The sequence below is a fragment of the Homo sapiens genome, chromosome X (genome assembly GCF_000001405.40).
Source record: "Homo sapiens chromosome X, GRCh38.p14 Primary Assembly".
NCBI classification, from domain to species: Eukaryota; Metazoa; Chordata; class Mammalia; order Primates; family Hominidae; genus Homo; species Homo sapiens.
Window position 1 is genome coordinate 139,468,723 of NC_000023.11, and position 547,328 is coordinate 140,016,050.

General features: G+C 39.0%; 4 protein-coding genes, 2 non-coding genes and 2 pseudogenes across 42 annotated transcripts, besides 6 other annotated features; 3 read left to right on the plus strand and 5 right to left on the minus strand.

Moving 5' to 3' along the window:
* F9 (coagulation factor IX) lies at positions 62,017–94,737 on the plus strand. Of its 3 annotated transcripts, NM_000133.4 has the most exons (8): positions 62,017–62,130; positions 68,288–68,451; positions 68,640–68,664; positions 72,354–72,467; positions 79,641–79,769; positions 82,340–82,542; positions 92,019–92,133; positions 92,802–94,737. In NM_000133.4, the coding sequence occupies exons 1-8, from the start codon at positions 62,043–62,045 to the stop codon at positions 93,347–93,349; spliced, it is 1,386 nt and encodes a 461-aa protein (NP_000124.1). In that variant the 5' UTR covers positions 62,017–62,042; the 3' UTR covers positions 93,350–94,737. The 3 variants fall into 3 exon arrangements, with proteins under 3 accessions (NP_000124.1, XP_005262454.1, NP_001300842.1); XM_005262397.5 differs by lacking the exon at positions 79,641–79,769; NM_001313913.2 differs by lacking the exon at positions 72,354–72,467.
* MCF2 (MCF.2 cell line derived transforming sequence) lies at positions 113,048–239,445 on the minus strand. Of its 15 annotated transcripts, none has more exons than XM_005262413.5 (30): positions 239,384–239,445; positions 223,193–223,283; positions 182,998–183,066; positions 178,067–178,181; positions 176,846–176,936; positions 163,613–163,732; positions 162,673–162,789; positions 160,973–161,122; positions 157,901–158,034; positions 157,471–157,585; positions 150,865–150,984; positions 148,791–148,982; positions 147,560–147,751; positions 146,159–146,330; positions 144,494–144,541; positions 141,579–141,616; positions 138,969–139,057; positions 136,991–137,057; positions 136,147–136,262; positions 135,959–136,028; positions 133,684–133,776; positions 129,684–129,776; positions 128,738–128,863; positions 127,827–128,048; positions 121,113–121,205; positions 119,638–119,716; positions 118,994–119,066; positions 117,656–117,765; positions 116,344–116,456; positions 113,048–113,781 (listed from the first exon to the last, which is right to left on the minus strand). In XM_005262413.5, exons 2-30 carry the CDS (start codon positions 223,275–223,277, stop codon positions 113,749–113,751), a joined length of 3,135 nt encoding a protein of 1,044 aa, XP_005262470.1. In that variant the 5' UTR covers positions 223,278–223,283; positions 239,384–239,445; the 3' UTR covers positions 113,048–113,748. The 15 variants fall into 15 exon arrangements, with proteins under 15 accessions (XP_005262470.1, XP_016885018.1, XP_011529641.1 ...); XM_017029529.2 differs by having other exon boundaries at positions 113,048–114,049; XM_011531339.3 differs by lacking the exon at positions 223,193–223,283 and adding an exon at positions 227,000–227,149.
* LOC124905269 (small nucleolar RNA U13) lies at positions 233,565–233,668 on the minus strand. Its single transcript, XR_007068433.1, has one exon. It is a non-coding gene; the product is annotated as a small nucleolar RNA U13 (small nucleolar RNA).
* On the plus strand, positions 251,857–252,053 carry BCYRN1P1 (brain cytoplasmic RNA 1, pseudogene 1; annotated as a pseudogene).
* Positions 257,095–257,144: a silencer, noted in NCBI's record as "silent region_21035". NCBI's record gives its function as "represses an Ori minimal core promoter by ATAC-STARR-seq in GM12878 lymphoblastoid cells {active_cell/tissue: GM12878}" and the evidence as "EXISTENCE:reporter gene assay evidence [ECO:0000049][PMID:35858748]".
* ATP11C (ATPase phospholipid transporting 11C (ATP11C blood group)) lies at positions 257,626–468,181 on the minus strand. 21 transcript variants are annotated; one of them, XM_047442024.1, is made up of 30 exons: positions 464,279–464,331; positions 463,294–463,365; positions 357,982–358,101; positions 350,616–350,705; positions 348,141–348,221; positions 346,156–346,263; positions 335,749–335,877; positions 333,514–333,617; positions 331,338–331,388; positions 329,957–330,021; positions 329,551–329,632; positions 328,454–328,604; positions 327,551–327,748; positions 320,605–320,766; positions 319,470–319,621; positions 318,451–318,522; positions 316,504–316,577; positions 314,442–314,545; positions 313,825–314,006; positions 305,968–306,231; positions 299,538–299,712; positions 294,594–294,696; positions 293,239–293,384; positions 289,086–289,145; positions 281,303–281,430; positions 277,000–277,135; positions 274,837–274,902; positions 272,269–272,372; positions 269,194–269,347; positions 257,626–260,240 (listed from the first exon to the last, which is right to left on the minus strand). In XM_047442024.1, the coding sequence occupies exons 2-30, from the start codon at positions 463,318–463,320 to the stop codon at positions 260,178–260,180; spliced, it is 3,351 nt and encodes a 1,116-aa protein (XP_047297980.1). In that variant the 5' UTR covers positions 463,321–463,365; positions 464,279–464,331; the 3' UTR covers positions 257,626–260,177. The 21 variants fall into 21 exon arrangements, with proteins under 21 accessions (XP_047297980.1, NP_001340739.2, NP_001340741.2 ...); NM_001353810.2 differs by having other exon boundaries at positions 463,847–464,331; NM_001353812.2 differs by adding an exon at positions 262,929–263,033 and having other exon boundaries at positions 463,294–464,331.
* Positions 269,888–270,182: a silencer, noted in NCBI's record as "tiled region #14619; HepG2 Repressive non-DNase unmatched - State 24:Quies". NCBI's record gives its function as "represses a minimal TATA promoter and a strong SV40 promoter by Sharpr-MPRA in HepG2 cells {active_cell/tissue: HepG2}" and the evidence as "EXISTENCE:reporter gene assay evidence [ECO:0000049][PMID:27701403]".
* RNU6ATAC23P (RNA, U6atac small nuclear 23, pseudogene) lies at positions 416,759–416,881 on the plus strand (annotated as a pseudogene).
* MIR505 (microRNA 505) lies at positions 455,426–455,509 on the minus strand. Its single transcript, NR_030230.1, has one exon. It is a non-coding gene; the product is annotated as a microRNA 505 (primary transcript).
* Positions 463,358–463,517: a silencer, noted in NCBI's record as "silent region_21036". NCBI's record gives its function as "represses an Ori minimal core promoter by ATAC-STARR-seq in GM12878 lymphoblastoid cells {active_cell/tissue: GM12878}" and the evidence as "EXISTENCE:reporter gene assay evidence [ECO:0000049][PMID:35858748]".
* Positions 463,558–463,797: a silencer, noted in NCBI's record as "silent region_21037". NCBI's record gives its function as "represses an Ori minimal core promoter by ATAC-STARR-seq in GM12878 lymphoblastoid cells {active_cell/tissue: GM12878}" and the evidence as "EXISTENCE:reporter gene assay evidence [ECO:0000049][PMID:35858748]".
* Positions 464,578–464,927: an enhancer, noted in NCBI's record as "active region_30004". NCBI's record gives its function as "activates an Ori minimal core promoter by ATAC-STARR-seq in GM12878 lymphoblastoid cells {active_cell/tissue: GM12878}" and the evidence as "EXISTENCE:reporter gene assay evidence [ECO:0000049][PMID:35858748]".
* Positions 464,968–465,017: an enhancer, noted in NCBI's record as "active region_30005". NCBI's record gives its function as "activates an Ori minimal core promoter by ATAC-STARR-seq in GM12878 lymphoblastoid cells {active_cell/tissue: GM12878}" and the evidence as "EXISTENCE:reporter gene assay evidence [ECO:0000049][PMID:35858748]".
* On the minus strand, positions 487,006–496,799 carry CXorf66 (chromosome X open reading frame 66). The gene is made up of 3 exons (NM_001013403.3): positions 496,687–496,799; positions 489,342–489,495; positions 487,006–488,017 (listed from the first exon to the last, which is right to left on the minus strand). Exons 1-3 carry the CDS (start codon positions 496,772–496,774, stop codon positions 487,174–487,176), a joined length of 1,086 nt encoding a protein of 361 aa, NP_001013421.1. The 5' UTR covers positions 496,775–496,799; the 3' UTR covers positions 487,006–487,173.

Consider the following 547,328-nt stretch of genomic DNA (forward strand, 5'->3'; position numbering starts at 1 on the left):
CAGGAAATCAAAGGCTAATCAAAGGTTAAGTCCACCAAAAAATAAAGGTGGTGGAAGGAAGTCTAAAATCAAAAAGGGTTGTTATATGACTTGGGCTTTTGATTTTTTCCATGGCCTACATGACCAATTAAACAATAGTTACAAATGTATATTTCTGTCAACAAGTGGCTTTTTTACTTTGGTATCTGAATCATTTCCGTTCCCCTAAATAATCTCTTTTTTTTTTGGTTGATGACTCTTCACTGTTGATTTTAGGTCACACTGTAATTCATTGTGTTCTCCTGAAATTTTGGTTACTGGTACAAGCAACAATAAAGACATGAAAAATAATTTGAGATTTTGTTACATAGATTAAAGATGTTAATGAAAGCTTTTTTGATCCTAAGCAAGAGCACTCAGGATTTTTCAGTTAGCTATAGACTTTTTAGACATCTGCTATCGTTCACCATGACACAAAGCTGCACCATTCTGTTTACTGATATCTCGAGTGTTAAATGCTCCTTATATTACTCTCTGAGGATAAAAGAATGTTGAACTGAAATAAAGTGTTAGCCCTTGCCTTCTGCTGAATTACTGAGCCTCATTTCCGCCTATCTATCTGTCTATCTGTCTGTCTGATTGTCTGTCTCTCAGTTTTAAGCCCTAATAATGACCTGGGCAGGGAATATACTAGACACTAAAATAAATCCTGATTAGGACACAGTCTTATGGGAGCCCCAGTCATGCCAAAAGGTGGGATCTAGAGTGTATCTTGCTGCCCTCATATGGTCCTGGGTCTGCTTGATGTTTACTATATCCAGTGCTCTCTCAGTTCTTTACAGCCTGGGGGCATTTTTTCCTCAACATCTGGGTCAAAACCTGGTACACAGTAAATAGTCAACAAACGTACATTGAGTAGAACTAAGCTCTGGAATGCTCAGTCATGATTGTCATGGAACACTTTATGAATTATTAAAGTCTGTTTGTGTGGGCATCTGCCTCACTTTCTGCCTAGGGCTAAATATCAGCCCTGCAAACCAGCCATACCCAACCCCAGCACTGATCAGGCCCCTCTTATGGGAAGTTGGACCCTGTTTTCAGTACCTACTTTTTAATTTTTTAATTATTTTATTTATTTATTTATTTATTTATTTATTTATTTATTTATTTATTTATTTATTTTGAGACAGAGTCTCACTCAGTTGCCCAGGTTGGAGTACAATGGCGCAATCTCAGCTCACTGCAACCTCCGCCTCCTGGATTCTAGTGATTTTCCTGCCTTAGCCTCCTGAGTAGCTGGGATTACAGGCGCCCACAACTACGCCTGGCTAATTTTTGTATTTTCAGTAGAGACAGGGTTTCACCATGTTAGTCAGGCTGGTCTCGAACTCCTGACCTCAGGTGATCTACCTGCCTCGGCCTCCCAAAGTGCTGGGATTACAGGCATGAGCCACCACGCCCGGCCATCAGTAACTACATTTATCGCTTTAGCACCTTCTCCAAAGAACCAAAAGAAATTATCTACTTGATTTAAAAGCATCACTCACTTCTGCCACATGACCCTCTCTCGCCCACCCACACACATACAGACTGGAACCTTGAAGGTTTCCACGCAGGCTTTACTCAAGGAAAAGTTTACCCGACTCCATTAAGTCTTCCATTTTCCATTATTGGATAGCCATGCCTCTAGAACATGGTCTATAACTCTGCTTTTCCTGTTAACTTTTCCCACTATTTCCACAGCTTTTCCTTCAATACCTGCTCACTGCAAAGGCTCTAGTAAGTCCCTTATAGAGTCCCCTCTCCTCTGCTCCCCAACTCCAAGGAATGACCTAAGGCTAGCTGGAGAAACTTTTCAAATGATCTCGGCTACCTATCAGACCTGAGGTTTGCACTATGCAAATAACTACACACATAATTAGAAACCCATAGAATATGGTTGTTTTCTACCGAAAACTCATTTGATCCAGGATTTACTGAAGGTAGAACAACTGCAAGGAATTAAGGTAACACATACCTGTGAATATAAATAAAATGAACGAGAGAGGGAGGTGGACATGGTTATAAAACAACAACATGAGAGATCCTTATAAGGACATAACTGTTCTGTATGTTAACAGTATCAGTGTCAATTTCCTAATCATGATATTGTACTACAGTTCTTTCAAGATGTCAACACTGGGGAAAGTGGGTACAATCTCTATTATTTCTTACAACTGTATGTGAATCTATAATTTTGTCAAAATAAAAAGTTTTCTTAAAATTAATGAATGGGAGTAAAAGAAATTAGCCACTTTTAGAATTTGCTCTTAAAGGTTCTGTGTAGATATGCAAAAAAGCAAAAAACTTTAGCTGAAAATGACTGAATTGATTTGCTGGTAAGGAAAATTTCTATAAGATTCAGGTTAGGCAATTCTGAGTAAAGAAAATGAAGAATGAGTAGAAAAAAACATAGTGGCAGAACCTTCTGGAACTCACCAGGATTTGAACCATGCAACTTCTGATAATAATACAAATAAAACTCTCCAAAGCAAAACATTTAATCATGTCAGTTCCTACATTGTGCATGTCATAATGATAGCTACAAGTGTAAAAGAATAGCCTTTCCATTCTACCTTATTCCATTTAAAAGTCTAGCATATGAAATAGTAAAATGAACCTCACATTCTCTGTTATAAGTTAGGTGAGATAAACCACAATTAAAAATTGAGATGCCTGATAACCAGAGAAAGAAGTGTTAGGCTGCAACCCAAGAGTCAACTAAATAAATCCCTGGCATTAACTTGGAACTGTCTCTAACAGTTGCAATATAATTCAAATTATTAATGACATGATAGCTGATGTGTTGCAATCCTCTCAGTAGTGATGCTAAGTTATACTCGCCACATGTACATTCACTAGAAAATCATCATAATTAATTTTAGTACAGCCCCGAGCTATCATTAGTGATAAATCATGATAATGATTACATTCAAGTTTAATGTTATTGACTACATGAATTATAATGTTATTAACAAATTAGATTGAACGTCTTATCTAAAACTAATGTTCTAATGGGGAGAAGTAAACCCCTTTCCATCTGAAGCCCAGAGTAACTTACTGGTTGCCAGTCCTGTCTCCCTATTAACTCTGGTGGTGTAAGGTGGATAAAATAAGAAGTAATAAGTCTCCAATTCAACAGATAATCAGGCCCTTCTTCATAGTAAAAATGAAGGATAACCTTGCATTTCCCACTTGCAGAGTCATTAGCCAAGGCTTCCAGCTTCCTGGAGAGAGATCCAGAGAGCTGACATTATGGGCACCTAATAAACTGAAATATCCAGGTCTCCAAGTCGATATTACAAGAGTAGAGATATTGCCAGAAATTAAAAGTTTCAGGGTAAGTCAGAACAGGAAGAACATGTGCTCACCCAGCTGCAATCAGCCATCACTGCCAGGGAGGGCCTGGTAAAGAATCCATACCCCGGTTCACAGGATAGAACCAGGGACAGTCATGTGCACATTTCCCCTTCTTCATCTCTGGCCCCAAGGCTTTCACTTATTTTTTATCTTGGACTATCTGTTTCATTGCAAGTCACCTCAAGTCATTTTTTGAATGAAGTACAGATGAAAGGATAAAAATAAATGTCAACAGTACACTAGCCTTGCTTGCTGACCTTGTTTGCTGTTCTTGAAGGCCTATATCTGCCTTTTTTCATTGTGGCATGTTGGCAGCTTAAGTTGTGAGGTTGTGAATCGCCATTGATCAATTGCTGATTTGGACATGGGCATTTATGAAGAACTGTCCTGATCAGAAAATAACCCATCTAGTCCTTTCTGATCCCTTCAGTTCACCTTTTTTGATCCAGTTATTATGGTTCTTGATATACTCATAAACAATAATAGTTAACAAATATCCTCTGAGTAGATACTATATGCCACCAGGCATTATTCAAGTGCTTTACGTGAATTATCTCATTTAATCCTTACAATAAGCCTCCATAATAGGTACTGTTATTATTCCAATTTTACAGTTAAGAGAACCATGGTACATACACACAAAATTAATTGACTTACCTAGTGGAGCTGTATTCAAACCCAGTTCTGTCTATGTGACTCCATCCCTAAAGCTCATAGGTACTTCCTGGGTAGGGTTGCCCAGCTAAATTTGAATTTCAGATAAACTGTTTTTTTTAATCATTCTCAATACTTCATCATCTTTGCCTTGTTTTCTTTTTTAATTACAAAAGAAGCAGATCACCACTAAGGAGAGTAAGGACTGAAAATACAAAAGGGTTCATGAGCAATAGAGACACATCTATGGAGGGTGTGAAAATTGAAAGGTGGGCTTTCAGATGGAATGACACACACAAAGACACAGAGGAGATAAAAATGAGCTAAGTTTTCTCACTGCTCTTAGGAGTTCTTCTCCTTACTCTCCAGCTTCTATTTTCCCCACCAAAAAATGACTGAGCAGCCTATGTTTTGAATAATTTTTCCTTTTCATTAAATCAATTCAGTCATGGTAGTCTTTAGGCAAATGAGCCTTAAAAGCATTATCGCTAAAAACTCTTCTTCCACTGATTGCTGACAGACCAACTTCTACAACATATCAAATACAAAGTGTCCAAGGCAAATACAACATTTTCTCTAGAAGCTATAGCTCCTCAAGACAACTTTATGTCCAAATCTAACATTTTTTGCAACTATACCCTATACCAACACAGAATATCAATCCGTACACATACTCTTCATTGTGTACCTCCACACTTTTTTGATTTTTTTTCTTTTTCATTATTTTTTTTTGAGACAGGATCTCGCTCTGTCACCCAGGCTGGAGTGCAGTGGTGTGATCTCAGCTCACTGCAACCTCCGCCTCCTGGGTTCAAGCAATTCTCCTGCCTCAGCCTCCTGAGTAGCTGAGATTACAGTTGCATGCCACCACGCCTGGCTAATTTTTGTATTTTTGGTAGAGATGGGGTTTCACCATGTTGGCCAGGCTGGTCTTGAACTCCTGACCTCAGGTGATCCACCCATCTTGGCCTCCCAAAGTGCTGGGATTACAGGTGTGAGCCACCACAGCCAGCTGCTTCTTTGATTTTTGTTACTCCTTCACATTCACATTTTTGAGCCTGGCATCAGGTGTCATCCACATACCCTGTACCATTTCATCTAATCCTTATAACAAACCTGTCAAATGATCAGTATTATCATCCCTATTTTATACGTGATGGTAAGTCACTGGAGTGACTTACCAAAAAAACACACACTAGTGAGTGGCAAAGCTTGGTTGGATTTGAACTCAAATCTTCTGGCTCAAAGCCCCATATTCTTTCAACTATACACAGCTTCTCTTGGATGCCAAGTGCCTCCATTTGTACCCTACTCCAAATTTTCACCTAAGAAAAACACTTTGTAAGGTTCATTTCAAACAGTATCTGCTCCATAAACTCTTCACTGATCATCCAATAAAAAATGAACTCTCCTTACTTTGATTTCTTTACCATGTTCTTTGTCCACTCAGTCATTCAATAAACAACTGAGCACCTACTGTGTGCCAGCTTCTATGGCAGGTGCTAAAGGAACAGCAGTGAATGACACAATAAGGATGCTGATCTCATTGCATCATATATTTTATGGTATAAGTCAGAGAATCATAGTTTCCAATTTCATGTCATCTATAGCCCTTATTTTACAGATGAGTAAACTCACATACATGAAGTTCAGGTTCATGCCATTATAGGCAGGCCCCAGAATAGAGGCCTTCACCTATCCTTCCCATTAACGTTGTTTATCTCCATGGCTTCTTTTCCCTACTAGGCTGCCAATAACTTGAGGGCAGGAACTGTGTTTTAATCATCTCTGTACATTCCTCAGCATTAGCACAGACATTCAAAAAAATGGGTGCAATGTGTGATAATGGTGGCAAACAGGAAAGACAGATTATCTACACTCTTAGAGCTCCAATGGACAAAAGAGCTAGATATTTAACATTTAAAAGTATGTTACAATTTCAAGTATTCCCTCACATCACTTTTCAGCAAAAGAGCTTTCATAAATTACAGATATACACTGCTGAGTTAAACTTGTGGAAAGTATCACATATTTCCAAAATGGAAAATGTTGTTTTCTGCTATAATAGCCTTTAATCCCTCATTGTTTTCTCCCTTAATTCAAATCCCAATAATTATAAATAGCACATTAATACATAACTTATCTGGAGGCTACATAGCTATCAACTTCGACCATGAGGAAGTCATCTAAAACACAAAAAGACGCAGAGAATCCCTCTGAGCAGCCAAAATACATTTTAAAAAATACAGGCATTAAAGAAATGTATTGCTTCTTTAGTCAATATATTAGATCTTTACTGTTTTTATTCAATGCATACTTACCGAGTGTTCATGCTTTCTCTGTGTCTGAAAATCACCCTGGGACTCTTAACTCTTATTTGGGGCACAATTCTAATAGACATATACATCTAATTTTCATGACTCACAGCCAATGAAAAGCAGCAAGCAGAAGGTGGATAAGGTTGGCCAGAAGCAGGCTACTGTATCCCATTTTCCTACTTCATTGTAATTCCTACCACCACAGGCATATGTCAACAATACCAAAGAATGAACACAAGGCAGCGTCAGCCTATGGATTACTATATTTCACATTTAGGAAATAAGTTATATATAAATACACTGTGGAAGATAACTTGGGTTCCTTCTTCACTGCAGCCAGGTAATGATCAGGCAGTAATGGCTAATGAAAGAAATATTTATTTTTCTTTCTGTATTTAAAAGACAAAATCATCAACTATGCATAAGTGAAGGATTTTGTTTCCATGAGACTCAAATTCCCTCTCCTTAAATTGTTCTGCTTTTGAGCAGAATATACGTGGATTACTTTTTACCAGCAGAGGGAGGTGAAAAACAAGGAAGCTCTGAACATTTCTCTCTTCACCACAGAGGTTAAGTCTTTTTGTAATGTGACTGATTGGCTCCCTTTAGCAGCATGGTCTAATTTAGAAAGGTCAGGAAATTGTGTTTAACGTCTACTGAGTCAACAAACTTAGGAAAAACACAAGTGGCAAAAAGAAAACACTCTCAGCAGGATTGGCCCTTATGCAATGGCTCCAAGGAGAAGAGCCGAGGGAGAAGCTTAGCAATGTCTGCACCACTGCACACTGACAAGAAATCCTTTTTGCCATGAAATCACACTTCGCATATTTTTACAGTGTGAAGACATATACACTTCAGCTCAGAGAGAGTTTACTCTTTGTTGCAATGAAACTGATGAAATAAAGGCTTTTGTTGTTGTTTTTACATGAATATCATCAGGGCTAAACCCAACTTCTTGGCAGGACTAGGGGGAATGGGCAGAGGGAGGCCATCTCCTACCACTGCTACTACCCCTGAGGTCCAGCAAATATGGGCATGAGGGCCTGGGGAAAAAAGGCATATCATAGAGAAAAGAACTTTCATCTGAAGAATGCAAGGCTTTTTAAGTTATGAGGCCCAGAGAGACATTAAAATGAGACCACAATCCCATCCTATCCCCCACGTGAGCTATGAATTCATCTCAAAACTACGTGTTTTTGCCACAAGTAGCTATAAATTAATCTAATAATGCCACACTGGACACTATAACCCACACCCTATAGCCTACCAACATATACCAATCACTAATCAATGTTACTTCTATAAACCAGCGAGAATTCCTGACAAACAACTTTGTATCAATCCACTCCTTGTTCCCCCTTTTTGCCTTTAAAAATCCACTTGCGAATGCTGCCAATTGGACTGTATATTCAGGGCAATTTGCATCTATGCTCCTGGTTGCAATCCTCAAGCCTGGCCCAAATAAACTCTAATTATATTAATTTTGCTTCAGCTTCTTCCTTTTAGGTTAACACCACTTAGGATTCTCCCAGGGAGGCTTATTCAGCTTATTCAGGTGTATAAATCTAATTTTCCTGCCCCACAGCCAGTGAAAAGCTGCAAGTAGAAGGTGGAAAAGGTTGGCCAGAAGCAGGCTATTCCATCCTACTACTTCATTGTAATTCCAATAGCCACAGGCATATGTCATCAACGCTAAAAAACGAACAGAAAGTAACAAACTGGGAAGCACAGTATGATGGTTAATTTTAGGTGTCAGCTTGACTGCATTAAAGAACATCTAGAGAACTGTAAAACATCACTTCTGAATCTGTCTGTGAGGGTGTTTCCAGAGGAGATTGGCATGTGAGTTCGTGGACTGAGTGGGGAAGATCTGCCCTCAATGTGACAGGCACCATCCAATCAGCTGGGGACCCAGGTAGAACAAAAAAGGCAGGGAGAAGACTATTTCCCCCTCTTTCTCCTGAAGCTAGGACACTCTTCTTCTCTTCCCCTTGGACAGCAGAACTTCAGGCTCTTTGGCCTTTGGACTCCAGGATTTATACCAGCACCCTCAGTTCCTGCTATGGGTTCTCAGGCCTTGGGCTGAGAGTTACACCATCGGCTTCCCTGGTTCTGAAGCCTATAGACTTGGGCTGAACTATGCTACCAGCATTCCGGGATCTCCAGCTTGCAGATGGCCTGTTGTGGAACTTTACAGCCTCTATATTCATATGAGCCAATTCCCCTAATAAATATCCTCTCGTATGTCTGTATTTCTATTATATATCCTATTGGTTCTATCTCTCTGGAGAACCCTGACTAATGCACACAGTACAAAATAACTATCAGACAAAACCACAACCAAGGAAAAAGAGAATCATGCTTTAAAAAATGCAAATTTTGTCAAATTATTTGCATCCCCTGAGAAACAAGGACAGGGATAGCAAATCTAGAGGAATTCCAAGTTCTAACATAAATTTGCTGTGTGACCTTGAACAAGTCACAGTCCCTCTCTTTGCTTCAATTTCTCCATCTGCAAATTGAGAAAATAGTATGGACTAGAGAATCTTTCAAATAGCCTCTCAGCCTAACACTCTGAGCTCAGTGATTCAATTGCCAGATTGAAAATATGTAAGTAGCATTATCTTCCCAAACAAAGGTTATCACATGAATTTGTTTGTTCATCATAACAAAGACAGGTCAATGATTATAATTATAATTATAATAGGTCAACTGTCCCACATGAACCCTGCTCAATTTCCAGCTACATAATTATATTGAGGAACAGGAACACTTGCTACTTTGAGCTGATAGCAAAATTCCTCTCCTCTCTGGGAGAGAACTGTTTCTATTTAGGACAAAGACCATACTTAGTTATGAAGATGAGTCCCCTGGGCAGAACCTGCATGGTCTGGGCTGAGACCAACTTAACAGCTAAACTGCTCTAAACAAGAAATGAAAATAATTTGGGTGGTTGGAAGGAAATGTGCTGGAAAGGGAAAGAGAAGAGGTGGAAGGCCGGAACAAGAGGCCCTGCAGCACAATGGACAGCTAAATCACAAGTTTAAGGGAAATCTGGTACTAGTGTTGCTGGATCAAATTTTACTGGGCATCTTGTATTTTCACTTCAGGTGAACAAAGAATAATTTTTAGTATAACTTTTCCAAATATTGCTTGAGACATACTAAAAAATTCATTTATCAGAAGTTCAGATTTTACTGGGTGTCCTGTATATTTATTTGCTAAATCTGGCAAGTCTACCAGTGGCAGAAATGACAAACATTTTAGGAACTTCAATCTGAGATTGTTTAGCTATACTAGGGTATAACCTCCCTTAGGGCTACCACTAATCCATAAAGCATGATTACATTAATTAGAAAAAGGTGATTCTTCTTCCCAGTACCTACCTAAGGCACAGGCTTAATGAGTGTGGTTCACGGGTTAGATTTCAGCCTCGATTCTCCTCTAAATCCTGCCTCTCTTCCATGTCTTCAAACCTTTAGCAAAGTCTTCTGTACATGGCCCTAGGTTAAGGGTATGGAAGACAGTGAATGAAGGTCTCCTGGCCCCAGAGTACAAGATTTGCATAGAGAAATGCAGGAAAAGAGAAGCAAGCTTATTTCAGGATATATGCCTCAGAGGAAAGGTCAAGGATTCAGTGGCCACAGGCAATAGCATCCAGAGTGACTGAGTAAGAGTCCTCAGACCTTGCCAAAAATCCTGAGATATTAGAGAGGTTGTAGGCTGCCCATTGTATATTGGGTGAGAATTAGAGTCAATAATCAGGGAAAGGGTAAAACCTGAAGATGGAACAATTTGGAATATAAATGTGGTTATATAACTAAAGAGGGAAGTAGGCAGTTCATGAAGATTTAGAGATCATGGAGAAAGAGGAACTCCTACTTATACTCAAGACCCAGGTCAACTGTTACCTGCTCTGTAAAGCTGATGGTTCTAGGCAGAATTTATTCATTTTTCTTTGTGCTCCAATTCTCCTAGCACCTGTATCTGTTAGAAGCCACGTGGAAAAAAACAATCAGAATATAAGGTACAAGTCTCTCTGTCCCTCTCCTCTCTCCCTTTCTCCATTCTCGCTTTCTGTAGAAGCAGATTATGAGTTATTTGAAAACAAGGACTAGGCCGGGCGCGGTGGCTCACGCCTGTAATCCCAGCACTTTGGGAGGCCGAGGCGGGTGGATCACGAGGTCAGGAGATCGAGACCATCCTAGCGAACATTGTGAAACCCTGTCTCTACTAAAAATACAAAAAATTAGCTGGGCGTGGTGGTGGGCCCCTGTAGTCCCAGCTACTTGGGAGGCTGAGGCAGGCAGGAGAATGGCATGAACCCGGGAGGCAGAGCTTACAGTGAGCCGAGATCACGCCACTGCACTCCAGCCTGGGCAACAGAGCGAGACTCCATCTCAAAAAAAAAAAAAAGAAAAAAGAAAACAAGGACTGATATATCAATTTTATAATTGATATTATATAATTATTATATAAATTTATTAATTTTATATAATATTAATATTTATTAATTTTATAAATTAATAAATTATTATATAGAATTTATTAATTTTATAAATTAATAAATTATTATATAGAATTTATTAATTTTATAGCCCCAGTGATTGGCATATACTAGCCAACAGATACATTTGTGAAAAAATAAAATATATTTTGAGTTTAAAATTAAGACTGTAGAAAAACATAATAATAGTTTTAAGTATATGGCAGTGTTTATAGTTGTTTTCTATGTTTTTAGAGGGCAACATAAGAGGATAGACATCTCAAATGCAACATGAAGGAAGTAGAATAGGCATAAGAAAGAAAAGAATAATAATTTCAGCCACTGGGTGATCAGCCTCTAATGTAGGCTTTTTTAAAAATTCATTTTTAATTCACTTTAGTCAGTTCAATACGGTCCTACCTCAGGGACCCTTGCAGATCTAAAATCCTGTTTCTCATGGCTCTAAACTCCAAGTACAGCAAGAACAGTAGCTACCATTTCCCTAACCCAGTAGGGTAGTTCACTTTTGCAATGCTATGCAAATGACCAGGAGAGCTGACACTTTGGGAAGATTTGCCCGAAAAGGAAAACAAACTGCTAGTCCAGAGAAAACTCACAGTTACCTACTTTTATTCCACTCTGAACTTTTCCTTTAAGGAGGAAGAGTTGCAATTGACTCCTGAAAGCCCTGCTGATTCAGTCCTGTTGACTAATCGGTTTGGGTTAATTTTGGAAATGCTAGAACTGTCTGAACTCTTGTATAAAAGAATTGTAAATAGAAATCTGGAAAGGAGAAAGGAAGGACAGGTCAAGTCTTAGAATAATATTGCTAATAGTGATGAGAATTTTTCTGCCCTACAAAATCTCGTGGCTTCATTCTCCCTCTTTTGTTCACATTTGACTTAAAAGAAAAAAAAAATGCATCCCTCCTTTCCAATGTTAAGTCCACTTGACTTGGTGCTTTATGTGCCCATCCCTCTTATATTAATTCTCATTGTTTCCACCCTCCTCCTTTCTGTTTGTTTTTCCCCAATTCCTCTTACTCTGATACCTTTCTCTTGGCTTACACACATGCTTGGTTCTCGCCAAAGCCTCACTTTTCTGCATCTCTGCTGCCTTCCAAGCAAACATGACTCGTTCTCACCAATATCCAGTTGTCCTCTCCTCCCAGGCATAAAAAGTAAGCACTGTCCACTCTCCTGCAGTTACATAGGCTTATGTGACTCGTTTTCACCAATGAACTATGAGTGAGGTAACATGTCACTTAGGGCAGAAGCTTGGAAGAGCAGGTGTGAAATGTCCATGCACTCTTTTTCACTGAAGCGGCAACTGAGGAGACTTCGTGTTCCAGAAGGCACAGCAACAGATGATTCAAGTCTCTGTTAGCCTGGGTCAAACAGAGACCTCTCCTCTGGATTATGATGATTATACAGTATGAGTGAGAAATCAAGTATTTTTGTGTGTTAAAGCATTGAGATTTGAAGGTTATTTGTTAATGTTATATTGCTTAGACAGTCCTGATTAATACAGTCCTCTTTCTCTCCCACTTTACTAGCAGATATCTTGAAATAATAGTCTAAACAGTGGTTGTCAAATGTACCTGTGCATAAGTGACACCTGGAGTGCTTTCTTTTTCTTTTTCTTTCTTTTTTTTTTTTTCTATACTTTACGTTCTGGGATACATGTGCAGAATGTGTAGGTTTGCTGCATAGGTATACATGTGTCATGGTGGTTTGCTGCACCTATCAACACATCATCTAGGTTTTAAGCCCTGCACGCATTAGATATTTGTCCTAATGCTCTCCCTCCCCTTTCCCCCAACCCCGTGACAGGCCATGGTGTGTGATGTTCCCCTCCCTGTGTCCATGTGTTCTCATTGTTCAACTCCCATTTATGAGTGAGAACATGCAGTGCTTGGTTTTCTGTCTGGAGTGCTTTTTTAAAAGCCAGATTTTTAGGCCCCACCCCAGACTTGATGAATCTGAATACAGTTCTGAGGCTTGGCAATCTGTATTTTTACAGGCTCCGCAAGTGACTCTGAAGCAGCCAAACTGCACCAATCCTCAGACATGGACACCCAGAGTTTTACTTTCTCACCTCCCGTTTACACATAAACATTCTGTAACCTGGTTTCTCCATTCCTTACCCTTGCTACTAACCCTCAGAAGTCATGTAAGACTTCCAGGACCTCCTAATTGCAAAATCATTCAGTCCCTGTTGTATTCAAATTCCCTGTAGCAAGTGGCAAAGTTACCTGCCACTCCCTTTCGTGAAATTCTCTTTTCCTTTAGTTTTCATGATATGATGCTACTATTATTGGCTTTCAGTTCTGTGACCAATGTGTTTTTCTTTTTCTTCTTTCTTGTTTCATCCTTAGTAAAAGTGACCCTATACTTTTTAACAACATTTTTATTCATTTTGACAAATTTCAGTTCTGATTGTGCTCTTGTGCTTTTTTAATGGTTGATTTTTAAGCCATTTTAGTTTTTAATTTTAAAATTTTAAAAAAATGTTGTGGGTACATAGTAGCTGTATATATTTATGGGGCACATGAGATGCTTTGATACAGGCATGCAATGTGAAATAAGCATATCATGGAAAATGGGATATCCATCCCCTCAAGCATTTATTCTCTGTGTTACAAACAATCCAATTATACACTTTAAGTAATTTTAAAATGTACAATTAAGTTATTATTGACTATAGTCACCCTATTGTGCTATCAAATAGTAGGTCTTATTCATTATTTATATTTTTGTGCCCATTAACCATCCTCACCTCCTCCCCAGACCCCCAATAGCATTCCCAGCCCCTGGTAACCATCCTTCTACTCTCTTATCTCCATGAGTTCAGTTGTTTTGATTTTTAGATCCCACAAATAAGTGAGAACATGCAATGTTAGTCTTCCTGTGCCTGGCTTATTTCCCTTAACATAATGATCACCTCTTGCCAGCATTTGAGGTAGGGAGAGTGTAGGCACTTATGGGAACCTATTGCAGTAGGATCTACCCTAGTTTTATTTTACATTTCCAACTGCCTTTTGGCAGTATCTCCATTCAAATGTTTAACCACCATTGTAAACCCAACATGTTCAAAACCAAGCAAATCTTCTTATCTTTCAAATCAATGACTTTAACTGATTTCTCTAGTTCTGTGAGTGATCCTATGTATCTAGTCACCCAGGCTTACAAATTTGCTGTCACGTTTGTTTCCTCTCTACCTTATTTCCAACATTCAGTGAGTTACCTAGTATGATGGTTAATTTTAGGTGTCATCTGGATTAAGGAATACCCAGATAACTGGTAAAGTGTGTCTGTGAGGGTGTTTCCAAAGGAGACTGACTCATGAGTCAGTGGACTGAGTGGGGAAGATCCACCTTCAATGTGGGCAAGCACTATCCAGATAGGAACCCCAATAGAACAAAAAAAGGTGGAGGAATGGTATTTTTTTCTCTGTCTTTCCAGGAGCTGGGACATTCTTCTCGTGCACTTGGACATTAGAACTCCAGACTCTCTGGCATTTGGACTGCAGGACCTGAAGCTTTCAGACTTGAACTGAACCATGCCTGTTAGGGGACTTCTCAGTCTCCATAATCATGTGAGCCAATTCCCTTAAAAAATCCCCCGCTCATCTACATCTATATCTGATCTATATCATCTATATCTACATCCTATCTGTTCTATCTTCATGAAAAACCCTGACACCAAGTCAGAACCAATTTAGCTCTCCAATATGTCACTCAGTCCTGTCGCCTCTGTTCTCTTTCCACTGCCACCAGAGTAAGTCAGGCTCACATCATCTCTACCTAGACCAGTGCAGTGGCCTAACTACCTTTCGCACTTTCAAGATATTCCACAGAGTGCTATGCAATTCATGTTCAAAGTAAGAGCTGCTCTAGCTGACATTGGAGTTTACCCCAATATTTCTTTCCAGCCATTTTTCTTATCACTCCACTACTTTACCTGGTACTGTACCTTGACCACGACCTATGTTTTCCAATCCCTCTCCATGCCTTAATTAGCTGAGATAAAACACTCTATATTTACCGAGAGCATAGAATTTAATAATCACCTCTCTACCATCCTTAATGTAATTTGAGTGCCTTGCACTCAGGAAATACAGCTCAGTACATATTTGTGGAAGTATGTGGTGTTCTATGGTTCACAGAGGATATATTATACATCTTCAAATTTGCTTGTTAACATAGGTTCTGCATTTGGCAGGACTCTACTAATCCCACTCCCACCCCAAAATATACAATTCTTCGTGGTTGATGTTTGTCAGCTTTGGGCTAACCTAACTGGGCCACAAAATGAGGAAAGACAGCCATCTGGAGCTTTAAGAGCATGCCCTTTGCCCAGGGAAACATGCCAGGTCATGCAGAGGAAGGCTGTATTCGTGAAATTACTTTTGGCATCAAGTTCAACCCTTTGCATCTTGCTTTCCTCTCTGCTTGCTCCCTTATGCTTATCTGGCTTCCAGCAAACACTGCCCTTCAAGCATGATGACCTGTTTGATCAATCTCCTGGCTCTTGACCTTCCTGCTTTCCTTCCTAGGTATAAATTACATTCTTCCTCCAGACTCAGAATTTTCTCAGACTCAGTTCCAAGACAGCATTTGGCTTGGCCTCAGGACCTCATGACTAGGAAGAGCAGAGTTCTATCCCATTCCGGGAGAAACCATACAACTATGGGGCTGCTTTCAAATTTTGTGCTCAAGTCTGATGGCAGTAACTAAAAACCATCTGTTGTCGTGTTTTAGCATGAGTGGTATAGCTTGCAAATGCCTTGGTGCACTACCTTCCATCAGTTATTCTTGAAATTCTAGGTTCTGTTGTGGAGGGATGTCAGAATCAAAGTTGATTGGCCTCTTAGCAAAATCTCTGGTGCCAGAAAGGGACTGTGCATTGATTTTCCCCATTGTGTGTGGCATCCTTATCACCTCCCAGCATACTGCTCCTTGTTGGTACTTTTTCTAGACTAAAAAGAAAAAGCACTATCTGTTTTTTCCCATTCTTACCTACTGAAAATCCTGTCACACTTTTATGCTTCTGAGATGGGCGATAGGAAGGTCTTGACTAAAGGGCTTCAGGACACTAATCCACATAAATGGCAGATCTGATATCAGCATGATTGCTCTGCTTCTCTCTTCACAGTTCTGGAACAAAAAGTATAGGGCTGTAAGGAAAATATTTACTCATTCTGTAAACATCTGGGGAGCACCAACTCTATGCCAAATGGAAGGAATCCAAATTTTCCTTCTCTCAAGTAGTTCACAATAAAGTAGGAAAGACCCAAACACATCGTTTCCTTTTCTTATTATAATCACTTAAAAGAAGCATTTTCTCACATTCAAGAGGCCTCTGTTCCACTTTTGCTTGCCCACTTCTGTCTTTTTATTTCTTGCAAAAGAAAATGAGTTTTGCTTAGGGAATTGAGTATATAGATCCAGTGGACAGAAGATAAAAGATTTCCATGGTAGTGACTTACTTATAGCATTTTCCTTGCAGAGATTATTCCACCATAGAAAATATTCCATTAGCACGAGAGGTTGCTTCATTTCATCTTCCTTTTGTCTTATGGAACCCCTATTGTAAGAAACACGGAACTTAAAAATGTCCAACCTTAACAAAGAGATCACTTCCCAGTATTGTGAATACATGGAGGGTAGAGGTGAAGCCATGCTACTAGAGAAACACAAAAGGTTGGGCCTAGTGCCTGGCCCAGGCTGGGAAGTGGGAGTCAGCAAATGGTTCTTGAAGGTAATACTTGAGCCAAGACTGAAGGATAAGGGGAGAGGGAGGAGAACAAGTCAGGCTAAGAGGGTCTCATTCCTGGTAGAGCAGAATGGGAGCAATGGCCTCAGGATGAGGAGTGGCAATGACACACAGCACCTAAAGATCACTGGTCCATCAACAAAAGGAAGGAAATGAGGCTGGCATGGTAGGCAGTGTCAGGTTACCAACAAGCCTCTTCCACTAAGCAAATAGAAACAACAAAATATCTGCAAATTCTCTACCTGTGATGTTTGGGAAATATCTTCAGTGACCTGGGAATGAATTTTCCCCATGTTGCTTTAAAAAAGTTCCCTTTCTCCCTTAACTGGATAGTAATATATCCCAGGTATCCTGGGTGCCAATGTCATTTGGGAACTTCTTTAAGTCACAGCAGATATTTTAAAGGGTGGTGAAGGTCACTAGGTCTCCTTTGAAAATACAGAGGCCCTAGGCAGCCATTAAGGTCCTTTTGTGAATGTCACAAGTAACAAATGTTCAATTGCCAGAGAAAACTGGAAGACCAAATGATAGGTGCAACCTGTAGTGATCAAAAGGAACATCTCACAAATGAGAACAAAGAGAAGATGGGCAGGAAGAAGGAAAGAGGAAGCACACAATTTGAAATGGACATTGAACTGGCAACAGAGCTCAGCATGGTACTTTGAAGATGGCAAACATAGTGACTTGGGACTAAGAAGAGGGAGAGGCAAAAGCCCAGTCAGATGCTCACATAGAATAAATAACCAATTGGCAGCATGGGCCATTGCAGCACATATTAGTTTTCTGTGACCACTGAAACAAATTGCCACAAATTTTAAACAGCAATTTATTTTCTTGCAGTTCTGGTGGCCAAAAAGCAAGATATCAACAAAGCTACACTCCTTCTGGAAGCACTAGAAGTGAATCATTCTTTGTCTCTTCTGGCTTCTGGTGGCTGTCAATACTCCTTAGCCTGTGTCCATATCACTCCAATCTCTGCCTCCATCTTCACAGGGCTTTCTCGTGTGTGTCTGTGCCTTCTCCTCTTCTGTCTCTTATAAAGAAACTTATCATTGGATTTAGGACCACATGGATAATCCAGAATGACTCATGAGATCCTTAACTTAGGTATAGCTGCAAACACTCTTTTTCCAAATAAGGTCACATTCATAGGTTCTGGGGGTTAGGATGTAAACATATATTTTGGGGGCCACCATTCAACCCATTACATAGTGTTTATGTGGGGGAGAGATATCCTCCCTTTTTGTCTTCCTGATTGTAATGTTAATATACGTTCATCATAAAAATATAGTGAATATAGAAAATCACAAAGAAACTTAAAACTCATCTTTAATTTCACAACCCAGAGTCAGCCACTGGTAAAAATTTCAGAAATCATATTCCAGACTTCTATGACTATATGTACTGATTTGTTAGGCTCCTATGGTACTTACTATTGTGAAATCTGCTTCTTTCCCAATTATAGACATATTGTGAACATCATCCCATGCCTTTAAATCTCTTTCCACAACAAAATTTTTATCAGCTGCCTAATATGCCATCACATGTCTGTATCATAGTTTAATGAATTGGTTTTGAACTGTTTGACATTTAGGCTGTCCCCAGTTTTTCAGTGTTATCAGTAACACTGAGATGAGGACATGCATGCCAGGGTATTTAAAAGAAAACTTGGGTTGCATGATACAATGGGACATTGACTGTGGATACCCTAAATTCTCTGAGTTTTATAGTAAAGTGTGCATTGGACTATACTGAATCAGGCCCAAGTTAGGAAAAAGATTTGGCCTGGAACAGAGAATCACTTTATAACTTCTCTTTCTCAGAAAAAAAAATACATTTATTCAGCTTCCTCTCTTGCCACTCTCTGTGTTATGCTTTTTATTTTCTTAAAAGGGTGGGAGTGACACACCTATTTCCTCTTTTTAAAATGTTATTAATATTTTATTAATGCCTACCATCTTGTCTGGCCAAGCAAACCATCTTACTCAGTGAAGTATTAATATAGCTTTTCATTTTAAGTCCCATGATAAAGCCAGAAAAGACTAGCACTAGAAAAAAATCTACTTTTATTTTTTATTATTTCTATACCTGCACTGAGAAATATTTGTATCTAGACTAGAATAAATGGACAGGAGGATAAGGGTCATGGGTAAACTGAGTAAATACAGCATTTTAGAAAAAGCTATTTAGACCCCTAAATAACTAGAAAAGATATTCCTCAGATTGGGGTGAAAGGGAAGCTTATGTTTGAATTATAAAAAGTCAGTACAAACCCATCTGGAAGGATCATATAATGAGGAACACAAACAGCCTCCAGAATGTTCATCAAAGAAAATTAATATTCGCTGAGCGTATAAGGCCAACATTGCATTGCCATAAGGAAATACCCAAAAATGGGTAATTTGTAAAGAAAAGAGGTTTAATCAGTTCACAGTTCTGCAGGCTGTACAGGAAGCATAACACTAGCGTATGCCTCTAGGGAGGCCTCTGGAAGTTTACAATCATGGCAGAAGGTGAAGTAGGAACTTGAACCTCACATGGCAAAAGTAGGAACAAGAGAGAGAGCAGGAAGGGGCCACACACATTTAAATGACCAGATCTCACAAGAACTCACTGGTTATCACAAGGACAGCACCAACGGGATGGTGCTAAGCCATTCGTGAGAAATTCAAGCCCATGATCCGATCACCTCCCACCAGACCCCATCTCCAACATTGAGATTTACATTTCAATATTAGATTTGGGTGGGGACACACATCCAAACTATATCACTGAGGAAGCCCATTCTTGTGAACGTCCAGCTTACGTTTTGAAACTACAAGAGAAGTAGACCGTTCCAATGTACTTATATTTGTGATTTCCAGGTTTACTGCCACATAATTTTGGCCCATAAAGTGAATACTCTTTCTGATTTGGGATTGTGCATTCATAAAGTTAGCAACTACTAAAAAAAAAAAAGTCAATATTATAGTTATTTCTGTGCCTGAGTAGCACAAGTGGACAAATCTGATGAAATCACAGAAGTGGTGATAGCAACACACAACACTAGTATATAGAGTTTCAAGAAACATATTGGAAGTGCATATTCATTGCTCACTCAGCTTGACTGACTCCAGTAAATCCACCCCAGTAGTGATTTACCAAAAAAAAAAAAAAATTGATCCAATCCTGGCAGAGGAGGATTGTTGAGAACTTTGAAAGAACACATTTTAGTCCAAGCAATAAATTTGTTAATAGCAGATTCTTCTTCTTCTTCTTTTTTTTTTTGAGATGGAGTCTCACTTTGTCACCCAGGCTGGAGTACAGTGGTGTGAACTTGACTCACTGCAACATCCGCCTCCTGGGTTCAAGCGGTTCTCCTGCCTCAGCCTCCTGAGTAGCCTTGATACACAGCATGATCCCTTACCCCTCAGACTGGCCAAGAATGAGCTTCTAGATTTGTCCCATTTACCCATTTCGTCATTCATCGGTTATTCTCTATGTCCACTATCAATGATCTTGAAATCAAATAGGAGAGGAAACACACAAATAAAACTAAGTAAATAAATAACACTGCTAAGTATACTAAGAAAGGTAAGAGCATGGACGAGGAGCAAACACTTACCCTAAACCATCATCATATTTTTACTTCCAAGGCACTACTATTTGACTTAGCATCTCAGCTGACCACTCAATGTCTAGGTTCTTCCCAAGCTGACTACAGTGCTTAATTTTTTTTATTTTGTGCTTACTATATGCCACATATTTTACATACATTATCTCATGTAATGCTCACAATCACCATATAAGGTAGATACAAATTCTATTTCATGGGCTTAGAAAAGATGAGTAAAATTACCCAAGAATTTGAACATAGTTTGTCCTAATTCCAAAGCTCTGGTTTATTCTACCTCACTATGCTGACTCTCAAATTTTCAAAGAGATTTATAGAATTAAAGTGTACAGAGTGATTGACCAGAGTGAGTGTGCTAGTCCATTCTCACCTTGCTATAAAGAAATATTTGACACTGGGTAATTTATAAAGAAAGGAGGTTTATTTCTTATTTCTGAGGGCTCTGTTCTGTTCCATTGGTCTATATCTCTGTTTTGGTACCAGTACCATGCTGTTTTGGTTACTGTAGCCTTGTAGTATAGTCTGAAGTCAGGTAGCGTGATGCCTCCAGCTTTGTTCTATTGCACATCTACAACTATCTGATCTTTGACAAATCTGACAGAAACAAGAAATGGGGAAAGGATTCCCTATTTAACAATTGGTGCTGGGAAAACCGGCTAGCCATATGTAGAAAGCTGAAACTGGATCCCTTCCTTACACCTTATACAAAAATTAATTCAAGATGGATTGAAGACTTAAATGTTAGACCTAAAACCATAAAAACCCTAGAAGAAAACCTAGGCAATAGCATTCAGGACATAGGCATGGGCAAGGACTTCATGTCAAAAACACCAAAAGCAATGGCAACAAAAGCCAAAATTGACAAATGGGATCTAATTCAACTAAAGAGCTTCTGCACAGCAAAAGAAACTACCATCAGAGTGAACAGGCAATCTACAGAATGGGAGAAAATTTTTGCAATCTACTCATCTGACAAAGGGCTAATATCCAGAATCTACAAAGAACTCAAACAAATTTACAAGAAAAAAACAAACAACCCCATCAAAAAGTGGGCGAAGGATATGAACAGACACTTCGCAAAAGAAGACATTTATGCAGCCAAAAGACACATGAAAAAATGCTCACCATCACTGGCCATCAGAGAAATGCAGATCAAAACCACAATGAGATATCATCTCACACCAGTTAGAATGGCAATCATTAAAAACTCAGGAAACAACAGGTGCTGGAGAGGATGTGGAGAAATAGGAACACTTTGACACTGTTGGTGGGATTGTAAACTAGTTCAACCATTGTGGAAGACAGTGTGGCAATTCCTCAGGAATCTAGAACTAGAAATACCATTTGACCCAGCCATCCCATTACTGGGTATATACCCAAAGGAATATAAATCATTGCTGCTATAAAGACACGTGCACATATATGTTTATTGCAGCACTACTCACAATAGCAAAGACTTGGAACCAAGCCAAATGTCCAACAATGATAGACTGGATTAAGAAAATGTGGCACATATACACCATGGAATACTATGCAGTCATAAAAAATGATGAGTTCATGTCCTTTGTAGGGACATGGATGAAGCTGGAAACCATCATTCTCAGCAAACTACTGCAAGGACAAAAATCCATGTTCTCACTCATAGGTGGGAATTGAACAATGAGAACACATGGACACAGGAAGGGGAACATCACACACTGGGGCCTGTTGTGGGGTGTGGGGAGGGGGGAGGGATAGCATTAAGAGATATACCTAATGTAAATGATGAGTTAAGGGGTACAACACACCAACATGGCACATGTATACATATGTAACAAAACTACACATTGTGCACATGTACCCTAGAACTTAAAGTATTATATATATATATATATATATATATATATATATATATAGAGAGAGAGAGAGAGAGAGAGAGAGAGAGAGAGAGAGAGAGGTTTAATTGGCTCATGGTTCTTCACGCCATACAGGAAGCATGGTGCTGACATCTGCTTAGCTTCTGGGGAGTCCTCAGGAAGACTACAATCACGGTGGAAGGTGAAGGAGGAAGAAGAATGTCACATGGCCAGAGCAGAAGTAAGAGGGAGGGAGGGAGGTGCTATACACTTTTAAACAACCAGATCTTGTGAGAACTTACTGTCACAAGGACAGCACTAAGGCGATGGTGTTAAACCATTCATAAGACATCCACCCCATGATCCAGTCACCTCCCACCAGGCCCCACCTTCAACATTAGGGATTACATTTCAACATGAGATTTGGGTGGGGACACACAGGCAAACTATATCATTCTGCCTCAGTCCCTCCCAAATCTCATGTCCTTCTCACATTTTAAAATACAATCAGGCCTTCCCGATAATCCCCCAAAATCTTAACTAATTCCAGCATTAACTCAAATGTCCAAAGTCCAAAGTTCCATCTGAGACAAGGCAAGTCCCATGAGTCAATTAAACCTCTTTTCTTTATAAATTACCCAGTAACAGGTATTTCTTTATGGTAATGGGAAAATGGACTAACGCAGTGGGTAAGAAGGAGCCCTTGGATTCAATCATTAGGAAATCATATTTGTGTCCACTGTATTAGTTTGCTAGGCCTGCATAACAAAGTACCAAAAACTGGGTGGCTTAAACAGCAGAAATTTATTGTGTCACGGTTTTGAAGGCTAGTAACGAGTGATCAAAGTGTCAGCAGGGTTGGTTCCTCCTAAGGGCTGTGAGGAAGGCTCTGTTCCAGCCCTTTCTCCTAGTTTCCAATAGCCTCAGGCATTCTTTGGCTTGTAGATTATATTCTCCCTGTGTCTTCATATCATCTATTCTGTACACATCTGTCTCTATGTCCAAATTTCCCCTTTTTATAAAGAAACCAGTCATATTGTATTAGGGCCTACCTCAATGATATCATTTTAACTTGATTATCTCTGTAAAGACCCTATTTCTAAATGAGGTCACATTCTGTAGTACCAGAGGCTAGGACTTCAACACTTCTATTTTGAGAGGACACAATTCATCTCAAAATACCCACTGAATGAGCACTTTCAGCTCAGTAGTATACATAGAAGGAAGACCAAAAAGGGATAAAGGTTGAGATATGATAAGGTCATGGAAATTGGCTGGGAGTAGGGTGCTAGAAGAGGCTGGAGAATGTTTTACAGGTGAAAGGCACCAGGAAAAAAGGAGAACTTCAAGATCTACAGGGAGAGGATAATTGACAGAGCACAGTCCTGAGGGGAATGAGAGCAGTGAATTATCAGAAAGAAGGTAGGATGCCACTTCTTTGGAAACAAAAGAGAAGGGAAAAGAAGCTTTAACCAACTTCTATTTGTGGGAATTTCTGGAGCTATCTTCATCACCTCAGCCCAAGTCTCATTCCAGATTCTCGTGAGGCCTGCCTCATATTTCTTCAGTAACTTGCAGCGTTAGCTTTATAACTTTATTACAGCTTCATTTGCAGCTTTAAAATTCTCAGGTACTGTTTACCACTTGATACAAAGTATTACAGGATCTTTCTCATAGTTATTTCGAGAAAAATGTCAGTGGGCTCAAGAATATAGCACAACACAGAAGACAAGCAATTGAACAAATGAACACACACATATAAAGAGAAGGAGACAATGTCACACAGAACAATCAGGTCTTGTCACTACTTAAACCAGACCGTAGCTCATTGCTCTGTGCAGCTGAGGTTAAGCATGCCTGAGGCAAAGGCCTGCAGGCACAGACAGAGAGAAAGCACTGAACAAGGGTGTCAACAAAGCATATGCCTGAGCCAAGACATGTGACAGAGAGGAGCCCTCCATTTGCAGCTGTTCACACTCCAATAATGGGACACTCAGAAAACAACTACAAAATCCCTCATCCTCATTTCCTGCTAGGGTAAGCAACATTTAAGTGTGGACCTAAAAACCTTATCATAGAATGAACAGTTTGAATAAAAAGCATGCCATATTGCCTAGAGTTTCAATATTTCAACCCAGTTGTCAAAATCTGGAGCTTCTTGGCAAGAGGCAAGTCCTACAGACAGATGTGAAATAGACACTTTTGGAAATGGACATTTTGGATATGATGACCCTATTAGCCACCAGAGCTCCAGTGATTCTGGCAGGGCTTTTTGGAGTTGGCCCTGGTGCTGCTGATCTGGGGAGTTCATATAGCATACCTCCTGCTATCACATCATATTCATTTTGGCAAATTAAAAGAGCCCATTAGAGAAAGTTGAAATGCTTTCCTCAGGAGCTTTTATCAAATTAGTGCAAGGATACAGAATATGACCCTAAAACCCACTGAGTGCCCAGCTTGACTTCTAACCATGAACAACAGTAGGCTCAAGAATATAGCACAACACAAAATACAAGCATGATAGCATCATCAGTATTTCTCTCTCCCATCACAATTTCTCTTGGACTCATACACGTAGTATACATTTATGGAAATAGCTTATATATAGCTTACCTAAAAGCATGCTTCATTCTATATAAAATGTGATATCTTATAAGTGAGCATTCACTCCACACACTTTATTCTTTCACAAATTTGACAGTTCTCTTTTGAAATGAAAAGCTCTCATAAACCAGCACCCTTTGTGTATCTTGTCTGTGTGTGTGTGTGTGTGTGTGAATGTGTATAACATAACCAAGAGAATATTTTAGTATATAAAGCAATAAAGGCCTAGATTTCATAAACCACATCCCAAAAATAAAATGAAAACTTCAAAAACCCTGACAGGTTCAACCATTAAGCCCTTTCTGTTTAAGGCATTATTCATAGAAAATGGTTTTTGAAATTTTATATCAAATTATAAATATTATTATGTAGTCCAACTGTTATACTACCTGTTCATAACTCAAATATTTTGTTTTCAAAGCAGAGTTTACATGAAGAAACAAAGCCCAGAAACAAATCCCATGGACTACTAATTCAATCAGACCATTCATGGCTTTGCTTTCTTTCTTCCCTCCCTTCATCTCCATTTGGGAGCTATGAGGCAATTAATGTTGTCTCTATGCGCTCTGGTTAACCACAGAAGAACTCAATTCAGAAAGTCCAACTGTTGCTCACTCATGTCAATTAAAGGACTCTATGCTTAAATCTGCTCCAGGCCATCTTTTAGAAATGAACCTTTGTGGCCAAAATTATCAGATGGGGAAAGGCACTGAAAATTAATTAGTGCTGTTCCTAGGTATCAGCAAGGATGTTGCAGTGCCATTGTGCTTTAGGAAACTCATCTGGGACTTGAAGCTACACTCAGAATTTGCACTATCTCACCTATTTTCTAAATTGATTCTTACAAATGACAGATACTGGCAGGTCACTTCATAGAGGGTAAAAGTCAAAGAGCAGAGAACCAAAAATTGGGCTAAATCTTCAATTCACAATACACATGGCCTTAAACTTCTGCTTCAGAAGAGATTTGTACATCAAGGTTGGCTCTTCACACTAGCAGAGATACGGAATCAGCCTCCAAATTGTCACTGCTGACATGACATTTAATGGTGGGGAAAAACCCAAGTGTCCTCTTTTGTGTGACTTGTTGAATGTCAGAATAAACGACGTTAAATGTTCCAATGTTTATTCTTTCTTGCTTCACGCTAACCTTTCCATCTTTATCCTACCACACCCTGCTCCTCCCCCCTCAAAATCAGCAAAGAACTCAATTGGCCTGTCATGATGATGGAATGTACCAATGTCTTAATTATAACACATTGTCTTGGCTAGAACAAAAAGTGTTTCCATTACAATATTTGCTTTGACACACTGTCACTGCCCAATATCTCTTTTCCATGTTGTAGTCAACAAAATTGTGAGGGGATTATCTCTCACCAAATTTTAAAAATAAGTGAGGAATCTCCTGACATACAGTCTACTCTGAGATCCCGCCAACCCAGGGATGGGGCAAAGCCTCATAGAGTGAACAGACTCTTAAGAAACAAAAGTTGTTCTCATTTACTCTCACCGCCAGGCACACACTTAAGGGTTCTTCAATTACCTCACTGGTCTCTCTTTTAAGTGACCTCTGCTAGCTCTTCCTTATCTCCTTGAACTTTAAGTGTTAGAGGGCACCAGGGCCTTGTTTTTGGACATTTTCCCTTCTCTATGCTCACTCCCTTGGTGATCTCATCTGTGTCATTGCTTTAATTTCCATCTACATAGACACAACTTCTAAATGTTTGTGCGTGTGTGGAAAGGGGGATGTGATCTTTTGAGGCCCAGATATATGCATCAAACTGCCTCCTCAATATCTCCTTTTGGATATCAATAGGTGCCTCAAATTTAACATATCCAAAACCAAAACCCTGACTTTACCCCCAAAACCTGCTCCTCCTCAATCTTCCTCATCTAAGTTAATGATAATCTCATCCTTTTTGCTGTTCAGGTCAAATCCTTAAGATGATCCTAACTCCTGTCTTTCTCTCCCACTCCACACCCCATCTGTAAGAAAATTCTCTTGACAATACTTTCAGAATATATCTAGAACCCGGTCATTTTTCACTCCCTCTATTGTTGCCACCCTGGTTTAACCACCATCATCTCTCCCCTAGATTGCTGCAAACAGCCTCCTCACTGGTCAGCCTCGGCCCTTGCCCCCTTCAGTCTGTTTTCAAAACAGCAGCCCGAGTGATCCCCTTAACACATCTCAGATCATATGACGTCTCTGTACAAATCCTTCTACCGGCTCCCCATCTCTCCCAGAATATAAACTCTACTCCTTGTACTGGCCTACAAGGACCTCCATGATCTGGATTTCCATGTGCTCTCTGAGGTTGTCTCCTACCACACTCTGCCTCTCTCACTCAGCTCCAGGCACCCGGCATTTCACCAACCTGGCTACATGTAGGCCCATATCAGGGTCTTTGCAATTGCTATTCTGCCTCTCCCGAATGATCTCTCCCCAGATAGCTGCATGCATCATTCATTCAACTCCTTCAGGTCTTCGCTCAAATGGCACCTTCCCAGTGAGTCCTTCCATTGCCACCCAATTCAAAATGCTACACTCTCCTATATACCACATGTGTATTACTTGTCCTACTACCATCCTTTATTTTACTCAATAGCACTTATCACCAACACACTATGTGTTGCATTTCTTGTTTAATTCTGTCTCCCCTGATACTTGAATGTACAGTCTATGAGGTCAGGGATTTATGCCTGTATTGTTCTCTGCTCTATCCCTAGCCCCTACAATATACCTAGCACATGGTGAGTGCTCAATAAACATCATTACAATAAATGAATTAAAATCCCAAGGCAACTAGTCAATTCAGAATAAAACTAAGGAAAATCTATCAAAGTAGTTATGTATTCAATTAAATATTCATTCCAGCCAATTATTCAATTATTTGAGATATATATTCAATTATATACATTATATATATATATGTGACACAGAGTGAGAGAAAGAACTTAAACCAGTTAGCAATTAAGCAATAGAAGCAGAAATGAAGGTGGAGGGGCTGAGCAGAGGTAACTCCAGCCCCTGGGGCACCACCAAGGCAGCCAAGGTCAATTTTGTAGGCCTGAATGCTTTAAACAGTAACTTGCAAAGTTTATGACAAACTATTATTGACAACTCAACTAGCCATCCAAAAAAGGCAGATTCATCCAGCCTCTAACTAAAAGCTTTTTATTTTGTTGCATAAAATGGCTATAATCAATTATAGATGTAAACAAAATTACTAAGTATAATTATTTTTTATCTGATATTTCATCATCAATAGAAAAACAGACAAGTTTCTTCAGGAAAAAGATAGGTCCTGTAACAGGGAAATGTGGTTTACTAATGAATTAATGATCACATTTGTCCTTTCTACTTTAAAGCCTGGACTTTCTCATCACTCATTTCCTTCACTTGAGTGAAAAAGCTATCTTCGCAATAATCTTTTTTAAGTTGGGAACTTCAACTTAACTTGCATTTTTAATTTTTACCTTTTGATATTTTTTTCCAAGACATATTTTACCATGATAGGATTTCTCAGATGAAAGCAGAGTTCAAGGTAGGTTACTACACACAAGTCTAATTAAATATTTGAGAAAATGGGTCTTTTGAACCAGCAAGAGTTGAAAATTTTATTTATTCATTTTCTTTCTAATATACTAAAATTGAAATGTGGGGGTTTGAGATGACTGAATAAATGCTAGCCCAAACATCAACTCAGCTTCTAAGATGGCAAAGCTGGATAATAACAAAAGCACTGGCTAGAATTCAGAGTCTTGGTTTCTGTACCTGTAAGACTGATAGTAGCTCTCTTCCCTGCCTCTCTCAATGGATTGCTGTGAAACTCAAATACGAAAACAATGGGAATGGGCTCTGTCAATGATAAAATGCTGTCCATGTATAAGCCAAACTACGGGGAAGTAGGGGGAACTTGCTTCTACTTATTTCCCAAGCTGGGTGAACAAACAGAATTGTTAAAATGTCAAAACATTTGGCCCCCATAGAAAATAAAATGTTTTAAAAAGCAAAAGAACATTATTGTGTTGAATCAATAAAAAATTCCTTTTATGTTTCATCTGCTATGATGTGTTATCTTTGGAGACAATATATGATGTTTCTCTTTTAAAAATGTCACAGCATTGAGGATAATAATTTCTCTTAGAAGATCCTTTTTGAAAAATGGCCAAACATAAATCTTTTACCCTCAATTTATGTCATAGCAATCGATAACCAGGGTGGCTGGCTGACTTGTAATTGGCTGTATTCTACCCAAAATGTCTCTTGATTCTAGAATGCAGGGTTACAGCAACTACTTTTACAAGACCCTGAGATACATATTGAAAACCAGCTACCTATATAACACTAGTTTCTAATATGTCAAAAACTTTATCATCTAACTTGGGTGGAACAGTGTCCTCTCTCTTCCCTTTTATCCACATAGTCACATTATGCTGTACAATTGTACATCATTTTTTCCCAGTCTCCTTTGCTAATTTGAAGATTCTTACATGTGGAGGCTACTGAGTGATTATTATCATACTCTCCAGTTTTAATTCATAAATGGATTAAGAACAACTTAACACATTTCTACAGCTGAAATGAGTGTGGTTACTTCACAAGTCATCCACTGATGCCAACTTAAACCACAAAACCATAAAATGAGGAGCCTAAGCTTTGTGCTGTTAGTTACAAGACAGAGCTTCAGTAAACCTATGTAAATAGTTCAGTCAGTTGTGCCTCAGCCTCCCAACTCTGCAGCCTTCCCTGATACTTTCTCTTGATCCCTGTATTCAGAGGCAGGCAAAAATGATTGGTAATAGGTGCAAATTTTAGTCTCCACCCTAATGTGACATGTAATTAACAGAGATAAGATATTTAAAAGGTTAGGTAATATTTATTTTATTGAGTACCTACCAAATGAAAAGGACTTATAGATACTGTGTCACTTATTCATTCATTCATTTATTCATAAATAACTTATTAAATGTTAGACAACCCAAAATAAGCAAAGCAGAAAACGTTCCTACATTCGCGTAGCTTAAAATTGAGTGTGAGAGACAGCTATTTAAACATTATCATACTACTTCTGCTTCCAAGTAGAATGTAATAAGTCACAGTAAATAGACACTTCTGCTGTAATAATTACTTAAATATGAATAAATTATAAAAATGGTATTTAGATGCCTGAGAGAGCTTTGATAACAATTAGGACTAGATGAATTAAATTTCCATAGAGTAGACAACCATTCCAAGCCCTGCACCACAAAAAAATATAAAAGGAATCCTTGAGACAGAAAAAAAAAGATACCAGACAGGAAAATGGAAATGCAGGAAGGAATGAAGAATAGAGGAATGAACTAATATGTGGGTTAATATCAATAAATATTAACTTCACAAAGTAATAAAAATACTATCATATAGAATTCATATTCAATGACAACAATAACAAAAAAGCAAGATAAAGGTAAAAGGAGTTTTGAGGTTCTAAGGTTTTATATTGGTTATGGAGATATGGCTAAATAATAATTTTCAGTACAGTGAAATAATTCACAAATGCATGCTATAATCTCTAGAGTAGCCCCTAAATGTATAGCACAAATATGTATAACTAACAAATTATTAGAAGAAAACACAGAACAGAACAATGTATTTTGTAATTTATCCAAAAGACAGTAAGATGACAGAAGAAATATAAAACAGATGAGCCAAGAAGGAAATGAAAGACAACGTGGTACATATAAACTCAGCTATATCAGTAATTACAATGTATTTAAAAGAACTAATTACTCCAAATAAAAGACTAAGATTACAAAACCAGACAAAAAACAACCAAAACCAAAACACAACTATGTACAATGATACCAAAACAAGACACAGGTATCACAAAAAATAAGATGACAGACCAACATATTTTATGAATTTAGATGCCAAAATTCTCAATGAAATACCACTAAAACAAATTCAGCAACACATAAAAAGAACTATGTACCATAGCCATAGGGAATCTATCTTAGGAATTCTAGCTGATTTGGCATATGAAAATCAATCAATGTAATATACCATATAAATACAATAAAGGACAAAAATCACATGATCATCTCAATAGATGCAGAAAAGCATTTGACACAATCCAACACTCATTCATGATGAAAACACTCAACACAGTAGGAATACTAGGAAGTTTTCTCAACCTGAAAAATAGCAATCTATGAAAAACCTACAGCCAACATCTTACTCATTAGTGAAAAAAAAAATAATGTTTTCTCCCTAACATCAGAAGGTAGATAAGGATGTCCACTCTCATCACTTTTACTCAACATTGTCCTGGAGATTCTAGCAGGGCAATTACACAAGAAAATGAAATAAAATTCATCAAGTTGTAGAGGAAGAAATAAAACTGTCTCTCTTCAGAGATGACACAATCTTATACATATAGAGGAAATCACAAGAAATCTCCTCAAAAATCTATTAGAACTAATAAGAGAGTTCAGCAAAGTTCTAGAGTATAAGATCAATATACAACAATCCATAGTATTTCTATACATTACCAATGCACATTATGAAAATGAAATTAAGAAAATTCCATTTACAATAGCATGAAAAAGAATAAAGCACTTAGAAACTTTTTAAAGGAATGCAATATTTATATATTGAAAACTACAAAATATTGTTGAAAGAAATTATTAAAGAAGACCTAAATAAATGGAAAGACATCTTATATTTATGGGTTTGAAAAATTACTATTGTTGAGATGGCGATACTCCCCATATTGATCTACAAATTCAATGCAATACCTTTCAAATTCCCACCTGGATTTTGTGCAGAAATTGACAAACTAATCATAAAATTTATACAGAAATGCAAGAGACTCAGAAAAACCAAAACAATCTCAAAAAAAGAAGACTCATTCTTTCAAATTTCAAAATTTATTACAAAGCTATGGTAATTAAGACATTGTGAGTGACATAAGGATAGACATACACCTCAATGGAATAGAAATAAGAGCCAAATAGCTTGGCAGTTCCTCAAGGTATTAAATATAAATTTATCATATAACCCCAGCAATCCTACTCCTAGATATATACTCAAAGACATTGAAAACATATGTTGACATGAAACCTTTACATAAGTGTTCATGGCAGTATTATTCATAATGACCAAAAAGTGGAAACAACCCAAATGTCCATCAGTTAATGAATGGATAAGCCACATATGTTACAGCCATACATGGGATGGTTTTCAACATAAAAAAATGAAGGACTGATATATACTACAAGATGGATGAACCTTACAAACATTATGCTAATTAAAGAAGCTAAACACAAAAGACCACATTTGTATAATTCTATTTATGTGAAATATCCAGAATAGGCAAATCTCTAGTGACAGAAAGTAAATTAATATTTTCTGGGGTCTTGGGATGAGGGGGAAATTGGATGAGAATAATGGATATCTTTGGGTGATAATGAAAATGTTCTAAAATTAGATAGTGGTTACAACTTTGAGAATAGGCCAAAAACTATTGAACTGTCCACTTAAAAGTATGGAAATTATATCTTGGCTGAGCATGGTGGCTCACACCTCTAATCCTAGCACTTTGGGAGACTGAGGTGGGCAAATCACCTGAGGTTGGGAGTTTGAGACCACCTGGCCAACATGGTGAAACCTGTCTCTACTAAAAATACAAAAATTAGCCAGATGTGGTGGTGCACGCCTGTAATCCCAGCTACTCGGGAGGCCAAGGCATGAGAATCACTTGAACCCAGAAGGCGGAGGTTGCAGTTGGCTGAGATCGAGCCACTGAACTCCAGCCTTGGTGACAGAGCAAGACTCTTATCTCAAACAACAAAAAATAAAAATAAAATAAAATATAGTTAACTTTATTATTCTTACAAGAGTTAATTTTTTAAAAAATATATAAGGGCACAGAAAAGTCCAAAGTAAAAGGATAAAAAAATTAAGTAATTCAAACATTAACCAAAAGAAGCCTGTCATAACTATACTGATATCAGGCAAAGTAAATTTTAAGGCAATAAGCATTATTATAGATAATAGAACAACATTTTATAATAAGTGGTAAAAACTTTTCAGTATCCTCAAAATGATAAGGAAGTCATTATCTTCAACAAGAAGATATTATTATCCTAAAACTATATACACAGAATAATATGGCCTCAAAGTATATAAAGCAAAAAACCAACAAAACTAAAAGCAGAAATTGACAACTCTCCAATCATAAAGGAATATTAACACACTTATCTTCATAGCTGATAGAACAGGCAGAAAAAAATCAGTATACATATAAAATTTCTGAAGAACATAATTAACAAACTTGATGTAATATTCATTTATAGAGCACTGCATACAAACAAGCCACAATCCACATTTTTCATGTCACAGAGAGTATTTATCAAAATCAATTATATGAAGAAAACCTCAACAAATTTTAAAATATTGAAATCATTCAGAGTGTTTTTTTAACCAAAATAGAATTAAAACAGGAATTAACAACAGAAAGATAACTAGGAAAAACAACTCAACTGAATGAAAGTTATACAGTACACACAAAACAACTATCACCAATGGGTCATGTTAGTTTAAGTATAAGTTCAAGTCTTTAAGTCTTTGCTATTCTCCTTTGAGTCTGTTTTGTAACAATGTGGTTCAGGGGTCAGCCTGAGACTTTCACGATGTTTACACACAGGATTAGGAGATCTCCTTCTACAGCACTCTACCCTCTGGGAATTATCCTTCACTCTCCAGACATGCTTACCTGGGTTTCGTTCCCTAATTCTCCTAGCCAGGAAGGCAGCACCATTTCTACTTGAGTTTTAGCTGCCTTTACTGTCCTGCCTCACTGAACAACTGATGCCTGCTCTTGGATCAAAGCCACAAAAAACAAAAATACCACAAAATGCCCACGTCCATTATTTCAAGTTTCAGTTCTCCTTCACAGTTTGCCCATCTGTACTTTCTCCTCAGTATCCTCAGGTAGTTATCTTTGTATTTTGCCCAGAGTGAAGAGTTACCAGTGGGAGAGTTGATCTATTGGGGAGTTGATCTATTGATCTATAACAGGAGCTAGAGGGCCTGCTTTGTGATTTTAATTTACATTTATCTGATGACAATGAAGCAAGATGACTATGGCTTTCTCATTAGAAAATATAAAAATATAAGATAGTGGAATCGCATACCTAAAGTGATGAAAGAAAAAAAGTTCATCCAGAATTCTATATCTAATAAAAATATCCTTCAGGAATGACAGTGAAATGCATTTTCAGAAAAAGAAAAACTAAGAAAACACATTATGGTATTCTTCAGACTAAAGGGAAATAATAATAGAGAGAGGCTTTGAATTTTTAATGAAAATAATTTAAAATGATTTAGTTCTTAAATTCTTTAAAACAAACATTGTTTGAAGAAAAAGCATAGCATTTTTTTGTGAGGTTTTCAATGTAGGTAGATGTAATACATATGATAATTATAACATAAAAGATGACAGTGGGGGTTAAAGGGACCTATAGGATTTAAAAGTTCTTACATTTTCCATGAAATGATACAATATTCATTCTAAACAAACCGGTAAAGTTTAGGGAGATATATATATATATATATATATCCATATATATGTATATATCCATATATATATATCCATATATATGTATATATCCATATATATCCATATATATATCCATATATATATCATATATATCCATATATATATCCATATATATATCATATATATCCATATATATCCATATATATCCATAAATATATACATATATATCCATATATATCCATATATACATCCATATATATCCATATATATACATATATATCCATATATATCCATATACAACCATATATATCCATATATATCCATATATATCCATACATATAGCCGTGTATATATATCCATATATATAGCCGTGTATATATATCCATATATATAGCCGTGTATATATATCCATATATATATCCGTGTATGTATATCCGTATATATATATCCGTGTATGTATATCCGTATATATATATCCGTGTATGTATATCCGTATATATATATCCGTGTATGTATATCCGTATATATATATCCGTGTATGTATATCCGTATATATATATCCGTGTATGTATATCCGTATATATATATCCGTGTATGTATATCCGTATATATATATCCGTATATGTATATCCATATATATCCATATATATATCCATATATATCCATATATATATCGATATATATATATCCATATATATATCGATATATATATATCCATATATATATCATATATATATCCATATATATATCATATATATATCCATATATATATCATATATATATATCCATATATATATCATATATATATCCATATATATATCATATATATATATCCATATATATCCATATATATATATCCATATATATATCCAACTAGCAACTAGCAAATGCAACTATATATATATATATATATATATATATATATAATTTGCTAGTACAACCACTAAAAATAGTGTGAGGGTAGTGTTAATAGGATAAAACAAAGATTCAAAGAGACTGATCAATTTGCCCAAGGTCATGTCACAGCTAAGTGGCTGAGCTAAGATTTGAACCCAGATTATCTAATTCTAAAGCCCATGCTCTGTTCGTGACTACAGGCTGCCTCTTCAAACTTTGAGTGTAATCAAACCCATAATCTTTGAGTTTCTATGCACTAAGTCGCCGAACCATACCTTAATCCAAGAACTGAAACTCCACTATTTGTCTCATAAATATCAACCAGCTGCTGGGCAGACTATTGGTCAGCAGATGTCCTCTTGATGCCCTGATACATGACTTTACATGTGAGAAACAGCTCCTAACATTCTAGTCATAAAATATAAAATATCATATATATATACATGTATATATGTGTATATATGTGTACGTATATACGTATATATGTATACATATATACACATATATATGTATGTACACATATATATGTATATATGTGTACATATATACGTATATGTGTATATATGTGTACATATATACGTATATATGTACACATATATACATATATGTGTATGTATATGTATATATGTACACATATATACATATATGTGTATGTATATGTATATATACGTATATATGTATATATGTGTGTATATATATATATGCTTTCATTAGCATTTCAGAATTGAAAACTATGAGCAGCTGAGATTAGGAGAGCTGGCTCCAGGCTTTAAGGAAAGTGTGGGTAAAGGAGGCTGTAGACTGGTAGAAGAGGGTTTAGAGGAAAATTGATGGGCAGGTGGAAGAAAATAAGGCAAAATTCTAATCATATGGCCTAATTGGGGCAGTTCACCTCAGCCATAATGAATACAGGCCCTGGGAATAAAAGGAGATCCAAGCCTTCCCTGATGGTAGGGATGAGACGTCCTAATATCCTCTCTGCCTCAGAGCTGGTTGGGGTAAGTACACAGGTTGGATCCTGGAGAAGGCAGAGACTGACAGTCAGAGCTTTCCCTGAACAGAGAGAATGTTCAGTAGTTTATTGCACAGAGGAAAATAATATGGTCTCCCTGCAGAGTTTGATGTATAGGAATGGAACAATTCTACGACCTACTATTTTGCTCCTATAACATAAACTCATCTCTAAAAATCATCTCAATCATTTCTAAGACACCCCTCCATCACTTCTTGTGCCTGCTTCTCTTGGAGAAATGCAGAATGTTTTAGAGAATATCAACAGAGAGAACGCTGAAGTCTTTCTGTCCCCAGGCTAGCCAAGTCCCAGAGAAAAGTAGAAGGGATGAGATTAAATTCTGCCAGCAAATCCCCTAGACATCATTCTTGGCATGAGCTTCTCTTGCCCAGCCCTGCACAGGCTGGTTCTTTGGGCTTTCATCTTCTGAGTATACTGGCTTGTCTTGCTAACCAGGAGGCCATTTGACAGCCATAATTATTTCCCAGGTATATTGCAGCATGACGGTTTATTTATTTTGTGGATGGCTGAGCCAAATCTGGGAGGATAAGTCTAACACCATTTCTTCGTAATAGCTCAGTTGTTCCAATACCATTTTCTTCTCAACCTCCAAAATACAGGTTACTTTATTTATTTCAGTATTCTTTGTGCATTTAACCACCATTCTCATTCCACAGGCTTTGGTGAATTAAAGTAACTACAGTTACCAACTCTTTTTATTGAAAAACTCTTTATGAGTTGATTGTAACTGCTTCTCCAATTATAATTGCTTCCTCTCCACAGGCCTCGCTATTCAAGACTCTGAGTTACCTTGATCATGAAACTTCAATGTGGAAATTTCCCAAGACCATATTCTGAAGTAGCCTTTTTAACCCTGAGAGTGCTTTTGAGAGCTGTGTCCACATTAAATTCTGAACCGTCCTTTTATCCCATATTGCAGCCACAGAGATCAGACTGGTGGTTGACAGAGATTTAATCAGAGCATTTAATACTCTCAAATTCCTGCCAGTTGATTGTGTCACTTTATTTAAAAATGAACAAAGCAGTTAGAAAAAAAAGTTATTATAGTCCTTGGAAATTTTCAGTCACAAATCAAAACTCTCTGTAGTGGGAACTATGGATGGATTCACATAAATGATGGTTTAGTGTATGGGGGATATTATATCTATGGTGCAACATATGCGGGAGGCACAAAAGAACCTCAGTAATCTGGTCATACAATTACAGAAAGGAAGCAGGCTGGAGTTTTAAAAGCATAGGTTTCGGACTCAGACAAACCTGGATCACAGTTCTGCCATTTCCTAGTTGTTACTTTGAGCAAGTTACCTCATGTCTTTGAGGCTTAATCAGTTCATCTATAATGTGGGAAAAGCAAAAATACCAAATTTACAATGTTGTAAGGATGAAGACAGTAAGGACGCAAATAACTTGAGAATAGGCTCTGGCAGATGACCAAAGAAGCTCTGCTGATCAGAAATATTTTGATTATTCCCAGACTCTGCTGTCAGTTAATCACACATCCTCTATTCCAGTCAACCTCTGCTACTTGAAAGGCAGGATATTGGTGGTGGTGGTGGTGACAGTGACAGCAGTTACCCTTTGTTGATCTCTTTCTATATACTGCTCTGCTAAGTACCTTACATGCACTGTTTTACTTAATTTCACTTAATCCTGACAACCACTCTATGTGGTAAGTGCCAACATAGTAGCTAACCACAAGGGTTTTGCAATCAGAAAGATCTGGGTTTGAAGTGTGGCTCCCCTACTCAGTAGCTGGGTGACTTTGGACAAGCCATAGAACCTATTTCAGTAAACAGAGTATCAATTTCCCCATCTGTAGCAAAAATATACTTCTTATTTCATAGGCTGTTGTGAGAATTTAAGGGGATAGTATAAATAAAATTCCTGGCACGTAAGAGGTGTTCAATGTTAGACTACTTCCTTCTCTCCCTGTAAGTTAGTACAAAAAGGGCAAATGAATGAGTTTATATGTTACCTTATCATGCTTTAAATCTAAACATTTCACCAAAATTCATAGGAAGAAATATAGTAAAGAAATAAACTGAAAAATCAAGCCATCTTGGAAGAAAGCTGAAAGGATATTTTTATCTTAGCTTTTTCCAATATTACTCCTAAAAACAGTGCTATTTTTATTTGAATGTAGTGTTATTTCTCAGTTTTATTTACTTGACAGCTGCTTCGATAGTTCTTCACTGGGGTCATGTTTACTGAAAGAAAGCATATTGTGATATTTGAATAAGCCATTTTAGAGGCTCCATTTTGACCAAATATAAACAATATAGATGTCAGGCAAGCAGAGTCAGAAATCAATCTAGCAGCAAACTCCATCTTAATGGCAACACACATCAATTGTCAATTCCCAGAAACACTCTAACTGCCCTCTTACCAGCAAGAGACAGGGCTCCACTCTGTGCAGAACTTTCACAAGCTGCCCCTACTACAACACGCAACGTGCTCAGTGTTCATAACTTCCCACCCTCACTCACTCTGTACCTTTTTCCTCACTCTGATTTCTTTCATCCACTGACCATCAACCATTTCATCTCTAAATCACTCCCTTAGCTGGACAGATAATCTAGTCCATCCAGACATATTACTTTGGCTTCCTCCTGCTCAAATGGTTCTATCATCTCCCCACCTAGCCCATGCTGGTAACACAGATTAAACTCTTCTTAAATTGACCTGGCTCCATAGAAGACTTCGGCCCACACACTGTCACTGCCAGCAGCTTCCTAAACCTGTTCTACCACAGCCTTGTATACAGCCCTGCATTGACAGGTGTGAGTAAGAGGGATCAGCAACCCAACAGTCATCCCTGACAAAAGCCTGAACTTGAAGGCAAATGGGATTTTCATGGAACAAACCTTTCTTCTAGGGTCCCTCTGGTACGGGAGGGTGGCAGGGAAATGCTGGGAAAAGAAAGGTGGGGTCCTTGCTAGGGCTCCACCTCTGGGCCTGTGCCCATGGGCCTAGGTGAGGACAGGCATTTCTGTTTTTGTGCCCAAATGTTGCATTTCCCAAGACCACCCTGGCCTGCCACGCCCCCATCCTGTGCCTATAAAAATCCTGAGACCCTAGTGGGCAGAGACACAAGCAGATGGACATTGAGAGGAACACACCGGCAGAAGAACACACCAGCAGACAACAGCAGGCCACCAACCAGCTGGGGCGGTAGGAGGAGAGCTTCCACCATTCAATAAAACCTTGCACTCATTCTCCAAGCCCACGTGTGATCCGATTTTTCCAGTACACCAAGGCAAGAACCCGGTATACAGAAAGTCCTCTGTCATTGCGATAAGGCAGAGGGTCTAATTGAGCTGATAAACACAAGCTACCTATAAACGGCAAAACTGAAAGAGCATACTGTAACACACGCCCACTGGGGCTTCAGGAGCTGTGAACATTCACCCCTAGACACTGCCGTGAGGTCACAGTCTCACAACCTGCCGGTCTGCATGCTTCCCCTAAAGGCTTGAGTAGCAGGGCACTAAAGAAGCAAGCCACTCCCCCTGTCAACCACCCTGCGAGAGGGACAAGGGAGCTTTTTCCTTTTCACCTCTCTCTGTTTTTCATCCCACTTCTTGCATTATCCCAGTGGTAGTTTCTTTTAAGATCAATCTCCACTATTGCCCTAAATTAATGTTCCCTCCATAAGTCTTCTTTATCAGTACCTAGCTATTCGGATTGGCACTCCCATTAGCCAAGGCAAGTGACTGCAACAAAGGAAACATCTTTCTGAGTTGCTACCGAGCACACCAGTATTTTCATCAGATTCAGCTGAATGGCACAACATCCACCTTTCCACTTAGGAAACATGTGTTGGAGGCTATGGGCACAATTACAGTGTACACTTTGAGACTTTTGTAGCAATCAAACAAGTTATTTATACTCCTCCTTGTTACCAAAAAAAAATGTAAGGTAGCTTACTGTAAATAATGTGTACACATGAACATACAGTGTGGAATGAGAGACAATGGAGACTCCATCTAATGGGTTGGGAGCGGGAAGGGAAGTGATGATGAGAAATTACCTAATGGGTACAATGTGCATTATTTGGGTGATGGATACGATAAAAGCCCTGACTACACTACTATGCAATATATCTATGTAACAAAATTATTCTTGTACCCCATAAATTTATACAAATTTTTTAAAATTGTAAAAGAAAAAACAATATGTCAGGAAATCAGGGGAAGGTGAAAATAATGGTAGAAAGGTTCAAACAGGGACAGGAGAAAGGTTAGTACTTAAAATGTCTACTGGAAGTCCAAAACATTGGCTAATTGGTGAGCTACAAATCTGGCCAGTGTGAAGAAGGAAAAGCAGTTACATGATTTACAACGCCTATAGGAAATAAGCCAAACAAGAGAAGCATGGGTATTCGTGGGTACCAAGACAAGACATCACATTACATTATCTACAACAACATAGTTCATAGGGCTATTTCCTCTATGATCCCTCCTATAGGCCATTGGCTTCGAGGCAAAGCACAGTCCAGCTTCTACAGTGAGCCAGAGTTACGGGATTTAGATAAGCAGCTCTCCAAAGGTCTGGCTTAATTTAGAGAGAGGTTTTAGAATTTTTGTAGGAATGGATGGATAACAACATTTGGGTGATCCTCCCTAAATATGGTGCCCACAACTGAGTTTTGGATTTTAGCATCAGGAGGTCCTTGAAAATGTTGCTTGACAAGTCACTAAAATGGAGCTCCTTTAGACTACCAGTGAAGAACAGAATCATGTCATTTAGCAGTGAGTCTAGCTGTAGTGAATCAAATACTCATGTCAGTCATTTAAAAAATACAAAATAATCATAAAATGTCTAACATAAAACAACATAATTTCCTGGTACACATTTTTAAATAAATCACAAGTGTAATTTATAAAATAAATCCTAAGGTCGCCTCCATGATGCCCTCTTTCTGGTATCCACACTCTTATATAACGCCTTCCCTCTGAATGTGGGTAGGACCTGTGACTTGCTTCTGACTGACACATATGGCAAAAGTGATCTTACTCTGGTGATCAGGTTACATTGTATACCACTTCATTTTGTTAGCAGTCTGTTTTTACAGACGCCTTGCTGGTTCGATAAAGTTAAGTGACCATATTGGGGAAGTCCACATGGTAAGAAACTATGGATGATTTCTAAAAACTGTGGGCAGCCTCTTGGAACTGAAGACAGCCTCCAGCCAACAGTCAGCACAAACCTAGGGCCCACTGTACTCTTAACCCCAAGAGAATGAATTCTGACAACCACCTAATTGAGCTGGGAAGGAGATTCTTCTTCATTTGAGTATTCAAATTATTATACACCCTGACTGGTACCATGAGTGTAGCCTTATAAGACCCCAAGCAGAGGACCCAGTTAAGCCACGCCTATATTACTGATCACAAAAACTGTGAAGTAATAAATATGTGTTGTTTTAAGCCACTATGTTTGTAATAATTTGTTGTACAGAAATAAGTACCCAATATGGCCAGGCACTGTGGCTCATGCCTGTAATCCCAGCATTTTGGGAGGCCGAAGCAGGTGGATCACTTCAGGTCAAGAGTTTGAGACCAGCCTGGCCAACATAGCAAAACCCCGTCTCTACTAAAACTACAAAAATTAGCTGGACTTGGTGGCATGCACCTGTAATCCCAGCTACTCAGGAGGCTGAGGTGGGAGAATCGCTTTAACCTGGGAGGCAGATGTTGCAGTGAGCCGAGATTGTACCACTGCACTCCAGCCTAGGAGACAGAGTAAGACTCCATCTCAAAAAAAAAAAAAAAAAAAGAAAAAGAAAAGAAAGAAGTACCCAATACAAGATAGATTTGTTCTAAAATGTGTGCCAAAATAGAGATATAGACCAATGGAACAGAACAGAGCCCTCAGAAATAATGCCACACATCTACAACTATCTGATCTTTGACAAACCTGACAAAAACAAGAAATGGGGAAAGGATTCCCTATTTAATAAATGGTGCTGGGAAAACTGGCTAGCCATATGTAGAAAGCTGAAACTGGATCCCTTCCTTACACCTTATACAAAAATTAATTCAAGATGGATTAAAAACTTAAATGTTAGACCTAAAACCATAAAAACCCTAGAAGAAAACCTAGGCAATAGCATTCAGGACATAGGCATGGGCAAGGACTTCATGTCAAAAACACCAAAAGCAATGGCAACAAAAGCCAAAATTGACAAATGGGATCTAATTAAACTAAAGAGTTTCTGCACAGCAAAAGAAACTACCATCAGAGTGAACAGGCAACCTAAAGAATGAGAGAAAATTTTTGCAATCTACCCATCTGACAAAGGGCTAATATCTAGAATCTACAAAGAACTCAAAGAAATTTACAAGAAAAAAACAAACAACCCCATCAACAAGTTGGCGAAGGATATGAACAGACTCTTCTCAAAAGAAGACATTTATGCAGCCAAAAAACACATGAAAAAATGCTCATCATCACTGGCCATCAGAGAAATGCAAATCAAAACCACAATGAGATACCATCTCACACAAGTTAGAATGGCGATCATTAAAAAGTCAGGAAACAACAGGTGCTGGAGAGGATGTGGAGAAATAGGAACACTTTTACACTGTTGGTGGGACTGTAAACTGGTTCAACCATTGTGGAAGACAGTGTGGCAATTCCTGAGGGATCTAGAACTAGAAATACCATTTGATCCAGCCATCCCATTACTGGGTATATACCCAAAGGATTATAAATCATGCTGCTATAAAGACACATGCACACGTATGTTTATTGCGGCACTATTCACAATAGCGAAGACTTGGAACCAAGCCAAATGTCCACCAATGATAGGCTGAATTAAGAAAATGTGGCACATATACACCATGGAATACTATGCAGCCATAAAAAATGATGAGTCCATGTCCTTTGTAGGGACATGGATGAAGCTGGAAACCATCATTCTCAGCACACTATCGCAAGGACAAAAAACCAAACACCGCATGTTCTCACTCATAGGTGGGAATTGAGCAATGAGAACACTTGGACACAGGAAGGGGAACATCACACACTGGGGCCTGTTGTGGGGTGGGGGGAGAGGGGAGGGATAGCATCAGGAGATATACCTAATGTAAATGACGAGTTAATGGGTGCAGCACACCAACATGGCACATGTGTACATATGTAACAAACCTGCACGTTGTGCACATGTACCCTAAAACTTAAAGTATAATAAAAAATAAAATAAAATAAATTTACAACTGTAGACATATTTGTCTACAGTAAATATAAGACTAAACAATCAGATACTAAATCATTAAATGATTATCAGTTAGTATCTTTAATTTTCTTATACTTCTATATTTTCTATAGATCATCTTTGTAACAAAAAGAAAATAAACCAAATGAAAATGAAATGAATTCTCTCAAAAAGAATTAAGACAGGAAGAAGTCTCACAAAGTAATGTAAAATGTATCTTATGGTTTATGTAAAATTCTTAATAAAAGTACCTTCTTTTCTCCAAAAAAAATAGTCCATTGGTTAACTATAAGCCAATTAAATGGTATGGCCCACTTACCAAAAAATAAATCTTTGGTTTGAGAATAGAACACAGAAAATCTCTCCAGATACAAACAGATAGCAGGGCTAGTTGATTATTAAAATCTCTTCTGGTTTCTGCCAATACAACCATTTCATCTACTTTGGCTGTGTCCTTGGCTGTGTGCAAAGCACCATTACTGGGCTTCAAGAGAGCAAGAACTGGAATTAAAGCCTAGATCACATGACCTCAAAAAGCTTACAAGCTGCTCAGGGACACCAAACATATATATGTGAAACAACTTACAACAAACACCAAATAACCTATCAATTTTATTCACACAAACTAACGAAGATGCAGGGAATCCAATTAGACATATGATAGGCATTTTTAAATGCATTTACATTCAGCTTTAGGTGTATAGGTGTTTTGGGTGCTTATATTTGATCGTGGATATGCCTGCTGTTCTGAGATTTTACCTCAAAATAAACAGAAACGTTGTGCGCATTATCCCCCATTCTTCCATTGAAAAGGAGCAGGCTGGTTCTTTCATATCAATTGATGCAAGGTTTGTCTTTTCTCTCCCCTGCCCTGAACCAAAGGAGATACGTTGAGGGGGAAACAGAGGTTCAGTGAACTTTTCTACTTCCTCAGTGCCACTACTATATCTGAGTACATTAGCTCTAGCTGTTTTATTCTTAATTTTTAAAAGTTAAATACTCACTACAAAAAAAAAATTATAAACAGGAAAAAAAGAAATGCTAAAAACCTGTAACCCAGCCTCAGAGGAAAAAAAACACTGAAAATTTTGGGTTAACTTACTATAAGTGTACATGTATGTATTAAAATTAACCCATACACACACACACACACACACGGTGAATATAATTATATTAACATGCTGATTTTTTCCCTCACTTAGCAATTGTGAGCATCTTTTCGTATCAAATATTCTTTCCTATTACTGCAATTTAAATCCAATTTAAATTGCATATTTTAAGCTTCCTTGAAAATAAAGCAGATGTTCCAGTTTAGAATCATTGTAAACCATATTATTTTTCAGGTCTAGTTCATTTATTTGTATACATTGATTGAAACCATAATTCGCATGCCATGCTATTCACCAATTTAAAGTGTACAATTTAATGATTTTTAGCACATTCACAAAACTGTGGAAACATTACTACAATATTTTAAATATTTTGATCACCACCAAAAGAAACTCTATATCCATTAGCAGTAACCCCTCATTTCCCCCAACCTTCCCACAAAGCCCTCAATAACCACTAGTCCACTATTTTGTCTCTATAGATTTGCCTCTTCTGACACTTCACATGAATGGGATCATACACTATGAGCCTCTTGTGACTGGCTTCTGTGAGTTAGCATAATGTTGTCAAGGTTCATTCATGTTGTAGCACGTATAAATCCTTCATTCCTGTTTATGGCTGAATAATATTCCATTGTATGGATATACCAAATTCTGCTTATCTATGCATTTGTTGACAGACACTTGAATTGTTTACACTTTTTGGCTATTAGCAATAATGCTGTTATGAACATTCATGTACAGGTTTTTGTGTAGACCTGTTTTTTGTTTTTTTTTGTTTTTTTTTTTTTGAGACGGAGTCTTGCTCTGTCACCCAGGCTGGAGTGCAGTGGCGCAATCTTGGCTCACTGCAAGCTCTGCCTCCCGGGTTCACGCCATTCTCCTGCCTCAGCCTCCCAAGTAGCTGGGACTACAGGCGTCTGCCACAGCACCCGGCTAATTTTTTGTATTTTTAGTAGAGACGGGGTTTCACCATGGTCTCAATCTCCTGACCTCGTGATCCGCCTGCCTCGGCCTCCCAAAGTGCTGGGATTACAGGTGTGAGCCACCGCGTCCAGCCCTGTGTAGATATGTTTTCATTTCTTCTGAGTATATACCTAAGAGTGTAATTCCTGGGTCACAAGGTAACTCTGTGTTTAACATTTTAATGAATCATCAAAATGTTTTCCACAGTAACTATACCGTTTTACTTTGCCAAGAGCAGTGTAGAAGGGTTCCACTTTCTCCACATCCTTGCCTAATATTTTTCATCTTGTTGATTATAGTCATCCTAGTAATCCATTTTGCATATAGTATGAGTTAGGGATTCAACTTCATTCTTTTGCATGTAGAAATCTGATTGTCCCAGTACTGAAGGCTATTATTTTCCCCCTTTGAATTATCTTGATACCCTTGTCAAAATCAATGACCATAAATGTGAGAGTTTATTTATAGACTCCATTTTGTTACACTGATCCATATGATAGGCTGAATATTGGCCCCTCAATTATGTCTACTTCCAAGTTCCCAGAAATTATGAATATGTTACCTTATATGGCAAAAGAGACTTTGCAAATGTGGGTAAGAATCTTAAGATGGGGAGATATTCCATAATTATCCAATAGGCCCAATGAAATTATAAGAATTCCTATAACAGAGAGGCAATAAGATCATACTCAGTAGGAGATTTAACGATGGAAGTAAGAGTTTGGAGTAATGCAAGGAAGGGGCCATGAGTTGGAAATACTGGCAGTCGCTAGAAACCAAAAAATGTGAGGAAATGGAATGTCTACTCTGTTCTTTCAGAAGAAACTAGCCCTGGCAACACCTTGACTTTAGTCCACTGAAATTGATTTTGAACTTCTGACCTCCAGAAGAAGAAAATAATAAATGTGTTATTTTAAGCCACCAAATTTGTGGTGCTTTGTTACCACAGCAACAGGAAACTAATATAATCTACATGTCTAGCCTTATACCAATACTATACTCTCTTGATTATACTAGCATTGCTGTAAGTTTTGATGTCGGAAAACATAAGTCCTCCAACTTCATTCTTCTTAAGTATTGTTTTGGCTATTCTGGCAAACCATAGCATGTTAATGGATTTATATTCTATTGTTTGTTACCATAATTTATTTGAATAATTCTTATTGTTGGATATTTGGGTTGTTTTGAAATATTTTGCTATTATAATGACTGCAATAAATATCCTCCAAGATATTTTCTGTACTTTTATAATTATTGCCTTGATGTTTATGTCAAAAGGAGTATATTTTTGAAGCTTTTGGTATGGCCTCAATGATCTCCAGAACTGTATACTCCAACCAACAGTATATGAGAGTGCTCATTTTCCTACACTCTCATCAACCCTGTTATCAAATTATAGACAAATTTTACATTAAATTATACATTTAGATGTGAAAGATAAAGCTATAAAGTTAGTATAAAATTTTAAGAGAATATCTTTATGACCTAGAAGCAGTGAAGTACTTCTTAAATAAAACTTTAAAGACACAGACTATAAAAGCAAAAACTAATGAATTTAATAAATTCCAATTGAGAGTTTCTATTCAACAAAGTATAAGAAAAACACAGACAAAGTTAATTGACATGTGACAGATTAGGAAACATTATTTGTAATGTCTAAAACTGACAATGAATTAACATCTGGAAAACTCAAGAAAAGCCTTCAAATTAACAGCCCTGGTAGAAAATTAGGCAAAGCCTGTGAGCTGACAATTTACAAAAAGAGAAACCCAAAATTCTGAAAAGCCTATCAAGATGTATTCTAAAATGCAATAAGGGGATATCATTTAAAACAGATTGCACTTTACTTATGTTAAACTAGCAAAACTTATAAAGGAGGATAATGCAAATAATTGACAAGAATTACAGTACAGAAATCTATATGCACTACTGGTGGGAGTGTAGATTGGTGCAGCCAATCTGGAGACAAATTGGTGGTGTCTAGACAAATCAGAGATATGAATACCCCAACATCATGGTATTATGTTCCTGTACATAAATCCCAAGTAAGTTATCACACCACTCCATAAGGGTACTGATAAGAAGGCATTATTTGTGGAAACAAGGTGTTTTAGGCAACCTGGATGTCATTTACTGGCAAAGTAGTTAGGAAAAAAATGTGGTATCTGCACACCAGGCAGCAGTTAGGAGCACTAGACTGGATATGTCTAAGGCAATAAAAATATATCTTAAAATTATGGCACTGATTTTAAAACTTAAGAAAAACAATGAGATATATAATACCATCCCATTCTTATAAATTAAAATATATGCCAGCTAAACAGAGTGGAGAGTTCAGAAAGAAATCCACATGTACAGAGCCAATTGATTTTTGAGAAAAGTGGCAAGGTAATACTAGGATCAAAAGACAGACTTATCAATTAATAATTCTGGGAAAATTCCAAATCCATATAAAATTAAAAACCTCAACTATTACCTCATTTCATATACAAAAATTATCCAAGATATATGATAGTCTAAAACATAAATGCTAAAACTATAAAGCTTTTATAAACTTGATTAATGTTCTAAAAGTGGTATGTGTTGGCCCTCTCAGAGGCATGGACAATTCAAAAACATTTCAGAAAGAAAGCTATGCTTAGCACAACTTAAACACTAATGATGGAGTAATAGTTTTCTATTGCTGTGTTCTGTAAGTTAGAAGTATAAGCTGGCTCAAGTGAGAGCTCAGCTTAAGATCTCACAAGGTTGAAGTCAAGATGTAAGCCTACTGGGCTCCTGCCTGGAGGCCCTAGAAAATAATCCACTTTTAGGCTCATTAAGATTGTTGGCCGAATTAAATTTCCTGCTAGCTGTTAGCCAGGGGTAGCTCTGAGCTCCCAGAGACCAATCTTCAGTCCTTTCACGTGGCCCCCTCCATCTTCAAAGTCACAAATGCTTTACCAAATCCTTCAGGTACTTTGCGTGTCTCTGACTTCTCTTTCTGCTATCAGCTGTAGAAAGCTCTCTGCATCTAAAGAACACACCTGATTGTGTCGGCCCACATAGATATTCTCTATATCATAACATCAACTAACTTGGAACTTTAATTATCAAACTAACACCAAAAGGATCTGATAATTAAATTGGAATTATGGCCCAGAAAATTAGGCCAGGACCTGTGTGTTAACCCTAAAAAGGGTTACTGCCCGCTAAATAGGATCCAGAGTCTGCTAACACACTTTACAAAATGTCCAGAATACACATAACAACCACCTTTCATATCAAGACGCAGGAAAATCACAATTGTAATAAACAGAGATAGTCAAGGAGAGTCAACTTTGAAATATCAGATGTCCAAATGATCTGCAAGGATATTAAAGCAGCCATCATAAAAATGTTTCAATAATCAATTACAAATTATCTCAAAAATTAAAAAGCTGGAAACCTCAGCAAAATGTAGAAGTTGTTTTTTTAAAGGAAGAAAATGGAAATTATAAAACTGTAAAAACAATAGCCAAATTTGGAAAAAATCTCTGGATGGGCTCAATATTATAGTGTAGCTAAGCAAGGATACAATCAACGAACTTAAAGAGAGTTCTGTACAAATCTGCTTAAGTGTTGGGGGAAAGGCTTATGGGGTGCCTGTATAAACTGGCCATAAAAATATGGGACAATAAGTTGTGGAAAGCCACAAGAGGCCTCTGAGGAGGAAAGCCTCCTAATTGCCATCATGTTTCCATGGTCAGAGTGAGACCCACTCTCTTATCTGTAAACACTGTGTTCAAGGAGAAAGACACTCCTTTAAAGCATTGGAATGTGGACAAATATGCAGGCTCCTAGTTAAGCCCGCTCCCACCAGCTACTCTCTGATAAGTTAAAGATATACTGTTTGAACACAAAGAAGATTCACTTAAACCACCACTGCTATAAATTACGCATATGACACACTGCCTCCCTTTCACTGTTTTGCCCTGAACATCTGCTTCTTAAATCTAAGTAATTGTACTGAATAAATAATGTGGAGACCAGAGCTCTGAGCCTTTTGCAGACTCCATTTTACAATTGGCCCCCTGGCCCCCACTCTTAACCTGTCTCTTCTCATTCCTTCATCGCCACTGGACTTTGGGTACCCTATGGGTGGTGTTGAGGCTGGTCCCAACACTTAAGAACAGAGAAAAAGATAATAAAGACTAATAAAAGTGAAAGAGACTAAAGAACCCGTAAGACAATAAAATAGATGCAACATTTATATCATCAGTGTCCCAGAGGGAGAAGAAAAAGAAACTAGTGGCAAAGAAATTATGCTGAAATTTTTCAGTTTTGGCAAAAGACACAAACTTAAAGATTCAAAAAGTTTAATAAACCCCAAGTAGTATAAACACAAATAAATGCATACCAAAACACATAATAAGTATGCTTCTGAAAAGTCAAAAAAAAAATCTTGAAAGCACTCAGTGGAAAATGACACATTACCTATTTGAATTTGAATGAGTATCAATTTCTGATCTGAAATCATGGAGGTCTGAGGGAAGTGGCACATTTTTCAAGTACTGAAGAAGAAAGAAGGAACTATCGACCACAAATTATATGTTCGGTGAAACCAATCTTTAGGAGTGAAAGGGAAATGAAACATTTTCAGACAAAGAATAATGAAAATAATTTGTTGCCAACAGACTTATCTTTAATGAGTGGCTTTAAAAATTCTTCAAAAAGAGGGAAATAATAAAAGAAAAAATCTTGGAGCATTGGATAGGAAGATGGAACGAGCAGAGGTATAAATATAAATGGTCTAAATGTACCAATCAAAAGACAGAAATTGACAGAGACATTAAAAAAATATGACTCAGCCATATGGGTGGCACATGTCTACAGTTCCAGCTACTCAGGAGGCTGAGGCAGAGTGGTCACTTGAGCCCAGGAGTTTGAGACTAGCCTGGGCAACAAAGCAAGTCTCTACCTCCAAAATAAATAAATAAATAAATAATTTTAAATGAACATAAGTGGGATGAAAGCAAAAGGATAGAAAGAGAAAAATATATATCATGCAATCATTGATAGTAAAACAAGCAAAACACAGAAGTAGCTATATTAATATCAAATAAAGTCAACATAAGAGCAAAGAAAATTACTAAAAACAAAGAGGGACATAACAAACATAAAAGGATCAATCTACCAGGGAATTATAATGACCCTAAATGGGTACACACTAAATAACAGCGTTTCAAAATACATGAAGCTAAATCTGATAGCGCTGAAAGAATAAATAGGCAAATCCAAAATTATAGGTGGGAACTTCAACACTGCCCTGTCAGCAACTGATAGAAATACTAGATATAATATTAGCAATACAGAAGATATGAATAACACAATCAACCTACAGGATAGAATCGGTATATATACAATGCTCCCCCACCCGCCCCCCAACAGCAGAATACACTTTTTTTTCAAGAGCCACATAAGATTCACAAATACAGACCATATCCTGGGCCATAAAAGAAACTTCAACATAAGAAAAGAACTGAAATTATAGTGTGTTCTCTGACAATAATGGAATCAAACTAGAAATCAATATTGGAAGGATGAAATGAAAATATCTAAACACATGAAACTTAAACTAACTTTTAAATAAGCCATGGGTTTAAAAGGAAGCCTCAAAGGAAATTAAAGAAAACATTGAACTGAATAAAAATGAGAATAGAACATGTCAATTTTGTGAAATGAAGCTAAAGCAATACTGAGAAAGAAATTTAGAGCAGTTAATGCTCACATTAGAATGACAGAAGGGAGGGAGGGAGAAAAGGGTTGAAAAACTATTGAGTACTATGTTCACTAATTGGGTGATGAGCTCAATAGAAGCCCAAACCCCAGCATTACATAATATACCAATGTAACAAACCTGCACATGTACCCCCGAACCTAAAATTTTTTTAATGCTCATTGTATTTTTAAATACCTCATTAATTACTTGTGAAGGACATTGGCAAAACACACTATGAAAATGGAGAGTTATAGGACAATCAGGAAATCACAACCAAATGAACATTGATTGGATATTTGATGGTATTTTGGAATCATTTTCAATTTTTTTACAATTTCAACTTTTATTTCAGATTCAGGGGGTACATATGCAGATTTGTTACACAGGTATATTATGTGATACTGAGGTTTGGAATGCAAATGATCCCACCACCCAGGTAGTGAGCATAGTACCCAACAGGTGGTTTTTCAACCCTTACCCCCTTACTCACCCTCTAGTAGTTCTCATTACCCATTATTGCCATCTTTGTCCATGAGTACCCAATGTTTAGCTCCCACTTATAAGTGAGAACATGTGGTGTTTGGTTTTCTTTTTCTGCGTTTGTTCACTTAGAATAATGGCCTTCAGCTATATCCATGTTGTTGCAAAGAACATGATTTCATTCTTTTTATGGCTGCGTAGTATTCCATGGTGTATATGTACTACATTTTCTTTATTCGATCCACTGTTGATAGACACTTAGGTTGATTTCATATCTTTGCTACTGTAAATAATGCTGCAATGAACATGCAAGTGCATGTGTCTTTTTGGTAGAAAGATTTATTTCTTTTGGATATATATCCAGTATCAGGATTGCTGGGTCAAATGGTAGTTCTGAGTTCCTTGAGAAATCTCCACACTGCTTTCCACAGTGGCTGAACCAACTCACATTCCCACCAACAGTATATAAGTGTCTCCTTTTCTCTGTAGCCTCGCCAGTATGTGTTGGTTTTTGACTTTTTAATAATGGTCACTCTGACTGGTGTGAGATGGTATCTCATTGTGGGTTTGATTTGCATTTCTTTGATGATTAATGATGTTGAGCATTTTTTCATACGTTTGTCAGCTGCTAATATGTCTTCTTTTGAGAAGTGTCTGTCCATGCCTTTTGCCCACTTTTTAATAGGGTTATTTGGTTTTTGCTTGTTGAGTTGTTTAAGTTTCTTATAGATTCTGGATAAACCTTACTTGGATGCATAGTCTGTGAATATTTTCTCCCATTCTGTAGATTGTCTGTTTACTCTGTTGATAGTTTCCTTTTGCTGTGAAGAAGTGGATTGCTCCTGCAGGACCTTGGGAGACAGCATTAAACAACCAAAACTAAGGACCCTCATAGAGACCATTTCACTCTCCTGCCTCCTCCACGAGAGCAGGTGCTGGTATCCATGGCTGAGAGACCTGAAGACAATTCACATCAAAGGACTCTGTGCAGACAATCCCCAGACCCAGACCAAAGTCTGGTAGCCCTGCTGGGTAGCTAGATCCAGAAGAGAAATAACAATCGCTACAGTTCAGCTATCAGGAAGCCACATCCCAGGCAAAAGGGGGAGAGTACTACATCAAGGGAACAGTCCATGGGACAAAAGAATCTGAACAGCAGCCTTGAGCCCCAGATCTTCCCTCTGACATAGCCTACCCAAATGAGAAGAAACCAGAAAAACAATTCTGGAAATATGACAAAATGAAGTTCTTTAACAACCCCAAGTAATCACACTAGCTCACCAACAGATCCAATGGATCCAAACCAAGAAGAAATCCCTGATTTACCTGAAAAAGAATTCAGAATGTTGATTATTAAGCTAATAAAGAAGGCACCAGAGAAATGAGAAAAAGGCACAAACAATTTAAGGAAATTAATAAATGATACAAGGTATGAGGGGAGAAATCGTCAGTGAAATAGATAGCATAAATAAAAAACAATCACAACTTCAGGAAATAAAGAACACACTTAGACAAATGCAAAATGTACTACAAAATCTCAGCAATAGAATTGAACAAGCAGAAGAAAGAACTTCAGAGTTCAAAGACAAGGTTTTCAAATTAACTTAATCCAACAAAGACAAAGAAAAAAGACCAAAAAAACTGAACAAAGCCTCCAAGAAGTTTGGGATTATGTTAAACAACCAAACCTAAGAATAATTGGTATTCCTAAAGAAAATAAGAGAAGTCTAAAGTTTGGAAAACATATTTGGGAGAATAATCAAAGAGAAACTTCCCTGGCCTTGCTAGAGACCTAGACATCCAAATACAAGAAGCTCAAAAAACACCTGGGAAATTCATTGCTGAAAGGTCATTGCTTAGGCACACTGTCATCAGGTTATCTAACGTCAAGATGAAGGAAAGAATCTTAAGACCTGTGAGGCAAAAGCACCAGGTAACTTATAAAGGAAAATCTATCAGGTTAACAACAGATTTCTCAGCAGAAACCCTACAAGCTAGAAGGGATTATGGCCCTATCTTCAGCCTCCTTAAACAAAACAATAATCAGTGAAGAGTTTTGTATCCAGCAAAACTAAGCTTCATTAATGAAGGAAAGATTTAGTCTATTTCAGACAAACAAATGCTAAGAGAATTTGCCACTACAAAGTCAGCACTACAAGACCTGCTAAAAGGAGCTCTCAATCTTGAAACAAATCCTGGAAACATAAAGAAAACCAGAACCTCTTTAAAGCATAAATCTTACAGGACCTACAAAGCAAAAATACAGAAAAAAAACAAGGTACACAGGCAACAAATAGCACAATGAATAGAATAGTATCTCATATCTCAATACAAGCCTTGAATATAAATGGCCTAAATGCTCCACTTAAAAGATACAGAATTTCAGAATGGATGAGAATTCACCAACCATATATATCCTGCCTTCAAGAGACTCGCCTAACACATAAGGACTCACATAAACTTAAGGTAAAGGGGTGAAAAAAGACATTCCAGGCAAATGGACACCAGAAACGAGCAGGAGTAGCTATTCTTATATTAGACAAAACAAACTTTAAAGGAACAGCAATAAAAAAAGAAAAAGAGAGGCATTATATAATGATAAAACGCCTTGTCCAACATGAAAATATCGCAATTCTAGGCCAGGCACGGTGGCTCACGCCTGTAATCCCAACATTTTGGGAGGCTGAGGCAGGCAGATCATGAGGTCAGGAGATGGAGACCATCCTGGCTAACATGGTGAAACCCCATCTCTACTAAAAATACAAAAAATTAGCTGGGCTTGGTGGTGGGTGCCTGTAGTCCCAGCTAATTGGGAGGCTGAGGCAGGAGAATGGCGTGAACCTGGGAGGCGGAGCTTGCAGTGAGCTAAGATCGTGTCACTGCACTCCAGCCTGGGTGACAGTGTGAGACTCCATCTCAAAAAAAAAAAAAAAAAATATATATATATATATATATATATATATATATATATATATATATATATCACAATTCTAAATATATATGCACCTAACACTGGAGCTCCCAAATTTATAAAACAATTACTACTAGACCTAAGAAATGAGATAAATAGCAACACAATAATAGTGAGGTACTTCAATACTCCACTGAGAGCACTAGACAGGTCATCAAGACAGAAAGTCAACAAAGAAACAATGGATTTAAAGTACACCCTGGAGGGGGTGGAGCCAAGATGGCTGAATAGGAACAGCTCCAGTCTACAGCTCCCAGCGTGAGTGACGCAGAAGATGGGTGATGTCTGCATTTCCAACTGAGGTACCGGGATCATCTCAATGGGGAGTGTTGGACAGTGGGTGCAGAAGAGTGGGTGCAGCACACCGAGCATGAGTCGAAGCAGGGCGAGACATCACCTCACCCAGGAAGCGCAAGGGATAAGGGAATTCCCTTTCCTAGTGAAAGAAAGGGGTGACAGACGGCACCTGGAAAATCGGGTCACTCCCACCCTAATACTGCGCTTTTCCAATGGTCTTAGCAAATGGCACACCAGGAAATTATATCCCACGCCTGGCTCAGAGGGCCCTACACCCACGGAGCCTCGCTCATTGCTAGCACAGCAGTCTGAGATCAAACTGCAAGGTGGCAGTGAGGCTGGGGGAGGGGCTTCCACCATTGCTGAGGCTTGAGGAGGTAAACAAAGCAGCCAGGAAGCTCAATCTGGGTGGAACCCAGATCAAGGAGGCCTGCCTGCCTCTGTAGACTCCACCTCTGGGGGCAGGGCGTAGCCAAACAAAAGTCAGCAGAAACCTCTGAAGACTTAAATGTCCCTGTCTGACAGCTTTGAAGAGAGTAGTGGTTCTCCCAGCATGCAGCTTGAGATCTGAGAATGGACAGACTGCCTCCTCAAGTGGGTCACTGACCCCCGAGTAGCCTAACTGGGAGGCACCCCCCAGTAGGGGCAGACTGACACCTCACACGACCGGGTACTCCTCTGAGACAAAACTTCCAGAGGAATGATCAGGCAGCAACATTTGCTGTTCACAAATATCCGCTGTTCTGCAGCCTCTGCTGCTGACACCCAGGCAAACAGAGTCTGGAGTGGACCTCCAGCAAACTCCAACAAACCTGCAGCTGAGTGTCCTGACTGTTAGAAGGAAAACTAACAAACAGAAAGGACATCCACACCAAAACCCCATCTGTACGTCACCATCATCAAAGACCAAAGGTAGATAAAACCACAAAGATGGGGAAAAAACAGAGCAGAAAAACTGGAAACTCTAAAAATCAGAGCACCTCTCCTCCTCCAAAGGAATGCAGCTCCTCACCAGCAATGAAACAAAGCTGGACGGAGAATGACTTTGACGAGTTGAGAGAACAAGGCTTCAGATGATCAAACTACTCCGAGCTAAAGGAGGAAGTTCGAACCCATGGCAAAGAAGTTAAAAACATTGAAAAAAAATTAGATGAATGGCTACCTAGAATAACCAATGCAGAGAAGTCCTTAAAAGACCTGATGGAGCTGAAAACCATGGCACGAGAACTATGTGATGAATGCATAAGCCTCAATAACCGATTCGATCAACTGGAAGAAAGGGTATCAGTGATGGAAGATCAAATGAATGAAATGAAGTGAGAAGAGAAGTTTAGAGAAAAAAGAATAAAAAGAAAGGAACAAAGCCTCCAAGAAATATGGGACTACGTGAAAAGACCAAATCTACGTCTGATTGGTGTACCTGAAAGTGACGGGGAGAATGGAACCAAGATAGAAAACACTCTGCAGGATATTATCCAGGAGAACTTCCCCAATCTAGCAAGGCAGGCCAACATTCAAATTCAGGAAATACAGAGAACACCACAAAGATACTCCTCGAAAAGAGCAACTCCAAGACACATAATTGTCAGATTCACCAAAGTTGAAATGAAGGGAAAAAATGTTAAGGGCAGACAGAGAGAAAGGTTGGGTTACCCACAAAGGGAAGCACATCAGAATAACAGCTGATCTCTCGGCAGAAACTCTACAAGCCAGAAGAGAGTGGAGGCCAATATTCAACATTCTTAAAGAAAAGAATTTTCAACCCAGAATTTCATATCCAGCCAAACTAAGCTTCATAAGTGAAGGAGAAATAAAATACTTTATAGACAAGCAAATGCTGAGAGATTTTGTCAAAACCAGGCCTGTCCTAAAAGAGCTCCTGAAGGAAGCACTAAACATGGAAAGGAACAACTGGTACCAGCCACTGCAAAAACATGCCAAATTGTAAAGACCATCGAGGCTGGGAAGAAACTGCATCAACTAATGAGCAAAATAACCAGCTAACATCATAATGACAGGATCAAATTCACACATAACAATATTAACCTTAAATGTAAATGGGCTAAATGCTCCAATTAAAAGACACAGACTGGCAAATTGGATAAAGAGTCAAGACCCATCAGTGTGCTGTATTCAGGAAACTCATCTCACATGCAGAGACACACATAGGCTCAAAATAAAGGGATGGAGGAAGATCTACCAAGCAAATGGAAAACAAAAAGGCAGGGTTTGCAATCCTAGTCTCTGATAAAACAGACTTTAAACCAACAAAGATCAAAAGAGACAAAGAAGGCCATTACATAATGGTAAAGGGATCAATTCAACAAGAAGAGCTAACTATCCTAAATATATATGCACCCAATACAGGAGCACCCAGATTCATAAAGCAAGTCCTTAGAGACCTACAAAGAGACTTAGACTCCCACACAATAATAATGGGAGACTTTAACACCATACTGTCAACATTAGACAGATCAACGAGACAGAAAGTTAACAAGGATATCCAGGAATTGAACTCAGTTCTGCACCAAGCGGACCTAATAGACATCTACAGAACTCTCCACCCCAAATCAACAGAATATACATTCTTCTCAGCACTACACCACACCTATTCCAAAATTGATCACATAGTTGAAAGTAAAGCACTCCTCAGCAAATGTAAAAGAACAGAAATTATAACAAACTATCTCTCAGACCACAGTGCAATCAAACTAGAACTCAGGATTAAGAAACTCACTCAAAACCACTCGACTACATGGAAACTGAACAACCTGCTCCTGAATGACTACTGGGTACATAACGAAATGAAGGCAGAAATAAAGATGTTCTTTGAAACCAACAAGAACAAAGACGCAACATACCAGAATCTCTGGGACACATTCAAAGCAGTGTGTAGAGGGAAATTTATAGCACTAAATGCCCACAAGAGAAAGCAGGACGGATCTAAAATGGATACCCTAACATCACAATTAAAAGAACTAGAGAAGCAAGAGCAAACACATTCAAAAGCTAGCAGAAGGCAAGAAATAACTAAGATCAGAGCAGAACTGAAGGAAATAGAGACACAAAAAACCTTTCAAAAAATCAATGAACCCAGGAGCTGGTTTTTTGAAAAGATCAACAAAACCGATAGACCACTAGCAAGACTAATAAAGAAGAAAAGAGAGAAGAATCAAATAGATGCAATAAAAAATGATAAAGGGGATATCACCACCGATCCCGCAGAAATACAAACTACCATCAGAGAATACTATAAACACCTCTATACAAATAAACTAGAAAACCTAGAAGAAATGGATAAATTCCTCGACACATACACCCTCCCAAGACTAAACCAGGAAGAAGTTGAATCTCTGAATAGACCAATAACAGGAGCTGAAATTGAGGCAATAATTAATAGCTTACTGACCAAAAAAAGTCCAGGACCAGATGGATTCACAGCCAAATTCTACCAGAGGTACAAGGAGGAGCTGGTACCATTCCTTCTGAAACTATTCCAATCAATAGAAAAAGAGGGAATCCTCCCTAACTCATTTTATGAGGCCAGCATCATCCTGATACCAAAGCCTGGCAGAGACACAACAAAAAAAGAGAATTTTAGACCAATATCCCTGATGAACATCAATGCAAAAATCCTCAATAAAATACTGGCAAACCAAATCCAGCAGCACATCAAAAAGCTTGTCCACCATAATCAAGTGGGCTTCATCCCTGGGATGCAAGGCTGGTTCAACATATGCAAATCAATAAATGTAATCCAGCATATATACAGAACCAAAGACAAAAACCACATGATTACCTCAATAGATGCAGAAAAGGCCTTTGACAAAATTCAACAACCTTCATGCTAAAAACTCTCAATAAATTAGGTATTGATGGGATGTATCTCAAAATCATAAGAGCTATCTATGACAAACCCACAGCCAATATCATACTGAATGGGCAAGAACTGGAAGCATTCCCTTTGAAAACTGGCACAAGACAGGGATGCCCTCTCTCACCACTCCTATTCAACATAGTGTTGGAAGTTCTGGTCAGGGCAATCGGGAAGGAAAAGGAAATAAAGGGTATTCAATTAGGAAAAGAGGAAGTCAAATTGTCCCTGTTTGCAGATGACATGATTGTATATCTAGAAAACCCCATTGTCTCATTCCAAAATCTCCTTAAGCTGATAGGCAACTTCAGCAAAGTCTCAGGATACAAAATCAATGTGCAAAAATCACAGGCATTCTTATACACCAATAGCAGACAAACAGACAGCCAAATCATGAGTGAACTCCCATTCACAATTGCTTCAAAGAGAATAAAATACCTAGGAATCCTACTTACAAGGGATGTGAAGGACCTCTTCAAGGAGAACTACAAACCACTGCTCAATGAAATAAAAGAGGATACAAACAAATGGAAGAACATTACATGCTCATGGGTAGGAAGAATCAATATCATGAAAATGGCCATACTGCCCAAGGTAATTTATAGATTCAATGCCATCCCCATCAAGCTACCAATGACTTTCTTCACAGAATTGGAAAAAACTACTTTAAAGTTCATATGGAACCAAAAAAGAGCCCGCATCGCCAAGTCAATCCTAAGCCAAAAGAACAAAGCTGGAGGCATCATGCTACCTGACTTCAAACTATACTACAAGGCTACAGTAACCAAAACAGCATGGTACTGGTACCAAAACAGAGATACAGACCAATGGAACAGAACAGAGCCCTCAGAAATAATGCCACATATCTACAACTATCTGATCTTTGAAAAACCTGACAAAAACAAGAAATGGGGAAAGGATTCCCTATTTAATAAATGGTGCTGGGAAAACTGGCTAGCCATATGTAGAAAGCTGAAACTGGATCCCTTCCTTATACCTTATACAAAAATTAATTCAAGATGGATTAAAGACTTCAATGTTAGACCTAAAACCATAAAAACCCTAGAAGAAAACCTAGGCAATACCATTCAGGACATAGGCATGGGCAAGGACTTCATGTCTAAAACACCAAAAGCAATGGCAACAAAAGCCAAAATTGACAAATGGGATCAAATGAAACTAAAGAGCTTCTGCACAGCAAAAGAAACTACCATCAGAGTGAACAGGCAACCTAAAGAATGGGAGAAAAATTTTGCAATCTACTCATCTGTCCAAGGGCTAATACCTAGAATCTAAAATGAACTCAAACAAATTTACAGAAAAAAACAAACAACCCCATCAACAAGTGGGTGAAGGATATGAACAGACACTTCTCAAAAGAAGACATTTATGCAGCCAACAGACACATGAAAAAATGCTCAGCATCACCGGCCATCAGAGAAATGCAAATCAAAACCACAATGAGATACCATCTCACACAAGTTAGAATGGCGATCATCAAAAACTCAGGAAGCAACAGGTGCTGGAGAGGATGTGGAGAAATAGGAACACTTTGACACTGTTGGTGGGACTGTAAACTAGTTCAACCATTGTGGAAGTCAGTGTGGCGATTCCTCAGGGATCTAGACCTAGAAATACCATCTGACCCAGCCATCCCATTATTGGGTATATACCCAAAGTATTATAAATCATGCTGCTATAAAGACACATGCACACGTATGTTTATTGCGGCACTTTTCACAATAGCAATGACTTGGAACCAACCCAAATGTCCAACAATGATAGACTGGATTAAGAAAATGTGGCACATATACACCATGGAATACTAGGCAGCCATAAAAAGAAAATGAGTTCATGTCCTTTGTAGGGACATGGATGAAGCTAGAAACCATCATTCTCAGCAAACTATCGCAAGGACAAAAAACCAAACACCGCATGTTCTCACTCATAGGTGGGAACTGAACAATGAGAACACTTGGACACAGGAAGGGGAACATCACACACCGGGGCCTGTTGTGGGGTGGGGGGTGAGGGGAGGGATAGCATTAGGGGATATACCTAATGCTAAATGACGAGTTAATGGGTACAGCACACCAACATGGCACATGTATACATATGTAACAAACCTGCTCGTTGTGCACATGTACCCTAAAACTTAAAGTATAATAATAAAAAAAAGATCATTCTAAAATTTATACAAGCCCTTAGAACAGTTAAAAATATCTTACCAAAAGAAGAATAAAGTTGGAGGAATCACTCTACCTAATATAAAGTCTTACTACATAGCTACAGTAATTATGACAGTGTTATATTGGCAGAGGGATAAATACATCAATGGCACAAAGAATAGATAGAGAAACTGGAAGTAGACCCAAAACAATATGGTTAACTGACTTACGAAAAAATTTCAGAAGCCATTCAATCGAGGAAGGATAGGGTGGTATTGTTGTTTTTTGTTTTAACAAATTGTGCTGGATAAATTGGACATACCTATGGAAAAAAAAATGAAGTTTGACTTAAACATCATACTTTACACAAATATTAACTCAAAATGGAGCATGGGCATAAATCTAAAACTTCAAACTGTAAAACATTTAGAAAAAAATAGGAAAAAAATCATCAGGATCTAGTGTTAGTGGAAGAGTTCTAAATGTGATCCATAAAACAAAAACAAATAAACTGGACTACATCAAAACTAAAAAATTCTACTCTGTGAAAGACCTAATTAAGAGGACAAAAGACAAGCTACAGGCTGGAGACAATATATTTAATCCACGTATCTATGAAAGGACTCATATCTAGAATATATAAACAACCTTAAGAATCTGACAGTAAAAAAAAAAAATCAGACTAACTGGACCACTCATACATTGCTGATGGAAATGTAAAGTGGTACAGCCATTTTGGTAAACATCATTGCTCTCTGACAAAGATACGGTGGGTCCCACTGATGAACTGTGCTGCCACAGTAAATGTAGCCACTATGCCTATCTCCATTCTGAAGATGTGTCACTTCCTGTTTCAGACTCAAATCAGCCACAGTGGCAGAAGCCCACGAAATCAGAGGTGAAATTTAATAATGACCACTGCCCATTCTCTTCACTTGTCCCAAGAGGCCATTGGAAATAGTCCAAAGACCCATTGAGGGAGATGGACATTATTTCCCAGAAGTAAATACAGCTCAGCTTGTACTTTGGTACAACTAATCGACCTTACCACTTTCACAATCTGCTAGCAAAGGTTATGCAGCGCGTGAACATGATCATGGCAGAATCACCAGGCCTCATCACCATCTGCCTTTTAGGATATCTACTCAGTGCTGAATGTACAGGTTTGTTTCCTTTTTTAAAATACATTGAGTATGCTTGCCTTTTAGATATAGAAATATCTGATGCTGTCTTCTTCACTAAATTTTGATTACATGATTTGACAGCAATATTGAAGAGTCTAACAGCCAGCACGCAGGTTGGTAAGTACTGGTTCTTTGTTAGCTAGGTTTTCTTCTTCTTCATTTTTAAAACTAAATAGATCGACAATGCTTATGATGCATTTATGTTTAATAAACACTGTTCAGTTCATGATTTGGTCATGTAATTCCTGTTAGAAAACATTCATCTCCTTGGTTTAAAAAAATTAAAAGTGGGAAAACAAAGAAATAGCAGAATATAGTGAAAAAAAATAACCACATTATTTTTGTTTGGACTTACCACTTTGAAATCAAAATGGGAAACAAAAGCACAAACAATGGCCTTATTTACACAAAAAGTCTGATTTTAAGATATATGACATTTCAAGGTTTCAGAAGTATGTAATGAGGTGTGTCTCTAATTTTTTAAATTATATATCTTCAATTTAAAGTTTTAGTTAAAACATAAAGATTAACCTTTCATTAGCAAGCTGTTAGTTATCACCAAAGCTTTTCATGGATTAGGAAAAAATCATTTTGTCTCTATGTCAAACATCTTGGAGTTGATATTTGGGGAAACACAATACTCAGTTGAGTTCCCTAGGGGAGAAAAGCAAGCTTAAGAATTGACATAAAGAGTAGGAAGTTAGCTAATGCAACATATATCACTTTGTTTTTTCACAACTACAGTGACTTTATGTATTTCCCAGAGGAAGGCATACAGGGAAGAAATTATCCCATTTGGACAAACAGCATGTTCTCACAGGAAGCATTTATCACACTTACTTGTCAACTTTCTAGAATCAAATCTAGTAGCTGACAGTACCAGGATCAGGGGTGCCAACCCTAAGCACCCCCAGAAAGCTGACTGGCCCTGTGGTTCCCACTCCAGACATGATGTCAGCTGTGAAATCAGACTGAAATGCTGAAATAACGATAAAAAAAAATACAGAGGTTAAACTAGCAAAGTGAGTAAAGTCAAGGGATAAAGAAAATTTGTTGGAAAACTCACAAAGCAGGACATAAAGCAAGGCCATTAGATATATCTCATTAGTGTGACATCTGGGAGGACAAAGCATCCAAACCCTTTCTTCTATATAAGTGGTGAGATGATGAAGGTTGTAAGAGGGCTTCTGCCCCCTTGAAGACTTCAGATGCTGGGGAAAGGATAGATAAGAATAAGGATGAACCAGGCTTTTGGAGCCTGGGAAATAATGACTAGCGATAAACCTGAAGGGAAGTTAAGTATACGATCCCCAGATAATACTAAGGAGAAAGGCAATGTGATTCTGCAGCCATTGTAGCCAGAGATAATAAGCCCTTGAGGAAGGGGCCAGGGGAATTTTTCTAAGGATAGACAGTATTAATGCAGCACTCTCTTCTGCTATTAAACTCTCATTGGCTTCTAAAAGGAGTTTCGGTGAGTGATTTGCTGAGATGTTGCATTTTCATGGCTGCTGCCTTTAGGTATTATTGCAACAGTTTGGAATTTTGAAATTAAAACAGTTCTGTAAAACCAGTTTAGTTTTGTAAAGTGTATGCATCAAAGATGTCCTTCATTCAGACATTACTGAGTTACAACTATGGTGCCAGGTACTGTGTCAGGGTACTAGGGGTATGGGGATAAACCAGACTCCCTCTTTGATCTAAAGCAGCATGAGGCCAGGTGAGAGGTTTCAATATAATGTGATAAAATGTGCACTAGGTACTAAGGGATCATAGAGAAAGGAACACATTAAATGGGGAAACAATTGATAGAGAGAGAATATTTTCATCTGGGTCTTAAAAGATGAGTAGGCGTTCTCTCTCTTTAAATGTCTGATATAAGGGCATTTTATGCAAAGAGGATCACTCGTGCAAAGACTCAGATTTGCAAGAACGTGAGGTATTTCAGGAGTTTTGTATGGTTCCATATGGACTATGACAAGTGAGACAGGTAAACTAGGCAGAGCTGGTCATCAGATAATGAAGTCATTAACCTAAGGAGATTGGACAATAAAATGCAATATGGAGGTATCGAAGTATAAACATAAGGAGTACCACTGATGGCTGATTTAGGATGCCCAGTCTGGCAACACGCTAATGAAATGATAGTGGGGGAGGGGGCCGTACCAAGACTAGGAGAGAGCAGTCCTGAGACTATTGCAATTATCTGCGGGAGACATAAAGGCTAGAACCTGAACAGTAGCAGTACAAAAAAAGAGGGGAGTTCAAATGATATTAAGGAAGTAGAAGTGGTATGACTTAACCATCTGGGTATGGAAGGGGAAATGGCTAGAGTCTTGGGGACTTTGTGTTTGATGTGATTATGGACCACAGAATAATGTCTAAGAGAACTGGCTCTTTAGTCTGACTGCCAGAGTCTGAATCCTGAATGTTTTAGTATGTTACCTTGGGCAAAGCCCTTAGCCTCTATGAATCTATCTTCCTCATTCATAAAAATAAGATGACAGTGCCTATCTCGTGGGACTTTTGTGAGGATGAAGTGAGATAATGGATGCAAAGTTACTGAGCACAGTGTCCAACACAGCAGAAGCATTACATATACATTAGCTATTACTGGCTACATTATGATATACAGTTAGGGAGTTGGAAAGATAATCTGAAATTCAGGAGACGTATCTGACTATAGGTGAGTATTTGGAACTCATTGTTCTGTAAACAGTAGTTACAGCCACGTGTGTGGGCATCTGGAGAGTGAGCATGGATATTGTGATACCTAGTACAGTGCCTGGCAGTAGTGGTTGTATGCTCAGTAAATTTTGTTGACAGGGTCAGGGCCGGACTAGACTGTGGTAAGCAAGGCCTGTAGGGCATAAATATACTTGTATGCCCCGAGAAGTGAGGACCTCTTAAATATTGTGCCCTACATGCCTTGTTTGGTTCACTCTTGTCCCAGCCCTAGCAAGTATATATAAGGTGAAAAAGGAAAAAGCTGAGGCTGGAGCCTGGGAGAACCCTGGACATTTAAGGGCCATGGAGAGGAACAGGAGTTAATCAATTCAAGTGCTGGATGGATAACAGGAGTTAGAGCAAAGCGGGGAACCAGAATAGAGTGATTATTATAAAAAGAGTTTCCTAAAAAGGGAGAGATCAACAATTAGAAATTATTTAGAGCAGCCAGTAAATACATAAACTCAAAATTATTCTTTAGGTCATTCCTGATTGTGACAATAGTCATTTCATTATATAAATGTGATTAAGGAAGGAAAAGAGCTACACAGAAGTTATTAAAGAGCTAAAGAGAATTGAGAAATTTAAAACAGAAGAAAGTAGGGCCAACATGAAAGGAGTAGGGAGAAAAAGAGATAACCAGCATATTGTCTCACTGATCCTGCCAACACCTGTGAGATAGATATTCTTATTATACTACTGTTAAACCTAATTTACATTTGACAAAGTTAAGGTTCAGAGCTTGTGTGACTTGTCCAAGGTCACAGGTCTAGAGGAGGCAGATACTTGATTCAAACCTATTTCTGTCTGATCTGATTCTAAAGTCTGTTTTTTCACTCAACCACACTGTACAGTCAGCTCTCCTTGTGAGTTCCACAGCCACAGATTCAATTAACTGCAGATCAAAAATATTCAAGAAAAAAATGGATGGTTGCATCTCTACTGAACATGTACAGACTCTTTTATCTTTCATTATTCCCTAAACAATACAGCATAACAACTATTTACATAGCATTTACATTGTATTAGCTATTAAGAGAAACCTAGAGATGATTTAAAGTACAAAGGAGGATGTGTTTAGGTTATATGCAAATAGTAAGCCATTTTTATATCGGAGACTTGAGCATCCACAGATCTTGATATTTGCAGGGGGTCTTGCCACCAATTTTCCATGGATACTGAGGAACGACTGTAAATGGATGCAGGCATGGATGCTATTTAGGAGTGTCCAGGGCCAAGTAAATGAGTTGCTGAGCAGAGAGGTGGGTGGAGGCTGTGAGGCATCAATATGTGGTGGCATCCATCTGCATTTTGGTGATTTTTTTCCTTCACAGTCCTCGGCTGTCTGGGAAGAGAAGGATGAAGGCAGATGGCTGCTCCAATTTAGGGGCTAGGATTGCAGGGTGGGCACAGCATTGCAAACGAGTGAAGGAAATTGAGAAATATGGCCAATGAAGAGTTGAAGAGAGGCCTGGCATGGTGGCTCACACCTATAATCCCAGCACTTTCAGAGGCCCAGGCAGGCAGATCACTTGAGGTCAGGAGTTCGACACCAGCCTGGCCAACAAGGTGAAATGGTGAAACCCCGGCTTTACTAAAAATACAAAAATTAGCTGGGCATGGTGGCGGGTGCCTGTAATCCCAGCTACTTGGGAGGCTGAGGCAGGAGAATAGCTTGAACCTGGGAGATGGAGGTTGCAGTGAGCTGAGATCGCACCACTGCACTCCAGCCTGGGCGACAGAGCAAGACTCTGTCAAAAAAAAAAGAGTTGAAGAGAAAAAGTCTAGGCTAAATTCAAAGAAAAAAAGTGAGCCCAAAAGGAACTTGCAGAGCAAGGGAAAAGCAGGGATGTCAAGGGACTAGAACACTCCATAAAGTGAACAGCTGCAATGAAAATAAGGGAAGAAAGTTTAGTTCATCTCCGTTTCTTTCCTTTCCTTTTTACTTTCCTTTCTCTTCCTTTTTGGAGTTAATCAGGAAGTAGTCCCAAATACCCCAGAAAGTTCATCTTATAAGCCCTTGGTCCTCTTGAGATGGTATCAGATATATTGCTAGACCCTTGAAGAAAGGAACAACTCCAGGCAACTTCTTGAGTCCCTGTTATTAATTTTATACATACACACACATATATGTATATACATGAAAACACACAAACACATGTGTGTGTATACAGCCATGCATTCCTTAACAATGGGGATATATTCTGAGAAATGTGTCATTAAGCAATTTCATCATTGTGCGAACATAATAGAGTGTACTTACCTAAACCTAAATGGTATAGCTTACTACATACCTAGGTTGTATTGATGTGGCCTATTGCTCCTAGGCTCCTGGGCTGCAAACCTGTACAGCATGTGACTGTACTGAACACTGTAGGCAATGGTAACAGTGGTATTTGTGTATCTAAACATAGAAAAGGTACAGTGAAAATACAGTATTATAACCTTATGGGACCACTGTCGTATAATGTGGTCCATCATTGACCAAAATGTCATTGTGCAGCAAATGATTATCTCATATATATATATATATGATATGATATATATGATATATATGTGTGTGTATATATGTATACATATATATGTGTACATATATGTATACATATATACACACACATATATATGTACACACATATATGTATATATATGTACACACATATATGTATATATATATGTACACACACACACATAGAGAGAGAGAGAGAGGAGAGGAGAGGAAGGAGGGAGGGAAGGAGAAATATGATTCAGATAGAGACATCTATCCTCCAGAGTTCAGGAGTGTCTCTTCAGACTAGGTAGATGTAGCTTAAAAAAAACATATCCTGAATTCTAGAGAGATGCTTAAATCACTGCAATTCCTATAACACTTGCCAACCAAAGGTGCTGTTGATCTGAAATTGCTTTTTTAAATTAATGCAGTGATTTTTCTTTAACATCTAGTGACAGACACTGGGGTCACATTTGCAGCTGGACCATAATTAGGCTTCTGTTCTTCAGGAGACATTTGTTCAAAGTCATTTGGGCAACCATATTCTGAAAACAGCCCAGCCAGGGTGATGGATCACTTTGCAAAGATCCTCAATGAGCTATTTTCAAGTGATGACAAAGTGTGAAGTTAACCGCTCATTTGAGAACTTTCTTTTTCATCCAAAGTAAATTCAAATATGATTAGAAATCTGACCTTTTATTACTGGAATTCTCTTGACTAAAAGTAAAATTGAATTTTAATTCCTAAATCTCCATGTGTATACAGTACTGTGGGAACATCACAGATTTTGGCTCCATGCCCTAAAGAGAAATTGGCTTTCAGATTATTTGGATTAAAAACAAAGACTTTCTTAAGAGATGTAAAATTTTCATGATGTTTTCTTTTTTGCTAAAACTAAAGAATTATTCTTTTACATTTCAGTTTTTCTTGATCATGAAAACGCCAACAAAATTCTGAATCGGCCAAAGAGGTATAATTCAGGTAAATTGGAAGAGTTTGTTCAAGGGAACCTTGAGAGAGAATGTATGGAAGAAAAGTGTAGTTTTGAAGAAGCACGAGAAGTTTTTGAAAACACTGAAAGAACAGTGAGTATTTCCACATAATACCCTTCAGATGCAGAGCATAGAATAGAAAATCTTTAAAAAGACACTTCTCTTTAAAATTTTAAAGCATCCATATATATTTATGTATGTTAAATGTTATAAAAGATAGGAAATCAATACCAAAACACTTTAGATATTACCGTTAATTTGTCTTCTTTTATTCTTTATAGACTGAATTTTGGAAGCAGTATGTTGGTAAGCAATTCATTTTATCCTCTAGCTAATATATGAAACATATGAGAATTATGTGGGTTTTTTCTCTGCATAAATAGATAATATATTAAACTTTGTCAAAAGGACTCAGAAAGATCAGTCCAACCCTCTAACCCATATTGAATGGTGATATACTACAGGGTTATGCCAGTGTGGGAACTATCGCTGGTAAATAAGTTTAATCCTCCCTAGGGCTTCACAAAGAACATTGTTCCACCCCAGGAGGGTGGAAGGAAGAAACTGAAATGATTGTGTCTTAGAACCTAATGAAAGTTTGCATTCCTCAGTAAAATCAGAGACTGCTGATTGACTTAAATGTTTATAGCTTCAAAGTCCTCCTCATTATCATGGCCCACAAGCCCTTCCATGATTGTCCTTCCCCACCCTCCCCATTACCCTTCTTGCCTCCTCTGCTACTTCTCTCCTCGCACACTGGGCTCCAGCCACCCTGGCCTTCCTGTCACTTCTTGCACACTCTAGGAATGCTCCCACTTTGGAGGCTTTATCTGGCTGTTTCTCTTATTTGGCTGTTCCCAACTTCCTGTGGGCTGACTCCCTCACCTCCTTCGGGTCTTTGCCCAAATGTTACCATCTTAATGAGGCCTACCTTCACCATCTATTAATACTTCAACCTGCCCCAGTAGCCTTACCACTCTAGACACCTGTACAGAACTCCACTCTACTTTTTAACAGAGCTTTTCACCATCTAATGTATCATATAATTTCTTACTCATACTATTTATCATTTATTTTCTCCTACTCCACTAAAATGCAAGTTTCATGTTGGCAGGGATATTCAATTGTTTTGTTTATTGATATATTCCTAGCACCTAGAACAGTATCTGGAAAAGAGGTACTCAGTAAATATTTATCAAATGAATTGACCAAAAGAAGGAAAACTCAAAACTTTAATGACAACTAACTTTAAAGCTACAATAACTTAAAATTCAGCAGTAGGATTTTGAGGGAGGGTAAGTTTCAAAGATTGACTTACCTAAGACTATCTGCATAAATAAAAAGAAATTAATCCAGACAACAAATTCACCAACTTCCATCAATTGGAAATCCAATTCTATTTTCTACAGTTTATGTTCTGGAGACACTACTGGACACTCTTTTACTCTCATAACTCATAACTCCTCCACTTTTGTTTTTAAATCATGAGAGAAAAAGAGTTGACTCTGTTATATTGTTTTATCTACCTTTCCTTGATCTTAGAAACGAATACTACCATACCAGCTTCTACTGAGGTGCCCCCTAAAGTTAGTCCAAATAGGTCTTTGCAATCTCCATTCCCGCAGAATTTAGAACTTTGAATCACATGATTTATTTCTAAAAGTAAATCCATGCCGATTTTCCCCACCAAAAAATTCCTGACTATTAAACTCCTACAATCCCTTCATTGCTCACTCCCCACCCCCAGGATCATATTTTAAAGTTGGGCCCTTGCCTTTTGGGTCACATAGGTACACTGTTTGCTATACCACAGGTATAGCTATCTGGAAAACATGGAGGGTATTATTCTGTTACTACTGCTTCGTCAACCAAAAAATAAAACAAAACAAGAACAAAAAAGAAACAAACTCCCTGCCTCTTTTCACTTGCAGTCAAGGTTCCTAACCACTACAAAATTAGCCTATGTTTCTTCTTGCACATAGTAGAAACCCAAGCTTCTCACTGCTGTGCTATTCTGTACCATCAACTCATCACATAAAGAGCCTGGTTGAAGAATGATTGTCCAACCACATTACTAGCATCTGTCAAGACTTTCCAGTTTACAAAAGGCCTATCACATTTAACCCTCACACCATCCTTGTGACCAAAGCATTATTAACTCCATTTTACAGGAGAGTAAACTGAAGCTTAGGGAAGTTAAAAGAACTGCCAAAGGTCTCCCAGTTGGGGAGTCATGAAGCCCAGAAGAGAAGCCAAATTCTCTGCTGCTCAACCCCTTGCTTTCACTATTACACCTCAGGGCCTTCAAATCTAAATGCAGTTATTCATTAAACAGGAACCTGGTAGTCTTAAACAGGAATCTCTCACTTGGTAAGATCTTGTCTCTTGTTGTATTTGACCCCAACTGTCTATGGCTTTGCCTGAACCCAAAGTACACACAGCCTAGAAACCAAAGGAGAACCAAATGTGGGATAAAATGACACTCATTTTAACGACATGTCTCAGCAAATGAGTTCCTGTGTAGCTGGCTGAAAGCCCAGACCCTTTCAGTAAAACATCCTGAATAATTCACATTTGTTGGTCTATAATATAAAGGGCAAATGTAGCTCATTTTTAGACCAGTTCTGAACATCAATAGTAACAAACCAGAGATAACCGATTTTGTTTTCATAGAATTGGAACAAATTAGAGTATCTGTGCAAAAGCATATCAGATCTAGGAGCAGAGGGGACAAGGTCTAATTTTTAAATAAGCAAATTTTCCAGGGAGGGACTACTTATGATAAAGGGATATTAGTCTCTTAGTCAACGGAACCTGGATACACGCTTCTGACAGAGAAGAGGGAGAATAGGCAGGAATCTACACACCAGATGTCAAGGAGATTTGCTTTAAAATACGACTGATAATTAGAAATTTCTCAGTTTCCCCCTTTTCCCTCATTCTTTGATTCTTATTGTTATCTTTATCTCTTACTCCTTTGTTTCTCATATATTGAGTCTTACAGATCAAGCTCCTATTTTTTTCTTCAGGGGTATTTTTCTAGTTCAAAGTGCCTACCATCTCCCTTCTGGTTCTATTCATCCTTCTCTCCCAAAGCTCCTTTAGAAGTGTGGATTAAGGCAGAGCACTAAGAAACCAGACTTAAAGATTCCCTTCTCATTCTGACTTTTCTCCTTTCACCTATTCCTTCCTCCTGTTTTCTTACCATCAGTGTCTTCAAAGGCTTTCAAGTACACGGTAAATGCAGAAACTTCAAGAAAGGCAGAATGGAAACATAACCAATGCATACATAAATAAAGCACACTGTAGAATCTTTTTAAATTCTGTATGATATATCGAATGCTGTCTCTCACATTACCTAGACCATTTGAAACCGAATTTGTAAAACATAGACTATCTTTAAGTAGTAACAGATGCTTCTGACATGTTTTCTATTGTCTTGAACCATTACTGCATATGATACATCAAAGTTAAGTGACAATACAAGAAAGCAGATTCATTTGCTCCCTGCCTAGGCCGTCAGTTCCTAAAGTGGAAACGCCATATATTATCTAGCTCAGTTTGCTCTACAAGACCTGCAATAGAGCCTTGTGTGACATAGAGATAATATTTGTTGAAGCAATTAAATTTGACTTGGAATTAACTCTGCCATCATTCTATAAGGAAGGATTGAAAATCCTTCTCACCCTGTGCTGATATAGTACCTTTCTATACAAAAACGTCCTTCTCCCTCTTCCCTTGGATTGCATAAACTATGTACATGCCTTCCTCAGGGCACTTTTCTAGGACAGTGTCAGCCTAAGGATCTTTGTTTGGGTGGCTTTTAGAAACTCAGGAAGACAGGAGCATCATATGCCTATAGGCAGCTGGCTTCCAGGTCAGTAGTTTTGCTCTGACCCTAAAATCAGACTCCCATCCCAATGAGTATCTACAGGGGAGGACCGGGCATTCTAAGCAGTTTACGTGCCAATTCAATTTCTTAACCTATCTCAAAGATGGAGATCAGTGTGAGTCCAATCCATGTTTAAATGGCGGCAGTTGCAAGGATGACATTAATTCCTATGAATGTTGGTGTCCCTTTGGATTTGAAGGAAAGAACTGTGAATTAGGTAAGTAACTATTTTTTGAATACTCATGGTTCAAAGTTTCCCTCTGAAACAAGTTGAAACTGGAAAATGCAATATTGGTGTATCATAATTTTTCTTAAAAACATACCTTTGATGCTTATAAACATTTCATTTGTAGTGATAGTTTTCAGGATATGAGTTCAAGAAGCTACATTAAAATCAATAACAATATTTGGTAACTAATATTAAGTAATAATGATGTTCCACTCACTTATTAATCTTTAATACAACCGTATGTGGTTAGTACTATCATTATGCGCATTCTATGCAGATGAGAAAACCGCAACTCCAACGGCCAAAAATTACAGAGGCATAAATGGTTTAGACAGGACTTAAACTTCAGTGTGACCAAAACCCATGCTTCTAACTACTATATTCAAAACTCAGAGAAAACTGAACCCAGAAAATTGAAATCATGACTAAATTGCTATCAACATAGGTAGTGAAAGTCAATTAAGTACAGAACTGGAGTATGACTGGCCAATTATCCCATATAATGGGAATTCTCCACATGTACAAACCACTTCATATGCTAAACTTGTTGACAACATTCAAAGCTCATCCCTGAATTTGACTATATTGATTACATCAAAAATGTTACATAGCAACCTTAGAATCCTTGTGTACCTTTTCTTCTCAAAGCCTAGATTATTTCTTTTTCCGACGTTTCAGTAATTGGAGCAGTAAACCCCAGTGTCCCTTACCTACTTGTTTATTACCTCCAGATGCAATATTACTGGTACTGTGATTGAGAAACGCACACAGTGCTAATGAGGAATTCACTTTCTACTCTGACACTCTGGAAGAATAGAGATGCAATCCTAAGGAAGAATTTAACACCACAGGCTACATGACTAAGGATAAAGAGTAGAAAATTAGCAGGACTCTATTAAGGCATTACAGCAATCCACCTGACAGATGAAAAAGGCATGAAATGAAATGAAATGTAGCAGCTACACTCGTCCTATTGAGAAAGGAAAAAAGTCACCTGTAATGTTGTTCAGAAATCCTTTCAGTACTAAAAAATTCATTGACCATCTTCCTTTAGTCTCGAAAATTTCTTAGAAGGTAAAAAAAGGAAAAGGTGACAGGGCAAAGACATTTGAAAAGAAAGAAAAGAGTGAATGAACTTGCACACCTGGCTTGGACTCCCATTCCCTTAGGTTTCCATTGTGGGGGACAAACTAATGCCTGGGTTACCTTTCTTGAGAGTGTGTTAATTGATTCAATATCTCTGAAGTGCTACTTTCATCTGAAAGGTTATAATTTGAAATTCAGATTTACCTGGATAAATTTGATCTTGCTATTATGGAAACCTCTAGAAATCCTTGGAGTAGTTACTCATTATCAGCTTAAATAATATAGCCGGTGGAGCTGAGGGAATGAGTAACTCAATTAGTCTCAGTTACAACTGAAGGGCACATTGTTGTAAACTATAATTGAAAACATAAATATCTTTACCTAGTTTAAAAATAAAGATGCTTTAAAAGGAGGAAGGGAATAGCCCTGAGGAATGTAAATATAAGCACAAAACTTCTACAACAGAGTTTGCTACGTGTGTGGCTGTGTTCCACCCAGCAAAAATGCTAAGTCTACAACTGACACAACTTGGATACTCTCATGTTCCCACATTTTGGTTTGGTCAAGGCTGTGCAGTTGTACTGCAGCCACCACCACTCCTGGCCTCTACAGTATATTGATCTGACCCACCAATCTGATCAAGGTTTAGAAAAATATTTTCAGCCCAGTTAGCTCACAAACAAAATGAGAATTCCCACAAATTGCTCTTTATCTCAGACAACAGAGGAAAGCTACAGCAAAAGCATAAACAAATTACCATTTAAGTTTGTTGCTTCAAATTAAAGACTAATTGCAACAGCTACTAGATAGCACAGTTTATGGGGCATCTCGGCCCCAAGTCTTTTGTCTTATAAGGTCTTGAAAAAAAGAAAGGAGATTTTCATCAATAAGAGTTTTTTGTTATCTTTTTCCCTTGTTCATCAGGCCCTTCACTGCGAGAGAGAGGTGTAAACGTTCAGGGCATGCATTCTAGTTAAAGAATATTAATTGGCTATTGGGTCCCTTTGGTTAGAATAAAGACCTCTGTATGATGTCCCTAGCTGTACATCAAACCCAAATATCTCTCAGATAAATGAAGGTCTGTAAGAATTTGGTCATTCCTGTCTCTTCTAAAGAGTAACAGAGGCATTTTCCCGCAGTAAAGTAGAATGGAAAGAAAACAAAAATCACAAGCCTATAAACACCTTCTTCAATTTTCCCAGCATGTCACAGACACTACTGTCTTATTTACTACGTATTTCTGAGGAGTAAAAAAAGGAAATATGTTGAGTTTAGCTGAAGCACAGCATATTTTGTGGTAAACTTGTTAAATAAAACATCTTTTGTCCAAGCTTTGGTTGTCACACAAGTGGATATATCAGGAAATATAAAGGCAGAATAAACTAAAGCAGAACATACTAACATTTGTAGTAGGCATGAAGGGAATTAGAAAGTGTTTGTGTTAACATGGAGGGAGGGAGAACAGATGCTTTGAGATGTTCTTCAACAGATATTCTAGGCACTGAGACCCCCTTCGGGACCAGAGAGAGCCCATATCCACCACAGTACCTGACACATAAATGCTCAGTAATTGATAAATGAGTCCCATTCTAACTGTTCCTTAGCCCTGCTCTATGGAACTCTCCCCTGGAATTCCTTGTGCCATTATTTTATTTCTGGAATCTTCAGCCTTTTAGCTGAGGGCAAAAGATTGCTGATTAGGAAGCAATATTTCCCACCTCCTGCGCAAAACAAGCCAAAGATCAACAGCAGCAGCAACATACTGAGCCCTAAAGGGCAATGACAAATGTGGAGAATGATACAGAGGTCTGGTTACTTCTTAGCCAATGACACAGAATCACAATTGAGAAAACACAGAGTTTATTCATTCCCATTGTGCATGCCCTGGACAAACCAAGCTGCACCTTTCGTAACTTATCACAATCTCATATTGACGGAACACTTTCTACAGGTAATGTTTGATTTGGCTGAACACTTTAGCATTGCTTCGTAGCAACAAAATGATAGCTAGTAACAGAAAAAGATCCAGGGATATTACCACTGTTAGTGAGGAGAAAGGCCTTTTAATTAATTAATTAATTAATTAATAGGACCAAGTGCCATCTTTTTGGATCATGCCCTTAGTGGATTATTGGTAGCAAAGGTTAAAGCTCAAGCTGGTTCCTTTGTCCCCCTGGCAACAGTTGATTTGCCTCCCTTTATCTCCTGAAGTATCCGTAAGGACTAAGAGCCAATTATTACATTTGGCTATGCTAGCATATGTAAAATAGAGTTTAAAAGTTTAGATTCATCACTCAAAAATTCATATTCTCCAAAACCATACAGTCACTCTGTTAGCCTGTGTTCCCCCAGAAAAAAAGTCACAAGCTTATTTATTAACATGTGCAATCCCAGGGGGCAAGAGAAAGGAACTGAAGAGTGAGGCAGAAAGGAAAAGAAAGCCAATAAGAGGATGAGTTATCAAACTACTCGTTTCTAACAGCAACTGATTGCTTAACTTCCTGGGACTGTCTCCAATAAGTCAAATTGGCCTCAGGTTAGTCCACCTGAGTGGGAAGAAGCGGTGAAAGAATTTGTCTGTCAGTATCTGTCTCTCATTGGTTAGAAGTTCGACTTATGGGGAATTAACTCCCTCACATTTCCTAGTTGGATATGCTTGGGTACCCAGAGGGTCATATGGCATCCATGCCTCAGCATGAACAGGGAAGCTTCAAGGCAAAAGACACATAGTGCAGCTATGAGCCAAGGCAATTCAAGGATACACCCATAGGAGGCTGGTTGACATCCACCCAGAGCTAATCACCACCATGCTGGAAAAAGACACAGGTGAAGCTGAGAAGAATGAAGGTGGTGCATAGGAGGTATCTAATACAGTCACTCATTTTCAAACTTTCCATGTTATGATTGCACTGACCACTGAGGATTTCTATTGAAAGTTTTACTGTTGTCAAACACGTACACAAGGGGAAAGGTGTCTTACATTGTTTATGTTCCTGTGCTGCTCTAGAAACAGAAATAGGCTCAAGAGCAGAGCCTGTTTTTCTTAATTCAGCAGGTCTAAGCTAACAAGTCCTGAAACATGGTACTTCCTGTTATTGGTATTGCATAGGAGAAACAAAGGGAAAGCACAGTAATTAGAAAATACAAAACAAGATGGCAGGAATAAGCCAAAAATATCAGGAAACACAATTATTGTGAATTGGGATTAAACTAATCTATTAATAATGACAACTTTCAGCTTGGAGTTAAAAATTTAATTGTATACTGTTAACGAAAGTGATACCTAAAATAAAATTACACTGGGAGGCCAAAATGAAGGGATGTGAAAAGAACTATCAGGTAAAAACTAACAAAAAGAAACTAGCAAAGCAATCTTAATATCAGACAAAATAGAATCCAAGAGGAAAATCATTTCAAAAGACAAGAGATTTTTTTTATTAATAAGGGGAATTGCATAGGAGAGTAAAGAAAATGTGGGCCACTGGAATGCTTAGCACTAATGACATATTGGTCTTTGGTCTTCAGTTACCTTACAGGACCCTATTTCATTCTCTTATGTTTGATATGTAACCACCTCAGCCAGCTTCAAGTTGCTTTTTGGCCCTAATGGACTTCCTAGCACTATAATTTCTTTTTTTTAAATGTTTTATTTTAGGTTTAGGGGTACATGTGAAGGTTTGTTACATAGATAAACATGTGTCACAGGGGTTTGTTGTACATATTATTACATGACGCAGATATTCAGCTCAGTACCAAATAGTGATCTTTTCTGCTCCTCTGCCTCATCCCACCCTCCTCCCTCAAGTAGACTCCAGTATCTGTTGTTTCCTTCTTTGTGTTTATAAGTTCTTAACACTTAGCTCCCGCTTACAAGTGAGAACCTGCAGTATTTGATTTTTGTTCCTACGCTAGTTTCCTAAGGATGATAGCCTCCAGCTCCATTCATATTCCCACAAAAGACATAATCTCCTTCTTTTCTATGGCTGCATAATATTCCATGGTATATATGAACCACATTTTCTTTATCCGGTCTGTCATTGATGGGCATTTAGGTTGATTCCATGTCTGCTATTCTAACACTGTAATTTCTAAAGACTTCCAGATTCTACTTTTATAGGTAACCTGTTAAACAGTCTAGCTCTGGAAGCCAAGCAATTTCTAGAATAACTAAGCAATAGAAATTACACTTCAATGCAGAAAGGCAGTATCTACATGAGATTATGAAATTGCGGTTGCTTTTTGTGTTCACTGAAAAAAATAAGTAAAACTGTAACTTTCAGAAAAAATGATTGTACATATAGAAAACCCAAAGCATCTAAACAATTAAAATAAATAAGTATAGAAAGATTACTGGATACAGAGTCAACATACAAATATCAATTGTATGTCTATATACCAGCAACGATTCAAAAATGATTTTTATAATAGCATTAAAAATTAGACGCTTAGTAATAAATGTGAGAAAGATGTGCAAGAACTCTACATAAAAAATTATGAGACGTTATTGAGAAAAATTAAGGAAAACCTAAATAAATGAATGAATAGGCAATGTTTATCAATTAAAGGATACAATATAGTAAATATATCAAATGTTTACTAATGGATTCAATGCAATACCAAAGTGCCCAGCAGGCTTTTTTTGGTGGTGGGAGGTCGGGCAGGATTCATAAGCTAATTATAAAATGCATATGGAAATGCAAAGAGCCAAGGATAGCCAAGACAGTTTTGAGGAAGAATAAACTTGTACTACTTACACTACCAGATGTCAAGACTTATTATCGAGTTACATTTATTAAGACAGTGTGGTACTGACACAAGGATAGACAAATAGATCAGTGAAACACACTAGAGTGCTCAGAAGCACACCTGTACATATATAAAGGCTTGATTTATGATAGAGGTGCCAGTGCAGTAGAGAAGGAAATTATTGGTGTTTTCAATAAAAAGTGATAGGTCAATTAGATATTCATATGGCATGAAGTATGAAACAATAACAATTTATATTCATAACTTGCAGAAAGCAAAAATTTCTTAAAATACAAAAAGTGATCACCATAAAGGAAAAGATTGATAAACTGGACTATATTAAAACTAAGGACTCCTGTTCAGCAAAAGACACTACTTCGACTGAAAAGACAAGTCACAGAGTGAGACAAGATATCTGCAATACAGATACCTAATAACTGAACCCCATACAGTGATGGTGGGAATTTAAGTTCGTACAATCATTTTAGAAAATTGCTTGGCAGTATCTACTAGATCTGAACATGTGATCCAGTAATTACACTCATAATTATAAGCCAGTAAAAAGGCATGTTTATGTCACCAAAAGATATATACAAGAATGTTCATTACACTATTATACATAAGAGCCAAAAACTGGAAACAAACCAAATATCCATTAACAGTAGAATGAATAAATAAAAGCTGTAATAGTAATACAGTGGAATACTACACAGCAATGTAAATGAACTACTGCTGTACAAAACAACATGGTTTAATCTCACAGACAAAATGTTAAATGAAAGACACAGACGAGTACATATTGCGAACTTCTGTTTATAATTCAAGAACTGGCAAGAACTGTTTACTGTGTTAGAAGTCCAGGTAATGGTAACCTATAAAAAGGAAAAAGGGTGGAATGATTGGGAGGGGGCATCTTCTGGGGTATTGATAATGTGCTATGTATTGGTCAGTTTAGTGTTTAAACAGGCTCATTTACTTTGTGAAAACTTACACTAAAATTGTGTGTATTTTTTGAATATATGTTATACATTAATAAATAGGGTTTTTAAACCTGTAGTTCATAATTTAGTGAAAGTAGAATATCCAAACATTTAGTTTTAAACCAATCAATTATAGTGCTACCATCATTTTTATGCATTATTGAGAAGTTTATTTTACCTTTCTTTCCACTCTTATTTCAAGGCTCCAAAATTTCTCTCCCCAACGTATATTGGGGGCAACATGAATGCCCCCAATGTATATTTGACCCATACATGAGTCAGTAGTTCCATGTACTTTTTAGAAATGCATGTTAAATGATGCTGTTACTGTCTATTTTGCTTCTTTTAGATGTAACATGTAACATTAAGAATGGCAGATGCGAGCAGTTTTGTAAAAATAGTGCTGATAACAAGGTGGTTTGCTCCTGTACTGAGGGATATCGACTTGCAGAAAACCAGAAGTCCTGTGAACCAGCAGGTCATAATCTGAATAAGATTTTTTAAAGAAAATCTGTATCTGAAACTTCAGCATTTTAACAAACCTACATAATTTTAATTCCTACTTGAATCTGCTTCCTTTTGAAATCATAGAAAATATCAGTAGCTTGAATTAGACCAATTAATTTTCTAGATTGCATCATATTTTAAATATAAACTATGTAATCATCTACAACCTGAATTCTTTCTGTGTCCAATTTGTCCAATTTTTTTCTCTAACATTTATATCACAAAGCAATTAATTTGTGTGATTTCTGCATATGTATTTGTAATTCATCAAGTCAAATCAATGTAGTAATACTATATCATAAAATATACACAAATAATTGAGTGATAGGCTTCTAGTATAAGGACGGTAAGTTTGAAGCATGATTCTATCTGGGCTGGCTAGTTTACTCTGAGAAAGTTATTTTTTATTGTTGGGTCTTAAGCTGAGTTTACACACTTGGTGTCAGAATGATTCCGGCAATGAACTGTTTTATGTTCTGCTAGGCTGATCAGCACAATCTATATGGCTGTGAACAAAACAATGTTTCCCAGTCATGCCAACCATGCCACCATTTTAACAGCTGATTAGTGTATTCAGAACATCTCCACTCCATGTTCGTATGGCTGTTATCTAAAGATGAAAGCAGTAGACACTTTTATTTTTTGAAAAATTTAGGCTCTGCAGGGTCAATTATATTTGATAAATGAGGGGCTTTTTTGAAGCAAACTAGATATAATTTCTTTTGCATTTCTAAAGCCTGATATCTTATTAATTGGTACATTAAATTGTGCACCATTTCTCTGTAACTGTTTCAGTACCTGTCTCAGCACTATACCAGGCAGAAGAAATTAAAGAAAGAACCAGTGCCGAGATCAGCTTGGTCAGGGAGACCCTAATCCTGCGGCACTAGAGGAATTAAAGACACACACACAGAAATATAGAGTATGGAGTGGGAAATCAGGGGTCTCACAGCCTTCAGAGCTGAGAGCCCCGAACAGAGATTTACCCACATATTTATTGACAGCAAGCCAGTCATAAGATTTACTGAAAGTATTCCTTATGGGAAATAAAGGGATGAGTCTGGCTAGTTATCTGCAGCAGGAACATGTCCTTAAGGCACAAATCACTTATGCAATTGTCTGTGGTTTAAGAACACCTTTAAGCAGTTTTCCGCCCTGGGTGGGCCAGGTGTTCCTTGCCCTCATTCTGGTAAACCCACAACCTTCCAGTGTGGATATCAAGGCCATCACGAGCATATCACAGTGCTGCAGAGATTTTGTTTATGGCCAGTTTTGGGGCCAGTTTATGGCCAGATTTGGAGGCCTGTTCCCAACAAACCAGAAGCTAGGAATATATATCCTGCAAATAAAATGAAGAATCTCTAAGGCTTCAGGGCCTGCCCACTTGTTCTTCTGCCTGGTTCTTCACATACACTGTCTCAAAGCTAGTCTACCTTGAGAGGAGCATGAATATGTGTGTGGGTGTGTGTCTGTGTATTTTAACCTTAAAAACCTAACTTCCAGTATAGACAGATGGCATACTAGCTAAACCCTTACAAGTTCTTCTATGCTATAAAAGAGAAACAGAATTGAGAACCACCTCCAACTATTAAGTGTTATATTTGAATATAGCCTTAGCTTTAGCAGAATAAGTAGGCCAAACTTAAAATAAGCTTTTCTGCCTTTTCAATGATAAAGGTCCCTTTTCTGTAGCCATTGTTGATTGTGTACACTTATACATAAGTATTTTGAACTAATTTCCTGTTTTCTCAACCACTTGCTGTCTTCATGATACTTTGTCGCAGCTGGTTGCTATAGAAATGTCTGTTACAAGGAATGTGGCTTGAAGGAAAGTGATAAATGAAAATGAAATGTGAAGTGACTTTGTTTGACTACAAATTCCCATTCTGGTAGTCCCCAGTGTATCAATACATTATTTTTCTTTAGAAAATAAACCAACCCAAGGAAAAATGGTGGGCAGGTCCTGGTGAATATGGCTGTGATAATTATATTAGCAATCTCTTTGGCTAATATTTGAAGCCCAAATAATTGAATCACAATGATCTCTCCCCAGAAAATATATAAAATGCACCTTGGAATCTAGAAGGCCTTTTAGTCTGCAAAAGAAACCTTCTTAATCATAAGCAGCAGAAGTCCCATTTACCAAATTGGAAAGTTAAAGTTACAAAGCATCAATCATAAGACTTCCATTCAGGGATGGCAATTGGGAGTAAGACTTTTTAGTAAAGAAACTAAACACAAAGTCATTAGACTCTGTAAAAGTCTTACCAAATTTGATTCTGGAACACCTATTCTATTTCCGTAAAGATGATGAATTCCGGAGCCAAATGTTCTTTTCATGAAGGATTTGAAAACTGTCCATGAAAATAACGCAATCAACCTTTTAGCTTGAGACTCTATTCACTGATTAGATTTTTTTAAATACTGATGGGCCTGCTTCTCAGAAGTGACAAGGATGGGCCTCAATCTCAATTTTTGTAATACATGTTCCATTTGCCAATGAGAAATATCAGGTTACTAATTTTTCTTCTATTTTTCTAGTGCCATTTCCATGTGGAAGAGTTTCTGTTTCACAAACTTCTAAGCTCACCCGTGCTGAGACTGTTTTTCCTGATGTGGACTATGTAAATTCTACTGAAGCTGAAACCATTTTGGATAACATCACTCAAAGCACCCAATCATTTAATGACTTCACTCGGGTTGTTGGTGGAGAAGATGCCAAACCAGGTCAATTCCCTTGGCAGGTACTTTATACTGATGGTGTGTCAAAACTGGAGCTCAGCTGGCAAGACACAGGCCAGGTGGGAGACTGAGGCTATTTTACTAGACAGACCTATTGGGATGTGAGAAGTATTTAGGCAAGTTTCAGCACTAACCAATGTGAGAAGGCCTCCAGAGATGAGCAGTTGGTGAAAGAGAGGCTCAAAACCAGCTACCATACAGGTCAAGAAGAATTTGGCATTAAGGAAACAGCATAGCAGGATTCCAGACAGGCAACTGGTCAACAACATGAAGGTCTGGAAGAAAGGTCGCAGGTACTCAGGTTCAGGGCACTACTTCAGCTTCAGCCCTTGCAAAAACTGGTGAGAGTTGGAAAGTCTTTAGGCTAAGAAAAATTGGATTATTTAAAAGGGGGTAAAGAAAGGGACTCAAGGAGGAAGGATTAAGGCAAGAACTAGGTTCCAAGAAACAGGGCATGAGAGAGAGTCTTGATCTACCACTATAGTTCTCGTGGTAGCATCAGAATCACCTGGGAACGTAGAAATGCAAATTCTCCTGCTCTACACTAGACCTACCAAATCAGAATATCTAGGGGGTGGGGCCCAGCAGTCTGTGCGCAAACAAGCACTGCAGGTGATTTTGATGCACATTATAGTTTGAAAACTAGGCCAGGTGCAGTGGCTCATGCCAATAATCCCAGCACTTTGGGAGACTGAGACGGGAGGATTGCTTAAACCCAGGAGTTTGAGACCAGCCTGGGCAACACGGCGAAACCCCACCTCTAATTAAAAAAAATACAAAAATTAGCTAGGTGTGATGGCTCCCACCTGTGCTCCCAGCTATTCAGGAGGCTGAGGTGGGAGAATCACCTGAGCCTGGAAAGTCGAGGCTGCAGTGAATTGTGATCACACCACTGCACTTCAGCCTGAGTGACAGAGTAAGACCCTATCTCAAAAAACAGAAAAAGAAAAACACTGGCCCAAAGGAAATGAACTTGTTACAGAAGCCGGGGTTCAAAACACCAAATAATGCACTTGTACCTAGTCCTTCCCGGGTGCTCTGCAGACATTTCTCCAAGCGTAGTCTGCAAACAACCTACATATGTAGAATTACCTATGCACATTTTTCATTTAACAACCAAGAGCTACATTTGTAGCAAAATCTGGGTTGTAACTTAGCCTACAGCTGAAGCCTAAGAGATTCCGTCTGTGAGAAGAAATAACCCACCTCTTTGGCCCCCCTCCCCAGGCAGGAAGCCAGGATGGTCCTTATATAAAGTTGTGCTGTCCAATAGGTAACCACTAGCCACATATGGCTATTTAAATTTAAATTAACTACAATTAAGAGAAATTAAAAATTCAATTCCTCAATTGCACCTGCCAAATTTTAAGCACATAACAACCACATGTGGCTAGTAACTACTGTATTGGAGAGTGCAAGCGGAGATAGAACACTCTATTACTGCAGAAATTTCTATTGGATAGCACTTATAATAGTTTAGTGTAACTTAAAACTCCCTAGTTGCCACAGTCATGATTTAGTAGTAATTTCATGGATTTCTCTACTGAGGTTAGAATCTCTGCCATTAGAGACTGATAAATTTAAAGTTTGCAATTATCAAACTGGTGACAATTTAAGCCAGAATCAGGTAAATGTCCTCAGTTTTAACAGCATTGGAATTTTCTGGGACTAGCTGTGTATCTATCCAGGATTCTTGAGAATGCCTGCCATTTTTCAACATAATGGATGTAAGGTATTACACATATACCTGGGGATGGGGTGGTAGGTATAATTGCACAAGCATTGTGGAGAATGGTATCAAAGAGTGGCAGAACATCACAATCAAGGTTTTCCCTTTCTTTTACCTTTGCTTTTTAAAAAGACAATATTTGCTGGACCTGATCTTATAACTCATAAATGGGACACTGTATGTTCCTTTTTACCTCCTCTGTTTCTACTTAATTGCACCCTATGAGGACTGCTTCCCTTACCTACCATAACCCCTTCCTTCACTCATCCATATCTTTACTCTTCTTCACAACTCTGTAATATTGACCTTCTTTATGAACCTTTCCTGGAACAATCCCTCTTAAGTGCAAGCACTGTTATTATGCCTTCAATGTATTTAATATCCATGTATCTATTCTCTCTAATTTTGTCATTTTGTGTTCTCATGTATTTTCATTCATTATGTGTCCAACTTCCATGGATAACATGGTTACAACAAAAGATCCTACTTTATGACAATTATCTTCCTTGGGTTTGTGGGACATAGAACAGTGCTCAGAGTAGGGGATCCAAGAACCCAGGAGAATATATTAGCTAAGAAGATAACTTCCGTTTTTAAAAGTCCAAGATTCAGGAGATCAAAACCATCCTGGCTAACATAGTGAAACCCCGTCTCTTCCAAAAATACAAAAAATTAGCCCGGCGTGGTGGCAGGCGCCTATAGTCCCAGCTACACGGGAGGCTGAGGCAGGAGAATGGCGTGAACCGGGGAGGCGGAGCTGGCAGTGAGCCGAGATCCCGCCACTGCACTCCAGCCTGGGCGACAGAGCGAGACTCCGTCTCAAAAAAAAAAAAAAAAAAAAAGTCCAAGATTAAAAAAAAAAAAAAAAAAGGATGTCTGCTTTGTGAGTTTAGCATTGTCTCCTTGTCATTCCAGAAATGAAATGGCAAATACATTTAAATCAGAACTAAAAAGGGGAACAGGGTATAAAGGCTCAATTTAGTCACATCATTTCCGTTTCTCACCCACCCCCTTTAAACCAGATGTTTGCCAATGCATTAACAATGCAGATGTTTCCTGAAAGAAAGTTTAGTAACTCAAGCAGACACCTTATTTTCTTTTCAAGCAGAAAAGACTATGAGATGGTGGTTGTGGTTGTTCCGGGAGGGAGAAGATATAAATGATACACATTATTTCAAATCATTTCATGACCTCACTGCACACTTATAGTTATTGTACCTGTTGTCTTTTTGCTGTCAAGCCTAGCTAAGATCATTTGGAATGTTCAAGATCACTCATACATGCATGTGCACACATACACATGCACATATGTTCACTCCCTATTTCATCCACATGAACTAAGATTACTGATGTGTACAGATTCAAAGCACTTTTATTCTTTTCCAAAGGCAAGAAGCTGAGCTACTTTCCAGAATAGTTGTGAAAGACCCTGTCATACTTCTGCATTGTTTCCTCCACACCACCTCCATCCAGTTCCTTATGAATGGTTACTGGTTTTCAAAAATATGAGATAAATTGAGTGTATAAAAGTCATTTTTAGACAAAATGAAACAGGAAATGAAAGAAACCAGAATCTCTCCTCATTTGTGGATGGGCCAGCTCCACCATGTCATGGTTAATCTGCAGGGAGGAAATACTAGATTTGATTGCAGATCAGACTGCAGCAAACCTGCTGTGACTAAGGCATCAAGAGAAAGCAAGCAACAGCTGGGGCTTCAGTGGTGAAAACATTATATATCTAGCTTTGAAATATGAAATACTGTTTAGCAGTGTCACCTAGAAAAGAGTGTTTCAAAATGCTGATGCTTCATAAGAACCTTTCTCTTCAGAGTTGTTTCTTTTATCTTTCAAATTAGCCAGGGTGGGAAATAAAGTGATCACTTGGTGAAGAAATCTCACAAAGAAGAACATAGAGAGTTCACTTTCATCTGGAGTAATGAACAGATTGAACAAACTAGAAATGGTTAGTCTGTTAAAGAAAAGGTGTAGGTGAGCTGTTTGCAAGAGCCACAAGGGAAAGGGGAAGACAACTTCTTTGTGGACTTAAGGGTGAAAGTTGCAAGCAGGCAAGACGATTCTGACCTCCATTAAGAAAGCCCTTTCCAACCAACAACCACTGGGTTGGTTACGCAGGTTGGGCAGCATTGGGAGCAAATGTTGATTGAACAAATGTTTGTCGGAATTGTTGACTTAAAGAGCTGTTCTGTCACTGGGGACAGCAGCGGCTAGATAGCCCCATTCAGGGAGAGGGCATTTGTTCACCTGGCCAGAGATCAGAGCAGGCTAAGGGACTGCTGGGATCCTGTCCAGCTTTGAGACCCTACAGAGCCATGTTCACCTAGCACGTATCCCGTCTGCGGTCACGCTCATTTCTTACCTTATTCCAGGGCTTTCACCTCAGCTTGCCAGGCTGGAGCCAAGGGCCAACGCAGCCGCGCCTTGTTCGCGATGGTAGCTTCCCAGGAGCCCCCTATGGTTCCGGAACGGCGCTGCCGGCCCCATCCTGTTTGCTACCTCCTAAAGCCAAAGGCACTGGCGGGCCGGGCCAGCTTCTAAAGTCGCGCAAGGTTAGAAGGTTCCGGACAGGAACGGCGTGAGGCCAATGGAAGGAGGTACTTCAGTTTCCCTCCAGATGCCCAGCGATGGGCTCAGAGCTCCTTGAGAACTCGGGAAAGGAAGCAGGGTCTCTGAAGAAATACTTCAGGAGTAGAAAGAGGAAGCTAGAGGGTTAAATGCACTACACAGGAACAGAAATGAGTTTTTCTTAGAGTTAGTATATGTCTAGAGGTGTAGTAAACTAAAACAAGTCTTGAATTGCATACCGCCACGTAGGGAAGAAATGAAAACCTTTGAATATTAGTGAAAAAAGGGAAACTGCAACGCCTGTATTACTAGATAGCTTTCATCAACAGCTCAAAACCGACAGATTTAAAGAAGCAACACCGCATTTTGGCTTTCTAAAGCTTTAATTTGGTTTGGATCCCATGCCCATGACCCTGCCAGCTGACAATTCTAAGCATGCGCAAACTGGCCCCAAAAATTCCTCCCACATTTCCGAAGAACTATTTGGCCCTTTATGTGAAGTACCTGGTTTTTCCATTTTCTGTTTTACCATAGGCCTCAGTTCGGTGTGTGGCGTATTTATTCTACATTTAACAATTTGAAGATCATTCTATTAGATTAAAAAAAAAGAATACAATGGAAGCCAAGTGATTAAGCTTTCCTTATGCTTATATTAAGTTGTAGCATATGCATTTACCGATAGTTAACCGTATTAACCTACAGAAAATGTCCAGGGAAATGGTCTATTTCTTATTCTATTTTTGACCTAAAGAAAATCTTTAAAATGTCTTAGCATTTTCCCCAGTCTCCATCCACTTTCCTCAGCTTTGGCCTGAAGCTATCTTTAAAGGTACCCTGTACAGCTCTTGCCCTGTACAGCTAGCTACAGAGATTCAATCCTTTCTGTTCGATTAGGACACATCTCAGTGGCAGATAACATGCAAAGTTATTATATGTATGAACCAGAACTTGTTTTTCCTTAGGGGCCAGGATGTTACACTAAGGTCTTAAGACTATAGTAATATCTTCACTTGAAAAAGCCCTCTATTATTCCTATCTCAGATGATAAAAATTCAATTAAGAGAAATAAGAACGTGACATGTGTAATCGCACCTGGCTCTACAAAGCTAGTCTGGACAGACATTTAAACAATTATCCTCTAAGATTATTTGATGAAATGCATTTCAATGACTAGTTAACCATTAAAAACCAAAGTGAGCATCCCATCTGTTCCCAGTCAAATGACCTAGAGCAAAGGACTAGGCAAACCACATCTGTGGGCATAGCAAGCTGTACATCACAAACAAATGAATTTGCTTTGTATATGAGTGAGAGCAAACACTCTTTATTGTACAACTTGGGTGGGTAAGTAGGGAGAATAATGGTTTTACTGAAATCGCAGGTAACGGTTACGTTGGAGTTAAAGGTTAGGAAGAAAACCAAAGGGTAAGAGCTGTTGTTCTGGGCTGGCATTGTCAATGAAGAGCATAAATTCAGATGTGAATGTATATTTTGTAGAAGCATGTGTGTTGTTGGTTTTTGTGTATGTGTGAGTCTGAAAGAGGGAAAACAGGCTCCCATTAGACTATGACTAACAAAAATGTTTGACAGATTATAACTCAGATGTCTTACTCAGAGCATATGCCTTCCCATTTTCCCCATTATTCCCCAACATGATGTCTTTAAGAACTTGTCCTTGACCGAGCAGACATCTCATACCCCAAATAGCTAATATTTTGATAGCTATGATCCTGAACGGCCAAACATTCCAAAACCAAGTAGTTTGTAATATCTTTAAATGCAAATATATTTTAGGCCTTTTCCTTGGCAAGGATGTTTGGTCAGGGGTTGGCAAAAATAATGCTCTTCAGACTTAAAAGAACACAACCATATTTCTTAGCCATCCACCAGAAAGTAGTAGAAGCTCCAGGAAGCAAGTCTTTGTCAGGAGTCAGACTAGCTACATCATAATCTCTCTGCCCAGGGGCTGTGGATGTCATCCATCCTGGCCTAACTAGCCTACTGAGCTGAGAGATGTCCAATTTCCCCCCAATACACTAACCAGAGGAGAAGGACCGTGATATCATTGCATGTGAATTCTTAATTCCAATTGCTTAAACAAATATGTTCAGTTGTAACTATCAATACCAGTATATAACAGTGTTGGCCAAGTTTTATTGATGCTGACAATCAATTGGAGTTACAGCCAGACACATGGTCTTATGACCGGCGTACTTACGCAGGGCTTTGCACTGAGACAGGTCGTGCATCTGAGGTTTACTGCTTTGCATTTTTGTTTTGTAACTGAAGTCTGATGAGACAGCCAGAGCATGTGCTACCTAGGGACTTGAATCCCTGCAGCCCCATTTCACTTCTCACCACCTTCCGGGGTGGTTTCTCGACCTCCCACTCCCCTACCACCTGGTGCCTTAGCCAGCCCTGGCTCTCCCTCCAAACACCTGCCCAATGAGCACTGCCACCCCATGGTGCCCAGACATGCTCTCCCTCCTCATCCCTACCTAGCTACCATTGCCACTCCCCTCCCCCAGCGGGGACATGGGCATAGGAGCAGGGAGAGTTAAGGTTGGTCAGGTGCACGTGCCCTATGCTATCTTGGAAGGGGGCTTGGCCATGTGGCATCTCTGGACCAAGAATGCGCCACAGCACATTTGGAGGGTGAATGGTGGGGGCACACCCCTTGTCCACCTCTATTTCAGGCATGGAACACATCCTGGCATGAAAGTTGCAGTCCCTTGGGAATCACCTCTCCACCTTGATTGCCACAGTAGGCCAGTGACAAGGGAAGATTGACACATCATCCCCTGCTGGGGCCCAGTGTCCTGTGGCTGGCAGGCAGGGGATCCTAAGGACATGTGGGTGTTAAATTGTAGGGTGCACTTCCTGGGCACCTTTGAGGGTCTGCACTGCCCCAGCAAATATCCCCATGCTAGAAGGAGCAAAATATTAAATGGCAAATTTTAAAAATGTAACAAGATGGGTTGCAAAAGAGACTACAGAGGAAAGCAAAAGTTTTGTATTTTAGTATCTTCCATGGCACTTTTCTTCCTAGCTTTTGAACAAGGGGCCCCACATTTTTATTTCTCACTGAGCCCCACAAAGTATGTAGCCATTCCTGCCCGGAGTGAGGACTTTTAAAACATAAAGATTATCAAGTCTTGGAAATTCTGATTCAGTAGATATATAACAGGTCTCAAACTTAATTATGTAAAGAATATTCTGGAGAGCTTCCTTTTACCCAGTCCCACCCACCAAATATTCTGATAAATTAAGCTTCGATTAGCCCCCAGATCTGCATTTTATAAGGATCCCCAGATGATTCTACTGCAATTGGTCCACAGACCATGCCTGGACCGAATTTGGGTGCTTAGGAGCACAAATTCTGGAGCCGGGCAGACTTGAGTTTGCTTCCTAGCTTTACCAACTGATCTCAGGGGAGTTAATGTTTACCTCTAAACTTTAGCTCATGCATCTATAAATAAATATATTAATATCATGTCATAAGGATATTATGTTGTATTAAATGTCTTTAAAACACCACAATGATTAGCCCAAAGTAAACACTCAATAAATGTTCAAAAATTTAGGAAAATTGTTAAGACTGGGTTGTATGCACACTGGTGTTTATTATATTATGTAGTTTTTTCTGTATTTTTACAACATTTCAGAATTAAAAGCAACAGCTAGAAAAAGAGGGAAATGGCCGGGTGCAGTGGCTCACGCCTGTAATCCCAGCACTTTGGGAGGCCAAGGCGGGCGGATCACGAGGTTGAGAGATCGAGACCATCCTGGCCAACATGGTGAAACCCCATCTCTACTAAAAATACAAAAATTAACTGGGCATGGTGGCATGCGCCTGTAGTCCCAGGAGAATTGCTTGAACCTGGGAGGCGGAGGTTGCAGTGAGCCAAGATCTCACCACTGCTCTCCAGCCTGGTGACAGGGCAAGACTCCGTCAAAAAAAAAAAAGAGAGGGAGAGCCAGAGTATGAAAAAGGAAGTCAGAGCCCTTTAATGAGTCAGCTTTGTAGGTCTCCAGGTAGGAGGCTAGTGCTTCAGTGTCTAGGACATAGTAGGTGTTCAGTAAATTAAATTCAGGACAAAAAGAACATGCCCCAAGGACCATCTGATATCCACTTAAAGTGATGGACTACCTCGTTTCCCTTGTTTATGAATGGGTTCATGCCTAAGACTGTGTGCACTTTAATACAAGGGCAGTCGTTCAGAACTAGTCAGGTCCTGAAAAGGATTTACCAAATGTTGAGTGTGCCCTCTAGTGTTCACACTTCCCAGCTTTCTTCCTATAAAGGTGGATCAAGGCACTTGCTTACAACTGGAACTGAAATCCTCCAAGTCGATCTAGACATTGAGATGGAGAAAATATTCATTGTCGACTGTAATTATGCAACGAATATCCAGTTGAGATAATGGACTTGCCTCTTATCTAATAATACCCAGGCTCAATGCGTCACTGCTTTGTCCACTTTGCCCAAAATTCAAGCACAGCTAAGTTGATATTTTAGGACAAAGGCAGCTTACTATCCAGCCAGAGGGGAGTAGAATATGGTTAAGAGAGAGTGGAAAGAATGAATGAGCCCTGCTATTCCTCACTGCCTGGATGGCTATAAGCACAGCCCTTATGGAGGCCTTAGGTCTTGCTTCATAATATTCCAGTTTGAAAAGGGTTTGAAAAGACCTCCTAGAAAAATCAGTAGTTTTTCTCTTTTGAGTAACATGTAGCAAAAAAAATTTCATCATGTAGGTACAGGGAACACCCTAATAACTATTAATCTCAAGGAGTCAAGCCAGTGTGTTTCCTAATGTATCTGCTGTATCCCCATGAAGCAAATTTTGCCATCAGAGAAACTGACTCATGGGGAAAAAATCCAAGGACCTCAAATCACCAAAAGAAGCCATTCCTCAGATTTGCCTAAGCTTAAGCTTCCCTGTCTCTCATTGTGTGTTGCTTTCAATGCAGTTACATAAATGGCTTTTTTGTTTATGCACCAAAAACACTAATTCATCTGCAAAGCTCACATTTCCAGAAACATTCCATTTCTGCCAGCACCTAGAAGCCAATATTTTGCCTATTCCTGTAACCAGCACACATATTTATTTTTTTCTAGATCAAATGTATTATGCAGTAAGAGTCTTAATTTTGTTTTCACAGGTTGTTTTGAATGGTAAAGTTGATGCATTCTGTGGAGGCTCTATCGTTAATGAAAAATGGATTGTAACTGCTGCCCACTGTGTTGAAACTGGTGTTAAAATTACAGTTGTCGCAGGTAAATACACAGAAAGAATAATAATCTGCAGCACCACTAGCTCTTTAATATGATTGGTACACCATATTTTACTAAGGTCTAATAAAATTGTTGTTGAATAAATTGGGCTAAAGGCAGAAGGGTCATAATTTCAGAACCCACGTCGCACCGTCCTCCAAGCATCCATAGTTCTTTTGATATACCCCTATTATCACTCATTTCAGTGAGGTACAATTAGTTCTTGATGTAGCCATTTCCATACCAGAAGGCCTTCCCAAAAATCAGTGTCATGTCACCGATCCTTTTATCTCTGGTGCTTGGCACAACCTGTAGCAGGTCCTCAGAAAACAAACATTTGAATTAATGGCCAAATGAGTTTGTGCTCAAAAAAGGGGTGAGGATACTTGAAATTTGGAAAATCTAGGATAATTCATGACTAGTGGATTCATTATCACCAATGAAAGGCTTATAACAGCATGAGTGAACAGAACCATCTCTATGATAGTCCTGAATGGCTTTTTGGTCTGAAAAATATGCATTGGCTCTCATTACATTTAACCAAAATTATCACAATATAAGAATGAGATCTTTAACATTGCCAATTAGGTCAGTGGTCCCAAGTAGTCACTTAGAAAATCTGTGTATGTGAAATACTGTTTGTGACTTAAAATGAAATTTATTTTTAATAGGTGAACATAATATTGAGGAGACAGAACATACAGAGCAAAAGCGAAATGTGATTCGAATTATTCCTCACCACAACTACAATGCAGCTATTAATAAGTACAACCATGACATTGCCCTTCTGGAACTGGACGAACCCTTAGTGCTAAACAGCTACGTTACACCTATTTGCATTGCTGACAAGGAATACACGAACATCTTCCTCAAATTTGGATCTGGCTATGTAAGTGGCTGGGGAAGAGTCTTCCACAAAGGGAGATCAGCTTTAGTTCTTCAGTACCTTAGAGTTCCACTTGTTGACCGAGCCACATGTCTTCGATCTACAAAGTTCACCATCTATAACAACATGTTCTGTGCTGGCTTCCATGAAGGAGGTAGAGATTCATGTCAAGGAGATAGTGGGGGACCCCATGTTACTGAAGTGGAAGGGACCAGTTTCTTAACTGGAATTATTAGCTGGGGTGAAGAGTGTGCAATGAAAGGCAAATATGGAATATATACCAAGGTATCCCGGTATGTCAACTGGATTAAGGAAAAAACAAAGCTCACTTAATGAAAGATGGATTTCCAAGGTTAATTCATTGGAATTGAAAATTAACAGGGCCTCTCACTAACTAATCACTTTCCCATCTTTTGTTAGATTTGAATATATACATTCTATGATCATTGCTTTTTCTCTTTACAGGGGAGAATTTCATATTTTACCTGAGCAAATTGATTAGAAAATGGAACCACTAGAGGAATATAATGTGTTAGGAAATTACAGTCATTTCTAAGGGCCCAGCCCTTGACAAAATTGTGAAGTTAAATTCTCCACTCTGTCCATCAGATACTATGGTTCTCCACTATGGCAACTAACTCACTCAATTTTCCCTCCTTAGCAGCATTCCATCTTCCCGATCTTCTTTGCTTCTCCAACCAAAACATCAATGTTTATTAGTTCTGTATACAGTACAGGATCTTTGGTCTACTCTATCACAAGGCCAGTACCACACTCATGAAGAAAGAACACAGGAGTAGCTGAGAGGCTAAAACTCATCAAAAACACTACTCCTTTTCCTCTACCCTATTCCTCAATCTTTTACCTTTTCCAAATCCCAATCCCCAAATCAGTTTTTCTCTTTCTTACTCCCTCTCTCCCTTTTACCCTCCATGGTCGTTAAAGGAGAGATGGGGAGCATCATTCTGTTATACTTCTGTACACAGTTATACATGTCTATCAAACCCAGACTTGCTTCCGTAGTGGAGACTTGCTTTTCAGAACATAGGGATGAAGTAAGGTGCCTGAAAAGTTTGGGGGAAAAGTTTCTTTCAGAGAGTTAAGTTATTTTATATATATAATATATATATAAAATATATAATATACAATATAAATATATAGTGTGTGTGTATGCGTGTGTGTAGACACACACGCATACACACATATAATGGAAGCAATAAGCCATTCTAAGAGCTTGTATGGTTATGGAGGTCTGACTAGGCATGATTTCACGAAGGCAAGATTGGCATATCATTGTAACTAAAAAAGCTGACATTGACCCAGACATATTGTACTCTTTCTAAAAATAATAATAATAATGCTAACAGAAAGAAGAGAACCGTTCGTTTGCAATCTACAGCTAGTAGAGACTTTGAGGAAGAATTCAACAGTGTGTCTTCAGCAGTGTTCAGAGCCAAGCAAGAAGTTGAAGTTGCCTAGACCAGAGGACATAAGTATCATGTCTCCTTTAACTAGCATACCCCGAAGTGGAGAAGGGTGCAGCAGGCTCAAAGGCATAAGTCATTCCAATCAGCCAACTAAGTTGTCCTTTTCTGGTTTCGTGTTCACCATGGAACATTTTGATTATAGTTAATCCTTCTATCTTGAATCTTCTAGAGAGTTGCTGACCAACTGACGTATGTTTCCCTTTGTGAATTAATAAACTGGTGTTCTGGTTCATACCTTGGCTTTTTGTGGATTCCATTGATGTGAATCAGTCACCCTGTATTTGATGATGCATGGGACTACTGACAAAATCACTCTGACCCCGCCAAGCTGCTGCCTTCTCCTGCCCCAACCTCACCCCCAGCCAGGCCTCACTCTTGCTAGTTCCTTTAGTTCTTTTAGTCAATATATTTTTGTCTTCGCATATAAGTATAAATAAACATATTTTTAAATTTCTTGGCTGGGCCCAGTGGCTCACGCCTATAATCCCAGCACTTCTGGAGGCCAAGGTGGGCGGATCACCTGAGGTTAGGAGTTTCAGGCCAGCCTGGCCAACATGGTGAAACCCTGTCTCTACTAAAAATAGAACAATTAGCTGGGCTTGGTAATGTGCACCTATAATCCCAGCTACTGGGGAGGCTGAGGCAGGAGAATCACTTGAGCCTGGGGAGCAGGGGGTGCGGGAGGTTGCAGTGAGACAAGATCGCACCAGTGCACTCCCCATCCTGGGTGACAGAGTGAGACTCTGTCTCAAAGAAAATAAATAAATAAATACATTTCTTGAGGCGTTTCTTGTTAAATCATTCATGGAGAGGCATCCCAAACACTACATTCAACAAAACACTCTGAAAAATGTTTTCAAATGCAATATAACACAGCAGAGATTTGATGCTCTGTTATCCAGTTTTCATATAAGGCAGTGTGAGCTGTGTCCCAGAGAGGACAGTGGTCTGAATCCACCTGAGACAGAATTGGGTCTAACTAACTGTGAGTATGGCCTTCAATAAGTCACTCTCCATTTGGGAATTTGATTTCTCCACTTCTATAATGAGAGTATTTGACAGGATGCTCTCCCAAATCCCTTGCAATTTTGTTAGTCTGTGATTTCATGTTTTTATTTTTATTCCTTCATCCAACAAATAGTCAAGGAGTAATTGCTGTCTGCCAAATACCAACAGTATTCATTAAATTGTAATTCAGATTTTATATATATATAAATAATGTATAATGTGTATAAATTGCTTTGTGAGTGCCTACTACACTGCTAGACAGTAGTTGCTCAATAATTGTTAGCTGAATCAGAATCCATGTTTATCCCAGAGTAGCAATTAGTCTTGCATCGAGTATCGTGAAAGAAGGCCACGCTTAAATAAGAATAATGCCTGGGGTTTAGGTTTTATGAAAAAATGAAAGGAAATTAGTTCTGCTTTTGTTGACTAAAGGAAGGGAAGAGAGAAGAGACTATAATTGTCTGCCTCAGATTTAAGGAGGAGGCTAATTCATGCATTAAACACGTTACTTCAAATTTGAATGACCAAAGGTCTGTAGCCTCAGCACTTCAAAATTGGTAAAAGTAAGACACTCTGGCCTTGTTTCCATAGAGACCACCCCTTACAAAGGCACCAATGGGAAACTGGCCTCAGGACTCCTGTTATTGGTCTTCTCTGTGGCAGAGAAAGGAGCTCTTGGACCCATAAATCTCTGAGCCACAGTTCTTTTTGCCATGGGCTCAAAAATGATTGAATTCATCATGAGCCACCTGTGGCATATTGCCACCACTAAACATGTGGGGCCTTTAAGCTCACTAAGAGCCAATGTCTTCAGAGCCAGCCCTGGCTTGATTCTACCTAGGGCATTTGCAGTTGCCATATAAGAATCATTAGTGCTTTCAAAATTACTGTAGATACTTTGCCTAAATAGACTAAAACATGCTGCCGTCATATTGGAAGTGACAGATTAAAATAGAACTCTTGCCAAGTGAAGGAAAGTGTGCTAATATAATGCAGTCATTTTAACTTGCTGTTTAAGTGTGATTGTTTTTAGTTCTTTTGAATATTATTTGTTTTATACTGACAGGAACGAAGTACTGTCCAATTTTCTCTGCCAAGGAAAAAAGAAAAGGTGTTCTTCCTTACTTACCTGAACCAAAACAGACCAGTTTACAAAATTGCCTAATTATAATTGCTAAACAAGTTCCGAATGCTTACAGTCTAATCCAAGAATGTCAGAGCTGCAAGGGCCCTTAAACACCATCCAATCCACTCCACTCATTTAGCAGATGAAGAGATTGAGGGCAACATAAGGCCAGGCCCAAGATAACACAATGACAGCCAGGACTAGAGCTCAAGTCTCCCACCCTGCACTTTGAAAGAATAATGCTTTCAACTGGAGTACATTAACTCTACTGTCTATATTTTTAGGGCAGCTGGGGCATTCTGCATTGGTGGCAATCCTCTCAACAACCCTGGGACTGAAAACTGCCTGGAATTCTTACTAACAATTCTCTAATTGACCAAAAGGTGACGAAATCAAGGAGACCAATAAGGTAGCTTGGAAAGCAGAGTGGCAGTCAGATAACAAACTGGAGCTTCAACCCCTGGCTCATAGCAGGTTCTCAGTAAATACATGTAGGATAAACGTGTGGTGCTGGTGTCTGGCGTTTAGCCCAGCTGTGGGCACTGGGCCTTCCAGATGTGACATTTGACTACTATAGCACATTCAACAGTGTCATCTGGCACACAGTCATTCCAGCAACAATTCAACTTTATTCACTGCAACTGTGCTGGGGAAGACGTGCGGCACACGGAGACAGCAGGTTACTCCAGAAGCTGTTTGAGGGTTGAAGGCAGGCTTCAAAGGCCCACCGAAGCTGAGATTCTAACAATGCATTGCACCTGCGGATGATTGGGAAACAGACTACAGATGCTGAAAGGCCTCTCTGAGTAAAGCAATCAGGAATCAGAGCTCTTTTTGAATCTGAGGCTTATGCCATCTAAAAAATCTCAGGGTTAAAGCCATAAAAATCAGCATGTTGTGTAAACTGTGGAAACTATTGAAAGAATCACAGCAGGCAAAGGACTGTGGGACCCCTGCTCTTTTCAATCAATCCAGGCCCACAAATCACTCTAGTCATTTTTTCCTACGGTAGTTTCGAGGCAAATCTTTTTCATCCAGTCTTTGGGGCTATGGACTGCCTTGAGATTTCTGAGTCAATCTCAACTTCTAATATAGGTATCAAAAGTGAAGAAGAGCAGGCAGATCTTTTCTTGCATATGTAGACAAAGAGGCAAAGACTTCTGTCTGGAAGAAGGCAGAGACATTTTCTCCATGCCTTCACAGAACTATTTCAAACTCCTGGCCAGGTCATTCCACTCTAATAGGAGAGCTATCCTTCTATTCTCTTGGTTAAGAGAAAGCTGGAAATAGAAACAGGGATATTCCAGGCCAGACACAATGGCTCACGCCTGTAATCCCAACACTTTGGGAGGCCGAGGCAGGCAGATCACTTGAGGTCAGGAGTTCAAGATTAGTCTGGCCAACATGGTGAAACCCATCTTTACTAAAAATACAAAAATTAGCCGGGTGTGGTGGCGCACGCTTATAATCCCAGCTACTCGGGAGGCTGAGGCACGAGAATTGCTTGAACCCAGGAGGCAGAGGTTGCAGTGAGCCAAGATCATGCCATTGCACTCACATCTGGGTGACAGAGCAAGAAAGGAAGAAAGAAAGGAAGAGAGAGAGAGAGAGGAGGGAGGAAGGAAGGAAGGAAGGAAGGAAGGAAGGAAGGAAGGAAGAAAGGAAGGAAGGAAGGAAAGATACTAATGATTCCAAAGGCTTTCATTCAAACAGTTGCTGCATTGTAATGTTAAGTATGAGATACTAATTCATAAAAATTTACCACCATAGTAAATCTCCCTGATACCATCACTCTTAAACCTTTAGAAATGCTACAGCATCTAGCTTCTCTAGATCAATAATCACAGAGGCTTAAGTGCTGACCTCATAAAGATAAAGAGTTCCCATGATTTACACATTACGTGCTTTCATAAATATCTATATATAAAAGCCTATTTTCCTCTTGGACTATATTACAAAAGTAAGTATGCATTTTCATAAGATTCAAACCCAGCTCTAAATGTAAGAAGCCAAATTAAGAATGTAGCAATGTATGAATGAAAAGGAAGGAAAAAAGCCATTACTAACCACAACTCTGTGCAAAACTCCCTGTCATCTAAGGTAGGAATAAGATATTTATCTTGAACACATAAGGGAATATGTCATAGAAAGGGAGACAGGGAGGTTGAGGCAGGTGACTGGCTTGAGCTCAGAAGTTCAAGAGCAGCCTGGGCAACGTGGCAAAACCCTGTCTCTACAAAAAATACAAAAATTAGCCAGGCATGGTGGCTCATGCCTGTAGTCCCAGCTACTCAGGAGGCTGAGGTGGGAGGATCGCTTGAATCTGGGAGGTTGAGGCAGCAGAGAGCCATGGTTGCACCACTGCACTCTAGCCTGGGTGGCAAAGTGAGACCTTGTCTCAGAAAAAGAAAAAGAGGAAGGGAGGGAGGGAGGAAGGGAGGGAGGGAGGTAAGGGAGGGAGGAAGGGAGGAAGGGAAAGGAAGGGAGACAAAAATACAAAAAAAAAAAAAAAAGGCCTCCTGCATTCACTTTCTTCCTAGGCTATAAGGAGGTGTTTTCATTAATTTCTAGGAAATGTAAAAAAGATTAGCCTAGGAAACTATGGTTATAACCCTGGCCTTTTTATCTCCTGTTTTGTGTTTGTCTTCTCCATAAGCTGTATCTACCCCTCTTGTCTGTGCTTTCTGTCCTCATTTAGGTAGCTATTTTGTTTTTGTACCTTATTTTTATAGATTCAGCTCTTAGCTTTCATTTCAATCTCTTTCTCCCTATAGCTATTACCCAATCAAATAACCTTGTGATAAAGTTTAATATCTGAACAAAACTGTTGTTCTTGGCCACAGGGATTTCGTTTCTCTCAATATGCCTCCCATATTTTAGTTGTCTATGTTCTCTTCCATACACTCTGTTTCTAGTCCTAGATGAACATGCTTAAGATTAGAATCTCCACTTCCTTAGTTTAGAAAATCTAGATTTAAGTAACAGATATGCTAAAAGGACAGGTGCACATTACCTAATAGTGGGATTGTTATAATTCAGAAGTCTTAGTACACTCTAATAAAGAATTTTACTGTACACTTTCTATGTACCTAGCGTTGTATCTATTTCCTAAGGTGCAATGAATGGTATGCTGGAACTGGCATATACAAACTAACTCTCAAAAACCAATGTTAAAAGAAAAACTTTAGACAAAATAAATTCAACTGGAGGTCATTATATTAAGTGAAATAAATGAGGCACAGAAAGATAAACATCACATGTTCTAACTTATGTGTGAGATCTAAAGATCAAAATAACTTAACTCATGGACATAGAGCCTAGAAGGATAGTTACCAGAGGCTGGAAAGCGTAGTGGGGGGTTGGAGGGTAAGTGAGGATGGCTGATGAATACAAAAAAATAGAAAGAATAAGACCTAGTGTTTGATAGCACAACAGGGTGACTATAGTCAATAATAATTTAATTGTACATTTGTAATAACTAAAAGAGTATCATTGGATTGTTTGTAATGCAATGCATAAATGCTTAAGGTGATGGAGACCCCATCTTCCATGATGTGATTATTACACATTGCATGCTTGTACCAAAATATCTCATATATTCCATAAATATATACACCTACTATTTACCCACAAAAATTAAAAATAAAAAAGGAAAACAAAGAAAAAGATTCAACAGAGTTTATCTGAGCAAAGAATGATTCATGAATGGTGTAGCAGTCAGAATCAGGGGAGGTTCAGAGAGCTCTGCTGCAGCAGCCTGAGCAGTGAGTTTTTATGGGCTGACAGAGAAGGAAGACAAAATATATTTAACTGGTTAGAGTGGAAATACCCTAGTTAGAGGTGAGTTGCTGATTTCTGATTGATAAAGTCTCCAGTCTCCTTTTACTGTTTACACTGGGCTTCAGTTTGCTTATGTAGGAACTTAAAGGGCTTGAGCGGTCCAAGTCGGGTATCCAGTGGCTTCCCCTACCCTTTTTTTTTTTTTTGAAATGGAGTCTCACTCTGTTGCCCGGACTTGAGTCCAGTGGCCCGATCTCGGCTCACTGCAACCTCCACCGCCCAGGTTCAAGCGATTCTCCTGCCTCAGCCTCCTGAGTAGCTGGGATTACAGGCACCTGCCATCACTTCCAGCTAATTTTTGTATTTTTAGCAGACACAGGGTTTTACCATGTTGGCCAGGCTGGTCTCAAACTCCTGACCTCAGGTGATCTGCCTGCCTCGGCCTCCCAAAGTGCTGGGATTACAGGTATGAGCCACTGCACCAGCCACTTTTTTAACACCAATTTTGCACATCACTTCCTAACTTCCAGTTCTGTGTCCTCATGTTGGTAGCTTGAAATCTGCCATGGTAGGAATCTTTACACCATAGAAATCAACAAATGGTACAAATAGGGTTTTGGTGTGTCTTTTAAAGAGAATCAGTTGCTTACCATTTGCCAACATACAACTGGACACAATATAATTGTTTGACTAACAACTCGTCATTTTTGCAGTACAGCTACTCAATTATTGCTATGACTGAGCACTAAATTCACATTGTAAATTAAAATATAAAGGTTGTTTAAGGGAGCAAAATGTTCATGAAATAGAAATATTGAGAAAACCAGGCCTTTAAAGATGTTCACAGATGGTAACAGATACTTTGTGTTGTAAAATAAAATGTAACATTTCTTAAGTGCAAATATTTCTCCTACAACACATTCACACATTGTAATCCACCAAGGTTTATTTTATGGTATTTTTCTGCTGTGCCAGTATGTCAGTTCATAGTAATTTGTAATATGCTTATAAAAACTGTGGAAAAGAGTTCTTGACTGCTATTTTTGGTAAGCATGTAAGAACACTAAAACTAAAAAAAAAAAAAAAAAAAAAAAAAATTTCCACAGGGATGTATGGAAGGTAAGTGTGATGCGGTTTCACTACATTTCAGTCAGGGGGCACGACATTTTATTCCACTTTTCCAGTACTGAACTAAAGTGAGCAGAATGTTATACAGTGTAAAATGATTTTGACATTTAAAAATGTATTCAGAATAATATCTTGAACTCCCAAGTACCAGCATCCATCCATTTCTCATCTTTTATTTCTCTCTCTCTCTCTCTCTTCAGAGGTAGCTATCTTTCTTAGTTTGGTGTTCATCATTATCCAGCATGTTCATATACTTTAACCCTAAACTATCCACTAAAATATATATTTCGTTTTACATATTTTAAAACGTTATACAAATGCTATCATATTGTTTCTATCCTGCATTTTTTTTCCTGTGGGATTCATTTATGATGATATGGGTAGCTCTAGGTCATTTATTTTAGTTTCTATATCAATTTTATGGCATGATATTCAATAAACTAGTTATGTAACCTTCTGTTTGTGGTAATTCATGTTGTCTCTAAATTTTTTACTCTTCTAAACATTGCTGCTATAAACATTCTGGCACATGTGTGAGCCTTCGTGTGGGGTACATCCTTAGGAGTAAAAATGCTAAGCCATAGAGCATTCACTTCAACTGTACTTGGTATTAGCAGATAGCTCACCAAAGTGTTATCAATGTATGCTCCCAGTAGTAGCATGTACAAGTTCTTGCTTCATGTCCTTCCCAACGGTTGGTATTTTTAGAAATATGGGCAGATTTTTGAGCTAATAATATTCATACATAGAATGCCTACTTTTGCATTGAATCCAGGTAATTTGAAACTATTTGTAAATGTATGACTACAGCCCTAAGTGCTTCTTGGGGTCAGTAAAGAAATTATTTTAGCCTCTAATATGAGATTACAAAATGTCCATTATGATATTTCTCTTTTAAGTCATTTTTATTATGGTTGTAAAGTTATGGCTCACTTAATTACTTAACATGTTATCATTTGGTTTCTTATAACTTCCCATGTAAAAGAGTGCATTCACTATCAAACTGTGCTATAACCTATCAACTAAGACAACTCAGCCCAAGTCCTTCTCATGCTTTAAATTTTTCTGACTCTCTCTTCTCCACTTCTGCTTCATTATAATTTTTTAAATTTACTTTTTTTTTGAGATAGTGTCTCACTCTGTCACCCAGGCTGGAGTGCAGTGGCATGATCATAGTTCACAGCAGCCTCAGTCTCCTGGGTTCAAGCAATCCTCTGCTTCAGCCTCCCGAGTAGCTGAGACTACAGGCATGTGCTACCATGCCTGGCTAATTTTTTTTTTTTTTTTTTTTAAGAGCTGGGGTCTCACTATGTTGCCAGGGCTGGTCTCAAACTCCCGAGCTTAAGCAATCCTCCTGCCTTGACCTCTCAAAGTGCTGGGATTACAGGTGTAAGCCACCAAACCCGGCCATAATTTTTCATTTGTTCTCCAGAAAGGTTGTGTTTGTCGCTTATTTTGGAAATAATTAAGTTAGTGAGTCTGACAAATTTTTAGATGAAATTTATCTTTGAAATGGTTTACATTTTGTTTTGGGTGGGTTTAAGGAAAGTTTCATTTAGCTTAAGGAACTTAATCTTCACAAAGTTCAACTTCATTGGCTGTTCTCAGTACACATTATGAGTCCTATTTGATGGACACATGCTTAAAACACCTCCTCAGAATTTAATGTGCTTATTCATACACGCAAAAAAATGAGGTGATCAATATATAGGGGCAACTAAGCCCTCACCAAATGCAAAGGACAATTTAATACTTAACTACGTCATGAAATTTTTAAAAATGCATTTTGAAGTAAAAAGTAATTTTTTAAAAATCTGGTTGTCACTTTTACTAATTGCCTTTTGAACAGTATAAAGAGTTTAGTTTTTGTCCATAACACCGGTTTCTTCCCATGTTTTCCCATAAAACCCCTTGCAAACTGACCAGTCGAAATCAATGTGAGGAAGTGTACTGAAATGTAATAAAAATGACTTGTTTTGATATTTTATTGCCTGAGACTTGACTCATTAAACACCGTAGAGTCTGCTGCCCTGCAGGAAGAAGGCTCCTGTGTTCTAATACTTACTAAATAATAAGCATTTTCCTCAGTGAAAGTCTGTTGAGTGAAACCAGGTTGATTTCTGACTAGACCCAAAACAAAATCACTGACCTGATTTCTCTTCAAGTCAAGTATTTCTTCTGCTCTCCTACACTTTCCACAATGTATTATGAAATTTTTCTCTTAAGAGAATGTAAACGCTTAGATGTCAGGGTGGCTTTTATAACAACCACGTATTTTTTTAGATTTTTTTTATTATTATACTTTAAGTTCTGGGATACATGGGCAGAACTTGCAGGTTTGTTACATAGGTATACACGTGCCATGGTGGTTTGCTGCACCCATCAACCCGTCACCTACATTAGGTATTTCTCCTGATGCTATCCCGCCCCTAGCTCCCCACCCCCCGAGAGGCCCTGGTGTGTGATGTTCCCCTCCTTGTGTTCATGTGTTCTCATTGTTCAACTCCCACTTATGAGTGAGAACATGTGGTGTTTGGTTTTCTGTTCCTGTGTTAGTTTCATGAGAATGATGGTTTCCAGCTTCATTCATGTACCTGCAAAGGACATAAACTCATCCTTTTTTATGGCTGCATAGTAATACATGGTGTATATGTGCCACATTTTCTTTATCCAGTCTATCATTGACGGGCATTTGGGTTGGTTCCAAGTCTTTGCTATTGTGAATAGTGCTGCAATAAACATATGTGTGCATGTGTCTTTATGGTAGAATGATTAAATTCCTTTAGGTATATACCCAGTAACGGGATTGCTGGGTCAAATGTATTTCTGATTCTAGATCCTTGAGGAATCACCACACTGTCTTCCACAATGGAACAACTATGTATTTTATATTGTGAGACTCATGTGTAATTTTGGAAATATCACCAATAGCATTTTACCCCTCAAACAACACAGGAATAAAACTTGAATACACATTTTATTTTTCAGGGAGTTCTTTGGAGACGAATTTAATTTGATTAACTAATTCACTGATGGTGCTGATATAATTTGGATGTTGTTCCTGCCCAAATCTCATGTTGAAATGTAATTCCCAATGTTGGAGGTGGGGCCTGGTGGGAGGTGATTGGATCATCGGGACGAATTTCTTGTGAATGGTTCAGCACCATCCTTTTGGTAGTGTCCTCATGATAGTGGGTGAGTTCTCACAAGATCTGGTCATTTAAAAGTGTGAGGCCCATCCCCCATCACTCTCCTGCTCCTGCTTTTGCTGTGTGATGTGCAAGCTCCCACTTGGCCCTCTGCCATGATTGCAAGCTTCCAGAGACCTCCGCAGAAGCATATGCCACTATGCTTCCTCTACAGCCTGCAGAACCGTGAGCCAACTAAACCTCATTTCTTATAAATTACCCAGTCTCACATATTTCTTTATAGCAATGCAAGAACGGCCTAACACAAGTGTTTTCTCAAAAGACCTCAAAACAAATTTAAAGGTAAAAGAGGTAGTTATCCTGTGATGGGATGCTTATTAAGACATCTAAAACAATCTCAGTGTTGTTTTCTTTTAATGAAAGATTCAGTCAAACCAAGGTTATAGGCTTCTCTCCTCACTCTATATTAAGGCACATGTACTAGCTTCCAAATGGGCTGTGAAAGAGATCATTAGGTCTGGCAATTCCAACTAAAGAGTCCTTTGCAGAAGCAAGTTATAGATCAGAAAACAACTGCAGGTATCTAGGTGCTTTCCAGGATTCCTTGAGCTTCAGTATATGGAAGCAGACTTTTTTAGGGTATGGAAGCATGCACTCATAAACATGGCTATCTAACCTTTGAAACTGCTTTCATTGCTATCTTACAGATTTGAGTAAAGCAACTTCTTGAGCAAAACATTGTACTCTGGCTCTGGTCAGATCTCCCTCTTTCTCTCCTCTCTCTCTCAAAGAGAGAATCATGAAGTAAGGCTGAAGGTAAACATTAATCTAAAAATACTTATGGTGCCTTTAGGAGAGTATCACTGATAAATGAGAGGAAAGTTATTTTCAATGTATAATTGACGTTATACCAAACTGAAGAAAGTATATGAATGAATTTAAGGTTGAATATTTTTAATGTGGAATATACACAAGTGCATTTACATCGTAAGTACATTTACAATGTAATTAAATTTCTGAAGACCTTAAAGTGAAATTGCTGCTATATTTTAGAGTAATACACATTTATAGTCTAATAAAATTAAGACAGTACAGTTACATTTGTAAACATATACAAATATAGCATTCATGTACAGTTATTAAAATATTAAATGACTATAACAGAACTCAGCATTGTTTTAAATGATTAAAATCTCTAGTTTACTACCATGAAATTAAAACACTTTGTGCAGAGTGACATCATTATTCAAGAATTTCATTTCCCTAATTCTGTCTTCTAAATCACAGTATTAGCAAACAAAATAAATGTATTTTGATTTCATTCTGTTGTTGCAGAAGAATTAAGTGAAATATCAAGCATATGGACACTTTAATGAGTAACTTATAAATCTACCATCAGGAATTCCAGCAACTGGACATTAGAAGATTTATAATTTGCAAGTACCTTTAGATAAAATACAATTGGTTTGCCATACAGATTGTTCCATCAGATGATACCACTGGCATAATCTGTGATCTTCATACAATATATAAACCTAATTGAAAGACAAATTACATGTTATATAGCTATTGTGTTTATTGTTTTGTATTAACCAATCACAGAAAAACATGCACCTAATATGCAACTTGAAAGTCCAACTCACAATTCATGATTCAAAAAGCAGAAGTTTCAAACCATTGTTTTCAGAAGTCCATAATATAAAATACTCCAAACATAAATTCAACATTGCATGCAACAACTGGCCATTTGCTTCAAAAGAAGTGATCACAGTGTTTATATATTTAAAAAAGAGAAATCTATATATGTATTATTTTTAAAAAACTAAGAAGAAATACAACTTCAGAAAATCTTTTCTAGAATAAATTTTTCTAGAAAATTGAAAAGTAAAGACATTGAAAAGCAGAGCTTTATTAAGAAACATCTGTGGTGCCGATATGAATATTTAACTTAAAGCTGTGACATGTACCTAAACTTCAATGCATAAAATTTAAAGTTTAACATATCAAAACGACAGGATTTTTAGCTTTGGATCATCTTAAAACTATAAGATGGCTCTAACAACCCTAAAGGTCAGTCAGCATGCAAAAGAGATCCTTCAGAACATATCTCTTTGGGGCATTATAATCACATAGATAGCACATAATTAAATAATAGACTATCAATTAACACAGGAGTTTAAATCTCTGATTCTCTCTCTTCCCTCTTTGAAGTTTTGTTACTGAAAAGTTACCCAAAAAATACAAGTAAAACTTTTTATCTGTAAAAGTTCAAAAGAATTGATTTCAGATTTTCAGGTGAAATCCAAACAGAGGCTGTAAAAAACTTTAATTGGCAACAAAATAGCACCGCACTTTTGTGTTGGGGTAATGGAAGATGCAAAGATGCTTCTTGCAAGACTGAGAAGCTGCGAATAACGAAGTTCAACTCCATGCTGAGGAAATTTCTGTAGATGTCATGGGCAGTGTAGGATAACCTGACTATGGTGCTGTTTATCTGTAACCCTTTTAGGAAATATAATATAGTTCGCACCCTCAAAGAAAATATTATTTTTAGAAAGTCTATTCAATCTCCTTGAATTCAAGGGGAACTCGGTTTCCTTGTGTTACTCAGAACTGCATCTCCAAAATAATTAAGAATGATGTTAACACTCAAATGACTTTTAAAGCCAAAATGTTATCTGTGCTATAACTTCTCAGGCTTAGTGTGAGGATTCAAAAGGTCCATCATAAACTCAAGGTGATGTCTTCTGGTTATTAATTTTAATATGAAAGGTCTTCAGTTTCATAATTATTAAAGGAATTTATTTTATAGAAGAGATAGCTTCACTGAAAGCAAAACAAAATAAATAAGATTCTCTTCTTCTACAATCAATTTTTATAAATATTGTACTAATTATGTCATATGCATGAAGATAATAGGAAACATGTTAAATGCATAATATCAGAGAGATCTTTACATTCTATTTGCCAGATTGTAAATGAAACCCTCTAACTTATTTTTTAAACCTAATGCTGTTGACAGTTGCATAGTCAGTTATAATGTCCTAATCCACTGATGGACACACATCACAATGTATTTTTATAAGCCACAATATACTATTTCGCTCTGTGCAATGTAATGAGAGGATAGATCTCAATCAAGACTCACTTGATATTGTAGCATTCAACCAAAATCTACCGTGAAGTATTAATTTGTCATTTCAACCTAAGTCAAAAATGCATGTCATTTGAAAGTAATATATTTTAATAATAATCTTAAGTCAGGGGCTTCCAGAGAACACAGATCAATGGGACCTTGTCCTCTTATCTAGTATCATGCCACACAATAATAAATGCTTAAAATGCTGATGATATAGCAATACATTACATTTCAACTCTCCCAATAGCACTGCAAAAAAAGAAGAATATTGAAAAAGTGCACTCACAGTAGAAATAAAGTGGCTAGAAAGGAATAATGTGAGTTTCCCCCCAAATAAAATGTATTACATTGATAAATGTATAGGTAAGCCCTTCACTGCCTGAAAAATAAGCACAGACCCAAAGTAGACTGAAATTGTTGTTTTTCCATACACTTTTCAAAGGGTGCTAATAAGCCATAAATCTACTGGGATTAGTTAACAGTAATAGAATAATTTCAAATTGAAACTAATCAAATATATAATTTTATATGTCCTGCATTACAATTAGCTAAAAATTAATGTAATTAACTTTGTCCTGAATTAAATGTGAGGAGATCTGGCTCTACTTAAAATGATGATGATAAGTGATGGAAAATATACTCTGTGTCTTCTTAATGTTGAGTACAAATGTTTATATGGAAGTTAGATGAGTACACTTTGTGTTTTCACTTTTGAATCTTGGAGATCTGAGCACAAGAAGGAAATTTTTTTCTAGTATATACATTACAGTATTATTTTATGGCTTTATTGGGTTTTTTAAATTGCTTCATAAAAAACAATTTATTTAAAACACTGATTTATATGTCTTGATTCAAACAGTTATTTGAGCACATATTTTAAGTGACCCATGTTTCTTATTTCTGTTCTCTTTCTGTGTCTCTGCCTCTCTCTCTCTCTTCATTGACCATTTAAATAAGCATGAAATAGTTGGCAGAAAGCTGGCTATATTTATTTTCAAACTTAACAACTCTTCGATGCGATCAGTTAATTTTGATTAATTAGAACTATTTGGCTTTTGAAAGTGTTCAAAATGTTACTGTCTTAGATTTTATCCTTTTCTAACATGTATATATTTTTTTAAGTTGTAAACTGCTCAATTCAGCATGTGTAATGTTTCTTTGTATTTGTCTGATACTCTTCTTTTATGGCTACCGCTTTTTGTCTTTTTTCATAGGTTATTGGGGTACAGGTGGTATTTGGTTACGTGAGTAAATCCTTTAGTGGTGATTTGTGAGATTTTGGTGCATCTATCACCCGAGCAGTATACACTGCACCCTATTTGTAGTATTTTATCCCTCGCCCCCTCCCACACTTCCCCCCAAGTCCCCAAAGTCCATTGTATCATTCTTATGCCTTTGCGTCCTCATAGCTTTTTGTCTTGTATAAGAAATTGTTAACTATTCAAAGTCATGACAACATCGTCCTGTTTGGTTTTAGGAGATTTATTATTTTAGCTTTTAGGTTTAGATCTGTGATCCAACTCAAAATAATTTTTGTGTATGAAGTAAGATATAGAGATGGAGGTTCACTTATTTTTCCATATGGATACCCAGTTGCCAAGCATCATTTGTTAAAACAACCTTCCTTTCCCCATTCAAATGACTTGACCCCTTGATTAAAAATGATTATGTATATGTGGGACTATTTATGAAATCATTATTTTTCTATACTTACACTAATGCCATATTGTATTGATTACTGTAGTTTATAAGGGGTATTGAAATCAGGTGCTTAAGTCCTCCCAATTTTTACGATTCTTCTGTACTAGATCCTTTGCCTTTTTACATATTTTTCAGAATAAATTTGTCTTATAAATTTTCAAAAGGAGTTGCTGAGATTTTGATTTTGATTTCATTGAATCTATAGGACAATTTGGGGATAATGGGTTTCTTAACAAAATTGAGATTCCCAAATCATGCACATGGTATAGCTCTCCATTTATTAGGTCATCTTAATTATATCTCAGCAATGATCTGTAGTTTTCAGTATGGAAGCCTTGTGATCTGTTATTAGATTTATTTCTATTTATTCTATATCTTATGTTGCTAATATAAATGTTCTTTTGAAATTTTATTTTTAAATTCTTTGTTGCTAGGATATAGAATTATAATTTATTTTTGTAAAGACTGCACATTGTGGCCTTGTAAAATTCACTTATTAGTTCTAGTAGGGACTTGTATGTAAATTCCTTATGGTTTTGTACATATACATGATCTGCTAATCATGACGGTGCATCTTCTTTTTTAATCTTTTAGTTCTTTAATGTTTTCCTTGTGTTATGGAACTGACTAGGACTTACAGTATAATGTTAAATAAAAATGGTCAGTGACTATCCTTGGCTTGTTTCCAATCTTAGGGAGAAAACTTCCAATAGTTCACCATTAAGTATGATGCTAACTGTGGGTTTTCATAATGTGTTTTATCATATTGAAGAAACTCCCTTTATTCCTTGTTTGCTGATAGTTTTTGTCATAAATGAGTATGAAGTTCTATCGATGGCTTTCTTGTATCTATTGAAATGATTATATAATTTTCTTCCTCATTATGTTAATATGATGAATTACATTGATTTTCAAGTGTCTAATACAGGTATTTAAAGCCATACATTTGCCTCCCTCTTTAGCTGCATCCAGAAATTTTTTGATATTTTGAGTTTTCATTTTCATCCAATTTGAAATAGTTCTAATTTCCCTTGTACTTTCTTTGTCTCATGTATTGTATAGATGTGTATTCTTTAATATCAAAATACTTTGGATTTACTGATTTCTAAGATTACATCCTGAGACTATATGATTCCAATCTTTTGAAATTTATGAAGACTTGTTTTATGACACAGAAGGCAGCCTATCTTGGTGAATGTTCCATGTATACTTGAAAATAATGATGCATTCTGCAGTTGTTGGGTGTAGATTTTTAATAAATGTCAAATGGTTCAGGTTGTCAGTATACTAGATTTCGGATTACTAATTAAGTAATTCAATAATTATCTAAATAATTTAACAATTAGTGCAAAAAGCCTTTGAAAGATGACCCATATTAGAGTTATCAAACAAACAAATGAGAAGTGACTCCATTTGAGCAGTTCCCATGTGACCCAGCATTTCTATTAAGCCTCATTATCCCTAGATTTCATTTTATGTTACAAATAAAATTTGGAACCAAATAAGTTACACCTGGTGTGTTTAAACAGTCTACCATTACCTGGAATTCGAACAAACAAAAGACCAAAACTAGGATTTCAGAGGAAGTGTGTGCATGCAAGAATCATCTTATTTAACAATTCATTGATTTTCCTTTTCTGTGCTACCTTTTAACAGACAACTAAGTGTCACTTAGAGGAAAAAACTACAAGAAAACGGGTTTATATACAGAAATGTTACATACTATGGGTTAAGTTAATAGAAATGAACATCAGATTAGCTCCCAATGCTTCATACTACCTTCACACATAAGTCTTGGGTATAGACACAAGTGTGTTTGTGTATGTGTGTCTGTGTGTGTGTAGCAGAGACCTACCATAAAGAAATAACATGCTCCTAGGACAGTGTAGAACTACATACTAGTAAAGTATTCTTGGGCAGTAAGGCAGGTACCTTAAAAGCATATCCTCAGTATTTAATTCTGAAGGGTATCTTACAAAACACCATAGTATCTTCAATCTCTTTCAAGACTATCAACTTTATAGGGAAAAGTCTAATGTGCCTTTAAAATTTTCATTCATAAATTTAAAACTATTAAAGAAAAAAAATAAATTCTAGCTAACATAATGTGTTTGCTGCTTTATTTCTAACTGCAGAGAGGTCATTACTCTATGCCAATGTCCTCTTTGGTGAAGCTTTAACATTTTTAGTCTTCAAATTGTGTACAGTTTATTCATATTGTACCTGTAACTTTGGCATTCCGAAACCTATGGTCACCAATTAAAATATGTAAACTGTTTCCTAGAATCAGGCCTTCTTTTCTTCTGTTTAGATTTTTCACCAACCTAAATAATAAATGAATTAGTAGCCAACAATGGTAATACTAAGTGAATTAAAACAAATACATTACGTTGCAGCTCAAACTTTCACAAGGCTACTGCATGTGTTCAAAGACCTTCATGACACTGTGCATGAGTCCTTTAAGTAATCTACAAAGGACTTTGGTTATTAGAAAAAATTATTACTTTAATGATCCATCATTAACTTTTAATTCTCTGTGTACACTCTTCCACCTAAAGGGTTAGAGTACACAGTCAATGTAGCATTTCAGTTCAAGTTATTGACCCAATGAAGACAGAAATCTTACATTTAGAATATCCAAAAGAATTATGGAAGTTTCATTCAATCCGAACAATATTTTCTTCCTGCTTTGGGTTCTCTCCTACCTAAACAGTATATTTGGCAGAACCATCTTTACAACCAGTACTATATAAAGTCAAAGGCATAAGGGTAGAATGAGAAAGTCAATATTTGACCTGATAAACAGAAGTGTAGCTATGTTGTAAAGTAGTAAAGTGTGGTCTCTGGCACACAGTAGGCGTTCATTAAATATGTGGCTAATGAATGATTTAAATGACCAGATGGAATGTGATCTGTAGCCATTACAAAGCCCAGACGTATCAGCTAAAACATCTGAGCCAAAGGTAAACTACAAAAGAACATGCAGACTCATAGCATGTCATTCGTTCAAAGCATTTTTCACTCACCAAAGGTTAATGTTCCTTTCAGTGAGCTTTATAGGCAGTGCTGAAGCAATGAAAATGAAAGCCATCGCTGTGATATTTCTGCTTTTGGAGACTGTATAACAAAGATACAGATAAAGCAGAACATTTGATTAGCTATCTATGTGCCCCAGCTGGAGATCATCACAGGCTTTGCAAACACACCTACCATTGACCCTCAGCATTCCCATGGAGAAGCTGAATGACATCTCCATTTCTAATCAGGAGGTCTTCTGAGCCTCTCTTCCTGCAGTCTGCTAGGGATCTATATTTGCTTGGAGACTGTAAAGTTGTTTTAAAAAATTATATTACAAACTTGATTGCAAAACCACTTGCATAACTGCCTGCTCTGCAACATGAAGAATTAACTCTTTTCTTCACTGGTAAATGTGGTAGCTGCAGCAGCTTTGCAGGAACAGACAGACATGAAGCAGTATGTGATGGGGAACGAAAAAGGCAGAACAAGTTTATCTAACCTGAAGAATTAATTTTTATTTGAAAAAAAGAATTACAACATGAAATATACAGAAAATAGCAGAGCACAACTAATTTAAGTTACATTAATTATAAGCAGAAATCCAGAAAAAAAGTGTGAAAATATTAACTTTTAAATACGGCTTTTGTAAACTACTCTCATGAAAATTTTATCTGGGCACATACAGACAGTAGCCCTGAACAAAATTTACTCATGCCCCGAAAAGAATTTCTGGGCTTTGTATTGTTTCACACAAGTTAAAACAATGGGCACAAAAGCTGTGGTTTCAACAAAAGCATATTAAATCATAATGTTGTGCTTTACTTGACCTTAGCCATTTTGCAGCCGTAATTTTGACTTAATTCATTAATAAACTAAATAATCCAAGGCACACCGATTGCATTTGGTTACAAAGTAGAGAAGAAATAATTTTCAAGTCCAAAAGTATTCTGAGATGAGAATCTTTCAAGCACAATATCTGACACATTAAATACATGATTTTAAAAAGACAGCGTACCATAATTAAAAGCTTTATTAAATGAAAGAAAAGAAGTATGTGCTGTGGTTTCTTTGCGTGTCCATTAACCTGAAAACAACATCTGCATCATTTGAGCTCAATGTCTTTTGCGCAGTATTTTTCCAAATGAGCTGAGAAGCAGGCAGGAAAGAGCTACTTGCCATTTGACATAGTAGCTTCATCAATATAGGAGAGCCATCTCCGACACAGGTCTCTACAAGGGAAGCAGCACCCATTATTGCTCAGTTTACAACTTGACCAAGTGAAGCCAAAAGAGCAGGTCATTCCAGCTTCTTGTTTTGGCAGGGAAGAAGGGTGTATGGAATACATTGTGTTGCTCTTTTATATGTTTTCCTTAGTAGCACATCTCAGAGAATTATTGGACAAAGAGAGAGAAACTAATAGGTTTTTCTATATTCCCATCCTCTGTGATTAAAGCATTCTTCAATTTTGCATATTTACTTTATCTTCTGATACCATAGCTAGAAAAAAAAATGCCTACTTAAAACTGAGTTCTTTACAATGCCTTCATAGATCATCTACAGCAAACGGTTAAACACAAACTGGCTTCCTCTGACTTTTTGCTCGCATTTAACAACTACTACTATCCATTCCATCCCCAGCTAACATTAATTAAAGAAATTAAACTTCTTTTTATTATTAGTCTAAGCCTGAGATTCCCAAAGTGTGGGAGACAGACTGTTGTGGGTTCCTGAGACCCTTTCAAGGGGTCTGCAAGGTCAACCTACATTAAGACACTATTTGCCTTTTTCACTCTCATCCTCTCACAAGTACACAGTGGAGTTTTCTAGAGGATACTAGGTGTATGGTAGCACAACAAATTGAATGCAAAAGTGGATATGAGAATTCACCTTTTACTGAGCCAGAAGTTAAAGTGATTTACAAAAGTATTTCTTTTGTAAGTATTTAAGTATTTAAATCAGTCTTCTCACTGATTTTTATTTTGAAAAATGTAACTTTTTAAACAAAAATCTTATTGATATAAACTTACAATGGGTTTATTAATATTTTTAAACAATTATTACATTCAAAATTTTGTATTTCTTAGTTTTATCACATGGTAAATATCAATAGATGTAACCTATATACCATGGAATACTCTGCAGCCATAAAAAGAAATGCAATCATGTCCTTTGCAGCAAGGTGGATGCAGCTGGAAACCGTTATCCTAAGCAAATTAACGCAGGAACAGAAAACCAAATACCACGTGTTCTCACTTATAAGTGGGGGCTAAGCATTGGGTACACGTGGACACAAAGATGGGCACAATGAACACTGGGGACTACTAGAGGGAGGAAAGAGGGTTGGCAGAAGGGCTGAAAAACTACATGTTGGGTACTATGCTCACTACCTGGGTGACAGGACCATTCATACTCCAAATCTCAGCATCACGCAGTATTCCCATGTAACAAAACCTTACACATGTACCTCCTGAATCTAAAATAAAAGTTGAAAGTATTTTTTAAAAGATATAACCTACATAAACAAGAGTTCTTTGGGGTTTTCAATTTTCAAGGATGTAAAGGCTTCTTTCATTAAAAAGTTTGGGAACTGCAGGTATAGACAATTAACTCTGGACAAATATCTTACCAGATCTAAGTCTCAGTTTCCTCCTCTGTAAATTGAAGGTAATAAAGCCCGCTCTTTTTCATACTAATACTGTGAATATTAATTGAGAAATCATTTGGGAAACGGTAAACTATCACACAAATATGTATTATGGTCATCATAGTATTAGGAGAAACAATATCTACTTTTTTAAAGACTGCATTTCAGAGTCAATGCTGTACAGCTTTGTGATTATCCATGCCATTATCCTTTTTTTTTTTTTTTTTTTTTTTTGAGACAGAGTTTCGCTCTTGTTGCCCAGGCTGGAGTGCAAGGGCACTATCTCAGCTCACTGCAACCTGCACCTCCTGGGTTCAAGCGATTCTCCTGCCTCAGCCTCCTGAATAGCTGGGATTACAGGCATGCGCCACCACAACCGCCTAATTTTGTATTTTTAGTAGAGACGAGGTTTACCCTCTTATACTAACAGTAGAACTGCCAAATGTAATTGATTCCTCTGAAGGGCACCAAGGAGCACTCTACCTCCAAGCATCACTCCTACCTTCCAAGCTGGTGACTTTAGAAAAGTAGGGATTTACTCCCAAACAGTCCTACCTCCTCTTTAATAGCCCACTGGTATCCTACCAACTTGCAAACTATTCCTTCTATAAACACTTTAACCTTAAAGCAACCTCCTTTAATTTTACAGGGTGCTCCCTTGCTCTAATATGCTGAGATTTTATATCATTAGTGTATTTTTGAGAACACACTAAAATATATCCCCCAGATGTTATTAAATCGTTTTTAATGTATAATGCTTATTTCCTTTATTTTCTAATCTGGAATCCAAACTGGTTTTTAAAGTGTATTTGAAGCCCCTTTGTTCTCTGATTTTATTTCACATGCCTGGATGGAAAACACAGTGGTGAAGCTCTACTAAAGATAAAACTGGGATTTTAGAGATTTGGAAAGATTGACTATCTATTTCATCAACATCAGCAGAAGCTCTATGTATAGGTCAAACAGGTTCTACTTAAAGACAGAAGTGCTTCCTGATGTTCATAATAAGATTTATTTCAACTATTTTAGCAATGGCTTACTCCTAATGGCCTCAAGGATGCTGACAAAAGATTGCCCCTATGTGCTCCACCTATATTTCATCAGTAAAACTGCCTCAATAATTTTAATTTACTATATTATTACTAACCATGAGGGGCCTATTTTCTTCTTCATTTTCATCATAAGTAGGGTAGAAATAGTTGCTTGACCATTCCGCAGGTTCTTCAGAGATTTCTGCAGATTGTGATGCCTCAGTCCAAACTATAAGAAAAGTGTGGAATGTGGCAGTTACTTCATGGTGCTAATTTACCACAAGGTGAGAAGTAAAACTAGCTGTAATCCTTTAAAAAGTTGAATTTAAAAAAATGGATTAACCAATCTAATGTAAGCAGCAAATTAACAGATCTCATCCTGGCCACATTAAACTATTCATGCAACCTGGGAAAAGTCATTGTCATCTTTTTCTAACTTGGTTTCCTCACCTGTCAAATGAAGGCATTAGTACTATGCTCTCTCCTTACTTCTTTGGGGGCCACAGCATAGATGACCTGAGGGAAGTGACCTTTAATTGGATAAATGGAAACTCTACAAGGCTATCATTACCTTTTTCTCCTCAACCAGTAGAGAACTCTTCCATATTAAGGATCATCATATTAAAGTGTTGAGTATCAGGCACTCTGTTAGGCATTTCTCCAAAGAAGTCTATGCTGTTGATCCTAGAGTTGTTTAGGTGATCCTCATGTATGCTTCTACAGCACTTCGTACTTCCCTGCTGTAACACTCGCCAAATTTACTTTTAATTGCTTGTTTAACTATCTTTCTATTCTCCTAGCTTCATGAGGATGGCAGCTGAGTGTATCCTAGTTAGACTATATGCCTAGCACTTTGCATAACTCCTGGAATGCAGATCATGCTATGTCAATATTTGTTGAATTAAATAAAGTATTTAAAATCACTTCAAATAAAACCATTCACAGAGGAAGAATAAATATTTCGGCTGTTAATGACTCTTCTCTATTCATTAAACCAACGGTAAGTGAAATGCGCATTCCTTGAAGCCAGTATATATGTTTTATTCATCACTATATCCTTTATAGCAGGGGTTCCCAAACTTGACCATGCATCAAAATCACAGAGAGAGCCTGTTAAAACTCAAGTGGCTGGGCCTTGTTCCCAGAGTTTCTGATCCAGAAGGTCTGAATAGAGCAAGAGAATTTGTCTTCTGTAAAAGTTTCCAGGTGATGTTGATTCTAGTGGTCCAGGGACCACACTTTGACAACCAATACTCTCTAGTGCCCATCAGAGTGTCCTGCATATGCAAGACATGAGAGCCTTATAAAAATGGGTTAACTGTATTTTGTTTATACAAAAATACCAAGTGGGTAGATTTCCAAATTAATAATACGAGGTAAAAATTTGCACACCCATGAGTCTCGTCTTAAGATGACCATGACACATACCTGTATTTGCTTCTGCCTGAACTGACGCAATTGCCTCACAGACCTCCACCACAGTGCTGGTGTGTTCCAATTCAGTTTCCTCAGTACTTATAAAAGCTCCCTGTTGCTTTCTGAAATAGTGATGTATAAAACTAAGTGAGCTTTTGTACAGTTTACAAGTAAAAAGAAATTTAAAGTGGTATTTCTTCCATTGATACCAAGTGTTAAGAACATGCTGAGAATCCATCCAAACAGCCAATACTCCCTATTTAAATCTGTGTGGCAATAGGTTATAATATACAAAAGCTTAAATCTCAGATCCAAGCCAGCAGGTTCTCTATTATGTAAGGAGAAAAACTACTCCCTTCTAGACCCAAAGTAAGGGTATTGTATACAATCCCCGTTGCTCTGTGGACTTATAACATTAATGAATTAGGTAAGTTGTTGTATATAAATGAAGATGAAACCTTCAACTGATTCATATTGTTGAGTATGTACCAGCTACTATTAAGTCAATTACTGCATAAAACCTAAAGATGTTACTCCTATAATGTACGATAAAAGATGGAGCTTTTTGAACTCTGAAAGATAAAGACTTTATCTGCAACTTTTAAATGGTTCTCCTAAATCTCCACGTGAACCACCATATGTTTCATCTGATTTTAGCTACCTCAGAAAGATGACATGCAGCGAAGGAAAAAACAGTATTTCTAATAAGTCATTCAATGATCACCACAGCAAGCAGATGCTGTGTGGTGAATCTCTGTGCCAGGCCTTCAGAATCAATGAGAGAATTCTTTCTGTATATATGCAAATGTTCAGCGAGAACTCCACCTTTTGGAATTTCTAGAGGCTTCCTTAATGACTCCTGGTTGTGTCCAGGCTCAGTTCCCTCCCAGGATCCATACCTTCTCTCTATGTAGAGAGAGGCCAAATCACCAGCAAGAGGTCCCCATCAAGGGACTGTAAAACTGTGAGCCAGTCCTTCATTTGCTCTATTCCCATATTCTTACAACCCTCTTTTTCCAGTCAGATCAAAGGTGACCAAAAATACTTTGAAAAAAAAAGCTTATGAGCACAGCCTCCTTTCCTGTCAGCCTACATGTAATTCTTCCAATGATATATTAAAAATAAAGCATTTTCAATCATGTTTAGAAATCAACCCAAGGGATAACTATTAAGAACTATCAGCCTCCAGTATAAGGCTGGACCTCAGAAAATGATGTTTATGGAATTTGATGAGTTATTGCTAAATTGGTGGATGGTTCTTGTCAGAGATACTTTAATTACATTGCTTCATGTTACATACAGAAAACAAAAGATTGCAGGAGTGGTATTTCTTAAAGAATAATCACTTACTCATCATTCTGCTGAAGAGAAATCTGAAACTTATCCCGTTCTGTTAATTGATCCTGTTGCTTTCTTTTTTTAACTGAGAAATAAAACAAAGCATATTATCATTCAGAAGTCACACTTCTTACTTCCTTGAAGGCCAATGACTTTCTCTCTCTCACACACACACACACACACACACACGCATCCTTGCCATTAGACTTAAGCTTCACAGACTTGAAATAATCAGAGGGAAGGCCAGTCTCAAGTTTGAATTTGGAAAGGTCTGGACCATATAATATTTTATTCAAGAAGTTCAAGTTTAGAAGTAGAACTGGCTCCCATTCCATCATTATAGAGCAATGATTACTCGAGATATTAAGCAGAGTCACCTCATGGAAAGGACTGGGGATTACCACAATCAGTTCACTGTGTTGCTTCTCAACTGCTTCTTAAGCACAAGGGTTCATTTTCTAGTGTAAAGTTCATTCTTCAAAATAGTTTAAACAATCCTCTGAATCTCAATCTCCTACTAATTAAATTAACAAATCTTCTCATTGTAATAGTATAAAGTAAATATCAGCCCCATTCTCTGGAAAAATAATTTAAAAATCTGAGTCAATAAGCTGTTACTATACTTCTTGTTCTGAAGAATGCAGGCTTGAATTTACCTGTCAAAAGTTCCTGCTGCTTCAACAAAATATTTCTTATTTCTTTTAGCCACGTCATCTTCACATCTACATTAGAAGCCTAAAGATTAAAAAAAAAGCGGGAGGGAGGTGGTACACATTTCCTTTTAAAAAGGATGTACTATAATAAAACAAATGTAATTGTGTACATAAAATATGATCTACTCCCTATAACACCATACTCAAATCTTAACCGTTTGATTGTTAAAATTTTTATGAAGCAAATAATTTGCTATCAGATTAGATGAAATAATACAGTCAGAACCATTTTTGCTGTAATCCCAGGACTTTGGGAGGCCAAGGTGGGCAGATCTCTTGAGCCCAGGAGTTTGAGACCAGCCTGGGGAACATAGGGAAACCCCATCTCTACTACTACTACTACTACTAATAATAATAATAATAATTAGCCAGGTGTGGTGGCATGTGCCTGTAGTCCCAGCTACTTGAGAGGGTGAGGTGGGAGAATCGCTTGAGCCTGGGAGGCAGAGGTTGAAGTGAGCCGAGATCACACCACTGCACTCCAGCCTGAGCAACAGGGTGAGACGCTGTCTCAAAAAAAAAAAATCCATTTTGAAATTGCCCTTAAATAATGGTAAAATAATGCTTGGATGAAACTGTGAAATATAATTTCACTTATTTTGTCTTTACAGGAGGATTCTTTTTAAAATATAACATTTTGATGTTTAATTTTAGTAAAATAAAACAAGCTCTACTATTTCTGAAAAGGCCATCTATTGCAGAATAACCTTGGTGACTGATGGTAACATGAAATCCTCCTTAAATATCCTCCCATCACTTACAAGATGTTTGTTAAATGATACCAAATATTATATCTTAAGCAAGCCAAGAAAACATATTTTTATAGATTGCAGTCACCTAGTAAAGAATTACAACAAACAAAAAACACTGAGCATTTTTAACAGATAACAGCACATTGACAACTCCAGATACAAATATTTATTGCAATGACAACATCCTCTTGAAATGTTCTGATTCCTCTTCCCTTCCCTGAAACATGTTGGACCCTATACAACTGGCCAGGGCTTTAACCATGTTCTTTAGAAGCAGAAAGCAAGTCTGAACTGTCACATCCCCATGTCTCATAATCAGGTACCCCTAGAATGCTTAGCATAAGAGGAACTCAGAACTATTATAATTCCATAACTTGGAAATTTGATGGGGACAGAGAAGTACCTGCCAAGCTGTCAGCTCTAGTTGATAAGTCTCTTATGTAGTTGTGAAAACTTGAAGCCCTAGAGAACACCACAGGCATATCTCAATGTAACTACTAGAAAACATTTAAATACATCACAAAGAATATTCAAATAATATTTAACTGACCTACATGAAAGGGGTGGAAATTTTGAAATGCGACCAAAATTATTTTTGTTTATAAATTCGGGCTTTTGTATTTCAATGCAGGTTTGGGTTTCTAGAAGAATTTTCAAATGACCAACCTGGACAATATAAACTTCTTCCTTTTCACCATACCAGATTTCAAACTTGCGGTTATCACCTTTTACATATTCAGTGATTCCAACTTCATCCATCTATAATAAATAAGTCAAAATTTTCATGAGCATTTTATTTTGAATATGAAATTACATTAAATCTACCCTATCATATTCTAAGTGAAACAGAATTTCTCTTGGGCAGAAAAATACATGTTATATTAAATGAATATGAAATAGTAATTACAATCATAGACGAGAGTATTTAAATGTTTTCATTGAACTATGCACTTTATAGTTCAGATTGCACGCTTCATTTCAGTGGTTGACACAAATGTTATAAATCTGAACATCCAAGTAGCCCATCTAAGATCTAATTATGTTATAAATTAATAGTACACTATTAAAACAAATTATTGAGTCAAACACAGAAGTCATTAAACATCAATAAAGAAAAGCCACTGAAAATTAATTTAAATAGTTATTTAGAATAATCATTTGACAGACCACTTAATCCTACAAATTATAATTTATTTTGATAGAAGTCCTACAAGTTATAAACATCTAATTCATGGGACAGGAGAGAACCAGCCAGGTACACAAGGATCTCTCTATTTTCCACCAATCCCTTGGCCTTTCTAAAAAAAAAATAATAATAATAATATGTAATGGGACATTGTTGTCTTTTTGTACCCAGTGAAACTTCTGTACACAATATCTCTTCCTTATTCCTTACCACAATTTTTTCTTTTCCTCAGCGTGATTGTGCAAGTCATAAACTCTTCCATTTTCTTTCATCATTTTCTGCTAACAGCTTGGCTAATTGCATTTTGGGCAATCTCACTCCTTTGCACAAACATTCTTTTAGTTCCTTTCTGCCTTCCTCTTTTCTTTCAATTCTTAACCTAATTATCTAAAGGAGTATCTCACTCTCTGTTCTAGTTATGAGCCCCCCAAATGGCCCTTATTAGAGCTAATAAGCATTAAAGATAGTGCTAGGGAGATCGCCATACCAAGGAGAAGAAAAGCACTTATGCTTAGAAATGTAATTTAACATAACATATTAATGAAAGAACCTGTAACATCCACCCTGAACGTAGTAAGAAGTTATTTTCACAATGTCCCAAACTATCTTTATATTCTCACTCCATCATTCCAACTAACCTACTTCTGCTCAAATATCACAATTTAAGATGAATAGTAATCTCATATTCAATATTTTTAAAAATTAATTTTGTTTCATTACATGGTTTTGTCTTAATAACATGATAAGCTGGAAGGCCCACAGGCTTTGAAGTTAGAGAGGTCTGGATTGGAATACATCTCTACCATTCACTAGCTATGTGTCTTGGTGCAAGTTGCTTAACTTTTCTAAACTTCAGTTTCCTCAACTATAAAATAGAAAGAACACCTATTTCATAGGGTTGATATAAGGACTAAATAGCATGGAGTAAATGCTTAGATCCTATAATGAGCTTTCTAAAGTGTGAGTTTGCTTTCTACTCTTTCCCCTATTTAAGTTGCAATTGTTTTGTTATTTTTTTATTGCAAACATATAGTACATCATTATCAATTAAGTGAACTTTTCTAAGTTGCCCTGGAAATCTAACCATTATGTGTTGCACATAGTAAGGACTATGTGCAATTTGTAAAATTTTTAAAAATCGATGATAATAAACACATGAACTAAGGAATCTGAAGGACTCGAATCTCCCCATCTGGTCAACTTTGACTTTAGATAGGGCCTTTCCTTGCATATAAGCAGCCAACTTAAAATATAACATATAAATAATTAGAAAGTACATGGTCAGGCCATGGGATCCCAGCTTTGTATGGTGCAGTCAAAACAAGAGTTCATTTAAAGTGAGAGACATAGACAAAGGCAACAACAGACACTGGGGACTACCAGAGGAGGGACGGAGGGAGAGGGACAAGGGTTGGAAAACTAACTCTTGGGGACAATGCTCAGTACCTGGGTGATGGGATATTTGTGCCCCAAACCTAAACATCATGCAATACAGCCAGGTAACAAACCTGCAGATGTACCCCCTGAATCTAAAATAAAAGTTAAAAAAAAAAGTGAGAGAGAAGGTTCAGCAGTGGAATATCTGCAATGATCCTCTCTACCAAGGGTAAGACTGTGAAACTAATAACCCAGATTCTTAAATAACACATTGACTAGGAATGCTAGCAATTGCTTAATGCTGGAATCTCATGATAAGCAGGCAAGCAGAAGTGAGCGTAGTGAACCCTAAGAAATATCCTAATTTTTAGTGGTATCACCATTTTCCAAGTAATCCTGGTCTAAAGCCTTGTAGGCATCACTGGCTAATATTGTTTATTAAGGATACTTGGCATTACTGGGGAACCAAAGAAGAATCAGAAAGATTTTCTTCCTTCAATGTCAGGTATTATTTAATTTTTGTAGCTAGTAAGTCATCAAGCCCATCTGTCTACCTTCTATTGAAATGTTTCTTGAATCTATCCCACCTTCTCTGTTTCCATGGTACCTATTGCAGTTTCAGTTTTCATGACTTAATCACCTAATATCCCCCTTACTTTAATGTACTCAAGAAACATTTTGTTGGCATGTCCATCATTGTAACAAATTAAAGGTAAAATAGAAAATTAATATGAAATAGAAATACTATATTAGGTAGAAATTAGGTCACCTCATGATAAAATGTACATCAAATGCATTTGGGTCAAATATGCCTATGAAGGTAAAGTACCTTCCCAAGGAATAGGTATACAGACAGCAAGAGATTTGAACCCTCTCTGACATGGATTACAAATTTATGGTTCTCAATCTATGTTTATTAATTACTTAGAAGGCCCTTTGAGATTTGGGGGCTTAGAGGTGGACTGCTAAAATCAAAGGAGCAACTGGCCCTTTGTGACGAAACCAAGAGTTTTAAAGAAGCTGCTGTGGGTTCAGAGTGAAGCAGGGAAAATACACAATAGGAAGAACTACTTCTTTTTGACCCGACCCTGGGCAGGAACCTTGTTGGGAACAACTAGGGGCTGCTGATCCTATGGGAAGAATCAAAAGCAAGGCCTGCTTACAGGTAGTCTCCTAATACAAATACCTCATGCCTGTCTCAAAACATATTGCCTGTCCTCTTTATAACTGCTACTGAAAATTTCATCAATTGTCAAATATACTGGTGATGAGAACTATGAAAGAACATGCTCATGAAAAGTAACTAACATGATAGTGGTTGGGGAATTAAGGACAATCGTTTTCTCTATTTTTGAAATTTTTTGTGACAAATGTTATATTGGTTTTAGAATTTAAAATTCAAGGAATTTATCCATTTCTTCTAGATTTTCTAGTTTATTTGCATAGAGGTGTTTATAGTATTCTCTGATGGTAGTTTGTATTTCTGTGGGATTGGTAGTGATATCCCCTTTATCATTTTTTATTGCGTCTATTTGATTCTTCTCTCTTTTCTTCTTTATTAGTCTTGCTAGCAGTTTATCAATTTTGTTGATCCTTTCAAAAAACCAGCTCCTGAATCTCTGAATAGACCAATAACAGGCTCTGAAATTGGGGCAATAATCAATAGCTTACCAACCAAAAAGAGCCCAGGACCAGATGGATTCACAGCCGAATTCTACCAGAGGTACAAGGAGGAACTGGTACCATTCCTTCTGAAACTATTCCAATCAATAGAAAAAGAAGGAATCCTCCCTAACTCATTTTATGAGGCCAGCATCATCCTGATACCAAAGCCGGGCAGAGACACAACCAAAAAAGAGAATTTTAGACCAATATCCTTGATGAACATTGATGCAAAAATCTTCAATAAAATACTGGCAAACCGAATCCAGCAGCACATCAAAAAGCTTATCCACCATGATCAAGCGGGCTTCATCCCTGGGATGCAAGGCTGGTTCAATATACGCAAATCGATAAATGTAATCCAGCATATAAACAGAACCAAACACAAAAACCACATGATTATCTCAATAGAAATATTATATCTAGAAAACCCCATTGTCTCAGCCCAAAATCTCCTTAAGCTGATAAGCAACTTCAGCAAAGTCTCAGGATACAAAATCAATGTACAAAAATCACAAGCATTCTTATACACCAATAACAGACAAACAGAGAGCCAAATCATGAATGAACTCCCATTCACAATTGCTACAAAGAGAATAAAATACCTAGGAATCCAACTTACAAGGGACATGAAGGACCTCTTCAAGGAGAACTACAAACCACTGCTCAATGAAATAAAAGAGGATATAAAGAAATGGAAGAACATTCCATGCTCATGGGTAGGAAGAATCAATATCGTGAAAATGGCCATACTGCCCAAGGTAATTTATAGATTCAATGCCATCCCCATCAAGCTACCAATGACTTTCTTCACAGAATTGGAAAAAACTACTTTAAAGTTCATATGGAACCAAAAAAGAGCCCGCACCGCCAAGTCAATCCTAAGCCAAAAGAACAAAGCTGGAGGCATCACGCTACCTGACTTCAAACTATACTACAAGGCTACACTAACCAAAACAGCATGGTACTGGTGCCAAAACAGAGATATAGATCAATGGAACAGAACAGAGCACTCAGAAATAATGCCGCATATCTACAACTATCTGATCTTTGACAAACCTGACAAAAACAAGCAATGGGGAAAGGATTCCCTATTTAATAAATGGTGCTGGGAAAACTGGCTAGCCATATGTAGAAAGCTGAAACTGGATCCCTTCCTTACACCTTATACAAAAATTAATTCAAGATGGATTGAAGACTTAAATGTTAGACCTAAAACTATAAAAATCCTAGAAGAAAACCTAGGCATTACCATTCAGGACATAGGCATGGGCAAGGACTTCATGTCTAAAACACCAAAAGCAATGGCAACAAAAGCCAAAATTGACAAATGGGATCTAATTAAACTAAAGAGCTTCTGCACAGCAAAAGAAACTACCATCAGAGTGAACAGGCAACCTACAGAATGGGAGAAAATTTTCGCAACCTACTCACCTGACAAAGGGCTAATATCCAGAATCTACAATGAATTCAAACAAATTTACAAGAAAAAAACAAATAACCCCATCAAAAAGTGGGCGAAGGACATGAACAGACACTTCTCAAAAGAAGACATTTATGCAGCCAAAAAACACATGACAAAATGCTCACCATCACTGGCCATCAGAGAAATGCAAATCAAAACCACAATGAGATATCATCTCACACCAGTTAGAATGGCAATCATTAAAAAGTCAGGAAACAACAGGTGCTGGAGAGGATGTGGAGAAATAGGAACACTTTTACACTGTTAGTGGGACTGTAAACTAGTTCAACCATTGTGGAAGTCAGTGTGGCGATTCCTCAGGGATCTAGAACTAGAAATACCATTTGACCCAGCCATCCCATTACTGGGTATATACCCAAAGGACTATAAATCATGCTGCTATAAAGACACATGCACACATGTATTTATTGCAGCACTATTCACAATAGCAAAGACTTGGAATCAACCCAAATGTCCAACAATGATAGACTGGATTAAGAAAATGTGGCACATATACACCATGGAATACTATGCAGCCATAAAATATGATGAGTTCATGTCCTTTGTAGGGACATGGATGAAATTGGAAATCATCATTCTCAGTAAACTATCGCAAGAACAAAAAACCAAACACCACATCTTCTCACTCATAGGTGGGAATTGAACAATGAGAACACATGGACACAGGAAGGGGAACATCACACTCCGGGGACTGTTGTGGGGTGGGGGGAGGGGGGAGGGATAGCTTTAGGAGATATACCTAATGCTAAATGATGAGTTAATGGGTGCAGCACACCAGCGTGGCACATGTATACATATGTAACTAACCTGCACATTGTGCACATGTACCCTAAAACTTAAAGTATAATAATAATAAAATAAAAAAATAAAAAATAAAAAAAAATTTAAAATTCAAAAGATGAAATGCATTAGATGTAAAAAAATTCAAATTTGTCAATTATGGGTCTCATGTGAATTGGAAGTTCTTCTTCTCTATTGGAGAAACCAGCTGTAAGTATCATTGGGTTGTCAATAACTTCCCCAAACAATACTGTTCTCTTTTTAATAACAAACTAATATTAGGACAAAATGGGGATTTTGTTTATAGGAGAGAATAAAGTAATTTTGAAAGACGGAACAGGACAGATAAGGAAAGGATTCAGCTATAGGTGGCTTTGAACACCCAGGTAGGGTGGAGCTAGGGAGTGGAGGAGGAACACAGAAAGGAAGGTGGGGACATGCTAAACACAAAAGTTACCCATTTTTAAATTGCATTGAGGAAAAGGAGGAAACTCTTTCCTCCCTGTCTCTCCTGTAGCATAAGGCTCCTTTCTAACAAGACCAAGAACTCCACCCAGTGTCACTCGAAAGAGAGTGCTTATGAGGAGGCTGGGACACTCCTTATCATTTCAAACTGTGCTCTTCAGGACGCTAGGGAGCCCCCTTGGGGAATACCTAGGATCGTAGTGAGAAGAAAGGGAGGAATCAAAGCTCTGAATTACCTCACCTTCACTTCAAGCAGAGAAGTTATGATTCATCTGACTTCTACATAAGACTTAAGATTTTTTAAAAAAAACAAAGATGTGCAGCGAAAGTATAAAACCTACTCATTTGAAACAAAAAAAATGTACAAACTGGGAGACACACACACACGAAACAATACTACATTACCCGATACAAATTGTCTTACTTTCCAACAGTGTTTAAAACTGTATGACGGGTATCTGTCAGAGCCTTCTCCACTTTCAACACGCCTTTTGCAAAAAACAATGGCTTTTTCATACAAGAAAAGGTGTCGCTGCATTGGTTTGAATCTAGCCAAATCCTTCATTTTTGTAGCACCTTTCTTGTGCCCTATCCAAACGCTGAATCCACCTTGCATTATCATCTTGCCCAGTTCATTTAAGTTTCCCTAGAATGGAAAATCAAAACCCATTAGTAGAAAGCAAAGCTACATTCAGCTCTCTGACACCAACATGTTAGGGTTCAGCTTAAGCTACTCAAACCCTGAAGAATAATTTATGTTTTTTTAAAAACTTAACTTTGTATGTTAAAACATGGCATGCACCACATAAGTACAAAATTACTGTGGGGGTGGGGGACAAAAGAAACTTCCTTTTCTCTGGCTTCATATCATCTGGAGGTATTTCAGCTAGGGTAAGTCTCCCCATCTCTTCTTCAATCCTGATTGGTGCATGATATATACCAGTTCAAGTTTTCCCACTGGGTGGAGCTAACCTGTTAAAAGGCTACACAAGTGCTAAAGATTTGATTCTTTTCTTTCCTATCTATTCCTATCTACAGGGGCAAGCAGCAATTATGGAGCAATACGTTTTCTTAGCTGACTCAAACATTCCTTAAGCAGGATCTCCCAGGTCTGGGATTGGGGGAAGACTGTTGGGGACAAGGGGGATCTCATAAATCCATTTGGCTGCTGATCTGAAGCCAATTCTCCACTTAGCATTATCAGTAGTAACATCAACATTTTGATCTCCAGTTATCTGATTCTTATACGTTATTTCTCAATTGGTTCCAGGAGGGGAAAAGGGATGTTGAGATGCCGACCCTCTAAAATTCCAACAATTATTAAAATGTGCTTACAATATAGCCATTTATTGCAATCTGATGCATAGAATCATTAACTGACTTCAGTAAATCCAGCATTGCATCGAGTGCCTTCTTCAACAGAGCAGATCCTTCACAGTCTTTGCTATATTTTAATAGCTCCTGTAATTAGAAATCAGGAATTAATATTAGGCAGATATTAATATCTGGTTGAAATGAATAAGTTTTTGGCTAACATGCTTTCAAGCTGGAATCCAAATATAATGTCACATTTTGGAGTAATTCCTTTTACATGCCCTTTGCTGCAGTAATATTTTTAATGGCTGTCAAAATAGAGGAAGTAGAATAGTGACTGAATAGTATAAAACAAAGGACATTTAATGCTTCTGGAGTTGAAGTATAATAGCTATTAAGACACATCAGAGATCAATTTTTAAAGCCATTACATGTAGGGTTCTTTTGTCCTCTACATACAGTAATTTGTTTTAGCCATGATGCACTCATAATGCATATAGCATAGAATATTATGAAAATTCACTTTAAAACAAGCCATATTGTATTTATACTTAACACAAGATTCTAGCAATCCTTTCGCATTATACTAGGGGAGTGCCATTCGCATTTTTCATTAGGAAGGCCCCTATGAAATGCAGCCTCAAAACTATAAGAAATATTTGCTTTGTTTAGTTCTTCTTACTAATATTTAAAGTTCTTCAGTAAAACATTGTGCGGAAATCAACACAACTTGTATGAAAAATTAAATAGCTAAGATCCCAGATATTCTCAGCCTGATATCTATGCCTATGGCATTTGTAGCCACAGTGAATTGATGGAGCACACTGCAAAATTCTGCCAAATCCAGCCTTCCCAGTCATTGAGCCTACCTATTTCTAGTGCTTCCTAGTAAACTATTTCCTTTTTAATGGCTCTGTCATATCTGACTCAAAAAGTAAAGAAACAAACAAATGCTTCATATAATTACCTTCAACAATAACTGATATTTAGTGATTCGTTGCACTGGTTTGAGTAAATAGGAATCCAGTCTAAGTCTGTGTTTTAACTTTCTTTGACATTCCTGTCATTAAAAGATAAATATCAATAAAATTAAATTAAGACATGTACCTGTGAAAATGCCAAGTGTTCATTGATTAAACCTAATGCCCCAATGTTTCTTACATCTCAAAGAATATTTATTGGAAAAATCACTGTTATAGTACAGAAATTATAAGACACAATATATCTGAAAAACTACCATAAACACTATTTCAAGGATTGGAGAGGTAAACAATTTCAACATTTCAAAGATTTAAAAGTTTTCAAATATAAATTCATATTGATGTGGAATGCTTAAAAGGTGTGAAAGCAGGGAATGACTATAGATTAACATGATTAAAACGTTCTTTAATATATTCAAGAAAATTCACGAAAGACCAAGCTCTACAAGCCAAGGCTCAGAAAAGAAATTGGTTGTGCTGAATATAAATCAGACTGGATATGAGAACAAAATTTTTAATATAACAAGAAAAAGCCATCATCAACTGGTGCTATACTTCAGTAATTGGCCCATTGCCACTATAAATATAAGGGTCATGATGTTGGGTTCCGGGAACATTGTAGGGGCCCATAGTTAGGGCAAGATGCAGATATTTAGGATGAAATGTGCATAGAGAAAGTATAGAACACAAAGGGATTGGGGAAAAATACGCCTGAATAAGAACCATGGCTCTCCTCTGAATATGGGTAAAATCCAACATACAATCTAATTCAAATGAGACTTAAAGATGGGGGACTGCTATTAGGTTGGTGCAAAAGTGATTGTGGTTTTTGCCATTACTTTCAGTGGCAAAAACCACAGTAACTTTTGCACCAACTTGATACATGCGTTTAGATCTCCTCACTCATGACAACCAACTAAAATGATGGAAAAGTTATTTTACTAGGCAAAATCACAAAGTTATGAAGAAGATAAGCAAGGGGAAAACTTCCGCAAAATTTGGAAACTGGAAACCAAACTTAGAAGTGGTCAACAACCAAGCACACTGGAGAAAAGTGGATTTCAAGTTGGTGGAGGAAAAAGCCAAGGAACAACTCAATTTATGTTATAAACATCTCTTCCCTGCCCTCCACAAAGTCTCAGGGATTATAGACACCAAGTACCTCTGAAAGTGGGAGGTAAAGGTGCGGTTCAAGAAAGGATGCTTGTTGAAAGTCTTTTTAAGAAGTAATTAGATAATAACAAGTGTTGGTGAGGATATGGAGCAATTAATACCCTCATACACTGCTGTTGGAAATGCAAAACGGTGCAGTAACTTTGGAAAAGAGTCCAGCAGTTTCTCAAAAAGTTAAATGTAGAGTTACTATATGATCCAGCACTTTCACTCCCAGGTGTATAGCCAAGAGGAATGAAAATATATGTCTACAGAAAAACTTATGCAAAAGCATTCTCAGCAGCATTGTTCATAATAATCAAAAGGTAGAAACAAGCCAAATGTGCATCAATCAATGAATGGATAAATAAAATGCTATACATCCATATAATGGAATATTATTCAACCATAAATAGGAATAAAAAACTAATACATGCTACAACATGGACGAACCACTAAACTATTATGCTAAATGAAAGAAAGAAGTCAAACACAAAAGACCACATATTGTATGATTCCATTTATATGAAATGTCCAGAATAGGCAAATCTATTGAAGACAGGATGCAGATTAGTGATTGCCTAGGGCTGCTTAGATTGGGGAAAAAAGGGAGGGTAAGACTGGTTTCTTTTTAGTGATAAAAACATGGTTGTACAACCTTGTGAATCTAGTAAAACCACTGAATTGTATACTTTAAAAGGGCGAACTGATGGCATTTTAGTTATAGCTCAATAAAGCTGTTACAAGAAGAAAATAAATGGCATGAAAATCTAAACAAAAGCAATAAGGCTCTCAGATAACCACACCACTTTGCACAGCTGGGTGCCTTCTCTTCCCTTCCTTTGGCAGAAAAATGGATGTTTATCTAGAAAGAGTAAAACACAGGCCCTATGGACCAAAGGATACAAGGTTCAACTTAGGGCAGAGTACCATATTGAAAAATATTCAAGTACTCTCCATGTTATATCTCAAACAAGTGACCCTCAGCCTTTTCTCCCAACTCTGCTACCACAACACTAGCATCCAGATCATTATACACAAGGTAGCAGTTCAAGGAATCTGACCAGCCTAATAGAAATGCTCTAAAGATACAGGTATTTGGGAATCCCTTCAAGCAAATAGCTTGAGACAAATAACTCAACAATGAGGATCATGGTCAATAAACCCACATATGCCCTGGAAACTTCCAATGAGCTTTTTAGTGTTTACTCCTAATGTAAGTGGACAGACAAGTATCACCAGACATTTGAGGAGAGCATCAAACATGGGTAATAGGAACCAAACAAAGAGAAATAGAAGAAAAAAAGCAAAGTGAAGACAACAGAAGATGTGCAGGGAGAAGAAAGCCATTTTTAAAAGAAAAATCTATTATCATCTTTGTATAGATGAATGAAGATACTGAATTCATAAAATGAAAATAGAATTCTATTAAAAGAAACATTGAAAAAACAGTAAAAGGATGAGGGCTCTTCAAAATTAAAAACACAATGGCAGAAATGGAAACCTCAATGGAAGAACTAGAAAGTAGAGTAATAAGACAAAGAATGGAAAATAGAAAAGATAAGATAATTAGAGGACCAGTCCAGGATATCCAATATCCGTACAACAGAAATTCCAAAAAGAGAAAATGGAGACAATTGGGTGGAGGAAATCAAAGAAAACCTCCAAGTAAATTTGTACAGGAGGTTCCAAATTCAAAGTTATCACCCTAATACTAGCATAATGGATAAAAATAGTGCCAACATTTGAACACTGAAAATAAGTTTTCATAAGCTTTCAGAGGACAGAAACTAAGTCACCTACAAAGGAACAACAATTAAAATGGCATCAGATTTCTGAATAGCAACACTGGAAGCTAGAAGACAATCAAGCAATACCTTCAAAATTCTGAGTATAATTATTTCTTACCTAGAATTCTATACACAGCCAAACTAGCAATGAAGTCTTAGGGTAGAATAAAGATATTTGCAGACACATACACTCTCAAAAACTTTTATGTACTGTGTACACTTTCTTGGGAAAACTACTGGAGGATGTGTTCCACCAAACAAGGGAGGTAAACAAGAAAAATAAAGACATGGCACCTAGGAATGAGGAGAGCCTATGCAATAGACAGGTGAGGAGAATTCCAAAAATTATGTTCACCAAGATCCCCAGATGACAGCTGCGCAACAAGCCTAGTGAGTCTAGACAAGCAAGACAGAAAACCCCAGGAGATATTTCTTTAAGAATATGAAATTCAGAGAAAATAGAATGTGTTTAAATGTAATAAGAAGAGATTTTTGTAACTCCCACATCTGGGAGAGGTTGGGGTAGAATAACGATAAGTATCTAGAAAACTGAGTAAAAAAACCACTGCAAGACAAACAGAAGGGTAGGAAAAGCAACCCTATTATACCACATGATTCATCTGAGCAAAGAAATTACGTAGTCTTAATTTAATACTGTATATCAATCTAACCAAAATTACGATATGACTATAGTGGAGATTTTGAAAGAAAAGAAGTATATTTGTATATGTGGTAGTTGGGTGGGTGGAGGGGCGTGAAAGAGAGCTAAATCTTCATCTTCCATAGTATAAAGGATAAAGATAAGCATGTCATTTGGAGCTATGGAGGTAAATACCAAAGGATGTAGCTAAAAGTGCTGAAAGTGTTTGCCTCTGGGAAGTTACAAATGTGTTTGTGTGTGTTGGGGGGGAGGGTGGATTTGCTCTTTAACTCATATACGTATATGCACATGTAACGTACTTAAAGTAGAAAATGAATTTATAATTAAGAAATACCGCAATATCTTCCAGAAAGAATATATCCAATACTTGAATAATTACTGTACCTGGAAAAATGCGCATTCTGAATACTTCCTCCAAATTGTTTCTGATCTGGGCTTATTCTGACAATATTTTGCATACATCTGAAAATCATCCTTCTGTGATAAAAAACAAATTCAAATGTATTACTAATTTGTGAATATGACTTTTGCCATCAAGAAAGGCTAAACAAGAGTGTAACCAAGCATCCTAGGAAATGTGGCCTAAAGGGCCTACTGTACTAGCAGCTGGTCAAAAGCCTTTTTTATATTCCAAGAACAGCATGCCCATTGCATCTGGTGGGAGGACACATAATTATCTAAGTAATATCAGAGCTTCCACTTGCCAAGCTTGAGGCTTAGATGGAGGCTTCTCTGTCTGAACTATAAAAACCTACTTTTTGCATAACGATGAACTAATAGGCTGCCAAGAAATATATTCTGTTATTAGTCTCTTGATTCCCTAGTGAATGAACTTGTAGCTGACTTCCAAGTTAGAGCCTACAGTCCTAGGTTCATCACTGGGACTTTATCACTGTAGCATAATCCATTTAGGCACTTATGCAATTCTCTTTCCCTGGAATCCTCTTTCTCTGACCCTCATGAATGGGCTACCTCCTACTCATTATTTAACATTTATCTCATGAGTTATCTCTTCTATACAACCATTGTTTATACCCCCATTCTATGCAAGACGCCCCTCTTCTGGATTTTCCCAGGACCATTTGTATATTTCAAATCTAATGCAACTCATCTTCTACACAATTAATAATTTCCCTGTTTTTATATCTAAATAGATTTGGGCTTGGTATCCACATTATCTGGCACAATGCTTGGTGCATAGTAGGTGACCAGTAAATGGTTGTTGAATAAATAAACAATTCATCAATAAACATTTATTAAACCACAACTGGTTGCTAAGAACGCTGCTAACCCAATGAGAGATACAACAATATATAGGATATGGACTCTCGTTCTAAGGGCTGTCCATTAAGTTTGGGAGAAAATTCACGTATATATGTAAAGGTGCACAAGCACAGTAAATATAAAATCTCCCATGAGTAGGATAGACATTACATACTATGGAGTCTAAAGGAAGGATAAACTGCTATTGCTTGATGAGGTTGGGAAAGAATTTGGTCATAATTTAAATATGCTTAAAGTTAGAACATCTTAGCCGGACACGGTGGCTCACGCCTGTAATCCCAACACTTTGGGAGGCTGAGGTGGGCAGATCACGAGGTCAGGAGATCGAGACCATCCTCGCTAACACGGTGAAACCCCGTCTCTACTAAAAATACAAAAAATTAGCTGGGCGTGGTGGTGGGCACCTGTAGTCCCAGCTACTCGGGAGGCTGAGGCAGGAGAATGGTGTGAACCCGGGACGTGGAGGTTGCAGTGAGCCGAGATCACACCACTGAACTCCAGCCTGGGTGACAGAGTGAGACTGTCTCAAAAATAAAAATAAAAAAATAAAATAAATAAAGTTAGAACACGTTGAGCAAGGTTGACACACAGTTCTTTCTTATCCTTATTCTCTTCTCATTTCATAAACACTTTCTGGGATAAGACATCTATTTTGAAGCTTTCAACAATCACCTCTATTGAATTAACTCTTAAATCAAGACAAAACTGATCTTTCAGGAAGAAGAGAAACTGCATAAGCAGAGAAGCATACACAAAAAATATTCTAAAAGAAAACTAATGGAGGAGAGTATGATCACTAACCTGGGAAGTCAATTGTATTAACCATACTTGGGACACAGAGGAATGGGCCTCCCTAAATGCTTTTGTTGAATGAAAAGAACTGACAGCTCTCTGTTTCTGTGAAGTTCCTGTGATAGATGCCTTGATGGCTGAAAGTCAGACTAGATCCAATTCTAAAACTTTACATGTATTTTAATAAGACAAATAATATAAATAATAAGGTGTTTTTTAGGCAAAAAAAAAAAAATTAACCAAGCCCCAGATGGTTTTGTTATCATGATCCCAACTCTTACATCTTCATAGTCAGGATGGTCCCTGGATTACTAGGATTACCCAGGAGTCAGTGTTCAAGAGCTGAGCCACTGAAGCATTTGATACCACAGAATGGAAGGGGTATTTTTATGCTCTGGATATCCCAGTGCATCCATTTCTGCAGCAAAACTTGGTTTGGTATTAAATACTTGCTGGAGTAATGTGTCCTCTCCAAAAACATAAAGACATAAAGTACCTATCTTGTCTCCAAATCTGTTCTTATAAGTGAGTTGCTATTTTGGTGGTGCATATTTATATATATTTAAAAAATAATTTAACTAACCCTTTCCAGGAAACAAGGTCCCACTCTTTCTGGAGCATGAGCACAATTTTCCAGGCTGCTCAAGAAAATGCTGTGAAAATTTCAGAGAAAAAAAATTGCATGATTTTATGTGAAATATAATAAACTGGTAAAGAGAGCACTTTAAATAGTTTTATAAAAAATAAATATTCAATTCAGCAATTACATACTCGTTATGGAATTCATATATTTCTGCCATGTTTCCAAAGAGAATGTCCTTTTTATTTCTCAGGAGAGGTGGCATAAGATCAAACATCTCTGGATTATCCATCTCCGCTCTATAACCCTACCCAAAATAAATACATTCATGCATTTTAAAATAATTACATGCACATTTGGTTGGGCTACTAATGGTGTAGGTACAGCAGAATATTAAGGGATTTGATGGTGAAGTTTTTTGAATTTTATTTCAATTTTAATTCAATTCAAATCTCCTACTTCCCAAAGTTATCCATGACTTTTTTTTTTTTTTTTTTAGAAGGCAGGGCAAGGAAAGGAAGTCAAGTTTTCCAATCAAATAGGCAGAATAAAGTAATAGCTCTTTGGCCTTCAGAGTAGCTTGTAGTGTAGGAAACAAGATAGAAACCAAGATAAAAACATAGACTACAGGTCATCAGCTTCTCCTTAAATTGGCAATACGTGCTTAGGTTTTTTCAGACCAAATTAATATCATGACATTTTTGTCAAAAGAATATTTTATCCCATTCTCAGTTTTTTACATCACGATCTCTAAATAGCACCCTGGGAATAATTGTAACAATCGGCTGTATCCCTAAGAGAACATTTTCTCTTCTGTAATAAATTCTGAATCAATCATTCCCATTACTGAGGGAGAGCCTGAATGTGCACGTTTAACCGACATGCTGCATCAAACAATAAAAGAAATGCCCACTGCTGCCATATGACAACCAAGGAAGGAGACGGAAGTAGAAGATTGCCCCTAAACACTTTCTAATGAATGTAGCAAGGGATCATTCGGGAAAAGATAGGGCAAATACAATTTGAGTCGCTTACCAACAAAACAGTATACAGTTCTCGAACATAAACTCTCTCAGTCTGTATCAGTTCATTTAGTACGTGGCTAAAATGAAAAGACCATATTTATCAGTTATTTTATTACTGAGATCTATATTGCAATGTTTCAAGTATTATCATCATGAGAAGGTAAAAATAGCTAATGCATAGGAATTATCAATGGTTTTCGTTTTAGCATCAAAATATGAAACTACTTTTATGGTTTCTAGAATAAAAACTATATATATATATAGTCTTATGGGTGGTTTTTATACATTGTATTTATATTCATTATATATATAACATATATATATATATATATCCCGCTTTCTTTCATATATATACACATATATATGCTCAAGGGTTACTATTAGCTTTAAAGAACTTTATTTCTAACTCACTGAGATTAGGAATAAATGTACTAAAAACTCACAATAACTATTCCTAAATGTCTGAGGTTTTTATTGTTTGGGGGTAGCATAGTTTATGAACTTTAATACCCTTTTTTTCCCTAAAAAATAAGTATTAGCATTTTAGGCACTATTTTTCCCTTTTCAAAGTAATGTTCTGAAATTTTCTAAAGGAGGCCGCAGATTTTTTTACCCTGGTCTCCTCAAGTGTAGGTCATACTTATATTTCCGTAATGTATATAAATATATTTTTGAGACGGAATCTCACTCTGTCACCCAGGCTTGAGTGCAGTGGGGTAATCTCGGCTTACTGCAACCTCCACCTCCCGGGTTCAAGAGATTCTCCTTCCTCAGCCTCCCTAGTGGCTGGGATTATAGGCGCTCACCACCACACCTGGCTAATTTTTGTATTTTTTGGTAGAGACGGGGTTTCACCATGTTTGTCAGGCTGGTCTCGAACTCCTGACCTCAAGTGATCCGCCCGCCTGGGCCTCCCAACATGCTGGGATTGCAGGCGTGAATAACCACGCCCCACCTGTTTCTGTAATAATTTTGTTTACTGTCTCTGGAAAATAAAGTATATTTTCCTTTCAATGTGATTTCCAATTGACATCATATTTAAAACTCATTTCCCTTGTCCCCAGTATAAGTAACCCATTTGATTTAACTTATACTTTTGGCTTTTTTTCTTTTTCTTTTTGCATATTAAAGCATTTAACATTTGAGAGTCTTACAGTATAAATATGTGTCTGTATATATATATATATGTATCTCATACATACATATGTATACATACAACTTGCTGCAAAATGCTTGCTAATTACAACTGTAACATCAAATTAAAAAGATGAATATTCTTATGTCTAGAATATTAATATACCATTATAACAATGAACAAAACAATTATTAACATCTATAAAATAACATTGTATCAATCTGTATAATCCTTTGTAATTTTTGATGTACCACTCTATTCATTTCGTATATCGAAATTTGCTGAGAGAATAGATCTTAACTGTTCTCACCACAAAAAAAAAATGGTAACTACGTGAGGTGATAGATGTGTTAACTAACTTGATATGGTAATCATTTCACAATATATACACATATCAAAGCATCACATTGTACACTTTAAATATACATAATTTTGTCAATTATATATCAATAAAGCTGAAGAATTAATAGATAAGCTAACTACCATGATTTGATCATTATACATTGTACACATGTATCAAAATTTCACACTGTATTCCATAAATATGTACAATGATTATGTGTCAATGAAAAATAATAATAAAACTTTTTTTAAGAATGATAAACGAAAACCTCCATTTTATTTCAGTCTGGGGTAAAAAAAAGAAGATACCAACATTCTGAAAAAGTTTAGTTAATTTTCTTCAAATCACATAAATAGGCTATAGGTTGGCCAGGCCTAAATCCTGGACTTCTGACACCCAGTAAAACCCCATTCTGTGAACTCAAATTTCTAATCACATTGGCCTTGAACACTGAACCAGACTCCCACAGTTAGATGTGTATGTGAGTTTATATTAATAAATAAAGGATACTTCTTTAAAACATCCAAGCTATTGCCATTGTCCAAACTGGAGGATGGACCAGAACTTCTCTTCTCCTGACAATCAGGCACCACTTCAATCTGAAATACAGAAAATAAAAGTTAAATTAGCACCTCTGTAGGTATAATTTTTCTTCAAGGCGATCCAGCTCAAATTAAGTTTATTCTAGGTCCTAACTCTGAAGATAAATTGAAAAATAAAACTATGATTTTTTTCAAAATAACTTTGATACGTACTAGTAAAAAGTGATTTAAGTTGCCTAAGAAAACAGATTTAAGATACTAATTAGAACTTATTTTATGTATTAACTCTTTATTTATTTGGCATTCTTGGAAAATAAGGTTGATTCATAAAAAGTTAATTTTCTAGATAACTAAAGGGTATTCATTGAAGAACCAAACATCTTTTTAACCATAGTGATTTTTGATGGAAACCTTTCTAGAAAATATTATATGCATCCTTGAATTCTTTAATCAAAGACACACGACATAACTGATCCTTTTCCTTTTTTTTTTTCTAAGATCTGGGGCAAGCTAGAAGATCCTTTTCCTAATGATTCGATGGCATCATCATAAGCTTGAATATGATAAAATCTAATGATGTGCTGCAGGGATACCTGCAGAACTCTATTCTTTCTTGAAATAACTGTAACCTGTACATCTCTGTCTCTACTCCCTGCCACATGTTAGTCGCTATAAGTTGCCTCCCTAATTCTAATAAATTGCCTTATTTTACAGACTCTAAAGGACTTGGACTGGCCTACCGAGTCAACTGCAAAAGATTTGTGATGATTATTTCTTTTAAGAAGCATTTGAAGTGTATTCCTGGTATCCAATCTCAGCTGTATTGGACAGCTGAGCTTGCCAAAAGCCTGACCTCCAAGTAAATGTAACATTTCTTTGGGACAACTAGAACCCAAAATGAAGTACAGTATCTATCAGCTAAATATTTCCCCAAAATGTGACCTACTTATTACAAATGAAAGAAACAAGCATGTATTATGACTTTCTATATATTAGGCAACCACAGTCCTAGGTGCTTAACACATATTATATTTAATCCAAACAGCATTTAGCAAGCAATGGCATTCTTTTCCTCATTTTAAATATGGGAAAACTGAGGCTCAGACAGATTTTACAACATGTAATACTACAGAATTTGGCATTCACCCTGTTTCTTTCTTGAAACCAGAAGTTGTGGCCGTACAGAATAATAACCAGGCTTCGTGTATCAGTATAGACCATTCACTAGGCTGCTATTAATTATATTAAAACTTAGAGCATTATCATATGCCACACATGTTCAAGGTGCTTCACAAATATTAGATTATTTTATCTTTAACTCCATGATGAGAGTGTTCTATTTTTATGCCCATTTTATATATGGAAACTGAGTTCCAGAGAACTTACCCAAGTTTATATAGCCAGTAAGTGATGGAACTGGGATTATAAGCCAGGCAGCCTAGTTTTACAATTTGTACCACTATGCTATACTGCCCCTTAAAAATATGTTCTCATCTTTATTTACCACAAAAAACACAAGAAGAAAATGTGGGGTCTTGGGGACTGGGAGCAGTGGCTCATGCCTGTAATCCCAACACTTTGGGAGACCAAGGCGGGAGGATCACCTGAGGCCAGGAGTTTAAGATCAGCCTTGGCAACATAGCAAGACCCTGTCTATCAAAAAAAGTGTTAAAAATATTAGCCTGGCATAATGGCCCATGCCTGTAGTCTAAGATACTCAGGAGCCTGGGGTGGTAGGATTTCTTGAGCCCAAGAGTTTGAGGCTGCAGTGAGCTATGATCGCACCACTGTAGTCCAGCCTAGGCAACAGAGCGAGACCCTGTCTCAAAAAAAAAAAGAGAGAGAGAAAAGAAAATGTGGGATGTTGTAGCTATGATGAGTCTACTTCTTTACAGATATCAGATTATCATGGATAACTGAGAAGAACAGAATCTTGTATCTAACAATAAGTAAGTAGATTGGGCACAGTGATGCACACCTGTAGTCCCAGCTACTCAGGAGGCTGAAGTGGAAGGGTGGCATGAGCCCAGGAATTAGAGGCAGCAGTGAGCTATGGTCACCCCTGTGAATGGCCACTGCACTCCAGCCTTGGCAACATAGTGAGACCCTGTCTCTAAAAAAACTTAAAAACAACAACAAAAAAGAATGGATATCTTTTTTGAGCTAAGAGTTAGCCTCTGCATGGTCCATTAGAACCTGTCCTGTGTGCTTCATACTTGTAGGACTGGAATTGCTCATGAAAGAAAGTTTATTCTGCACAAAGGTGCAACGCTTACTTACGATTATTGAAGTGATGGTGGGTGGTGGTAAAAAGAAGCTGGAACATATACAAGATGTTCTACAGAAATGATTCTAACCTTGAGCCAGGACTTGAGAAACAGCTCATACTGAGAAACTGGCATATCTGGGGATATGCCAGTAATGCAGTGAAACACAATGCAGCAGCAGCTTTTTTTCTTTTAAATAGTCTTTCAAAGACACAATATTTGTCTAGTGAATGAAACATGTGATTTAAGGCTCATACCAACTCTGCAACTAAAGCAATAAAGTCAATTTTGAATTAATTAATGATATTTACTTTTAAGTTGCTCTGATTTTGTCTCCAAGTCTTCTTCCCTGGTAGAGAAATGTGAAAGAAGAATTTCAAACCAGAATTAAAGTCAGCACTTTTAATAGAAATACATATATATTTATTAAATAACTTGAGTTAATATTCCAATATGTTTATATTAGTATTTTAAAATCACACTATAGAAGATAATGTTTGGTTGGACTTACTCACATGATTTCAGCTTCTTACTGAGCATGATTTTGCTATGTATTCACCCATTCTCTCATTCATCAAACATTCACTTACTTGCCAAGCATTGAGGTAGGTGTTAGTGCTCATAATTATTTGCAGATTTAGTATTCATTCTGACACAAAAACATTTAATCAAATTGTAGCTCATTGATTAACTCAATCAAAAAGAATTTTGAAAACAATCTAAGTTTAATCTACTAATTAGAGCATCTACACTTGTTTGGCACTTTCTACATATTGAGCACTGTTCTAAGAGCTATGCATATATCTTCTTTTTTAATACCCAAAATCATCCTAAGAGGTAGGTAACAACTTCTATCCCTATCTTCTAGATAAGGAATTAAGGTTAATATCTTGTCCAAGAAGCAGAGGTGGTATTCAAATTCATATAATCTACTCTCAGAATGTTTCTAACCACCATATAAACATTTCCAAAGCATGATAAAATGTTAAACATGTCATCAAAATTCAAAACTTTCATCTTTATTTTTTAAATGTTTAGTTTAAAAAGGGTGAGCCACTGTATTATTAAGCAAGGAATCCAGACGTTCCTACAAAGCCGAAGGCATGGTCCAACCAAAGACTAGATTGTTTAGATCCTAATTCTCAGGGCTGCTGAAAAGGCTGTTACTCACACAGGCTGCATGAGACTCCTCTCTCCAGGAAAGGAACAAACCTTTTGTCCTTCCCTCCTCAGCAGGAGCCAGTGACAGGCACACTCAGGAAAACGAAGGGCTGCTATGTTCTCTAGACTCCATACTTCACTTTCACTTATTAAAATATATTTTCTACCTAAACTTCAAGTTTATATCATCATATATGTAAATATATATTAAACAGTGGGAATTATACAAAATTAATTTCTCAATGAATACTAATATGCTCCACTTCAAAGAAACCTGTTCTACAGAGATCCAAACTTATTTTTAAAGGTAACTTAAGAGGCAATTGTTAGTTTTGCCAATTAATTCTTTGCAAATACGTTAAGAGATACAAAATAAATATGTGCACAACTTATGAGAAACACATCTTATTCTTCAAAGCAAGGTAGATGTATTCATTTTTAACAATATAAATACATACAAAATGATTGAGCACCTACACCATATGCTAAGCTCTGTGTTTAGGGATACAAAGATGAACTGCACACAGTTTCTGCCCTTACAGAGCTTAGTTTAGCAAGAGAGACAGAAAACAGACAATTCTACTAAAGCCAAGAAGAAATTTGGGGGTACTTGTTATCACACAGCATGAACACCTAAGCAAACAGGGGTGCAGGGAAGGAGGAGATCTGGGGAGGAAAAGCTTACCTGAAGGAAGTGGCCTAGAAATAGGAAATCTGATAGAGGAGTAGAAGCTAACATGTGGGAAAGGGAGAGGAAAGGAAATAGTGTTCCAGAGAGAGAACAGTGTGTGTAATGTCCACAAAGTAAGACACCTAGGAAAGGGAAGAAGAAGTGGGCAGGGTAAGTGGAAGAGACAGAAAGACTGTCACAGTTGCCAAGGCCAGGATGATGTTAGCTCGGATTAGGAAAGTGGCAGTAAGGATAGCAGTGGGGATGAAAAAAAAAAGTGAATGGATTCGAGAGAGATACTTAGTAGGCACAAATCCACAGGATATAGAATTTTTGATCAATTAGAGGTAGGGCATAAGTGAGGAGGAACCAAGGTCCCAGGCTTGGGCAACTGGGGAAATCATAGTGCCATTCACCAAGATGAAGAGTAGAAAGATTGCAGGAGAGATGAGTTAATCTGAGGTATGTTGAGTCTGAGTTGCCTATGGGAAATTCAAAAAGGCAAATTATAAACAGAGATCCAAAGCTTAGAAGAAAGATCTAGGCTAAAGATCCAGATTTAGGAGCTCAAGTCACATTTTACATTTTATTCCTCGCTGTCAATATCTCCCATTCTCAATAACTACACTCTATATTCAATGTTAATTCTACAAATATTTATTACATCTTGCTAAGTGCCAGGCCCTGTGCTAGGTGCAGAATTATATTTAATGCAAAAAGAAAAAAAAAAACTAAAATAAAACCAAAGAACAAAAAAACAGTTTGACTCATTTTTATGAGAAATTAATACTTATGTTTTGAGTTGACCAAATTTTATATATTTGGCTTAGCGATTAAAAGTCTTAAGAAATTGTTTGGAATGGATTGTTATAATCCCTATTACTAACAGAGCAATTAGGTAAATGAACAAGGTTTGTAGCATACATAATGTTTTGATTTAATTTACAAAGCATGATGTATAATAGATAAAAACATTTATCCATCCATGTCACTTATTTATTAAGCTGCCTTCATCCTCATACATACATTAGGCAGTCTCAAACTGAAGCAAATCCAAGCTACTCCTAACAAAAAGTTGGATCATGAAGTATCTTAAACAAAAGAAGGCCTGATTCATTTTAGCATCGCCAATTGTTTTTCTTTATTCTTTTTGCGGGGTCACTTTATGAAAGACATTGAATTTAGAACCATAATCTACATTTTATATAGTCATTTTCCAACATAAGCATAATACAAAGAGAATAATGGATGGTTATTATGAAAAACAGGAAAAAGTTACTTGCAGGTAGAATGCAACAATGAACTGCTGCTGTTTTTAGATGCCAAACTGGTTTTTCACATGTACACAAACTCAGAAAAATGTATTGGCAAAAGTAATATAATAAAGATGGGTACCTTTTGAAAAAAGTTTACATGCTTGAAAGAAAGAGTATCCAACTCCCACTGCAGAAGGAAATTGTAACGCCATTAAATAAGAATATCAGAAAAAAATGAAACAATACAAAACAAAATGTGCTAATGAGTGACTAATGACTTGCATGGATCTGTAACAGTCTCCTCAAAACTCCGTTCCTCAACCCAAGGTGTACCACTTTAAGAACCTCTAGAAAGAGTTGAGATTTTAGAGGACAATTAAGCAAGCAGCTTTAACCAGAGGAAAGGACTAGTCCAGTTTATCAAGTATTTTTTTATAGTCTTCAATTTTTTTCACCCTATCTTTACAATAACCTGTTGGAGTCAATAGGTATTATCGTCCTTATTGTCCAGGTAAGGAAACTGAGGCTAAAGAGGCTAAGTGAACTGTTCAAGGACACACAGCCAGTACATGGAGCCAGAAATCTAACCGAGGTCTGTCTTCTGCTCAAGAATATCAACCTATTTCAGTTTTATTCTCATAGCTATCGGGTTTTATCCCCTTACTGTTTTTTATTTTGTTATCTTTACTCTTTTTCCAGTAGTTTTAATATTCCCTGTATCTTTGCTATATCTTTGATATTGTATTTAAGACATTGCTTATAGTTTTATTTGTAAATATATTTATATATTTCATAAGTATTAAACATGTAACTTTCATAATCTTAGCCTAGTTACCTGCTTTCATCACCTTTTGAAAATCTGATCCATGCTAGATATAAGCTATTATTTTTATGCTCATTATCCTTGGCTCAAGCCTTCTCTGAATTCCAAAGCAGTTCTCCTACACTAATGAAGCTTCTGACTCTATTTAGATCAGACAGACCAAATTTACTCCCATCTTCACCCATTCCACTTACTTAGGGCCCTAAAGACCAAATTACTCTCCTCTAAGAAGCCCCAAAGGCAGCTCAAGGGAACCCCTGAGCCATCCATATCCAGAGTAGTTCAACACATTATAAGGACAATTATTATTTCCATAGAACTTAGAAAGAAAATAGATCTTACATGGATAAAACTAGGAGATTAAAACTAGAAAATGAACTCTGTAATAGTAAATTACCAACAAAATTATTCTATTTAACAGCATTTATTTAGAAAAGGCAATCCATTTTATTATCTAAGCCATTCACTTACTAGAAGCTTATAAGAACCAAGTCATATTTCACCACTATGCAATATATTCATGTAACAAAACTCTATGTACTTGTACTCCCACATTTATACAAATAAAAAGGAACCAAATCATTGCTTATCTAGAGTAGCAGTAAATATGTGTGTGTGTGTGTGTGTGTGTGTGTGTGTGTGCATGCACACATGTGTATACTAGCTTCATATACTTTCCTTCACCTGCTGGAAAAAAATGCAAGTTTGATGCTGGTAAAATTTTCATACTCATTTTCAAGGCTGGAGTACTCAGTACTGAGACGTTCACAATTCCTTGTACTGTACTATATCACTACTATGTTTTAGTACTGTACAATAACCTCAATCTGACTCTTGCCTTGCACAATATAAATATGACCAAAGATGCTAAAGTGAAATTTTCATCTATCCGCATTGAAGAATAAACTCAGTATTTACATCAAGAGTAACAATATAAACAATAGCAAGAAAAAAAGAGACAGAGAAAGTAAGACATTTTACCTTGTTTAGATGAAAAAAATGGTGTCCCAGATGTGACCAAATTTTCAGGTGTGGGTACCACAAATTGGATTGGCCTCACATGCTTATCTGCCAGGTTCCTGAAACCAGCCTGCTGGTTCTCAAATATACTTCGAATGTTTTCAAGCTTGAGTTGTATAGTCTTCATTTGAACCTGCGAGTTGTATAAGAATTATAGGAAATATTTTATGAAATGAGGTCATTACAAACCCCATTACATTTCTCAGACTCAGATGGTCAAAAAAATAATTTAGAGTTTAAAATATAACTACAAGACATTTAGAAAAATAACAAGACAGATTAATGTATTATGTTCACATGGATATAAAACCAAAATCTCAACCAAAACAACCTGAGGGAAAAAATTACCAAGAAGCAGTCATGAAATTGGTCACTGCATAGAGTGATTTGCCCTTCATTGGTTCATTGGCTGAATCAGATAATGGCTGGGAAAGAAGGCATATTGCTCTTTCCTGTTTAGCATAAGAAAGCCACCAAGTTATAAAAACAATCAAATGAATAACATCGGTATAATATTTTGTTACATTTTACCCTGTAGGACATTCTTGTTATAGTCTTCTATGTTGCAGCAGGCTCCTCAGAGCCACCAATGGATAATACACCTTTGTACCTCTCCTAGATGCTTTGAGGCAGCTAGAGTTAAGCTTGGTTGCTTCCAGAGAATCACTTGGCTATTGCCATGACTGCATTTCTGATTTCCTGGGGCATCCCCTAGGATATTCCGCTAAGCATGGATCTAGATACTGCTCCAATCTTAGAGTCAACTACACATTTTAGCAGCAAATAGCATCACAAATGCTCTTATCTACAATGTGGAAAATTCTTCATGTCATTTCCAAGGGGGCAGTACTGAACTAACCTATAGCTGTCCACCCTGTTAACACCAACTTCTGCCTGCTCCTCCTTCTCCAAGAAGACCCAAATCCTATCTTTATGCTTTCATTCTCAAACTGAGTAGGAAAGCAACATCATCCACAGAGCATCTGCTGATGGTCACTGCAGCACAAAGGAAAGATGTCTGGGGTAAAGTGCTCTTGACATGGACCCAACATTCTGTTATAGAAGAGCTTTGGGCCTTTCTCCAGTGATGCACAACAAAATATGTGTGAGAACACCTAGCACATAAAAGAGTTTTAAAATAATGGATTTGGAGCTCAAAAAGGAAATTATTCTTCATTATATAGCAAACATATGCCTTTGAATTATTTGATGCTTGACAGTGGCACTACTATCACCCCTAAGAGGACAATGTAAGTGCAATTTGACATAAAGTTAGCTGTGAGGTAGTAAAACTCCTCCTACCCACAGTACTGCAATTATAATTTTCTTTAAATATTTATTTGAAAATAAAAAAGCCTCTACCTTAAGCTCAGGAGATAATATTACATCAAATTCATACTGCAGTGTTTCAGGTTCATAATTTATAAAGGGTAGAGCCATTTCAAGAAAATTTTCAATGTCTTGGAGAGCTTTCTGAGCATCTTCTTTAGACTGAAACTTATCTATTTCCTGATTAGCTAGAAGACATTCCCCTTCATCACAGCATTGACGAGCCTGGTAAGAAAATCAAGAAGAAAAAAAAAAAATATGAATTAATAAAGAGAAAACATATTTGTCCAATAAGTGAGTGGTTCTCAGCCTCTGGCTTCCGTGAGTCAGAAATGCTTTCAGAGCTGTTAAAAAAAAAAAAGATATCTGGGTTCTGCCCCCAGAAATTCTGATTCAGTAGCTCTGGGCCATAAGTTGGGCATTTATACTTTTACAGAGCTCCACAGATACTGCTGATACACAGCCGAGGTTGGGAAACACTGCATTTATTTCACAACAACTAATTTATTCTGCAGCAGGAGTCCGACCATTTTCTCAGCACTAACACTTAGTTGCATGTTACTTTCCCAAAATCAGTAACTGAAATATGAAATTCTTAGAAAAATATAAAGTGTAATACAAATGCTTAATGATGGCTAAAGACAAGAATAAAGTTTCCTTCCCAAAGAATGAGATGTAAAGATTAAAATGTTTATGTTCAGATATAATGTCTGTAAGTGATACCCCTATTTTATATTCCACTGCCAACACCAGGTCCATACGGTGACCTGTCAATTCATTGCCTAATCGTGAAAAGGGTCAAACCCACAAGCCATGGAGGAATATTTTCCAGTCACTGTTTAATATTTTATTTCTGTACTATGAAATGTGAAAGGAGTTTCAGGCTTTAGCAAAATGCCCCCCCAGGTTTTTAAAAATGTTCCAAGTACAAACCATCACCAGTGAAGGCTTCAGAGATGTATCGAAAATACAAAGGAAGCCATTACTCCACAATCTCAATATTTAGAACAAAGGGTAAAATTTGAACTATATTGGATCTTTCATGAATAGTTCATTGGTAGATGGATGAAAAAATCATAATCAAACTCAGTCCTTCAGACTTCTTACAAATTTAATTCCAAAGCTATACCAGTCCCTGACCATATAACCTCTGAGAAGATGAAAAGTATTCCATGCGACAGGAGGGCAAGGTGCTTCAGGCTAGCAGGACCTGGAAAAAAATGTGTGTTCCTTTTCAGAAATGGATCATTTCCCATTACACTACCTGCTGTAGGAGTTTATGCATTTTGAAGGTCCTGCTGAGTTGTATCCGTTTTGCTTTTATCTCATTAACCAAAATATCAGAAAGGTAACGTAGCTCATTGCACCTCTGGCAGATTAAATCAAGTGCATAATGGTGATTTGCTGCAAGCTTGTGTCCATGTAATATCACAAACTGGGCCTTTGATAATAGCTCCTGATTATAACAAAGACAAAAAATAATGAATACATGATCTCTGTTCCTATAGAGAAAAAAAGAAGAAAATAATTAAGAAGCAAAATGTTTGAGCAAGAAGGATACATTGCCAAAAATACAATTTGATGTCTACTTCTTCAGGCTGCAAAAAAAAAAACACAAACAAACAAACAAAAAAACAAAAACAAAAACTTACAGTTATAATAATTAGCTGCAGCAGTGATGTCATTAGAAGCTCATGCATTTCTGGTTATAGAAACTGAAAATTGCACATCACACACAGAATGTGGGTGAGATTTTTTCTCCTAATATGTGTGGATTTAGAATAGAACCACCTATATTAAATGAGGTATACACACCAGCCAAGTGTATTTCATATCATCTCAGCCTTAGAAATCTCATCAGAGTTGTCATGTACCTGGACTACTTCACATACCTGAAGTCACAGGGTTTCTATGTCAAAAAATGACCTTTAGTGGCCTTGCCTCCACTCCATCAACTACTCACTCCCCCCAGTGTAGAGACTCGAACATAGTAGGGGTTCAAGAAATGCTTGTCAAAATAAAATAAATAAAACTCAAACACAGAATGAGGAAATGACTGGCCTCTCTATCTAGTGGGAAAACCAGGTTTAAAATGGAGAGCTGTTGTCTAATGGGTATACAGTTTCAATTTTATAAGGTGAAAAAGTTCTGGAGCTGTTGCACAACAACGCGAATTTACTTATCACTACTGAACTGAACATTTAAAAATGATTAAGACGGTAAATTTCATGTTATGTGTTTTTACCACAATTAGAAACGAAAAATTATTAAATGGAAAAAAATTAAGTCTCCCTTAGTTTCCAAACCAGTTTGCCTCCTCTTTCTACTATACCATAGGGCTATGTAAAGTGTCCCATGATCACACAGATCTACAAGCATAATTCCAGAACTAGTTATCATAACTGTTGCTTCTTCAATATTTGTTTTCACATACTCATGGTTCACCCATAAATCTGTTTGTATGCTGAGAATTCATCTTAAAAAGCGTGGCCTTGCTCTCACATAAAAAGCATGGCCTTGCTCTCACATAAAAGCTAAGAGTTTTTTAAGTATTAAAGCCACTAGTCCAAAATTTAAGACTAGCAGGGATAATGAAAACTGCCTCTTTTGAGTGGTTACTATATAGTCCAGTGTTGTGCCAGGTGCTTTATATACACCTAAATGAATATTCACAATTGCTCTGCAAAGTAGGTCATTTTATCCCCAGTTTATAGATGAAGACACTGAGGATTAGAAACCAATTTACTCAAGGTCACAGATAGTAAGAATAAGTAGAAATATCTATGTGAGTCTCCATTTGGTTAAACTGCATATATCCTAAAGTGGGCATTTAAGGAATTATGTTCTTGTATGTTCCCATCATTTCCAAGCACCATATATCATTCTTCATACACATTTTTCTAGCTTCTCCAAAATAATTTATGCCCTTGTTCTTATTGGTGGGCTTGAAACAGTTCACGCCATTGTCTCAGTGACCTCCTTTTACAACTAACTACATGATATATCTGTAGTGTCACCTCTGGCCTGCATTGAACAAAACAGAATATAGACCAATATAATTGTGCCTGATATACAGAATGTTGTTATGATGGGAGGAAGGCAAGCGATAAAAGGCTACAAATAGGGTGCAGTGTATACTGTTCGGGTGATGGGTGCACCAAAATCTCACAAATCACCACTAAAGAACTTACTCATATAACCAAATACCACCTATACCCCAGTAACTTATGGAAAAATAAAAATAAAGAAATTAATAATAAGGGTTTATACTACCTACTCCCGCCAAAACATGACTATTATACTGTATAATATAGCAGACATCTAAAATACAATCTTACCTGAGAATTTTCATCTAAGTTTTCCAATTTTTTTATTTTTTGTTTTACTTGAGCTATAGTCCCTGTTACATCAGCCAGTTCTGCTTGTTGGTTTAATAGAAATTCAACTTCAGTCACAAGCTAAAAATACGAAACAAAGAGGTTTTAAAAACATAAAATTTATCCCCTTATGATCAAGTTTTATACAAAATGCTTTTAAACAAAAATATTGACATGGAGAAATTACACATATAAAAAATTTGGTTATTTTATTCACAGAAATAGCTATAATCTGTTAAAATTTAACCTCATAGATATCAATGTGTACTCTTGATGTATAAAAGATCACCATGTACATGTGTAGGTTCGTATATGAGGACATGTATTTGCATAAATGTATACGTGTGAGGTATGTATAGGTATATATACATTTGTGTGTGTGTGTGTGTGTGTGTGTGTGTGTATATATATATAGCAAATATCTAAAACAAAATCTTACCTGAGAATTTTCATCTAAGTGTTTTTTTCATCATTCCCCAGCTCTCTGGTGAATTATCCTAAAAGCAAAAGCCCTCCAGAAGTAATAAGCACATCTCCCACCCAGACCTTGGTCTTTAATACCATTTCCCAGAAAAAGAAACCAGGGCTCCTCAAGGAAATAACTGATTCCAGGGTTGAGGCAGAATAGGTACAAGATGAACTTGGAATATATTTTTATGCCAGAAAGTAAGAAAGTGATTTATTTAAATGTTGGAGTATGTCACAAGGACACAGCAGCAGTTTGAAACACCACAATAGTCAAGAACACTAATAAATTATAAACAATCAAAAAACTAGGAATCAGAAAAGAAGTCAAATCATCTTTCTTTGCTGACAACATGATTCTATACCTAGAAAACACTAAAGACTACCAAAAGGCTCCTAGAATTGATAAACAACTTCAGGAAAGTTTTACGATACAAAATCAATGTACAAAAATCAGTAGCATTTCTATACACCAATAATGTTCAAGCTGAAAGCCAAATCAAGAATGCAATTTCATTTACAATGACCACAAAAAGAATAAAATACCCAGTAATACATGTAGCCCAAGGAGGAGAAAAATCTCTATAAGGAGACCTACAAAACACTGCTGAAATAGATCATACATGACACAAACAAATGGAGAAAACATTCCATGCTCATAGATTTGAAGAATCACTATCATTCAAATGGCCATACTGTCCAAAATAATCTGCCAATTCAATGTTATTCCTATCAAACTACCAACAGCCTTTTTCACAGAATTAGAAAAACTATTCTAAAATTCATATGGAACCACAAAAGAGCTCAAATAGCCAAAGCAATCATAAGCAAAAAGAACAAGGGCAGAAATAACATATTACCCGACATCAAACTATACCAAAACAACATAGTCCTGGTACAAAAACAGACACTTAGACCAATGGAACAGAATAGAGAACCCAGAAATAAAGCCACGCATCTACAACCATCAGATCTTTTACCAAATCAACGAAAATAATCAAAGGGGAAAGGACTCCCTATTCAACAAATGGTGCTGAGATAGCTGACTAATCATATAAAGAAGAGTGAAACTGGACCCCTACCTTTCACCATATATAACAATTAACTAAGGATGGATTAAAGATCTAAATGCAAGACCTCAATATACAAGAATCTTGGGAGAAAAGCTAGGAAACACTAATCTGGACATTGGCCTTGGGAAAGAATTTATGACTAAAATTTCAAAAGCAATTTCAACAAATACAAAAATTGATACGTGGGACCTAATTAAACTAAAGAGCTTCTGCATAACCAAAGAAGCTATCAACAGAGTAAACAGACAACCTACAGAATGGGAGAAAATATTCACAAACTATGCATCTGACAAAAATCTAATATCCAGAATCTGTAAGGAACTTAAACAATTCAACAAGCAAAAAACTAATAACTCTCAAAACACAGATATAGATCAATGGAACAGAACAGAGCACTCAGAAATAATGCCGCATATCTACAACCATCTGATCTTTGACAAACCTGACAAAAACAAGAAATGGGGAAAGGATTCCCTATTTAATAAATGGTGCTGGGAAAACTGGCTAGCCATATGTAGAAAGCTGAAACTGGATCCCTTCCTTACATCTTATACAAAAACTAATTCAAGATGGATTAAAGACTTACATGTTAGACCTAAAACCATAAAAACCCTAGAAGAAAACCTAGGCAATACCATTCAGGACATAGGCATGGGCAAGGACTTCATGTCTAAAACACCGAAAGCAATGGCAACAAAAGCCAAAATTGACAAATGGGATCTAATTAAACTAAAGAGCTTCTGCACAGCAAAAGAAACTATCATCAGAGTGAACAGGCAACCTACAGAATGGGAGAAAATTTTCGCAACCTACTCATCTGACAAAGGGCTAATATCCAGAATCCACAATGAACTCAAACAAATTTACAAGAAAAAAACAAACAACCCCATCAAAAAGTGGGCGAAGGATATGAACAGACACTTCTCAAAAGAAGACATTTATGCAGCCAAAAAACGCATGAAAAAATGCTCATCATCACTGGCCATCAGAGAAATGCAAATCAAAACCACAATGAGATACCATCTCACACAAGTTAGAATGGCGATCATTAAAAAGTCAGGAAACAACAGGTGCTGGAGAGGATGTGGAGAAATAGGAACACTTTTACATTATTGGTGGGACTGTAAACTAGTTCAACCATTGTGGAAGTCAGTGTGGCGATTCCTCAGGGATCTAGAACTAGAAATACCATTTGACCCAGCCATCCCATTACTGGGTATATACCCAAAGGATTATAAATCCTGCTGCTATAAAGACATATGCACACGTATGTTTATTGTGGCACTATTCACAATAGCAAAGACTTGGAACCAAGCCAAATGTCCAACAACGATAGAGTGGATTAAGAAAATGTGGCACATATACACCATGGAATACTATGCAGCCATAAAATATGATGAGTTCATGTCCTTTGTAGGGACATGGATGAAGCTAGAAACCATCATTCTCAGCAAACTATCGCAAGGACAAAAAAACCAAACACCGCATGTTCTCACTCATAGGTGGGAATTGAACAATGAGAACACATGGACACAGAAAGGGGAACATCACACTCTGGGGCCTGTTGTGGGGTGGGGGGCGAGGGGAGGGATAGCATTAGGAGATATACCTAATGCTAAATGACAAGTTAATAGGTGTAGCACACCAACATGGCACATGTATACATATGTAACGAACCTGCACATTGTACTCATGTACCCTAAAACTTAAAGTATAATAATAATAAAATAAAAAAAAACTAATAACTCCACTAAAAAGTGAGCAGAGGACATGAACAGATACTTCTCAAAAGAAGACATACAGATTTCCAACAAAGAGGAGAAAATGCTCAATATCACTAATCATCAGAGAAATGCAAATCAAATGAGATAACATATCACATCAGTCAGAATGGCTATTATTAAAGAGACAAAAAGGAACAGATGCTGGTGAGGCTATGGAGAGAAGGGAACGCTGATACACTGCTGGTGGGAAAGTAAATTAGTTCAGCCACTGTGGAAGGCATCCTGAATATTTAAGAACTTAAGACAGAACTACCATTTGACCCAGCAATCCCATTACTGAGTATATACCCAATGGAAAATAAATCATTCTATCAAAAAGGCAATGCAATTGTATGTTCACTGCAGCACTATTCGCAATAGCAAAGACTTGGAATCAACCCAGGTGCCCATCAATGATGGACTGGATAAAGAAAATGTGGTACAAATACATCATGGAATACTATGCAGCCATAAAAAAAACAAAATCATGTCTTTTGCAGCAACATGATGCAGCTGGAGGCCATTATCCTAAGCAAACTAACACAGAGACTGAAAACCAAACACAGTATGTTGTCACTTATAAGTGGAAGTTAAGCATTGGTTACACATAGACATAAAGACAGAACAATAAATGCTGGAGACTACCAAAAGGGGGAAGAGGAGGAAGGCAAGGGCTTAAAAACTAACTATTGGATATTATGCTCACTACCTGAGTAACGGCATCATTCACACCTCAAATGTAACAGTATACCCATGTAACAGTATACCCATGTAACAAACGTGCATGTGTATGCCCTGAATCTAAAATAAAAGTTGAAAGTTTTAAAAACCAATAAGTAAAAATCTTTGAATCAAATAAAGAAATAAATGGAGAGAAGGGAAGGCTCTTGCTTCAGTAGAATGCCTAGTGTGGACTGATAAATGTGGACTGGACATGGGAGTTGAAAATAATCATTATTTTGCAACCATCACAGCAAAGATTTGTCCAGGCAAACATCATCAGTTGATGCTAAATTTACGGGGAAATTTTTATGAGAAGGAGGATATTTGCATAACCTTAAATTTTCTCCCCACACATTTCCTACTAGTTAGAAGGGGAGTAAAAGTAGCTTTACAGTGGAGAAATTCAACAACACCCTGAATAGGTAATCAGAATCCACATCAACAATAAGAGGGAGGTAGGCTTCATTCACCTGCAGATATGATTCCTTAAGAAGGACACTTCACTAATGTGGTATTCTAGCTGGTCATATATACTAAATAGAATCATGAGAAGATGTCCAACAAACTCCAAATGAAGAAAAATGCATTTCAAAAGGGACTATGGCTGGGCATGAGTCCTTATAGCTCATGCCTGGAATCCCAGCACTTTGGGAGGCTGAGGCGGGAGGATTGTTTGAGCCTAGGAGTTGCAGACCAGCCTGGGCAACACAGTGAGACCCCATCCCCACAAAAATTAAAAAGTTAGCCAGGCATGGTGGTGCATACCTGTAGTCCCAGCTACTTGGGAGGCTGAGGGGGGAGGATGGCTTAAGCCCAGGAGTTTGAGGCTACAGTAGCTATGATTGTGTCACTGTACTCCAGCCTGGGAGACAGAACTGTCTCAAAAAAAAAAAAAAAGGACTATATTCTTCAAAATGTCAGAGTCATAAAAGACAAAGAAAGGCTGTGGAAATGTTCTAGATTCAAGGGCACTAAAGACACAAGACAACTTAATGCAAGACTGGACCCTATATAGGATCCGATTCTGAAGGAAAAATAAATGCTATAAAAGACTTGACTGAGTCAACTGACAAAATTGAAATACCAATGGTAGATAATATAAAAGTATTGCATTGTTAAATGTACTGAATCTGATAACTGTACTATGGTTATATAACAGAATATCCCTATTACTAGAAAAAATGGAAGCATTTAGGGGGAAAGGGCCATCATGTGTGCAACTTACACTCAAATGGGTCAGAAAATATATTATTTGTCAGATCAGAAAAAAATATTATCTGTATATATATGAGGGAGGGAATAAAAATAATAGAGCAAATGGAGTAAAATATTGTCATTAAGTTAATCTGGGAAGAAGGTATATGGGTATTTTTATTTTTCTTATATTTGCCATTTTTCTGTAAGTTTATGTTTCTACGTGTTTTTTTAAAAAGTCATGTTTCTAGACATACAGAACTTGTCGACATGTCACTATGAGACACACCATGTCAGTGAGATTATAATCTAAGACAAACAACAATATTGATTAAAGACAGGAATTAATGACTTGGGGAAACAGAACATAACCACAGGACAAGAATTTGGTATGCATGCAAATTAATATGTAAGTATAAGCATAATGGGTATGTTCAGGAAAAGTGCTATTTTCTGTGTATTCAGTTGGAGACGAGGGAGAAACACAAATACCTAGAAGGACCAAGAGCAACCTGACCTATTCTTTCTTTAGGGAAGGTTTCATGCAGAACATTTCAAAAGATGTTTGAATCAAAGGAGAGAAAACGCTAGTGGTAACTGAGCCCCGCGTCCAGAGTACAGTGCTCCTCCGAAACCTAACTCTGATGAGCAAGTGAAATACAAAGCAAGTAAGCCATTCATGGGCAGAAAACAAGCTGGGCACATGCAAGAGGAACAAGTGAGTTTTCCTTGGATCCTCTGGTGAAGTATATACTGTGAGAGAGACTGTGATAAGGTTGAACATGACCGCAAAAGGAAAAGAAACTAAATCTATGCATCTTGACCATATATGATGGATTTTCCAGGAAGGTCCAATTGGAATGTATTTTTAATTATTTATTAAACTTATTTAATTTCATCTCTCAGGCTTTTCACAGGAATAAACTCCTGGATCAGAAATAAAAGCTTGTTAGGTCTTATTAAATATGGTCAGCATAGGTACATGGGATTTAAAAACCAAGAAGGAAGTTGGTATTATTCCCTTGGAAAGCTACCTCATAACCTTGAATACCCTTTAGATCTAAGATAAATTTGAATAACAAACCCCAAAGTAGAGAGTAACTTTGTCCCTGTCATATATATTGGCAGTTTGATACTTTCTCAAAGGAAACGAGTAAGCTGAAAAAGTAGAAGTCTCAGAATTTTAGTAGAGATTTTCTTCAGTCTAAGCCAAGGTTCATTTACATTTGCCTCCTTTTTTTTCTTTGTAGGTATAAATGGGCATCTTGCAAGGCAGGATTTCTCATGATTAAGGAGTAAAAACCTCTGGTGTAATGAAAAAAGGTATACAAAGAAATGTTTTAACTGACCTGTTGAAAATCCTGCTCAAACTTCCATAGTTGCAGATACTGCTCCATTTTTAATTGATGTTTTTCCCAAAATCCATCAAAAGCTGTTTCCATATCATGTACTTGAGTCAGCAACCTTAAGAAAGAAAACTCCAATAAATTCCTAAAAGCAACTATCTGTTTTGTAAGTATGTAGATAAGTGTGGTCTGGACATTAAGAATTATAGGCAAAGTCATAGCCCATGACACTTGGTTCTACCTATAGAGACAACCAATGTCCACAGACTCTCTTCTACAAGCAAAATCATCTCTGTAGGACAACCTAGAAATAAGTTCTCAGATTTCCAGAGGTCCAGGAATACTTTAACACTTAACATATTGCAGCAAAAATGTATAATTTCCTTTCAAAAATATAAAATAAGTAACTCTAAACCAAAAAGAGAGTACTCACTTATTAATAGTTTGCCAGTCACCACTTATTTGCCGATGACATTCTAGTCTTGAACTGACAGCTCCTTCAGTGTCAGGCACTTCCAGATTTGTTAGCAGAATTTTTCCTTCTTTGGTTACAGCTGTAATATCATTCTGTCCAAAGACACAAAAGGAGTATCACCTAATTAGTAATCCAACCTGAATGATGTGATGGGAAGGGAGCATACAACTATGGCATGAAGAATCGAAACAGTTAATTCTAGAATGGCCTTTGCTTTCATAGCTCTCTGAAAATTCACAAAATTTCAAAATCTCAGTGCCACAAAATCTAAAAGCTGTGAAGATCCAAGAAGCCCTTGCCTTAGAGATGGACGTTGCAATTAATGTTTTTATAAGATCATCATGGGCAGAAGTACCATGTGCTCTATTTGTAGCCTCCTTCTCTAACTGGTAGAAAGTTCCAATCCAGTCCATCCTATTCTGCTAATATTTTATTTTTATTTACTTTTTTAGAGATGGGATCTTGCTATGTTGCCCAGGCTGGACACAAACTCCTGGGCTCAAGCAATTCTCCTGCCTCAGGCTCCCGCGTAGCAGGGACAACAAATATGTACCACTGCACCTGGCACTGTTCTGCTAACACTTTTAATGAGCTCAAATAAAGCAGTAGTAGCACAATAAAAACCACCACAGTAGAAAGCATACAATTGCAAATAATACTTAATGCATATTCAGATACAGTTAAATGCCTTTGCTACTAATCCTTAATTGTTACCAATCACTCCCTGCCTTAAGTCTTATTTTACTTCACATTTAGGTTTAATTAACTCATCAAGAAGTATATGCCTCTATTCAGAAGGGCTTAACCTCAGTGGGTGGTGTAACAATATAGACCTTTCTCAGACATCTAAGAGTGATTTAAGATTTCTTTCAGGTGGTCCAAGAGTCCCTTGAAATTGTAAGCAAAAGTTTTGGTGTACATTTATTCTGAGGACAGATTCCATGACACCATCACCAATATGGGTAATAATATCAACATTAAAAGCCAATATTTACGAAGTACCAACTATGTACGGAACATTGTTATACATAGATCAGTTTCTTTGCCTCATTTCATCTTCACAGCAATCCTACCAGGTATGATGCATCATCATCATCACCAACCTCACTGTAAAGATACAGAAACTGCAACTCAGAAAAGGTAAGCAAATTGCCTGACAACATGCAGTTTGTGAAAAACAGAGCTTTCTTTCCTTGGACAGAGCTTTGTTTTTAGATTGTGATTCAAAAGGTCAGTTTCTTGCAAATCAAACCACAATGAGATACCATCTCACACCAGTCATAATGACTATTATTAAAAAGACAAAAAATAACAGATGCTGGAGAGGCTACAGAGAAAAGGGAACACTGACACATACTTGTTGGGGATGTAAATTAGTTCAGTCACTGTGGAAAGCAGTCTGGAGATTTCTCAAAGAGCTTAAAACAGAACACCATTCAACCCAGCATTGCCATTACTGGGTTTATACCCAAAGGAAAATAAATTGTTCTACCAAAAGACACATGCACTCATACGTCATTGCAGCACTATTCACAACAGCAGAAACATGGAATCAACCTAGGTGCCCATCAATGGTGGACTGTATAAAGAAAATGTGGTACACATACACCATGGAATACTATACAGTCATAAAAAAGAACGAGATCATGTCCTCTGCAGCAACATGGATGCAGCTGTAGGCCATTATCCTAAGCAAATTAATGCAAGAACAGGAAACCAAATACTGCATGTTCTCACAAGTGGGAGCTAAACATTAGGTACACATGGACATAAAGATGGGAACAATAGACAGTGGGGACTACTAGAGGAAGGAGGGTGGGAGGAGGCAGAGTGTTGAAAAACTACCTATCTGGTACTATGCTCACTACCTGGGTGACAGGATCATTCGTACACCAAACCTCAGCATCCCACAATTTATCCATGTAACAAACCTGCACATGTACCCTCTGGACCTAAAATAAAAGTTGGAAAAAAACTCAGTTTATCTTTTTAATTTAAACACATATCTCTATATACAGCTTTAATCTTCTAATGCACACAGTATGTCTATTATCAGATGAGAGAGACAAGTTATATGAATGCCCAGTGCTTGTTCAGATTATTCTTAAACTTTCTGAAGAAAGTGGATCCAAAAAATACTTGCTGATTATCTGAATTGCACTTCAGAATCCTTCACAAAACAACACTCCACAAAGACCTGGATAGGAGAGCACAAACAATTTGCAACCCCTGGTCTACTGTAGGAAACATCAAGACCTAGTATTCTGCAGAGAAGAGAACTTACAATCAATTGAGCAATGTTAGCCTTGGTCACAATGCTAGCTCACAGCAGAGATGGGACTAGAAACTCGGCCTCCTGACTCCTCCTCAAAAATAAAAAATACAGCCATGCATCACTTAATGTTGGGGATATGTTCCGAGAAATGCATTGTTAGGCAATTTCATCATTTTGTGAACATCACAGAGTGCATTTACAAAAACCTAGATGGATAGCCTACTGGACACCTAGGCTACAGGGTATAGCCTATTGCTCCTAAGCTACAAACCTGTACAGCATGTTACTGTACTGTATACTGTAGGCAGTTGTAGGCATACTGTAGGCAGTTGTAACACAACGGTATACGTTTGTGTATCTAAACATGTCTAAACATAGAAAAGGTACAGTAAAAATATGGTACAATCATATGGGACTACTGTCATATATGTGGTTCATCATTGATCACAACAACCTTATGCAGTACATGACCGCACATAGTAAAACAAAAGACTATATTTCTTTTTCTGCAGCATTTATAAGATGTTTTTAAATAACTTCTCAAATTAATGCACCATTTACGGAGGGGACACTTAGGTCTAACATATCCAGGACAGTCTTCTCTTATAAAGTATAATTTTTTTTAGTTTTTAAATATATTACATAAATGTCTTTTATCTCCCCTTATGCAACAGTCAGTGTAAAATGGAGATAATAAACACCTCTCTAGATAAAGACCATGGAAATCTTTTGTTTGTCAACTCTATCAGACATACCTTCAACAGATGATACCTTTCAGCACGAATTGCCAGAATTTCTTCTATTGAGGGAATATCATCTGGTAGTTCTGTCTCAGCCAGTTCAGTTCCAAAGGACTGTAACATCTGAGCCATTTCTTTCACTGTGAGGGCAAAATTTTCTATAGCCTGCAAAGAGCCGGTGATTACTTTAATTATATGGTCACTCTGTGAGCATATCAAAAACTGGATCAGTAAGTGTATTTGTTTTTATTGGGGGTATAACGGCAAACACATATACTATGAACTCTCCTCTGCTAGAGAAATATGGCATTGCTCTTGGCAATCAACTGTAACTCTTCATCTAAAACTCTAAGAAACTGAAGGAAGATTAAGAGTCTTCCTGAATATCTTTTATCCAAATTTCTTGACTTATTTCTTGGACACTAATGAAAACTATTTCTTAAAGATGCCATGTATTGAGTAGTTTGTTTTATTTTCTTGAAAATTACAGTATTTTCCTTATTCTATAAACTCTCCAATTGGCAAAATTGCCTTATAATAACCTTACTTCTGAAGAGAGATGAGAACAGTAAAGTCACTTTATATTTGTTTATTATCATTTGTGAATAAGCATTAGCATTCCAAACAAGGTGATAATTGAAGGAAACGGGGGAAAAACTAGTCACAACAACTCATTTCAGGTACTATAGAATATTTGGAATGGTGGCCCCAAAGCCTTTGTTGCCATAAAATGGTAAGTACGGTTTTGTTGTTTCTTTTGTTTCTAAAATCAATTACTCTGAGAAAGAAGGGCAAAATGTAGAGACCATATGACCATCTGTTAACCATGCATATCAAAATATTTGCTTGTTTATTTATAGCATTACAGGTTATTAAAGGCTAGGCATTGCTAATTTTGGCAATACATCTTCATGTGAATGAATGAATTGTTGAATGAATGCATTGTTAAATGAATTAATGAATGAAATGTTGAGTGAAGAACAAGTATGAGGAAAATGGAATCCTAATTTAATGGGACATCATTAATTTCTTCAGAAGGGTTCCCCTATCTCTGGGATTAGAAGTCAAGATACTCATATACCACAGACATACTTGGGAGGTGCAGGGCCCTTGCCTATTTGTAAATTTCTAAAACAGAAGTACAGTCTTTGCTACAAATTTAAATGCCTCAGAAGCATCACTAGAATAATGAGATTAATAATACTATTTGCACTTATTGACGGTTTGCCATATGCTAGGCACTGTGTAAAACATTTTACTTTTGCTATCTCATTTAGTCTTTTTAAGATCCCTGTGAGGTAAGGTATTATTAGTCCCATTTTGCAGTTAGGAAAACTAAGACTCAGAGAGGTTATGTATATTGACCAAGGTCATATAACTAAAAATCAGCAGGGCCAGGATTTGAATCCAAACCCTTCATTTCTTCAAGTTACTATATAGCCACAGGAGGGGATGGGCAGAGTATGATCTCCTTATTCCCTAGGATTCTCCTTCAATTGCCATCCTCAGTGACTGCTCATCATTTCTAGATATTGCCTATGGAAGAAAACCAAGATGTTGAATTTATATGTATGTGAAAAATGAGGGCCCAGAAAGCTGGGGTTTTTTTGTTTTGTTTTGTTTTGTTTTTTTCAAATAGGAAAGAATTCTAGAACTAGATTTAAAGGCTAACATGAAGAACTATAGGCTCTACAGTAAGGGCAAAGACAACATACATTTCTGAAGATGATCCATTCACTGTGGCAGTACTGCAAGGTGCCGCCTAACTCAGGGGTTAATTGCTTGTCATCAATGTATGTCAGCAAATCACTAACTGAGCTCAGCATAACAACCTATATAAATAAGCAAAAAAGATACTGTTAACTGCCCTTCATGCCATCCCTCCATTAAACTGTAAAATGAACTTTGGCATACATTTAGCAGAAAGTTACCTCTGATAAATGGTTTTAACAGTTCTCTCCTGTACATGCCCCCATACATGTATGCGCTACCTTCTTCAGATAATAACAGTTTCTATTTACAAAACATTTTCTGTAAAGCTAAATCAATCTCCACAGAAACCAAAACGCCTAATTTTCCTCCATCTAAAAGTTTGCATTGTTAATGGTCCAGCTTCTAAAAGAATGCTATGCTCACAACAAAGAAAAGGACTTTATGTAGTAAGTTATAATTTATCAGGAGGGGCTGACCTTTTCAAAAGTATCAAAATTTATGAGCACCCTATTCCTAACCTTAAAAACAAACAAAAATATTTTTAAAAAGTCATGGTACTCTGGACTAGCTCAGGATGTAAGTTCACGGGAGTTCAAATACATAAAACATACACTCAATTTTACTAAAAATAAAATTTCCTGCTTATATACACATACACGCACATACATATACACACATGCACACATACATATATACACATATATATAACATATATGACATATATTTTTTGCAAAAGTAATTGCTTTGTTATAAATTGATGAATCGATTTCTTTTTCAAATGGTAGAAGTGAAAGACTTTTGGGCATTTCAAATGTATACTTTTAAAAGACATTTTAATTTTTTTCTTTTAAATGACACATGGGCACATGTAAAATATAAACAGCATGGTACAGGTCTTCATGAGAATTAGAGGAACAAAACATTTAAATAATATACTCTTACTGGTAATTTAAGCATAAAATCCTCCTGACTAAACCAAAATCCAATGTCTGTGAACGTTCGTTGAAGAAAGCTGGTAGGACGTAAAACCAAAACCAAGTGCAAGTTCCCAGGGAAGGAAGCCTGTAGAAAGAAAGAACAAAAGAAATTGGAAAAAAAATTGTCAACACACACTCAACTGAGCACATATCAGAAAATATGTAACTGAAGGAAACAAATTTTAAATTCATAAAAGCCAGTAAAAGGCCAACACTTTACAAATGGATATTGATAAAATCTAAAAACATGCAAATAGAAAAATAATGTAAGGCTCCAGGTCAGATCCTTGCAACACTTCTGGTACGAAATTTTCTCACACTAAAGAAGTAGATCCAACCTTATGAAGAAATAGACTCTAAATCTTATTTTAGAGTTATTTGAACTCAAATTGCACTTATTTCCTATAAAAACAAATAGAATTAGGTGGCAGTTTCCTAGGATAACCCTAAAAGTCAAAGGGTTTTTGTCTGTGTATTTACACTAAACAATGAAAGAAAACTTTATTATGGGATTATATTTTTATTTTAATCCAATCAATATTTACTGAACATCTTCTATGTGTCTACTTCATGTATTTAAATGAATATCAAGCTCTGTTAGGCATTGAATGTTCACAAATTAAGAAAACACAATCTCTACCCAACAGTTCAACTGCAGAGTCCATTACTAATCAGCAATTCTTTAACTAAATTGATAAGTAATCAAAGGAATTAGAATAATATACAAGGGGAAATGATAGCACAAACTCTCCGAGACATAGGAAGGTCAAAAAGATCTTGAAGCATAACGAGGAGTTAACTGGATCAGAATGTTGTTCTAGTTCACCAATGTTTCCCCAGCGTCTAGAACTTGCTGGCACATAGTATGCAGTCAAAAATAACTGCTACACTAAAGAATTCAAAAGACAAAGAAGGAGGACACATTGCAAAATAAGTGGAGAACGGAGTAACATATCCCAATTTTAATAACAAATCACCACGTACTAAATGCTTACTCTGTGCAAAGCATTTTGCCAATATTATCATAAATTCTTTTCATAATAATTCTATGAAGGAGTTAGGTTACTCACTTTTACAAATAAAGAAAGTGAGACTCAGAGAGTTTAAGGATACCTTCCCCCAGCTGGCAAAGCCTTCATTTGCCCCTAAGTCTGTGCTCTTAATCACTAAACTACTCCACCTCCTGAAAAGGCCCTAGTCAAGAGAGCTAGATGAAATGACACTGGGGGACAATGGGAGATGGTGTTGGGAAAACGGGCCAGAACCACATCAGAAAGGATCATGGGTTTTTTTTTCCTGGAGGTAAGGGGAGTCTCTAAAAGGTTTTGAGCATCAGAACAACATGGTCAAATTTGCATTTTAGAAAGATCACTTTGGCTTTGGGAAGAACTGGATTTGAACAAGAGTAGAAGCAGACAGATGAGCTAGGAGGCTGGTACAGTAATCCAAGCCAGGAATGATGAGTTTCTGAACTAAAGTAATGATACCAGGAATAAGAGTAGAATTTAGGAGGCACAATCAGCAAGACATAACTACTTGATGTACTTGCCGAGAAAGGAGGTACTAGGAGGATCAAACTCCAGATTTGGGGCTTGAGTAACTGGTTGAATAGTACAACCTTCACTGAGATGGGAAACACAAGAGAAACAGGTTTTAAGAAGGGAAACAAGATTCTGATCTCCATTCATATACACGTTAGGTTGGAAGGGTCAGCAGGACATCCAGATGATGTCCTTCGGATAGCTGTTTGTACAATTAAGAAGGGAAAGAAGTCTAGGCTAAAAGTGGAGAATCAGGAGCCATCAGCCTCAAGATGGCAGATTAGAGCATAATAGAGCAAAATATATGAAAAATGTTCCAACTGCAATTATATTTCAGGCATATTACAATACTAGTAATTAAACAAAACTATAAACTAAGAATAAGATACTGTGGGGCAAGGAGTTTATGGGAACTCTCTGTACTTCCTGTTAAATTTTGTTGTGAACTTAAAACTGCTCTAAAAAAATAAAGTCTATTTTAAAATAAAAGAAAAAAGTAACTTCCACCAGGGTATAAAACATAGACTCTTTGGGAAATGATGCTCAAAACTGGGGATTTTCCTAATTCAATTTGAGATGGTGATAAAACATAAAATGTTAAGTGGCAATGAGAACTAGAGTAAATGAAAGAGAAATGAGTGTGATAAGCACAAATAAGTAAATTAAAAGAGCATAAAATTAAATCAATAAATTAAACAATGATTATCAATATACATAAATTGGGATGGCTGTCCAACTCATAATTCCCCCAGGAGGCCATGACTGTTACTCTCTCCCTTCATCTGAGAAACGACTCCCCCTTCTATTATTCTACACATTGGTTCCAAATGAGAACTCTTATTTTCCTACACGGCCCTGCCCTTCCAACACACAATGATTAATAGTGATTAGAAGTATGATTAGGGCCAGACATGGTGATTCATGCCTGTAATCCCAACAGGCTAGGAGACCGAGGATGGAGGATCACTTGAGGCCAGGAGTTCCAGAACAGCTTGGACAACATAGTGAGACCCCATCTCTACAAAAAATTTAAAAATTATCCAGTCATGGTGGCATGCGCCTATGGTTCCAGTTACTCAGGAGGCTGAGGCGGGAGGATCACTTGAGCCCAGGAAGTTGAGCCTGCAGTGAGCCATGATGGCGACAGAGCGAGACCTCATCTTTTTAAAAAAGAAAAAGAAAAAACATAAGTATGAACATTTGATGTAAGCAGGGCCAAAGAAGTCCTGCCCTAGAATTTTCAAACGAATACTGAGTGAAGGAAACTTTGAGGATGCCATTCAAAAGCAGCAGATTGCCAAGAGCCCTGCTGCTGGGGAAACATTGAAAAGAATAAAGTTAACATGTATACAGAAACAGAGAGAGACAGAGAAACAGAGAGTTCCAACGGTAATGTATATCCTACCTTCTATTATGTACGTAATGTATATTTTATTTTATGTTAAGTATAATATGTATTTTCCAGCTGGACACGGTGGCTCACACCTGTAATCCCAGCACTTTGGGAAGCTGAGGTGGGAGGATTATTTGAGGCCAGGAGTTCGAGACCAGCCTGGCCAACATGGTGAAAACCCGTTTCTACTAAAAATACAAAAAATTAGCCGGGTGTGTTGGCACACGCCTGTGGTCCCCGCTCCTGGGGAGGCTGAAGCATGAGAATCACTTGAACCCAGGAGGTGGAGGCTGTGGTGATCTGAGATTATGCCACTGCACTCCAGCCTGGGCAACAGGGTGAGACTCTGCCGAAAAAAAATATATATATATGTTTTCCAGTTATTACAGGAATTAAAAGAAATAATGAATATAAAGGCACTTCTAAAATTTTTATTTTAGGTTTGGGGGTATATGCAAAGGTTACAGAGACAAACACGTGTCACAGTGGGGGTTGTTGTACATATTATTCCTTCACCTAGGTATTAAGCTCAGTACCCAATAGTGATCTTTTCTGCTCCTCTCCCTCCTCCCACCCTCCACCCTCAAGTAGACCCGTGTCTGTTGTTTCCTTCTTTGTGTTCATAACTTCTTATTTAGCTCCCACTTATAAGTGAGAACATGCAGTATTTAAGGAACTTAAACAAATTTACAAGAGAAAAACAAACAACCCCATTAAAAAGTGGGCCAAGGACATGAAAAGGCACTTTTTAAACTGTAAAAAATATTAATAAGATAGTTTTAAAATTTTGCCTTGGATTCTCGGACGTCAGAACAAGCAGGTTTGGGTAGAAAACTTTAGGGATATGGATAAAGGCTAGCTTAAGGGAAGAATCTGACAGGGACTTGTGGGAACTTTTGGCCTATTTTTAAGTGGAAAGCACAGATTCTATTTTTACTCCCTTAATTTTAGGAGTTAAGCCTTTCCTTTTTCTTCACCTGGGTAAATTCCCATTATATTATTATACTCACCTGCCTTGAACCTGTTTATTTTTTCACTTTTAAATGAAATTGAAAGCACCCTACTTTTGCCAACATTTAAAGCAAAATTACTTTTATTCTTTCATGGATTCTAAGTTGATCTGGTTTCATCTTTCTCTCTCTGACTTCCCTTAATCTCATATTCTCTTGTATCTAGAATTATCTGGATACAAGAACCTGGGGCTGACTTCAAGCCAGGGGTACTCACCCATCTCCAAAATTATGTGTGAGGGAGGAGGGGATGGGAGGATACTATGGGAATAGAGAGAGCTATGTAGCAACTCTCTGCCTGAGGTAAGGCCCTGCTCTCTACTCTGCCATTCCTAGGAGAGCAAGGCTGTACCAGCAGCCAGGTCCAGAGACAGCTGATCACATAGCAGGGAACAAAGTAGAAAGAAAGGAGAGAGAAGGAAAATCACCGTCTGCAAGATGAGTGGGGAAGTGATTTTAAGCAGGGGTAGGGGTATTCAGCTGCTCATAAGCTAGGGATTTTATGTTGGATGTTTATTAAACCTGTTATTGCTCTATTTAATAAAGTGGATTATCCCAAACATTGACGGCTATATAAGTTGCTTCTAAAGATAATTCTATATGCTAATCAGTTCATTCTTAAGTAAAACCTTCTGATTATCTTAGCATACCTTCTCATTCCTTAATTCCTTCAAAATGTTTAGTAATTCACTTGTCACAAAAAGCCCAGAAAAACTTGGGCTTTTAAAGAAAATGCACCATCAAAGGATGAAAACTTCATTTATTGACTACATAATAACATTTACAATATTTTTTGTTATAGTTTATAGTACAATTTTATAATCTTTTTTGCATATCTTCCTAGAGCACATGGATTCTGTTAACCCAATAGTTACTCCCAATTTTAGTAGCCATTTGGGAGACTAAATAACTTGTAGGCAATAGCTACACAACTACTAAGCAATCAGAGCAATCAGGTGGCACTCAAACAATTCATCTGATTTGTCAGTTATTTTTCTAGAAAACTAAATCATATAGTTTAGACCAGGTGTGTTGTTTTCATCCCTCGTGCCCACACGTGAATAAGACATACCTGAATTTTTAATCCCACTCCCATTCACTTAACCCAGACCATAACAGGTGCCTACCAAACTGTCACACTTTTAAAGTATGACATTTATGACTACTTTTCATAGCTTCTCTTTAGCAAAAAAAATACGTATATTTATGTATATTTATATATTCAGGACCTCTCAAAGCTTTAAGGTAGGGAAAGGAGATTGGAGAGTTGGACAGGGGTGGAAATGTCATTTATTGAATGCATACTACTAGAATTATGCCCATAAAGAGCACTATTATGACATTGTGCTAAGTATTTACATGCAGTAGGTTCTATTTTTGTCCTCATTTCACAACTGGAGAAACTGAGTGCCATTATCCTCAAAGATGTCTACATCCTAATCCCTGGAACCTGGTAATATGTTATCTTATATGGTAAAAGAGACTTTATAAATGTGATTAAGGATCTTGATATGGGGAGATTATCCGGGATTATCATGGTGGGACCGATGTAATCATTAGGATAAGAGGGAGGCAGGAGAGTCAGAGAAGAAGATGTGATGGCAGAGGTCAAAGTGATGCAGGGGTATAAACCAAGGAATGTGGACGATCTCTGCAAGCTAGAAAAGTCAAAGAAACAGATTCTTCTCTAGAGACTCCAGAAGGAACACAGCTCTGCTGACCCTTGATTTTTAGCCCAGTTGGGTAATCTTGGACTTCTGACCTCCAGAACCGTAATGATACATTTTCACTGTTTTAAGCCACTAAGTTTGTAGTAATCTATTACAGCAGCAATAGGGAACTAACACATTGAGGTTTTGTGAGGTCAGGCAATTTTTCAAGACCTTCTAGCACATAAGTAGCAGAATTAAAACCCCGCTTCACCTGCCTGTTGAACTAGACTCAGTCAACAAGAGGAATTTGCAGAAGTTATAGCAGGGATGACACAAGAATCAGGTTGGTTGAGAATCTAAACCTGAGACCTAAAGCAGAGGTGACAAACTTGAATGCCTACCATGTGTTAGGGAGATAATGTAAATGTGAAGTAGGCTTAATTAAAGAACAGCCTAAATTAGGTGGAAAATAGCAATTCATACTCCTCCTATATGACGAGGAGCAACAGGAAGTGGTGGGGACCATGGTGAACTGGAGAACATTCAAAGCAGAGGGCACTCATAAGTCAGTTCACTCATAAATCAGTTCCAGCTACATGTTGTCATGTGGCAAGGTGGGCCCAGCATTGCCAACTCTTTGGTTTCTCAAGAGAAGACAGAAATCCAGATTGTCATGCAAAGCCCAGATGTTTAAAGATGGAAAACAAATTGAAAGTTTGTTAAAATGCTGCATACTCTAAACAAAACGCATCTGTGCACTGACAATTTGCAACCTCTGAACCAAAAAGCTTCATAGATCTGAACATCAATCAATATCAATAATATGGACACGTCCTTATCTGTGATTGCCGGCTATGAGAATCTAGAGGGGACAGAACACTCTTGAGCAATTTTAACCTGACAAGCCATATACATTTAAGATTAGTTTGTATGTATCTATGTTGATATACATATAAGTATATATAGAGAGTACTTTTTCTCTATATACCAATATTTGTAACAACTAAAATTCTCAAGATAATCCATTTTAAAGCTAGTATTTAAATGAACAATCAAACAGCATAGGGTATCAGATGCACATATCAAAGCAAATATAGTTCAAGACCAGTGAACTTTCCCATTTTGGTTTGGGAATATTATATTTCTAAATTCTTGGGTATGCTGCTTTAAGAACCTCTAATCTGTATGGTTATATAAACATGAAAAAGCACAATTTCTTTTTCCCCAAAATAAAAACTGAGATTTTGAAAGTATAATTCATTTTTGAGAACTTGTCAAAAAAGCAAAGGGATTTGGGCAAAGGTTAGTCTTGTTTTATTTCAATGTGTTTTTGCTTTTTTAAAAAAATAGTTTGCACGAGAGAGGAAACAGCATTGGTTTTAGGTTCTCGCAGACATTTTTCTGGAGTTCCAGCATGTGACTGCTTAAAGACATCTCAGTAAAAGCGAACCAGCTGCCTATCACATAGGACTCGGAGCCATGTGTCCAATCACTGTACGTGGTCCCACCCCAGCCCTCAGCAGCAGCTCTTACAGGCTCTTCAAGGTAACGAGCACAAAATAAGCTCCCTCTCATCTTTCCCTCCCAGAGAACAGATTTACTCCCTTTTACTCACACGTACTTCCAGATTGCCTAGTTCTATGATCTTACAGCAGTAACAACAACAATAACAACAAGAGCAGGCGTAAACCAAATACATCATTTCACTACCGAAGTCTAGAAATTAACCTTGTTTAATACTCTTGTGTGTGCTCTCTAAGGGAGGCAATTCATCACCCTATGCACACTTTTCAGTTATTCTAGTTATTATTTCTAGAATGTTTAAAGTAACTTATAAAACATAAAAGTTTGGTTACTTACTATAAAAATAATTTATTTTCCTATAGCTTTTCCTATTTAATCTTTAGGGTAAAGAAAGGCAGTAACAATAAGAGAGACCCTTGACTAAAAGCCATTATGTATGTGTCAGACTTCTTATATATATATTATCTTATTTAGCCTTCAAAACATTGCAGTAAACTGGATATTATTCCCTTTTTACAGAGGAGCAAACTGAAGCACAGTTGGTAAGCAGCGGTAGTACGGCCTATCTGGATCCTAAGGGCAAACTCTTTCTAGACACTTAACACCTCATAGACTGAATGCACACTCGGATTTACTGTTTGCCATTCAGGGATGATTTGACCTTGATGTTTCCAAAATGGGACAAATAACATTTGAAACAAGTTGCTGGAAACAATTTAGCATATACAGTCCACCAAAAGGAAAGTATCATAATTTACTGTCAGACAAATGTTGAGATGCTGACAGGCACTTGACTTTCATAAGGTCTGAACCATCTCTGCAGAATATGTTGGGAAAAAAATCTCATGACCTCAAGCTATAGAGAATAGTTTGCAACAGTATGAGCCACTTCCACACTCTTCCCCCCATATCCCCACCTTAAAAAGTACAGACAGTATGAGTTGTCAAGCAACTTGTCAAGTGACGTCAGGAGGATAGCCCAAAGCAATACTCCTTCCTTGTGGTTTGCCCTTTTCGTCACATATATATCTATTCTCCTCCCCTCTCTCTCACTCAGCTACAGTCATTGAAATTTCTACCAAGTAACTAGTTCAAACATTTTTTTGGACTTCAAGTGGCATTGGACCATCCTTTTAGATGTTACCTGTCCACAGCCTCCAGAATCAGCCCAATTCCAGAGACCCTTCAAGGTGAAACCATTTTTTTACTAGCTAAGGTTCAAATTCTTTACTCTGGTCAAGTCCTATCCATATAAGGAAAGCATATGTGTCTTCTACTATAGTTCTAGGCTTCAGAATTAATCCAATTAATCCCACTCATATCTGTTCCTACATATCACTTAATTCATTTATGAGAAAAAAAAACACAGGAAAGAATCAAGGAAAGGTAACAGCAACATATACTCTTACTTAACACCCAAACATATGCCATCTCCTGTATAAGGCCTTCTCCACCAGCCAGAATTTCTTTTCAAAATAGTCATTTACGAACATGTCTTACCCTTTCTATTAGATTGAGAGTTCCTTCAGCCCAGTAGCCATTCCATATTTACCTTTGTAACTTATGTTGTATATATCACAGTGCTAGATATGTCTATTCAGTGAGTACCCCTGTGCTGTATTTATTGTGTGTATATTAATGCATGTGTATAGACATAAAACTAAGTTCAGCACTGAGAATATATATATATATAAATATATATATAAATATATGTATATATATAATTAGGAACTTTCTGAAAGCTTAAGTTAACCTTTGATAACAAAAGTGCTAATATCAGTTGCCTACAATACTGCAAAGTACATACACAAACATTTCTTGTGCACCATAAATCGTCTGTTAAAAGTCTGAATCTATATTCTCATAATATAAAAACATGTATAGAGCCAAAGATATAATTTTGTCAAAATAAAGCCAACTATAGTTTTTAAAATAGCAGTCTGTGCTAAGAGCTTTATTAGAAAATAAATCATTTACACACCTATTGATGTTCACTGTCATTCAACAATAATAAAAGTCTTACTTTCCTTATCATAATTTTAATTCAAACTGTCATTTTTTTCCTATGGTCAATTTTTACCTTCTTATCTGTGTGTGTGTGTTATCTCGATATTTTTAGTGAGCAAGTTTATATTTTAAACCATAACATCAATAACATTATATTAATCTTTGAAAGAAAAAGAGTGGCATTTAAAGCCTTTTTGATGATTAGTTTTTTATTAAATTAGCTAGTGTTATTTCAACATTTCTCCAAAATACATCTAAAGATCACATTAGAAATTTGCTGGGAATTTACTATATGAATAAATGAATGAAGGGAAAATTTAGGCAAAAGACTGCATGAAATGTACCTGAGAGGAGAGACTTCCAAATTCTAGTCTATATTGAAAAGTGAGTTACTGTCTTTTTCCCTAAAAGAAAAAAGTTGTCAGCAGGTGACAATTTTGTACCTACGAAGTTTCAGTTTGGAGAAGAATTGAAACCATAAGGATTTCAAATCATTACAGATTTTAAATTTATTCACTTATACGGTAACACCCAGGAAAGGCTGCATTTTTAAGTGATGATGGAATCCCCTCCAGACCTATCCATGGCAATATACTCTACTTGATCATGGTGAAAGAAAGGATGAATCCTTTTGTTAGATATTGTTTTAAGTCATTATTTAAAGCTATGCTGTCCAATGATTCAAAATTGTTCATACAGTCTTAAACGAATAACATGACTAAGGTGCTCATTCATAAACCTGATGACATTTAGATTTTGAAATTATATTCTACCCCCTCAATTGCCTGAAAATTACCCTATGTCAATATCACAGTAATCACATCAATGCAATCCATGCAAATATAAGTCTCCATTCTCTCCATCTGTCCTTAAAAACCCTACTCAGCAGTTTGTGCTATAGCACCATGCTGCAGCATCCCAGCACTTGAACTTGGGAACAGGCTTTCCAGGAGTGCAGACAGAGCCCTTACCGCATTCCTTCTGAACCTCATCTTGCCTCTCCGGGGATTTGCTTCTGCCATTTCGCCTGTACGCAATTACACTTTTCTTTTCCAATTGTCAACGCAACGTTGATGAAATACGAGCTGCTTCTTGGGTAGTATTTAAAAACGGCAGCCAAAAATCTCTATCAAACAAAGCTGCCGTGGCTGCTTCCATTAGCACAGTGGCAGCAATGCTGGGGAGGAAAAAAAAAAAAAAACCACTATCCCTGATTAGTCAGCTGACAGATCCTTCCCTTCTGCTCCTTGTAATTCAGAGTTAACACATTCCTCCAATTACTTAGCCTGATTGAACCTTGTGGATTAGCTTGTGCTGGACTGCTCAAGAAGATCAGGCATGTCCTAAGAGTGGAAGGAGGAGGAAAAAAAAACCAGCTCTCTTCCTAGGAGCAGGCTTGATGGGACTGGCTTTCTCCTCTGCGCAGTTTGATTTTTAAGGTGGAATGCTAAGAATCTTTGTGAAGGTAGTATTAACTCATGCTTTTTACTCTCGTCCTACCCTGGTATGTGACTTAAATTTCAATTCTGTTTTGTTTTCTCTGTTATTGTATTCTGGGTTTAAGCCTTGTGAAAGGCTATAGTTTGCAAAATTTTGTCCTGGTAATAATCTAGAAAGAATAGAACATGCAAACTTTCTAAGACGGATACAATTCTCTCCCAAATTAACCTTTCCCCAAAATGTATAACTAAAATAAAGTCTCCTCTCATTAATTATGAAATACAACCTAAATGCTTTTATTTGTTTTGAAATCTACAAATAAAGGTATTCAAATTGAATTGTATGATTATTTCACAGACACTTGTTTGAAATAATACACCACAGGCAATTATACCTAGCTACACAATGGTAGATTTCACTAGAAATCCTTTCTGAATGCCAACTTTTGCACTTGAAATTAGCTTGCATTCAATATTTACCTTTATTTCAAACAGTAACCAACAGTTACTAATGGTTGAGATGTAATTAATGTGCTCTTGAGTATGAGTATAGAAACTATACCACAAGCAAAAACATTTAACATGTTAAAAAAGAAACACCTAAAACAACCTATAGCCAGTTACATGTGGTCAGAATCTGTACCCCTCCCTTGCCCAGCACGATCAATTTGGCAGTTATGAAAATAAAGGGACCCTGGGATCCAAGTTCTTTACTGAGCATAGGTCAAAATTCTCCACTGAGAAAGCAGCCCTGGGAATACAGAAAGAGGAGTATCACTCCCCGGTAGACAAGTAATTACCCTCTGTTGACTTCAAAATGACAGGATCATGACCTAATCTTATATTTCTCTTTTATGAAAAATAGAACCTCTGTTACAAGCCACCTATTTTGAATAATAAAAATAAAACTCTACCAAAAAAACTAACGTCAGGTGCCAAACCAGTCACAAAATGAAAATTAATTTAATCAGGCGGGTGCAGTGTTGGCCAAAAGAAAAAAACCTGGGTGATAAAAAATGTTCTAATGTAACAAGTGCTTTATTTAGTATAAGAGAAGCAATTATTAGCATAAACCAAGGTCTACTCAGCAAGCCCAAGGACCAATCCTAAAAGACCGGAGCAAGGGAAATAGCTTTTACTTTATTTAGCCCCACTGATAAGGCTCAATTGTATATGGAGGACAGATCTAATCTCTCAAAAGAAATTTTACCTTTATCTAAATAACATTGAATGTATTTGTCTATTTGTAAGCCAATTGGAAAATGATAGAAACCATCACCAACTGGAATTCTTGACATTTCAATTCTTGCTCTGGCTTTTTTGGTTACTTGGCTATTTGAGCTTGGATTCATCACATAGCCATTCCAAAGTATAAATATCAATGTGATTTCATCATCTATAAGACAATTATAGTGATACCTACTTGCAGTACTTAATCAGGAAATGAAGAGAATCAACAATACTTAATAAATGTGAATGCTTTTGAAAAAGCACTAATATGCTATAGAAAGTCAAATTTTCTTCTATTTTATTTTAGTAATTTGAGTATATCTAATGTTAACTCTTCTCTCCACTGCTAATGATTAAACACCTCTGTTAAATAAACAGGAAACCACTTTTTGCTTATTTGTCCAAAGTGAGGAATAATTCATTCTGAGTATTAAAAGAATAATGATCTTACCCATTTTACCTTGCAAGTGCTAGAACATTGGCTTGGAAGTCCAACAACCTAGATTTTTGTTTTGCCTTTGCAACTAAATCAAGTTCTTGTGGTGGGCGTGACCTCCTCAATCAGTCAGGAGACAAAGTAAGAATTTCAGATGGCTGGCAATGTTGGAATCTCAAAGAAAAAAAATATATTGATTCCCAGCTATTCTAGTCTGATAGAGGAAGTTGGCCACATGGCACTTCCACAGAGAGCCCATATCTTGCCAGCTCAGAAGGAGTCTGGGGGTCCCTCATCTCCCTCCTCGTCTATGAAAGTGAAGTGTCAAACAATTTTGTGATACCCTTGTGAGCCTAAAAGTGTAAAAGATTATCTTGGTCATGGGCAGAATTGTACCTCTCGTTATTTTAATTAGAGAAAATGTTTCTCTCTCTGGGTCTTGGGAACCTGGGGACTAGATACCAGTAGGGAAGTTATATATCATTTTATATGTGACTCATCTCCCTACCCTATCCTAGGGTAAAACAAATCTAGAAAGTTGTACACTGAAATGTTAAAAACTGCTTATTTTGGGGTGGTTGGATTACTATTGTTTTAAACTTTCTTCTTTATACTTTTTCACATACGAGTATGCAACACAGCTATTTCCACCAAAATAAATAAATAAATAAATAATTTTAAAAAGCTTCCATAAAAACTTGCCTTGTCCTGAAAGGCACATAGAACCATGAATCTCTTCTCACTCATAACTGGAGCCACAAACTACTCACTCATTCTTACTAGGTTTTATTTTGGGTAGAGTTATTTATCTCAGTCTCTGCTACAACCTCTCCTTCTACTTTCCCTCCTCACATTCCATCAATTTTTATTGTCTCCGTCAGTACCAAAGTAATCTATACCTCCCAAAACAGAAAGTATAATATAAAACAAAAATAAAAAGTTACTGTATAATGCATAGATACTTACCGAGATTTTTTGGAGAGAGATTTTGAGAGAAGACCATGTATCCAATCTTCGATCCAGAATAATGGTAAACCGGGAGTCTGATCCATTTTGCCTGAACGATAAGAAGAAATAAGAACTTTTTCTTAATAATAATGCAAATTTGTTATATATGCCTTCATTCTATTTCTGATTATTTCATCTACATTTGATGTCTTGACTGAAGACAGATTTGGAATTGGAAAGCTATCACAAAGTCCTATCTTAGAAAACTAATCTGAATACATATTCCCTTACTCACTATTTAAAATTTCTTTTGCAGCATTAATGTCAATCTTTTAAATAGGAAAGTGATAGTGTAATGAAGATAGGTCACTAAAATTGATTTAGAATACTGTAATCTTGGGTGTGGGAAAACTCAAAAGATAAGTGTCCTTCATGATATCAGATTTAACTTTCCATGCAATCCATCATGAGTCAATGATCCATTCACTCATTCAAAATCACACTGCTAAATCTATTTTTCTAACTCTAGTCTGCTCCTGAGGAAATGCAGTTTAATGGAAAATATAACTTCTATTTGCCCTAAAAATATCACTTTCAAGCTTCAATAGGTACATTGTAAGTTTCATTTTCTGAGATTTGATTTTTGTTCATGAGACTTTGAATTTTATCATCCTAGATTTGTGTCCTCTTGTTCTTCAGGGTTAGTAACTAGAAAATTCTTCCTTTGAAAATTTTGTCTTTAACACACATAAAATCTCTAAGAAACCTTTTTAAACTTTCCATTTTAAAGCATTCTAGTTCCAAATAATTTTTAATTTCAAGACATTCCTCCTAGTATCTCCCAGTACCACTATTGAATCTACTTAAGATTCAGTCTTCTTGTGTTATATTCAGAAGAAATGAAAAATGGCTGTACTCACTCTTGGCTGGTAATATTTCCTTTTAAGCAAATTAAAGCATATATGTATGACCATCGTTCTCAACCTATGTTCTTTTTGATGGGAACAAATACTCCTAGATCCCCAATTTTATTTTCATAGATTCTCAGGATAATTTTTGTAACAATTTAGGTAGCTGCCAGCTTCTCCTTCTAAGTTGTACTTCTTATCTACTCTGAAGTTAAGTCAGTTGGTTATTCACCATGATAATAATAGCTATATTAAGCCATTTTCATGTTATGACATTCAGATGGATATCTGATATAAAGCGAATTGAAAAAAATGTAATGAAATACTATACCTTGCAATAGATGTCAGGTAAGTAAGTACTTTTGCTATTACTTCCTCTGGTATACATCTAAAATTACAGTTTTCTGGAAACGTAATGATCCAAGCATTGTCCTTTCCCCGGCCACCTACAACAATAGAAAAATAATCAACTGAATTAAAAATGTATATAACAACGAAGCAAGAAGAGGATTTTAGATTTGAATACTGTTTTGCAGCAACACAACTTTTTTGCAAAGATGATGATCTCCACATAAAACCAAAATGGCTCCAAGTTCCTGACACTTTAAGTTTAAAAGGTGGCAGAGTAGTTTCTCAATAAAAAAAGAAAAAGAAAGAGAGTAAAATGAATGAATATAGTCAGAAGAAAATGTCATGAAATGCATATAATAAATACAGTGGAAAATAGCTGATTCCCCAATCTGGACAACCAAGGGGTTGGGAAATAACTGTTTCTATACCAATGAGCCTAAATTTAAAATGAGTGAATGATGGCTTGACAGCAAGTGGAAAATTTGATATAATCGATCTCTTAGTGTCATGGTGAGCAGGAAAAGATACAGAGCACCCTATAGGAAATAGGTGATGGTCTAATGTGTTTATGGAAGAAACAACAAAAGGAATGATGGCAGGAATGACATAGGAATTTTATTAATGCAAAGAAAGATCACAAATTATCTGTGGGTCAAAATTCAATGTTCAGCCTGGGTAGGGGTCCAGGCAGAGGTGTAGGGTTGTGGAAGCTCCCCGCAGACCCATGCAGCCATTAACCTGGAGCAGTTGCATCCAGCAGTATCTTGACCAAGTGGGTGACCTTGACTCCTGGAAAGCATGGATCCCAGTGCTCATAGGTGAGGCTGCCCTAAGCCCATTTCCATAGGAACCAGGAATAATGGTAACTGTCATAGGGGTTCTTGGTGAGGGAATGATTGCACCAGCTCTGGGCTTTCATTTTGGTTTCTACCCGTTTCTCCACCCAGCCCAATAGCCCTCTATGCAGCCTGAAGGATGAGAAATATTGAAAACGAAAGCCACTTAAGTGCAGAGATGAGCCTTACATGTGTTTAAGGTTCACATCTGCAGCCAGCCTAGCACCTACACAGAGAGCGAATGCTCAATAAATACTAAGTGCCAAATAGAATCTGAAGAATTATTTTAGGAGGAAAGTTGCAAGGTGGCCTTTGAAATTAGCTCAGCAATAGAAATTTTTTTAGTTCAGTTGTAATTTTTATTTGGCTGAATTTAAGTGAATAAAGATGTAAAAATATTTTTAATTCAATCTGCAATAAAAATATGACAATAGAAAAGGATACAGGCCGGGCACAGTGGTTCATGCCTGTAACCCCAGCACTTTGGGAGGCCGAAGCCAGAGGATCACTTGAGGTCAGGAGTACAAGACCAGCCTGGCCAACATGTTGAAACCCTGTCTCTACCAAAAATACAAAAATTAGCCGGGTGTGGTGGTGCACGCCTGTAATCCCAGCTACTCCGGAGGTTGAGGCAGGAGAATCGCTTGAACCTGGGAGGCAAAGGTTGCGGTGAGCCAAGATCATGCCACTACACTCCAGCCTGGACAACAGAGCAAGACCCCGTCTCTCCACGCCCCCCCCAAAAAGAAAGAAAAAGAAAAGGATATAAAATGGAATCACAACAATACTCAACGCAAAAGAAGACAGAAATGGAGGAAAACAAAGAACACATGGGACAAATGGGAAAAGCTACCATCTCACTATTTGTATTTTGCTTATTATATGATAGTAAGATGGTAGATTTAAATCCATCCATATGAATAATCACATAAAATGTCAATGATCTAGGCACTGCAATTAAAAGTCAAAGATCATCAAACTGGATAAAAAGAAAGACTGAATTATATGCTGCCCACAAGAAACACACATTTTAAATATAAAAGTACAAATTATTAAAAGCAAAGGATAGAAAAAGATATACCATGACAGTGCTAATCAAAACAAAGCTGTCTAATATTTGACAAAGTAGATTTCAGAGTCGAAAATATTACCAGATATTAAAATGATCATTTGATCATGATAAAGTGGTCGATTCATCAATGGGACATAATCTTAAATGCTTATGCACCTAATAACAGAGCTTCAAAATACACAAAGCAAAAACTGATAGAGTGGCAAGAGGAAATAGACAAATTCACAATTTTAGTCAGATATTTCACCACCCATCTCTCAATAATTGATAGAACAAGTAGACAAAGAATTTGCAAGGATATTGTATACCTGAACAACAGTCTCAACCAACATGACCTAATTGACATTTCTAGAACACTCCATCCAACAAAAGCAGAATACACTTTCTTCTCTAGTGCACATGGAAAAAGATCAAATTAATTATTTGCCTCAATATTTACCAAGGGAAACTTGAGAGACAGTATTCATTCCCAAATTATTTTTTAATCAAACTAGTCCAAAGTATTAAATCAAAGGGTTATTAATCTTCACTGTATGATATTCCAGAATTAGAGTAGAGTGAAAATAATCACTGAGAATAATGGCATCCACTGAAGAGTTTTTAAAAAACTCAAAGGAGAAACTGTACAATTCTGAACCAAGAGATTTAGTGAATCTTTAAGCAAAGGGCCTCTATAGATACAGTATGGTATAGAACTAGTAATATAAATGATATGTAATATATAATGTAATAAATATCTTAAATATAACTACATACTTGCCAAGCAAGCTGGTGAGCACTCTAGTTAAGGACAGAACCATCTAGCACTTAGGCAAACTACACTTATCAAAGGAAAGGTGGCAAGGCTCCTATAAGAGTAAATTATCATTGACTAATCTATAAATGATTATTACCACTGAACACCTACAAGTACTGTCCTACGAGTAAACTTTATGAGAAGAGATCAAAAGAGATATTTACATTCCAAATCAGGAAGTTTTAATTATTTTTTACCATTGGGAACCCTTTCTTCAAAGGAAGCTATAGGTAGAAGCATTTTTAAAACAAATACAAAAAGCAGTTAAGGAAGGAAAGGTGTAGAGAGGGGTCTGGATGGGTGCAGCAAGCCCTGAGGATGGTTCTATTTAGAACACGGTTTGGAAAACACAGATAATCTTAAGTAAAATCTCCAAAACTTAAAAGTGAACGTAACATACTGCTAAATTTACTGACACTCACACATTTCTGCCACTTATAAAATAAAACATAAAGCCATATTAATTAAGTCATCATTAATTCACAGTTACCACTAATTAGAATCATTTTTAATTAAGCTTTATCATAGGTATAATTATAATCATTTAAAAGCAGAGGCCAGGCTGGGTGCGACGGCTCATGCCTGTAATCACAGCACTTTGAGAAGCCAGGATAGGAGGATCGCTTGAGGCCAGGAGTTCAAGACCAGCCTAGGCAACATAGCAAAACCCTTTTGCTACAAAAATATAAAAATTAGCTAGGCGTGGTGGCACACTCCTATAGTTCCAGTGACTCAGGAGGCTGAGGTGGAAGGATCACTTGAACCAAGGAGTTTAAGGTTACATTGAGCTATGATCGTACCACTGTACTGGAGCCTGGACAAAAGAGCAAGAAGTTGTCTTTAAAAATAATAATAATGATAATAAAAGCAGAGGCCAGATTGAAGTGTCTAATTAGGATCACTTATAAAGTAAAAGCTTGTTTAGTAAACTGAGCATGTGAGTGCCATTTTTCAGAGAATTAATTAAACTATTTAGAAGGAATAAGATAGTTTCTTGTACTCCTAAGAAGCATTCGTCTTTATAAAAACAATGTATTAATATATACCAGTAAGTTTTCTTTATCTGTTTAATATGCTAAATGTAATATTTAATGATATAATTCAAATTACTCTAATACCTGAAAGTAATTTGCTTGTTTTTAAGCAAAACTTTCCCCAAAGTCTGACCAGAAGCTAAAGGGGCAGGATGGTTTACCATAGTTACGTCTCTAAAAATGGGTAATGCTATTTAGCGGCATTATTCACAATAGCCAAACGGTAGAAGCAACCAAAGTATCTATCAATGGATGAACAGATAAACAAAGTGTGGAATATACATAAAATGGATTATTATTCAGCCTTAAAAAGGAAGTTCTGACACATGCTACAACATCGATGAAACTTGAAGACCTTATGCTAAGTGAAATAAGCCAGTCACAAAAAGACACATACCTTATGATTCATTTACATCAGGTACCTAAGATAGTCAAATTCATAGAGAAAGAAAGTAAAATTGCGGTTGACAGGGGCTAGAGAGAGGAAGGAATGAAACGGGGAGTAATTGTTTAATGGATATAGAGTTTCAATTTTGCAAGACCTGAAACTCCGGAGATGGTGGTGGCAATGGTGGCACAAAAATGTAAACGTACTTAATGCCGCTGAACTGTACTCTTCAAAATGGTTAAAATGATAAGTTGTATGTTAAATTTATTTTACCATAATTACTAAAAATTATATACAAGTGTATATACATCTTTGAGAAAAATCAACTTTCTTTATAATGTGTAAATGAAATCCTAAAAAAAAATACTTAGTGCATGCTGATTATTTAGTGCAACTTGCCACCATTTGTAATACACATTTGAGTAATCAAAGAAGCTACCTCAGCTGCTCCCCTCCCACCCAGCCTGCAACCACCTAGGAGACATATTCTACTTTCAACTATCATAGATTTCTGAAGACTCGTCTGAAAGTCAAATGTATAAGAGTGGTAAGGTCGGTTTTACTCATATATCTAAAATGCTTAAAACCTCCAATTATTCTCTAAATGTCCATTTGTTTAGCAACTAGGTGCACAATGTACAAATGTTTATTGAAATAGTGCTTCTCAAATGAATATATATAATAGCTCTATATATAGAGAGCGAGCTATTTATATAATAGGTACCAAACTAACTGCTAATCAAGTCATATATCTATCTGGACTATATATAAGAAAGTTTGCTTACCAGACAAGAAGGCGATGTCTTGCATTAAGAAATGACTGATGTCCTTTATACGGAGGAGCAGATCGGTTTCTATGACAAACGAAAATAGAAGAAATGACATACATGTTAAGGTACAGCCTTACATGATTTTAGACACATGATTTCTCACTGTGTCTAAAATTATTCTGGGAGCCCCACAGGTCTGTGTCCACAGACACTGTCGATCTCTTTCCTCCTCTCAACTACATGGCAAAGAAATCACACTCGAAAATATCACTGAATAAGTAGAACCAGTGACCTACTTCTCAGAATCTATGCCCAAAACATAAACTACTCTCACTCACCAGAAAGCCAAGGACAAAGGCACAAACTCCAGGACATTCGGATTTATTTGAAGGGTAGATGGTCATGGGGAGACACTGTAGCAGATTGTCTTCTACTTCTGATAATGCCTTTCACTCTACAAAGCTTTATTAGCAATTACAAAGTGCTTTTTGGATTTTTTAATCTTATTGAATCCTTAAAAAATCTCTAAGGTAGGTACTGTTATCCCATTTTACAAGTGGTTAACCATATAGGCTTCTTAGTCTAGATAGACGTGGATTCAAATCCAGCTTGTTGCATTTACTGGCCATGCAAACGCGGGCAAGTTAGTTAGCCTCTCTAAACCTTAGTTTCCTCAGCTATAAACTGGGCATAATGATATCTACCTCACAAGGTACCATGCAAACTAAATGTGAAATACCTGGCATAATGGTAAGTGTTCAATAAAAAGTAGCATATTAACTCATTTTTTATCATTACAGATGGAACAATGTCCATGCATTGTTCAATGTGCTTTGATTGTCCCAGATCTTAAGTGTTAACTTACAATGTTCAATTCTAGTGAACTCTATAGGGGCCAAAAATCAAAGTACACTACCTGCCTCTGGTCCATGAACAAGGAAAACTTTTTAAAAGAAAACGGGTCATCAAACTAGGCTATTTTGGCTTGTCGGTTTTAATGCCTGTGGTTTCACATCTCTTACTGAAGCCATGTTTTTCACCTGCTCTCTGACACAAAGTGCCTTCAAAGTCCTGGTCTCTGGTGGTGTCAGGCTGATGATGCATTACCCTTCTCAGTGCTCCTCAAATCACACCACATGGATGTGGTTTATAAAGGACAATCCTCAAGGGAATTAAAAAAAAAAGTTCTCAATGGTTCCACAATAGACAGTGGAATAGGTTATCTGTTATAGACACCCCCCCGACACATGATTAGAAACATAAAGCAATTTTAATTGATGTTTATTTTCATAAGATACATGCCATTACAAATATCTAATTTGTCAATACATAAAGTCATTTCTTAAAAATGTCTTGTAATTTTATATATTTAGACTCGATATATTTCAGATCAAGGCATGCACATTTACACTCGCAGTTATTCTTTCCATGCTAGATGTTTAATCAGATAAAAGAATGTGTTTATAACAGCTACAAACATGTGTCACATATTGACATTTTCAGGCATGGAGCCATGGAAGAAGGGTGAGAATGAGGGTAATGCAAAAGATACAAGAACACTTTCTCCCCTGAGGAGCCTGCAAAAGTGGCAATAGTTAAAATGTGTTCTACTTTTTAAATGAGAAAGCATCAGACATAAAAATATTCCTACATAATAGGAGACCCAAATTTCTCCCTTGCTTTGATCAGTAGGAACAAGTACAAAGACGAATTGATGCATTTTATGTCAGGTGGCAGATCTGGAAGTATTAATATGAACAACTTGATTCTCTGATACCACTCAGACTCTTGCATAGCTATGGAAACTATGTCCACTTACTCTACAATTTAAGCACTCATGTAATGAGAGAGGCCTCAGGACCCAAAATAAAAGTCTGTGGGCTGGGAGTGGGAGCACCAGGGCCTAGTGTGGGCTTGACCACTTAGCTGCTCTGTAATTTTCAACAAGTCACTCCCCACTCCTCACCTCATTACCTCCATTTTATTTTATATTTCTTATCAAGGTAAAATATGCATACAAAATTTACCATTTTAAGTGTACAGTTCAGTGGTAATAAATATATTTACATTCTTTTTTCCCCTTCATCCCCTCCCCTCTACCCTTCCCAGCCTCTGGTAACCACCAATCTACTCTCTATCTTCATGAGATCCATTTTTTTAGCTCTCACATATTAGTGAGAACAAGCAGTATTTGTGTTTCTGTGTTTGGCTTACTTCATTTAACATAATTGCCACCATTTCCATTCATTTGGCTGCAAATAAGAGGATTTCATTCTGTTTTATGTATGAATAACATTCCATGGTGTATATATACCATATTTTCTTTATCCATTCATCTGTTGAATGGCACTTAGATTGAGTCCATATTTTGGCTATTGTAAATAGTGCTGCAATAAACATGGGAGTGTAAATATCTCTTCAATATATTGACTTTCTTTCTTTTGAATATGTACCCAGAGTGGAATTGTTGGATTCTATGGTAGTTCTATTTTTCGTTTTTTGCAAAACCTCCATACTGTTCTTCATAGTGGCTGTACTAGTTTACTTTCCCACCAACAGTGTGCAAGAATTCCCCTTTCCCCACACCCTCACCAGCATCTGTTATTGCCTGTCTTTTTGATACAAGCCATTTTAACTGGGGTGAGATATGTCATTGTAGTTTTGATTTCCATTTTTCTGATGATTAGTGATGTTGAACATTTTTTCATATACCTGTTGGTCATTGTTATGTCTTCTTTTGAGAAATGTCTATTCAGATCTTTTGCCCATTTTATAAATTGAATTATTTGGGTCCTTTGCTATTGAGTTGTTTGAGCTCCTTATATTTTCTGGTTACTAATCCCTTGTCAAATGGATAGTTTGCGAATATTTTCTTTCATTCTGTGAATTGTCTCCTCACTTTGTTGATTGTTTCCTTTGCTATGCAGAAGCTTTTTAGCTTGATGTGATCCCATTTGTCTATTTTTGCTGTGGTTGCCTATGCTTTTGAGGTTTTGCACAAAAAACTCTGCCCAGACCAATGTTCTGGAAAGTTTCCCCAACATTTTCATCTAGTAGTTTCATAGTTTCAGGTCTTCAATTTAAGTTCTTTAATCCATTTTGATTTGATTTTTGTGTATGGTGAGAGATAGGGATCTAGTTTCATTCTTCCACATACAGTTATCCAGTTTTTCCAGCATCATTTATTGAAAATATTTCCTTTCCCCATTGTAGATTCTTATCACTTTTGTCGAATATGACTTGGCTGTAAATGTATGGATTTACATCTGGGTTCTCTATTCTGTTCCATTGGTCTATGTGTCTGTTTTATGCCAGTATCATGCTGTTATGGTCAATACAGCTTTGTAGCAAGTTTTGAAGTTACCTAGTACAATGCCTGCAGCTTTGTTCTTTTTGGTTAGGACTGCTTTGGCCATTTCAGGTCTTTTGTGGTTCTGTATACGTTATTAGAATTTTTTACTATTTATCTGAAGCATGCCCTGGAATTTGATAGAGATTGCATCGAATCTGTAAATTTCTGTGGGTAGAATTGTCATTTTAACAATATTAATTCTTCCAATCCATGATCATGAAATATCTTTCCAATTTTGTGTGTCCTCTTCTATTTCTTTCATCAAATTTTATAGTCTTTCACTTTTTGGTTAGATTGATTCCTAGGTATTTTATATTTTTGTAGCTATTGTAAATGTGATCAGATTGCTTTCTTGATTTCTTTTACAGATTGTTTGCTGTTGGTGTATATAAATGCTACTGACTTTTGTACGTTGATTTCGTATTCTGCACCTTTACTGAATTTGTTTATCAGTTCTAAGAGTTTTTTATTATTATTATTATACTTTAAGTTCTAGGGTACAAGCGCACAACGTGCAGGTTTGTTACATATGTATACATGTGCCATGTTGGTGTGCTGCACCCATTAACTCGTTATTTACATTAGGTATTTCTCCTAATGTTATCCCTCCCCACTCCCCCTTCCCTCCACCGCACAGCAGACCCCTGTGTGTGATGTTCCCCTTCCTGTGTCCAAGTGTTCTCATAGAGTTCTAACAGTTTTTTGATGGAGTCTTTAGGTTTTTCCGGGTACAAGATCATGTCATCTACAAACAAAACTAATAAGGCTTCTTTCTTTCCAGTATGGATGCCCCTTATTTCTTTCTCTTGCCTAGTTTCTCTGGCCAGGACTTCCAGTGTTGTGCTGAATAAAAGTGGCAAAAGTGGGCATCCTTGTCTTGCTCCAGTTCTTGGACAAAAGGCCTTCAATTTTTCCACATTCAGTACAATATTAGCTGTGGTCATTACTCCCACTTTAGAAATGAGGGCAATACAGTAAATGCTGTTTTTTTTTGTTTGTTTGTTTTGTTTTTGTTTTTGTTTTGAGACGGAGTCTCGCTCTGTCACCCAGGCTGAAGTGCAGTGGCGCGATCTCGGCTCACTGCAAGCTCTGCCTCCCGGGTTGACACCATTCTCCTGCCTCAGCCTCCCGAGTAGCTGGGACTACAGGTGCCTGCCACCATACCTGGCTAATTTTTTGTGTTTTTTAGTAGAGACGGGGTTTCACCGTGTTAGCCAGGATGGTCTCGATCTCCTGACCTCGTGATCCGCCCGCCTCGGCCTCCCAAAGTGCTGGGATTACAGGCGTGAGCCACCGCACCCGGCCAGTAAATGCTTTTTAAGGTACCCTACATTCTATGAGATCCAACAACATGTAAAATCCATAGATGTAAAAACAGACTGATGTTTTCTATCATAAAATGTAGCCCACAACTGTGCCAATAAAATAACATTTCCACACTAAAGAGAAAGGATGAAATCACGGTTACAAGAGAAAATATTACTACTTTAATAAATGATCAAGTTCTGGGTTGGAAACAGACTGAAGGGGAAGAAGATAACACAGGAAAGACAACAGAAGACACACAGTTATCAATTGAGCAGCTGCAAGGGACGAGGTAAGATTGTTGCTGAGAACAAAGAGAAACAGAAAATACTGACTTTAGATAAAGTTGTGACACTGAGTTACACCCAGCTTTGTAGCTGACCCTCTCGAATTTCCACACGGATTTTTTCCTGAAATATAAAAGTGAGAACAAATAATTTATACTGTTCCTATTGCTGACCTTTTAAATGCATTCACTTAGAGCATGAGAAATAAAAAGCCTAGATCACCAAACCTGGATCAAGTCCACATTACAGCATGTTCCTTGTTGACTAGATTTACGTTTGATAGGAAGGTTGTCAAGCTGTCTCATGTAGAAAACTCAACTACTCACAGATAAAAAGGATTCATTCTCCTTACATTGGACTCGTTGCTAAGCCCAAAAAGGAGCTGACTTAGAAGCCAAATAAAGGGCTGTAACTCAACAGGTAATCTGATAAACACCCTTAAAAACACCCTACTGGAGCAAATCTTCATTTTAAGACTTCTGCTGAAAATCCATGTGCTTGTACAATCAAACACAATCAGATACAAATTGAAATCAAAAGTCAAAATAAGCATTTCCAATTAATTCATTCCTACATATGATCAAAAAGCAAAAGAGTCAAGCAAACACATCACTAATATTTATTTTATTATTTAAAAGGTAGTTGTGCCAATGAGGATACAAACTTAGAAATCCAAATATGAATTTTTAAAGTTCTAAAATGTGTGGAAATAAATAATTGATTTAGAAAGGCTCACATAGAGAAGGAAGGTATACGCATCCAATCAGTAGCTCTAGTCTGGCTGTGTCACTTGTAAAAATGCAGAACATGGATCATCTCAATACAGCATGTGCTTTAAAGTTTTTAAAGATTTATTTTGCATTCATTCACTTTTTAAACAAATATTTATTGAGTGTCTACTATATGCCAGATTCTGCTCTAAGCTGTGTTTGGACAGATGTTCTGAAAAAAAGTAAAAGTTCACAATCAAGTAAGTTTGTGAAATATTAGGGGTTAAACACACTGCAATATTTCCTAGTAAATACACATGTACACATTGTGACTCCTTGGGTATGGGCTATGTATGCAGTATTTCTCAAACCTATTGATCAGGTTTGCTCAGTCAGTTTATTGGTCGGTTGGTTGTTCATTGGTTGGTTTTTACCCTCAGAGAGAGACAGAAGACAAACAGAAAGCAAGAGAGAGAGCTAGAAAGACTCCATATGAAGAAGCACTTTGTTCTAAAGTCAGAACTGTCTGTAGATGAAATGACTTTCATGGAAGATAGACAATCCCTTTCCTATCATTAATAGCATTCAAACAAAGGCCAAGCTGCTCTGTGGTAAAGAAAAGAGAGGAAAATCAAGCATATAGTTGACTGGAATAGATTATCTTTTAGAATAAGATTTAATGGTATATTCTCAGCAACAGTAAGTGATTCTAGGAAAAGAAAGCAAAAAAAATCTATATACTCATGAATTTGGGAGGGGTCAGTAAGGGAGGCAGGAGGAACTTAGTTTTTATGTTCCAAATTTGAAATTAATAGAATTCTGAGTCATATTCATTTGTTTTGGGATTTGTTTATATTTTTTACCTTAAGAATATGTAAAAGTTCATCTTCAATGTCCAAGAGTCCTCTATAAGAAGGAAGAGATTGGGGACTTAAGTGAATATTGTTCCTTCAGTAAATTAAATTGGATTAAGCAATGTGGGTTTTTTTTTTCCCCATAATGAATGATTTCCTTGTGAAATTATTTTCAGCATGGAAATCAGTGTATGGAGATACGTTGTTAAATGCTCCAGAAAGATTATAGAAAATCTATGTAACATCCTATTGTCTCATTATGTGACAACACAGAAATTAAGTTCACAAATATAAAATAAAAATTTCCTGACAAGCAGTTATTAACAAGGAAACTTTCTTTGGTAACAGTTCAAGAAACTTGAAATTTAAGATACATTATGAGTAGTTACAAATAGAGGGTCAAAATTCTTTAAGCCTACCCTGTCAGAGTGAAGCCTCTGCTAAAAAAAGATGTGTTTTTTTTTTTTTTTTTTTTTTTTTGAGACAAGGTCTCACTCTGTTGCCCAGGCTGGAGTGCAGTGGTGTAATCTTGGCTCATTGCAACCTCCCATCTCCTGGGCTCAACCCATGCTCCAACCTCAGCCTCCCAAGTAACTGGGACTACAGGCGCACACCACTATGCCCAGCTAATTTTTCTATTTTTTGTAGAGACGGGGTGGGGGTGTCTCCCTGTGTTGTCCAGGCTGGTCTCGAACTCTGGGATCAAGTGATCCTCCCACCTTGACCTCCCAAAGTGTTGGGATTACAGATGTGAACCACCAGGCCCGGTCAAATGATCTTTTAAGAACTACTTCTGGCTGGGTGCGGTGGCTCACGCCTGTAATCCCAGCACTTTGGGAGGCCGAGGCAGGCGGATCACGAGGTCAAGAGATGGAGACTATCCTGGCCAACATGGTGAAACCCTGTCGCTGCTAAAAATACAAAAATTAGCTGGGCGTGGTGGCACGTGCCTGTAGTCCCAGCTACTCGGGAGGCCCGGCAGGAGAATTGCTTAAACCTGGGAGGCGGAGGTTGCAGTGAGGTGAGATCGTGCCACTGCACTCCAGCCTGGTGACAGAGCAAGACTTCGTCTAAAAAAAAAAATAAAAAATTTAAAAATTAAAAAAAAAACTATTTCTCTGAGAGTCTTTGCCTTCATGATTTGAGTACATATCACCATTCCAGGAATTTAAACTATACTAAGTTTATTAGTTATTCTATGGGGCTAATGATAGCTTAAAAATTAAGTAAATTGGTATCTATAAGCTTTCCCATTTTATAGAAAACATTTTTTTACTTCAGATCCCAGAGTGTAACAGCAATAATTCCAACACTTGAACTTTATTTCACAGCGACGCTCTCTCATGTCCATTTATCCAACCTCTCTGGGGTTTCTATTCATATACAATAGAAAAATATGAGTTCTGAACCAGGCTGCACACACGTGCCATGTCATCCAAGCACTACGGAGCCATAGCAAATAAACTACTTAAAAGAGGAAATGCCTCTACTCTCACATGGTTTCCTAAAAATAAATAAGAGGTAAAAACAGAGCACAAACAAATAAAAATAGAAAGGGAAATGTCAGCCAGAAAGATAGTCTCTTCCATGGCAATAAACTCATTGCCACCACCAATATGAAAACAGACTGAGAAAGTGTAGTAAATGAACAATCGCTACCATTTGCTGAGCAACTAGTATCAACCAGGCACTACACAAGGCACTTTATATGCAGTTTCTCTGGTCCTAACAACAATCCTCCAGGGTTGATATTAAAACACTTATCTTGCAGATAAGTTAACAGCCTCAGGGAGGCTACCTTTCATACTTCATTCATTCATACCATTCATACATACCATTCATTCAAACTTCTCTTATTCATTTGAAAGACTCATACTGAACAAATGCCAGGTGCCAGGCACTGTTCAGATGCAAAGTAGAATCTAGTAGGAGATTCAGCAAAGCTTTTACCATGTCATCTATCTAGTTCCCTAACCTTCAGATAGGTCATCTAAAATCTGTACTCAGAAGGTTATACCCAAATAGCTCTAATGCAAATTACTAACTAGATATGACTCCATAACCTCCCATTTTCTTCCAGGATGGGTTTCATCCCAAACTATATCAAGAATGTTTATAAACAATCTTTTGAAAGAAACTCCATTATTTTTACAGCCTGAAATTCTCAACAATGATGCTTACTTTTAGCAATGATTTCTTTGAAAGTTCCCTACTTCTGATGTGCAGGACAGATAAAATTAGGTTTTGTTTGAGTCCTAAATCCTGTGCAAGGCAGATGGGATTCTATGTGTGTATTTTTTTCCTTTCAATCTGAACATCGATACTCTATACCATCTGTAAATAGTAATGACTTAGCACATGCAATAAACTGAAATGTTGTCTTGACAAATGTTATGCTTTAAAAGGTGAAACAAATAAAAGGGTAATTCTGAAACCATCACAAAATGAATTCCCATTGGACTACAGTAAAACAATCTATGCAGTGCTTTGTTCTGCAGTAAAGGTACAATATAAAAGGCATTCATAATTCTGTGCTAACAGAATAAAACCAAGATTCATATTAAATCCTTTTCCTGCTAACACCTACTGGAGCCGCCTTCCAATCCATTGTGTAATTCAATTCAGCAAATATCCACTGGATTCTCATTTGCTCCTCTCTGCTAGGTGCTGTGGCCCATGGGAATATAAACAGAGTTCCTCACCTCACAAAGCATAAAAATTAAGAGAAGATGGAAATATATACAAACTACTGGCCATAATATAAGGCAGGGTATAGTACATGCTAGAATAGAAATATGCAATATAAAGCATGGAGAGAGGAGAAATGATTACATCTAAATTGAGGATGAGAGAAAAGGGAAGGTTTAATAGATAATGAGACATGTAAGCTGAGCCTTCAAAATTGATTAGGATTCAAATACATGGACAGGGGAACAGAGAATGTCATCCCAAGTGAAAGAAACAAGGCATCAATATAGGAGTAGGTGAAAGAATCAGGGACTTTATAGGGACTGATATGGTTTGAGTATAGAGATAGGATGATCTAGTTAAAGCTAGAAAGCAAGACCAGAAGCAGAAAGTGTAGGATCTTGCATGCTGACAGAGGAGGAAAACAGGCTTCTTGAAAGCCTCTGATTCAGCATCACTGACTTAACACAAAGATGTTGTCCAGGCAGTCAACGCCTACAACAGAATGGCAGGGATATAAGAACTGGTGGCTTCTACAGTGAATTAGCTACCAACTTTTGATATAACCTCAGGCAATTCACTGAAGATTCCCTATGACTCAGGTTTTGTACAAGCACGTATACAACAAAATGTGTGGGAAGGAGAAGGAGAAAGGAAAAGTAGGAGGAAGGCTCTCTCTTATCAGTTATAAAACTCCAAACAAAACTTGTCCTGAATACTATTCTAAGATGCTAAGTACTATTCTATTCAAATGTTAACATTTCTGAAATCTGGAGGTATCTTAGATCTGAATGCCATCATCACATTTGATTGTTTTTCATTTTTCTGTCCAAAACCCTATATTAAGTACCTTAGAGCCAAGCACATACAACTATAAAAAAAGAAAAAGAAAATTCAAAAAATAAATTCCAGTCTTTTTATAACCGACATATATATGACACATATGTATATAAATATATTTGTTGTAATAATATTAGCCATGAGTTCAACTATGTTCGAGTCATGTGAGTCCACCTCATAAACCATCTTACCTGGGATAGTCTTGGGGAACCCACTGCTCATAGTCACTTCCCCAAAGGAAAAAGTAAAACTATCTCTATTTATAAATGATGTGATCTTGTACATAAAAAACACTAAGGAATTTACACACAGACAGACAGACAGACACACAAAAGCTGTTACAACTAACAAATTCAGCAAGGGTGCAGGATACAAGGTCAAGATAGAAGAATCAATTTTATTTCTATTGTACAAAGCATAAATGGAAAACATACTCTTAAAACTATAAAATATTATTGAAAGAAATTAAATATCTGAGAAATTGAAAGCCAATCCATGTTCATATCTTGGAATATAATACTATTGAAGTAGCAATACTCCCTAAATTGATATACAGATTGAAAAGAACCCCTATAAAGATTTTAGCTCGCTTTTTTCTTACAGAAATTAACAGGTGGAACCTAAAACTCATATGGAAATACAAGGGAGCCAAATTAACCAAAACAGTCTCGAAACAAAAGGACAAAGTTAGAGAACTCACAGTTCCCGATTTCAAAGCTTAGTACAAAGCTACAATAAAAAAGACAGTGTGGTACTGACATAAGGATAGACATAAAGATCAATGGAATGGAATGGAGAGTCCAAAAAAGTAGCCCATATATTGAGGGTCAGTTGATTTTTTTGTACAAATTAATGGGGTACATGTAAAATTTTGTTACATGTATATAATGTGTAGGGATCAAAATGGTATTTAAGGTGTCCCAAGTACCCAAGTGCTTGGGTACCCAGGTACAATACATTTCTGTTAACTATAGTCACCCTACTCTACTATGAAACACTGAATTTATTCCTTCTAATTGTATGTACCCTTTTACCCACTTCTCTTCACCCTCCCCCTTCTCCAAATTCACCCTTTCAGTCTCTGTTATCTGTCTTTTCATGGTCTACTGCCATGTGATGAATTTTTTAGCTCTCACATTTAAGTAACAACATGCAATATTTACCTTTAAACCTGGTTTATTTCACTTAAAATAATGACCTACAGTTTCATCCATGTTGCTGCAAATGACATGATTTCATTTTTTATGACCAAATATTATTCCATTGTGTATATATGCCACATTTTCTTTATCCATTCATCCGTTGATGGACACTTAGGTTGATTCCATATTTTTCTATCGTGAATAATGCTGCAATAAACATGTGAGTGCAAGTATCCCTTATTCATATACTGATTTCTTTTCATTTGGGTAGATACCCAGTAGCAGGATTGCTGGATGAAATGGTAATTGTATTTTTAATTTTTTGAGAAATCTCCATGGTATTTTCCACAGTGACTGTACTAGTTTACATTTCTACCCGCAGTATATAAGAATTCCCTTTAAATACTTGTTAAATACTTGTTTTGTGGCATAAAATGTGGTCTATCCTGAAGAATGTTCCATGTGTAGATGAAAAGAATATATATCCTGCAGTTAAGGAATAGAATCTTCTGTAAGTGTCTGTTAGGTCCATTCAGTCTAATGTACAGACTTTTTCATTATTTTTTAACTTTTATTCTAGGTTTGGAGGTACATGTGAAGGTTTGTTACATAGATAAACACGTGTTGCAGGGGTTTGTTGTACATATTATTTAATCACCCAGGTTTTAAGCCCAATAGCCAATAGTTTGCTTTGTTTTTTTTTTTTTTTTGGCTCCTCTTCCTCTTCCCATCCTCCCACTCAAGCTGACCCCAATGTCTGTTGTTTCCTTCTTTGCGTTCATAAGTTCTTATCATTTAGCTCCCACTAATTTACAGTTTAAATCGAATGTTTCTTTGTTGATTTTCTGGCTAGGTGATCTGTCTAATGCTGAGAGTGGGGTGTTGAATGCCCCACTATTATTGTATTGCAGTCTATATCTCTCTTTAGATCTAGTAATATTGGCTTTATGGTCCTGGGTGCTTTAGTGTTGGGTAAATATATATTTAGAATTGTTATATCCACTTGCTGGATTGACCAATTAATTATATATAATGACCTCCTTTCTCTTTCTCCAGTTTTTGTTTTGTTTTGTTTTTTTACTGTTTGTTTTTTGGGGTGGCTTTTTTTTGTTTGTGTTTTGTTTTTTGTTTTTGTTTTTTGAGGCAGAGTCTCTCTCTGTCACCCAGGCTGGAGTGCAGTGGTGCGATTTCGGCTCACTGCAACCTCTGCCTCCCAGGTTCAAGCAATTCTCCGGCCTTAGCCTCCCAAGTAGCTGGGACTACAGGCACAAGCCCCCATGCTCAGCTAATTTTTGCATTTTTAGTAGACAGGGTTTTGCCATATTGGCCAGGGTGGTCTCGAACTCCTGACCTCAAGTAATCTGCCTGCCTCGGCCTCCCAAGGTGCTAGGATTACAGGCATTGAGCCACCGCGCCCAGCCTTTTTAAAACAAAAAACAAAAAAAAAAAACCATTTTTGATGTAAAATCTGCTTTATCTGATATATGTACAGCTATTCCTGGTCACCTTTGGTTTCCATTTACATGGAATATATTTTGTCCATTCCTTTACATTGAGTCTATGTGTTTCTTTACTGGTAAGGTGAAGCCATACAGGCTTCTGTCCTTCCATTCACTTAAGGCCCAAGGGATCTTTAATCAGCTTGTGGTGAATGTTGCCATGCCTGGGAATCACCCTCCAGGGCAACAGGTTTCCCTCTGGCCCAGGGCATGTCCAGAAATGCCCTCCCAGAGGCAAGGCCTGGAATCAGGGACCGCATGAGCCCTCTTGGTGCTCTATCCCACTGTGGCTGAGCTAGTACCTAAAGTGGAAGACAGTAAAGTCCCCTTTACTTTTCCCTCTGCTTTTCTCAAGCAGTAGTCTCTCCCCATAGCCATCACAGCTGAAAAATGTGTTGGGTCTCACTTGAAGCCATCACATCTCAGAGTTTCACCCAAGGCCCATGGCATACTACCTGGGTATCACAGCTGGTTATTCAGGGCCCAAGGTCTCTTTAGTCAGCAAGTGATGGATCCTACCTGGATAGGCTTTTCCCCTTCAAGGCAGTAGGTTCCCTTGTGGTCCAAGGTGTGTCTAGAAATGCCGTATGGGAGCTAGAGCCTGGAATGGGGGCCTCATGACTCTGCTTGGTGGTTTATCCTTCTGTGGCTGAGTTGTTACCCAAGATATAAGACAAAAGTCATCTTTACTCTTCCCTCTCCTTTCCTCAAGTGGAAGGAAGAGGTCTCTTTTGGAGCTGCAAGCTGTGTTGCCTGGGTTGTGAGAGAGGTGGCACAAGCACTCCCTTAGCTTCCCTGGCTGGTGTCTCAGTAAAGTCACATGTTCCCCAAGTCCACTGGCTCTGAACCCAACTCCACACTAGGATTTGCAGTCCTTGTGGCCTAGACTGCCTTTCAAGGTTATTGAGGGTCCCAGAGCACTTCACCCCATGGCAGCGAGCTTGCTGGAACTCAAGTTCCTACTGCTGATATGGGTTATTCCCCTCTGGCTGAAGCTGGCCTGAATGCTCACTTTGTGAGTGGGCATCAGCTGAGTTCAGCCCAGTTTTGCTTTCCACTGTGACTAGGGCAGCACTGAGTTCAATGCAAAGTCCCACAGTTTCTGTGATCTCCCTCTCCCAAGTGTACAGATTTCTCCATGCTGCAGAGATGTGGCTACTGCAGGGTAGTGGGGGAGGGATGGCATTGGCAATTCAAACTGTCTTTCCTACCCTCTTCAGTGCCTCTTTCAGTGATATGAAGTTTCAACCTGGTATTATGAATGCTCACCTGATTTTTGGTTCTTATGAGGTGCTTTTATTATGTAGATAGTTGTTGAATTTGGTGTTCCTGCAGGGGGTATGATTGGTGGGGCCTTCTATTCTGCCATCCTGCTCTGCTCCTCAGATTAGTATCTGTGTCCCTTTCTCCTTTGTGTGTTTGCTTTATCAGTGAGTTATGTGTTTTCATGTGTTTTTTATAAGGATATTATAATCCTTTCCTTTTGATTTTTATGGGTACATGGTAGGTGTGTGTGTATATATATATATATATATATATATATATACACACACACACAAACCATATATATATGTATATTATATATATACATATATATACACACACACATACACACACACACAAGGCACATGAGATATTTTGATACAGGCATACAATGTGAAATAAGCACATTATGGAGAAAGGAGTATGTATCCCCTCAAGCATTTATCCTTATTATTACAAATAATCCAATTACATTCTTTAAGTTATTTAAAAATATACAATTAAGTTATTATTGACTATAGTCACTCTATTGTGCTATCAAATAGTAGGTCTTATTCATTCATTCTTTTTTTTTTTTGTACACATTAACCATCCCCACCTCTCCCCCAACACCCCATGCCCTTCCCAGCCTCTGGTAACCATCCTTCTACTCTCTATGCTTATGAGTTCAATTATGGTAGTAAATGTATGTCCAGTAAATGTGTGTCCAGGTTTAGGACTCCCTTGAGCATTTCTTTTAGGGCCAGTCTGGTGGCCCTAAAGTGAATTTCCTCAGCATTTGCTTGTTTAAAAAATACTTTATTTCTCCTTCATTTATAAAGGATAGTTTATTGGATATAGTATTCTTGGCTGGTATTTTTTTTCTTTCAGCACTTTACATGTATCATCCCATTCTCTATTGGCCTCTGAAGTTTCTGCTGAGAAATCTGCTGTTAGTCTGATGCAGTTTCTTTTACAGGTGACTAGACACTTTTCTTTTGCTGTGGTTAGAATTCACTCCTTATCTTTGACTTAAGAAAGTCAGAATATAATGTGCCCTTAAGAAGACCTTTTGCATTATATCTTCCTGGGGATCATTGAGACTCCTGCATCTGAACACCTAAAATCTCTTGCTAGGGTTGGAAAGTTTTCATCTATTATTTCTTTAAATAGATTTTCTAATCTCTTCATTTTCTCTTTGCCCTCAGGGATACTGATAATTCATATGTTCAGTAGCTTTATTTTGTCCCAAATGTCCCAAAAAATTGCTTGCTCTTTTTTTATCCTAATCTCTTTATTTTCTCTATCTGGGTTATTTCAAAAGACCTGTCTTCATGTTCCATGATTCTTTCTTCTGCCTGATCTAGTGTATTATTGATGCTTTCAAACGTATTTTGTATTTCTTTCAAGTAATTCTTGAGTTCTAGAATTTCTATTCGGTTCTCTTTTAAAATATCCATCTCTTTGGTAAACTTCTCATTCATACCCTGATTGTTTTTCTGACTTCTTTGTATTATTTTTCAGAATTCTCCTGTATCTCACTGAGCTTCTTTAAAATCAATATTTTGAATTCTTTTTTTTTTTTTTTTGACAGGTTCTTGCTCTGTTACCCAGATAGAACTACAGGCATGTGCCACCATGCTTGGCTTATTTTATTTTATTTTTTAAGAGATAGGGTCTCACTATGTTGCTCAGGTTAGTCCCAGTCATCAGGGTTCAAGTGATCCTCCTGCCTTGGCCTCCCAAAGCACTAGCATTACAGGCATGAGCCAGCATGCCCAAGCGGTATGCACTGATGTAGGTGGTGGCTGCAATGTGCTGGCCAAGCCAGTCTCCAGGCCTGCAGGTAGCATTTGCAGGTAGGTGTCAGCTGAGGTGGTAGTAGCCAGGAGTTTAGGTCGTACATCCAGCCCCTAGGAGGAATGTTCAGGTGCCCAAAGTGGTGAATTGGGTTGTTCATCCCTCATGATTCCAGGCTATGTGCTCTGTCTCAGGGGGTGTGGGCAGGCTCATGCTCAGGTCTCCAATGGTGAGAGCAGGCACTGCTTGTGGTAGGTAGGATCTGGGTGATCTTCAGGTTTTGGGCAGTGTTTGGGGAAAGGGTGGTAGCAGCCATGCTAAGGCCCTGTCACTGGAGAGGGTGGGGCTGTTGGTGGCCACAGTCCAAGCTGGTGGGTGGTGAGCACATGTAACTCTCACACTCCGATCCCAGTGGGGCACACTCCCCAGCTCTAGCAGTGGTAGCATACTGCTTGGGCATGCTGGCTCATGCCTGTAATGCTAGTGCTTTGGGAGGCCAAGGCAGGAGGATCACTTGAACCCTGATGACTGGGACTAACCTGAGCAACATAGTGGTAGCCCATTTTTAGCTTGTGCCTCAGCCCCAGCTGTAGGAGCCCCATGACTCAGTTGCAGCCACAACTCATGCTTCACTCATGTCCCAGCTTAGTCCCAGTGGTCCTCCCTTTCTAGCACCGGCAGCTGCAACCCATGCACTTGCTTCTCAGCTCCAGCTGCGTAAGTTCATTCCCAGCTCACTCCCAGTCTCTGAGCATGCCTATCTTTGTGCCCCAGGGTAGTGTACACTGACAGCAATGTTGGCAGTTATCAGCAGGCTGATTCCCCAGTTTCCAGCAGCAATAACACCTCAGTCCCAACACCGCTGGGTTCCAGGATACTGTGCAGTCTGTTAAAGGCTAAGACTGCAAATAGTGTCTTGATGTAGCCACTCAAGACTCAGAACAGGTGTGGGTCCTAGTGCTAGTTCCTTCCCTGGAGCAGTTCCATCTCACGGTCTCCTGGTAACTCCTTATGTTTGTTTCAGGCTTTGAGAAGATAGAGGGCCTCTTCCATGGCCAGGATTGCATGCTTCCAGTGTGGGGATGTGAGTCACTAAAAGTCTCTCACTTAACCTTTCCCTGTGTTGGGAAGTCACTCCCAGCTGCCTGCCAATCCCGGCCAAGCAGGCTGCCTCTCTTCCTTCTCTTTCCTTGATTTTGGTGTTTCCTGTCACTCTTCTGTTGAAGTTCAGTGTTCTTTCTTGGATAATGTATCCAAAATGTGTGATTGTCTATACGCTATTTTGGTTTTTCTAAGTGGAGGGGGCAAGTATGAAACGTTTCTATTCAGCCATCATGATACGTCTCTCAAATGACTTTTGACAAGAACAAATAAATTCACTGGGGAAAACAAAAGTATTCTCAAGAAACAGTGATGAAATAACAGGATATCTACATATGTCATATATATATGTATATATATAAAAATTAACTAAAAGTGGATCAAACACCAAAATGTAGCAGCTAAAACAATCAAAATATTAAATTATAGAAGTAAATCTTTGTGACCTTGCATTTGGCAAAACCTTCTTATTTATACATTACATCAAAAGTACAAATGTTTAAAATTATATAAATTGGGCTTCATCAAAATTAAAACTTTGTGCTTCAAAAGATACTAAGAAAGTGAAAAGATGACGTACAGAATAAGAGGATATATTTGCAAATCGTATATCTGATAAGGGACATGTATCTAGAATATAAAGAACACTTATAAATCAATAACAAAAAGACAAAGAATTGAGTTAAAATGGGCAAAATATTTGAATAGACATATCTCCAAAGAAGATATACAAGTGGTCCATGAGCACATGCAAGGATGCTCAACATCATTTAGTCATTAGGAAAATGTATATGGAAACCACAATGATACCACATCACACCCAAGAGGATGTCTGTAACAAAAAAGATGGACAAGAACAAGTGTTGATTAGTACGTGGACAAATTGGAACCCTCATACATGTAAATGTAAAATGTTATTATAAAATGTAAAATGGTTCATCCCCTACGGAATAGAGTTTTGCAATTCCTCAGAAGGTTACACATAGATTTACCACATGTCCCAGCAATTCTACCTCTAGATATACAGCAAAGAGAAATGAAAACATATTACTACACAAAAACTTATACACAAATGTTAATAGCCACATTATTCATAAAACCCCAAAGGTGGAAATAACTCAAATATCCATTAACTGTAGAATGGGTAAACAAAAGCAGCATATCCATACAGTGGAAAATTATTTGGCAATAAAAAGAAACGAAGGACTAATACATCCTACAACATGGATGAATCCTGAAAAAAACACGCTAAGTGAAAGAAGCCAGACACAAAAGACCAAATATTGTGTTATTTCATTTCTATGAAATGTCTAGAATAAGCATAGAGAGAAAGATAGAAAATAGATTAGAGATTGCCTAGGGCTAGGGGAATCAGGGAGCTTCGGAAATGATAGCTAAAATATACAGGGTTTCTTTAGGGAGTAACAAAATGTTCTAAAATTGATTGCAGTGATGGTTATGTACACCTCTGCGAATATGCTAAAAACATTTAATTTAAATGGGTAAATTGTATTATACGTGTATTATATCCCAACTAAGCCATTACCAAAAAGCTCAAGGAAAAATTTGGTATTTATAAGAAAAAAGTTCATTTGAACGATGAATGTACTTTTTTCCACTTATCTTTTCAAAAGGATTTAATTATTTAAAAAAGAGATATGAAAGAAAAAAATACCAAAAACATAAGAAGTAGGCTACACTTTTGGAAATGTATGCTAGGGAAAAAAGACTGCAATGACATCACAGCACCAATATGTTATATTTGGGGATTATTATCTTAAACACATTTAATTCTTTTTTTATTATACTTTAAGTTCTAGGGCACATGTGCACAATCTGCAGGTTTGTTACATAGGTATACATGTGCCATGTTGGTTTGCTGCACCCATTAACTCGTCATTTACATTAGGTATTTCTCCTAATGCTATCCCTCCCCCCTCCACCCACCCCACCACAGGCCCCGGGGTGTGATGTTCCCTGCCCTGTGTCCAAGTGTTCTCATTGTTCAATTCCCACCTATGGGTCAGAACAGGCGGTGTTTGGTTTTCTGTCCTTGTGATAGTTTACTCAGAATGATGATTTCCAGCTTCATCCATGTCCCTGCACAGGACATGAACTCATCCCTTTTTATGGCTGCATAGTATTCCATGGTGTACATGTGCCAAATTTTCTTAATCCAGTCTACCATTGATGGACATTTGGCTTAGTTTCAAGTTATTGCTATTGTGAATAGTGCTGCAATAAACATACGTGTGCATGTGTCTTTATAGTAGCATGATTTATAATCCTTTGGGTATATACCCAATAATGGGATTGCTGGGTCAAATGGTATTTCTAGTTCTAGATGCTTGAGGAATTGTGACACTGTCTTCCACAATGGTTGAAGTAGTTTACACTCCCACCAACAGTGTAAAAGTGTTCCTATTGCTCCACATCCTCTCCAGCATCTGTTGTTTCCTGACTTTTTAATGATCGCCATTCTAATGGGTGTGAGATGGTATCTCATTGTGGTTTTGATTTGCATTTCTCTGATGGCCAGGGATGATGAGCATTTTTTCATGTGTCTGTTGGCTGCATAAATGTCTTCTTTTGAGAAGTGCCTGTTCATATCCTTTGCCCACTTTTTAATGGGGTTCTTTGTTTTTTCCTTGTAAATTTGTTTAAGTTATTTGTAGATTCTGGATATTAGCCCTTTGTCAGTTAGGTAGATTGCAAAAATTTTCTCCCATTCTGTAGGCTGCCTGTTCACTCTGATGGTAGTTTCTTCTGCTGTGCAGAAGCTCTTTAGTTTAATTAGATCTCATTTGTCAAGTTTGGCTTTTGTTGCCATTGCTTTTGGTGTTTTAGTCATGAAGCCCTTGCCCATGCCTATGTCCTGAATGGTATTGCCTAGGTTTTCTTCTAGGGTTTTTATGGTTTTAGGTCTAACATTTAAGTCTTTAATCCATCTTGAATTAATTTTTGTATAAGGTGTAAGGAAGGGATCCAGTTTCAGCTTTCTACATATGGCTAGCTAGTTTTCCCAGCACCATTTATTAAATAGGGAATCCTTTCCCCATTTCTTGTTTTTGTCAGGTTTGTCAAAGATCAGATGGTTGTAGATGTCTGGTGTTATTTCTGAGGCCTCTGTTCTGTTCCATTGGTCTATATATCTGTTTTGGTACCAGTACTATGCTGTTTTGGTTACTGTAGCCTTGTAATATAGTTTGAAGACAGGTAGCATGACGCCTCCAGCTTTGTTCTTTTGGCTTAGGATTGTCTAGGCAATGGAGGCTCTTTTTTGGTTCCATATGAACTTTAAAGTAGTTTTTTCCAATTCTGTGAAGAAAGTCATTGGTAGCTTGATGGGGATGGCATTGAATGTATAAATTACCTTGGGCAGTATGGCCATTTTCGCGATACTGATTCTTCCTATCCATGAGCTTGGAATGTTCTTCCATTTGTTTGTGTCCTCTTTTATTTTGCTGAGCAGTGGTTTGTAGTTCTCCTTGAAGAGGGACTTCACATCCCTTGTAAGTTGGATTCCTAGGTATTTTATTCTCTTTGTAGCAATTGTGAATGGGAGTTCACTCATGATTTGGCTCTCTGTTTGTTTGTTCTTAGTGTATAGGAATGCTTGTGATTTTTGCATATTGATTTTGTATCCTAAGACTTTGCTGAAGTTGCTTCTCAGCTGAAGGAGATTTTGGGCTGAGACAATTGGGTTTTCTAAATATACAATCATGTCATCTGCAAACAGGGACAATTTGGCTTCTTCTTTTCCTAACTGAATACGCTTTATTTCTTTCTCTTGCCTGATTGCCCTGGCCAGAACTTCCAACACTATCTTGAATAGGAGTGGTGAGAGGGGGCACCCCTGTGTTGTGCCAGTTTTCAAAGGAAATGCTTCCAGTTTTTGCCCATTCAGTATGACATTGGCTGTGGGTTTATCAAAAATAGCTCTTATTATTTTGAGATACATTCCATCAATACCTAGTTTATTGAGAGTTTTTAGCATGAAGCACTGTTGAATTTTCTCAAAGGCCTTTTCTGCATCTATTGAGATAATCATATGGTTTTTGCCGTTGGTCCTGTTTATGTGATGGATTATGTTTATTGATTTGCATATGTTGAACCAGTCTGGCATCCCAGGGATGAAGCCAACTTGATCATGGTGGACAAGCTTTTTGATGTGCTGCTGGATTCGGTTTGCCAGTATTTTATTGAGGATTTTCACATCGATATTCATCAGGGATATTAGCCTAAAATTCTCTTTTTTTGTTGTGTCTCTGCCAGGCTTTGGTATCAGGATGATGCTGGCCTCATAAAATGAGTTAGGGAGGATTCCCTCTTTTTCTATTGATTGGAATAGTTTCAGAAGGAATAGTACCAGCTCCTCCTTGTATCTCTGGTAGAATTCGGCTGTGAATCCATCTGGTCCTGGACTCTTTTTTGTTCGTAGGCTACTAATTATTGCCTCAATTTCAGAGCCTGTTATTGGTCTATTCAGAGATTCAAGTTCTTCCTGGTTTAGTCTTGGGAGGGTGTATGTGTCGAGGAATTTATCCATTTCTTCTAGATTTTCTAGTTTATTTGCGTAGAGGTGCTTGTAGTATTCTCTAATGGTAGTTTGTATTTCTGTGGGATCGGTGGTGATATCCCCCTTATCATTTTTTATTGCGTCTATTTGATTCTTCTCTCTTTTCTTCTTTATTAGTCTTGCTAGCAGTCTATCAATTTTGTCAATCTTTCAAAAAACCAACTCCTGGATTCATTGATTTTTTTGAAGGGTTTTTTGCATCTCTATCTCCTTCAGTTCTGCTCTGATCTTAGTTATTTATTGTCTTCTGCTAGCTTTTGAATGTGTTTGCTCTTGCTTCTCTAGTTCTTTTAATTGTGATGTTAGGCTGTCGATTTTAGATCTTTCCTGCTTTCTCTTGTGGGCATTTAGTGCTATAAATTTCCCTCTACACACTGCTTTGAATGTGTCCCAGAGATTCTGGTACATTGTGTCTTTGTTCTCATTGGTTTCAAAGAACATCTTTATTTCTGCCTTCATTTCATTATTTACCCAGTGGTCATCCAGGAGCAAGTTGTTCAGTTTCCATGTAGTTGTGCGGTTTTGAGTGAGTTTCTTAATCCTGAGTTCTAATTTGATTGCACTGTGGTCTGAGAGACAGTTTGTTGTGATTTCTGTTCTTTTACGTTTGCTGAGGAGTGCTTTACTTCCAACTATGTGGTCAATTTTGGAATAAATGTGATGTGGTGCTGTGAAGAATGTATATTCTGTTGATTTGGGGTGGAGAGTTCTGTAGATGTCTATTAGGTCTGCTTGCTGTAGAGCTAAGTTCAAGTCCTGGATATCCTTGTTAACCTTCTGTCTCGTTGATCTGTCTAATATTGACAGTGGGGTGTTAAAGTCTCCCATTATTATTGTGTGGGAATCTAAGTGTCTTTGTAGGTCTCTAAGGACTTGCTTTATGAATCTGGGTGTTCCTGTATCGGGTGCATATATCTTTAGGATAGTTAGCTCTTCTTGTTGAATTGATCCCTTTACCATTATGTAATGGCCTTCTTTGTCTCTTTTGATCTTTGTTGGTTTAAAGTCTGTTTTATCAGAGACTAGGATTGCAACCCCTGCTTTTTTTTCTTTTGCTTTCTATTTGCTTGGTAAATATTCCTCCATCCCTTTATTTTGAGCCTATGTGTGTCTCTGCACATGAGATGGGTCTCCTGAATACAGCACACCAATGGGTCTTGACTCTTTATCCAATTTGCCTGTCTGTGTCTTTTAATTGGAGCATTTAGCCCATTTACATTTAAGATTAATATAGTTATGTGTGAATTTGATCCTGTCATTATGATGTTAGCTGGTTACTTTGCCCATTAATTGATGCAGTTTCTTCCTAGCATCGATGGTCTTTACAATTTGGCATGTTTTTTGCAGTGGTTGATACTGGTTGTTCCTTTCCATGTTTAGTGCTTCCTTCAAGAGCTCTTGTAAGGCAGGCCTGGTGGTGACAAAATCTCTCAGCATTTGCTTATCTGTAAAGGATTTTATTTCTCCTTCACTTATGAAGCTTAGTTTGGCTGGATATGAAATTCTGGCTTGAAAATTATTTTCTTTAAGTATGTTGAATATTGGCCCCCAGTCTCCTCTGGCTGGTAGAGTTTCTGCCGAGAGATCTGCTATTACTCTGATGGGCTTCCCTTTGTGGGTAACCCAACCTTTCTCTCTGGCTGCTCTTAACATTTTTTCCTTCATGTCAACCTTGGTGAATCTGACAACTATGTGTCTTGGGGTTGCTCTTCTTGAGGATTATCTTTGTGGTGTTCTCTGTATTTCCTGAATTTGAATGTTGGCCTGCCTTGCTAGGTTGGGGAAGTTCTCCTGGATAATATCCCGAAGAGTGTTTTCCAACTTGGTTCTTTCTCCCTGTCACTTTCAGGTACACCAGTCAAACGTAGATTTGGTCTTTTCACATAGTCCCATATTTCTTGGAGGCTTTGTTTGTTTTCACTCTTTTTTCTCTAAACTTCTCTTCTCGCTTGGTTTCATTAACTTCATCTTCAATCATTAATACCCTTTCTTCCACATGATCGAATCAGCTATTAAAGCTTGTGCATGTGTCACGTAGTTCTTATGCCATGGTTTTCAGCTCGTCAGGTCACTGTTTATTCTAGTTCGCCATTCGTCTAATCTTTTTTCAAGGTTTTAGCTTCCTTGCTATGGGTTCAAACATCCTCCTTTAGCTTGGAGAAGTTTGTTATTACCGACCTTCTGAAGCCTACTTCTGTCAGCTCATCAAAGTCATTCTCTGTCCAGCTTTGTTCCATTGCTGGCGAGGAGATGCAATCCTTTGGAGGAGAAAAGGCTCTCTGGTTTTTAGAATTTTCAGCATTTCTGCTCTGGTTTCTCCCCATCTTTGTGGTTTTATCTACCTTTAGTCTTTAATGTTGGTGACCTACAGATGGCGTTTTGCTGTGGATGTCCTTTTTGTTGATGTTGACGCTATTCCTTTCTGTTTGTTAGTTTTCCTTCTAAGACTCAGGTCCCTCAGCTGCAGGTCTGTTGGAGTTTGCTGGAGGTCCACTCCAGACTCTGTTTGCCTGGGTATCACCAGCGGAGGCTGCAGAACAGCATATATTGCAGAACAGCAAATATTGATGCCTGATCCTTCCTCCGGAAGCTTTGTCCCAGAGGGGCACCTGCCTGTATGAGGTATCAGTAGGCCCTTACTGGGAGGTGTCTCCCAGTTAGGCTACACGGAGGTCAGGGACCCACTTGAGGAGGCAGTCCGTCTGTTCTCCGAGCTCAAACACCATGCTGGGAGAACCACTGCTCTCTTCAGAGCTGTCAGACAGGGACGTTTAAGTCTGCAGCAGTTTCTGCTGCCTTTTATTCAGCTATGCCCTGCCCCCAGAGGTGGAGACTACAGAGGCAGCAGGCCTTGCTGAGTGCAGTGGGCTCTGCCCAGTTTGAGCTTTCCTGGCTGCTTTGTTTACCTACTCAAGCCTCAGCAATGGCGGACCCCCTCCCCCTGCTAGGCTGCTGCTTCACAGGTTGATCTGACACTGCTGTGTTAGCAGTAGGCAAGGCTCTGTGGGCTTGGGATCTGCTGAGCCAGGTGTGAGATATAATCTCCTGGTGCGCCATTTGCTAAGACCATTGGAAAAGCACAGTATTTGGGCGGGAGTGTCCCATTTTTCCAGGTGCCGTCTATCACGGCTTCCCTTGGCTAGGAAAGGGAAATCCCCTGACCCCTTGTGCTTCCCGGGTGAGGTGATGCCCCACCCTGCTTCAGTTCACCCTCCATGCGCTGCACCCACTGTCCAACAAGTCCCAGTGAGATGAACCAGGTACCTCAGTTGGAAATGCAGAAATCACCCATATTTTGTGTTGATCACACTGGGAGCTGCAGACTGGAGCCGTTCCTATTTGGCCATCTTGGAATGGAAAAAAATTCTTATTTTTCTGAACAAATAAGCATTTCCTATAGAGGTCATATAGCATACTCCTTATGAGTTCTCACTCCAGAAACAGATTGACTGGATTCAAATTCCAGCTGTACCACTTGGTAGTTATGTGACCTTGGGCAAGCTACTTAAAATCTGTGTCTGTTTCTTTTATTGGTAAAGTGGAAAAAATGGCAGCACCTATTTCACAGGGTTATTGTAATGAATAAGTTTTTCATACATGCAAAGCACTTACCTTAGTGTATAGTAAGTGCTCGATAAATGTCGGCCATTGTTATAAAGAAAAAATGACATTACAATTTCAAAGGTTTCATGTAAAAGTTAGCATTCATGCAGTCACAGACAATGCTTGTTACAGAGGGTAGCTAGTCAGACATGAGCAGGGCAGGAGAGGGACACCTTCCCACCAGGAATGTCAGGCAACCAACAGGTGATGATCAGGCAGTTATGAAACTGTCTCTCTAAGATAATAATTGGTCACAGCCAGTGCCAAGGAAAGGCCATCTCCCAATAAACAGAAACATCTGAAACTGGTGATCAGCAGCTCCTGATAAGATCTCAGGAGTTGGGTAAGTGGGCTCATGCATGCACACTAAGAGGAAAAGTGGTGGAGTTTAACTGGTATTATGACCTTCTAGGACATTTGACTGGTAAGGGAAGAATGCCTCAAGTAAGGATGCATACAATTTCAGTAAACACACTGTGCATGCTCCCCTCCCAAGTGCTAGCAGGCCACTGCATGTGTGAACAGCCCACCTCAAGGGAAGAATCAGGGGAGAAGAAACACAAGATCCCAGAAGCATCCCAACATATAAAACCCCAAGACCAAAGGTCAAACCATACACTTGATCTCTCAAGTCGCCCACCCGACCCTCTTCCAAGTGTACTTTACTTCCTTTCATTCCTGCTCTAAAGCTTTCTAATAAACTTTCACTCCTGCTCTAAAACTTGCCTCGGTCTCTTCTTCTGCCTTATGACCTTCAGTTGAATTCTTTCTTCTGAGGAGGCAAGAATTGAGGTTGCTGCAGACCATACGAATACGCCACAGGTAACATGCTGAGTTTATTACCACTATAGTTCTGCAAAGATTTTAATTCTGCATCACCTTCTCCAAACAATCACAAAGGACCCCAGAGCCAGAACACCACTCCCATCTTTTCCCCCTTTAAGCCATCTGTGGATGGGGTAATGGGTTATGTTTCCCGATCCATATCTCACGTCTTGTGTACAAGAAAAACTCCTACATTAGATATCATATTTGAATCTAAACATTGAACGTCTAAGTTTGAAAAACATGGAGGAGCTCCCCTTCTTGGTCATATGGGTAACTAAAAATCCTGAAAAACCTTCTAGTACAAAATACAAAAACATGGTGGGAAAAATCAAATTAAATCCTTTTCAGCCAGGCACGATGGCTCACACCTGTAATCCCAGCACTTTGGGAGGCCAAGGCGTGCAGATCACTTGAGGTCAGGAGTTCAAGGGCAGCTGGGCCGACACAGTGAAACTCCGTCTCTACTAAAAATACAAAAATCAGCCAAGTGTGGTGGCAGGCGCCTGTAGTCCCAGCTACTGGGTAGGCTGAGGTGGAAGGATCGCTTGAGCCCAGGAGGTCGAGGCTGCAGTGAGCTGTGATTCCACCACTGCACTACAGCTTGGGTGACAGACCAAGACCCTGTCTCAAAAAAAAATCTTTTTTAATGCATCGCTGAGCTGGCTGGAAAGACAAGCAAATCCTCAGAGGCCAAAATCATTACTTAGGCGAATATCTTGTGGGAGAAGCCAACAAATAATAGCAGTTACCCCTGGGATATCTAACAATTTCCACCTTCACGCTAATGGTCATGCATTGGTGAGGATTCAAATCTTACACTGTTGGGAATCAGATCAGAGAAAATATAGTATGATATCTGTGTAACCTATGGGTAGGATAGACTTTTTAAAGCAAGATGGAAGAAGCAGAAAGCATAAAATAAAAAAACTGATTAATTATGCTACATTAAAATTTTTCATTTCTTTCCTCAAAATACATGATAAAGAAAGTGATGAGACAGTCCAAAACCTGACTGAAGATAATTTCAACACATGTAACGACAAAGAATTAGTAATTAATATCAAGGATATATAAAAGATTATAAGTCAATAATAAGAAAAAGACAACCCATAAATACATGAAAAATAAAACACAAGCAGGCATTTTACAGAAGAGGAAATAAGAATGGCCAATGAACACTTGAAAAGATGCTCCACTGCATTTGTAGTGTGTGAAATGTAAATTTCAAGGAGAGCAGGATAACCTTTTATACTCACCACTTAAGCAACATTTTTTAAAAAATCTAACAATAGCAAGCACTTATATGTGCAACAACATCATTACAGATGTGTTTTGGTTTTGGATTTTGCTCTTATCACAGGTTTACTTTTCATTTTTCACAAAACATCCATTTTGAAGGACCACCTTAAAATTATTTTAGTCATAACTGAAAGAAAACATCCCAAGTAGAATTTTACCCCTCTAGAGCTGAAGGGTAAATACGAATGACTTGACACAAACAATCTAAAATGGAGAAACAAAATCAGTTAGATGTGGCAACAAAGATCAAATGAACTCTGAGATCACATTAAAGACATGTACAATGTCAACCCAAACTTTTAGTGTTTGCCTGAGCACCTACTATGCATTCAATGTCATTTTACCACGTGCTTACAGAGCACATAATAATGAATAGTGTCCACATCTGGAAAAAAACATGCACAGATCTGACTGTTCTCAGATGCTCAGACTTTTAAGTGTGTTTTAAAGGAAGGAACCACAGGATTATTTTACCCTCAGTAGCACAAAGTGGAATTCTAAGGAAGATGTGAAATGTAAGGAAGGAATGAGAGGATGGAAGGAAAGAATAGGAATACAAAACAGGAATCTACAATTCCACACAACTTTAACTTTTTTTTCCATGTGTTTTTCAGCCACTCTAATCATTCATGAATTTGTTCTTTCAACAAACCTTTGTTAGGCTCCTATCTTATATCAGGCCCTGTGCAGCACTGGGGATAGATACAGAAACCAGTTAGACACTGGTCTGGATCTCCTGGGACTCTACATCTAGAGGCAGGAAGCAGTGAAAGCCCAGAGTGATAAGTGTTACAGTAGTATTGAGCCCAGGATGCCAAGAGCACACAGTGAAAGGACATCCAGCACTAAACTGATAAAATAGATCATGTATTAAAAAAATGAAAAAATAAAAAGGTTTTATACTTAACCTACGCCAAGTACCTCCTGGGACGCTTTCAGCACATAATATTGAGTCAGGACCTGAAAGACCTTCCACCTCTTCAGGTCCTGACTCAATATTATATTAAGGTTACAATATAACCTTAAGTATATTAATAATTAAGACCTGTTTCCAAGGATGAGAGCAATATGATAGTGAGCTCCCTCATCTTTTCAAACATGCCTTTTCATAGGCCAGACATGTTTGTATGTGCTGCAAATAAAGGGAAGCCATTCATTTCTGTAATTTTTGTAAACATCAATATTTACACGTATATGTGCATTCATATAGTGTGCAGACATGAAAATATTAAGTGTTTAAAATGGAGGGTTTTAAAACTTTAATCTCCATCTTTACTTATTTTTTATTATTTTATTTATTTATTTTTAGAGACAGGGTCTCACTCTGTCACCCAAGCTGGAGTGCAGTGGTGCAATCATAGCTTCATGCAGCCTCAAACTCCTAGGCTCAAGCGATCCTCCCGCCTAAGCCTTCTGAGTAGCTAGGACTACAGGCAAGTGCCACCACATCCGGCTAATTGTGTGGGTTTTTAAAAAATTTTTTGTAGTCATGAATATAACTGCCTTTGAGAATTAGATTCCTTGGATAATTTGCAAAGCACAGTTAAAAAGAAATCTCTTCATCCGACATTTTGAATATGCCAGAGTATTCCTCAACAACAGAAATGTGGGGAAAAGGCACTGAAAGGGCATTACTTTATTCACCCAAATAATCACCATTCAGTTCTTGCAGTGTAAACGAGTAGGGGCATGTTTGAACATGAGCTTAAAGAAACACTAGTCCCTGACCACTACAGCCACAGCCACCACTAAATATTTCCAAACATACTACCTTAGCAATAGGTAAATATTTACATTAACCCCTATTTAATTTTTTATTATGGCATCAGACCTTTTGAGAGCAGCTATTTAAAGCACAAGCTATAAAAAGAGACAAGATGACCCACTGATATCAGAACTCACAATATCCATGTAGACGTGACTAAATGCCAGATCTCCTACTCTGTAGCTATTCACCTCTTCTTGGGTTCATAAAATCATTTTGAAATGTACAACATCTGCAATGGTAAATCCAATTAAAATGACTTATTTTAGTTTGTAATGCATGCAGAAGAACACACAATATCTGTTCATGGTCCTTTGAATATGTTAATGAAGAAAGTAAACCTGACCCTCTTTTGTAAACTGACAAGTGCAAAATTACAAATAAAAACAGGGCCACTGCTTTTTGCTCTATGGCTAATCCCATGATCTAGCCTGCAATTGCAAACTCAAAGATGCCCCCAAATATGCATATTCCTTCTAATTGCCATCAAAGAGTCTCAGAATACATATACCTAATCACACAATTTCAGTTAAAATAGAGAAAATGTTATTTAAAATAACTCTCAAAGGTTATTCTTCTCATCACAGTGTATATGCAACAGCTATTGCTTCCACTTAACAATGGTACAAGAGTACAAATGAAGACGTGATGACCAGAGAACTCTCAGTATCCTTGAATGTAAAGAATACTCTTGGCTGATAGCAGCGGCTGATGCTGACCTAGTCAAGGCATTTATGAAAGGGCAGCTCAACCTCTACCACACCCTCCAGCCACAAAGTTATGCAAAATTCATATTCCAGTAGCATCTACAGGGTCTACTATAAGCCCATTAAGACAAAACTGGGCAAATGCTTTATGCTGAAAAGATACAGTAGCCTCTTTGTGCTCTATGAAAGGGAAATTTTAAAATATCTTAGCATCATGATTTTATATTATATACTTTACTTTTCCTCTTGCATTATTTTATGTGTATCAAAATTTTCGTAATGAAGTAATTTTTAAATACACACATTCCAATACAAGTCTTAGATCAACATATGGTGTATGATCCCAGTTTGGTAAAATATCTAGATATATGTGGATTTTTTATTGTTGCTCTCACCATTAGAAATAAGTTCCCTGAAGGCAGAGATTTATTTACTTGTTCACCATAATATCTCAATAGTGTCTAGCACACTGGAGGTGATCAATAAATGTTTGAATTGAATTGATATATCTATATTCATAGAAAACCTCCTATGTCCTCACACACAAACTATTAGCAGTGTTTACCACCAAGGAGCAGGACTGGGCTAGGCACATGGATGACTTTCATTTATTAGTTTATGGGCATTTGTTTTGTTTAGATATTTTACAAAGATCACATATACATAATTTAATTATAAGAATAGAAGAAGAGGAAATAAAAGATACTTCCCTACCAAAAACAGAAAACAAAAACAGGAAAAAGAAGACTCAAAGGCACTAGGAAATGACAGGAGTAAGAAGGGAGAAATAAGGGGAAGAACCGAGAAAAGAGAAGGATGAAAGAGAGAGGGCAGGAAAAATGCATGAGAAAAAATGAGAAACAGCTGGTGGGAAGTGACAGTGAGAAGACCTCCCCCCACAGGCTTAGTGTCCCAGGTTGCTGCTCCTTGACTATATCTCTTGTAGGTGTTTAATTAAGAGCATGTCTGTGGAAACCTTTTCCTTCAGCCTTCCTTCAGATTAAAAACCATTCAGTAGAGATGGCAGGTTTTCCCTGTACAGCAGCAGGAGCTGACATTGTCTTGGGAACCTCCCTAATAATCACAGCTGAATGAATTTATTATTCAGAAATCCAAAACATGTAGGTAAATTTTGAGAGGAACTGAATCAGTCTGTAAAGAAGAACTACATACGTGGTGATTTACAATATGTAAAAATAGAAATAAGTAAATATTTTTCCTGCTTAAAGCATCAGCAAATCCACTGTAGATCTGGTCCAAGTCCATTTATCGAGCCACTGCAGTCTATTTTCCTAAAAAATATCTCCTGCCACAGGGAGGATAACTACACACTTGATTGACAAATTGTCTTGTCCAGCATGAAAAAGCCTTTGCCGATTCGTGGCAGTGTGGTATCCAAACATATGCCTCTCATTTCTTCTGTTATCCCACCCCAGTCCTACACAGACGTGCCTGCCAAATGCTGAATCACAAACACAAAGGCGACTGAGTTAGTGATGATGTTGTTGTTTTCATTTGTATTATTGTTTTCCCTTGGGAGAGATCAGGTTGATACCTTCTTGCCTTTTAAGACTTCAGCACAGTGTCTAGAATAATTCTCATACTAGGAATGAATATGTTGCAAACTTTCTCCTTTTTTTTTGAGTTAGGGTCTCACTCTGTCACCCACGCTGGAGTGCAGTGGCGAGATCACAGCTCACTGCAGTCTTGACATCCTGGGCTTAAGTGATCCTCCCACCTCAGCTTCCTGAGTAGCTGGGACTACAGGAGTGTGCCACCATGCTCAGCTAATTTTTTAAAATATATTTTGTAGATATGAGGTCTCACTATGTTGCCCAGGCTGGTCTCAAAATCTTGGGCTCAAGCAATCCTCCCACCTAGGCCTCCAAAAGTGCTGGAATTACAGGCGAGAGCCACCGCGCCCAGCCATAAACTTTGTAAATTCATGACAAACTAAAGATGAATAACTATCCAATGTGAGCACTGAAGGGCAGAATGCCAATATCCATTATAGTAAATAATTCCAAATATGTTAAATGTGAATGGTCCATAGTTTGGGAAACCTCAATTTGTGCCACTATAAAAATGAGGTTAAGGTACTTCCTAAATTCATCTACAGATTCAATGCCATCCCTAGCAACATCCCAGATGGCTTTTTGCACAGAAATTTTCAAGCTAGTCTTAAAATTCATATGGATACGCAAGGGACCTGGAATAACCAAAGCAATCTTGAAAAAGAAAAACAAATTTGGAAAGTTTATATTTTCTGATTTCAAAATTAGTACAAAGCTACAGTAATAAAGATAGGTATTATGATAGACTTATAGATACATCAGTGGGAAATAATTGAAAGTCCAGAAATAGATCTTTGTACCGAAGGTTAATTTATTTTCATCCAGGGCACCAAGACATTTCAACGGGGAAAGGATATTCTTTTTAATAAATGATGTTGGGAAACCTGGAGGTGCACATGGAAAAGAATGAAGCTGAATCTTTGCCGCACACTATACACAAAAATCAACTCAAAATGGATCAAAGATCTAAGTATAAGAAGTAAAACTATAAAACTCTTAGACAAACACATAGTTGTAATTTATTATGACCTTGGATTAGGCAATGTTTTCTTATATTTGACATCCAAAGTACAAGCAATAAAAGAAAAAAATAGATACATTCGACCTTCTCAAAGTTAAAAATATTTGCGATTCAAGGAAACCATGAAGTACGTAAAAAGACAACCCACAGAGTGGGAGAAAATATTTGCACATTAAATGTCTGATAAAGATCTCCATTCCAGAGTATATAGAGAACTCTTAAAACTCAACAGTAAAAGAGGAAAAGCCCAATCTTAAATCAGGCAAATAATCCATGTAGACATTTATCCAAAGAAGATATATAAATGGCCAATAAGCACCTGAAAAGGTGCTCAACATCACTAGTCATTCAGGAAATGTAAATCAAAACTACAATAAAAAACTATTTCACACCCACTAGGATGGCTGGGAAATAAAGAGAGATTAACATGTACTAGGAAGAATGTAGAGAAATTATAACCCTCATATGTTGATGGTGGGAATGTAAAAGGGTGCAGCTGCTTTGAAAAACGGTCTGGGATTTCCTCAAGGATGAAACATACAGTTACTCTAGGACCTAGCAATTTCCACACCTAGATACATACCACAGGGAAATGAAAACATATGTCCACATAAAAACTTGTATAAGAATGTTCATAACAACATTATTCATAATAACCAAAAGGTGGAAACCACACAAATGCCTATCATTTTTATTGGATAATTAAAATGTGGCACATCTATGCACTGCAATAAGATGCAGCCATTTTAAGAATGACACAACGACAACATGAATGGACATTGAAAACATTACGCTCAGTGAAAGAAGCCAGTCACAAGAGATCACATATTGTATGATTCTATGTATATGAAATGTCCAGAATAGGCACATCTATAGAAATAGAAAGTAGACTAGTGACTGCCAGGGGCTGAGGAAAAAGGTGGTTGGGAGAAAATGGAGAGTGACTGCTAACGAGTATGGGGTTTCTTTTTGGGGTGATGGGAATATTTTAAACCTAGATTGTGGTAAAGGTTGCACAACTCTGTGATTATACTAAAAACCATTGAATTGCATACTTTAAGTAGGTTAATTGTATGTGAATTATAGCTCTACAAAAGCTATTTTTAAAAATAGGCTCTCATATATGACAAACAGATAGCCAAGGTCATACTGAATGGGGAAAAGTTGACAACATTACCCTTAAGAACTAGAATAAGACAAGGATGTCCACTCTTATCACTCCTATTCAACATAGTACTAGAAATCCTAGCCAAAACAATAAAACAAGACAAAGAAATAGAAGATATCCAAATTGGAAAAGAGGAAGTCAAATTATCTCTGTTTGCTGATGACATGATCATAAGGGAGGAGACCACCCCTCATATTGTCTTATGCCCAATTTCTGCCTCCAAAGAAAGAAGAAGTAAAAACTAAAAGGCGGAAAAGAAATCCACAAGCAGACAGCCCGGCGCCACACCCTGGGCCTGGTAGTTAAAGATAGACCCCTGATCTAACCGGTTATGTTATCTATACATTACAGACATTGTATAGAAAAGCACTGTGAAAATCCCTGTCCTATTCTGTTCCGTTCTAATTACCAGTGCATGCAGCCCCCAGTCATGTACCCCCTGCTTGCTCAATCGATCACGACCCTCTCAAGTGGACCCCCTTAGAGTTGTCAGCCCTTAAAAGGGACAGGAATTGCTCACTCGGGGAGCTCGGCTCTTGAGACAGGAGTCTTGCCCATGCTCCCAGCCGAATAAACTGCTTCCTTCTTTAACTCGGTGTCTGAGGGGTTTTGTCTGTGGCTTGTCCTGCTACAATCATACACCTAGAAAACCCTAAATACTCCTCCAAAATGGACTCCTCCCTAATTCATTTTATGAGGCTAGCATCATCCTTAAACCAAAACCTGACAGAGACACAATTCTAAAACTTCAGGGCAATATTATTGATAAACAGAGATGCAAAAATACTCAACAAAATGCTAGCAAATAGAATCCAGCAGTATATGAAAAAGCTAATCCACCATGATGAAGTAGGCTTTATCCCTGGGACGCAAGTTTGGTTCAAGACATGCAAATCAATAAATGCGATTCACCACATAAATGGGAACTAAAAACAAAAACCACATGATTATCTCAATAGATGCAGAAAAGGCTTTTGACAAAATTCAACACCCCTTCACGTTAAAAAAAAAAAAAAACTCTCGATAAGCTAGGTATTGATGGAACGTACCTCAAAATAATAAGAGCCATCTATGACAAACCCACAGCCGACATCACACTGAATGGACAAAAGCTGGAAGTACTCCCTTTGAAAACTGGCACAAGAAAAGATGTCCTTTCACCACTCTTATTCAAGATAGTATTGGAAGTCCTGGCCAGAGCAATCAGGCAAGAGAAAAAAAATAAAGGACATCCCAATAGGAAGAGAGGAAGTCAAATTATCCCTGTTTGCAGACGACATGATTCTATATTAAAAATACAAAAATTAGCTGGGTGTGGTGGTGCACACCTGTAATCCCAGCTACTTGGGAGGCTGAGGTGAGAGAATCATTTGAGCGTGGGAGGCGGAGGTTGCAGTGAGCTGAGATTGTGCCACTGCATGCCAGCTTGGGTGATAGAGTGAGACTCTATCTCGGAAAAAAAAAAAGTTAACAGGTTCAAACAGCCAAACTTCTGATATTCATAATTTTTCCCCGTAAACCTACGCCTCCTGCAGGCATCTCCATCTCCACTGATGAAAATTTCTGCCATCCACTTGCTAAAGCCAAAAATGTTAGCATTATCCTTAACTCCTCTTTCTCTCATACTCCATATCCAAACCATTAGCAAATCCTTCTGACTCTATCCTCAAAATATATCCAGAATCTATTTGATCACTCTTACCACCTCCACAAATTACCTCTCTGGTTCAAGTTGCCATCATTAATGCTAATAGCCTCTTAACTGGTTTCACTGCTTCCATCTTTGTCTGACCTTAATCCTATTCTCTACACAGCATCCAGAGGGATTCTGTTAACACAGAAGTGACTCCTTTGCTCAAAACCTTCCAATGGCTCATCATCTGACTCAGGTTAAAAGCCTAAATTCTTACCAAGCCCTATGTGATCCAGACTTTATTACATCTATGGCTTCATCTCATGCAGGCACGCATGCACACACACAACACACACACACATACACACACACACACATATGCAAACACTCACTCTGCTTCAGCCATACCCGTCTCTTTCTTGTTCCTTGAACTTGTCAGCATGCTCTTGTCTCAAGGCCTTTCCACTGACTGCCCCCTCTTCCTGAAACACTCTCCCCCAGTCACCTCTGGTAGTTCACTTCCTACCTCCTTCAGGATTTTGCTCAATGGCATCTTCCCAGTGCTGGAAGTAACAAGAAGTCACTCAGATTCTTACATCTGCCATAAACATACAATGAGGGGAAGTTTGGGTGAAAAAATAAATGTAACTTCTGTGACACTGGCCTCTGGCCAGGAGCTAACTGTCTCTGGAACAAGACGTCGAAGCAACAGAAAGAGGCACTGGCCTTGTCAGCCATCAGATAGAAGGCATCTCTCCTCATGGGATTGGCCTCTGCTCCTGCCCTAGAGTAGGTAAGGTGCAAGTTGTTTATTGAGCCTTCAGAGGATGCTTGCTTAAGAAGATGCTGAGCAGAGACAGGGACAATTGCTTTCAAACCTGGGGGCAAATTTTAAGAATGAAGTGCCTTCTGGTGCCAAGCACAGGCATGTCTGAGAAATGCAGTGGATAAAATGCACGTGGAATTGCTGATAGATTCTGAACACACTTGTTTGTTTTACAAGGAAGTAAAATATTACAATTTCACATGTTATTATGCCTCGATTAGCAGGAGAACATAGATTTTTACTGATAACTTATTTAACTGCATCAACCCTCCAAAACACACAAAGGAACTAGAAAGAAAGAAAAGAAAAAGATGTTTTGCAATTGGAATAGATATCACAGAGTCCATGTACTAAAGCTCATATACATTAGTTGAGGTAGATTCCCCACAGGCCTACTCATGGTCTATTATACTTTTCACACAGTTCGAACAAGCTTGATTATCTTGTTCCCTAGTTCGTAACACTCAGAGAAGGCAATGGAGGAGGGGGCATGGAGGATTAGGCAATAACAACTGGCCAGTAGAAACAGTTAAATTAACAGCAGCAAAAAATATCAGCTAACAGAGAGGAAATCTACGGAAAAGTTAGAGGGTAAAAGTCAGGCATTGAAAATTAAAAAGCAGAACAATCTGTCCCCATTTAGTATAGGGACAAACAGCCCTCCACAGTTTAGGAGCCCAGAGGCAGCACTGAATACAGCACATTGAAAGAACTAATGCTATTATAAGGACAATCTTAACCCATCAAAAAAGGATGCAATTATTTCCAGGTTCAGGGGTCAGGAAGGTAAATAGTATTTTTGAAAAGCTTCTCATCCAAAATGGATACATATTTTAAGGGGAAAAAGTCAGGCACTAAAAGTGTTGAACCTCAGTTACCCAGAAAAATCAGTTACGTGGAACACTCACAGTATCGTGTGGCCTAATAGATGACCCATCATCATTGAAATAAATCTTCATACCATACTGGAATGCACACTGAATAAATTTTGTTGTGATTTACATATCTCCCTGAGCTATACTCTGATGAGTAAAATTTGCAGTGAACAGGTTTTCACAACTAATTATGTAAGTTATCTGAGGTTACATTAGATCAGAATAGCTTACATTCTTTCCTCCTGTGATGAATACAAGACGTTTCTTTTTTTCATTTTTTTTCATCATCAGGTAAAGAAATGTGTGAGGGAAAATATAAAGAACAAGTCTGAAAGGTAATTTTATAATGTGTGCCTACTTCTGTACTAGACTTGCTGAGTTATCAATATAGCCCATGGAGAAGTAGATTTAAGGAAAGAACTTCAGTGCCAGGAGATGTTTAATGAACCCTATAGATGATGAGAATAAGAAATAACATTTACTTCTTCCCAGCTGCAGACCCATTCGTCAGCTCTACCTGAATATTCCACAGAAACCACATACCCAGAATTGAAAATCAAACTACCTCTTCCTCTTCCATTCCCTGTGTTAATGGCATCTCTTTCCATTCAGTCACCCTAACCAGAAACCTGAAATTAACCTAGTCTCCTCCCTGTCCCTCGAACACCACGACTAGTCACCAAGTCAAATCAATTTACCCTCTTAATTCCGCTCAGACCTCTCCCCTTCTCCTCATCCCCAGAAGTGACAGTCCATGCCTCTATCCACTGAGAGCCAGCTTACTTCAACTGTGTTCTAACTAGTCATTTTATCTCCAGTCTTCTTCCTCTCCACGGCATAAGCCACACACTGAATCCTCCACACAACTTGGATGATCTTTGTGAAAGCAAAAAGTTCCATCACTCATAGCTGCTGTTGACCACTGTGTATACTGTGCACTGTACAGCCATAGTAAGGGCATCATTCCTGGTGTGGTCTGTGTCAGTGGAGGCCCCAGGGGTTTTGCAGTGCACAACCTGTTCAATCATATGCAGCAGCTTTCTCTATTGCCCTGCTTACAACACTCCAGTGGCTTCCGATTGCTCTGGAAATAAAGTAAAACCACTCAACATGCCTTACGAGGCCCCTCCTACCTCTCCAAATCTCTCTCTCTCCTTTACCCCCCATATTTTACACTCCAGTCATTTAAAAGGAATTTACAATTCCCCAAACCTACTCTGCTCTCCTCTCTCTGCTTGTCTTTGCATATCTTATTTCCTTGCCTGGAATACCATTCACCCACCTATCCCTACCACGTTCAATCCCCACCCGCTGTCCAGCTGGACATTTGTGTGCATCTCTCAAGATTCAACTCATGCATCACTCTCTCCATCAAGTCTTCCCCTAACTCCCTAAGTGAAGCCAATCATTTTCTCTTCTGGTTGCCCCAGGGAAGATTCTGCACACACATATGTCATTAGCTTATTACTCTGTAGTATAATTTCTGGGCCTGAGCAATCCACAAATGGTCATTTTTGACGTGATTGTTCAGAAAGTTATTTACCACAATGAAAAACTTTGTAAACATATTTTAATATATAAATAGCTTCGAAGTATATGGAAATCCATTTTACATTTAAAATTGTTGTACTATAGTGTGTACTCTAATCACATGGCTACAAATCCCTTCCAGGGCAAATGCTGAAAAGGTACAAAAGTATTGCAAGCCCAGGTAAAAACACAGCACAGCAACTGGTGTCATTTAGGTGTTATGACACATTGTAATGCCACAGGAATGGGGGCCTGTCAACATGTAGGAGCCTTCAAAAGTGTGAACAGATGACACATCACACAACTCTAGAAATAAGAGAAATCACTAGCAGCAAAAATATCAACTTACATTTCATAGCATAACTAATTTAACCTTTGTGATTAAGCATGCATTCCTCCAAAGGAGTTTTTTTTTTTTTTTTTTTTTTAGCTCCCAAGATGATGCAGAAGGTAAATGAGAACAAAACGCAAAGTACTTTCCACTGTACTGCACGGAATGTTTCAGCAAGATTTTTTTTTGTAGTCTCCAAAAACTATTTAAATTGCTCTTAAGACCGGAACTAGTTTGTGCCCCATCACCACATTGCCCTTAATGATTTATTACATCTAGAAAATAATATAGACCAGCTCAAAACAAAACAAGCAAGACCAAAGAGTTCTGTGTGATGAAGATGCACAGACCACAGCCTTGAATTAATTCCTCTGGTCTAACTGAAGATGTTTGCATGGCCTCCTTTAGATTTGTGGATAGCACTGAATAGGGAGGTATATTTGGAACATGTGTTGTGGCTATCTGATTTGTGGGAAATTGCCACCAAGTCTATTTTTTGAATACCAAAACTTCCACTGCAAGGCTTAGAACCTACTAAGTCAAAACTACCTTGGGTGCACAGGAAGGCGCGCACATCAATTGCAGCACCTTGCAGACTTCTCTGAAAAGCTCTGGCTGAACTTCAGGTCTCAGAGTTGCACTCTGTTCTGAGGCAGCCCCGGTGCCCCAGTCAGAATGGCCCCATAGGAACGCAGCCCCACAGCCTGCAGCATCCTCCCTGCTACATCAACCCCAAAGCTGGGCAACTTCAGCTTGCTAAATGTGAGTGTATCACGACTGGCAAGTGACCAAGTCCATGTTACCCCACTTACTCCCCTTAATCAAACCATGGCAGCGGCCGTAAAGACTTTGTGAGTTACTTGTCTTTGCTTTTGTTTGTCCTTCCAGACAAACAAGAGCTTTTGCCTTTGTAGGGAAGCAACAAGCTCATGGACCAAGATGAAAAGATGCGCTTTTCTGGGTGCAAAGCCCAAGTCAGTGGCAGCAGCTGTTTCCCTACAACTCCTCCCCCACCTGCCCTGCCACGGCCCTGCTGCTGGTTTCCGAACCTGAGTGCCTTTTTGACTTGGTTTCCTCCACATGCGTTATGGGAAAAACAAAAACAAAAAAAAATTGCTTTTTCAACTTCAGGGAATATTACAAGGGAAGTGCACTCCTCAAAGAGGCTGGGTTCTGGTGTGTGAGATGCAGTGTGGGAAGATACACTCTATTCCCACTTCTCCGGGGACGCACCAAAGTGGGTGAGAAGGGGATAGGAGACCTGAACCAGCAATGGCAGAGACAGTTTCATACTGCTTCCTGCACTTTCCCACGGTCCTCCTGCGGGACCAGAGCTCCTGATCTCACCTCCTGCGAGCTGAGACCAGAGCTGCACGCCTGCAGCGCGGCAGCTGGCCAGAGGAACGGAGAACGGATGACCCAGCGAGTTCGTGGCTGGGAGCGCCACTGCAGCAGGAAAGTGTGTGTGTGCGCGGCGGGCGGGCGGGCGGGCGAGGTGGGGGGGTTGTATAGACTGGAAAATAAAGTGCGCGCGGGGAGGGGTGTGGACTGGAAAATAAAGAAAAGCCGGCCGGGCTGGGGAGGCAGCGGCTGAGAAGAAGGGCAAGCCAGCCCGAGGCCGCCGGGGAGGAGATGAGAGGAGGGGACTTACCTGCCACGAAGACTGCTTGCAGGAGGCAGAGGTAGTTCTTCCCGTACTTCTCGGCAATCCTCACGCGCTGCAGGGCCATGGCCATGTCCACCTGCAGAGGGATCGCCTGGGCTATCGGCATGAAAGTGCAGCCATCTGGGTTCTGGGGCAGGCCTGGGATCCTGCCGCAGGACACTGAGGTCCACGGCGCCGAAGCGGCAGCTTGGGGCATGTGCCTGGCCGCCCGCCTTGGCGAACCCAGGTAGGGCCGGGCCCCTGCCGCTGCCATCCTCACGCTGGAGAGCCGGGCAGGGCCGCTACTCCAGCCAGCAGCTGCCCAGCTCTGACCCGCGCGCCGCCGCTGGGCACTCAGGCACTGCCGGAGGGGTACAGCCCCTGGCCCCGCTCAGCCCAGCTGCGCCGCGGCCGCCAGTCCTCCGGAGCCCCCCTAGTAGGGACAGAGGCGCAGAGGCCCGAGAGCTCCGCGCGCGCGGAGTCCAGGAACTTGTTAAGAGTTTGGGGCTCTGGCGGAGCGCTCTGGCCCCCGCCGCTGCGAGGGCAACTCTCCCTGGGTGCGCACACCCACGCCCCCGCTTAGCCACCGGTGGATGAAAGGAGGCGGGGGCTGTGGAGGAGGGACGCAAGGAGCTAAAAGAGAGAATTTCTGCAGAGATTCCCATTTTCGAGGGACGAAAGGCCAACCTAGGCTAGCACTTGTGGTGGGAGGAGACAGCCCAGCCTCGCACTCTCATGGCAACTCATGCAAGTCTTGGCGGTTTCTTAGCATTCTGGCCAGTATCCACCTGGGCAAAGACTCGGCGCAAGGGAGTTACACTGTGTGAGCACATGCAGGTGGCCCTGTCAGGGCTGCTGTCTTTGCCCGAAGAGAATACTAGCCCTGAATAGTCTGAGAGGTCCTGTGCTGAAGCCGAAATATGTCCTCCGAGGATGCAAACAAACACACAGACATACTCTGATCTCAGTCTTTGGATATGCCAAGTCCCACGCCCTTCAGGTCCCAAACGCCAAGCCTCCTGTATAGACACTTGAGCTGCCATCTGCCATGGGCATGGGAGACTTGACACGCTTTAGAGAGGACACGAGAAAACGGAAAGGCAAGAGGAGGCAACCCGTTTAAGAAGCCAAATGGAAAATGAAAGGAGCTAGAGCTCCTTCCTTGCCCTGAACCCAAAGCACTCAGGGACTGGGCCGAGGGAAGATGGAGCTCCGCAGTGCCTGGAAGGAAAAGGGTATGCAGGACCTGAGGGAGCCCTGCTTGTGAAGCAGTAGCTGGCTGAGGAGAGGCCAGGGGTGTTAGCATTTAAAAAAAATGTGTGTCTGAAGCTGAGCTAATGCCATAGGGATTCGCCCCAATTTTGCTCTAATGCTTAGAAGTCCTGATGTGAATTGCAAATGCCACATCCCACTTTTTTCTTTAATACTTATCCTTTTCAAAATTTTCTGGCAGGAGAGTGGATTAATATTATACAGGCCAATCATTCCAAGTAGATCTCTTATGAGGAATCGCCAATTTATACCTGAGGAAAGTGGGGATAGGCAAGTGCAAAAGGCAGAGTGAGTAGGGGAGGAACACACACACACACACACACACACACACACATGTCCCCCCTACAAGCACACACCTCTTCCCCTAGCCTTGCTTTTTCAACTTCTCGGAGTTGATTTACATATTTTTATCTGAATGTGTAAGCTATTTGAATGTGTTAAGTCAACCAGGCAGAATGTTTGCCAGCCTCTCTCTTGAATATGTGCACAGGGTAGAGGAGCAAATAGTTAAAATTTCCGCACTACTGTGGGTAGTATGACATTAAGAATTCTACCAATGTGGCAGTTGTTGTAAAATAAGTTAAAAATAAATAAGACACAAATGAGGGGTAGTCTATAAAAGTACTAAATAACAACCTAGGAAGACATTTTTAAAATCTAACAATGGGAAAGAGTTTCCATAGCATAATTTAAAAATGAGATTGATCTGCATATGGACAGATGCCCTGCTATGTTGTCAAGTGTAAAAAAGTAAGATGCAAAACAATATTTATTGTTTGATCCCTTATTTTAAACACTATACATGTGTATGGGGATAGAAAATGATTGGGAAGGATACAAACTGCTACCAGTGTTGATCTCTGTAAAGTGAAATTGGAAAGCACTTGGTTATAGGAGAAATCTCATGTTTTTTGCCCAATAAGTAATTATGTTAAACTTTTTACAGTGAGCAACTGTTATTTTTGTAATTCCATTTTTTAAAAAAGAAGGAAATAAATGGAAAAATAACTTTAGGTTTAGAAAGCTATTAGAAACTTAACAATATAAAAGAATGTTTTCTACGTATGTGAAAAATACAAAAATCAAAGAAGAAAAAATTTAAACTTCTGTATAATTAAAAACATAAACAAAAGTCAAATCACAAATGGGAGGTTATTTACAAAGAAATAAGGTAACCAAAAAAATAATATCCTTCAAGGGATCGAGAATAGCCAAAACAATCTTGAAAAAAAAAAAAAACAAAGAGGACTCACACTTCCTGATTTCAAACCTTACTACAAAGCTGCAATAATCAAATCAGTGTGATACTAATATAAGGATAGACTTATAGATCAATAGAATAGAACTGTGAATCCAGAGAAAACCCTTGCATCTAAGGTAAATTATTTTTGACCATGGTGCCAAGACAATTCAATGGAGAAAGAATAGTCTTTTCAACAAATTGTGAACCTTAAAATATACATACCCTTTAACTTGAGGATCTCTCCTACAGAAATAATCAGAGGTTTTTGACAAAAGTTTGTATGCAAAGCATTATTAATTATAGCCCCAAATTGGAAGCAACCCACATGACAAACAATAGCAGATAATAAATTATGATACATCCATAAATGGATATCCATAAATCCATTATCCATAATGGATTTTATGGATTTTTTATCCATAAATGCATAAAATGGATTGTTAAGCATATCAGTTATCAAAAATGCCATTCCTTGTAGTGATGGAACTGTTCTGTATTTAATTCTATCAATGCCAATATTCTGCTTGTGATATTGTACTGTAGTTTTGCAAGATGTTACCATTGGGGGAAACTTGGTAAAGGGTATACAGGATCTCTCTGTATTCTTTCTTTTTTTTTTTTTTTATTGAGTTGGAGTCTGCTCTTCACCCAGGCTGGAGTGCAGTGGCACGATTTCAGCTCACTGCAACCTCTGCCTCCTGGGTTCAAGCAATTCTGCTGCCTCAGCCTCCTGAGTAGCTGGGATTACAGGCACGTGCCACCACACTGGCTAATTTTTGTATTTTTAGTAGAGATGGGGTTTTGCCATGTTGGCCAAGCTGGTCTCAAACTCCTGACCTAAGGTGATCTGCCCGCCTCGGCCTCCCAAAGTGTTGAGATTACAGGCGTGAGCCATCGCGCCCAGCCTCTGTGTATTATTTCTTACAGCTGCTTATGAATCTAGAATTATCTTTAAAAGTCTAATTTTTAAAATGAAATTATTGAAGGATTTTTAAGAACATGAGAAAATGATCATGACCTTATGTTGATTGACTTATCTGCATGCAAGATGAATATGTAGTATAATTTCAACTACATGCCATCTATAAGCATTGAAAGAATGCTGGAAAAAACATGGAGTGGATGGATAGATGACAGCCAAATATGAGAGAGGGAGAGAAAGCCTAAGCTCACATGAGCTCCTTCTGTGTCATCCATAAAATCATTAATTATGCAGTCATTGAAAATAATTACCTCTTCTCTGAAGTTTTGCTAGACTCCCTGAACCAAACACCTTCTTTCATGCCCGTTCATCCTACCTTTCTCAAGCTGATTCTTATCATGTGTTGCAATTGTTTGCAGGTCTATCACTCAGAAATATTCTGAGGCCCTTGATGCCAGAAGAAATGTCTTATTAAGCACTGTCTTCCAGGGCTTGGCATATAGTGGGCCCTCAAAATGTGGGTTACCTGAATGGGTGAATAAAGTAACAATGAGTGAACATCAGTCTTAATTTTACTGCCAACCCTTATTGGAAAGAACACTAACCTCAGGGTTTTTCAGGTCTGAAGAAAAAGATGCATAGCTGTAACTCAGTCTCTAATTTGCATAGCACATTCAGATTCATCTACACTACTCTATAATACAGTTTTTGGGGCCTTACAATGTAACTAACTCTTTTGGAAATAAGGCCCTTTGGTATTATTTCATTAATGCCCTTGGATGAAGTCTAAGGATAAACCAGCCTTATACCAAATTCCTCTCTCTAATGTGATGTGGTAAGGTGTTACACCATCTGCCTAAATCTTACCACTCCTGAGTAGGACACAGGGAATTTGAGTAAGAGGGAATACCCTCCCTCCCTTCCCTCCCTCCCTCCCTTCCTTCCTTCCTTTCTTTTTCTTTCTTTTCTTTCTTTCCTTCCTTCCTTCTTTCTCTTCTCTCCTCTCCTCTCCTCTCCTCTCCTCTCCTCTCCTCTCTTCTCATCTCGTCTCCTCTTCTTTTCTTTTTGTTTGAGACAGAGTCTTTTGTTTTTGTTTGAGACAGAGTCTTGCTCTGTCACCCAGGCTGGAGCGCAGTGGCGCAATCTCAGCTCACTGCAACCTCCACCACCCGGGCTCAAGCGATTCTCATGCCTCAGCCTCCCAAGTAGGTGAGATTACAGTTGCATGCCACCATGCCTGGCTAATTTTTCTATTTTTTTTTTAGTAGAGACGGGGTTTCGCCATGTTGGCCAGGCTAGTCCCCAACTCCTGTCCTCAAGTGATCTGCCCACCGTGGCCTGGAATATTATTTCATTATAGTAAATTAGGCATAGGTTTTGAGAAACCAGAACCTCTGAAATGCTGAAAATGGAGATAGGCAATAAAAGTAAAAATATCCTTACTACCTTTGATTTTGAGAGGTTCTACAGAATTCAGGAAGTCTATTGACATGTGAGGGGGTTACCAAATGAAAACTCCTCATTTATAGAATAAGGATAATAGCAACCTCACAATTTATATAAATTACTTAAGATTATATAAAGGACTATATCAAGTTTCAAACATTAGGTTCTTTGCCATGTATGCAGGGGACATTGGTAGTTTTTGCCTGCCTAGTTGGCATCTATGTACTTCAACATTCCCATGGAGAGTCTCCCTATTCCATTCTAAATCCATGTGACACAGATGAGACTTCCAGCAAACCCCTGCTTCAGGGCAGGAGGGTAGTCCAGGCCAAATAAATGAGTGTATTCTGTCCCCATGGCCACTGTGATAAGTTTGAAGCAATGATACACAATCCCAGTAATTTCTGGAACCAATGAAAGGTAGAGATTATCTTCACTGAATTGTTAGTTACAAAGATGAGGTAAACCTAAGGCCGCAAAGACAGGCTGCCTGAAAATGAAACCAATATCATGAAAACAGGGCTGATACATGTAAAGAGACAGATTCCTAATGATATTATTTGAACATCTGGATCCAGCCATGACTGAAGAAATATCCACCCACTAGATTTTTCAGTTACATAGATCAATAAATTTTCTTTTGTGCTTAAACTAGCTTACAGTTGGGGTTCTATCATTTGCAACCAAAAAAATCCAAACTAATACGTTATGATGAATACATTATAATCTAACTCCAGATTGGCATCATGGAGGCTTCTTAGATGTATGTAAAAATCCTGAAAAGTATGTTAAATGCAAGGGAGTCACTTTGACACCCTCAGCTAAGTAAGCCCAAAGAGATTGGTCAATGAATTGACCTGAATCCAGGCCCTGACATTGACTTGATGTTTACCCCTTCTCAGGAAATTCCTCAGAAATTTTATTCTTATATGTTGCCATTTATAGATCTTCAATTTGTTGCCATTTTAAAGGCCAAAACTTTCCTTTCAGAAGAAAATATTGTTTCAGAGGTAAATATGATTTCTGTTGTGCTTTAAAAGAAGTAGCCCCTTTAAAACTTGCTTTGGGTCAGACGCGGTGGCTCACGCCTGTAATCCCAGTACTTTGGAAGGTCAAGGTAGGAGGATTACTTGAGCCCAGAAGTTCAAGACCAGCCTGAGCAACAAAGGGAGACCCTGTCTCTATAAAAAATACAAAAATTAGCCGGGTGTAGTGGTGCATCCCTGTAGTCCCAGCTACTCTGGGGTCTGAAGTGGGAGGCTCACCTGAGCCTGGTTGGAGGTCAGGGATTGAGGCTGCAGTGAGCCACGATTGTGCCACTGCACTCTAGCCTTGGTGACAAAGTGAGACCCTGTCTCAAAATAAAAATAAAAATAAAAATCCTTGCTCTGTTCTGATGGCCAAAGGCTGTGTAAAAAGTTTAAGAATATTTCCAATGCAATTATACTTGTAATAGAGCAAACAACTACTTCTGTAAATGAAATGCTTTGAGTACTTGCTCAAACGATGATGATATATTGGAAATGTAAATGTTAACTGCTTGGGGCAAAATTAGAGTCAGGAATAGGAGTTTGGAATCATAACTTCCCAACTCTTTCTTTAATTTTTAGCTAGAACTGCCTCTTTCCACATTAGGCATGATGAGTTTAGGCTCAGTGAAATGGGAATAGCTTGTTTCTTTCTGAATTTCTGTGCCACCCAATCAAATATTTACTGACATGAATTGGGACTGAAGACTGCCATCTGAAAAGATGACCAAGTTAAACAGCTAGATGACCAAGTTAAACAGCTTGACCTAACAAAACTAGTTTTACCAGACTGGTTATATAGGTCACATGAAGATAAAAGTATAGGTAATAGACTCACGCTAAGGTCCATAATTGTACATATGACCTGGTTATTTCTCAAAAATATATATTCTTAGGCAACGATGACCAATAAGAAATGTACAAAGAGGACTTAGTATGTAAGACATGTTGTTTAGTTCATATAAGGACAAATTTAAAGAATCAAGTCTTTACATGATGAGCAGTTTACCATCTTAATTTGATATACAGTTGCTGTTACTACTAATAATTACAAAATTAATAATAAGTATACCATCTTCATTTGCATAATGTTTGTAAGCACTTTTTCTTCTGTCATCTCATTTGATCCTCCCAAAACATGTACAAGGAAGGCCCAGTTTATTTATTGCCACATTCCAGGTGAGGAGACTGAGGTTTTGAGGAGCTGAGTTGCCCAAGTTTGTGCCATTTGTCCAAAGCATAACTAGATCTAGACTGTAAGTTGGCTGACTCTAATCCTAGCATTTCTGAAATGAAAATAACCGTATCAATGAATTATAATTTTGCAGATCTGCAGCTTGTTAACATTACGCCAGAACAAAATTCTGTAATTCTCAGTCTTCCTCTGTCTTAAGGGAATCTTAGTGCTTTTAAAGCTTATAAAGTCTAGTCTCCCAATCAATGAAGAGATTCACCTCTTAGCAATTACTGTATCAATTTTAAGGATTCCAGTATTCCAGAGTATCATAGTTTTTATTGTAACAGCATTATTGAGATAGAATGCACATGCCATACAATTCTCCCATTTAAAGTGTACAATTCAATGGTTTTAATATATTCACAGAGATGTACAACCATCACAATCTAATTTTAGAACATCTCATCGTCCCCAAAAGAAACCTGTACCCTTTAGCTGTCACTTCTTAAGGCCCCACATCACCACCAGCCCTAGGAAACCACTAATCTATTTTCTGTCTCAATGGATCTACCTATTCTGGACATTTCATGTAGATGGAATCCTGTAATATGTAACTTTTATATTTGGATTCTTTCACTTAGCATGTTCTCCAGGTTAAACCATGCTGTAGCATGTATTAGTATTTCATTCCTTTTTAAGGCTGAATAATACTTCATTGTATGGCTAGACCATATTTTGTTTATTCATTCATCAGTTGATAGATACCATGTTTTTTAAATATAGAAATATTGAAACCCTGATATTTTAAAACTAACACGATATTTTTTCTCCTGAGAACGTTGTCATTTTCATCTGAAATCTAATCTTTGGATGTGCACAGAGAATATCCTGTATTAAAATTTCAAGCTAGAGATACACTCATTTTGAAAGTATTCTCAGGACAAACTTTCCAAGGCCTCTTATTGTTGTTGAAATAGCTAGTTCTGGGTTACTTGTGTGGTCGAGCATCTTTTTCTGTTTCCTAGTCATTTATGTGTTCTTTCAGAGTCTGTTTGTGTCCTTGGTCTTCTTTCAGAGGACCCTGATGGAATAAATTTAGACTAGGGTGTGGGCATTAAAATGGGGGCATGAGAACGAAGTTGTGATGGAGGATGATGAGAGGAGAGAATAGGTGCTGGGAGATTCTTAGGCCCAATTTCCAACGTTTTCCCTTTAACCTGACCACTTCCTTTTCTCTGGTTTAGGTTCCTTCTGCTTCCTTCCTCCTTTTCCATCCAAGCCAGATTTCTTTTCTTAGGAGCCTACCCCTCCTGTGATAATTTGTTCGACCCAGAATCTTCATTCTCAATCATCCTGTCTGGAGGCACTCAACCCAGAAGGACAGAACAGCCTCATCTGAGCCTCCCCCAGGAGGAACAGCACGTTATAATATTGGGAAGAAGAAGATAACGATATCTCCATTTTAATAGAATATTGATATTTTGGCATGACTGGAAATACCCTTGTAGTTGGAGGAGAGTTTCACCGCCACTGCCCATATTCAGACCAAGCCATGGATCCAGGGACCTTGGGGGTCCACTGAAACCCAGAGGTCTATAGCATTTGGGCTACATCTCAGTCACTGGCTCTGTGGCTGTTGCTATTTCAGACCTCTCCCAGGCCACTGTGGTTCTTCAGGATACAAAGAAAGACACTTCCTTCCTTCCCTTCCCTTCAATGTTTAAAGGCTGTTTCATGCAATAATTAGTCTGTGTAGTTTGAAATGGCAGATGAAACACACTATTTCCACTATTTTTGGAAGGTCAAAAGTAGATAAAGTCATGAGTAAATGTTCAGGGAACCCCAGCTTAGGATGAGGTGGGAGATAGGCTCACAGAAAGGAATATGGACCAAAGGGAAGCCTTGCGATTTGGAGACACCAGGTGCTGTGAAGGGTAGGAGTGAGGCTCATGCCTAAAAACAGTGACATTCATTAAAAGACTCTAATGTGGGAAAAGTCCCTCCTGCCTCCCCAGATCCACTCATTATCGAAGGACAGCACCCACACATAGCACATCCCCTCCTCCCAAGGGAGTAGAGACTTTTCAGGGGAAATTGAAGGCCCTCTGGAGGGAAAAACTTCCCAATCTGGTATTTAGGGGTTTCCCATTATAAGATTCTATACCTCCTCTTGGTCACCCTAAAGCAATGATTTCCAGTTGGCAATCTTCTCCTATAAATACCCCCACCAGTTTTTCTAGATCTCACCCTTAAATATGAACAGGCAGGCTAAGATCACCAAATGTTTGAGGTAAGTCACTGTGATGGTTACTTTTACGTGTCAACTTGGCTAGGCTATAATTAATCAATCAAACACTAATCTGGGTGTCGCTGTAAGGTTTTTGTAGATATGATTAACTTCTACAGTCAGTTGACTTTAAACAAAGGAGATTATCCATGAAAACCATAGCTCACCCAGTCAGTTGGAAGGTCTTAACAGCAAAACTAAAATTTCCCTGAAGGAGAAGAAATTCTGCCTCAAGTCTGAAGTGCCAACTCCTGCCTGAGAATTTCCAGCCTGCTGGCCTGCTTTATATATTTCAAACTTGCCTAGCCAGCACCCCATGATCCTGAAAATCAATTTCTTGAAATAACCACCTACCTACTACAAAAACACCCTTTCTCTGTCTCTATCTTTCTCTGCCTCTGTGTGTCTCACTCTGTCAATAGATTATACAGGCATGTATATAATGTATATAATACACAATTTAAAAATACACAAATACACAAATGTAAAGCACACACATAAGATTCTACATATACATGTACAAATTTTACTAGTTCTTGTTTCTCGGGTAGAACCCCAACAGACAGAAGTCACCAAATGCAAAAGAAGACCAAGACAAACAGTGAAAATGATCTGGGCCCTGCCTGCTTTGTCAAACTTAACCTTGTACACTTTGCTCCAACCGCGCTGGCCTTCTTGGTGTTCCTGGAACACAGAGTGCTTGTTCTTTTCTCAGAGTCTATCACCCCTGGGGCTGCCTCCCACTGCAATGGTTTACCTGGCCTGCTATCCAGATTGTATTCAGGTCTCTGTTCAAGTACTATCACAGCAGAGACATGGTCCCAGCCTATTCTTTAAAACAGACATCCCCCTACTCCCATATGCTCCATCCACTGAATTTTGTTCGTTCATAGCAATGACAACTTCCTTAAATAATATTATTTATTTGTATATTTACTAGTTTTTTCTGTGACAAGAAAAAAATGTCTACAACAGGAACCCTTTACGTCTTTTTTTCCCTTCATGTCAGACAGGTAATGTGCCAATGTTGTAACAAGTTTTGAGGGAGGCACATCTCACACATGTACATGAAAACCCAATCATCATGCTTATGAACTAAAGAAGGATCTATTCGTGTCTTGTTCACTATTGTGTCCCCATCACCTAACACAGTGCCTGGTCCTTTAAGAGTTGAAGAGATGATATATGGAAGGAATGATAAATGGAAAAAAAATCTCTGAAAGAAACAGACGTAGTTCAGGGAACAGTGAACTTTAAAAACAATGCTAATTGGTTACACACTGAAAGATTCAAATCATTATTATAATCCATAAACAATAACGGAATACTGTGAACAAAGAACAATTGGAGAAAAAGAAAGAGAGCTTTCAGACCTGAAAAAGATTGGTGAAACTTTAAAACTTCCACAGAAAAGTCCTAAGTTACCAACACAATGTCACTGAATACAAAATTGGGAAGGGAAGTGCAGAGCTGGCCCTCACTAGCTGGTTCGAGCCAATATCAGGACAACACTGATAGGTGCAGGTAGCTGATGTGGTAGACACTGTAATGTGCCCTTCGGATCCTCCCTCAGGAATGAAGGACTTATTACCCCATCTGTTGAGAAGGCTGCCAGATAAGTCTTTGGCTGTCAGCCTTATTCAGGGATTGCCTCAGCTGAAAAGAGCTACCTAGCCAAGGTCATAGCCCCTTCCAAAGGCATCCCACATTAAATGACTGAACAACTTGGGGTATCAGGGGCCAGTTCCCTGGTCCCAAATGGGGACCACTGCGGCAAATTATCCAATCTTCAGAACTTCTTGTAAGGTTGCATGAGGCTTCTGTCACGAAGCCTTCTTCCTTCTCTTCCCTGCTCTTCTGCATGTGTTAATCCCAGTAATGTGCCCTAATACACCTTCTGTATCTATTTTCTCTTCTAAGTCATGAATTGAAGTCATTAGATGATAGTGATCAGGAGAAGAGAGAGGAGTGAGTGTAGGAAATTTGAGGATACAAGGGAAGGGTGAAATTGTTATTTTAGAGTGAGAAATTGAGTTTCTAGCAAAGTATAGTGGAATTGTCTCAGTGTTGAGTGAGAAAAAAAGATAAGAGACATGAAGAATAAATTCAGGAGGTCCAATATCACACAGGAATCCAGGAGAAAAAAAGAACAGAGAAAATAGGAAAGGATAGGCTGGGCACGGTGGCTCATGCCTGTAATCCCAGCAATTTGGCAGGCCGAGGAGGGGTGTCACCTGAGGTCAGGAGTTCAAGACCAGCCTAGCCAACATGGTGAAACCCCATCTCTACAAAAATACAAAAATTAGCTGGGCATGATGGCGGGTGCCTGTAATACCAGCTACCTGGGAGGCTGAGGCAGGAGAATTGCTTAAACCTAGGAGGTGGAGGTTGCAGTGAGCCAAGATTGTGCCATTGCACTCCAGCCTGAGTGACAGAGCGAGACTCTGTCAAAACAAACAAACAAACAAACCAACAAAAAACAAAAAACACACACAAGGGAAAATGGGGAAGGATATTTCAAAGAAATAATAGAAGAAATAGAAAAAAAATTTCTGGAACTGAAGAACAAGAATATTTGTATTAAAAGGGCCTATCAAATGCAAAATGAGATTATTCAAAAATAACCACACTGGTATACATCCTTATGAATTTTGAAGTACACCACAGACATGAAAGAGAACTTAAATATTTATAGCTGGAAAGAAGCAAATCTGTTACAGAGGATCAATAGGCACAGAGAAAGCTTTCAATAACTTCCAACATCCCTTCATGATAAAACCCCTCAACAGACTAGGTATCAAAAAAAAACATACGTCAAAATAATAACAGCCATTTATGACAAACCCACAGTAAACATCATATCGAATGGGCAAAATTTGGAACCATTCACCTTGAGAACCAGAACAAGATAAGGATGCCCTCTCTCCACTCCTATTCAACATAGTACTGGAAGTCCTAGCCAGAGCAGTCAGGCAAGAGAAAGAAATAAAAAGCATCCACGTATGAAAAGAAGTCACACAATCTCTTTTCCTTGATGATATGAATCTATACTTAGAAAATTTTAAAGATGCTGCCAAAAGGCTCCTAGAAATTGCCTTGTGAACTTGCATATGATTGGCTTATAAATTTGGACAGCTTAAGTAAAGTTGCAGGATACAAAATTAATGTACAAAAATCAGTACCATTTCTATGCATCAACAACATCCAGGCTGAGAGTGAAATCAAGAACACAGTCCCCAAAATCTCAAAAATCACCACTAAAGAACTTACTCATGTAACAAAACACCACCAGTTCCCCAATAACCTGTGGAAATGAAAAATTAAACAAAAATAAAGAACACAGTCTCACTCACAACAGCCACAAAGAAAATGAAATACCTAGAAATACACCTAACCAAGGAGGTGAAAAGTCTCCACAAAGAGAACTACAAAACACTGATGAAAGAAATCAGGAATGACACAAATAAATGGAAAAACATTCCATGTTCATGGATTGGAAGAATCAATATCATAAAAATGGCCATACTGCCCAAAGCAATCTACAGATTCAGTGCTATTCCTATCAAACTGCTAATGGCATTCTTCACACAATTAGAAAAAAAAAAAACTATTCTAAAATTCACATGAAACCAAAAAAGAGCCCAAATAACCAAAGCAATCCAAAGCAAAAAGAACAAAGACGGAGGCATCACACTACCCAACTTCAAACTACACTATAAAGCCACAGTAAACAAAACAACTTGGGTGGCTGGGCACAGTGGCTCACATCTGTAATCCCAGCACTTTGGGAGGCTGAGGTGGCCAGATCACTTGAGGTCAGGAGTTTGAAACCAGCCTGGCCAACATGGTGAAACCCCATCTCTACTAAAACATACACAAATCAGCCAGGCGTGGTGGCGGGCACCTGTAATTCCAGCTACTGGGGAGGCTGAGGCAGGAGAATTGCTTGAATCCAGGGGCATAGGTTGCAGTGAGCTGAGATCACACCATTGCACTCCAGCCTAGGCGACAGAGTGAGACTCAGTCTCAAAAACAAACAAACAAACAAATAAAGACAGCTTGGTAGTGGTACAAAAACAGACACATAGACCAATGGAACAGAATAGAGAACTCAGAAATAAAGCTGCACAGCTACAACCATCTGATCTTTGACAAGGCCAACCAAAACAAGCAGTGGGAAAACAATTCCATATTCAGTAAATGGTGCTGAGATAACTGGCTAGCCATATGCAGAAGATTGAAGCTGGGCCCATACCTTTCTCCATATGCAAAAATTAACTAAAAATGGATTAAAGATTTTAATGTAAGATCTCAAACTATAGAAATCCTGGAAGAAAACCTAGGAAATACTCTTTTCGACATTGGCCTTGGTAAAGAATTTTTGGCTAAGTCCCTAAAAGCAATTGCAATAAAACCAGAAATAGACCAGTGGGACCTCATTAAACTAAAGAGCTTCTGTACAGCAAAAGAAACTATCAGCAGAGCAAACAGACAACCTACAGAATGGGAGAAGATATTTGCAAACTATGTATCTGACAAAGGTCTAATACTCAGAATCTATAGGGAACTTGAAAAAATTAACAAGTAAAAACCAAATAACACCATTAAAAAGTGGGCAAATGACATGAACAGGCACTTTTCGAAAGAAGACATACAAATGGCCAACAAATATATGAAACAATACTCAGCATCACTATCATCAGAGAAATGCAAATCAAAACCACAATGAGATACCATCTCACACCAGTCAGAATGGCTATTACTAAAAAGTCAAAAAACAACAGATGCTGGCTGGCAAGGCAGCAGAGAAAAGCAAACACTTATACACTGTTGGTGGAAATGTAAATTAGTCCAGCCGCTGTGGAAAGCAGTCTGGAGATTTCTGAAAGAACTTAAAACAATTCTACCACTGGACACAGCAATCCCATTACTGGGTATGTACCCAAAAGAAATTATTCTACCAAAAAGACACATGCACTTGTATGTTCATCACTGCACTGTTCACAATAGCAAAGACATGGAGTCAACCCAGGTTCCCATCAGTGGTAAATGGGATAAAGAAAATGTGCTACATATACATTATGGAATACTAGGCAGCCATAAAAAAGAAAGAAATCATTCTTTGCAGCAACATGCACGGAGCTGGAGGCCATAATTCTAAGCAAGTTAGTGCAGGAACAGAAAACCAAATACCACATGTTCTCATTTATGAAGGGAGCTAAGCATTGAGCACACATGGACATTAATATGGGAACAACAGATATTGTGGACTACTAGAGGGTGCAGGGAGGTGGGGAGGATAAAAAAAAAAACAACTATTGGGTACTATGCTCACTACCAGGATGACAGGATCTGTACCTTAAGCCTCAGCATCATGTAATATTCCCATATGACAAATCTGCACATGTACCCCCTTATCTAAAATTAAAGTTGAAAAAAAATGAAACAAAATGACATTGAACTTCTCAATAGCAACACTGGATTCTACAAACTAATGGAAAAATAAACACAAAATCAGGGGGGAAAAGGTTTTTCAGCTTGGAACTTTATACTGCGTCAGACTCTCAAACAAAAATAAAGGTTGTCTAAGATATTTTCAGACATAATTATTATTATTATTATTATTAATAAAAGTTTATAACCCATATAAAGAAGTTAGTAGAGAATGTATTCCCCAAAAAAATGATGAAGTACATCAATGAAGAGCAAGACAATGAATCTAGGAAATAATGATCCGATACAGGAGCACAGACAAAGGGAATTTCAGAAAGAGATGTGCAGCTAGCCGGCAGAGTAACCAGCTCAGATGAAAAAAGAAGGATGGAGGGCTCTGGGAGGGAGCTGCTCCCATCCCTTTCTACCTCTTTCTCACCAAGTTTGGTGAGTTTTCCTTAGGATCTTTTTGGGCCCCTCAAGCAACTTTCAAGAACCTTGCATATCAGAGAAAAAAAGGGTTGGAGTTTCCAATCCTTTCATTCTGAGAAGACCTCTAGGTTCTTCATATAAACAGTCCCACTCCTTCCCCAGAAACTTTCTACCTCCACAAATAAATACTATAGAGGCAAGAATAAAATGTGGTTTTGCCTCACTAGAGACCCTGCTTTAAAAAATGTGAGAAACATCACCATATTCTTTTGGAAGATTGCCCTCAAGACCTCCCATTTTTCTTTGCTCTCCAAGTCTACATCCCCCCGGCTACCTTCTGGGGACCAAGGTAGTTCTTCTTGGTCTGGAAAATTTGCGTGCTTAAAAAGAACTGGACACAAATAATGGAATGGTCTTTTACCCACTGAAAATAAATAATCTGCTGTCCAAATTTATAAGCCAACCATATGCAAGTTCACAAGGCAATTTCTCAAGTCCTAATCCCTAGACGGCTCAGAGACTGAGGCCCATACATTGCATAGGAACCACACCAAGGTACAGCCATCCCATGAAGCCCAGGTGCACACCAGATTTGTTATACTAATAGTTCCAGGTTTACAGTGGTGAAGTTCTAATCCAGAGTTGAGAAATTCCCACCTGCCTTTACTTGGGAATCCTAATTATTTTAGAAAAAACTGAACAGTAGACAAAGAACTGTCAGAGAAACCCAAAGCAGGCTATTGCGGTCTGTATGGACAGATACACCTTTACAAGAACTGCACTGTGTCCTGCAAATCATTGGTCCTAGAAATGGGGGATTCTGGGGAAAAGGGGAAACTACTACAAGAATGAAAATGACTGGCTATGGGGGATGCTATCTATAAAAATATTCCAAGACTGACCCACTCATTGCCCCAATCCATTTCTTATATTACTCTAAGGTAAAGAAATACTTACCACAAATGTTTGTCCTTAAGACTGTCGCAGCTCATTCTGTTTCCTCGGCCAAAAGAATGTACAATACTCTCTGCCTGCTCCAAGAACAAAAGCCTTCTTGCTCTTAACATGAAAAAAAGTTTCAAAGCCAATCTGATGTCAGCAACTGAAAGTGTAGAGAAGCCTTGACTTGAAGTAGAACCCAGAAACAAAATTATAAATCATACACTGTATCACAGTAGAGGAAGGAGACCTAATTTTTTTTTTTATTTACAAGGACAAATCTGGAGAAACAGAACGCCCACTCAAGAGTTAGCCCGACAGTTTGAAAACAAAATACTTCTGCACAAAATGCAGAAGAAGCTGGGCATATCTTTTTTTGTACACGACAAATAAAAATTGTATGGTGTACAATATGATTTCTGATGTATGTATACATCCTGGAATGGCTAAATCAAGCTAATTAATACTTTCTTTACCTCACATATGTATCCTTTTTGTGGTGGGAACATGTAAAATCTACTCTCTTAGCAGTTTTCAAGTACACAATATATTGTTATTAACTATAGTTATCATGATGTACAATAGGTTTCTTGGCAGGGCGCAGCGGCTCACACCTGTAATCCCAGCACTTTGGGGGGCCGAGGTGGGTGGATCACTTGAGGTCACGAGTTCGAGACAAGCCTGGCCAACATGGTGAAACCTCATATCTACTAAAAATACAAAAATTAGCTGGGTGTGATGGCGGACACCTGTAATCCCACCTACTCAGGAGGCTGAGGCAGGAGAATCGCTTGAAGCCAAGAGGCAGAGGTTGCAGTGAGCTGAGATCACACCACTGCACTCCAGCCTGGGCAATAAAGTAAGACTCCATCTCAAAAAATATATACAAATAAAAATATGAAAAAAAATTTAAAAATTAAAAAATAGATCTCTTGATCTTTGTCCTCCTGTCTACGTGTAATGATGCATCCTTTGACCAACATCTCCCAAAACCCTGCCCCATCCTCTGGAAACCACCATTCTACTTTCTACTTCTATGAGTTTGACTTTTTTAGATTCCCCATAGGAGTGAGATCATACAGTATTTTTCTTTCTGTGTCTGGATTATTTCACTTAGCATAATGTCCACTAGGTTCATCCGTACTGTCACAAATGACAGAATTTCATTCTTTTTTAAAGGCTGAATAGCATTTGTGTATATATAGTATAGTATATATAGCATATACTATATACATAGCATATATAGCATATACTATATACATAGCATATATAGCATATACTATATACATAGCATATATAGCATATACTATATACATAGCATATATAGCATATACTATATACATAGTATATATAGCATATACTATGTATATAGTATATGCTATATATACTATGTATATAGTATATATAGCATATACTATATACATAGCATATATAGCATATACTATATACATAGCATATATAGCATATACTATATATACGAATGCTATTCGTATATATATACACTATATAGACACGAATGCTATCATTCATATATATATATATATATATATATATATACAGTATATATAAAAAATATTTTCTTGAGGTTGCTTCCATATCTTGGCTATTGTGAAGAGTGCTGCAATGAACATGGGAGTGTAGATATCTCTTTGACAGACTGATTTCATTTTCTTTGGATATATACCCAGTAGTGGCATTGCTGGATCATATGGTAATTGATAATATGACCATAAATGCCTGGATTTTTTCTGGGCCAGAACATTCATACTGTTTTCCATAGTGGCTGTGCTAATTTACATTCCCACCAACAAGGGCTCCCTTTTCTCCACATCCTCACAAGCACTTGTTATCTTATGTTTTTGATAATTGCTACCCTAACAGGTGCAAAATGTTATCTAAATGTGGTTTTAATTTGCATTTTTGTGATGATAAGTGATGTTGAACATTTTGTCATATACTGGTTGGCCATTTGTATGTCTTCTTTTTAAGAAATGTCTACTCAGGTTCTTTGACCATTTTTAATTGGGTTATTTACTACTTTTTGCTATTGAGTTGAGTTCTTTATATATCTTGGGTATTAACCACTTATCAGATGTATGGTCTGTAAGTATTTTTCCCATTCCATAGATGGTCTTTTGACTCAGTTGTTTCCTTTGATGTACAGAAAACTTTTTAGTTTAATGCTATCCCATTTGTCTATATTTCCTTTTGTTGTCTGTGCTTTTGGGGTCATATCCAAAAAATCTCTGCCTAGACTAATGTCAAGAAACTTTTCTTCTATGTTACTTATTTTGAATTGACACATAGCAAATACATACATATGTATATATATATATATATATATATATAAAATTTATGGAGTGCAGTGTGATGTTTTAATACATGTATACACTGTATAATGATGAAATCAGGGTAATTAGCATATCCATGACCTCATATATTTGTCATATCTTTGTGGTGAGAACATTCAGTTTGAGGTCTTACCTTTAAGTCTTTAATCCATTTTGAGTTGATTTTTGCACATGGTGTGAGATGTGTCTAATTTCATTGTTTTGCATGTGTATATCCAGTTTTCCCAACACCATTTATTGATGAGGCTGTCTTTTCTCCATTGTGTGTTTTTGGCAACTTTTTTGAAGAACAGTTGACCATAAATGCCTGGATTTATTTCTGGGCCAGAAGATCTTTAAGGTATGTCCCAACCTTAATATATGTAGATAAAGGTAAATATATATATCCAGAAAAGCTTATTAAAATACTATCATCCTTACTTGGTTCTTTTTTGTATGTTATCTATATAATTGAAAATGGACATGCATTTACTTTACAACAAGAAAATATAACACATATTTTTAAAAGATACCAAAAATAGAAGTGATCCTTTTAAAACTTAAGTGAGATTATGTCACTCCTCTGTTCATAATATTCCAGACTTCTACTGGAATTCAGAATCAAATCTAATGTCCTTATCATAGTCTACACAGCTCTACATGCTCTCATCCTTCCATACCTAATTTCAACTCCTACCAATCTCCCTCCATTTTGGTCACAGTGACCTCCTGGCAGTACCTCCAATATGCCATGAAAGCTCCTATCTTGGGGTCTGGGCATTTGCTGTTCACATGGCCTGGATTCCCCTTCATCCATATATATGAATGGCTCCCTCTCTCACTTAATTCAGTTCTCTGCTCAAATGTCACCTTGTCAGAGAGAACTTCTTTTACTACCATATCTAAAGTAGCACCTGCTATCATTCTCGGAATATTTGCTTTGATTGCATAAACACTAAAACTTTCTGTGCAATATAAAAGATACATTCTTAATGATTAATTGACACAGAGAAAAATATTTGTGAAATACATGACAACATGCACATATTCTAATATACAGAATTATAATGAGTAAAAAAGGTGAGCAACTTAATAGGACAATGGGTGAAGGAAGTGTAATTGACAAAAGAGGAAATATAAACACCCACATGTACATGGAAAATCTATTGGAACTCACAAATAAGCAAAGAAAAGCTAATATTACCAAGAGTAAACACTATTTTTCCTTTAATCCAGGAGTTGGCAAATTTTTTTTTCTGTAAACAGCTAAGATAATAGAAATGTCCCCCTTTGTGGGCCACATATAGTCTTGGTCAGACATTCTTCATTACCTTTTTTTCCCTACAGCCCTAAAGATGCTGACTGGGTTGCTGACCCCAGATCTATGAGGAATGATTAAAGATGGAGAGCACTTAATGCTGAGAATGGGGAGGGTAAACTGGCTGACTGTTGTTGCGGGCACAGATTCATATAGCTTTTCTCAAAGACAGTTTGTCATGTACATATCTTTTGCCCCAGGAATTCCACATTTTTGACTTTACACCAAGAAGCTACTCGGGCAGGAATGGAAATATTTTTGTACAGAATACATTGCCATGTTATTCATAATAGCAGGCAAGAGGAGGAGGAGAAATTTATATAATAAACTAGGAAATAGTTAAACCATGTGCATGAAATAAATGAAATGCCACACAGCTATTTAAAAGTCATATATATATGAATTAATTTATATAGAACAATCATACGACTTTTTATGGTTTAAAATTATAGTGTGTATAACATAGTTCAATAGATACAAAATTATATATGTATATATGTTGTGTATATGTGTATATATACATATACATATTCAAAAAAATATGGTTACCTCAGGGGGGTTGTGATACTAAGTGACTTTTATGTTTATATTATTAGGTATTGCTTGATTTTGAGCAAGTATCGTCAGTATAATCAGAAAAAAATAAAATTCTTATTGAATTTAGCAAAACCTCAGGTCAATTAAAATGGACTTTTGCCTGAAGTGCAACAGTTTTCTAAACTTATTCTTACAATATAATAATGCAAGATAGTTTTCACAATTTGAACAAATAGTTTTTATGGGTTTTGTTTGCTTTCTGGTTTGTTTCTTGTACCAAAAGGACAGAGTTACTTGTTAACTTGTCTTAAAAATATTCTTTTGGGAATTCTATGATTTATGCATTTTAATCTCTGCCACCTCTTTTCTCCAACTCTCTGTGAACACTCATTGGCACCATACTGGTGTGATATTCCCAACCCAGGGCACAGAGAGTGGAGGTACAAGAAAATCACCCCACTGACCACTGTACAAGAGAAGCTAGGGAGTGGAAGAGTTGAGAGGAGAGGGATAATGAAAGGCATCCGAGAAAGTGCTCACTCAGAAAACGCACAGGGAACTTGTGTTCCCACATCGCTGTCTTTAATTTGCAGCCAAGCAATACTCAGTTACTCTATCATGGAAGCTTCCCATGTTTGAAAATGAAATTGTAAGTGAACAGAGGCATCAGAGCCCTGGTGTTAGGCACAGCACTTCACTTGTACCGTGTTTCACACAAAAGAACAGCTGTTATGGATCCACAGTGCAGATTTCAGTATCAACCAAAAAGGGTTCGCTAACAAAGTTACAACAGGACTTCAGATTAAAGCTGGTACATACGAAATGGGAGTACAGTACTAAACTGTTCAAACTTGCTACACTTTTATTAATAAAGATTTTATTTTTTATTTTGTCACTTTTTGTAAAACACGCTCATTGTGGAAGACTTGCAAACTATGAAAAAGCATAAAGAAACAGAAAAGCGAACCCTAGCCTTAAATTGCATCACTCAGTGGCAACCACAGTTAACATTATGGCTTTTTTTTTCAGTCATTTTGAGATCATACTGTCTATGATTTTGAATACGTATTTTTTACTAAGCATGAAAGCATACTCATTTCCCACTGACAATAGCTTTTTAATAAGTGTGAAGACAAACATGTCTAGGCTTTCAATATCAAAGTAGTGTTGAAATAAGGTTAACAGATTACAATTGCAGAATTTGTTCTTTCATACCTCTATTGTTAAAAATTCCAAATATGAGAGGACTTCAAAAAGTTTGTGGAAAATAAAATTTAAAGATAAAAATTAAAATATAAACTTTATTTCTAACATAAGCTCCATAAAGATGAAGATACTTTGGTAAATGATGATACCAGCCATTTAGGAAAGAGATGTCAATTTAGTCTTTTTGATATTATTAACAGAAGAAAAACGGGTGCCCTTTATAGATTTTTAAGATTAGGAAACAAACAAACAAAAAAAGAGTCAGAAGGAGCCAAATCAGGACTGTGAGGTGGATACCTAATGATTTCCCATTAAAACTCTCACAAAATTGCCCTCATTTGATGAGAGGAATGAGCAAGAGCATTGTCATGGTGGAGAAGGACTCTCTGGTGAAGTTTTCCTGGGCATTTTTTTCTGCTAAAGCTGTGCCTAAAGATGTGCTAAAAATGTTGTCGTTCTTTGGCCCTCCAGAAAGTCAGCAAACAAAATGCCTTGAGTATCTCCAAAAAACTGTTGACATGACTTTTGCTCTTGACTGGTCCACTTTTGCTTTGACTGGACCACTTCCACCACTTGGTAGCCATTGCTTTGATTGTGCTTTGTCTTCAAGATTGTACTGGTAAAGCCATGTTCATCTCCTGTTACAGCTGTCAGGATCTTGATCCCATTTGTTTGAATTGCCATTGAACACTCTGCTGCAGCTGATCTGTGTGCAATGGTTTTGGCGCCCGAGTGGAAAGTTTGCCCAACTTTAATTTTTCAGTCAGAATTTTGTAAGCTGAATCAATTGGGATATCTATGGTGTTGGCTATTGTTTCTTCTGGGAATTGTTGGTCCTCTTCAATTACAGTGCAAATAAATTTTTTTCCTTGCAGATTGATGTAGATGGCCTGCCACTGTGGGCTTCATCTTCAACATGCCTTGTCCCTTCTTAAAACTAGTTACTCATTTATAAACTGCTGATTTTTTTTTTTTTTTTTTGAGATGGAGTCTCACGCTGTCACCCAGGCTGGAGTGCAGTGGCGCGATCTTGGCTCACTGCAACCTCCGCCTTCCAGGTTCAAGCGATTCTCCTGCTTCAGTCTCCCGAGTGGCTGGGATTACAGGCCTGCACCACCATGCCCGGCTAAGTTTTGTATTTTTAGTAGAGAGGGAGTTTCACCACGTTGGCCAGGCTGGTCTCGAATTCCTGACCTCTGGTGATCCACCCACCTTGGCCTCCCAATGTGCTGGGATTACAGGTGTGAACCACCACACCTGGCCCAAAACACTGACATCTAAACACTGGACTAGGCAGTGATTTCAATCAAATGGTCAGAAGATTTTTCATCGTCAAAAGTAGAATCTTTGGGGGAAAATATTCAGTGTGCCATCAATGAACACTATGTTACACACACCTTTTGATGACACATCAGTGATTGACATGAAAGTTAAAATTGCTATCCAAATTTTACACACATGGTAACTTTAAGGCATGGGAAAAAACAAGATAAAAATTTGTCATCCCTTTTAAGTTCCAAAATTATCCAATAGAACAGATAATTTAAACATCAGGAAAAGGCTTTTTTCAAGCTTCCAGAAATATTGGCAAATTGCATAAATAAGCTTTGCCTAATATTTTTGTCATTTATGATGTATTCTTACTTTATTTTAAAAAAACACTCCGAAGTCTTCATATCAGCTTCACCTATTAAATAATGGTACCATTCAATTAAAATGCAAAGCAAAGTTATACTTAGATTTCAGTAGTACATGTTCATCTTTAAAGGTTATAATTTGTTTTAAATAGCAGAGCCATCTGTCCTATGATAGCTCACATGAGCCTAATTATTGGAGAAGTCTAAGAATTTCTCCTGCAAATATGCATCGTGCTGAACTGTACTGAAAACATATTTGACTCTGATACTTCTATCTTACGAGGAAATTACACTCTCAAGTTGATTCTTTATATGAATTTAGTATTGAACTCAATATTACATTCACTATTTTTCAGTAGTGTAAATCACTAATGTCTGCCACCTTCTACATTAGCTATCATCTATTATGTGTTCAAAAAGCAGTTATTACTTCTAGAATTTCCTCATTCATGATTGCTGGCTTGTTATTGTAATGATTATACCTTTAGTTCTTTCCCATAGACAATTTTCAATATAGAGTTGTGTAATTTATTGCAGGCAAACGAAGTTATTTATTTGGAATTGATGACTTGAATCAAATCTGAAAAGGCATGTATATAAAATTAGCAAGATGCTACAGACTTCGGAGGTAGCATTATTACCAGAGATTATAGAACCAAGATTTTAAATATCTCAGCAGATTGGGATATTTAGGTTAAAGTCCAGCGTAGCAACGTCTCCACTTGGACCTAAAATTGTTCTTTCTCCAGAATCCATCCATAAGGGAGTTATGTCTAGAAGATCTGAAAGATGACTTGGCAGCAGGTCTAGATCCCAAGAAAGGGACTGAGTTGCCTCATAGGAAGGAAGTCACTTACGGAATATGTCAAGGCCCACAGACAGTAATTAGGCTAATTATTAGAAGGAGAAATATTCTTAGTATAGTAGGTTCATTTGTTCATTCATTCAACAAATATTGAGGTCATACTATTTTCAAGATACTATACTAGCCACTGAGGGATATATGGGGAGCAAAAGCAGACAAGGCCCCTGTCCTTAAAGGAGCTCTCAAGTATAATTGGAGGAAATATGTAAGATAATAAAGGATGATGTTATTATTTAATCAAATTTATATAGGGCCTATGTTGTGCCACGTACTGCTCTAAGCATTTTACATGTAGTTGACCCACACAACAACCATATGATGTAGGTACTGATAATATCTCCAATCTACAGATGACAAGCCTGACACACAGATATGTTAAGTGACTTGCTCAAGGTCACCCTACTTGTAAGTGGCAGAGTCCACATGCTTACCTCCCATGCCATACTGCTTTGGGATGATAATGGTACAGGTACAGAGTGACAGATCGTGACTCTCACAACTTTTTCTCAGGTGATTTAGTGCCACTAGTTGTTCAGAACTTATTAACTCAATAAACATTTCCTTAGGGTCCCACTGTGTGGCTGGCACTGCACTAGGCAATAAGGATCTACCGATGAACAAGACTGATTTATTCACTGCCCTCAATGGAGCCTGCAGGCCAGCAGAGAAGGAAGATATTGAACAAGTGACATGAAAAGGGAAGCACAGAGAGTAATGGAAGCAGATAACCTGGGACTCTGGCCCAATTTCAGGAGGCATATGTCTCCATCACTCAGGTTGTCCTTTGCCTCAGGCCCACGGGGAAGCAGACCCCATGGGACCTCCTCCTGTTAGACAAACATGGCACTATAGGTTATCTGTGTGAGATGGAGGGAACACAAGGGAAATTGTCTAGGGATCACAAAAGAGATGGAGACAGGGATTCCCCCCATGACACCTACATCTGAGAAGATAGCATCAATTGCATGGTGGTATCCATGGTGAAAGGTGGTATTAGTGTAATCAGGCAGCCATGGAACACCTTCACAGCAGCTTTGGGGCCACAGATATCTCACTGTGGGAGGCAGAGAAGAAACAGAAGAGACCTTCAGATGCCATATGGAGAGAGCTGTGTCCATGAGCTCTTACGAGAACGTGCAAAAGAGATGACTTTGGTGGGGGACTAAGGGTCCCACAGTAGCAGGTAAGCACAAAATCAGCAAAACATCATACTCCTATTATTCTGATGCAATTTTTAAACCAGCTAGTGTGATCTGGGAAATGGAAATTAGAACAACAAGGGTAACTAAAAAGTTCTGCCTTCATGCTCCAAAAACCAATTATACAATTAGAGGATGGGAAGCTGTAGTGGGTTGGTGGTCCTCAAAAATATACGTCCATGCCCCAATCCCTGGGGCCTGTGAATGTGATCTTATTTGGCAAAAGGCTCTTTACGGGTGTAATTAAATTTAGGATCTCAAGATGAGGTTATCCTGGAGGGTCCTAAATTAAATGGCAAGAATCCTTGTAAGATACACACAAAAGAGAGACAAAGGGAGGAGAGGAGAAGGCCAGAGATAGGAATTATACAGCCATAAGCCAAGGACTTAGAACCACCAGAAACTGGCAGAAGCAAAGAAGGACTCTTATGGAACCTTCAGTGAGTGTGTGGCCCTGCTGACACCTTCATTTTAGAGCTCTTGGTTCCAGAACTGTGAAAGAGAATACATTTCTGTTATTTTAAGCCACAAAGTCTGTAGTAATTTGTTACATCTGCCCAGGGACAGTAATATAGGGACCCATGGCTTGGCAACGATTTATGTAAAAAATATCTGGGCAAACAGCATGAAGTGACTGATAAAGAAAGCAAATGCAGGGCCAGGCCTAGTGGCTCACACCTGTAATCCCAACACTTTGGGAGACCAAGGCGGGAGGATCACTTGAGGCCAGGAGTTCCAGACCAGCCTGGCAAACATGGCAAAACCCAGTCTCTACTAAAAATATAAAAATTAGCTGGGAGTGGTGGTGCACACCTGTAATCCCAGCTACTTGGGGGGCTGAAGCAGGAGAACTGCTTGGGCCCCAGAAGTGGAGGTTGCAGTGAGCCAAGACTGCACCACTGGACCACTCCAGCCTGGGTGACAGAGCGAAACCCTGTCTCAAAACAACAACAACAAAAATAAAGCAAATGCAGTCTTTGGCTGCCACAAGAGAAACAGAGTTAATAGACTGAGGAAGCTAATCATTCTGCCACGTAGCTGCAATATTGCACTCTGCTCTAAGTGCCACCTTTTAAGAGAGACATTGATGAATGGGAGCCTAGCCAGAGATAGGTGTCTGGAACTGTGTTGGTTCTGGAGAGCTTGCCATACAAAGGATGAGCTGGTAGCACTGGAGATGGGGATCTTGGAATAGAAATCAATGAACATGAAGGTAACCTTGGAATATGTGAAAAGCTATCTTGTCAAAGAGGAAGTAATCTTGTTTTGTGTTGCTCCAGGAGGCAAAATTGGGTTTAGCAAGTGGAAAGTAAAACAGAAGAAAAAACTAATGACTGTTGATTACAGAAATTCAAAACATTGGAAGTATTTGAAATGGGGAAAAGTGCTGTTTCCTAATTCCAGAGACAGGACATCTGGTCCTGCCTCTGTAGTTAATTGGTTGTGTGACTCTGGACATATCATCTCCCCTTCTTTGGACCTCAGTTTTCTTCTATGTAAAATTATGGGGTTAGGTTGGATGCTTTGGGAAGGCATTGTTTTTTTCCTTTTGGTTGTTTCCTATTTTATGGTTTAATAAAACTGTTAAGATGTTTTACAATTTCTGAGTGCCTAGTATATGCTAAAGCTAAAATCTGGGCTAGGTGTTTTGTTTTGTTTTTTGAGATGGAATTTCGCTCTTGTCGCCCAGGCTGGAGTGCAGTGGTGCAATCTCAGCTCACTGCAATCTCTGCCTCCCGGGTTCAAGCGATTCTCCTGCCTCAGCCTCCCGAGTAGATGGGATTACAGGCGCCCGCCACCACGTCCGGCTAATTTTTGTATAGTTAGTAGAGACAGCATTTCGCCATGTTGGCCAGGCTGGTTTCAAACTCCTGACCTCAGGTGATCTGCCTACCTCGGCCTCCCAAAGTGCTGGGATTACAGGTGTGAGCTGCCATGCCTGGCCTGTGCTAGGTGTGTTAACATGCATGATCTCATATAACTCTCTCCACACTACAGGTTAGGTATGTTCCCCCATTATGAATTGTTCTTGGTGTCAACTTGACTGGATTAAGGGATACTCAGGTAACTAGCAAAGCATTATTTCTGGGTATATCTGTGAGGGTGCTTACAGGAGAGATTGGCATTAGAACCAGTGTACCTAAGTAAGGAAGATCTACCCTTACCCATTGTGCGTGGGCATCAGCCAATCTGCTCAGGGTGCAGAACAAAAAGGCAGAGGAAAGGAGAATTCACTCTCTTTCTTCTGGAGCTGGAACACCCTTCATCTGCTGCCCTTGGACATCAGAACTCCAGGTTTTCTGGTCTTTGGACTCTAAGACTAGCACCAATGGCTCACCAGGTTTTTAGGCCTATGGCTTCAGACTGAGAGTTATATCATTGGCTTCCCTGGTTCTGAGGCCTTTGGATTTGGACTGCACCATTCTACTTGGCTTTCCTCATTCTCCGGCTTGTAGATGGCCTGTCATGGGACTTCTCAGCCTCCATAATCACCTGAGCCAATTTCCCTGTGAATCTCCTCTCCATGCCTCTCTCTCTCTCTCTCTCTCTCTGTCAGTTCTGTCTCTCTGGAGAAACCTAATACATACCCATTTTACAGATTAGAGCACTGAGATTGAGAGAGATTGTGACTTGCCCAAAGTCATATAACTTGTTCATGGGTGAGCTAAAAATTGAACTCAGATCCCCCTGCTTTTAGTATTCTTTCCACCATATCATACTGTCTCCCCTACACAATAGTGACCCTTTGCCACACCTGAATTTAGCAAATTATACAATTCATTGTCAAAGTACTCCTCAGAAATCATTTACCAGGCAATATTAACTATCTCAAACACCCCAAAGAATCAGAACATTTCTGAGCAGACAAAATGGTTGGTGCCAAAGCCTATGCGTTAAAGCCCATAAACTTCATTCAGAAAAATTCTTAGGGCTGCCTCACCCAGAGCCTGTCCCTCATCATTTCGTATACAGTGTCTGTTCTTCCTTCCCGAAGAGAAAGGCAAGCTGGAGGGCTGGTCTGCAGCATCCTGGGAGCCTGAGACAGCCTGGGTTGTTAGGCTGTGGAGCATGGAGGCAAAGGCAAAAAGATTAGCAGTGTCCCGTGGAGTCTCCACAAAAGGGGAAGATAAACAGCAAGGTCAATGAGTCTAGCCCTTTGGAATTCCATGCATGAGAGGCTCAACACAGGAAGCAGGTCAGAGAGGTCTAGAGGAATATCTTGAACCAGTGACTACGCAGCCAGCTGCAGAGGTTTTTACATGGTTCCGGGGACTCTGGGGTGGGAAGAAGAGAGCAGTACCCTGAGAGTGCAGTACAGTCCAAAAGTATACACTAGGTTCTGATATACTACTCTGGATTTTTAGTCAGTTACATGCTATAATTTAAAAAAAATCTGTGGGCCGGGTGCAGTGGCTCACGCCTGTAATCCCAGCTCTCAGGGAGGCTAAGAGGCGGGAGGATAGCTTGAGCCCAGGAGTTCGAGACCTGCCTGGGCAATATAGCGAGACCCCGTTCTCCAGAAAAAGGAAAAAAAAAAACAAAAGACAAAAAAAAAATAAGCGTAACTTCCCTCAAAGCAACAACCCCCCCCCCCCCCGCTTTAAAAAAAAAAAAATACAAATAAATCAGCCGGGCGTGGTGACAGGCGCCTATAGTCCCAGCTACTCGGGAGGCTGAGGCAGGAGAATGGTGTGAACCCGGGAGGTGGAGCTTGCAGTGAGCTGAGATGGCGCCACTGCACTCCAGCCTGGGCTACAGAGCGAGACTCTGGCTCAAAAAGAAAAAAAAAAATCTGTGGGGGAAGTCAAGAGGAAGAAGGTAGACATGGACCAATAGGCGTAACAAAAATTAAATATTGACAATGAGAGCAAGGGAGCTGACAGGAAGACTATAGAAAGAAATACGATATCCTCCTAAAGCTAAGCAGTGTGAAGACCCAGAAAGGCTGGCACTACTGTACTTATTGCCGAGTCCTTTAGTGGATATCCATAATGATGACTCAGCGTTATTGAGAAGGTGAGGTGGTATTCTGTGCCTTCTGCATATGAAGGCAGAGATGAGTGCAACATATTATAAAAAGACTTCCACCCACGATGACCTGAAGAAAAAAATTTAATGCCCCAAAGAATAATTGCAGTTGTCTAGCAAATGCAACGATGTAGAAATTGACAGAGCAGAATGAAAGAGATAATGCTTTAAAAATAATATTAAAGGCAGCTGTTAAGGAATGTAGTAAATGTGGGAGAAGGCACTCAATAAATACGTTTAAAAAATTAAACTCAGTTTGGACCCTGCCTAGCTCCCATTCTGGAGAGGTATCTAAATAAATGAATGGGTGACTGAATGTATGAATGAAAATTATCTGGCCTGAGGTCCCCCTTTCACTAGGGTTGTTCTATGGTTCTTGGAGCTAATGCAGTGTCAAGGTGTTGGAGATGGAGGACACCTGTCTTATCTTCAATCATCATCCACACACATTACCACTCAGGAGGTCCATTATCCCTATCTGCATCATGTGTTCCAGGGCCAGAAGCTGTTCTGTGTTCTTGCCATGTTGAGGAATGGTTTCTGCCAATGCTGGCTAGGATGCCATTTGCCTTGAAGCACCCCTCTATTGTCCTCTCTGTTCTTGTTTCCCTGAAGGTGCTGCTCAGCAGAACAGTGGTCTGACCTGATCTTTGCACTAAAAGATCCTTTCTCATTTCTCCTCCCTGCAGCCTGGGGCATTCTGTTCTTCCAATTTGAGGAAAGGCTTCTGTAATCATGTAGTTCCAAGACACTCTATGCCCATGACACCCATTTTTCCCTCTCCTCTGAAAACCTACATTCTTAATGATCTGCCCGTGGAACAGAAAAGCCAAGAAGCTCTGCAGGCAATCTTATGCTTTCCTGGTGCCATATATTAATACTTCTAAAGTAATGAGCATGAGGCTGGCCATGTTTATGGAGAACATAAGGGTGAAAATGCCCCATATATTAATTGTCATATCCCTCTCCCCTCTCAGTTCAAAGCCAGTCAAGAAATAAGCCAGACATCAGAGATATAATGCGTTTGTGTATTCGACAAATATTTTTAAACATTATGCTCCCCCAGCATTGCTCTAGGCACTAAGAATACAGCAGCGCCTGAAGCAGACAAAATAGCAATCTATTATTTGCAAAGATGCATTTTAAAACTTGGCCTAGTCTGAGGCCAAAATGACTTCCCATTCCTTCCTCTCTGAATTGAATTTATCCATTTAATCACAGACTGAGTGGCTAGAAAACTAGAGCCACCTCCTCCACCCTGCCTATCGGATTCCTTGCCCGCACTGAGCATACTGCATGAAGGATTTGGGAATGGAGAAAGGAAGGTGATCAGCCTGCAAGCTGGCAGTTCTGAAAGAGGAAGGGCCCAAGTGGGGCTAAACCACACATGTGGAGTAACCCCCTTCTCCAGTCTCACCAGTCAGCTAATTGAGGAGGGGAGGGCAGAAACCTTCTTCCACATGCTTCCTGCAGGAAGACAGTTTCTATTTCATGAGTGGAAGCAGAAGGATGAAAAGAAGGAAAGTCATTTCCTTTGCAATTAATATTGCAGCTTTTTTTCCAGAGCCTGGTGAATTATTCTTGAATTTTGAATATGATGTATGTGAATTTCATTTATCTATGAAATGATATGCTAACTCCTTTATTTAGGTCTTTTTTAATGCTAAGTGTCTTTATTACTAATTAAGAAGGCTGATTATACAAGGACCCTCTATTTCCATTAATTCAAGCATCCATTAAAAATTATCATCAGTATTGCACTAAATATGTTACAGGAGTGACTTGTTTTTCCGCAATTTTCTTCATATGGGATATATAATTGACATTTATAAAGGGGATGAAATCTAGCCCCTTAAAGTTTCACCTTTATGTTTATACACACTCTTAAGAGTATAAATCCGAACCTGACTCCTTAAATCCTTGATGTGCTAGTCCCTGGCCTATTTACCCTCAGATACATTCCTTGTACTTCTTTGCTCTGTTTTGTATTGTTTCTCAGGTCCTCAAGTTAGCTGGGTCTAGCTAATGGAAGGCAGACTGGAGGCTTGGGGACAGAAGCCAGGGTATTTCTGCCTCAGGCTGCATCTCCAATAGTGGCCATGGCTCTGCTGTGGCCCCAGCTGCTCCTGATAGGCCCACAGTGATTCCGACTTCTGCCAAATGACCAGGCCATTGGCTCCAGAAGTCGATTTCCTCCTATTGCCCCCACAACCTAAGGATGGTTCTGGCCTCTGCCTCTTTGTAATCTCTGGGCCGTTTCACAGAATCCCCAATGGGCTGTTCAGCTATACTATCTGTGTAATCTATTCCTTGTATTAATTTCATTATTAAAATTAAAGAAGTGTTCTTGTATTCTCACTCCAAGGGTGGGAAGCAGGGGTAGTAAGCTAAAACTTGCCTTGGAAAATACCTGAATAAGTACCGGTGCTGAGGCCCAGTTCAGCAGCTTCAGATTAGACGAAAGGGGGAAAACGAAAACTTAGGCCTGGGCCATTCTCAGGCCACTCACCTCAACCCTAAGAGCAATGACATGACTTTATCAATGGTTTTATCTATGGTTGTATCTGACTGCATCTGATGGACCCACACAAAAATGACTGCAGTAACACTTGCCTTTTGATCATTCTAGAATCCAACGGGGAATGCTTTAAGAGTCCCAGACAAACTGCAAAGTGTAGTATAGCAGGAAACACATGGGTCATACCTGAGTTCAGTCCTGGGAGACTAGCAAGATAATTAACTTATCTGAGCCTCAGTTGATATGTTAAATATCTGGAGTTTAATGATCTCTACATAGGACTATTGTGAAAATTAAATAAGGTACATACAAAAGCAGTCCATAAAGTGCTATGCAGATGTTAGATAATTAGTCTTCTGTATCAGCTTAATTTAATGTTTTCCCATTAATATTTTTAAGCTTCATTGTTTTAGCTTTCTTAAAATTGTGAAACCATTTCAAAGTTGTAAAAATAGTGCAAAGAATTTTCATACACCCCCCACTTGGATTCCCCAAAATATATCATAATCACAGCATAATTTCAAATTATCAGAAAACATAGATATATTGCCTATACAATGTTATATAGCCTAGATACTGTAGTCAAACTTCACTAATTATCCCACTAATGTTCAATTTCTGGTCCAAGATCATATGCCACGGTTAGTTTTCACAATAAAGTTTTAGTTGTTTTGTTTATCTGGGAGAGTTACTCAGTCTTGCTCTTTCATGATCTTTGTAATTTTGAAGCCAGTTATTGTGCAGAATATCCTTCAATTTTGGTTTGTCTGTTTTCTCAAGTTTAATACTAACATTTTGATGATTTGTTTATTCATGCCATCAGGGGTGATATAAAAATAGAAACACAGTGTCCTAGTTAAGTTCACAGACTCTAATCGGAATACCTGGATTCAAACTCTGGCTCCACCAGACAGTGTAACCTTGAGTATTTTTGGGACTCAGTATCCTCATCTGTCAGATGAAGAAACATCAGTACCTATCTCCTAGGGTTACTGGAATTACTAAAGGAATGAATACGTGTAAAGTGGTTAGAACAGTTCCTGGCACATATTAAGTGCTGTGTAAGTGTTAGCTAATGTGAGGAATTGGGTTTTGGCAACTGCTGAAGAGACCAAAGTAGCAGCAGGTATTTTAGTTATGTACATCCTTTTTGCTCAATCCTGCCCAAAGAGCCAAGGCCAAAGACTCACTGCCAGCAGGAATTCTGGCCCACCATGAGTGCACTGTTTCTCTCAGCCACAGGCCTCAGCACTTACTCCCAAAGCCCATGAGATGAGGACTTGCTTGATCCACGCTGCAACATTTCTTTAGCACAATAGGTCTACGCAATAGGAACTGAGCCCATGTTTCCTCGCCCATCAGTTGTTGGTAAAATTGTGTCAAATTAATTTTTTAAAAGTTGCAAAATAATTAAGCCCACTTTTTTCCCCTGATAACTATTCTCAGAACACAGGCCTTCAGACTTCATTAGTATGCATCCAGCACTTTGCCCATGGACACATTCACTGAATAACCATAGTGATAACCTCAGCCCTTAACCTCTGCCTGTGCTTCTTGTTGAAGGGGCCAGATCACTCGGACCCTCACAATACTCACTGTATTGGCCAACTGTGGGCAGACTAAGCAGTGAGGCGAAGAGGGAGCGCCCCATAAGGCTGGATGGGGGAAGGGAAGGAAGCTTGAACTGACTGATTCCAATAAGCCAAAATAACGTAAGACATCTATGAAAATGTGGTAAATGACAACTGTTCATTAAAAAATTAAGCAATAACAAACCCTTAACATAAAAGTAACAATGCCTACATATGAATAGCAAATGACATTTTACAAAGCAATTTTCATTCTTTACCTTATTTGCCCTGCCACACACCATCTTACAGGTGAGAAAGAAAAAGGATTCAGAGAGAAATGTGGCAAAGCTGATACTTTAATTCAGGTTTTCGCATATTTTCCACTTAATGAAAAAGAAGAAAATACACACTAAATATAGATCAAAGACCAACAGGATTAAAAGACTACCAAAACATAGAGACTGAAATGTAGAAATGCAATGAAACCAGTTTCCGTAGAGCAACTCTGGTTTCTTGGCAGTCAAGGACAGTGAGGTTTTTCAAGAAAAGGGACTTTCACAAGGTCTTGGGTGCAGGCTGAGCAATGTAAGAAGAGGTGGGGGAAGTGGTGTGCACACACACACACACCTTTGGACCAAGTTTCAAGCTACTGTAAAATCCCTTCATGTTTGACTGCTTAAGAATCAAATGAGTTCAATGGGTTGAAGACACAGACCACAAAGACCAAACATATGCTACCTTCAATGCATGGCTGGCATCAAGCACACTGCCAAGCACAAAGTAGACTTTCAATATGTATTTACTGATTTGGCTGGACTTTTATCTATGCAGTAACAAGGTACAGTGTTATTAAAAACTCCTACAAATATCTTACCCTCCCCAAATTAGGTATTGCCATAAAATACCAGTTGAACTCATGTAGAAATGGTCAAACTTCTGTCAATTGTGCAGGTCAAGAAGAAATTAGAAACTTAGTTCCCATCAACAAATTGCTTCCATATTATTTTAATGTCAAACTGAGACCTTTCCCAAAAAAAAGAGGCTGATATATCAATCATATCATACCAAAGTTTATTGATTACATCAAACAAAAATTTCTGTAATGGAAAAGGCAAGTTGCAGTCATAAAAGATGGCATTCACATTCATTTTAGAAAGCAACAACGTAGATGTAAAAAACTGCTTAAGTGAAAAATGTAATATTGCAGTCCCATTTTGCAAGCTGAAAAATGATTTTGTCAACACGCATAAAATCTGCACATTTATATACTGCATGTTATTAAAAAATTCCATCACTAAATTATTACGAATTTTGCAAAGTTAGGCTTACATTTATACTGTTGCTGGTGTATGTGTAAGTAGATATGGAATGAATGTTTTCAGTTTAGTAGGTAACATCCTCAAACAATGGACAGCGGTTGTGAAAATTACAAAGACATTTTGATAGCTCAAAATTATTCAAATTATAGGTAGATGATCTTATTATATTTTTTTCCCTTTCTCTGTCACAAATAGGGTGATTACATTGAGTGCTAGGAATACTGCATGGTCTATTTCAAGTTATTCGATCTGCTAACCCCACACTGGCCAGTTTTTAGCTCTTCAGTAAAATATCTTTTAAAAAGGAAAGCCAGGTCCCTCTCAAGGATCTAGGCCATGATATCATGTATCATTGCCATTCTGAATTTGAGCTGCAGTATCACAATGTAATGTGTAGCTGAGACATAACTCTAAATCCCCCTTACTCCTTGTCTTTCTTTCTTTCTGGCTGGAAGGAATTTTACATGCAACCAGTTATTTTTCTACTAGATTATTCTGTTAACTCTCCAATGGTACTGCATTAAACAAGCCTCTCTACTGTGGCTCTCTTGTCTGTATTCACAGTTCCCATAGATTTTATGTAAAACAGCAATCATAATACAGCAACAACAACCATAAGAACAAGAAAACAAACACAAAATATCAAAAGCTTTCCTGGGTTAGACTTTTTTAGCTCTTTGGAATAGGCAAAGAATATAGAGACTTTTGTTTTCAGCAGCTTACCTCAAATACGGGCTACCAGAACACAGCACACTTAGGTAAGTTGTGAATGACATGTAACAAAATGCTCAAAAATAATACTGATATATGAGAGCAAATGAAATAATGAAAAAGGGTCTATAATGATGGAATGGCTTCTGATAACTGAAATTATGTTCTTTTCTAGAATTTAGAAAAAAATCATACCTAAACATTAACACAAAATATATGTGGAAGAATCAAATGTGCCATATGGACTATATAAATATAATACAGATTAACTCCAATACTTTTCCAAATCAAGGTACAATATAAACATTAATAATAGTACAGGCATGCCAGAAAGACAAAAAAAAAACAAAAAAACTAGCAGTCAAATAAATATGGTCATTTATATCCAAAAAAGTATGTGTTTAACATTGAATGAAGACATTTCACATTTATGTTTCAAGTGAACTAATTAGAAGGCTAAACCTTCCTTCTAGTTCAGTTAGTCAAGGACTTTACTAAGGTCAGTTACATGGTTTAGAGTTAGACCATTTCCCTGTCCAAGTTAAGAGACAACATTCATCTTCACAGAGTCATGGCTCTACAAGCTGAACCACCGTTTTGGGGTGGCTCCTTCCCCCTTTCCAAATTGGCCAAGTTTAAGAAAAAGCACTGCATATATGCATAAATGCAATCTCTTTCAAATAAAAACCGTCAAAAGTTTAAAATAAGCTATATTTCTTCCTCTTCACATAAAATTATAAAAGGCTGATATTCAGAATGACCTTTATTTTTATATAACTATGGTTTAAACCACCTTACTGCAGATCCCAGTAAAATCAACACTGGAAAAATCTGTTTATTTTCTAACTACTTTGAGGGGCTACTAAGTGATTGGAAATGTTTTATACTTTATTTTCAAGTCTAGTAGGCTTACACCCATAAGTGGGGTTTAATTCAGAAGAATAAAAAATAAACAATTTTTTTCTATTCCCACAAAAATACCCGTAAGTTAACACTTTCCACATAAGCGTTCAAGGTATTTTTTTGGCAAGAATATTCTACCAAGACATTAGTAGCACATGGGTAAACAGAAGGGATTAACTATTCTGTCTGATGCATTGATACTATTTAGTTATTCTGTATTTTCAAGTATTCCTTATGTACTTGGGAAAAAAAATTAAGATGATCATTTAGGAGGAATGAGAAATGTGATCCAAATAGTCTATTTCTTCTGCCAGGCAAAAAAAGTAGTATTAGCAAAATCTATTCATTCTCATTGCATAACTTCTACTTCATACTATTGTATTTAAATCCATTCACAAAGTTCATGGGTTAAAAGAGCACCCATTTGAGTTATATTACTCTAACTAAAGCCAGAATTCTAAGTATTCTTGCTTTCAACTTTCATATAATTCTTAACTTACAGCTTTGGCCATAAAGGCTACTTACAATAATGGTAAATGCTTAAGAGAATCATTTGGTATTTTAATGAACATTTATTGTGAACTCTAGACATGAGAGTGGTTTAGTGTGTTGCGTATCAAGTATCCTGAGATGATAACTTTTTGTAGTTGTTTCTTCATGCTTTCTTTTTTAGCTGTAACCACTGTCAGTATGCTTGTAGGACAATAACATAGGCAGTTCAAGATTCGGATTCTGAAAAATGTAAAATATACAGATTTAAAAGGCTTATTTTAATAATGTGAAACCATCTGTTAAGCATTTTCAGAAATAAGTAGTAAATTTTGTTATGAGAGTAAAGCAACTGTCTTAACAAAGTGCCAAGTTTTATTCACATGCAGGGGAAAAAAAGAGTGACACTATAACCAGATTTTAATCCTTTCTTCATTTGTCAGCTGAATAGATTCAGGCTTGCTTTTTGCTTTTGGATTGTTCCAGGGTTCTCCTAATACTTTCTACCTCTGGGATTATTTACCATAGCAGAGGTTTAGCTTGCTGTGATCCCTTCTCCTCTAGGCTGGGAGGTCCTTGAAAACAGGAACATTTTATTTACCTTCTATCTCCAGCAGCTAGTAATAGTGTCTGGCACACAGCAGATACTCAGGAAATGTTTGATGAATGATTAGATTGCTGTTTTTCTTGATGTGTTAATTTTGACAGAGGAAGTCTGAAGATATATTCAGCTTTGGAAGATTATTGTGAAAATATTCTTCCTTTTTACTGAAAGAAGCATATTTCCCCCCTACAATATGGAAGTTAATTTTCCTTTTGGTAGATCATGTATCTATGAGTCGATTGATTCTTCTGTTTTTTCTTATGCTTCATCTTTTTGGAAGAGAAACCACGGATATTTCCCTATCAAATCTGTAGATTCTTCTCTGTCCTCTAAACATCATCAAATGCTATGATCAGGATGGTGCATGACAGACAAACTGATCATTAAGTGTAAGTCAAGTATGTTAAGAAATGGAAGTCATATGTCAAAACAGGGAGCCTGATTCTCCACTCTAAAACTCAATCTTTTTGAACCTGAGTAGTGGAAGGTCTTAAGTAGTATGCTATTTTCTTCCCATTCTGGGACACCTCCTTTGCCATGGCTGGACTAGAAGCTCATTAGAATACCTTCCATTTCTATTTATGTTCCACATTCTCCAGAACCACTAGTAGGTTTTCAGGTAGCTCTGCAGGGTCATGGTGACTCTAACCAAAATAAGGTTGCCATTCATACTGAGAATGTAACTCACATTGAGGAGTTAGGTAGTTTCCTTACCAACCAAGGAACAAACTAGATGCCTAAACTAGCTGCTAATTATTGTCTTTGGAGGAGAAATAATGCCACATGAAAATCTATTCCTGGAAGAAATAACTACATTAAAAATAAGACAATTGTTTTTAAAAAATACTTCCTCAGTTCTATGTTAGACATTGTAGGAGATAAGGCCCTGGAGAGGCCAAAAGCAACAGCAGTGTCTTCTATCCAGCCCAGTCCCCCAAACCACAGACCAAGCTAAAGAGAGCAATCCAGGGGGATACAAAATTAGCCAGAAACAATATAGCTAAAATGCATCACACAGCTTAGAACGAGGCAATCTGGGACAAAGGGGTCAAAGACCTTGAAGGTTACTTGTGAAGCAGATTCATTACTAAGGGAAAACATACTCAGGTAAGTTGTTCAAAAATGGGTAAAAAGATGCTAACTGTGGCAAAATGAGTCTGCTTCTAAAATAACAGTGCAGATGTAGACTGCGATGAACTCCAGGAAGACAGAAGAACCAATGGAGTCAATCCATTAATTTAACTTGTATTCTTTGCTAGAGGGTGGCAGAGTTGACAGCTGTTGAAAAAAATGGGCCTATAAGGTGGACTCGCAATTATTAGCTTCAAAGTGAACTAACCCACAATTGTATTCATGATGATCATTAATTTTTATGTGTGCATGAAAGATGGCCCTGCTTTAAGCTGTGTAGAGTTGTTTCCAAGCTGACAAGCTTGGAAGCCTTGTTCATTAATTACTCTAAATTCCTATGGATGGATAAAAGACCTCCAGAGGTCTGAGTTGTTAAAGGCCCCCACTGAAGGAAATACAGACTATACATAAAGGAGTCATTCTGAGTTCAAGGGGCCCTCCCACGGCGTATCAATTCCTCCCAAATATTTTTGGGGGTAAATGAAACATTATAAAGTGAATTTAATCATTTTTGGAAACATTAATTATAAAGCATTTTATATCATTAGGCAAGCATCCCCCTGAATGGCTATGAAATATTTTACCTCTGAAAGTTGAAACATTTAGCTTGAATAAAACTTGACATTAAAAAAGTTATGATTAGACTGGTTCATTGATATATATTTGGAGATCAGACATTTACAAGGACATAAGTGTATACAGTACCTGCAAACACACAGACACAGCACATGAAGGTACAAACACATTTAGTTATTTTCACATAATTCCCAAGAGAACATGCAATGCTAAATTGGCTTGATATTATACAGATGCAATTTTGGAATATTTACTTTTAGTTTTCCAAATGATCTTTATAAATCAAAGTTATATTTCCTGATCAATATTAACAAACATTTTCACATGGTGGCCTTGCCATGACAACTTGCCCCTTACAAATTAAATATGCTGTATCAACATTTGGCTCTGAAAAATGTTTAACATTTTATTTGGGGGGCTTATCATATTTTAATGTTTAATATTTTAAATGCATATTTCCCCATATTCCAAGTAATGCATCTTTATATTTTTGCAAAGAATATTGTAAAGTTCACCACACCAACAGCAGAGAAAATTTAGAGAGTGATATTTTCATTTTTTCTTTATAATGCTGTTAATCCGATTTTTTAAAGCCAGCCCATTTGTTTAACACTAGGTACCTGTTACAATACATTAGATTCGTCTGAGAATGTTCGTAAAAGAAGAGGTCTGACTGAAGGTCTGGCGGATAATGAGTCAGATGCCCTTCTACAGCTCAGATTTCTCTGTAATAGTGAGGCAAAGATACTTAAAGCATTTGAAAATTGGTTAACCTACCTGGTGATTATATATTTAAAAAAAGGTAAAAGAAAAAAATCATTTCCTATAGACTACTCCTCTGGCCAAAAGTACAAATGATTACACTATATAGTAAATGTATAACATTCAAATGAATACATTCAAAGGCCTAAGAAAGTCTCCAACTCGAATTGTTTTTGTGGTAGAAGTAAACAGACAACAGTAGTATGTAGTAAACTTGGGTTTTTGGAATGGCACTGGTAAGTAATATGGTAAGATGAGTCAATATGGTTTGATTAGTAAACCTTACCATCCTTTTGGTGAACACCTCTGAGAGTTGTGCCGGTGCCGTATTATCAAACAAAGAGAAATTTGTGCAAAACATTCCTGTCCTGGTGAACAGACTAGCTCTAACACGCCATGGCCACTGCATACCGTGGATCAATGAAGACTACAGACCCGTAGTCCAAGCTTTTAAAAATTACTTCCTCTCCAGTGTGACAATTTGGAAGGTGAACACATGATTAAAAGAAAATGACAAAATACTCTAAGCATCAATAGAAGATATAAAATGAGTCATGAGAAGTAATTTTTCATAAAGAATTAGAAAATGGTGTCAGGCAAATGAGAATGCAAGCAAGTTGGTACATTAAGAAAGGAAATCACCTTATTCACTCCAAGAGAAACTGTGATTGCTGGAAGTTTGAGAAAGCATGAAGATAGCAGATGTTCCTGAGGAAGGGAGGCGTTTCGTTACCTTGTTCACAATTGCACAAAAGGTGGAAAATTGCAGTAGAAAAAAGAGAAATGCAGAAACCAAAAAAAAAAAAAAAGTAAATAATCTCTCAAATGTAAGACATTTAAAAAGAAAACTTGAGAATTCGAAGCCGAAATGATATGTTAGTTTTGAAGACATTATTTTCTGAAGTAAAAGCAGAGTCAGAGATAGGAATAGTCTATTATTACGTGCCAACTACTATTTCTCTACATATCAATTTGAAATTATTTTGTTAATGGGAAAATTGACTATTTTAAATAAAATAGCTTTAAAATATGCTTCTCGTTAAAATAAGACTTATCTCTAATCATTAATTCACTATCCTACATTTGTTCAAAATCCATTGGTCAAAGAGTTATGTCCAGGGTCCATTGCCAATCACCAATCTATCTTGAAGTAATTATCTCCCCTATGCAACTGTACAGATACACTATGAAGGGACTGACTGCTCTTAAGCAGTTGCAGGATAAAAACTTAATCAAAAATAACAATGGGAAAACATTTGGTGATACCACATTTCAGTCCCATTTGCCTCTGACCAATGCTTAACTTCCTTTCTTACAACCTAATTTGATTGGTTTCCCTGTTTTTCCTACAGAGTCCTCTTTAGAAAGATAGGCTAAATTTTACCTGGGTAAGGTATTATTTTTTTTCCCCTTAAAACACCCAGAAAAGTGAAAATGGATAAAGTTTAACTGGCAAACCTAAGGTTATTTTTTTCCTTCTGATTCTGTGCCTGAAATTATAAGGTAATTTACAGACTCAGTTTTGGCATTGCCCAAGCAAAACAGAAGATGAGTGGTCAACAATGTGGATGACTTGAACAACTCTGCTAATAAAGATTACCCATATTGTCTACTTAGTGACCTAAAATGGGCTTAGAAAAAGAAACCAGCTAAAGTAACATTTGTTTCCAGAAGATTCTAATAAACAATTAAACTTTCAAAGGTAAATAATTTATTCATGTTTTGACAACTACATTTTTTCTTGTTTTTACCTTAAATGAAGAAAGTTGGTGGAATGAAGAAAGTTGATAGACATATTGATAGAATGCAAATTACCAATTGATAAAGCTAGAGAATATTTAGATTCTGAGAAAAAGATTTTAATTGTTTCTATCTTCTATTTTATGGGCAAAAACCCTGCGACAAGATCAGCATGATACCAAGTTCCCCACCCCCGTGTTTAATGCACAAACCTATCTATTCAAGACTGCAACTGTAAGCACGTTTTGGTGTGCTCAAACACTTGTATCCAACCATCGGAGATAAAAGTATTTCTATGAAGCAGAAATATTAGGAGTTAATAGATTAGGTGTTAAAACTACTTTATAAAGGAAATGAAAGTACAGAAAGCAGGAGAAAGCATGGAAAGAGTAACTAAAGCAATAAAAAAATTGATATAGCTAGCAACCGGCAGTGGGGTGGGGTAAACAGGAGATAATGAGCTAAAACAGAATGAAATTTCCACATTCCTTTGCAGTCATCTAGAGAGCTTTGACACCAGCTCAATTAGCAGTATGTCAAAGAGGCCAATGGATAAAGGCCCATCTCAACAGCCACGACATTAGGATTAAACTTTATTTTTGTCTAATCCAGCTAACAGGGCTATTGCCCTGTGAACCCATGGTTGTATATGACACTGTAAGAATCATAATAGTAATCATCATTATTATAATGATTAACTATATTCTCCAAAATTTCCAAAATGCTTTCTCTGGGACTTTGGCTCAGACAGTTGACATTCTTCCCTTCCCTGTCTACCACTCTGAAAGAGTTCTCTACATAATGGAATATTTCTTCCTGTTTGTGCTGACATCCCATGCTAAGCACGGCCATGTTGCTGGGTGCATTCCCATTAAATTATAGTCTTCCTTTGTCAAGCTTCAGCGAAGTTAAGCCTCCTTTTTGATTGTGGTGACTTACATGAGAAAACTTCACACAGGATATGTGGAAATTTCTCCATTGGAAATGTGAAATGGTATTTGCTACTTGGCCAGAAACTCCAGATATATTTCATTGATTTACAGACAGCCAATGACTGTGCTTAGGGGGGACACAACTTTTTGAAATACAAAAATCCTATACTTGACCTTTCCTTGAGGTGTTATCCTGCTGTTTCACTGTTCAGTGCTCAATGGTAGTTTCATCATATACCCTCAACAGCATTGCTATGCAGCTTTGTCACTTCATAAAGCTAAAGAAAAGCTCTAGGATCCTTAATAACGGAACTTTGGGGAAAAAAATTAACCTCATTGCTAAAAATACAGCTGATGGATACATGGCTTAACTACAACCCTTGAGTTAAACAACTGAGAGAACCTACATTTGAAGATACTGGAATTCTTTCTAATACTAGCATTATGACAGAACTCAGTTGCAGTGGAGGCTGCCATACTAGCGATTTTACTGGAGGTTTCAGGAGGTAGTGACTTGAAATAGCTCAATTGTGTTAAAACAAGCCACATCACTGATTCTGCTATTCTGTTTAATACCTGCTTACAGAAGTATTCCATATGAATGCTCCTTATAACCAGAGTGAGAGCTGCTTGTGAGCTAGGGCCACATCTGATTCATCCCTGAATTACCAACACCTAGTACAGTAGCTAACTCATAGTGGGCCCTCAGGCAAGGTATGCTGAATTGAACAGAATTCAGCATAAGGTTGCTCTTATAATTGTTAAATATAAATAGCTTAGCTTCTTTCTCAAATGCCATAGAGACATTTTCACTACACACTGCTAAGTCCCCTTCTCAAAGCAGCTGCCAAGACCCACATAAGAACAGCACTGGCAGCTGACCTGCCACATTTCTGGCTGTGTACATAAAGTGTCCACGATACTTATTGGTTGAAGTCAGGGATTCTTCTACTCTAGGTAGAGACACACATTTGACCACATCGGGGGATCTATCAGGATATGGGGCAGACCCAGTATCTTTTGCCTCTCTTTAAAATGAGGCCAATGTCTTAGCAAGGAATACAGAACAAAGTAGGAAATCACACAGAGTGTCAGACTGTTGGTCACTGAGCATAAAGACTAAAATATTTGGGGGAAAATAACATACTCTTTCTCCCTTATCTTAGAAGTTGGCCTCCACCTCTTTGATATAGCCAAATAGGGCCTTATATAAACAGATGTGATTTATCAGAATAGCCATGGCTGCCATGTTGCAGTAGGCCTCTATGCATTCATATTGCACTACTTTGCTCTTGCATTTTCTCATAAGAAAAAAAAAAAAGAGGCAGCACTGCTGAGTGCCCACAACATTTTGCCTCATTTGCGACTCCTGAAATCCCAGAGTCTGAAAAACCATCTAGCCTTTCAGACATTGGATGTAAAGAGAGATGTTCATCAGTAGGTGGTTCAACAAATGTTTATTGGTTCAACAAGGGTAGGAATAAATGAATGAATGATTGCATGAATGAAAATGATTATGGAAATTTTCCTGGTTGTTCTAGCATATCAGCATGCCAAGCCATAGCACAGACACTAGAATTCTTCCTACGCTGGACATAACCCATAACAAATTTCATGCTAAACCCCTGGCAACAGTCTATGCTGCTAAGTAAAAAAGGACGCAGTCCCAGAACTCCGTACTTTCAACAGAAGTTCAGAATCTGTTCGTGTGAAAAAAAAAAATGTTCTAAGTCTTTATCTGTGACTGCTTAGTAGCATCCCACAATTTAATGGTCTATGTAACAGTCACCTCCAGCCAATGTCTAACTTTTTTGAGAGGGCCTAATAAGGAAGAAGATAAGATGACATGTTTGAAAGTTTTGTTTTCTGAGATTTTTCTATCATCTTTAGACCATGTAGCTGGGTGTGAGTCATTATTTAAAATGAGCTCCATTACCTCAAATAAGAGACACATTTAGGATCATTCCAAAGTATACTCCCAAATAAGGATGGAAGAGCAACTTGGAAATCTTTCCCTGGAAAATTCTCTATTATAAAAAGCCCCAAATCATTTCTTATTGCAACATTATTTTATTTGGTTTCATGCAAATTGCCACTTGAGACATTCTGGGTGGAGTCTGTTGTATCAAACTGTTTTATCCCTGTTCAACCGATATTAAGACATAATCAGGTATTTGAATGCAACTTTTCCATCCTAAAACACCAGACTAGAGTAAAGCAGTTGTAACTAAGCTAACATTACTGTGTTCAGTTTCAGCCCATAAGACATGTAGAAAGCAGGGAGTTAAGGGCAATTCTGGCCACCTAATTACACACTGACTGGCCTTGTATATGAAGAATCAATGTACCCTATGACAGTTCTCTTGTTTTTGATTGGGGCTGACACTGACTTGCGACATGAATCTCCTCTTTTACAATTCTAATCACTGAAGGTTTTCCTACTCTAATCATTTCAGATCCCCATGTCTATGTAATATCAACTACTGGATTCTATCAATTCAACAGGCAAAAACAAAATCATGATGTAACAGTTTTGTGGCTAAACTGGTTGACAAATTTATCAAATAAGTCAGGTAGTCATAGCTTAGAATATTACCTGAAAATACTGCCTTGGAGGTGCTACAAGATCTAGTTGGTGTCAATATGACAGAAACAGTTTTGTTTAATAAAATCAGCTACTGTTGGCAGGAATATGACATATTTAATTAGCCTGTTGGTCAAAATCTGCCAAAAGTTTTATTTTCCATGCTCATCTCCCTATTTCGCTTTAAAGGCTTTTTAAAAAATGTTTAAAAGATATCATAATGAGGCAGCAGAAAAAATAACTTCTCATTCCCACAGGAAATTTACAATTTAATAGGAAAAATAAAAACACACTCATAAAACTATCTTGAATTTTTACGAGTGTGTTCCAGAGGCTAAGGATGTCAAAACCACATCCAGGGAATTCTCTTTGGTTCAAATATACTGCTGGACAGACAGGGCTAGAAGCAACGCAGAGATTAAGCAGCACTATAATTAAAGGAAGGGGAAAGGTTTGAAAGAGGCAAATTGGTATTATCAACTGAAAAAAATCTGCAAACAGCCCACAGGGAAATTTCTAAGTTTAAAGCGAAAATGTTGGTGTGGAAATTCCTGGTGTGAAAATTCTAGGCTAAATACAAAATAAAATAATTTTTTCCTTTTAAAATTCCATATGGAGCATATGAGATACTCCATATGGATTGCCGAAGGTCACATAGAACACTATTAAGGAATCTACTTACCACCTGCATTGGATAACGAAGTTTTTACTATACTTTTTATGCAGAAGAGGAAATTAAGTGATGAACCTGTAAGGAGGGGTTTAACATGCTGTAACTAATGTAATTTTCTAAATCAGGTTTTTAGCTCATGGCAGATATTGAGGCCCCTTCCAAAAATCAGGTTGTAAGATAAACTTAGTTCTTACCCTGGCACTTCTTCTTCTTACATTCTTTAATACTATCAGAAGAATCTCAGGGAACAGGCTGATAAATATTAGAAGAATTATAGCCAACCATGTGGATACAGAAGACAGCATTTGGGCAAATACAAAATACATTCTCTGTTGCTTGAGAAAAGGCCTGCAGTGGAAAGAAAATACATGATGGAAAAACAAATCAATTCCTGTCATATGAAATGGACATTTAATTAAAATGTCGTTTGTATTTAAAAAGAATCTTCCTTACATACATTAATAAAAATAATTTTCTCTAGAATATCCCAAAGTAATAAACAAATTTCATTTACCAAATGTTTGGAAAAAAAGGAATGATAATCAAAGGAGAAAAAAGATAAAATGCATTTGACTTGAAGACAATCAGGCAATCAATTCTAAAGCTGCCAACTGGCGACTATTTATGTGCATTAGAAAATGCTGGTGCTTAAAAGATATTCAAGAGAAATGGTTCATTTTTATCCTAACAAGCATTTTATTTCCTCAGCTGTTTTATTAAGATGGGGATGGATTTGTGTTCTGTATTCAGAAATTCAAAAGACATTTTTATAACTCTCTCCCAATAAAAACACTATGTAAATATAAAAAGGACAGTAGAAGCTTATCATCTCTCTCAAATGGAAGGAATCTACCATTGTCATCCACAAATATATATTAACAGTATGTGCCAAATAGGTTGACACAGAGTAGAATATTGCTAATTGGACATTAAGCCTTAGAATCCAGAAATCCAGCAGGAACCCCCATTCTGGAGTTAGATTTCATTCTGAGTCATCCACTTCATTGTAAAGTGGCCATTGAGAAGCACAGCCTGTTTCCCTTCCCTTCTGTCTGAGCTGAACCACAGAGAGCCTCAGTAGGTGAAGCTATTGTTCTTTGAAGGTGAGGGGGAAGAAGTGGTTGCTTAAAGACAGGATGCACATCAGACTGCCCTAGGATTAAAGAGCTCCAGGTAGATAACCATGGCTCCTGTTTATTAGATGACACATCATGCTTCCTGAAGATAATTTGGTTTCTCATTTAAAAATTAATGTCTATGCACCCTTATGTAACATGATAAAACTGAGTTTGTGGCTCTACTTTTATGAAAATTAGATTGTGGAATAAAAGTGAGAACAGGAAGGTAGAAAAATTTATGAGGCCTAGGCTACACAGGCTTTCTGGGAAAAGTCTGCCACATGGAAAAGACTTCTGCAGAACTCTACCTCACTCAAATTCTGAAGAACACCTTGAATAATGTTCTAGGCAGTTAACTGAGCCATAACAGGGGCCCAGATGACAAATGGCAGCTAGTCACAGAGTGTTCCTTGGCATCATACCTTCTGACTAATGCATCCAGTTGTTTTTTGTTTTTTTTTTTTAACCTCCATGTCATCTATGGAGTTTTGTAGTAGGGCAGTAAAAAATAAACACTATTATTTCTGGATGTGGTTTGGGGCTCGGAAGTCATCATTCTCACTACCCAACCCCAAAGACGGGTGTGACTCAATGCCTCAGGGTAAAACATGTCTAGAGACATCAGTTGTGACCACATTCAGCTGAAGTTTCACATTGTTTCTAGTCACATTTTACTGGTTGCTTTATAAGTTTATATTCATGCAGTGGCTCAACTCTACTTAATGATAATACTTCAGGCAATAAAATAAAAAATAGATTAACATTTCATTTTTAGTAGCACTAATGAATAAACAGGTGTGACAATACCATAATCATTTACTGGATTTATTTTCATCAATAAGGAATAGTCTGTAGAAAGGGTTGGAAATGAGTTCGCTGGAAACATTTTATTTTTGTAGAAATTTTGCATAATTAGTTCAGATGCTGATTACATAGATTCATAGAATTATGGTACTCTGGGCAGACATACAATTGTATATGGTATGTTCTTAATCAACTTTGAATTATTTGTTATATTATTAAAGAAAATAGAGACTTCTTCCAGCTTCATTGCTCTCAATTACCTATAGAGGTACCAAATATATGCTGTAATTATACTTTTTAAAGCTGGTACTTCCTTAAATGATTAGGTTTCTCATATTTTTATTTCTTAAGGTTTTTATTTTTAAAAAGCTTTTCAAAATAGAGTTTCTTCTAATTAAGACTCAAGGGACATAAACATAAGCCTCACATCTCTGTGATAAAATAGAATCATTTTGTATGTAAGATTTTGCTCAAAGCAATGAAAATATGTACTCCTGAAATCTTACACTATGGCTTGCTCTAGCCATGCTCTCTGCTGCTGGCATCCTTGTCAGGGGAAGCCATTCACTAAAAAAAACAACTCTGACATTTAAAAATAAAATATATGTTTTTGGGAGTAAAGAAAGGAGATGCAAATATATAACTCTCCCAATCACAGCTTATGTGTCCCTCACTGGACTCTATTCTCCTTGAGTACAGTCTAGTCATCTCTCTAACCCATAGAGTCTCAAGCACAAAACTGATTCTGAACAAACATCTATCTACTGAACCAAGATGAACTAAATGAACTTTAAAGACAAGCTGCAGAGTCTGCCTTTCTACATCTTCCCTCCTCCACCAAAACAGTAAGATGACAATTTCAAAATACAACCCTCTGAATTATTAAGTTGTATATATCCTATACCCTGAGCACACCTGTAGTAACATGAATCATGGTTATATACTATCAAGAGAAAATAAGGGTCCAAATGGACAATAATGTATCTGTTGGTCAATATATCAGGTAGAAACTTCACAGGATGAGTATTTCCTCTGAAAATCACGAGAGGTTGTGCTGAAAACTATAGTTTCACTAGAGAGATGTTTACAACACCTTCAAACAGACAGAAGCTACCAAAGGGAGGTCTTCTGAGTGACTTGTGCAGTCTATATATGTGTATTTAAAATCTTACCTGAAATTAGTAGCACTACCAGCTAACAAATAACCTTCAGGCCATTAATATTAAAGACGTGTCATCTTATATAATTAAAATTTTTAAAGTATAATGAATGCTTACATATATAGTGTACATACACATGTATCTACTTTGCTATTTACATATTGCTCACACATGTACAATTGCTTACCAAATAATTCCTCCCCAGAAGAATGAGAAAAATACATAGAAGGCTAAAGAACCCCAAATCACAAAGTGATTTATCCACGTCCAGAATCGGGTATCCAAGGCAAGCTGAAAAGATACAACACAAAAGATTTCACGACGGTTACGAATTGCACCAGGCAATACGCTATAGTATCTGATAACTAGTACACAATGATACCTATGAAAGGATCTAGCTTGGGCCAGGGATCCAGAGAAGAGGGGAACTAAACAGAACCCAGGTTTTTCAAAGAACAAGGGTGAGAAAGCTGAGCTCTGCCCTAAGGCCTCTAAACTGGCGTACAGGCTGGAGGTGTGATCAGGCTAAGTAGCTAGTAGGTGTAGGGCTGCAGATATCTCAGTACTGGGGAATGGGCAAGGAATGAAGTAATGGTAATATCTAGGAGGCCCAAGCCCCAAGTCCTCAGGCAATGGCAGCCAGGAAGATGATGGCAAAAGGAGACCTAGCTGGTGGGGGCAGATAAGCTGAAAAGAAGTAGGAGAGGGAAGGGGTAGCTAGGAAGGGTAGACAAACTACAAAACTTTCAAAGGTGTCGTGAAAGCTCAAACACAACAGACGGGAGTCACTAAATGCAAAGGCTCTATACATCTAACATCATGTAGCAATGAATCATGGGTTTGACTATGTAGTGTATCTTTCCAATTGCAAAACCTGTATCTAGTCCATTAAATTAATAAAATATTCAGTTAGATTTTAATCTCTTCATGTTTCTGCCAGGACCAATCATGTTTTCAGATTGTGGTATCTGGGGTTTTCAAATGTGATCTAAAAACAAAAGTATGGACTATTTCGCTTGCTTAAAACTTCTGGGTCACATGAGCTAATATCCAGAGCAGTTAATTTTTATAGAGGAGATGGTGTCTCAGTTTTGTTACTTGCTGTGACACCATGGTCATCAGCTCTCTGTTATAGTTTCTCATTTATAAACAGGATGTTGATAACATTATTAATGTAGCTCAGTCTTGAATTGCTATTCTTCTGGTTGCTAAGGAAAATACTAATATGAATCCAAAGATAATACTAATATTAATCCAAAGAGGAGGGAGTGGAAGTCTTTGAGATACACTTGAAAAACACTGTGAAGGCCATTTGGAAGCCCTGTGGCTATATGCAAGGCCAGGGGAAAAAAGGAGGGGGGAGGCGTCCATTTCAAATTGTGATACTGTGAGACATAATAAAAACCGAAAACTAGCATATATTGAAATGAGCACCCTCCTAAGTGCTTTATTCACTAATTGAGTCCTCAAAAAGGGTAGGTGCTACTTCTATCTCGATTTTATAGAAGAGGAAAGTGAGGCACAGAGAGGTAAAGTTACTTGCCGAAGGACACACAGCTAGTAAGTGGCTATACTGAGATGAATTGTAATGTCCTTTTAAGGTCCTAAAATGTTACTGAAATAGATGAATAAAGCAAACATATGTTAGCTCTATCTGGTATAAGAAATAAACCAGGAACAAAAATTTAGAGGGAAAGGTAAGAGAGATCCTTTGACAATTATACTTCTGAATTCTGCTTCTAACCCCTGGGCATGCCAGAATTCATTTAAAGGTATTTACTCATGGAACCCATGTGAGGTGTTTATTATTGGAATGACAAAAATAATTTGATTATGCTTTCAACTATAAGAGATTCCCAAATCATGGGCCTCAAGGGTAGCATTCAGTGAGGCTTCACAGCATTATCACATGGCTGCATGTCAATGCCAATGATTTTGCCAAAATTACCTCCCTTTTGTTTACCTGCATTATATTCTTAGGCACTTTATCACTAACATGGGTAAATTTTAATGATGAATACATTTTATATATTTTTATTTTTTTATATTTATTTTTAAATTAAAAAAAAAAAAATATATATATATATATATATATATATATATATATATAAAAATAGAGACAGGGTCTTGCTATGTTGCCCAGGCTGGTCTTGAACTCCTGGGCTCAAGCGATCTGCCCACCTTGGTCTCCCAAAGTGCTGGGATTATAGGCATGAGCCACCAACCTGGCCATCAGTGATGAAAACATTTTATAAGATTTCACTACTACCAAGCTCTTTTTCACATATTATCTTGCTCATATATACCTATTTTAGGCCTGGGGTTCTTAAACAGAAGTATAATTTTTAGAAGATTCAAGTACTTAACATAATCACACACACACACACACTCTCTCTCTCTCTCTCGCTCTCTCTCTCACTCTCACCCACAGCCTGTTTATATGCCACTTATCATAACGCCTTAAAAACAGCAATAAAGAAGAAACAGATTTTCGACATAAGTATGGTGTTTGAATTTTTTTAAGTAAAACAATATAAAGAGGATTACGATATACTGGGGAAAAAACTGATCAAAAAATAGTATACAAATACCCAAATCCCTAGTATCATACACATTTTAGTAAGTATTAAGGCAAACACTTGAATAACAACCCATAACAAGAAATAAAGGAGACAAAAAAATGGTATATTAGGATAAGACAAGAAAGTATTATAAAAACAGTATTAAAAAATACATGAATAAGTAAAAATCTAACCTTCAGGGTTACAGTGAATACTAAGACTGTAAAAACAATGGTTCCAAAAGTCCAGTTTCCGTATACCTGAAAAACATTTAATAATTACATGTACCATGTATATACAAGTATTATCTTAGTATTTTTTCATTTAAAAAAAAAGCCAAGTTGAATCCTGTGTGTAAGTGCCAAATATTTTTGTATGAATTGTTTAGGGAAACAGCTAGTCAGTAAGATCAGGCCACAATGCCAGATTTTCCTGTGATCCAATTTTCACAAAAAGGTACACCACACCTGTGGCTGGTAGGGTTTATTTCTATTACTCCATGCAGCACTGAAGAGGGAACTCACTGTTGTGATAAAGGCCAAAGAAGGCAACTACTCTACTAACAGCAATGTTCATCAAAACAAGTCATTTGGATGATTCATGTCTCTAAAGAATTTGATATGGGATTTTCCTATAATATAGAACTAAACCTCTCAAATGAGCAGTAATTTATAGACAAATGGATTCACATTTTTTAAATGAGTCTGATTTTTTTGGCTGTAAATACAAGAGCTATCAGCATGTGCACATCAAAAAAAAAAGCAGATACCATGTATAAATCCAAATGATGGCAATGAATGGCACATATGCTTACCAAATGCTGTCAAGATCTGAATGCGTAACATTAAAACAGAAAATGAGATGTAAAAGGTTTTTTCAAAAAAATAAAAACAAAAATTAAGGTTAATAGAAGCAAAAAAAAGGATTCACTCAAATCATACATGAGTGTTATGTTTTGTTGCTAAAAGTAATTCATACACTTACTGTAATTTCAGCAAACATTTAGAGGGATGGTGACATATACAGTAAAACCTTATTAATTTGGACTTTATGAACTCAAAATGGGTAATGAATTAAACAGACGCTGAATTGATGCTCTCATGCACCACCTGGAAAGTTTGCTGAGCAAATGAATCACATCGACTATAGGAGAGTATCTGCCTACTTTGGAGCAAACTCCTTTTAAGCAGTAGCCAGCTACATAAAATCTGTCTGCCAAATAAAACTAACATAAAAAGTGAAAGCTGCACAATCAGTTATAAATCTGAAGAGGCCAGGAAATCATAAAATCAAATCCATTCTTCTTACTGATGGGCAAAACTGACCTGGGAAACTGATGTGATTTTCCCAAGTACTCACAGGATTTAGCAGGACATTCTCTTTGGCAAGTTCTACATGTGACTACTTTAAAGCAGATCTGTGTTTCCCCAACAAGTACTTTATGATTAATAATTTTCATGGATTCATACTAAACTGATTTTTGTTAGTCCAAATTAGAGAGGTTTTGACTGTAGTGCCTAATTTTAAAGTACCATTCAAATTCACTGAACCTATTACTTCTGTAACAGGTGTTACCAGGTTCCAGACATAGTATCCTCAGTAAATTCTTTTTGAACCTTAGCTTTCCTTCACATTATGATTATAAAGAATGAATGACCATAAAAGAAGAATCTCAGAAATAGCAAAGGAGAACTTAGTGAAAGCAGTATGCAAGGTAGTGTTTTTGTTTTCCTATTGTGTGGCTGCAGAAAAAGGCCTCAGCTGTCCCCGCCATCAGTAATTTTCTCCTAGAGTACAGCCAGGGCAAAATTACCCCAGTGCAACTGCTGAATGAGATAGTCATGTTCTGGGAAGACACTGGCAGGACCAGAATAGCCTTTCTGCAGAATACTGTGCTTCCATTGGGAAGAGGAGGGAGAGAAGAGAATTCCTCTCTTCACATATTGGGCCAACACTCCAAAGATATGGCAGCTACCCGCTTCAGCTCCAAGCATGGAAGGCCACTATGAGTAAAAACTGAATGCGGCCAGGCTTTACTTTAAAATGGGAAAAACCTTTCTCACATCAAAGAGCAGGAGTCTGAAGTCCCAAGAACTCTGTTCATCTAGTAAAAATTACAGCCAAGTTAAGGTTCCAGAAAGTTTGCACATAAGCTCTCTAGTTAGCCATGCACAGAAAGTGATTTCTTATTTCACTTCTATTGTTCTAAAGAAGCTGTGAGAACTAACTACTGTATCTTCAGAAAAAGTTTGTAAAATGATTACAGCTAGAGTATGTATATGACAAATCCAGCACCTATGGGAAAAAGACAAGCCATGCTTATAATACCAAAAGATGTAATGACAGGTTCTTTTTACCTTTCCATTTTCTTCTAGGGATGCAGTCTGAAAAAGAAAGTAAGTCCCAAAGAAGAACACTGTCCCTTCAAAGGCAGCCAGAAATGTCCAATATAAGAAGGGGCCCAACTGTAGCATGGCATTGCCAGAAATTTTCCTATTGAGAAATGGGGGGAAAAAACCATTAGTGAAACTTTTCATTTAAACATACAGTGAAATGTCAAAGGTGGGCGTGGAATTTGACCCTGTTATAATGAAGGGGGCTACCCTTAATGGCCTGACAGATTTTTGGTAAAGGGTCAGACTGAGCCAAAGGCTGACCTTCATGCAATCATCTCCTGACTCAGCCACTGGAGTAAACTCTCTAAACTCTTCCAAATTTTTGGTCACTGACAACAATAACATCAATAATAATTCGCTTCCATTTAATGGTACTTATATACCAGGAACTGGGTTCACAGTTTTACAGACATTATTTTTATCCACATAAAAACATGAGATAGGTATTACTACCACTCACATTTGCTAATAATAAGGAGCCTCAGAAAGGTGTAACACAATGGTACCCAAACTTTGATGCACTTTGGAATCCCCTGAGGATCATTAAAAACTACTAATGCCTGGCTGCCATCTTTATTCTGATTTAATTGGCATAAGGTATAACCTGGAGGTCAGGATATTTTTAAAGCCCACCAGTTGATTTCAATGTGCAGTATAGTCTGGGAACCACTAGTGTAGCAGCCGTGCCAAAGTTCACTTGGTAACAGACTGAGCTAATATACAATCCTGGATTGACTTGACTTCAGAGCATATGCTCTCAACCAAGCTACCAAGCTTTCCAAGAACAATTACAATATTTATTTTAATCAAGATTTACTCCTGGAAATTTCACCTTTTTTTAGGTCTTACGGTGCCCTTTATATTTTTCCATCAAGTCAAATAACATGTTTGCAGTTGTATAATGATACTTTGATAAATGGGAGGTGGATAGATTAAGTTTAAATCTGTCAAAAATAGCACAACCTTCTCAGCCTAAGTCAGAACGCTAAATAAGGCTACCAATTCTAATGGAGCAGAGCTGCAGAAAAAGATGGGTTGGTGCATGTGTTTCTTTTGGATTCTATTTCAAATTGCTCTTAACATTTAATAAATGATATCTAATTACTCAAATAACATACTTGTCGCTAATACTACCAAGAATGTCACTGGGCTGTATCAAGTAAGAAACACCTTTGTAATATAAATGCAACTAATCCTTGTTCAGTTGGTATTGGGTACTGTGGGGCTTCGTGCACATGGCAATTATGCAACTTCTACCTACTAGGGTTTCCAGGTACATGCAGCGATCTGAAACTCAGGGTATGCTCTCTGTCCTAGAAAAATGGCAGAATGAGGTAGCTGCTTCCCAGAAACAAGCTCTCCCTATAGCCAGTAAGTCATGTTTCCAAGGCAACTAGGAACCACAGGTAAGGCACCTCCGTAAAGATCCTTGCAGGCAGTGCCCAACAACTGCCAGCCAATGTGGCTTTTGACAGTCACTGACTTGGGCTGGGGAAGAAAGGGCAAAAGCAGGAAGTAGTTCCTGTCTTTACAGACCATCGATGGGAATTATATCACATTCAGTGGGGGAAAAGAGCAGGAGCAGCATGATATGTTGAATTATAGGTCAGGCTTTCTAGCTGCATTCGAATAAAGAAGCTGTCAAAAACTCAGAATGGGGCAATCAACATGAAGGACAGCATGAGAGAGAATCAAGATCTGGGGAGAGGTTGATGAGCAGCAAAGGCCTGAGCACCTCCGTATTATGGTAGGCAGCAGGTATACCAGAACCCTTTCTTTTGCCTTTTAAAGCTGTAGAAGAAACAAATTACACCTGTTCCCTCTATAGAAAAACTAGTTTATTTCTTACATTTCTCTTAAAAATATAAAAGCATCCAATTATGTCATCTCACATCCAAGTGTTTGGTAATACCCAAGTCACTAAATCACCAAAGGTAAAATCTATAATACACTACACAACGCCACTGCTAATATTAATTGGCATACTGTACAGAGAGCCATATAGGAAGACCAGGGCTTCATGTTCACAAAAGAACAGTCAGAGTAATGAAACTATCTACAGTCTGGTGACAGGCCAAGAGCAGTGTCTTGTCAGAGCAGGCATTCACAACTTGCAAGTATGAGATCAAAAAGGAAAGCCGCACTTTGGGCTCGGCAATAGGTATGCCATGGCCTTTATTTTTGCATCAGATGTGGCAAGTCTACGCAAAATTCAATAAATCATGACCTACACCTAGCACAGTCACTAAAACCTTATGGAAACCCTTATGATATTTTGTACTCAACAGCTTTTTGCAGATTTTTCACATTCTTAATTTATACAAGTGTTCAGCACAGCTCTGAAGGCTGGAGGAGGGTGTTAGAATAATAATAAGATTAATAGCTATCATTGCTTGAAAACTTGTCAGGCACTATTTTTTTTAAGTTCTTTAATACATAGTGGCTCATTTACTCCTCACAAAACCATTGTGATTAGGTGCTACTGTTGCCCATGTATTACTGAAGGTGAAACTGAGGCACATTGCAGTAACCTGGGTAAGGTCACCTGGTAAGTAGCAGAGGCTTTCAGCCCAGGTGTTAGTCTGAGCTCTTGGTGGGACGGAATGGGAGGAATTCTGCCTACTACTCCTCAAACCCCATTTCAACCAGAGCAACTGCACTATCGGGCTTCACTTTAGAAGTTGTCTGGAAACAACTACAGTTAAAACAATGTTTTAAAACCACTGGCTTGCTGGAAAAAGCACTGGCAAGAGGGTTGAATTCTGATCTTCATTTTGCATCTGGTTGTACCCTGTGTCCTTAGGTAAGTCATTTCGGGGCCCTGGTTCCTTATTTTCAAAAAGAGTGTAGTAGGAGCTGATGCTTGTAAGATTTCTACCAAAGTTCTAATGATTCTCCTCTACATCTAATTATGCATTTACAACAAATATAGGATCAGCAGAACATGTAAACACCATGAAGATGCAATCAGCAAACTCTAGACTGGGAGAAATTTTACAACATAAATAATCTGGTTTTGTCCACAAATAAATTGCAAGGTTAACCTAAACATTAAAAGAGACTCAGAAAGTATATAAACCAATTGCAATGTGTGGACCTTCTTTAGATCCTGATTCAAATAAGCATGCTATGAAAAGAAATGAGTCAACTGGAGAAATGTGACCATTGACTATTTGATATTAAGGACTTAAGTGATAGGGTATTATTATTTTTAAAAATCCTTGTCTTTAAGAGATGCATAATGAAATAACTGTTTTTGAGATTTACTTCAAAATAAGCCTGTGATAGAGCAGACGGGGTTATCAGTGGAATAGGAATGTCAAGGAATTGAGAGTTGTTGAAGCTGAGTGGTTAGGACAAGCTGAGTGGTTCAACAACTATTTACATTCATTCATTATATAAATAGCATTCTCTCTACTTTTATGTATGTCTGAAATTTTCCTTAATAAAGACCTTTAAAATGATAAATTTCACAACTGTGTAATTCTAACAATTGCTAAATGTAAATTTTATGAGTCATGCTGGTTAAAAAAAATCCCTTAAATTTGTGTATCTTCATTTCATACAAATAAACCATCCAAACCTCTCTATTGCACTTGCTACCTACTATTTAGCAATGCTTACAATCTGCTATAAATTAATATCTTTATCCTTAGCTGTAGGCTACAATTCTAAAAATCCAATTAAATCATAAGTTAAACAACTGGGGCTAGTGCCAAGTCCCCCATCCACAGAGAAAAGCATCCATTTTCAACTGACACAAAATGAATACAATGGCTTATGAGTCCATTATTTTCTTCAACAGTTTTAGAATGGGGCTAACAAAGGTGGGGTGTGGGGCGGCTAATGCTATGGGTGCAGTTTACATGAGAAAGGGTAATATAACTTCATCAGTTCAATCTACAACAAGTAGGAATCAATATTCTAAACTACAGAAGATCTTTGTGTATGCTTTTTTTCTTTGCAGTTAAAATATCATGTCTTCCCATGAGACACTAGAACACTATGACAATATAGTTTCAAGTTTTAGGAATTAGTGACTCTGAACTAAATGTTTCACATATATTCAAGTACAGAACCCACACCTAGGAAATATGTCATTTTCCTGTTGAGCAGTCTGCTTTCAATAGCTAAAAATTCCAAACAGAACCATATAATCATACCACAAACCAAGTGCACAGTTCTGTGTTCTTCCCATCTGCAGATAAAATGAAAATCACAACACTGAAAGTCTTAGGGGGTTTTAACTATATATTTAACTTACATATACAATCGGGGATCTGAGGTCAGAGTGTCAATGTTGATGTGCTGTTCCAGTAGACTATAGGCCAGGATGGGCAAGGATGTGAAGCAGATATTGTACATTGTAAGGTAAGCAGCATCATACAGTGGCTAAAATGAAAAACAACAGAGGAAAGAAAGAAATTTCATGTAACAATCATCTACAAGATGATACTTATGTATGTGAAAAACTTACTAGCTAAAATAAGAAATTTTTTTACATGCTTTTGGTAGTGGCAAAGGAATCTGTAAATAAGGTCACTGCCTAGTAACTATAAAAAAGAAACTAACATATTGTGATGTGTCACATTAATACACCTCCCCTTTAACAGAATCTTATTCAGAATGTTTACATGCTATAAGCTGCATTTCTAATAGACATGAACAACTTTTCAAGATTGCTTAGTAGCTAAAACTAGCTATTCTGGAGTTACTTCAGCAAAGACCATTAAGTATAAGTGAGGAATCCTCAGAGAAACTAAATACAGGCAGCAGCCAGCCTGTGTCACAAATGTTTTGGTTAATATTTTACATATTTTTGGTTAGTATTTTCAAGTCCAAATTGTGTAAGTCTTTTCTAACATCCTCTTCCTGAGAAGTCCCACAGTTCCTCATGGCATGTGTTCTTCCTTCCTGAACTGAGTAATAAACCTAATTTGATCAACTACAAGTGTGTTCATGGGGGTCTTTGACTGGAGAACTTGGACAATCTTGAGCTCCTATAACAGGACTTGGCATACAAAAACAATCAATAAACACTAGATGAATAAATGAATGAGGATAGATCGGAAGCTATAACATTTATAAAGGCCTGCTCTGATATTATAAATCTTCCTTTATTGAAAAAATTTAAAGTATTCTATGAACCTCATTCTGATGAAAGCATTTACATCAGTATTTATCTACACAGTGCTAAAGATTGTCAAACAAACATTTTCTGTGGCCTGAATAAATAATTCCCCATACTCATATGTATTTTTCACATGTATAAATGTCCCTTAATAAAATGCATTAAACTATGACACAAATTAACAAAATAATGTATTTTCAATCAATGGCTACTAAAGATAATTACAAAAGGCTGGGAATTACTTGAATGGTGCATTAGTTAGTTCACTAGTTGACTTCAGAACATTTACCGAGTGCCTACTAAATGACAAGTACTAGGGACAGAGACGATTCCTCCCCTATCCACCAGGGAGTTCAAATTCTAGATGGAGAGGCAGAATGAGAGGTACACAGGGAGCTGGGGAAACCCAGAGGAGGGGACTACAACTCTGGCTGGCAGGAGAGACAAAGCAAATGATAATGGATGCAACATTCTCCATGAAGTTAAAAGACACTTCCAACGTACTTTCTATAAACAAAGATTTAAGCTCAGCAAAGATATTCCACTGAATTAAGAAGTACAAAAAAAAGTGTTGCATTCCTTTTTATTTTCAAAGGAGAGGACTAGTCCGTGGCACATAACACCACATTTTCTTTGGAAGCTACTCATTTTCACTAATGAGTAAATTTAAAAAATACAACTCAGATTGACTGGTGTGTCATTTAGTCTTGAATTTCATTCAAACAAAAGAAGCATCAATCTACTTTTGTTTCACTATGGTACTTTAAAATCACATGACAGATAATTGTAATTCTTAGGTACATAATTAGAAGAGACAGAATATCCCCAAAACAAACAGATAAAGTTGATAATACTGCTTTTTTATGAAACCTGTTACAATGTTTCCTTTTCATTAAAAAAAAAAAAAAGACATTTAGTATCCTAGTTTTGCTAAAGAAAGGGAAGCTTTTTGTGTAAAGAATCTGAATCCTGGTCCATTTCTACATTCTTCATAGTCCTCCTCGCAAGTTCCAGAGAATGCCTAATGTGCTTCTGGACTGAAAAAGGCTGACTACTCAAAGGTACTCCAAAGATATTTGCAATAAAGGTTGCTACATTCAGCACTAGCACAAAACCAAAATCAAAAATAAAGATTTTGCACATCACATTACCTCCTGAGCTCTCCTGGTACTCTTTTACCTTCCTTTTACCTGGTACACTTTTCCTTTAAGATGTCGACGTTATTCCTTCCCTTACCTCCAGGTCTCTGCCCAAATGTCACCTCATCAGAGAGACCTTTTCAGATGTCTAAAACGGCAGCTCTCTCTCTCCCAGTCACACTCTATCCCTTTATTATGCTTTCTTTTTTCCATCATAGCATGTATCAGTACCCAACATAATATATTTGATTGTTGTCTTTCACCCTATCACTACACACTGCAAGTTTCATGGGGGCAAGGAAGTTTATTTTGATCACTGCAATATTCTCAGCACTTAGCCTGGCACAAAGTAGGCAATCAAGAAATAGTTGCCAAATGAATGAACCTACCAGTTGAGCAACGGAAGGAGCCAAACATCAACTCCTATGGAACCATAAGCAGTTAAGGTAATCTAAGAAGACTGAAGACAATCCACGGTTTAAATCTCAGCTGGCTTTGTAAGGAATGAGTCCTTTTTCCCCTAAAATTTGTGCTTGGTAAACATATTTTAAAAGGATAATACAGCAACAGACTCCTTTCAAAATGAAAACAATATTTCCACCAGAACAAGCCAACTTACCTTTAGCACACTGCTACACATTAGTTAAGAGAATTTCAAATATACTTTTAATACTTGCATCCATCCAAGAAAGTAAGGAATTAGCAACATTTTGCTCAATAGCAATTTGAATGTTCAAGAAAAACAGATTGATCAGAACTTACGAAACTCTCTAATACTATTAATTTTGAATACAAGAAGGTTGATGGCACTTCCAAAAACTGCAAGATGCTTAATTTATAATGAAAGATTATCTGCTTAACTGGCACTACTGGGCTAATGACATGGCACTGATGTAAGAGACAGCATACCAAATAGTAAAAAGGCAAATTCAAGAGAAAGAGACCAGTCATTCCCATTGAGAAGAATGCATTCTCTTAAAAATACTGCCAAAGAGACTTCAACACCCTACTGGCAGTATGAGACAGATCACTGAGGCCAAAAATTAACAAAGATATTCAGGCCCTGAATTCAACATGTGACCAAATGGACCTAACAGACATCTACAGAACTCTCTACCCCCAAAACAACAGAATATACATTCCTCTTATCACCACATGGCACATACTCTAAAATCGACCACACAATTGGACATAACAATCCACAGCAAATTCAAAAAAACAAAAATCATACCAACCATACTCTCAAACCACAGAGTGATAAAAATAGAAATGAATACTAAGAAAATCACTCAAAACCATACAACAACATGGAAATTAAACAACCTGCTCCTGAATGATTTTTGGGTAAATAATGAAATTAAGGCAAAAATCAAGAATTTCTTTAAAACTAATGAAGAACAAAGATACAACATACCAGAATCTCTGGGACACAGCTAAGGAAGTGTTAAGAGGGAAATTTATAGCACTAAACACCCGCATCAAAAAGTTAAAAAGAGGGCCGGGCACAGTGGCTGAAGCCTGTAATCCCAGCAATTTGGGAGGCCAACACAGGCAGATCATCTGAGGTCAGGAGTTCAAGACCGGCCTGACCAACATGCTGAAACCCTATCTCTAATAAAATACAAAAATTAGCCAGGTGTGGTGACAGGCACCTGTAATCTCAGCTACTTGGGAGGCTGAGGCAGGAGAAATCACCTGAACCCAGGAGGTGGAGGTGGCAGTGAGCCGAAATCACGCCACTGCATTACAGCCTGGGTGACAGAGCAAGAGAAAAAGAAAGAAAAGAAAGGGAAAGGGAAAGGGAAGAAAAGAAGAAGAAAAGGAAACCAAAGAAAGAAGTTAGAAAGAGGTCAAATTAACAACCCAACATCACAACTAGAGGAACTACAGAAACAAGAGCAAACCAACCCCAAAGCTAGAAGAAAACAAGAAATAACCCAAATCAGAGCTGAACTGAGGGAAACTGAGATGCAAAAAAACCATACAAAAGACCAAGAAATCCAGGAGATGGTTATTTGAAAAAATGTAATAATATACATAGACCATTAGCTGGACTAATACAGAAAAAAAAGAGAAAATTCAAATAAACACAATCAGAAATGACAAAGCAGATGATACTACAGATACAACAGAAATACAAAAACCCTGAGAGACTACTATGAACATTTCTATGCATACAAACTAGAAAACCTATAAGAAATGGTTAAATTTCTGGACATATACAACCTCCCAAGACTGAACCAGTCAGAAAACCAGAGATTTCCTGAATCCCTGAAAAGACCAATAATGACTTCAAAAACTGAAAGGTAATAAAAAGTATACCAACCAAAAAAAAAGCTCAGGACCAGATGGAGTCACAGCCAAATTCTACCAGATGTATAAGGAAGATCTGTAGCATTCCTACTGAAACTATTCCAAAAAAATTGAGAAGGAGGGACTCCTCCCTAAATCATTCTATCAGGCCAGCATCATTCTGATACGGAAACCTTGGCACAGACACAACAACAACAACAAAAAGAAAACTTCAGGCCAATATCCTTGATGAAGAAGATAGATGCAAAAATACTCAACAAAATACTAGCAAACTGAAACCAGCAGCACATCACAAAGCTAATCCACCATGATCAGGCAGGCTTTATCACTAGAATGCAAGGTTGGTTCAATATCTGCAAATCAATAAATGTGATTTATCACATAAACAGAACTAAAAACAAAAACCACATGATCATCTCAATAGATGCAGAAAAGGTTTTCAATAAAATCCATCATGTTAAAAACTCTCAACAAACGAGGCACTGAAAGAACATTCTTCAAAATAATAAGAGCCATCTAAGAAAAACCCATAGCCAACATCACACTTAACAATCAAAAGCTGGAAGCATTCCCTCAAAAACCAGAAGACTAGGATGCCCTCTCTCACCACTCCTATTTAACATAGTACTGGAAGTCCTAGCCAAAGCAATCAGGCAAGAGAAAGAAATAAAAGGCATCCAAATAGGAAGACAGCAAGTCAAACTATCCCTGTTTGCAGACAATATGATTCTATATCTAGAAAACCTCATAGTCTTGCCCCAAAAGCTCCTTGACCTGATAACTTCAGCGAAGTTTCAGGATACGAAATCAATGTACAAAAATCAGTAGCAATCCTATACACCAACAACATCCAAGCTGAGAGCCAAATCAGTAACATAATCCCATTCACAACAGCCACAAAAATAATGAAATGCCTAGAAATACAGCTAACCAGTGAGGTGAAAGATCTTTACAATGAAAATTGCAAAACACTGCTCAAAGAAATCAGAGATGACACAAACAAATGGAAAAACATTCCATGCTCTTGGATAGGAAGAATCAATATTGTTAAAATGGTCATATTGCCCCAGGCAATTTACAAGTTCAATGCTATTCCTATCAAACTACTAATTACATTCTTCACAGAATTAGAAATAAATATTTTAATATTCATATGGCACCAAAAAAGAGCCCAAATAGCCAAGGCAATCCTAAGCAAAATGAACAAAGCTGGAGGCATTACAATACCTGACTTCAAACTATACTACAGGCTACAGTAACCAAAACCGCATGGTACTGATACAAAAACAGACCAATGGAACAGAATAGAGAGCCCGGAAAAAAGGCCACATATCTATGACCATGTGATCTTCAACATAGCTGACAGAAACAAGCAATGGGGAAAAGAATCCCTATTCAATAAATGGCACTAGGATAACTTGCTAGCCACATGCAGAAGATTGAAACTGGACCCGTTTCTTATGCCATATACAAAAATCAACTCAAGATGGATTAAAGACTTAAATGTAAAACCTAAAACTATAACCACCCTGGAAGATAACCTAGGATATACCAGTCTGGACACAGGAGCTGGCAAAGATTTCATCGCAAAGATGCTGAAAGCAATAGCAACAAAAACAAAAACTGACAAATGTTACCTAATTAAATAAAGAATTTCTGCATACAAGAAGATGACTATCAACAGAGTAAACTGACAACCTACAAAATGGGAGAAAATATTTACAAATGATGAATGTGACAAATATGTAATATCCAGCATCTGTAAGGAACTTACATAAATTTATAAGCAAAAATCAAACCACCCCATTAAAAAGTGGGCAAAGGACACGAACAGACACTTTTCAAAAGACATACACGCAGCCAACAAGCATATGAAAAAACGCTCAACATCACTAATCATTAGAGAAATGCAAATCAAAACAAAAACGAGATACCATCTCACACCAGTCAGAATGGCTATTATTAAAAAGTCAAAAAAGTAACAGATGCTGGCAAGGTTGCAGAGAAAAGGGAACACTTGCAGAATGCTGGTGAGAATGTAAATTAGTTTAGCCATTGTGGAGAGCAGTGTGATGATTCCTCAAAGACCTTAAAACAGAATTACCATTCAACCCAGCAATCCCATTACTGGGTATATACCCAAAGGAATATAAATTATTCTACCATAAAGACACATATACACGTTTACTGCAGCATTCTTCATAATATCAAAGATATGTAATCAACCTAAATTCCCATCAATGGTAGACTGGATAAAGAAAATGTGGTACATATATACCATTAAATACTATGCAACCATAAAAAATAAGATCATGTCATTTGCAGCAACACGGATGGAGCTGGAAGCCATCATCCTAAGCAAACTAACACAAAAACAGAAAACCAAATACAGCATATTCTAACTTATAAGTGGGAGCTAAACAATGAGAACATATGGACACAAAGAAGGGAACAACAGACACTGGAGTCTACTTCAGGGTGGAGAGTGAGAGGAGGGAGAGGATCAAAAAGCTACCTATCAGGTACTATACTTTTTACCTGGGTGACAAAATAAACTGAACACCAAACTCCTGTGGCATGAGTTTACCTACATAAACCTGCACATGCACTCCTGAACCTAAAAGTAAAAAAAAAAAAAAAAAAAAAAAACTGCCAAAGAATTAGGAAAAAATCACTTCCTACCAGGAGGACCCAAGAAGAATACATAAGTGTATTCATAAGTGTACTTTGTATTCACAGAAGCATATATAAAGCTTGCCTTTGAAATTTAGAAACTTAACACCTATGGCAATGTGGTAGCTCAGTTTGGCAAAATCACTGAACTTCTCATAGATTAATTATAAAATTTCTGAGTCACTGAGTACTATAGCTCCTGTATTTCGCTGTATTTCGCTATACCTCCCACTAGAAGCAATGCCAAATCCATTTCAGTTTTTAAAACAAAGATGTCTCGCCATCCTACCACTTATGTATCAAGTTAATATATAGCATATTCCTTATGTAATACATGTTCAGAAAACAATAGAAGGCAAAACATCTATAGCTGCTTTACGTAATCCAAAGCTTTCTCTAGGAATCACAGGTTCTTGGCTAGCTTAAAGATTAATGCTTTTCTATAAAACTAACCTGAAAGCCTGCAAAGTTGGGAGATTCCATTTGATGAAATATTAAACTATAACATTTTAGAATTATGAAACACTTTTTATACATTGATAAAAAGAAAAAATTCAAAATACTCTTTTTAATGTTATCACAACTCCAACAGGATGTACCAAAAGCATTTCAAAATGAAGGTAACAATAAGAAAACTAGAAAAGCAAAGACATAAACATTTGCTGTTGTCAAAACCAAGAGATCATTTTACTTTGTACATACATCTCTAATCTCTAGAAATCTAATATATAAGGGTAATTTATTAACAGCAAATGTAAACTATATTATAACGAATAACTTGAGAAACAAACCTGTTGTGAGAATCCACAGAAGAACTGGTACAAAAACTGTGGCAAAATGAAACAAAGGTTCTGAAAAAAAAAAATTAAGACAAGGATTAACATTTTCACTTAATCAACTTGCTAAACTAAAATGGGAAACTATATTCCAAATAGTTTATAATTATTCCTAAATCCTTCTAATGTCAGAATGCAATAAACCTCTATTCCACAGACATAAGGAAACAACTAAAACAATGATTAATTCATATTAAGGCCAACTTTTGCCCTATCAAGGCAGAAGAGGATCTTATTTACTTTATGAGAATCTGTTGCTGTCCTTCTTCCAGGAAATAAATGAGCTCCTCCAATATGAACACCTAATGATACTGTATCTTTAACACCAATTAGATTTGCAAATCATATAGTAGACTGACAATGCTGTAAGTGTACATTTAAAGTCAATTAATGCCAATAAATAGTTGGGAAATTATTATAGATTATGTTGACACTAACAATATCAACTAACGCTTTAATGCCTTTATTACTACCTCATCAAACAATCAACATATCATTACTGAGCATCTACTACACACAAAGGTGGCACACAGATGATAACAAAAAAAGAGTCAACTTCTTTTTCCTAAGTCAGGGCTCCCCCGCCCCTCCCCCGAGGCTGCACAGCAGGAGGTGAGTGGCAGGCAAGTGAGCATTAGGGCCCGAGGTCTCTGGTGCCAAAAAGGTTGGGGACCACTGTCCTAAGGGACTTATTATTTAATTTGAGAAATACTAAAAAGACAAGCAGAAAAGAAACACAAGCTGGGAATTCATAAGGTAGTAAAAGCTACTAAGTGTGATTATAAAATACTGAAAGTAATGTCTTTAAGCAAAACTACCAGCACGAGAATTTTCAAATAAGTGCTATCCTTCAAAGCAGGCTGTGAGCTTTTTTACTGTTACTTGGTCATGATGTCTCTGAACTTCTCTTCAAGAAGCCCCTTCAAGAGCCCACTTTCCAGTCATGCCAGAAAACCAGTCTCCTCCCTTCTGTCAGCTAATTTCTCCAGAATTAGCTCTAGGAGACTTGAGACTGTTTTTAAAAATCAAATGCAACCTCAAAAGATGAACATCTACCACAGCTGAGGATATTTCGATCAATGTACTACTGGCTCTGGAGGATGTTTCTAAAGAAATGAGCTCAACAGGTTTTGAATTGCCCCTGCAGCATGAGTCAGAGCTCCCAAGGTCATCACCTGGAAAAGCAACACTCATTTATACATTATCAGTTCTGGTACAATGCAAAATATAGTCCATAGTATTCCTAGAGTCACAGTTTATGAAAAAAATAAGTGTTCTGAGGTTGAAGCAGGTAGAGCTCAGTGGGGATCATGGGGATGCTCCATTGAGAAGGGAGAGCAGGTATCTACCTCACCCACCAGAATGTAAGTCTCATGAGAAAAGGGACACTGCCTGTCTTATTCCATGGTGTATCCTCAAGCACCTAAAACAGGCCTTGGCACATGGTAACACATTTAAAATATATTTGTTCACCGATTGAATAAACAACTTAGAACTCGAACTATGAATAAAGATGAATAGGACATGTTGATGGCAGGAACCAAGGCAAGAATGTATATATTTTAAACTTATATGGTAAGACAGGGTCACACTGTGGGGTGCATTAAAAGCCAGACTAAAGCTGAGACGGTGGAGAGTAAAGGTTCTAAGGGACAAGTTGAAAAGTGGCATTCTTTAAACACTAATCTAGTTGAATTATGTAAGGAGGATTAAATGGAGAAACAGAAGGCAGGAAGACCTGTCACTGAAGTACTCCGGGAGTGGGCAATAACAATTTGAAGATGCAATGGCGAGAGGATGGAAAGACTTCTCAGCTCAGCCAAATAGAGTTGAAAATTTTAGAAATCCTCTTCGCACAAAAGATAGTAATAAAAAAGAAATACTGCTGAGTCAGTAACCAAGATGATAATGGGCCTAGAGATACTAACGAAGACAGAGGATATCATCTACATAAATAACCACTGGTCAACATTTGCCATTTTAACGCTTGTTTTGCTCTCCTTAACAGAGCATTCCTTCCATCTGGTGGCAGTTGCTTAAATTGCAGGCCAAAACTCAAAAGAGGCAAAATAAGCCTCTGAAATAGGTTCAGATTACTAGGCAGATCTGTATGACAAATCTTCAAGGGATCTCCTACTAGGTGAAGGTCAAGAGAGAATAACCCTTTATTTCCATGAGCTGCTGTTACTGGGTGCAAGGCCCAAAAGACCCTAACTGTGACACATAAAAAGTCCTGGATTTGGAGTAAATGAATCTATGGTGGAACATCTAGCTCTGTCACCTCCTGGATGGAAAGCCAAAGGCAAGTTATACCATCTCTCTGAGCTCTACTTTCCATGTATTTTAAATGGAGATACTACTACTTGACTCATAGGATGTTTGTGAGGATTACATTTTTTAAAAAGTGATTTTGTGAACTCACAAAATACCTTACACATATTGGGTTACCATCATCATTATCATCATTTTCCTCCTCCACAGTGTTTGGCCTGGCTACCAGCAGATACTGGCTACCAGGGTCTTAGAAAATTTGTGAAACTGGGTTCATAGTTTTATAAATATGTATTTTCTTTAAATATAAAGTTAGTAAGAAAGACCTAGGGTTGACTATAGACAACTGACACACAAAATCAGGTGCTGAGCTTTAACTCTTATAAAATATAGGGTATGAAATTCAAATATCATAACTACTTGAATTATATACTAAATACTATATGATTTGAGTAGTTGGAAGATGCACTAAATACTCTACCTACAAACTAGAATCTAATTAAGAAATTTGGTAAATTCTATTCCCTGGTAGACAATAACAAGTATGCAGACTCAGTCTAACGTATACGCTAATGCTTGGTGATAAAACGGAAACCAAGGTATTGTTGAGGAAACTACTTCAGTGTCCAATATTGGGGATTTGCAATGTTGCACAATTATCATGTTTTGGAAGAATATTAAATTGGGTGAGAAAAATGTTCACAACATAAATTAAGTGAAAAAGGCAAAGTGCAAAGCAATATGTATTATACCAATACGTACAAGGTTTCTTTTGGAAATGATAGAAAAGTTTTAGAATTAGACAATGATGATGGTTGCACATCATAGTGAACACATTATAAGTAACTGAATTATACACTTTAAAATGGTGAATTTTAGGCCAAGCATGGTGGCTCAAGCTTGTAATCCCAGCACTTTGAGAGGCTGAGGGGGGCAGATCACTTGAGGTCAGGAGTTTGAGGCCGGCCTGGCCAACATGGTGAAACCCTGTCTCTATTAAAAACACAAAAATCAGCCAGGTGTGGTGGCATGTGCTACTCGGGAAGCTGAGGCATGAGCATCATTTGAACCCAGGAGGCAGAGGCTACAGTGAGCCGAGATCGCGCCACTGCACTCCAGCCTGAGCAACAGAGTGAGACTCTGTCTTTAAGAAAATTTTTCTTTAAAAAAAGGTGAATTTTGTTAAATTATATCTCAAAAAAATTGTAAAAACCTCAATGTAGTGTATAGTGTATAAAAGTATAAAAAAAGTACATATGTTAATTTGTACAGACAAAAGACCAGCAAGGTCACATATCAAAGTGTTACCACTGGTTCTCTTGGTTGACATGCTTATAGACAATTAGAAATGACTGCAAAAATTTCATTTTAGAAAATTTTTATTTTTGTAGAGACAAGGTCTCATATTATTGCCCAGGCTGGTCTCAAAATCCTGACCTCAAGTGATCCTCCCGCCTTGGCCTCCAAAAGCACTAGGATTACAGGAATGAGCCACTACCAAGCCAAAATGTTCTATTTTTTGATTGGTGTAATGGTTACATGGATGTATACATTTGGCAAAACTCATGGAACTGTACACTTTTGATGAATACACTTTATTGTATTTAATTTACATTTCAATAAGGAGGGCTTAAAAATTCCTATCAAAAATTTTGCATCAAAAGGCATTTCTGGTTTCTGATTCATCCAATAGACCACCTCTGCTTTGTTGACTGCAAATTTCAGTATGAGATATCAAAAGCAGCATTAAAAAAAAAAAAGGAAGAACAAAACCATGACCAAGCTGAGCCAATGCTGGATTAAAAAGAAATTAAATTACATATATTTTATCACATACCTTATAGAAGAAGTACTGTACAAGGTGTGCTATTCTCACATAATATAGATGTCCATGAGCCAACAGCAGTTTCTTTAAGTGTTTAAACTTTGGAACAGAATAATCGCTATTCCTAGCTGCTTGGCGACCTTCTTTGCCTTTAATACCTAAAAGAGAGTATCTCTATATGGTGAGCATTTTCTAGAATAAATGACTCCCTGATTTATCTTCACAGTTTCAACTTGGTTTAATGTTATAGTTCAATTCTATCAATTAGTTTTCCTTTTTTAAAAACCAAAAGAGCTTTCTTTAACAGTGACACTGAGACTTACCAAATAATTTAACTAAGTTTAACTGGTAACTCCCTATTCGTAATACAGTATACAACAATTAAATAGAATCATTATTTCAATCATTACAAGGTAAAAATTATCTGAAGAAAAAAACTCAACTTAAAAATAATTAAGTCACTCAGTAAGTGCTTAATTGTGTATGACGCTAGACTAGGTGCTATATTAAGGGAACTCAGAAACCTGGGGTTTGTGGTCTAGGAGTTCAATGAGAAGACGGTGAAATTCTTTCATGTATGAAACCCTGACTAGCAGCGCAAGGGTTCTATGAGCTCGAGCAGCTTTAGGCCATTTGACACTTGGATAACCAATGAGTAGTACTTCAAGTTGCACAAGAAATAGGAATACTTCCAAATGAAAAGAACAGTTTGGGAACCTAAACTGCAGTACAATAATTCCCAAGATATGAATTCCATATCTGGCCCCACCACCCTGCCAAAACAAACAAACTAGCTAACTAACTTGCTGGGGAGTTAGTTGTGTTGCCTAATAGCAACCAGAGAAGGGAAAAAAAATGGTACAGGTGGTGGAAAAGCTGTTGTTGCATGTCAATATATAAATTCAACACTACAGCCCAAACCACCCATTAATACTGCCATGTTGAAAAACAGCCAACCAATTATCATTTCTTAGCCCCAAACAGTTGAGATGTCAAAAGATATAGTACAGCAACATAAGCAGGCAGTCTGGCCAGGGGCAGAAAATCAATAAAAATTTCATGCATGCTGTCAAAGTAAGAGCTAAACAATCAATTGTGCTGCCAGTAGCTTTGGGAAATTCACTCTACTTGGCTAATTGAAAAATATCCTTTAACTTTGTTACATTGCTACATTTCTACCATGGGGTAGGACCTTGGGATGGACATGTTGCATGATCAGATGAGGCCTCCATTTAATTAACAATTATCATTCCAAAATTCAAATTCAAGATGAGTAACCAAAACAGTCACTCTAGAATGTAAGACCACACTACCTAAAAGCAATACTGATACTTTTCACAGCTGCCATCTCATTAGATGTATCTTACCTATTCCCACATGGGATTCCAAGATCATACTAACATCATTGGCACCATCACCTATCGACAGAGTTATTGGGCTGCCTTTTAAATTCTTCACCATTCTGACAATCTAAATATTAAATACAAAAGAGGTGTAAAAAAGGTCAAAGAAGAATGTAAGACTGGGCTACTTTAGGGGTTTATGCCTCATTCACACTTGTAAATAGCAGCCTTGCAAACAGAAAGGTAGTTTGTGCATATACAGTCATCCCTCAGTATCCTTGGAGGACTGGCTCCAGGACGCTCGTAGATACCAAAATCCTCCTGCATACTTTAAATCATCTCTAGGTTTCTTTTAGTAACTAACTACAACGTAAATGCTATGTAAATAGCTGTCATACTGTATTGTTTTAAAATCGGTATTATTTTTATTGTTATACTGTTCGTTGTTTTAGTTTTATTCTAATATTTTCAATCCACAGTTGTTTGGATCTGTGGATGCAGGACCCATGGATACGGAGGGCCAACTGTAATATGTACAATAGTGTCAAATTCACAGATGCAGAACACAGCCATTCAAAATGTAACACCAGCACCCACTTGTCCTAGTTCTATGCATATATGAACTATCAAAAACTTTGCCTCTCATGCATATTAGAGGTCAATACATTTCCTTCTTTTTTCATTGCATCATGTGTTCTTTCAGATCAGATGTTGAATGTGTGACAGTAGAAGCCAGAAAGCTGATTTGGGGTAACATACATAAGGCCACCAGAACCAAGTAGGAAGTCAGAGAACAATGTTTTTGGTTACTTTCTACTCTCTCCTCCCTGCTGACACTCTCACCTTCCCTAGGAGCACATCAACCCTTATTCCAACTTACCTAATGTTAAATTATTGCACCTATCTGGATGCCAACTAAACTTTAATAAATCTCTCACTGCTCAATATGGTCTGACCTCTCCTACGAGTAGCTGTATTTTAAAAGAGGTACACTAAAGGGGTTGACATTTGCAGAAAGATGTCCAAGATATGTGTACAAAGCCTGTCGCTATTCCCTGAGTGTTTCTTCAAGATGTATAAATGTACTGAATAAAATGTTCATCCCTGGTATTAAAATACTTCTGCCTTGGGGTTCTCCAAAAACCTCCTGGCAGAGTTACTTGTGGGAAGTGCATTGGGTGATCAGCTGCCCTCTTACCCTATGTTTTAGATAATCACTGTTTGATGTGGCAAGCCACAAAACCCCTTGGAATCTAGCGGCTTAAAAAAAAATAATTTAGTAGCTAAATAATGCTTTGCAAAAATACTGTCCTCACAATTGTTCTGACCAGTTAACATAAATAAAATCCATTTTCAACATAACTGAAGTGATGAAAAATAATTCATGAGGCTAAGGCACCCTGCAGTTATTTCTTTAAATAGAATTCAATCAGGTTTTAGTTGTATTAAATAGTACAAAAAACCCCACATCCAATTCCACTTAACACAAAAATGATGTGACTATGAAATGCCAGCTTCCCCCAATCCCTCCCCTCAACTTGGTTCTTCTTAAAAACTTTACAGAAGACTGTCAGAAATAACCTGTAAGTGAAAGAATAAAAGACAAAATTAAAGAACCCAAACTAAATGTGTTTTTAATAGGCTACAATAATGGTTAACTAAGTGCACCTGTTATACTGTGTGCAGTAACGATTTGCACCTCAAGGAAAAAATACGCACCCAAGGTTTAGGGAAGGCAATAAAATTATCAAGGGTGACAGCTTCTGCATGAAAACATAGACTAAAAAGAGTAAAACTCTCCACTGTAGAAAGATAAAAGGATATACAATCATGGACCATAAAATCATGAAGGGATTTAGATTCGTAAACATGGACTTTTTCACTCAGCCCTAGATCAAATGGATTAAGACCTCTTCAATCTCTAGGATAGCTTCATGAAAAAAAAAAATATTTTACCAAAAGCTATTCATCAAGTATAATAGCTTGCTTTATATTGTATACAGGAATGTGCTAAGAGCCAAAACAGATATAAGGTTTCATCACACACCTTAAAAAGCATATAAATGAAGTAGTAGAGTTAGGTCATGAGTACAAGAATATTAGATAAGCAGATTAACAATACAAGGTAACAAAATGTAGCATCTGTGCAGGAATGTATGATATTGTCATCCATGTAAGAAGGCCTAGGATGTCAGAGAAGGGAGAAGATACCATACATGCCAGAGTGATCAGGAATTTTACAGAAGGACGAGTGATTTGATCTAAATCATGAAATATTAGTAAGACTCGCATAGATGAGAAAGAAAGAAAGGAGTATTCCAGAGAAAGGAACTAGCATATCCAAGAGCACATAGCCAGATAAATACAGTAAATGCTGAGAGAATAGATCTGGCTTGCCCAGATCAATTGGAATTTTCATATAGGAGACATGGACAGAAATATCTGGAGCTAGTTCAACAGCAGGGTGTAGGAAGAACCGGAGGAAAGCAAGACTGTGGGCAAAGAGAGAAGTTAGGTGGCTAGTTCCAGGAGTTCAATGAGCTATTGAAAGGCCTAGCCCTGAAAGGTAATGAAAAGAAAGGAATAGATGGAAAAGACGATGTAATAAGAAACAGACAAAATTTAGTGACTAAGACTACAATGAAAGGGTAATGTATGTGGTATGTGGGAAGGCAACACAGGTTTCAAGGTTTTGAATCTAGAAATCTGGAAGTACACTGAGGTCAGTCATAGAAAAAGAAGATGCCAAGGAAAATGATGGTTGGACTCTAGAGAAGTCAGATTTGGGGTGATAATGCCACACCCAAGAATATGTGTTTGGGAAACAGCTGAAAAAGTAAAGTAGATCACCAAATATTTGGATTGGAGATAGTGACTTGAATATCACATACATGAACATGACAGCTAAGTATGTAATATCCTGCAAAAAATAACTATAGTGACAGAAATAAAACAGAATGAGGACTAAACCACAAGTGGTGGCATAATTAAGGTGGAAGAAGCAGCATGGGGTCAGGAATTCATATACCTGCCTGGCAGTGAAGCAGTCAGAACCCAGGTGAGCAATTTGAGCAGCATACACTGAATGTAAGGAAAAAAAGAGATCGCTTTTGCAGGAAAACCTCTGACTAAGGGGACAGATACTTTTGAATAGTGTATTCTGGTTGGATCTGATTCCCAACCTGGGGCCAAGAAAGTTTTACAAGATTGAAGAAAAGAAAGAAGAGCCTCTGATTGCAGTGGGGACTGAGAGCTAGAAGGCAGACAGAAGAAATGCCTCAAATATGATGGGCGCTGTGTGTGTGTGTGTGCATATGTGTGCGTGTGTGTGTGCGCGCGCACAGTATATAAAAGAAAAGCCACAGACACAGCCATCCCCTTGTTTAGAGGAAGTGGTTAAAGAATCTGATGAAGCAAAACTAACACATATGAAAGAATATCCTATAGCATATATGGAAATGAAAAAGTAGGTAATGGAGACTCTAAGTTTCCTTGTACCTAGTGAATACAAAGAAGCAAGGTGAGGCAATTTGGACTGGAGGAGCTGGAAAAGAAAGCATGTAGGAGGTGGCCCTTCATCTAGGTTTCATTATGAGTAAAATTTGTGTTAGGCCAGGGGAATTCAGAGAGAGTGCCAGATGAGGAAATGATGTGACAAAAGTTTTGAAAGTTGCCCTGAGCATGACATATGGAAGACCATGGAAGAACAACCAACAGGAGTGCAGAATGTACACCAGAGAAAGGAGTGATAGTGGACACAAAGTACAAAATTTGTAGAGACATGTTAAGGGACAACAGTGGGGAGCCCCAGGCGCCACATTCACTCAACTGCCCTTCATCCTAAGGGACTAAGAAACTACTGAAAGTGTCCGAAAAAGAATGTATGATAGGAAGAGTTGTGTTTTAACAAGATTAATTTGGGAGTGTGGAGAGATTAAAAATGGGTGGGTGAAAGCAAGGAGACCAGTGAGGAGACTAAATCAAATAGTCTGTGTGTAAAGTCATAAAGGCTTGGACTAGTTGGGCAGTAAAAGGTTTTGAAAGATGGCATCAAAATGAGAGCTATGACAAAAGGTAGGACCAACAGGACATGGCGACTATATATAGAGGGAGAGGAGAAGGATCAAAGGTAGTTTTGAGACATAGGGAGCAAGAGAAAAGTGGCACTGGTAACAAGAACAATATAAAAGAAAAACCAAACTGGTCTGAGGAAGAAAATTTTAAGATCTGTGTTGGACACCAGAATTTTTGTGACGGTAGGGAATCCATATATAGCTGTCTAGCACACAGGTAGAAATAGAAGACTTAATGTCAAGAAAAAGTCAGGGGCACACATTTATCAATGGGAGTCAGAGAAATAGACTTGCTTATCCAGAGAGAGACCATAAAGCTAAAAGTGGAGAGAAAACTTTGCCCTAGAAAAAACAGATAATTAGGGAGAAAATAGAGGATGGCACAAAATAAAAAGTCACTACATTGACAAATAAAATGTCAGGACCATGGACCGTCACAGAGACCATGAAAGCATAATTTTAAGGAGGATATAACTGATGGTGTCAAGAGCAAAGGAGAAATGAGAAAGAGAATGGAAGACTACACAAGGGATGGGCCAGGTCTACCTGCAGGCAAGCCAAGGGAGTAAGAAGAGCAGAAAGAACACACAGAGCTAATGTCATAAGGGATCTAGGAGCAGTGGCAGCAGGCACAAAGCACTCATCAGAGAAAAAAGTCTGGAAGGTGAGGAACTGGGACAGCCAGATTGAGGGGACAACAAGGTGCAGCATAAGTTTAATTCAAAATGGGGAAAGACTTCTGAGTCTGATTACAAAAAGAAAGAAGCCTTGGAGGAAGAAATTAGATAGTAATAATGGCCCTTTGAAGAAGAAATAATTTTTTAAAAAAATAAACATTTGCACATATATGTATAGAAGTATCCAGAATGGAACGTTAACTAATATTCACAGTTACCTGGGCTTTCTGTAATGGTGCCATCCGACAGCAGAGCACTGCAGTACACTTCATACATATTTGTAGGAAAATGCTTTTGTAATTGTTTGAACTAGAGTCTTGACTAGAATTTAGTATGAGTGACAATGTGGAGCCATCTATGATTAATCCATATTCCTGATGTTCTGTCCATGCTCTGAAAAAGAGAAACAATGCTATGTTTGGATTTATTACAGATTTCTGTTTAGGATCCAGATTTTTTTTTTAAACAACAAAGGGGGTGGTCTCAGATAAGGGGAGTCATCAATCTGGTTCCTCAACCTGTTCACTCTAAAGAAGCAACTGCCTCTAATAATGGCACAACAGTGATTTGCAATCGTATCTTTGAGACCCAAGTTGCACATAATAGATGACTACAAGTTCTAAAAGGTCAACTTGGTGAGGCCACATTTCCCAGTTATTTAATCAAACAATTGTCTAAGTGATGCTGTAAAGGTATTTTGTGGATGTGATGAAAGTCCACAAGCAGTTGATTTCAAGTAAGAGAGATCATCCTAGATAACTAAAGTGGGCCTGATTCAGTCACTTGAAAGGTTTTAAGAGGAGAGCTGAGACTTCCTGATGCAGTAGCCTTAGCTACTTCCTGAGACTTCCTAAGGCAGTAGCCTTAGCTACTTCCTGAGACTTCCTAAGGCAGTAGCCTTAGCTCACGCCTGAGAGTCCCAGCCCTTCCTAAGAGCCTATCCCACAAATCTAGACCTGCCCAGCTAGATAATACAATTGCCCAAGCCAAGTCCTAACAATAAATCTCTCAATATATTCTTTTACTGGTTCTATTTTTCTGGTTGAACTTTGACTAATATAAACTTTTTTTTTTGATGTTTAGAAAATAAGAGGTTAAGCAGCCTGACTCTGTATAAGAAACGTATGGTATCTGGAATTCAAATTAATTAGTCAAACTCTGCTATGAAGACAAATCATCAATTAGTCTGAAACTCCCTAGCAATATAGGGAAAAGACAAATGGCTTTGGGGCAAACATACATATATATATATATATATATATATATATATATATATATATATATATTCTTTAAATGTATCATTTTACATACTAGCTTAGTGGTTCTCTAGCCATCCCATTCAAATCATCTGGGTGGCTTTAAAAATTGCCCATGCCTGGGGCCTATCCCCAGACCAATTAAATCAGAGTACCTTGGCCAGGGCTTGGTTATATATAGGTATATTTTAAAAGCTTCCTAGGTGGTTCTCATGTGTAGCCAGGACTAAGAGGTGTTAGGTGTCAGGAAAGACAAATGTGTAACAGGTGCCAAGTATTTAAGAAAAATATAGTGTAAAACTTACAAATGAGAAAATTCTGCCAATTAACTTTTATTTTTCAATTAGGAAACAAACAAGTGGTTATTCAAGTTTTGCTCCGGGGAATCTTGGGTGCCATTTGACAACCACTACAGTGGAAGCATTAGACAAAGCAGGATCTCAGAGATTCAGTTATCTAATTTAATGATACTCAAAGTTTAACGTGCAAAGGAATCACCTGGGAATCTTCTTAAACTGCAAATTCGGATTCGTTAGGTCTGGGGTGTGATGTGAGATTTTGCATTTCTAACAAGCTGCCCAGTGACAATGGAGCTGCTATTCTATAGACGAAGCTTTGAGTAGTGAGGGCCTAATATACCTCATCATTCCTTTATTCCATATTTCTTCAGTGTATACTGCTAATACCATAACATTTTATACTTACAAATATTTTGCTGTATAATTTTATTCACTAAATAAAGAGACATAAATGATGTGTTCTCTTTCTTTGCTCCCCTACTCATATATTAATAGCTTACTTATGGGGCTGAAAACAGCAACTCAATAACCAATGAAGAAATAACTTGTAAACACCAACTATAAGCACACTATATAGAGAAATACAAAGAATTATGGACTAATCTTTTTATGGAGAATAGAAAATCTCCTTAGATTGATAGAAGCATACATGAGAGAACTACCTAACCAAACAAGATAATCAATGGTTGATGTCCAGTTATTGAGACATATCCACACAGGAAAGAATAGTGGATTCTTTGTGAGGTGCAATATCTAAAGTAGGACTTGAAAAACAGGGAATAAAGAGGTGATGTAATAGAATGTATGTTGGGGTGCACTGCAAAAGCAGGTTGAAAAGGTCACTTAAGGCCTCTGGTGTGGCCTGAATCTGTGACTAATGGAGAACCACCAAAGTTTTCAGAGCGGATATGATATGGACAGTGCTTCACTTAAAGATCATTCATCTGGCAGAGGGGCTTAAGGGATTTCATGCATGATGTACTAGACCTCTGATGTGGGTGGGGCACTAGAGGTGAGAATGGGGGTATGAATATGGCTTGGGGGCTGATTTGAAGGGGAAAGGGCAAAGGAGCAGAAGCTGGCAAAGGTGACTGAGTCTGAACCCTGTGTAAGTAAGTAAAGACTGTGCCCGACTCCAAACAAATAACCAGGAAGATGGGCTGATCTGAGACAGTGACAGTAAATTAAGTTTTCCACAAGCCCTGGCTTTTACAAAAGTGTCCTCAGGGCTGTTGAATGGTGCTATAGACTGAATTGTGTTCCCCTGCAAATTCATGCTGAAGCCCTACCCCCAATGTGATTGTATTTGAAGATAGCACCTTTAGAGGGTGAGGCCCTCATGATGGGATTTGCATCTGTTATAAACTGAATTGTGTTCTCCCAAGATTCATCTGTTGAAGCTCTTAACTCCCAGTGTTGTGGTATTAGGAGGTGGGGCCCTTGAGAGTAACTAACTGATATGGTTTGGCTGTGTCCCCACCCAAATCTCAACTTGAATTGTATCTCCCAAAACTGCCATGTGTTGTGGGAGGGACCCAGGGGGAGGTAACTGAATCATAGGGGCCGGTCTTTCCTGTGCTGTTCTCGTGAGAGTGAGTAAGTCTCATGAGATCTGATGGGTTTATCGGGTTTCCGCTTTTGCTTCTTCCTCATTTTTCTGTTACCGTAGCCATGTAAGAAGTGCCTTTTGCCTCTCGCCTTGATTCTGAGGCCTCCCCAGCCATGTGGAACTGTAAGTCCAATTAAATCTCTTTTTCTTCCCAGTCTCGGGTAAGTTTTTATCAGCAGCATGAAAACGGACTAATACAGTAAATTGGTACCAGTAGAGTGGGGTGTTGCTGAAAAGATAACCAAAACTGTGGACGCAACTTTGGAACTGGGTAACAGGCAGAGGCTGGGACAGTTTGGAGGGCTCACAGGAAGACAGGAAAATGTGGGAAAGTTTGGAACCTCCTAGACACTTGTTGAATGGCTTTGACAAAAATGCTGATAGTGATATGAAAAGTAAGGTTCAGGCTGAGGTGGTCTCAGACAGAGATGAGGAACTTGTTGGGAACCGGAGCAAAGGTGACTCTTGCTATGTTTTAGCAGAGAGACTGGTGGCATTTTGTCCCTGCCCTAGAGATTTGTGGAAGTTTGAACTTGAGAGAGATGATTTAGGGTATCTGGCAGAAGAAATTTCTAAGGAGCAAAGCATTCAAAAGGTAATCTAGATGCTGTTAAAAGCATTCCATTTTAAAAGGGAAACAGAGCATAAAGTTCAGAAAATTTGCAGCCTGATGATGCGACAGAAAAGAAAAACCCATTTTCTGAGAAGAAATTCATGCCAGCTGCAGAAATTTGCATAAGAAGCAAGGAGCCTAATGTTAATCCCCAAGACCATGGGGAAAATGTCTCCAGGCCATGTCAGAGACCTTCACAGCAGCCCCTCCCATCACAGGCCCGGAGGCCCAGGAAGAAAAGTGGTTTCATGGGCCAGGCCCAGCGTCCCCGTGCTGTGTGTAGCCTAGGGATTTGGTGCCCTGTGCAGCTGCTCTAGCCATGGCTGAAAGGGGCCAACGTAGAGCTTAGGCCATGGCTTCAGAGGGTGGAAGCCCCAAGCCTTGGCAGCTTCCACATGGCATTGAGCCTGAGGGTACACAAAGTCAAGAACTGAGATTTGGGAACCTCCACCTAGATTTCAGAATATGTATGGAAACGTGTGGATGTCCAGGCAAAAGTTTGCTGCAGGGATGGGGCCCTCATGGAGAACCTCTGCTTGGACAGTGCAGAAGGGAAATGTGGTGTTGGAGTCCCCATACAGAGTCCCTACTGGGGCACTGATTAGTGGAGCTATGAGAAGAGGGCCACCATCCTCCAGACCCCAGAATGGTAGATCCACTGACAGCTTGCACTGTGCACCTGGAAAAGCCGCAGACACTCAATGCCAGCCTGTGAAAGCAGCCAGGAGGGAGACTATACCCTGCAAGGCCACAGAGGCAGAGCTGCCCAAGACCATGGGAACCCACCTCTTGCATCAGCATGACCTGGATGTGAGACATGGAGTCAAAGTAGATCATTTTGGAGCTTTAATAATTGACTGCCCTGCTGGATTTCAGACTTGCATGGGCCCTCTAATCCCTTTGTTTTGGCCAATTTCTCCCATTTGGAACGGCTATATTTACCCAATACCTGTACCCCCATTGTATCTAGGAAGTAACTAGCTTACTTTTGATTTTATACAGGCTCATAGGCAGAAGAGACTTGCCTTGTCTCAGATGAGACTTTGGACTGTAGACTTTTGGGTTAATGCTGAAAGACTTTGGGGGGCTGTTGGGAAGGCATGATTGGTTTTGAAATGTGAGGACATGAGATTTAGAGGGGCCAGGGGCAGAATGATATGATTTGGTTGTGTCCCCACCCAAATCTCAACTTGAATTGTACCTCCCAGAATTCCCATGTGTTGTGGGAGGGACCCAGGGGGAGGTAACTGAATCATGGGGGCTGGTCTTTCCTATGCTGTTCTCATTATAGTGAATTAACTCTCATGAGATCTGATGGGTTTATCAGGGGTTTCTGTTTTCGCTTCTTCCTCATTTTTCTCTTGTCGCTGTCATGTAAGAGGTGCTTTTTGCCATGATTCTGAGGCCTCCCCAACCATGCAGAACTCTAAGTCCAATTAAACCTCTTTTTGTTCCCAGTTTCGGGTATGTCTTTATCAGCAGTGTAAAAACAGACTAATACACTGACTTTAGATGAGTTAATGAAGGTGGGGCCTCCATGATGGGATTACTGCCCTTATAAGAGGAAGAGACAGCAGAGGGCGGCCATTTGCAAGCCAGAAAAAAGCCCTCACAAGAACCCAACCATGCTGGCACTCCAATCACAGAACTTTAGCCTCCAAAACCGTGAAAAATAAATTTCTACTGTTTAATCCATCCAATCTATGGTATTTTGTTATGGCAGCCCAAGCAGACTAAGACAAAAGGAGAAGTAAAATGCACATACTTTGGACTATCTTTAGAAGTACCATTTGGCTAAAGGAAAAAGTTTCTCATAGGCAATTAATAAAAACCTATTTATTATCACTGATGCCCAAGTACTAGAAGAACAACAGCTGTTTTAGAATTGGCCACAGCCTCATGAATGTGGGCTAATCATTTTTAAAGCTTGCTTAAACATTAGCGATGAGGATACAGATATAGCATAGTTGTTATAAGCATGGGATCTGGAATTGGAGAGACTTTCTGAACTTCTTCTTAGCTGTGTGATCTCTATCTGTGAAATGAAGAAAATACGGTTGCCTAACTGGGTTGTTAATGATGATTAAATAATAATTATCATACAAAGCCCTTAACACTGTTCCTGGAACATAAAGTGTGCTTAAGAAATTGAAAATAATATTGCTTAGGGATATTTCAAGTTAGTACAGACACATCCAGTGGCATTTCAAAAAAGGAAATCAATTTGCTTATGGCCAAGGTAAATTCAAGTAATTGGTTTAGACAAAGCTCACCCTTGGTCAATGGGAAGTATAGAAAATATATCTCTGGGCACTGAATTATTGTTTATCAGTGGCTTTCCCTGACACCTTTATGTTCCACAAGTTCTTCCTAGTTGAAAGTAGAGTCAAAGCGGCCATGTCCTCTAAAGAAAGTGGCCACGTTAACAAGTATTTGATTCCATTTGGAGCTCTGGGGTATAAAAATGCACAGAAAATGGCTCCAGAACCTCAAAATGCATGAAAATTGTCATAAAGATTGATTTTATTACATTCAATTTAAGAGACTGTGAAAGGAATATTTTTTTCTTAACATGGACCAGGCCAGAATATCAACATTGAATACCTAGACTCTAAACATTTAAAAATTGAGCTATTTTTCTAAACCTTCCGAAATGTGCAGTTTTCTCTTAAGTTAAAAGAAAAGGTGGAAAGTGCCAAATAATCTCAGATGGGCCATTATTCAAGTCCTCAGGGACGATTTTAACTTATAAGGATAAAACACCTGCAAACAGAAAATCATGCATTACAGAAAATGAAGCCTTTTGTATATGCAGCTGTGATTTACATCTACACCAATGTCTAAATATAAGAAACTGATGTACTTTCTTACTTTTTAAAGCTTCTAGTACTTTTAGGAAACTCATGCAGCAATTTCTTGCGATATTCTATCAATAATTCATGTAATCGATCTTCTTTCCTTTCACTTTCTTCAATGGTTTTTGTGGTTAGTTCTAAGAGCTCAGTGTTGGTCTGGAAAAGGCGGCAGGCATAGCATGTGGATTTAGCTGTCTCCATCTTGTCCCCAGTGAGCACCCAGACTTTCAGGCCTGCTGCATGCAGAGCTTCAATGGTCTCTGCAGCTTGATCTTGTAGCCTGGGAACACAAAAGAAACCTTGTGATCTTCTAAAACTCCTGACAAAGATTCTACAGGAAGGCTTATTAAAGAGAATATTTTTATAATTCACAGCAATTCTAGAGTCCTGACACCTTATCACGGTTGACTTTCATATACATCCCCTACTCATTCTGAGTGTTGTCTCGGGCATAATTTTACTTATTAAAGCAAATTTCAAACAATGAGGTTCTGAAAAGTTTGTGACACCTTGGGTAACTGGTATCCAATGGCAGAATTGAGTATCATCATTCTAAGCTAAAATGTTCAGAAACATTTGTACTCAATGTCACTTTAGCATGTTTCATTTTATATCTAACCATACCAATTAACATCACTTAACATCATTCAAAGTATAAAGGTCCAAACATTCTAATCAGATGATGAGGGAAATTAGTGAATCCCTATCCTTGAGGAGCTTTAAGAACAGGAACATGGGTTTTCAAGGTGGCTGACTAGGGACATCAAATGCCAGTTGTCCTCATAAAAAAGATCAAAGTTACTGGTGAATGGACATCTTCTGAACTGAAAACTGTGGGAAGAGAGCCAGGACCTGTTGGAGAGCCCACAAGAGAAAGCTGGGATACAGAAAAGGGAAGAAGCGAGAGTCTGGCAGAGACTGTCCCTTAAGGAACTCAAAGCCCCATGTAAAGGGTAGGTGGAAATGCTTCTCTGCTTCCCTCACCTTGTGGCAATCTCCTGATCATCAAACTGCTGGGGAACCCCTCTGCCCTCCTTACCTAGGGCAATGCCATCAGTGGCGATATAGGAGCTTCCCAGGGACAGAGATCCAGGTGGCCAGCTCATGCAGGCATGTCAGTACTCCCCTCAGACCCAAACTTAGAGGGCAGGAACCACTGTGTTTGTGCTGCTGTAGTGGGCCAATGCCCTACCTAGGGGAATCTCTGCCCTTGAGTTATCATACCATCAGATTCCCTGCAAATATACTCCAACCCGCTCTGACTTTGGCAAGCTCATGGGGATCAGTGAGTCCCCAGGGAGCTATGGGATCCCTGGAGATCTATCCCTCGGCATGGACTGCCCCTAAGGGGGAGGTAAGCACAGCCTGCTAAGGGCCCTCCTGGGACAAAAGAAATGTGGGCACAGTGACAATCACTGAAGGGGGTAGCACTGAGGGCCAGGAACAGTCATGGAGAGGGGTCATTTCCCACTGTGTCCACCCCCTGTACACTGTTGTTGATGCAGCCAGCAGCAGTTCTTCCCAGTGGATGGTAGCGCATATGTACCTGGAGAAACTTTTCACCTTTTTCGCAGTGGCTCTACCCCTGCTGAAAACGAGCTCAGGCCAATTGGGCTTTCACAAAGGGTGGGGCCCAACTCCAACTCCCTACACAGAGCAGCAGCATCCCAGCAACAGACAGGTAAGCTGCAGAGTTGTCTGCTCTGAACTTGGGGGAAAGGCTCGGCCAAAGCCCATTTTGGTGGCAACCATCAGAGAGATGTATCCATGGTCTGCAGCCACAATGTAACCAGGAACCAAAGGATAAAGTCTATACAAACTGAAGATTGTGAGCCCTACGACAGGGGCATAATGGAGAAGCGGATCATCTTCCTACCTGCACAGGATGAGGAGCTGGTGCACCCCTCCTTGTTCCTTTCCCCAAGACCCAGCATACCCCAACCTGATCTCCAACCCCTGCCACCATCCTTCCCTCAGGGTAGGTGCTTCCACTCATCATCTCCCAGAGGGAGAACTGACTCTTACTCTTAAACTCCATCTACCAGACTGAAGCCTGAACTGCACCACCAAATAAATAACTTGCTGCCAGAAGGGCTTAGTGCTAGTACACATGCTAAGCTTTCTGACACCTCCACACCCTTAGCCCTGCGGGAGGCAGTGTGTCAGCCCTTGCATCCAATACATCACTACAGCAAACAGCATCTGAGAAAGCCACTGCACTGAAGCTATCCACAACCAAGGAAACCATATAGAGCCTTGCCCCGTCGAAAGCACCCAGAAACAAAGCCAAACAATCATACACAACATATACCACAGTCATATCCTCAAGGGAAAAAAGAATTAAAAAATAAAAAATGTCTCATCCAAACTACAGCAAATTCAAAAATAAGAAGCAACAGATCCCTCAGATGAGAAGGAATCAGTGTAAGAACTCTGGCGGTACAAAAAGCTGGGGTGTCTTGACACACACAAAGGATTGTACTACCTCTGTAATAATACAGGCTAACCAGAATGAAAAGTCTGAAATGACAGATAAGGAATTCAAAATATGGATTGCAAGGCAACTCAACGAGATCCAAGAGAAAGTTGAAACTCAACACAAAGAAACCAGAAAAATGATTCAGGATATGAAAGATAAGGATAGCTATAATAAAACAAACCAATTAGAACACCTGGAATTGAAAAATTCACTACAGCAATTTCAAAATACAGCTGGAAGCTGTAACAATAGACTAGACCAAGCAGAAGAAAGAATTGCAGAGCTTGAAGAACAGTCTTTCAAATTAATCCAGTCAGATAAAAAAAAAAAAATTTCAACATGAGCAAAGTCTTTGAGAAATATGGGATTATGTAAAGCAACAAAATCTGTAACTTCTTGGCATTTCTGAGAGAAAAGAAGAAAAAAAGGCAACATGTAAAATATATTTGGGGAATAATTCAGGAAAATTTCTTGAACCTTGCTAGAGGTCAACATCCAGATACAAGAAATTCAGAGAACAACTGTGATATGCTACACAAGATGACCATCACCAAGGCATATAGTCATCAGACTACCCAAGGTTAACAAGAAAAAAAAAATCTTAAAGGCAGCTAGATAAAAAGGACAAATTACCTATAAATGAAATCCCATCAGACTAATAGTGAATTTCTCAGCAGAAATCTTAGAAGCCAGAAGATTGGGGATGTAGTTTGGCCTTTTTTTTTTTAAGAGAGAAAAATCTCAATCTGTCACCTAAAGTGTAGCAGTGGTGCAGTCATGGCTCACTGTAACTTCTGGGCTCAAGCAATCCTCCCACCTCAGCCTCCCAAGCAGCTGAGACTACAAGCACGTGTCACCATGCTTACTTATCTAAAAAAAATTTCTGTAGAGATGGAGTCTCGCTATGCTGCCCAGGCTGGCTGTGAGCTCCCAGGCTCAAGTGTTCCTCCCACCTCAACCTTTCAAAGCACTGGATTACAGGTATAAGCCACCATACCTGGCCTTTAGACTTCCTAAAGAAAAACAACTGCAGCCAATAATTCTATATCCTGCTAAACTAAGCTTCTTAAATTAAGGAAAAATAAAGTTTTTCCCAGACAAGCAAATGCTATGGGAATCTGTCACCACCAAACCTATCCTATAAGAAATGCTTAAAGGAGCTCTAAACACAGAAACAAACGGATGATATTTGCTACTATAAAAGCATATGTTAGTAGAAAGTTAACAGATCCTATAAAGCAATTATATACTTGAGACTACCAAAACAACTAGCTAACAACACTAAGGCAGGAACAAAACCTCACATATCAATATTAACCTTGAATGTAAATGGCCTAAATGCTCCACTTAAAAGACATAGATTGCCGCAATGAATACAAAAATACCATCTGTTAGACAGGGCGTGGTGGCTCACACCTGTAATCCTAGCACTTAAGGAAGCTGAGGCAGGAGGATCACCTGACGTCATGAGTTCGAGACCAGCCTGGCCAACATGGTGAAACCCCGTCTCTACTAAAACTACAAAAATTAGCTGAGTGTGGTGGCAGGCAACCCGTAGTCCCAGCTACTCAGGAGGCTGAGGCAGGAGAATGGTTTGAACCCAGGAGGCGAAGTTGCAGTGAGCCAGGATTGCGCCGCTGCACTCTAGCCTGGGCAACAGAGTGAGACTCTGTCTCAAAAACTTCAACAGACCCATCTCAGGCGTAATGATGACCACAAGCTAAATCTAAAGGGATGGAGAAAGATCTATCATGCAAATAGAAGACAAAAAGGAGCAGGGTTTGATCTTCCTATATCAGATAAAACAGGCTTTAAACCAACAACAGTAAATAAAAAGACAAAGCGGGAATTACATAATGAAAAGGGATTCAATTCAACAAGATTTAACTAGCCTAAATATATACAGACCCAACATCAGAGTGCCCAGATTGATAAAACAATCATCCCTAGACCTAAGGAAAGAGACAGAGAGCCATACAATATTGGGGGATTTTAAGACCCCAATGATAGCACAAGACAGATTATCGAGGCAGAAAACTAACAAAGAAACTCTGGACTTAAATTGGACTCTTGACCAAATGGACCTAATAGACATTTACAAAACACTCTACTCAACAACTGCGGAACATACATTTTTCTCATCTGTGCATGAACATTCTCTAAAATTGATCACATGCTTGGTCATAAAGCAAGTCTCCTGAAATTCAAAACTCAAAATCATACAGAAGCATCTTCTCAGAACAGAGTGAAATAAAATTAGAAATCAATACCAAGGGGAACTCTCAAGACCACATCAGTACATATAAACTGAACAACTTGCTCCTGAATAACTTTTGAGTAAACAATGAAATTAAGGCAGAAACCAAAAAACAATTTTGAAACCAAAGAAAATAGAGACACAATATACCAAAAATTATGGGATATGTCAAAAAGCAGTGTTAAGAGGAAAGTTTATAGCACTAATTGCCTACATCAAAAAGGCAGAAAAATCTCAAATGAACAACCTAATGTCACACCTAAAGGAACTAGAAAAACAAAAACAAACCAGACCCAAAGCTAACAGAGGAGTAACAAAGATTGTAGCAGAACTAAAGTAAATTGAGACCAAAAAAATCATACAAAGGATCAATGAAACAAAAATGAAAAACAAACAGACCAGTAGCTAAATTAACAAAGAAAAAGAGAGGATTAAAATAAGCACAATCAGAAATGACAAAGGTGACATCACAACTGATACCACAGAAATACAAAAGATCCTCAGAGACTATTATGAACATATCTACGAGCACAAACTGGAAAACACAAACAAAATGGATAAATTCCTGGAAACATACAACCTCCCAACATTGAACCAGAAGGAAAAAGAAACCCTAAACAAGCTATGAAACTGAATCAGTAATAACGAATCTACTAATCAAAAAAACCCAGGACCAGAGAGATTAACAGCAGAATTCTATCAGATGTATATAAAGAAGAGTTGGTACCAATCTTATTAAAACTACTCCAAGAAAAATCAGTGAGGTGAGATTCCTCCATAACTCATTCTACAAAACTAGTATCATCCTAAAATAAAAATTTGGCAAGGACACAATAAAAAAAGAAAACTATAGGCCATTATTCATGATGAACATAGATGTAAAAATCCTCAACAAAATACTAGCAAACTGAAACCAGCAGCACATCAGAAAGATAACTCATCATGATCAAACGGGTTTTATTCCTGGGATGCAAGGACGGCTTAACATATGCAAATCAATAAATGTAATTCACCACGTACGTAAAATTAAAACAAAAATTATATGATCATCCCAATAGATGCAGAAAAAATATTCAATAAAATTTGACATACCTTGATGATAAAAAAAAAAAACCCTGAGAACAAACTAGGCATCAAAGAAACATACCTCAAAATAATAAGAACCCTACATGCAAACCCACAGCCAACACCATACTCAATGTGCAAAAGTTGAATGCATTTCCCCTAAAAACTGGAACAAGACAGGGATATCCACTCTTACCACTCCTATTTAACAGAGTACTGGAAGTCCTAGCCAGAGCAATCAGGCAAGATTGCTGGAATACTACGCAGCCATAAGAAAAGTAAAATCGTGTCCTTTGCAGTAACATGGATGCAGCTGGAGGCCACTATCCTAAGTGAAATAACTCAGAGGCAGAAAATCAAATACCACATGTTCTTACTTATAAGTGGGAGCTAATAAATAAGTACACATGGACATAAAAATGGAAATAACAGACAATGGGGACTCCAAAAGGGGGAAGACGGGAGGGGAGTGAGGGTTGAAAAACCACCCATTGAGTATTATGTTAATATCTTAGGTGATGGGATCAATGGAAGCCCAAACCCCAGCATTACACAATATAACCACATAACGAACCTGCACATGTACTACCTGAATGTATAACCCCGACCCACCCTCCAAAAAAAGAGGAACGCCAATCATCCTGAATGTGAATTTAATTATAATTCTTAAAGACGACAAGAGAAAAACGATACTTTCCTCTGGGTTTCTTTTGGCCACAGAATAACAATGAAATTAGACTAAAGGAATTTCATTAGAGTTTCAATACCTTTTAACGTGACTAAACATATGTTTGTAACTTTTTAATTCTCATAATTTTCATATATAATATTTAGAAAATTCTAAAAATATTAAGAATTTAAAACTTATTATTTCAAGCAGATCAATGGCAGTGTCCTGCAATCAAGTCTGAAAAAGGTCAGCCTGTAAGTTAAAAGCATATTATTTTAAAGTATGCAGGCCAGGCACGGCGGCTCATGCCTGTAATCCCAACACTTTCGGAGGTCAAGACAGAAGCTTATTTGAGGCCAGCAGTTCAAGACCAGCCTGGCCAACATGGCGAAACCCCGCCTCTACTAAAAATATGCAAATTAGCTGGGTGTGGTGGCATATGCCTGTAATTCCAGCTAGCTACCCCGGTGGCTGAGGTGTGAGAATCACTTGAACCCAGAAGGCAGAGGTTGCAGTGAGCCGAGATTGTGCCACTGCACTCCAGCCTGGGCGACAGAGCAAGACTCTGTCTCAAAAATAAATAAATAAATAAAAATAAAAATAAAATAAAATAAAGCATGCAAAAACATACTCTGGTCTGTTGAACCAGGTTAGATTAAGCTCTCATGTTGTTCACTCTACCTTAAATTTCCTTTCAGCTCACCTATCTCTGAAAATCTTACCCCTTTGTCTAGGCACCAGCTCAAACAATGGCTGTAGTACCCTTCCCTAAACATGTCAAGACTATTTGATAATATGTGCATAAATATATGGATAGCTTAGTAAATATTCAAAAGACCTGAGTGAAAACTGATTCATTCTTCTAGGTTACATGAATTTACCTTAAAAATCATTCCTACTGGCTGGGTGTGGTGGCTCACGCCTGTAATCCTAGCACTTTGGGAGGCTGAGGCGGACAGATCACGAGGTCAGGAGATCGAAACCATCCTGGCTAACACAGTGAAACCCCATCTCTACTAAAAATACAAAAAAATTAGCCGGGCGTGGTGGTGGGCACCTGTAGTCCCAGCTACCCTGGAGGCTGGGGCAGGAGAACGGCGTGAACCTGGGAGGTGGAGCTGGCAGTGAGCCAAGACCGCGCCACTGCACTCCAGCCTGGGCGACAGAGCGAGACTCTGTCTCAAAAAAAAAAAAATTAATTAAAAAATTAAAAAAAAATCATTCCTACTAACAGCTCAAAATCTGGTGTAATTTTTCATACTTGCTATAATAAATAAATCTTTAAGTCCACTTAAACAATAAAACTAAAGATTTCAAACTTCGAGATTAAATTACTAATCTGGGGCAGATCACACCCAAAACACTGGTCATTAAAATAATAAGAGTATCATTTTCTAGTTACTTGTCTTCAACTGCAGTGGCTCCAATTAAATTCATGTTTGTCTCAATATCATCGAAAACTTTTTCCATTTTTTCTTCTCTGTCTTGTAAGGCCATTTTTGCCTCTATGAGCTGTCTGTTAATTCTTTCATAATCATCTGGAGCAATTTCTTTGAAGGCTACACAGAGTGTCCGATACCCATCCTAGGAGTAAAGTAGGAGATCTGTAGTTATTCTAATAATAGTTGGAAAAAAAAAAAAACACACTCTGTAAATACTCTTGCTTTAGCCATATGGACAAGAGAAATTCTGACACATATTTAGTCTGAAAAAATGAAGAAATTACAACTGAAAAGGTAACATTCAATTAGGTTCAGAAAAAGGAAGTAACAGTTCTTTTAACAAAGGTTGTTGAAAAGTCTTTTAAGGCTGCAAATTCTGACCTGAAACTTGCTCCAGGAAAATGTTTTATATTAAGATAAAAAAAAGTAATATTATCAAATCCCCAAATACAAAACATAGACCACAAAAATAAGCTAAAATGTATTTAAACTGTCATTTAAACAGAAATCCAATAAACATAGTCATTTTCAACATTTCTCTGCTTACTTATTGGTGGGGGAAGGAGTATAGGCTCACCATTGCATTACGTTCCACATGGACTTTAGTTAACTCAATTTCATGATTTTGCACTCTGGGAAAAACTGCCGAGTCTGCTCCTTTACAAAAGAGAAGTATGTCTCCTAAAATAAAGAACCATAGTACTTGACTTAGAATTTTAAGGCTGGTATTGTGGTTTTAGTAAGAGTAACTTTTAAAGCGGTCTCTCTCACCCAAGTGTTGTATATTCTGAGCACACCTTGCAATACTCACCTAAATGGAATGAGAAATCTTGGCCTTCAGTCTGTCAGAAAGGCATGTACCACCTCTTCAAGGTCATTATGAACACAATTAATAAGCCAGAGTTTACAATAGGCACCTCTGTTAAAATATACTTCCTCCCACCAATTCATGGAGGGCTGGGCTTGTGTCAAGGAGCTGCATCTGAATTTCTTCTGAAAATGTATGCCAGGTGCAGTGGCTCATGCCTGTAATCCCAGCATTGTGGGAGGCTGAAGTGGGAGGATCACTTAAGCTCAGGAGTTCAAGACCAGCCTGGGCAACACAGGGAGACCCTGACTCTACTAAAAATTAAAAAATTAGCCAGGCATGGTGGTACACACCTATAGACCCAACTACGCTGGATGCTGAGGTGGAAGGATTGCTTGAGCCCAGGATGTCAAGGCTGCAGTGAGCTATAATCTTGCCACTCCAGCCTAGATGACAGAGTAATACCGTGTCTTAAAAAAAAAAAAATGCAGTGAAGCCATGGCCTAGAGCACACATATGGCATCTACAGATGTCAAGAAGAAAGCTCAAGCTCAAACAAGCTGAAATAATTTTGAATAAACTATATTAACTAGCTTCTAAAACAATGGCTTGATAGTTTTTACTGATGAGAATAGCTTTGTAGAATGCTGGTATAATTGCAGCTTTAGATCACTTCACACACCCAGGAAATATTCACAGTTGTGCACTAAGACAGACACTTTATCCTTATAAGGGAAACAACCGAGGTCAACAAATTAAAAAGTGTAGCTCTGAGGTCAATGACCTTTGTAGACCAGTTCCACAGACATTTCACCATTTGCTGTAGAACATGTGGACATGCACACATAAGAATAGCAAGTATTTGAAATGTTGTGTTTTTTTTTTCATTTATTCTTACACATCCAAAGTGTATTTTAAAATTCACAAAACAAACTCCATGGTCACTTATTAAAATCAATTTCATGACTTTGCAATCACACCACAAAGTATGAATTAAGTGGGATATGTTCCCCCAAGGATCTGTCTGTATCCTCCCATTCTGACATTAAGGAATTTAGAAAATTTAATAGTAAAACGTAAATTACTGGGAAATAAATCAAAAATTTTTAGAAAACAAACCACCTCGGCACACCACACACACACGTATCTGAGAGCCTTCGAATAAAGCAGGATTGCTCGCCCATGGGTCTTGCAGAATCTGAGCAGAAGGCAAACCACCATGGTGCCTCCAAAGACATGAGGGAGCCCAGGATTACAGTACCAGTTCCCCTGCAAAGGGCAAGCTTTACTCTGCTCAACAAAGAACCTGAGCTCTGGAGTGAAACTGCAATGCCATTTCCCAGAAACCAGGCCCTTAGTCCTCTCTACCTCACCTGTTTCCAGGGAGTGTCAAGCAGTAGGGGAACCAGGAAGGTCAGTGAGGGATAACAAGCAACTCCCTATACTCAAGGATTCTGCTGCTAGTAATCCCAAACCATCCAACTATGCTGGGTGGCTGCATGTAAACATTACTGGTAGACTGGTCAGTACCCTGAACCATATAAAAGTCATCCTTTCAGTTCCTGTTCGAACACCCAAGGCAGAGGGATATGGTTCTGCTACCAAGAAAAGGCACACCCTGTCATAACAAGGGTTCTGTCACTAACAATTTGGTAAACAGAACATCTGTGCTTAAAAAAATACATGAAAGCATATGCAAAAGCTACTGCTTTGCATGACTTTCACTAATCCTACACTACTACATGAAATGATTCTCTTTCCTGAAAGAGTGAATCAACCAATAAGCCTACAAATCAACAAAGAGAAAAATTCAAGCTTTTCAGACATGTACCTTCTTGAGTCTTCACAATTACACTCATACGTCGCCGGACAGCATCAAAGTTTAAGGTGTGAAGAAGTTCATATCTTTAAGAGAAATGAGCAAAGTAAAAAACCTAGAATATACTGAGAAAAATAAAGCACAACAGAAATATGTTAAGATATTTAAACATCTTAAATCAACAGATAGCACTGGTTGTGTGCACAACTGGTACTTTCCTTTGTCTCAGAATTTCTCTGAACATAGAACATGCTGTCAGAGGACACCAGTGTTAGTTAAGGGGTATTTATAGCCCCTCAGTATATTACTTAAAATGGTAAGGAGAATGACCACATAAAAATGGAAGATAAAGAGCTGTCCCACCAAGCCATATTTGGAGGGGTCTAGAAACAGTCCCACTCTGCCAATTATTTTAGCAGCATTTATGTATGGAGTGCCAGGCACAGTGCTAGGTGCTGGGGAATAGAGGTGAATCTGCCTGAGTCCCTTCCCTTATGCGGGTCACCATATGATAAGGGAGACAGAGCATAATGAGATAACTACCCTTCTAGTTTCTCAAATACTGTAATAAAGGCACTTACAGGGAAGATATAAGAACACAGAAGGAAGTCATCTGAAAGGAGGTTTCCTGGAAGAGGACATGCCTGAGCTGGGTTCTGCAAGGGTAATATGATGAAGAAAGGGGGCCATGGCATTCTGAGTAGAGGGAATGAGCACGGCAGCATGAGAGCACATGGCCCATGGAAGACTTTAAGTAGTTCACCAATGCCCAAAAAACTCATCAATAGGGGAATAGTAAGAGATAAAGCAAGAAAGGTAAGCAGGGGCTGGAAACACATCTTTGTGAGCCATTTCTGGAATTTGGGATTGTATTGTAAGAGCAAAAGAAAGCCAATAAAAGGGTTTAAACAGTGGAATGACATGATGAGACTGGTCAAATGTGTGTGTGGATGGCTGAACTAATCAATGGAGAGACACAGAAGAGTTAAAATAAGAGTTGGTTATTAGAAAAAGTGAGAGGAAATATTTCCTTGAAAATAAACAACTAGTATTTTTTAAAAAAAGTATTTACTACATAGCTTGTTTTGGTGGGAGTGAGGGGGTCATTAGTCTTGCGGGAGTATATGTATAAGACATCTAACATGGCATCTGGTTTGCTGTTGGCCAGATGTGGGCACTGTTGCAGATGGGCTAGAATCTAAACTCTGACAATGACCCTGGGTCCCTGTCAGTCAGACCAAGAACCTTCCTCTGGGCTTCTATGAATCTCTCTCCAAAAGGGTGCATTACCCAAGTACCTGTAAACATATTACAGGTTTCTGAGATGGGTCTCAGGAGATCCTAGGGGCCAGAATGAAAGTCAGATAACATAATTATATTTCAAGTTCAGATGAGGAAATTCAAATTAATCACAGAGCCTAATTAAAATCCACCATTAAGATAAGGTGGCTTTGTTCATTAGGGTCTTTGTGGCAAAAGAGGAAATGTGAAGACACTGGAGCATCAGAGTACTTGCCCCGAGGCTCACACCTGAACATTCCGAACCAAACAAGGCTTCTGGTTTACAGCAAAGCTGCCTTTATTGCCTGGGCTTGCAATCCCAGAGTGATTGCTTGGACACTAGATAGCAGAAGGTTTCACATATATTCACTGATTTTTCCTGTAGCATGTGTTAGAGACCTGAAATGGCATCTAAATTTGAGAAACATTCCAGGCAAACTCTCATTCTGGCTACTGGACCCAGATGTGAACCAGATTGGAATTTCCACCTCAAACTCCAGTTTCTGCAATTCTATGTAACATGGCTTCTACCCCAACTATATTTACATAAAACTCTGAACTGGGAGAGCAGGGTCCTGTATTTTTAGTGGCATCATTTCCTTTGCTGCCCTGCCTGAATCCACTTAAATTTGACTATGGGGTTAAGAAATGACAAACATCAAACACAGAGCTACTTACTCTTCTATTTCTTTTCTTTGGTTCTCTACTCTCATATATCCATTTCGATTTCCTAAAAATGTGAACCCGTACCTATCAAAAACAATAAAAAAGACCTTGTGTATCTCTAAAGAATGATTAATTTTTTTATTATTATTTTTTTTGAGACAGAGTCTCGCTCTGTTGCCCAGGCTGGAGTGCAGTGGCGCGATCTCGGCTCACTGCAACCTTCACCTCCCAGTTTCAAGCGATTCTCCTGCCTCAACCTCCTGAGTAGCTGAGATTACAGGTGTGTGTCACCACACCCGGCTGATTTTTGTATTTTTAGTAGAGACAGAGTTTCACCATGTTGGCCAGGCTGGTCTTGAACTCCTGACCTCAGGTGATCCACCCGCCTTGGCCTCCCAAAGTGCTGGGATTACAGGCGTGAGCCACCGCACCTGGTCTAGAATGATTACTTTCAATGGGGTAACTCATGCTTGTTTATGCTTTTCTTCTCTTTCATATGATCTCAACATATAACTGTACTTTCTTTTCCTGGATAAGTTGATAACAGAGAAAGTCAATGCCCAGCCACAATTATTGTAACCAAGGGAGAGACAATTTGGGTTTCTGATTCTACGGCTAACACACTGGGTGACCTTTGAGCCACTTAATTATCTTGAACCTCATGGGTAAAACTGGACTTTCGGTTCTCAAATGATGTCAAAATTGCTGGGAGCACCTCAGAAATAACATGTGTTGTACAAAAAGTGGCCACTGTTATGTTATTTGCAAAACATAGTATGAACATTCAGACTTCTGGCTGGCATGCATAAATAGTAAGGCAAGTAATACCTACCTGTAACTATTTTCTTTTTAGTCTTAACTGGTTAGGTGTGGGAATTTTCCACAAATTTTTGGCTAAAGCAGTTGTGTTTTTTATTAAATAATAGGAGATGTATGTGCTAAGGTCACTGAAGCAAACGGAAAAAAACAAATAACTTCTGTCCTCCTGTGATTTCACTTTCTTAGGAGAAGTATAAGAAAGTATACTTTACCTTTTAGCTCCTTTCACCAAAGCTATTTCATCTGGTGAAGAGGAGATATAGGTTAATTCAGCTGATTCTGTAGCTCCATCAACAGCATCGTTTGTTTTGATTTCTACAGTATGACATAAACACAAGGCACGTAGAAACAGCTCTTCTCGATTCTGTGGAACAGCAACAAAATAATGATTATTATTTTTAATTTGATCACCCGGTAACTAGGCAGTGAACGGAGAAAATATATTAATGTGAGAGAATGTTGTAACTTCTAACAAACTTAGTAGCAGATACGTATAAATTCTTAACACTCAAATCTGCTATATATTCTCCTAGTACCTAATAAGAGTTCCTGGTTCTCAGCTAGCATACCCTATAGGCTGTGTTAACTCATTAAGGTTATTGTGGCACCACCTAAGCCAAAGCAGTGACTTCTTCATGGCCTAAAAAACTTCATTCAGTATCTAATTCACAATCTAGCAATAGCTCAAGTGTAGGGAGACTCTGGTTAATTTAATGCCTAGACACTCCTGAGACTTTAATCATTTGAACAGACATCATTCTTGGAGGAGCTTACATTTTAAAAGACAAAGCACAAAAAATTATGATCATACAGACAAGCAAGCTTTTACCCAAATGTCATTTCCCACAATTCTCTTTACTTGTAAATTCTACTCATTTACAAATTTCAGAAGTGTCAGTAAAACAAGAAAGGTGAATCCAACAATAGTTATTCTAAAGTCACTGGGCACAGTGGCTCATGCCTGTAATCCCAGCACTTTGGGGGACGGAGGGTGGTGGATTACCTGAGGTCAGGAGTTTGAGACCAGCCTGACCAACATGGTGAAACTCCGTTTCTACTAAAAATACAAAAAAATTAGCCAGGCATGGTGGCAGGCGCCTGTAATCCCAGCTACTCGGGAGGCTGAGGCAGGAGAATCGCTTGAACCTGGGAAGCGGAGGTTGCAGTGAGCTGAGATCATGCCACCGTACTCCAGCCTGGGCAACAGAGTGAGACTCCATCTCAAAAAAAAAAAACAAAAACACAAAAGTCTATGTCATGTGTCCACCTAAAAATTATTTTCTACTATGGAATGTTAACATGCATACACAGATTGGTTTCTTATATAAAACAATAATGCAAATGCACCTTATCTACTTTGTCAAAATATGTTAAAGTTCCATCAGTTTGAGATAATCCATCAACCTCTTGAGTTACACCTTTATATTTGTGGCCATCTATGCAGCATTCAATGAATTCCATGCTGTTTTCAGTGAGTGTTCCAGTCTTATCTGTAAATACATAATCCACCTAAAACAAGGACACAAACATATATTGTTAGTTTCTTCAGTGTGACTAATTTTTAGTTTGCTGTAACGCAAAGCTATTTTCATATCCATAGGAAATCACCCCTTCTAAGACTTCTTGTCAAATGTCAGGGAATTACAGAGACAATATTACCAAAGAAATGAGGAATAAATGAGTATTTTTAAAGACACCAAAATGCTATCACATGTCTAAGGTAGATCTACTCAAATGTAAAAGATGAATAGAAAAAAATGTGACTATTGGCCAGGCACGGTGGCTTATGCCTGTAGTCCCAGCACTTTGGGAGGCTGAGGCAGGAGGATTGCTTGAGCTCAGGAGTTCAAGACCAGCCTGGCCAACATGGTGAAACCCCGTCTCTACTAGAAATACAAAAATTAGCTGGGTGTGGTGGCACACACCTGAAATCCCAGCTACTTGGGAGGCTGAGGCACAAGAATTGCTTGAATCCAGGAGACAAAGGTTGCAGTGAGCTGAGATCACATCACTATACTCCAACCTGGGTGATAGAGTGAGACTCTGTCTCAGGAAAAAAAAAAAAAAGTGACTATTTTATCAAACTAAGAACGCTTCTCATTTAAGTTAACCTTTTTTAAGATAGGGTCTCACTCTGTCACTCAGGCTGGAATGCAGTAGCCATTATAGCTCACTATAACCTCAAACTTCTTGGCTCAAGCAATCCTCCCACCTCAGCCTCCCAAGTAGCTGGGACCACAGGCACGCACCACCACACCAGGCTAATTATTCTGTAATTTTTGTAGAGACAGCATCTCACTATGTTGCCCAGGCTGGTCCCATACTCCTGGGCTCAAGCCTTGGCCTCCCAAAGTGTTGGGATTATAGGCATGAGCCACCATGCCCAGCCAGTTAACCTGTTTGATGTAAAGAAGTTACATAAGTCAATTTTTCAAGTGGGAAGTAAGACTATACTGACCACTTATTTCTCTCTCTCTCTCTCACTCACACACACACACACACACACACACACACACACTCTTACACTTTGTGGGCTAGTACGTACATTACCCATTAAAAATTTTTTCCCAATAAATTAAATGGGATGTAACAAAATAAAACAGAAACTGATGAAGGTTTTTTTCCCCTTTTAAAAGTAAAATTTTCTATAAAAATACTGAATTAAAATAAAATGCACCACATCATATAATATACATAAGAATTAATAACAACATTAACAGTTACCTAATTGGAAGATACAGTATAGGTCAGTAGTGATCAAAACCATAACTGAAATTTCTTTCTTTTTACTATACATATTTTGAAAATACTCAAGTTTCCAAATTTAGAAAAAAAGCAGATAAAGTATAACACAAGTATATTTTCATAAATAATGGAAAATATAAGCCAAGAAATAAATTTGCCACTAAGATAAATCATTTTGAGCATTTCTATTTTATCTCGGTTTTTATCTCTTCTATTTTTAACATCTGGCTTTTGGAAACCCACAATTTTATCCTCGTTTTGGCAATTTATGCTTAAATAGTTAAAATTATGGGCTGATAGGAACAAGCATAAGGACAAGATTAAGGTTTTTATTATGTAAGGGAGAAAGAGATGAACTACAGCAGTAGTTGCTTTCTAATTATTTTTCAAAGCTTTTCACGGTAGCAGCACTGGCACAAATATAGCATTCCAATCTTTTTTTTTTTCTGTTAAGCCAGCCAAGTTTGAACTCTCTCTTTAAATTAATCCAAGTGGTATTACTTGTGTATCATTTAGATTCTTCCAGTTTAAATGAAATTCTTTGGGGCTTTTTTCTGATCAAAATTATTAACCTTCATTTTTCCCTGAAGGGTGTCCTGGATTATTTCATCTCCTGCACTTGGATGAGCATTAGAATCTCTTTTGTTAGTGTCAAAGATGGTAGCTTTAAAATATAAAGTACAATTTATTCACCTATTTCAAACAGTTTGGGCAGTATGAATCTGGATACGTTGAATCTCACAGGTATATGCCTATAAATTATACCCAAATGCAGTAATTATCAAACTGTAGAATGCATCACATGTACTTGGAGGTCTTGTTAAAACTCAGATCACTGCTCTATCACCAGAGTTTCTGAATCAGTCGGTCAGAGGTAGGACCAAATAATTTACACTTCTAAGTTCTCAGGTAGTGTTGATGCTGCTGGTCCTAGGATCATATTTACAGAACCACCGCCCTAATATATGATCTATACTCAGAAAAAGAAGAGGAGTAGATCGACTGTAATTAATTTAACTATTCTCATATTTAACAGAGACAAAGGAATGAAGGGGGAGGCTGCTGCTTTACTCTGACTCTCAAGCAGCCTCTCTTCTTCTTCAAGCTTGCCAAAAAGACTCCTCTGTATCAGTAAGCTCAAAGCCATCATTTGCGTGATATTGTAAAATATATTTGATAAATATATATTTGATCTTCCTTCCTGTTTCCTGACATAAAGCTCCTAAAGCCTTAGTATCTCCAAAGTGATAACAGTGTTTTTGCATGCTAATGAGATGACAAGTGGTTCGGGGCCCCTAGATAGCTTCAGGATGAGTGCAGGTCACTGGAAAGACCAAGGCATGATTACAGGGTTGGGATTTTCAGCCCCACACCTGACCTGGGGAAGGAGGAAAGAGGGGCTGAAGGTTAAGCTTAACACCAGTGGCCAATGATTTAATCAATCATCCCCACATAATGAAGCTTCCATAAACTCCCCAAAAAACTAGGTTCAAAGAGCTTCTGGATAGCTGAACACATGAAATTTCTTGAAGGATGCCTAGAAAGGTCATGGAAGCTCCATGGAAGCTCCACGCCCCTTCCCCCATACTTCACCCATCTCTTCATCTGTATCCTTTGTCATATCCTTTTATAATGAACCAGTAAACATGACTGTTTCCCTGAGTTTTATGACCTGCTCTAGTAAACTAATCAAATCCAAGGAGGGGGTCTAGTAAACTACTGGACCCCATTTTATAGCTGGTCAATCAGAAGCATACGTTACAACCTGAATTAGCAACTGGCATCTGAAGTGGGGGGCAGTCTTATGGGACTGAGCCCTCAACCTGTGAGATCTGACATGATACACTATCTCCAGGTAGGCAGTATCAAAAGTGAACTGGAGGATACCCAGCTGGTGTTTGCTGGAGAACTGCTTGCTTGGTGTGTCAGGAAAAAACTTCACATACCTTTTGTCAAAAGTGTTGAGTGGCTATGTGAGAATAATGAAAGAAAAACAGGGTCTTAGGGATAACTAACATGTAGGGGTTCCTGGAGGGTGGTGCGCCCAAGGAAGGTATGGAAGCTAAACACCCTTTCCCCTATATATCGTCCCACATGTCTCTTCATCTGTGTCCTTTGCAATATCCTTTATATGAAACTGGTGAACGTAAGTTAAGTGTTTTCCTGACTTCTGTCTGCTGCTCTAGCAAGTTAATCAAACCCAAAGAGGGGATTGTGGGTAGCCCAACTTAAAGCTGGTCGATCAGAAGTTCCGGAGGCCCAGACTTGTGACTGGTGTCTAGGAGTCATGGGGCAGTCTTGGGGACTGGGCCCTCACCCTGTGGGATCTGATGTTATCTCCAGGTAGACAGAATTGAACTAGAGGACACCCAGTTGGTGTTCACTGTTTGTCGGTGAGAGAAACTGCTCCCTCCCACATTTGGACACAGAAGTCTCTGTGTTGTTTGCTGTGAGAGCACAGTAAAAACACATTTTGGGAGTTTTCCCTGAAACACATATTAATCCCATCATACAGAAACAATCATGTTAATATTTTGAGTGGTAAAATGTGTATTTACCACTTGAACAGAAATGTAATCTCATTATGTTTGCTACGTAATCTATTTTTCTCACACACATATACATATGTATTTCCATGTCAAGAATATAGATTTACATAATAACTTTTATGGGTTAATTAGTATTTCATTGAATATAATTTCTAAAAAAAGAAAAAAGATTTTCTTTTCCTATCTCTTAGTGAGACAACTGCTGTAGGGTAGAAAAGGCTCTGAAGTATATGTTGAACATGTGAAATGATCTATTTTGTAGATCAAAAATTACCAATGGTTCAACTTAATGGAACACTTGGACTCCATCTTGGCTCCACCACCTACTAACTTTGTGACCTTAGGAAAATCTCTTTATCTCTATGAACTTCAAATATTAACCTTAACGATACCTGCTGCACAAGAATGTAAAGATTAAAAAATAAAGCTCAATAATAATGATCTATAACCTAAAAGGTGCTATATACATGGTGACTGTCACTGATGTTGACTTCACCAAAATCAAAGAACACCAGACTCTTTGCACTGCCCCACATCTTTTCTGATTGATTATGATCACATTGCTATAGTTAGGTCTGATGTGTGTGTCTCCCCAGTGATATTTTTAAAAACTTGAGGGTTTCTTGTTTACTTCATAATAATACCTAGCACACACACACATCCCAGACAGTAAAAGGTGAATAACAGCTACTGGCTTAAATTATTGGAATCAGAATATATACTCACACTATAAAGTTCCACCATTAGGCAGAGCCGCAAGATGGGAAGGCGACACAAAGAAGAGTAGCCCCACGGGTTTTTCAATATGGATTACAATCATTTGGTTGTCTAAAAGATTGATGTCTAATCATAAAAGACTGCATTATTTTCCAACTGAGCTGAGCAGTCTACTTCCTTTTGTTTCTCATGTCAAGCACTGTTCTAAACATATCTTTCTATTCTTAATCCCAGTGTGGGTCACATTAAAAGAGGTTAAGCAAATGCTTGCAATGGTATGAACAGGAATTAAATGACATTGCCTTTAGTAACATAAAAAGTTACACAGATCTTAAATTTGACTCAACAAAGAAAAAACAGGTTACACTTAATTTTGTGTGTACTGGTTTACTGAATACTAAATGGCCTAAGAAACCATTTCAAGACTTCTTTGCACTTTCATTTAGGTCGTTTCTATACATGCAAACTGATAACAATGGCAAGTTGCTTATACACTGTATTAATTGAAGTGATGGTCTGGCTATTAACTTGATTTGACTAAATGACAACCACAGCTAGAAATGCAAGGTTTGGTGGGAGAAAGGAGTGGTGACTAAAAGGAAGACTGCAGCTTCTTTTCACTCATCAAATTTACTAGATCATTACCCAAAGCTCTACTTTACTTTCTGCAGTATTAACATAGTCTAGATGATAAGAAGACTGCATTCCCATAGGTAATATGGAATCTGCTGAAATGAAGATCTGAAAGAGGTAAGAGTCTCATCAAATGGAACCTGACCCGGGCATCTTATCTGTTTTTAGTGAACATTAAGTGTCATATTCGGAATGATGGCTATTCTATTTGTAATAGTAGTTGAGGCTAGCCCCAAGCTAGTCATGCTCAACCTTGAGTAGGTTAACACATACAGCCAGGCACTAAATCCAGAACAGGCAGATTTGCTCAGCATCTAGAATGAACCACTAAATTAACTGTCAGGGAAAGGTTCACTTAAGGTGGCTTGTATACTCAAAATTTTTTCTCATGCACTCTGCAAATTGATGCCTTTTATTGAGATTAGAGCAGTTCTACTCAGATAGCTCTAACCCTGGATGAAAACTTCTGGCCTAAAAGACAATGGTCAGGTACGGCAGCCCACATTGTCAACAAAATAACCTTGTGGGAACAATATCCAAAGGAAAAGCCCTATTCTTAGTGCCTTGGTATCTACACAGGATGTAGACTCCATGGTTTCAGATACTGGTGTCCTGAAGTCAAGTCTAAACAAAATGGTATCTGGAGAGTCCTTTCTACCTTTCAACTGCAGTTGTCATGTGGGTACTTTGATTTAGGCAAAGACTATATCAAGAGTAGAAACAGAAAGCATGGACTGCGGAGAGGCCTAAAGCCAGGAAGTAAGAGTTTTGAGGTGTGAATGCAAATCAGCCCCATTTAAACAAGTGTGAGGCTCTGCTCCAGCCACACAGTTTCATTAACTGAATTTGGAAACTCCCAGTCACAAAAATGACATTTCCACAGTCTTGACATTCTAAATGTCATGAGAATAAAATGCAAGCCAAAAAATTCCTTCAGCTCACAAAGATCATTACATGACACAGAGTAAAATAAAAAAAAGGGGAAAACTTTCTCGATACTATTAAGAAAAGCACCTAAGAAATCATCACTTGAAGAATTACAGCCAGACTGTGTTGCACTGGAAAATAAATGCACCTGGGTTAGAATGGGGTCACAGTCTGGGTTACATTGGTATATAAAGAAGAATGCATTTTGAGGAGTACATGCCCTCACGTTTTCCCTTCATTGAAATTCTTGTACTGGAATAAATAACTCTGCTTGTTAGGTCTATATTCTACCTGATCAGAAATGTACCAAGAAAATGTCAATAGGACAACTCTGGTCAATTTTGCTTATGGAACAAAATACACTTATAAAAGAGCCATATTTGCTACCCCATATTCTATCCACAAATGGTTATAGATGGTGATGAAGACTGTTTCCTGTTCCAAAGCAATAGCTAATAATGTAACATCACCCAGTTCCAAGGAGAATTTCAGTAACGTTCAAATTTAATACATAAATTGTATCCTTCTCAAAAATGCCAGCAAAAGAACTGATGCTGTAACTATGAAAACACTGCTTACCTTCATTACATGCCTGCATTAAAGAATTTTCTCTGAATCACTTTTCCAAATGTGACATGGTCACATATATTGGTAATCCAGACTACACAAAAAGATATTTTCACTACGTTGACAAATTATTTTAAGTAAAACAATGCTCTAACCTGACCAAGTTCTTCATTAAGGTCTGATGTGTTAACCAGGGCTCCTTCATTAATTTCTTCATCATAAAAGTCCTTATCCCATGAGATGAAGAAGGAGCCCAAGAATTTCTGCATTTCTACTGTGACGTACATGGAGACAGGAATGATAAAGTTGAATAGAACCATAAATGATAGGAAGTCGGTGAACATTTTTAAAACCTAAAATAAAAGAGATAGTTCATGCTAATTAGACATACAATTTCATCAGACCAATATAATATAAAGGAAGAATTAATTTCATCTTTATTTCAATGCTGAAAACACTGCTCTTGCTATAAAGATGGAACTTCCTAATAACACTACATCACTGTAGTCAAAATTATCACAGTATGTGAGAACATTTAAGAACACTCTCAATTTTATCATTATTCTTCAGTATATACTACTTCTGTCAGTACTTTTTCACTTCTTTAAGTTCTCTTTGCTCACTCCACCCTAAGATAGGAATGTGAGATCAAAGTTCATATGTAAGGCATTCATTATGCTTTTATCGTGACATTTCACATACTCCTATTACATTAAAATGTCAAAGCATCTTGCCAAATTGTTTCACCTTAAATTCTTATATAAAGAGCTAAAAACAAGCATAGATGCCTAAAGTAAAAGAAAAAAAACTCTTTTTTTCTTTTCTTTTTCTTTCTTTTACAATAAAGAAAATAAAAGTTTTTTTTACAAAAAAAACTTTGTTTTTCTTTTTCTTTCTTTTACAATAAATCTTCTTAAATATTTATTGGCTTAGAGCCACCATGTAATCGAGAGAAAATTCAGAAGCTAACAAAAGGTGCCGTTTCCCTGAGCAGCATTTCAGTGAAGGTTGGCTCAGTCACAAAAAATAGTTTCAATTTTCAGCAGAAAACAAATTACCTTCAAGGTCTCTCGCTCTTTCTGAGTCTTTTGGTTATACCAAGGTTCATCATTGTATGGGGTACTTTGCCAAACATACTTTAGAGTAGTGCATACTGCAGCTTTGGTCAGTAAGATAAATAAATATACAATCAGGAAAGCATTAATAGATCTGAAAAATAAGATAGCATGGATTTTAAAACCAAAGACATCAGTCAGATATGAATTAAACTACTGAGTCATCTAAAGCTTTTTCTGTGTACGACGCGTAACTACAGCACAAGCCTTTGTGTATTAACCTCAGTTATCATAGCTGCAGCATTACTTTCAAGTGGCAAAATGGAAAAGCTGGCCATGAACTGTTTATTGACCACCAATGCTCCCCCAAGTGCAATGGCTGACTAGCTGAACACACCTTATTAAGGTTCCTGTAAAGTGACAGGAGAGGTACACACATGCACACATACACACACCATTACTTACTCAACCCTTATAGAAAGAGTATCTTGTCTCCATTTCCCTGAATCCTAAATGTTTGGGGTAGAGGGCACGGTAGCAATGTGAAATCCTCAAGCTCGGTGTAGGTTCTTTCAGTTTAAAAGTGGAGCTATGGAAAGGGTGCCAGTGATATACTGGTTATCCATGCCAAATACAGGGTGAGGTCTATAGCAGTGGCAACTGGCTTGAGGATCTACGAGGCACTGCTTCAATAGGTGCCAGGAGACTATTATCTATATTATAGAACCAACTTGCATATAGCAACTAAAGGACTCCAAACCATTAACTCCACTAGCAAAAAGGAATGAATTTACAGTTCAAGTAAACTCTGCCCTTTAATAGCTATGTGAGCTTAGGTAAGTCACATACCATCTCCAAGACCATTTCCTCATCTGTAAAGTGGAGAGGTTAACATGAATTACTTCACAGTGTTCTTCAGAGGACTAAACCAAATCAGACATACAAATCATTGAGCACAGTTTCTGGTACATAAACAAGTGCTTAAAATTGTAGTTGCTATTATAATTGATGTTGTTTTTTGTTATGCTTGTTACTTGGAATTACCAAGAAAGTAACTATTTTAATCAATAATGACTAAATAAATTGTGGCGCATACTAACTTTTCAACAGCAGAACGTTTCTGAGATTTCCCTTGGTAGTTCAAAGCCATTTTGGTTTCCATTCCAGTGTAAACAGCAACTCCTAAGAAATTACAGAATATAATAAAAACTAAGAACTTGTCAACCAACTCCTCACCCAGCTGGCTCTATGAATTTTTAAGTCTATAAAAGTGGGAAATCTAGGCCCTCTTCCACTCACCAGTTGTATATCATTTATAGGATAATTTTAATTATATATAGTATTTGTCATATTTCGTCTTAGTTTACCACGTTATAAATTCCCAACACCTAAATGTAGGTTTAAATTAAATGGCAAACCTGCCATGTTTACTTTTTAATATGCACTATTTATTCACAGCCTTTACAAAGCATATTTTTTGATAGGTGTATCTTAAAAATTGTTCACCATATATCTTCTCGGTATTTTTTAGCGTAGCTCCTTTCAGCAAGAGATTTTCAGGTCCCAAAGACCTAAATAAAAAATGAACACAGCTTATCCAAACAAGCCAATAGCATCAACAACTCTGGGGACAGATTTTGCCCTGACACACACCTATCTCCAAGGGGTTCAGAATGTTATCTGTCTACTTATACCATATGCTTACTCCCCAGGACAAGCTGAAAGGTCCTTCACTCTGAAGTTACTTGAGGGTACAGCACAGATGGAAGCACAGTACGGGAGTAGCCAGCAACACACATAGGCAAAAAAAATACATGGGGGGGGATAAAAGGATTATGAATCATGGATAGCAAGACGAGAACAGAACAGAGCAGCAGATCGCAAGACACAAAAGCAGACAGCCATCAATAAAAGACAGGGAATGCAAACGTCAAGGTGGGAAAAATATACTGACATATTTGGAGAGAATAAACCCTCCTTTTGGGGGATCACTGGGGACCCTGTATTTCTTTAACTTTTTGAGTGTGGCTGTAAAGGCCAAGTGGAAAAGTTGCGGTAATTAATATGATGATAGAAGAGGAAAGAAAGCATCCCTTTTTGTATGAACTGCTTGATAAATTGTATGAAGGCTGATACATACAATTCGTATACATAAAACAATTCGTTTTAATGAAGCCTTTCATTTTACGTAAGTCCAGGTAGTTCTTCCAGCATTTTACCCACTGCTTACTTTCTCAATTACTCTCCCACTGTTCTCCAGTTATAATTCCAATGTTGTCAGCCACTTCACAACCGAGGATAATAAATAACATGGCTAGAACAGGTTTGGGAATATAATCCAAAATGTCTGGAGCTCTGCTATTTTGGAAACCATAAGCATTACTTCTAACAGCCCCCTCCCCACAACACAGAGACCCTATCACCACAACTCTACCAATCACAAGGTTAGTTGCTTATTCACCTTTATATTCCTTTTTTTTTTTTTTTTTTTTTTTTTGAGATGGAGTCTTGCTCTTGTTGCCCAGGGTACAGTGCAATGGCTCAATCTTGGCTCACTGCGACCTTCGCCTCCCGGGTTCAAGAGATTCTCCTGCCTCAGCCTCCTGAGTAGTTGGGATTACAGATGTGTGCCACCACGCCCAGCTAAATTTGTATTTTTAATAGAGATTGGGTTTCACCCCGTTGGCCAGGCTGGCTTCAAACTCCTGACCTCAGGTGATCCACCCACCTCAGCCTCCCAAAGTGCTGGGATTACAGGCGTGAGCTACCGCACCCGGCCTATATTCCTTTCTATAATAGAAAGGTATTTGGCTATTTTAGTTGATTTAACAGAAAAATAGACCCCCCCCCCCAACCAAAGGACAAATTAAAGAAACAGCAAACTTACCTGGCAACAGCCTCAAGACTATTACTGTAGATATTGATTCGCCCAACAAATCTGTAAAAAGAACAAAATTGCAAATGTGTTTTCTACATCCAGGTGAAATCCATGTACCAGAAATATGAGAATGAATGAAAATACAAATAATAAAACAGAGATAGATAAAACTGTGAATGAACTACAAAAGCCTATTATATTTCTGGGGGAAAAAAAGTTATGTTGAATTGATAAGGTGTATAACATTTTCATATAATTTTTAAATAACATGATGGGATTATAGGAGCAGAAACAAAGGTTCTCAATTGATTTTCAAGTTCTGTTTAACATCATGCATGCACACAACACCTCTCTCTTTTATAAGTTTATATAAATAACGTAACTTCTATCTTGGATCATGTGAAGAAAGGTTTCTGGTGCTAAAATACAATTTTCAAAACCGCTAGTTCAGTAGTTCTTACACTTGAGTGTGCATCAGAATCACTGGAGCGCTAATTAAACCACAGATTTCTAGGTCCCATCCCTGAGCTTCTGATTCAGGTTCCCCAGTAATGCTGCTGCTGCTGGTCCTGAAACCACTCTTTAAACCATAGTACTAGTCTTAGACAGTGAACACTTGAATGCCATCTTGGAAATGTCCAGCCTGTGACTTGTAGTTGATCTCAATACTGAGCTTGACCCAATCACTTAATATAATAGGTGTATGGTAACCTGTATTTCTGCAAAATAAGGTAAAAATACCTAATCCCTCGTTAACATCAGTGTTTTATAATCTGCATCGTAAACAGCATTTTCCCCAGAAAATAGAAATATATATTACTCATATACACAAAATATGAAGGCTTGCTCATTCATTCATCATATATTAATTGTGCCAGTGCTATACTAAGTGCTGAAGATGTACTAATAAGCAAAAAAGAAATGGCTCCTTGCCCTATAAAAGTAAATAGGCAATTACGACGCAAGTGCTTACCACTAGAGTGATAGAAGTACAAGGTATTCCGAAGTCACACAGCAAGGAATTCAATCGTCTAAGGAAATAAGGAATAACCTTCCCTGTCCTATCATTCTCCTTCATACTTAAAGCAACTGAAAAATGTGGGGATTTCCCTATAAATATGCAAGGGTATAGATATTGTTCTCTAGCTCAGGCAGAATAAGTTACTCCCTTTTCTGTGATTCCATAGACCTTACACTCACCTCTATTATCACCTTGTATAAGCTTAGCTTTATTACTTCATCTCTTGCTCACAGTGAGTCCCTTGAAGGTAGAGAATAACTGTTACACTTTTTGGCCCTAGTTCCTATCATCAAGGTGGATACGGAAGAGGAAGGGAAAGAGGAAAGAAAAAGTGATGAGAAGGAGGGAGGTCATTGTTCTTGAAGTAGAATGAATACTTTGTTTTTCCACTACTAGGTGTTAGTGTAAACCACATCCAACCACTTGGTCACTCATTATGACTAACAGCATGCATTAACAAGATGGGTAATGGATGCCATCTGCAACGGTAGAATAGGATAAAATTAATTAGCCCACGTGGGGATAAAACCTGTTACACTACCCTGATTAGTACTATGCTCTAATCAACCCAACTAACCAGTCTTGAAATCAAACGCCAATTTTTGACAACCCACAATGACTAATAATCAGCAAACCTACTCCAGAGAGCCTAAGTATAGTAAAATAGAGGAAATTACACCATTGTACTCATCCCTTAACTGTTTACTGTGGACAAGAAAGAGCCTATTTGCAATCTTTAGTGCATCATGATCATTCTAAGAAAGGATAGAACCTACTAATTGCATGAAGAGGATATCCCCCTTCTCTCTTTAATGTTAGATGGCATGTAAAAGGATTTGTTTTTTATTTAATTAACTGGTTACTGCATCAGTCTGATAGATCAGCCTTACAGGGTAACATAATCTAAAATTTTGATATATGGCCATGTTTACAAGTAATAAAAATAAAAGAAAAATCATAAGATACCTGGGCCCACAATGATTTATTCTGGGTTGATAGTGAACAAGGCTGATTTGATTCATTTTTCTGCCAGAAGGAAGGAATCGCCCATAAAAACACAAATGAGAGTAGGCTGGTAAGTGGTGGGTGTTTCTTTTGCAATACTATTAGCAAAGAGAAGCAGAGCCAACAAACAGAAGTAAAATGAAACCAGGTGATTCTTACTTGTAGAGGTCAGGTTGAGGCTGTTCACATTCAATTGCTGCTCGGAGGGTATCGATGGATTCTGCTGTACACAGTGCAATGGTATCACGTACTGCATAATGTGTCTAGTTGAAAGCAGAAGAAAAAGTGAAAACCAAAAAAACTTTCTTTTCATAATCATACACCCAACTGATTTCAGAAACAAATTTAGTTTATGTTTTAGTAAGAGGCTTTGGCAGAATAAACAAATATTAACATTTCCCACTAATAAGTTTTATGGTATTATTATGAAAATATATTACAAATAATTAGAAAGATAACCTGCCGCAAGGAGGGTTTCAAAGACAATTAAAAACCTAAAAGCTCTTCTTGACATGGACAGCTGAGAGAATTCTATTCACAACATGCATATAATTAACTAAAACCACGTGAAAAAGTTAATACATTTATTTTTTTTCCTATTTACAGAACTGAGACTTATTATTTTGCTCACTATAGTGTATGGCAATGGAGATATACACATATGAATTGAACATAACCTTTTTGGTCACAAAAATGCTAAAATTTTGCCAACAGCAAGAAAAAAATCATTAATAGTTCCATTACACAAATAGCTTAATTAATGATCTTGAAAATGTTCAATATGGATACATTTTGTACAAGGGGCAGGGAGATGACGTGTCTTGCATTAGTCAGATAATTAGAATATTCTACTAGTGTATATTATGCACTTGATTCATCCAGAACTCAAGGCAGGCGCCAATGAACCCACTTATAAATCATCAAACAAGGGTTAAAGCAGACTCAAAGAGCGCACCACTTAGGCAGAAGGGAAAGCTGTTGTCGTCATCTTGGGGGAAATATTACGGCAATGTCTGAACTATATTTAAAACTATCTCCTGATTTTGAAAACCTCTGTACTTTTAGCTGATTTGATCAGAACAACTTAACTGAAAAAAGAAACTATCTGAAAGTTTTCTTACTCCAAACAACTTTTTCACTATCAGGAAATCTTTATGTAGATTTCTTGATTTATATCTTGACATTCCCTAAATTATAACTTTGTTTTTGAAAAGGTTAAAAGCAGGTCATTACCATGCTTTTGAAATACAGAATTAGTCATCCAACAGGTAAAGGTTCTTTTTTACATACTGAGTCGTAGTCCTCAACTCCAGATGGAATAAACAAACAGAGGAGCCCTCCAAGGACATACCCAGAGGTGAGCCACATGAGTAACCCTCCTTAAAGGCAGCATAGAGAGGATACATCTTCATGCCCTGTGGAGCTCTGGACCATGGCCAAGAAAACCGACTGTGCCAGAAAGTGTATGAGGGAAATAAGTTACCCCCATTTGGCCAAATTTACTTTAAGTCACTTGCAATTATAAATGAGTTATAATTTGTTATATGTACATAAAATGTTGCTTTATAACTTACTTATAAAGCAAACATTTTCCAAACTACACCCTATCTTTTTTTTTTTTTTTTTTTTTTTTTTTTTTTGAGATGGAGACTCACCCTGTCACCTAGGCTGGAGTGCAGTGGCGTGATCTTGGCTCACTGCAACCTCCATCTCCCGGGCTCAAGCAATTCTATTGCCTCAGCCTCCCGAGTAGCTGGAATTACAGGCGCCCACCACTATGCCCGGCTAATTTTTTTGTATTTTTAGTAGAGACAGGGTTTCACCATGTTGGCCAGGCTGGTTTCGAACTGCTGAACTCAAATGATCCGTCTACCTCAGCCTCCCAAAGTGCTAGGATTACAGGCGTGAGCCACCGCACCCAGCCCTAAGTATTATTTTTAAATAGCAATCAAATTACTCCAGGTTGGGTTTCCTACATCCCAAGAATATACATTTTTAATGAAAATATACATTTTAGAAAAAAATAGATCAAATTGTAAGGTTAGCATACATGAAGTTATTTGTATAGTCACACAGTTTAAGCCTATGATTACTCCCATTTTAGAGTCTAAATATTAAATAGGCTGTGTCAATATTAAATTCAAGCAGTGCTATAAAAATTGTGGTAGCTTTTACTTGGGGCTCAGTTTTTCCACACGTAATTACCACCCTTTTACCCAAACACGAGTGTTTGCTTAGAAGTTAAAAAACAATTACATAACAGCTCTTTTCAAATATAAAACCTAAGAAAAAATAAAAATAAGAAAAAATAAAAGATTAGAGGGTGATGGGAGGCAGTATTGTATGATTAACTATCCTGAGATCAAAATGTTTAGGCAAGGTTTAGTCTGTTACCTTGCAATTGGATTCCCCATCAAGACTGGCTGTAGTGACATAACAGGTTCCATCAGTGGTGCAAGATGATAGAAGAATAAGATCACAGGGAAAGGTTTCATCTGCCTGTACTTCTACTACATCACCAACCTGGAATTGAGAAATAAATATAAATATTTTAAATTCCAAACAAAGCATTCATTACACTCATACAAAAGTCAAAACATTAGCAAGAGATTATCTCTAGCTCTGGGGCTTTGAGAGTATCTCAGCATCCTACATCATGTGAAAGGTGATGAAAGAATATTACTCAATATTCAGAATCCTCTTTAAGGTTAGAAGGACTTAGGATGCTTTCAGATTACCTTAGCACTGACCTTTACCTTTAATAAATGATTCTGACATCCGTTTGCTCTCTGATATTTCTTGCACAAATGTTTGATAAGACAATGACATTATCACTTCATGAATGAATCAAGAAAATCTACAACATGTCACAAACTGGGCACTTCATGAACACTGAACAGCCACACTCCCACTCTGTACCACGCATACTTCAACATACTTTGCCTGCCATGTGGTAACAACTGTGTTGTTGGGTGCCAGGTCCTTCTTCAGTGCTCAGAAAATCCCAGTTAATTAGAGAGGCATTGATTTTTCCCAAAATATTTGAATTTTTTTTTTCTATAGGTCACTTTCTATGAATTCATCTGCTGTCAGGAGAATCACTTAATATAGCAATGAGAAACAATTTCTTATCAGCAAGTACCCAAAGCTCAAGGAAAGGAAAAACCTGAGAGAAGAAATCATGAATAATTTAATAATGTAGGGTTAAGTAAATCATAACCATTAAAAGTTTGGACTCTTTAACCTGACTTCTCATCCCAGCTCTGCCACTTAACTATATGACCTTAAATAAGTGTCTTAGACGATTGCAACTACCTCAGAGAATTAATGTGAGCATGAAATGATGATACAAGAAAAGTACTGAGCAAAGTGCCTGGCACATATTAACTACTTCAAAGGTGTTAATTATAATTATTACTAACATCCTGCAACTACTTTACTCCCAACTTATGAAGAGTCATAACATTTTTTTGGAAAGATATAAGAAATCCTCCAGTCTGGTCCTTCCCAAGATTTTCACACCATGGTACATATTGAAAATTATAAATAATACTTTTGTACAGCACCTTCAGGTAAAGGGAAGAGGCTGCTGGATGCAGAAGATAACCCACTTTAGAAGGGAGTCAATATTTGGCACACTGACCTAGACACACTGACTGTGAAATGCTAGGTAATACATGCAACACCCAACTTCTATTTGCAATATGATTCGGCAGATAAAGATGAGGATTTCAAGACCTATTCAGGAAGAATTTTATTTTCTTTGCCAATCTTAATCACTAGCCAAGATCAACAGCATCAATAATTGAACTAACTTGTAAATAATATTTTATTTTGTTGGATTGTTCCTTCCTCACTTACATAAACACTTATGTTGCTTACACAAAACCACAATTTATGCTTAAATATGCAGAAGAGAGATAACAAACAGAATCCTAACACATCTTACAAGAAGGAGATACCCATTAGAGGTCGGAAGATGACTCTCAGGCATTGATAAATAAAACACACAAAGAGAGCATTTTTTCAACAGTTAGGATGTAGTCAGATATGAAATATAAAGGCCCCTATATCTGCAGTGCAAGCTCAGACTGACAAGATGGGTATGAGTCAGATCACAAAGGGCTTAGCAGGCCAGCCTAAGGGATTTAGGCCTCACTCTAAAGGTAAAAGGATAGGTACAGGACTTTTAAAGACAGGGAATAACATGATCTAGTTAGACAATGAACTCTAGAGGTCTATTTACCATTTTAAAAGCCACAAGAGAACATCACCACCTCCCATTACAAACATTAGGAAAAAATGGATAATCTAAAAACAAATACGTATTTTTTAGTCCATCAGAGAGCTGAGGTTGCAAAGCAACCAAGTGAACTGAATTTCAAAGGGTAACAAGTGTTTCTGAGGAGAGACAGGACAGATGAACTGTTTCATAACTGACCAAGCATAGAAGGAAGAGATGGCTACCATGAAAGTGGGTAAGAAGAAAACAACTAGATTTTTAACCAATTCCTAAAGACTGGGTGTGAGCTAGTATGACAGTTCAGAATCTCTACAAGCCTGAGAGACAAGAAGAGACCACAACCATTCACCAGCTCTTCTCTAGAGGCTTCTACTGAGTGTTCATGAGAAAGCATACAGGCAGGAGACCTAAAAGAACCTTTCTCACTGGCACGGGCATACAGGTGGTGACTGCTGTGAAGAAATAGGCACAAAAAAACCATGCCAGAATCATAGACCCCTTTCTCATATTAAGCAAATGTCATCTGCATCTAGGAGAAAGGCAGGAAACCTTCCCTGGCATAGTCTCAGGGAAACATCACTACTGTTAGAGGAGAGGTAGAAACAAAAGTGACCTGCTACAGGGGATGGGACCTGCTACAGGGAATTGGACAGGAAACCTATCATACCAATAACCTGGTGCTGATACAAGGTAGAAGTTCAGTTACTATGAGGGGGGAGGATATTGAGAAAGTCTTACCCTGAGGCTTTGGTGCATATGGCCTGCTTAATATTGTGATTGGAATGAGAAAACCAAGAAATCATTCTGTTCCTGCCAAGAGCCTTACACTGAGTAACAAACAAGAAATAGCAGTCTACCACTGGAGAAAAGGCAAGGGAACGTGGGGCGGGGAGGGGCAACCTCTGGGACTCGGGAATATAGGATGTTGCTGAAAGCAGATAGTATAACAGGAACACCATAAAAAACTCTCCGGCACACCAGGCCCCACACAAAGCTCAAGGTAATGGCATTCTACCACTTAAGGAATTTGAAGTTAAGTGACACATTAAAAACATCAAAAACCAAAGCCAGCCCAACTGTTGACTAGATTGACTCAACCGCCAACACTAGTGGCCTGACAGAAGAAGCCAGGCCCATTTCAGAACACATATACCACTGACCTCAGTGAATACCATTCTTTTACATACAATGCCCAAAATTCAATTAAAAAATGAGATGCACAAAAACACAAGCAAAAAATGAGCCATCATTGAAAGATAAAGCAGTCCATGAAACCAGACCCAAAATGTCCAGATTTTGTAATTATGAAACAGGGACTTAAAAACAGCTATGATTAAGATGTTAAATGGGTGGGGTGTGGTGGCTCACATCTATATTACCAGCACTCTGGGAGGCCAAGGTGGGAGGACCGCATAAGGCCAGGAGTTTGAGACCAGCCTCGGCAACTTAACAGAACCCCATCTCTATAAAAAATGATAATAACAGTTAGCCAAGTGTAGTTGCACACCTATAGACCCAGCTACTCTGGAGATGGAGGTGGGAGGACTGCCTGAGCCCAGGAGTTCAAGGCTGCAGTAAGCTATGGCTGCGCCACTGTACTCCAGCCTGGGCAACAGAGTAAGACCCTGTCTCTTAAAAAAAAAAAAAAAAAAAAGATATTAAATGGTACGGTATTTAGTGGAAAAGGTAGACAACATGTAACAGTGAACGAAGAATGCTGGCAGAGGGATACTACAAAAAAATGAAAATGTAAAGTCAGAAATGAAAACCATGTTATCAGAGATGAAGATTTCCTTCAACTAGTGGACTGGGTACAACAAAGGAAATAATCACTAATTCTGAAGACAGAGCAACTAAAATTATCCAAAGTGATATATAAACAGGAGAAAAAGGAGTGTACTTAAAAAAACAACAAATTACTCAAAGGAGAAAATATCAAACAGTATAATAGTCATGTAATTGGAGTACCGGAAGAATAGAGAGAATGAGTCTGAAAAAATATTTCAAAAAGATAATGACCAAGAATTATCCAAAGTTAATCAAAGCCGACAAACAATAGATCCAAGAGAACTTCGAGAAGGATAACTACGATGAAAAAAATGTAGGTATATCATAGTCAAACTGCTGAAAACTGAAAATAGAAAGAAAAATGTAAAGGCATCAAAGAAATATTATATACACAAGAACAAGAATAGAAATGAAAGACTCATTAGAAACTATGCATATCAGAAGACAATGGAGTAATATCTTTAAAGTACTGAAAGAAAAAAACCCCTCTAACCCATAATTCTATATAGCCAGAAAAATAATTTTCGTAATTGAAGGTGAGATAAAAACTTTTCCATAGGAACATTCACTTCCAGCAGATTTACACTATAAAATACTACAGAAAGCTCTTCATGGATAAAAAATAAGATACTATATGAAAATTTAAATCTGCATAGGGAAATGAAAAAATGTGGGTAAATATAAAATATAGTTCTTATTGTTAATCTTTTAAAAACAGTTTTAGGCTGGGCACGGTGGCTCCCACCCATACTCCTAGCACTTTGGGAGGCTGAGGCAGGCAGATCACCTGAGGTCAGGGGTTCGAGACCAGTCTGGCCAACATGGCAAAACCCCGTCTCTACCAAAAATACAAAAATTAGCCAGGTGCGGTGCCACATGCCTGTAACCCCAGCTACTCAGGAGGCTGAGGCAGAAGAATCACTTGAACTCAGGAGGCAGAGGCTGCAGTGAGCCGAGATCGTGCCACTGTACTCCAGCCTGGGTGACAGAGTGAGACTCTTGTCTTAAAAAAAAAAAAAAAGGTTTTAAAAAGATAATTACAACCTAGTAATTCTGCTCTAAGTTATATACTCAAAAGAATCAAAGGGAAAAACTCAGATACTTATATACCAATGTTCACAGCAGCATTAATCAAAATAGTCAAAAGTTAGAAATAACTCAAATGTCCATCAACATATAAATGGATCAACAAACTGTTATATACATAAATTGGAATATTATTCACCTTTAAAAAGGAAGGAATTTCTGATACATGCTATAACATGGATCAACCTTGAAAACATTATGCTAAGTGAAAGAAGCCAGACATAAATGGACAAGTATTGTACAACTCCACTTACATAAAGTATTGAGGATAGGGAAATTCATAGAGACAAAAAGTATTAATAGAATAGAGGCCACAAGGGGCTGAGGAAGGGAGAAATGGGAAGTTACTGTTTAATGAATAGAGCTTTGTTTGGGATAATGGAAAAGTTCTGGAAATGGATAGTGGTGATGGTTGTACAACATTGTGAATGTACTTACTATAAATAAATTGTACACTTAAAAATGGTTACTTAAAAATGGTTAAATGGGGCCTGGCGCGGTGGCTCATGCCTGTAATCCCAGCATTTTAGGAGGCTGAGGCGGGCAGATCACCTGAAGTCAGGAGTTTGAGACCAGCCTGACCAACATGGAGAAACCCCGTCTCAACTAAAAATACAAAAAAATTAGCCGGGCATGGTGGCGCATGCCTGTAATCCCAGCTACTTGGGAGGCTGAGGCAGGAGAATCGCTTGAACCCAGTAGACAGACGTTGCGGTGAGCCAAGATCACGCCATTGTACTCCAGCCTGGGCAACAAGAGCAAACTCCATCTCAAAGAAAAAAAGTTAAATGGTAAAGTTTATTTTATATATTTTATTACCAAAAAAGACAACTCACAGGCAAAAATAGTAACATATTGTGGGCTTTATAAAATGTAAAAGTAAAACGTATGACAACAATAACACAAAGGGTGTGAATGAGAAAATGAAAATATGCTCTCTGAACACAACGGAATTAAATTAGAAACCAATAACAAAAAGGTATCTAGGCTGGCACGGTGGCTCACACCTGTAATCCCAGCACTTTGGGAGGCCGGGGTGGATGGATCACCTGCGGAGTTCGACACCAGCCTGACCAACATGGTAAAACCTCATCCCTACTAAAAATACAAAATTAGTCGGGCATGGTGGCGCATGCCTGTAATCCCAGCTACTTGGGAGGCTGAGGCAGGAGAATTGCTTGAACCCGGGAGGTGGAGGTTGCAGTGAGCCAAGATTGTGGCATTGCACTCCAGCCTGGGTGACAAGAGCGAAACTCCATCTCAAAACAAAATAATAATAACCAGAAAATTCCCAAATATTTAGAAATTACATAACAAACTTCTAAATAACCCATGAATCGAGGAAGAATTAAAGAGAAATCAGAAAATATTAAACTAAATGAAAATGTAAACATAATATATCCAAATTTGTAGGCTGTTGCTAAAGCAATACTTGGAGGAAAATTTATAGCATTAAACATTTATATTAGAAAAGATGTTCAAATCAACTCCTTTTACTAAATCTAACCTAACACCTCATTTTTACCCAAGGAGCTTCTTTACCTCTTAGCATTGTTCCTCATTCTCTGCCCCAATCCATATGTTTTCACACTCTGCCTCTCTGAATTTTACAATCTATTTCATGCCCATCTCATGTGAGAAAACTGTTTTCATTCCCGTTCTCTAAATTCAGAGTTTTTTTTTTTTTTTTTCAGACGCACTCACTGGGTTCTGACCAGTTATGGTCTTGTATTTTTATTCTTTTAGCATTATGTGGCATGACTACTAAGCTAAACTATAAAACTTCTTGAGAGCATGAACCATCTCTTTCATTCTTTGTAACCCTTCTGTAACTCAGCACAATATTTCAATATATTTTGGTTGATTCATTGGTTGAAGTACTAGAGTATAACTTTTATTTCTATTTGGCACTAAAGCATGACATATGATTGAGAGGTGTCTTACTATATCTAGTTTCTGATATTTCGGACGCCAAAAAATACTCCTTCCATTAAAAATAATAGTGTCTTCACAATGGAATTCCTCAAGTCCTATTATAAGTCTCATTCTCTGTGCTGTATGAAATTCCATCCAGTCTCATGGCATCATACGGTATGTACAGACTGATGACACCCAAATTTCAACTTCTATTTAAAACACCTCCTCTGAGCTCCAGGATTGACAACTCCAACTGTATGTCTAATAGGTTTCTCAAACTTAACATAGCCAAAAGTGAATTCCTGATTTCTCTTCACTCCCACCTCTGTCCCTAAATCTGTTTTTCTCCTAGGCTTTCCCATCTTATTTAAAAGCACTAGCATTTTCTTTAATAGCACTATGTAATTCCCTCAGTTGCTCAGGCCAAAACCAGGAAGGCTATCTTAATTATTCTTTTTTTTTTTTTCTGTTTCTCTCACCCACTACATCCTAAATCACTAAATCCTGATTATTCTACCTCCAAAAAATATCCTGAATATATCCATTTCCCTTAAAATCTAAACAGGTAGTAAAGAGTTGTGGTTAAGAGCATGGACTCTACACCTAGGCTTGCTTTAATTCAAATCCCAGCTTTCCAACTTACTAGTAGTGGGCAAGTTCCTTAACCTCCTTATGCCTCGGTTTCATCATCTGTAAAGAGAGGATAATAAAAATACCTACTTCATATGGCTGTTGTTGAGGGTTAAATGAGTTAACAGAATGTAAAAAAAGACTGCCTGGCATATACTACATACCATATAAATGGTGACTACTATTTTTATTATTGTTATCAATACTACTATCATCCTAATATAAGCCCTTATCATTTTTTGCCTAAGCTATATCTCTCTGATTGCACATTCATGCTTTCATTTTGCCTCACTCCAGTTTTATTTTTAAAAATCATCAAGTCACTCTCCGGCTTTAACACTTCAAAGACTCCCCACCACACTAAGGATGCAGACCAAGTCTCTCTCTTGCTCAAAAGGAGTCTCAACAAACTCTTTCCCCCGACTCCCCAGCCAAGCAATCTGCTATTTAGAGACTGCTGGCTAATAAGCATCTCTTCCCACACACTTACACTCCAGAAACAGCTACATCAAATAGCATCTCACACAATAATTTAATCACAATAGCTTCACATTTATTTAATCAAGATTATACCTGGTTGAGTTCAGCCTCAAGGAAAAGAAGCTTGGTGGAGGGAAAATGAAAAATGGGGGCCTTTGTAAAGGGGAGTGGGGTGGAGTGTCAACAAAATCAGAAAGAGGAAATGAAAGAAAGGGAGAGATGTAAGAGGCCTTTGCCTGCTTTGCAATTTTACGTAGTGTACTGGGAACAACAGATTGGATGCTATGAATCATTTAGGCAGCCTTTGTTTGTTGTTACTGTTGTTGGTTTTTTTTTTTTTTTGAGACAGGGTCTCACTCTGTCACCCAGGCTGGAGTGCAGTGGCTCGATCTCGGATCACCGCAGCCTCAACTTTTTGGGCTCAGGTGATCCTCCCACCTCAGCCTCCCAAGTAGCTGGGACTGCCTGGCTAATTTTTTTGGAGAGACAGGGTTTTGCCATGTTGCCCAGGATGGATTCCAACTCCTGGACTCAAGCGATCCACCCAACTTGGCCTCCCAGAGTGCTGGGATTACAGGCGTAAGCCACTGTACTCAGTCTGCCTTTGGTTCTTACGCTGATCAATAATGCTGAGTTTCTACAGTTGTTTCAAAAACTTCAGATCTTAACCTAACCTAGTTCGGCACAAGTTCCCCCTTGACCAGGATGTAAAGAATAGAGAAAAGAAAAAGTAGAAAAAGGAAGACATTCTATGTCAAACACTGGTGACCCTCCCACTCTGTAGTCTTCCTCCCATCATTACTATAAGATGATGCAAGGAAATTTAACTATTGTTGGGCATATGGAGAATTCTTAAAATTCAATAAGAAAACAACCTGCTTTAAAAATGGGCAAAATCTAAGCAGCATCTCACCAATGAAGATATACAGATGACAAAGAACCATATGAAAAGAAAGTCCATATCATATGTTATCAGTGAAATGCTAATTAAGACAAAAGTGAGATAGTACTACACACCTGTTAAAATGGCCAACATACAAAGCACTGAGAACATCAAAACCCAGTGAGGATGTGGAACAACAAGAACTCCCATTCATTGTTGGTGAGAATGCAAAATGATACAGCTACTTTGGAAGATAGTTTGGCAGTTTCTTACAAAACGAAACATACTCTTACCATACAATTCAGCACTTCTTTGTATTTACTCAAATGAATTGAAAATGTATGTCCATATAAAAACCTGCACACAAATGTTTATAGCAGTTTTACTCATAATTGCCAAAACTCGGAGGCAACTAAAATGCCCTTCAGTAGGTGAATGGATAAACTATGGTATATCCAGAAAATGAAATATTATTCATCACTAGAAACAAATGAGCTATCAAGCCATGGAAAGACATGGAAGAAACTTGAAAGCATATTACTAAGTGAAAGAAGCCAATCTGAAAAGGCTGTATGATTCTAAATATGTGACATCCTAGGAAAGGCAAAACTATAGAGACAGCAGAAAGATCGCTGGTTACCATGGGTTGGGGGGAATAAGGAATGAACAGGAAGAGAACAGAAGATTTTTAGGGCAGTGAAACTATCCTGGTATGACACTACTATGGATACATATGTACATATATACAAATGTAGGCTATGTGGATATGTATCCTATATTTAACAAAACCCACAGAATGTACACCAAGAGTGACCCCTAATATAATCTATGGACTTTGGGTGATAGTGTGCCAAAATAGGTTCACTGATTGTAACAAATGTACCATTCTGGTGTGGGATGTTGACAGCCAGAGAAAATGTGTTTGGGGACAGTGGGTTTATGGGTACTCTCTATATTTTCTACTCAATTTTCCTGTGAACCTAAAACTGCTCTAAAAATATAATTTTTTAATTTAAAAAATCTAATGAGAACCAAAAAATTAGTGTTTGACATGGACAAGTCAAAAATGTTATTTGACAGGGTCTTACTGGGTAAATAATAAACAATGATTAACTGGAATAAACAATTGCCTGAGATTGTCAAAAAAAAAAATACTACTACCTTGGAAGTCTCTTATGTTGCTGATGGGAATGTAAAATGGTACAGGCACTATGGAAAATAGTTTAGTGGTTCATTAAAAAGTTAAACACGTAATTACAATATGACCCAGCAATTTTCCTCCTAGGTATATACCTCAAAGAATTAAAAACAGATGTTCAAACAAAAACTGTAATTCAATGTTCATAGCAATTCATAATACCCAAAAGGTAGAAACAACCCAAATGTCCATCAGCTGGTGAATAAATAAAATGAAATGTTATTCAGCTATCAAAAGGAATGAAATGCTGCTATATACTATAATGCAGATGAACCTCAAAAACATTCTGAGTGAAAGAAGCTAGACAAAAAGGACACATAAGAAATATGAAACATTCAGAATACATACATCCATAGGGACAGAAAGAAGGTTAGTATTGCCAGGGCCTGGGAGGAGGGAGAAATGTGGAGTGACTGCTTATGGGTATAGGGTTTCCTTTTCGGGTGATGAAAATGTTCTGGAACTAGATAGAGTTAACGGTTGCACAACATTATAAAGTACTAAATGACACTAAATTATACACTTTAAAATGGTGTATTTTTACCATTAAAAAAGGAGTGGACTAAGAAAAAATACCTTGATTTTTTCACTTTCTTTTCTCACTCGCTTTGCATTTTCAATAATGTAAACAGTGCTTTTGTTGACTTCATTGTCAGCTCTGTGTCTCAGACAATCCTCATATCCCTGAAAGATAAAAATAACTATATAATTGAGTTCTGATAATGAAATAAAGCTGTTAATAAATTTCTATATCCTCCCATGAGTCAACACCAAATATTTATAATTATAGCATTAATTTAAACTCAGAATGCTAAAGAGACAATGCTACACATTTTAATAGCAAATCTGAGACACACTTTCAAAATACTCCTTAGATAAATAGCTTTGTTGTGTTAAAAGTTTTCTCCACTCTTTAAACATTAATGAAAACACAAGCACTGGAGACTTAATATTTTCATGTGTGAAAGGCTATGATTTATTTTAACTGTACTCTTGAGTTAGTTAATTCTATTTTTTAATTTGAAAAAAGATTGTCCTGGGTTTGTATTTTCTTATAGCCATAATCACTTACATATAATCTTTTGTATATGCTGTAGTAGACTGTTCGAGTAATCATCTCCAAGGGAGTATTTTAATTATTTCTCACCCACAGAGAATAATAGAAAAGGCAAGCAAGGATTGTTTTGGCAGAGAAGCTATGATAAGTTGTAGAGATCAACAGCTAAACTTTTCAACTGACTTGGTGACAAAAGAAAATATAAATTGGTATTCATCGTTTCCAGTTAAAAGTAATCAGAGAAAGATCTAATGGCTCATTTTACTTTGGACTTTTCATCTAAAGTAGATTTAAGCCAAAAGATCTAAAGGATGTTCATGAATGTTTGATCATGACCTCCTCTCCTTTTTTATATACCTTTGTCTTTTTTCGTTGTAAGAATGTCTGTACCTTTTCAAACACAACTGTTTGAAAAGTCTCTTCATCGCCTCCCCCCACTTTTTCCCCTCAGGTACTATATCCATTCTTCTTCTGTCCTCTTTATGACAATGCTAAGCTATCACTTTATAGAGTACATTTTGTGATGCTGGTGAAGAAATAAAGGTCCTAACATGAACCAGTATTGGGAGCAGAATGAATCAGTAAAAAAGCCTTTGAAAACCACACATGCTATTCTTGGAACCAGCAATTTTATGATGTTAAAGAAAATAATCCTATCAGTCTAAGGAAAAGAACATTCCAAAAGTCTTTATTTTGCAACTGAACACTTGATAAAATATTCTTATAGTTCCTGGTAGGCAAGATATAAGACCAGATAACCCCAAGAGGAAAGGTAATCTTGTTCCCAATAATGCTAAGAAGACCTTTGTTTTGCAAGCTTCTTTGGTACCCTTTTTAAAAGCACTTTGTTAAATATCATCTAAAAATATGTTTGTAAATAGTCAGATGCTGTGGACTGACACAAAACATGATTAACATTGTTAACCTACCCTTTCACCTCCAATTTCCTGTTTCCATTTTCATCTGCAATTTTTCAAACATACTAGCATACAAAATGTTCAAAATACTTCAAAGACATCCATATCACAATCTGTGGCAGTCTATCAGCTCTGACAAAAAACAGGAAATGTCCCCTCTACCTACTACCCCCTGAAGCAGTAGAAGGAAAAAACAAGAAAATTAAAGTATTCTTCCCTTGAGTTCTCGCTACAGGCTTAAGCAATTTTTAAAAATCCACAAAAATGGGAGTTTTTCACACAGACATACCACGCTGAAACAATTAATATGCATTAAAAAATCTGCCTCCTATTTCCTGACTGGGCTGTACCTTTTACCTGCTCTTTCTTTTACATTTACACCCACATACACAGATATTTAAGAGGAAACAAGGAAATACATTAAGGATGTGCCTATCATTTTAATAGGTTTTCAAGAGGAACCAAATATAAAATAAATCCATAAAGGATACTACCCACTGTATATAAATATGAAAAAGAGCCTTTGACAATGAAATTCCAACAAGCCTGGACTGAAATGCAGGTGCAAGTGTAAATAAGAAATTTACCTGCTTGATGGCTGTAACAGTTATAACAAAGAAAAGTGGAAGTCCACTGGTAACTGGGCTAGTTGGTGTGTCTACTGTGACCTAGGTAAATAAAATTAAATTGAAAGTAAAATGAAAATTTGTCATTAACTCATATGCAGCACTTACATGCTGCAAACATTTCAAACAGAAACATAGACAAAACACTTTCCAGTAGTAGGGTAAATATTAATTTTCATTAAAACAAAAGCAAACTACATGGCAGTTAGTTTAAGAAATAGTCCTAAATTCAGGCATAGTTTTTATCCCAGCTTGGATTAACCCCTTTATTGAAATATATCCATTCACTTACCACCTATTTGCTGAGCACCATTCTGTCAGCGCTTGTGCTATTATCAGCAAAGCTCTAGAGATACTGCTTTAAACAAGATGGAGACAAGTCCCTGCCTTCATGTAGCTGGCAGCTTACAGGAAAAATCAGACAGTAAAACAAGTGTGTAGATGCTGAGGTCTGAAGGGTAAACAGGAGTTAACTAGACGAAAGGTAGTTTTCTAGGCACAGTGAACAGTATATGCAGGTCTCTAGGAAATAAAGGAAGCCAGTGGCGAGAGGGAGTGTGGTGTGAGATGGGGCTGGAGAGGGAGGCAGGAGCCAGACTGTGCAGGGCCCTCTAGGCCAAAGTAAGCTGTTCATTCTCTATCCCACAAATAGCAGGAAATCCTTGAAAGTTTTAAGCAAGGAAAGGTCACATGAACAGAACTGCATTTTGAAAAGATCATTCTTACTGCTCTGTGGAAGATGAATTAGAAGGGAACAAGAGTGAAGGCAGGGAGTCTATTTAGGAGGCTATTGCTGTAATCTAGGTGAAAGATGATGGGCTTGGACTAGTGTTAGCGGCAGGCATGGAAAGAAGTTCTATAAATATTTAGGAGGCAAAAATGCCAAGAGTTAGATGTAAATGCTAATATTAAAGATGTCTTCCAAGTATCGGGTTAGCATGTCTAGGTGAATGTTGTCATCATTTACTGACACAGGAAATACTGAAAAAGAACTACATTTAAGGGAGGATGATTTTGAGTTCAGTCTGCCCTCCCAACTCGTTGACTCTCATCTCCAACCCTCAACAAGCCCTGCCTCTGCCATACACCCTGTGTTGTAGATACAATGTATACTTCCATGTACGCAAGGCTTCTACATGGCTCTGTGACTTTAGGCAATCTCTTCCCTATCCCTGAAATACCAGTTCAGCATTCTCCACCAAGTAAATCCTTCTAATCCTTAAAGGCTCTGTTCAGATAGCATCTATTCTCTGAAGCCTTATCAAATTCCTCTTGGGTAGAAAAAAATGATAACTTACACTGTATACCCAAAGCATTCTGTTAATGCTTCTTGAATGGCTTTACTACATTAAGTGAATACATAACTGTTATGTGACTGGTCTTCTCAGCTATAGCATAAATTCTTTAAGAGTAGAAAAGCCATATCTTGATCTTCATTGTACCTGCTACCATTTTTGTTGTCTGTCCTACTGCACAGCACATAGTAGGTAGGTGAGTGGTATACATTTGCTGAACTGAAATGAAATGCACTGCCCACCAAGTAGAATGATTCTTTCAAGCAGAATCCTCTAGGTAGTTTATTCTATATCTGTAAGACATCTGACCATAGATCCAGAGGAGCTCCTTTTCAAATCTTCCATCATTCAGGATTAAAATAGGCTCTTGCCCATATTATATCCCAGACTGATTTTAAGTAGCAAGGCTAAATTCAATTACAGTACCATTTACTCAAAGCCTCAAAGTGAGTCAACAGAAGCACTTAACATCAACAGGGCATTGGAGCAACTTCAATGGGATTTTTCTGCTTCATTTAAAAAATGAAATGAGAAAAAAAGTACCTTTAATGTAGTAAAATTTTCAGGGGTAATTATGGCGAGGAAAAGATTTTAATAGCTTACAGATTTAAAGATGGAAGACACAATTTAAACTGTCTAAAATTTAAAACACAAAACAGTAGAAAGAATACAGAGAAGCAGATTGATCTAACTAGGCTCTCACCCTTACAGTGAGTAAATGAATGAGAGAGAGCAAAAATGGTAATCAGGAAGATGAGTGAGAAGTTTCCAATTAGGCTGAAACTGGTATGTAACAAAATAAAACTACTAGTTTGAACTATTTTCAGTTTTGATATATTCCATTTCATTTAATGGTACACAATACACGTCATCCTGGGATGAGCAAAAATATGATATCCATGAAAATTTCAAAGAAAGTAACAATGAAACAAAATCTCAACAGGTTTTCTAGTAAAAACACAACTTTAGAAATTTACAAAATGATAATCTTTAAATGTTATGTTTCTACTTTAAGAAGTCATAATAAGCTCTGGAATGTCTTTTTTTAATTACATGGCATTTTAAGGTTAGAAATAGATTGAAAATTCGTTTAAAGCAATCAAGTTTCTAAAAGTTAAGTGGCTGTTTAAGGAGCTCTTACCTGTACAAGGAAGATTATGAGAAAATAAAAATTTGCAATTCTTCTAAACTGTTCAAACAGATTCTTTGGGAGAAAATTCCAAAGTGTATACTGTAAGGGAGGAAGAAAAAAGAACACTGTTATGAAGAAAACTTGAAAAATCTTAATAGTAATGACTGATTATGGGTCCACATTATCATATAAAGTGATATTTAGTATGTCCAACACTTTGAAACTGAAATCTCACACATATACATAAGCATATATTTAGAGGCACTGTATATGAAAACCTTTTTCAGAAATGAAGCTTTCATTCTACGCATTACAATAACCATCTAGTCTCATACCTTTGCTTTCTCTGACCCAATCTAAATTAGGTTCCTTGTTATGTGTTCTCATGTCACCCTATATATACTTACTTGATAACACTTATTATAGTGAGTTATATATGTGTACATTTTAAATTAAAGTTTCTCCCTTGATAAGCAAAGAGTTCTATAGGAGCAGGTTGTTCACCTGTATTGTTTACAATTTTCCCAACACTCAACACAGTGCCTGGTACAAGGCAGACAATAAATTATTTGGATGGCCAGGCACAGTGGTTCACACCTGTAATCCCAGCACTCTGGGAGGCCAAGGCAGGCAGATCACCTGAAGTCAGGAGTTTGAGACCAGCCTGGCCAACATGGCAAAACCCTGTCTCTACTAAAAATAACAAAAATTAGCCGGGTGTGGTGACGCACACTGTAATCCCAGCTACTCGGGCGGCTGAGACAGGAGAATCGCTTAAACCTGGGAGGCAGCGGTTGCAGTCAGCCAAGATCTCACTACTGCACTCCAGCCTAGACAACAGAGCGAGAATGAGACTCCGTCGCCAAAAAAAAAAAAGGCCTGGGCAACATGGTGAAACCCCATCTCTACTAAAAATACAAAACTTAGCTGGACATGGTGGTGCACGCCTGTAGTCCCAGCTACTTGAGAGGCTAAGACACGAGAATCGCTTGAACCCAGGAGGCGGAGGCTGCAGTGAGCTGATATGGTGCCACTGCACTCCAGCCTGGGCGACAAAGTGAGACCTGCCTCAAAAATAAATAAATAATAAAATAAATAAATAAATAAATTATTTGGAGGAATGAATGAACACATTAATTTCTGGCTCAGCTAACCTCTGGAGTCTTGATGATCATAACAGATACCCCTATGAGTCACTCTGTCCCTATGAGTACCTCCAATTTCCATGACAGCTGGGAAGGTGTATACACAACCCTGGGCCATGGAGGGCTTTCATTTTAATCAATAACATACCACTCTGGGCTGCGCTTTGGTAATTGGTAATAGGTAAAAGTTTCATGCTGAATTGCACACGGCCAGAACTCTTAGGCCAACTGTCAACTGCAGAACTCTTAGGCCAACTGTCAATCGTACTTTGTCCCTGATACCTTAAGCTCAGGGACTGAATCACTTAAAAGTGACCAAAAATCATTGAATTTTTCAGATGACCTAGTAAGACCAGAAACTAGAAAGAAAGAAATGTTTCTTAACCTAAAAAGCTAAATTTACATTTGAGAGTTCTGCGGTTGACAGTTGGCCTAAGAGTTCTCGTCTTCTGACCATGTGCGATTTAGCATGAAACTTTTACCAATTACCAATTACCAAAGCCCATCCCAATTATCTGTATAATATGTGAGAACATAACCTTTAATAAGAGGTGACTGAAAAGCCAAGTTGTAGAGCACGACATACTATATGGGAATTTACTAACCTTTCAGTTTAAAAAGGCTTATGGGCTCAAAATTTAGGGAATCCTCAGGGAAAAAACACAAAAGGAGGCAAGTACATTCAGTAGAACAGCTGCATTACAACCAATAACCAACTTAGAATAGGTTCTACCCTGGAGTCCAAGAAGTTCCTTAGGGAAGATAATTTTAAAATAAATGCAGAATTGTGCATGGATGTGCATCACTTGGGAGAAGAAGGTCCACACTTCTTATGAGATTCCCAAGGTAGCTTGTGACCAAAAATAGAAGCCACTCAAAACCACTGATCCAGTCACTTTGAAGCTGACATAGTTCAGACCAGCATTTTTAACTGTCCCAATTATTTAAAATCAACTTTCTAAAACAATAAGCTAAACTCCAACAACAGGCTAATGGCTGAGCTTCTGGTACGTTACCCTTCTGTTCCCAAATTAAAGAGTTTTTAATTAATCAAATAAGCATTACAGAGTCATCTGTGAAAGGTGATATAAACACATCAAAAGGGAATACTTTTGCTGTTGTCGTTTTTAAGTCCCAACTGTTAGTTGACCACTGTTTTATTAAATGAACTGCTTCCTGGAGGAATTCTGATTATTCCCTTCATAGGAAATGACTGCCCTCTTCTCTCCTTCATCAAGTCATGAGCTCTTAAGAGATCATGGAGCATGTCCTAAGTCCCCTTATCACAGGTGCCTAGAACAATAGTTTAGCACACAGAAGATATACAAGAAATCTTTATTAAAACTTGTGCCCTAGCCATTTACTCTACTGGTTTAACTAAAAGGTAAACTTAGTTTCTAGCACATCTTTTTTAGTATAATACAAATGTAAGATTTTAATGCAGACCAAGAAAAGTCTACTTTTTAGAGTTTTCTAACTAAAAGTGAAATTGAGTTACAGCCATATACATCAAGTTATTCAAATTAACTTGTTTATCTAAAAAGTAGATTCTCCAGCTTGGTCAGTTGCTACAAATCAAAAACAATGTTATCTCAAGCATGACCTCTATGGCAAAAAAAAAAGTTAATCACAAGAAGAAAATGTGTATAGCAGTTTTTTAGACACAATGATGAGAATTCAGTTTTTGTTACAAGTTAGTTCTTGCTTGGAGACGTCAGTAAATAGTATTTATTTATTTATTGAAACAGAGTCTCACACTGTCACCCAGGCTGGAGTGCGGTAGCGCGTTCCCAGCTCACTGCAGCCTCTGCCTCCCAGGCTCAAGCAATCCGCCCGCCTCAGCCTCCTGAGTAGCTGGGACTACAGGCACACACCACCACACCTGGCTAATTTTTGTTGTGTGTGGTTTTTGTTTTTTGGGTTTTTTTTGTTTGTTTGTTTGTTTGTTTGTTTTTTTTGAGACAGAGTCTCACTCTGTCACCCAAGCTAGAGTGCAGTGGTGTGATCTCAGCTCACTGCAACCTCCGCCTCCCAGGTTCAAGCGATTCTCCTGCCTCAGCGTCCCGAGTAGCTGGAATTACAGGCATACGCCAACACACCCGGCTAATTTTTATATTTTTAGTAGAGACGGGGTTTCACCATGTTGGTCAGGCTGGTCTTAAACTCCTAAACTCAGGCAATCTGCCCGCCTCGGCCTCCCAAAGTGCTGGGATTACAGGCGTGAGCCACCGCGCCTGGCCAATTTTTGTATTTTTTGTAGATACGGGGTCTCCCTTTGAACCATCTCCGAGGCTGGTCTCGAACTTCACCCGCCTCAGCCTCCCGAAGTGCTGGCATTACAGGTGTGAGCCACTGCACCGGGCCTCTTTTATACTATCTTTAAGTACAACTATAAACTTAAAAAGCAGCCCAGACATTTAGAACATGTTTAAAACTATTTATACAGAAAATGCCAGCTTTGGGCTGGGCATGATGGCTCACACCTGTAATCCCAGCACTTTGGGAGGCTGAGGTGGGTGGATCACCTGCAGTCCGGAGTTCGAGACCAGCCTGGCCAACATGGCGAAACCCCGTGTCTATTAAAAACACAAAAAATTAGCCAGGCGGGCGCCTGTAATCCCAGCTACTTGGGAGGCTGAGGCAGGAGAATCGCTTGAACCCATGAGGCGGAGGTTGCATTGAGCTGAAATCGCGCGCCACTACATTCCAGCCTGGGCGACAGAGACTCTTGTCTCAAAAACAAACAAACAAACAAAAAACGCCAGCTTTCCCGGTACATACAATGCATTTTATATATGCTTTGTAGTGGATTAAATAATCTGTACACAAGTGTGGCCACTAAAGATGAAATTATGTGAAAAAGTTGTGGGTCACTGCCTCAAATATGTATCATCTAATTTAATTTGAAACCAAAACTTTATAAACTTACTAAGCAAATTTCCCAAAGGAGGAAAGTTGAAGAGAATCTCAGCTTTGAGAGTCAATTATTTCATTTAAGCAAAAGGAGGCTTTAGAACTTTACTTGTTTTGACCAGTTCTGTGTTACCCAAGATTTCCAATTTATCATTAAAAATGCTGATGGTTTAGCATTAAAAATGCAGATGAGGAACTTGAGACTCCAAATAACTTTTAATGTGTCTGAATAACTTTTAATGTGTCTGAATAGCAGCAAAAAAGAAAGAGAAAAAGGTAAAAATAAAGTAGTAGATATTTAAAGTAATAATAAAGTTAGCAGTCAACTGCTCAAAGAAAACTTAGGAAAAACTCTTCTGGACATTAGCCTAGGCAAATAACTGATGACGAAGACAAAAAAGCAAATGCCCGAAAACCAAAAATAAACAAACGGGACTTAAATTAAAAAGCTGCACAGCGAAAGAAATAATCAACAGAGTAAACAGACAATCTATAGAATGGCAGAAAATATTTACAAATTATGATTCTGGCAAAAGACTAATATCCAGAATCTATAAGGAACTCAAACAGTAAGAAAAAAAATCAACTCCATTAAAAGCTGGGCAAAGGGCGGGGTGCAGTGACTCACTTCTGTAATCCCGGCACTTTCGGAGGCTGAGGCAGGGGGATTACTTGAGGCCAGGAGTTTGTGACCAGCCTGGCCAATATGGTGAAACCCCGTCTCTACTAAAAATACCAAAAAAAAAAAAAAAAAAATTAATTAATTTTTTAAAAAAAACCTTTAAAATTTTTAAAGGAAAAAAACACACAACAGATAAACATGATGGAAACTAAAGATCCTAAAATTCATAGCAGAGTACAATCAATGCTCCTTTTGCTAAAGAAGGGAATTTCCAAGTTTTGCACCAGCTACAAAATTCTGGTGATTTCCAAAATCCCTGCAGAGTACATTAAAGTTTGTGAGGCTGTAGAGGCCAAATTTTTCTAAAGAAAGTATTTGTGTTCCCAGGAGATAAAAAAACAAAAAGCATTAGGCCGGGTGCAGTGGTTCACGCCTGTAATCCCAGCACTTTGGAAGGCCAAGGCAGGCGGATCACGAGACCATCCTGGCTAACCCAGTGAAACCCCATCTCTACTAAAAATACAAAAAATTAGCCGGGCGTGGTGGTGGGCGCCTGTAGTCCCAGCTACTTGGGAGGCTGAGGCAGGAGAATGGCGTGAACCCAGGAGGCGGGGCTTGCAGTGAGCCAAGATCGCGCCACTGAACTCCAGCCTGGACGACAGAGCGAGACTCTGTCTCCCCCCCACAAAAAAAGCATTACTTTTATAAGCAAATAAAACTTAAAGTAGGTCAAAATGTTTGTCTTCAGTGTTCCCTGCCTTAACATTTATAATGTCACATTACTGGTGGTATTTGTAAACAAAAGCGGCATCCAATTAAGATAGTTATTTTTATGACTGAAGGGTGGAGAAAGAAAATCAACACTTGCTACAAAGTTGGAAGGCAGCTAACATATTCTATAAACAGTATATTTTGAAAAAATAATCCTTTAAAAAATTCTGGTATAAATACAAACAGCCAAGACAATGTGAGGAAGAAAAAGTCAAATTATGAAATTGTTGGTCTTTTCGGAGTAGACCTGAAGGCCTCCATTTAGGAGACAGTATCCCACACATTCAAAACACATGAACTTGAGGAAATCAATAGTACTACTCACTATTGTAATAATAATCACAGAAACACAAATAACAATAGCAGCTACCGTTTGAGTTGTCGCCCCATGCCAAGCACAATGCAAGAGGAGAGAAAAAAAATGAGGAAGGAACCCAAACAGCACGATGATGTAAAAAGACCTCTTTATTCAGAGCAACTAGACCTTATAAAGTAGTTCTACTCCTGGTTTTATTACTAACTCTGCTTGGTGACCATGTGCCTAAATTTCTCTGGCCTTAACCTCTTAAGACCATTTAGCTCTACAAGTCCACAATTCTGAATCAAAGGACTACTACAGACCATTTAATTGGATACCACAAGGTGAGCTGAAATTTCCAGTAAAAGAACTATTCACTATTTTAGGCATAAGTATGTCAACCTCTGGCTGAGAATAAAATTTCTGCCACTAGTGTGTAAGATTAAGAGGAAATAGACATTTTTATCCAAAATAAAATGTTCTATAGGCCTACATATCTGCTCATTAGGCAACAAAATTTTCACCTGTCCTGACCATATTTCACATGTTAATCTCCCAGCAAAACATGATCACTACTGTATCACCGCCCAAACAAGAAATTAAATGCATATTTGAAAACCAAAATGTCATATATTTTTAAGGAAGGGCATAATTTTGTGTTTCAGTTTCTAAGTGATTACAAGTGTACAGTGAACCAAATGTCACCAACTTTTATCTCTGCCTTGCCAGGGCACATGAGGAAGTGAGGAAAATCTTCAAGATCTATTCCATTCTATAAGAGATGGCAGTAGGCCAACCTAGCACCTAACCTGGTCAGCCAGAGGTAAAGACTAGCTAAATAACACTTGCAGAATGATGACTACTGAGTACTAGGAGCTATAAGAAGTGGTTTCACAGAGTATTAGCCCCATTTCACCAACGAGGACATTTAGAATCGGGGCGATTAATTTGACCAAGGTGACACAACTAGTAAGTGGTTGGGCCAGGATTTAAATACAGGTGTTCAAACTTCCAGGCCAATGCTCTTAGTCCTACACTATGCTGAAGAAAGATGCAGTCAAACGGTGACACAGCTGCAGTGACTTAACTCTTAACAGATCACAGCTGAAGCAGTGTACTGAGCAGCATGCACCCTTTGGGACGTAGGAGTCTATTAATACTTGAGAAGTGGGATGGGAGGTGGAGGGGTTGGCAGGGGAACTAGAAAGAAATGCAAATAAAGTCATTCCAGGACAGCATTCTCCAAAAGAATGCAAATTCTTTTATAAAAGAATTTGCATTCTTTTATATCCTAGTTCATCCATTCAAGGGTAATTCAGGAAGCTTTGCACAAGTAAGTAATTTGTATTTTTAGCAAACTTTACGGTTTAAAGTAATATGCATAATCAACAAGCACTGTGAATCATAACGGAAGGCAAGTGAATGATCTTTCACCTATAACAAGACAAAGTGATTTTTTAAATAAACTGTCTTTCAGAGGAATACTTATTATAGCTGGTATATGATCCATATACATGCAAATACATGTACACATACATAAATGCATCAGTTTCCTCAGAAGCACAAATTAGAATGCATTATCTGATTCACTATATGAACATCTATTGAGTTAAAACAAAAACTTACCTTAGATGAGACTATTCTATTATCACAAAATCTTTGTGCAATGTAAGCTTCTGTTTCCGAAACTGGATGATTGCCAACAAACACTGTGCGTGTGCCAACTCGTTTCTCTTCTCCAGCACACTGACCAAGAGAAAAGGGAAAAAATTCAGTTTTTCATCACATTTGTCCACACTTCTACCAAGCCCATAATTCTTGTCCAAGCATGCTGGGCCATAATCTGGCGAGAAAGTAGTAGGGAGAGGAGAAAACCTTGTTAGGGAATTCAAAATCCATTAAGCTCTTACTTGCTGACATAGTAAAGATTAGTAAAAGTGCTGTTTGAACCAACTGTTCTGAGGTCAACAGTGCAATTCTAAAATGATTAAAGAAAGTACCCTAGAGAAACAATATTTTTACTGCCAATCATTTTTCTTTCATCCACAGCCCAAATGAATCTTAACCATAACCTTCACTAGCAACACACTAACTCACGAAAGAATGGACTGGGAATATTTCATTTATTATGCAACTACTGAGGACAACCTTTCAACTACCTTACTAGAGAACAGAAAGCATAATGCAGATTACTTCTAAACACAAAATAATTGTGTATAAGTGTAAAGGTCAGAAATAGAATGGCTGCCTCTATTGAAGAAATGATCGACTTTTTCTAAAAAGAAACTAGTTATTTGGCTTTACAGGATAGTTTATTTTGCAATCTCTCAGAGCCTCATTGTTGTAAAGTTCCAATTCACACAATATATTTCTCATGCCCCTTTTACATTTTTAATAAGTAGACTCACCGAACCTAAAAGTTTCAAGATTGGGCTCTATTTTATCCCACCCTTTAATTTTGCTAAGGCCTCACTCTCTTCACTTTAATCAGGATAATACCCTTTTCTTATATAAATTTGGGACAGTCTCCTTGTATGGTACTATATTACCATATCTGAGACTACCACATATATAAGTCAAAGGATGCATGACAGAAACAAATACCCATTTATATATTCCCATTATTTTTTAGAACTATAATTCCCCAACCTAAAATGTTTTAATATATGTAGTCACAAAGATTTTCCTTCCTTTCAGTGATCTATTTAAAGGTCAAAGGTATAAATCCCACCCTCAAAGTAATCATTTTAAGCAAGACTACTTAGAACTTGTAGTCTTCCAATTATCTACAATGTCTGAAAGTACTCCAGTCTGAATTTGTGCATCTTATGTAGATGGTATGTGGAAAATTATTTCTTCGTTTAAAAATTAAAAATCACCCCCCAAGTACAGATAAAACCTCTTTGCCTTGCGTTTTCATTTAAGCTTATGATATTGCCTTCAAAATTTGTAGGGAATCATGCAAAAAGTAACTGGGACAAACTGAAGTAGAAGAGATTCAGGCTGTATATAACTCTGGAAAGCTACTCTGGCATGTGCTAAGAGAATTTGTGGGATCCCTGGAGACCTGGAAAAAGTCAGTTAAGTATCTATGCTGGATAGCTTAGTTATTTATCTGCCTGCCCAAAGACAAGGCATTAGAACAACTGATTGTCCAAGGTCCTTCGCATGCTAAGAGTAAATGATTCATAGATAAATTTTCACACAGTTCCTGGAAACCAGTAAACAGTACCTTTACCAAGTGGTAGCTTTGATTTAGGGGCTTACTTCTCTGTTTGCAACTGTAATATACAGGTTCTGACACAGCTTACTGATAAGAGCACCAAATTTTCCATAATATCCATTTTGTAAAACTTAAAAGTGAAAGTGTGTGCACCTGCCAGATGTATAGTTTATCTGGCTTCACCCCAGCTCCCACCTTCTGTTGCAGGTTAAGGCCTCTCTGTGGTCTCCACAACAGACCTGACTCTTATAATGTACCAATTTGAATTACAGAAAATGCCAAGTCCACGTATACATTGCAATTTGCAACCTTTAATTTAATATTCATATGGCTGTTTAGTTTTTCACACAAGGAAGAAGTGGCTGCAGAGTAAATGAGGCAGGGTTACCTTTTATACAAGTTCTTAGTTAATTCTACAAGTGGAAAGGGGGAAGAGGCAAAGGAGGTAGAGAATCAGTGAAGTAGGATATGTCATGTGCTGTCAATATAGATTTTTCCCCTCAATTACAGCAACCACTGATTAACTTAAAACAGAAATGGACTAGTGCTTTCCCAATTCTGAATTGTCTTCTACATTCCATGCCAAAGAACAAAAGGAAAAAGCACAATACAATTTTTTTAGGCACACTGATATTTTTATTAATTCCCTACATTTGAATGACATTTCCAGTTTCACTAAGAGCTTTCCTCATACACTATCTCTCTGATCTTTTCTGAATAAGGCCTAAGTGGCCTCTATCTCCATTAAATTGGAGAAAATGGATTGAAATTACTATGCAGGTTTGGGGTTTTGTGTGTGCACATCCCGGCAGTGATTGCTGTTAGATGATGAAACAGAAGCCTGAAAGAAGCAGCAGAATGTCCACTCCTGAGCATTTTCCAAAATAGCATTTTACAGTCTCTTTACCCTAAACAGGTTTGGGTTGAGACGTGCCTGAGACTGGGGGTGGGGTAGTATGAAGTAGGTGTCTTTTCCGTGCCTGTTTCACCCTAAAAGCTGATGAAACTGCAATGGCTGGTGGAATTTCCTGCAACTGTATAATAATATTTGGTTCACATAAAAAATAGCAATGCTGAACTCAAGTAAATTCAATGTAATTGCCCACCTGCTGCCAATATAGAGTGTTAAAAACAGTGGTGTTAGTTCCTGTGATTTTGAATAATGTAGGTGTCTTTGCCAAAGCAGAGAAACGCTAAGTAGAAATCATTTTTAAAATTCCCATTTGGATGGCACGCAGTGTAGTCTGGAGTGGGAGTGTGTGATTCCTGGCACCTCGTAATGAATTGTAATTCATTAGGAGTCCATCCTGTGCTGAACTGCTTCCCATTCAATTGTCCTTAAGAACAGCATTTCTTAAAACTGGAAATATGCTGGTACTGACTCTATTTTAATGACACATCACACTACATAATAAAGTATGGCAAATATTAAAAAATATGTTTACAATATATGAATTAACAGAGAAAGCAATGTAAATTTCTTTCTCAAGATAAAAATCAACCTTTTGTACTCCTAATTTATACCTCCATAGTATAAACTGAATGCTGTAAAAAAAAATAAAGCAAGTAATTTATACCCCAAAATGGCCTCTCAATAAAAAACCTAACACAGTAATTATTTAACTGGCACCATCTTAAAATCCTATGTCTTTGCTAGTCATAAAAAAATGAAAAGCCATTGGAAATAAAATTTGTTCCTTGGTTGCCTCCAGACCTGACTAGATAAGAACTGAAGAAAAACAGAGACCTCAATACAAGACTGTTACTATAAAAGCTGGCAAAAGGATCTGAAATAAAGCCTACCTCTATATCCTTTCCATTTGCTGGCAAACTTATATTTATGAGTTAGCCATAGATCTTTGACTCTTAATCCTGGTCACACAGTGGATTTAAACACAATACTGATGCCTGGTTCTTTTATTTAATATTTAATTTTTCTGGAAGCTCCCCAGGTGACAATTCTAATTTGCAAGCACAGCTAAGAATTACTGCCACAGACTCTTTCAAACAGTGATCGTCCTTAAATAACATCCTGCAAGTTTTTAGTATGCCAGCCATAATCTTGCACTATTTCTTTAAATAATTTAAACAATTTGCTTTCCAAAGGTTAAAAATACAAATAACCCTCAGTGTTCCGTCCAACCATTTTAAGCTGCTCGCAAAGTAAGATTCCCCTTCGACAATTTATTTTGCATGTGGTTATCTCCCATCAATTATTCAGATCACTGATAATGAGAATTACAGGCCCTGATATAATGCAAAGCTACTTGGATTATCAGCAAATAATCTTAAAACCGACGTAATCCCTGGCAGTTACAGCATTACTTTTATTGGTCATCGAACTGCTTTCTGTAAGCAACCACAGCAAATAAAAGTATTTGCTCAAAAATGAACAAAAAAATTTCTTATTAAAATCTGAAGACTTGGCAATGATTTAAAATGGTTCTCCACTCTCCAGCCCAAAGCTATTTTCTTCTCTGAAGCAGGAATATTTTTGAACAGCATAGTGTCTTAAAAAGGCCAAATTCAAAATTGAAAGAGCATTTCATCAAAATTTCAGATGTCTACTAAAATGCTCCCAGAAGTCAGCATTTCCATACTAGGGCTGAAGGGGTGGGGGTATGGGGAGGAGATCACTACAGTGCCAGGAAACATTTCCAGTGTATTAAGCTTCTTGGTTAAAATAACTACAATGTATTCGGTGGTCAAATTGCTGAGGTTTCCAAGCCCACTCCATTATAACAAGCAAAAATGAATAAACTTAATGTGTAATTTACAATCATAACTCTAAAATGATCCTTAAAATTGCACTTTTCAGATTTTGCTTTTACTGCAACTTCTGAAGTGATTAAGCTGTCTCTCCTTTTGCCAAAGGAAGTGAAGCAAGACTGATGGGGCATTTTGTGTTGTTCTGCCTTTAAAGCTTAATTACAGTCATATTAACTGAAATTCTCAAACACCTGACCAAAGGACAAATGAATACATAAAGTTTATCCCTAAACACAAAGATTTCTCTAATTAGGCATTACCCAATGGCTTCACATTTAATTGAAAAAAAAAAACTACTACAGGAAATGGATATTAAGCCTCACACAAACACCTAAATCAGCAAGCACAACACTTAAGAAAAAGACTGACCATGAGGATTTGGATAAGAACAATGCCTTGTTTGGAAGCTCAGAGTGGACCTTTCATTATCTCAAAGTGATCCACTGAGCAGTTTAATTTCACCAGGGACAATCAATTCTAAGTATTCCCAATCTGATCCCCCTTCCCCCACCATGCCCTTACTCCAAGAACTTCAGGGCTCAGAAATTGTGGCTCTAAAGACTGAAATGCAGCTTCATTAAAGGATTGCTAATAGAAAGTTGATGGATCAAAAATACTGTAAACATTCTGTGATTCAAGATTCTAACAGGAATTTTATCTTTTAATGATTCAGGTTCTTCCATTTATAGGAAGTAACCTGCGACTCTCAGTGTTCCTTTGGGGTCTCAGCAACTCAACTTCCCTTATTAACAGAATCTTTCCTAACCCAAAGCCTGACAATATGCACAGAAACTTAACCAGCAAGTATACAAAACCTCAGAAGTTCCCTTTCACTTTCACCCTACCCATCTCTACACACAGCCTTTCATTCCAAACACTTAACAAAATTTAAAACTCTAAATAAGGAGATTCTTAACTCTTAAAGATAGGAGCAGTGAGGCTGAAAATCCAGCTAACCATTTACGATTACCCTCAGGAAATGGATAAAAATATACATGCAAATAAAAAGCAGGAATAAAGCAGGCCCCAAGACCTCAAAACCCAACCTGGCTGAAAAGAGGAGAAATAAATATAGATTACAAACCTCAGAGGCTGGAGGGAGAGATGGGACCATCTGCATACTGACATGCAGAAATTTGGCAACACAATGGCAGCTAAATCTCAGAGAGAATGCTGCAGATTATCAAGCAACTTGTACCAACCCCTGTGATCCTTGTAAAGTTTCCCAGAACTTGGGAAGTGAGCCAATTATGGCTTGCCTAGTTCCTGTACTTCCATGGGAGGCAGCAAAGGAAGCATCAGATGACAGTCTATTCCTTAAGAGCTCAAAGCAGTACTCTGGCGGCCTTAGCCCCATTATTGCACCATTTCATATCTTTTTGTTATTCTTCTCCAAAGACCTGATTTGCCTTTGTAACTTCTGTATTTTAAGGTGTTATTATTTTAAATATCAGTATCTTACACCACACAGTAATTTTTCCTCATCTTGGGAAGTTCTTTTCTAATCCCTGCCTACAATAAATGGACCACAATAAAAAGTGGGGCTAAACAATAAGCTTCGGAGGAAAGTTGAATTGAACTTTTAGTTGTAGTTTAAGAGGAAGAGACATAATCTAAGTATTCACTATGATACAGTTTCTCCACCCTAAGAGTCACTGTAATACAGTAAATTCAAGCTTCAAAAATATATGCAACAAAGGCCTAAGCAGATGGTTTATGTGGAAAGGTCCCTTAGGGATGGAAGACTTTTCTCACTATTTAGATATCTCAGAGGTAAGAAAGTTATATCTCAGCAGCCAACAGTAATATCTAGCAATCGCAAGGAAAAAAGCCAGTGGATATTAGGGAGAAAAATGCCTTGACCAGCATCATTACCTAGAAGAGATAAATTCTCATCCAAAAATTACTTTCTAGATCACCACAGAAGAATTTTTATTACAGTTTAAGAAGAGATAAGAAACTCTAGCTGGAGCAAAAGAAAAAATATTGTAAAACTGGTGTCTGACGACCTGAACAGGGTTTTATTTCTTTTTTCAGTGATAGTGTCATTACTATAAAAGTGATGTTTCCTAGAAAGGTCTGCCAGTTCAAATACAAGTTGGAGTGTGTCCAGCAAAACCAATGAATGCATTTTTCCAAGTAAACTGTTAAATACCATACAAAAAGCAAACTGGCTTAAAAACTGCCCGAGCTGTAAATGTAATTAATTTAAAGAGCACATCCAGGCTATAACTTTTCTTAACATCCCCAACAAAAGAGGTAGATAAAAAGCAAGTTTCCATTGTGGAGCATGGCTTAGTTGAATAAATGAAGAAAGTAAAGGGTTTCGGGGCGGGGGGCGCATTCTTCCTGGACCTGGCACAGTGGCTTGGACCTGTAATCCCAATGCTTTGCTTGAGGCCCAGAGTTCCAGACCAGCCTGGTCAAACATAGTGAGACCCCTGTCTCTACGAAAAAAAAATTTTTTTTAATTAGCGGGGCATGCTGGCACACACCTGTAGTCCTACCTACTAGGGAACCTGAGGCAGGAGGACCACTTAAGCCCAGAAGTTCGAGGTTACAGTGAACTATGATCACCACTGCACTCCAGCTTGGGCAACAGAGTAAAGACCCCATCTCTTTAAAAAAAAACAAACATTCTTCCTACAGGGAAGGCTTTCAGGGCAAAATCTGGAGAGGACAGGGAAAGCAAGACAGTTATGACTCTGAGAAATATTATTTACATTTTTTTTTTCTTCAAAATGAGACCTGGAGAAAATGGCTTAGTTGAGCCTCATTTCCTTATCTATAAAATAAGGTCACATAACGTAAGAGACTGCTTACAGCAGGATTAACAGAAACACCCAGAAATCACTTTAAATGACTGTAAACTATTCGCAGGAACAAAGGATGAGGTTTGCAGATGTTAACAAACTATAGGAATATTGAAACTCTAGCAACTGGGCCAGCATGGAACTAGGCAACGTCCTCAACATAACCCACATGTAAATGTTTTATTTAAAGCAAGAAAGTTTCTGGCTCTACAGAAGAGGCACGGGAAATTTTGGTGCTACCCCTGCCTAAAGGGGCAGGATGAATTATGGTCCACTAGCAGAGAGTGCTTGGTTTTGAAAACACTGTTCTTCAGTGTTCATGAAGAGGACTAGAGTTAGCCAGGGAGCTTGACAAGTGCCATGTTTGATGACAACTGAGGGCCACTGGAGGAGCTTATGGAGGCTGCTGTCCAGAACATATACCGTTAGTATTTTGGAACTGTTGATCTGACATCCTGACAGTAAAAATAGGAATTCGTTTCTCCCTTTGTGGCAGAGTACACAGGCACTTGGGAACTGCACTGGAATTATTGACACTGTCTCTCCATCATCTCTTCCCTCTCCCCAAAGCTTTGGATTTGAAGCTTCTGTGCACTATAAAGACTGGATGCTGCTATAAATATAACTGATGATCTGATTGTAATTATTCCTAAAACATGCTTAAAAGAGACTATATAAATTAGCAAGACGTTTGAAATGTAATGTATAACTTGGATATTGAAGCATAAAAAGAAGAGCACGACAAATATTCAGTAATGCCTTACATATAAATAAAAATTGTTTAGATTGTTAAATTTTAATGTGCCTTTGAGTACTGCCAACTAGGAATGCCACAGTAAGATAAATGGCAAGAATATCAGGACACCACACTCAATGTTCCCCAGACTGAATTACATGGAACAAGTTAATAATGAGGTTCCTTAGAGAAAGGGGAAGCCCACCCCTCCTCCTGGTTATTCACAATGCATACCCATGTAGTAAAAGCTCCATAAAGTCTTGAAGAAACCTCTTTTAACTTTGTGTAAGTCAGCATTTCCCAAAATTTTTTGACCACAGAACTCTTTTCTTCCCACAAGGAAAATCCAGTGACATCACATTCTGTACAACATGTTTTGGGCAATGCTACTGTAATATACCTCTTATCTCAGCAAACATGTCTACATATCTGGGCTACATCTATGCTAGAGTCCACTGGTAGAAAAAACACATGGTATTCACAATCAGCTATACTGGCAAAGCACTCAAGGTTATGAGGTGAGATCAGTGTTGTATTTGTGACAATTTCTATCCATGTATGCCAAAAATTGATAAAATTAAGTATTTGGCTATGATCCCAGGTGGGTGTTTTTGCTTCTAAAGCTTAATAAAGAGAGGCAAGAAACCAGGAGATCAAGGTCCTAATAGCCTTCTACCATCAATCGGTCTGTATGTGTCTTGGGGAAGTCCTGGCATTGGTTTCTTCATATGTAACTTGGAGAGGACTTGACTAAATAATCTGATCTAAAATGAAGCAGGGGAAAGTGGGGCCAGATTTTCTTTGACACGGAGTTTCGCTCTTGTCACCCAGGCTGGACTGCAATGGTGTGATCTCGGCTCACTGCAACCTCCGCCTCCTGGGTTCAAGCAGTTCTCCTGCCTCAGCCTCCTGAATAGCTGGGATTACAGGCGCCCACTACCACACCCAGCTAATTTTTGTATTTTTAGTAAAGACGGGTTTTCGCCATGTTGGCCAGGCTGGTCTCGAACTCCTGACCTCAGGTGATCCACCCGCCTCGGCCTCCCAAAGTGCTGGGATTACAGCCGTGAGCCACCGCACCCAGCTAGTGGGGACGGACTTTCTAGCAATAAAACTTGAAATGTGGCCGGCCGAGTGTGGTGGCTCACACCTATAATCCTAGCACTTTGGGAAGCCGAGGTGGGTGGATCACTTGGTCAGGAGTTTGAGACTAGCCTGGCCAACATGGCAAAACTCCGTCTCTACTAAAAACACAAAAATTAGCCAGGCGTGGTGGTACACACCTGTAATTCCAACTACTTGGGAGGCTGAGGCAGGAGAATCACTTGAACCCGGGAGGCGGAGGTTGCAGTGAGCTGAGATCGCATCACTGCATTCCAGCCTGGGTGACAGAGCGAGACTCCATCTCAAAAAAAAAAAAAAAAAAAAAAAAAAAGCTTGAAAAGTGGCTTTGGATGTTGCATCACTTGCCACCTGTTTCAGCCTAGTCCCCTAAAACAAAAAAAAAGCATTCAAGGGTGAGGAAGAAATTACTCCCTGTTTCAGGATAAAGAGTAACTTACAAACTAATACACACGAGAAGACAATATATGTGGAATAAAAAATTGCAGGTTTGGGCCGGGCACGGTGGCTCATGCCTGTAATCTCAGCACTTTGGGAGGCCGAGGTGGGCAGATCACCTGAGGTCAGGAGTTCGAGACCAGATTGGCCAACATGGCAAAACCTGCCTCTACTAAAAATACAAAAATTAGCCAGGAGTGGTCACAGGTGCCTGTAATCCCAGCTACTCAGGAGGATGAGGCAGGAGAATCGCTTGAGCCTGGGAGCCGGAGGTTGCAGTGAGCCGAGATCGCACCATTGCACTCCAGCCTGGGTGACAGAACGAGACTCTCTCCAAAACAAAAACAAACAAAAACAATTTCAGGCTTCAAAGCAGAAAAGGAGGGAAAAATAAATAAAACCTCATGAAAAGTCACAAAGTCCAGGGAAAGGTTCATGTGCTAATGCCTTTAAAAAAAATGTTTAAGTACAAACTGACTAGATAAAACTCCTTCAAGGTGCTAATTTTGGTACACTAGAGGGTACATTGGTTCTTTCAGGCTTTTAAGATGCCCACTTAAAGCACCACAGTAGCAATTTACTTAATGGTAATCTTTAAATGTGAAAAAATGAATGCCTTCTCAAATGTGCCTATTACCCTAGGGAAATTGTTTACTCCTCTGATAAAACAGAATGAAATCCATTTCCCAGCAACCAAGGTACAAACAACTGCAAGTAAATCAGGTTAGAATTAACTACCATGAGGGCAATTTTTAAAATTAATAAACCTCTTAGAATACAAATCTTACCTATACACAGGATTTCTGCTGTAAAATGAAAACACACACACACATACACACACACACACACAGGGACAGGGAGGAGAGATAAAGCCATTTGAAATAATTTTTATTAGAGTGGATACATTCAAAACGCATGACTTCACAAAAACACCACTCACACTAAAGGCCAAACCACCCTCAAACCAAACAATTTTCCACAAAACAAATGTTTTTTACCAAATAAGACAAACAGTAGTTAGAAGTTCTATTCAAGTGTATGACTGAAAATAGCAATGGGGTATTTCTAAAGCACACATAGGGGGTATCTAGAACCATTATAAGAATTTACAGCCAACATTAAAAAATGCCTAGGAAGCTTTAAACAGAAAATAATACTTTCAGCTAAATCATGAAACAACACAGTAGTTGTAGGTTTCTTCATTAGGAAACCTTTGCTCAGTGGAATGCAAGCAGCTTAGTTATGACTAGTACTCAAAAATTAAAAGTTCATAAAGACTCAATTCTCCTGACTGCAATGCATTTCACTCCAGTTTGCATTATTATAAAAAGCACATGTGTATGCAACATGTTAATACAATTCTAAGTCTATTCTTACTCTACTTTGTAAACTCGGATATGATGTAAAATGTTCTACATGCTGTCAAATAGAAAATAGTTATAGCATTACTTAAGGGAAGAAAAATGGCAGAACCCAATGAAATATAGGCAGTCCTCAAAGAATGGAATTAAAGTGCATTTGCATTGGTAGCATTATTAATGAGGACTGATAGACCTCAAATTAATGGTGGACTGATAGTCTGATTACTTCAGATGGACAGGAATCTGAATGATCTTTATATAGTCAGTGTACTTGAGTATTCTACAATGTTCTGCTGACATCTCAGCTTGGTTCCCAGTCATTTACTATAAGCAAATACAACTATTCCCTGCATGCTGAGCACAGCTAAACTAAAACAAAACAAAAACAAAAAGGAGAAGGGTAGAAATACAAATGTGTCAAACCAATAGAAAATTGCCTATGATGAGAACGTTCAGCTATAAGACTACATGGGGCTTCCTCATAATTCTCAATGCAACTCTCAAAAGACACCTCCAATAGAAGAGTTGTTAAATGATTTAACCAATACATATGTTCAGAAGGAAGAAACTTCTTTGGATGTGAGATTAGTCCTTTAGACTGCTTCTTCAATCCTAAAAATAGTATATAAGAGAAAAACTGGGGTTCTCCTAATAGTTGCAGGTCTATCTCAGAAAGCAATGTACCAGAATGCTGTTGGACTCAAATTTTATGAATTTAGAATCCAATTCTGTCCAATATACCTTTGAGTTTTACTTCTATTTTCATACTGTGAAATAACCATGTAATAAAGTACCAAGGAATGAAATATTCACTGCAAATAAGGGGAAGTTCATTCATGCATTCCAGATGGCGTGAATGAACAGCCTGTAAGAAAAAAAAAAAGAAAATAACAAGTGTTGACAAGGATGTGGAGTAATTGGAACCCTCATACATTGCTGGTGGGACTGTAAAATGATTCAGCTCCTATGAGAAACAGTTTGGCAGTTCATTAAAAAGTTAAACATAGAATTACCATATGACCCCACAATTCCACTCCTAAGCATAGGCCCAAAAGAATTGAAAACAGGTATCAGAACAAAAACTTGTGCATGCATGATCATAGCAGAACTATTCAAAAGGTGGAAACAGTCTGGTGCAGTGGCTCATGCCTGTAATCACGGTACTTTGGGAGGCCAAGGTGGGCGGATCACCTGAGGTCAGTAGTTCGAGCCAGCATGGCCAACATGGTGAAACCCTGTCTCTACTAAAAATACAAAAATTATCCAGGCGTGGTGGCAGATGCCTGTAATCCCAGCTACTTGGGAGGCTGAGGCAGGAAAATCGCTTGAACCCAGGAGGCAGAGATTACATTGAGCTGAGATCACACCACTGCACTCCAGCCAGGGCAACAGAGCAAGATTCTGTCTCAAAAAAAAAAAAGGTGGAAACAACCCAAATGTCCATAACTGATGAATGGATAAACACAATGTGGTATATCCATACAATGAAATATTATTCAGCCATAAAAATGAATGAAGCATTGATATGTTCCACAATGTGAATGAATCTCAAAAACATTATGCCAAGTGAAAGAAGCCAGACACAAAAGGTCACATAATGCATAATTCCATCATATGAAATATGCAGAATAGGTTAATCCATAAAAACAGAAAGCAGATTGGTAGTTACCAGGTGCTAGGGGGAGGGGAGAATGCAGAGTAACTGTTTAATAAGTATGGAGTTTCCTTTTAAGGAGATAAAAATGTTCCGGAACTAGGTACGAGTTTGTGGTTATAAAAAATATAAATGTACTAAATTCCAATAGATTGTTCACTTTACAATGGTTAGTTTTATGTTATGTGAATTTCACCTCAATAAAAAAGTAACTCCCTTGCCTAATAGTGGGTCACAAGGTAAATCCGTTAACACAGTTGATGCATCCATTCAACCAATATTTATTGAGCTCCTACTATGTGTACAGCACTAGAGACAGGGTGATGAGTAAAAAAGACATAGTCCTTGCCTTCAAGGAGCTTAGAGTATAGGGAGAGGGGAGACCGGGCATTCATCAAATGCTCATACAACTCAGCTAAGTGCCAAGAATGATGGCTGCACAGTACCCTGAGGGCTAACCTAGCTAGGACCACACAACAACCATGTGCAACACAAACCTAACCATATTGCTCCTCCAGGCCCCACTTGAATCGTTTCCCATTGATCTTAGAACTGAAAATTAAAATCCTTATTCTGACCTGCAAAGTTTTATACACAGTCTGGTCTCTTCCTCCTATTTCCTCAACTTCATTTGCCCTCCTCTTCTCTTTCTCTATTATAACCCATTGGCCTTTTTTCCATTCCAGGTAAGCCGGAGGACCCTTCTTGTCCCTGAGTATTCCACTGTTTCCCTCGGCATAGAATACTCTTCCCTCTTTACCTGCTGATAATAATCCTTCAGATCTCAACAACCATAATTTTATCATTAACCCTTCTCTGGTGACAATCAAAATGAAGACAGACCAACAATTTGTTCTCCAAAATCTATGTCTGCTACAGGGAATTTACAATGAGCAAAGCAAAGCATGAAGAAAATCTCAATTCAGTTTCTCAAAAAGCCGAAACACCAAGTCTCTTCAAAGTCTCCCCCAAAAGTCTCCTCAAGCATACCTATCAAAATTTACTAAAAGAAATCCTGTGAGAAGTCCTTGACTTTGCAGAAACTGCTTTAAGAAAAACCACCTTCTAATTAGTTTCAGTAAAAACAAGGCAGTGATTATGACAAAAACTTTGTATAGTCTACTACGACACTTTAGTTCATTAAACATAATTTAATGTGACTGGTTGTTGTGATGCCTTGTTAACTGATTTTAAACATACTTCAGACAATTTTCTCCTGAACAGTATTCAGATTCATCATTTCCAGCTGATTAAACAGTTGATTAAAATGATGGTTACAGCTATTTCTATTTTTATAAAAAGTCAGGCTTTAGGCCAGAGATATAATCCCCAATGTAATATTGTTTCTGTGAAGAAAATCAGATTCAATTTACATTATTTTGACTTACAGAAAATTTTCTGTGAACATATCCTGCCATAAAATACAAGGACAATTGTAAAAGGTTTTCAGAAGGGCCTATCATCTGGCACTAGTGTGTACCATGGAACAGAGGCTGGGCATAAGACAAACATTCAAATCAGCCAGTCATGAGCTGTTCTCTTTTTAAGTTTATCTCACTTAATAATCATAAACTGGGGCAGGGTATTTTTCACAGCATTGATTTCTCTGCAAGCAGAGCAGGGAGAAATATCACTAACCTATATAAAGTCTCATACAAAAAAAAAAGACTGAAGGGTGGGAAGGGGGTGAGGGATAAAAGACTACAAATTGGGTTCAGTGTATACTGCTCGGGTGATGGGTGCACCAAAATCTCACAAATCACACTAAAGAACTTACTCATGTAACCAAATACCACTTGTTCCCCAAAAATCTATGGAAATAAAAAAAATTTTTTTAAAGACTCTGCCAAAGCCGTCAAAGGACACTGGTGTGATATAACATTATCTTTGCACTTTTTACAAACTGAAAATTACATTTTAAAGAATAACATCTCAATGATTAACAGATATTATTTATTTATACAGATATTTGACATAACAATTAGTAATGAAGCCCACACAAAGTGCTCACTAATAAATGAGTAAATAACAGCATGTAATCAACGGCACTATTTGTTGGGTCATAGTCTCTACAACACTACTGGGCAATCAACTCTAAACCTAGATACTCTACTACAATTAGACAACAAGACTTGTTTCAGTAGTTTTCATCCACACACTTGAATTTTTATAAATACAAAATACTAGTTAATGAACTGTGTCTAAACCTTTCTAAGACCAAAGAATTGTTTCTACAAAGGGTGAGGTGGAGTAGAGAAGGAGAACTGCAGGTTGAAATGATTGGTGGTACAAGGGCTTGGAGAAGAAAGCTATTTGTTCAAATGAAACTCCAAATGAGAATATTAAAATTCAACATTCAAGAGCTGCAGAGAGGTAAGGAAAACTCTCCTTTCATTGATGTTCAAAAGACAAGAGAGAAAATTTTCTCCTATCAGCTTTTGCCATCCCCATGCTGAGACTACAGTGAATCTTGTGTAGAAGAACAACTAGAACACCTAAGTGGTATATTTCAATCACAAAAATTGCCACTTATGAAATTTTCTGGTACCTTGGGATGGAAAAGGCAATAAACAATAAAGTTTTTAAAACATTATACATACATACACATATATACACACTCCATCTTGCTCTGGAGCTCAGAAACAATGGAACCTAGTAAGGTGATTTTTTTAAGTGATTTCCCTAAGGAAAGTTATTTCTTCCTCGTTCCCCTAGCTATTTTCCTGGGACTAGGACCTTATCAGGTTATAACTCAAAGACAGGCCCATTGCTATCCAAGGCTCCACTTATCTTGCCTTGCATTGCCCTGCCCAGAATGCATGAGCAGGTTTTTTTGTTTTGTTTTGTTTTGCTTTTTTGAGACAGTCTCCTTCTGTCGCCCAGGCTGGAGTGCAGTGGTGCAATCTCGGCTCACTGCAAGCTCCGCCTTCCAGGCTCACGCCATTCTCCTGCCTCAGCCTCCCAAGTAGCTGGGACTACAGGCACCCGCCACCACACGCACCTAATTTGTTTGTATTTTTAGTAGAGGCAGGGTTTCACCGTGTTAGCCAGGATGGTCTCGATCTCCTGACCTCATGATCTGCCCACCTCAGCCTCCCAAAGTGAGCAGGTTTTAAATTCCATACATGCCCTCCAAGGGTACCAATCTTCCTCCTGCCATGTGCCATAGAGTAACTCTCCCCCTTTTCTTCCACTCTTTCACCTTTTGCCATTGTGAAAAGTATCAGCTGGGTAGTAGGTACAGGCTGAGGCGAAGCCCAATCACTTCTCTCCTTTTGCTTGCATTCTACCTCTCACTGACCTCTGAGCTAGGGCTGTATCAATTCCTGCAATAGGCAAGTTTACAATCTCATAGAGTTGACAGGAAACACAAGTAGGACATAAGTGAAGGAAGTATACAAGTATATTTGCAGCGCACTGCTAAGTAAATACAGAAGAAAGGAATAAGAGTTGCTGAAATGTAGAGGCTGACTGGGGCTGCGTAGAGTTTGTCTTAAATTTCCAAGAGATTAATGTGTCTGAGCGTTGGGTAATTTTGGCCTCTTGTGATCTAGAATACGATCAAATTAGTTTGAAAATCTTTGTATAATTCACACGTGCCAGGCTCCAAAGCTAGAGTCTGCATACAATGACAAGAGAATTTTATTTTCAGTTGTATACTGTGCTTGGTTTCAGAGCTACTCTAACAAACCTTACTTTCCCTTGCCATTCTAACTTCATTTTCCACTAGTAGTCTCCAGCAAGAATGCTCTGCTGTCATCAAATTCAACTCCCACCTCATTTTCTCGCCAAGTATCTCAGTTTATTCCCAACTGCTGTTCTCTTGGACTGGAATTGTCTGCATGACTCTCCTTGAAAGTAAACTGAAAGTTCAACTAATGCCAAATTCAGCAGCTTAATTAAGAGTCCCTGTAACATATGGAAGGCTGCAGATACATAAAATTGGCGAACCCTTACAAACTGGCTTCCCCTCAAGGTGATCAGCCAGTGATTCTTGAAGCTGTGTCTTATTCTCTTAGGATACAACAGGACTTCTTCTGCAGTAAGGATAAGTAACACCTAAGTGTCTGTTACGTGCAGATGAAGAATTCTATAGATGGACAGATGGAAAGATGGATGGATGGAAGAATTACAAACAGATATGGCTCACTCATTTGATTAAACAGGCCTAGCCCCAAAATCAGAGTATCATTTAGAGTCATTTGAGATCACCAAGGGTCATCAAGTTATGTATGACCAGAGATGAAAATATAGTATAAACAAGGTTGGAGCCTCAATGTTTAACTGTCTCATGAATATCTTCTGATGGGTATATTTTTGATGCTCAAAAATCAGAGGTACTCCAATATTTGCAATTTTAATGGCCTTTTTTCATAGAGCATGGCAATTACCAGGTTGTTTCAAAGAGCCTGTACAAGGGATGATGAAGAACAGAAGCATACTGGCTATGTGTATCAGTTCTACAGCCAGATATCTGGGTTCAAATATTGGTTCTGCCACTTATTAGTTATGTAACCTGGGGCAAGCTCCTTAACCATGTGATGTCTCAGTTTTCCCACCAGTCTCAAAGGGGGTGATTATGTTGATGACAACTTATAAAGCAATTATGAAACAGTGCCTTCATATTGTAAATACTGAAAAAAAATTGTTAGTTGTGTTATATAGCACAATGGAATAATAAATTCCTTTGCTGCCAATAACTAGTTGCTTCTGACAAAGAAAAAAAAAAAAAACTGATGTCCATGGAAAAAAATATAATTCTAATACAAATAGGTGAAATATATCTGCAGGGTTATTACACTTGAAACTCAGGGAGCACAAATGAAAGAAATTAACATTAACTTTGTTTAACTAAAAAACATATATACAGTCTTTGCGAAACAGAAACAGAGAGAAACCTTATAAAATCAAAATGACCATGAATAGTTTTGTAAATGAACTATGCCACGCTAACTAGATAACACTTCTTAATTAGCATATGAACAAAAGACAGAATAGTACATTGTGACTTCATTCAAGACTTCAATAAAACAAAATGCTTGCAAAAAGGAAAGAAAAATCAGCTTCAAAAGGTTCAGCAAAGGTTATGATAAATGACTCAGTTTAGGGTTGAATGCAAGGAGTAGCAGAGAGTGGAGGGCTCTGGGTAAGCACTAGACTGGAAGCAAAAATAAACAGCATGTGTAATCAAATTCACCCAACTGTGTCATACCACGTGGCCCTGCAATACCTGCAATGCAGGAAAGGCCTGGTGCCGAGTAAGAAGAAAGCACATATGCAGGGCAAGCAGTGGGAAGAAACCTTCCATACTGCCCTGGTAGCACCCTAACTAAAGAGGAGAAGATGGTCAGAGCAGCTAACAGCTCTGAACAAGAAGGGGGCCACAGATTTAGAATTGCAAATGGTTGGCCTCAGACATTCACCTTCTCCTATCATTCTTTCCAAATCAAATCAATAATCTGTGTGTGTGTAGGGGCCTGTGTATTTGTGAGATCCCCTAATCCAAAGGCCTATCCCATTTTATTGAAACAAATATTTAAAGAACATGGAATGAGCTAGACACAGTGATAAGCATAATCCCCATGCTAAATTAGGAAGCTTATCTTACCAGAAAGCCAACTCTATCTCAGTTCCCCCTCTCTGAGTCTGTTTTCCCATTCATAAAGTGTGGGAGTTGAATAAAAAGGTTCCTGTGGTTATCTAATATTGCACAGATTTACCAAAAATTTGTCAAGTTAGCACCCTGAAGATGGAATGTTCAAAACGATAAAATGAGCATAAGCAGGTATTTACTTAAAAGAATGACAGATGATTAAGTGGTTAAGGGGTTGTGAGCAACATTAGGTCCTGGTGGACACACTTGTTTGCCTCTCAGTTTCTCTAGTGCACCTCACCTCCCCAGGGGCTGGACCCAACATTTCCTCCCATCACCGATAAGCCTCAGGCCCAAGGGACCCTGTCTCTTTCTTTAGGGGGTTCATAGCCTCCAGTCAGCTCAAAACAGGCTTCCAGCTAGTGCCCTAGCACTAGCTTGCCTTACTAGAATGCCAGCTCCCTAAGCAGCAGTGGCTCTGTGTTTGATTTAGTGACCAGAGGGCAACGTGGAACAGAACTAAATTAGGAACCCCTACAGAGATTTGCTTTAAAAAACTAGAGAAACCACCACAAATGTTTCTGCTTTTTCATTAATGCATTTATTAACAATAAATGTTTAAAGCAATTTATTTTTATCAGGAGAAGTCAGGGATTTTTGAGAGAAAAGTAAAGGGGAATATATGTAGGGAGTGAAGCAGTGAGAGAAGTCTGAATATATAGTTCAATTATTCCAGTGAGTAGAGGAAATGGAGACCTTGATGTGCTTCATACTAAGTATAAACTACATTAATTAGAGCTTTTAAACATTGAACAATTAAGTTTACATCAATCAAGTTTATACATAAAATACTCTTAAAGGCAACAACACTTTAATTTTTACTGTATTCATCTTTATCAACTACTGTCTTTATTCATAATTCCCTCTATTTAAAGCCCAAAGCTTTCCCAAACTACTGTTCTTGGCAAAAGAACTCTCGCTAATTTTCTGCAATTCTCATTATCCATCATTCTTACAGCTAAAACCTTTAAATCTTTGGAATCACTTTTAAAACACGCTTATGCTTGCCAAATACTGTCCCATTCTTTTTAAATATGCTTGAATAGATTTGCTTTGGGAATAATTACGTTTAAGAAACTGCCAAAGCAACAGGGAAGTTGTACACCACTATAGAGATCGCTCAGATTGTTGTGTGGGGATCTCTGTCACATAAACTTCATTATGGATCTTCGGGTTTCACTATGATCATCCAAAAATAAGTCTGACTTATACGTTCATATTTAAAAGAAAAGTTGCAATAAAGGGCCATGCAATGCTTGACCTTGAGAAACAGTGCCTCTTGTATGAATCCAGGTAACCTCTGGCTATTAATCGGTATGTTATATAACAAACCGGAATAAGCTTTGCTAAGGAGCTTCAATTTTACTAATGTCCAGTTGTTTCCAACCTGGTGAACACTAGATTTCCTTCCTAAATTATTTTTACCCAAAAGAATTCTTAAACAGCTAAATTATAAGACTTTGTGGTATCAGTGGCTATAAATCTCAGTAAGGACCACCTCTGGACTTAATTTAGAGAAATGGAGTATATCTGATAACTAGGAATAAAGAGCTAATCAAAACTGGCTTTGTAAATGTTAAAGTAAGGTTGGGTTAGCAATTGTCCATAGCATTAAGTATGCAATCCATTGTGTAACTCCTAAGGTTTACTTTACTTTTGCTGCTATTTTTTCTTTTTTAAAATAAATTAATAGATTAATAAAAACACAACCACCCAGTTGCTATAGGGAAAGCAGGATTTGGGCTCTAATGGTGACCATAAAACACTATGAAGAAACGCTTTCGTTCACTCCTAGGAATACATTTAAAATTTAAAAGAAACATAATCATAGATCATAAGTAAGGATTTTGGCTACATTTCTAAAATAGCGTGTTCATTGTTATAGTTTGTATTTTGACTGAAACAGACTGATACTAGTTAGAATAAACATTAGGATTTGGAGTAGGAAGCCTATAATGTAGAACTTTAATCAGGTTCAGACCCAGGCAGTATCTGCAAAAGGAAACGGTTGGTGGAAGCGACTGACCAGTGACTCCTGTGGCACTCTGCACTGCTTACATGGCATTTACTGAAAATGCCTGTACAAAAAAAAAAAAAAATTGTGGGACTCAAAAGGCCAATTACATCTACCCATGACTCTCATCCAATTGCCTATCCTGATCTACTTACTGCTCTGGGCTTCCTTCTTCCACTCCACATACATGACCTAATTGTTTCCCTTCCCTCTCTCTCTCCCATTCATTAAACTAAGTCCTGGGCCAGGCGCAGTGGCTCACACCTGTAATCCCAACACTTTGGGAGGCCCAGACAAGCAGATTGCTTGAGCTCAGGAGTTCGAGACAAGCCTGGGCAACATAGTAAAACTTCTCTACAAATACAAAACAATTACCTGGGCATGGTGGCGTGCATGCCTGTAGTCCAAGCTACTCGGGAGATTGAGGCAGGAGGATCAGTTGACCCTGGGAGGCAGAGATTGCAGTGAGTCAAGATCACGCCACTGCACTCCAGCTTGGGCAACAGAGTGAGACCCTGTCTCATCAACAAACAAACAAACTAGCTATGTCCTATATGGCTGGGTGCAGGGGCTTACACCTATAATCCCAGCACTTTGGGAAGCCGAGGTGGGAGGACTCTGCTTGAGCCCAGGAGTTCGAGACCAGCCTGGGCAACACAGTGAGACCTCATCTCTACAAAAAAAATCAAAAAATTAGCTGGATGTGGTGGCTCACGCCTGTAATCCCAGTTATTCCAGAGGCTGAGGCAGGATGATCATCTGAGCCTAGGAGGTTGACGTTGCAGTGAGCTATGATTGTGCCACTGCATTCTAGATTGGAAATCAGAGCAAGAACCTATCTCAAAAAAAAAAAAAAAACTACGTCCTATAGAACCTGCCATCCTTGTTAATCAAACTCTCTATATCTTAACATCAGAAACCCTACCTTACAACCACCCACATTCCTTGAAACTTGGCTGTCTTCTTAAAATTCTTCCCCCTGTGAACCTCTTAACTATGTAACTCAGAGGGCAATAAGCAAGCTTCCTCTTGCCTCCCCCTTGCTTATAGAGTCTATTACTCCATACTCATGGCATCATTCCTTTAGTTTGATATCATCTGGAGATACCAGCTTTTACCCATCCTCATCATGGTCATCTATCCATCTCCTTGGACGTGTGCCTTCATTCATTTGGGTCACTGGTGGCCTCTCCATCTCATCTCCTGCCATCATCTGATGAAATCTGAACACACCATCTTATAGTTCTCAGACTTCTTATCTGTAGTGACCTTTACCATCCGTTGTCATCACTATCAAACACCGGTCTCTGGTCACTTATTGCCCATTGGCTGAAGAGTTTGAAATTTGGCTTTCAAACTTGTTCTCTATGCCAACACTTGCCATGGTACTTGAAAATTCTATCATCCACATGCAACACCCACCCCAATCCAGAAACCTAGATTGCTGAGTCCCAAAACTCCTTTGCTTTAAGGATCTTCACCTCCACTCTTTTTTACCTACCTCTTCTATAGTGAGAGAGTAGGATCTGTTATCACATATTACTTCATCCCTGACACATAATAGCCCTCTCTCATTTTTCAGCTCCATAACTTCTACTACATAGCTCTTTAAGACCTCTACTCTCTTTTTTGTTTTTTTTTTTTAAGAGACAGGGGTCTCACTATGTTGCCCAGGTTGGAGTGCAGTGGCTATTCACAGGCATAATCATGTGCAATGCAGCCTTGAACACCTGGGCTCAAGTGATCTTCCCATTTCAGCCTCCTGAGTAGCTGGGCCTACAGGCATGTAGCACTGCACTCAGCTAAAGACCACTACTCTTTTGACTCTACCCTCAGTTTCTCAAAGCCCTTACCAGTCCTCATCTACACTTTCCCTCTGATCTCTGAACACCATATTGATTCATGGAACCTATTCTCTCACTAGCCCTCTCAATTCCTTCCCAACCTGGCTTTTTGCCATAAATGACTTACCTACAAAGCTCTAAATCCAGGACCAATCTCGCAAACTGCTTTCTTCATTCCTGCATGTAGGAGGCTGAGAACAGTTTTGGTAAAACCACACTGATAAAAAATTAATGTCATTACAAATTCTTCAGTGCTACTCCACAAACCTCCACTTGTCTTCCTTCATCTGACTCTCCACTTACCCTAAATGCTCATTTCAAAGCTTCATGACTCTCAAGTCCCCTATCACAATCCTCTCTATATGGGTGACCTTGCTCCTACATCCCTTAGAAAATCAGGGTCATCTAGGAAGCATTCCCTCACACTGTGTGCACATCAGCTCTTTCCTTCCAGTTTGAGAAAGAATAAAGTATCTCTTCTCCCATTCAAGACTCACAAAGAGCCTCTACCTATGTTTTGATCTCTATCTCCCCATATTTTTTGACCAATAATTATCCTGTCTTTCCTATACTGTCAACCACTTCATCTCTACTTTGTATCTACCCATGTTTCCTTAACTTAAATATATTTAAATACTTATTTTCCTTTAAAAAAAACTCCACGATTTCCTTGACTATGTACCCTATTTCTAGCCTCTTCTCCCCTTCCCTCTATAGGCCCAATGTAAAGTGGTATTCTTCAGGGCAGAAATGTGTTTGTTTTATTCACTGACATGCCATTAACATCTAGAGCAAGGCCTGACACATGGTAGGAGCTCAATAAATAACCATTGAATAAATGACCATGTTCCTCAAAAGAATATACCATCTCTACTTCCTCACCTCCTCTTCACTCTTTCAGCCCTCTCTCTGTAGGCTGGTCCATAGACCCACACTCCCATAACTCTAACTTGCCAAATGCAATGAATAGTTCTCAGTCTTTATCTTACTTAAACCTCTGCTATGGTTTGAATGTCCCCTCCAAAACTCATGTTAAAATTTAAATGCCACTGTGATGGTATTAAGAGATAGGACCGGAACCCTTAAGAGATAATTAGGCCATGAGGGCTCTGCCCCCATTAATGGATTAATGTCATAATTGCAGAAGTGGGTTGGTTATCATGAGAGTGGATTGTTATGAAAGCAAGTTCGGCCCTCTCTTGCTCACTTGCTCTTGCCCTCTTTTGCCCTTCTGCCTTCCACCATGGGATGATGCAGCAAGAAGGTTCTCAACAGAAGCCGAGCCCTCAACCTTTGACTTCCTACCCTCCAGAATTGTTAGAAATGAATTTCTTTTATTTATAAATTACTCCATGTGTGGTATTCTATTATAGCAACACAAAATGAAGAAAGACAGAGAAGTGGTACCGAGAGTAGGATTGTTACTATAAAAAATAACTGAAAATGTGGAACTGGGTAATGGGTAGGGGCTGGAAGAACCTGGAAGAGCAGATTAGAAAAAGCCTAGATTGCCATAAATGGAGTATTAAGGATGATTCTGATGAGGGCTCGGAAGAAGAGACGTGCTATGGGGAAAGTCTGAGGCCTCTTAGGGATTACTTAAGGGGTCATGATCAGAATGTTGGTATAAACATGGACATAAAGGCCATTCTGATGAGGTCTCAGATAAAAAAGATAAATATCTTATTGTAAACTGGAGTAAACACCATCCTTGTTATGAAGTGGCAAATAATGTGGCTGAATTGTGTGCATGACCTAGGGCAGGATTTAAGAGCAATGAACTAATGAACTAGGATATTTGGTAGAAGAAATTTCTAAGCAAAATATCAAAGGAGCTGTGTGGCTATTTTTAACCATATACAGTAGGAGTTGAGAAGAAAGAAATGAGTTAAAGATGAAATTTACAATTTAAAAAGAGGTACAACAGGGGCCGGGGGCAGTGGCTCACACTTGTAATCCCAGCATTTTGGGAGGCCGAGGCGGGTGGATCACGAGGTCAGGAATTCAAGACTAGCCTGGCCAAGATGGTGAAACCCCGTCTACTAAAAATACAAACAATTAGCCAGGCGTAGTGGCGGGCACCTATAATCCCAGCTACTCGGGAGGCTGAGGCAGAGAATTGTTGAACCCGGGAGGCGGAGGCTGCAGTGAGCCAAGATTGCACCACTGCACTCTAGACTGGGTGACAGAACAAGGCTCTGTCTCAAAAAAATAGATAAATAAAATAAAAAGCACAACAGAAAGATTTTTTAATTTTTCAGCTTGGCCAGGTACAGAATGAAAAAGCATTCCTGGGGAGCAAACCAACGGTGTGGCCAAGCAACCCTTTGCTACAGAGATTCATACTAACAAAAGGAATCACCAAGACAATGGAGGAAGACCCCAAAGGCATTTCAGAGATCTTTGAGGCTGCCCTCCCATTACAGGCCCAGAGCTGCAGGAGGGAAGAATGGTTCTGGAGGACAGACCTGGGGCATACTCCACAGGCTATCTGCCCAGAGTCTCTCCTCCCTGCATTCCAGCCCAGCACTCCATGGCCACCCCAGCCATGGCTCAAGGGAGCCCAGGTGAGGATCGAGCTGCTGCTCCACAAAGTCCATGCCATAAACCTTGGTGGTGTCTACATGGTGCCAATTCTGCAGGTGTGCAGAATATGAGAGTTGTGGGGGCATAGCTAACTCTATCTAGATTTCAAAGGATGTCACAGACAGCCTGGGTGCCCAGGCAGAGACTTGTCAGAGGGGTGGAGCCACCACAGAAAGCTCCTACCAGGGAAATGCCAAGTAGAAATGTGAGGTTGGAGCCAGCACAGAGAGTCCTCAATAGGGAAATGCATAGTGGAAATATGGGACTGGGACCATTACCATGATTCCAGAACTGTAGAGCTCCTAGTTTACAGCATCAGCCTGGGAGAGCTGCAAGTAGGAGACTCCAACCTGTGAGTTACTGAGTGCACTGAACCCAACAAAGCCATAGGAGCAAGGCTGCCTGAGGCCTTGGGGGCCAAATCTCTATCCCAGTGTACCCAGGATGCAGGATATGTAGTCAGAGGAGATTATTATTTAGCTTTAAAACTTAATGTTGTTTTCCCTGAAGGGTTTTGGACTTACTGGGGATGAGTTATCCCTTCCTTCTTGGTTATTCCTCCCTTTTGGAATGGGAATGTCTAACCTATGCTATTTTGATAGCACATAACTTGTTCATTTCACAGGCTCACAGCTGGAGAGAAATTCACATTAGGATGAATCATGCCTTGAGTCTCTCATCTATATCTGATTTAGATGAGACTCTGGGATTTGGAGTTGATTCTGGAATGAGTTAAGACTTCTGCGGTGTCATGTGCCTATAGTCCCAGCTATGTGGGAGACTGAGGTGGGAGAATCGCTTGCGCCCAGGACATTGACACTGCAGTGAGATGTTATCATGCAAAAAAAAAGAAAAAGAAAAAAGAAAAAAAACCCAACAACTTTTGGGTGCACTCACCATTGTTCCATCTGTAAGGGTGCACCCTTCTATACAGAAGTACCTTGCACCGCTGAGAATTAAAAAGAAAATTGTATATTCGAATGCTATTCCTTTAGCAGCACTGAAACTTTATATGTGACAATTTGGGGGCCCATCTGGGATTACATTCCCCTCCTGGGGTGGTCTCTGGTTCTGCAGTGCACCCTGCCCTATTGTGGTGGCCTCAGGGGTGAGAAATCAAGACCCACCCAGTGCGAGGAATAACCCAAGCTCTCAGCAATGCGGGGGGGGGGGGGGGGGGGGGGGGGGGGGAACTGGCCAGCGACCTAGCTTAAAGGATCCTCACATACTGTGGCAATGACTCTGTGCGCAGACCAAGGAAGGATAAGCCGCGGGAGCCGTAAAGTACTTCCTTGGTGGTCAAATTCTGGAGGGCTAAATATGTGTATGCGTGAATGATCACCAACAACCCTGCTTACGGTGTTGTGTGGATGGTGACAAGTCCTACTGCAGGATGGAGTGAGTGGGTCCTCTCCATGGTTCCATAGCTACCTCATATGGCTTAGGGCAGATCCTGCCATGGGATTTATACCAGCACACCAACACTAACAGGGGCCTAATTCTCCCTTAGGGGAGCAGCCAGAGAGGACAGCACGAGTGGGAAGTGTGCAAAGGACCTTCAGAGGGGAAAAGGGGGGAAACAGGTCAACCTCCCAGGACAAGCAAGGCAAAATACTCCCTGGTTTGAGGGGTTGAGCCTTCTAGGACAGGCAAGACACCCCCTGGTTTGAGGGGTTGAGCCTTGTGGGACAGGCAAGGCAAGACATCCCTGGTGTGAGGGGTTGAGCCTTCTGAGACAGGCAAAGCGAGACTTCCCTGGTGTTGAGGGGTTGAGCCTCCTGGGACAGGCAAGGCGAGACATCCCTGGTTTCAGGGGTTGAGACTTCTGCTAATTTCAAGGCTTGAACCTCACACAAACCCCCCCTTTCTTCTTAGAGGAAGAAAAAGTAGCTCCACTCCCGCCAGTCCCTCCCCTAGGGGAAGAGGAAGGAGAGGGGAGAACAGCAGCATAAGCGGCTGGCAGAGGCAAGGAAAGACCAGCAGAGAGAGAGAGACAGAGACAGAGACAGAAAGAGAGACAGAGAGGAGAGAAAAAGAGAGAGGGGAAAGACAGAGAGAGGGGAAAGACAGAGAGGGGAAGAAAGAGAGGGGGAAGAGAGAGAAGAGGCAAAGAGAGAGAGAGGAAGAGACAGAGGAAGAGACAGAGAGACAAAGAGGGAGTCAAAGATTGAGAGAAACAAAGTCAAAGAGAAAGAGAGAGAGATATACAAGTAGTTAAGAAAAAAACAGTGTACCCTATTCCTTTAAAAGCCAAGGTAAATTAGGAACCTGTACTTGATAATTAAAGGTCTTCTCCGTGACCCTATAACACTCCAATACCACTTTGTTGTCAGTGTAAACAAGGACGTAGCCCGAAAGCACTGAGGCCATGGACAACCCCGTAGCCTTCTTATCAAAAATCCTTAACCCAGTAACCCGCAGATGGCCTAAATACATTCTATCTGTAGCAGCAATGGCTTTGCTAACAGAAGAAAGTAAAAAAATAACTTTTAGAGGAAACCTGATTGTGAGCACACCTCACCAGTTCAGAACTATCCTAAGTCAAAAAAAAAAAAAAAAAAAAAAAAAAAGGTAGCTTACTAACTCAAAAATCTTAAAGTATGGGGCTATTCTGTTAGAAAAAGATGATTTAACATTAACGACGGATAATTCCCTTAACGCAGCAGGTTTCCTAACAGGGTATCTAAATCTTAATTAATTACCACACAAAGGTCTGACCAGACCTAGGAGGAACTCCCTTCAGGACAGGACAATAGATGGTTCCTCCCAGGTGACTGAGTGAAAAAGACACAATAGGTATTCAGTAATTGACAGGGAAACTCTTGTAAAAGCAGAGTTAGGAAAATGGCCTAATAATTGGTCTAATCAAACATGGATGAGCTGTTTCCACTCAGCTAAGCCTTAAAGTACTTACAGAATCAGGAAGGAACCATCTATATCAATTCTAAGTTAATTTGGACTAAACAAGGTCTTATTAACAGCAAAGGATAATTGAAATCCCAAACTTACAAAGTTTTCAACAAAAGTAAAGTTTGCTAAAAGTTAACGTATTATCCTAACTTGTAACATGTATTATCCTAACTTCTAATCTTATGGCCTTAGGCAGTCTAGTCCACAGATATGAAGGAAGTTCGCTTTGGAAAAGAATGGTTATCACCTTTAGGAAAAAAAAGGGGGGAGGAGAATTTATGTAAAGAGAATGTTATATGGTAAATTCTTGTCCTGAAATAACTGGTTGCTTAAAGAAAGGGATGTTTGCAATAAGTCAGAAAGTTGAGGCATGTCGAAGAATTGTCTGTGAAAGCCGTGAAAGAAAAAAAAAGTGTCTTATAAAAAGGAATTTATGCAAGAAATGTTGTATAATTTAAAAGTAATTAGACCTCCTGAATGTAAAACTATTGCAGAAACAGTTTATTTGCAAGGTGTATAAGCAAAGTAAAATATACTTTCAGTAAAAGGATTATAAGGAGGCATAAGAATGTGGATTTTTACCTACATTAAAAGGTTAAAAAAATTTGTTTTGAAGGTTTAAGCAAGTTTTAAAACATTAATTGTAAAGGAAACTGTATGCAAACATATTGGCTAAGGTTGAAAGGGTATCATCCAATTTTTCTGTGAACTGGACATTAAAATAAAAACACAAAGGGTTTTTCTTAAAGCACTAACCTGCTCTTTAACAAAAATTATAAAAGGTTAAAAAGAGTCTATAAAAATCTTACCTTATGGTCAGACATTAAAAATTGAATAAATTATGTCTATAAGTTTTATTAAAACTAAGTTTAAAATTAATAACACACTAATATAAAGGTGAAATTTAGCTTATCTGGTATAAAAATAATACAGGAAGCATTGTCAAATATAAAATGGTGTTTGGCTTTCTTTGGTCTAAAAACTAATAAAAATAGGTGCTACAGGAAATTTCTCAGTAAGAAGGCACCAAGGACTATAAAGTCCACTGCTGATGTACCCACATTTAAAACAAAAGGTCAGTTTCTTAGAAATTATATACTTGGTTTATCTTCCACTTTCCTTTCCCTCAAAACTAAAAGTCTTTTAGCACATGTACCACACCTAGAATTTCCGGTAAACCAGCGCCAGCCTGAAGATCACGTTCTCATCAAAGGGTGAAAAGAAGGAAAACTCGAGCCAGCCTGGGAAGGACCCTACCTTGTGCTGCTAACCACCGCTGTTCGTACAGCAAAAAAGGGATGGACTCATCATACCCGAGTCAAGAAAGCGCCACCCCCTCCAGAGTTGTGGGCCCTAGTCCCAGGAGAAAACCCTACCAAACTAAAGCTAAGAAAAATTTAACTCTTTCATCTATCTATTACTCTTTCTTCTTTCCTCGCTCTATTCCTGACCATTTAGTTATTAACATAACCAAGTCAATTTTGCCTCAAACTATTGCATTTAATGCTTGCCTTGTTAAACCCTGTGGGGACTTGCCAAGTCAAAGACAGCTCTCTACTTCAGAAAAGTACCTCTGTCCCTCCTGACTCTCCTCAGACTGGACATTAGTAAATTGGGACCATTTAATCTGGGGAGATTTCGATAAAGACCCCAGTGTCAACCAGGAGGCTTGCCCCCCGATGTAGACCTTTATATCGTAGTTGGTCCAGTGTTCTGTGGACCACTAAAGAGCAAGGGTGGACTGCCCCAGTTGGTTTTTGTAATTTCCTAAAACCATATATTCATTTTACGAGAGGATCATAGAAGTTAAAGACTTAAAACAAACTTTGGCAATTAAGACAGGATACCAAGATGCAAATGCCTGGTTGGAATGGATCAAAAATTCCGACCACACGTTTAACAAAGCAATTGTTATTCTTGTGCGCACGGCAGGCCAGAGGCCCAGATTGTCCCCTTTCCACTAGGGTGGTCCTCCAGTCGACCAGGCGTGGACTGCATGGTAGCTCTTTTCCAGGATTCTACAGCCTAGAGTAATAAGTCGTGCCAAGCTCTCTCTCTGCTATATCTTGAAGTTCGGCACCCTGCGGGTCAGCCCCCAAGGGCCATCCAGCTTCCGTCTCCCAACACTAGGTTCACTTCATGTCTCCCTTGACAGGGAGGAAACTTATCACTCCTTGGAGACCTGAAGGGATGTAGTGAGCTTAAGAATTGTCAAAAGCTTACCAATCAGTCAGCCTTTATTCATCCCTGAGCAGATGTGTAGTGGTATTATGGTGGACCTTTACTGGACACTCTGCCAAGTAACTGAAGTGGCACTTATGCTTTAGTCCAATTGGCTATCCCTTTCACCCTGGCATTTCATCAACCAGGAGGAGGAAAAATAAGACATCATAAAGCGAGAGAAGTACCTTATGGGTCTTTTGACTCTCACGTCTATTTAGATGCAATTGGAGTCCCACGGGGAATACCAGATCAATTTAAAGCCCGAAATCAAATAGCTGCAGGATTTGTCAATATTTTGGTGGGTGACAGTTAATAAAAATGTAGATTGGATAAACTACATCTATTACAACCAACAGTGATTTATTAACTACACTAGAGATGCTGTTAAAGGAATAGCTGAACAATTAGGGGCTACTAGCCAGATGGCTTGGGAAAATAGGACAGCCTTAGACATGATATTAGCAGAAAGAGGAGGAGTTTGCATCATGATTAAAACTCAATGTTGCACTTCATCCCAAACACCACCACCCCTAATGGAAGTATAACAAAGGCATTGCAAGGTCTGACTGCTCTATCCAATGAGTCAGCCAGCAACTCAGGGGTAAATGACCTCTTTACAGGATGGCTAGAAAAGTAGTTCGGTAAACGGAAAGAAATAATAGCCTCAATTCTTATTTCTCTCACAGCCATAATGAGTGTACTTAATCTTGTCGGGTGCTGTGTCATACCATGCACCCGTAAGTTGATGCAGAGGCTCATAAAAATAGCACTTACTAAAACCTCCCTTAACTATCCTCCACCTTATCCAGAGAAGCTTCTTCTTTTAGAAAATCAAGCAAAACAACTAAGCTAAGACATGTTAAAAGTTTGAAAAGAAAGCTGTAAGGAAATACAAGGGGAGGGGCTGTTAGATATGAGTTCTAAATTTCTTTTCAAAGAATTAATATGTCAGTGTGTTCAATTCTTTTCCTTCTACTTTTAAACTTAACTTCCTCGTAAAGAATCTTTTTCGATTACCTGCTCCACCCTGACTCATTCCGATCACCTGCTCCACCCTAACTCATTCCGATCACCTGCTCCACTCTAACTCATTCCGATTACCTGCTACCTGCTCTGCCCTGATTCCCGCCAAAGCACTCATCCTGTCATTCTCTTTAAATTAGCCAATCGGAATTAGTTTAGCCTGTGCGGTCTTAACCCTACCCAATAGGGGAACAACGCAGCAGCAGGGGCCACGTGCGTCAGGGTAAGAACCCCTTCCCCTCCCTTGTCCAAGTGTACGCTCACCATTATTCCATCTGTAAGGGCGCACCCTTCTATATAGAAGTACCTTGCCTTGCTGAGAATTAAAAAGAAAATTTTTAAATTAAAAAAAAAAAAACTTTTGGAGCCATTAAGGTAGAATTAATATACTTCATATGTGAGAAGGACATGGGTTTCAGGGCCTCAGGAACAGAAAGTTATGGTTTGGATATCCCCTCCAAAACTCATGCTGAAATGTGATTGCCACTATGATGGTATTAAGAGGTGGGACCAGGATGGTAAGAGGTGATTAGGCCATAAGGGCTCTGCCCTCATGAATAGATTATTGTTAGAGTGGGTTGTTATAAAAATTAATTTGGCTCCCTCCTGCTCTTGCCCTCTTGCTCTCTCAAACTTTCTTGCCCTTCCACCTTCTGCCATGGGGCAACTCAGCAAGAAGGACCTCGGCAGATGCAGGCCCTTCAACCTTGGGCTTCCCGGCCTTTGAGAACGGTAAGAAATCAATTTATTTTCATTATGAACTACCCAGTCTGTTAGAGCAACACAAATTAGACTAAGATAAACTCTCTTTAGCAAGACACTATTAGCCATATTCTCCTTCTTGGAAGACAATTTTTTCCTTTCCTTCCCTAACACTACACCTGTCTCACCTCTATGGACATGACTTCTCAGTTTCCTTTGCCAGATATGCTTGTCCTGCTCCCATATTAAATGATGCTATTTCTCTAGATTTGGCTCTCAGCTCTCTGTCCTTCATCATTCTACATGTTCTCCCTGGGTTTCCTAATCCACATGTGTGGCTTTAATTACCATCTTTATGTTGATCACACCAAAAAGGTGTATCTACAGCCCCAGACTTCTCTTCTGAACTATACATGCAATATAAGAATAATAACAACCACTGACGTTTGAGGGTTTATGTTTCAAAAAACAATTCTAAGCTCTTTGCATGTATTTATTCATTTAGTCCTCACAACCAACCAACAAAAAAGATATTATTATCCCCATTGTACAGATGAGGAAGCCAAGGCACAAAAAAATGAAAGCAACTTAATCCAAGGTTATTACACAGCCAGCTACTAAGTGATAGAGCTGATTCATAGTGATATGAGTACCCTTTTCATAAAACAGCTTTATTAATAAATCACATACTAAATGAAAATTCACTCATTTAATAATACCATGGTTTTTAACATATTCACAGCATTGTGCAACCATCACCACAATCTAACTCTAAAACACTTTCATCACCCCCAAAAGAAACTCAACCGAGTATACATGAGGAAGCACTGGTATTAGTACTTTACTTTGATTTTAGAAACTGAAACTTTAAGATAATTACATTTTTTTTAAATTCAAACATATGTTAAGCTGATTAAGACAAACTTTTTTTTACAGTGTACATATATTGGTTTTACACTACAAAAATATTTTTATGTGTTTAAAAAGGGAGCTTTCTAAATAAGCTGATCTCATAGAAGTAGAGAGCAGAATAGCGGCAACTACAGGCTGGGAAGGATAGGCAGGAGGGATGGCTCTTGGATTCAAAATTACTGCTAGACAGGAGGAATAAGTTACAGTGTTCTATAGCACTGTAGGGTGACTACAATTAATAATTTATTCCATATTTTCAAATAGCCAAGAGAAAATGTTGAATATTCTCAACACAAAGAAATGATAAATGTTTAAGGTGATGGATATGCTAATCACCCTGATTTGATCATTACACATTGTATACATGTATTGAAATATCACTCTATACCCCATAAATACATTATGTGTCAATTAAAAGTTGTTATAAAAAAATTAAATGGAACTTTCCATCAGGATTAGATTTACCCATGTGTTATGTCAAATTCAAACAAAAAAGAGCTAAGTATTCCTACAACTAGACAAATATTGCAACCTTAATGTGTTACCAGAAGGCAGACATATTCAACCCTCACGTAAACAGTAAAAAAGAGAAAACCTTTATGAAACGGAATGAAGGATGATCTCTCCTTACAAACACAATTTTGCATAATGCATTTGTGTCTAGTTACATGGAAAATGGAACCAATTGTTTAAAGCCAGAAGGGTATATAAATGCCAATTTTCAACAATATATATGGCACAAATGAAAAGAAAGTGCTTGGCTGGGCGCGGTGGCTCACGCCTGTAATCCCAGCACTTTGGGAGGCCGAGGCGGGCGGATCACGAGGTCAGGAGATCGAGACCATCCCGGCTAAAAACGGTGAAACCCCGTCTCTACTAAAAATACAAAAAAAAATTAGCCGGGCGTAGTGGCGGGCGCCTGTAGTCCCAGCTACTTGGGAGGCTGAGGCAGAAGAATGGCGTGAACCCGGGAGGCGGAGCTTGCAGTGAGCCGAGATCCCGCCACTGCACTCCAGCCTGGGCGACAGAGCGAGACTCCGTCTCAAAAAAAAAAAAAAAAAAAAAAGAAAAGAAAGTGCTTAACAAAAGAAAATGGAAAAGGCTTTTTTAAAACAGAATAGAGTTCATTAGACTTTTCATGACTATAATTAGAAAAGATATTTCTATGTTGCTATAGGTAGAGAGATGCAGCAAGAGTAAAACTGCACCATTTATGCCAACTCTCCTTGCATAGTGACTGCAACTTACCAATGAATTATTTCCAATCTAATTTACCATTTGAGGACTTGAAATAGAAAATTTAAAAAAACAGATATACAGGTTTTAAGAGATAGGAGAAAAGAATACCCTTGAAGAAAAGCACGGATATCTAATTTTACAAAGCAGAATATTTTCAAATGCCTGTTTCTGGGTCTCATATATCCTGTACCTCATTTGAGGTTCGAAATGTGTTACTTCAAAATAATCCAGATTCAGGCTGGGTGCAGTGGCTCACACCTGTAATCCCAGCACTTTGGGAGGCTGAGGGAGGTGGATCACCTGAAGTCAGAAGTTCGAGACCAGCCTGGCCAACATGGTGAAACCCCATCTCTACTAAAACTACAAAAATTAGCCGGGCATAGTGATGCACATCTGTAATCCCAGCTATTCGTGAGGCTGAGGCAGAAGAATCGCTTGAACCCGGGAGGCAGAGGTTGCAGTGAGCTGAGATCACACCACTGCACTCCAGTCTGGGCAACAGAGCGAGACTCCGTCTCAGAAAAAATAAAAATAAAAAGAAGCCAGATTCAGATACCGCAGCTCCTAATAACCTTGAAACCATCACTGGTGTGAATGAGCAGCTCTATTTCCATCTGAGATCAAAGCATGAGGAAGGTTAATTCATGCCCTGAATCACCCCTGTAGACTCTTTGCTCAAGTCAATAATCATTTATCAAGCATTTCTACGCCCCAATGCCCCAGACTCTACATTGTGTGTTGGGGACCAGAGAGGAAGAAGTAGGAGAGGAGAAATACATCTAATGAGACACAGAATATGGGACTGTGATAAGTAGTACGGCAGCCTTAACAAGACTAATCTGTTTTTAGACCAAGTATCCCAAATTTTTGTTCTAGAAAACATAGACAGTCCAGCTTCAAATATGATATGAGTCACGTGAGAAAGATTAGTTTCAAAGGAAATGGAAAGAAGAAAAAGAGTAGATCTGAGAAGCATGAAGGTATTCCCTCACTATTTTATTCATTTCATAAACATTTTAAATTAAGTACAAATATGTCAGGTTCAGGAGATACAAATACTGATTTTGGCCAAGTTCTCAAGGAAGTCTCAGTTTAGTGAACATAGTGAATGAATGTTGACATAGCATGCTGACAAGTGGAGATAACAATATTAAAGAAATTAATAATATTTAACATTTAATGAAGACTTACCAGGTGGAGTTCAAAGCATTTCATATGTATTGACTCATTTAAGCCTTGTAACAACTCTGTGATGTAGGTAGTTATTAATTTCCCCATTTTACAGATGAGGACACTGAAGCACAAAGAGGTTATGTGGGTGATCCTAGTTCAGGTGACTAAAAAGGAGCGAAGCCAAAATTTGTATCTCAATGGACTGACTCTCAAGCCTGCATACCTAACACAGTATTACACTGTCTTAAGCAAATGCACAAATCAAATTCGTGTAGTCCTAGATAATAATCCTGTTATACACACACACACACACACACACACACACACACCCTCTTCATCCACAGTTTCTAGCTCATAACTTCCATAACCCTTGTCATAATCTGTTGTTATAATGTTGGGGCACTTTAGGCCTCAGGAAACAGATCTCTCTGACCCTCTCCTGTCTTCCTTTCACCTGCCCAAGGGAAGACTCTTATCAACAGACACTCATTCCAAAGAGGACCCTGTCCCATACCCTAAGGGAAGGAATGCTACACAGAGTAGCCAAGAAAAGTCTGAACAGACAAGCCTTGCTGGGTTTAGATCATGAGCTTTTTGTCCAATCACATTTCTACATGGTTGTATTTAGATAAAATACATTAAAAACTCAAACAGAAAGGGTTCAGAGGGCTTCTGGATAGCTGAACACATGTAGGTTCCTAGAGGGTGGTACACCCAGGGAGGTCATGGAGACTCCACTCTCCTTCCCCCATACCTCGCCCTACACATTTTTTCATCAGTATCCTTTGTAATAAACCAGTAAATGTGTTTCCCTGAGTTCTGTGAGCTTCTCCGGCAAAGTAATCAAACCCAAGGAGAGGTTCATGGGAACCTCAACTTGAAGCTCCTCGGTCAGAAGTTGCAGAGGCCCAGACTTGGAACTGGTGCCTGGGAGAGGGGGCAATTTTGGGGACTGCGCCCTCTACCTGTGGGATCTGATGCTATCTCCAGAAAGATGGTGTCAAAATTGAATTAGAGGACACAGCTGGTGTTCACTGCTTAGTGTATTGGAAAAAATCCCCACATTTTGTCACGGAAGTCTTCTGTGTTGATTGTTGTTGTGTTGTTGGTGTGAGAGCAGAGCTGATTTGAGAGTTTTTCCGAAACAAATCCTCACAGCAAAGTTATAAAGTAGGTTTCATCATCCCCACTTTGAAGAGGAGAAAATAGAGGCAGAGAGCATAACTAAATCACTCAAAGTCTTCCACCTAAGCAGGAAGCAGAGCCAGAGTACAAATCCAAATTGGCCTTAAATTTCTTTATATCTTAGAAATGTCAGTTCTAACCACACTGGAAAAGTGAACCACTATGTATACAGTTCTTCCAGAGTAGCAGTATCACACTGAAAACATACTAGTGCTTTAAAAATGCCTTAGGCACATGGTGCCTTGGGGAATAACTGCTCTAGCATCTGTTTCTGCATTAAACAGTTACAACAAAAACTAATAATTCTTGAAGACCAGCAACACACACTGTACTTTGATTTGTTCTAGTAAGAACAGAAACCCCCGAGAAGAAAAGACAAACAGGACATAGGACTCGCTTTACAGTTTTGTTGGTAATAAAGTTGGGTCTGCCAAAATTATACCATGTGCTACATAATGACTTGTTCAGGGAAAAGAATTCTATGTTACCTGAGGACTTTAATTTCAAAGTGATTTTATCTATTAATTCTACCACTTAGAAAAACACATTTGTTTTTAATCATTCCTGAGAACTATATTAAAATAGCATTCACAGGCCAGGTGTGGTGGCTCACACCTGTAATCCCAGAACTTTGGGAAGCCCAGGTGGGCAGATCACTTGAGGTCAGGAGTTCGAGACCAGCCTGGCCAACATGGCGAAACCCAATCTCTACTAAAAATACAAAAATCAGCTGGGTGTGGTGGCACGCACCTGTAGTCCCAGCTACTTGGGAGGCTAAGGAAGGAGAATCACTTGAACCCAGGGGGAGGAGGTTGCAGTGAGCCGAGACTGGGCCACTGCACTCCAGCCTGGATGACAGAGGGAGACTCTGCCTCAAAATTAAAATAAAATAAAAAATAAATAAAATAAAATAGCATTCATCAGGGCCACAAAGCAGCCCAAATGGTATGCCATTACTGATGCTTGATTCAAATTTAAACAATTGATGACACATACAAATACTGCTCCAGAGTTAGAGTAGAAACTAGGAACATTTTACTGATGGAAAGTACATTTCCAAAGAATGTTGAAGCCATAAGAAAAAACATTCTTAAAATATTTTTTAAGAATCAAGTATTAGTGGGCTGGGTGTGGTGGCTCACACCTATAATCCCAGCACTGTAGGAGGCTGAGGTGGGTGGATTGCTTGAGCCTGGGAGCTTGAGACCAGCGTGGGCAACATATCAAAACCTCGTCACTATAAAAAGTACAAAAATTAGCTGGACGTGGTGGTGCGTGCCTGTAGTTCCAGCTACTTGGAAGGCTGAGAGGTAGGAGGATTGCTTACACCCTGGAGGTTGAGGCTGCAGTGAGCCGAGATCAAGCCACTGCACTCCATCCAGTCTGGGCGACAGAGCAAGACCCTGCCTCAAAAAATAAAAAAGGAAGAAAAACGAAAAGAGTATTAGCAAAAAAAGTATTTTAGGATAACTGAAACATATGTGACCATATTAAGGATCCTTCACACCTCTAATTTTTAGTTTATATATTACATAAATCAGTATGTATAATATAAATGTACAGTTTTACAGCTATTAATGCTTAATTTGCTCATTTAGTATACTTTACAGTGTATTTTTAGGATTTAACTTCTTACAAATGGAACCACAAACCTCTCAACTTCAAGAAATGCAAGGTTCTTTTACCTTTGTGCCAATTTTTGAAAGTAGCAAAAACCTGACAATAAGACAAATTATCAACATTCAAGATGAATGACAACTGTACATTTTCTTGTTCAAGTGTGTGGCAGATGTGGAAAGTGACAGTAAAAAAGATTTTAGATCAAAACACTGGCTCTGCTACTTACTAGCAAGATATGTCATCTTTGCCAAGTTACTTAGCCATTCTGTGCCTCAGTGTCCTTATATGTAAATTGGGACATACAATATTCCTATAAGGTTTAAACAAAATAACATACATATAGTGTCTGGCCCATAGTTGGCACTCCGTAAATGTTAATTTCCATCACCATCACCCACGCTCCCATTTTCTGAAAAGATGCTAAGGAAAAAGTATTAAATACTACTTTTGACAGATGGAGCTTAGTACACATACAGTTTCACTTTCCAAGAAACCAAGATGAGTAGTTTTCTGCCTTTTTTGCAACATATTACTGAAAACTGAAGACTTGTCTATCTTAACTAGATGTGAGTCTTTACAGGCCTAGACTAATTTCTTTCTTGGCTACAAAGACATAGGGCTCTAAAGCTGGTAAAAATGAAGCAAGGAGTTAAAAAGTGGAACAGATCCACTAGCTTAAGCACAGCCTGGAATTCTACAACAGTATCCACATTCCACAGAAAATTAAAGGAGCTTCTAGCCTTAGAACATGAGTGCGCTTACTGTGTCTAATCAAAGTCAAAGCTCAAAAGTTCCCATTTTTGTCTAAAATGTTTAAGGCCAGGCACTGTGGCTCATGTTTATAATCCCAGCACTCTGGAAGGCTGAGGCAGGATTGCTTGAGCCCAGGAGTCCAAGACCAACATGGCAAGACCTCATCTCTACAAAATTAAAATTAAAAAAAATTAAACTGGCATGGTGGCACATGCCTGTGATCCCAGCTACTTGGGAGGCTCAGGCAGGAGGATCACTTAAGCTCAGAAGGTCGAGGCCATGATCACGTTACTGCAATCTAGCCTGGGCAATGGCGTGAGATTCTCAAAAAAAGAAAAACAGGATGTTTTAAGATTTTGTCCTTTAGGTATTCACATATCTAATTTAAATACAAACTGCTATGATTAATTATCAAAAATCCAAAACACTAATTTAAAGAAGACAAAACAGGCCAGGCGTGGTGGCTCACGCCTGTAATTCCAGCACTTTGGGAGGCCGAGGCGGGCGGATCACGAGGTCAAGAGATTGAGACCATCCTGGCCAACATGGTGAAACCCTATCTCTACTAAAAATACAAAAAAATTAGCCGGGCGTGGTGGCGTGCACCTGTAATCCCAGCTACTCGGAGACTAAGGCAGTAGAATCGCTTGAACCCGGGAGGCGGAGGTTGCAGTGAGCAAAGATCGTGCCACTGCACTCCAGCCTGGGTGACAGAGCGAGACCCTGTCCCCAAAAAAAATAAATAAATAAATAAATAAGACAAAAACAATAGTTTTGAAAAATCTGCTTAAATTCCATTTAAACATTTATCTTACAAAGAATTATTTGATACTTTCAGGTGTGCACTACCAGGCCAGGCTCTGGAAATGCCAAGATAAACACATCTCTAAGGCCAACTTTCCAAGTCAGGAATAAAAACAAGTAATACTTTTTCAATGTTTACCACATACCAGGTAATCTTGTAATATGTTATACAGAACTATTTACTCTGTGCAGTAAAGATGACTATTAGTCCCATTTTAAAACAGAAAAGGGCCAAGCGCGGTGGCACATGCCTGTAATAGCAGCACTTTGGCAGGCTGAGGCGGGCAGATCACGAGGTCAGGAGTTCGAGACCAGCCTGACCAACATAGTGAAACCCTGTCTCTACTAAAAATACAAAAATTAGCTGGGTGTGGTGATGCGCGCCTGTAATCCCAGCTATTCAGGAGGCTGAGGAAGGAGAATCGCTTGAATCTAGGAAGCAGAGTTTACAGTGAGCCAAGGTTGCACCACTATACTCCAGCCTGGGTGACAGAGAAAGACTCTGTCTCAAAAAAAAAAAAAAAAAAAAAAAACAGAAAAGACTGAGACACAGAGAAATTATGTGACCTGCCCATGATCACACAGATAAAAAGCTTCAGGAAGCCAGGCATCGTGGCTCACCCCTATAATCCCAGCACATTGGGAAGCCAAGGTGGGCCGATCGCTTGAGTTCAGGAGTCTGAGACCAGTCTAGACAACATGGAGAAACCCCGTCTCTACAAAAAATAAAACAAGTAGCCGGACATGGTGGCACACACCTGTAGTCCCAGGTACTCGGGAGGCTGAGGTGGGAGGATCACATTAAGCCTGTGAGGTCGAGGCTGTGGTAAGCAACGACTGTGCCACCACACTCTAGCATGGGTGACAGAAGAAGACCCTGTTTCAAAAACAAACAAAAAAAAAGACGCCGGAAGAATCTGAAGTCTAACAGTCTGGCTCCAAACACTACACTCTTAACAATACACTGGCGAGGCATGGTGGCTCACACCTATAAATCCAACACTTTGGGAGGCCGAGACAAGCAGATTGCTTGAGCTCAGGAATTCGAGACCAGCCTGGGCAACATGGCAAAGCCCTGTCTCTACAAAAAATACAAAAAACATTAGCCAGGTATGGTAGTGCATGCCTGTAATCTCAGCTACTTGAGAGGCTGAGGTGGGAGGATCACTCGAGCCTGGGAGTTTGAAGCTGCAGAGAGCTGTGTTTGCACTACTGCACTCCAGACTAAGCGACAGAGCAAGACCCTGTCTTCAAAAACAAAACAAAACAAAATTTACTATCAGAGGCAGCTGAATTTGTTGAATCGTTCAACAAATATTCACTAAGTGCCTACTACATACCTGGTATGATTTAGGCAGTGAGAACACAACAGTTTAAAAAAAGACAAAAATCCCTTCCCTCATAGCGCTTACATTCTAGTGGGAGGAGACAGACAATAAACAAGATAAGTAAAATCTATAGTATGGTAGACAGCAATAAGTGCCAAGGAGAACAATAAATCAAGGAAGGGGGATAGGAAGTGTTGGGGGAGGTTGCAATTTTAGATAGGGTTACAAAGGAAGGCCTCCCTGAGAAGGACACATTATGACTAAAGGAGAGACCCCACTCCCATTCACACACAGAAAAATGCAATAGATTTCCCCATGGCTGCAGTCTCCAAGAATTCACAATCCAGAAGAGAAGACAGGCACCCAAATAGATCATTATAACCCAGTGTGGTGAATATAACATCAGAGGAGCTACAGGCAAGTGTGAGGAAAAAGAGTGCCTAAGCCCAAACTCAGGGGTCAGCAGAGACTTCCTAGATGTGATGCCTGAAGCAAGCCTTTCAAAGATGAGTAGGGGTTAAACAGGCTAAGAAGTAAGAGGGAGGATCTGGCAGAGCAGCTAGCATGCGCAAAGGCCCAAGGGCAGGAGATGGAATGGGGTGACTGAGTGACCCACAAGGAGTTCACCTATTGCTGAAGAAAAACATATGAGGAAAAAGATAGCAAGAGGCAAGGCTGGACAAGCTACACTGGGGCACATATGACTGTATTTACCTAGGTGATAACTGTTGAGGGCCTGGACCAAAGCTGCAGCCATGAGAATGGAAGAGGAGAAGGAGTTAAGAGAGATTAAAAAAAGAACTGAAAAGACTTAGAGGTGTATTGCTTAAATGACAGAGTAAATGGGGACATTATCACCTAGAAAGGGAATACAGAAAAACCAGATTTATGAGTGGAGATGATAATGAGCTGTTTTGGACACACTGCATATCTACATCCAAAGGAGTGAAACTGGACCTTTATCTTACACCATACATGAAAATCAACACAAAATGGATTAAAGACTTAAATGTAACACCTGAAACTGAAACTCCTATAAGAAAACATAAAAATAAATCACTGGTTTTGGCAATGATTTTTTTGCATATGACCCCAAAAGTACAGGCAACAAAAGCAAAAATACACAAGTAGGACTACACGAAACTAAAAAGCTTCTGCACAGCAAAGAAAACAATCAACAGAACGAATAGGCAACCTATGGAATGGGAGAAAATATTTGGAAACCATGTATCTGACAAGGGGCTAATATCTAAAATATATAAGAAATTCCTGGCCAGGCGCGGTGGCTCAAGCCTGTAATCCCAACACTTTGGGAGGCTGAGGCAGGTGGATCACCTGAGGTCAGGAGTTCAAGACCAGTCTGACCAATATGGTGAAACCCCATCTCTACTAAAAGTACAAAAAAAAAAAAAAATTAGCCAGGCGTGGTGGCGGTGCGCCTGTAGTCCCAGCTACTCAGGAGGCTGAGACAGGAGAATTGTTTGAACCCAGGAGGTGGAAGTTGCAGTGAGCCAAGATCATGCCACTGCACTCCAGCCTGGGTGACAGAGCCAGACTCCGTCTCAAAAAAAAAAAAAGAACAAAAAAGAAATTCTTACAACATAATAGCAAAAAACCAAATAGCCCAGTTAAAAAATAGACAAAGGAACTGAATAGACACTTCTCCAAAAAAGACATACAATGGCCAACAGGTAAATGAAAAGGAACTCAACATCACTAATCATCAAGGAAATGCAAATCAAAACCATAATGAGGTATCACTTCAGACCTGATAGAATGGATATTATCAAAAAAATCAAAAGATAAAATGTGTCAGTGAGGATGTGGAAAAACTGCAACCCTTGTAACACTGTTGGTGGGAATGTAAAATGGTGCAGCTGCTATGAAAACCAGTATGGTGGTTCCCCAAAAAATTAAACATAGAATTACCATACAATCCAGCAATCCCACTTCTGGGTGTATCACCACAAAATTAAAATCAGAATCTTGAAGACATATCTGTACTTCCATATTCATTGAAGCAGTATTCACAACAGCCAAGATAAGGAAGCAACCCAAATGTCCATTGACAGATGAATGGATAAAGAAAACGTGGTATATTCGTATCTGATTGAATTGGAACCTGTCTGGTTAATTTATTACCTGATTTGATGAACCAAGGAAAGCCAGGAATTTAAACAAATATTTACATTTAATATCATAACATAAAGGTGCTTTAAATATTATAGCATTTGTACCCATAATATATGTTAATATTTCCTATGTTAAATAATAATGATAGCTGAAGTGTTTATGAATAGAATCATATGATGTTTAGAAATTGTTTAAAATTAGTTATGGGGGCAGGCGCGGTGGCTCACGCCTGTAATCCCAGCACTTTGGTAGGCCAAGGTGGGTGGATCGGTTGAGGCCAGTTCAAGACTAGCCTGGCCAATGTGGCAAAACCCCCTCTCTACTAAAAAAAAAAAAAAAAAAAAAAAAATTAGCTGGGCATGGTGGCATATGCCTGTAATCCCAGCTACTGGGGAGGCTGAGGCACAAGAATCGCTTGAACCTGGGAGGTGGAGGTTGCAGTGAGCTGAGATCATGCTACTGCACTTTAGCCTGGGCGACAGAGAAACACTCTGTCTCAAAATAATAATAATAATAATAATAATATAATATAATAAGTTCTGGGAAGGTGAACGTGGGAAATGAAGAGATAATAAGTAAAACTAGACTGGCAAAAAAAAAAAAAAAAAAGGAAATGTGATATATTCATACAATGAATACCATTTGGTCTTAAAAAAGGAAATCCTCCCATTGTGACATGAATGAACCTGGAAGACATTTTGCTAAATGAAATAAGCCAGTCACAGAAAAACAAATAACTGTATGATCCCACTTCATGTCATATGTTCTTACAACAACAAACCAGAAGAAGCATAAGGAAACTTTTGGAGGCAATAGATATGTTTATTACTTTAGTTGTAGTGGTTTCATGGGTGTATGCATATGTACAAACTCATCAAATTGTATGCATTAAATATGTGCAGTTTTATCAATTATAATTCAATAAAGCTGCTTTAAAAATTTTTTAAAAGAGTACCTACCCCATAGTGTTGTGAGAAGTAAATACAGTACATTGGTGATCATTAAATGATAGCTGTAATTATTCAAAATATTTACACGTATGTTTAGTTATCTATGTTCAAGTATATGATACTGGTTTTCATTTTTATTGTTCCAAATGTTATTTTTACACTGGCTTTTTTAAAATTAGGAACTATCAAACAGCAAAATGTATAAACTTTCAATATCATTACTCCAATTTTTCTTTAAAAAAGTTTTTATGTGATTCCTCAAACATGAGTAAACAAAAATGTAGAAGGATGTCTGTTGACAGCACTGTTTATAATAGTAAAACAAACAAATTAAATAATCCAAATGTCCCTCAGGAGAAGACTGTTTAAATGAGCTACGGAATATCTAAACATTGGAATACTGTGGGACATCTATTTATGAGTAGCTACGTAAATACCCATATGAAATAATTTGTAATATATAGTAAGTTAAAAACTAAATTGAATATTAAGAATTGTATGATTCTTCTGTGTATAAAAAGATACACGCGGCCAGGCGCGGTGGCTCACGCCTGTAATCCCAGCACTTTGGGAGGCCGAGGCGGGTGGATCATGAGGTCAGGAGATCGAGACCATCCTGGCTAACACGGTGAAACCCCGTCTCTGCTAAAAATACAAAAAATTAGCCGGGCGCGGTGGCGGGCGCCTGTAGTCCCAGCTACTCGGGAGGCTGAGGCAGGAGAATGGCGTGAACCCGGGAAGCGGAGCTTGCAGTGAGCCGAGATTGCGCCACTGCAGTCCGCAGTCCGACCTGGGCGACAGAGCGAGACTCCGTCTCAAAAAAAAAAAAAAAAAAAAAAGATACACGCACTGTGTATATGTGTGTGTGTGTACTTAGACTGACATAAAAACCATATGAAAGTCTAGATAAGAAACTGAACAGGGCTTTGAATGAAGTGTGGATATAAACTTTTTTACACTTTCTGTAATTTTTTTTTTTTGAGATGGAGTCTTGCTCTGTCTGCCCAGGCTGGAGTGCAGTGGCGTGATCTCGGCTCACTGCAACCTCCACCTCCCAGGTTCAAGCGACTCTCATGCCTCAGCTCCCGAGTAGCTGGCATTACAGGTGTGCGCCACCACGCCCAGCTAATTTTTGTATTTTCTGGTAGAGATGGGGTTTCACTATGTTGGCCAGGCTGGTCTCGAACTCCTCACCTCAAGTGATCCGCCTACCTCGGCCTCCGAAAGTCCTGGGATTACAGGCATGAGCCACTGTGCCTGGCCACCCCCGCTTTTTTTTTTTTTTTTTTTTGAAACAGGGTCTCACTCTGGTTGTCCAGGCTAGAGTACAATGGTGCAATCTTGGCTCACTGCAACCTCAACCTCCATGGGCTCAGGTGATTCTCCCACCTCAGCCTCCTGAGTAGCTGGAACTACACGTGTGTGCCACCACACCTGGCTAATTTTTTTGTATTTTTTGTAGAGACAGGGTTTCACCATGTTTCCCATTTCCCAGGCTGGTCTCGAACTACAGGACTCAAGCAATCTGCCCACCTCGGCCTCCCAAAGTGCTGGGATTACAGGCGTGAGCAACCTCACCCGACCTGTTTAAAAATTTTTAACCACATATAATACTTTTTAATTTTAAAACAAATCCTCATGACTAATTGTCAAATTTTTAAAATCATATATATCCTGATTACATACAATGTAAATGAAAGAGAATCAAAGAGACAGATGACCCTGAATGAAAAAATACACTCCTACTGATTTTATCATTAGGTAAAAAAGGATCTAAGTTTTAAGTTATTATAAAGCACCCTTCAGTCCCTATTTGGCTGACACAATTCAGGTATTTTAAGATAGCCTAAAAAATTAAAACATAATAATGCTTTGTGTAAACAGCTAAAAATTGATAACAACCATAGTACATTTCAGAATAATAACAGCATCTGAAATTGTCTACATCAAGCTTACAAATTAATGATCTGACACAGAACAAAGTTTATAAAAGAAGCTTCTAGGTTCAGGATTTTCCCAGAAAGATAAAATAAAAATGTGGGGGGGGGGAGGGGTGGAACTGTATCTTCAAAAGCTTGAAATAAAACTATTATACCTGTGTAACCACACAAATCAGCTTTCTTTTTATTATTATACTTTAAGTTCTAGGGTACATGTGCACAACGTGCAGGTTTGTTACATATGTATATATGTGCCATGTTGGTGTGCTGCACCCCTTAACTCGTCATTTACATTAGGTATATCTCCCTAATGCTATCCCTCCCCGCTCCCTCCACCCCACGACAGGCCCCGGTGTGTGATGTTCCCCACCCTGTGTCCAAGTGTTCTCATTGTTCAATTCCCACCTATGAGTGAGAACATGTGGTGTTTGGTTTTCTGTCCTTGCGATAGTTTGCTCAGAATGATGGTTTCCAGCTTCGCAAATCAGCTTTCTAAATATTAGTAACCTGTAGGCAATTCAACTTAAAAAAAATTGACAGGAGGAAAAGTGGGGCTTCAGCTTTCAAAATCAGCCCTTTTAATATGTATTGCTTTGCTCTGTCCAAAGCATCCCAAAATGTACAATCTCATTAAAGTTACTGAGCATAATGGATTTTTAGCCTGATGCAGCAATTTGCATTAATTCATGTGATCACAAATGTATTTATTTTCCAAAGAAACTGCTTTCTCAAGCATAAAGGAACCACCCAGCAATAGGGCTTGTTTTTCCTTTCAGTGCAGCTTTCTTATGTGTAAGTTATCAAATATTAATCTAGTTGTATTACATAGTGGAGCAGACTTCAAGTCCTTTAAAAGATACAATTACACATTTTTAAAGACATGCTAAATTCTATTTAAAATGTCTATGGCTTCTTGTTTCAATACTGAGTATATGTTTATAAATCCTGGTTTGACTTGTAAATTTTTTTATCTAAAAAATTCAATAGAAAGCTACTGGCTGTAGAGATTAATGGTATACACTTAACACAAAAATTGATTGGCTTTGTCATAGAGACAAAAAGTAGAACAGTGGTTGCCAGGGGCTGGGGAGAAAAGAAAACGGGAAGTTTATTGTTTAATGAATACAGAATTTGTTTTGCAAGATGACAAGAGTTCTAGAGATGGAGAGTTGTGATGGTTGCACAATAGTGTGAATGCAGTTAATGCCACAGAACAGTACACTTAAACATGGTTAAGATGGGCCAGGCATGGGGGTTCACGCCTGTAATCCCAGCACTTTGGGAGGCTGAGGCAGGCGGATCATTTGAGGCCAGGAGTTGGAGACCAGCCTGGCCAACATGGCAAAAACAGGTCTCTACTAAAAATACAAAAATTAGCCAGGAGTGGTGGTGGGTGCCTGTAATAGCAGCTACTTAAGAGGCTGAGGCAGAGAATTGCTTGAACCTGGGAGGCAGAGGCTGCAGCGAGCCAAGATCTCACCACTGCACTCCAGGCTGGGTAACAGAGCGAGACTCCAACTCAAAAAAAAAAAAAAAAAAAAAAGGTTAAGATGGTAAATTTCGTTACATGTATGTTACTACAATTTAAAAAAAAAAAATTTTAAGTAAATTGGCTTGTTTCTGAAACATTAAAAAAAAAAGTTGATTGGCTCCAAAGACAGTGCAGTGTAGCAGTTAAAGTGCAGCCAACAACTCCATGCACCCGAGACCAATTAAGAACAAAAACTGAGTACAGGTTCAAGTAGGTTGTTTGGATAAACTTCCAGCTCTACTCCTAAGCAGCTATGTAATTTGGGCAACTCATTTATTATCTCCCTGCACCTCAGTTTCCTTATTTACAGAATATAGAAAACAACCAGGTTTTTTTTTTTTTTTTAAACAGAGTCTCGCTCTGTCACCCAGGCTGGAGTGCAATGGCACGATCTCGGCTCACTGCAACCTCCGTCTCCCAGGCTCAAGCAATTCTCCTGCCTCAGCCTCCCGAGTACCTGGGATTACAGACGTGTGCCACCATGCCTGGCTAATTTTTTTTTTTTTTTTTTTTTTGTATTTTTAGCAGAGACAGGGTTTCACCATGTTGGCCAGACTGGTCTCGAACTCCTGACCTCAGGTAATCCACCCACCTCGGACTCCCAAAGTGCTAGGATTACAGGCGTGAGCCACCGCGCCTGGCACAATCAGGTTTTTCTACCAGTTCTGTGAGATAATACCTGTACAGTGCACATCATAGGGACTGGAATATAAAAAGCACTCAATAAACGTTAGCTATTATTAGCAACCACATTAATATAAAAAGTTGATTTTCCCAAACTAAAGAGAAATGCATTTGTTCCCATTTTGGCAAAAGTGCAAGAGGACAAGTGAATGTGTGTGGCTAGATGCCAAAACTCAATGCTAATTCCAGACTGACCAATTATGGCGATATGTGGGCCTTAATTTGAATCCAGGTTTTCTCAAAAGGTGCTTCTGAGAAGGTCTGCAGGAGCATCCCCAGGGAACTTGTTCAAAATGCAGAGCTCTGTGTGTCAGGCCAAACTTAGTGAATACCAATCTCCGGAGGTGAGGCTTAGAACGCCCAGCCATATCTGGCTATAATCAGACACAATGTGGGGAATTTGAGGAGAGGAAGGGAGAGGTAAAATGAATGAAATCTGCTCTACAGTGAGGCTTCCTGATTTATCTGGTCTTGATTAACTTTACTAGCAGGTGGGGCATGAATCTTGACATCAATTTCCAAGACCAGCCAAATGTCTCATCTTATTTAAATATTCTTCCCTCACCTACTACCTCCTCCTCCCCCTAATCTCAATCCTTGATGGAAGAGCATACTACACAAATTTAGGACTCAATCCTCTCCATCACACCACTTTTAGTTACCCATTCATTTGGTTCCACTGTAGGAAGATGAAACCAAATGTCATATTCTCAGAATAAAATTGCACAAATTTAGATATTATAATATCTATTTCCAGTAACTACCTGGTTTCTCATCTGGCCACTAAAGTTCTTTTAGTTACTGCCCTTCTTATGCTCTTTAGCCAAGAACAGTAAAACACCTCTGAAGAACCTTCCTTAGGGTAAGCAGGATATCAACCTAGGTTTCCTTTTGAGACTAATAACACCAATTTGGCCAGGCGTAGTGCCTCACACCTGTAATCCCAGCAGTTTGGGAGGCCGAGGTGGGCGGATCGCTTGAAGTCAGGAGTTCAAGACCAGCCTGGGCCCCATCTCCACAAAAAAAAAAAAAAAAAAGAAAAAAGAAATTAGCTGGGCGAGGTGGCACACACCTGTAGTCTTAGCTACTCGGAGGCTGAGGTGGAAAGATCCCTTGAGCCCAGAAGGTTGAGGCTTTAGTGAGCTGTGTTTGTGCCACTGCACTCCAGCCTGGGCAGCAAAGTAAGACCCTGTCTCAAAAAAAATAAAAAATAAAAAAACAATACTCCTGGAGCATGAACCTGGAGAGCATTCAGGCCCCTGAATAAGTGTACATTTTTATATTCAAGTGGTTGCTAATAATAGCTAAGGTTTATTGAGTGCTTTCTATATTCCAGTCCCTGTGATGTGTACTATACAGATATTATCTCATAAAATTGTTAGAGGAACCTGCTTGTTTTCAGTATTTTATAAATAAGGGAACTGAGGTACAGGGAGATTAAATGAATTGCCCAAATCACATACCTTCTTAGGAGTAGAGCAGGATACAGGAGAACAACGTTAGGAAGTGAAAAAGGAAAAGTCAGAAGTTATCTGAGACGTTTTTCTTTGAGAAGTACTTCTAGCTCATTCTTCCTGTCAAGCTGAGTAGCAGCCTTATACATTTTATCTGACAAGAAAACACATTACTTCATCTGCAGCATCAGGAATTAACAAAAGAGCCAAACTGCTGACCTTCAGTTACTAAATCCTTCTACAGTACTTACACTACAGTAGGAAGTAGGGTAGTCTGGGAAAAGAAACAACAGCAAATATAGTCTTGAAGCTCACCCCCACAAAAACAATAAAATAAAACTTCCTAGAAAAGCTGTTGATAAAGTGTCCATTGAAAGAAAATGCTACAGCCACTTCTCTAACAAGAACAAAACAAAAATGGTGTGTTTTTTCCCAAAATTATTATATAACTGATCCTAGAGAAAAATCACTATCTCTAGAAGCACCCTCCCAGCCACACAGATGTTTGTCAAGTACCCTTTCCAAACAAGGCAGTACCTTAGGCAGAAAGTGCGGCTGAAATCCCAATACAACAATTTTTTTTGAGATGCGATCTCAACTATGTTGCCCAGGCACAAGTGCAGTGCCTGTTCACAGGCAAGATCATCACATACTGTAGCTTTGAACGCCTGAGCCTAAGGGTTTCTCCTGCCTCAGCCTCCCAAGTAGCTAGGACCACAGGTGGGCATCACCACATCTCCCTAACACATTTCTTTATTTATAACAAGAAATCTTCTAAGCTGCAAGTGATGCCAATTTTAATCCTGAGCTAGAAAGCAGGGAGAATAACAGTACCTACCTCAAAGGATTTGAGAGGACTCCAGGAGGTAACGATGTAGAAAGTGTTTTAAACAGCACCTGGCATTTGCTAGAGGAACAGAAAATGTTAGCTGCTGCAGCTAAGTTTTACACAACCAAAAATTCTAGATAAACCTTGGCAATTTGCTTAAATGGAAAACTGACTTAAAAAACCAAAATGCAGTAAGAGGGTTATTTAAAATAGACAAGAAATGCCTGCAGGTGAACAATGCCATATCTATGCCATATGCAGGACTGGGCAGTATTAAGGGGCACAGGGCTCAACCAAAGAGAGACTACAATTTCTGACCTGGAAAAGTGACATGCTAATGAGGGAAACAGGACAAACACTCATGTGAGACTAGACTTCATTCGTCTGTGCCATCTACCAATGACCATCAATGATTCCCCAAATGGCTGAGCCTCCACTGCTGCTATTTCAAAGGCAATTCCTCTGGGGCCCCTGGTCTGAGTTTCTGTAAGCCCAGGGGCCTATGTGCAGTACCAACTATTGGATTTTCCTGTGCTGCTGTTCTTCTGCTTAATTGCTTCCTCAGTTGTTCATACGTGGATTTCCTTGTAACACCTCAAAGGGAAGTTAAGAAGTAGCAATTAACATTTATGACCAATATCATTTTAGAAGACACAACTTATGACCTTGCCAGGCACAAAACACATCATTTATAGTGATGATAACCCTTAAGACAGTAGCCGTAAGCTAAATAATATATGCGGCTAAGAAGAGACATGTCAATATAAGAGCAACCTTGTTATTTCCGGCTCACCAAGAGTCATTAACCAAGCTGCCACCCATTCACCACAAGATATACACACCTAGTATCAGTAGAGCTGGACAGGGCCTTGCACAGAAGCAATTTAGGGAAGGGGGAATGAAAATGTTAAAGAATTGACTTGCGTCCCAGTGCGGCAGTGGGTAGCAAACTTCCACAAATGAGCTGTGCTCCACAGATGCTTTGCAAAAGTCCACTGTTGGCTACTGAGAACTATTATCTTTCTTAATAAGAAATAACACAGAATGGTAAAAAACGGCCAAGCCCAGTGACTCATGCCTGTAAACACAACACTTTGGGAGGCCAAGAAGGGTGGATCGCTTGGGGCCAGGAGTTCGAGACCAGCCAGGCAAAAGTGATGAAACCCCGTCTCTACCAAAAACTACAAAAATTAGGTGGGCGTGGTGGCACGTGCCTGTAATCCCAGCTACTTGGAAGGCTGAGGCAGGAGAATCGCTTGAAACCGGAAGAGGGAGGTTGCAGTGAGCCGAGATCATGCCACTGCACTCTAGCCTGGACAAAGAGCAAGTGAGACTCTGTCTCAAAGAGGAAAAAACAAACAAAAAAATAATGGCTAAAAAAAATGGGTTTTACATTTATAGTCAGACTGCCTAGATTTGCACCCTGAATCTACCCTTTCTTAGCGTTATAACTTTAACTCATTTAACTTCTCTAAGTTTTACTTTCTGACACGTAAAATGAAAATAATAAAGGATTAGGGTGATGAGTCAGCAAATAATGCACAGACAAAGCTTAGCACAATGTCTGGCACACTGTTGTACTCAATAATTATTGTTACCCTTGAAATAATAAAAATGGTGTGCAGGTAGCCAGAAAAGCCCACAAAGGTCTATTTTACCAATAATGTGGCCAAAATAGCAAATATTTATCACACAAAGTTAGTAAAGCCAAATATTGGCAATAATAGTTACGGACAGAAAATAAAATTAATATGTTTTTAACTTTGTGTGAAAATCAAAACAAGATATTTTTGTTGATTCTGAAGAAAATCTGACACCCTGAAAGACCTTTAACTATGGATTACATAGATTCATTCATTCAAAGAACATTTATTGAGCACCTACAAAAAATCTGTTAGGTACCAAAGACTGAAAAATGCTAACAATAGAAGCAAGTGTAAAATGCTATAATGGACACAGAACACAGGGACGGGAAGAATTCGTTCTACCCCAGGTACGTCAGAGAAGGAAGATCCAGGGCAGCATACCACAGAAGAAATGACATTTGAGTTGGGTCTAGGATTTCACCAGTGAATGGAAGAGCGGCAGCTTCAGAAAGGGAACAACAGGAGCCAATACCTAGAGGCATCTGGCAAACACCAAGAGGTACCTGAGGTATCTAGCAGCCTATAAATAGCGTGGTACGGACAGAGACTAGGGGGAGGGGAGGGGGAATCATAGAAAGGAGACTAAGCCTGGGCAACATATCAAGACTCTGTCCTACAAAAAAATACAAAAAGTAACCAGGCATGGTAGCGTACACTTGTAGTCCCAGCTACTCAGGAGGCTGAGCTGGGAGGAGGCTCAGCCTGGGGAGTTTGAGGCTACAGTGAGCCACGATAGTACCACTGTACTTCAGCCTGGTAACAGAGCAAGACCTCATGTCAAAAACAAAACAAAACAAAACAGGAGACTATAAATGTAGGCCTGAGAAAACCTGTGAGGGCCGGAGAGAAAGGAAATAAAATCAGTATCTTGAAGGGATATCTGTACCCCCATGTTCATTGTAGGATTATTCACAATAGCCAAGATATGGTCACAACCTAAGTATCCATCAACAGATAAATGGATAAAGAAAATGTGGTATATATTACACAATGGAATATTATTCACCATTAAAAAAACAAAAAAAAAATCATGCCATTTGTAACAAAATGAATGAACCTAGAGGACAGTTATGCTAAGTGAAATAAACCAGACACAGAAAGGCAAATACTATATGGTCTCACTTATATGTGGAATCCTAGAAAAGCTGAATCCCAGAAACAAAGAGTGGTTTCCAGAGATAAGGGGGTGAGATAGGAAAATAATCAAATGGCACAAATTTTCAGATAGAAGATGAACAAGTTCTGGGGCTCTAATGTACACCATGGGTGGTATTAGATGAGTTAATTAATTTGACCGTGATAATCATTACACAATATATATGTATATCAAATCATCACATTGCACTGCACACTTTCAATTTATACAATCTTTGTCAATTAAATATTTTAAAATAATTTTTCAAAAAAGAATACCCATTAGGGAATTTGCGCACCTCTAGACTTTGGCATAGAGGCAACTGGATGCAGCAAGACTGGTGTTTCCAAATAGCACTGTCTATAGATAAAGAAATGCAAGGAAATAACTACTTTAAAAGTCAGGATAATGGTTATTTCAGAAGGAGAGAAGGTTTTTGACTGGGAGAGGGCACCTGGAAGGACTTCTGGGGTGGCTGACAAAGCTCTATTGCTTGATCTGGATGGTGATTTCAAGTATGTGTGCCTTGTAATATTGTATTAAGCTACACATTTGTTTGATTTTTTAAATTCTTGTCTCATTTTACAATAAAAAAGCTAAAAAGGAAAGAAAAAAAAAACACCTTCTTTTGCCACTATATAGGCCATCCAGGGCAGAGAGGGTACAAAAAGATGAGGAAAGAAGTTATTACCTCAAGATGAAAGATGATGAGGGCCAGGCCCAGAGCAAGAATAGTAGGAGTAAGAAGAATGAAATAAACCCACTGGTGAAACATCTTGAGAGTAGGCTGCCACAAAGTTCCAGAGGACTTTAGCAGGAGAAGGCTTAAAGAAGATAGAGAGTGATTTCAGATTTGGACATAGTGAGTATGAGATGTCTTTGGGAATTCAAATACTACTTTCCCCTTGCTCATTTTAATGTATGGCTTTCCTTTGCCTTGGTACACATCTCTCAATAGTAATACTCTATTTCCTACCATTTACAATTCAATTCATGTGTTTGGCTTTCAAATGGGATAGAATGAGGAGGAGGAGGAGGAGGAGGTAGTTCTTGATGTAATCAGGCAAAACTTGGAAAACAAAGGAGGAAGATGGTTAAAAGAAATGTTTTAGTAGTAAAAGACAAGTAAAGGAGATAATATCCCATGTGAACTACTCCACTGAAAGGGAAGAAAGGATACAGAAGAAGAGCTATTGGGTCAGATTCCCCACCTGATCAGCAAAAATCAAGGGAAGGGGGATACATCATGCACTCGCCTTATTTTCACATCTGGGACTTTCTTAAGTTAGCTATATGTAATCTAAAGGAGAATTATAATAGAAATTTGAAAGTAAGAGAGATGGTAAATAAGACAGACAAGAAAAGGTATTCTACACCAGGTTAGCACACAATGGAGAAGCAAGTAATTTTGCTTAATCTACAAGTCATAACAAACTGTCCTCACTTGGAAGAAAAGACAGATATAAGCAACTGTGTGTTAATTACAGTCTGGGACACAGCAGCCCAGGTCCATAGAGTTGGGTTGCTATGGCCCATAATTTAACAAATGCATGAACAACTGACTTTGATAACATTCAACTGGAAATATTAAGATGTTACCCTCAGAGTCCTGCTTCTATTGCATAATAAAAGAACTCTAGCTACCATTTATTGAGCACTTACTCTATGCCAGGCACAGTCTAAGCCTTCAGCATCCATTATCTGATTGAAACCTCACAGCAAGCCCATGAGGTAGGTGCCATTAATCATCACCACATTACGAATAAGGAATGCCTTCAAGTGGTAACTCTAGGGAAACAAGATATGAGGAAGACTGCATAGAGCAGACTTGGGCCTGGGCTAAAAGGAGTGCCTGCCTCATACATGGTTCAACCCAGGCCACGAGAGTAGAATATTTCATAAGGAGTATGGGCTGTATCTCCAGTTGCTGATATAGAGTGATTTTTTTTCAGGTCTTATCCTCAGCATGTTTATCTCCTACCACTGCAACATGTGGCAGTGGTAGGCGGCCGGTAGCAATTCTAAGATTTGGGATCCCAGCCAGCTCTCTGTTTCTTTCCATCAGAAATATAACCAACATCTGGCAGAGTCAGCAAACGTCAAGATGTATGGGTCTCCACTAATTCATACATTACAAACTGGCTTCTCAAAATTGGTCAAATTCCATTACAGAATTACAGTTCAGCTGCACTGAATACTAAATACATATGAGCCATTAGCTGAGACTTTGAAATCTCTTTGCTCTATGGAAATTTCTATTCTGGTAGTAGTTGTTGCATGAGATTTTATCTTTATCGCACTTTTCCTGGCAGCAGTAAAATTCCATTTCCATCAACTGTTTCCTCTCAAGAAAGAAGTCTCTCAGGAAATACTCAAAACATTGTTCAACAAAGTTCTCAAATATGAATCATTTTCAACTGCCAGGAAGACACTCCTTTCCCCCACTGTTTTGCATCATAATAGGCTTTCTCTAAAATGACAGCTTTGGGGGAAGATATACTTATTTGGGGAAAAAAGACATTTATTAACTACAGTGTAAATCCTTTATTCTTCTCCCTCTATGGCTTTGCTTAAGCAGTTCCCTCTGCCTCAACTACCTTCTCCCCAGATCTGCCTGTCCAAGCCCTACCAATGCATTCATTCAAACGAACACTTCCTGAGTACCTAACAGATTTTTGGTCCTGTAATAGGTGGTAGGGGTACAAATCAAATAAATGTATTAAAAATTTGCCAAGCAAAGATTATGGTATGATCATGGCAGGACGTGGGATCACGATGGACATTCTGAGATTTTCCTTCAATGAAAAGTTTTTTGGAAGAAAAAACATTTACAGCTGGCCCTTTAAGGACAAGCAGGAGGAATTTAACGAAAGAGAAAAGGAATTTATGGTAGCCAAGAAGAGGCCAAGAGGCAACTCAAGGGTCTCCAACTACAAGGAGCACAACTGATTAAGGACCCCATCTGCCTCAGAAACTCATCCTAGTGTCTGTACTAAGTCACACCTCCAAAGGGGTGCTCCCAACCAATCACTGAGTACAGCAGGGATACCAAAGCAGACTGTTGCTGGAAGTTGCAGGACTCCACTAACAGCTGACTTTGCACTCCCCAATAGCTTTTCTGAATCTTCTTTAGACTGCACTGCCGTCTGGAAACCTTCTGCCTAACCAGCTCTCCCCTATCCCCCCTTCACTAGGGCTCAGACTTGCATGAAGGACTAATGGCACTCCCAGCCTTCTCAGCCCCCTCACCATTGTCTGTTCCACATGCATTTTCCCCTAATAAACCCTTGCCAATTTAATCCTGTGTGTCTGTTTTTCAGAGGACCCAGATTAATACAGCATTCTATACAGAGAGCTCAGCATAAATAAATACCCAGAGGTATGAAAAATCATGATGGGTTCTAAGCACCCCAAGGAGTGGTATGTGCCTGAAGCAAGCTGTGGAAGTGTAGAAGAAGCTGGGCCAAATCAGTGGAGGCCTTGTATGTCCTGATAAGAAACTTCAACTTGGTCCTATGAGAAACAGGGAGCCACCAGAAAGTTTTAAGCAAGGAAAGGGCATGTTTTTCAAAAAACTGTTCTGCTAGCAGAACGAAGGGTGGACAGGGCAAAGCAGAAATTGGAAGCACCTCTATGTATGCTTCCATCTTGTCTGCTAGCTTGTGAGGTCCTGAAGGATGAAATCATATTTTTTGCTTGTTTTGCTTTAATCTTAGAATAGTGTTTAACACGAAGTAGCTCCTCAAGAGGCCCCACTAAATCTACAAGGTTGGGCCTCACCTCATGGCCCAACATTTTAGTTAAAGCCACTCAAAAGTTTCATGAAGCCTGGTCATTCCTGCTTGGACACTGGAACCCTCTCCATCAATCTAGAAAGAGATGGTTATGTGTATGAAGGGTAGAAGAAACTATTCCCAAACTTTGCCTCTTGCCGACTGGTTATTTCATGAACTCCTTTGAAGACAGGCATCTAATCACATTTGTTGATCCTAACTGTGGGACAAAGGTAGTCATTAGATATTTAGTTTTTGAATGTTAACCAAATCAATGAAATTTAGAGAGCCAGATCAAGCTCAAGGCCCAGAGGTCTAATCCAAAGAACATAAACAAAAATCAGAATTGGCTTCTGAATATGGACTCACTGTCCAATGATGATCTTTGGGAAAATGTAGCCTTATTTTTTTCATCATAAGGTGGCAATAAGACCTACCCTAAAATGATGTACAAAGTAAGGTGAAAATTAAATAAGAAGATGTGGCCACTGTAATTGGAAAAGAGTAAAATAAATTTTACAGACTGAATATACAATTGGGGAAAATAGACAAATCGAAGATATCAAAACCTAAATATCACCCTAACACAAAGACATCCTGGACTTCTGAATAAATATGAGAAACATAACTTACTTATTACATTGTGACATCAGCTTGCTAAGAAAGGTCATAATTAACCACAAAGTCTACAATAAAACTCTAAGTTTAACATATTTACTTAAAGACTTCATGGCTAGAAGGAAAGCATACTGATTACCAATTCTGATTTTCAACAATATCAAGGGATGGTGTGGTATTATCCAAAAATTGTCAAGATACAATTTTCATGTGTCAAGCAGCACTTTTGGCTGGAAGAGTACTTCTATGAAATCAAATAATCATATGAACCAATTCCCAGAAGGCTATTGATTGGTAGAGTTGGAGCCAACAGCCCTCCCAAAGTCCAAGGCACTGATAGTCTGATGCCCTTTCTCAGACTCATTCTCATCTCCCTGACTTGACTAATGAAACACACAGAAGCTCTTGGGCCCTGCTTGTAAGACCCAAAATAACCTTACTGAAACAACCTGAAATGGTTTGTGTCACTTAGAGAAGACAGTCTCACGTCATAAACTGTCAGATCTACATGGGCTAAGGGACTAAAGTTAGCTAGCAATGGTCTGTTGTCCATGTAAAATAAAAACGGCATCTCCAATCCTCCACACTGAGATAACCACTTCCAAACCAGTAGGCAAGTCCAGAGCATTCAGGAATACTTTATTTTTTATTTTGATGAGGTCTTGCTATGTTGCCCAGGCTGGTCTTGAACTCCTGGCCTCAGGCAATCCTCCCTCCTGGGCCTCTCAAAGTGCTGGGATTACAAGCGTGAGTCACTGCACCCAGCTCAGCAGTACTTTTTAAAATTTTCCAAATTTGCAAACTGATTTAGTAAATACCTTGTGTTATTTTGACTTGAGAAGGAGTGAAAAGTAGACAAAATGAATTCCATTTTTATAAAAGAACTTTAGGCAATTTTGTCAAAAGAACTAAACAAACAACTATAGAAATCATTCTAAGTCTCCTTTGCCATCTTCTAAAACCAGATTATTTTCATTTACAAAATACATTTAATGGTAGGAAATCAATAATGATGATAGTAATGGACACCACTAAATTGAGCACATTCTATGTGAGACATTTTACATATATTATCTGTATTCCTCAAAACTCAATGTAAATGTTCTACATTTCAAATTTTTAAAACATGAGGCTCAGAGAGACAAATGTGCCACAAATCAAGTAAATGGCAAAGCTGAGATACAAATCACGATATCTAAAAGCCCAGATTTTAGATGGCAATGAAAGGTGGGAGGGCTTTTCTCTCCTTCCAAATCTCAATTTCTACCTCACTCTCCCAATTCCTGTCCTTCCCTCCCTTCCTCTGTCTCTCTCACACAAACACAAACACATGCACACACATACCCACTCACTTCCAAAGAGAGGCGATACCATACAGTGAGCTAATAACGGTTTTATCCAAAACACCTGCATTTAAATTCTGACCGCCCCCCCACCACCCTGCCATTTACTAGCTCCAAGACTTGGTGGTACAAATTGTTTGATGGACCTCACTTTCCATCAAGTGAGATTAAATAAGATAAACATACACACTGCCTAGTACATACTATTTTTGTTACATTTCCCCCCACTCACTTTTGATAGCCTAAAAGACCAAACGAAGAGGAACCAAAAACATGCTACCTGTATTGTATGCTAAGCAAGGGAGTTAGCACTTCCCTTAGGATGGAAAAATTTCTATGACTTATAAAACACACATATGGTTAAGGAATTGCTACCTACTTCATTTCTTTTATCCATGATTTTTATCCATAAAATACAAGAGAATAAGCTATTATTGCCATGTGGAATTTAGACTAGTAATGCAAGAATAGTTCGGCATTCATACGTCAAACACAATGCCATTCACAGTGTCAGCAGTCAAAAACAAGGAAAAATCTGTATGACTAATTCTATAGGTACAGAAAAAGTGCAAGATTCATTCAGCAGCCCTTCATTACTTAAAAAACAACAGCAACAACAACTCAGCTAACTAGAAATCAAAAGAAACTTCCTCAACCTGGTAAAGAGCATCTATGAAGAAAAAAAAAAGATAAAGAGCATCTATGAAAAACTTACAGCTAACTCATACTTAATAATAAAACACAAAATGATTTCCCCCTAAGATCAGGAAGAAGGCAGGGAATCCACTCTTAACACTCCTACTCAACATCATATAAGATAGAACTCCTAGCTAATGCAATAAGGTACAGAAAAAAAATACAGATACTTATAGATGGGAGAGGAAAAATAATACTGCCTTTATTCACAGAAAATGTAATTATCTATCCAGAAAATATAAAAGAATCTATAAGAGACTACTAGATATAATTAGTGACTGGCAAAGTTTAAGAACATAAGATCAATATATAGAAATTGTTTTTTTTCCTTGCCTTGCTATAAAAAAAATCAACTGTATTTTTATACACAATAGTGAAGAACAGGAAAATGAAATTTTTAAAAGCACCAGTTGTGGCCAGGCGCGGTGGCTTATGCCTGTAATCCTAGCACTTTGGGAGTCCAAGGTGGGCAGATCACGAGGTCAAGAGATTGAGGCCATCCTCGCCAACATGGTGAAACCCCGTCTATACTAAAAATACAAAAATTCGCTGGGCGTGGTGGAGCACACCTGTAGTCCCAGTTACTCGGGAGGCTGAGGCAGAAGAATTGCTTGATTGCTTGAACCCGGGAAGTGGAGGTTGCAGTGAGCTGAGATTTTCCAGCCTGGCAACAGAGCAAGACTCCATCTCAAAAAAAAAAAAAAAAAAAGCACCAGTTACTACAGCACCAAGAAACATGTGATACTGAGGGATCAATCTAACAAAGTATTATAAGATTTGTACGTTGAAAAGTATCAAAAACACTGATGAGAGAAATCAAAGACTTCCTTGCAGAGATACACTGTGTTCATGGATCAGAAGACTCAATATCATCAGTATTGCAATTCTCCTCCAAATTATCTATAGATTTTAATTCACAGCAAATAAAATCCCGTTTCTTTTTCAAAAATTTATAAGGTAACTCCAAAATTATATGGAAAAAATAATTTAGGATAACCTAAACAATTTTGTAAAAAAAAAAAGAAACTTGGAGTACTCATACCAATTGATTTCAAGACTTACAATAAAGCTATAATATTCTAGACAGCGTAGGCAAAAGGGTAACATAGATCAATGAAACAAAATAAAAATTCCAGAAACTGATCCACACATATATGGTCAATTAATTTTTGACAAGGATGCCAAGCTAATTCAATAGACAAAGTATAGTTTTTTTCGTCTTATCAACAAATGATGCTGGAACAATTAGATATATCTATATTCAAAAAATGAATCTCAACCTGTATCTTGCACTATACATAAAAGTCAACCGGAAATTCATCATAGACTGAAATGTAAACCCTAAAGCTATAAAATTTCTAGAAAAAATAGAAGCAAATATTCATGATCCTGAGTTGGGCAACTGTTTCTTAGATAGGACAGAAAAACCATTAACCATAAAAGAAAATATTGAGGCCAGGCACAGTGGCTCACGTTTGTAATCTCAGCCCTCTGGGAGGCCAAGGTGGGAGGATCTCTTCAGGAGTTTGAGACCAGCCAGGGCAACATAATAAAACCCTGTTTCTACAAAAAAAACCACAAAAATTAGCTGGGCATGGTGGTGCACACCTATAGTACCAGCTACTCGGGAGGCTGAGGTAGGAGGATTGCTTGAGTTCAGGAGGCCAGCAGTGAGCCATGATTGAACCAGTGCTCTCCAGCCTGGGTGACAGAACAAGGCCCTGTCTGAAAAAAACAGACAACACAAGACTGAAAAATGGAACTTCAATCAAAACTTAAAACTACTGCTCTTGGGCTGGGGGTGGTGGCTCACACCTGTAATCCCAGCACTTTGGGAGGCCAAGGTGGGCGGATTTGCCTGAGCTCAGGAGTTTGCAACCAGCCTGGGCAACAAGGTAAAACCCCATCTCTACTAAAATACAAAAAATTAGCTAGGCATGGTAGCATGCACCTATAGTCCCAGCTACTCAGAAGGCTGAGGTAGGAGAATTGCTTGAACCCAGGAGGCGGAGGTTTCAGTGAGCCGAGATCGCACCACTGCACTCCAGCCTGGGCGATAGAGCAAGACTCCGTCTCAAAAAAAAAAAAAAAACACACACACAAAACTACTGCTCTTTGAAACACACTATTTAAAAAGTAAAAAGACAAGCCATAGACTGGGAAAAACATTTGCAAAACACATATCTGATAAAGGACCAGTAGCCAGAATATATAAAGAACACTCAAAGCTGTAAAGCTGTATAATTTTTTTTTTTTTTTGATACAGTCTCACTCTGTCACCCAGGCTGGAGTGCAACAGTGCGATCTCAGCTCATTGCAACCTCTGCCTCCCGGGTTCAGGTGATTCTCCTGCCTCAGCCTCCCGAGTAGCTGGGATTACAGGCGCCCGCCACAACGCCCAGCTAATTTTTGTATTTTTGTAGAGACGGGGTTTCACCATGTTGGCCAGGCTGCTCTCGAACTCCTGACCTCAAGTAATCTGCCCACCTTGGCCCCAAAGTGCTGAGATTACAGGTGTGAGCCACTGCGCCCAGCCCAAAGCTGTATAATTTTTCAAAACCCTGCCAAATCAAAAAAATGTTAAGACACTTGTTCAAAATCATTAGTCATTAGGAAAAATGCAGAATAAAATTACAGTGAGATATTACTATTCACCTACCAGAATGGCTAAAGTTTTAAAGGACAGACAATAACAATATTGGTGAGGATATGGAGCAAATGCAACCTTATATGTTGCTGTTAGGAAACAAAAATGGTATAGTCACTTTGAAAAATAGTTGGGCAGCTTAAGATATAAAGTTAAATACATAGTTTTCATACTACCCAGTATGAAAATGTACCCAGTACATTTCAGTCTATGATGCTTTTATATATTTACTGAAAACAGGATATACATCTACACAGAAACCTGAACACAGTTTTTTTTTTTTTGGAGACAGGGTCTTACTCTGTTGCCCAGGCTGGAGTGCAGTGGCACAATCTCAGCACACTGCAACCTCCGCCTCTCGGGTTCAAGCAATTCTCATGCCTCCGCCTCCGAGTAGCTGGGACTATAGGCACACACCGCCACACACAGATAATTTTTATATTTTTAGTAGAGATGGGGTTTCACCATTTTGGCCAGGCTGGTCTCGAATTCCTGACCTCAAGTAACTCGCTCACCTTGGCCTCCCAAAGTGCTAGGATTACAGGTGTGAGCCACCATGCCTGGCCTGAACACAAATATTTACAGCACCTTTATTCATAACCACCAAAAAGTGAAAACAGTCCAAATGTCCATCAGCTACTGGTGAATGGATACACAAATTATAGTGTTATCTCTTTAATGGAATTCTACTCAGCAATGAAAGGCAGCAAACTGGATAAATGCAAGGACATAGATGACTCCCAAAAGCATTATGCCAAGTAAAACAAGCCAGACTCAAAGGCTATACATTTTGATCCCATTTATATGGAATTCTAGAAATGACGAAACTGTAAGGGACAGAAATCAGATTAGCGGTTGCCAGGGGTTGGCAGTTTAGGGAGGGGACTGACTACAAAGGAGCATGAGGGAACTTTTTAGGTGACAGAAAATTTGATTATTTTGATTTCAGTGGTGATTACAATTTATATAATTTTGTCAAAATTCATCGATTTTTACATACCTAAAAAGGGCAAATTTTACTGTATGTAAATTATACCTCAATAATTCTCAAGAAAAAAGTTGTGTTACAAAAGTAACAACCTCGAAAGAGCCAACTATTTTAGGCAGAGATCTACAACTGATTTGAACTGAAAAGGCTGATTTCTGATTATAAATTTAAGATCATGATTAAAGCACAGGAAGATATGCAGGGCAGATTAAGTTCATGAAAGTTGTGTATGTGTCTCTCACTGTTAATTGATATAATTGTGTAAAAACGGGCTCTGGTAAGAAGGTGAGAAAGGCATAATTAAGAACCAAAATACTCCATTTGGTATTTATTCAAAACAGGCTGACAACAGAATAAATGGCCATAATTGTCCTTACAAATTGCTTGAGTTTGTAGATGACTCATTCAAAGAACTGCCTAAGGAGACAGGAATTTTATTCAAGTACTAATTCTCCTCACTTCACAACCACTCTGATTTAGAAGAGAAGGGGTGAAGTATTTTTATTCTATGCAATTTCTACCTCTTGATCAGAGTTCTGAAAAGACATAGTAGAAGCTTATCTTGGCAGCAGAGACAACAGGGTGGGAGAAGATCAAGAGTTTTCTAAAACCCCTAAAGGGCTTTTCTCTCTGTTTTGGCAGGCAGGTAGCTTATCCAGTAGTGGATAAGCCAGTGTGCATGGTTCTGGCTTTGCAAGGAGCTATGGTCAAAACAGTGTGGTTTTGTGTGGTGGTTCACACCTGTAATCCCAACACTTTGGGAGGCCGAGGCAGGAGGATTCCTTGAAGCCAGGAGTTTGAGACCAGCCTAGGTAACAAAACAAGACCTCATCTCTACAAAAAATTTTTTTAAAAAGCCAGGCATGGTGGAACATGCCTGTGGTTCCAGCTACTTGGGAGGCTGAGGTGGAAGGATCGCTTGAGCCTAAAAGTTCAAAGCTTCAGTGAGCTATGAAAATGCCACTGTACTTCAGCCTGGGTGACAGTGTCAGACCCCATCTCTAAATGAAACAAAACAGTGATAGGATCCATTTAAGTACCATTATCAGAGCCCCAAGGAAGAAGTAAACTGAAAAACAGACTATAGAAACTTGTATTTATTCACTCATTCCTTCATCTATTCATCCAACAATTATTTATGGACTGCCCACTCTGGGCCAGGCTCTGTGTTAAACTGAAGACATAAAGATAACCTGGACTGAAGTAGTTTACAATCTTGTGGTGGGCAGGAGTGGGGGGTGTATAAAGTGCAACAGCATCCAACAGGCTGGAGTACGCCATAACAGAAGAGGAAAATCAGACTTGTGATTTTTCCCCATATACCATTTTCTATCAAGTTCTCAGTGCCCCAGAGTTCACCAGGAAAGCAAAAATGGCAACCACTCCAGGCAGTGGGAACAGCACATGCAACAGAAGTACAAGTAAGCACAGTGTAGCCAGCAAACTTCATTAAGTTCTAGGGTACTAAGAACCTGATAGAAAATAGCATGTAATAAAACTGGAGAAGTAGGCATGAATCAGAAAGGTCGAAGGCTTCATGAGTTATGCCAAGAAGTTAGATATCCTTGTGGGGTGTGGGGTAAACAATGGGCAGCCTATGAACAGGGGAAGAACAAATCAAGATTTGCATAAAGAAAGATGATTCCAAAAGCAAGTCAGAGATTGGCCAAAAAAAAAAAAAAAAAAAAAAGAAGGAAGATGAGGAGTTTCCTGTATTTTAGCTGAAAAGCTGGTGGTGGACTAGAAAGTTGGTGTTAACTAATGGGTACTAGTTTAATACCTGAGTGACAAAATAATCTGTACAGCAAGCCCCCATAAGTTTAACTATATAACAAACCTACACATGTACCCCGAACTTAAAATAAAAGTTAAATTAAAAAGAGAAAGTTGGTGTTAACTGGAATGGCAGAAAGCCCTCCATGAACCACCCTTCAGTCATGCAGAGAAAATGACTCATTCTCCCGCCCAATGTATATCTCTAGCTAGCCATCATGATTGTTTATTCTCTACCCCAACTGGACTAGCAGCTTCCTAGAAACTGGAATGCTCTCTCTCACTCACACACACATGCATGCACACATACTCATCTCCCCATTGCCTAGCTAAAGGTAGATGTTTAGTAACTGTGCAGACACTAAGGAATGAGTGAATAAATAAATGAATGCATTGATGGTTTTGGCACAAGAAACCAATAGAGAGGTACTGCAAAATGCGATTGATGGGTTATCTTGGGAGTTACCAAGCTATCCATCTGATGGAAAGTTGAAGTATAAGCTTCTGAGAGTCTTTTTCAATACAAAGATTTCATGATTCTAGTTCTCCCTTGCCCCTAATTAATTTTTTTTAAGACAGGGTCTCACTCTGTTGCCCAGGCTGGAGTGCAGTGGTGTAGTCTCAACACACTGCAACCTCCACCTCCCAGGTTCAAGCAATTCTCATGCCTCAGCCTCTCAAGTCTCTGAGATTACAGGTGCACACCACCACGCTTGGCTAATTTTCCTATTTTTAGTAGAGATGGGATTTCACCTTATTGGCCAGGCTGGTCTCCAATTCCTGACCTCATGTGATCTGCCTGTGTCGGCCTCCCAAAGTGCTGGGATTACGGGCGCGAGCTACTGCACCCGGCCTAGTAATAGATTTTTAAAATAAAGGTTCCAGAGAAAGAAAACTACTGATTTTCATAATTAAGCTACTGAAGGCAGGCAGCATGGCAGATCAAAAAGTACAGAATGTCAGGTGCTTGGAGGTGGACCCAGAAGCAAGGCCTAGAAGGAAATCCAAGTGACAAGAGCACATTACTAGAAAAGACAGTGCAGCAACAACCAAAGGTCCAGGCAGGTGAGCAGTGAGCATGAGGATACTCAGCAAGGTAAAAGCAGACAGAATATAACATCAGGGAAATCTGGTAAAAAGGCAATTAGTGGGTGAGCATCTATAACATCAGGATTGGGCAGCAAAGACCCAACCACAGGTATGGGTCTAGGCAGAGCTTAAGTTCCCCAGAAGCTTAGCTAAAAAGAAAACATGTTCCTACCTTTGGATGAATTGGGGTGCCAACCATTGTACCCATAAAAGGACTTCACAGGGGATAAACAGAGTAAGGACCAGTTTCTGGCCCAGAAATACAAGGGCTAGTCTTAATCACAACGAGCCAGACAACAGCAATCTTACAAAAACATGACCACACAAAGTCAGAATGATACTAGCAAACATGCTGAACTGCTGAGCTAGCAGTCTGAGGTTCCCAAAATTCTCTCTAACTCAAGACAGGCTAAGACTCAAAGCCTCATTCAGGGCTGACCTGCCCCAGCTCTGTCCATTGGAAAGCCACGTAGACAGAGAAGCCAACAGGCTCACACAGTCCCCCCAACATCAGAGAGTATGAGGCACGCCTCTAAGTTCAAAAGAGGTGCTCAAAAATACCAGTGAAAGAGAATGAGAGCCTGTCACACAGAAAGAAAGGAGAAGAGGAATATGGAATCCAGTATACAGAGATCTTGTCTCTGTACATTTACTCCACTCACAACTACTTTTAGGAATGTTTGTCGCCCAGGCTGGAGTGCAAGTGGGGCAATCTCGGCTCACTGCAACCTCTGCCTCCCAGGCTCAAGCGATTTTCGTGCCTCAGCCTCTCGAGCAGCTGGGACTACAGAAGCGTGCCACCAAGCCTGGCTAATTTTTGGGTTTTTTTGTTTGGTTGTTTGTTTTTTACTAGAGATGGGGTTTCACCATGTTGGCCAGGCTGGTCTCGAACTCCTGACCTCAAGTAATCCGCCTGCCTCAGCCTCCCAAAGTGCTGGGATTACAGGCATAAGCCACCAGGCCTGGTCAAAAATGCATATCTTAAAAAGCTCTATGGCCCATAGGTATTACCTAGAAATCTATTCATGTTCACATTTCATATAATTTATTCATTCTCATATTTGTAGTCATATCTAGAAAAAAGAATTTGACACCAGGTTAAGATCATGTCCCCAACTATATATGAAACGTTTTGTGGGAAAATCAGATTCCTCTTACATTTTTATCTAATGTACCTTATCATGAGCATAACAGGTAACTGGGAAGACAGTCAGTATTGCTACTCTTATTTCCCATTCTGAACCACAGATTTAGATGGTCTTAAGGGGTTTAAGCAATGCTCTGGCCTTTTTACTCTCACTGTACAGATGAAAATCTGAGGACCATTGAGAAAGTTACATAACAAACTACAAAAAAAAAAAAAAATTGCACAACAAACTAGTGGCATAGCCAGCAAAGAAACCCAGATGCCTATGTTCCTTCCATGTTTGCAGTATCATCAAATCTGGTAGAGATGCCTGTCATTAGGAAGTTAAATCCAGTAAAATGTATTTACTTATAATTCTTTTTTTTTTTAATAATTCTTAACTCTTTCCAATGAGCTCATATATATAGCCCAACAGAAAATCTGCTCTTTCCATTCACACAGACCATCGATACTTGATACGACAGAATGGAAATCCACTAGAGCTTACACAATTTAGATTCTCTAACTCCAAAGCAAAAGAAGGCCTCAAGCAACATTATTTGATTATGAGATTTTGCTGCTGGGAAGAATTAATCAAATTCATCCTAGAGGCTCATCTGCTGCATGACATACTCATTCCTTGATACTGAAACTCCCTAACAAATTTCAACACAAGATGTGATGGTGACTTCTTTTCCTAGTACTTTCTGATCTTCATCTGTTACCTTGACTAGCATTTGAAGGAATGAAAATAAGGAGGTTGCTTTATCCCTAGTATCACACAATCTTTTGTATTTATATTAAAGCTGGGAAGACAGAAAAGGTCTCACTTAAGGACACACTTTTCACTACTTACGAATACGAAATAAGTGAAGAAGACAAATACCACATGTTCTCATTCATATGTGAGAGCTACAAAAATGGATCTCATGAAGATAGAGAGTAGACTGGTAGTTATCAGAGGAAGAGTTTGGGGGAAGGGAAGATGAAGAGAGGTTGATTAATGGGTACAAATATACACTTAGAAGAATAAGACCTAGTGTTTGATACATCAGTAGAGTGACTATAGTTAACAATAATCTACTGTATATTTCAAAATACCTAGAAAAGAAGATTCCAAATGTTTCCAGCAAAAAAAAAGAGATAAATGTTTAACGTGATGGATATCCCAATTACTGATTTGATCATTACACATTTTATGAATGTATCAAAATATTACAGGTATCCCAAAATATGTACATCTATTAATGTATCAATAAAAATAATAAAAAACTAAAATTACTGAAGAGGTGAGAAAGTCTAATAACTGGTAAATCATAAATAAAATCACATTCTTCGAGACCAGCCTGGCCAACATAGCAAGACCCCGTCTCTACTAAAAATACAAAATTAGCTGGGTATGGTGGAGCACACCTGTAATCCCAGCTACTCAGGAGGCTAAGGCAGGATAATCACTTGAACCCAGGAGGCAGAGGTTGCAGTGAGCCGAGATCATGCCATTGTACTCCAGCCTGGACAAAAAGGGCAAAACTCCATCTCAAAAAATTTTAAAAGTGAGTACTAGATTCTTCCACGTGGTAAACGGATATAAGAGATACTGGAAAGTGACAGTGAGGAAAATAATGTAAACCTAAATATCCTTTAGCTTACTTTTTTGGCATTTCGCTCAAATTCAGGGAGTTCCCCTAGACCTCATTAGGCAGAACTTAGATTAATAAATTTGTCCAGCAAAAAATCCCTACTTTTAGAATAAGTTTTTTTTTTATTTTTTTGAGACAGAGTCTTGCTCTGTCACTCAGTCTGGAGTGCAGTGGCACGATCTCAGTCACTGTAGTCTCCACCTTTTGGGTTCAAGCGATTCTCCTGTCTTAGCCTCCTGAGTAGCTGGGATTACAGGTGCGCACCACCACACCCAGCTAATTTTGTATTTTTTGTAGAGACAGGGTTTTGCCATGTTGGCCAGGCTGGTCTTGAACTCCTGACCTCAAGTGATGCACCTGCCCCAGCCTCCCAAAGTGCTGGGATTACAGGTGTGAGCCATTGCGCCTGGCCTAGAATAGCTTATTTTTGTCTATTTGCCTTTTATAGTAGATGTGTCTAAACATAGTGAGATATTTTCATACATTCATGTGTAATGATCAAATCAGAGTAATTGGGATATCCATCACCTTATTATAGGCATGCACCACCATACCCAGTTAATTTTTGTCTATTTGGCTTTTATAGTAGACGCATCTAAACACAGTGAGATGTATTTTTTCTAGTGATAAATCAAACTAGAATCCAAAACTACTAATAATATACTAAAGGTCACCTTAAACACTTATCTCTTTTTTTTGCTGGAAACATTTAGTAGAGACAAGATTTTGCCATGTTTGAACTCCTGGCCTCAAGCTGTCCGCCCGCCTCAGCTTCCCAAAGTGCTGGGATTATAGGTTGATTAATGGGTACAAACATACACTTAGAAGAAATAAGACCTAGTGTTGGATAGATCAGTAGAGTGACTATAGTTAACAATAATCTACTGTATATTTCATTCTGCTGAATGAATAAATAAAATGAACCATACTCCTCTCCAGAATCAGAGACGGAAAAATCAATACAAATCATTTTTAAAAAGATAACTGTACAGTGTGTAAACCTAAGAAACACTACTTCAGAAAGGTGACCAAGTTAACATCATCAATGATAAGCCTGTTGACACTATGTACCGTGGATATATGATGAGAATGGCCCTTCACCTCCCTGGTCTTCCTCCCCAAAATCCACAACTCACATCTAATCATGAGAAAAACATCAGACAAATCCCAATTGAAGGACATTCTACAAAACACCTGACCAGTATTCCTCTAAACTGTCAGTCACCAAAAACAAGGAAAGTCTGAGAAACTGTCACAGCCAAGAAGAGTCCAAATAAATATGATGACTAAATATGATGTGGTGACCTAGATGGGATCCTGAAAAAGCAAAAGGACATTTGAGAAATACTAAGGAAATCTGAATGAAGTATGAACTTCAGTTAATTTTATACACACACACACACACACACACACACACACACACACACACACACACACTTTTTTTCCCTTTCTTGAGAAAGAGTCTCTCTCTCTCTCTCTCTCTCTCTCTCTCTCTCTGCCCAGGCTGGAGTGCAGTGGCACAATCTCGGCTCACTGCAACCCCAGCCTCTTGGGTTCAGCGATTTTCAAGTCTCAGCCTCCTGGGTAGTCCCAAGCATGCCACCACACCCGGCTAATTTTTTTGTAATTTTAGTAGAGACGGGGTTTCACCATGTTGGCCAGGCTATTCTCGAACTCCTGACCTCAAGGCCCAGTCAGCCTCCCAATAATAATAATATATTAATATTGGCTTATTAATTATGGCAAATGTACCATTCTAATGTAAGATGTTAATAATAAGGGAAACTGAACCAGGTGTGGTGGCTCACGCCTGAAATCCCAGCACTTTGGAAGGCCGAGGTGGGCAGATGGCTTGAGCTCAGGAGTTCAAGACCAGCCTGGGCAAAATGGTGACATCACGTCTCTCCTAAAATACAAAAATTAGCTGGGCATGGTGGTGCATGCCTGTGGTCCCAGCTACTCGGGAGGCTGAGGTGGGAGAACTACTTGAAACGGGAGGCCAAGGTAGCAGTAAGCCGAGATTGGGCCACTGCACTCCAGCCTGAGAGAGAGTGAGACCCTGTCTCAAAATAATAAGGGAAACTGGGTATGGGGCATATACAGGTATCCCAAAATATGTACATCTATTATGTATCAATAAAAAATAATAAAATATTGTTCACTATTTTTTCTAGTGATAACTCAAACTAGAATCCAAAACTACTAACAATATACTAAAGGTCAACTTCAGTGAAAAGTGAATTGGGCCGAGCGCAGAGGCTCACACCTGTAATCCCAGCACTTTGGGAAGCCGAGGCGGGCGGACAGCTTGAGGCCAGGAGTTCAAAACATGACAAAACCCTGTCTCTACTCAAATTACAAAAATTAGCTGGGTATGGTGGCACACACCTATAATCCCAGCTACTCAGGAAGCTGAGGCATGAGAATTACTTGAACCTGGGAGGAGGAGGTTGCAGTGAGCTGAGATGGCGCCACTGCATTCCAGCCTGGGCAACAGAGTAAGACTCTGTCTCAAAAAAAAAAAAAAGAAAAAAGAAAAAGTGAATTGTTTACTTTCTGTGCACCTTTTCTACTGGGACAGTCTTTCTGAGAAGTGCTTTAAGTGCATGTTAGAAGCCAGGGACATTTAGCCAGGCGTGGTGGCACGTGACTGTAGTCCCAGCTACTCAGGAGGCTGAGGTGGGAGGATCTCTTGAACGGGGAAGTCAAGGCTGCAGTGAGCTATGATCATGCCACTGCACTCCAGCCTGGGCAACAGAGCAAAACCCTGTGTCAAAAAAAAAAAAAAAGCAGCAGCAGCCAGGGATATGAATTAGGAGTGGGGTGGGTAGAGAGTGAGTGGGGCTGCTGGAGACAATGTTCCCATGGCACTGACCCTGGTTAACAGTCTTTGAGCAAGTACTATCACTTGCTGTAATTCCTTCTTCCTCATCCTTTGCTCCTTTTGAATATGATGATTTCTAGGAATGAACCTTCTTTATGACACATGCTGTATATTATTTGGTTTGAAGCAGGCTTGAATTTATGTCACTAAGGCAATGTTCTTTTTCAAAGCTCTCGGTTAGTTCTTAAGATATCAGAACCTGCAAAAAGCACGTGTAGGGCTGTTATTATCCCTTCAGATCAATAGCTCAGTCACTACTATGAGGTATTAAGAAAGGAATTAGGAAGACAAGCAAATCTTTAGGGCTGCATCTATTCTAGCAAAAGAAGCACAGTAGTGAAGCACAAACATATTTTAATAAAAACCATTTTAGCAAGTGAGTTCTTACCAAGCAAAGAAATCCTGGGCTACTCTACCCAAATGTTTTCATAAAGGTTTTAGCTATGAGGCAATCAGATTCCAGGAGCTACAGGCAAACAGAGAAGGCTTGGAGGCTGGGGGATGAGTAGACGTGGGGATGAGTAGATGTGGGCAACAGGTGGACACAGGAGCATTTACACAAATACGTTAGGTTCCAACTAAGTGCTCCAGAATATTCACTAAAATATTCATTTTAATGTCAAATCCCTTCACAATTTAAATCAATATTTGAAACATGTCAACTGCATACACCTGTCTCCTAATAAAGTAAAACTTAAAAGGAAATACTGAAAAACAATGGAGAAGGTCTCACTCAGCAAGAAATGATATTCTTTAGAATCTCCTACTTAAATAACAATCTCTTCTGCTACTCTTAGTGACTTGTTTCCATAGAGTACAGTATGGAAAGAGGAAAAACAGTAACTTAACAGTGGAGGAACCTGGCAATCACTACTTTAGATAGCTGAGTTATAGCAACACCAACAGTGGTAAGTCATGCTGTTAACATTTACCTTTGATATGATATGAAATGGCACTTCATCTCTCGTCTTCCAAAACTCAGTAACACCAGTCTAATCACGAGGAAAACATCAGACAAATCCCAGTTGAGGGACATTCTACAAAATACCTGACCAGTATCCCTCAAAATTGTCAACATCACCAAAATGAAGGAAAGTCTGAGAAACTGTCATAGCCAAGAAGAGCCTGAGGAGACATGATGACTAAATGTAATGTGGGGCCGGATGCAATGGCTCAAGCTTATAATCCCAGCACTTTGGGAGGCCGAGGCAGGGGGATCACTTGAGATCAGGAGTTCAAAACCAGCCTAGCCAACATGGTGAAACCCCATCTCTACTAAAAATACAAAAAAATTAGCCAGGCGTGGTGGCGGGAACCCCCAGCTACTCGGGAGGCTGAGGCAGGAGAATTGCTTGCACCTGAGAGGCAGAGGTTGCAGTGAGCTGAGATCGCATCACTGCACTCCAGCCTGGGTGACAGAGCAAGACTGCGTCTCAAAAAAAAAAAAAAATGTAATGTGGCATTTTGGAAGGGACCCCAGAACAGGAAAATGACATTAAAGAAAAACCGAGAAAATCTAAATAAAGTATAAACTTTAGTTTAAAATAATGTATCAATGTTGATTCATGAATCGTGACAAATTACCCATTACTACTGCAAGATGTTAACAATAGGGAAAATGGGTGCAGGATATATGGAAACTACACGATCTTTATAACTTTTCTGTAAATTTAAAATGATTCTAAAATAAAAATTTTTTTTAAACATTTAAAAAGATTTCTTGGTTATCTCAAGAAAGAATCCCCAAACTCTGCTTCTAACCACATATCAGAAAGAGAATCAATGAGCCCTGGACACCTGTTGTACAAGAAAGAAACCTGCAATTAATTTCCTATGGCTCATCTAATAGTCATCAGATGGAAGTAGTTTTGTCAAAATAGTGTCTTTGAGTCAAACATGAAGTGAATTAAGAGCCAGCGGCAAAATCGGGGATGAGCGACCTATTTTAACAATGTGGTCAATCCATCAGCAATAACAACTTGATTGTGTAGCACAATCCTGGAGCCTGAACAGCCAAGGATATGCACATTCAAAAATTGCTAATGCTGGCCGGGCGCGGTGGCTCATGCCTGTAATCCCAGCACTTTGGGAGGCCAAGGCAGGTGGATCACGAAGTCGAGAGATCGAGACCATCCTGGCCAACATGATGAAACCCCGTCTCTACAAAAAATACAAAAATTAGCGGGGTGTGGTGGCATGCGCCTGTAGTCCCAGCTACTTGGGAGGCTGAGGCAGGAGAATCACCTGATCCCGGGAGGTGGAGGTTACAGTGAGCCATGATCTTGCCACTGCACTCCAGCCTGGCAACAGAGCGAGACTCCGTCTCAAAAAAAAAAAAAAAAAAAAAAAATTGCTAATGCTTCACAAAGCTTTAGATACAAAATCAGAAACTACCATCTAAGCTTTAGAGGGAAAAAAAAGTTTTGTCCTTTTACAATAAACATTTTTGAAAAAAATTAAAACCCTCCAACAGTTACTATAGAATCCTGGACTTATATGGCAGTATATAAAAGTCAGGAATTCAGGAGGCAGAAGTTGGAGAACCCTTATTTTTTAAAGTTCAGGTTTGAGTAGACTTGTTTACAGTTCAGTTGGTCAAGCAGAGCTTGTTTACATTCCGGGTAACATCTGAAGACATCAACTGATAAAATGGGGAGGGGGCAAAAAGAAGTTCATTACCCAGTGTTGGTAAGAAACAATGCACTTAATTTTGTAAATAGGTAAGGAGGTGTAAACTGGACTTTATATTTTACTTACCAAGTGTTATGAATGTTTGGGTTCCCCCTCCAACCCCAAGTTCTTAATATTGAAATCCTAACCTTCAATATGGTATTAGAAGGTAGGGCCTTTGAGAGGTGATTAGATCATGGCAGTGAAGCCTGGAGGAGTTAGTGCCCTTAAAAGAAGCCAGACAGTTCCAAAGTGAATGGACACCATCCTGTTTGGAAGGCTGCTACTTAGATCAAAGAAGGTAAAAACAGATCCACTCAGTGGGCTGAATTACATGCAGTTTTTCTAACAGTGATGAAAGAATTGAACAATGGTGCAAACCCCTGGGTTTGGGTTTTTACTGACTCATGGGCAGTGACCAATGGCCTAGCCATACACTCAGACAAGAGGGCCATGGACACCTGGACTATCAAAAGAATGCCCAAATGAAGCATGGCCCTGTGGAGACGTGAGGGGGCATTAAAGGAGAGTAAGTCAGTGCCCATCAGAACTCCCTTCCAGGTTTGGAAGTTGACTGGAATCGACAAGTAGATATCCCTGTGTGCTCCCTTGAAGTGGCCACCTGGGCCCATGAAATGAGTGGATATGGGGGTATTGTAGCACTACAGTGATGGGCTGAATCTAGACATGTTCCTTTTGCACCCTCTCAGGCACAAAATGCCAGAAAGAACTGTTCTGTTTCTCAGCAAAAGAGACAGAGATTGCTGATGGCTGCGGGGCAGATTCTCTGGTGGGAAGGCCCTGAACATAGCTGGCAACTGAGACTAATGCTGGTAGCCCCGTGGGGAGGCTAAAAATGGGACCTGACAGGAATAAACACTGACTCTGGAGTGGGCTTTGCTTATCTAATGGAAGATGAAAATGCTCAGAGTACCATAAAAAAATATAGAAGATATTGTATAGATTTGGATGGCTGGCCATCATTTTTTCAGACCAAGGAACACACTGTACAGCCCACAAAGTCCAACAATGAGTAGCAAGATATCCTTAGTGTAACAGTTTGACAGAGAAGTAGAATGGGCAACTGAAACCTTGGTTGTCTAAAACGGGGAGATAAAAGCATGAAGGGCTGGCTTACACACCTTCATGAGTGTGTGCTCACACCTCAACATGAATGGGACTAGAGTGTCCCTGATAGATTTTTTTTTCCTCTGTTTTTCTGGTTTATCTGGGGAAGAGGGGGTGGGGAAGATGCCAGTATGAAAGAAATTAAATCTTGGAACCCCAAAATCACTAAGCTAAAGGGAAAAGTCAAACTGGGGACTGCTTAGGGCAAACCTGCCTCCCATTCTATTCAAAGTCATCCCTCTGCTCACTGAGATGAATGTGTATCTGATTACTTCCTTTGGAAAGGATAATCAGAAACTCAAAAGAATGCAATCTTTTGTCTCTTATCTACCTATGACCTGAAAGGCCCCTCCCAGCTTCAAGTTGTCCCGCCTTTCCCAACTAAACCGAGGTACATATTGATTGATGTCTCAGGTCTCCCTAAAATGTGTAAAACCAAGCTGTACCCCGACCACCTTGCACACATATCATCAGGACCTCCTGAGGCTGTCACAGACCATCCTTAACTTTGGCAAAATAAACTTCCTAAATTAACTGGACCTATCTCAGATATCTGGGGTTCACACTGATATGACTATGTAGTTCCTGCCAAGGGAGGACTACACTAACATAACGACTATAGTTTGTTCTTTCTTCCTCAAATCACCTCAGGAAAAAAATATTAATTTTTTCTCCCCTACCTGATGCAATGGCCCTAGGACCAGGGCTGCAAGTACAAGTGTTAGAACAGCAGGGATGATTTCTAAGCAAAAAACAAACTATGTTTTTAAACCTTACGTCAAAATTCCTAAGGTCATGATGGATTGTGCCTTCAATCCATCTAGCAAAATTGGGGCTAACTGTGATTGCAGCTATATTGCCTGGTGGTAAAAATAGCTCACTAGTTCTACACCTTTGTAACCTTACCCTGTCTGAGTAGACTGAGGAGGAGGTACTTGCCAGACTTGTACTGCTGCCTGCTATCTAGACCAGCACAGTGACAATTCTAATGTCTCTTCCAATGTTGAAAAAGTTAGTGTACCAACGGAGAGAAGGAGAAATACTAGCTGAAATTAAAGAAATGAATAAATGGGATATTGAGGAAAATTAAATATTATGTTACCAACTCAAGAGTCTCAGAGCAAGAGATAACATTGTCTATAAGCTCAATAATCCCAGATGCCTGAAAGGGTAAAGCTATATATATTTACCAAGGCCACTCCTGCTTTTGGAAGCTGACAAGATTGAGAAGAAACCCACAAACAGGAGTGGCCTCATCTTGGAAGACATTCATATACTATGATGGGCTGAAGTAATTATTAATGATTGTGCATAGTATATACTTTTATGTGAAAAATCCATAGTCAAAAACCAGGGGGTGGCCTGTGGTATTATGGTATATACTGGTTTTCATCCACGGTTCCTGGCTCATAACTTCCATAGCCCTTGTTACAGCATTTTGTTATAATGTTGGGTGTGTTAGGACTCAGGGGGCAGGCCTCTGACCTTTTCCTGCCCTCCTTTCTTATTGTAGGTCTTAAGAGCCTTCCATGCAAGGGTCCCACCCTATACCCTGGGGGAAGGAATGCTGATGTCTTGAAGCTTCCATAAAAACCCAAGGGGTCAGGGTTCAGTAAGCTTCCAGATAGCTGACACGTGGAGGTTCCTGGAGGGTGGCAACCCCAGGAAGGGCCTGGAAGCTCTGAGCTTCTTCTCCCATATCTCACCCTATGTGTCTCTTCAACTGTATCCTCTGTAGTACCCTTTATAATAAACCGGTAAGCATTAAAAAAAAAAAAATTAACTATAAAAAAAATTTTTTTAAGGCCAAAGAGTTTGCTATCCCTCTCTCTGATTTCAACCAGAAGACAGCGTCTGCAAACCGGGAAGAGTGCCCTCACCAGACATCCTATCTGCCAGAGCCTTCATCTTGGACTTACCAGGCTCTAGAACTTTGAAAAGTAAATTTCTGGGTTGTTTAAGCTACCCAGTCTGTGGTATTCTGTTATAGCAGCCTGAACTAGGGCAAAGACAACCTTCACTCAATATTTTTATAGAACACCGGTTTTCAAATTTTATTATGCCTCACCATCACCTGGAGGGTTTGTTAGAATACAGATTGCCAGGCCCTACCCAGAGTTTCTGGGGTAGTACGTCTGAATCAGGGGCCTGAGAATTGCATTTCTAACAGCTCCCAGGTGATGTGATACACTGTCTTGTCTTTTGTAAACACTCTAACAAAATTAGAAAACCTACGATCAAATGTAAGGACCTAAACAAAATTCAAAACTAAATTTACATAATTTGTGAATTTTCTGCTTTTTCTTTTGCAACAAATATTTTTTGAGCATTTATTCCAGTGCCCAGAACTAGACTGGACACTGGCACTGGGTGGAGTACTGAGTAAACTAAAACACGCATGCTTTTGGCCGGGCACGGTGGCTCACGCCTGTAATCCCAACACTTTGGGAGGCCGAGGTGGGTGGATCACCTGAGGTCGGGAGTTCGAGATCAGCCTGGCCAACATGGTGAAACCCCATCTCTACCAAAAATACAAAAAATTAGCTTGGCGTGGTGGTGGGCACCTGTAATCCAGCTACTCGGGAGGTTGAGGCAGGAGAATAGCTTGAACCCAGCAAGCAGAGGTTGCAGTGAGCCGAGATCACACCACTGCACTCCAGACTGGGCGACAAGAGCGAAACTCCATCTCGAAAAAATAATATGCTTTTTTATTTTTTAGATGTTGTTCTACAGGTAGAGGGGGGCTAATAACTAGTCTCGTAATTCATTAATTACAATTGCAGGAAGAGGTACATAAGAGAAGTACAAGGTACTATGAGGCCCTGTAAGATTGGGTGGTCTGACATTAGCCTGGGTCAGGGAAGGCTTCTTTAAGGAAAAGACACTTGAACTTAGTTCTGAAGGAGGAGCAGAAATGGGGTCCTCGGGGAGAGAGCATTCCATATAGTGGGAAGACCGCACACAGTAGAAACAGAATACAGTAGGAGGGTAGATCCCTCAGAGAAGGCCAGAGATACTGTTGCAGGCAGGCATGCAGAGCCTAGCAGGTAGAGTAAGGAGTCTGAATCGTGCTCTAAGTATGAACGGAGCTACTAGGGATTCTTAGCTAGAAACTAACTTAATGTATGTTTCAAAAAGAGTCAGCCTAGCTGCTTTGCAGAGATGGAATAAGAGTAGCAAGAGTGGATCCAAAAAAACAATTCAGGGGACCACAATCTGTGGAATTGGGTGATGGACTGGGTAAGACGGAGTGAGGGAAAGGAAGAAAGATTCAAGGCTAACTCTACAAAATGTTGTGAAGTGATTAGCAGTGCTTTTTCCAATCTGAATTGAATTTTTCCCTATGGCATAGTGTGAGAGGAAAACAATGGATTTTATCTGTGCCTGGGAAAAGACGGGGCTTACAAAAATAAACAGTAGGATGACAGATCAAATGTTTCCCTTTTCCAAGAATGGAAAATTCCTTTTGAGAGCATTATATATTAAGCTCGTAGGTAGCTTTAATGTCTCCTTTCACATTTGTGGAAGCAGACTGACAGGATTATTCATCTCATGCCATAGTCTCTGAACTATAGGAGCATCTTACTTTTACCTTCTCATAGCATTTGTCACTTTCTGTCTTGTATTTTCATTATATAACAATGTTTCTTATCTCCCTTCTAAAACTGTAAGTTCCCTAGTGAAACATAATTTACCACAAAAATAAGAAATCCCAAAGACAATCTATGTACTCCAACCTAGGGATGTTGTAAGTAGGAAGGGGATTAGAGAAAAAATAGGCAGAAAATTATTTTCTTTTGGCTCATTAAACAAATGAGTTATCCTTAAAAAAGTGACACAGGAAAAGTTTTTTTTTTAAAGTACTTACGTATTTTATGTAAAAATGTTTAAAGCAGCAATCAAATATAATTAAAGAAAATAGTAAAAGGTTGGAAAATATTGCCTGCTGTAATTGGAAAGGCTACTAAGCAAGATTTGGAAGATCAAGGGCAAAAATGAATGGAAGATCAAGGGCAAAAATGAAAATACTTCCACTCTTTCATGTCACCACATCCTTAAACCGCACTGACAATGGCTAATTGAAGTTAACTAGAGCTCTACAGCAAACTCAGACCATAAATAATTTCTACCCTTAGCAAAAATCTATCTCCCCTCCCACCGCCCCCACAACAAACACCTCTACAGTCCAAGTATGTGCAACACTCTTAACTGTGTGTGGCAGAAGAATCTTAGTCCCTCCCTTCTTTGGGAGCTAAGCTTTCCATCTAAGAAAAAGCCAAGGCTGGGCATAGTGGCTCATGCCTATAATCTCAGCACTTTGGGAGGCTGAGGCAGGTGGACATGAGTTACTTAAAGCATATGTAGCTTGAGCCCAGGAGTTCAAGACCAACCTGTAGAGTGAGACCCCATCTCTACAAAAAAAAAAAAATTAGCTGGGGTCATGGCATATACCTGTAGTCCTAGCTACTTGGGAGGCTGAGGTGGGAGAATCGCTTGAGCCCGGGAGGTTGAGGTTGCAGTGGGCTGTGGTTGCACCATTGTACTCCAGCCTTGGTGACAGGGCAAGACACTGTCTCCAAAAAAAACGAAAAAAAAAAAGTCAAGAAAAAATCAGATACCTCAGTCCAGGTCCTAGCATAACTCATTAATTTAACATTCATTGGCCGGGCATGGTGGCTCACAGCCGTAATCCCAGCACTTTGGGAAGCCAAGGCGGGTAGATCACGAGGTCAGGAGTTCAAGACCAGCCTGGCCAAGATGGTAAAACCCCGTCTCTACTAAAAATACAAAAATTAGCCCGGTGCCGTAGCAGGCACCTGTAATCCCAGCTACTCAGGAGGCTGAGGCAGGAGAATCACTTGAACCCGGGGAGCAGAGGTTGCAGTGAGCCGAGATCATACCACTGCACTCCAGCCTGGGCAACAGAGTGAGACTCTGTCTCAAAAAAAAAAACAAAACAAACAACAACAACAACAACAAAAATTCATTAAGGCCTTGTATTGCTTGCAGTAGGTGAATATGTGGCACAATGGTGTCTTTCCACGCTAACTACTTTCTGATGGGGTCTGATAAGGTCCTAGACTCAAGCATGTTAAAACCAACCATGCATTCTTATAGGCTTCATAACAACCCAAAATGGTATTTCTTGCTCACAAAACTTCATTTGGGGATTTATTCAAATGACACCTTCTCAGTGAGGCCTTCTTCACCCTTTGAAAAACTGCAACCCTCACCCCTGACACTTTCTATCATCATTCTCTGCTTTATCTTTCCTTTATCACTCATCACAGGAGATATTACAATTATGTTGTTTACTGCCTGTCTCCCTGTCCACTGGATTGTCCTCCCAAATCTGTTCTTCCTTTCTTCCTGAACACCTCACTTTCCAACCAGAAACTACATTTCCCTGTCTCCCTTGTGGCTAGGGAGGGCCACATGACTAAGATTTCTCCAATGGCATGTGCGCAAAAGTAATATGTGAAAGTTTCTGTCACCTTCCTAAAGAAGCTTCTCCTGGACTCCCTTTCCTTCATGCTGGCTGGAACTTTAAAAATCAAATGCTGTGAAAGACAGAATTGACCAACACAGCCTGGAATGGTGGATGGCCTCATAGAAAAGAAGCTGCTGGCCGGGCACGGTGGCTCACACCTGTAATCCCAGCACTTTGGGAGGCTGAGCGGGGCACATCACGAGGTCAGGAGATCGAGACCATCCTGGCTAACACGGTGAAACCCCGTTTCTACTAAAAATACAAAAAATTAGCCGGGCATGGTGGTGGGTGCCTGTAGTCCCAGCTACTTGAGAGGCTAAGGCAGGAGAATCGCTTGAACCCAGGAGGCGGAGGTTACAGTGAGCCGAGATTGCGCCACTGCACTCCGGCCTGGGAGACAGAGCGACACTCTGTCTCAAAAAAAAAAGAAAAGAAAAAGAAAAGAGACTGCTTACCTTCTCTGGGTTGTTACACGCCAGAGAACCAAACGTCTATAATTTTTTGGCCACTGTATTTTGGAGCTCTTTGTTACATTATTTTACCCTGTACCCTAACAACAGCTTCCTACATTAGAATGTAGAGACAAAAAGGTCAGAGATTCCTGTCTGTTTTGCTCATCAGTCCATCCCTACCAAGTAGAACAGTGTCTGGCATGTGATAGGATACTCAATAAATATGTGTGAATGGATTAAATAGACAACTTTATTATCATCGCCCTCCCCATCTCCAGATCACCTTCATGGCTACCAGAAATTAGATTACAAAATCCAAATGCTCCCCAGAAGTTCCTATATCCCATTCACTGCCATCTTCCCCCGGTTCCACTGAGTGTGCCCTTCAGCCCCACTAGCCTCCTTTAAGCTTCTCCAATGTGCCTGACTCTTGCCCAACTCAGGGTCTTTGTGCAAGCTGGTTCCAGTAACTACTCCCAAACCCCTTTGCAGAAGTAGTCCTCATTCCTTCAGTTATCTGCTTAAATGTCATCTCCTCTGACAGAACTTTCATGTTACCCTATCAAAACATATCCTATTTCTGCTATCTCTGTATCCTATTCATTTTATTCATAACACTTATGAAAATGAGTAAATAAAAAATGTGTTGGGTTTTCCATTCTAAACTGGATTATAAGGTCCATCAGGACATGAACCACTTTTGTTTTTATTTACCACTTGGTCCCCATTGCCTAGCATATAGTGCCTAGCTGGTTATAAATAGGTAATAAAGGAGTAAACAAATGAACTTCACTAAAGATGTTGCATGTTTAAGTATGTTGGGGTGGATATGAGTTACTTAAAGCATATGTAGCTCTCCATAAATACAGTATTCAAATGTCCTTGACTACCTTCCTGACAATAACATAAGTTTCTATTTATGGGGCTATAAACCAATGCACAACCTGGCAGATTTTTTATTGCTTTCTTAGAAGGATTATCACTCCCTCTTTCCACTACTAGCTTTTAGTTGCTAATAAGCAGGTAGAATTTTAATGACTCCTATTGGTATGATGGACTAAGTAGCTTTTACTAGGATGTTTCCAATGCAGGCTCACATGGGGATATAATTTAAAATAAATGATTATTATACTTTAGGACCATGCCAACTGGCCTCCCAGGACCCAGGACTAAAGCTCCTCTGCTTTCTCAGGTCAAAGTTTCAGTTAATCAATTTGCTTCTAAATTATGTAACCTGAGATTGCTCTCTAAAACTGTATGGGCACCAGCCAAACTGGGCACATGGAACAATCTGGGGGTACTCAGTGACAGAGACTTTAAACCACACTGCTTTTGGGGTTTTTTTTATTTTGTTTTGTTTTGTTTTGAGACAGAGTTTCACTCTTATTGCCCAGGCTGGAGTGCAGTGGCGCGATCTTGGCTCACTGCAACCTCCACCTCCCAGGTTCAAGCAATTCTCCTACCTCAGCCTCCCGAGTGGCTGGGATTACAGGCACCTGCCACCACGCCTGGCTAATTTTTTTGTATTTTTAGTAAAGACGGGCTTCATCATGTTGGCCAGGCTGGTCTCAAACTCCTGACCTCAGGTGATCCACCCGCCTCGGCTTCCCAAATTGCTGGGATTACATGAGTGAGTTATTGCGCCCGGCCCACACTGTTTTTAAATAACATTTCTTTCCTTCTGTATCTGGTCTGTGATGTGATGGTGGATACACAAACTTATGCATGGGATAAAACTGCATAGAACTAAACACATACACACACACACACACACCCCATGCACACACACACAAGTGAATACAAAATATGGAAAATCTGAAAAACATTGGTGGACGGCATCAACATCAGTATCTTGGTTGTGGCATTATAGTGCAATTTTACAAGATGTTACCACTGGGGAGAAATTGGGTAGAGTACGTGGGATCTCTCTGCATTTTTTCTTACAATTCCATGTGTATCCATAAATATCTCAATAAAATTTTACATCAAAAATGCTGTTTCAACACAGAAACTCTAGGATACTACAGAATTCAGCTGGTTACTTTTCTGAAGAAAACAGGAAGGAAGACGCTGGGGAAATGAGAGAAAGAGAAGTAGGAGTAAATATGAAACTTCATAGTGGGAAAGGTTACTAAAAGAACACTGCATTCCTGTAGCCTGCACGTCCTTAGAAACACCTCATAAAGTAACTGTGGTTTTACTTTACTCACAGGACTATTGCTAGATCTATGGGAAAGAACTATAAGACAGTTGCTAAAAGTTTGAAAAAGACAGTTACTAAACGTATGAAAGACCTGATAATCTACTTTTTTACCTCAGGTATTGGCATATTCCACACATCTGTACTATTCTTGAGTGTGATCACTTAGGAATGAATATGATTTGAACTCATGTTAAGAGAGGGTGTCAAATTGAGAACCAGGCAGATCCACCACCTACAGTAAAAATGACCCTAAATTGAAGAAATTAGATCCCAAAGATTCTTGGTGAATTTTGAAGTCTTCATCAGTATATCCATATTAAAAGGAGATGACAGAAGCCAAAATAAAAGAATTATGGGCTGCCTGTAATCCCAGCACTTTGGGAGGCCGAGGCGGGCAGATCACGAGGTCAGGAGATCAAGACCATCCTGGCTAACATGGTGAAATCCAATCTCTACTAAACATACAAAAAATTAGCCGGGCATGGTGGCAGGTGCCTACAATCCCAGCTACTCAAGAGGCTGAGGCTGGAGAATCGCTTGAACCCAGGGGGCAGAGGTTGCAGTGAGCCGAGATTCTGCCATTGCACTCCAGCCTGGGTGACAGAGTGAGACTCTGTCTCAAAAAAAAAAAAAGAATTATGGGCTGACAGGACAACTGGATTAAAATAAGCATCAGTTTCATTAAAAACGGCTAACTTGAAGATAAATCTTTTGACTCCAGCTCTTTAGGAGATCTAAAGTGACCTTGATGGACAGTGGAAGAAATCACAACATGGAATTCCTTGAATAAAAATTTATTGACTTTAAATAATTTTGCCTAACGTTACAGATACATGATAAAAAAAAAACCCTCTTTAAAAAATAAAAAAGAACACTGCATATTCTGAAAACACAGTCACATATCCGAAATCTACTTCAGGTCACAGTGTCAAAGAGTAAGAGACCAGAACATATGTTAAGGAACATCTAGTTCCATACCTGCATTCTAAAGACCTGAAAAGTGAGGCTCAAAAAATAATTTGCAAAATGTTAAAAGTTTTAGAAAAAAGAAACAGGAGACTAGCTTCCCAACATTGGCATAGAGAAAGATTGCTTAAACAAGATACATAAAGCACTAACCATAAAGAAAAAGACAGAAAAATTTAACTACATTAAAATTAAGAACTTGTTTATCAAAAGGTACCAAAAAAAAAATAGTAAAAGCAGAAGGCAAAGTATCTTAGAGAAGATATCTGCAACATAGATAACCACAAAGCTTTAGTGTTTTGAATATGAAAAGGACTCTTAAAGTTAGTATGAGAAAGATAACCCAATAGAAAATAGTAAAAGGAAATAAACAAGTAGATAAGGAGAGAAACATAAATGGCCCATAAACATATGCAAAAATGTTTAACTTCATTAGTAATCAGAGAAATGCAAATTAATATCATCGTGAAATAAAATTTCACACACAATAGATTGGCAAAAAGAAAGAACTCAAACAATAGCAAGTGTTGAGAAAATATAAATCAATGGAAACTCATATATTGCTAGTGAGAATGCCCATTGGTACAACTACTCTGGGTAACAATTTTACCTCCTTTTGTAAAGATGCACATTCCAAGACCTATGATTACGTATGTGAGACTTCCTATACATACAGTTTTGTGTTTCTATGTATATGCAAATCCTACACACACACACACCCCACAAGAGAAATATCCTTTAATAAATACACACACACCAAAAGATACATATTGTTCTTAGCAGCACTGATCATGCCAGGAAAATAAAAAATCCTGTGAACAACCCAAAGGCCCATCGACAGGAGAATGGATAAACTCTAGTAAACTCCCAAGGTGAAATATTATTCAGCAGTGACAATGAATGAATTATGCCTACATAAAACCTTAAAAAGAATCTTAGCAGGCCAGGCACGGTGGATCACGCCTGTAATAATCTCAGCACTTTGGGAGGCCGAGGGAGGGCGGATCACTTGAGGCCAGGAGTTCAAGACCAGCCTGGCCATGGCAAGACCCCGTCTCTACTAAAATACAAAAATCAGCCAAGCATGGTGGCATATGCCCGTAGTCTCAGCTAGTTGGGAGGCTGAGGCAGGCGAATCGCTTGAACCCAGGAGTCAGAGGGTGCAGTAAGCCAAGATCACCCCACTGCACTCCAGCCTGAGAGACAGAGTAAGACTCTGTCTCAAAAAAAAAAAAAAAAAAAAACTTAGCAATACAATATTGAGTAAAAAACAATATACAAACCATTTTTATAAAGCTCAAAATAAGAAAGCTAAATATCTAAGTTTGCATACATACATGTTAGAACTATAAAATAGAATGATTATTACAAAAATAAGGCTAATGGTTACACGGTGGTGGGAAGGCAAGGAGAGGAGATAGGGAAGTAGTACATAGGTAGAATTGTATTGCTAATGTTATAATTCTCAAGTTGGGTAGTGGGTATGCAGGGGTTTATTTTATTATTATGCACATATTTTATATCTATTCTATTTGCATAGAATATTACATTTTTAAATGACAGTTTCTTTTAAAAGGAAGTGATTTTTCCAAGGCTACACTGCTCATTAGTAGAGGCACCATAACAAAGAAGTTCCCACCCCCATACCTCAAAAAACTTCCACAATGTGAGGTACATATTAGGAAATAAACAGATACTTGTTAATGCACATTGAATTTCATGACTACTTAAAATCATCAATTTCAAACATGGATTCTATAAATCCATTAATAAATCTTCTGATTTGATTACGTATGATTTTTGATTGCACTGCCTTCATTAGTATCTTTAATAAGTAATATGTCTGAATTTTTACAGGAATATTTTAATTGCACTGCCTGAAATTTCAAAACAGGGATATATGTTCTCCTGATACTTTTAATCAAGGTCTGGGGTCTAACCTAACAAATGATTATGACTTTTAAAATAGACTTTATTTACAGACTCAATTTTCTGAAACTGCTCCCTTGCTAGGGCTCTCAGCCTTAGGTTGAATCACTGGCTGTAATAAACATGGCACCCAATTCAGCTCGACCAAATTACCACTTGTTCTCAAGTATATACACATGAATTGTCTACTTATTGCCTCCTACTGTCTTCTAGCAGCTGTCACTCAGCCTGTCCAAGGACTGCCACTCTATCTAACATTCTGCAACTAATTAATTGTATTCATAAGTAGAGATGAGTAAGAGTGCTTTTGAAAAATAATGGCAGGTGACCACTGGCAAAGGCAGTGTTGATTCCCAGGAAGCTTGCCCGTAATATTCCAGCATCAACAAAAATCCTCTCCTCCATTAGTGCTGTTAGCTAAAAGATTAATATAATTAGATTTGAGTTTAATTAATTCTAGAGCATAGTTACCAACCAAGGCATGGGTCTACATTAGATCCTCAATCATTCAGATCAGTGTAAAACTAAACAGTATACCCCTATTAAAAACCCATAAACAGTGTCAGGCCTCTGAGCCCAAGCTAAGCCATCATATCCCCCTGTGACCTGTAGGTATACATCCAGATGGCCTGAAGTAACTGAAGAATCACACAAGAAGTGAAATTTAAATGGCCTGTTCCTGCCTTAACTGATGACATTACCTTGTGAAATTCCTTCTCCTGGCTCATCCTGGCTCAAAAGCTCCCCCACTGAGCACCTTGTGTCCCCCGCCCCTACCGGCCAGAGAACAACCCCCTTTGACTGTAATTTTCCTTTACCTACCCAAATCCTATAAAACAGTCCCACCCCTATCTCCCTTCGTTGACTCTCTTTTTGGACTCAGCCCGCCTGCACCCAGGTGAAATGAACAGCCTTGTTGCTCACACGAAGTCTGTTTGGTGATCTCTTCACACGGACGCGAGTGAAACAGTACTTCCTAAAATTTGTCAATGTTCCCATCCAAAGTATATAAAATTCAGTTCAAACTCATTACTATTAAAGGGGAAACTGAAATTTGGGGTAGAATACCGTCAAATGTGCAATCAAGAGATGGAGACCCAAAGAGTAAAACAGATAAAAACCCAACAGAAAATAGTCAAAAGATTCGCTCACTCGTAGACTCTAAGCCTAAACACATAGTACAGAATTATAAAGCTGGGAAATAACTTAGATATATATCATCCCAGGAGCCCATGCAGTTCACAGATAAGGAAACTGAAGACAAGGGCAATAGAACTGAGCCTGGAATTCCATATTTCTGAATTCTCAATTCACTGAATAATCTTGGAAAAGCCACTTACCCTCTCTCAGTCCATTTTCCCAGCTATAATGAAGATGTTGGACTACTAAATGGCCTCTAAGGTTCTTTAATAGTTCTAGGATTCACTGAGCCTTACAGACCATCTAGCAGCCCAAGCCCTTTATTTTACAGATGGGAAGTCTAGCAAACTACAATTATTTATAGTAGAGTCTGCCATTCCTGGCCTATAGACACTTTAGATTTGTTCATTCATCTTCACATGATCCTAGGACATAAATGTGACAGTTAATTTTATGTGTCAACTTGACTAGGCCACAGCATGCTCAGGTATTTGGCCAAGCATTATTCTAGATGTGTCCGCCAAGGTGTTTCTGGATGAGATTAACATTTGAATCAGAAGACTGAGTAAAGCAGATTGCCCTCCATAATGTGGGTGGGCCTCATCAAATCAGTGTAAGGCCTGAGTAGAACAAAAAGGCTGCCCTTCCCCTTCCCTCAGCTAAGGAATAACTCCTCCTGCATTTTCCTGCCTTCAGAATTGAATAGTGACTCTTCCTGAGTCTTGAACCTACCAGTCTTCAGACTGGAACTTACACCATCAGTTCTTCTGGGTCTCCAACTTGCAGACTGCAGATCTTGGGTCTTGTCAAGCTACATAAACCCATGAGCCAATTCCTTATGATAAATCACTTCTTGTATATATCCTATTGGTTCTGTTTCTCTGGAGAATCCTAATAACCAAATGTGTATAATAAACTAATGCTTATACAGCACTTAAAACAGTTCCTGGAACTTACCACTCTAGGTTTTGCTGTTATGATGATTAAAAGGCAAAGAAAAACAGCTTACAACTATAACAATTCCATAAACCTGCAACATATCAATGAAATCATGGATCAGCAATTCAAGATATCCTACAAAACACAAATGCCTACACCTAAAGTAAAATTTTAAAAAAGATTTTTAAAAATTTCAAATCTTGACCCATATAAAATAATTAGATTAGCTCCATCTTTGTGCAATAAGGACTTAAATGAGACACTACTATCATTGCTGAATATCTGGTACCCCCTAAAGTTGCAATAAACTCACAAAAATAATAACATTAAAAGTACTTGCACCTCGATAAAGCTGTTTAAAAACAAATTTTGAAACAAGAATTTGAAAAACACATAGACAAAAAGTTATCAAAAGGACTTAAAAATTACACCTGGCGTAGTGGCTCACACCTATAATCTCAGCACTTTGGGAGGCCGAGGCAGGAGGATCAAATGAGGCCAGGAGTTTCAGACCAGCCTGGTCAACACAGTGAAACCCTGACTCTACTAAAAATGCAAAATTTAGCCAGGCATGGTGGTGCACGTCTGTAATCCTAGCTACTCGGGAGGCTGAGGCACGAAAATAATTTGAACCCAGGAGGCAGAGGTTACAGTGAGCCACTCCACTCCAGCCTGGGTGACAGAGCAAGACTCTATCTCAAAAAAAGAAAAAGAAAAAGAAAAAAAAATATTTGATTAATAAACACTTCATTTGGTATTTATACTGGAGTATTTTTTAATTGATATATAATAGTTGTACATATTTTAGGAGTACGTTAAGTACTTTGAAAATATAATAGCAAATTGCTGAAGAAAATCAATGTTGTAAATGTGTATGAAACCACAGTGAAGCTTATAGAGTTAATTCATTAACTACATCACAGAATATTAAATAACTAAAATCATAATTTAAAAAGGCATGATGTATGTATTATAAAACACAACATGTGGCCAGCACGGTGGCTCACGTCTGTAATCTCAGCATTTTGGGAGGCCGAGGCAGACAGATTACCTGAGGTCAGGAGTTCGAGACCAGCCTGCCCAACATGGTGAAACCCTGTCTCTACTAAAAATACAAAAATTAGCTGTGCGTGGTGGCACACACCTGTAATCCCAGCTACTCGGGAGGCTGAGGCAAGAGCATCGCTTGAACCCAGGAGGCAGAGGTTGCAGTGAGCCGAGATCACACCACTGCATTCCAGCCTGGGTAACAGAGCAAGACTCTGTCTTAAAAAAAAAAAAAAAAGACTGGACATCACTTAGTCTTTGATCTCTCAGTCAAGCACTACAAGTCTATAATTATAAATGGGAAGATTAGAAATGCAAATAGAAATCGTATTTCACTTATTCAGCAAGCATTTAATGAGCACATATTATGTCAGGCAGTGAGGCATTAGGGATATAGCAATGAGCAAAAATAGTCACAGGTCTTACCTTCATGGAGCATACTATATAGAGGAAATCTAGACACTAAGTAAGTTACCAAATACAGTATGCAAATGTAAAGTCAACTACAAAAAGAGTATGAAGGACAGGTTCATAGTAACATGAGAACCTGGCATTGTCTGAGGGAAGGATCAGGAACAGCTTCCTTAGGGAAGTGATGATTAAGCTGAGCTCTCAGAAATAAGTAAGAGTTGAGACAACTGACTACAGGAGAGAAGTGTACCAGGAATATACAGTATATACAACGGTCCTGTGGCAGATGGAACACAAAAAATGAGGAAGGTTTTTTGCAGAAATTAAAAAAAATATATATCCACCATAAAATCCATATGGAATCTTAAGGCACCCCAAATAGCCAAAACAATCTTGAAAAAGAGCAAAGTTGGGGGTCTTGCAACTCCTGATTTCAAAACATATTACAAAACAATATGTAATCAAAGTAATCAAAACCACGTGACACTGGCGTAAAGACAGACACACAGGCAAACAGAATAAAAATAAATATCTCAGAAGTAAACTCTCATGTACATGGTCAAATGATCTTTAACAAGGGTGCCAAAACCACTCAGTGGGGGAAAAGAGTCTTCTCTTTTTTTCTTACCCTGTCCTACGATGCTGGGAGAGTCTTCAAATAAATGGTGCCAGGAAAACTGGACATCAACATGCAAAAGAATGAAGTTGGACCCTTATCTTATACTACATACAAAAATTAACTCAAAGTCGATTGAAGATCTACATGTAAGACTTATAAACTATCAATTAAACTTAAAAATATGCAACTCCTAGAAGAAAACAGAGGGGAAAAGACTCATGACATTTGGATTTGACAGTGATTTCATGGATATGACATTAAAAGCACAGGCAACGAAAGCATAAACAGACAAATGATGAGACTACATCAAACTTTAATACTTCTGTTCATCAAAGTAAGTAATCATCACAATGAAAAGGCAACCTATGGAATGTGGGAAAATATTTGCAAATCATATATTTCATAAGGAAATATTATCCAGAATATGTAAATAACTCCTACAACTGAGCAACAACAAAAAAGGAAATAACCCCCCCGCAACCAAAATGGGTAAAGGACTTAGGTAGACATTTCTCAAAAGATGACATACAAATGGCCAAAAAACATAGGAAATGATGCTCACATCACTAATCATCCAAGAAATGCAAATCAAAATCACAATAAGATGTAACCTCACACCCATTAAGACAGCTATTATAGGTCAGGCGTGGTGGTTCCCACTTGTAATCCCAGCACGTGGGAGGCCAAGGCAGGGGGATCACATAAGGTCAGGAGTTCGAGACCAGCCTGGCCAACATGGTGAAACCCAGTCTCTACCAAAAAGACAAAAATTAGCTGGGCATGGTGGTACACGCCTGTAATTCCAGCTATTCGGGAGGCTGAGGCAGGAGAATCACTTGAACCTGGGAAGCAGAGATTGCAGTGAGCAGAGATCGCAATACTGCACTTCAGCCTGGGCAGCAGAGCCAGGCTTTGTCTCAAAAAAAAAAAAAAAAAAAAAAAAAAAGACAGTTACTATAAAAAATATAGCAATTGTTGGTGAGTATATGGAGAAACTAGAACCCTTAATGGGAATGTAAAATGATGTAGCCACTGTTGAAAACAGTACAGAAGTTCCTCAAAAAATTAAACACAGAATTACCACATGCACAGCAGTCTCATTTCTGGGTATATATCCAAAGAATTGAAAGCACAATCTCGAAGAGAGATATTTGCACACTGATGTTCATAGCAGCATTATTCACAATAGCCAAGAGGTGGAAGCAATCCAAATGACTATCTACAGATGAATGTATAAACAAAATATATATATACGCAATGAAACATAATCCAGTCTTTAAAAGGAAGAAAATCAGGCCAGGCATGTGGCTCACGCCTGTAATCCCAGCACTTTGGGAGGCCGAGGCGGGTGGATCACCTGAAGTCAGAAGTTCCAGACCAGCCTGGCCAACATGGCGAAACCCCGTCTCTACTAAAAATACAAAAATTAGCTGGGCATAGTGGTGGGTAACTATAATCCCATATAATCCCAGCTACTCGGGAGGCTGAGGCAGGAGAATTGCTTGAACCCGGGGCGGGGGTGGGGGTGGGGACAGAGGTTGCAGTGAGCCAAGACCACTCCACTTCACTCCAGCCTGGGTGACAAAGCGAAACCACTCCACTTCACTCCAGCCTGGGTGACAGACTGAAACCCCATTTCAAAAAAAAAAAAAAAAAAAAAGGGAAGAAAATCCTCTCACATGCTACAACATGGAGAATCCTGGAGGACTTTATGCTAAGTGAAATAAGCCAGTCACAAAAAGACCAATACTGCATGAAGTGGGGGAGCTGTTGTTTAATGGGTATGGAGTTTCAGTTTTGCAAGATGAAAAAGTTCTAGAGATCTGTTGCATACAATGTGAATACAATTTGCACTACTCTATGCTTTAAAGAAAGATGGTAAGTTTTAGGTGTTTTCTTTACAATTAAAAATACTAGTTATTGGCCGGGTGCTGTGGCTCACACCTGTAATTCCAGCACTTTGGGAGGCTGAGGAGGGTGCATCACCTGAGGTTGGGAGTTCAAGACCAGCCTGGCCAACATGGCGAAACCCTGTCTCTAATAAAAATATTTTTAAATTAGCCAGGCATGGTGGCGTGTGCCTGTAATTCCAGCTGCTCAGGAGGCTGAGGCACGAGAATAGCTTGAACCCGGGAGGCAGACATGGCAGTGAGCCGAGATCACACCACTGCACTCCAGCCGGGGCGACAGAGCAAGACTCTGTCTCAAAAAAACACACACATGGCTGGCGTAGTGGCTCTCACCTATAATCCCAGGAAAACCCTATCTCTACTAAAAATACAAAAATTAGCTGCGTGGTGGCGGGCACCTGTAATCCCAGCTACTCAGGAGGCTGAGAAGAGAATGGCTTGAACCCGGGAGGCGGAGGTTGCAGTGAGCAGAGATCGCAGCACTGCACTCAAACTTAAACACACACACACACACACACACACACACACACACACACACACACACACAAACTACTTATTTAAGTGAGGAAGAACTGAAGAAAGCAGTTTGGTAGTTCCTGAAAAGTTTAAACATACAATTACCATATGACCCAGCAATTCCACTAATATATACTCAAGTAAAAACATATTCATTTTAAAAAGCAAAAAAATGTGCCAGGCACAGTGGCTCACACCTGTAATTCCGGCACTTTGGGAGGCCAAGGTGGGCGGATGACCTAAGGCCAAGAGTTCGAGACAAGCCTGGCCAATATGGTGAAACCCCATATCTACTAAAAATACAAAAATAGCCGGGTGTGGTGGTGCACGCCTGTTGTCCCAGCTACTCAGGAGGCTGAGGCAGGAGAATTGCTTGAACCTGGGAGGCGGAGGCTGCAATGTGCCATGATGGCGCCACTGCACTCCAGCCTGGGCAACAGAGTGAGACTCTGTCTCAATAAAAAAATAAAAAAGAAAGGACAAAAATGTTCGAAGAAACATTTTTCACAAGAGTCAAAAAGTGCGAACAACCCAAATGTCCATCAGCTGATGAACAGATAAATAAAATGTGCTCTCTCCATAAAACGGAGTATTCTCTGCCTTCAAAAGGAATGAGTCCGGGCGCGGTGGCTCACGCCTATAATCCCAGCACTTTGGGAGGCCGAGCCGGGCGGATGACCTGAGGTCAGTTCAAGACCAGCCTAGCCAACATAGCAAAACCCCGTCTCTACTAAAAATACAAAAATTAGTCGAGTGTGGTGGTGCGTGCCTGTAGTCCAAGCTACTTTGGAGGCTGAGGCATGAGAATCGCTTGAACCCAGGAGGCACAGGTTGCAGTGAGCCGAGATCATACCACTGCACTCCAGCCTGGGTGACAGACTCCACCTCAAAAAAAAAAAAAAAAGAATTAAGTACTGATACTGATACATGCTACAACATGAACAAATCTTGAAAATATTACTATGCTACACCAAAGAATTCAGTCACAAAGGAACACATATTGTATGATTCCACTGGCAATCCAGAGATAAGAAAGTAGATGGGTGGTTGCCAAGGGCTGAAGGATAGAGGACTGGGACTAAGAGCTAACGGATGGGGTTTCTTTTTGAGGTAGTGGAAATGTGCTGGAATTAGATAGCTGTGATAGTTACACAGCATAGGAAATTTAAATCCACTTAAGTGTATACTTTAAAGTGGTGAATTTTATGTTAGGTGAATTATCTCAGTTTTTAAAAGTGAATGAAAAAAAGTGAAAGAGAGAGAGCAATACCAGCAAAGTATTTAACCAGAAATCAGTCGAAAGTCAATGAAGTGCTCCTGGTGTGCGTCTGTAAAAGATCCCCCTGGAGCTGTGTGGAAGACAGATAGGAGAGGGCAAAGGTGGATAATAAAATAATCAATTGCAAAGGTCCAGGTAAATGACAGCAGTAGCTTAAACTTGAATGGTGGTAGGTGTGGGCATGAAGAAAGGTGGATGGATGTGACAGCATTTTCAGAAATAGAACCTACTGGATTCTCTGACAAATGTGATGAAGGGAAAGGTTAGTATTAAGTATGACTGCTAGGTTTTTAGCTTGAGCTACTAGGAGGGGGATGGTGCCATTTACTGAACGGGAAAACTGGAGGAGGAACAAATATGAAAGTGGAGAGATGCTAATGACTTAGACGAGGGTGGCAGTCATGATGATAAAGAAAAGTGGCACTGACTAAGCATGGTGTCGTGATGAACTGGTTATGAGGGTGATATGTGTCCCCACCCAAATCTCATCTTGAATTATAATCCCCATAATACCCACCTGTCAAGGGAGAGACCAGGTGGAGGCAACTGAATCATGGGGGTGGTTTTCCCCATGTTCTCGTGATAGTGAGTGAGTCTCACGAGATCTGACGGTTTCATAAGGGCCTCTTCCCCCCTTCACTCGGCACTTCTCCTTCCTGCCACCTTGTGAGGGTGTCTTGCGTCCTAATTGCCTTCTGCCATGATTGGAAGTTTCCTGAGGCCTCCCCAGCCATGTGGAACTGTGAGTCCATTAAACCTCTTTCCTTTATAAATTACCCAATCTCAGGCAGTTCTTTAAAGCAGTATGAAAATAGACTAATACAGAGGGAATGAGATGCAATTCATGTTCTGGTAAGTCCGAATGATGCAGTCAGATCTGAAAGTCTATCAAAAGCTTTCTTATCTAATAGCAGTGAACTATAAATGTGTTGGTAAGGAATGTGCTCCTGAAAAAAGGCCTGATCTCCAGCTTTTTAAATAAATGACCACTAGTACTCAAGAAAATGAACTGCCATCCTGTCTCCCATGTGTAGTGAAAGTTACCAGAAATGTGTACCCATAATTTAAGCAGGGTAACTAAGTAAGCAGTCCTATAATAATATATGAAGTAGTGTCATGATATATTACCCCAAATATATATTTCATCCTGGTCTCTGCCTTACTGTCTCTGCACCAAATAAGGCCGGGCATGGCAGCTCACGCCAGTAATCCCAGCACTTTGGGAGGCTGAGTCAGGTGGATCACTTGAGGTCAGGAGTTCAAGACCAGCCTGGCCAACATGGTGAAACCCTGTCTCTCCTAAAAATACAAAAATTAGCCAGGTGTGGTGGCACACGCCTGTAGTCTCAGCTACTCAGGAGGCTGAGGCAGGAGAATCACTTGAACCCAGGAGGCAGAGGTTGCAGTGAGCCGAGATTGTGCCACTGCACTCCAGCCTGGGCAACAGAGCAAGACTGTCTCTCTCTCTCTCTCCTTCTCTAAATATATATATATATATATATATATATATATATATATATATATATATGCATTTTTTTTAAATGACATAAATTTACTGGAGTCATAGGTTTCAGAAAAGAGCATCTATGTATGGGAAGATTCCTATAGCTATTGTTGTGGAGACCTAAAGCCACCTGTTTTTAGCATCTCCTTTTTTAAAATCAAAATTACTACAGCAAACGTAAGGCATTGAAGATCGAGGTTTTGGTGTTTCTGCTGTGTCATGGACAGGATGTTTGTGTTCCCCTAAAATTCTTATGTGGAAATCCTAACTTCCAAGGTGACAGTACTAGGAGGTGAGGCATCTGACAGGTGATCAGGCCATGAAGGTGGAGCCCTCATAAATGGGATTAGTGCCCTAGGGAGCTCATTTCACTCTTTTTCTGCCATGTGAAGATACAATAAGTCACCAGTCTGCGACGTGAAGCCCCCTCACCAGTACCCAACCATGCTGGCATCCTGATCTTGGACTTCCAAGTTCCAGGATTGTGAGAAATAAATTTCTGTTGTGCATAAGCCACTGAATCTATGTTATACTTTTTATTTGTTTTGTTTTGTTTTTTTGAGGCAGAGTCTCGCTCTATTACTCAGGCTGGAGTGCAGTGGTGCCATCTCTGCTCACTGCAACCTCCACCTCCCTGGCTCAAGCAGTTCTCCAGCCTCAGCCTCCCGAGTAGCTGGGATTACAGGTGCTCTCCATCACACCTGGCTAATTTTTGTTTTTAGTAGAGATGGGGTTTCACCATGTTGGCCAGCCTGGTTTTGAACTCCTGACCTCAAATGATCCACCTGCCTCAGCCTCCCAAAGTGCTGGGATTACAGGCGTGAGCCACTGAGCCCCACCTGTTATACTTTTTTTTATAACAGCTCAAACTCATTTGGGGTTGGCATGTATGTTCTCTAAATTGACTGGTTCCCATGCTTTAAGTACAACAATGACCCTGCACCATTGCTCAGGTAATTGCCTCCTCCTGTAATGAGACTGCCCATCCCTAAAATCTCAGAACCTTCAGCCCTTTGGGTCCCCAGAGGCCCAGTTGACAGGCTACTTCCTCCATAAAGCTCTCCCCAAGAAATGAAGCCAGAGAGCCAGTGCCTCCTTCTGAATGCCTACTGCACTTACTGTGTATGTCCTTCAAAAGGATGGCTCTGGTGACCTACTGGCCTTGTGTGGAGGATGGTCCTGTGTGCTGGTCTTCTCTCTCTTCTACCAAACTGCAGGCTACTGGTGAGCAGGGCTGTACCTTACACACCTCTACAGCACCAAATAGGGGATGAGTGTTCCAAGAAAGCTGTGATTCACATGAATGTTTTCAGAAAAGAAGCCAGAATAAATTGTACACTATACTATAGATCCCTTAATCCTTATTACTGCAAAATACATTAATTGTGAAGCTTAAAGAACGTCCCCACTGCTTACACAACAGGTGTAGCTTACATAATCTGCTCTACCCAGCTGTTACTTACTTGTGGCAATTCCCTCCTGGCTTCTACTCCCTGTCGATATGTGGGATTACTGCACCATCCAGTATGATTTCCTTATTCCTTGCTCCAATCATAACAAATTTGTTAATTTTCCTTTATAACAGTAAAAATGGCTGAAACTCCAAATAACCAGAGATATCCCTAGGGTTTTCCATGACTATAAAACTCAAAAGACAATCCAGGATATAAACCAATATTTGTAAATATTGCCATAAAATTCATTGCTCAGAATTTTTTTTTTCCTATATAGTCTTCTTTGACAAAATACTGCAGTATTCCCACCATTTGGAAATTGTGTTACCCAAAAGGTATAGAATGGGATGAAGTGATGATGCAAATGAGTATTAGGACTATGAGCAAATGAATGGGAGCAGTAACAAAAGTCCAAAAGTCAGGAAAAATGAAAATCCACGAACTTGGCGATGCTCCAGAGAGGAAACCAGCAAGTGTTGACGCTAAACTGGCAGAAACATCAATACTTCCTGGCTCCCCCACTGGGTGCATCAATTTACCACCGGCAGGCTGCTCTTCTGCTTCAAGTGACAAACAGTAAGTGCTTTCAATGACAGTATGAAAAGGAATGACCCATAATCTAGAAGCATGGCTATGGGCAGCAAAGAAAAGATGTGATTGCTGGGAGTCTGTCTCAGCTGTACTGCTGATTAGCTTAATGATCTTGGACAAGTCATTTCCTTTCACTGAAAAAATACCAGTGTTTCACAATATTTGCGTGATGGAAAGAGTTAACATAGCAGGCCTGACACTGCTATTCTTAGTAAGGCCTGTTTGCAAGGTTGGTCCTTGGCTGGTGTCTGGGGACTTGGATTTTGGGAGGGTTTCCATCACCCTGATAAGAGTGGCTCACTCTGCTTAAGCTGTGTAAACAATAGGGTTTACACTGAATACCTGCTTTCCTCCTTGGGGTCTGGAATTTTGCTGTGTACCAGGTGGAGGGTGCCTGTGTGACCAGCTCCCACTAAAAACCCTGGGTACTGAATCTCTAATAAGCTTCCCTAGTAGACATTTCACACAAGTTGTCAAAACTCATTTGCTAGAGGAATTAAGCATGACCTGTGTGATTTCAGTGAAAGAGGACTGGAAGCTTGCACATGGTTTCCTCCAGACTTGGCCCCAATGAGCCTTTTCCCGTTACTGACTTTGCTCTGTATCCTTTTGCTATAATAAATCACATCCGCAAGCGTTTCTATGTACTGAGTTCTGCCAGTGAATCAACAAACCTAGGCCGGTTTTGAGGACCTCTGTCACAATTGGTATAGTGTTGAATAGTCTACCAAACGTTTTTTTCAACAGTCTTGTGAAATAGGTATTATTATTCCCATTCTATCGATGAAGAAACTGAAGTTCAAAAAGGTGAACAGAGAGTGTGCCCAGAAAATAAATATTTCCGTGTTTACTATATTATATATTGCTGTTCTCAAATTTTAGTGAACCTAAGAACCACTTGGAATGCTTGTTAAAAACAGTTTCTTGGAGTCTGTCACCCAAGACTTGGATTCAGTAAGTTCAAGGCCCAGGAATCTGTATTTATAGTAAGCATACAGGATTATTATTATTTGAGATGGAGTTTTGCTCTTGTTGCCCAGGCTGGAGTGCAATGGCACGATCTCGGCTCAGTGCAACCTCTGCCTCCCAGGTTCAAGTGATTCTCCCGCCTCAGCCTCTCAAGTAGCTGGGATTACAGGCCTGTGCTACCACTCCTGGCTAATTTTGTAGCCCAGTCTGAAATGCATAAGCTTCTTGGTGGCTGCTTCCTAAACTGATCATTCTTCATCTGTTATTACTGACTCAGACTGTGTTACCAATTCAGCTCAAAACAATTAAACAAGTATTAATTGAACATCTACTGTTTACCTGATGCTGTGCTAACTGCAAGATCATTTTCAAGAACACTTCTGATTTTTCCAAGAATACCTTGGTAAAGAGAAAGGGACTAGGAAAACATTGCCACATTAATACTTTATGACAACATATAATAGAGACGTCTAAAAAACAAATGATGATATCTGCTTGAACAGCAATATCATCAACATCACCAATCCTCCCATATTCCATTAAATACATATGGCACAAGAAATCAATGATTTCTACTTCACAAATACAGGTTAACCTTCTAAATCTGGAAATCCACGGTCCATTATCATTTATAAATCACATCTTCTATTATCAAGAAGTCAGCCGACCCAGTAATCCGTCCATACACTGCAATAATTGAGGGGCTGTCTGCCAATGTGTGGGCATAGGGCATCCTGTGCCCATATCTGCAGTGCTGAGCACTCATTCATCATTAAGCTGCAGCAGTGTTAACATATGCTGCAGTTGTGCCAGTATGTTTTGTTTTACGATCACCGCTAATCTACCCTTATACCAGGCCAAGAAGGTAAATGTTAAGTGAAAGGAAATAAACTCGAGAGCCAGCACCTAATTCATTTGTGGAAGCCCAGAACCTCCCTCCACCTAACCAGAAAAACTCCCCCAGTCTCGAGGGTTCCAGATGTAAAAGGTTCATCTGTATAAAGCACTACAGATGTACAGGAAATTCCACCACCTTGAAGAAAAAAATAGTATTTTTTTTTTATATCCCATGCATTCACCCTCTTTGAGAGAACTGAATAACCATGTTAGACAAGCAATGAGCCTTGATTTTTTCCATCACTCAACAAACCAGTATTTGATTTCACTCAGTGGGCTAGTTCTTTGCACATCATGCAGACACAGCAAGGTTAGTTATGGTTCTTTCAGGGGCCACTGGCCATCCTTTACCTCCTAGAACCCACTGCTCAGCAGGTGGTAAACTGGCAGCTTTTTGAAAAAACAAGCTCTTTTGAACAGTTGCATCAATATAAAAATGGCCAGCTTCACCTGCCCAAATCTCAATTCAGCTAAAAGTTAATTAGGAACACTGGAAACTACCTGGTATATAGGCACTCAATATTACTCACTAAATGGCTGAATTATTAGCAATAAGCATAAACAAAAGGAACAAACAGTAAACACTTACAGAAAGTATTCAGGACACATTCAGAGTTTTATGTTGCTTAGTCACTAAAAGGTAGATCAGGAAAAAAGAAGACAAAACCTGCTTTCACTTGTGTAAAGATTTATTTCAAGTTACAGTGGTTCATTTCTAAATAAGTTTCCCACCTTGCGTGGGGTCAGCCTAGCATCTATTTGCAAAAGAGCAGTTTGCCATGCGTAGGTCAGATGAAAGGAGACAAATGCAAGAAACTCCTTTTTAACTGACATCCAAACAACCAGAAAATAACTGATATTGTACAATCTATTTTTAGTAGAAAGAAAAATGACAAGTATGTAATAGTAACTTATTCACAAAGATCAAATTTCATGGTATGTCACAAATGTATTCAATGCAATGCAGTTACCATGCCCTCTATATCTATAGTTGTGTATGTAATGATAATTACAGCTCAGGAAGACAGGAACCTTGTCTGTCTTGCTCATCTACGACCCCAGGATTGACTGCAGTGCCCAGCACATAGTAGGTGCTCAGTGAATATTTGCTGAATGATAATTGCTCTGCAAAACCATACAATGCCTTAATCATCTAAGAAAGAGGCCAGGCATGCTGGCTCTTGCCTGTAATTCCAGCACTTTGGGAGGCCGAGGTAGGGAAATCGCCTGAGGTCAAGAGCTCGAGACTAGCCTGGCCAACATGGTGAAACCCCGTTTCTACTAAAAAATACAAAAAATTAGCCAGGCGTGGTGGCAGGCGCCTGTAATCCCAGCTACTAGGGGGGCTGAGGCAGGAGAATCGCTTGAACTCGTGAGGCGGAGGTTGCAGTGAGCCAAGATCGTGCCATTGCACTCCAGCCTGGATGACAAGAGTAAGACTCTGTCTCAAAAAAAATAACAATAAAAATAAAAATAAATAAAAGAAGGGGATATTTTGTGGCCGGGCTCATGCAGATGGCAGATCCTGGGACTTCTCAGCCTCTGTAACTGCATGATCCAATTCCCATAATAAATCTCAAAAAAAAGGAAAAAAAAAAAGATTATACTATGGTCAGTATAGCTTTCGGCATTAGATGTATTTATTCTAATTCTTAGAATACTAGTAATGTATACGGTATACCCCAACTAACAAGAACTCATTCTTTGCTCATTCTGCATAAGAGCGGGTTTACAATAATCACTATCTGTAAGTAAAGGTTATTATTTATGGGATACATACAAAAGTTGTTCTTTCAAAAAATATTTTACTGAACACCTACTAGGGACCAGGCACTGTGCTAGGAGCTAAGAACACACTGTGAACTGTCCCTGTCTAGGACAGCCTTTCTCAATTAGGGTTCCTTCACTCCAGCTGCGCAGGAAAATGTTAATTTATTACTAACAATGCATGTCCTAGGGCATCAGTGCCAATTCTCTCCATGTTGAGAAAGACTAGGGAGCCATACAAGTTAAAAGGCAATTATAACACAATATGATTTAAAAAAAAAAAGTTGCTTTTAAGTATGGTCAAGTTCAACTGCTAAACCTAGACCTCTATGAACAGCCATGTGGGAGCCGAGATACACAGACCATTTGTAATAGTTGTGCAAATGTAAAAATATTGCAATACATACATACAGATATATTTCTAAACACAGTAAAATAAAATCAATATTTTCCCGCTCGTCAATGTCAGGCCAGGATTATTAGTAAAGTGAAACAGAAAAAAAAAAATGTTTAATTACTCTGATAGTTTAAAGGGGAAACTAAAAACCTTCTTGCTCCTGGGGAAAAAACAAAGCAATTACCTGAACTATTTTCTTAATTGCCTCCATATATTGCTTCATTAGACTAGCCTTGCCTTGGACTCAAAGCAATAAATTAGCTACCTATTTCATTAATTCTTATTTTGTATTTTTTAGTCTTATTTTAAATTTCCATTCTTCCTTATGCAGTCTAATTTCTTCCTAGTCCTGGGCATCTTCTGTGTGATATTATGATTATATGCTACATGCTTTATGAAACCAAAGCAGTTTAAGGGCTTCTAGAATCAGAGATTTAAATGTACTCCAGTATTTCACACTCACAATTAAGCTTTCATGTATCAAAGGTCTAGAAATGCATACCTGTTAACTATCACTGACAAGCTAAACTGACAGCATCCTCTTGACCAAGCCCCCAACCTACTTTATCAAGAAATCTCTTATTTTGAATCTTTAGTATAAAATAATTTCATAAGCCAAAAAGAGGGGGGAATTGTTTTTAGACTTTCAATAAATCTTTAAACCCAAGAGAACACGTTACTATAGTCACTAGGAATTGCATTAAGAATAAAACAAGACAGGATAACATAAAAGTCCATGACCCTTAAATCTCAACTAGTCCAGACTTCTGATTAAATATGCCTTTGAAGAAAATAAATTGTACAGACAGAGTTATTATTACTTATTTACTGTATTTATGGAGATGTTGACTTGAGAACAGGTGGTGCTTTTATTGCACTCAGAGACATCCAACTCTTAAATCCTTTAGGACACCCTCTACATGCCTCAACCCTAAAATGCTATACACCAAATCCACCAATTTCTTTCCACCTCAAAACTGTCAAAAGGAAAGTCATAATTCATCAGAAAGAAAGGAACACAGTTATTAATGGCAAAGAAGTCAAGACCATGTATTTAAAAAAATACAATGAATCACTATTTTCTTTTAGCTTGAAATTGGAAAACTCGAAAAATAAATGGCATTTCAAAAATGATTCAGCAAACACAACTGAGCTATAGAAGATGATGCTTGTAAGAATCCTAAGGGATTCTTCCACGTCAGGTTTAAAATATAAAGGAAGCACTTCTCTAATATGTAGTCTAGTTTTCAATAACCAACAACTACAATCAACACCACTGTAATTTATTTCACAATCAAAACCAATATCAGACACGTACAGGTACACTAAAAAAACAACTCATTTTGAAAGGAATTCATAGCTCTATTTCTAAAATATTAAAACAATCATAAGACAACTCACAACCTTGACTACATCTATACTGCTGTGAAAGTCTCAAAGTTCCACTCAAATCTTTAATTCTAGTCTTCTAGTAATTCAAATGGAAGTACCCCTCAAAGAATTTGTCAGGCAAAAGAGGAGAACAGCGCATGGTTTACTGATCTAAGAGATGGAAAAATTGCCCCCCTCCCCCAAATTTTGAAGCCGTTTTTTAGCAATGATTATTTGATAGTAATTTTCACATTCAGTCCAACGGTATGCAGATTAATTCCTTGCCCTGGGCCTAGGGCTCAGACACAACTCCTAAGAACCTTCCAGCTTACCGCACTGGTACAAATTCCTGATACTTACCACAGTCATGGCTGCGCAGGAAAATGTGAACAGCTGAATATTCCAGCTGCAACAATAAGGTCAAAGCTCATTTCAGTATTAGCAAAAGTGATTCTCTGCTGAGATCTTGGTCGGGGATGCAAAGTACTAGCCTCAAACCTGCAGGCTGGCACCTCAACAACTGCTGCAAATTCTACTGCATGCCCTGGCTTCCTGGGCCAGCACTGCTTAATTACTAGACTCTGATACGATGCAGATCACTTTTCGCAAAAGGGAAGCAATGGGCTTTTAGACCAATACTTGAGTTGTTCGGTTTCAAATGTTCAAATCCTTAAAAAAAAAAAAAAAGGATTTCAACAACTTAAGTTTAATGATTTTATTATGATTCAGAGCCCAGTTGTTTTCCACCATAAGAGTGCCACGTGAAAAGATTATCCTTTTCCTAAATACAATTAGCTTTCATTGCCACCTTTCCCTTTTTGTCACCCCCACGCAACACTCCAAGATCACAAGAATCTATGTGAAACAGCTATTAAGAACAATACCCGCTTGCATTCTCAGGCTAAATGTGAGAAACCAATTTTAGTCACTTGCTTCAGCAAAGCTATCAGTACAAGCCATCACCTACGGATTTCAAGATGATTGATATGTACAACCTCTACTGCTCTATGCCACAGGTAATAATCTGTTCCAATTTCATACTGCATGTTCCTGGGTGGGGTCAACATTTAGAAAACCATTAACACAGCACTATTCTAAAAAGGGATGTGCAAGTATTACTTTTAGCCAGTGTACACTTGTGAAAGTTTCAAATGAAGGAAAAATGAGAGCAAATATATCCGATGTATGAAAAATGTTAGCAACGTTTTGATTAGGAATAATTGCATGAATAAAACCAAATCGACATGTTCTCAAAAGATATATTTTAAGGCAGGTAGAGGAAAGCACTCAGCTTTCAACCCTTTTTCCTAACTACAGAAAAATCAAAATTTGCAGATGAACCCTTTCTTCCACATCATTGGCAGAAATAAAATCCTATTCCCGCCACCACCTCTTGCAATTAAGGAAGTTGCTACAAATAGCAGCACGGAACGTAAATGGTCCTGTTTCGCTCCATTCTTAATGTACCCTCTAGGAGTAAACAGGTTACTCAAAAAAGTCAGTAGCCAGAAAGCGATTTTCCCTATGGCTAACTCCCATGAAAATGAAATTCCCTTTTCTGGGGATTCTGAAGGGGGTAAACGTGGACGGAGGAGTCCAGTCACAGTCCGCCTTCTCCCATGGGTTCAAGGTCTGGAGTGCTCAGTCCTCCGCGAGGCTTCAGACCAGAGATCGGCAGCACGGGCAGTGGCGGCGCAGCCTCCTCGCGGCTGCACATCCACCCGGCCCACCCTGACAATCACGCTCGCCTTTCAAACACCCTAAAGGTGAGCTTTGTAGGCTGGGTCTCCAAAGTTTGCCCGGCCTCCGGTCAGAAGCCGCCCGCTGGCTGAGCCCTAGGCAAGGCTGAGTCTTGCCCTAGTCTCCGGCTCCCTCAGCCCCCAGCTCTTCTTTTGGGCCACCGTGACAGGTCTAGGTTTACCTCCATGTGCTCGTGGCAGAGGAAACAAAAGAAAGCAACCTCCCTGAGAATAAAACGCCATCTTCGACTAATTGGCAAACTGAGGGGTCCCCGGGTCGGTCCCCCCACGAGTCCCCCCCACCACCCAGCCCGAAGGCGGCCCCCAGTTTCAGGCAGAGTTTGTAACAGCTCCGGGAAGCCCTGGTCGAATTGTCCTGGGGGCGAGGGTGGGATACCCCGAGAGCCCTACCTGCCTCCCCTCCCCGGCCGCCTGGGCACCGTGTTTCGGTGAAAAGGAAGAAGAGGGGTGGTGGTGTCTCCCAGAGACGTAACTGCCCCCTCAGAAAATTGTTGTGAGGGACCCGGCGAAGGGGCTGGCGAGCAAGCAAACCGGCACGCGCGGAGCCGCAGCGAGTGTACTTACAAAACGATTCAAGCTCCGGCGGAACATCGCGTCGAAGGCTGCCGGGCGCTGAGCTGGGCTCTACCGGGCTGTCTGGGAAGGCGCCGTCCACAAAACACACTGCGGCGTGGGCCGGCGGCGCCAAGCGGAGCAGCGAGGCGGGCGGCCGGGCCACCCGCTCGCCGCCTGCCCCCCTCGGCTCTCCGCGCTCCCCCGCCCCCCAGCCGCCCGCAGCCTAGCCGCCGCCCCGCCTCACTCGCGGCCCGCCCCCGGCCTGCCTGACCCGGGGGCGGCGGCCCCGCGGATCGCCCTTATCTGGCCCCGGCACCCCGGGCCGGCAGCTCGCGCAGCACCCACTGAGAAGGCGAGCCCGCCGCGCGGGGGAAGGATGGCGGAGGAGCGCGAGGCTCCTCCTGTGGGGAGGGGGCGCCCCCGTCTCTCCGCCAGCGCCGGGCTCGGCACCCCGCGGGATGCGCTCTTCCCCGACGCGGCACCACCGCCCGCCTCCCCGCTGGACTCCGCGGCCGCCCCCCTCGGGGCACGGGGAACCCTCCCGAGGCACCCCGCGCCTCACCTCGCCTCAGCCCGACACTACTCCCCTGTCTCTGTCGGGAGCCACAGCCTCCCTCGCCCCGGCCCTAACTCGTCCGCCGTGCCGCGCCGCGCCGTTTCGCTCGCAGCCCCTCCTCGGTCCGCGGCTGCCGCGCCGCCCCGCGCTCTGGTCCCGCACTCGGGCCAGGGAGCCTGGGTACAGCCAACCGGCCCGCCCTGAGCCAGCCGACGGCCAGACTCCCTCTTCCGGGCGTGGTGGAGCCGGGCTCTGAGGCAGGGCACCGTGAAGACCCCAGCGCGGGAGGGGCGGGGCGGGGTGCGAGGGGGGACTAGTTCTGAAAGCCCACCCTCCTCATCTGCACCGACGAGGGTTCCCCCTCGACCCTCGCGCCGCTGTACTCCCACCTACGCGGCTTTCCCTCCTCTCAGTCTTTCTCTCGTCCTGCCTGCCCACCTAAGCCTTCTTACTTCCACTTTCTCTGAGGTTGTAAAGTCAGGCTTTGTGTCGTTGCTGCTGCGCAGCGGGGCGGGATTTCCCTGACCCCCACCCCGCCCCACCCAGGCCCCTCCCGCTCGCCCCCTCCCCCTCCTTGCTCCCGGGGCAGCCTGGGAGTTGTAGTCCAACCGTCCCCCTACTTCGCCTGGTACCGCGGGCTGGGAGCTCCCCCACACGCTAGTCCCGGGTTTGCCCAGAGGGTTGAAGAAGGAAGCGCGGGCTGAACAGCGGGTTCTCCACGCCGGCCGGCTGGGTGTGGAGGCCGGGCGCACTCGGTAGCCTTCCTAGCGGTGGGACATGTGAGAAGGCTAAATTAGGCAAAGCTCCGAATCCTGGGAGCTTTCCCTGGAACGCAAAATGTGCGCATCAGGAAACCCTCTACACCCTCGGCCCCCAGCTTAGAGCTGGAATTTGCGAAACTTTAAAAATTACAAAAGAAAAGCGAGTCCAGAATTGCCACGAGGCTGGGCATCCCTCCCAACTACCACAACCCCACCCCTTTTCACCGCCCCTTAAGGCGGGGCCCAAGGCTGTTGGAGAAGAACTTGCAGATTCTTCTATAAAAGTCAAAAAGAAGGAAAGGGAGTTCAGAGACTCTTACACGAGTCTTCCGCCTCGCCGCGTTCTCCTGCCAGTTTAGAGCTGGGGACAGGGCCCAGCCACACCACAGGCCTTCCCAAAGGTCGCGAATAGGCCTTTACTACTAGGCATAGGCGCTTCTCCTTTACCCTCCGGAGTTCGGATTCATTTCAACAAACCTTTGCTGGGAATTTTCTTTGTACCAGGCACTGTGCCAGGGCTGGACACAGCGATTTCTTAAAAGACCTCCCCAACAGGGTGGTCGCAATCTGGTTGGGGGATACAAACAAGCGAAAATGCCACGTTAGAATTTAATAATAGCTAGAGTTCAAAGTGCTAGAGAAATAGGGGAGAGCGACATTGCATCTGAAAATGGGGTTTGGGAAGTTTTCCTAAAAGCCCTGGAGATTAAACTAGCCCTTGAAACGTGGGAAGGCTTTAGAGGGACCTGACTGAGCCCAAGGGGACAAAGTCCAGGGTAGAGGGAGAGGTCGGTGAAAAAGCGCAGGACAAACTAAGAAAGAGATCACGCTGTAGTGGCAGACGCCCAGGACGTGTAGGTAAGGGCGGCTCGAACGAAAGCTAAAATCTAAAACTCTTCAAAAACATGTTACGAAGTTTGAACTTCATTCTGCGATCAACGAGAAGCCCATCTCCCAATAAAATGCAAATGCAGGAGACCTAAGGTTTGTTCCCAAACTGTCCTAACTGCCAAGAAGTAAAACCAACCGTTTTCAATTCTTCCCCTCTTATGATTCCTTCTCTGCTCACAGTTGAGCCTGTATCTAATGATTTTTAAGATTTATGTTAAATTTATATTTATATTAATCAGATATTATGATATTTTATTGACAAAAGAGATCTAAAGTTTTGCTCTCTACTGCTTTAAAGATTTTCAAATAGAGTTATTTTCTAGCTTTCTAGCTTTACCTTTTTTTTTTTTTTTTTTTTGAGACAGTCTCACTCTGTCACCCAGGCTGGAGTGCAGTGGCGCGATCTTGGCTCACTGCAGCCTCTGCCTCCTGGGTTCAAGTGATTCTCGTGCCTCAGCCTCCCAAGTAGCTGGGATTACAGATGCCTGCCACCACACCCGGCTAATTTTTGTATTTTTAGTAGAGACGGGGTTTCACCATCTTGCCCAGGTCTCGATCTCCTGACCTCAGGTGATCCACCCGCCTCGGCCTCCCAAAGTGCTAGGATTACAGGCGTGAGCCACCATGCCCGGCCTCTAGCTTTACTTTTATTGAACACAGCAAATACTGTAATTTCTTCACTAGTTTATTTGTTGAACGACTGCTATGTGGCAGACATTATTCTAGATACTGGAATTGGGAGGTGGAGGAGGTTATTGTCTTTAGTTCTAGGTATAAGTCTAGAATTCTTACCAAAATACATCCTTATCAATAAAATAATAAACTAATTTAGACATTTGGGGATACAAGTGCTTGCTAGTGAATAGTAAATAATATCGTTCCAAATTCAATTCTGTTAAACAAGTGGAAAAAATGTACTTTGCTTATAGATTCAAACAGATCAACTTTAAAAAATATTAGAGACCTGAAATTTTTTTTTGTTTGCATTATGCTCTCATACATACCCATTGTCATGTTACTGCAGCCTAATCACAGGAATTTTAAGATTCCTCAAGATATAGCAGTATTGGGCCAGGCGCGGTGGCTCACACCTGTAATCCCAGCACTTTGGGAGGCCAAGGTGAGTGGATCACCTGAGGTCAGGAGTTCGAGACCAGCCTGGGCAACATGGTGAAACCCTGTATCTACTGAAAATACAAAAATTATCCAGGTGTGGTGGCGGATGCCTGTAGTCCCAGCTACTCAGGAGGCTAAGACAGGACAATTGAATCGCTTGAACCTGGGAGGTGTAGGTTGCAGTGAGCCGAGATCGCACCACTGCACTCCAGCCTGGGTGACAAGAGCAAAACTCCATCCCCACCCCCCAAAAAAGATATAGCAGTATTGTTGATTTTTATTTGTTATAATTCTGCTATTTATTCTCTCAATTTATTTCAATACGCCACCTATACTCATGGGTCCAGTCTAATTTGCTCAACTATAAAAATGCAATTCCAGGCATTTTTATGGGATTTTTATTCCAGGTATTTTTATGGGAGGCCGAGGCAGGCAGATTACCTGAAGTCAGGAGTTTGAAACCAGCCTGAACAACATAGCGAAACCCTGTCTCTACTAAAAATACAAAAATTAGCTGGGCGTGGTGGCACGCACCTGTAATCCCAGCTACTCGGGATCGGGAGGCTGAGGCAGGAGAATCACTCGAACCCGGGAGGTGGAGGTTGCAGTGAGCCAAGATCGCGCCAGTACACTCAAGCCTGGGCAACAGAGCGAGACTCCGTCTCAAAAAAAAAAAAATGCAATTCTGGGGGCAGGATGGCTCACACCTGTTATCCCAGCACTTTGGAAGGCGAAGGTAGGAGAATCGCTTGAGTCCAGGAGTTTGAGTCCAGCCTGGGCAACATAGCAAGACCTCATCTTTATTTTTTTTTAATGCAATTCCATACAAATCAAAATATACTCAGCAAAACATGAAATTATGCAAGGTGATTTTTTCTGTATCCAAACTCAACCTGAAATTAGAGCTACTCTCACACACATCCTTCAGAGTCACTCCTTTGTGAGTTTTTTTAAGACAAGAAAAAAGATTTTGGTTCTTTTTAGTGCCTCCTCACAGTTTCCAAAGAAAACCCAGGTGTTGTAGAAAGCTGTTGTCTGTGACTATGTAAAGTAGGCCCTCAGCCAGCATTTTCATTGGGACAACTCCATTGAACAGAACTGCAAAAATGAACTTCCTCCTGCCTAAACTGTCAGAACCCCTGAAACATAACACCACCTCTTCTGGTGGATCAGCTAACTGCAACAGAAAGAAGCCCCACAGGTAGGAATTCAGAGGAAACAGTCTTGTTTCTGTCCTTATTACCAACTTGACTAGATAATGCTTGCTACCTGAGGGAGAGAAGGGAAGGAGTGCTTTCTCAATCCTTTCAGTTCTGTTGCACCATTTCTGTACTAATTACCCAGGAGCTCTTCTTCCCTATTGTCCCCACCCCCAATCTTCCATACCTTCTACCTCAACCCCTCAGAAATCTCACCATGGCAAGTGAGCAAAACAACCACTAGAGCATAGGATGTAGGCCACACCTGTGACGAAGGAGCGCAAACTGCTTCTGGGATCTGTGGGTCGGTCAGCAATTCAAGTAATCTGGCAGGAGGGGAGCGGTGCGAAGGAGTCACTTCCATCTAATACCAAAAAAAGAAAAAAGAAGAAAGAAAAAATTGAGGCTGTTGTATTAGCATCTAAATCACCCCATCATTAGCAAATCGAAGGAATTCAACTGTCTGTCTGAGCTTCCAAACATATCTGGTAAGACTATCTTTTGCCCATTTGAAATTTATTTCCCCCTTTCAAGGCTAGCCTTGATGTTTATTTATGATCAGTTTTACCTGTATCTTCCTTTTGGGCCCCTCCAATTCATTCTGTACACTGCAACCACAGAAATCTATGGCAAGCAAGTCAGATCAAATCACTCCCCTGCTTAGGACTTTTCAGTAGCTTCCCACTCTCTTAGCATAAGTTCAAAATCCTGCCTTAACATCACCAACAAGAACCCTGAATTCTCTGACCTCTGCCTTCCCTCTCTAACCTCAGGTAGACGACTTTTCCTCTCACCAGGCTCTATCCCACGCGTCTGCTTACGTTCCTTGAGTTCCCAAAGCTCCTTCTTTCTTGACAGCTTTTGCACAGGCAACAGTCTCTGCTGGAACGCTTTCACCCACCGTTGCTATTCATCCTTCAGCTCTCAGCTTAAATGTCACTTCCTCAGATGACATCAGGGCTCCCTGTTATTGCCCTCCAAATAGCCCATATTAATTACATCCTAGGGTACTGACAGATGAGGTTAGTAATCATGGAGAATGGCAGAAGTCCAAAGGGACTGAGTGATTATCTAATATTGTCTTGTTTTTCAAAAAGAGGAAGAAGATATATTCTAGTAATCATAATATTGAAGGCAGGTAAGGTTCTATAACTGACCATTAAAAGGATAGTTTTGTTTTTTTAAAAATCACCGTGGAAGGGAAGAGGCAATCGCTAGGAGCCACAATAAGTTCACTGAGGTGAAGTTTGGCCTTCAAGATTCTGTAGAAATTACTTCTTTTTTTTTTTCGAGGCCAAGTCTCACTCTCTCGCCCAGGCTGGAATGCAGTTGCACGATCGTGGCTCACTGCAACCTCCGCCTCCCGGGTTCAAGCAATTCTCCTGCTTCAGCCTCCTGAGTAGCTGGGATTATAGGCACCCACCACCACGCCCTACTAAGTTTTGTATTTTTAGTAGAGACGGGCTTTCGCCATGTTGGCCAGGCTGGTCTCGAACTCCTGACCTCAAGTGATCCACCTGCCTCAGCCTCCCAAAGTGCTGGGATTACAGGCGTGAGCCACCACACCTGGCCAAGAAATTTCTAATTCAGAATTTAACATCCTACAAAACTATATTGAGAGGATAGAGAAGAGGTTAGAAAGATATGGCATAAAAAGACTAAATCTTCATGATTGTAATCCCAGCACTTTGGGAGGCCAAGGCAGGTGAATCATGAGGTCAGGAGTTCAAGACCAGCCTGGCCAAGATGGTGAAACCCCGTCTCTACTAAAAATACAAAAATTAGGGCGTGGTGGCGGGTGCCTGTAATCCCAGCTACTTGGGAGGCTGAGGCAGAGAATTGCTTGAACCCAGGAGGCAGAGGTTGCAGTGGACCAAGATCTTGCCACTGCACTCCAGCCTGGGCAAGAGAACAAGACTCCTTCTCAAAAAAAAAAAAAAAAGACTAAATCTTTATCCCCAATAATAAGAAGTTATTGGTTATTGTCCAGATATATTAATATAATTATTGTATTTAGAAATGAGGAGGTAAATAGAAGAAACAACTGAAATAACAAAAACAACTTGCCTTTGGGAACACAAATCTAGAGTAGGGAAGAACGGGATAAAGGACGTTTTTTTCTTTATAAGCCTTGTAACTGTTCTACTTTTTAAACTGTGTACACACGTTATTTTCATAAAAATTAGTTTAAAATACAAATAGCATTTGGACACAAAAACAGGGAGTAGGAGAGCATTATAGCCAAGGAAATGGCAAAGATGTGGAAGTGAAAAAATACTTCAGTAAATAGTAAGTAGACCTGTCTAGAAAAGCAACGGTCCATACTGAGGAGTGTGTGAAAGGAAAATAAGTCTTGGGGCCCCAAAATTGCTCAAGCTGGGAACTGCTTAGGGCAAACCTGCCTCCCATTCTATTCAAAGTCACCCCTCTGCTCCCTGAGATAAATGCATATCTGATCGCCTCATTTGGAGAAGCTAGTCAGAAGCTCAAAAGAATGCAACCATTTGTCTAGTATCTACCTATGACCTGGAAGCCCCCTCCCCACTTCGAGTTTTCCCACCTTTCCGGACTGAACCATTGTACATATTACACATATTGACTGATGTCTCGTGTCACCCTAAAGTGTATAAAAGCTGTGCCCCTACCACCTTGGGCACATGTCATCAGGACCTCCTGAGGCTGTGTCACGGGCACGTGTCCTCCACCTTGGCAAAATAAACTTTCTAAATTAACTGAGACCTGTCTCAGATTTTTGGGGGTTACAAGTAGTAGATGGTATAAAATTTTAACTTTGATTCTCAGTAAGCCACTGGAATATGCATTCTACCAAATGAGAGAATAAACTAAGAGAGAGGAAGACATGGAATCCAGAAAATGGGATGAACATGAAAGAGAGGAGTAGGGAATTCCCCAGATGATAATGAATGAAAATTCAAGGTAGACAGCTGTGTAGCACACCTAGAGAGGTCAGAGGGGAGTAGGAAGATAGAGGAATCAAGAAGGGATGTCTTTAGAGAAAATAGAAAAACAACTGATACATTACTCAATGTGTTTGACCATGTGGAGAATAGTATTCAGAAAGGTTTTACAGTATTGTGGGAAAATTAGTGAAACCTTAGTGATAAACACATAGAAAGTAAAGCAAACTAAGTAACGAAAACCAAGGCAGCTGTTAATGCTAAGAAAAAGAAACAGTTGCTCAAGAAAGTAAATGAGTTATGATAAAATACTCCCTGACTCCACAGTGACAGACATTCACATAGTCATAGCAATCAAAACACTATATTCTTGGTTTACAAAATTAAAACTTTTTTGTAGGATAAAGGGAGAACAAGTTGGAGGGAGCTTTGTTGTAAGAGATCTAAGTCTTTGTTTTCCATAATACAAAGAAAATAAGTAGTATCTACAAATTGAAAGATTAAGAAATATCCATATAAGTACATTATATAGAAATATGGGGCCGGGCGCAGTGGCTCGCCTGTAATCCCAGCATGTTGGAACACCAAAGTGGGCAGATTGCCTGAGCTCAGGAGTTTGAGACCAGTCTGGGCAACATGGTGAGACCCTATTTCTACTAAAAATACAAAAAAAGCCAGGCGCGGTTGTTCACGCCTGTAATCCCAGCACTTTGGGAGTCCAAGATGGGTGGATCACTTGAGGTCAGGAGTTTGAAACCAGCCTGACCAACATGGTGAAAACCTGTCTCTACTAAAAAAAAAAAACAAAAAAACCTACAAAAATTAGCCGGGCATGTTAGTGCGCGCCTGAAGTCCCAGATACTTGGGAGGCTGAGGCAGGAGAATCCCTTGAACCCAGGAGGCAGAAACTGCAATGAGCCAAGATCACACCACTGCACTCCAGCCTGGGCGACAGAGCGAGACTCTGTCAAAAAAAAAAAAGAAAAAAAAATTAGCCTGGCCGGGTGCACAGTGGCTCACGCCTGTAATCCTAGCACTTAGGAGGCCGGGGCATGTGGATAGCATGAGGTCAGGAATCAGAGACCAGCCTGACCAACGTGGCGAAACCCCGTCTCTACTAAAAATACAAAAATTAGCTAGGCGTGGTGGTGGGCACCTGTAATCCCAGCTACTTGGGAGGCCGAGGCAGGAGGATCTCTTGAGCCCAGGAGGCGTATGTTGCAGTGAGCTGAGATCGTGCCACTGCACTCCAGCCTGGGTGACAAAACAAGACTCTGCCTCCAAAAAAAAGAAAAAGAAAAAAGAAAAACCACGAGAAGAAATATGGAAGTTAATACTAGAAGAAACAGTTAAAACTATTAAAAGTGGTTTCTCTAGTAGTGCAGATCAGAAGTTGGGAGAGATAGAGTAGGCATCTGCTCTTTTTCGTTTCTCTTTTCTTTGCTTTGCTTTTTTTTTTATTTTTTTTTTTGAGATGGAGTCTCACTCTGTCGCCCAGGCTGGAGTGCAATGCCAGGATCTCGGCTCACTGCGACCTCCACCTCCCAGGTTCAAGCGATTCTCCTGCCTCAGCCTCCCGAGTAGCTGGGATTACAGGCATGCACCACCATACCCAGCTAAATTTTTTTTGTATTTTTAGTAGAGACAGGGTCTCTCCATGTTGGACAGGCTAGTCTCGAACTCCTGGCCTCAAGTGATCTGCCCACCTGGGCCTCCCAAAATCCTGGGATTACAGGCGTGAGCCACCTCTCCTGGCCACATGCTCTTTTTCTTTATAAGCCATTTAAATATATTTAACTTTTTACTATGAATATGCATTACTTTCAATAAATAAAAATTAATAAATGAGAATAAATGGCATTTTGAATGGGCAGAAGGGAAGGAGAATATTTCAGCCAAGAGAAACAGCAAAGACATGAAACAGAAAAAACTAAGTAGACCTCCCTAGGGAAGCGAGAGTCCACATTGAGGAGTAGTCAAAGGTAATTTTAATAGCTGTCATTTATTTAGTACTTGCTATGTGCAGACACTGTGCTAGTCACTTTGTACACACTATATCACTCATTTACTCACTAACCCAATAAGGGAAGTACTACTATTATCTTCCATCTTATAGGTAAAGAAACTGAGAGGTTATGGAACAAAACTCAAAGTTGTGCTCAAAGTCACAGCTAGAAAGTAGCAGAGCAAAGTGCTGGATGTGGTTGCTCATGCCTGTAATCCCAGCACTTTGGGAGGCCCAGGCAGGCGGATCAGCTGAGGTCAGGAGTTCAAGACCAGCCTGGCCAACATGGTGAAACCCTGTCTCTACTAAAAATACAAAAATTAGCTGGGCATAGTGGCATGCCCCTGTAATCACAGCTCCTTGGGAAGCTGAGGCAGGAGAATTCCTTGAACCCATGAGGTAGAGGTTGCAGTGAGCCGAGATCACACCACTGCACTCCAGCCAGGGTGACAGAGAGAGACTCCATCTCAAAAAAAAAAAAAAGACAACAAATCCATACTCTCAGCCACTATGTTTTGAGGCATAATTGACAAGATTTAATCACTGAAATAATTTATAGAACAGAGAGGGATGAATCCAAAATAACTCTAAGAAATTAAAGCTTACTAGGAAAATGATGTTCATTCATTTATTCATTTTAACAAATATTTACTGAATATCGACTACATCCGAGTAATTTGGTGGAAATATAGCAATGAATGTGAGAAATATGATACGATCCCTGCTCTCATAGAGCTTATTGTCTGTCATCCATAGGAAAATCACTCAGGGGAACCTCAGTGGAGAAAATTATGAGTTCATTTTTAACTATGTTGAAGTAATAATAGGGTGTTCAAATAAAAAATGCACAGTATGCATGGAAAATGTGGTGTTACAGCTTAGTATAAGATGCTCTAAACCTCAAAAATCTATTCCTGGTCAAGGGAAATCAGAATTCAGAAAAGCTATTTCATTTAATGCTTCAGAAATTCTGCATGAGCTTTAAAAGCACAGTTTCAGTGTTAGCTGGGCTGGAAGCCAGATTGCAGGAGTTTATAGGTATAAACTGTTAATTTGCAAAGCTTGATGGTGGAAGAAAGAAAAAAAGGTCGTACAATAGCTTAGGAGGGCTGTCAGCAGGGTTAAACAACTTTTCTTTTCCAAACTAGAGGAGACCTACACGTGTTTAAAAGTAGAAAAGGAAAGATTCTGTAGAAAGGAGAAGCTAAAGAAGATAATTGAGGAAGCTAGGTGTGAAATGAGGTAGAAAGGGATGAACTAGAGAACACACGGCTCAGATTTGAGAGAGGAGGAGGGGGTGCTCTTCCTTAAGACTATAAAGAAGGCTGAGAGAAGAAAAAGCAAATCAAGTGGTCTTAGGTGAAGAAAATGCATGTGAGTATGTGGTCTCTATCTTTTGAGCAAAGCTTAGTTTTTATGAGAATGGGCAATCGGGAAAGGGGATGGGGTTTCAGAAGGAATCAAAGAATACAGTTTGAGGTTCAGAGTTGAAAATTAGCAAAACTTTTGGTACTCCACAGCCCTATTTCAACCACTTTCTACTGTTTTAAAATAATAGCAGATTGCACCATCCTCCAGTCTTCCTGATCAATTAATTCAAATTTTATCTCACCCAGGCCAACATTTAGGTACTAAGACTCAGGCAGGATGCCATCAAAATCCATTAAAAATGGCTCTCTTCCCAGCAGTGATAGAGATGCAAACTCTCCTTAACAATCAAATCCAACCTTGAATTAATTAATATCTCTGTTGGTGTCTGTTTTATTTTTAAGCCATATAGTTCTTACTGGCTCAATTTCTAGCATTTTGTAACTCCATTTGGCACTCTTCAGCAAGTATTTAGTCTGCCTTACTTGAAAACGTGTTTGCCATTTTGGTTCCAGTTACTTCTTGTCACAGGATATAACTGTGCACAAATAACACCAACATGCACCAAAAATACACCAACATGCACAAAACAGAACAAACGCAAGAGCTTCTTCAGGGCAGGGACTATGCCTTATTTATCTTTGTCCCATTTCCCAGGGAAGAACATGGCACAATGTTGAAGCTCAGGGAATGCTGACAACAAATGAATGGTTATCTATGTGCTGTTAAGGAGACAGCCCTGAACTGAGATCCAGGAGATGTCAGTTGTACCTGTTAACTAGAGTTTTTCCCAGACAAATCACTTATACTCGCTGGACCCTATTTTCCCATGTGAAAATGAGGGGATTGGATGACATTAAATTGCTTCTGATTGAAATTGTGTGGATTTTACATGCCACTTTAAAGTGGATATAATTTTAGGTTTCCAAATAGCAATATTTAGATTGCTGTTAGAAACATTTTCTAAATTCCTGGCCAACTCCTTGGCTACTGCCTGTGAGTCAGAGTAGATCTGTACCTCAGGTCATCTCTCGTAGACATAATAAGCAACTAAATGTGCTACTCGAAAGTTCTGTCCACATGGGAAAATTTGTCTCTTCCATTGTCCTTTATGGGCATCCCATGGTGGGCTTCCAGTGGTGCAGTCTGCCGCTTTCAGATGGTGCCTGCCACCTTAACTGTGCAAAGTTGTGTGTAAACCAGCCTCGTGTATTTATTTTTTTCTTCAGTCATTTGGTCATAGGTGACTCGCCATAAGGCCACTGGTATGGATTTAGGGAGGGGCAGCAATATGGCAGGAGAAAGTGCCATGGGAGCCTGGACCACTTGCTTATGAAACTAACTTATTTTGGCCAGGCGCGGTGGCTCACGCCTGTAATCCCAATACTTTGGAAGGCCAAAGCGGGCAGATCACTTGAGGTCAGGAGTTTGAGACCAGCCTGGCCAACATGGTGAAACCCTGTCTCTACTAAAAATACAAAAATTAGTCGGGCGTGGTGGTGAGTGCCTGAGGCTGAGGTGAAGAATCTCTTGAACCTGGGAGGCGGAGGTTGCAGTGAGCCAAGATCATGCCACTGCACTCCAGCCTAGACAACAGAGCAAAACTCCATCTCAAAAAAAAAAAAAAGGCCTTTTCCCACATATACACCTTCCACAAGATGATGAAATATCACTGAGCATACCAGCCTGTGTGGCCAGCCAGATCAGATAACACTCAGTTTGTGACCAGCAGCTGTGTCATCCTACCTGGGTAGACATTTCATCTCCACTAGAATTCATCAGCAAACCAGGAGATTCTTCTTAAAAAGAGAGCTCCCATCAAAACAGGAAATAGAGGTGAGCAAGCCGTCCATCACAATAGGTATCTACTAGAGCTTCTCAAACTCCTGCCTCCCTCCTTTTATCACTGCCTTTTTCTAGCTACTGCCTCAAGTGTACAGGGCTCTTCTGCAATCCCCTCTGCCCTTATGAGTTGAGGAATGAGATCTGATAAACCTCTTCAATTTAAGAATTTGAGGACTTCTAAAAGTGTGTGAATGTTTATAAGAACCACAGGGAATGAGCAATGCTGGGTCTATGATGATGAGACCTCAAGTATCAATAAGTAAGCTTTTTGAGTGTGTTCACTGACCTACTGCCTCTTGAATGACACCTCGTAAGTGACTGCCAAGTATTCTGTGCAATACCTTCTGTTTTACATTTGTGGGAAGGTCTCTGCCCCAGTGGGCTCACCTTTCAATTTTCAACACCTCCTTCTTACTCCACCCACCCCCCCACTCTGGACTACTGCACCAGTGGCTTATGAGAATCTTCCTAATCAATCCTGAGGGGAACAGAGAACACCCAACAACAAAAGAAACCCATCAAATGAGTACTTACATTGTACGTTTCATTAAAATTCAGAGTAAAGCTACTTCCTTGACTGTGTGTGTACATAAATACATATAGATTGCCCACAATCGCCCAGGCAACCAGATAGAATATTGGACTTTAAAGGCACAATGGTCATGTCATTCTTCACAAGAAGTTAATTAGCTTCTCTCTTACAGAACACTACGAAGACTATGATTGGTAATGTCTGAACTCCTGCTCAGCTATAAGTCATAATAAATAATTAGGCTATTTCTCTGGTAACTGTCATTCCTTGACTGCTGAACAATCTTCTATCATTAATGACTGTTGTATTTTACCACAGGGCAGGCATGTTTCCAATGGCACCCAGGTATCCACAGGAAGTTTTAGCTAGGTCTAATTACTGTAAATCTCTTGCAGACCCACTCACCTCCCCATCCCAATATTGCTATCCAAATGAAATTAAGCTTAAAAGAATAGACAGGTCACAAAAGGGTGGAATAGTTTATGGACCAAGTGCATGTGTGTTCATCATGCAACAGTTTTCTATTTCTCTTTAAGCACTGGATCATTAGGTTTCTTATCTCTTTGGGGCTGCCTTGAGTTATTTCTCAGTCCACCAGCAATCTGGTGTTCAGGACTCTTTTTTTTTTTTTGAGATGGAGTCTCACTCTGTAGCCCAGGCTGGAGTGCAGTGGCATGATCTCGGCTCACTGCAACCTCCGCCTCCTGGGTTCAAGCGATTCTCCTGCCTCAGCTTCCCAAGTATCTGGTACTATAAGAGCGTGCCACCATGCCCATCTACATTTTTTTGTATGTTTAGTAGAGCTGCGGTTTTGCCATGTTGGCCAGGCCGGTCTTGAACTCCTGACCTCAAGTGATCTGCCCACCTCAGAGTCCCAAAGTGTTGGGATTACAGACATGAGCCACCACGCCCAGCCTGTACCGTGAAGTACAGCCAGGCCACAAAGTAATTAAAACTGGAATAGCCAAACAAGAACTGAGATTGTTCTTTTTCTCAAAGTCCACTGTATTAGTTGGGGTTCTCCAGAGAAACAACCAATAGGATATATGAGGAGATTTATTATGGGAATTGGCTCATGCAATTGTAGAGGCTGAGAAGTCCCAGAATCTGCAATCTGCATGAGACCGGCCACAAAATATCCCCATCTTTATAATGATTCCAGTAACATTGGATTAGGGGCCCACTCTACTCCAGTATGACCTCATTTTAACTACATCTGCAATGATGCTATTTCCAAATAATGTCACATTATGGGGCACAGGGGGTTAGGAGTTCAACATATGAATTTTGGGGCACACAATTCAACCCATAACACCAACACCATCACTCTTTTTTTTTGTGACAGAGTTTCGTGCTTGTTGCCCAGGCTGCAGTGCAATGGCGTGATCTTGGCTCGCTGCAACCTCCGCCTCCTGGGTTCAAGTGATTCTCCTGCCTCAGCCTCCTGAGTAGCTGGGATTACAGGCATGCACCACCATACCCAGCTAAGCTTTGTATTTTTAGTAGAGATGGGGTTTCACCATGTTGCTCAGGCTGGTCTCGAACTCCTGACATCAGGTGATCCACCAGCCTCGGCCTCCCAAAGTGTTGGGATTACAGGTGTGAGCCACCGCGCCCAGCCCAACACCGTCACTCTTAAACCACATACCCCTTGCAGCATCTCCTGGATTTGTTTCTCCTCTTATTTGAGTACTTTTTACAAAAGTATTACCAATGTGGATGTTTGTGTGGCAGACCTTTTGAGGCCTTATATGACTGGATAAAACTTACTCCCTACTACCTGTGATGCAACAGAGTAGTTTGGATATTGGTTGTTCCCTCCATATCTCATGTTGAAATGTGATCCTCAAGGTTGGAGATGGGACCTAGTGAGAGGTGTTTGGAGGTGTTTGAGTCATGGGTGTGGATCTCGCATGAATGCCTTGATGCCATCCTCAGTAGAGTGAGTTCTTGCTCTATTAGTTCCCAAGATATCTGATTGTTAAAAAGAGCCTGTCGCCTTCTCTGCATTCTGTTGCTTCCCTCTCACCATGTGATCTGCGTACTCTGGCTCCCCTTGCCTTCCACCTGAATGGAAGCTTCATGAAGCCCTCACCAGAAGCAGATTCAGACAGAAATGTACAACAAAATGTGAGCTTTAGGGTAAGAAACTAAGCAGGGCATGGCGGTGCATACCTGTAGTACCAGCTACTGGGGAGGCTGAGGTGGAAGGATTGCTTGAGCCCAGAGAGGTCAGCACAGAAAATTTTATTTTTGACAATTCCACTCTTTGCCATCTCTATTCCTTCAGAAAAACTAAACTTATAAAAGAAACTTGGTTTTACAACAGTAATATATTCCTTTTTTTGAACAAGTACAACTTTTACAAGTTGACTGCTTTCATTGTAATAATCTATATCTGCCTGTCCTGTAGTGCTTTAGAAGTTTAGTTTTGCTGTGAGCAGCTTCATATTTATTTAGATGAACATGTGGAAATTAAAAGCAAGAAGCTCAATAACATTGTTTTCTCCCAATTTGTAGCCAAGCAATTTGACATTGATTTTTTTTTTTTTAAAATGGTAGAGAGGGTCTATTTATAACAGATACAGTCAACTCTCAATATTTTCAGGGCTAAATCTTTCAGCCGTGCATTGCCATATGTCCTTATTTCTTCTTTTCAGTAACCTGCTTTTTGGTCATTTCAAGGCAATATTCAAAAATGGCCCATTTTTCTAGGAAAAGATGTGAAGGGAAGAGATCGATGATAGAGGCTATAGTTGATTTTTTATTATCAGCAAATTTCTACTGTTCAGAGAAAAATGGCTATATTATATCTAGATTATTCCTATGTTTTATTTTTTACCTACATATATTGATTGATGGCAATTTATTTCCTCATCTCTTTCAGCAATCTTTTCAATGTGTTATTTTGATTCAGACATATACCAGAATAATTCTTTTTTTTGAGACGGAGTCTCGCTCTGTCACCAGGCTGGAGTGTAGTGGCGCGATCTCAGCTTACTACATCATCCGACTCCCTGGTTCAAGCGATTCTCTTGCCTCAGCCTCCCAAGTAGCTGGGATTAGAGGCACGTGCCACCATGCCCAGCTAATTTTTGTATTTTTAGTAGAGACTGAGTTTCACCATTTTGGCCAGGATGGTCTTGATCTCCTGACCTCTGGTGATCCTCCCACCTTGGCCTCCCAAAGTGTTGGGATTACAGGCGTGAGCCACCACGCCCGGCCACATAATAGAATAATTCTAAACAAGTAAAACTCTCTGAAAGTTCATAGATGTAAGTTATAGTTAGTCCTTGTTTATGACCTTTCTGTGCATTATATAAATAACTGCAAAACTCATTAATCGTGCTTAACCCTTCTTTTCTTTTCTTATCTTTTCCCCTTCCTTCCTTCCTTCCTTTTCTTTCCTTCTATTTTTTTTCTTTTTTTGAGACAGAGTCTCGCTTTGTCACCCAGGCTGGAGTGCAGTGGCGTGATCTCGACTCACTGCAACCTCTGCCTCCTGGGTTCAAGAGATTCTCCTGATTTAGCCTCCCAAGTAGCTGAGACTACAGGCACGCACCACCACTCCCAGCTGGTAGAGGCGGGGTTTCACCATGTTGGCTAGGCTGGTCTCAAACTCCTGGCCTCAAGTGATCCGCCCGCCTCGGCCTCCCAAAGTGCTGGGATTACAGGTGTGAACCAGTACACCCAGCCTTAACCCTTGTTTTCTAAGGCCCCAGTAGCACAGGAATAATTGTAAAGTAGTACATGGGTTACAATGGAGATACTTGGCTGAAGCTCCTGCAGACCTTTTTTTTTTTTTTGAAGTGGAGTCTTGCTCTTGTAGCCCAGGCTGGAGTGCAATGGTGCGATCTCAGCTCACTGCAACCTCCGCCTCCCAGGTTCAAGAGATTCTCCTGCCTCAGCCTCCCGAGTAGCTGGGACTACAGGTGCCCACCACCACGCCCAGCTAATTTTTGCATTTTTTACTAGAGACGGGATTTTGCCATGTTGGCCAGGCTGGTCTCGAACTCCTGACCTCTGGTGCTCCACCCACCTAGGCCTCCCAAAGTGCTGGGATTACAGGTATGAGCCACTGCACCCGGCCCTTTTGTCCTACTTCTATTTCCCTTCCTTTGTTGCTTCTAATTCTTAGAGATTGCACACAGTATGGCAGGGACTGTAGAATTGTGGGAACTGACAAAGCTGAAGACTTTTAGTAAGTCCCTGCTTGACACCACTATAACCATCTCACATGTAGTATACTACTTCATTGTGACTGCCCAAAGATCTGTGATTCCCAGCACCATCCCACAGCCAGCTCACCCCTAGCCCCGGTAGAAAGTAGTCTTCTTGCTGAATGAACATTCTTTCGGCTCTTCAGAACAACCCCTCTCCCCACAGGAGGGTGGAATTGAGGATCTCTAAGAATCCTTTTAACTCTATGCTTATATAATTTCATGTAGATAATATACAAGAGAAATGTTTAAAATTTGACCTTTTAATGCTTTTTTAAAAAGTAATGGATTTTTAGAAAGGATTGTACTGAACAAAAGGAGCAAAATATAATATAATCCGTTTCAGGCCCATAGCCAGGATCAGGTTATAAGCTTAGTAGATGAGTGTAAGAAAGGTGATTCAACAGAAAAGGAGCAGGACTGGTCTAAGAGGGAAGAGCCGCACTTGAAATTGGCTTCACAGTGCCCTCTGGAGAAGGGAAAAGTAAGGTAGCAATGGATGGATTGAGCACGTGACCCTGAATAGTTCTTACTGAATAGGGGAGACAAAATAGAGAGTGGGAGAGAAGGAAGTAAGGTACCATAAGAGATAAGACAATGTTGCAAAAAGGCCAAGAAGGAGAAATTTGTGACTCTCTTACTTAAATCAGGACATTTCCAAGAAGTATTAAAGACTATCTATTGGAGTGATAGGGCTTAATTATTTTAAGTATTAGCTTGGCCAAATTTTCACTGGTAAATCAGTCAATCCTCCTTCCCTTCCTCCCTCCCTCCTTTCCTTCCTTCCTTCCCTCCCTCCCTCCTTCCTTCCATCCTTCCTTTTGTGCTAAAATTCTTCTCTGACTTATGGTACATTTATTTCTGTTACATATCCTATAGTGGTCTTATGTGTGAAGCCTGCATTAATGCACTTAGAATTTTTCATATTGAGGCTGGGCACGGTGGCTCATGCCTAGAATCCTAGCACTTTGGGATGCTGAGGAGGGTGGATCACTTGAGGTCAGGAGTTGAAAACCAGCCTGGCCAACATGGTGAAACCCTGTCTCTACTAAAAATAAAAAAAAATTAGTCGGGCATGGTGGCGCACGCCTGTAATCCCAGCTACTTGGAAGGTTGAGGCAGGAGAATTTCTTGAACCCAGGAGGTGGGGGTTGCAGTGAGCCAAGATTGCACCACTGCACCCCAGCCTGGGCAACAGAGTGAGACTCGGTCTCAAAAAAAAAAAAAAATTGCATATTTAATGAGCTCCAAATATTCTGTAAACTCCTACTCTGTAATTAAGTGTGGTTTAAAAAAGAACATATGTAGCTGGGCTTAGTGGCTCATGCCTGTAATCCCAGTACTTTTGGAGGCCGAGGCAGGCGGATTACCTGAGGTCAGGAGTTTGAGACCAGCCTGACTAACATGGTGAAACCTCATCTCTATTAAAAAGACAAAAATTAGCCAGGGGTGGTGGCGCATGCCTGTAATCTCAGCTACTCGGGAGGCCGAGGCAGGAGAATCTCTTGAACCTGGGAGGTGGAGGTTGCAGTGAGCCAAGATCCTGCCACTGCACTCCAGCCTGGGTAGCAGAGTAACAGAGCAAGTCTGTCTCAAAAAAAAAAAAAAAAAAGTCATGCAGATGACTTTTCTTAAGATGTCATTATATTGGCCATCACTAGCAGTTAGTCACTTTTGTTAGATATTAATATTCACAGCTTTTAAGGCATTACATGTCTCCAGGTTCAAAATAGGAAAGAGAAAAGAGCTTAGATTATTTGGCTTTGTCTATCAAGATACTAGAAGAATGTAAACTGAAAACCATACAATTTCTACTTTTGCTATTTTCCAGGCTAGCTCACATTAGCTCCAATATCATCCTAAAATATGAAGCCAGATTGAGCAATGAAATTGCAATTTTTGATTTCTGCGGGAGGTTCCCACAAAAAAAAAGAAATTGCAATTCCAATTTTTAAAAAGTTAGTCTTTTTTTTGTGGGGCTGGGTGGATGGAGTCTCCCTCTGTCGCCTAGGCTGGAGTGCAGTGGTGCGATTTCAGCTCACTGCAATCTCTGCCTCCTGAGTTGAAGATATAGATTCTCCTGCCTCAGCCTCCTGAATAGCTGGGACTACAGGTGTGCACCACCATGCCTGGCTAATTTTTGTATTTTTAGTAGAGACAGTGTTTCTCCATGTTGGCCAGGCTGGTCTTGAACTCCTGACCTCAAGTGATCCGCATGCATTGCCCTCCCAAAGTGCTGAGATTACAGGGGTGAGCCACCGCGACTGGCCAAATTAATCTTAAATGTTTTCAAACACTGATCAACATCATTTGAACAAAGCAACTATAATACATTAGGAGATGGATGGGAAAATTTGAACACAGACTGGATAATCAGTAATAAAAGATTATCATTAATTTTTTTTACCTTCGCGTCTCCCACTTATCATTAATTTTAGGTGAGATAGTGGTATTGTTTGTATGTATTTTTAAGTCTTTATCTTTTACAGATACAAATGGGAGGGGGAATGGATAGGAGTCCAATGAAATAAGATTGGCCATGTAGTGATAATTGTTGAATCTGAGTAATGGTTATATGGGAGTCCATTATACTACTTGCTCTACTTTTGTACATGTTTAAACATTTTTCATAATAAGCAGTTTAAAAATTTGATGAAAACTTTTTCTATTTGTGAATTTAAAAAAGACTAGGCTTTAAAACAGGTAGTACCAATAGGAAATCAAGTCTGCAGCTCCCACAATCCTTTTTTGTTGTTGCTGAGATGGGGTCTGGCTATGTTGCTCAGGCTGGTCTTGAACTCCTGGGATCAAATGATCCTCCCACCTCGGCCTCCCAAAGTGCTGGGCCACAATCCTTTTTTTTTTTTTTTTTTTTTGAGACTGAGTCTTGCTCTGTTGCCCAGGCTGGAGTGCAGTGGTGTGATCTTGGCTCACTGCAACCTCCATCTCCCAGGTTTAAGCAATTCTTCTGCCTCAGCCTCCTGAGTAGCTGGGATTACAGGTGTGCACCACCAAACCTGGCTAATTTTTGTATTTTTAGTAGAGACGGGGTTTTGCCATGTTGGCCAGGCTGGTCTCAAACTCCTGGCCTCAAGTGATCTGCCTGCCTTGGCCTCCCACAGTGCTGGGATTACAGGCGTGAGCCACCGCGCCCGGCCCCCACAATCCTTTTTTAATACATACACTGTTTCTGAAACCTTTTATACATAAGCAGTTACTTTGTGCCGTCTGGTAATTTTATGATGGCTTTATGGGTAAAGACTTGGGGGACCAACTGTGTAGAAGCAGAGATGGGGAAGTCAGATCTGAATGAATAAAACATATTTATATGCCCCTTGCAGGCTGAAAGAATAGCTTAGACTGATTAAAAGTGAAGTAGGGGTTGAGCGCCGTGGCCCACGCCTGTAATCCCAGCACTTTGGGAGGCCGAGGCGGGTGGATCACTTGAGGTCAGGAGTTCGAGACCAGCCTGGCCAACACAGTGAAACCCCATTTCTACTAAAGGAACAAAAATTAGCTGGGCATGGTGGTGGGCACCTGTAATCTCAACTACTTGGGAAGCTGAGGCAGGAGAACCTTTTGAACCCAGGAGGCAGAGGTTGCAGTGAGCCAAGATCACACCACTGCACTTCAGCCTGGGCAACAGAGCAAAACTCTGTCTCAAAAAAAGAAAAAAATGAAGTGAAGTAGAGATTTTGCTCACATAGATGGATTGGGTGATCTGTGAGTAATCAGCATCCTAGTAGCTGGTAGTGAGAAGGCAGTACACCATAATGAATGACTGAGCATAAGCCAGTCATAGATCCAAATCTCAGTTCAGTCAATCACTAGATGCAATCTTACTGTATGTTCCAGAGCCTCAGTTTACTCATCTAATCCCCCATATACTGGCGGACTGTTGAAGTTTAAATAAAAGATATGTAGTGTTAGTACACCAGGTCTGGCTGTTCAGTCCTTGCATGTATTCAAGGGAACCCGAAACCATTACTGATCTTTGGCCAACCCCTAGAAATGTGGCCTTCAGAATGTTCTTATGTGAATGGTTGATGATTATGATTTATACACCTGGAGCAATGGACCAGGCCTCATCAGCTTGTCAGGATTGCTTTGCATAAACATCAACCTATATGAAGTGCATTTGGTTTCATTTGTGAACCTGTGCTTCAGTTGCTTTGGCTGGTAATGTAGCATGATGTCGCTATGAGCCTGAATCTCGATAAAAGTCTCAGACGAAGAGACTTAAACAGTTTTCCCCGGGCAGAGACATTCTGCACATGTCAATGCAGTTTGCTGCTAGAGAGAAAGCATATCCTATGTGGCCCCAGATGGGAAAGTACTCAAAAGCCTGTCCCTAACCTCTCTGGATTTCTCCTGATATATTTTTCCTGTTGCTCTTAGTCTGTGTAATCTTGCTCTAACAAAACCTTAACCATGAGTATTGAGTTTTATGAGTCCTCGTGGTGAATCAGCAAACTTGAAGGTGAATTTAGGACCTGTGAAATATAAAGGGACTAGTACAGTACCTGAAGAATAATATACAACCAATATATGCTTGCTAGTGGCATTTAAATTCTGCCTGCTGGATGTTATAGGGGACAATTGTACTCTGCTAGAATATAGGCTGGGAATACAGGACTTTGCCTGATTTTCTCAATGATGCCCTTAGAAGAAGGGAAGGATAACATTTCATCAATGGGAAACCTAGAGGATAAAACTCCAAGATTCTCCTCTGGCTTCCCATCCTTTCTGACTCAGAGTGGAGAGGTGCCATGTAGAACAAATATGTGGATGAGTAGACCACCAACTGAGACCTTTGGAGAATGCATGCAGGGCAAACTCTTTTACCATTTTGAAGAGTAACAAAAACAATGAAAAGCCTCGTTGAGAGTTACGAAATTTAGAACACTTAGACTAATGTTATGGTGCTCCAAGTGTGGGTGCCACAGTCTGGATCTTCATTTTAGGTAACAGCCACCAGAGACGATGGTGTTAAAAGTGGTTATCAGGAGGGTCAGGCACGGTGGCTCACGCCTGTAATCCCAGCAGCTTGGGAGGCCGAGGCAGGTGGATCACTTGAGGTCAGGAGTTCGAGGCCAGCCTGGGCAACATGGTGAAAACCTGTCTCCACTAAAAATACAAAAATTAGCCGGGCTTGGTGGTGCATGCCCCTGTAGTCCCAGCTACTTGGGAGGCTGAGGCAGGAGAATCACTTGAACCCAGGAGGCAGAGGTTGCAGTGAGCCGAGGTCACACCACTACACTCCAGCCTGGGCGACAGAGTGAGACTTTGTCTCAAAAACAACAACAACAACAACAACAAGTGGTTATCAGGAATTTCTCCAACTCAGCCGGAACCAAGCGAACAGAATGTTTTAGTCTATCCAGGCTGCTATAGTAAAATACCATCAACTGGGTGGCTTATAAACAACCGAAATTTATTGCTCGCAATTCTGGAGGCTAGGAAGTTCAGATCAAGGCACAAGAGTATTCAGTGAGGGCCGGCTCTATGATGTGTAAGTGGGGTCTTTTCACTGTGTCCTCACATTGCGGAAGGGGTGAACTCTAGTCTCTTCAGTCCCTTATAAAGGATTAGTACCCTTATATAGGGCTGAAAGGTACTCACATGACCTAATTACTTCCCAAAGCCTGATACCTCCTGATACCATCACATAGGGGATTAGGTGTCAACACATCAATTTTGGGGGAACACAAACATTTAGTCCATAGCACAGAGCTATTTCCAACAAGCACTGGGCATGACAGAAAAAGAGTCTTCAACTGTGAGGACTGCACATAAACATTAAAAAATAATTGGATTAGGACTTCAGTTGAGAGCTAATCCTAGGGAAGGAAGAGTCTAGGATACCCATCTTGCAATTTCTTTTTTTTTTTTTCTTTTGAGATGGAGTTTTGCTCTGTTACCCAGGCTGGAGGGCAGCTCTTCGATCTCGGCTCACTGCAACCTCCGCCTCCTGGATTCAAGCGATTCTCCTGCCTTAGCCTCCCGAGTAGCTGGGATTACAGACGCCCACTACCACGCCTGGCTAATTTTTGTAATTTTAGTAGAGACGAGATTTTACCACGTTGGCCAGGCTGGTCTCGAACTTCTGACCTCAGGTGATCTGCTCACCTCAGCCTCCCAAAGTGCTAGGATTACAGGTGTGAGCCACCGTACCCGGCCCCATCTTGCAATTTCTTTCTAGGTTTGTGTGAGTGTATGTTTATGGTTCTTATCCAAGTGACCAGGTCTAAGTAAGAGACATCAAAAGATCCTTGTGCCCCCTAAAATGAAATAATAATTACAATAGTAATTTATGTCATGCATTTTATTGATATTTTTAAAATAAATCGCCTCCAAGACAGATATGGGTGATCTTGATAGTGATTTTTCCCTCTACTGGTTTCTTAAGGGATGATGAGCATAAAATAGTTGGTATAAGTTTGCTCTTTCACACTTGGATTTTATTTTTGTTGAGCTCCTAATCATTTAGGGTTACTTCAGAGGTGACTTGATTGTACCCTCTGTCACACGTAATGATTATAACTTTATCACTGTCAACCTCACTATAATATTTCATCGTATCACTGTCATTCACATGATCACCGTATGCATTGTTCCTGGAATCTAACTTACGAAAGGACCTGGAAGAGGACTTGACTTTGCTTGAAACATGTAGGTTTTGAGTGTTTTTCTCCTTTGCCTCAGAAATATCATTGACCAAAGGCCTATAAGTTTTGGCAACAAGATGTTTTTTCTTGTAGGGTTGACAAGTTTCAGCTAATTCAGAGTTGGATAATAAGGCTGCCCTGCCTAGACTCACTGACCTTTTTGGATTAAAATGTTTGGGAGGCTTAGCCAATTCCTGTGGACCGAATGGCTTGGATGGTGAGATTTCATTTTGTGGATGAGATGAATAAAGTGGCTTGAATAGCTGAGGTGGCCTGACTGGCTTATCTGAACTGGCTAGCTTACACGCATAGTCTAGCTTACATAATTTTTCTAGGCTGCCTTTCTTATGTGCCTTTTCCAGGTGAGATGACTTGCTTAATTTTTTTGAGCATGATGACTTGGATGACCTTTTTGGATATGATGGCCTAGTTAACTTTCCTGCACTGTTTGGTATGGATGGCTTTTGTAGACTTGAGGGTCTGATTAATTTTTCTGTGCTGGATTGTGCGGATGCCCTTTCTGGACTCGATGAATCAGATGACTTGTCTGCAGTAGATAGCATGGGTTGTGTTTCTGGACTGCATTGAGAGGCTGTCTTGGCTTCACTGAATGATGTTTTAGATGACTTGGCTGCTATGCCTTTTTTCTTGACCCTGAAAGTATAGAAAATTTGGAGTATAATGATTTAAAACAAAAGAGACCTATTACTATTATCGGAGAACGTATGGTACTGCTTAGACCTGTGGTCTTTTGGGGCTTTAATATGAAAACTGAACACAGTAAGAATCGGAGTGTGACGGCTGTGTGTGGTGGTTCACACCTGTAATCCCACACTTTGGGAGGACGAGGTGGGCAGATCACTTGAGGCCAGGAGTTCGAGACCAGGCTGGCCAACATGGTGAAACTCCATCTCTACTAAAAATACAAAAATTAGCCTGGTGTGGTGGCGCACACCTGTAGTCCCCAGCTACTTGGGAGGCTGAGGCAGGAGAATCGTCTGAACCTGGGAGGCAGAGGTTGCAGTGAGCCGAGATCATGCCATTGCACTCCAGCCTGGGTGACAAAGTGAGACTCTGTCTCAAAAACAAACAAACAAAAACACAAAAACAGAATTGGAGTGGTGAAAGCCACAACTAAGGTTATAAATATGGACTCTTGTTTAATGCTTTTTCTTAAGAGCATTTTACTATTTAACCACATTAGATAACCATATAATCCACATATAGAATTACACAAAGTTATTTCAAATCTGCTGTAAAAAGAGAGAAACACACACACACACACACACAAAGAGAAAGAGAGAGAGAGAATGAACCTCACTTATTTCAGAATTAAACTTTTTATAAAAAAGTCACAGATTGATAATGTATCACAAGAAAAAAACTGTAGGAAAAGTCATTGTTTTTGTATCATATTTACAACATCAAGTTATCGGTGCATATTTAAATTCATAACATTCCTCTGAAACTAAAGGAATACAGTACTGGTACCACGTTTTAGTCACCAGTCTTTGGAATGGGATATTTTTAGGGAACTAGTATATAAAAGGCAGGCACTGAGATCATGAGAGCAACAACAGTGAATAATTTTTCATGTGATTAAGTCTTAAAATGGTAGATTATCCAAAATGTTTTATTGTCTTTGAAAAACAGAGACCCAATTCCCTCTCTCTTTCTCTTCATTTTCGCACTCTTATTTGGATATTCATGCCCTCTTTTCCTGCACTGAATTTATAATGCAATTAATGTCCTGGAGTTCAGCTGAACCTTGAACAAGAGACACTTTGGCTGAAGTTAATAATGTACTAGAGAATATTTAAGAGCTGATATAATTTAAGGGAAAATATTCACCTACAAAAGGTTGGTAGCTCTTCAGAAGTCTAAAGTTAATATTGAGTAACCTGAACAACAATGAAACCTCCGCTATATGTACACACACACACACCTCGCACTCTTAATTTAAAGGAGTAAAACTTACATTCCTGCTTTGGACGCATCATCGCTCAGACAATTATAATGGAGATAACAAAAACAGATAAAGACAAAAACCATGATGATAATACCAACTAAAATGAGTAGATTTCTTCTAAGGTAGTTCAATTTTGTCTGCATTGATTCAACAGGTTTATCTCCTGCAAAGAGATTGTATAATCAGAGAAGGTGTTAAGTAACCAAGTTTTTTTCCACATTGATAGTGGTTTGATAGTGTAGATCAAAATAACATTTCTTCATGAATTATTTTTTAAACCTGATTAATTGTACCACTGTTATGTTTTTACCTCATGGATCCAGCCAGTCCAGAAGCTAAATCTGGGAGGCATCGCTGACTAATCCATACCATTACCTGGGTTATCCCTGAATCTTGGCTTGCTTATCACATTACCCAGGTTTTTGAATCTGTGTGTGTGTGTCTTGCATGTATAAGTGTACTTGAGTGTTAACGTGTGTGTGAATGTGTGTGTGTAATTGAAAAAGGATGTGATAAAAACAAACCTCTGTTAAAAACCTACTATATGCTGGAGATCTGGCAAGATGGCCAAATAGGAACAGCTCTGGTCTGCAGCTCCCAGCGAGACCAATGCAGAAGGTGGGTGATATCTGCATTTCCAACTGAGGTACCCAGTTCATCTCACTGGAACTACTTAGGAGTACCCAGTTCATCTCATTGGGACTGCAATGGGTGCAGCCCAAGGAGGGCGAGCAGAAGCAGAGTGGGGCATTGCCTCACCTGGGAAGTGCAAGGAGCCAGGGGCCTCCTTCTCCCAGCCAAGGGAAGCAGTGAGGGACTGTACTATCCAGCCCAGATACTACGCTTTTCCCATGGTTTTGGCAATCCACAGACCAGGAGATTCTCTCGTGTGCCTACAACACCAGGGCCCTGGGTTTCAAGCACAAAACTGGGTGGCTATTTGGGCAGACACAGAGCTAGCTGTAGCAGTTTTTTTTCCCCCCAGTGGCACCTGGAAGCCCAGTGAGACAGAACCATTCACTCTCCTGGAAAGGGGGCTGAACCCAGGGAGCCACGTGGTCTCGCTCAGCAGATCCGACTCCCATGGAGCCCAGCAAGCTAAGATCTACTGGCTTGACATTCTCGATGCCAGCACAGCAGTCTGAAGTAGACCCAGGATGATGGAGCTTGGTGGGGGGAGGGGCGTCCACCATTACTGAGGCTTCAGGAGGCACTTTTCCCCCTGACAGTGCTAAGGAGGCCAGGAAGTTCGGACTGGGTGGAACTCACCACAGCGCTGCAAAGCAACTGTGGCCAGACTGCCTCTCTAGATTCCTCCTCACTGGGTAGGGCATCTCTGAAAGAAAGGCAACAGCCCCAGTCAGGGGCTTACAGATAAAACTCCCACCTCCCTGGGACAGAGCACCTGGGGGAACGGGTGGCTGTAGGCACAGTTTCTGCGGATTTAAACATTCCTGCCTGCCAGCTCTGAAGAGAGCAGTGGATTCTGACAAGGAGGATTCTTCCAGCACAGACCTGCTAAGAGACAGACTGCCTCCTCAAGTGGGTCCCTGACTCCCGTGCCTCCCGGATGGAGAGACCTCCCAGCAGGGGTCAACAGACATCTCATACAGGAGAGCTCTGGCTGGCATCAGGCTAGTGCCCCTCTGGGACAAAGCTTCCAGAGGAGGGAGCAGGCAGCAATCTTTGTTGTTCTGCAGCCTCCGCTGGTGATACCCAGGCAAATAGGGTCTGGAGTGGACCTCCAGCAAACTGCAGCAGACCTGCAGAAGAGGGGCCTGATTGTTAGAAGAAAAACTAAGAAACAGAAAGCAATAATATCAACATCAACAAAAAGGACCCCCACACAAAAACCCCATCCAAAGGTCATTAGCCTCAAAGATCAAAGGTAGATAAATCCACAAAGATGAGGAAAACCCAGCACAAAAATGCTGAAAATTCCAAAAACCAAAATGTCTTTTCTCCTCCAAATGATCACAACTCCTCTCCAGCAAGGGCACAAAACTAGACAAAGAATGAGTTTGATGAATTGACAGAAGTAGACTTCAGAAGATGGGTAATAACAAACTCCTCTGAGCTAAAGGAGCATGTTCTAACCAAATGCAAGGAAGCTAAGAACCTTGATAAAAGGTTACAGAAATGGCTAACTAGAATAACCAATTTAGAGAAGAACATAAATGACCTGATGGAGGTGAAAAACACAGCACGAGAACTTCGTGATGCATATACAAGTATCAATAGACAAATCAATCAAGCAGAAGAAAGGATATCAGAGATTGAAGATCAACTTACTGAAATAAGGTGTGAAAACAGGATTAGAGAAAAAAGAATGAAAAACAAAATGAACAAAGCCTCCAAGAAATATGGGACTATGTGAAAAGACCAAACCTACGATTGATTGGTGCACCTGAAAGTGACGGGGAGAATGGAACCAAGTTGGAAAACACACTTCAGGATATTATCCAGGAGAACTTCCCCAACCTAGCAAGACAGGCCAACTTTCAAATTCAGAAAATACAATGAACACCACTAAGATACTCCTGGAGAAGAGCAACCCCAAGACACATAATCATCAGATTCTCCAAGGTTGAAACGAAGGAAAAAATGTTAAGCACAGCCAGAGAGAAAGGTCAGATTACCTACAAAGGGAAGCTCATCAAACTAACAGAGGATCTCTCTGCAGAAACTCTACAAGCCAGAAGAGAGTGGGGGCCAATATTCAACATTCTTAAAGAAAAGAATTTTCAACTCAGAATTTTATATCCAGTCAAACTAAGTTTCATAAATGAAAGAGAAATAAAATCCTTTCCAGACAAGCAAATACTGAGGGATTTTTGTCACCACCAGGCCTGCCTTACAAGAGCTCCTGAAGGAAGCACTAAATATAGAAAGCAAAAACCAGTACCAGCCACTGCAGAAACACACCAAAATATAAAGATCAATGACACTATGAAGAAACTGCAACAACTAATGTGCAAAATAACCAACTAGCATCATGATGACAGGATCAACTTCACACATAATAATATTAACCTTCAATGTAAATGGTCTAAATGCTCCAATTAAAAGACATAGACTGGCAAATTGGATAAAGAGTCAAGACTCATCAGTATGCTGTATTCAGGAGACCCATCACACGTGAAAAGACACACATAGGCTCAAAATAAAGGAATGGAGGAATATTTACCAAGTGAATGGAAAGCCAAAAAAAGCAGGGGTTGCAATCCTAGCCTCTGAAAAAACGGACTTTAAACCAACAAAGATCAAAAAAGACAAACAAGGGCATTACATAATGGTAAAGGTATCAATGCAACAAGAAGAGCCAACTATCCTAAATAGATATGCACCCAATACAGGAGCACCCAGATTCATACAACAAACTCTTAGACACCTACAAAGAGACTTAGACTCCCACACAATAATAGTGGGAAACTTTAACATCCCACTGTCAATATTAGACAGATCAATGAGACAGAAAATTAACAAGGATATTCACAACTTGAACTCAGCTCTGGACCAAGTGGACCTAATAGAACTCTCCAACCCAAATCAACAGAATATACATTCTTCTCAGCACCACATAGCACTTATTCTAAAACCAACCACGTGATTGGAAGTAAAACACTCCTCAGCAAATGCAAAAGAACGGAAATCATAACGAATGGTCTTTCAGATCACAGTGCAATCAAATTAGAACTCAGGTTTAAGAAACTCACTCAAAACCACACAACTACATGGAAACTGAACAACCTGCTCCTGAATGACCGCTGGGTACATAACAAAATTAAGTCAGAAATAAAGAAGTTCTTTGAAACTAATGAGATCAAAGAATCAACGTACCAGCATCTCTGGGACACAGCTAATACAGTGTTAAGTGGGAAATTTATAGCACTAAATGCCCACATCAGAAAGCAGAAAAGATCTGAAATTGACACCCTAATATCACAATTAAAAGAACTAGAGAAGCAAGAGCAAACTCATTCAAAAGCTAGCAGAAGACAGGAAATAATTAAGATCAGAGCAGAACTGAAGGAGATAGACACATGAAAAACCCTTCAAAAAAATCAATGAATCCAGGAGCTGGTTTATTGAAAACATTAATAAAATATATAGACCACTAGCCAGACTAATAAAGAAGAAAAGAGAGAAGAATCAAATAGACACAATAAAAAATAATAAAGGGGGTATCACCAATGATCCTACAGAAATACAAACTACCATCAGAGAATAGTATAAACACCTCTATGCAAATAAACTAGAAAATCTAGAAGAAATGGATAAATTCCTGGACACACACATTCTCCCAAGACTAAACTAGGAAGAAGTCAAGTCTGTGAATAGACCAATAACAAGTTCTGAAATTGAGGCAGTAATTAATAGCCTACCAACCAAAAAAAGCCCAGGACCAGACAATTCACAGCCAAATTCTACCAGAGGTACAAATAGGAGCTGGTACCATTCCTTCTGAAACTATTTTAAATAATAGAAAAAGAGGGACTCCTCCCTAACTCGTTTTATGAGGCCGGCGTCATCCTGATATGAAAACCTGGCAGAGACACAACAAAAAAAGAAAATTTCAGGTCAATATCCCTGATGAACATTGATGCTAAAATTCTCAATAAAATACTGGCAAACCGAATCCAGCAGCACATCAAACAGCTTATCCACCACCATCAAGTCGGCTTCATCCCTGGGATGCAAGGCTGGTTCAACAAACGTAAATCAATAAATGTAATCCATCACATAAACAGAACCAATTACAAAAGCCACATGATTATCTCAATAGATGCAGCAAAGGCCTTTGATAAAATTCAACACCCCTTCATGCTAAAAACTCTCAATAAACTAGGTATTGATGGAACATATCTCAAAATAATAAGAGCTATTTATGACAAACCCATAGCCAATATCATACTGAATGGGCAAAAGCTGGAAGCATCCCCTTTGAAAACCTGCACAAGACAAGGATGCCCTCTCACCACTCCTATTCAACATAGTATTGGAACTTCTGGCCAGGGCAATCGGGCCAGAAATAAAAGCGTATTCAAATAGAAAGAAAGTCAAATTGTCTCTGTTTGCAGATGACATGATTGTATATTTAGAAAATCCCATCATCTTAGCCCAAAATCTCCTTAAGCTGATAAACAAATTCAGCAAAGTCTCAGGATACAAAATCAATGTCCAAAAATCACAAGGATTCCTATACATCAATAATAGATAAGCAGAGAGCCAAATCATAAGTGAACTCCCATTCACAATTACTACAAAGAGAATAAAATACCTAGGAATACAACTTACAAGAGATGTGAAGGAACTCTTCAAGGAGAACTACAAACCACTGCTCAAGGAAATAAGAGAGGTCACAAACAAATGGAAAAACATTCCATGCTCATGGATAGGAAGAATCAATATCGTGAAAATGGCCATACTGCCTGAAGTAATTTATAGATTCAATGCTATTCCCATCAAGCTACCACTGACTTTCTTCACAGAATTAGAAAAAACTACTTTAAATCTCATATGGAACCAAAAAAGAGTCTGTATAGCAAAGACAATCCTAAGCAAAAAGAACAAAGCTGGAGGCATCACTCTACCTTACTTCAAACTATACTACAAGGCTACAGTAACCAAAACAGTATGGTGCTGGTACCAAAACAGATACATAGACCAAAGGAACAAAACAGAGGCCTCAGAAATGACACCACACATTTAAAGCCATCTGATCTTTGACAAACCTGACAAAAACAAGTAATGGGGAAAGGATTCCCTATTTAATAAACGGTGCTGACAAAACTGGCTAGCCATGTGCAGAAAACAGAAACTGGATCCCTTTTTTACACCTTATTCAAAAATTAACTCAAGATGGATTAAAGACTTCAATGTAAAACCTAAAACCATAAAAACCCTAGAAGAAAACCTAGGCAATACCATTCAGGACATAGGCATGGGCAAAGGCTTCATGACTAAAACACCAAAAGCAATGGCAACAAAAGCCAAAATTGACAAATGGAATCTAATTAAACTAAAGAGCTTCTGCACAGCAAAAGAAACTATCATCAGAGTAAACACGCAACCTACAGAATGGGAGAAAATTTTTACAATCTATCCATCTGAGAAAGGGCTAATATCCAGAATCTATAAGGAACTTAAACAAATTTACAAGAAAAAACAAACACCCCCATCAAAAAGTTGGCGAAGGATACGAACAGACACTTCTCAAAAGAAGACATTTATGTGGTCAACAAACATATGAAAAAAAGCTCATCATCACTGGTCATTAGAGAAATGCAAATCAAAACCACAATGAGATACCATCTCATGCCAGTTAAAATGGTGATCATTAAAAAGTCTGGAAACAACAGATGCTGATGAGGGGAGGAGAAATAGGAACGCTTTTACACTGTTGGTTGGAGTGTAAATTAGTTCAACCACTGTGGAAGACAGTGTGGCAATCCCTCAAGGATCTAGAACCAGAAATACCATTTGACCCAGCAATCCCATTACTGGATATATACCCAAAGGATTATAAATCATTCTACTGTAAAGACGCATACACACGTATGTTTATTGCAGCACTATTTACAATAGCAAAGACCTGGAACCAACCCAAATGCCCATCAATGATAGACTGGTTTAAGAAAATGTGGCACATATACACCATGGAATACTATGCAGCCATAAAAAAGAATGAGTTCATGTCCTGTGCAGGGACATGGGTAAAGCTGGAAACCATCATTCTCAGCAAACTAACAGAGGAACAGAAAACCAAACACTTCATTTTCTCACTCATAAGTGGGAGTTGAACAATGAGAACACATGGACACAGGGAGAGGAACATCACACACTGGGGCCTGTTGTGGGGGTTGGGGGCAAGGGGAGGGAGAGGATTAGGACAAATACCTAATGCATGTGGGGCTTAAAACCTAGATAATGGGTTGACAGGTGCAGCAAACCACCATGGCACATGTATACCTATGTAACAAACCTGCACGTTCTGCACATGTATCCCAGAACTTGAAGTAAAAAAAACAAAAAACAAAAATAAACCCCTACTGTATGTTAAGTCCCTTGCCAGATTCATTTATATAGTATTAGCTAGTTTGGTGGGGACAGGTTGGTATATTGAGTGGGGAAGGGTGGTAAAGGAGGACCATAAGTCTGTCATCTTGATGCTTATATTTTGCTTAAGTTTTTTAATATCAGCTGTTGTATTAGAAATTCTTGAAGACCTACTAATGTTAACACTGCTAAAAGTAACAGCAGATTTCTTAAATACAGCTGGCGTTTCTAATTAAATACTTTAATGTATACTGTAACAGATCATAATTTACAAGTTTTAAGGTTAGGCACCTACCTGTAGTAGAAGATCCATTGGTTTGGTTTGTAGTCATGCAATTATTTTTCCAAATGGACAAAAGTAGGACACAAATAACAAGATTCATGTCCGCAACTTGGTTCAAATGATTTGTCTACTAAGGTAACTACTGAATTTATACAGTTCAGAGTGTTCTAGGCATTTATGACATCATTACCATTGTGTGTCATACTCTGACAACATAATCTCACCATAGGGAAGCATAAGCTTCTGTATACAAATTTTACCAAATGACTTTTTTTTTTTTTTTTTTTTTTGAGACGGAGTTTGGCTCAGGCTGGAGTGCAATGGCATCATCTTGGCTCTCTGCAACCTCCACCTCCCGGGTTCAAGGCACGGTGGCTCACAGCTGTAATCCCAGCACTTTCGGAGGCGGAGGTGGGCGGATCACTTGAGGTCAGGAGTTCAAGACCAGCCTGGCCAACACGGTAAAACCCTGTCTCTATTAAAATGCAAAAATAGCTGGGCATGGTGGTGGGCACCTGTAATCCCAGCCACTTGGGAGGCTGAGGCAGGAGAATCACTTAAACCTGGGAGGTGGAGGTTGCAGTGAGCCGAGATTGCGCCACTGCACTCCAGCCTGGGCGACAGAGCAAGACTCTGTCTCAAAAAAAATAAAATAAAGAGTAAAAAAGAAATGAAAGAACATGTCCTATAAAGGTGACAGTGTTTGAAATTATGCATTTGGGGCCATTGGAATATAATAAAATTAAACATTAATTGGAAAACCCCCAGCCTGGCCAATATTGTGAAACCCCCTCTCTACCATAAAAAAAAAAATACAAAAATTAGCCGGGCGTAGTGGCAGGCACCTGTAATCCCAGCTACTCAGGAGGCTAACACAAGACAATCACTTGAACCCAGGAGGCAGAGGTTGCAGTGAGCCTAGATGGCGCCACTGCACTGCAGCCTGGGTGACAGAGCAAGACTCCATCTTAAAAAAAATAAAAAACCAAAAAAAAAAAAATACAACTCAGTTTTACCCTGAAGGTCTAAATAATCCTGCTCATACTTTTTAACTGTATAAAAATCAGAAAATGTTATTCTATTGCTTTTGAATAAGCTGCTTTTGAAAATTTGAATAGGGCTTATAAAGTGAAAGAATGTATCTGTCACCTTTTTTAAAAAAAGAAATCAGGTTTTTTTTTTTCCCTAGTGTTGGATACATGGTAGACAAATATCTTAAAGCCAGTATTTCAGAAACAGCTTCCAAATTAATTTGAACATTAACTTCATATTCATAATGGTTACAAAAACACTTTACTTTCTTTGGCTTTAACATAGATTTATATGATTTTTATTTCATTTGCAAGTTTACATGACTAGCATGTTAGTAATAATAGATTTCACTCAGAAATTCTAGGTATTATTTTGATAAAAATTGTATATAATAAGTACACTATAAAACCCCATTTCTTGCTTCATATTTGTTGTTGTTATTGTTTTGATTGTTGCCAGGACTAGAGTAAAACCCAGTGAGATATTTGCCTGTAGCACAAAATTTAAGGGGTGTTGCAAAATTCAGTAATCAAATAAGATTTTAACGTGATATTTAAAAACCAAAATTAATGCCAAAAATCTATGACCAACAAAATATTGAACATTTAAATAAAGACAGGATCTGATTCTGCATTTGCATGAGCCTGTCCCACTCCCCTCACCCTAATCCCAGCTCTGTATCTTGAGCCTGCAGGGCCATATTTATTCTTTTCCACTTTAAAAAGCAGAGGGGAAGGGTCCAAGGACTTAGCCAGGTACTTAACAGGGCTGTGTCCCCAAGACCCCTAAAAATCTCACTAGGTCATTTTCCCCAGAGAGCTGCTCCTGGGCCCTTGTGTAATGATTCTTGGTGAAGAATGGCTGCTCCTGGTTTCTCTCTCCTTGGTTCTCCAGAGATTAACCTGTACCACTTTTCTGATTTCCGCCATTATATTTGATTGTCTTGCTTCCAATGTCTGGCTGGCGTCATATCTATAGGAATCAGTAGTAGGAAAAGCTCCTAAGCTCTTCCCAGCACCCACATGGCAAGTTTGAACCTTTGCCCTCATCCGGGTGAGAGGAACCTTTCTGGGGTTGCCACCTTGGGGATTTCTACTGCCCTCCTCTGGACCTCAATTGACAGTGCAATTCCGCCTTGGGCCTTCAACTTTTTCCCCTTATTTGATTTTTTTTAATTAAAAAAATATATGCACCTTATAAAAATTTTAAATCACACAGAGGTATTTCAGACTTCCTTTATCCCTTGAGATCTTCTGACCCCTTTAAAATTGCTTTAAATATTCCTTACTCACAGCTTGTGAAGATGCCTGAAATCTTCATCTCTATTTTTAATTGCACTTTAAAATTGCATTAGGAATATATTAATATTAACCCATTCTCATTATGAAAAATACACAAGACAGACATATACAGAATAAAACGTTATAGACTCTTTTCCTTCCCCACTCCACTCTATCCCCATTCTGGAGACAATGACACAAAAATTTGATGTGCATCTCTCAGATCTCTTTCTACATATTTACATACATATCTATGTACATGATGCACACCCATACTACATATAAATGGGAACATTCTATAAATATTCCTTTTCAGGATTTAAAAAAATCACACAACTATTCATATGCTGATATTCATAGCAGTATTATTCGCAATAGCCAAAAGGTGGAAACAACCTAAATGTCCATCAACAGATAAATGGGTAAACAAAATGCGGTATATGCATACAACGGAACAATATTTAGCCTTAAAAAGGAAGGGAATTCCAATATATAATACAACATGAATGAACCCTGAAAACATTATGCTAAGAAATAAGCCACATATTATATGATTCCACTTATATGGGGTACTTAGAGTGGTCAAATTCATAGAGACAGAAAGTAGAATGGTGGTTACCAGGGGCTGGGTAGAGTGGGGAACGGGGAATTATTGTTTAATGGGGACAGAGGTACAGTTTGGGATGGTGGAAAACTTCTGGATATGGATGTGATGATGACTGTACAGCAATGTGAATCTGCTTGATGTCACTGAAGTGTACACTCAGAAATGGTTAAAATAGTAAATTTTATGTTATATTAATTTTCTGCAATAAAAATATTTAAAAAAAATACACAACTAATGCTTAAACCATTTCCTTGTAAAAAAAAAAAAAAAAAAAAGTCACATGTGGCTGGGCACGGTGGCTCACGCCTGTAATCCCAGCACTTTGGGAGGCCAAGGAGAGTGGATCACCTGAGGTCAGGAGTTTGAGACCAGCCTGGCCAGCATGGTGAAACCCCGTCTCTACTAAAAATACAAAGATTAGCCAGGTGTGGTGGCAGGCACCTGTAGTCCCAGCTACTCGGGAGGCTGAGGCAGGAGAATCGCTTGAACCCAGGAGGCGGAGGTTGCAGTGAGCCGAGATCGCGCTATTGCACTCCAGCCTGGGCAACAAAAGCAAAACTCCATCTCAAAAAAAATAAAATAGAATAAAATAAAATAAAATAAGTGGTCAAGAAATGTTATTATTATTGGGTATAGTACCCACTTTTAGAGAGTTGATAAAGTAGGCCAGCAGATAATACCTATGTTGTTAATATCAGGAGTCAGGGACTGAAGGGAATTTGAGAATGGGGGCCAGAAAGAGAAGCAGAAGAGTCCCCAAATGGAAAGTGAGTGGTTGCCAATCAACTCTAGTGTTTAACTTTATGAAACAAAAAGTAGAAGAGATATAAGAACAAATAGATAGAAGCAAAGTTATACTACACAACTTTCAGCTCAAGATAAATCAAGTGGACACAAAATTATTAAGGAGGTAGAATATGTAAATAACATAAAATATAATCAATAGGGTTGATCATATATACATATATATGGAACTTTACAGTCCTTCCTTCTCTTTTTCACAGACATAATGAATTGTTTTATCTTCTTGGGGGCAGGAAATCTATCATTTTGGAAAACCACTTCTTTCCACCTCAACCAAATGGTCTTGATAAGAACTAACAATTATAGTATCCCTCTCTCCTGGCCACAAGGGTGAGCATGTGGCTCAGGCTAGACCAGTAATCGGTTCCCATCTCTAACCATAGTGATTGGTTTATAGTTGGGCATGTGACTCAGGACAGGCTAATCAGAAGTTTTCCCCAAAGATTTTTCAAACAATCTGGGCTGAGAAATTCCCTTACCACCAGCGCAGTAAACCTGGAAAAGATGTCCAAAGGTACCTGTGACACAGCCCCTGATGGCAGGAGTAAGCTAATTAGAAAGGATGAAAGTGGCTGGGTGTGGTGGCTCATGCCTGTAATCCCAGCACTTTGGGAGGCTGAGGCGGGCATATCTCTTGAGTTCAGGAGTCCGAGACTAGCCTGGCCAAAATGGTGAAACCCCGTCTCTACTAAAAATACAAAAATTAGCTGGGCATGGTAGCACACACCTATAATCCCAGCTACTTGGGAGGCTGAGGTTGGAGAATTGTTTGAACCCAGGAGGCAGAGGTTGCAGTGAGCCGAGATCACGCCACTGCACTCCAGCCTAGGCCACAGAGTGAGACTCTGTCTCAAAATAAATAAACAAAGAATAAAAGTGACATAAAGAGAAACATAAAGATGAAAGATGGAGAGTCTTCCAAGGAGAGTTACAATTCCTGTTTTCCTACAGCCATCTGCATTGCTGCCCTTCTAGTGGTTTGATTATATGTATTAATATAGTCCTTTTTTTGATTCACTGGTTGGAACTGGCTTTGTGTCATTTTCAACCAGAAGGGCTCTAACGAATACAAATTGATGTGATGTGTGTATATAAACAACAGGATAATAGCACGGAGGTCCCTGAGCCATTAATTCAGATTGATGGGTCAAAGCCAGACCCAGCATACTTGTTCTCGGGACAGCAGCCCCCAGCCACACCTCTGTAGCACAGGGGATGCTGCTGAGGTAGAATGAATCTGACACCTACGTTCACTGGAATTTTAAATGTTCCCCTGCCAGCAGTTACCAATACATCTCCTCTTTGCAGGCATGGACATTTCTGGTGAGAAGACTGTTAACAGCTTCCCCTCTTATATCTCTGTGCATAGCCAGTAAGACTTCCCTGCCAGTGCAAAGGCATGTGTATTCTTACTTGCATACGTTCACAACATGTGTACACATGCGTGCCCTCCAGGGTCTTCACACATGCACATATATGCATGAGCTCTCAGGTAGAACATGTAGGAAGCATCTGTAGTACTAGAAATTATGTTTCGTTTATTTTTAAATCTCATATGCCATATGTCTGTTAATGTGCTCTAGTTATTACCACATAAAGAATGAATAGCTGGTTTGATCTCAATTGTCGTCCAGCCTCAATTTGTTCAGTGACTGACATTAATGAAATCGTAATAGGTTGCTTTCTAGAAGGTTTTAACCATCCTCTAAGGGAGATTTTGACATTCTAGTATCCATTTCACACTTCTTTGCCTATTCTGCCATCGTGTGGGCAAGGAACACAAACATCAAGGTGTTAATGACCCAAGGTTGCATTTGAAAAGGGCTCTAATGATTACAGATTTTTTTTTTTCTCCAGGGGTAGAGGAAAAGTGGGAAGGACATGAGGAGGAAACACAAGTCCCCTCGCACCACCGCGTAAAAAGGCTGACTCTCCCTTCCTTCCTTCCTTCCTTCCTTCCTTCCTTCCTTCCTTCCTTCCTTCCTTCCTTCCTTCTTTCCTTAATTCCTCCCTCCCTCCCTCCCTCCCTCTCTTTCTTTTTTTCTTTCGACAGAGTCTGGCTTTGTTGCCCAAGCGGGAGTTCAGTGGCGCGATCTCAGCTCACTGCAACCTTCGCCTCCCTGGTTCAAGCGATTCTCTTGCTTCGGCCTCCCGAGTACCTGGGATTACAGGCGCCGGCCATGATGCCCGGCTAATTTTTGTATTTTTAGTAGAGACGGGGTTTCACCATGTTGGCCAGGCTCAAACTCCTGACCTCAGGTGATCCACCCGCCTCGGCCTCCCAAAGTGCTGGGATTACAGGCATGAGCTACCGCACCCGGCCAAAAGCTGACTACTTTTACTAAATCTTTACAAGGAGTTCAGGTTGGAGGGTTTGCTCATCGGAATGCAGTGTCCCTCAGAGGAACTAGCGCATATTAGCACCACCGTATGCCAGGCATGGAATTCTCGCGGCAATCCCTTGGGTGGAGGCCAGCTGGGTAGGCACTATCATTGCATTATCATCTTCCTTTTACAGATGAGCCTACTGAGATCCAGAACGGCTAAGTATCATGTCTAAATTCCCACAGGTAGTAAGTGGCAAAGCCAGGAGGTTTTGAAAATAAGCTGGGAATATAAACGGAAACTATAAAAAAAGTTTCATTAGAAAACTATGTACAAAGAAAAACAAATTACAGGAATACGATTGCACACAAGGCAATGTATATCTATGTCTTATGAAGCTAAATAATAAAACCAATACTTATGAATGCACCAACTAACTTAAGGAAACAGCACCACCAATGCCACTGAATCTCCTTGGGTGCTCCTCTCTGACCCTATCCTCTTGTCTCCTTGCCCTGAGATAGCCACTATCCTTTTTTTTCATTCCCTTGATTTTCATTACTGTTTTATTCCAAAAGTATGTGTGTTTAGTTTTGCTTTGTTCTGAAATGTATACAAATGGAATTTTATACATTTTACGTTTCTCCTGTGACTTGCTTTATTCACTCAAAGTTGCTCGTGAGATTCATCCATGTTGCTTGGTGTACTTGCAGTACTTTTTTCACCAATGTATAGAATTCTATACATTCAATTCTATTCTATTCCAATTTCACCAATGTATAGATTTCAGTATAGAATTCTGGCACATGAACGTGCCAGAATGTACTCATTCATTTTCCTGCTGATAGACACTTGGCTTGTTTCCAGGTTTTCACTATTACGTGCAATGCTGCTATAAATGCTCACGTACATGACTTGTGGGACATGGTGTAAAAGTTTCTCTAGGGAATATACATGGAAACAAATGGCTGCATTATAGTGAATACAAATGTTCAACTTTTACAAAACAACCTAATATCCTTTTCCAAAGTGGTTGTATTATATCCGTTCATGTTCCTACTGGAATGTATGAGAGTTTCCATTGGTTTACATCTTTTGCTACCATTTGAAGTTCCCAGAACTTTAAATTTTGGCCAAACTAATGAGGTTAAAATGGCATGTCGTTGTAGGTTTCTAGGAGTTTGTCAAATTTGTAAAAGTTTTCAAATTTAGTGGCATTAAGTTGCATCAGTTGATGGGGCAGAGAGAGAGCATTCCAGGTTGGGGGAGCCACTTGGGAAAGGGTTCTAAGTCAGGTCAGAGGTTGGTGCATGTAAGGAACAGAAAAAAAGCCAGCATAGATGTTGCATAATGTGTTCACCTCTGCCTTAGGCAGCTAACCTCTCGGTACCTCACATTTTGCCTGACTTTACCTACGGCATCTGCCAGACCTTACCTGCTAGACCTGACTACTTCTGAACAGCTCTCAAGTATTACACCATATTATATGGTGAAATTGGGCTTTAATTTTAACCAGATGGATTCAAACTAGCTCTTATGTTTTTTTATCAGTTAGCTCTCACATTTGGATGAACTTCCAGAAGCTTATTTCAAAATATCTTTCTGACCATTGCACCATGGGTCCACTGTCAAATCCTCCTTGATCATCAAACAACTTTAAATTTGCTTTTTGAAATGTATTTAGGCTCTCATATACAGTTCTGAAAGACATGTGAGAATAAATTTTCAGGAATTTATTTTAGAGCAAAAAATCAACTTCCATTGGCCTAGAATAAGGAGAGAACCTGTTAACGAGGCAACTGTGAATTATGATTATCTTTGTTCTTTGGGAGATTTTACTGCTGGTCGAGTGAGTCTGAAAGTCTAACTCAGGTTTTGCCCATTGGATTGCAACATACAGACAATAAAAACAAAACCCAAGATAAGAATTAATAATTATGAAGTAAGTGAAGTTTGCCTTTGGCCCTCTGTGATAGCTAGAGTCTGATGATAGCCCCCAGGGAATCACACGACCTGGCATTTGCACCCTTGTGTAATCTCTGCCCACATTAAATACGGGCTGGCCTGTGACTGGTGTTAACTAATAGACTGCTGTAGAAGGGACACTGTGTCAGTTCTAGATCTAGCCTTTAAGAGGACTGGCAGTTTCTGCTTCCTATCTCTTGGAATACTCACTTTTGGGAACCCTGAGCCACTGTGTGAAATGTCTAGCCACTCTTCTGCAGAGACCACAGGGAGAGGTCATGTGGAGGGTAGAGGCCCTGAGACCATATGGAGAGACATAGCAGTCCAGCTGTACCAGTGTCCCAGTCAAGCCTCCAGATGACTCCAGCCTCAGCTATCATGTGACTGCAACTGTAGGAGGGCTCCCAAGATAGACCAGCAGAGCTTCACAGCTGAGCTCAATAAACCCACAGCACCATGATAGATAATACAATGGTTTTAAGCCACTAAATTTTAGGGTGGCTTGTTATGTAATAATAGGTAACCAAGGCCGGGCGTGGTGGCTCACGCCTATAATCCCAGCCCTTGGAGGCTGAGGCAGGTGGATCACCTGAGGTTGGGAGTTTGAGACCAGCCTGACCCACATGGAGAAACCCCGTCTCTACTAAAAATACAAAAATTAGCTGGGTGTGGTGGTGCACACTTGTAATTCCAGCTACTCGGGAGGCTGAGGCAGGGGAATCGCTTGAATCCGGGAGGCGGAGGTTGCAGTGAGCTGAGATAGCGCCATTGCACTCCAGCCTGGGCAACAAGGGTGAAACTCTGTCTCAAAAAAAAAAAAAAAAAAGTGACCAAAATAGAAATTAATATGTGAAAGTGGAGTGCTGACGTAACAAGAATCTAAAACATGTGGCAGTGGGCAAAAGCTGAAATGGCCATGTAGAAACTGTTAGTGAAGGCTTGAAGGAAATATGCAATTTTTGGAGCTCTCAGTCACCATATAAAAAGCCTAAATACCAGCAATAGAGCGAGACTCCGTCTCAAAAAAAAAAAAAAAAAAAAAAAAAGCCTAAATACCTTGCTGGAAAGGCCACCTGGAGTGGCAAGGTCTTGATATACAAGGAAAAAGAGAAAGGCTCAACCTTCCAAGCATTCCAGATGACTCTAACCTGGTTGCATTACTATCTAATTGCAACCACGTGAGATAATCCAAGTGAAACCAGCTAAGGAACTGCCCAGCTGAGACAAGTTCACTACTAGAACAATGTGAGATAATAAAATGGTTGCTGTTTTAAGCCATTAAGTTTTGGCAATGGTTGTTATGCACGATAGATAACTGAAACACCTCCTATGGCCTCAGGTTTTCATTGTTCATTGACTCCTGTGCTCATACATATTCCGGACCCACAGTTATAAAGTTCCACCTCAATCTCCCTTCCTTTTGGCAGTGCTACAGATGGTCATTAAGGCCTTGGCTTTGCAGTCATGTGACCCTCAGGTCAAATCCCTGCTCATGTGCTTATTTATTAACTGATTAAATTTTGGTAGATCATTTAAACATTTTGATACTTTAATTTTTTTAATCTGTCAAATGGGGGAAATGGTGCTTATCTCATCCAAGTCTTGTTATGAGGATAAAATAATCATAAGCATCTCGATTACTTCAAAGCTATGGAAATAAGTTTACATTATTTTTTTCTTTTCTTTTTTCTTTCTTTCTTTTTTTTTTTTTTGAGACGGACTTTCACCCTATTGTCCAGGCTGGAGTGCAATGGCGTGATCTCGGCTCACTGCAACCTCTGCCTTCCAGGTTCAAGCGATTCTCCTGCCTCGGCCTCCTGAGTAGCTGGGATTACAAGCACCCGCCACCACACCCGGCTAATTTTTTGTACTTTTAGTAGAGACAGGGTTTCACCATGTTGGCCAGGCTGGTCTCAAACTCCTGACCTCAGGTGATCTGCCCACCTCGGCCTCCCAAAGTCCTGAGATTACAGGTGTGAGCCACCGTGGCCGGCCCTCTATTTTTATTAGATAATGAGAAATTAGCCACACTAGCCCCACAAAGACTGCAAGTTAGTCAAACTACGCTCTTTCTGAATCCCAGTTTATATCTGCAAAAATACTAGCTAACCACCGTCCACTCACAAAAAGCAGGTTATAGTCCGAGAAGTCACCATTAACTTGGGTTACTGATTTCAATCTGTCCTTCCACAATCCTTGGCCTGTTTCTTTGCCAGTGTCCCTTAGACACTGCCTCTCATTTGGGGACTTGCTTCATTCTCAGCTCCAAGTAATTCCCCTCAAACGCTTCCACAGAACCAAGGCTCACTCATCCATCACTAGCTGAGGCATTTTTTTTTCAGATATTTGTCAATCCTAAAGTACCTGCCTAATTGCAACCTTGTTCCGAGACAAAGTAGGCTCCCTAACTGGATTCAAAAAGCCTCTTCTGGAGTTCAGCTTTCCTTTTCTTTTTCTTTCTTTCTTTTTTTTTTTTTTTTTTTTTTTTGAGACAGTCTCGTGCTGTCGCCCAGGCTGGAGTGCAATGGTGCATTCTTAGCTCACTGCAACCTCTGCCTCCTGGGTTCAAGCGATTTTCCTGCCTCAGCCTCCCAAGTAGCTAGGATTACAGGCACCTACCATCATGCCTAGATATATATATATATATTTTTTTTTTTTTAGTAGAGACAGGGTTTTACCATGTTGGCCAGGCTGGTCTCGAACTCCCAACCTCAGGTGATCCACCTGCCTTGGCCTCCCAAAGTGCTGGGATTACAGGTGTGAGCCACCACCCCTAGCCTGGAGTTCAGCGTTCAAGCAAGATGGGGCAACATGGGCTGCATTTATTCCGCCACATGAAGCAACAACAACAACAACAAACAGACAACATATATATGAAACAGCAGTCTTAAGATGCAAAACATCAGGCAATAGAGGATAGTAATCCTGGGAGATGGGAGATGGAACATAAGATGAATGCTACAGTGTCCCAGGTTATTACACTAAGAGAGTTTCCAGGCCACACTGCATGAAGGAGGAATCCAGGTGGAGACAGGCAGACTTTCTGAGGGTTTACAATAAAGTAGAAGTATGATATATGGCAGTAATAGCACAAAGGCCAGGAGGTAAGAAATGAAGGTATATGATTGTGTAGTTCTTATACTGTGTGTGAAATGGGATAACAATTGGAAGTAGGCTCTGAGAAGATGAAGATGTATCCAATAAACCCTAAAGCAATCACTAAAACAATAAAACAAAGAGATATAGCTAATGACTTAACAGAGGAAATAAAATGAAATAATAAATAAATAATCCCAAATAAGGCAGAAAGAGATGAGAAACTACTAATGAGATGATACAATTAAATGTAACTATATCAGTAATTACATTAAATGTACATGGTCTAAACACTTCAGTTAAAGGCACAGATTGTCATATTGGATAAAAAAGCAACACTCAGCAACCTTCTGTCTATAAGAAACCAACTTTGGATATAAAGACAAATAGGTTAAAAATAAAAGGATGGCCAGATTGGTCAAAGGGTACAAACTTGCAGTTGTAACATAAATAAGTTCTGGAGACATAATGTACAGTATGGTGACTGTGAGAGTTTTCAGAATCAAAATGAAGTCACTTATGCCAAACCCTAACGAAATGGAGTCAGGAGGCCATAATGGAGGGGCTCTAACACACACATGCCTGTGATAAAAAGTATTCCAAGTACTCTCCGAAAACCATAACTTTGCACAAGGACGACCGCAATCTTGCACAAAAAATACTTATGCAGACTGGGTGCAGTGGCTCACATCTGTAATACCAGCACTTTGGGAGGCCAAGACAGGCGGATTGCTTGAGCTCAGGAGTTCAAGACCAGCCTGGGCAACATGGAGAAATCCCATCTCTACAAAAAATACAAAAATTAGCCAGGTGTAGTGGTGCACAACTGTAGTCCCAGACACTCGGGAGGCTAAGGTGGGAGGATCAATTGAGCCAGGGAAGTGGAGGCTGCACTGAGCCACCATTGCACCACTGCACTCCAGCTGGGGTGACAGAGTGAGACCCTGTCTCAAAAAAAAAAAAAAAAAACACTTAGGCGAGGATGTCTGCTCAGCAACTGCCTATTCAGCCTTTGACTGACGCCACCCTTGTTATTAATTCTTGTAGCCAAGAATAATCGTTTCAAAATAATTTCTGTAACAGTCTTCATTTTGCCTTTGTAAGTTTCCCCTTGCCTCAGCCTCCCTGGATATGCCTATGATCCATCATAGCACATGTCTTGGATTATAATCCTGCTAAGTCCTGAATAAACCCATTATCTTTGCAGAGTCTCTCTCCATTGTTATTTTAGGTTGGCATGATAATAGTTCATAATAAGGTATTCTATACTTGAGATTTACCAATAGAATAGATCTTAGGTATTTTCACCATACACAAGAAGAAGTAGCTATGTGAAATGATGGATATGTTAATTAGCTTGATTGTGGTAATCATTTCACAATGTATATCAAAACATCACATTGTACACTTTAAATATATATAATTTTTATTTGTCAATTATAACTCAGTAGAGTTGGGGCAAAGTGAAAGGATGGAAAAGTATATACTGTGGTAACACTAGTTAGATGAAAGCTGGAGTGGTTACATAAATATCAAAGTAAATTCAAAAGCAAAGATTACTGTCACAGATAAAGGAAGTTGTTTCATAATGACAAAAGGGTCAATTCACTGAGTGGAAATAATAATTCTAAGTGTTTATGCACCCAAGAACAGAACTCCAAAATGTATGAGGCAAAATTGAAGAAGCAGCAAGGATAAATAACAATTATAGTCAGAAATCTCAATACTTCTTCCTCAATTATTGCTACAAGTAGGTAGAAAATTGTGAAGGATATAGAAAAGTTGAACATGCAGCCATAAAAAGGATGAGTTCAGGCCAGGCGCGGTGGCTCACGCCTGTAATCCCAGCACTTTGGGAGGCTGAGGCGGGTGGATCACCATGTCAGGAGTTTGAGACCAGCCTGGCCAACATAATGAAACCCCATCTCTACTAAAAATACAAAAAATTAGCTGAATGTGGTGGCAGGTGCCTGTAGTCCTAGCTACTTGGGAGGCTGAGGCAGGAGAATTGCTTGAACCCGGGAGGTGGAGGTTGCAGTGAGCCGAGATTGTGCCACTGCACTCCGGCCTAGGCAATAGAGCAAGACTGTGTTTCAAAAAAAAAAAAAAAAAAAAAAAAAGGATGAGTTCATGTCTTTTGCAGGGACATGGATGAAGTTGGAAGCCATCATCCTCAGCAAACTAACACAGGAACAGAAAACCAAACACCGCATGTTCTCACTCATAAGTGGGAGTTGAACAATGAGAACACATGGACACAGGGAGGGGAACATCACACACCAGGGCCTGTTGGAAGGTTGGGGGGTGAGGGGAGGGAACATAGAGGACAGGTCAATAGGTGAAGCAAACCACCATGGCACATATATACCTATGTAAACTGCCTGCACATTCTGCACATGTATCCTGGAACTTAAAGTTAAAAAAAAAAAAAAAAGCCCAACCAGTTGGGGGAAAAAAAAATGTTGAACAGTACTATCAACCAACTTGACATAATTGGCATTTATAGAAGACTCTACCCAACAAAAGTAGAATAACACGTTTTTTTTCCAAGTGTCTGTGGAACATTTACCATAGTGCATACACTGTGTCAGAAAATTAGGATTGAATAATTTAAAAGGATTCAAACCATACAGAGTAGGCTGTTTGACAACTAGGGAATTAAATTAGAAATCAATAAAAAACGTTCTCTTGAAAATCCCCCACATATTGGAAACTAAACAACACATTTCTTAATAACATACGGGCCCAAAAAGATATCAGAAGGGAAATTAGCAAGTATTTTGAAATGAATAAAAATGAAAATACAGTATAACAGAATTTGTAGAGTGCTACTAAAGCAGTGCTTGGGGGGAATTTATAGCACTAAATGCCTATGTTAGAAAAGGAGAGGCCAGGCGTGGTGGCTCACGCCTGTAATCCCAGCACTTTGGGAGGCTGGGGGTGGGGGTGGATCACCTGAGGTCAGGAGTTCGAGACCAGCCTGGCTAACATGGTGAAACCCCATCTCTACTAAAAATACAAAAAAATTAGGCAGGCTGGCGGTGGGCGCCTGTAATCCCAGCTACTTGGGAGGCTGAGGCAGGAGAATCGCTTGAACCTGGGAGGTGGAGGTTGCAGTGTTGCAGTGACCCGAGATCGTGCCATTGCAATCCAGCCTGGACAACAAGAGCAAAACTCTGTCTCAAAAAAAAAAAAAAAAAAAAAAAGGAAAAAGAAGAAAGAAAAAAGAAAAGGAGAAAGGTTTTAAGTCAGTGACCTCAGTTTTCACTTTAAGAAACTAGAAAAAGGAGAGTAAATTAAACTCAACATAAGCAGAGGAAAGGAAATAATTAAGATCAGAGCACACGTAAATGAAATGTGAAACAACAATAAAAACCAAAACAATGCAGAAAAATCCAATGAAATCAAATGCTGCTTCTTTGAGAAGATCAATGAAATCGATAAATCTCCAGCCATACTTACCAGGAAAAAAAAAAAAGAGAAGAGAGACAAATCACTATAAATTCTACAGATATTAAAAGGATAACAAAAAACTATTATAAATAAATGTATGCCCATAAACATGACAACTTAGAAAGACACAAATTTCCAAAGTTCCACCAGTTATTAAATGTGAATCCTTCAACAAGTTATTTTAAGTGTCTAGACCTCAGTTTCTTTGTATTAAAATGGTCGAGTTTGTGAAGAGCAAATGTACCTGAAGTTATTAGCCATTATTATTATTACTATTGTTATCTTGGATTCAGACTTACAGAGCAAATGAGGATTTGGATGGGACTGAGGAAAAAAACATGTGATTCACAAATAGTTACTGCAGGAGCTAGTTGATTTGGTAAAATGCTCTTGATTGGACCTCTGATTTTGTTCAATCTCATTGTTTTTGTTTTAAAAGTTTTCCTGCTCACTAAAGAGTACTTATTGATGCCTTGTGTATTAAAAACCTGATTGATCACTATCATTAAATTGTGCTGATAAAAAGATTTCTTTTTTTTTAAATTATATATATATTTTTTTTCTCTCTCTCTCTCTCTGTTTTTTAAACTTCTCCTTCTGGAACAGAGCTACCCTATAGGCAGTGTGCCCAGAGTATCCTTTTTTTTTGAAACAGGATCTTGCTCTGTCACCCAGGCTGGAATTCAGTGACATGATCACAGTTCACTGCAGCCTCGATCTCCTGGGCTCAACCAATCCTCCCACCTCAGCCTCCTGAGTAGCTGGGACTACGGGTATGCACCACCACATCCGGCTAATTTTTTTGATTTTTAGTAGAGACGAGGTTTTGCTATATTCCCCAGACTGGTCTTGAACTCCTGACCTCAAGCAATCTTCCCACCTCAGCCTCCCAAAGTGCTAGGATTACAGGTGTGAGTCACGGCACCTGGCTAGATTTCTTAATTAAATAGCTGGAAATTTCAATAATCTTTACTATCTAGGGAAAAAAATAATCTTTAAAACATTTAGTTTTCATTCCTAGAGCCTACAGCAATAAATAAAGTTAATTCAAACAATTTTACTAACCTATGACTCAAAGTGAAATTTAAGGAACTACTCATCAAGTGATCAAGTAGGTGAATTTTTTTTTTGCCTGGTGTGTAGTCTTTTTCAACTAAATTCCTCATATGAACTGCTGAAAAGAGAAAATTATTTGAGTGACTATTTCCTCAATTTCCTTCATTTCTTTAAGGAGAAATGACTGGTACCACTCTAGATGCATAGGAAAGAAGTTAATTCATTACACAGGGTGGATGCCTTAGGGCATCAGGGCTTAATCGCTTTACAGAACCTCAGTTGAAAATGCTGATCTACAGAAACAAGACACCATCCACCCATCTCACAGGGTTGCTCCAGGGATGATCAAAATCAAATCCTTTAAAATCTCATGTGCAACAAACTTAATGCTGCACTCTAAGATAATGCAGAGTTACTCATTCATTATAATTAGGATGAAACTTTTAAAAATGTTTATTTTTTTAAATAAAGAACTTATGCCACTATCTTAAAAACAGGAAATACAAACAAAAAATATCTTTCATAAACACCACCTAGAGAAAGTCAAATTAATATTTAAAGTGCATATCCATCCTGATTAAAAAAAGTATATATATACATATATATATATATATATGTATATATATATATTTTTTTTTTAGATGGAGTCTCCCTCTGTCACCAGGCTGGAATGCAGTGGCACGATCTCAGCTCATTGCAACCTCTGCCTCCTGGGTTCAAGCGATTCTCCTGCCTCAGCCTCCCGAGTAGCTGGGACCACAGGCGCCTGCCACCACGCCCAACTAATTTTTGTATTTTTAATAGAGATAGGGTTTCACCCTGTTGGCCAGGATGGTCTCGATCTCTTGACCTTGTGATCTGCCCGCCTCGGCCTCCCAAAATGCTGGGATTACAGGCATGAGCCACTGCGCCTGGCCTATTTATGTATAATTTTTAATACAAGTGACGTGGAAGTTTGAAACCTAAAGAATAGCTTTTCCTTCAACACCAGTGGGTACATAGACTTAAAAATTGATACATAATGATTGTACATATTCTGAAGTACATGTGGTATTTTGATACATGCATACAATGTATAATGAAATCAGGACAACTGGGGTATCCATCATTTCAAACATTTATTTTTTTGTGTGTGCTGGGAATATTCCAAATCTAAGACTTTTGAAGTTGAGAAGGATTTGGAAGAGAAAACTGAGGCCCAGAGACTGGAAATGATTTGACCAACACAGGGAAGAACTTGGGCTGGGGCTGCAGACTTCTGCTGCATAGCCAGAGATCTTTACTCTCTCTTCACTGTGCTGCCTGTCATGGAGATCAGTGATATTCTGGCTTTTATCAAGTATCTTTTCCCTAAAATATCTTTTCCTTTTCCTGGTAAGTATGCTTAAGAGGAATCTGCTAGAGAATAGAGGAAGAAGGAACTTGGTTAACATTTTTTTTTTTCTCTTGAGACAGAGCCTTGCTCTGTCACCCAGGCTGGCGTACAGTGGTGAGATCTTGGCTCACTGTGACCTCCTCCCGGGCCCAAGTGATTCTCATCCCTCAGCCTCCCAAGCAGCTGGGACTACAGGCGTGCGCCATCATGCCCGGCTAATTTTTGTATATATGTATGTATTTTTTTTAGTAGAGATAGGGTTTCACCATGTTGGCCAGGCTGGTCTTGAACTCCTGGCCTCAAGTGATCCACCCACCTCGGTCTTCCAAAATGGTGAGATTACAGGCATGAGCCACTGCGCTCGGCAATAAACAGCTTTTGATAACTTGGTTAGTTAGATTTTTGTCTGGCTCAACTTTTCGTTGTTGTTGTTGTTAGAAAATTGGATTGGCAGGTCAGACATAGTGCTAGTGAGTGAAATAGACCTAATTACTTTATAATGCGTTTTTAATTTAATGTTCAACAAAGGCCAGTTACTCTACACACAAATCAATAAACAAACAACCAAAGCTGATTGTTGGGCCGCAAAAAAACATTGCAAGCTGATTGCTGGTTGCCTGGTTTCCTAAGCACGGCCTAATGCAATTTGAGATAACCTTGAAGCTTTACACAAGCCTTACTGAAAGAGCTATTTTGAAATAGTTAAGAGTGGCCTGTAAACAATTTCAGGTAGCCTGTAAATTGTGTACAACATCTCAAAGCACCTTTCCAAATTCTGACCATGTTGAGCAGGAGTTGAAAATGAAGCTCAGAGATGGATGTATGACAGCAAAGAAAGTGGGAAGAACTAGAATGGTGTGGTTTAAGGGGCACCTGGAAGGCTTTTTGTCCAAAAAGCTCTTTCCCATTACACGTCAAATGCCTGAAATTCTTTCATTATAGACTGGAACCAAATGACTAAACAACTGCCTTAGTGGGGATTAGTTTTGGGAGCCGAGGTGAGAGGACCACAAGGAGAGCAATTGCTGTGAAGGGCAGGTGGCTTCACCAGGTCCTTTCCAACTCTGTGGAAATGAAAGTGTGGAGGCTTTTGTCGAAAGTTTCTTCCCTCCCTCCCTCCCTTCCTTCCTTTCTTTTTTTCGAGTCTCACTCTGTCGCCCAGCCTGGAGTACAGTGGAGTGATCTCAGCTCACTGCAACCTCCACCTCCCAGGTTCAAGCGATTCTCCTGACTCAGCCTCCCGAGTAGCCGGGATTATAGGTGTGCACCACCATGCCTGGCTAATTTTTGCATTTTTAGTAGAAACAGAGTTTCGCCATGTTGGACGGCTGGTCTTGAATTCCTGACCTTAGATGATTCGCCTGCCTCAGCCTCCCAAAGTGCTGGGATTACAGGCATGAGCCACCGCGCCCGGCTGAAGGTTTATTTCTTTCTAAATGCGATTGACTTCTAAAACAAGTCACTTTATTTTTTTTTCGCCAATAGAGCATCACTTGGTTTAACATGCAGTTCTCATGAACTATGTAAAACTGTTCTGCTTTGCAACTCAAATTGTTCAAATGTACTGTTTTGCAAGTTCAATTTTTGATTTGTTTTCTTAAAGTGAAAACTATCTTAATATTTCAAAACAAATGCATTTAAGTAAAATAAGAATATTTCATTCCTATCATAACATATATCTCAAAAGTCTTAAATTACTCTACTGAATCATTAAAATATCAGAACAAAATTTATCCTTATAGCAATGATAAGAGCTGTGTCCCAAGCCTCACCTAGGATAGGGAGAAGGGAGATCAACATCACTGTCTAAAGGGTTAGAATTTTACCAGTGTCCTTTATAATAGTGTTTTAAAAATACATGTCCTATCAGTCTTCACCCAGCTTTAATGTTTTCTTAAAATGTGAAGGCATGGATTTTAAATGACTCATTAAAAATATAAAGTATAGGCCGGGTGTGGTGGCTCATACCTGTAATCTCAGTACTTTGGGAGGCCGAGGCCGGCAGATCACTTGCAGTCAGGAGTTCGAGACCAGGCTGGCCAACATGGTGAAACCTCGTCTCTACTAAAAATACAAAAATTAGCTGGGTGTGATGGCATGCGCCTGTATACAGGCTCCTGAGAAGCCTGTAGTCCCAGCTTCTCAGGAGGCTGAGGCAGGAGAATCATTTGAACCCGGGAGGTGGAGGTTGCGGTGAGCCGAGATCGTGCCACTGAACTCCAGCCTAGGAGACAGAGCAAGACTCCCTCTCAAAAAAAAAAAAAAATTAGAGATGTTAAAAATGTGTGACAGTATGGATTTAATCAGGAAATGAAGACAGGCAGAATGAACCATTTTAAGAAAAGGAGAGAGTATAAAAATAGTGAATGTGCCCATGAGGTGCTGGCAGTAGCTAATATTATGCCACTGGTAAATCACTACCGAGACGCTGCATTAGGACGCTGGCGTTATGATTTGTGTTTCCCTTCTGCTTTCCAGACTTTCTGGAATGCTGTTATAACGTTTTTATTAGTAGCTATGTTTGTCTTTATATACTTACATTCTACAGTGATTCACAAGAATACAACAATAATGTTTTTTGCAAATTACAATTTTAAAAGTTGTCAGCAGTGAAGCATTAGGATGCAGTTGAATGAGCACTCTTTTGAGAAATCAGGAAACCTGGATTTTAACCCCAGCTCTACCACCATGGTCAAGTGATGTTTCCACTCTGTGCCTTGGTTTTTCCATAGGTAAAATGAAGAGGGTGGACAAGATGGTCTCCAAGTTCTCTTTGCAGTCCTTAGTCCTCTGGCTCCTTTCTGTCAACATGTGTTTAATGATTACTCCATTCAAACTTAAAGTACTTAATATTTCACAAGGTGCACTTAAGTTTAAAGATAATATGTAATGTCCGGGTGCGGTGGCTCATGCCTGTAATCCCAGCACTTTGGGAGGCCGAGGCGGGCGGATCACCTGAGGTCAGGAGTTCAAGACCAGCCTGGCCAACAAGACAAAACCCATCTCTACTAAAAATACAAAAATTAGCTGGGCATGGTGGTGCACGCCTGTAGTCCCAGTTACTCGGGAGCCTGAGGCAGGAGAATCGCTTGAGCCTAGCAGGTGGAGGTTGCAGTGAGCTGAGATCCTGCCACTGCACTCTAGCCTGGGTGACAGAGCGAGACTCCGTTTCAAAAATAAATAAATAAAATAAAATAAAATAAAATAAAATATCTACCAAATTTTGTTTGTTTGTTTTGTTTGGAAATGGAAAAGAAACCCTATCTGCCTTATGGTCAAAGCAGCCATCCTAGATCGGGTCTGACAACAGACAAAAGCCATAGAGGAAGGAAAGAATTGACAGGGCCTTCTGTTTATTCCAAATATCTATTGAAAATACAGCCACAAAGAACAAAAAGGGCTAGGCATGGTGGCTTATGCCTATAATCCCAGCACTTTGGGAGGCTGAGGTGGGCGGATCACCTGAGGTCAAGAGTTCGAGACCAGCTTGGCCAACGTGGTGAAACTGCGTCTCTATTAAAAATACAAAAATTATCCGGGCATGGTGGCACATGGCTGTAATCCCAGCTATTTGGGAGTCTGAGGCAGGAGAATTGCTTGAACTCAGGAGGCAGAGGTTGCAGTGAGCCAAGATCGTGCCACTGCACTCCAGCCTGGGGGACAGAGAAAGACTCCTTCTCAAAAAAAACAAAAAAACCCAAAAGAGCAAAAAGGAAACCAGTGTGTAAACATCAGCAGGACATTTGCCCAGAGAAGTAAGGAGAGAAACATGGGCCTGGGAATTTTGACTGGATGAATTCCATGTAAAAGCTGCCCTCTTTGACAGTGGTATGAAAGCAGGTGTGAGCTTTCAGCCTCAGTGCTGACATTAAGAAACTATGTTATCTGGGTTTAACTGTGCGGAGACAGTAGATAGAAACCTTTTCATCTGAGAGGAGTAACATTAAAGTTGGTACTCTAAAATCAAACTCTAACATTTAGGTGAAGAAAATGACAAAATTTGCTTCAGTGCTCTAAGTACTATAGTCCTGTTTAAACTCTTCCCATCCATTTCAGCATCATATCAGCAACAGAGACCAAGACTGAGCCCCCAGTATGGCACTATTCTTTGAAGAGACATACTGGCCACTTGGTGGCAAGTTGACTGCATTGGGCCCTTTCATCCTGGAAATTGATCCTCACAGGGAGAGATACTTATCCAGGCATGAGCTTGCCTTTCCTGCTTGTACAGCCAGCACCACTCTATGCAGCCTTATGGAATTCCTGATCCATAAATATGGTTATCCCACACGACATAGCATCTGACTAAACTACCTCTGCACAGCAAAGGAGGTGCAGGAGTAGTTCAAATGCTGTGAGCTCCACTGATCATCTCATTTACCACACCATCCAGAGCAGCTGGTCTCATAGAACACTGGAGAAGCCTTCTTCTTCTTCTTCTTCTTTTTTTTTTTTTTTTTTGAGACAGAGTCTTGCTCTGTTGCCCAGGATGGAGGCTGGAGTGCAGTGGCACCATCTTGGCTCACTGCAGCCTCCACCTCTCAGGTTCAAGCGATTCTCCTGTCTCGGCCTCCCTAGTAGCTGGGATTACAGGAATGAACCACCATGCCCGGCTAATTTTTTCTATTTTTAGTAGAGATGGGGTTTCGCCATGTTGGCCAGGCTGGTCTCAAACTCCTGACCTCAGGTGATCCACCCGTCTCGGCCTCCCAAAGTGCTGGGATTACAGGCGTGAGCCACCATGCCCGGCCTGGAGCAGCCTTCTAAAGGTACAACTGAAGTGTCAGCTCAGAAGAAACACTCTGAAAATGGGGAGCCAACCTTCAAAGTACAGTGTATTTGTTAAATCACAGACTGCTATATGGTGCTGTGCTCCAGTGTTAAGGATACATGAGTTCAGAATCCAAGTGGTGGAAAGATGAGTGGCCCTGATTGCTTTCACTCTTAATGACCCACTGGGAGCTTATACTTTCTGTCATTTTAACTCTGGGCTCTGCTAAGCTGGAAGTCTTGTTTGTCAAAGGGTATGCACTCTTTTTTTTTTTTTTTTTACAAGGATGTTCATTATTTATTGGGGAAACAATTGGAAATGCCAGTAATAGTGCAAGTGCAGTGAGTTCTTACACCATGAGGCACTGTGTACTTTTAAGGTGTGAGTGTATGTCCTTTCTCTTTCTGTTTAGTCCAACCCCTTCAGACCTGAGAGCCTTCCCTTAACTGCCACACCCTAAGGGATTAAGGTCGAGGGATCATGTGTGTTCTAGGCTGCCCTACAGTTGTTAGTCAAACCAGATGATCAGATGGGGGCTAAGCAGTTTGAGACACAAAGAGTCACTTCCAGAAGAATGCCTGTGGGTGCTTTGCTTCACATGATCTATTGCTTATTCTCACATACAGAAATGCAAAGGGCCCATGGCCCCTAACTCGACTTCACAGAAGTGTCTGGTGCCAGAATGGCAAGGGGACCTATGATGCCCCCCCAACTTCCTTTTCCTTTTCAGCTCGTGATTACTCAGTTTGGGAACAGTGACAATAACTTTACAAATACATATACAGATGTATCTTCTGTCCACTCAGGTCAGTAATACTGGAATTTGGTTCCTTGAAGCTGAATGCCCACCAAAGTTTCTGAACAAAGTCCCTAATGGTGGGTCTTTCATGTGAAGAAGGAAAAGTTCCTCATTTAAAGTCTCCTCAAATTTTTGTGAATGGTTGGCACTCATCTCAGTAGATATCTAATGGCCTGCTCCCAGCATGGACCAGTTAGGGGTATCTTCTTCCACCAGTCCTATTCCTCTGTCTTTTCTGGGGTACCACTGTGATCCAATAAATGTTTAATTCTTCATGGTAGTTATTTCTTTTAACCTGACTTTCCTCAGATTATTTATCCCTTCGACTGAGACAGTTTATAGTACATCTTCCTCTTTTTATTCTCTTTTGATTTATTGCTATAACCTTGTGTCCATTTGAAGAAGTGAGCCTGAACTCCAACAGGCAAGGGAGACATGAAGGAAAAATAGTGACAGAGACTGTGAGACCTGAAGGAAGGGGAGTCCTGTGAATGTACTTAGTGGAGAGAACTGCAGGCTGAACCCCCAGTGCCTGTGGGAAGGAAGAGGAATGCAGATGGACTCAGACTGAGCAGTGAACATCCCAGCAGAGGATATAGGATCTGGCTGACCCTCAGCCTTGATGAGCCCCTGCTTGGTATTTTTTTAATTCTCCCCAGACTGGTTATCCCCTTCTTTTGGTGAGTGCATCCCAATCCTTCTTTAGGGAAGTATTCCCTTTCCTGTTTGCATATAATCTTGGCAAGGCTAAACCAGTCAACTCCAGCCTACTCTGAACAAGGGCCTCACTCGTAATCCAAGCTTGGACAGTTGTACTCTATGACTTAAGACTTTAATTCTTGCTCCCAGTGATCCCTAGGGGGAAAACAATCTGAGTGTATTCACTCTGAAGTACCAAGAAATTGAGCACTAATTCCCACTTTCTAGACTTCCAGTGCTACTGAGGCCTTTTTCCTTCCAAAAGAGTATTGCAAAGTTTTGTCTTCAATTCAGGCTATTTAAATTGATTATTTGGTTCTTATTGTTTCTCTTTCATTTTCTAGAGTTTTTTTTTATTATTATAATTTAAGTTTTAGGGTACATGTGCACAATGTGCAGGTTAGTTACATATGTATACATGTGCCATGCTGGTGTGCTGCACCCATTAACTCGTCATTTAGCATTAGGTATATCTCCCAATGCTATCCCTCCCCCCTCCCCTCACCCAACAACAGTCCCCAGAGTGTGATGTTCCCCTTCCTGTGTCCATGTGTTCTCATTGTTAAATTCCCACCTATGAGTGAGAACATGCGGTGTTTGGTTTTTTGCCCTTGCGATAGTTTACTGAGAATGATGATTTCCAATTTCATCCATGTCCCTACAAAGGACATGAACTCATCATTTTTTATGGCTGCATAGTATTCCATGGTGTATATGTGCCACATTTTCTTAATCCAGTCCATCATTGTTGGACATTTGGGTTGATTCCAAGTCTTTGCTATTGTGAATAGTGCCACAATAAACATACGTGTGCATGTGTCTTTATAGCAGCATGATTTATAGTCCTTTGGGTATATACCCAGTAATGGGATGGCTGGGTCAAATGGTATTTCTAGGTCTAGATCCCTGAGCAATCGCCACACTGACTTCCACAATGGTTGAACTAGTTTACAGTCCCACCAACAGTGTAAAAGTGTTCCTATTTCTCTACATCCTCTCCAGCACCTGTTGTTTCCTGACTTTTTAATGATCGTCATTCTAGCTGGTGTGAGATGGTATCTCATTGTGGTTTTGATTTGCATTTCTCTGATGGCCAGTGATGATGAGCATTTTTTCATGTGTCTTTTGGCTGCATAAATGTCTTCTTTTGAGCAGTGTCTGTTCATATCCTTTGCCCACTTTTTGATGGGGTTGTTTGTTTTTTTCTTGTAAATTTGTTTGGGTTCATTGTAGATTCTGGATATTAGCCCTTTGTCAGATGAGTAGGTTGCAAAAATTTTCTCCCATTTTGTAAGTTGCCTGTTCACTCTGATGGTAGTTTCTTTTGCTGTGCAGAAGCTCTTTAGTTTAATTAGATCCCATTTGTCAATTTTGGCTTTTGTTGCCATTGCTTTTGGTGTTTTAGACATGAAGTCCTTGCCCATGCCTATGTCCTGAATGGTAATTCCTAGGCTTTCTTCTAGGGTTTTTATGGTTTTAGGTCTAACATTTAACTCTTTAATCCATCTTGAATTAATTTTTGTATAAGGTGTAAGGAAGGGATCCAGTTTCAGCTTTCTACATATGGCTAGCCAGTTTTCCCAGCACCATTTATTAAATAGGGAATCCTTTCCCCATTGCTTGTTTTTCTCAGGTTTGTCAAAGATCACATAGTTGTAGATATGCGGCATTATTTCTGAGTGCTCTGTTCTATTCCATTGATCTATATCTCTGTTTTGGTACCAGTACCATGCTGTTTTGGTTACTGTAGCCTTGTAGTATAGTTTGAAGTCAGGTAGCGTGATGCCTCCAGCTTTGTTCTTTTGGCTTAGGATTGACTTGGCGATGTGGGCTCTTTTTTGGTTCCATATGAACTTTAAAGTAGTTTTTTCCAATTCTGTGAAGAAAGTCATTGGTAGCTTGATGGGGATGGCATTGAATCTATAAATTACCTTGGGCAGTATGGCCATTTTCACGATATTGATTCTTCTTACCCATGAGCATGGAATGTTCTTCCATTTGTTTGTATCCTCTTTTATTTCATTGAGCAGTGGTTTGTAGTTCTCCTTGAAGAGGTCCTTCACGTCCCTTGTAAGTTGGATTCCTAAGTATTTTATTCTCTTTGTAGCAATTGTGAATGGGAGTTCACTCATGATTTGGCTCTCTGTTTGTCTGTTTTTGGTGTATAAGAATGCTTGTGATTTTTGTACATTGATTTTGTATCCTGAGACTTTGCTGAAGTTGCTTATCAGCTTAAGGAGATTTTGAGCTGAGATGATGGGGTTTTCTAGATATACAATCATATCATCTGCAAACAGGGACAATTTGACTTCCTCTTTTCCTAATTGAATACCCTTTATTTCCTTCTCCTGCCTAATTGGCCTGGCCAGAACTTCCAACACTAAGTTGAATAGGAGTGGTGCGAGAGGGCATCCTTGTCTTGTGCCAGTTTTCAAAGGGAATGCTTCCAGTTTTTGCCCATTCAGTATGATATTGGTTGTGGGTTTGTCATAGATAGCTCTAATTATTTTGAGATACGTTCCATCAATACCTAATTTATTGAGAGTTTTTAGCATGAAGGTTGTTGAATTTTGTCAAAGGCCTTTTCTGCAACTATTGAGATAATTATGTGGTTTTTGTCTTTGGTTCTGTTTATATGCTGGATTACATTTATTGATTTGCGTATATTGAACCAGCCTTGCATCCCAGGGATGAAGCCCACTTGATCATGGTGGATGAGCTTTTTGATGTGCTGCTGGATTCGGTTTGCCAGTATTTTATTGAGGATTTTTGCATCAATGTTCATCAAGGATATTGGTCTAAAATTCTCTTTTTTGGTTGTGTCTCTGTCCAGCTTTGGTATCAGGATGATGCTGGCCTCATAAAATGAGTTAGGGAGGATTCCCTCTTTTTCTATTGATTGGAATAGTTTCAGAAGGAATGGTACCAGTTCCTCCTTGTACCTCTGGTAGAATTTGGCTGTGAATCCATCTGGTCCTGGACTCTTTTTGGTTGGTAAGCTATTGATTATTGCCACAATTTCAGATCCTGTTATTGGTCTATTCAGAGATTCAACTTCTTCCTGGTTTAGTCTTGGGAGGGTGTATGTGTCGAGGAATTTATCCATTTCTTCTAGATTTTCTAGTTTATTTGTGTAGAGGTGTTTGTAGCATTCTCTGATGGTAGTTTGTATTTCTGTGGGATCGGTGGTGATATCCCCTTTATCATTTTTTATTGCGTCTATTTGATTCTTCTCTCTTTTTTTCTTTATTAGTCTTGCTAGCGGTCTATCAATTTTGTTGATCCTTTCAAAAAACCAGCTCCTGGATTCATTAATTTTTTGAAGGGTTTTTTGTGTCTCTATTTCCTTCAGTTCTGCTCTGATTTTAGTTATTTCTTGCCTTCTGGTAGCTTTTGAATGTGTTTGCTCTTGCTTTTCTAGTTCTTTTAATTGTGATGTTAGGGTGTCAGTTTTGGATCTTTCCTGCTTTCTTATGTGGGCATTTAGTGCTATAAATTTCCCTCTACACACTGCTTTGAATGCGTCCCAGAGATTCTGGTATGTTGTGTCTTTGTTCTCATTGGTTTCAAAGAACATCTTTATTTCTGCCTTCATTTCGTTATGTACCCAGTAGTCATTCAGGAGCAGGTTGTTCAGTTTCCATGTAGTTGAGCAGTTTTGAGTGAGTTTCTTAATCCTGAGTTCTAGTTTGATTGCACTGTGGTCTGAGAGACAGTTTGTTATAATTTCTGTTCTTTTACATTTGCTGAAAAGTGCTTTACTTCCAACTCTGTAGTCAATTTTGGAATAGGTGTGGTGTGGTGCTGAAAAAAATGTATATTCTGTTGATTTGGGGTGGAGAGTTCTGTAGCTGTCTGTTAGGTCTGCTTGGTGCAGAGCTGAGTTCAATTCCTGGATATCCTTGTTAACTTGCTGTCTCGTTGATCTGTCTAATGTTGACAGTGGGGTGTTAAAGTCTCCCATTATTAATGTGTGGGAGTCTAAGTCTCTTTGTAGGTCACTCAGGACTTGCTTTATGAATCTGAGTGATCCTGTATGGGCTGCATATATATTTAGGATAGTTAGCTCTTCTTGTTGAATTGATCCCCTTACCATTATGTAATGGCCTTCCTTGTCTCTTTTGATCTTTGTTGGTTTAAAGTCTGTTTTGTCAGAGACTAGGATTGCAACCCCTGCCTTTTTTTGTTTTCCATTTGCTTGGTAGATCTTCCTCCATCCTTTTATTTTGAGCTTATGTGTGTCTCTGCACGTGAGATGGGTTTCCTGAATACAGCACACTGATGGGTCTTGACTCTTTATCCAATTTTCCAGTCTGTGTCTTTTAATTGGAGCATTTAGTCCATTTACATTTAAAGTTAATATTGTTATGTGTGAATTTGATCCTGTCATTATGATGTTAGCTGGTTATTTTGCTCGTTAGTTGATGCAGTTTCTTCCTAGTCTCGATGGTCTTTACATTTTGGCATGATTTTGCAGCGGCTGGTACCAGTTGTGCCTTTCCATGTTTAGTTCTTCCTTCAGGAGCTCTTTTAGGGCAGGCCTGGTGGTGACAAAATCTCTCAACATTTGCTTGTCTGTAAAGTATTTTATTTCTCCTTCACTTATGAAGCTTAGTTTGGCTGGATATGAAATTCTGGTTTGAAAATTCTTTTCTTTAAGCATGTTGAATATTGGCCCCCACTCTCTTCTGGCTTTAGAGTTTCTGCCGAAGAGATCCACTGTTAGCCTGATGGGCTTCTCTTTGTGGGTAACCCGACCTTTCTCTCTGGCTGCCCTTAACATTTTTTCCTTCATTTCAACTTTGGTGAATCCGACAATTATGTGTCTTGGAGTTGCTCTTCTCGAGGAGTATCTTTGTGGTGTTCTCTGTATTTCCTGAATCTGAACGTTGGCCTGCCTTGCTAGATTGGGGAAGTTCTCCTGGATAATATCCTGCAGAGTGTTTTCCACCTTGGTTCCATTCTCCCCGTCACTTTCAGGTACACCAATCAGACGCAGATTTGGTCTTTTCACATAGTCCCACATTTCTTGGAGGCTTTGTTCGTTTCTTTTTATTCTTTTTTCTCTAAACTTCCCTTCTTGCTTCATTTCATTCATTTCATCTTCCATCACTGATACCCTTTCTTCCAGTTGATCGCATCGGCTCCTGAGGCTTCTGCATACTTCACGTAGTTCTCAAGCCTTGGCTTTCAGCTCCATCAGCTCCTTTAAGCACTTCTCTGTATTGGTTATTCTAGTTATACATTCGTCTAAATTTTTTTCAAAGTTTTCAACTTCTTTGCCTTTGGTTTGAATTTCCTCCTGTAGCTCGGAGTTGTTTGATCATCTGAAGGCTTCTTCTCTCAACTCGTCAAAGTCATTCTCTGTCCAGCTTTGTTCCATTGCTGGTGAGGAACTGTGTTCCTTTGGAGGAAGAGAGGTGCTCTGCTTTTTAGAGTTTCCAGTTTTTCTGCTCTGTTTTTTCCCCATCTTTGTGATTTTATCTACTTTTGGTCTTTGATGATGGTGATGTACAGATGAGTTTTTGGTGTGGATGTCCTTTCTGTTTGTTAGTTTTCCTTCTAACAGACAGGACCCTCAGCTGCAGGTCTGTTGGAGTTTGCTAGAGGTCCACTCCAGACCCTGTTTCCCTGGGTATCAGCAGCGGTGTCTGCAGAACCGCGGATTTTTGTGATCCACGAATGCTGCTGTCTGATCATTCCTCTGGAAGTTTTGTCTCAGAGGAGTACCCGGCCGTGTGAGGTGTCAGTCTGCCCCTACTGGGGGGTGCCTCCCAGTTAGGCTGCTCGGGGGTCAGGGGTCAGGGACCCACTTGAGGAGGCAGTCTGTCCATTCTCAGATCTCCAGCTGTGTGCTGGGAGAACCACTGCTCTCCTAAAAGCTGTCAGACAGGGACGTTTAAGTCTGCAGAGGTTACTGCTGTCTTTTTGTTTGTCTGTGCCCTGCCCCCAGAAGTGGAGCCTACAGAGGCACGCAGGCCTCCTTGAGCTTTGGTGGGCTTCACCCAGTTCGAGCTTCCCTGCTGCTTTGTTTACCTAAGCGAGCCTGGGCAATGGCGGGCACCCCTCCCTCAGCCTCGCTGCCACCTTGCAGTTTGATCTCAGACTGCTGTGCTAGCAATCAGGGAGACTCCGTGGGCGTAGGACCCTCCGAGCCATGTGTGGGATATAATCTCCTGGTGCGCCCTTTCCTAAGCCCGCCGGAAAAGCGCAGTATTCGGGTGGGAGTGCCCTAATTTTCCAGGTGCCGTCTGTCACCCCTTTCCTTGACCAGAAAAGGGAACTCCCTGATCCCTTGCGTTTCCCGAGTGAGGCAATGCCTCCCCCTGCTTCGGCTGGCGCATGGTGCGCTGCACCCACTGTCCTGCGCCCACTGTCTGGCACTCCCTGGTGAGATAAACCTGGTACCTCAGATGGAAATGCAGAAATCACCCGTCTTCTGTGTCGCTCACTCTGGGAGCTGTAGACCGGAGCTGTTCCTATTCGGCCATCTTGGCTCCTCCCCTCGGGTATGCACTCTTTCCAGGAAACACAGCAAGGGTCCCATTTAACTACAAGTCAGAGGTGATTCCAGGGCACTTTGGATTCCTCGTGCCCCAGGATCAAGCAGGTAAGAAGAGCCACTATACAGGCAAGGGTAGTTGATCCTGGCATTTAGGAGAAGGTATGGTGGGCTTTTTTTTGTTTTGTTTTTTTGTTTTTTTTTTAGACAGAGTCTCACTCTGTTGCCCAGGCTGGAGTGCAGTGGCACAATCTCGGCTCACTGCAAGCTCCTCCTCCTGGGTTCACACCATTCTCCTGCCTCTGCCTCCCGAGTAGCTGGGACTACAGATGCCCGCCACCACACCCTGCTAATTTTTTGTATTTTTAGTAGAGATGGCGTTTCACCGTGTTAGCCAGGATGATCTCCATCTCCTGACCTCGTGATCTGCCCGCCTTGGCCTCCCAAAGCACTGGGATTACAGGCATGAGCCACGGCGCCCGGCTGGTATGGTGGTTTTTACACAGTGGTGGCAGGGAGGAATTGTGTGGCGATCCTAGGTGATCCTCTTGGGTACCTCCTGGTAGTCTCTTGCCCCATTCTAACTGAATAGGGAAGTGCAGTAATTCCAGACTAAGTAGGTCTCAGACCACTCAAGAATAAAGATTTGGACCACATCACCAGGAAGTCAACAAGACCTGAGGAGGAGATAGCTGAGGGAGAGGTAGATTTAGAATGGATAGTAGAGGAGGGAGAGGGTGACTCTCTCAGACCAACTACAACGACTGGGGTTGTAGTTCATCTCACTAACTACCTTCTTACGTTTCTCTCAGAAAGAAATGTTCATGGGACAATGCAGGAGCTTCTCCACAAAACCGTGTAGAGTAAATCTGTGTGGCCAAAGATGTGGATGGACAGTGGCAGCAATGAGAATGCACCTCACAGACCTCTTACTACAGGGACCATAATTGGCTAAGGGCCTCAGCTATTGCATTCTGAAATCTATGCGAGACTGTTGTGCCACACCACCCACGGGTGACTCCCAGCAAGGGCTGAGAACTCCCTTAGACTAGATGGCAATCCAGGACACTTCCACCCAAACTTTTCTCCTTGCTTCCTTCATCCAGAGTCAGAATTGTATTGCAGTCTGAGGGTGCTTTCAGACTCTCCAAGCTTCCTCCTTATTTCCTTTCACACAGGTATTTCTTTTAATAACATTCTTGTACATTTAATCCTTTATTGACATCTGCTTTTCAGAGGATCTGGACCAACACAGGGGCAAAGTGGAGACAATTGGCAAATCTTAGAGAATGGTCTGTGGGGGTACTTTTATGATGATTGCAACTCTTCTTTAAGTTTGAAATTACATCAAAAATAAAAGTTGGAAACAACTGACTTCATGTGTTTGAAAGCACTATTACAAAAAATGTCAATCAAATATAAACTCTTAGAAAGTGGAAGTGTCCTGGATTGTCATCTGGTCTAAGGAGTTCCCTGCCTTCAGGAAGTCTGTGAGCCAGTCTCTCTCCTGCAACTGCTTTACTATGAGGGGGTAGTCTGGTCAGATGCTATATTGTATGGGCTACTAGGCCTATGGATCAGGAATTCCATAAGCTCACAGATAATGGTGCTGGCTGAGGCTCTATAAGCAGAAAAGGCAAACTTATGCCTGGATAAATATCTATCCCTGAGCCGGCCGGGTGGCTCAAGCCTGTAATCCTAGCACTTTGGGAGGCCGAGGCAGGTGGGTCACAAGGTCAGGAGTTCAAGACCAGCCGGGCCAACATGGTGAAACCCCATCTCTACTAAAAATACAAAAAAAAAAAAAAGATAGCCAGGTGTGGTGACTCGAGCCTGTAGTCCCAGCTACTCGGGAGGCTGGGGCAGGAGAATTGCTTGAACCTGGGAGTCAGAGTTTGCAGTGAGCCGAGATCATGCCACTGCACTCCACCTGGGCAACAGAGCAAGACTCTGTCTTGAGGGAAAAAAAAAAAAAAAAAAAGGCCGGGCATGGTGGCTCATACTGGTAATCCCAGCACTTTGGGAGGCTGAGGTGGGAGGGTCACCTGAGGTCTGGAGTTTGAGACCAGCCTGACCAACATGGTGAAACCCCATCTCCACTGAAAATACAAAAAATCTGCTGGGCATGGGGGCGGGCACCTGTATTCCCAGCTACTCAAGAGACTGAGGCAGAAGAATTGCTTGAACCCGGGAGGCGGAGGTTGCAGTGAGCCGAGATCGCACCACTGCACTCCAGCTTGGGCGACAGAGCAAGACTCCGTCTCTAAAATATATATACCCCTGTAAAGATGAACTGCAGGTCTTTCCAGAATGGGAGGGCCCAATCTAGTCAATTTGCCACCAAGTGGCCAGTAAGTTTCTTTAAAGAATACTGCTGTACTGGAGGCTTAGTCTTTTTTTTTTTTTAGACGGAGTTTCGCTCTTGTTGCCTAGGCTGGAGTGTAATGGCGCCATCTCAGCTCACTGCAACCTCTGCCTCCCAGGTTCAAGCAATTCCTCTGCCTCAGCCTCTCAAGTAGCTGAGATTACAGGTGCACACCACCACGCCTGGCTAATTTTGTATTTTTAGTAGAGACAGGGTTTCACCGTGTTGGCCAGGCTGGTCTCGAACTCCAGACCTCAGGTGATCCTCCCACCTCGGCCTCCCAAAGTGCTGGGATTACAAGTGTGAGCCACTACACCCGGCCTCTTCTAGATTTATTGGTTTGTATTTTACTCTAAGGAAGAACTGTTCCTTCTACTCTAATAATTAACTCAATAACTAATTAATTAATATCAGTATGGATTCATGGATTCTTATTATATTTAACGCATTATTATGCATTGCTATCATTATTTCAATGCACATATTATTATTTATTTATTTACCTATTTTTATTTTACTTTAAGTTCTGGGATACATATGTTGAATGTGCAGGTTTGTTACGTAGGTGTACATGTGCCATGGTGGTTTGCTGCACCTATCAACCTGTCATCTAGGTTTTAAGCTCCACATGTATTAGATATTTGTCCTAATGCTCTCCCTCCCCTTTCCCCCAGCCCCCCAACAGGCCCCAGTGTGTGATGTTTCCCTTCCTGTGCCCATGTGTTCTCATTGTTCAGATCTCACTTATGAGTGAGACCATGCAGTATTTGGTTTTCTGTTCCTGTGTTAGTTTGCTGAGGATGATGGTTTCCAGCTTCATCCATGTCCTCTGCAAAGGACATGAACTCATTCCCTTTCATAGCTGCGTAGTATTCCATGGTGTATATGTGCCACATTTTCTTTACTAGTCTATCATTGATGGGCATTTGGATTGATTCCAAGTCTTTGCTATTGTAAATTGTGCTGCAATTAACATACGTGTGCATGTGCTTTTATAGTAGAATGATTTATAATCCTTTGGGTATATACCCAGTAATGGGATTGCTGGGTTAAATGGTATTTCTGGTTCTAGGTCCTTGAGGAATTGCCCCACTGTTTTCCACAATGGTTGAACTAATTTACACTCCTACCAACAGCATAATAGCGTTCCTATTTCTCCTCCCCTCGCCAGCATCTGTTGTTTCCAGACTTTTTAATGATTGCCATTCTAACTGGTGTGAGATGCTATCTCATAGTGGTTTTGATTTGCATTTCTCTAATGACCAGTGATGATGAGCTTTTTTTCATATGTTTGTTGGGCACATAAATATCTTTTTGAGAAGTGTCTGTTCATATCCTTCACCCACTTTTTGATGTTTTTTTTTTTTCTTGTAAATTTGTTTAAGTTCCTTGTAGATTCTGGATATTAGACCTTTGTCAATGAATAGATTGCAAAAATTTTCTCCCATTTTGTAGGTTGCCTATTCACTCTGATGACAATTTTTTTTTTTTTTTCTGAGCAGAAGCTCTTTAGTTTAACTAGATCCCATTTGTCAATTTTGGCTTTTGTTGCAATTGCTTTTGCTGTTTTAGTCATGAGGTCTTTGTCCATGCCTATATCCTGAATGGTATTGCCTAGGTTTTCTTCTCGGGTTTTTATAGTTTTAGGTTTTACGTTTTAGTCTTTAATCCATCTTGAGTTAATTTTTGTATAAGGTGTAAGGAAGGGATCCAGTTTCTGTTTTCTGCATATGGCTAGCCATTTTTCCCAGCACCATTTATTAAATAGAGAGTCCTTTCCCCATTGCTTGTTTTTGTCAGGTTTGTTAAAGATCAGATGGTTGTAGATGTGTGGTGTTATTTCTGAGGCCTCTGTTCTGTGCCATTGGTTTATAGATCTGTTTTGGTACCAGTATGGTGCTATTACTATGCTAATTAATGTAGCCTTGTAGTATAGTTTGAAGTCAGGTAGCATGATGCCTCCAGCTTTGTTCTTTTTGCTTAGGATTGTCTTGGCTATATGGGCTCTATTTTAGTTCCATATGAAATTTAAAGTAGTTTTCTTCTAGTTCTGTGAAGAAAGTCAGTGGTAGCTTGATGAGAATAGCATCGAATCTATAAATTACTTTGGGCAGTATGACCATTTTCACGATATTGATTTTTTTACCCATGAGCGTGGAATGTTTTTCCATTTGTTTGTGTCCTCTCATTTCCTCGAGCAGTGGTTTGTAGTTCTCCTTGAAGAGGTCCTTCACATCCCTTGTAAGTTGTATTCCTAGGTATTTTATTTTCTTTGTAGCAATTGTGAATTGGAGTTAACTCATGATTTGGCACTCTGTCTATTATTGGTGTATAGGAATTCTTGTGATTTTTGCACAAGAATTTTGTATCCTGAGACTTTGCCGAAGTTGTTTACCAGCTTAAGGAATTTTTGGGCTGAGACAATTGGGTTTTCTAAATATGCAATCATTTAATCTGCAAATAGAGACAATTTGACCTTCTCTCTTACTATTTGAATGCCCTTTATTTCTTTCTCTTGCCTAAGTGCCCTGGCCAGAACTTCCAATACTATGTTGAATAGGAGTAGTGAGAGAGGGCATCCTTGTCTTGTGCCGGTTTTCAAAGGGAATGCTTCCAGCTTTTGCCCATTCAGTATGATATTGGCTGTGGGTCTGTCATAAATAGTTCTTATTATTTTGAGATACGTTCCATCAGTACCTAGTTTTTTGAGAGTTTTTAGCATGAAGGTGTGTTGAATTTTATCAAAGGCCTTTGTCTGCATCTATTGAGATAATCATGTGGTTTCTGCAATTGGTTCTGTTTATGTCATGGATTCTGTTTATGTGATGGGTTACATTTATTGATTTGCATATGTTGAACCAGCCTCACATCCCAGGTATGAAGCCGACTTGATCATGGTGGATAAGCTTTTTGATGTGCTGCTGGATTTGGTTTGCCAGTATTTTATTGAGGATTTTTGCATCGATGTTGACAATCTGACTGAGGGGCATAAGGCAGAAAAAGAGACTGAGGCAAGTTTTAGGGCAGGAGTGGAAGGCAAGAATTGATGTTGCTGCAGACCCATATGGATTCACTGCTGAAATAGACAAGCAGAAGATGGCCGACTAGGAACAGCTCTGGTCTGCAACTCCCAACAAGACCAATGCAAAAGGCAGGTGATTTCTTCATTTCCAACTGAGGTACGCTGTTCATCTCATTGGGACTGGTTAGGCAGTGGGTGCAACCTAGGGAGGGCAAGCAGAAGTAGGGTGGGGCATCGCCTGACCTGGGAAGCGCAAGGGGCAGGGGAGCCTCCCTTTCCCAGCCAAGGAAAGCTGTGAGGGATTTTGCTATCTCACCCACATACTACGCTTTTCTCATGGTTTTTGCAATCTGCAGACCAGGAGATTCCCTCGTGTGCCTACACCACCAGGGCCCTGGGTTTCAAGAACAAAACTGGGCAGCTGTTTGGGCAGACACCGAACTAGCTGCAGGAGTTTTTCTTTTTCATACCCCAGTGGCGCCTGGAACCCCATTGGGATAGAACCGTTTACTCCCTTGGAAAGGGGGCTGAAGCCAGGGAGTAAAGTGGTCTTGCTCAGCGGGTCCCACTCCCACAGAGCCCAGCAAGCTAAGAACCACTGGCTTGAAATTCTCACTGCCAGCACAGCAGTCTGAAGTAGACCTGGGATGATCGAGCTTGGTCGGGGGAGGGGTGTCCGCCATTACTGAGGCTTGAGTAGGTGGTTTTCCCCTCACAGTGCTAAGGACTGGGCAGAACTCAACACAGCACTGCAAAGTGGCTGTGGCCAGACTGCCTCTCTAGATTCCTCTTCACTGGGCAGGGCATATCTGAAAGAAAGGCAGCAGCCCCAGTCAGGGGCTTATAGATATAACTCCCATCTCCCTGGGACAGAGCACCTGAGGGAAGGGGCAACTGTAGATGCACCTTCAGCAGACTTAAATGTTCCTGCCTGCCAGCTCTGAAGAGAGCAGCTGATCCTGACAAAGAGGGTTTTACCGGGACAGCGCTCGAGCTCTGCTAAGGGACAGATGGCCTCCTCAAGTGGGTCCATGACCACTGTGCCTCCTGACTGGGAGAGACCTCCCAGGAGGGGTTGACAAACACCTAATACAGGAGAGCTCCGGCTGGCATCAGGCCGGTGCCCCTCTGGGACAAAGCTTCCAGAGGAAGGAGCAGGCAGCAATCTTTGCTGTTCTGCAGCCTCCGCTGGTGATACCCAGGCAAATAGGGTCTGGAGTGGACCTACAGCAAACTGCAGCAGACCTGCAGAAGAGGGGCCTGACTGTTAGAATAAAAACTTACAAACAGAAAGCAATAACATCAACATCAACAAAAAGAATCCCCACACAGAAACCCCATCCAAAGGTCATCAACCTCAAAGATAAAAGGTAGATAAATCCATGAAGATGAGGAAAACCCAGCGCAAAAAGGGTGAAAATTTCAAAAACCAGAATTACTCTTCTCCTCCAAATGATCACAACTCCTCCCCAGCAAGGCCACAAAACTCGACAGACAATGAGTTTGACGAATTGACAGAAGTGGGCTTCAGAAGGTGGCTACAAATAACAAACTCCTCTGAGCTAAAGGAGCATGTTCTAACCAAATACAAGGAAGCTCAGAACCTCAACAAAAGGTTACAGGAACTGCTAACTAGAATAACCAGTTTAGAGAAGAACATAAATGACCTGGAGGAGCTGAAAAACATAGTACGAGAACTTCATGATGCATATACAAGTATCAACAGCTGAATCAATCAAGCGGAAGAAAGGATATCAGAGATTGAAGTTCAGCTTTCTGAAATGAGGTGTGAAGACAAGATTAGAGAAAAAAATTGAAAAGGAATGAACAAAGCCTCCAAGAAATATGGGACTATGTGAAAAGACCAACCTACAATTGATTAGTATACATGAAAGTGACAGGGAGAATGGAACCAAGTTGGAAAACACACTTCAGGGTATTATCCAGGAGAACTTCACAAACCTAGCAAGACAGGCCAACTTTCAAATTCAGGAAATACAGAGAACACCACAAAGATACTCCTCGAGAAGAGCAACCCCAAGACACATAATCGTCAGATTCACCAAGGTTGAAATGAAGGAAAAAATGTTAAGGGCAGCCAGAGAGAAAGGTTGGGTTACCCACAAAGGGAAACCCATCAGACTAATAGCGGATCTGTCTGCAGAAACCCTACAAGCCAGAAGAGAGTGGGAGCCAATATTCAATATTCTTAAAGAAAAGAATTTTCAACCCAGAATTTCATATCCAGCCAAACTAAGTTTCATAAATGAAGGAGAAATAAAATCCTTTCCCAACAAGCAAATGCTGAGGGATTTTTTTGTCACCAATCAATTCAACAAGAAGAGCTAACTATCCTAAATATATATGCACCCAATACAGGAGCACCTGGATTCATACAACACGTTCTTGGAGACCTACAAAGAGACTTAGACTCCCACACAATAATAGTGGGAGACTTTAACACCCCACTGTCAATAGTAGACAGATCAATGAGACAGAAAATTAACAAGGATATTCACGAGTTGAACTCAGCTCTGGACCAAGCAGACCTAATAGACATCTACAGAACTCTCCACCCCAAATCAATAGTATATACATTCTTCTCAGCACCACATAGCACTTATTCTAAAATCGACCACATAATTTGAAGTAAAACACTCCTCAGCAAATGCAAAAGAACGGAAATCATAACAAACAGCCTCTCAGACCACACTGCAATCAAATTAGAACTCAGGATTAAGAAACTCACTCAAAACCGCACAACTACATGGAAACTGAACAACCTGCTCCTGAGTGAGTACTGGGTAAATAATGAAATTAAGGCAGAAATAATGAAGTTCTTTGAAACCAATGAGACTAAAGAGACAATGTACCAGACTTTCTGGGACACAGCTAAAGCAGTGTTTAGAGGGAAATTTATAGCACTAAATGCCCACATTGAGAAAGTGGGAAAGATCCAAAATCGACACCCTAACATCACAATGAAAAGAACTAGAGAAGCAAGAGCAAACAAATTCAAAAGCTAGCAGAAGACAAGAAATAACTATGGTCAGAAAGGAACTGAAAGAGATAGAGGCACAAAAAACCCTCCAAAAAATCAATGAATCCAGGAGCTGGTTTTTTGAAAAGATTAAAAAAATAGATAGAATGCTAGCCAGACTAATAAAGAAGAAAAGAGAGAAGAATCAAATAGACACCATAAAAAATGATAAAAGGGATATCACCGCTGATCCCACAGAAATACAAACTACCATCAGAGACTATAAACACCTTTATGCAAATAAACTAGAAAGTCTAGAAGAAATGGATGCATTCCTGGACACATACACCCTCCCAAGACTAAACCAGGAAGAAGTCAAATTCCTGAATAGACCAGTAACAAGTTCTGAAATTGAGGCAGTAATTAATAGCCTAACAACCAAAAAAAGCCCAGGACCAGACGGATTCACAGCCAAATTCTACCAGAGGTACAAATAGGAGCTGGTACCATTCCTTCTGAAACTATTCCAAACAATAGAAAAAGAGGGACTCCTTCCTAACTCATTTTATGAGGCCAGCATCATCCTGATTCCAAAACCTGGCAGAGACACAAGAAAAGAAGAAAATTTCAGGCCAATATCACTGATGAACATTGATGCAAAAATCCTCAATAAAATACTGGAAACTTCTTTAAAAGACCTACTTATTCAGACTGTCAGGGATGGGGCTAAGAAATATATATTTTCATAGCCTCATTAGGTGATTCTTATGCACATTCAGGTTTGAACTGGAGGTATAACGACTCTAGCTCTGGTAACTGACAGGTTTGAAATCTGGCCCTGAAAATTTCTAGCTAACTATGGGCCAGTCATTTAACCCCTCTGAGCTTTAGTTCCCTCATCTGTAAAATGTGAATATAATAATAATGCCTACGTCGTAGAGTGGTTTTGATGATTAAATGAGCTATTATATGTAAAGCCCTTATCACCATGCCTAGCGCTCAATGAATGGTAACTATTATTTATAAAGCACGAGCCCAGATTTTTAATTGTTTTGCTCTTATAGTTCCCAATAAACATTGCTATTATTATCATAGGTTAATAGGAGACCACGGAGAGGCAGTGTGGTATAGCAAAATGAGCACAGGACATGGAGTCAGATCTGGATTCAAATCTTAGCTCTGCCCTTATAGGCTATGATCATAAACAAATCACGATCTGTGTGAGCCTCGGTTTCCTCTTCCATAAGATGGTGATAATAACAGTATCTTCATCCTGAGTTGTAATAATTAAATGAGATAATCCACTTAAAGAACTTGGCATTCAGTAAGCACTTAGTACATAATGCCAAAATTTGTCTCCCCACCCACCCCTCCTGAAGCCTCACTGTAGTGATCAAAATGATTGGCTAAGGATAATACAGGTACAGCCCATGGAAAAATTCTCTTAGAAGTCTAGTTTAGGCATTTTTACCTAGTTTAGATTTTGCCATTGGTAGTTTTCTGAACTTGGATCTTTTACTGTATGATCTCTTCTTACTGTGACTTCTGCATTTGCAAACCTCACCATAACCCTGCTTATTAAAATAGATGCATTTGTGGTTGATGATTATCATTGCATCTCTTTATCTGGTTAAAAGCTAAACATGTTCCTAGTCCAGAACTTCAGAATGATCCAAGGGTTCCATGAAGCCACATGGCAGACATGTATAAATCATTAGTATCTTAAGATCTAAGTAAATCACATCAATATTTAGATAGTCACCCTTCTATCTCCTGATTTGCATATTTAGTCAGCAGTAAAATACATTTTGTAAATCTCTGATGTTTCAGAAGTTGCCAGTTGCTAAAGAAAACGGTCTCACCTGATTAGACAGACTGAGGCATAGTTACCAGTTAGCCAATTCCTGCCAGTATGGGCAAGAGGACACTAATATGATGGAAACCAGGAGTCTGCAAGGCTTAGACATCTGCTTTGGTCTAGATTGTCAAGGTCTTGACCATGTCAGCAGAAGGGCAATTAACTCTAGTCATTTACCTTGTCAAGACTAGGGTCCAAATAGAAAATTTCAGTTAGAAGAATAAGTTCAATAGATCTATTGTACAACATGGCAACTATGGTTAATAACAATGTATTGTATTCTTAAAAATTGCTAAGAGAGTAGATTTTAAGTGTTCTCACCACAAAATAATAAGTATGTGAGGTAATGCATATGTTAATTAGCTCAATTTAGCCACATTCCCAAATTCGTACATATTTCAAAACATGTTATATATGACAAATACATATAATTATGATATTTCAACTTAAAATCAATCAATCAATGTTAAACAAAACTCCATTAATGAATACTTCAGAGAATGACACCGGTCAGTGAGCATCTATCCTCCTACAGCAGTAGAGATGTGTATGCAAGTGTATGGTAGACACACCTGGCAGTGAAATTAAACTTAAGCATAACCTGAGAATTACCCTATATGGCAGATGCACCTGAGTGTGAGTTCTGAGCTGAGGAATCCAGAAATGGCCAACTGGGAGATACGTTCCTTGCCTGTATATCCAGGAGGAACATCTGAACCCCTGGCCATCCAGTGGAATGCAGAAGGGAGTGAGGCCCTTTGTTTTGGGTTAAATGAAATTTGCTGGATGGAAGTTGTTAGGGGGAGGGTGCTAAGTGAATATCTTATATAAACTGATTGCTTTTTGTAAGCCGTTGTGGTTGTCCTGCCCAGCCCGCCACCACTGGACTTTCCCTGTATGTAAGGTGGTTCTCCTGTCCAGTCCAGCACCACCGGACCATCCCTGCATATAAGTTTCCTGCTAATGAAACCCTATGTCTCATTTGCTGGCTCTGGGTCTCTTCTTTGGCCTCTTGAACCCAGCACCATCCCTGTTGAAGTTAATAGGAGTCTGGTATGACAGCAAGTACCTACAATGCAAAGCAATAACTTATTAAGTACCATGTGGGTGGTACAGACCCTACATCTTACGGGGGCTATGAGGAAGGAGAAACATATCAGACTCTCCAAGAGCAGGTGCACTTTGGAAAAACATTTAAGATACCTACAGATTTTGTAATACAAATATAAAACAAATAAAGATCTATAATATTAATATAATATTGGCTGGAACCAATATGTGAATGATAGACTAAGAAAGCATGGTTAGGGTTGTGAGTTGAAACAGGTCAAGAATTTGACAGCCATTCTACCCAGTCAACAGATTTTTGTTAAGACACTGTTCTTGGCACTAGGGAGACAGCAGTGAACAAGGTAGATGACACCTATCTTGGGCAAGATAGTTAAACTCTCTACATCTCAGGGTCATCCTTAAAATGGGAAGAACATTCATTATTCCTACCTCATGGAGTTGGTGTGAGGATTAAAGGAGGGCAAAGAGTATAAAGTGTTTTGCATTATGTTCTTCAGAGTAGACACATCATAAATGAAATAATTAGCCTGCTGGGGAGAATAAGTGGTTCATCAGCTTGGCTGTGAAGATGTATATGGTTTTGATAGGCAGAGACAAAAGGAAGATATATAAGTAGAGAGAACAGCATTAATTAAGTCACACAAAGAAACTTTTTGACATTGGCATTCATAGACATATTTCATTTACATGAATTCAGCTATACACACTAGGAGAAAATTGTTTAAGTAGTACAGGCAAATTATCCCACCATTATATTCAGTTAATATATACCCTGGGTTGAGTGTGAGACGAAAGGCACGAATTTGTTCTTTCGTCTCACAGTGTGAACACCTCACTTTGCTGAACGTCATTCTTTTGTTTAGATACATATTTTGCATGTAGTGTGGTCAGCCACGAGTGCAAGCCAGTTACTTAATCTGAGGGTCAAACAAGAGGAACAACCCAGTCATCTGCTCTTGCACTGGAGGAGAAGCTGGCAGTGCTGAACGTTCTGAGAAAAGAATGTCATTCTTCAATGTCGCACCTTCCTAAGGCATTACGCAAAGTCATTTGACCAGATGATTTTCATTTTACATGTTGATTTTAGGATGTATCTTGTGTTTAAGGAATGACTTCACTACGTGTGTCAGGAATCGTGCCAGATGCTGGTGATACAGTGATTTCAAAAAACCTGTCAATGTACAAATCTATGTCCAGTAAAAAATCTTGTAAACATAAAGGCAAATTGTGTTGCCAGCGTATCTAATCTATGAAAATGCTAAGGAAAATCTGTGAAAATGATAAAACAAGATGGAAATTCAGACATAAGGTAATAAATGAAGAGCACTGGAAATTCTAAATAGGTAGTAAAATATAACACATTTTTTCCTTTAAAATTTTAAAGGGCAATTGAATGTTGAAATCATGTAATAACAGCAACATATTTGAGGTGTTATATCATAAGTAAAAGTAAAACATAAAACATAAAACAATGATAGCACTAAAAGCAGGAAGGGTGTAAACATCATGACATAATTTTACTATTATTATACATAAATGGTATATTATTTGTTTGTTATAACTTCGACTTTTATTTTACATTCGGGGGAACATGTGCAGGTTTATTACATGGCTATAGCACATGAGGCTCAGGTTTAGGGTATGATTGTTCCCATCATCCAGGTAGAGGGCATACTACCCAGTAGTTAGTTTTTCAGCAGTTGCCCTTCTCCCTCACCCTCTAGTGGTCCTCAGTATCTACTGTTGCCATTTTTATGTTCATGAGTACCCAATGTTTAGCTCCCACTTGTGAGATCACGTGGCATTTGGTTTTCTGTTCCTGCATTAATTCACTTAGGATAATGGCCTCCAGCTGCCTCCATGTTGCTGCAAAGGATATGATTTTACTCTTTTTTATGGTTGTATAGTATTCCATGGCATATGTGTACCACATTTTCTTGATCCAATCCACCATTGATGAGCACCTAGGTTGATTCCACCTCTTTGCTATTGTGAATGGTGCTGTGATAAACATTTGAGTGCATATGCTTTTTGGTAGTATAATTGCTGGGTTGAATGGTAGTTCTGTATTAAGTTCTCTGAGAAATCTCCAAAATTATTCCACAGTAGCTAAACTAATTTACACTCCCACCAACAATGTATACGCATTCTCTTTTCTCCACAGCCTACCAGCAACACGATAATAGTGGGGGAACTCAGTACTCCACTGACAGTACTAGACATGCCATCAAAGCAGAAAATCAGCAAAGAAACAATGGACTTAAACAATACACTAGAAAAAGTGGACTTAACAGATATTTAGAAAACATTCTACCTAAGAACTGCAGATAATATGTTATTTTCATCAGCATATAAAACATTCTCCAAGATAGACCATACAGTAGATCACAAAACAAGTCTCAATAAATTTAAGAAAATCAGAATTATATCAAGTATCCTATCAGACCACAATGGAATAAAATTGGAAATTAACTCCAAAAGGAATCCTCAAAACTATAAAAATACATGGAAATTAAATAATCTACTCCTGAATGATCTTTGGGTCAACAATGAAATCAAGATGGAAATTTAAAATTTCATTAAACTGAATGATAATGGTGACACAACTTATCAAAACATCTGAGATACAGCAAAAGCAGTGCTAAGAGGAAAGTTCATAGCATTAAATGTCTACATCAAAAAATCTGAAAGAGCACAAATAGACGATCTAAGGTCACACCTCAAGGAACTAGAGAAACAAGAACAAGCCAAACCCAAACCCAGCAGAAGAAAAGAAATAATAAAGATCAGAGCATAACTACATGAAATTTAAACAAAAAGAAAAATACAAAAGATAAATGAAACAAAAAGTTGATTTGAAGAGATAAACAAAATTAATAGATCATTAGTGAGATTAGCCAAGAAGAGAAGAGAAAATCCCAATAAGCTCAATTAGAAATGAAACAAGAGGTATTATAACTGGTGCCACAGAAATACAAAAGATCATTCAAGGCTACTATGAAAACCTTTATGTGCACAAACTAGAAAATCTAGAGGAGGTGGACAAATTTATAACCCTCCTAGATTAAATCAGGAAGAAATAGAAACTCTCACATGCAAGAACACCCACAGGCTCAAAATAAAGGGATGGAGGAAATCTACGAAGCAAATGGAAACCAGAAAAAAGCAGGGCTCACAATCTCAGACAAAACAGACTTTAAACTAGCATATGAGATGGGTCTCTTGAAGACAGCATACCTACCATCAGGTCTTGCTTCTTTATCCAGCTTGCGACTCTGTGACTTTTAACTGGAGCATTTAGCCTCTTTATACTCAAGGTTAGTATCGATATGTGTGGATTTGATCCTGTCATCATGTTGTTAGCTGGTTATAATGCCAACTTGTTCGTGTGGTTGCTTTACAGTGTCAGTGGCCCGTGTACTTAAGTGTTTTTGTAGTGGCTGGTAATGGTCTTTCCTTTCCATATTTATTGCTTCTTTCAGGAGCTCTAAAAAGGCGGGTCTGGTGGTAACAAATTCCCTCAGCATTTGCTTGTCCAAAAAGGATCTTATTTCTCATTTGCTTATGAAGTTTAGTTTGGCTGTATATGAAATTCTCTGTTGGAATTTCTTTTCTATAAGAATGTTAAATAGAGGCCCCCAATCTCTTTTGGCTTGAAAGGTTTCTGCTGAGAGGTCTGCTGTTAGTCTGATGGGCTTCCCTCTGTAGCTGACCTGGCGTTTCTCTCCAGCTGTCTTTAACAGTTTTTTTCTTTCATCTGATCTTGGAGAATCTGATAATTATGTCTTGGAGATGATCTTCTAGTGAAGTATCTTGCTAAAGTTCTCTGTATTAGCTTAATTTTAATGTTGGCCTCTCTAACTAGGTTGCAGAATTTCTCATGGATGATAACCTGAAATAAGTTTTCCAAATTGTTTCCATTCTCCCTATCTCTTTCAGGGATGCCAATGAGTTACAGATTTGGTCTGTTTACATAATCCCATATTTCTCAGAGGTTTTTTTCCATTCCTTTCCATTCTTGTTTTTTTATTTTTCTCTGACTGTCATTTCAGAAAGGCAGTCTTCACGCTCTAAGATTCTTTCCTCGGCTTGGTCTATTCTGCTGTTAATACTTACAATTGCATTATGAAATTCTTGTAGTGTGTTTTTCAGCTGAATCAGTCAGTTATGTTCCTTTCAATACTGGCTATTTTGTCTGTCAGCTCCTGCATCATTTTATTGTGATTCTTAGCTTTCTTGAATTGGGTTTCAATGTTCTCCTGAATCTTGATGATCTTTGTTCCTATCAATATTCTGAATGCTATTTCTGTCATTTCAGTCATTTCCATCTCTTTAAGAAACATTGCTGGGGAACTAATGTGGTCGTTTGGAGGAAAGAAGACACTCTGGCTTTTTGAAATGTCACACTTTTGGCAATTGCTCTTTCTCATCTTTGTGGGCTGATTTTCCTTCAATCTTTGAAGTTGCTATTTTTGGATTTTTTTCCACCTTTTATGCTATTTCATGACCTTAGGGGTTTGATTGTGGCATAAGTTTTTTCAATCAACTGGATTCATTTCTGGACGATTTTAGGGGGCTAAGACTTAGCTCAGGACTCCTAGACTGCATGTCCTAACTCTGGAGGACTAGTATCAGGCCCTGGCTTTGTTCTCTGGCCACTTAAGTTTAGGAACTTGCTGCACTAGAGGGGCCAAGGTGCTCCTAGAGCACTAGTCACAACAGTCCAATGGGCGGTGCCAACCAAAGTACTTCCTAGGGCAGTGGCAGCATGATTTATCTTTATTCGCCCATGGCAGGAGTGGCATCAGTGGCAGCATGATAAGGTGTCCACTTTTCAGCTGCAGTGAGGTGCTAGCAGGTGCCAGGATGCTGGTTGTCATGTGGGCATTTGCAGCAGCAGCATTGGCAGCGTGTCGTGGGGAAGCAGGGGGCCCCACTGGCATCTTTGTGTATGTTTGTGCTGGTGACAGTTTTAGCATAGTGGTGGGGCCCTGGTGGCCACAGGACTGTGTGAGCTCTTTGTGTGTGTTTATGGGTGGCGGTGGCTGCTCAGGGCCAGGGCAGGTCTCTGTTCTCTTTGCCTAGTTTCTGGCAGCAGCAGCGTCAACACAGGGGCAGGGTGCTGGTGGCAGGTAAGGCTAAGGGGCTCCATGCCCTCCAAAACTTCGATGGGAATGGCAGGGGCTGGCAGAAGTGGCATGGCAGGGTGCACATCTGCCTGTGCACACACATGCCAGCAAAGTGATTTGGGAGGTGGCCATGGGCTAGTATCTGCAGGCAAGGTACCACTGGGGAGGCTGCAGTGGAAGGAGAGAATGTGCAGGCTGATATGTGTCTGTGGAGGCTGCTCTGCTGGAGCTCTCTGCTTGTCAGGTGTGGTCTGCCAGCACAGGAGCTATGATGCAGGCCACCAAGAGGAACACCCCTTTTGGGCACCGGAGGCTGCACTGCAAGCACCCAGGGAGAGTCCAGCAGGCTGAGGGGTGTTCAGGTTGGACCAGTCCCATCTCATGGCCAAGACCACCCTGCAGAGTTCATGTGTGACAATTCCTCTAGGGCTAAGTCTCCTATAGGAGTAAGTTGAGCCTAAGGGAATGGGTGTCCCTGGCTGTGCTCCACTACAGATGCTCCTGCATGAAACCCTCTGGGCTCCACACTGGCTGGAACTCTGCCCTGACCACTTCTGTAAGCAGCCGTCTTTGACAACTCAAGTGTCCACAGTGGTCATGGGGACTCCTCTGGCCAGGATTCCAAAGGCCCATGGTTAGAGCAGGTTGCTCTTTGCTTCTTCAACTCACCCCTTCCCCAGGAGTTGTTGGGGGCTAGGAATGAGTCCTGGTGCATGGTAGCCCCGTGCAGGGTTCCCAGCTTCCTCCTTCTTTGGCCCGACATCTGTGTCTTCCCTACAACCGCTCTCAATGCCTTCCCTTTGAAGATCTGCTAAGAGTGCACCAGTCTTCCCAATGTCCCAATCCCTCAGTGGCAGATGTTCCCCCTGGCTGTGTCTAGTTGACCATCTTGATCACAGGTCTACTTTGCTCTCATAAACCCTGATAAAGCCTTGTTCCCAGTAGCCTCACAATGAGATGGAGAAGCCTCAGAGAACGCACCAATGTGGTTACTCCAGGGTGACAGAGGCGTGACTCACTTCAATTTTTGTTGTTGTCACAATTGCTTTTGAGGATCTAGCTATAAATTCTCTCCCAAGGCTGATGTCCAGAGTTGTGTTTCCTAGGTTTTCTTCTAGGATTCTTAAAGTTTGAAGTCTTACATTTAAATCTTTAATCCACCTTGAGTTACTTTTTTATATGGTGAAAGGTAGGGGTCCAGTTTTATTCTTCTGCATATGTCTAGCCAGCTATCCCAGCACCATTTATTGAAGACTGCTGTTTCCTCACTGCTAACTTTTATTGACTTTGTCAAAGATCAGATGGCTGTTGGTGTGTGGGTTTATTTCTCAGCTCTCTATTCTGTTCCATTGGTTTATGTGTGTTTTTGTACCGCTATCATGCTGTTTTGGTCACTGTAGCTTTGTAGTATAGTTTGAAGTCAGGTAGTGTGATGCCTCCAGCTTTGTTCTTTTTGCCTAGAAGTCCTTTGACTATTCTGGCTCTTTTTGGTTCCATATGAATTTTAGAATAGTTTCTTCCCAATTCTGTGAAAAGTGATGTTGGTCGTTTCACAGGAATAACGTCGAAATCTGTAGACTGCTTTGGGCAGTATGTCCATTTGAATGATATTGATTCTTCCAATTCATGAGCAAGGAATGTTTTTCCATTTGTTTGTGTCATCTACAACTTCTTTCAGCAGTGTTTTGTACATCTCCTTGTAGAGCTCTTTCATCTCCTTGGTTAGATGTATTCCTAGGTAATTTTTTTGTGGCTATTGTAAATGGGATTACTTCTTGATTTGGCTGTCAGCTTGACCATTATTTGTGTATAGAAATGGTACTGATTTTTTACAATGATTTTTGTATCCTGGAACTTTACTGAAGTCATTTATCAGTTCCAGGAGCCTTTTGGTGGACTCTTTAGGGTTTTTTAGGTATAGAATCATATTGTCTGTTTAGAGAGATAGCTTGACTTCTCTTTCTATTTGGATGCCTTTTTTTTCTTTCTCTTGCTGACTGATCTGGCTAGAACTTCCATTAATTCTGTGTTGAATGTAACAAGATAAGGATGCATATTGTAATCCACACAACAAATAAAAAATAATAATATAAAAAGCTATTATTAAAAAGCCAATGGAGAAAACAGAATAAAATACAAAAAAAAAAAAAAACTCTCAACCCAAATGAAGACACAAAAGAAGGATATGTATATAACAAATAACAGAGAGACCAAATAGAAAACAAAAAGAAAGTGGGTACACTTAAACACAGCCATGTCAATAATCCCACTAAATACACATGTATTAAACACTCCAACAAAAGACAGAGGTTGATGAACTTGATTTAAAAATCAATATCCAATTATATGCTCTTAACAAATAATGCACTTAAAATACAAAACACAGCTAGGTTGAAAGTACCAGGATGGAGGAGATATGCAATGCAAACAGTAGATGAGTATGGAAGAAATAACGGAGCTTCAAAATACATGAAGCAAAATTTTACAAAGTTAAAAGAGAAATAGATAAATCCATAATCACAGCTGTAAATTTAAAATCTCTTCTATTAATTATTGACAAATGAAGCAGACAAATAAATTAGTAAGGATATATGTAGTATTTGAAAACTCCTATCAACCAAATTTGACCGACACCAAGGTAAACCAAATTCTGGGTCATAAAATGAGTTTCTATATATTTTAAAATATTTAAATAGTGAAATATGTTCTCTGACCACAAAGAAATTAAATCAGAAACCAATAGCAAAAACATATCTAGAAGATCCCCAATACTTGGAAATTAGGGACATTCTTCTAAACAATTCATGGTTTAAAAAGAAATTAGAAGTGAAATTAAAGATATATCAAACTGCACAAGAAAACACAATATATCAAATTTTGTGAGATGCAGCTTAAGCAGTCCTAAGTGGAAAATTTATAGCTTTATTTTTATATTAGAAAAGAAGAATGGTTTGAAGTGAATAATATAGGATTTCACCTGAAGGGGCTACAAATTACATTGAAATTGAATAGAAAAAATAAAATAGTAAAGATAAGGAACAGAAATAATTGAAATAGAAAAAGCCAAAATGATAGACAGAAATCAAGGAAGCTGAAGATAGTTTTTAAAGGAATAAAATTCATAAAAGCCTAGCTAAAAGTAATCAAGAAAAAAAACACAAAACATAAGTTACCAATTTCAGAAATTATAGAGGTTGCATCGCTACACATGCTACACGCATTTCAAAACTATGAAGGGAATATTATGTACAACTTTATGCCAACAAATTTGACAATTTAGATGCAATGGAAAAAGTCTTTGAAAAACAATTTTCCAAAATAACATTAGACTGGACTTTTTGAATAGTGTAAATACCAAAGTTAATTCAAAACATAATAGCTTCTCAAAAGGAAAGTTTCAGGAATGGATGTCTTCACGGATGACTACTACCAAATACTTAAGGAGGAAACAATACCAATTTTAAACAAATTGAACATTACAAAACATTGCAGACATAAATTAAACACCTAAATAAATGAAGAGATATACGTTCAGAAATTGAAGGTCACAAAGTTGTTAAGATTTCAATTCTCCCTATATTGATTTATAAATTCAACACCGTCACAATGAAATCATAACAGGCTTTGACATTAATAGAAATGCTGATTCTAAAATTTTTAAGAACGTAGGGAGTGTAAATTAGTTCAACCATTGTGGAAGACAGTGTGGGGATTCCTCAAGGATCTAGAACTAGAAATACCATTTGACCCAGCCATCCCGTTACTGGGTAAGGATTATGAATCATGCTACTATAAAGACACATGCACACGTATGTTTATTGCGGCACTATTCACAATAGCAAAGACTTGGAACCAACCCAAATGTCCAACAATGATAGACTGGATTAAGAAAATGTGGCACATATACACCATGGAATACTATGCAGCCATAAAAAGGATGAGTTCATATCCTTTGTAGGGACATGGATGAAGCTGGAAACCATCATTCTGAGCAAACTATCACAAGGACAGAAAACCAAACACTGCATGTTCTCACTCATAGATGGGAATTGAACAATGAGAACACTTGGACACAGGGTGGGGAGCATCACACACTGGGGCCTGTTGGGGGGTCGGGGGCTAGGGGAGGGATAGCATTAGGAGATATACCTAATGTAAATGACGAGTTAATGGGTGCAGCAAACCAACATGGCACATGTATACCTATGTATCAAACCTGCACGTTGTGCACTTGTACCCTAGAACTTAAAAGCATAATAATAATAAAAAAGAATGTATGAGGGACCTAGAATAGCTGAAATGATCTTGTAAAAGAAGAGCAAAGTTGAATGAGCTGGGCTACCTAATTTTATGTCTTAGCATAAAATTGTGACATGACATGAAATTAATCATGACAATGTGGTTTTGGCATAAGGATAGGCAAATAGATCAATGGAGCAGAATAGATGAGGAGTTGGCAATCTCT

What these genes read in the sequence shown, in the direction of transcription:
- F9 (NM_000133.4), top strand. Translation starts at nt 62,043, where the DNA reads ATGCAGCGCGTGAACATGATCATGGCAGAATCACCAGGCCTCATCACC. An exon ending in TTGAAAACACTGAAAGAACA is followed by an intron (nt 68,452 to 68,639) that starts GTGAGTATTTCC and finishes TATTCTTTATAG; the next exon opens with ACTGAATTTTGGAAGCAGTA. An exon ending in TAAAATTACAGTTGTCGCAG is followed by an intron (nt 92,134 to 92,801) that starts GTAAATACACAG and finishes TATTTTTAATAG; the next exon opens with GTGAACATAATATTGAGGAG.
- MCF2 (XM_005262413.5), bottom strand. Translation starts at nt 223,277, where the DNA reads ATGGCCATGGCCCTGCAGCGCGTGAGGATTGCCGAGAAGTACGGGAAG. An exon ending in ATTTTATGCTTAAATTACCA is followed by an intron (nt 162,790 to 163,612) that starts GTAAGAGTATAT and finishes TTATTTATATAG; the next exon opens with GTTGTTATGCTGAGCTCAGT. An exon ending in TTGAGCAGGATTTTCAACAG is followed by an intron (nt 150,985 to 157,470) that starts GTCAGTTAAAAC and finishes TCGTATTTTTAG; the next exon opens with CTTGTGACTGAAGTTGAATT.
- ATP11C (XM_047442016.1), bottom strand. Translation starts at nt 468,171, where the DNA reads ATGGAAGTGACTCCTTCGCACCGCTCCCCTCCTGCCAGATTACTTGAA. An exon ending in AAATACCGAGAAGATATATG is followed by an intron (nt 329,633 to 329,956) that starts GTGAACAATTTT and finishes GTAATTTCTTAG; the next exon opens with GAGTTGCTGTTTACACTGGA. An exon ending in TCAGATCCCCGATTGTATAT is followed by an intron (nt 277,136 to 281,302) that starts GTAAGTTAAATA and finishes ATTTCTCAATAG; the next exon opens with GAAAATTTCTGGCAATGCCA.
- CXorf66 (NM_001013403.3), bottom strand. Translation starts at nt 496,774, where the DNA reads ATGAATCTTGTTATTTGTGTCCTACTTTTGTCCATTTGGAAAAATAAT. An exon ending in CAATGGATCTTCTACTACAG is followed by an intron (nt 489,496 to 496,686) that starts GTAGGTGCCTAA and finishes ATCTCTTTGCAG; the next exon opens with GAGATAAACCTGTTGAATCA. An exon ending in GATGCGTCCAAAGCAGGAAT is followed by an intron (nt 488,018 to 489,341) that starts GTAAGTTTTACT and finishes CTATACTTTCAG; the next exon opens with GGTCAAGAAAAAAGGCATAG.